Source organism: Nyctereutes procyonoides, unplaced genomic scaffold (genome assembly GCF_905146905.1).
Source record: "Nyctereutes procyonoides isolate TBG_1078 unplaced genomic scaffold, NYPRO_anot_genome, whole genome shotgun sequence".
Lineage (NCBI taxonomy): Eukaryota > Metazoa > Chordata > Mammalia > Carnivora > Canidae > Nyctereutes > Nyctereutes procyonoides.
The window spans coordinates 26,308,801-26,796,387 of NW_026575131.1; the positions used below are offsets into that span (position 1 = coordinate 26,308,801).

The 487,587-nt window shown below is 40.3% G+C and overlaps 1 protein-coding gene and 1 long non-coding RNA gene across 4 annotated transcripts; one reads left to right on the plus strand and one right to left on the minus strand.

Moving 5' to 3' along the window:
- Positions 1 to 182,315: 182,315 nt before the first annotated feature.
- On the minus strand, positions 182,316 to 331,667 carry LOC129521657 (uncharacterized). Of its 2 annotated transcripts, XR_008666844.1 has the most exons (8): positions 331,362 to 331,667; positions 327,148 to 327,264; positions 318,644 to 318,723; positions 229,832 to 229,950; positions 224,713 to 224,778; positions 223,186 to 223,260; positions 184,080 to 184,214; positions 182,316 to 183,956 (listed from the first exon to the last, which is right to left on the minus strand). It is a non-coding gene; the product is annotated as an uncharacterized LOC129521657 (long non-coding RNA). The 2 variants fall into 2 exon arrangements; XR_008666845.1 differs by lacking the exons at positions 182,316 to 183,956; positions 184,080 to 184,214 and adding an exon at positions 191,232 to 192,947.
- ADAMTS9 (ADAM metallopeptidase with thrombospondin type 1 motif 9) lies at positions 328,700 to 487,147 on the plus strand. Of its 2 annotated transcripts, XM_055343319.1 has the most exons (40): positions 328,700 to 328,829; positions 329,714 to 330,105; positions 335,517 to 335,679; positions 359,117 to 359,406; positions 361,650 to 361,733; positions 361,835 to 361,950; positions 362,894 to 362,934; positions 363,049 to 363,154; positions 367,681 to 367,827; positions 369,036 to 369,177; positions 370,164 to 370,259; positions 376,171 to 376,316; positions 384,618 to 384,799; positions 384,885 to 385,021; positions 386,537 to 386,654; positions 386,906 to 387,001; positions 394,860 to 395,026; positions 395,115 to 395,244; positions 395,855 to 395,981; positions 399,266 to 399,476; positions 400,166 to 400,330; positions 402,617 to 402,781; positions 406,621 to 406,740; positions 409,331 to 409,435; positions 409,575 to 409,742; positions 411,792 to 412,061; positions 416,826 to 416,987; positions 419,172 to 419,348; positions 443,574 to 443,741; positions 450,618 to 450,791; positions 461,304 to 461,477; positions 465,137 to 465,331; positions 466,597 to 466,729; positions 467,257 to 467,351; positions 467,467 to 467,561; positions 467,654 to 467,787; positions 469,710 to 469,801; positions 474,827 to 474,931; positions 483,605 to 483,699; positions 485,622 to 487,147. In XM_055343319.1, exons 1-39 carry the CDS (start codon positions 328,715 to 328,717, stop codon positions 483,692 to 483,694), a joined length of 5,793 nt encoding a protein of 1,930 aa, XP_055199294.1. In that variant the 5' UTR covers positions 328,700 to 328,714; the 3' UTR covers positions 483,695 to 483,699; positions 485,622 to 487,147. The 2 variants fall into 2 exon arrangements, with proteins under 2 accessions (XP_055199294.1, XP_055199295.1); XM_055343320.1 differs by lacking the exon at positions 450,618 to 450,791.
- Positions 487,148 to 487,587: the final 440 nt, after the last annotated feature.

Consider the following 487,587-nt stretch of genomic DNA (forward strand, 5'->3'; position numbering starts at 1 on the left):
TAATTAGGGAGCACCCACATGTACCCACATGCACTAGGTTCTGGGGCTGTGGTGGTGCCCAAGATGGGTGTGGCTCTCATAGAGTTGGCAGTATAGTGGGAGAAAGGGTATTAACTGTCTAGTGGAAAACTGTTCACCACAGTGCCAATAAATGATATGAAGAAGTATAAGGTCCTATGTATGTGTTTGAATTTAGGAGGCCAAGCCCAAGTGGGGAAAGGGTTTCCACACCAAGCTCACCTTTGGATCACAGGTTGAAGCTGCCTATACGCAAAGCAAACCAACCAATTAGAGTACGAGGCTGCTTATGATGCTTAAACAAGTTAGTGAGGCTGATGTTTTGCTTCCACTCTGAATCAAACTGGTCTCTGTATGTGTTAATTCTGTGTTGTTCTTACAAACAGGGTTTCCATGAAAACCAGCTACAAGGGGAACAAAAGAGAAAGGCTAGCCAGGAAGCTTGCATTGTTAACGTGTTTCCCAGGTGCTTTATATGCACACTTAGTGGTTGAGAACTATTCCTTTTTAGGCTCTCTGCCTGATTTTTCTTTAGCTGGCTCTGATTTCTTTACCACCCTGAACACCTGGGGCCAACGCTCCTTTTCATAGCAGTTTGAAAGCAATCCTTTCTCTTCTCTTTACTCAATTTGGTCCAGGTCTTAATCTTTGAACAGCATCAAATATTCATTGCCTTTGACAAAGCTGAGGTTGGAGGATCCAGCATTTTCAAAAGCAGGTCTTGCCTTACCATTGGTGATCCAGTGAGCCTTTCAGCAAGACTGACTCTAAATCATCCAGGCTCAATTAGTTTATTTCAAAGAAATATCCAGGTGTTGTTTGACCTTCAAACATATGGACTGCGGGAGTAAATGAAAGGCTCGCCTGTTCCCATAATGCTGAGGGAACTGGATGGGGTAATTCTTTTTCATATTCTCTGAGTTTTGTGGAGGGATTATTAGGTTTGGGTTAAGTGAGTTATTTACTTTAGCAATATGCTCAGTGGTGGGCTGCATTTGCGGTGCTGAGGGAACAGCCAGGTGTGAGCTGTCAGTAAGCACCAGTAAAATAGTGAGAGGTATGGAGAAGGATTTTGGGCCACGGAGGTAGAGCACGAACTCTGAAACTCGGGGGAAGTAACTCAGGGCACAATTGGAGGTAATAAGGTAGATGTCTGACTGAGCTCTGAATGCAGGCTTTAGCAATTCCTTACTGTAGGAGAGAATTGGGTATGGGATCCTTTTTGCCTTTTCACTTTTTCCCCGGCACAGGGGGTGATTGCTATCCTCAGAGGCCTGTCTTTGGTTTGGTTTAAGAGGCTATTTTATCCAGAATTGTCAGAGCTTAGTGCAAAGGCCTATTTCTGCAACCTTAACAGTTTCTAAGAATTGGGGCAGAGTTGCAAATAATTGTCCCATGGCCAAGAGCGTGGTTTTAAGAGTTAGACCAGGTTTCAAATCATGATTCATCCTGCTTGCTAGTTGTATGACCTCAGACAAGCTACTTAATTTCTCTGAGCCCCAGTGTTCTGGGGGTATAAAATGGAGCTGTTAATTCTTTTTTGAACCTTTTACAAAGTAATGTTTAAAAAGTATTTTAATATGCAGCCAAGCAAAAAGGGATTTAATGGTCAAATACATTTGGAAAACTCTTTAGACATTTTTCCTCTGTCTTGGATTTGATAATGCATATTGTCAGATGAAAGTCTCTGAGAAGCTCGGAAGGAAACAAACCTGTTTAACTTTGTTTCATCCAAAATGTCAAAATATATTTGAGTTCATGAACTTTTTTCTTTCTTTTGTAGAAAATGGGAGTGGTGTTTCATGAAATACAAACAACCTCATAGGATTGTTGTAAGATTTACAAATTTAAGATGAATGCTTCCCATGATGTCTGGGCCAGAGTAAGTGGTGAGTATTATGGTTTTATGATTATTATTAATGAGGAGTTTTGGTCTCCAAAACAGAAAACTCTAAATTTGATTTTGATCACAGGCACTTTATCAGGGCTTACCCATTGGAAATGTAGAGATTTCAGCTGTCAGTTATGGCTAATGGTTGAAGTTTATTGAGTGCCTACCATGTGACAGGGTGTACCTTAGATACTTTAACCAAATCATCACTGTATTTAATGGCCACAACTGCTTAACAAGGTAGGTATTATTCTTCTATTTATAGATGTCATAGTTGAAGCTCAAGCCCACGTTTGTATAGACACTCAACAGTGAAACTGGGAATTTTGCTTGGATTAGTCTGGTTCACAGTTATTTAAACTCTATCAATCTTTCAGGGTCTGTGAAAGCACCAGGGATCTGGGGGAGAAATTTGCAGTAGTCTAATTGAAATCAAACACTTGACCAGCATGAGGCAATGCAGGACTCAATACTTTGGAAAAGTCACATTCTAGCCCTACCAAAAATCTTTCCTGTGTGGAATTGACCTCCTTCTGTCACCTCAAAATCTTGCATTTCTTCCCTTTGCCCAAAGCACTTCTTCTGTATCTTCTTTCTTGGCTACTCTCATTTCTTTTTCAGTCCTTTACCTTGTCTGTCACCCCATCAGACTGTGAGCAGGGATTAGCATTGTATCCTGAGCACATAACACATTGTATTCCACAGATACTATTGCTGAATGAACAATGTCATTTCAAAACCTATTATTTTTGCCTTAGAATAAAAAAGAGTAGGAAAATAAGGCTATTATTTAATAAATATCATATCTGTGATATACAAGAGTCTCAAAACATGGTTTCATGGAGTTTTTGGCAATAAGAATGTTGAAAATTTCTGTGTAGAACAATGCCTGCCACTAAACTATAAGGAAAGCTTTGGACGATAGTGGAGCTTGTTGAAAATGGCAGCCTAATTTTGGCTGAGTCTTGAAGGTGGCTACAGAATAATGCATTGCTCTGCGGATTCAGAAACTCACTTTTAACAGATCTCTATCTTGAGGGAAGGGTGGCATTTGTGATTTAGCTCAAAGAAACCAATTCACTTGAATGCAACTTAGTTATCATGGTTACTGTCTGGGGCTTACTGTCTATGGTTACTTCTTTTTCCAAGCTGTGTCCTAAGCATATTACACATTACCTCTCATTTATATGATACTTCTTTAAAGTACTGGTTATTACTTGCATTACAAATGAGAAGGCATTAGCTCTGAGAAGTTTTGAAAATTGCCAAAGACACATAGCTAGAAAGTGGCAGACCAAGGATTTAAATTCAGGTCTGGGGGCACCAGAGTGGCTCTGTCTGTTAAGTATCCAACTCTTGATCTCAGTTCAGGTCTTGATCTCAGGATCGTGAGTTCAAGCCCCATGTTGGGTTCCATGCTGGGTGTGGAGCGTACTTAAAAAAGAAAAAAAAGATAAATTCAGGTATGTCTCTGAAACTCATTCCCTGCAAGGGCCACCTTGTTATCTAAGATGGGAGCTTCCTTCTTTTCATGGGAGTTACATTGCTAATGTAATTGGTACCAGACATGGATGTGTAAGTTCTTTCTGAAAATTAACCTTTGTGACCGAAGGCTATATAGTGACCTCAAACTAAAATTCAAGGCAACTGTTGTTTTAAAGCTTTGTACACCCAGCCTTTTCAGGTTACTGGGTCATCTTCCTCAATGCCAAGAACATTTTGATGGTAACAACAAGGAGCAATTGTTAATATCCAAACACCTATTTCCTTACTTAATTCTGAATCCATGCTTAGTCTTTGAAATCCAATTCTCCCTATGTTCCATCTCTTTGCTTGGGAGTACTCATGTTAGGCTCGTTCTAATTCAACATTAGTTATGGTTCTGCATGCAGAGAGTCACCCTGGTCTTAAGACCCTGACTGACTTTCTCAATGGTTGATGGATTATTTTCTGCAAAATTTCCATAGATGAATTCTTTCATGCATTTAGTTTTGATTTTACCTACTTTGTGGCATATCTGGAAGGCAAGGAGTAGATGGGAAAGTTGATCTTAGGCCGTCCTCAAAGACTGTCATATCCTCAGTTATGTGTTGGCGAGACAGCTGTTTTGGTTAACATGAAAAAGTGTTGAGAAAGAAACACTAAAGCAAAGGGCATAGATGTTCATTACATGATAGAAAATCATCAACCAGATAATGGGAAACTAGAAAAGATAACCGAAGTCTGTCACCATTTGTGATGCTTATTCCTCCCTTGCAAATGCCACAAGCCTCTTTAAGCCCCTTACTATTGGAACCTAGTGATGCTGCCATCTGGTTGTGACAATTACGGGAGCGAATGGGTGCCAAGCCCCTGGCCCAGGGCAGAGCACACAGCATAAAATCAATAAGTGGTGATATTAATTCTGTCCATTTCAATTCTGATGAGGTGATCTATTCTAATTTGGCTTCTACATCCTAAAGGTATAATTGGGTACTCAGGCTCTTTTTGATTAACTATACAGGGGCCAGTTCCTGAAAGAGTGGACATTCCCAGGCCTCTTTTCTATTTAAATAAAGGGACTCATCCTCCTGTTACAGAGTTCTTCAAAAGTTTGTTCTGAAAATCAGCATATAAGATTCACTTGGGGCACTTTTTAAAAAAGTGGTCCCATCTCATATCTACTGTACCTATATTTCAGAGGATGAGGTGTGGATTTCTATAATTGTAAGAAGCTCATCAAATGAGTCTTCTTAGCAAATTTTTAGCTTTAAAATGACTATCTGTAAGAGGCCAAGATGCAGAGGAGTAAGGAACTGGAAGAAGCCTGGGAGATCATATAATCAGTTCATTCCCATCATTTGACAGATGAGCACACCGAGGCATGGAAAAGTACCCAAGTTGTTGACAGAGCTCAGAGAAGACCTCCCTGTAGGTTTTCTCAGATCTTTTCTAGATGTCCAGGACAAAAATCCTTTTTCTTGACATTCCCTTTTCCTGTTAGGAAATGGATTTGCATCATAAGGCTATATTTTATAAGGAAGAAATGGTAACTTAGTTAAGTCCTCCTGGCAGTGCCATCCCCCTTTAGAGTTTCAAATAGTAGCATTTCAATTAACCTGTTCAGAATTCCTTGGTAATTTTCCATTGTCTTGACAGTAGGGCTCATGTGTCTCCAGAGTACAAACCCATGGCTGTCTTCACTTCTCCATACCATATGTTGTCCCCCATAACTCTGTTTTGCTCTTTACTCTCCAGATACTCTTAACTATTTCCGTTCACCAAATAAACCATATTCTTTATTCTTCTATTCTCTCTGCAATATTTTTCCTAGCAAAGCTCTCTTCATTTTTTTTACATGTCAGATGTCAGGGTTATGTTGCGCCTCTCAACCCCAACTGGGAACATTTCTCTGACTTTCTGAGTGTGGATGGCAGACACTTCCAGGTGCTACTTGGCATCCTGTACCCTTTGCAAATTAATTGGTAATGTATCACAATTGTTTTGGTGTTTTCTCCTTAACCGTATTTTAACCTCCATAGGACAATAATCATGTTTTATGTGGTAGTAGCACACATAGTACACAGTGCCTGGTACAAAAGAGGCACTCAGTAAACTATACACTAAGTAAATGGCAGGATGATCATCAGGTTCACATGCCAAAATGTTTAAGCAAATAATGGTCTGCCTGGAATAATGATAACATTAGTAAATGGTAGAAGGTGTGATGGGTTAGGGCAAGCTGGGATTGATCATGAAAAGCTTTGGTTTCAAGTGAATGATAATGATTTGCTGAAGTGGGTGTGTGAAGAAGATGCCTGTGGCAGCTGTGAGGAACACAAGTAGGAGTCCGAAGAGACTAGAAACCACACAAAGATTGTGATGTGGCTCCAGTAGTCCAGACTCAAGGCAGTGAGAGTCAGAAGCAGGATGGTGGCTGCAGGAATGAGGAGAAATGAATGAATCCCAGAAATGCTACCATGAAAGAATCAAGAATGCTTCATAGAAGACAGTACAAGAGTGTTCCTAAGGGTATCTTTTTTTCTTTCATTGGTTCATTAATTTACCAACTCGACAAACATTGATTGAGGTATGAAGCATTGGGGGTTAAACAGTGAATAAAACAGGCATGCTCTTTGCTATTCTGTAAGTGAATGAGACAGATAACAGATAAGTAAACAGAGGCAAAAAGGGTGCCAACCTAATATAACCAATGGATAATGAACCTCATGAATGAAACTGAATAATTGACATAAAACACATGGCACGGTGCTTGATATACATTAAAAGCTCAATAAATATGTTCACATCCCTCTACTGAGTGTATGTTACCTACTAAGTTCTATGTCCTGGGCTTTGCAAATATTAACTTCTTAGAACCATCTTGCAAGAAGCTGTGATTGTCCTTTTCTTTTTTTAAGACAAGAAATCAGAAGCTAAAGGAAGTTAATTTCCAATTCCCAGAGTTAGCAGAAAACGCAAGGTATGCCCAACCCCTAAATTCCATTTTCTTTCCATTATCACAATGTAGTTGTTGCTAAGTATTAGTGCTATGACAATCTGCTTTGTGGTGAATCTGGTAGGCTTTGGATTTATCTATCCATTCAAGTAGCTGAAAGAGCTAGCAAGTGTCAAGCAAATGGCAACAATTACGTATGGCCCAGTTACCCACATCCAGGTATATCCATCATTGTTCCCTACCTTCCAACAAACCTCTTTGAATTGAGAGGAAATTTACATATAGTGACATTTTAGTGACTCTTTCAAGAAAGTGTTCACTTATTTATGTATGTATTTTTAGAAATCTTAGGCTATAGAGAAAGCACCTATAGTATTGCTCAACTAAAATTCTGGATGTTTGCAGTGGTAGGATAGAGTATAAGTTTTGTAGATCTGGTTGGAGACTTTTTTTTTTTTTTTGCCACTTACTAGACTATGAAATTGAACATACCACTTAATGCCCTCTAAGCTACATTCTCATTACTTATAAATAATGAAGATACAGGAAGACAACAGTAGCACCTATCTTAGAGTATATTTAGGATTGAATTAGTAAAAGTAAATAAAATGTGTTCTTAACTGGTGATAACTAGCTTCTTTAGGAGGTACTTGGCAATGCCTGGAGACATTTTTGTTTGGCACAACTTGGGAAGGGCTACTGGAATCTGCCAAGTAGTGGCTAAGGATGTTCTGAAACATCCTGCAATGCATAGATAGTCCTCTTGGCAAAGAATTATTCAGCCCAAAGTGTTAATAGTTGCCGAGGTTAAGAAACCTTGGTCTATATCCCAGTACTTGCTCTGTAGCAATATAAAAACAAAAAAAAACAAACCTCCTAAAAGCATCCAGAAATATGGGACCCTTGGAAAATCCCTTTGGAAGCACTGAGATCTATGACACTGAGACGAAAATACACCTGAGGTATTGATTAAGTATTTCAGTTTTCATTTAATATTTTGAAGTCATGAAACACGTACTTCCATTCCATGATTGGGGGTTTGAGGTGTGGAGATTCTTTGTCTGTTGTCTGGGAGTTTCCCAAGAAACTGAATTTGCATTTGATTGTGAGCTCTGATTTTTCATTTCAGGAGTGGCTTACTCTACAACATTACTTTTGGAAAGGGAGGTTTATTTGTTTTTGAGTATTCTTTTTGTAATTTAAAAGCATCTTGAATTATTAAACCAGTTATTTTCCAGGCCTGTAAATGTTTTCAGCATGTTGCCTTAAGTTTGCCTGAGTCAGCACATAGTATTGCATGTTGGAAGACCTCAGTCAAAACCATTTCCTTAAGGTGTTGGTATTTTTCTTTGGGGTTGTGATGTTTGGGGGTGCTCATTCTGACAAGAGAGCATGTTTTTCTCCCAAACCTCCACATTCATGGATGTGGTGGGAATTGTGCTCAGGGCAAGCACACATGCACCACAATTTCAGACTAAAGAAAAGAATAAAGAAGAGAATCACAAGTGGTCATTTAATATTTTCCCTTGATGTTGGACTCTTGCTTACTTCTAGCCAGGAGTCAAACCATAAGGTAAATCCTCCAACCCACGTTTTATGAGAGACAATAAGAGAGTACTTGGAGTTACTACTAAAAAATTCTTTTTTTGTGCTTCGAAGCCAAATGCTTTTACAAGAGGCAGAGAAAGGAAAAAAAAAAAAAAAGAAAGAAAGAAAGAAACAAAACCACGGAGTCAAATTGATGAAAACCAGTCAAAATATGGCCTTGTTGTGGCTGTTACAGCTACCCTGGCTGGTCCCAAAACACAGAAGGCTTCTTCAGGCATGGCTCTCAACACTGATTGAACCAGATTTCTGTGTCAACTGCTTGAAAGCTGCAGTCCTGCACCACATATTTCCTGAGAGTATTCTTGAAAATTATCAGACCTGTTTTGTTCATTACCAGGAGCCTGAAAAATGACCTGCAAACATGGCAGCAAGGCTTTCTACAGCCAATAGAAGCTGACTTTTAAACAAATGTCCTCAAAGCTTGTGAATACATCATGTAGGGGTTCGGGCCTGGGGGTAGGTCTCCTTCATAATAACTCCCTGGAAATCCCCACTGGCCCTGAGGATGGAGAGCCTCCCACCTAAAATCTGCTAATTTAAATAAGCCCTTAGAACACATGGTTTGTCATCAAGGAGCAAGTGCGTTCATTCCTTGTCTTTATTTTAAACAGTATTTATTGATACAGAGGACAGAGAAAGACCTACTTTTCCTTTTTATGTTAAGAAATCTGAATTCTGCATCATGAAATCATCAGCTTATACCTTGTGAGGATTGAAAAGGAAATAGCTCATCACCCAACTCAGTTTTACGGAGAGGCTCCTAAGATCCCTAAGCTCATTATGCCTGGATGGGGAATAAGAGAGCCCCAGCCAGAGGGCTCTGTGCTATAATACATGTGGCAGTGGAGGTCTTACTTTTGTTAACTCTTCTCTTTGTTGTTTTCGGCTAAGACTAGACTGCTCAGCTCCTATTTCTCCTGATATTGCTAACAGTTCATTTATAACCCCTACCCCCTTCCCCACATCTGACTTTAAAGAACCTGAATTCATTTAGGCCCTGATGAGTGGTAATTATTTACCTGTCAGACCCCAGCTGGACTGTATCACCAAAGCTGAGTAACATAGTGTTGCTTCCAGTGACTGCTTCCAAACAATTAAATTGGAGAAGCACCTGTGTAAATATGTAATATTTGGCGATAAGAAAATGATTAGGCAACAGAAACTGAGCCGAACCAGTGAAAAATAGTGAATATTTTCCCCTGGAGGCTTTTCACATATGCCTTTCGGCATTTCCAACCTCAAGAAGAAGGTCAGGTTATTTTCCCACCCCTCCTACACCTTGTTTGGTTGGAAAATTTAGCTAATCTGATATCATCAGATGTGATTTGTTTGCAAACATTAAAATTTTAAGGAAATCATTTTGTGTGTAAGCTGAAAGAGAAGTTGAAATAGAGTGACAGACTAACCAGCAATTTTCTTTTCCAAAGCCAAACTATGTATCTCCATAGAGAAGCTGAAAATTGAAACTCAGATAATGATATCTGTTCTTATTTGTACTTAGGGTTTCTGTGATGAGATTCAAAGTGCAGGAGGGTGGAAAGAATGAGAGTTCCTGTAAACAGAGCAGGAGATGAACCCCACAACATTACCACCCAGTAGAGATGTGGGACTTTTAACACATTTTGAGCCTCGGGTTCCAAATCTGTAAAAAGGACCTAATTTCTGACTTCACATGCCATGCCATGTGAAAAGTTCCATTCTCATTGTCTGCTTAGAAAACATTCACTCTGCTCCACTCCATGACAGTAGACTGAAAAATCCATTCTCTCTGACCAGTCCACCATTTAGAAATCCATAGTTAGAACTATTAGTGATTTTTTAAAGTGTTTTTTGATGAAGATCATTTATCAGGAATAAGAGGTACTACCAGAAAGTGATTCTAAAATTTCTTTCTTATATTTCAAAAGGTACCTTGCCCTGCTTTTGGAATTTGTTCCTTCTTTAACACAAATTCGTGTAGGCTAACTATAAGAGATATCTGTTCAGTTCTACAATTGGACACAGAAAGATATTGACCCTACCTGACCATCACTTGATTGTTTGCTGTTTTGTTTGACTTGGCTGGTATTTTTAGCTGAAGGATATCCACAGGTGGTTTTTCATGGACCCACTCCTGTTGTGTTCCTTGTGCAGTTAGGGATGTCACTTTGTACGAAGCTCAAACCCATGTCATCTCTTCCCAAGCTCTGTGATCTTGGGCAAGTCAGGTATTATTTGTGTTTCAATTTCTTCAATTGAAAAATGAAGAGGATGATAACTGATGCATAAGGTTATTTGGAGAATCCAGTGAGTAACTATAGAGAACTTAGAACAGTGACTTGAACAATTGTAGTTGTGCTTGCTATCATTATGGGACTAATGTAGGCAACTAAAAATAGAGTTGGTTGAAAGAAGTGGTGTGCATAATGGAGTGTTCAAACCCTCAATCAAATCTTCTTCTCAAGTCAAAAAGGTCAGTATGAAAAATTGCATCTTCTTTCATAAAAGTCATTCTTAATTTCATTTAGTTTGAATACAATGTTTTATTTGTGAATTCTGAATTAGACAATGAGAAGTAAGAAAGCCTTCCTTGGAATGTTACTAATTATTCAGAGAGGCGGTTCCTGTTGTTTTTTGACCTTGAGTCTAATTGACATAGTCACTAGTTTTTAAAATCCACAGAATACCATTCACTGTCTGATATTAAGTTGATATAAAAGTAAGTAAGGGGATAAATAGCAAAAAGTCATAAAAAGTCGACGTTATTTACTAGCACTTTTAAAGTAAACATTTTGAAATAGGCATATGAAATGTTTGAGGACATGGGCATATCTCACTCTGCAGCACTAAGAACTGAAGTTACTCAAAGTCACCTGATCATTTTGTTGGTTTGATGTCCTCTTCTATTTTTGGTGAACCTTTTGTTTGTTTGTTTGTAGAGGGGTTTTGCTACCATAAAAATTGAGCCTCCTGAATACTCCCACAATTCCTGAAGCCAAAAGATACACTTAAGCTGTGACAGCAGAGGTAATATAGATTTGTAAGAGTCTGTGAAAGGAGTTATACATGCAAAATTTAAAGATAAGAAGAATCACTTTACTTGGGGTACATCCTTTCCCTTCCTAATCTGTTAAGCAAATTGATTAGTGTTAAATGAAAAGATGTGGTGGGGTGATTTGCGTTAGAATAGGAAAAGCACTTTGAATTATTAAGCTGCCTACACATCTTAAAAATAAATTTACTCAATAAATAAATAAATAAATAAATAAATAAATAAATTTACTCTGAAATTCCCATTAGATCTCACTGGATTCACTGAGCAATATGGCTTCCCTGTTTTGTTTAACAGCTATATATTCCCAAGGGTGTTAACTCATTGTGTTGGAGTGAGCTTTAATGTGTTTCTTCCCTGAGGCCTTATCACTTATCTGGAATGTTGATTAACTCTGTACATCGATATACCATGGTCCAATTGAGTAAGCTCTATGATAAGCATCTCAATAATAACACCATAAAATCTAAGCAGAGAAATAGATGGTGCACTGATAAATAGAAGTGCATGTATTGAATTATAAAAATATATTTTCCCTTCTGCAATTTCAGAGCCGCAGTTTAAATACCTAAAGTTGCTTTCATAGATGTATCAATGCATAATTCTCTAAATTTGCTATATTTTTAGTAAACTTTCTTCCAGTTTTTCTAGGAAGTTAAATTATTCTAATACTCCATTTTTTGTCACTTATTTATAATTAACCTTAAATATTTTTCATCTGGTTTAAATATTCTTCTAGCACCTCTTACATCTGACTTCCTGGTCAATTCCCACTTAAATTTCTGCAGCTGCAAACTCTCAGGCAGCTATTGATTCTGTGTCTCTTTGCTAAAGGTTACTAACTTCATCAACATTAATGCTATAAATTACAACTGTTAAGATTCTCTTATCATTGCTAGCTGACAATGTACTTTTGTTTCCTGGCTGTTCAGTGTTGCTGACATTTATTGTGTCCATTACTCTACAAAGACTATTGGACTGAATTATTCCAGGATATGATTTCCCATTGACACTTTCAGCTTCTGAATCATGACCTGAAACCAAAAATCTGATGTTTTTGGCAACAACACCCACAGTCTGTATTATTTTTGGTCCAAAGAGGCTTTCAGAGCATCTAAAGCATGTTGAGTCTTCAAGCTTCTTTCTGCCTCCTTTCACCAATGCATAGCATTCAGGAGTACACACTTGGGATAATATCCTTAGTCTGATGTGTTTAGAAGAAGATAGAGTTGCTAAAGATCTTCATAAAGAACAACTAACTTAAGCATTATGGCATTAATATGAGCTAGAAGATCATAGATTTGTAGGTCTCTATTGGTTTACCCCAAAAGTTTCATGAGTCTTTCACCTAATTGAGAATAGTCTGCAAAGTTTTCTCTTTGCACAACTGAAAGCATTTGTAAACAAGATGACAGCTATCACGTTGGTCATGAAACGTGATGAGGGCAGGGGCTAAAACTTACTAACACTAGGAAAGGAGAGACATCAAAGATCATAAATCTGAAACAAAAGAAATAGCAAAAAGATATATGATACAAAGTATATATAGGCAGAAACCTGAATAACTTTGCTCCATGATTATATAAATAAATATATTTTAAAGTTTATTGAAATATAATTACACACTACAAAATGAATGTACCCATTTAAAATACTTAGTTCAATGAATTTTGATACATGCATGAACACATGTAATTAACACTCAAGTCAAGAAACAGAAAAATGTTTTTATTTTATTTTAATTTTTTAAAAAGATTTATTTATTCATCAGAGACACACAGAGAGAGGCAGAGACACAGGCAGAGGGAGAAGCAGGCTCCTGCTAGGGAGCCCAATGTGGGACTTGATCCCGGGACTCTGGGATCAGGCCCTGAACTGAAGGCAGACCCTCAACTGCTGAGCCACTCAGGCATCCCAGAAAAATGTTTTTAAAAGACTGTTTATTTCTTTAGCACCAGTGAGGAGGGGGAGGGGAGAGGGAGAGAGAGAATCCCAAGCCAACTATGCCCTGAGCGCAGAGGGAGAAGCAGAGCTCCATTTCATGACTCTGAAATCGTGACCTGAGCTGAAATCAAGAGTCAGATATTTAACTTACTGAGCCACTTAGGTGCTCCAAGATACAGAAAATTTCCAGCACACTAAAATATTCTCTTCTGACCCTGCCCAGGCAACTTCCTGACCCAACCTCAGCTGCCTTTACATTTCTGTCAATATAGACTAGGCTTAGATGTCTATATAAATGGAATCCTGTGGTATATCCTCTTTTGTGTTTGGCTGCTTTCACTCAGAAATATATTTTTGAGATTCATTCATGTTGTATATATCAACACACATTCATATATAAATATGCTGGCAGACTGTGTACTCATACTTTTTTTTTGTAGATTCATACATAGGAGATGAATTGATGGGTTATATGGTAAATTTATATTTAACTTTATAAGAAACTACCAAAGTGTGTTTTAAGGTATTTATACTATTTACACTCCCACCACTAATGAGTAACATTTCCAGGTGTGTATCCTTGCCAAATCTTATGAATGTTCCTCTTTTTTTCATTTTAGCCATTTTAGTGGGTATTGAATGCTTTATTTTTATATATATATATATATTTTTTTTTTATTGAATGCTTTAAAATCACATTTCTGTGGTGACTCTGATTTGGAATATCTTTCGGTGTTTATTGGCCACTTAGATGTTTTTTAGTTTGTGAGGTATAATGTTCAAATCTTTTGCCCATTTTAAAAATTAGGTTGTATTTTTATTGAGTTATGGCAGTTCTTTTTATATTCTGTGTACAATTTTATGTTTATATTATGAATATTTTCTTTCGGGCTTCGATTTGACATCTTTTTTTAATGGTGTTTTTCAGTAGCAAAATGTTTACTTTTGGTGAAATCCAGTTTATCAAATTTTTAAAAAAGATTTATTTATTTATTTATTTATTTATTTATTTATTTATTTATTTGAGACAGAGAGAGAGGCAGAGACACACACAGAGGGAGAAGCAGGCTCCATGCAGGGAGCCTGACATGGGACTCAATGCCAGGTCTCCAGGATTATGCCCTGGGCTGAAGGTGGCACTAAACTGCTGAGCCAACTGGGCTGCCCTGTCAAATTTTTTTTAATGGTTAATACTTTTTGTGTCCCAAGAAATCTTTGCCTTCATAGTAATAAAGTTTTATAGTTTCAGATTTTACATTCAGTCCTATGATCTGTCTCAAGTTTATCTTTGTATGTGGTAAATAGTAGGGTTGAAAGTTGATATTTTTCAATACAGACATCTGATTATTGCAGCACCAGTCTTGGAAAAGACTATCCTTTCTTCTATTTATTCAAATTCACTGACCTTTACTTTTGGAGAATCAAACTGCTATTAAAATTAGTGAACTTCTCAAATATTGTATTTTTCTGTTTTAGAAGTTTCACTGTTTTTTTACATGGTTTTCACTGCTCTTATTGTATTCGTGTTTTTTTAAATGAATAAACCAAAATAGCTATTTTAAAGTCTGGATATGCTAATTATATCTTCTCTGTCACCTGTAGGTCTATTTCTGTTGCCCAATTTTTCTCCTGCTTATGGAAAAGGTTTTTTCCTAATTCTTTGAATGTCTGGTAATTTTTGATGGATGCTGTACATTCTTAATGTTGCATTGTTGAATGTCTAGATTTTATGATCCTTTAGATTGTTGCTTTTTGATCATTTAAATTTTGTATGGATTACTTTAATCTTTTTGAAACTTGTTTTTAAGACGTTTTACGGAAGATACAGAGTAGTCTTTAATCTAGGGATAGTTTTGTATCATTACTGAGGCATGGCCATTGTAGGGTTCCTACTGAATGCTTAATGAATCCAGTGATACCTCCTCTCTGTGGCTGGATGGGACTTGAAGATCGCTCAGCCCAGTGGGAGATAAACATTAGGTTAGGTTATTATTCTTTCCCTAGCTGTTGTTTTTTTTACCTTGTGGAGTATTGGTCTTTAAGGCTTACTAATCAGCCAAAGGTTCAAATGCACTTTTGTGCATATCTTTTGAAATTTTTTCCTAAATATCTCGTTCTTTTCTAGTAATTTGCTTTTCAAATTCTAGCCACTTCAGTTTACTCTGTCTTTGAACTGTCTTCTCTGGTTAGTAAGGCCCTGTGTTCTACCTGGATTTCCCTTCCCTGAATAACAATCTGGAGTATATCTCCAGGAAATAAATCTATTATGTCCTTACCTCACTTGTTTCCTTCCTTTCAGGAATCATAGTTTTGTGCTGCCTATTGTCCACTGTCTGAAAACTGTGGCTGTGTGTGTGTATATGTATATATATACACACACACAGCCATATATATATATATATATATATATATATATATATATATATTTAAGTTTTCTAATTATTTATGGTAGGTGGTTTCTTCCAGTAGCAGTTAGCCCATCATGGCCAGAAGAAGAACAGATATAATTTTAAAATTACAATTAAAGTTTGTGGTTTAGAGACTCTTAATATTAGGAAACAAACTGAGGGTTGCTTGAGGGGAGGGGAATGGGGGGAAGGGGTAACTGGGTGATGGACATTAAGGAGGGCATATGATGGAATGAGCAGTGGGTGTATTAAAAGACTGTTGAATCACTGAACTCTACCTCTGAAACCAATAATATGCTAATTAATTGAATTTAAATTAAATTAAAAAATAAAAGTATAATTAAGATAGTTATTTTACCATAAATACAGATGTAATGCTAAAGGTTACTTTAGCTTTGATTCATTGCTTTTGAGAGCAGTAGTCAAAATTAGGTTTTGAGATATAGGCTTTAAGTACTGATGGAGAGGACTATTTCCCAAACAGCAGTAGCCTGTGATCCACCTTTTGTCAGTTTGGTGTGAACCACTTGCATTATAACTTACTTAAAATATTTTCTTTAAGTTGACTTGCCTACCTATAACTTTATTTGAAAAGTAAACTCTGCAACATATCATAAGTGGAAAAACTAATTGTATTTTTTCTACTACATATTGACATAAGCAAATAACTTTTTAAAAATAAAGAAAGAAGATCTTTGAACTACTGAAGGCATCTTGTATCTCACCAAGGATATTTTCCTACATCACACTGGCATTGAATGAAGAAGGGACATAAATAATAGAGATAGAAAATGTAAAGACCATTTTTTCATTTGTAGTTTCTGATAAATCATAATATTTTTAAAGTAGGATGATCTTAGAGAATGTCTAATTCAGCCCCCTTACTTCACAGATGGACTAGTTTCTTCCTAGGGCCTCACAGCTGGTTAGCTAATTCAACAGATACTTATCAAGGGCTGAGCTAGGAATATAATAGTGAACAAAACGGACAAACCTTCTTGGAGCTTATATTCTAGTGAGGAAGAGTACCCCTTTCTTTGGCTCTGTGTCCAAGTCTATATTATTTAGTGGCCTATTCACAACAAAAGATAGCACCTGGACCTTCTAAAACCTGACCCAATCTTATCTCTCAACATCTTTAGGAATAAGGTTTTGCTCTATGAAAAGCCAACCCAGTTATATAATCATCTCAGTCTAACTCATACTCTGTACTTCCTAATGGGGCTACTTTCATACTTTTTGCTTTAGCCATAAAAGGGGAAACAAATCTTTCCTTTTTACCAGAAAGTGTCCATTACCCATTGTGCTTATGTAGTTTGGAACTTTGTAGGATATAGTCAGCCTCTGGTTGCAACACACATTAGAGTTTTAAGACAGGGTCTTCTGGTTTCTTATCTCATCTTGTTTCATGATCTTGCTCCTGCCCTTAGTCTCTCTTGATGTATCACTCTCTCAAGGTGTTTGTGCTATTTATCTATATCGGTTCCCATATCCCAGCTCTGTCTCCTTTCAAACCTGGAAACTCTTACCGAACCAAGCCTCCTCTGGTCCGAAGAAAAGAAGACTCTACTCTGACATTCCAATCTTGAAAGCTGACTCTGTTTCTGACAATTTCAATGTTTTTTACAGGCACAGCCACCCCCAGAGAGGCAGAAGGGGTAGGATGGAAGAAATCATCAGAAATGAGTTTGGGCACACAGTTGACTCCTTTTTGTCTTTAGATCAGTAGAATTAGTGAAAGCTTCTATGAACTCATGGAATTTTCAGCCTTTAGAATTCCCAGATGTCTTCAGGTTGTCTTTGAAGAATGCTTATTTTACAATGTGTGTTTTTCCTTGGAAAAAGAGAAAAGCAGAATGGGGTTTTGTTAGATAGCTAAGACTTGCGGATAACTCCCTTTTATTGTAGACTTGCTGCATCCCAGGCTTTGTGCAATGCACTTTACATGCTTTTTCACTTTTGACCTTCACAGCAATCTGGCTATGGATGAACTATACGTAACCTCATTTTACAAAGGAAGATGCAGACATAGGATCTTAGAGAGGTAGGTCACTTAGCTTGCCTAATATTGAATAGTCATTATGTGATTAGGTCAAGATTCAGTTCTATTTGATACCAATGAAACCCACCAGTAGCTTATTAATATCAGCATCAGGTTAAAATCATGAATATAAAAATATGTATAAAATATTAAGCATAGGATTTGTCCTTGTACACTCATTGTATAGCTGAACAAATTGAGGCAATCTGTAGAATGTGCATTTAAAAAAATCACTAAATGGAATAAGAGGGGATCTGAATTGGAACCCTAGTCTTTTGAATCTTATTCCAACCTTCTTCCAACATGACATTGTAATTCCACGAGAAAACTGTTCATCTTTGAATTGGCTTGAGTTGTTTGGTCAAAGCCCAGTGTATGAACAGTCATCACACAGAGATTTTAAAGATAGAGTTGTAACACTACTGGCACTATGAAAATATTTAATGATGTTGAATTCCATAAGTATTTATTCAAAATATTTATTGCACATCCTTTTATTGATTATATTAAGCCTTTCTGCTACTAAGCATCCCAATTAAACTATTCTATTACTAGACTAAAGCAAAAGATGAAATGCTCTTTCAAATTCAAGAAAATTGTCTTGTTCTATCTAGATTATCTGTCTCCTCCCAAAAGACTGGTAGATATGTAACAGGTGAGAATACAATAGGAAATGTCTCTTTCCTCAAAGTGCCTTGTTAGGATATGCTGTTTGAAAGAGAGAAAAATAGTTTAATCGGAACCACATAATCATTGAAAACAATCTTGTTTCAGTTGCCATCACTGCAAATGCAATTATGGCCAATTCTCATGAGTCTGTGCTAATGGGAAGAGGGTGTAACATGGATGGTTGACAGGCTCAGATAATCCAAATAACTGATTTTCAGCATTTCCCCCACTAAACCTATTCACCAGAGTTACTAGCAAGTAATGGAAATTGCTGATTCTAGTTTCCTTCCTCTTCTCCCCACACCCAGGGCCCCCAAACCAAGTCACCCTTTGATGGAGATATTACTGAGCAATGAAATGACCATAAACCTGTGGGAGGAAGAAGAGAAAAGGAAAGTCGATCAATCCTTGAATAAATACGCACTATGTTAATCTGATGCTTTAGAAATGCAAAGTCCTACTCCTGTAGAATATTGTTTTGATCACTATATTTGTACAATAAGTATATCTCAAATACAATTTTGTTAAATCCCTATTACATAACTAGTATATCAACTCATTTTCTTTGTTTAAAAATATTAGCATTGCATATGGGAAGTTTTCTTTGACTTTTACCCTGTTCTCAGACCAACCTCCTTTTCTCAAAAGGAGCACAACAATCTTGATGATTGTTTATTATTATAAAAATTGTTCAGCTTTTTGTCCACTCAGATTTGCTCTATGTATTTATGCAGAAATTTAGAGAAAGCAAGCATGTCCTTTTGGTTTGTTTTACAGTAACGGTAGACAATCTAGATTGTTTAGTTATGTGGTAGACACTGTGGTACACTGTCCAAATCTCTCTTCAATGAAGGACTCATTGCCTCCATGTGGAATGTAGTTAGTAGACAGTTTTCAGCTGTCAAGCCCTTCAAGAACTGCCTGAAGGGCACAGAAGCACCTCAGTCTCACCGCTTTCTGATTTAGCCAACATCTAATAACTGATTCAGTTCCATTTGATAGCACTGTGCAAATTCTTATGCGAGTTCAATGCAAAACTGAATGTTGGTTCAACTTGGAACAAGAATGAACTTTCTAGAGTCACAGCTTTATGTAGAGTGACTAAAACTGCTGTTGAACCTGCCTTGTAGCTCAACTTTTTCCTCTGACCAATCCTGCTTCCTCAGATACTGATAGCATGAATATTCCTTAATAAATATCCTGCACAGTAAACTCCATCTTATTGTCTTCCAGGAAACCCATCCTGCATCCTGCGACATGCCTCTCACTTACTTTTTTCACTCAGTGGTATGTCTTAGAAGGCTCACTTGCTAGTAAACATAGATCTGGCTTCTTCTTTTAATATTCTTGTACTGTTTATGTCAGAAACTGAGTTATTGTTCATTAAATGCCTGGTTCCTGCTCCTGAACCTGTATCCAGACCACATTATAAATACATATGTCTTAAGTTACTGTGGAGAGAAGTGATCTATGACACTTAGGACCCAATCTGTAAAAATCTCATAAAATCTTTGCTGCCCTTTGTCATCCCTTGTATGTTCGCTGAATGCAAAAGATGTAACCGAAGATTCCAATGTCAGGGAATGGCAGAGTCACATATTAAATAAGGCTGGGTAATGGAATTACCATACAGGCTGCCTGAAAACCCCACATCAAATTGTTAATCTGTTGAAATGCTTTGGGTAATTTCTTAGAGGAATTAGCCTCTATTACTTAAAAGAGAAAAGATCTTTTGGTTGTTTCCAGTTTCTCTCACTATTGCAAACCACGCCCTTCTAAATATTTTGTGATTGTCTTCTTGGGTATGTTTCTCTAGTGTTAAAGACAGAGAAGTGGAATCACTAGGTCTTGAGATGCATAAGCCTTGATATTCGACAAATGTTTTTGTACCATTTTCCCAAATGGTTGTGCCAATTTCTGTTTTCATTAGTAGTGCATTGGAACACCTTTCTCTCTTAGCTTTCCAACATGGAATCTTAAGGGAAACTCTTCAGCTTTGACTGCTAAATATTTTTATATGTAGTTGGATTTTAGTTTCATATCTCAAGTTCCAGGACATAAAATTTTTAAAAGCCATGTGACACTTACAGTTTAATCTCTTTGAAAGCAGTCCCTAAGATTCATGCCATGAAGTCACTCACCATTTTGCTGTAGAAGGAATTTGAATTGTGTATGCCAAGGCAGATGCATACCCATGTGTGCTTATTAGCTCCAGAATGAGCCCAATCAAGTGCCCAGATTTTACCTTGGATAGTTTTGCTGTTACCTATTTCTCATTCAGAAAGAAAAAAGAGCCATTATGCTACTAGCTTCTGTTTCCTGAGTGCATAGTATATGCCAGGCCCTGTGCTAAGCATTTTATCTGCATTAACTTATTTGAGTCTCACAGTAATCCTCTAACGTGGAAATTTCTTTTATTTAGCCCTGCTTTTTTAGATGAGAAAACTGAACTGAAGATAATAGAACTTACAGGTGAAAGAGCTAAAGTATAAACCTAAGATTGTCTGACTCCTGACTCAGGACTAAAATTCTCTTCTCTTACACTCTGTTTATATTACAACTCTCCTTCAAAGTCAGAGGTGTCACACATTATTTAATTATATTTTACCATACCTCATTGATGGACATTAAGAGCTGTAGTAGTCTTTGTGTATGTGGGGATTAACCAGGTAATGAGGAGGTATGCTTTGTGACTGAGGGTTTACTTTAACGGGTAGGACAACATGCAGAAGGGTTAAGACCTCTGTCAGTTTTGGGGAAAAAAATATAAAAGTATACAGTTCCATAAGTCATTTAAAGGTTTGAAAAAAAAAAAGTAAAATCTGCATTCTGGGTGGCTGCTTGCAAAAGCAGCTGTAATCACTTGGCCAAATCACATCTTAGTGCTCCTCCCTGAACTTCCTTTGTCCTCAAACTGAATATAATGCAGAGGAGGTCTGTGTGGGTCTGGGGCAAGATGGAATTTGGACCAGCTGTTTTCAAAGGTTACATTAGAAACTCTACAGCTAAAAGGGGTTGCTGTGAAAGCTGTCTTCTGAAGCCGGAGTTTCCACATTGTATCTCATGCCTGTACTGAGAAACTATGGTAGGCCTGAAACTGGCAATACATAAATCTTCCCAAGATGAACAAAATGTTAGGCCCTATCGATGAGGCACAAGGACATATTTGACTTCCCAAATTTCTTCCATTTTTGTGGTTTTTGAGGTTGCAGTAGAATTCAAACCTCTCTGGGTTCAAGTTCATCTAGTCTTGACAAAATATGACTTCCTGTGTCAGCAAAAGAAGGTTTTGATTTAAAAAAAATTGAGGACAATTAGATGAAATAGTTTTTACCAACTATAAATGAATCAAGGTTAGATTTCTCTTAAAATATACAGGGGTCAAAAGTCTGGGAATGAAACATAAGCAATGGACTCATTTGGCATTTCCTCGGGCCGTGCCACGTTGGAAAACTCTGAGTTCCTGTAAATCCCAAACTTGGTAAAAGGACAAGCAGACACAGCACAAAGAAAAAGAAGGCTAAATGGGTATGTGTAATCATTGGACAGAAGGCTTAAATTTGGTTTCTTCCCAGGAAAATTGTTTCTTCAAAGCTGTCATCCATTTGTGTAATGATATATATTTGTTCATTTAAGCAATGTCTATTATCCTTGCTTCATGTCCAATACAGTTGTAAACTTGCTCTACAGCAGAGAATGAAAGACACAATCTCTTACAGTCTTGGAGGGGAGAGATAAGGAAATAAGCACAACTATTCATAAACAAGTATTTGCACACTGAGAGTGTTGCTATGAAGAAAGTAATTGGAAAAAAAAAGTAATTGGGGTACTCTGATAAAGAATAAGTAATTGGGGTACTCTGATAAAGGGGGAGACCTAAGTAGATAAAGTCTGCAGGGGAGATATGTCTGAAGAAGCACTGTCTGATGGAGACACGAGCAAAATGAGACAGGGCAAAATTTCTCAGGCTGGGCAGCTGCTCATGTGAAGGCTTTGAGGCTTGGAAACTTTGGGCTGATTGGAGGCAGTGGCAAGAGCATACTGGGGCAGTGGGAAGCTGGCTCAAGCAGGGGCCAGTTGATCTCGACAATAAAATTGCTCTGGAGAGTTTGAAACAGGGAGGTGACATGGTCTGATTTACATTTTAGAATTATCAGTCCAGCTGCGATGTTCACACTCTATCTAGGGGAGATAGGTTGGCAAAGGAGTACAGTGGAAGTAGGGAATTTAGGTAGTAAGCATTTATAATAGCTCAAGTGCAACAGGGCAGAGGACCAAGATTGAGATGTATCTATGTATCTGTTCTCTTGTCATTGCTGTACCTCCATCAAAGCTGACACGCATGTGAAATGTTTCTGTAAGTCTGATGATGTTGCATGAATTCCACTAAGCATTCTTAGGGGAAATAACAATTAGGGAAACCGCAAGGCCATTACTTGCAGCTTGAAACTATCAACTGCTAGAGACTGCAAGTAACCAAAGCACCTATATCGGTGACTATAGTAATGTGCAAAGTAATTGAACTTCTGGGGTTCTGTGAGCGTTTGCATGTGATGTGTGATTTATGTGGTTGTCATGTAGTGAGCTCCTTGAGCAAGGATACTAGAAGGTACGCTTGGCTTTGGTCTCTTTGCCATTTCCTTGACATGAGATTGAATGGAGAAGGAAGAGAATCACCAGTGAAATGAGGTTTTTATTTTTCTGTGTGTATGCCCATGGAATACCTTAAAAGAAGGGAAGGCATGACATCTGTTTTCATACGGCAGTGTATGGAGACTCAAGAGCTGTCAGTTTTAAAGCTCCAGTTGGGATTTTTTGACTGGCCTCCACATGTTCCACTGCTTGTAGATAGGCTTCATCAAAAGCAGACATTTTTTAAAACTGTGCTGAGCCAATGTCTTACCTGTACATCTGTTTTTATTTTAGTGTTTCACTGTTTACCAAAAATGGAGTTCTAAGGTTATTCATGGAATTCATTGTTTTAGAGACTGGTAATTGGATGTCTTAGACAGTAGGATTGCTAGGTACTACTGAACATCCATTTGAAATCTGTGGCCATGAACTGAAAATGCTGTTGGTCAGCACTTTTTAACAGTCACAATGCTATATTCTTCTAAGTCAAATAATCTTTTCAATGAGAAGTTGCTGTAATTTATTTCCCTTGGTTTCTGTGGTTTGAGTCTTTCTTTCATTGAGTGATAGATATTCCTTGAGTATCTATTATGAGCCGAGCACTGTGTTGACAGAATCATCAGTAATAAGATAAGGAAGGCAGAATGAAAAAAAATAAAAAGAAGATAGAAGTTAAGAGAGAGGGATGAAAAATAACTCAAGAAAAGAAACTTGAAAATCCCTTTGGTGTTCACTTTTTAGTCTGGCATTTTCCATCTGCATTGACCTTGGGTGAATCACTTTATCTATGTCTTTGTTGCCCTCTCTAAATTTGAAGGCTTAATTAAACTATAGAGTCCTTGGTGGCCTTACAGGGAAAGGTGTAACTGAAGTGTCAAATCTGACACATATTTTATATTTTTGATTTCTCTGAAACTGATAAGCTCCAAGGATTTTGGTATCTTATTTAACAGGTAGCAACAGCAAGTAACTTTGATAAAGTTCTTCTCAGAGGTTGACAACTTGGTGAAATTTTCTGTTCAGAAAAGAAAAAAAAATAATAAATTGCTATTCAGCAGACAGATTTGCTCTCAGATTTTCCTGTTTCACATAGAAGACAAGACCAGAGGATATTGGGGGCCTTTATTAGAGATTTGTGTTTGTGTGTGTGTGTGTGTGTGTGTGTGTTAAGCTGAATTGTGTGTGGGCAATGTTGACTTTTTTTTTTTTTACATCAAAAATATAAAGCATTTGGGATAGGAAACAGAGAAAGCAAAGTCCCATTTCATTTGCTTTTACATTTGTTCTCTTCTGTGTCTCCATGTGGACATAATCCAAATGCTAATTTAGCCAAGTATGGCTAATCCCCTAGAATCTGTAACAACAGTCAGCCACATAATTCAGTGCCACACTATGAGATGTTAAGTTCAACTTCTCAGATTTATGAAGGAAAAGGGTTAAAGTGTGTTTGCCCTATGAAGCAGAAACAACACTGAAAAATCGTAAAATTGTATAGCACTTGCCACCATCCATGCTGTTACACCATCCATGCTGTTATGCCATATCCATTGTCTATAGAAGTGGTTCTGAATCTGGGGCAGTTTTGCCCCGCAGGGGACATTTGCATTTTTGATTGTTGTGGCTCAGGGATGGGGATAGAAGCCAGGGATACTGCAAAACATCCAACAATGCGCAAGATAGCCCTCAAAATGAAGTATTATCTGGACCAAAATGTCCCCAGTGACAATGCTGAAGGTGAAGAAACTTCAGGGTCTAGTTCACTCCATTAAATCTAGAATATATATGCCAATTTTCTAAATTTGGAAGCTTGCTAAGAGAAAAGGCTAAAAATTGAATTAAATTTAGGTTTTATCGTACATCAGTAGCTATCTAATACAAAGTGCTTTCAAGTTTATAACATCAAATATAAAACAGGTCAACCTGTAATAATAAAAATAATCCTTATATATTTAAGATGCTTTCTAGTACACAAATTTACATCTATCACTGTGTTTGATCATCACTTTGATCCTGTTCAAGAGTTATGACTGGCATCATAACCATTTTATAGAAAGGAAATTATTTTTGCCTGTTGAATCTTTTGAAATGGCTTTTTAGCTTGTTCTAACACCTTAATGATTGGGGAATCACCAACAAATCTGTCACAGTCAAGTATTTCTAGAAGGAAATATTCCGGGTATGAGATGCTCATGTCTCTTCCCTTGGGCATAAGAGGAAAATGAAACTTTAGGAACTGCCTTGGAAATGGTATACCACAATTGTGCCACATATCTGATTTATAAAAATTCATTTTGGGGGCACCTGGGTGACTCAGTGATTGAGCCTCTGCCTTTGGCTCAGGTTGTGATCCTGGGGTCCTGGGATCAAGTCCTGCACTGGGCTCCCTGCAGGGAGCCTGCTTCTCCCTCTGCCTATGTCTCTCTGTCTCTCATGAATAGATAAAATCTCAAAAAAAAAATAATAAAAAAAATAAAAATTTATTTTTTTGGAAGGCAGCTGAAGATATTGGAAGTGTCATTCTTACTTGGGTTGCCTTTTTATAGAACATGTTTCATGTTCTATAAAAAAGGCATGAATTATAAAACATGAATGCGGTTATGATCAGGAAAATTTCCTGGCCTCTGATCTACTCTTTGTATGGCCTTACCATGTTGTGATGCATAGAGTATAACTTGAACATATAGTGAAGAAAAGATCAGGGATATCACAGGCTAAGTTGTGGTTTGGATTTCCTTGGCACCCCCCAAAAAATGTGAATATAAATGTGTCAAATTCATTAGAAACTTAATGGACCTCCTTTGATTCTGAAAATGTCTTAAAGACCGTGCCAAGAGATAATCAAGTCAGATACAAGGAAATGGGAAATGAGTTCTTGCCTTGTTCAGGGATGGCACAGAGCATATTGCTTCTGAATCCAGGTTTTAGCAGGAGGCAGACCCAGGGTGAAGTGCTGGTTTGAGCACTAGCTCACTCTGAAAGTACAGCAATTACACAATACTGGATGTCCTCATCCACTAGATAGGATGGTTCTCTTTATGGGAGCAGAGAGGATTAAACCTGTGATGTAATGGACTTAGCAGTGCCAGGCACATTGTAAGCACTTGGGGACAGCAAATCCTTCTTGAAGAGGCTGTGAAGTTTTGATTTTGGCAATTCTTGCTGGTATGTTCTCTTTCCATGACACTTCCTTAACATGCCTGTATGTTCACTCTGGCCTGTGTGCAATGCCACAATCCTAGATCGGACCTTTGACATGTTTTGCAAACACCCTATGAATGAGACCAAACCCTCCCTTTTCTTAAAACCCTTCAAAGAACTTTCCTAAAGGAGTAAGTCTTACCTTGCCTGCTCTTTAAGTGTTGGAGCTCCTCAGGCTTTTCTCCTTATCAAATTGCTTCTCAGATGACCCGATGCTGTATTTTAATAAGCACTGTATAAACCAGTGTTCATAGAGGCATTATTCACAATGGCCAAAAGAGGGAAGCAACCCAGATGTCCATCAACACATGAACAAACAAAATGTGGTATATACACACAAAGGACTATTATTCAGCCTTAAAAAGAAAGACTTCTGGCAGATGTGACAACATGGAACAATCCTGAGGACCTTATGCTAGTTGAAAAAAACCAGTCACAAAAGGCCAATTACTATATGATTTTATTTACTGAGATACCTAGAGAACTCAAATCTATAGAGACATAAAGCAGAAGACTGGTTACCAGGGCTTGGGGAGAAAGAATTGGAAGTGATTACTTTATGAGTAAGGAATTTTGGCTTGGAATAAATGAAAAAGTTCTGGAGATGGAGGATGGTGATGGCTGTACAACAGGATCAGTGCAAGTAATGCCACTGAATTTGTACACTTAAAAATTGTTAAAGTAGAAAATTTTGTTATGTATATTTTATCACAGTAGAAAAGATTTTAAAATAAGTACCATTTAACAATAAAATAAAAATTGCTAATAATTATTGAATACCAGGTGCCACACATTGGGCCAGTCATGTTATGTATAGTCATTAATTTAAGACTCACATTAACTCTTAGAGATCATTGGTATGGTTGTTTCCATTTACTAACAAGAAAATTAAAGCCCTGACAGGTTGAATAAGCCCAAGGACACACAGCTAGGAAGTTGCAGAGCTGAGATCAAAACCCAGATATCAAGTGCCAAATTCTTAATCTTTATGCATACTCCCTCACCTGGTGCCTATATGTTGACAAACATCACATTGTGAATCTCTAGTCCAGGCTTTGGATGAATGACAATGATGATGGTGATATTGATGCTTTACTAACAATACTTTCAGCCTCTCCAAAAAATTATGAAACAGTGCCCATTATCCCGATTTAAAGATGAGAAATCTGAAGCATAGGGAGGTTAAATAACTTTTTCCAGTTCACTCATCCATAGCAGAGCCAGGATTTAAACTTAGGTCAGTCTGATTTAAAGCCATATTCTTAATATAACTGTATTCTTGAATATCCCACAAGCACCTTATTCTAAAATAAACTTTTTTCATATTTTAAAATATGTCAAGATATAACTTATATCAATACAGTATTCTCCCTATACTCCAGTATTAACCTGATGGATGGACTTTCTAGAACTCAGGAAATAGGGTACTTATCACTCTAGATATACTAGGGGCTCAGAAGAAGTTCGTTAAAACACAATCTGCCCTGCGATTACCAAAACCTGGCCCTTGGATACAGACCTAAATGAAAGAATCAGGAACCCAAGTGAGAAGAACAAGTATGTATAGGAGAAAATCCTCCTTCAGACCTCAATGAGTTGCTCCTGGGGGCAGAAACCCTTGGCTATCCCAAGGCAGACTTAGAGAACACGCCTATGTAATTTTTAAAAGTTTAAGCCATTTTACATGATTTTGATCACCCCTACTATGGCTACCTTTCTCTATTGCCCATGCTGCTTTCCCTACTCAGTGAGCTTTGCTGTCTTGTTGCTAAGAACTGAGACCCTCGGTGCCTCTAGGTCTTTTCATGGGCAGTGATGTCTTGCATCAGCTCACATTGTTGCCTCTTTACCAGTTTTACAATTGCCCTCAGAAACTCCAGAAAATGGAACTGGACAACTTGGAGCCCAAACACAATTTCTAAGACTTAAATCCCTGACCCCCAAAAAGACCCTAAGAGATGCTGTGGAATGCAAACTTCAACAAATCCAATCTGCTTTGTTCTGTGAAAAAGTTCCCTAACAACCATGAATCATTAGGCATTATAACGAAAGGGCCAATTTTCCTGCTGTATAAAACCAGCTTTTTATAAAAATAGGCATCCTTGATGTCATGGGTAGAATTAAATGACCCGAATGCAATTTTTTAACAAAGGGAATAGTGGCTAAGAGTTTTTGCTGTCATTTTTCTTCTCCTGGAGTATATCTGGTCCTGCCTGTACCCAGATCTAGATCTGGAAAAGTTTACTTGTAATAATAATTAGACTTTACCATGACAACTGCAACATTTAAACATTGCTGCTGGCAGAAAAATTACTTCCCAAGGAAAAAAAAATTTTGAGGAAATATATGTAATTTTTCAAGGCACAACAAAAATATGTGGGGCTACCGTAAAACAAAATATAGCTTTTCCGATTATTACTGATAATGTAAATCCAGAATGCAGTTGAAATTTCAGTGTGATGGAGTCACAATGAATTTAAAGGTTGACTTGACTAGTATTACTTTCTAGAGGGAGAGGAAGGAGCCTGTTCTTAGAGAGGGTTGTGAGTTACTCTAGTCATCAAATATTCATGCTAAAAAAAACTCTGCAAAATAAAATGATGGTTCCTAAATAAATGTCAAGAGTTAGATGGCATTCAGTAAATGGTTCTAGGATGAATGCAAACGGTGTTTCTTTAATTAAAAGCAAGCAAAAATAACTAATTAAATGTCATGATAGGACAGGGAAAGTATAGGGGAGAAAGGGCTGGTGGGGGGAGACCATGTCAGAGAATTAGACTTTGATTCCGAGGAGAGGGAAGATGGGGCACCTTCCTCATTTCTGCAGAGCTGGGTTCAAATAATGCCAAATAGTACCACACTAGCCAGACTGCATCCACAGAAGGGAGAGCCTTAGCTAGGAAAGGAGCCCACAGTAAATGTAATTGGGAACATATATTGCTATTATTCAAAATAATAATAACTACCACTGAGTGAGTACCTCATCCGTTCCAGGGAATTAAAAAACACATTATTTATGCCATCTCACCAGATGAAGCTTGTGTGTTGGGTACCAGCAAAGCACACAAAACCATTTTTTTTTTTTGCCAGAAAATGCTGTTTTGTATTTCTCAAAAAGCATTGAATTAGTCTCAGAGGGAAACTTGGAATGTTGCTGAACTACCTTTGTTCACATTTTGAATTGGTATTGTTTTTATTTTAAAGTACATAATAGGAGGGGCTAGGCAGCACCATAATCTTTTCAGTAGCAGAAGCTCTAACACTTTGGCCGGGGGTGGGGGTGGGGGGAGTGGGGGGGTGTTGTCTCTGCCATCACTCCTTCCTTAACTAGCTGCCCTTAGGTAATGCCAGGATTGGGAGAAAACTGGGTCATGCAACTTTAAGTGAGATTGGAGCACCCATCTCCCACCTTCCCTGAACTTGCTCTGAACCTCTTTGACAAGAGCCTCCTGTCCATTCCGGAGACACTGCCTGTTGCAAATCCCCCTTGTTGTTTTTATCTGAACTTTGTGTCTGATTCCGTATCATCACTCCCCAGGATATTTCTACCCAGGTTGAAAACACACATCCCACTTCCAGGCATCTGCTTCACGTTTCCTGGATGGCCCAGTAATGTGTTTGTTTAGCTCACTTCACATTAGACTATAGATTTTGCCAGTGGCCTTTTGAACACCAGCCTCAGGATGTTTGTTTTCATAAGTTTTTGTCTTATCTCACTTCCTCTGAAAAAGCCTCACTTTTCACAGCTTGGCTGAAGCCTGAATAAGCAGCTCTCTGTGCCTTGCTGAGACATCTTGCCAATGCATGAGGCTAAATGATTTGCAGTTTGAAAATCATAACCATTCTGCATTGCAGCATTTCACCAAATAGGCAGAAGAGTACTCTAAGAACACGGACAAGAGTATAGTAAAGTGCATCATCAATGATCTCTCTGCCTCCTTTCTCTCCCTCCTTCCCTCCCTTTCCACTCCACCCCCTTCTCTCTTACTTGGTGCCTGGAACTGGGATGAAGTTCAGTGGTTCTCAAATGCATGGGAGGCACCTGGGGAACTTGTTAAAATGCAAATTCGAAGACCACATCCTCAGAAATTCAGACTCAAAACAGCTAAATGAGCTCCAGGGAGTCTTTTTAACACCTCCTCCACGACACCACCCTTATCGTTTTGATTAAATAACTGGTAAGATCTAAACATGAAGAAACACCAGTAAACTGGTTAAAATCTTGTATTTGAACATTGCCATCTCACATGCGGCTTTGAATTCTAGCTCAGTAATTGTCTCGCTGGGTAACCTGATCTCTAGTTTCCCTCAAATGTGAATAAAAGATTTTGTGAGAATTCAAGGGGCTAGGTGAGAAGTAAATGTTCAATGAATATGAGTTCTCATTCTTAAATCATTATATTCTAAAGAAGCACAAAAGAAATAAAAATAGTAGAACATAAATCTAATTAGTGGTCTTCTAGAGGGGAACAAGTAGTCTAAATGTATGTGAAACTAAAGGCAAAACTTGGACCAATGTATGAAAAACAGAAAGAAAGGGCCTCACTCTTTTATTTCCAAAGATCTACAGCCCATATCTCTCCCTTGACTTGTTCTGTTCCTCAGCCCCATCCCCACTCAGCATCCTTCAGGAGGTTTCTTGAACTCACTTCCTCAGGGAGGGTGACCTTCCTGACCTGCAGGTTAAATCCACATCACCAGTTACTTCCTCTTTACGTGCTCCTCACGTGTTATTGTTAATTACTAGTTTCATGTCTGCCTTCCTACTGTACCATGAGCTCTACTAATGGATGGGAGCTTGCAAGCTATTATAGCCTTATTTCTAACTGTATTTCTAACTTATTTCTAACATAGTATGAGCCTGATACATATCTTTTGGGGAAGTAAATAAATGTAAGGATATAGGGAAAGTTTTTAAAAAATTAGTGCTTTTTAACAATTCATTGAAATGTCTTGGGGATACTAACTTGCCTGTCATGACAGGTCCAGTCAAATGAACCACTTGGATATATTGCTAAGGAAATCCCTGTAGGGAGTCTTAAGTTCTCTTTCAGTTGGCCAGTTTTCAGAGCACATCAAGAAAATCTTGGGTAGTTTCTTGAAGAAAGACAAAGTCATAATGAAGAGCTTTGTTTTACCATTTGCAAGGAGTTAGACAAATTGCACAAGGAAAGGCCAGATGACAACATCAATTTTAATTATGTCTCAGTGAAACACCTGAAGGTACCATTTAAATGATGCACTGCTACAGTTTGCAGGACCTCCAAAGGATGAAGGGAGTATTAATGTGGTAGAGACAGAATGATTTTATTTACCAATCTACTCCTAGCTTTGCTGCATTTAAGTTTTTTCTTTCCTCATATGGAGAAATCTTAGCTTGGTATTAATATTCCCACAAAGGAAAGGTGATTCACGAGCTGAATGAATTAAGCATTCTACCAGACTTGTTCTCAAAAGTTGGAAAAACAGCAAAACTCACACATTATTTCAAGCCTGGAAAAGCTGAGCTAATATTTTTCTCCATTGTCTTTCATTTTCTGCTTCTGGCCAAAAATAGAAAGCCACTTTTATATCCTTTTAAACGTGTTCTTAGGGGAAAAGGCATCTTCCAATTGGAAGCAGGAACAGAGAATAAATGCTCAGTTCTATTTCTTTTGGCAGATAGACTTCATTTGAATTTTTTGCTCATATGGCTGGAGGTTTCAGTACTGCAAAATAAAAGCCTACCTGGCAACTTAGAAAAGGTGAAGAGGACCACATAACTCCTAGCCATGTTCTTAATCAATTTAGTCCTCATTACAACTTAACTTCCTCTATGGGCCAGTTTCTCTGAGTATTTATATTCCATTATTTTCAAAGAAAACCAAGAGTGCCATATAGAATGACAGTTAACTGTGATAAGCATGTAAGCATACATAGATAAATTATACATTCATTCTTCATTTATTTGCAAAATTATGGAGATGCAATTTTTAAGATATTTCCATACATCTCTCTATTCATTTCTTTGAGCCCAGTTGTTTCCTTTTGGGAAAGAAAATACACAGAAAACAATGACAAAGTGTACTCCTGGCTCAGTATTAATAGCTCCAGTAACAGACTACCTGTGAGTTCTGGGAGGTCATTTTGCAAAGGCTGTAGTAGTTAGTTTGGTTGATGAAAACCCCTGATACTTGTTAGTAGTTTGAGCTTTATCAAGTTTATCACTTCCCATAAATACAAGAAAAAGCCAGTGGGAGGACAACCATATCATCAGATAGGGAAGTACTGAAACATTGTGTGAAGATAAACCCCTTCTATATCACACACCCAATGAAGTCGGTGAGAAAGAGGAGTATATTGTCTCTCTCCTATGTGGAAAAAAGTAACTAGAGAAGGATTACTTTACTGAAGCAGTTTCCAAAGTGAATTCCTTAGATGATATTCTATGGTCAAAAAGGTTTGCACAGTAGCTTTGTACTATTTCTATTTTTGGAGCATCACATGCATTTTAGTCAATTAAAGACCTTACAGATTCCTGAAACTATGTGTACTTTTAATTAATTTAACTTTTCCCTGATTCATTTGACCCCTATTTTACAGTACATCTATTAACAATAACTAGACTTCAACTAAAAAATAGTACCTTAACATATAAGTCCCTCTGTACCCCTCACCCCCAGCTCTTCTCTTCCTTCAGACTTTATGTGAGGATAACCTACAGTAGTCTCAGCACTTTCCAATCTCTTATATGTCATGACTTGTCATATTATTGACAAATAAAATGCAAATACATTATACTAGTTGCTTGCCACACATGTCCATAATGAATCATTACTATTTTTCCACTTAATGGTGTTTGTCTTTACCTGCTATAGAATATTCTGTGAATTCTCCTATTTTATAAATTTATGAAGTACTGTCCCAGTATGGGGTCACTAGCATGGGGAAAAGCATTCAAGCGCAGTTTACCACTGGGAATTCCATTCTGATGAGCTAACAGGTATGCACAGGGTGACCCAGCCTGGCTATGAGGCATATTTGTGTACTGACTGTGGAGTCCTCTCTACTTACCTATTGTTTGGTGTCTACTTACCCAGCATGAAGTCAGATACGAGCACTGTGACTGGCGCCTTATGTTTCACTGCCCACCTCACTCCAAGCATTTTATGGGGAGCTGGTGCTCTATCACCCAAATGACTACCCTCATTTCCTGTGTCAGGTACACTTCATTTGTCTTGTCTTGGTTTCTGTAAGAGGCCACAGACCAGATGGAAGAAAACTGAGGGATGATCCATCAACTGTGCCTGCAATGTTTGGAGGATTTTCACTTTCTTCAATTAGGAGCAGGCTGTTCTCAGAGGATTCCCCCTACCTCCACTGCCCTACTTTCTTTCAAAGCAGACATCGAGAATTTCATTTTACTGTCAGAACTAGGACTCTGGGAGAAAGTAACCAGGTAGGAAAGAGGTAACTGACAGGGGAAAGTTATATTCAAATATAACTGATGTGAGCTGGTAGGATTTCTGGTGTTTTCCAGATATACCTATAAGCTAATACCAGGTTTCATATTCCCATTTGGAGATCTCTAGTCTCTTTTTTGTTATTTTTCCCAGTAGAATATATTGTTTCCTTCTTATTCCCTTAAAATCTAATGCATATTCATTCTTCAAAATTGAAACTATACAAATGAGCAAAACAAAGAAAAAAAAAGTCACTCATAAAACCACTACTCAAATAGAATCATAGTTAATATTATAATGTATTTGTCTTAGTCTTTTTCCTTACATAAATATTTGTAGTTTATTTTAAAACACTGGAATACCTGTGCATAATGTATTATAAACATATTTTTCCACCACATTATACACCTCAATTGTTTTTTGTGCCATGACATTTTCTTCTATGATATCATTTCTGGAGGCTGCATGAAATCCCTTCCATAGATCTGTGTGTTCTGATGTTTGATCCATCCCTTCATGCAATTCAAAGTGGTGGTTCAATGTTTCAGATTGTTTTTTATTATAAACAGGGTTATGGTTAATACCTCTGTAACTGAGTCTTTGCACACACCCTTGACCTTATATTGTTTTTGTTCTTTTTCTTGTTAGATAAAATAAACACAGAAAAGTGAATAAAACATTTTTTACAGTTAGTGGAACAATGGTAAAAATGGACATCCATGAATGTACGACAGTATGAATATACTTAATGCTGTAGAACTATATATAAAAAATGATTAAAATGGTAAATTTGACATTATGTATATTTTACCACAACTAAAAAAGAAAGAAAGAAAGAAACCCTACTGATATAATTATTATCCTTGGCCAGAAAAAGATTATTGCTGTAGTCCATGAGCCTCTCCCCATCACAAGTCCCTTGGACTCTTCTGGAGGTAACCATTATGATATCCTTGTCTTCTTACTTTTACCTAATATCAATGAAAACCCAATGAATCAATGAATGAAATTCAATCATGGTTTTGTATCTGACTTTTTTGGCTCAATATATGTTAGCAAGATTTTTCCATGTAGTTTGGTCATTTATACTGCTGTGTGGCATACCATTGTGTGCACATACTATAATTTATCCATTGTACTTAGGGTGGATATCCCAGTTTGGATCTACTGTAGTCTGCAAATATTCTAGAGCACATGTGCACCCATTTCTCTAAGGTACACACCCAAGGTTGAAATCATTGAGTCATGGGATAAGTAGATCTTTAACTTGAATAGATAGTGGCAAATAAGTGATAATATTATTTATACCAGCTATGTGGGAATTCCCAATGTTCTATGTTCTCCCAGCACTTGATACTTTCAGACTTTAACATTTTTGTCTTAATCTAGTAGATGTACACAATGGCATTTCATTTTGTTTTTTATTTGCATACATTGTATTATATTTTTTCACATATTTTCATATATTTATTGATCATTTGGATCTTTTGTAAAAGATATTTATTGATAATATATTTATTTATGCATCATTTGAATCTTTTGAAAAACAAAAGACTTGAGTCCTTTACAGACTTTTTTCTGTTGTCTTGCCTATTTTTTCCTTACTGTTTTGGGAGGGTTCTTTTTGTCCTCAGAGAGCAAACCCTTCATTGGTTATATGTTTCCCCAATCTATAGATTTTCACTTTCTTAATGGTGTATTTTTTTAACTACAGTCAAATATATAACCCTTTCCTTATAGTTCTTTGTATTTTAAGAGATTCTTATCTACACTGCATTCATGAAAACATTAGGCTATGTTATTTTATAAGCTTAATGGTTTATTCTGTCTTATTTAAATCAGAAACTAATTGGAATTATTTTATAAATGATGTTATGTGGAGTGCACGCTTTCTCTCTATATAGATATATGTATGTATATATGTATTTTTTCTTCTTTTAAAAAATATGGATACCATATTGTATTAGCAACATTTATTGAAATCTGTCCTTTCCCTTCCAAACTGCCAAGCTACATCTCTCATACAGTAAATTCCCATATTATATACATGGGTCTGTTTCTGCATTTGCTGCTCTTTTCCACTGGTCTGTTTACCTATCCTGATCCACAGTTAATTCTAACACAGTAATTCTTGATCTCTGGCAGGGCACATGCTTCTGCATTGTTGTTCTTGACTGTTATCCATCCTTTGCAATTCCATATACATTGTTTATAAATTTAAAAATTTGGGCTTATATTGGAGGAGAATATGGTATTGAGGCTCTCAATCTATGATCATTTATTTACATCTTCTTTAATGTCCATTAATTTATAATTTATTCAGAAGTCTTAAAATTCTTTTGTTAGATTTTTTCTTATAAATTTTTGATGCTATTATGAATGTTATTTTTAAATTTTTTGTTAGTCAAATGACTAAAAATGATTTGATTTTTTATATTGATATCTAGAAAACATGTTTATTTTATTAATGCAAGTAACATAGCTGTAGTTTTTTGGATTTTTATACATATAAAATCGTATTTTTTAAGTGACAAAGTTTTTCTTCCTTTTTGTCTTTATGCCTCACTGCACTGACTAGAACCTCCTGTATAATTCTAATTAGAAGGAATGCTGTGGAATTTTGTCTTTTTCTTGATCTCAGAGTAGGAATACACCTTCAAGTATGAGGACTGCTGGGGTTCTTTTTGTGGCTACTCTTTATCATATTAAGGAAGCTAGATCCTTTCTATTCCTAGTTTGCTCCAAGATTGCGTTTGGTTTTTGGTTTTTGTTTTTTATCATGAATGAATGTAGAACTTTTTTTCAAATGCTTTTTCTGCACCAGTTGAGATCATTTTGAGTATTCTCTTTTAATGTTTCAGTTATCTATTATCTATGAGAAGCCATGCCAGTATTTAGTAGATTAGAAGAATTACCATTTTATTAGACCTTATACATTGTGGGTTGAGAGGGCTCAGCAAGATAATGATTCTGCACTCTTGTTTGGGTGCTCTTATACAGTTATAGAGGGAAGATATCTGGGGCTGGACTCATGTGGTAGCTCAGTTTGGATGTCGGAATGTTTTAGATGGCTTATTATATATGTCTGGTACCTCAGTAGAAATGGCTAGAAATCCCAGTTCAGCTGGGATATTGTGATGGCTGGGCCAGTGTTTCTCCTCATAATCTTAGGGCCTCTTTCTCTCTCTCTCTTTCTCTCTCTCTGGCCTCCAGAAGTTCTCTCCATCTGGGCAGCGGACTTCTTACCTGGTAGCAGACTTTTTATCTGGTGACCCAAAGTGCACACCAGGAGCTACCAGGCTTTCCTAAGGCATGTTCCTGGAATTGGCACAGCAACATTTCTGCCATGTTCAATTGGTTAAAGGAAGTTACAAGCCAGCCCAGATTCAGTGCCAAGAAGGACTATACAAGGATATGATGCCAAGAGGCCATCTCTAAGACCAGCTACCACAATATATTAATGTGGTAAATTACATCAATTAGATTTTCTAATGTCTTACACACTTGGGATAAATCCGAGTCATAATGAATTATTTTCAGATCTAATATATTACTTGTTTAGGTTGGCTCATTTTTACTTTTCCCCTCATAATATATTTTAAGAAAAATTGTAGGTCATCCTTGCACTTAAAAAGAATCCAATAATACTCTCATGTGAAAATAGTTGAATGGATGACTCTAGAGGGCATAATACTAAGCAGAATAAGTCAGTCAGAGAAAGACAAATACCACATGATCTCACTCATTGGTGGAACTTAAACAAAAGAAATGAGCAAAGGGGAAAAAAGAGAGAGGTACAACCAAGAAACAGATCTTAACTATACAGAACAAACTTATGGTTAGCCCAGGGGAGGTGGGTCGGGGTATGGGTTAAATATGCAATGGGAATTAAGGAGTGCATTTGTGGTGATAAGTACTGGGTGATGTATAGAAAAGTTGAATCACTATATTGTACCCTTGAAACTAGAATAACACTGTACGCTAACTATATTGGATTCTAAAATGAAATAAAACTTCTTTGATCGCTCTATGGAGGGGGTGGGTCATTGGAACAATTTTATTGCCGCCAGCATGGCAGGCATCAGAACCTAAGCAGCCATGATTTCAATTGGTATATCCTCTTCCCTGATGATGGTGCTACACAAAAGCATTCAGAACACCCTGCAGGGGCAATGAGGTGAGTCTCCCGCACTGCCTCCTTTTCTGTGTGACCTCACAGTGATTGCATGGAAGGATTTTGACAGCAACTTCCTTAAGTCCTATGGTGCCCAACTAATGGAGGGTGACTCATGCCTCTGACAGGGAAGTTAAAGTTTCATCTCAATGCTTATTTTGGTCACTCTTCTCATTTCCTCCCTATATTTGTTGATCCTATCTTCCACTAAGTTTATGAAAAGATTATAGGACATCACTATAAGGTAACTGTGATAGCATTTAGTTACCACTATAGTAGACTCTATTTGAAAGATTATAGTTTAATAGGTACCATGCATTCTCTCTATATAATTATGTAGGTTGTATATATAATTATATATAATATATAATATGTATAAAATACACACTTTGTATATAAATGTTTCCAGTGATACACACACATGCACACACACAATTTTACCAGATGCTATGTGTATCTATACGCACACACACACACACATATATATATATATATATATATGCTGTATGTGTATACTTTATATATTGTGGTAGACAAAACACACCCACAAATTAACCAAAATTTCTACTATTGAGAGGTAAGTCTTTGATTCCTACCCTTGAATCTGGGTGAGCTCAGAAACTACTTTGAGCGGGAGGATATTGAAAAGGTGATTCTATGACTATTTTTAGGCTCAGCCCTTAATAGACTGGCAGATTCCACATCCTGTCTCTTGAAATACTCCTCATTAAGGGAGAATCCAGCTGCCATATAGAAAGTCCAACAAATCTGAGACCACCATGCTATGAGGAAGGCCAAATTAACCATGGGAGAGTAGAGGGACCTGATCAGCTCCCACTCAGGTATTCTGGTCACCCTAGACCAGGCAGCAGACTTGTTAGTGAAGAATCATCAGATGATCCAGTCTCAGCTACCATCTATTGATACCAATGGATATAGATATTATAGGAGGAGATACCAGGCTGTTTATGAGTAAAGATGAGTTCATTTTTCGTCATGTTGTGATTGAGGTGTGGTGGGATATCCTGATAGAGACACTAAGAGAATACAGAAATTTAGGGTAAATGAGCTGGACTGAAGTATAGACCTAAAAATCCTGAATGTGCAGAGTGTTATTTGACATCACTGGATATGGTCTACTCCTGTTAGTAGTTGCTCACTGTGGGTAAGGGTCACACCCCTAGGGGAGTGTAAAAGAATCATACCTATGGGGAAGAACAATGGTGTATGTCATACAGCTTGAATGAAGCCCTCTCCTAGGCAATTCTAGTATGTGTCCCCAAGGAACAGTACAAACCTTGTTCCATCCCTTGCCAAAACCAAAAGCAAAATAAAATCCAAAAGCGTTATGTTAGACAATAGGCCATCATTCATGAAATTGGTATGCTCTTTCATATAGATATTTTACCACTCTTAAAGTTATTATCAAATTATCTCTTCAACTTTCTTTTTTTATGGCCTATAAAGACCTTTACCATCTGCTTCTTGGCTACCACTATGATTTCATTTCCTTTAACTTTACTCTTCACTGACTGAGCTCCAGCCACCCTGATTTTTTTTCCCCATCCTTCCAGTTTACCAAGTTCATTCCCATTTGGGGACCACTTGTACTTATTATTCCTTCTATGTAAGAGCTTCATCCCTAGATCCTCCTTTAGCTCTGTCCTTACCAAAATTCAGGTGTCAACCCAGAACCTAGTAGTACCTTCTCAGAGAGGCTAGGTTTACATAGTATGCCAATACCCTAGTTGACTTTCTTGATAGCACCATCTTTATGCCTAAATTAAAAAGAAAAAAAATCTGTTTGTAGTACTATTAGCTCCACAAGAGGATGATTTTTGAATTTTGAATTCCCAGTTCCAATTAAGCATATAGTAGATTGTTCAATAAATAAATGTTGAATGAATAAATGAATGGTCATCTGTATGTGAAAGAGGGAGGGATCAAGGGAGGGAAGACGAGGGCCAGTGAACATATGTCTTACAGGACTCCATCTCCAGTGCTCCCATATGTGGTACACTGGTTAGGGGTTCTTAACCTCACATGCACATTGAAATCATTCAGGGATCCACTGAAACTTGAGACCTACTCCCAGAAATTTGAATGTAAATTTTTGGAGTGTAGCCGAGGCATCAAGATTTTTCAAAACTCCCCAGATGATTGTTATATGTATTCCAGTTGAGAACCAGTCATTAGATATTAATAAAACTGAAGTTATCTTTTCCTGTGCTTTTTCTGACTTCTTATTAAGTAAATTCTGAGACTCCCTAACTTCAGAGCCACCAAGCAATGCTAATCACTACAGATGTTTCTAACGTACTTGGTCTAAAGAAAGATCTGGACTGCTCATGTTTACCTTAAGGATCAAATTCCCATTGACTGGTGGGAACTTTTTGGTTTATAAGAAAAGATACACAGAGCTTTTGTTAGAAGATAAACTAGCAAAGGCATATGAGCTGAATTCAGAATTTTCCACATTAGTGTCTTTCTTGGTCATTGCATATTAAAGTAGGGTAGGAAAGTAACTTAACAGTCCTCTTGGGAACAGGAACAGGTTTTGACATTTTGAAGGTCATGTTCTGCCCCCAAGGGATGTATATGAGAAAACAGAGCCAGGTTCATTCCCTGACTCCATCTCTTGGGTATCAGGGGGAAGGTACTAATGGCATTGATGGGCACTATGGAGCATGATGTTGGTTGAAAAAAAATTTAAAGCAACAAAACTCTCTTTTCAAAGAAAATCAAACTGCAATTCTAAAATTGATCAAAATGGGGTGGTTCTGTTTGAAGATTTTGTAGCCTGGAGGGCAGCTCAGTCTAGGTGGGCTCACCTAGTCCTTACCCCGAGATGGCTCTGGAGGACTGAAGCCTAGGGCTCTGCGAAAGATAACTTGAAAAATACTCTTCCAGATGATACTTTTAGGAGTAGCAATTACAGAGAAATTAAATTAATAACAAGTAAGGGTGTGCTGTGGTTACTTTAGTATTGAGATTGAGCCATGGCATCAGGACTAACGAGATTGGCCCCTTTCTAGAATCATTTCAGTATATATGAACATGGCCTGGGGAGCTTGGTGAAATGCAGGTTCTGATTTGGTGGTCTTGGGTGGGACCCAAGATTTGTATTTCTGATAAGCTCCTAAGAGCTGCCAATGCTTTGAATACCTGGGCTTCAAATCACAATTCATATATCAACATCCCCAGGAGACTTATTAAAAAATACAAATCTTGGGGCCCCATCCTGGAATTCCTGGATGCAACTCTCTACATGAGAGTTGGAAAGTCTTTGCTTTTAGCAATTTTCCTAGTCTTTTCTGATGTTCACTAAGTTTGAAAACTTATGCTCTATCATGTGTCTGCCTACATAGCTACCCTTCAGGAACCTGGGAGAAGAACCTGTAACTCATCAAATGCCAGGGCTGGAGGAGGGTTTGGAGATCATTTAGTCCAACCTTATTCTTTTATTGGTTAGAAAACTAAGCTCTCTCAAAGGGCAAACAGTTCTGTCAAGTGCCAGTCACCAGCTGGCAGCAAAGCAGAGCAGATGTCAGCAGGGAAGACTATCCAACTCTCAGCTTCCCCTAGAACACCACAGGCCTTCCTCTGCCATTGCTTCTCTGTTTGTGCTGCTTTATGAGGCCAGAAATTGTGTCTCTGTTGTCTTCTGCTGTATTCCCAAAGCCTAGCACTGTGCTTGGCACTCTTATTGTTGTGGTTTTGTGCTATGCTTGTGCCCGATCAATTAGGTTCAAATTCCCTTATTAAATATTTTCAAGTTACAAAAATGAAAATTGCCATTCCAGATAAAATACCAAAGTTATCATAAGAGTCTGTGTACAGTAGGCATTCAGAACATAGACTATGGGGAGTCATAGTGATGGCCTTAGAATTTAGCCCTGGTTACAGCATTTACTAAATGTGTGATCTAGGCAATTTTGCTCAATTATTCTGAGCCTATTTCCTCATTTGTAAGTTGGAGACATCAATAGATTCTATGTCATGAGGTTCAGTGAATACTTAATCGGTCAGTGCATACAAAATGTTTAACTGGTACGTAGTCAGTGCTAAATCCAACGGTAGCCCCTCTGGATTACAAAAATGAGATGATGATTGCAAAAATCATACCAGAAGACACAGCTTTAGGAATCCCTTGCCAACTGCCAATTCATAAGACTTTGAAATGGATTGTCTCTGAAATGATCATGTGTAGTACACAGACCATAGATCTGGAGTGAATGAACCTGGATTTATACAGCTTCTCAGTTCTCTCAGGAGAACTTTTCTACAGCATGAGGTGTGTCACCCTTGTATAATAAAGTGGTTAGTGAGACAATGAGAAACCAAATTACTGAGGTGAGTCACTCCCAACAGACAAAATGGCAGTATGGGTGTGGGGCCTGAATTCTCCCCTGGGATTCTCTCTACAGGGTCCAAATATTGACTGACTAGCTTAGAGTTTGCTGCATTTATGTGGTGCAACAGCTTTGGGCAATGTGTTTCAATCTTTACACAGAGTGTAGGAAAGATATTTTTAGCCTGATTACTAAATAGAGGAATGTCAGTTTGAAATACATGCCTCAGGAGTTCAGTAGGGGAATGAGACTGTGTGATTATTACTATTAGGATGTGTGTTTTCTGCATATGTCCCAGGCTTTTAGAATAGTCTTGATTTTCTGACATTCTGCAGTTGTATGAATAAAATTCTAGTTGTCTGAGCAGATATGTGGATTGTGTGGGTAAGTGGTTGGGAAAATATGGCCACCACAACCAATATAGAGATCACATCAATGATAGGTGGGGTTCAAAAAAAAAAGTACTACATATGATAAGTAGGTATGACTTCCCCTTTACCTCAGTAATGAGTCAGACTTTCTTTAATTGCAAGTGACAGAAACTGACCCAAAGTGGCTGAGACACAAAGGGGATTCCCTGACTCTTATAACTGAAGAGTCCAGGAGGTTCATGGCTGGATGGACACAGATTCTCAAACAATGACCCAACAAAGCCACTTCTCTTCATCTCCTTACTCTTGTTTCTCTATGTCAGTTTTATTCTCAAGCAGTCGTCTTCTTCGTGTGATGCTGGCAGCCCTGGGTTCATCTCCACCAGCTTGGCATCCATATAGAAAGAAAATGACTTTCCAAAGTGTTTCAGCTCTAAAAATTCACTGTGGCTGCACCTGGGTCATTTGTCCCTCCCATGCCCACCAGTGAAAGGACTGGTATCAGTAGCACCTGAACCACATAGTTCTTCCACATTCCATTGTCCACAAGACATACTGTTTCTTCCACAGGAGATCTGTGTCTTGCCACAAATGATGTTCATTTGTTTTTCCACCTATATCACATGAACTTCACTGAGGTCTTGGTTCTGATTATTGACTGTCTCTCCCCCACATTGGCTCCCTTTTGCCTCCTTAGTCTTCATAAGATTTTGCCCTTCATTCCTCTTCAAACTGTGGGAAAAAGGACAATGTGTATACCTGCAGGCAACCAGGAAGAATTTCTTCTAGGATTTCTTCCAGGAAACATGTAGACACAATTTCATCACTATATAGCATCTCTGGCAAACTGCAGAATGGACCCACTATTCATTTTAGTTCACCAGAGCAAGTACTCTAGGAATGATTTGCTTGGATCCAATTTGCAATTTGCTTTTAGAGAGCTAATTAGATATAAATTTGCAAATGAGAATAACTACCCTTGCATGCAGCACTTTGCTTTATTAAATGAGGAGTGACATGGTGTGTGTAACCTCTTAGCATGGTAAGGTTCATTGTTATGCAGAGAGTGGAAAAGTTCCAAGAGTGACTAGTGCTCAATATACAGCTGAATGTCATAAGATTTAGAAAGGGCCTCGCAGCAAAAAGGGGACATTTTAATAAAATGTCATTTTCTTTCTGCACCATGCATCAAAACCTCCTATAGAGTTCATTAAAAAGAATTAGCATTTATTGACTACTACGTGTCAGATACTAGGGCAGAACCCATACACTCCTCCCAACACCCCATAAGGAAAGTGCTATCATTATACCCATTTTATGCTTAAGAGTTAACCGACTTGCTCTTGATGACATACCTGGACTGTGAGGGAACTTCAGGATCAGTGGACCCCAGAACACAAGTTTAGACATACTATGTAGGTCTGGTAATGATGACCAATCACTTTGGCTATTCAGAAATTATCCACAGCTACCTGCTGGATTAAAAAAATGTACATTATTTTTAAAAACAGTTTTAGATTCAAAGCAAAATTGAGAGGAAAGTACAAACAATTCCTATATACTCCTTACCCCCCTCCCAGCCTCTCCCATTATCAACATCTCCCACCAACGTGGTTCATTTGTTGTCATTGATGAGCCTATACTGATACATCATTATCACCCAGAGTCTATAGCTTACCTAAAGCTTCACTCTTGGTGTTCTATATTCCGTGGGTTTAGACAAAGGTATTATGACAGGTATCATTATATAGAGTGTTGTCACTGCCCTGAAAAGCCTCTGTGCTTTCCTATTCATCCTGTTCCTGCAACCCCCCTTACACTGACAACCATTAAAATTATATAGTTTCCTGTGCCTTTTCCAGAATGTCAAAGAGTAGAAACTATACAGTAAACAGCCTCCTTAGATTGGCTTTTTCCACTTAGTAATGTACATTTAACATTCTTCCATGGCTTTGTCTGGCTTAATAGCTCATTTGTTTTTAGCACTGAATTATATTCCATTGTCTGGCTGTGGCACAGTTTATCCATCCACCTACTAAAGGACATGTTGGTTGCTTCCAAATTTTGGCAGTTATGAATAAATCTGCTATAAACTTCCATGTGCAGGTTTTTGGATAGCCATATGTTTTCAGCTTCTTTGGGTAAATACCAAGGAGCACAGTTTCTGGATTGTATGGTAAGGTTATATTTAGTTTTATAAGTAACCACCAAATTGTCTTCCCAAGTAGCTGTACCATTTTTCATTCCCATCAGCAATGAATGCAAATTCCTGTTGCTCCATGTCCTCACCAGCATTTGGTGTTGCAGTGTTCTGGATTTTACCCATTCTAATGGGTGTGTTACCAGCTATTTTTTGATTTTTCATTAAAAATGTACTGTATGCTTTCTAAGTAGTAGATAATTCTGTGAATTCTTAAGAAGCAACTCCCAGATGGTATCTGAGATGAAAAACAATAACCAAAACCTATTGAGTATTGACTAAGTGTCATGTCTTGTGTTAAGCACTTTATATGTTTTCATTTTTAATTTATTTAGTCCTCATACAGACTTCCTGAGTTAGATACCATGCCACTTTAGAATAAGGAAAAGAAGTCTAGGAGAGGAGAAGACACGTGCTTCAGGGCATCCAGTAAGTGAATGACAGAGCTGAGAGTGGAGTCCAGAGATTGGCTCCATAGCCTTTGCCTTCTATGCTGCACCGTACCACAACACGTCATGCCACATCGGATCCTATCAGCCACTATTAAGAGCAGTGATGTCCTATTAGAACCCAGTCATTTTTATACTTAGTGTTGTTCCTCAAGTATCATCCAATAGTAAACCCTCACACACCTTTTTATAGTCATTACTACCAAAAAGTTAGGTGGTACTTTTTAAAATCACTTTCAAAAGGACAAAATTTGTGGGGGAGTGACATATTGTCACTGAGGAAAGTGACAAGATACTACATTATCAATTGATTCAACCAATTCCGCAAGAGAGACTGTAGGCCTCATTCTGTGGTAGGCATTGGGATGCCACATAAAACACAGTACCACAAGAATGTACATAGTTCAGTGATAGGTGTGCAAATAAGCACTACAGGGCAATATGTGTGAGTTTTGAGGTAGAAGGGAATCCAAGGTACCTTGGGAACTTGATTGAGCTACCTACAACAGCCAGTGAACTGGGTCTTCCCCAGTAGGTAATGGAAGGCTGCTCTTTAGTTAAAGGGATTAGGTTCTACAAGAGTGTGTGTTTAGTTAAGAACATATTTAGTTGCCCAAAATAAAAGATAATAGAGATTTAAAAAATAAGTGAGTTAATTGGAGATCATCAAACTTGGTTTAGTTGCTCCATGGTGTATCCCTGGTCTCCTATCTTTCTACCTTCTTATTTGTTGGCATTTCATATTCACGTGTTTTACCTCGTTGTCACAAGATGGATGCTGTCACTCCAAACAGAACCAATGTAGGAAGTTGACAAGAGAGTGTTAGTGAAAAAGATCTTTTCCTGTAGTGGAACTAGTCTTCTATTAACAAAGAAGAGAGGCTATGAGACTCTACAGGCCAGATCCTGGCACTTTATAGTCACAAAAGATTTATAAATCAGAATGTCCATTTCTTTGAATGTTAATAATTGGCTTAGAGTAACATCTAACATCACTTCCTATTTAGAATCCAGTTTGGAAAGAAACAATGCTTTTGGTAGGTTGCTTCTAAGAATAAATAAGTATTATCAGAAGCCTGTGTACTAATGTTTCCAAGGTCAAATAAGTTAAAAATCCTTTGGACTTGGCCACAGCTTTCTTTTTTGTGGGACTTGTCAGTATCTTTAGTATGTTTATGAGTTCTATGAATTCCCAAGCATGCATTATTGGATCAATGTGGTGCTTCAATTTAGTAAGCATTTAACAAACAGGGAAATGTTTTGTTTGTGGGCACATTGCAAGTATAAACTACTGTTAGCCTACCCAGTAGAAAAAAAATAGCCTTTGAAGCAACCCTCAGAAAGAATCTTACCTCAGAGGTAGTTACTCAGAAATTTTGAATGCCACTATGGTAATCTACACCATAGGTTTTGCAAAAAGGAAATAAAAATACTTTTTTATTGTTAAAATTAGTGGTTTTCAGATATATTATGAGCCAGAATGACTGCATGGTCTCACCAACCTTCCTTGAACAAGGAGGACCAGTGAAGTCATTCACCTAATCTCTTTGGTCCTCAAGGTCCTGTACCCACACTTCAAAGAGGGCTCTATCACATGACACAGCCCTACAGTGTGTTTGTGTAGCAACCACCAGACTGTGGTCTCAGCCTGTCTTAGGCATAGTGAATATTTTATGCAAGGGGCTTATGCAAGACCTCAAAGGCAGAATGGGGCTTTCCAGAGCTTATAAGAGCAGTATGCATCCCCATTTTTCATGCTTATTTGCTATTACATACATGTGTGTTGGGAAGAATGTGGTCTAAGACTTGCTTGCATTAAGAGTTCTTATTTGGCAATAGAAATGTGAGGTGGAGTGGAAGACACATCCGAAAGCTTAGGAAATATTGGTGAAAATATTCAAGACACCAGCACAACCATTTTGCATGGTCAAATGGACTTAGGGTATTCACCATGAAATGCTTTCATTGTGGTACAATTCATGGAATTATTGTTTTTAGAAACCCACTTTGGGAAATAAACTCACAAGCAGGGAGTTTTTTAGGTGATATTTCCATTAGTTTAGAGTAGACTGGGATAGTTGCTCTAGTTCTTTTCTGATGGTTGTTTTTTGATTTTCTGATACGTGATATAATTTATAAGTAAAGTATTAGAGAGGCATCACAGCAAAATCCCATTTGATTTTAATGAGCTGTTTTTATTTGAAAAGAGTAAAATTGAGGAAGTTTGGGAAAAAAATGAAGTACCTGGTCATTCTACCTATGCACTGATAGCAGATATGTGGATGAAAAATGAAGGATATAAGGCATTATCTGTATGTTTCTATGTATTTAAATGCTTCCTATTTATAGAGTGACATTTAGATGACTGAAATTTTTGCTTTCAGAAGCATGATGCTGTAAGGCCCATCCTAGGATAGAAAGTCCTTTGTAGCCAGAACATTCACTGCTTTTCTATGGCATCTACAACCAGTACACATCTAGTAATCAAAAGGAGAGCCGCATGGAATAAATACAGTAGTTGACTTCTGCCCAAATCCTTTTGAAAAGAGGAAGTGGAGCCTTTCTGCTCTTTGACACACAAAAGCACATTGCTTTATAATGGATTCCACAGAAAAAGCAAAATCCAAACAAAGCAACATCTTTTTGCTGTAACCTATGTACAATGTAAGTGAGATGCCAAGTATGCAAATGGTGGGAGGGAAGAAATGCACTTTCATTACCCCCATTATTGGTTCTTTTTTAGAAATATGAGTAGTAATTGCCCATGAGTTAGATGATTGATGTATACCACTTTTTTCTTCTTCCTCTTCACCTTTAATGTTTGGGTCTCAGTCTAATTTTTATATGCTACTTCTTTGATTATTTCTTTCTTCATAAAAGATGGCATGGTGGTCTGAGAACCAGACCCATCTTCTTTTTTTTATAATAAATTTATTTTTTATTGGTGTTCAATTTACCAACATACAGAATAACACCCAGTGCTCATCCCGTCAAGTGTCCCCCTCAGTGCCCATCACCCATTCACCCCCAGCCCCCCCGCCCACCTCCCCTTCCACCACCCCTAGTTCGTTTCCCAGAGTTAGGAGTTTTTATGTTCTGTCTCCCTTTCTGATATTTCCCACACATTTCTTCTCCCTTCCCTTATATTCCCTTTCACTATTATTTATATTCCCCAAATGAATGAGAACATATAATGTTTGTCCTTCTCTGACTGACTTACTTCACTCAGCGTAATACCCTCCAGTTCCATCCATGTTGAAGCAAATGGTGGGTATCTGTCGTTTCTAATGGCTGAGTAATATTCCATTGTATACATACACCACAGCTTCTTTATCCATTCATCCTTCGATGGACACCGAGGCTCCTTCCACAGTTTGGCTATTGCAGACTCATCTTCTATCAGCCCAAGGCATCAGGGTGAAATATAATCACAGTTCCCCACTGCTAGGTCAGTTGTCTCTTACTAGACATTAGTAAGACTTTCTCATGTCCATTATGAGCTCAGTTTTGAAAGCAAAGCTGGGTCCATCCATTTATTCTTGTGGTCCAGGTGCAAGTGGAATCAGTGCCATTTTGCAGCAATTTCTACCAAGTAGACAATGTATAGTCCCAATTTGGCATGTGCAGCTGCAAAACTAGATATTCATCCTAGCCCCCCCCCACCTCCCATGCATTCCAGCCCCTTGACTGAGACCTTATTATGTATGAATTTACCAGTCTAATGAGCTCCCCCTTCACTATTAGATAGGGATCTTGTTTAGTTGTCTTTGTGGCTCCATTTCCTTCCACCCTTCCCCAGGACCTGGGCCAGTGCTCTATCCAAGTAGGCTCTAGATGTTTGTTGACTAAATACTTCTGAAACACTGTTTAGGGCACTGGTGAGGGGGTGGGGAAAATTGCTTTGCTGGAGCTGTACATGAAGGAGGAGGCTTAATTCTACAGGGCTGGAATGAAATAAAGTGGGAGGATGAAGGATGTTTGAAAAACTGGGGGTGGAAGTCACTAGGGAAAAAAGATATGCAAAGGGGAATTTTGTGTTCTGTTTTGGAGTTAAATTCATCAAGACTATATAATCCTCAATGCATCAAATGTGATACCACCTCATAAGTCTTGGACCATACCATCTAATTGGTAGTCAGTAGTTACATGTGGCTATTTAAATTTAGATTAATTAGAATTAAATAAAAATAAAAATCTGTTCCTAACACTAACAATATTTTAAAGGTCAGCTGCCACATATAACTAGTGACTGCTGTATAAGGCAACACAGATGTATACCCTTTCTATCATCTCCAAAAAGCTATGTCAGACAGCACTACTCTAGGGGATGATATCGTTTTGTCTATCCTTTATTCATTCATTCTATAAATATTAACTGAGCACCTACTTTGTTCCTGGCACTGCACGGAGAAAGGGCTGCAATGCCGGAATAGCTGGAAGAGATTCTTGTTAAGCTGCTCATTCACTGTGTAACCGTGGGCAAGTCACTTACTTGCCTGTGCTTTTGTTTAATCACTTGTAAAATGAAAATAATAAAATTATCTCATAACGTTGTTATGAGGATTAAGTGCTTTTGTTTATGTGTGTGCATGTATGTATACGTGTATGAATGTACATACATGTGTGTGCATGTGAGTGTATATATGTGTGTGCATAATTGTATATGTGTGCGCATACATAAACGTATGTTAGAACCATTCTTGGCACATATTCTGTGCTTTGTCAGTAAGAGCTGTTACTACTGTAAGTATTTATTACAGAGCAATGAACAAAACAACTATGGTTCATGCTGTCCTGGAATTTACCATCTAGTGGGAGCAGCAGACAATAAATCATTAAAAATTAATAATTACCAGCTATGTCAAGAACTGGAAGGAAATGAATGGGGTTAAGCCAGAGAGCATAACAGGGGAAAAACTACCTAGAAACTTCTCAGAGGTGGTAACATTTAAGAAAAGAGGAGAAATCCCATTCTTGCAAAGGGAGGAGGAGAGGACTGAGACAGACAAAAGCACACCATGAAGGAGGACATTGTGACTATAGCACAGCAGGAAAGGCCGAGGTTCTAGATGTTTGAAGGAGAGGAAAAGAAGGCTGAAAGCAGTGGTGCAGAATGTGCACTAGGTGACGTATATTTATATTATATGTAAAATGACCACTCTGGGAGCTGGTTAGCAGAGTCTATTAGAAGTCTATTTTAATAGATCAGGAGGGGAGGGGGATGATTTAAACTCAGACAGTAGGCATGCAAGTGAAAAGAAATGAGCAGATTCTAGATATATTTGACAGAATCAAGGAGACTTGCTGATGGATTATATGTAGTTGGTAAGAGGGAGGCATCCAGGCCAATGCTCAGATTTTTTACTTGATTAACTAAGTCAATAGTAGTTTCATTTACTGTAGTAGCTGATACCTCTAGAGAATATTTTTGAGATAGAAAAACCAAAACTATTGATGATATATAGTCTGCTAGATATGGAAGTCTGGTGTCCACATGAAAGACTGGATTTGAGATAGGCACATGGTTATCATTAGTTCACAGATGATAGTCCCCAACAAAACAACTATTTGGCTGAAGAAAATTTATCTATTTATTTAGATCTCTCTCTCTCTGTATGTGTGTGTGTATACATATATACGTATATATATGTATATATGTATGTGTGTGTGTATATGTAAACCTTACCTTAAGTCCTCAAAGTCTCTGGAAATTGTTTTAATGGCATATAGTTAATGGAGAAATTTCATTCAAATAAATTTACTAAATCTCAGTAAGCACAGTAAAAGTCTGTGACATTTGAGTCATGACGTCCACTTCCCAGCTACATCTTATGTAATTACCATTAAAAGGGTAAGCTTCCAGCATTTTTCACCCTCTCTCAAAAGTGCCATGTTTCAGAAGTCGTATTCACAGTGGACTGGAGTCCTCATGTAGCCCCAACTTATGGGATAGAAGCTAACTGCCAGATATAACAAGTCAGTAGTACTGGACTCTAGTCATCTGAGCAGCTTTCAGTAGACTAGGAGTCCCATGCTAGGAGGGTCAAGCCAAGAAGAATAGGGGCCACCATCCCTCCCCAATGCCTGATTATAGTCATAGAGCAGAAATGTCACTCTTAGAGAAGTGAGCATTCTGAACTCTTGTTTAGTGGCATAGAGCTTCAGTCCGGGATGGAGAGGCAGACCACTATAGCTCTGACTGAGGAAAATGACCTTATTTGGAATAAAACGTGGTGAATTCTGTGCCTAGGATGTTGTTGAAAACAATGGTGATCTTGGTAGAGAGCAATTAAAATGCCAATAGCTGCAAGATTTTGGCAGCAATGAGTAAGACAGTAGAGCAATCAGAAGTTTAACAGAAAGAACATAGGAATAGACAACCAAGAAGAGCCCTCCTGGCAACATAGGCAACTTTGGGGGCTGGAAATATAGCACAGAAGTAGCAGACTGTATGTAGCCAGTAGTAATCCGAACAGGACATGGGGCAGACTGAAATCATTTCCAAGTTCCACAGAGAAAAATAAAATAAATACAAAGGGTACAAGCTGGCACAGGCACAGGGGGCTTAAGGACAACCTCTAACCAATAACTCGCTGAGCAATAAGCTCCTTGAACCCAGGAGCAACTTCTAAGAAAGGAGGCTTCAAAATAAAAGCACACATATCTCTGGTAATCTGGAAGTCCATGTGTATGTGTAAGGCTGAATTCTGTCAGGAGTGAATGGAGAGGGATAATCAAAGCTACTAGTCCTTGGATAAACAGGGTACAAAAATGTAAACTTCTTCATCTGTGAAAGTAGTGTCATTGTGCTACCCACATATTTAGTGGTAAAGGCAAAAATCTAATTGCCAATAGGGATTAAGCGTGACCTTTGACCAACAAGTGGCTTATGCCAATTAGTTAGTGACCCTGAAATAACCAGGCTAAAAGGCAAAACAAACAAAACCAAAACAAAAAAAACAGGAGTGATACCAGAGATTGCACACTGGATAGAAATCAAGTTCACAAAGTTAGTTTAACCAAGTATCTAAACAAATAACTCAATGAGAAAACAGGAATAATATCAATCCCTATGTGCAGAGACAGATGTGGAATCAGTATCCAGAGTTGCTATAATATATTATCTAAAGTGTTCAGTTTTCAACAAAAAAATTACAAGATACTCAAGCAGAAAAGTGTGACCTATACAATAGGGAAAAATAAGGCATTAGTAACTATGTTTAAGGAATTCAGATGTTGAACTTAGCAGACAGACTTTAAAGCAGCTATTATAAATGTGCTCAAAGGACTAAAGAAGAGCATGTCTAAGGAATTAAAGGCAGCTATGAGAACAATGTCTTTCCCATAAAAATCAGTAAAGAGATATAAATTATAAAAAGTGAACCAAATATAAATTATGTAGTTGAAAAATATACTAATAGAAATGAATAAGTTTCTATAGGAGTTCAAAAATAGATTTTCTCTGGCAGAAAAAAAGGATCTGGAAATTTGAAGTAGATTGATAAAGATCATGCAATCTAAAAAGCAGAAAAATAAAATGAAAAATGAACAGACCATAAGAAAAATGTAGGCCATAATTAAACATCAATATGTGTGTAATGAAAGTACCAGAAAGAAAGAAGAGGCTAAAAAAATATTTAAAGAACTGAGAGCTAAAAACTTCCCAAATTTAATGAAAAGAAATCTGTACACCCAAGAGGCTCCATAAGGATGATAAACACAAATAGACCCCAATCAGACACATGATAGTAAAATATTTGAAAGTCAAATATAAAGAGAACATCTTGAAAGCAGCAACAAATGACTCATCATATACAAGAGAATGCCAAGATAGACAGCTAACTTTTGATTACAAACAGTGGAGGCCAGAAGGCAATGGGTTGACAATTTTAAAGTGATGGGAGAAAACACTATCAACCAAGAATCAGCAAAAACCCTTTTGAAGATGATAGCAAAGTAAATATATTCTGAGAGATTTTGTTGATAGACTTGCCATATAAGAAATACTAAAGGAAGTTAGGCTGAAAAGAAGTAGCATCAGACAAATAATTTGAACCCACACACCAAAAACATGGATGGGCAATAAAGGTGATTATAAAAGATGATGTAGAGTGACGTCATGGAAGATGATAGAATAGGAAACTTCAGGAACCAGTCCTGCCACAAAACAAAACAAAAACAAAAACAAACTTTTGAGAAGGAATTTATAGTCAGAATCAACTATTTTGGAAATATGAGGTCTGGTCAAAGTATGGCATTATCTAGGCGAGTCCTTAATGAGGTAAGAGGCTGGTAAATTTTGATGACTTTTGCATGGAATGCAAAAGAGAAGCTACCGTCTTCCATTTTCCAGCCCTGCATCAGGAGGCTGTGAGGATGACAGTGCATGTTTCTGGTGTGCCTTAAAGCTGTCAGGATGTACAATAAGCACCTTGTTTTTCAAGGATCAGGATTATATATGTCGATTTGCCTTGTAGATTACAGTGGGAGCATTGCAGGAGCTGGTCGTTGTTGCAACTGTCTTATGCTGAAGCAGCTTCAGGGCAACATTTGTCAGGGAATTAAAAGAACAGAATGCTTTTCATTTCTCTCTTTTTATTGGATCCCTGCATTCAAGGAATCTCTGTTAGGCCGCTAGCCAACTGTTGAGATAACAGAATGGAGACTTTAGTGAGTGCTCACACATGACAGGAAAAATGGTCCTTGCAAAAATAGTTTAGAGAAGTCACTAAACAGACAGATGACTATATCCTTCTGAGCAACATCAGCAATCTCTGGGGAACAGGGGGAATCTGATTCCTAGAAGTACAACATTATATAAAAAACTCCAGTTCTCAACAAAAAATTACAAAGCATACAAAGAATCAGATATGTGTGGTCTGTTCACAGAGGAAAAAATAAACATGATATACCTCAAAAAAAAAAAAAAAGCCTAGATCCTGGACATACCAGACAAGACTTTACATGAGCTCTACTAATATATGTGAAGAGCTGAAGGAATCAATACACAAAGACCTAAAGAAAATTGAGAGACCAATATGTGAACAAGTCGTCAACTATCAATTAATATAGAATTTTTAAAAAGGAACTAAATAGAAATGCCAGAAAAATTCAAAAGTTAAAATGAAAAATGAACAAAAAATGCTCAACAGCAGATTTAAACAGGCAGAAGAAAGAATCTTCACAGTTGAAGATAAAACCACTGAAATGACTAAGTCTGAGGAGCAGAGAAAAGAAGGAATGAAAAAAATGAAGAGAGACTATAAAGGACATATGGAATACCATCAAAAGTACCAACACAAGCCTTATGGAGGTCCTAGAAGAGAAAGGAGAAAAGGGGACAGAAAAAAACATTTGAAGAAATAATGGAAAACTTCCTAATTTTTATTAATTACATGAATATACACATCCAAGAAACTCAAAAAACTCCAAGCAGAAAGAACTAAAAGAGATCCACATTAAAAAAACATTCTAATCAATATGTCAAAAGCCAAGACAAATCTTAAAAGTAGCAAGAGAAGTGACTCATCACATATAAGGGATCCATAAGAAGAGTATCAGCCAGTTTCTCTTCTGAAAGCATGAGGCCAGAGGCAGTGGGATGATATATTTATTATGCTGAAAGAAAAAAAAAATAACATCAAGTAAGAATTCTATGTCTGATAAAATAATCCTTTAGAAACAAGGAAGAAATTAAGATGTTCCAAGATACTAAAGGGAATTTATCACTATTACACCTGCCCTATAAAAAAATGCTAAAAATAAACCTAGAAGTACAGTTCTACCATAGTAAAAGTAATTGCATAAAAGGTAATATTCTGGATTTGTTGCTTCTCTTTTTTGTTTCCTGTATTATTTAAAAGACCAATGCATAAGGCAGTAATATAAATCTATGTTAATGGGCACACAATATATAAAGTTGTGATTTGTGACAATAGTAACATAAAGGTGAGGTGGAAGACTGGATAGGACCAGAGTTAATGTATACTATTGAAGCCAAGTTGGTATAATTCAAACTAGACTGGTAAATATGTAAGGGTAACTAAAATTTCCATAGTAGCCATTAAGAAAATAAGAATTGTACAAGTAAGGGAATGAAGAAGGAATTAAAAAACAGCATGTTAGAAAAAAATCAAACATAAGCAAAGTTGGTACTGGAGAAACTGAAGAACAAAAATAACATAAGACATATGTAAAATAAATAGCAAAGTGGCTGAACTAAGTCCTTCATTATCAGTAATAATTACAAATGTAAATCAATTAAACTCAACAATGAAAAGGCAGAGATTGATATAATGGATTTTAAAAAATGTTTTATACATGCACCCTATCTATGTTTATTGCAGTATTATTTACAATAGCCAAACTATGGAAGCAGCCCAAGTGCCCATCAATAAATGAATGGATAAAAATGTGGTATATATGTATATAATGGAATATTATTCAGCTATTAAAAATAATGAAAGTTTGCTATTTGCAATAATATAGAGTTCAAGAGTATAATGCTAAGGAAAATAAGTCAGGGAAAGGCATATATCACATGATCTCACTCATATGTGGAATTTAAGAAACAAAACAAATGAGCAAAGGAAAAAAAAAGAGACAAACCAAGAAACAGAAACTATAGAGAACGAATTGATGGTTATCAGAGGGGAGGTGAGTGAGGGATAAGGGAAATAAGGGATGGGGGTTAAAGAGTACACTTATTATGATGAAAAAAAATTAAATATATTCTGTTTACAAAAGATTTACTTTGGATCCAAAGATACAGATAGGTTGAAAGTAAAGAATAGAAAAAAATATTCCTTGCAAACAGTAACCAAAGGGTAGCTGGGTTTTATACTAATACCAGAAAAAGTAGATATAAGTAAAAAATTGTTACAAGAGACAAAGAAAAACATCATGTAGTGATAAAAGGGTAAATTTGTCAAGAAGATATAATAATTATAAGCATATACACACTAAACAAGAGTCCCAAAATATGTGAAGCACATATTGACAAAATAGGGAGAAATAGTTCTACAAAAATAGTTGGAGACCTCAATACTCCACTTCCAAAAATGAATAGAACATATTCCCAAAAGACAAACAAGGAAATAGAGAACTAGAACAATACTACAAACTAATTAAATCTAGTAGACACAAAGAACATTTCATTCAACATCAGCAGAATAAGCACTCTTCTTAAATTCACACAGAACACTCTCCAAAATGGGCCATATGTTAGGGCATAAAACAAATCTCTAAATTGAAAAAAACATCAAAATAGTAAATAATATCTTCTCCAATCACACTGGGATGAAGTTGGAAAGCAGTAAGAGAAAGAAAATCTGGAAATTTGCAAATATGTGGCAACTAAATAACATATACTCTTAAACAACCATTGGGTCAAAGATTAAGTCACTAGGGAAATTAGAAAATACTTTGAGAATGAAAAGTAAACACAACATACTAAAATTTATAGGATGCAGTGAAAGCAGAGGGAGATTTAGAACTTAAAATACCTTTGTTAAAAATAAAGATCTCAAATTAACAACCTAATTTAACAGCATAAGGGACTAGGAAAAGAGCAAACTAAACCCAAAGGTAGCAGAAAGAAGGAAATAATAAAGATTAGAGCAGAGATAAATAAAAGAATAGAAAATGCAATCGATGAGACTAGTAGTTCTTGAAAAGATCAACAAACTTGGCAAAATTTAGCTGTACCAAGAAATCATAGAAGATACAAATAACTAAAATAAGAAATACAAGAGGAGGTATTGTTATTGACTTTATAGAAATGAAATGATTGTAAGAAGATACTATGAACAATTGTAAGCCACCATTTTAAATAACGTAGATGAAACAAAAAAAAATCCTTAAAATCACACAAATTACCAAAATTAACACAAGAATAAAATAGCAAATCTCAACAGATCTAGAACAAATAAAGAATTTGAACTGGTAGTAAGCAAATCTCAACAAAGAAAAATACAAGACCAGATGGCTTCACTGGTGAATTTTACCAGACATTTAAAGAATTAACATTAATCCTTCTTAAACTCTTCCAAAAATTTGAAAAGGAATACTACCTGATACAATCTATGCAGTCAGCATTGCTTTGATAACAAAACCAAGCATACCACAAGAAAACTACAAACCAATAGCTCTTAAATATAGATGCAAACAACAACAAAATGCTAACAAATCAAATACAACAACAGGTTAAAAGGACTTATATACAGTGCCCAAATAGAATTTATCCCAGGAATTCAAACATGCTTTTAAACATAAAAGAATTAATCAAGGTGGTATATCATATTGATAGAATTAGAAAGCAAAACCACATAATCATTTTAATAGATTCAGAAAAAGGATTTGACAAATTCAACGTCCTTTCATGCTAAAAAATTCTTATAAATTAGGAATAGAATGGAACTTTCATTACACGGTAAAGGGCATTTACCAAAAATCTATAGCTGGTATCAGTCCCATTGGTGAAAGACTGAGAACTTTACTTCTAAGATCAGGAACAAAAGACGGATGCAAGCTTTCACCACTACTGTTGCACATCATACTGGAAGTCCTAGCCAAAGCAATTAGGCAAGAGAGGGGAAAAAAGGCATCTAAATTAAAAAGGAAGAACTAAAACTCCTGCTATTTGCACATGAAATGATTCTATACAGTGAAAAGCCCAAAGAATACACACATAAAAAATATTAGAACTAATAAAGAAGTTCAGTAAATTTGCTGGATACATAATCACAGAAATATCAGTTATGTTTCTATACAACAATGAACAATCTAAAAAGAAAATTAAGAAAATAATTCTATTTATTATAGCATCCAAAATAGTAAAATACCTAGGAGTTAATATACCCAGGGTGGTGAAAGACCTACACATTGACAATTACAAAACACTGCTGAAAAAAAAAAATTGAAGATCTGATTAAATGAGAAAGAATTTTGTGTTCATGAATTGAAAGATTTACTGTTAGTAAGATGCCAATATTCCCCAAACCAACCTACAAAGTCATTGCATCCTGATCAGAGTTCCAGTGGCCTTCTTGCAGAAATGGGAAGGCATTCCTCAAATCCATATGGAATGGAAGTAGCCTCAAATCATTAAATAATATTGAAAAAAGTAAAACAAAGTGGAAGAGTCACACTTTTTGTTTCAAAACTTACTATAATGCTATAGTAATCAAAATAGTGTGTACTGGCAGAAAGATAGATTTATAGACCAAAGGAAAAGAATTGAGGGTTCAGAAATAAGCCCAAATATCTACAGCCAATTGACTTTCAACAAGAGTACCAAAATCATTCAATGGGGTCAGAACAGTCTGTTCAACAAATGGTGCTGGAACAGCTGAAAGCATATGGGAAAGAATGAAGTTGGACCCCTGTTGCATTCCATATATAAAAATTAGCTAAAAATGATCAACAGCTTAAATGTCTGAATTAAAACCATAATATTATCATGGATTAAAGCACAAGGATAAATTCTCACGACCTCATTTTGGTAGTAGATTCTCATATTTTATATCAAAAGCATGAGCAACAAAAGAAAAATAATAAATGAATTTGATTTCATAGAAGTGAAAGACTTTCATACGTCAAAGGCCATTATCAAGAAAGTGAAAAGACAATCTAAACAATGGAAGAAAATATTTGCAAATCCTATATCTGATAAGGGATACTTGGATATTCAATAAATAAAGTATTCTTATACAATTCAAAAACACAATGACAAACAACCCATTTAAAAAAAATCAAAGGGCTTAAATAGTTATTTCTTTTAAAAAGATATTCCAATGACCCAACACACACACAAAGATGTTCAATATCATTGGTTATTATAGAAGTGCAAACAAAACCACAATGAGATATGACTTCATACCCATTAAGATGGCTATGAAGAAGTGGGGGAGATCAAGAATACTAAGTATTGACTAGGTTGTGGAGAAATAGGAGCACTTGTATACTGCTGGCGAGAATGTAAAATGGTGTATCCACTATGGATATCATTTGGTAGTTCCTCAGAAAGTGAAACAGAATTACTTAAATGACCCAGTAATTTATTTCTGAGTATATAGCTAAAAGAAATGAAAACATTCTGTACAGAAACTTGTACATGAATGTTGATAGCAATTATACACTCTACCCAAAAGATGGAACTCATAATCAAATTACAAAAGGCAGGAGGAACAGAGCTACATTGGAGTAAAGTTTCTGTTTTTCCTGGAACTAAGTTACAATAAATATTAAATAGACTTTGCTAAGCTAAATTGTACCTTTTAAACCCTAGAATAACCACTAAGAAATATTTTTAACATAAAGAAATATTATTAGTGAAATAAAAATGTTACACCAGGAAATATCCATTAAATATACAAAGGAAGATAGTAAAAGGGGAATAGAGAGACAAAGAAATTTGAGACAGAAAATGAAAGCCAAGTGGCAGATGTAAATCCAACTATATCAATAATTCCGTGTAATATGATCACACAACCCAATCAAAAGACAGAGTCTCAGATTGGATTTTAAAAAAAGATCCAGCTATATGCTGTCTAGAGGAGATCATTTAGATTCAAAGATACAAATAGCTTGAAAGCACGGGTTTGGAAAAAGATATATCATGCAAATAGAAACTGTAAGGATGTGAAATGGCTATGCTAATATCAGACAAAAAAGGCTTTAAAACAAGAGCTGGGAAAGGGTGAGCCCACCCAAGGAGAAAGTACTGCTTAGAGAAGAACAGGGACCCAAAGAGAAAGCACTGCTAGAAAAAGAATAGAGAATTTGGGGTACAACCGTGGGGATTCTCAAATGTAAAGGTAGGAGAAAGGGCAAGTACCTTGAAAAGGAGACCGCCAAGCTACATTATTTTCCAGGCTTTTACAAATCATGCTACAGTGTAAGCACACACTTTAGAATCTTTCAGCATTAGCCCTAAGATTGCATGCAGTTGAACTGATCGTTCACTCTTTGACCCACCTTAATTTACCACATAAGGAAAAGAAAGACATGAACAGCGACTTCCCCAAGGTCAGAGAAGCATAGTAACAGAGCTGAAACTAAACACCACACACACACACACACCCTTCAACAATACAGGTGCAGTGTCTCACTTTTCCTTCTTCTCTAGTATTCAATAAATCTTTCCTTGTTTTGAGAACCTTCAAGATAGACTCTCAAGGTGCAGCCTGTTTGGGGTCCTAAGTGAAGTATCTCAAGATTTTAAATCAATGAAATTAATTTGGGTTGACTGTATATTGGTCATGTTATTGGGGATGACTAGTAGACTTTCCTGAATCTTTGTTTCCTCAGCTCTGAAATAAAGAAAACCATACTCAGAGAGATATAATCATAAGGAATGAATGAGGACTACAAAATCCCTTAGAGCTTAGTGAGTATTTTAGGATCCCATCAGATTGGTTTGAAAACCACAGTCACTCTCTCTAACCTCTTGAGGACATCATGAAATATTCAAAATGTAATGCCTCTGCAATGCAAACATAACCTCCACAGATAGAAAGATGCAATTTTTGAAAGTCCAGTGAAAACACAGGGCTGTATTTCAGATGCTAAAGAAGAAACACCCCAAAATTCTCAAAGTTTCTGGTGGAGATTCCAACCATAGTACAGGTTTCGTTAGCATCTACCATAGAACTAATCCCACTAATAATCACAGTCTTGAAATGAAAATGCCAGTGATTCTATAATCCCAGAATGTTAAAGTGCTTTAAACATGCTAATGGCCCTTAGTGGATGCCCTTGTGTGGTTTTTACTTGGGTACATCATCTACAGTCAGATCCTCTCAACCTTAAGCAGTCAATTAGAGGTCAACGGAGCTAAGCCTGGTTTATATCCTTTGTAGCTGTATGTTTTCCCGCTTGGTGTTTGCTATGATGAGAATCTGACCCCAGCATTACCCTAGATTCTACCATAGTGGAATCAGGTCAGCGTGTTAAAAAAAAAAAAAAAAAAAAAAAAAAAAAGCTATGATATACAGTAGTCATTTTTAGAATAGCAAATCAATACCACAATAAACACACACTGAGCCGACTCTGCTCAGAACTTATAAAGAATGATACGGGAGAAAATTTGGTACTCTGTGAAACCACGGGACCCCACTGGGATTACACCACAGAGTCCCATGCAGTTTGGGCCATTTTTCAGCTTTACTTGGGGATTAATCAGGCACTTCCTTTTGCTGATACTATGGGAGACTGAGCTAAACATTTTGTCACTCACAACCTATGACATTGCCCCAGGCTGGACTTAACCCATAAGTTTCATTTCATACAGGAAAGCAAGTAGCTATGCACAATGGAAGACAGAGATTTGGGGGCTACGTACTTAAAAAAAAATTGTTGCTGTCAGTGGAAGAAAGAAAATTGTGGATGGAGTAGAAGTTTCTGCTTTTATGCAAGAGAGATAAAATATTAAAATATGGACACATTTAGAATAGTTAAGGTGCTAAATATAGTGGTTTTGACTCATTATTTGAAAATATTCTCCAGAGAACCCTGTAAGTGAAGTAAACTAAAGTTCTTAATGTACTTTCTTGGAGGAAATTGTCTTTGCTTAGTTTAGGTTGCCTAATGGAGAGTAAAGAACATCATTATTACTTAGAGTAGACAAAATTGAGAGGGAGAAAGAATAGAAAGAAAAGATAATCTTGATACATTTCATTGCCATTCTTCAAAACATCACATTTTAGGTTTTTTCCAATGGTGCTAATCAGCTTCTCAATTAAACCTGACAATTACTATTCAAAAAGACAAAATAAATTTATTAACATTTACAGGGGAAGTTTTTCTCCCCAAGAATAACTCTTCTTAAAAAAAAAAAAAAAGAATAACTCTTCTTGCCTATATATGGTTTGTTCTTGTAGGTTGGCATTTGCAATTTATTAATATTATATTAAAATATAATATCCATTCTTACTTTTCAATGATAGCAATCAGCTTTCCACAATGCATTTCTTTTTGGTGTAAATACAGGGAAAGAGAGTCGAATTCATGAAAATCAATCTAAAAACACAATTTATTTTGATTAGAGCCTAATCTTTCCTTGAGTTTTCCTTATTACATTGTAAGTCCTTTATCCCTCAGATCTCTATTCATTAATACATTAAGCCAAAAATCATTAATAAGAGTCCTGCCTCATTATAAGTTGCCAGAACTAGCTTTCCCTGCTGTAGTTTTACACTGACAATAGCTCCTGGGGAATAATAACATTTTCTTTAACTGCTCATACTTTACTGGGTCAGCATCATATTTTTAGGGACAAGTCCCCAAATCAGAGTGACTACTGAGTGTGTCCATTCAACAAAAATATAATTGCATAATATTTTTGAACAATAGCCTTGAGTGTGAAAGTATATCATCTTTCCAACTGCTTTTTCCCCGTCATTAGCTATTCTTTCCAATAACCTTATGACAGAGTCCGCTATAAAAAAAAGGCAGATCTGGATAAAAGAATTATATAAAAAAGGGTTGTGTCAGAGACTACACATTGCCAATGTTAGTTCTGATGGGAGCAGGTGCCTTTCAATGATTCATCTCTTTTGATGGTCACTTATATCCCTGCATGGCTAATCAGATCAATAATGCTCCTTAAATTGCTTGGGAATCCGAAGTTGAGTTGACAGGAATAACATCCCTTCCTCTTCATTTTAGTCAAACCACTGAGCAACAGGCTTCCTGCAAGGTTACAAATTGGCAAAGTTTTGGTGCCAGATGTTCCAATTGTCCTTCCAGGGAGTAAATCACCCTTGGGCTCAGAATCACAGCCTTTCTTAATTTAAAAGGAACATAGTTCACAGGTTCTTAGCCTTGTTTTGGCTATAGACTCCTCCTCTGAGCCTCCAACATAAGCTAGGAATGGCATCTTCCCTCCCAAAATATTCTCACACAAAATTTTCTGCAGTTAGTGTCCATTCATAAAACTTACCCTTGTCTTTTCCTGTGATGAAATACAGACCAAAAAGCTGAGATTAAATGTTCAAGTGCATACAAGTCCTAACTTGGTTCTCTTCAAATTGTTCATTGCTACCTCTTGAGAGGGCTGAGGTAACCTCAGGTCTTTCTCATCTCTTCTACCAAATAACAGTACTCTGGTTCTAAATAACTTCAGCTTCATTCATCCTTTCAGCAGTATTTGTTGAGTTTTTCTATATGTCAAGCACTGTGTTGTTCATTCTTCTCTTCCATAGAGTGAAAACCAAAGAAGAAACAAAATGGCAGTCTAATGTATTGATCGTACCTTTTGGTGAAGTTCCAGAGAACATTGTTTCGCCCTTTCTATTCATCAGATGAAGATAACAGACCTCTAATACAGTTTTAACTCTGCTCAACAATCTTGACTGTTCTTCCAGGGCTCTTAAGACCAAAAGTAATTCCCTGTCTGGCATTGTAGTTCCATGCATACATGGGAAACTTATGTTCAGACCCATCTTTCTAGATCCCCTTGCCCAAGACAAACCATTCAGTTCACTCCACAGCAAATCATTCAGAGTAACAAACTAAAAACCCAGTACCATTGTTCATTCAAGCAATTCTCACCTTGAAATTTACTATAGTTCTATCTATTTTTCGAGGCTTGGGTCTTATCACCTTTCTCTGTGAATCCTATCCTGATTACCTAACTTCAAGTTCCCCTCTTTCTCCTCTTTATTCCTACAGTTCATATGACTATGCCCAAATGGGGGCTAATGGTTGATGGTGCTGTTTTATCTCATCATGCATATATGACTTAGCAACCCCCATATATTTAGCTCTTTCAGGACAGCTAGCATGTCTATGGTTCACTGTGTACTCTCCCTCACTTGATGAATTTGTTAAAATCACAGCTAGTAAAAATGGCCTCCCTTCAAAGGATTCCCAAACTATTTCTATTTTTAGTAGTTGACTATTAACAGAAAGCCCAGTCTATCCACATATTGAAATTCTTGAATCTGCCTCGCATGTGGATCCCTTAGCCAAGAATACTCTCATTTTTATTTTCTTCTAGAGTCCAGAAAACTTTGGAAGGCTGCCTTATGGGGTGATGGAATGAAAAACCAGACCAAACCAACCAGACAGGGGCTCCTTCTATAAATGAACATTCCACAGCCCAAGACAGAGCATCTTCCATTTCACTGCTCAGCCCCCAAATGCCTCCTGGTTATAATTAAGTACTTCAAAGTCTTCCAAACACCCTTTTAGAAATGACTGCCCCAAATACAAGATGATGCCCAATCAGATGTAAATCATCACCCAGCAGGGAGGGAGAGGCATGAAAAGTGGTCATCAGCACTTGGACTAATCAGAAAGTCTAGTCTCTTGATGAGGATTTTCATTTTCTCATTTGTCATTCTAGCCACTGGATTCTCAAGTGGCCAATTTGCTCCCTATTGGTAATCAGCTTGTTATTTTTACTCTCATCCCTCTCTCTGGGACTGTCAGAGGCTTGGAGCAATTCATCACCCACATGGGTCTAACCCTTCTGTGGTGGGAAGTGGGGGAGGGAAGCTATTATCCTGGAAGAGATAAGTAGAAAACTATTTCACCATTGATACTCAGTTTTTAAACAATGATTTCCCTGATGAGGTAAGTAAAATAATGACCCCACCAGTTAAGAGTGCAACAATGAAAGCTTCAAGGATAAGCAGATCATGCAATGGAAATGATCTCCGGCTGTGAAGTTCGTTCTCTGAAATGGCTTGTTCTTAGATTGTCTTGACAACCCCCCAAAGGAGCATCAGCTTACATTCATTACTGGAGTTTGCAGGAAGCTGCCTCTGTGAAAATTAGAAACCCAGAAAGGAGAGCTTTAAATATGTATCATGCGTTGGGAGTTATTCTAAGAGATTTTTACCCCACCAACAAGAAGGAAGGTAGCCTTTGAAGGTTGTTTTGTCTGAGGCAGGCAAGTGAGACTTCTTTTTCCATTTGTCCCCGCAGCTCGTCTCGATTACAGAGTCTCACTTTGGTTTGCTTGTTGTCCTCTCTTCCTCCCTGCAGCAGTTGCTGTCTCTCTCTGTCTCCAGTGAAATCATTTCCAAACGTGGTTTCAAGGGATTCCGTTTTTATCACTTCACCTCAGATGCCATGGAAGAGTGGACCCACCACTTGCTGCAGATAAAACTCTGATGTCAGAATGTCTTCTAATCAGTGGGTGCCTAATTTGATCTCCTTTCAGATTGCCCACAGTCCTTCTGAAGAACCCAATATCAAACCCCCAAGGCTGTCTGTGTTCACTGTAGCCAAAAGTTTACCAACTCCACATTTAGCCTGAAGAAAGTTGTTAGTGTGACACAAATGGACATTTTTTTTGGGGGGGGGGGAGGGCACTTCCTTTGCTCATACCAAACTCTTTATTCCTTGGAAGGAAGCGGAGAGTTGAATAGCCCTTCTAGCTATTTCCTCAGAGACTCTATGATTTGAGGCAGCAATGTGATCCAAATCGTGAAATGTTTATCTTCCTCCACTGTTTTGCATGTCTCAGGCTCTTTCTTATGTCCTTTATGCTTTTGTATAAACATCCACATATGTAACTTCACTTTTAGGGGTGTCCATCTATAAGGAGAATTGAAAGAGACAGAGAAAGCACGTTTACACACCCCATATCGAGTTTACTTGCTTTTCATCTGCTAATTCCCTCCACACATGGTGTTCTCGCACGGGGTGATATCACCCAACAGCTGCCTTGGACTGGAAACTAAAATGCTTGTAGGATTTCAGTCTTGTGTCCTACCTACTTAAGTCTGTCTCTTTTCCAGAATACCAAAACAATACGAGAAGGGTTGGCTTGCTTCAGTGAGAAATTATTCCTATGACTTTAAATAGTTTTACAATTTATTCTCCTAATGTTTTGTTCTAATTGTCCCTCATTCTAAATTTGCTTTCAAGAATCATTACCTGTGATTCTATCGGCATGAGCTCCTATATTTGGTATTTGGTGAAACAGGAAAATTGATGTTGTAAAAATTGATTTTCCATCTGCAATTTGTGAGTAGGAAATGAGTGGAAACGAGTGACGCTTTACCTGCCCTGTGTCCCCACGTTGACCTGGATGAGAACTTTAATAGGTCACGTGGTGCATATTTGTTGATTAGCATCTGGATTGGTTGAATACAATGAGCAGAGATCTCTGTGCCTCCTTCTATGGAATTCATCTGGTTGGTTACTGATGCTCTTTGGTCCCCTCTTATGAAAACAGCAGGTTTCTACCATCATCACCAAAAGTTGCTTCATAATTAAAATCTTGTTTTCTGAGAGAAATTTACTTTCCTACCTGTTCTTCTCTCCTCTTGAGTCACCTTTGTTATCACAATATCCTGTCCCCTGGTGCTTTCTCCTAATTGTGTTAATCCCTGTTCTCAAAGAATGCTCTTGGGAGAATCAGAAAGCATCCAGTGAGCCACAGACTGCCACATGTTAACAATATGTGATTACATTGCATACAGCTCAACAACTTTTCATAAACTAAATATAGTTATTTGACTAGCACCCAGATCAAGAAGAAAACTTTTATGAACCGTTCTAGCCACTTGACAGAATAATGTCTGTTGAAACTGGTAATCAGAAATTGGCACTTCTATTTTGTCTATCTCCTTATTCCATTTTTAATCATTTGTTTGTATTTTTTAAAAATGTACTGGCCAGAGAATGATGACCAGAAATAACTGACCAAAGTGAAATCAAACAACAAAACTGGTCCTCCACCTGTGATCATTTGAGAAGAGCTGATCTAGATGCCTTAAGCCCCCTCTCAGATTTTGTGCTTGCCTATTTTCAGCTGCTAACTTCAGCATTCCTGTGAGAATCCACTGTGCACATGAGACTGTTCTCCTAGGCAGCATGGTACCCCTACAAGGAGCACACTTACTAGAAGTTGTCTCCCACTTCCCAAGCACCCTTTCTTGGGGTTAGAGTTAGCACAACGTGGTCCATTTGGGTCCTTAAAGTGCCTCCTTGAGGTCCTGCCTTGCAAATGTCAGTGAGGCTTGGATACAACTAGGAAAATCTTCACTGCTTGGAACCCAACATTTTGTGTAAAGATTACAGCATGGTCTTACACTATAGAAGTCACTTTCCTGGTGCTAATATAGAAGCTGACACACAGGCCTGGACTTTTCCTCCTCTTGTGCCAAGAGTGTCTACGGATGTCCAACTTTCCTGTTGTGAATGGGTACAGGCTGTGATATTGCCATTCAAGGACTTCCAGTAGCAGGAAAATTACGAACCAACTCCCCTCGTGGAGGAAGTGCCTATTCAAACAGCGGTAGGTTGGGAGCATGGTAGCTGCCTCCTTCCTACCAGGAACAGCCCCACCTCTGCAGTTGCTGACTCTCTCGTCACAGGGTTTGTGAATTGGCATGATAAGAAGAGGCTTGGCAGAAGCAGCATTTGGCATATTCACACTTATCCCACGAGCACTTTGGGAAAGAATTAGCTCCGTGCATTTTCCTGGAAGACAGGATTTCTCTTGTTCATTAATTGTGTCTTTAATTTACAACAAATGCCTTGAAAATGGGACACATATGACTTTGTAAGCCTTCTACAAATTATAATAGTAAATGACTCAAGGCTGATTCTCTGTTTTCCTTTTTTTTTTTTTTTTTGTATTGCTTCAGAAATTGAGTATTGGAATGGAAGAAAATATACACAGAACTATGTACTTGGAAGGGTCTTTATAAATCAGCTAGCAAATACTTATCCCATTTCTTTTTTTTTTTAAGGTTTTATTTATTTATTCATGAGACACAGAGAGAGAGAGAGAGATTGAGAGAGAGAGAGAGAGGCAGAGACACAGGCAGAGGGAGAAGCCGGCTCCATGCAGGGAGCCCGACATGGGACTCAATCCCAGGTCTCCAGGATCACGCCCTGGGCCCAAGGCGGCGCTAAACCTCTGAGCCGCCCAGGGATCCCCACTTCTCCCATTTCATATATGCTAAAACCGAAGCCCAGAGAAGGCATGTTGACTTGCCCAAGATGAGATTTAAGAAACAGACAGGATTTGGGGGTTTTAGGTTTTAACTTTTTTTCTGGTGAACTATTGATGGAAGTAGAATATACTTACTAAAAAAAGTCACAAATCATAACTGTGAAACTCAACCAATTTTCACAAGTGAAGCATACCCATGTAACCCAAGAAGAGGCTGGAACACCCCAGAGCCTCCATAACACACCACAGCTACTGCTCCCTCCCGAGCATAACTGCTACCCTGCTTTCCTGCCTTCTGGTGTCACATGCTGTGGAGCCTCTTATTGGATATCATATAAATATAATTAGATCATTTGTTACTCTCATAAAAGGATTCCTTTATCAACACTGTGTTGGGGGAGAGAATCTGTATAGTATTTTTTGTGTGACTATAGTACATTATTTATCTTTTCAACTGTTGATAGACATTTAGGTAGTTTCCAGTTTGGGGCTATTATGAATGGTGGTGCTAAGACCACATCCTTTGGTAAATATATGTGTAATCAGATTGGGGTTTACTCATACTTTGTGTCTAATGATGCTCCCAAATATGTTAATAGAAGAACTGGACCTCCGTGTAAGTCCTTGTGCTGTGAGTGATTGTCACTGTACCCTGTCTGTGCCAACCATCCAAGAGGGACCATTTGAGGAATTACATTAGCCACATGGCAGTCACCAATACACATTTATGGTTGGAACTGTTTGAAAGGGCTCTCAAAAGCCAAGAGTCACTTGAAATTTTGTTAATAGAAAAATGTGCTTTTACATTTGCTTTTTTTTTTTTTACCTATTTTTAATTACACAAGTAATATGTACATACATCCTTGCTCTATAAACATGCCTAACAAAACAATAATGCTAGAATGTAGGTAGCATGGTTGCTAGGATTTTTGTGTTTTGTTGATCACAAAGTAGCATCAGTGTCTAACAGAGAAGATGCTAGACAATATTTCTTCAATGAATGAATGAATGATGAACAGTACCTGTGACCACTGTACACAGTGGATTAGCCCTGGGAAAGCTCCAGGGCTAATCCAATCTCTGAACTTGTTGCATTTTTTTTTCAAAGATTTATTTCTTTATTTTAGAGAGCACAGGAACACATGAGTGAGGGAGGGGCAGAGGGACAGGAATCTAGAGCAGATTCTCCGCTGAGCACAGAGCCCAACATACGTAGGGCTCATTTCACAATACTGAGATCATGACCTGAACTGAAACCAAGAGTCAGATGCTTAACTGACTGAGCCACCCAGGCTCTCCTTGGTGTGTATTTCTCCATTCCTTTCTCCTATACATTGGGGTGTGTGTGTGTGTGTGTGTGTGTATAATATCATTGGATAATACCATGCTGTGTGGATTTTTCAAATTAACAGTATGTCTTAAGCATTTTTATTGTTTGTGCATGAATATCTATCTTTCTATAAGCTCTATAACATTCCATGGTTTGGATGTTTTATATTTCATCTATCTTTAACTTTTTGATACCACCAATGATGATGCAATGAACATTCTCATAAATATGTATAAAATAGGATTGCTGGCTCACAGGTGGTGTACATTTTTAATACTTCCAAAATGCTTTATTAGATGGCTCTTCCAATTCACAACCTCATCTGCAGGAACAATGCTCATCATTGTTGATGGGTATTATCAAACTTACACATTTTTGCCAAAATGATATGTGAAAAATATAATTTATTTGCATTTCCATCCATATTACTTGAGTTGGGCATCTTTTCCTATATTTGCTGATTGGGTTTGGTTTGTTTCAAGCTGGCTGTAAAGAGCAAGTGTAGAGTTGTGAATCATTTAGCAGGTGAGTGAAGCCTGCCAATCCCCCATCAGGGCATCTACTTATGGCCATGTTGTTTTTCATTCTGATCTTCACAGCCACAGGAAACCTAGACAGTCCCTGGTGGTATTGCCACCCATGATAAGAATGCAAAAAAGTGATTTAAACATTTCTTCAACATCCCAGGGAACATAGGGAATCTTGACCTGCTTGGTACAGGTCAAGATTGGTACAAAGCAAAACCATTTGAAGCCTGGATTTTTCAGTTAATTATCCTACTGCTTTCATTATACCAACAACTGGAAACCAAGTTTACTATGTGGCTTACCTATGTTTGCCCCCAAAATAGGGTCCTAAAAAATGCCATATAGGGTATGAAATCCCAATTAAATCTGCCATGAGCATCTTATTTATATTTCTGCCTATTGGATTCATTACCCCACCAGTTCCTGATCAACATGAAGTGTAGAGGTTCTGGAGGAATATTATCCAGCTTTCAATCCCAACTTTTGCTGTCTTGCAAGCTGGACACATTTTCTGAACCTCTGTTCCTCTGTTTCATTTTCTGTCAAATAGAGCAAATAATAAAACCTACTTTGTAGAAGCATCAAGAGGATTAATGGATCAATAAATGTTGGGTGCATAGTACAGAACCTGGCAGTTATTAAACATTCAGTAAGTGTTATTGTTGTTATTACGAATAGGGTTAATTTTAACTATATCAGATCAAGATTTGAATCAAGCTTAGAACACGTTCACATTCTTTTCTGCCTTTGTATTGATGAAGAAAATCACTCTAGTATGCCCTTCACACACATCTATAGATATGCCCTCACTTTGGGTAGAAGAGGTTACTTCAGCCTCTAATGCTGATTTTATACACAGCTCTTTGCAGAGTTTTAGTCCAAGACATGCAAATGAAGGACATTTACCAAATGGACCCACCAGACCACTAAATTCCATATGAAGTTTTACCCAAAGCATGAACTGGATTCAAGTTTGCTGGGATCTTGGCCTCATGAGCCCTTGGCTGACATTTCTGTTTGAAACCTGACGCCCTGCCAGAAAGTTTCTTCAGTTTGAATAAAATGAAAAGGGGCACTTAATTCTAATAACAGACGACCCAGCAGGGCCAGCATTTGGTTCAGATTTTTATTGTCCCATAAGAATTTGGCCTTCTAGTCTGTGACTCAAGATCTCTACATGTTTGCTTCATATTCAGGATAGGATAATCAGAGGCTCACAGAAAGGACATCTGGGTGGAATGAAGTCAAACCCAGCTGCCTTTTTTGTTTTCTCTCGGCTTTCTCAATGTCCCTGCTCACTGAGGTCTAACCACTCTGAGTTTTGGTGATGAGACTGAATTAATATCAGAGCATCTTCTGGGTACCATTTGAGAAATGCTAGAAAGATGCACTCCTCATCACACTCCAGAATGGGCCTTCCAGGTGGAATTCTTTCTAGCTGAAAATTCTCATGTGCTTGAGAGGCACCCTTGATTAGAATCTTCTTTCAAAATGCAAGTGCTTGTCCTTCTCCAATTGACTTATTTCACTCAGCCTAATACCCTCCAATTCCATCCACGTCGAAGAAAATGGTGGGTATTTGTCATTTCTAATGGCTGAGTAATATTCCGAAGGACAAACATTATATGGTCTCATTCATTTGGGGAATATAAAAAATAGTGAAAAGGAATAAAGGGGAAAAGAGAAAAAATGAGTGGGAAATATCAGAAAGGGAGACAGAACGTGAGAAACTCCTAACTCTAGAAAACGAACTAGGGGTGGTAGAAAGGGAGGTGGGTGGGGGGTGGGGGTGACTGGGTGACGGGCGCTGAGGGGGTACTTGATGGGATGAGCCCTGGGTGTTATTCTATATGTCGGCAAATTGAACACCAATAAAAAATAAATTTATTAAAAAAACAAAACAACAACAAAAACAAAATGCAAGTGCTCCTGAAGAGAATGACATATTAAGCTATTGTTATTCCATTGATCCTTCATTATTCATTCATTTATTTACTCCCCACATATATGTGAGGGCTCACTCCATGTCTGACACTGTGCTATGAACCAAGGGGACAGTACTAACAAAACAGACACGGTTCTTACATTCCTGATGCCCTACTGACCTCAGTCAAATAGGGAGACATACGTGAGGCAGGCAACCACGTCAAAGTATGATGACAGTAAAGGAATCACTAGGAAGGGTCCTGAGATACTAGGGGTTTGGTCTTGACTCTGAGTGACCTGGGTCTTTCTCTCTGTGAGCCCACACTGTTATGAGATGCCATCCTAGATGGTACTTTTTTAAAAAGATTTTATTTATTTATTCATAAGACACACAGAGAGAGAGGCAGAGACATAGGGAGAGGGAGGGGCTCCTTCCCCTCCAGGGTACCTGATGCTGGACTCCATCCCGGGACCCCAGGATCATGACCTGAGCCAAAGCAGATGCTTCAATCACTGAGCCACCCAGGTGCCCCTAGATGCTACTTCTAATGCGAGTTTCACCTGTGGTGAGGCACAAGGGCATGCAGCCAGCTCAGGGCTCCAGAGTAATTTACTAAGGTCTCATTTCAGTGTCCCTCTTGTGGTTTCTGCCACAGGATCACATTGTAGGTAAGACCACCTTGTAATGGAGCTTTTCTGCACATATTGCTCTGGTATAAACTTAAATCCAAGGTGGGATGCATACAAAGAGAGAGAGCGCCAGCAGTGGGGGGAGAAAGACAGGAAGGAAAGGGCAGAGCAGGGAAGGGAAGGGAAAGGAGAGAAAGAGAAGAGAGAAGAGAGACCTTGTATAAACAGAGACACAGAGAGAAGAGAGAGACAGGTAGAGTGCAATCATACTGTTTTTGTCATGAATGAATCTGGTACCAAACACCCTTTCCTAGTTGGAGAGGAAACATGCAAATATGACTCAAGACCTCAGGTTTGAGATATACTCCCATCAGTCAACAGCTCTGACCTTGGAAAGTCATTGAACTTTTGTTGCTTCATTTTCTTCATTTGCAAAAAAGGTATTTAAATCACCATATCCCATTAACTGGGTTGTTTTATCACTAGAATGAGATGAAACACATAAATGCTCATGAATCATGCTTTCAAAAATGTAAAACTGTGTTAACAAACACTAGTTGTCATGGTTATACATGAACATTCAGTATACGTGTGTACAGTGGGTGCCAAGGACAGAATCTATGCTTTGGGGTTGGCTTAGGGTCAGAGGGTGGAAGGAGGCTGTGAAACTCTGGCCTTCCCAGAAGGAAAGAACTCTAGCATTCTCCTCCTCTTCCTCATGATCTCCAAAGTATATTCCATGGGGCTTCAAGCTTTCAAAGCACTCAGACATCAGTTATTTCACACACATGCCTTGTTGTCTCAGTAGGTCCATTACTGAGTGATCAAAGTCACTAAAGTGATCCACCCCTTTTGCTTGCATGCTTCCAAATGGATGTCATTTGGCTTGACTCTGTCACTCTCCTTATGAGGCTGGAGGGAGACAGAGTACATTGTAGGCTGGGTAGACTTTCATTCTGCAAGTAAAGTCCCCTTAGACTGTCAAGCTCCTCATCTCCATGGGAAAGAGAAACTGCAGTGTGAACAAATGAGGCCAGACTTGGGGGAGATTATTTATAAGAGCCCAGTCAAGAATAAGACACTATCAAGTTTATGAAAGCACCCGAGAAAGATGCTTCCTAGCTTCTGGCCTGCAGTGCCTGGGATGCCACTGGTCCTTGGTGAAGGAGCAGCCCCCCTGGGGATCTTTAAGAAACCCTAAGTTCTCTGATATTTACAAATGGTATAGATCTTCAGCAACTGCTTCTTTACATTGGTCTTCTCCAACTACTAAAGAAACAGATTTCAAACCACATAGGGGAAAAAAAAAAAGAGGACCTATGTGAGAGACGTGACATGATAAGCCAACCATGGTACCTACAGCTGTAAGCACTTAGCACCATGAGGAGGCTGCCCAGCCTCAGAACAGCCCTGTCCTTGTGGGGCATGATGCAGGGGGACTCTCAGGTGAGGGATGGGCTCGGTGCTGTGACTCCCTGCTCATAGTGCCCCACCATTCCGCACTATTCATCAGCATCGTGGTAGTCAGAAGAGCACAGGCTTTGAATTTGGAGGAGAGGAGTGGAAATCCCAGCCCTATCTCTTATGAACTAAATAATTTTGGAAATATTTTTATCCTTTCTGTGTCTCAGTTTCCCCAGCTGAAAAATAGAAATGATATCATTATTATAGGGTCATCATGAGGATTTGATGGAAAACTGTGGATAAAGCATTTAGCACAGCATCTGACACATAGGCACTAATCAGTAGTACTTTGCTCATTCATCCATCCATTTATGGGGTGGGGGCCAGACTGAACGTAATTTAGAATTTTTCAAAGTGTTCCTTCTTTCCTCAAATGTGGTTTTGTCACTGAGGCTTGTCTTGATCACCCCATCTAAAATTACAAACCTATATAACAGACACTCTTCCTCATCTTCCACACATACCTCCAACCCATTTCCCATCATTTTGCCCTATTTTTCCCATAGCACCATGACTTTCTAACAGATCACATAATTTACTTAATGTTTAGATTCATTATCTATGGTTTGTCTCCTCCAGACAGAACTTAAGTCTCACAAGGACTTTGACCTTCATCTGTAATATATACTCTACAACTAGAAAACACCATAGGCCATAGTACTGTTCAGTAAATATTTGACGAATGAATTAAGGTCTTGGAACCATCACTTAGGCCTGCTTCCAGTGCTGGTCTTGGCTTATCTTGGTTATTGTAGCCTTTAGCAAATTACTCTCAGCCTCAGGTTTCTCCTCTGTAAAATACTGACAGGGATGATTTCAACCCTCAGAATCAGGAGAATGAAATGATATGCAGTAACTTCCAACTAAACGAAAGCTATAAAAATGAAAATTTGAAGAGCTCTCAGTTTCCAGGCTAGTGTAGACAGAGAGACAAGGGATCACCCAGAGTCATTCTCAGAAATACACATCCCTAGTCTTATTCTGAACTCCCTTCTGCAATGTGTGCTTATGTAGCCAATAATGTGAATTTCACCTCTTCCTTGTACCCTGCCAGTCAATAGCTTCTCCCCATCACAGCATGATGGTCAGTGGGGGAATCTGGAAATCATCACGGGTATTTGGACCCACCATGTGTATGGTGCTGGGATCAACACAATGTTGCCACTGCAAACCTGTCATAAGCAAACAGTAGAGTTCTCATGGGTCTATCTTGTGATGGAACCCAAATCTACAGTTACTGACCTCAAGGAGTTTCTGATCCAAAGCATTCTCAAGAGGGGACCAAGATGCTCCCTTCCAAAAGTCACTATCATCTACAACTGTGTGTGCTTGCATGGATTGCACAGTGGGGGCTGGGAGTGTGCAAAAAACTGTTGGGTTTCCAGTTCATTCTAGTGGCAAACACAACCTGCCTCTTTTTCCAAGATTCCCTCCCCCATATGAAAATATTAAGGCAGGTTGACATCAAGGATTAAAATTGAGGCTGGCAGTCCAGAGGACTGAGTTCAAGTCTCAACTCTGTTGTAGGTCTTTGGGCAAGACACTGGGCTTATCTGAAGATAACTGTTGTAATAGCTAACATTTATTGTATGTTTCATTTACTGTGGATATGTGCCAGGTGCTTCATATATAAATATAAACATAAATATAAATATATATATATATATATTTATATATATCAGCCCTTTGTTCAGCCATTTATTTGTTCAGCCAAAGTTTGTTGAATGCTAACCTTGCACCAGGCACTGTGGATACAGCAGTGAACAAGACAGCTAACTTCTTAGCTTATGTCTGGTGGTGAAGACAGAGAGCAAATAATCCATTACACATATTTAATCATTATTAAGTACTTATTCCTTCATTCAAAAACCTCATATTAAGTTTCATATTATTTGATCAATGAACTGTGGTCAGTGTTACAAAGTTTAGTCATTCATGCCCTTCTAAGAGAAATGACTTTTGAACTACAAAATTGAAGAATGAACATTAGCTATGTAGCCCCATTTTGCAGATGAAGAAACTGAGACTCAAAGAGGTCATTTAACATGTCCAAGGAACCACAGTAAATATTTGATGGACCTGAGATAGGAACCCCAGTTTTTCTAACTCCAACAGGTAGTCTTTCTATCAGGCTAGTTCTTAGAATGGGATACATGTCAAAATTGCCACCCAGGTCTTTTTCAAAACTTGTGTGTTGGGATTTTACCAAGAGATTCTGATTCGTTTAGTCTAGGAGGAGCACAGCGGGGAGTGAAAGCCAATTTAAGAGTCCCCAAGTGACTTGGACACACAACTCTAATAATAGTACCATCTAGTATTTCTGGAGCTCGACCCCAGAACTTTGTGACAGCATGACATTGTGGAGAAAAATGCAACTGGTGTCAGGACTGTGCTGTATCACTAATTCCCTGCATTGTCTGAGAGAAGTCCGTTCCTCTCTCCTCATGGGGCTGTGACTACATCAGTCTTCTGAGCCCTCATTGCATATTAGTCACCTGGAAAGCTTTAAAAATCTACCTCATGTCCAAACAACAGCATCAGAATCTGTGGGGAAAGGACCCAGGCCTAGGCATTTACCAGAAGTTTCCATGTGATTTAGCACTAGATGATCTCAAAGGTCCCTTCTGACTTGGAAATCCTCTGCGTCTATGAAATCCTTCATCCCCTCCTTTCTGACAACTGAGGGAGACTTTACGGAAGGCGCACTTGAGAAAGGGGGGGTTGGGGGGGGATGATGCATTGCCAAGACCTGCTGCTCCACTCTGGCAGTGTCTTTGTGAAAATAGTAACTTTTTTTTTTCCTGATTTATGTGACAGTTGGAAAGCAGCCCCCAGAACAGGCTGTTCCTCCCCTCAGTACTATTAACATAAATATGTGCACGGGGCCTTTAGCTCCTGCTTCTCCCTGTGTAAACGAGGCTTAAGGGGCCGTGAAAGCCGGAGGCTGAAGAGAAACCGGAGAAAAGGAAGTGTCGTTAGAGGCACAAGAATGAAAAGGGGAAAAGGACAGGACGTTGCTAAGAGACCATGTCAAGCTGGGCCATGGGATTAACAGCCAGTATCAAAGCAAGTAGTGCTTCATGGTATGTTCTTCCAGAAGGGCCTCTTCCCAGCGCTGGTGGAGGGGGAGATTCTCACAGCAATCCATTCCAAATCCTGCATAAAAGGCCCTTCTCCTTCTTGGTAGGACCCAAGTGTTAGGTGGAAGCTAAATGATTTAGATACATCTTCTAGCTTGGGCTAGAGCGGACCCAGATTCTTTACTGTGGAGCTTCACAGAGTCTTTAACGTGCTCATCAGCAATGAGAACCACTGAGAGATAGACGTAGCTGGCAGCACGCTGAAATTATTTGAAACTTTTTACTTAGGAGAGATGTGTACTTTCTAGGACGTGTTTGAGAAACCCTGGTATAAAAACCAACCACTAATAGTATCCGGTATTACTGTGCTAGGAGTGTTACTCTTTTAATCTAAATAGCAATGCGATGAGTTAGGTACCTTTCCTGCCGTCCTTTGTGCAGGTGGAGAAATAGAGGCATTGAGGGGTTGCTAACTTGCCCAAGATGACACAGCTAGAGAGGGAGGGAAGGGACTGGGGCTCTGGAGTTGTAATGATCTGGATCCAAATTCTGGTTCTGTCACTTGCTGGAAGGACACATTTAAACAAGTTAATTCACCTCTCCTGAGTCACAGTTTCCTTTTGTGCAAATTGGAGAAAATAAACTGTGCCTGTGGAGTTGTTGAGATATGAGATGACATGAATAAAGTGCATAGTAGATGCCCCCAAAAGGACTACAGATGTCATTATTGTCTTATATTTAATGTCAGAAAAGGGAGTTTATAAGTGGTGCCTGGAAAAGAGTATATATTTTGGTTAAATGACATGAAATAGGCAGTAGGATAAGGCATGTGACAGGGAAGGTAAATGATAAAGCTCTCCTAAGAAATGGAAAATCCTCCTGCTATTATTCTTCAGGCTATACTTGCTTATTCTTAATCACCAGGAGGCAATAAAGCACCCTCCTTCAGAGTTTATAAAGGGGAAGGTGGCAGGCTTGGAGGCCTGGTGTGGTGGCATTCTTATAAGGAGCAGGGGCTTGGAGACTGGAAGCTCCCATCTGGCTAGGCATCAGAATCCTCAAAGAGCTTCTTGAATCAGATTCCTGATCCCTGGGCCTAGAGATTCTGAGTCCATGGGTCTGTGGTGGCCTCTGGGAATATGTGTCTTATGGACCTTCCAGCTGATTCTGATTATCAGTCCGCTTTGAAAACCACTAGACTCCATGAAAGCTTGGGAAATCTTCCCGATGAGTTACCCAGCAAGGACTCAGAGGAGCCTCTTGTAATTATTTTTGGAATCCAGAGAGTTTGCGGCCTTTTCTTGCATAAGCACCCAATAGCTTTCAAACATCTTGGCATTTGAGGAACAAATTTCCCCCAGGCTTTGTGGTCAGTACAGTGGCCTGGGTAGACGATTTGTGTGGTGTTAACAGCCTGAGCTAGGGCACCAGGTGGATCTGGGTTCAAATCCCAGGGCTGGGGAGGAGGGGCAAGACACAATACTAGAAAGCCACAAACAATAGGTCATGATATTTTGAATAGTTAATGTCTATGCCATCACTCAGGATACAAGTGAGAAGCCAAACTGGAGAAATTAAATCCTGAATTACATTTTTGTGATTGTTTTTATGATAACAGGAAACAAAAACACAAGAAATAAAAACATTTCAGTATTTTTTGTGTATTGATATATATTTTTTCTTTTCTTGAATAACATGCAGGTGAGTATATTGATGTCTGGCTTTAAGTTCATTTTGGTTTTTCCATCCAGTAGAACTAAAACTCACTATAAGATGTATTTTTCTTAAAGTAATGATTTTGAGCCTCTTAAGTATTAGTACCAGCATTTTTTCTTAGGGAGAAAAGGCTAAACTTGGGTACTATTATCAGCTTCTTACCTTAACATACTCACTGATATGTTTCATACTTGGATATGAAAATTATTAAAATATCACTATAGGGCACCAGGGTGGCTCAGTTGGTTATGCATCCAACTCTTGATTTCAACTTAGGTCATGATCTCAGGATCTTGAGATCAAGCCCTGCATTAGGCCCACTTGGAATCTGTTTGAGATCCTCTCCCTCTGCCGCTTCCTCTGCTCTTGTGCATGCTCTCTCTCTCTCTCAAATAAATAAATAAGATTAATCTTTAAAATATCACTATAGTAAGATATGTACTAAAAAATAAATTCCAGTGAAGCCTCTTTCTCTGTGTGTAATCAAAGGCAGGATTCTTAAATTTCCTGAGCCTGTCTCTTCATCTCTAATTTAGTGATAAAGATAGTGCCCACTATTAACGGGTTGCTAGGAGCATTAAGTAAGAGGACTCATATCAAGTACTGGTGAAAGGTCGGCTTATAATAAAAGCTTAGTTAGCAGTAGCTGTCATTGTCATATCATGTCCCAATTCAGTTTACTTCTTATCTGTATGGTGGTAGACAAGTAACTGTGTTCCTCTGAGCCTCATTTTCTTCATTCATGAAACAGGAATAATTTTTTCTACTCACAGCAGGGGGGACTGCTACTTGAGAAACCCCTTGCAGCCTGCTGGACATGTCCTAAGTATGTAATGAATGCTAGCTGATGTCATTCGCACGATCGATAGGTATTCTTTGTATTTGGATCTCTTACATCATTCGTTCCTTCAAAAACACATGTCAGGGGAAGTCTGGGTGGCTCAGTCAGTTAAGCATCCAACTCTTGATCTCAGCTTAGGTCATGATCCCAGAGTCTTGGGATTGAACCCAAGTTGGGCTCCCTGCTCAATGGGTAGGGTACTTAAGAGTCTAGCTTCCTCTGCCCCTCCCCTGCTCACATGCTCTCTCTCTCTCTCTCTCAAATTAAAAAAAAAACAAAAAACAAAACCAAAAATACACATGTCAGGAGCCCCCAATATAACACTTGATATGTGTTTCTTTGTGTATTTTGCTGCCTTAAAAACACAGTGCCCTGAAGGTACAATATCACCTTTTTTTGTTCTGAAAGAAGGCATCCTGGAATGAGATAGAGTATAAGAGGCAGGTGCTGGGAAGCAAATCCTGTACCCAGCAAGTCCATAGCCCCTTTGATATAGGGTGCTGTCAGGGCAAACTGAAACTCTGCCACCATCTTCCATGGGTACAGCCTTCTCTCTATGGCTCTTGTCTGCCACCCTGCACTGTGCTGGGTCCTAAGGATGGGGTCATAAACTAATTCGTATGTTCTCTGCCTTCCTGAAGGGTCTAGAATAAAAGAAGGAGCTCCCTCTTTACTTGGGGTGCAAAAGCTTGAAGTGAGGGAATATATTCAGCACAGGCTGAGAGAGTAGAGGATGGTATGTTTATAGAGCTAAAAGAAAGTAAGTATGGCTGAAACATAAAAGAAAGGAGGGGATATGGAGAGAAATGAGATTGAGAGGGGTAAATCTGGGTCTGACATGCACAGCTTCCAAAACCATGATAAGGATGTGATAAGGATGTTGGAGACCCACTGAAAGGTTTTAAGCAGGAGGTGACACAATCAGATTTGGGTTTTAGAGAGATTGCTCTGGATTCCCACTAGGGGAAAAAGTGTGTATGTGGAGAGGTGTGTCGGGGGGATACTTAAGTTTTCTTACATCTGATGCCACAATAATTGCTCCATCATCTTGGGGTAAACCAACAGGCAGTGGAAGAGGTAAGAGAGCAGGAGAACGTAATGTCAAACATGACCATCATTTACTGGACATTTAGATATATCAGGTATAGAACTAAACAGAAATGTTAAGCATGATTTTTGTGATAGGCAGGTTTCCAAGATGGCCACCAATGGTTCTTACTTCCTGTGCAGGTCCCTTCCCTTGAGCAGGGCCTGGGTCTATTGACTTCTTCTAAAACCAGAATGCAAGAGTAATGAGATGGCACTTCCATGATTGGCTTACAAAAGACTGTGATTTCTGTCTTGCTGTTGTTCTCTTGCTTGCTTTGATGAACCTCCTCATGGAGAGACTCATCCAGTGAGGAATTGAAGGCTGCCTCTAGTAATTGGCCAAGGATGACTGAAGTCCTCAATCCAACCACCTACAAGCACTGCTGCCTGCCAGCACCTACTGAGTGAGTTTGGAGGTAGATTGTGCCCTGTTGAGGAGGACATGGTGCTCCATCTGGCACCATGATTGTTCTCTGTGAGAAACCCCAAAAGAGAGGACCCTATTAAGCTGTGTCCAGTCTCCTGACCCTCAGAAACTGTGAAATAAGAAATGTGCATTGTTTTAACCCACTCAGTTTTGGGCTCACTTGTTATACAGCAACATAGAACTATGCCACTCTGATATGGTCTCACAGAAGGCAGGAGAGGACACAGTAATGAGAAGAGGGAGTAATAAGAGTGTCAGAGTGTCAGGGAGAACAAAGTAACCAAGGGTGATAAGGAAAAAGAGAGCACTGAACTTGACAGGAAGCAGTGAGAGTCAGTGGGGGTGGCGAAACGTAGAGCAGGTATAAGGCTTCTGTGGGTGTATGTATAGATCCTATATGATGCAACCAAACTTAAACTCCAGTTACTGCTGCAGGTGGGAACTATGACATTTTAAGGATGAATAATGCAATCTGTTTTTGCTTTCTATTTCTCGTTTGAATTTTGGTCTCAATCTTATGATCCTGTGCTTCTAAAAACGCTCCTAAACTCGTCTATTAATGAATTCAACATCTGGCTCTGCAGTGCTGATCCAAATTCTTTCTTCCCTTTCTCTGGATTCTGTTCCCTATGATGCACTCCCTATGCCCTTAAAGTGCATCTTTTCGACGCATTATCTGTTGTCTTTGGAGCCGAGTTAGGAACAAAATGAGCAATCTACACATGGTGACCTTGGGTGTGTGAAGTCAGAGATGGAGTAGAATCAAGTTCAAGTTCTTCCCTTGCTTGGGTTTCTTCCTTAGGAAAGACCCGTAGATTGCCACATGACATACCTGGTACTTCCCCTCTCTCCAGCTTAAACTATTCCCCTTTAGCACAGAACAGGGGAAATATCAAAGAGTTTGGAGGCACAATGTAATCACTGTGTGGCTTTGAGGAAATGACTTAACCTTTATGAGCCTTACTTTTCTCTGCTGCAAAATGTGGGTAGTAAGACCTTGCTCTTGGGGTTGTTTGAGGAGGATGAACGGAGGTGATGCATATTAGGTGCTGAGCAAGGTCTTGGCACAGCCTTTTTCTGAAGCTCTTGGTGTGAGAAGCAGCTCACCTTCTCCAGCTTTCCTACCTGTACGGCCAACACAAAACCACTCTAGAGAGGCTGCCAGGCCAGCTGCCTCAGACATGTCATAAACAGCCTGAGGAACAATTTGCTTTCAAAGAGAAACAGGCAGAGGGAATAAAAACAAGACAGCCAGCAGCGGGCCCAGCCCTGAGCCAGGACCATTTGGCACTTGGCAGCAGCGATGCAAGGGTGCACCGCCCAGAGAGTGTGCCTCTGCAGGACCTCACAAGCTCAGGGCTGTCCTGAAACTCCACACTCAAGGGGAAGATCTGTTGGGGTTGCCCCATGGCACCTGTACCAGCCTATTCTGGATCCCAGAATTACCTGAAATTACCTTGCTCTGATTTTTTTCATGCCACGGAAGCCTGCACCTCCTTCTGTCAATAGAGTTTGTTTTCTCTCTTTATTTCTCTCTCTAGGGGTGTGGGGGTGGGGGTGGAACAAATATAGGCACTGCCTGAGAAAAGTCAGCAAGTCCCTAAGCAGCTGTGGCTAGCACTGCCTCCCACCAAAACTTAGGAACCAGCTAGGTGCTTGGGTGCGGACACAGGAGTTAGAGTAGCGGAGTCATCGCGATGATACCTGCTTCTGTGTTTTCTTTTTAGAAGACAGTTTTGGGGCTCCTGGAACGCAGATCCTGGCCTCCTACCTTGGATGGTTGATGTGGCCAGCTGTGTTTCACTGATGACCTCTCAGGCAACCAATCACCTTCTTGGAAAGGCCCACTCTGGTAACTCCCTCTAAGTAGACCACATCCCCTGAAGAGTTTCTTTCTTCTTCCATAATCTGTTCATTGTCTTCTAGCACTTTCCGACATTATTCTGTTTACCTATATGTATATCAGCAGGTTGTCCAATGTTTCACACTAGAACACAGCTCAATGTGGTAGGAACTTCACCCAGCCTACTTACCTCTATATCTCTATATATGATTGAACTATGGCTAGTCCAAACTGAAAGGTACTGGTTTTTGTTTTTTTAAAAGATTTATTTTTTTATTCATGAGAGACACAGAGAGAGAGTTAGAGGCAGAGACATAGGCAAGAGAGAAGCAGGCTCTTCGTACTTGCCAGATGTGGGACTTGATCCCGGATCCCAGGATCACGACCTGAGCCGAAATCAGCTGCCCAACTGCTGAGCCACCCAGGTGTCCCTGAAAGGTACTGTTAAATGCAAATAACATACCGGATTTTGAAGACTTAGTACAAAAAGAAAATATTAGAATATCACGTTAATAACTTTATATTGATTATATGATGTAATTATAAGTTTTTGACATACTAGGCTAAGTGAAAGAGTATTACGATTAACTTCACCTGTTTCTTTTTAAAATATAGCTACTAGAAGATTTAAAATTATATACGTGGCTCAAGTTGTATTTCCATTGGACTATACCGGTCTATTTTTTTAACCACTTCACATAGTAACACCTGAAATGTTAGTAGCCCTGACATAATGTCACTATTCATGCCAATAATAACAATAAAATTCAGGCAGTTTTCCAATTTAGAAATCTCTCTTCTGTTTCCTACAGTTCATGTGTTAAAAAAAAATTGCCCCTTAATTTACCTACATACTGTAGGTGCCTATTCTGTACACACCACTGTACAAGGAAGGTGCTTCTTGATGCTTAGAACTATTAGAACCCTGCATTCATCCGGAAGCTGTAGGAACCCAATATGAATTACCAAAGGAGCAAAAGAGGATGATTAGTAGGAAGAAACATGGGTTGCTCACATATCTGAAAGAAGAGCTCCATGAATAATAATAAGATGGGACTCAAAATCTCCCTGTGTGTGTGTGTGTGTGTGTGTGTGTGTGTGTTTTAAGTATTGATTGCCTCCATTTTCTCTATCAGCTTCCTCCTATGGCCAGGGTCAGGTTTGATGGAAGCTTCTAGGCTCACTTCTTCCCAGTTTCATCATCACCAGAGTCAAAAGTGTACCTCCACGTCAATCTCAAGCAGGACTCTAACTGGCTTATATTGATCCTAGGTGGATTTCTCTGGCCAATCACACAGAGGGGGCATGATGATTGCCCCAGCCTGGTCACTTGCTCATCATTTAAGCAGGTGGGTGGGTTAAACTGACTGGCAACCTTTCTTAGAATTGAAAGCTGTGGAAAGAATGTTTCCCAAATTAAAGGAGATTCTTTTTTGATGAAGGGAGCTGTGCTTAGCCAACAAAATGATGAGTTCATAGTGTCTTCCTAGATGCCATTGTCTTCACTATGGGAATGAATTTGAGAAATTATGAACTATTCTGTAAAAGTAAAGAGGAAGCTGGCACTGAATATCAAAGATACTAGAGAAACTTTTTTTTTATGTTTACCAATTTATTTTTTTATTTTTATTTTTATTTTTTTATATAAATTAATTTTTATTGGTGTTCAATTTACCAACATACAGAATAACACCCAGTGCTCATCCCGTCAAGTGTCCCCCTCCGTGCCCGTCACCCATTCACCCCCACCCCCCGCCCTCCTCCCCTTCCACTACCCCTAGTTCATTTCCCAGAGTTAGAAGTCTTTATGTTCTGTGTCCCTTTCTGATATCTCCCACACATTTCTTCTCCCTTCCCTTATATTCCCCTTCACTATTATTCATATTCCCCAAATGAATGAGAACATACACTGTTTGTCCTTCTCCGATTGACTTACTTCACTCAGCATAATACCCTCCAGTTCCATCCACGTTGAAGCAAATGGTGGGTATTTGTCGTTTCTAATGGCTGAGTAATATTCCATTGTATACATAAACCACATCTTCTTTATCCATTCATCTTTCGATGATAGATACTAGAGAAACTTAACAGAAAAGTAAGAAGAGATTAGAAGTCTTTTGTGGGTTGCATAAAGGAAATAAATAAGGAGACTCAAACATGACTGTCCCTTTAAGAGCGCCTACCTTTGCCCATTATGACTATCTGTGTTCAAGAAAGCAACCCCGAATGCAGAGATATCGGAGCAATGAATATACTTGACTAATCACTGTTGGGATACAGCTGTTCATTTGTTGAGTACTAACAGTGCAGAAAATAGAATTAAAAACAGTTCTGGTCTGCTAGTCGAACAATCTCATCGAGGTAATATTTTCCTGTTAAACAGTGTGTTCCTGAAAAATCCCTTCAAAGAAATTGAAAACTCTCCCACTTGCAGTCAAAGTGTCTCCTTTTTTCTTAAAAAAAAAAAAAAAGATTTGGTTCCTCTACACACAAAAATATGCTTCCTCTTCATTTGGGGTTCATAGCCCCCCTTTTCTCCTTAAAGTTATAAAGCTGCTAGCTGTCATCTTACCACCACCACCTCCCAATATCCAAGAGCCTTCCTTTGTCACATTTGGACACATTTCATTAAAATTGAGAAAATTGAGCTCCGAGACGTGAAACATAATGAGAGTCAAATATGCAGATACTAAAGAGTTCTTGGTATAAGTTATAGGGCAACCTATCCATGCTCAGAGAACACACTGGATATCTTGAAATACATATACCTCTGTATCTGTATTAGCTTCGTAGGGAGATAGTTTTAAAAGTATGCACTCATATTCTTTGTTCGCTCTTTCCTTTATTTTTGGAAAGCTGTGGTATGCGTTTATTCTTGTTTTTTTTTCCCCCCTGACTACTCAGTTTCCCAAAGACAAAGAAATGAAATTCTAACTTTTCAGTTCAGATGCAGGGGTCTTGTCTAAACTATAGGGGCCGAAAGAGCTGCTCTTTGCTATGCATGCCTGAAGCATTATGAAAATAAGAGTCAGATTTCTTGGCTGGGAAGACCTTGTTTGAGGGAAAAAGAGCTGAGGAGATACGTTGTCTTAGGAGGTAGCCCAGGTCTGCTGTACATTGTACATAATCATCATATTCTTAGGAAATGTATGAGCTTATGTTTCCACTACCTCACCTTCATGGTGCTTCATGGAGGCCAAACAGATAGGTGGGAAGAAGACACAGCCTTTATATAAATATGTTTAAATAAGTTTCCTTTAGAGGTGTGGTTTCGTCAGATAAAACTTGGGAGTTTTGTCTGTACCAGTCCTCATTACACAGTCTTTCTAATTTGGGGCAAATTGATGCTTTACACAAATCATTAAAAATTAGTTCTCTAATGTATGTAGCCTCTTTGGAATGAAGATCAGTAGAGACATTTTTAAAGGTGGGGAGTGGGGGATGGGGGGCATGTTTTCCTTCCTGGAAGCTTTCATGTTTAATTAAAACTGAAAATTAAACATTTTTACTCTTCTCATTTTAAATCCCAGCCAACTAGTGTCTTGCCTTTCTGGCACAAGAAGCAAATCTACATGTCTAGCTTTGCAGGTAATGGTGACTCATTGTTGTAACCGAATGGGAGGGGAGAAAACACACAAAAAAGCTCTCCTTCTCACTGCAGAACACAGAATGTCATTTCTGGAACAGTCAGTAATTTCTAGTTAAATACTGCCAGTTTTATCTTAAAGGGACCACTACATGGATATACTTTTGTTCATTTATGATTTTTATATCTGAGGTTATTTCAGAGCCCAGAAAAGGAAGGTCACTGGTCATCCATACAAATAGCTGAGTACCCCTTTGGAATGATTTGCCTGTGTAAAATGATGACGATGACGTTAGTGGTCATGAGATTTAAATACCCACTTCACAATATTTCTTGACCTGTTCATGTTTAATTTCAGGCATTGGAAAGAACCAGAGCTTTTAGCATTTAAATTCCCAGTTATATTTTCTTTTCTAATTCAGGCATTTTTTTTTCTATTCTGTGAGATATAAAGAGAAATTTTCTTTTCCTAAGATGTGCCCCACAACTTTGCTTTAATACTTTGCATATTGGGAAAAGAGTTTGCATGTCTTTATCCAGAACTGAAAGAAGAAATCGTTTGATATTAACGAAGACCTTTCTTCCAGTAATCAAGCAGAGTCAAGTGAATCACAGTTATCAGTAACTCCCTGAGTGTAGGCCAGGCAGTTCAGGATTCAAAGACCCCTATCATGTTCCCACCTCATGGATTTGTACATGCTGTTCCCTCTGCTGACAACTCCCTCCTCACTCCCACTTCTTTAGATTTCTCTTACTCATCGTTTCTGAGTTTACTATCACTTTCTTGATACTGCCTGGCTAATTTTGGTTTCCATGGCATCCTATTTTTTCATGTGAAAAATTATAATTCATTATTCATGTATTTTTAGTTGTCTTTGGGACAGGAACTATTAGCTAGGGGGTAGCTACAGGGCCCTAGCACTGCATCTGATACATATTTTGTTGAAGGAGCCAGTCATTTACTCATGTCTATTTAATTCTAGGGCAGAGGGTCTTGAGCCCTAGAAATAACTAGAAAATGGGTCCAAACTAGAGCCCAGATACATTTTACAGGTCAAATTGTTCATCCCTTGCCTTACAGTCTGATCTTGTGATTATGCAAAACTTCCAACCCTTAACCCGGCTTTGATAACCTCTGCCAAGAGTATTATCTCTGTTCATTATTGCCTCCAGTGGGTTGTAAAGACTTTCAGTATGTATTGGTGCCAATGGAAGCCATTCTTAAAGATGCCCCCCCCTCCCACCAAATCCTCCCCTCCTTTTATTTACTCCCTTTCATATTTGCTCCCATATTGAAGCAGGAGTGGTCTAAGCTGATTTCCAAGGCTAGTGGTGTATAACTTTGAGGCTAGGTACTAAACAGCATTGCCACTCATGCTTTAGTCTCTTGGATAACTTGCTTTGGCCAAATCCAGCCACATTGCTAGAGGATACACATGCAGCCCTGTGAAAAGGCATATGTAGAAAGGAACTGAGGCCTCTGCCAGCACCATCTTGCAGCTGTCTGGATGAGCCACCTGGGAAGTGGCCCCAGAGCTACTTAAGAACACTATGATTATGGATTCACTGGCCCAGACAGAAGCTGAAATACAATGGAGGTGTTTTCAGATGGTTCATACCTTGTCAACACCTTCTCCAAAAGATAGGAAGGCAAGAAAGTTATTTTCACTCATAAAATTGGTTGAAAAATCATACTTTGAATGCACTGCAACTAGAGTAATACAATAAAATTTTTTATTACCTCTCCATCCAATTAAAATCAACCTCTTGATTTCACTGCCAGTTCCAAAGGCCTCAACCCAATCAGCAGGCCTGTCTTTATATTTTCACAATTATTTTCTAATTCATCGTGCTTCAGTCAAATGTGGCCATACAAATCCTTCTTCACTTGGCATGTAGGCTCTAAAATTTTTCTTCAAGATACATGGTCTTTTTTTCAGACCTCATCCACCTGATGTACAGTCCAGACATGGCCATGGCAGAGGAATAAACTTTATCCTCATGGAAGGTGACACAAAGAAACTTATTTCATTAAAAATGGTGGAAGGTGGGTCATATCTGCTCTCCGCCTGAAAATTACCAGGTGTCCTGTGCTGCAGACTCAGACTCTACATATTTTATCCTATTTTGCATCACTAAACACCTTCTCCCTTCCATTTCCACTCTTACAAGTGGTTGTTCTTTCTTGCCATTAAAGCTGGACCTTGCAGGGAACCTCTGTGTCTTCATTAAGGATGTTGGGGCTACCCTGGTCTCTTTTAGAACCCACATTAAATTCCAAGCTTCAGTGTCAGAAGTCATTTGACTTGAATTTTTAATGGTGGTATATCTATTTTCTTATAAAAATAATACATGCTTCTAATACAGATAAATGCCAAAAGACACAGAAATATATAAAGCAGAAAAAAAAATTGTATCTCCAGGGTTAATAGTGGTTATTTCATATCTTTCAAAGCTTTATTTTTTCTCCTTTTGTGAGCAAGTATAGATGTATAAAGAAAATGTTTCAGATAAATGGGATAATTTAATAAATAGTATTCTACATAAACTAAATAAACTTCTAAAAATCTGAATAATATATTGTAGACATATTTAGATTTAGGGATAATTATATGTGCTGAGTTCTTTAGGTGCCTAACTCTATGCTAAGCACCTTATATAAATGAACTCACACAATTCTCAGAACAGCACCATGGAACAAGTGCTATTAATGTTCTCATTTCCAAATGGGGAAACTGAGTCTTAGAGCTTATAGATGACTTGTCTGAGGCCACACAACCAGCAGGAGGTGAGTCTGGATTCAGTCTTCAGAGCTGGGCTTTAGAGTCCAAGCTTTTAGCTATTCCCCAAGTCAGGGTTTACAAATCCAGCTTCCACTTTTCCTAATGGTGCATGGTACCAATTCCCTTCAAACTTGTTGCCTCCCTGTGTGGGATGTCTGCTCTAGACCTTCACTTGTTTCCCTTTCACCTCAAGGGTACCCCTTGCAGTTTACCACACTTTTGGATTACCTTTCCTTCCAAACTTGTTACATCCCTGCTTTATTTGTGGACTTTGAATAGCCTTTCCCTGGTCTCAAGGTATGTTTTGACCTTGATAAACTTGTTCTGTGCTGGTTTTGACAATGATGGATGTGAGGAAGATGGGGCCAAATACATTTGGGGAGGGGTTCCTAAACGTGAGATCCATGAGTTACATTATTTTAGCAATAGGCATATTTAAAGGATTAATGTTTCCTTTTCTCTCCCTCCTACTCTCATTTTGATTCTGCTCATTACTAACTGGGTTCATGGTCTCTTCCTGAACTTTCACTAACAATGCCTTGGGTGTGTCCATGAAGCTCTTAAATCCTTCCCCTAAGAAAGAGAAAGAAGAAAAGCATCATTATATGTAGGCTGGGGTGAGGGGGGAATTGGGGGCACAAAGGGGTGAATGAACTCGGCTTGGTTTCCAGGCAGGGAAGCCAGAGGAATGGCCTGTTGCTCTCCTAAATCTGTACCATGTCACAATCTGAGTGCCCTCTAAGCTTCAAACCAGTCCTTAGCCCGTGAGAGCATGCTGTCTGAGAGTGAAACCTAACTCCTCAGAGAGGAGGCGGGGGTTTAAGCCTCCTTGTTGGCAGGAGTAGAGTGCAGTTTTCCTCTTGTGGAAAGCAACAGACCATCACAGCAGTATCAAGACTTTGGAAATGGTGGCTTCATAACTGGCTTGGTGGCAGAGAGCCCCAGGCTCTTCACATGGCATCTTCTCTCTCTTTATAAGTAGCAGTTGGACTGCAGCCTCTGAACCATCACATCTCAGATGAATTCCATTTCTGGGACTTACCAAACAGTCTCCTTAAAGTAGCATTCATCACAGAGTACGTAGAGTTGACTATTTTTTCACTGTAGCCATTAAGATGGAGGCTCTCATCAGGCGGAGGTGTAGCCAGTAGGTGTGACATTGAATGTCTCCTGCTATTGACCAGTGGTAGCTGCCTAGAGTAATGTTTATAGAAGGATTCCTTTCCAAGCTCAAAGGGAAAGAACACCATGATGTCTGCAATGGGCAGACAGACCGTGGTAGCATGTGTGTCATGTATCTGTCAGAAGAATGGGTTGTGGAGTAATATGAGACTGGGGTGCAGGCTCAGCTCTGTCACTTTTCAGCCAGAGGCAAAACCTAGTGCAATGGACAATTTTCAGAGCCTTGGTGTTTCCATATATGTAATGAGGACTTTACCGCTTGGTTATTTGAGGGGATAGTAAAGTTTCCAACAAGGTATCTGCAACATTAAAACTTCTCAATAAATGGAAACTATCCAGACATACCATTGAGGTTTGTGGCACCATGACAATATCACTAGGGCCCAGGAAAAAGTATGTGAGATAATCCTGTTGCACCATTTAATGGTGATTTTGAAGATATTTTTTTTCCCTCTGCCATTTCTTTTGCTACTGATTGGTTTTATAGAGGTGACTGTGCCTTGAGTTTTCAGATGTATCCTACCATTAATGGAAATAGGGGCTAGAATTGAGACTCCTTCCAGTTTTCTTCATTATAAAACCTGACACAACATAACATGGCTCTCATATCCTAGGGACCACAATGTGATGTTCTAATTAGCTTTATTTTTTTAATATATTTTTTTTAATTTATAATAGTCACACACAGAGAGAGAGAGAGAGGCAGAGACACAGGCAGAGGGAGAAGCAGGCTCCATGCACCGGGAGCCCGATGTGGGATTTGATCCCGGGTCTCCAGGATCGCGCCCTGGGCCAAAGGCAGGCGCCAAACCGCTGTGCCACCCAGGGATTCCTCTAATTAGCTTTAAAGAGAGAGAGAGAGAGAGAGAGCAAGCAATGGGGGGGAAGGGCAGAGGGAGAGAGAGAATCTTAAGCAGACTCCACACTCAGCACAGAACCCTATGTGGGGCTGGATCTCACGGCGCTGAGATCATGAGCTGAGCTGAAATCAAGATTTGGACGTTTTACCACCTGAGCCATCAGGTGGCTCAGGCGCCCCTTCTATTTAGCTTTTTTAGTTGCGTACCCTTGAGCAAATTATTTAATGGCTCTAAGGCTCAGTTTTCTTGTTATTAAATAGGCATTATATTTACAGAATTGTCATGAGGCTCCATCTAGACAGTTTTTGTGAGTTACAGAGACACTATTATTTTAAGGTTTTATTAATATATTATTTTCTTTATGTATATAGCTTCTGATTTTAGTTGGCTACAGGAACAACTGAAAACAGATGCCAGAATAAATAACCTGAAAATAATAATAGTAGAAATTACTATTATTGAAGTCCACTCAGTACAAGGAACTAGATTATTTCCCACCTCCTTTCAGGGTAGGGTTATTAGAAAAATATAGAATGTCCAGTTAAATTTTAATCTAAATTTCAGGTAAACAATATTTTCTTAGTAAAGTATATGCCAAATATTGTATGGGACGTACTTCTAATAAAAAAAATACTTTTTATTTATCTGACAAACTTCACTGGGCATCATTTAAACAATAACTCTAATCAAGGTTTGCTGAGAATATTAAGAGCTTATCATTGTCAACCACTTAGAAGAATAGTACAGCAAAGTTCACATAGTAAGCACTCGATAAGTGTTAGCAATTAGAGAGACAATTCAGTAGAAAGGTTTCCAGGGCAGGCTCTGGAGCCAGACTTCCTGTGCCATATCCCAGCAGGGTCACTTATTAGCTGGATGGCCTTGGGTAAGATATTTCATCCTCACATGCCTCAGTTTGCTCATCTATAAAGTGAGAATGACAGCCTATTCCTCATAGAGCTACTATGAGCGTCACTTAGTTCATGCATGTGAGGGTTTTAGAATGGTGCCCGGGGCAGAGAAGGTGGTCGAAAAATGACAGCTATTATGATGATCTTTAAACTGCTCTACTTGTCTATCAGCCTATTTGACCCTAACACTTGAGTGTTATTGCTTACTATAAATAAGTATGTGTACCTGCTCTCCAGCAGAAAGGTTTCGGGTAGCTAGGCAGATGGCCGGTGTTTCTTCATCCCCATTGCCCACAGGATGTATCCAAGACCAAAGAGATCACTAACTTGCCTAAAGTCACACAGCCAGCACTGAGGTTGAAATCCCTGACCTCCTCACTCTAAAACTGAATCCCTTTCTACTCAAGTGGCTGACATCTGTGATTTACAGAGTGGAGAAGATGGCTAGGAATTATAACAGCACCATCTGTTAGATGTGTGAGCACTCTGTAAATTCTAGAGAACAATATCTGAATATTATAACAGTATTACAGTTTAGTATTTATAGAAGAAATCTTAATCATGTAAAGCATGCTATCTCCTGTGTTCTTCACAGCCTCTGCAATGGGCAGAGTAGGTATGATTGCTACCTCCAGGCAGGGGAGGGCAGTCAGAACCTAGGAAGGTGAGATGACCTGCTCAGAACCACCCAGCAGAATAAGAAATAGTGGGTATGACCATGATCCACAGTTTCGAAGCCCATGTTTGTTTTCTGATCTGTGGCACTTCCCTCATTATAAACACATTCCTCCATTAGAGCTTCCAACATGGTCTGCTTTGGTTTTTATTAAATTAAGTGTGGCGTCCACATCCAAAGACAACTCAAGTGTTCTGTCTTATAAAAATTCCCCCTGCGTTGGATTTTTCTTCCCAGTTTATCTTTAAGATAATGAAAACAAATAATTCACAAATCCAGAGGAGAGATTAACAAAACAAACTTTGCTGTTACTTTTGAGCTATAAGCAGAGTAAGCAAGCACCGTAATTGCTAGCAAATGTTCTGTAGCCTGCATTATGTGATCATGCTAATTATAAAGCAGGGGCTACTTCACCTCAGGTGAAGGAATCATAGGTATCATTCCTACCATGTCATTGCAGCATTTTTGATTTTTGATTATACTCCAAATGATTGTTTGGCAGTCAGATGCATTCTGTTCATCTCTTTTTGGATTCCTGAAACTCTGGTCCATGTTGCTTGTCTCTAGACCACCATTAATATACTATATGTTCACCCTTGAGTTTCTCTCCACTTACAAAAAAAGGCAGCAAGAAGTTTATGGAAAATGTTGGGTTTAGAGGCTTTAAAAGGAAAGTGCTTTGAAAGACCAGGCAGGAGTCCAAGCTGACCTAAGGCCAAAGTTTCTATCAGAGCTGATGGTCTCCAGCCCAGAACTATAGAAATGAGTGTGGAAGGAATTGCCAATCCGTGGATGTCATGGGATAGCCCCTTGCCCTATGAAATACCTTCCAGGGGGCAGAAGGGTGACAGTGGAGGGGGTGGGGGCAGCAGAAGTTCTTCTGTCCTCTCTCAAAAAGACTTAGATACTAACCAGAGGCACTAAATTTAACAATGGGATCAGGAAGGAAAAAAAATATTAAAATTTGTAGATGAAGATGCACTCTCATTTTTAAAAAAAAACTATGCAGAGAGCTTGAGAGAGAGAGGAAAAAAAGACTGGAAAGAAGTATACAACAAATGCAAATGGGGTTATTTCTGGAAGGTGGGTCAAAGTTATTTCATTTACAAGTAACAGAATCTCACCTGAAACTAGTTGAAGTGAAAAAATTTATGGAAGAAACATATTGGCTTGTATAATTTTTTGGCCAATAGACATTATAGTTTCAGGCACCATTGGATCCAGGTCCTCACACTGTCATTGGAGAGCTTGCATTTCCCACCCTTCTTTCCATTCCTCCAGAAAGCTAGACTCTGCTTTCTTCTCTATTCTTCACCATCAGAATCTTCAAACATAGGAATCCTAGGCCTTATGGGTTCCAGAAGAAAAGAGTGTCTTTCAGTAGCTCGTGCAATAGTCCCAGGAGAGAGTCTGTCCAGTCCACTGGCCCCCGCCTGCAGCAAGGTCAGCTCTGGGCAAACCACATGGATTAAGCAGGATTACTGTATAGTCAGGGGAATTAATGTCCCCAAATCATATGTCCTCTACTCTGTGATTTTTATCTGCTTTTTATTAGACTATTTTTCAAAATAGCTTTTAATGAATTTGTATTATTTTATGATATGATTTAAGTTTTAAAATTTATTTTGAAGCATGCTGTGATATAGAAGAAAGGAAACTATGAGATTCTAAGCACTCAAGAGACCTTGCACATCTAATATCCCCAGCTGCCTGCCAAGTAAATGGAACTGATAAATAGCCATTTTGACCCCAAGAGCCTGCTACCCTGATCACAGTTAGGGAATCCTAACCTAACAATAGCAATAACATCCTTCTGTCTCTGTATATTAACTCATTTAATCCTCACAAAATCAATTTAAAGGAGGTACTATTACTATCCACCTGTCATGGATGGGGAAATTGAGGCACACAGAGGGGAAGCAACCTGCCCAAGGTTAAGTGTAAGTGTGAATTGATATTTTTTTTAAAAGATTTTATTTACTTATTCATGAGAGACACAGAGAGAGAGGCAGAGACATAGGCAGAGGGAGAAGGAGGCTTCCCATGGGGAGCCTGATGCAGGACTCAATCCCGGGACCCTGGGATCACAACCCGAGCCAAAGGCAGACGCTCAACCACTGAGCCACTCAGGTTCCCCAAGAACTGATCTTCACACCCAATAGGGGTGTGTATAGGAGTCTGCTAAAAACAAAATCTTGAGAGAAGAACCCAGATATAGAGGGAAGAGCAGATGCATAAGGTGAAAGTTGTGAGGATAGAAGAGAAAACCCTCTTCTGAGAAGGTATCTCAGTACCCAGCCCTCAGAGTTGCTGTCATCTTAAGGAACAGGGATATTATTCCAACTCTTCGTGAGCTGTTTCCTGCCCTTCTCACTTCCCCACATCTCTTGACAATAGTGCCCCACTGCCTGACATAGCGTCACCTCTTCCTCAGCTAAAAAAGTCTGACTCATGAGTGCAACAAGGGAGCCATAAAGTCCCCAGTAGCCTACATGTCCCCAGTAGCCCAGTTAACTGCCATCAAGCTAAAGAAAGCCAGTGAGCTTCTTAATTTCTCTTGCCCTTCCCCTCCTGAAGTTCTCTGTTTGAATGTCTCCTTTGACCCTGATTTCATTCTGCCTGGTGTGATCTGGAGGAGTCGGTGTCACTTTCTCTTATAGGAGAGCACCTTGAGAGCAGGACCCATGCTTTTCTCACTTCTGAAGGAGGCCCTGCTCCATCCACATACATCCAGTGCCCAGTAAACGGCTGTGAAATAAAATTGGGGTTTGTCCAGTCTCCTGTAGGATGCCAGAGCCCTCTGCTGCGATGTCACTGTCCCCAAAGGCCAAGAGCTGGCCTCTTCTTTCTCCTCATCTCCTGACCCTGGCTTTGCCAGAGAATGAAGAACCAGCCTTCTCTTGCCTTAAAAGGCCAAGTGCACACCTGAGGCAGACTCTCCAACATCATCCTCAGGGGACAACCTCAGGGAGTTTTGTGGCTGCACCACTGGGGATCCTTCCCGTAGAATCAGCCAATGGCACTCCAGAAAGGGCCTCAAGGGACTGGGTTGAAGCCATTGTTGGGATCCGAATGGTATAGTAGACTCAGTAGACTTCCTTCCAGCAAGAAGTGGGTCATAGCCACGCTGTGTCCTGTTTCTTTACATTGTTGCTTTCTGGGACCAGAACATAAGACCTTTGAAGAGTAGGTCTGCATTCAGCTTTTAGGGGCTGGTTTTAATCTGTGAGGCCATTTGAGACCTCGGTGGGAGATGCTGAAGAATGAGATGAGACCATTAGGATGGCTGCCTATAGATAGAATCTGATGAATTTCTTTAGGTTTCTCAGAAATCTAGAACATGGGAGCATCATTTGGTACTCAATAATATGTTCTCTGGTGCTTTGGGATTTTTTTCCCCTAAGAACAATGAAATGGATGGAAAAACATGAAATTTCCACCCAGTGCCCTCCAGCTATTGTCTTCCTAGTCAACCTTACTGTTAGCACTCCACCCTTCACTCATGGTACTCCAGACACCTGTCCTTAAACACTCCAATCATATTCCCATCTCAGGGCCTTTGACCTTGCTGCTTTGTCCTCCTGAAGTCCCCTTCTTTCTCTTCCTTTGAAGCCAGGAGGTGTCAGGTCATATTTTACCTCCTCAAATATGTCATCCCAGATCACTCAGCCTGAAGTAATTCCACCCTCCCCAGCTACTCTGTCTCCCATTATCCTTTTTAATGACTTCATAATTTTTACTACCATCTATGCATATTTTCTCTATTGGCTTGTTGATCTTGTATTGTCTGACTTTGCTAGACTGTAAGATATCCTGTAGGAGTGAGATCCTCAGAGCTCTATGTCTTTATACCTCTATATGACAACCTCCAGCTTGTTGTGGCCGTAGCCTGCCATCACCATACATAGGACACTGTTAGTATGTTATCCCCTATGCCCTTGGCTGTGGGAAAAAGACCTTTTCTCTTTCACAGACAGCCTGACTTAGAACCTGATTCTAAGTTTGGATTCTTAGAAGGCTTTTTGATGTAGCATCCCATAAGTTATGATTTTCCAAGTCTCTTTCTGCCGAGCCTTGAGATTTATATGTTTGGTATTTGAGGACGTTCACAGGAATTCCCTTTGGGGTTTTACAAACTATAGCATAGCATTGGCTCCATGCGTTCCACTAAAGTGTAGCTTCTGGGAACTCATGGAACTGTTTGAATTCTAAATTTTGGAATTTCATTTTCCAAATATTGGACCTCAAGTATTACTATCACCAGATATGAATGGACCCCCTGTGTGAAAAGTAAAAGGTAAAGAGGGACACTGGTGCAGCAGACATCATCCCACCCATCTCCTCTTGGCACTCACAGTTCTGTGCATGACACTCAATGCTCTATTATGAGCCCCTGCTAGTCTTTGGCTGACATCATTCTCTAGAGACCATGCAGGGCAGGCTGGAAGTGCAAGGGAGCTAGTAGACCCAAAAGCAGCCCTCAGTGCATGACTGATGAGAGTTGGTGAATGAAATCCAGCTTCCTCACTCCTGAGACAGGTCCCCTCTATGGTGGGCTCCTCCCATGGTCCCACTGGCTGAGTTCCAGTGGCCTACAAAGGTAAATGTGCTCATTAATGCCCCTAGACTTTGCCTTTCCCTTTCCAACCTCACTTCCTGTCCCCCCTTCTGGTGGTTTTTTGTTTTGTTTTGTTTTTTAATAAATTCACCTCACAAATAAACTTTTTTGCACTTAAATCCCTATCTCGGGGTCCAAGACAGCATTCTATAACTAAACATGGCCAAATAAACTTAGGAACTGAATAAAATTAAATAGATTTTTTTTTTCTTCTGGCAGGACCTTCAAGCCTCACTAATGTGCTAACTTGCTTTGTGAATTTTCAAGGCAAGTTTTGATGCAGCATTTCCGTGATTTGGCCATGGAAACTGAGGCAGTGGTGCCCCTTACAGGAGAAACTGAGCCTTAGAACAAAGTACTCTAGGACCACTTATCCCACTCATCCACCTGACTCACCAGGGTGGGAGAAGGTAGGTGGCCGAGACCAAATTTTTGTTTGGTGACAGTTCCACGTGCTTAAAGTTTCATATTGCTGGAAAAGCAGTGCAAATGACTCCTTCATAGCCATCCATTTACTCTCTTGGCAAAAATGGTGTGTACAGATTCAAGCTTCTGTTCCAAAAGGAACAGAGAATGGGCATGGCTTTCAAAACCCGCTCCTTCTCAAGGTTACTCGCCCAAAGTCCTACAATTTAACTTAGCAGTTTCATCCATCTTTTGTACTTCCATTTTGTCATGCTGAAAGACACAGGTTTAGAAATGAGCTAATGGGAACTGACCATATTGCTGGTTAAAGAATTGAGAATGACGTGTCACTAATGAGTCACTTATTCACATTGTTGGGTGAAATACAGATGTGAGGGCACCTTGGATCCTCAGTCTAGCAAGGGAGATGGATAATGAGCTCATAGCTACAAATAGAATTAATCCCTAAAAGTTTTCTTAGTGAAAATGTACAGATGAATGAAAAGAATGCATAATGAAGAAAATGTGTAATGAAGTACCAGGAAGGCTTCCTGGAGCAAGTGGTGTTTAGAGGGAAACATTAAGGGTAAAGAGGAGGAATCGGTGTTAGAGTTGATGTTAAGGCTGGGACTGGGAAGTAGTCCAGTGGTAGGAAAACTAACAGTGAGAGAGTGGGGTGGGTGGGGGGAACCAGGTCTCTAACAGCTAGAGGAGGAGGGTGGGAACTCAATCTGGTAAACACAAATCAAGTTCATATTTATTCACCTTGTGAGCTTAAGCAGGAAACATTCCTTAGCCTCTATATCCACATCTGCAAGGTAGGAATACTCATAGCACCAGCTACAAGGAGGTCTAGGATCAAGTGAAATTACCACATGCTAGAACCCTTTGCAAAGTGTCTATTACATAGCAGGTGATCAACAAATGTTATGACTTTAGTTATTTATGTATGGCTCATGCCAATTTGGTTGCTTAGTGCAAGAACCAGGATTCAAACCCAGGTTTTTCTTACTAGAGCTTTCTCCATTAACTTCCTTTATAGATTTCCTAGTTTGATTTTAGATAGCATGTGTCAAAGAAGACTCTGTGGATTTTATGTAATGTTTCTCAAAGAGGATTCTGCATATCAAGTTTTTTTAAAAATATTTAGGAATTAAGGATATAGAAAAATGATGAAAAGATTTTTAGTAATGAAATGTGCAAAATTTTAGATGCCACTATCCCACGTTTATTATTTTAATATTTAGAAGACTATATATTTAAAAGCAGAAATGGCAAAAACAGTATTGTTAGATAATGGAATTATGGGCGATTTCCTAAATAAATTTATTTTTAAAAAGCTTTTATAACTGTTCCTCCAAAATGTAATGAACTTGATAAAGATCCAGATTTTCCTCCTGGCCTAAAACTTTAGGCATTACTCACTTCCCTATTTATGAAAAAAAAAAAAATTACGTGTGCAGGACCCACCTCCTACCAGGAATTGACTTAAAAGACTATTAATCAAGTTTGAAAAAGAGTTAACACCAGTTGAATCTGCATCCGGGTCCACTTTAAAGAGGAAAGGGATGCTTTCCTGCTCTCAAGCGGAAGTCAGTGCAAAAGGACAGGAGTGGTCCATTTCCAATCCTGGCAGGCTGGCCCGTGCTGAGAGGATCTAGGGGCTAAATGACTGGTATGAGAAAAGAGTAGTTGGATTAGCTTCCATGCCTCTCTGTGGTTTAGCTCAGATGCTTACAGCATTTTCCAGAGTGCGATGAACCCAGGACTGGCCTTGGATAACACATTGGAATTACTGATGAAATCTTATATGCACCTTGGGTTTTGCTCCAGAGAGAAAACATGAGCAACAACACCTGGATTCCCCTTTGCAGGGTGTTAGCTACAAACATGCAGCCAGCATGCTATGGAGCAGACCCCACAAAAGCATTCCTCAGGCTTTTCAAAGAGCACAATAGCACCTGATTCCTTCAAGATTTGAAGTTCATCCTCAAGCGTTCATCCATTCTTCTATATACATACATCATCAGATCAAAATGTGCCCCAGACTTGCTAATTCTGATAGCTGAAAAGATATTTGGCAAAGACACATCAGCAGTTTTGAGTCAGAATGTTGATGTAGCACATGCAGCTTTAATTTGGATTAGGATGCTCCAGCTAAAAGAAAAGTGTTTAATCTTGCCAGACTGCCCCCTTCCACACACACCAAAAAAATATTTAGCTTCAGTTCCCCCAAATCTTTGTCTCAACAGGTGTCTTTTGAGTGTCCTAAAGAGTATCCTGATGGACTTTTACTGAGTGCCTACTAGGTGTCATATGTAAAGGCATGCCTCAAAGAGGAGAAACTAGGAATTTTTCTAGCATGCAGACTCTTGGCAAATATTTCTGAGGTAAATCAGGATTTATTTGAAGCCTAAGATAGAGGATGTGGACTCCAGATGGTACTTGTGCGAGTGAAAACTCTTCAGTAAAACAGAGCTGACCTCAGAGTGTAAGGAGCACGTATTTGCAAATTATTAGACCATCTGTCACCTGAGGACACTTGAATAATGTCTTTCATAGGAAATTGGGAAAGTTATGCACCACTTTTTGATGGTCTCAGTTCTGAAAGAATATGCTCGTGAGACACTCATTGATTTCAGAAGGCAGACCCTCAGGGTATGTAAAAGGTGCACTAAAATCCTCAAAAACTCATGATCCCCTTCAACAACCATGATCAATCACTGCATTAAAATAATAAATAAATAGAAGAATATTTCCATGTGTCGGTGTAGGAAACATATGTACAATGGTAGCCTCCGTGCCTGGAACTCTGGAGTTCCAGGGCACACCTAATAGAGTTCTATTTGGAAGGTCCCAAATCATGTGGACAGGGATAGGAGGCACCTACCAAGGACTTTGAAATCAAGAGTTATGTCCTTAGAACGCCTGCATTTAGACTCTAAAGCACAATGTCACATATATTCTTTCTGCACTGTGCCTTTCCTTCCCTTCCCTTCCTGCCTGGATAATTCTTTGTCATCATTCAAGATTCTCTTAGGCAAAGCTGAGTGTCTCTTCCTCATTTACTCAAAGCATTACCTGCCTTACTCAGTGACAGCCTACTGTCATGCAGCTACTTCCCTACTAGACTGTGAGTACGTTGATGTCAGGAAGCAAGTCTTATTCACCTTTATATCCCAAAGCACCTGTCACAGTGGCCAACACAGAATAAACCCTGAAATGGTTTGGGTGATAAGAAACTGGAAAAGGTAAGAGAGACTTCTCTGGGACCTTGATCCATTTTTCATTGTTAATTCCCAAATTTGGGGAGGGGGTTGTTGTTGTTATTTTAGCAGAGGAAACCCAGAGAGGGGCAGTAAAAGACATTTAATTTTCTGGCAGTTTTGAAATAAAGTTTGGGGACCACCTGGCAAAGTTCTAGAAAGCCAGTAATGGGCAGTAGTACAGTTGTATAAATGCACATGAGATAGAAAATTATGTTTTATGTGGGCTCTTTGCTATAACCAGTGTAGTGCTTAAGAGTGTGGCTTGGAGGTCAGAATGTCTGAGTTTGTTCCTTTGACCTTGTACAAATCATTTAAGCTCTCTGAATTTCAGTACTGCTATTTATAAAGCGGGGATCATATAATGATCTCATGGGGTCACTGTTTAAGTTTAAAAAATTCATACATGTGAATTGCTTACTTCCATATGTGGTAAATAGTAAATGCTTAATAAATGTTAGTCATTCTCATTATTAACCAATAACATACTGGTTTAGCATTTTGGTAGTCACATAGACTTAAACTAAAAGTATTTACTTACACTCAATCCAACAAAACTTTTACATGATGCCTATTGTGTTATGTGGCAGACTGTATACAGGGGCTGGTCTTAGATGATTAATGGTCCTATCACTGAAGTCTTATGACTAAAACTAAAAGGGAGGACTAAAAGTTAGGAAGCAAATCATTTAAGCATAGTACTGTATGTGCTACTGGTAAAGTCATTAGCAGAGTGTTGTGGGAGACACGTCCAACAGATTCCAGGTGTTAATTACGGTCAGTTGGTTGAGAATGACTGTTTTGCAATGATGTGTTCAGAAGGATTCTGAAGCTAAGTCCAATTTCTGGAGGCCACAGCTCTGATTAATTAGCAATATTTGACACAGATGGAAGTGAGCAGACTGTGGACCAAGTGCTACACATTAATCAGTAGAATTTTACCTATTGAAGAAAGGATAACAGGGAAGATATTCAAGAGGAGCAGGTATTTGCATTTTATAGCATTGCATATTCTTGAGTTGAGCTAAGGAGTGATATAAAAAAACCCAGACACTCGTGGATTCACATCTGGGCTTTGATTCCTTTGCTTTGTGCAAGTTACTAAGCATTTCTAAGCCTCAGTGATCAGAGAAGTGGAATGGAGGTAATAAGACTTCCTTATTGTGTGGATTAAATGTGAAAACATCCAGGAAAGAGTCCAGGCCTCAGTAGATACTTAACAAATAATATTACTGGTAAAATGATTATGGACTGCCCAAACTATCTCAGTATGAAGATATCTAAGCTCTGCATTCTGCTCACTCAAATGAAAGACTCAAGTTCCACTTGAAAGTGCAAAAAAAAAAAATAGCCCTGTAAGTATTTTTATCTCATTAAAACCACCACCCAATGAGGGAGACATGAAGAAAAGAGTGAATGAACTTGCCTTCTTTCTGGCACAAAGTTAGCAACACAAATAATCCTCATTCCAAAAGATTACCTTTTCAAGTACATCTTATCTTTTTTTTTTTTTTGTAAGCAGGTAAAGTCTGTGAGAGCGAGGATTAGTCTCATATGGATTCTGTAGATCCTCAGACATAGATTGTGTTTGCTTAGTAGATGATAAAGATAAAAATAGCCCCCCAAAATAAGATGAGTATTAAATTGATTTCACTTTATATATAATGAAAATAAACTTTTTATGGTAATTATATAGATATCGGGAGCTTACTGGGTGCTTGTTTATGCTATGAACTTAAGTTGCATTATGTCATACATACTTAACCACAATCCTTTCACACAGGTACTGCTGTCTAATGAAAGTTACAGATGACAAAGATGAGGTTTAAAGTAATTTTAAGGATTTGAATCTGGGTGCTTCTGATTCCAAAGCCCATGGCTTTTGCCCCTTATGCTTAGGGAGTCTCTAGTCTGCCCACAAATGTGTATAGCTTCAATGCTTGTAAATGGAAATATTTTGAATTTGTTGTTTCAAGAATTCAAAAACTTACCTTTGTATACACCTCTCTATATCTGTTCTGCCAATTCAGACTTTTTATGTGTAAGATTTGATTAAGGCAGAACACACCTGGAGTTACTTACAAATTATGAATATGAGAGTGTCTAGCATACTGATGACACATCATAGACACAATAAATGATGCTGTAAGAGTGAATAACCGACTGAATAAAAACATTTTGTGCAGTACATATCACTATGCAAATATCCACGTTATCATTTCCAATAACTCTGCCATTTTGTGATGTTCTTAACCACCAAATTATTTCACAACAATTTCTGGAATTTAGCTCATCTTATCAGTGCATTATCAGCTCTGTGTGAGTATGTGAGCACATAATGTGTCTGAAGTAATGGCTGGCTCTCTAATGATTTTTAGAGGTGTGGATCACTTCCTTTTTCGTTAAGTGGACAATACTTTTGGAGATTAGTTGATCCATATAAATGGATGTACTTGTTCTCGGCAATACACAATTACCTAACTTCAAACTCTATTGTCTACCATAAAAGGAAGTTTAAGGCTACTATGAGTGATGATCAGAGATTCCAAATAAATAAAACAGCTGCCTTATCAAGTAGGATGTTCACAAAAATGCGGTCTGAAAACATGGAGGTAATATACATTCCCTAATTAAACACATATGTGACAGAGTCAATAATGTAGGGTAATGGATATTTAAATTTTCCACAAAGAAAAAAGTCAACCCATGCCCTTCATTCATTCCTGACTCAATGATAAGCGTTGAAATCTCTTTGTGTCTGTTCTCAATGTAAAAAGCAGTTCTGTTTCACTGTAAGTATGCGAATATCATGGATACTTGGCATGGTCTAGGAATATGGTATCCTAATCAAACCGATCTAAGTTTCTATAGATGCCATTTATAGATGATCTAGTATCATAGAGGTTGACTGTATAAAATGTTTCCTGAAGATTCTGGCTCTGGTTAAAATGAAATAAGCACACTCCACCTTATTCCTCACACTGCATGCAACAAAACCCTAGACAAAATGCACACGACTTCTGTCTGAGTACTCTGAAAAGTAAGTGGTAGCAGGTGGATTGGGAAAGGAAGCCAGAACTCTAAGTAAAATTGAGACCATGAGTTTCCTGGGTTTTTATTCCCACATCTTCTAGTCCACACTCAGGGGCAACATTGAATCCTGAAACAGCATGTGGGCACAAGGAGAAAGAACCCCAAGAAAAGCCCCTGCCTCTAGTCCAAGGAGTAAAGGAGACCCTAAGGGACAAAGAGAGTGGTGGCAATCCTCCTCAGAGTTTTTTCTTTTGTTGTTTTTTCTCCCTTTTGTCCAGCCCCCAGGCAAGCTTCAGGCGTGCAAGGTGTAATCCTGGCCAGTGGCAACAGCAGCAGGGTCTAGGCAGGCTCCCAAACCTTCTCTCCAACCAGAGGAGCTTATGGTTTGAAGAACTGGGGGAGGACGACTGTGGATTTCTTCTTTCTCTCTATCCACTTGTCAGTCTCAGAGGCAGACTGAGGTGTGGGAAGTGCATGGTAGGGACAGGGGGAAAGCTTTTGCCTTCTAGTAAAAGGACAAGCAGGTGGCCCTTAAGGGTCAGGGAGTGTCCAATAGAAATAATACATTTTATCTCACTCAATATATCCTCAAAATCTCCTAGTTACACGTGGCTAGAAAGTACAGAAAATGTGGCTAGGCCAAACTGAAATACGCTGTAAATGTAAAAGACACGCCAGACTTCAAAATAGATTATTAAAGTCAATTTCACCTATTTTTTAAAGATTTTATTTATTTATTTATTTATTTATTTATTTATTTATTTATTTATGAGAGAGAGAGAGAGAGAGAGAGAAGCAGAGACACAGGCAGAGGGAGAAGCAGGCTCCATGCAGGGAGCCCGACATGGGACTCGATCCCTGCTCTCCAGGATCACACCCTGGGCTGAAGGCGGCATTAAACCGCTGAGCCACCCGGGCTGCCCAATTTCACCTATTTTTAAGACACTTTAATGTTACTCCTCGAAAACATAAAATTATGTATCTGACTCCCGTTCTATTTTTGTTAGACAGCATTGCTCTACATGCTAAATTTTCACTGCAAGACCTCAGAGAGAAAGGGTGATGGAGACTGGAGTCCTCAGGGACAGTTTCATGGTGGATGAAGGCCTTGAGAATTGGTACAGGTAGCAGCCCAGTGGTGTGCTTTCCCAGAGGACGAGGTAGGGCTTGTGGCATGTGTGGGAAAGCCAGGAGAAGAAAGAGGAGGGCAGACACCAGGCCTCCAGAGACTATCTCCTAAAACTTGTTTCTGAAAAGCTCTGACGCTGGCTGAAGTCTCCTGAGCCTGGGAGGTCCCCCCACGGGGCAGGTGGCTGATGCCAGACACATCCTGCTGCAGAGCTCTCGGCCCAGGAGCCAAGTGACAATATCTGCAGAGCTAACAGATGATCGTCAGCTAAGTCATGTTTGTACATTAGCATCACACGGAGACTCCTGAGATAAAATCACTTGCTATTCCAGGAGCATTCAGGGCCTAACATCTACATTTTCTCACTAGGAAACTATGTCCTTTTGGCTTAAAGGAGGAAAAGCTGTTTCAGGTGACTACCTTTTTCCCCTCAATGATGCTGTACTGAGAGTTAAAAATTAACTCTGGCTCACATTTATTAAAGACTTTGTGCCTGGGACTATACTGGGGGCTTTATGTATATTATCTCACTTAAATGCTCCTGACAACCCTATTCTATAGGTATTATTATTACTTCATTTTGCAGTATGGAAAGAGAAGCTCAGAGAGGTAAAAAAAATAGATTCGTTGTCAAATGGCTTGGGAGAGGGTGAGGCAAATTGGAAATCCAGTGCTGTCCGCCTTCTCCACAGGACCACTGTTCTCCACGTTAGCGGTGTGGCTGTGAACTCACACACAGGATGGTTTCTCAGCTGCCCCAGTCTTGAATGTCTCTCCCAAGCCCAAACTGTCAAGCAGAAACAAGACCAATTCCTTTTTCCAGCCTGCTGGAATTAGGCATCTGCACAGAGTTGCTGTTCTCTCCGCATTTTGCACCTGAGGGTGAACTTTCAGTGCAAATGGTTATTTCACAAAGCTGAGCCTGGCAAGGCCATCTGGGCCATTCGTCTGCCTTTAGGCAGTAGAGTCTTGCTTTCTTTATTGCTAAGGAAGCTTCTTCTGCACAGGGCAAAGGTCTCATCATGGAGGTCTCTGCTTAGGAGCCCTCAGAAGCTTCATACTGAAGCCTGTGCATTCTGTTCCCATGTTCTGAACTCATGCCCAGCCTCCAGGGCTTTGGGAATCTGGGAGAAACCCATCCTCTTCCTGCGCTTTGCACAGGACAAGGCACGGAGCCAGTACTTGGCCAGAGCATGTTCATTGGAGTAGATGCTAGGTTTCTGGCCCTCTGCCCCTACCTCCACTACCATAAGGATACATTAAACTGTCTCAGCTTCTTCAATTAGGTTTCCTGGATATAATAATGAAGAGGGCTGGGAGGGTAGATTTGGAAGGACGCAGCAACAGTGAATGTATCTAGGGAGGCAAGAGAAGAGTTATGAATAAATGGTGAGGCCCAGCCTGGAATCATCGAAGCCAAGGAAATTCAAATGTGGGAACAGTCTTCATGGGGTGAGGGTGTTCCAGGGAGGCTTCCTGGAAGGACGCTCATTGTGAATTCCCTAACTAGGGAAAACTGTGAGTCATGAGCCTAGGGTAAAAAAAAAAAAAAAAAAAAAATCACTTTGGTTGAGTCGTGACCAGATTTTTTTTTTTTTAATGAAATAGAATCAAATCAAGTGTATTGCTGGAGTGTATTGCTGGCTCATAGCCTATAATGTATTTCTGTGTGATCTGAAAAAGTTTGAAACACATTGTCCTATCCTTTGGCTTCTGAGGCGATTCTCTATTCCTCTAAGATTCTAAATCTACCAGGCCCTACTAAAGATGATCTTCTATTCTGCTTGGGATAAAGACATGGTACAACTTTCCCATCTTCAGAGAAATCACCCTTCCTTCTTTCTGTTGTGTCTGTTCCTGCTGGACAGTGTGTCATTGACGGGGATAAGAGCTGACCTATGTATAGACCAGGCTCAGGCACTTTATACACATGATGAACACTTAATCCTTATGTCATATCTTCCTACTCTTATAGTAGCCCTACACAGCATCATTTCCATTGTACAATATCATTTCCATTGTCCATTTCCATCATTTCCATGAAGAAACTGAGGATCAGGATGCAGGTATTACTAGTCAATTGCTGGTAAGTGACTGAGCTGGGATTTGAACCCATTCTCTTCTGACTCTGATGCTAGTGTGAAGCCCTCTATCCTACAGTAAAGAATTTTCCTTTTAACTTGGAATTTTGATTATGGAATTCTATATTCCAATTAACCTGACCATTGGGAGTGGAGCTCCATTTTGTGCCCTTCACAGTGAATCCTTGAATTTTTACAAGTTTTTCCTCCATGAATTTTTAAAAAAGATTTTATTTATTTATTCATGAGAGACACACAGAGAGAGGCAGAGACATGGGGAGAGGGAGAAGCAGGCTACCTGTGGGGAGCCCAATGTAGGACTTGATTCCAGGACCCCCGGCGATTACAACCTGAGCTGAAGGCAGATGCTTAACCGCTGAGTCACCCGGGCCACCCTTCCTCATGATTTTTTTATTGTGGTAAAATACACATAACATGAATTTTACCATTTTGTCCATCTTTAAGTACAAAGTTCCATGGTATTAAATGCCCCATCACTGCCATCCATCTCCAGAACTCTGTTCATTTTGTTAAACTGAAACTTTTTCTGCATTGAATAATAACACCCGATTGCCCATTCTCCCTCAGCCCCTGACAGCCACCATTCTACTTTCTTGCTTCTTTGATTTTGACTATTCTAAGTACCTCTTACAAGTGAACCGTATTTGTCTTTCTTGGACTAGCATACTTCATTCATAATAATGTCCTCAAGTTTCATCCATGTTGTAGCATGTGTCACAATTCCCTCCATTCTTACGGGTAAATAGTATCCAGCTGTATAGAAAATCACATTTCGTTTATCTATTCATCTGTCAATGGATAATGGGTTGCTTCCATATTTTAGCTCTTATGAATAATGCTGCTATGAACATAGGTTTACAAATACCTCTTCAAGACCCTGCCTTCAATTCTTTTGGATATATAATCAGAAGCAGAATTGATGGATCATACGGTGGGCCACTTTTTAAAATTTTTGAGGCAGTGCTGTACTGTTTTCCACAGCAGCTGCCCCAATTTACCTTCCTACCAACAGAGTACAAGGGTTCCAATTCCTCTTCGTCCTCACCAACACATTATTTTCTGTTTTTTTTGTTTGTTTGTTTGTTTGTTTGTTTTTTTGTTTTTTTTTGAGATGGCCATCCTTTATGGGTGTGAGGTGATATCTCACTGTAGTTTTGATTTGTATTTCTCTAACGGTTAGTGATATTGAGCATCTGTTCATACGCTTGTTGGTCATTTGTATATCTTCTTTGGAGAAGTGTCTGTTCAAGTCCTTTGTCCATTTTTGAATCATTTTTGTTAATGAGTTTTAGGAGTTCTCTATATATTTTACATACTAATCTTCTATCAAATATATGATTTGCCAATATTTTCTCCCATTCTGTGAATTGCTCTTTTATTCTGTTGACAGTGTCTTTGGATGCACAAAATTATCTAATTTTCATTAAGTGCAATTTGTCTTTTTTTTTTTTTTTTTTGGTGTCACATCCAAGGAATCATTGCAAAATGCAATGTTGTAAAGATTTTTGCCCTGCGTTTTCTTCTAAGAGTTCATAGTTTTAGATCTTACATTTGGGTTTTTGATCCATTTTGAGTTAATGTTTGTATACAGTGTTAAGTAAGGGTACAATTTCATTCTCTTGCAGATATCCAGTTTTCCCAGCACCGTTCATTGACAAGATTCATTTCCCCCAGTGAATGGTCTTGGCACCCTTATCAAAATTAGGGACATAGTTTTTAAGGTAAGTTCGTAATGGAGCTGTGGGTTTGTAAATGGCATTAGTGTTGTCCAGTAAGCCTGAATAACTTTCCCTTTTGTATCTTTGAAGACTTATAAGTTCCCATGTCATTTTTTTAAAGAAGAATGGAGCTATGCATTTCCTAGTTTGGGGTGTGAAATGTTGTCCTGTCATCTCAATTCAATCTCTTGGCTCCATCGCTCACTTCTCTTCACCTTCACTGCCTATCCCACCAGTCCATGCCAGTACCATCTCTTGCCAGACAACCTATAATAGCTTCTAAGGGCCTCTTCAATCTAGTCACTTCTGATCTTTTTGAAATGCAAATTCCATCAATCCATTGCTTATAATATTTCAGTTGCTTCTTTTTGCTCTTTCATGTATTTGTTAGTATGGCTACATGTTGCTATGATCTCACCTCCCTCTCTTCCCCAGCTTCATTTTGTACCACGATCTTTGCTCTGCTAATCAAGCAGGCCCCCTCTCAGTTCCTCTGGCATGCCTTTTTCTTGCCTGCCCCAGAACCTTCACCCTGTTCCTTCTGCTCGCATCACTCTGCAATCCGTAAATTCTCTGGGTGGTGTCTATATCCCTGACTAGACTATGAACTCCATAAGGGCAAGAATTGTGTGGTGCGTGTCTTTTGCCCCCAGAGCCTAAAACAATGTCCAGCTCATAAAGTAGATAGTAGGACATTCAATATTCGACTTTGTTGACCTCTTTAGAAGTAGGTGTGATAAAAGTTCCAGGTGCTCATGTTTGGCCATTGGCCTCAACTCAGAGGGAGGTACTTCAGGGCAGGGCTTTGGGGGGGGGATTAAAGAGTCAGGTTTAGCAGAAAGAAGAGCCTTCCGAGTATAAATGTTGATGTCTCAGAGCCCTGGTATTTATGGTTTCTCCTTTATTTGGTTTGGACACAAGACATTCCTCCATCTCCTTTGGGTACTGTCATTTCCTTGTTTAGGAGTTTAGTTAAATCTGCACCTAACATGCTACAAACATTTGGGGGGGAGGGGCATCTGGTTTATGGCACTGAGGGAAATGTTAACTGTGCACAGCTTAGCTTAGCCACAGGATTTACTATGTATATAATTCTAGAATAGACTTGCATGAGTCTCTGTTAGCCTAGTCCCAAATTTCAAGCTGTCTCTCTGGCTATGCATTTCTCAAGAGACCTGAGCTAAGAATAAGAGGTAAAAAAAAAAAAAAAAAAAAAAAAAGAAGAGCTAAGACTTCTTCATGAGCAAAGACATGTTTTCCAGGCAAGCCTCTTATCCGAGCAACCACTGTCGCACGCTAAGGGGACACTGTTAATAATAATTGTGGTAGCAATAAAATTATAGCCCTTACTGAACTTTTGTTGTTATGTGCTAAGTCCTTTGCCTGCATTATCTTATTTAATATTCACAACCACCTAGGTGGTAGTTCTATTCAGGAGCAAACTAGAGCACAGAGAAATCAAGCTTTTTCCTCAAGACCACACATGAAGCAACAGGTGTTAAAAGGATTTGAAACTAGGCAGATGATCTTCTATTCCCATTGCTCTTGACAACTGTTTTATCTGACCCCTTCAATCTTTCTTTTTTATTATATGATAGATACTGGCATTCAAAGGATGATAAGTTATAGAGGGTCCTTTCCCTAGAGAAGTTCAGCACCCACTCAAGGACATGTCAACCTCATCCCCTCCTTGCTGACATTGAGCACTTACTATGAACCAGTTCTGAGCTAAACCCTGAACCTGTGGTTTCAAAGTCTCACGATTATCCCCAGGTGAAGGCTATAACCATACCCGTTTTACAGGTAAGAGCATGAAGACCTAAGGCAAAGTGTCACCCAAGAGCCCACAACTATGGAGTGGCAGGCTGGGCTAGAGCTACAGGTTTATTGACATGGTCAGATGTCTGTGCCTTTCACTACAACACTGAATTACAGAAATACAGAAAATGTACAGAGGAACCTCTAATATACTTTGAGTTCTTGAGAAGGATAGAATGTGTTTAACTCTGCCTAAAGCAGCCAGGTTTATATGATACTCCCATAATTTGGTGACTGACTAGTGTCTTCCCATTGGCACTGTGGCCTGGCCAGAACCATCCCCTTCCCCACAGCCCAGGGCTGCCAGGATTATTCCCATCTTCCTAGAATAGGGGAGCCTTCCTCATGCCCTGCCCATACCTCCCCAATAAAGACTTATGCTCTCAGCAGTTGCTTGCCATGTGCTATTGCAGGGGTGTTTGTACAAAAAAGCCCCAGAAAAGGCTTCCTGGGGAATACTAGATATAAGGAATTATAAATGTAGGTGTTTGTAGATAACTTTGCCCTCTGCCTTCCTGCTTACATACACTCCACAGTAGTAAGTGGGAGTGGAGGGAAATGAAAGACAATGGGTAGAATTCCTAGAGGACATATTTATGTTCAGCATATAGAACTTTCTAGTAATTATCCCAGGCTAAGAGCAGAATGGGCTTTTGGGGAAGTAGTGAGTTCCCCTTCCTTGGAGATAGGAAGGAGGTCAAAGACACTTGAGGAGAGATTCTCTTACTGAGTTGGCAATCAGCTTAGATTAGGGACACTCATTTTAGCTGTGCATGAGAACTGGTGGATGATTTGAGTGAACCTCAGTTCCTGCACTTTGCCCCTAGCATCTAGTTCAGTGGGTCAGGACAAGATCCCGAGAATCTGCATTTTTTAACAAGCTTCCCAAGTGATGTTTAAGGCTTTGGTCATTGGGAAGTCACATTGCCACAAGTGGGCTGGGTAACATTTAAAATCCTAACACAGAGGTTCTCCAAAGCAGTGTTTTCCACCATCTATTCCACAAATCATTCAGCCTGTAATAGGGGTCAACCAACTTCTTTTCAAAGCCAGACAGTGAAGAATTCAGGTTTTATATACTATATGGTCTCTGTCACTACTCAAATTGCTCATGGTATGAAGGCAGTCATAGACAATGTATGTTAATGAATGAGGTTGGCTGTATTCCAATAAAATTTTATTTATAAAAATAACCAGTAGGTCAGATTTGACTCAAGGCTATAGTTTGTTGACTCCTGGCTTACAAAAATCAGTACCATATAAAAATGAGGCCATGAAAAGCCACAAAATATATCTCTTCATAATTAATTATGTTGCATAGTAGCACGTTAATGACTCTGAGAAGGCCTGAGAAGTAAAGAGATTCGTATAATTTTGGTCTCCCCAGAACTTTTTGAATTTATTTAGCCACAGAATCTTCTAATTATGTAATTTATTCTCATCCACTTAGAATTGGTGTCCCAGAAAACCATTTGGGAACCATTAATTCATATCTTACAAGTGGAAAGCATATATAATAAGCATTTGCATAGACTGTCTTCTGAGAGGTTAGGAAGGACACTTCTCTAAAATACTAGTCTCAGGTCGCTAGTGCTGACACTTAACTCATTCAAGGTGGTATCTTTGGCTCAGAGTGCTATGCCCAGACTGAAATGAACATGCTCCCAATGTAAATGCATTTGTCAGTTTCCTTCCTCAGAGGTGGTTTTAAATGCAAATGCTAGGACAGGAGATACTGAGATATTTGGGATAGGTCACCAAAAAGACACATCAGAAAGAAAAAGCAGGTAAGGGAGCAAGCACTCATAATAAAATTTATTAAATGCATGCCATATGACTACCACTTTATCCAGATCTGTGGTTCTTAACTGGAAGCATTCTTGCCTCCCCCGGGACATCTGGCAATGTCTGGGGATGTTTCTGATTGTCATGACTGAGGGTAAGGGATATTCTATAGGTATCTAGTAGGAGGCTGGGAGGCGGGTAAACATGCCACCCTGCACAGGACAGCCTCACTGCCATGCAGGATCTTCCAGCCTCAAATGGCAATAATGCCAGCATTGAAAAACCCCGAACTAGGTGATCTAATTTCTTCAATATAACAACCTTGTGAAGTAGGTGATATTATTTGTACTGTAAAGAAGTGAGGAAACTGAGGCAAAGAGAAATTTGAGTATCTTTCCTCTATGTTCCCTACAGTTAGTGACAGTATGAGCTCACACCCTTAACAGCTCATTTTCAACTACTTGTGACAAAAAAATAACTTTCACTTCCATGGCCATTAAGAGTCCATCACTCCAGGGCCCTCCCACAGCACCTTCACATCCCCTTCTGTGACCCCACCCCCTTTCATCTGCTGCTTCTGATACATTAGGTATGTAGTATCCACCTTTGTCCATTTCCCCAAAGCATATCTCCAACGTCCACTAAAACACTCCTTATTTAAGGCTTGAATTTCATCAGGTGCCAGCCCGACCATTTATGTTCAATTAGGCTAGTAACACCAGGCAAATGATTTGAACTTCTTGGTCTTGGTTTCACCATCTGCAAATAGGAATGATAACAGTATGTGCCCTTCCCTTCTTGATTCAGTTCAACTCAAGCATAAGCCATAGGCCCAGGATTAAGCATGAAGAGTTGGGGGATCCAAAGAATGCAAACCTCCCAGGGAGAATATGCTGAGGTGATGGGATCTTTAAGGAGGAGGCACATTCCTTGTGTTTTATAAGCCTGTCCGGCTCCAGTTTTTTCCAGCAGCCTACAAGAATGCTGCAGAGTGTGAGAACAGGCTGAAGAGGTCTGGACAACATCACCAAAGGGCCGTTGTTACCCGGATATTTGGCCTGGGGATAAGTGGGCTCAAAGTGCCTGCATGACAGCACGTTGCATGGTGAAAAGTTAGTAGAAGTTTCTAGCCAGAGCTCTCTCTTACAGAACGGCCCTGACAAATGTGACTGGAACTCATGCAGGGCCAGCCTCTGCTCATGGAACGGTGAGTCAGTTAAGAAACGTGAAGCCCTTGTGCTTGATTTTTATCACTGCTCAAGCGAGCAATGAATTTCAGACAGTCCACGAGGAAGGAGCTTGTTTGTGGGAAGATGAAACCACATGGATTATTGTTAAGCACTGTGACCAATACTCAGAAAATAAAAGCAATGTGATGGCATTAATACTTAGTATGGCACATCGTGGTGACCAGGTTTGGGCGTGGAAGAGAGTCATGAACCCTGGCCATGAAAATTGCCCTTCCCTTTACTTTCTCCTTAAAGAGATGTCTGTTCTTTTGCTCTCTCTCCATCTATACTGACTCTGGTTGTTCAATTAGTTCATAGAAAGGATACTTCCAGAAGTAGAAATGACAAAAGAGTCCACAGTCATGCTGAAACATTCTTTTCAAAACCTCGAATCCTCGTGGAAATGATTAACTGTTGAACCCTGGACTTCTGGTGTTCACAAATGCCAGGAATCAGATAGTTTCAAAAAATGCATGTTCCATAAAGGGCCATTTCCCTTCCTCCCACCCATTAACAAAATAAATATTGTGATGTCAGTGTGGGTTGAAGGTATCTGACTGAGGGATGAATAGGGAACATTAGGGCACAGGCCCAAGGGGACTTATGGGGGCTGACTGGCACGTATGAATGCATGAAGTGAGGTTGTTGAATTATTTCATAGCCAGAGCTATGTCATGTTATGGATATTTGTGGTAGCTCGTGTTTTATTTGACTGTTGTACTAAATCGAATTCCTTTTTTGCTTTTGTGAAGTCCTATCTTTATAGAGTTTCTAGAAAGGCAATAAGAGGAGTGGAGAGACATATATTTTGGAACTGGTCAAAGCTGAGGTTCCTACTTGGCTCTGCCACTTCTTAGCTAGGGAGTTATAGACCAGTCATTTCACTTTTCTAGATCTTACTTTTCTTGACAGTCCAATAGTGAAACATTACCTTTCTTAAGGGATTCTTGTGAGAAATAAAGGAAATAATGATAATTTGGTTAAGTGCCTAGAATACACTAGGCACTCAAAAAATAGTGACTGAATTTTCAGAGAAGTGAAATGATATCGATGCTTCTGTGAAATCTCTCTATTACAGATATCCAACCATAAAGAAGGAGAGCTGCTCCTTATGATAACTGGTCATGAACAGCAAACATCACTGATTATAATTCCAACTTGTTAGTGTTTTCTAGGTGGACCTCTGACCATTCAGAGAGGGATGCAAAGAAAGAAAGCAGGAGTCTCTCAGTAAATAGACTTACAAGATCCAGAATCACTGATAGATAAATGACCGATAAAAGAATTCTTGCGGACACAGGGTTAACCATCCTTAGGAGTGTAGTTGATCTGTTTCATGTTATCGCTTCCAGGTTTCTTCAACCCGGTGACTCAAAGTGGGCTGCCCTCTTAGCCTGGGAAATCCCTACAGCGGAAACTGGGGGGAAGGAGGTCCTTTGTGATTTTCTCAAAATGAATCACCAGTGATTACAGCCAATTCAATCTTGGATTCGTTCAACTATGTTACCTTGAAAAGTGGAAGCACCCTTGCCTTTCCCCTTTCCTTCCTTTGTTCACCAGCCAGCCACAAGTCCCTGGGCCCACCACACCCCTCACCTTTTACACAAAGACCTCCAGCTTGGAAGTTTCAGCAGCTTCCCTGGGGAGGAGCCTGCGGGAACCTCTCCGCTCCATTCCCACCCTCCAGGCTTTTCTGGCAGGTGCTAGTTGACTACGTTTTCCCTTGGTGCAGTGTTCATGTTTTGTGTTTCCTCTCTTTCAGAAACTCATGATGACTGAGGTAATAATAATTGTTCTGTGGAGTTAGCAAATGCCAGGGTGTGTAAAACTCATCCTCATGGTGATGAGACTCTGAGAGTCCTCTGTTAATTGTGTTAAAGGCAGGGCAGAGCAAGCTCTTTGCACAAGCCTGACCAGGCTTTCATGCTGCCTAGAAAAGCAGAGAAGAAGGTAGAAGCAAACGAAGGCGTCTGTTGGGATTTTAGTAGGATAGGCTCCTACAGTGGTCTGTCTGGACTATGTGGGGATACGTCAGAGGGAAGAGGAGCTCCGGGCTTCCTTCCTCTCATTGCATCCTCCCTCTGTGCTTCCAGGGAGCAGACACAATTGTGCTTTGAAGTGGGCAAAGCTGATGCTGGGACCAAATTTTTAAATTCAGTCCTATGTGATCCGATTCAGCCAAAAACCCCCGAGCCCCAGCTCTGGATGGTGCAGAGCTGGGTTAGGTTCTATCCCTGCCCTCCTGTTCGTGGCGCTGGACACAGGACACAGATGTTACAACACACCTGCCCCTTCCAAATGTCAGCCTGGTGCTCCAGAACACTGACTGAATGAATAAACACACCTCACCTTCACAAATTTTGCCATAAAACCATAGCAAGAGGATGGTCACTCACTACTTTCTTTAAACCTCCTTTCTCTCTCTCTTTTCTGTTTCTCCTTTTACTTAGTCTCCCCCCTAATCCCTGAAATCTTGGGTCTGTGTTAGTTGCATTGTTATAAATGTACATCCAAATAAATGCATACCCAAGTATATGTGTCTTCCATGTAGCACATACCCAGTGTGCCTCATATATTCCCAGCAGTGGGGGGACCACCCATGGGGAATCGTTGCCATATGCTGTGCCGCATGCAGGAACATGACAGAGATCTTCCAGAGGCTTTGCCATGGAGCTGGGGAGGAGGGAGGACATAAGTGGAGCGCCGGGGACTTCCCTGAAGATTCTGAGCTGAGATTCAAGTCATAAATGGGAGTTTGCTAGGGAGTCCTGGGAAAAGAGTGCTCCAGACAGAAGGAGCAGAGGGCTAAGCTTAAAATATTAGAGAAAGGAGCAAGTATGGTATGAGTACCTACTTCTAAGCCATATATTACTGTTTGTTTTCTACATGATTGGTTTGAGGGGGATATACCAGGAAGTGTGGTGCATGGTGTTGCTCTTGAATTGATTGCAATCTAGTTAAACACACACACACACACACACACACATACACATATGCACACATGCATGCACGTACACACAACTACATGCATATATACAGGTATCCAGAGATAAGCACCCAAAGAGAGCGTATGATTAAGGAACAAAATAGCAGCACTGATAAGTTACTTACTGAGTTCAGAGGAGAAATTCTGTAGATAGCACTGGCTGAGAAAGACTTTGGAAAGTGAGAGACTTTGAGGAAGAGGGTAGAAATTGGAGGTTGAAGGAAAGAGTTCTGGCAGGAGAAATAGGTCAAGAGGAGCAGCCATAGTGACAGGAACATACTGAACCTGTCCTCACTCCCTGGCTTCTAGACCAACAGTTGGCACAGCCTCTAATTCAGTTGGTTCTTAACTCAGTGCCATGAAGGAATGTTAAGGGGATCTGTGACTCTCTGGACATTGCATGTAAATGTTTCTGTGAACTCATATGTGCATTTTTCAGGGGAGATTATTTCTAGTATCTTTTTTTAAAGATTTTCATATATTTATTTGAGTGGGAGAGTGAGCAAGAGAGAAAGAGAAGGAGCAGGAGGGGGGGGGGGCAGAGGGAGAGGGAGAAGCAGACTTCTCAGTGAGCAGGGAGCCTGCCTCGGGGCTCCACCCCAGGATCTTGAGATCATGACCTGAGCCAACCCAACGGTAGCTGCTTAACCGACTGAGCTACCTAGGCGTCCCTATTTCTAGTTCTCATCAGATGCTCCAAAGAATATCTCAGAATTGCTTAGGAGCCTCTGCAAGCCTACTCTGACCTGCCTTCATTATCACAGGCGTCCCTGTTGTTTCTTTAAAATTCGCTTTTTTTTTTTTCATTACAAGGAGAATCCAGTTTTCATGAACCTGAAGGGAAACAAAATTTCTCAGAGTGATTAGATTAATTTGCGCAAGGTCACTCGGTGGAACCAGGCCTCCCTAGTAAGGTCAGACTGTGAGGCCCACCCAGGCTCTTAGCCATTCTGATATCCAACTCACTCGGTCACGATTCATAGGGTCAGCCTCACCTCCCCTCTCTTAGGGGATCTTCTATTCTCAGCTTGTGAAACAACACTCTGAGTAGCTGGCCCTGGTCACTGACCTTGACTTGAGTGTTAATTTTCTCCTTTTGACACCTGATTTTACTAATCATCATACTCTACTTGATAAGAGCTGGGCCTTTGGAAACTTGGTAACCAAGCATGCTTTACATACCTTCTGTACATCCCATCTTTTTAACTTGATATTTCACTACAACAGCTACATATGAACCCTATGCTCATGAATAGTAGTATCAACATTTTAAAATCAATATTTACATGAACCTGGTTGCAAATGCACCACATATAATTTTCTAAATTAACTATTCTTTTTCTTTTTGTCATACAAAAGTAGGGAGAAGATTCTAACTATGCCCCATGTTCCCATCTCCTAATTTCATTTAGGATCTCATGGCTGATTCTTTTTCCTCTTGGCCCCACTACTCACTGTTCCCACCTGGATTATTTTGAAGCAAATCCCACATATATAATTTCACCCTTAAATATTTCCGCATTATACAGGATTTAAAGTAGACTTTGTTATAAATAGCACAGGCCACTTGCCAGGTCATGGAAATGTCTTGTGCTATATACAATAGCGTGTGAAAGAATTTTATATACAACTAGCAAGGCACTAGTTGCTTCTCTGGAACATTTCTGTTTGGTATTTCTGTAGGTTAAAAGGCTTTGATAGTGAAGGCTGTCATACTTTTGAGGATCATTTTTGCTGTGAGTTCTAGTGAAATCAGTTCAGTACAATTATGCACGTATAGTTGGTTGTGCCATAAAATATGTTTTTGAAAACATGAGTTGGTTCCAATTCCACTGATATATTGAGGAACACTTTGGACATAACTGCATTTCATGTTTGTTTATGCATGATTTCATCCACAGGAAATAGTATATGAGGGCAGAAAACTGGCCCTTGTTGAAATTGGGCTGCATGGAAATATACCTCTTACCTCCACACCTCCCTTCAAACATCCACCATATGCCTCAGCTCATCCCGGGTGTTATAAGCCACACCTACCTACATCTGGTGCTACAACATTCTCTCCCATTTCAGATAGCCTGGCTTCTACACTTCACAAATGGCCACAAGCTGCAACCCTTTAAAGCCCACTTCCATAAGCAAATGCTCAGTCTTTTTCAAGGGAAAGCACAATATTTACTGCAGTACATATGCATTTCTTAACCATTGAATGTGGGGAAGCTGTGTCACTGTTTTTACTAGATTGCTAGCCTTTTTTTTTTCTTTAATGAATCCCAGACACATTTCTGAGTGTTGTGTCTCTCACCCAGGCACTATTAGCATTTTGGACTGGATAATTCTGTCCCCAGGGAGTGTTCTGTGCACTTCAGGATGTTTAGCAACATCCCTGGCCTTTTGCCACCACCTTCTCTTCACCACTGCCCACCAGTATGACAACCAAAAATGTTTGCAGACATAGCAATTGTCTCCTGAGGGGAGGGTCAAAAGTGTGTGAGATGTTGAGGTTTTATGAGTGATTGAGAATCACCTCTATAAGCCCATTTCCCTTGAACCCTGTGGTATTTATGTTACTTTTCATAGCATGATAATTTTTAGGAATATATGTCCCATCATAGGAGAAGTGAGTGTCCATATGAAATGAGTGCCTCTAGATGATTACGTAGGCTGGAAGTATTTACAGGCACTATTGTATTCCATTCACTTGGCGTGAAATTCACAATGTAAATTCCTTAAGTTGAGAATCATTGACCTCTGACAACATCTTTGCTCTCAAAGTACATAGATCTTAAAACATACAGAATCTTATAACCAAAATAATATTAACATTAGCTATTATTTTTGGATATTCCTTAAGAACCAATCACTGTGCTTCAAGCATTATACTCAGGGTGATATTTAACCTTCACAAGATCACAGGGAACCACTGTCTGTCAGCCCCTTTTAATGGGAGAGAGTTCCCTGAAGGAAAACTGAGTCCTTGAGGAGCTGGGTGATTTGCCTGAGGGCAGCCATATAGCATGGGGATGAGAAGCATCAAGACACGGTACCTCTGACTCTGAAGTCTACATCCTCATGCCTCTGGAGCCTCCCTACTTAAGGATATCAACAACTTTTTTTTTTTTTAATTCATTTGAAAGAAAGAGAGAACATAAGCAGGGGGAGGGGCAGAGGGAGAGAGACAAGCAGACTTGCCATTGAGCACAGGGCCGACTTGGGGCTTAATCCCAGAACCCTGAGATCATGACCTGAGCCAAAGGCAGACACTTAACTGACTGAGCCACCCAGGTACTTCAGGAGATCAGTAGCTATTTACTGAACACCTACTCCTTTTACCAGGGTAGCGACTGTATATTGGTAACATAGCAAATAGCTAGAAAGCCAAATGCTCAAAGGAATGATCTCATATTACTACAATGAAGCCTTATGCTGACATTAAAAATAAGGTTATAGAAGAAGAATTCTATGGGGAAACCTTCATGCTTTATTTACTCAACAGCGTATGTATCTATTTCTACAAAGAAATGTAGTAGAAAGTGTTATAGGAAATCAGGAAGCACCACTATTATGTCTGCACACTAGGATTCCTGAGGATTGCTGGCCTCATCATTTTGCTGAACCATATTTATCTCCAACCATGAACATGTATTATATGTATAATATGTAATATCTAAGGAAACATGCTTTTAAAGAGAACACTGAAGCCCGAGATAGCACAAGAGATAATAAAAAGTGAACTAGACACTTAATGAGTTCAAGTTGAATTCAATTCTAGAATATAGAAAGGGTTTGCAGATGTGATTACAAAACCACTGTCAGCAATCTTAAAGAAATCAGAGACTGGGAGCAAGGCCAGGGAATTGGAGACGGGAATATGTTATTCCAGTTTTCAAAAATGAGAAAAATGTGCATTCTAAAAGCTAGAAGGCAATGGATATAGCATTCAGAACCCAATTATTTGACACAGCCTTTACGAAACATTTAGGAAAGAGAGCTCAGCCACAGGCAGCAGGGAGCTTGCAGAGGTCTGGGTCATGCTGTCCGAACTTTATTTCCTCTTTCAATACTCTCTTTTAAGTAGACCAATAAAATACTGTGGATGGACATTGTGCACTTCAGTTCCAGCAAGAGCATTTGAAAAACAGGTGTGTGCTTCTCCGGGTGGAAAGCATGGGCTAGATGATAAATTGATGAGTTGGATTCACAGCTAACTGAATTATTCATATTCATTACCAATGGATGCATAATGTCCAAACAAGGAGGGTCCTGTGCTAAGCCTTCACACACACACTCTTGTCGCATGGGTGCCACTGCTATTCCCTTCTTTAGAGATGGAGAAACACAGGCTTAGAGAGGCCGTCATATTCTTGAAGACACACAGTATATGAATAGCAGAGTTGGGAAGGGTGCTTTTAACTATTACTTCATATTGCCTTCCTAGTGAGTAAGTAGGGCTTGAAGTGAGGGCTTTCACTGCAGGCCACAGTACTTTTTCTCCTGCAGTGTATTGATCAGTGGAAAGAGAGAATAGAGCTCTTAGCTGTCAGACGGGAAGATGACATTCAGCTGGGGTTTTAGAAAACCCTGTCTTCACTACTGCTTCCTTGCCTTTGATTGTAGGAGTGGACTCTCCCACTTGGCAGGGCTGGGACAGAGTACCAGGGACATATGGGCATGAGCAGAAACCAAACTGCAGTCCTCTTTTCCCAAAAAGTATATTTGCTGAGGTCACCATGAAGTTCAGCTCTTTCTGCACTTTCCATGGACGTTTTGCCTGAATAACAGAGGACTTTGGCCCATTTATTTCACTGGTTCTTTCAGTTGCAAAGAAATCTCTGGCCAAAAAACAAAGAAACAAAAAAAATCCTTCTGGCTCAGAAAATGAAGAAGTTATCACTTGGCTAAACTTGTCCCAAGAAATGGAAGTTAGAAGGAAAAAAGGGAAAGAGGGAAGGAGGGAGCATGAAGGAACAAAGAGAAGAAAAAGGGGGAAAGTGGAAAGGAAAGATAGAAAAAAGGAGAGCTCAGAACAAAGGAGAAAAGAAATGTCTTCCTTGCAGAGATAATCAAATTTGTTTTTAAGGAAGTGGGGGTGGGGAATGAGAGGGGTTACAATTTCCCCAGATGTTTGGACCCGGACGCAAGTGTAAAGGAGCAGCTCCCCCCTGGCCTGGCCCCTGGGAGGCAGTGAGTCTCAGTGGGGGCCTATGGCCTCTGTGGCCAAATCACACTGCACTCTCCACTTTCCGGGAGTCCCTAGCTTGCTGAGTCAGCAGAAGCCCTGGAGCAGAGGAGGGGGGTGGGATTCCACTGTTCCTCCTTTTCATTCTTCTGAAGGCCAACAGCAGAGTATGCTGGTGAAGGGTGATGTCCTGGAACAATCGAGGTCAGCGCTGATTAGGAAATTGGGACACAGTTCACAGATCCTTCCTGACTGCGGAGTTGAGTTTGTGGTGAGGTTTTTCTTAGCACATTTCTTATGAAACGTGCACAATGAGGATTTGGCCAGGAATAGAAGCTAGGGCTGCTGTTCTGGTGGGGTCTTAACTTTATTTTCTTCTCCATCAAGACTACCTCCTGGCATATTTGCATCAAAGGAATGTTCTGCGGTCCTTAGAAAGGAGGGGGGCTGGGGTGTATCTGTTACAGAAGCACAAGTGTGATAGGACACAATTAACTTCAATTATCTCTGGGTGGTAGAATTGCAGGTGATTTTTAAATTTTATCTTTTTTTGCCTTGTTATTTTTTTAATACTAATAATTAGAGCTAATGTGTGGGTGCCATTTCCTATGGGTGCCAAGCCAAATATTTCATAGGAATCATTTCATTGACCCCTTGCAAAGAGATCTGTGAAGTATGTACTATCATCATCCTCATTTTACTGATGACGCAACAGAAGTCCCTGGCTTGAGGTTATGCAACCAGAAAACACCAGAAGACCGCATTCCAATCCATACCAAGGCCCATTCTCTTTAGCACCATGTGACAATATTTTTTTTTCTGAAATCAATAAAACTGTTTCAATGAAAATGTATCTTGACCACTGGTTAAATCAAATTTTGAATATACTGCGGCTACTTAAAATGAATTGGTAGACAAATAATTAGGGATGATGAAGAATGTTCCTGATACTCTGTCCATTATGTGAGAACACAAGCATAGGCATCCTTCTATTATCTGTGTCTGTATGGAACTCTAGAAAACACAGAAGCATGTCTTCTGATAATGGTAACTGCCACTCTTTCAGTGTTGGGATGGGGATGATTTGAGACTCTTTGATTTTTAGTGTTTTCAGATTTTCTGTAAAAAAGGGTGACATTCTCTCCCTCTGCCTTCCTGCTACCCAGTGCAGCTGCCTGAACATCCTTTTGTGAGCTTTTTGAACAATGGCTTGTCATTCCCTTTTCTCCCCGCTGGGACTTGCCATTCTGAGTTTTAGCCTTCTTTGGTCAGGATCCGCTGGTACCGTAGAGACAAGGAACAGAATCCAGAGCATCTGAATAGTTGGCACAATACTGGAATATCAGTCTGCCTCCAAAGTTTCACATCTCTGCTCTGTTTGCACCTTGGGGCAGCCCAGAGGCCAAAGCCTGGCTTGTCAAAAGGGGATTGTTGTTAGAGATAAAGACTCTAGACTCCCAGGGCTCAGCGTGCAGGCTGTGGCCATTGTAAAGGTAAAATTTCAAAATCATGTTCAAGTTTCTGCAAGGGTTTCCCCAAGAAGCAGCTGGAAAATGTCTCTTGAAAACAGGCCACGTCTCAGGCAAAGGGACTCATTGTAAGCCAGGTGTCTTGCCCTTACACATACTATGCCCTTTGCCTGCAATTCCATTGTTCATACAAGAGCTATTTATTAAGTGCCTACTATATGCAAAATACTGTTCTAGATGATTGGGAGTCAGAAGACAACAAAACTGTCCCTGTGATGCCTGACATTCTAGTCCCTTCTACGGTCTTGTTTGCTTAGAGAACACCTGATCATGTGTTAAGACAGAGTTGTAGGCCCACCTTTGGGACGTCCATTATCATCTAGGGGGAAAGGGGTTATACACATTTTTCTCATATCCCATTATATTTTATTGGCACCCATTTTTCTATTACATAAAGTATTATACACATGCTTGTTGATGTGTGATATAATTATTTGTGTCTTTTTCTCAATGACCATGAGCTTGAGATATCTGAGTTAAAACCCAGTTTCCACCACTTACTTAGGTGTGGGACCCTGGGTCAGTTACTTAACAACACTGAGATCCCATATTTTCATCTGTACTAAAGAGATATTAATATGTAACCCAAGAGATTGTTGTGGAGTTTCCAAGAGAAGTGAAAACCTGCTTGTACCAAAACACACATGTCAATATTTATAGCATCTTTCTTCATAAGGATCAAAAACTGGAGACAAACTAAAATGTCTTTCAACTGATGAATGGATCATAAAACTGTGTTGCATTCATACTATAGAATACTATGCAACAATGAAAAGGAGTAAATTGATAAAGGAAGCAAGATGGATGAACATCAAGTACATTATGTTAAGTGAAAGAAGCCAGAATTATAAGACTACATACAGTATAATTTCATTTTTATGACATTCTGCAAAAGGCAAAACACAAGGACAGAACAAAAACCAATTGTTGTGAAGGGATGAAGTGAGAGGACCGTTTGGCGACAAATGGGTAAAAAGGAACTTTTTGAGATGAGAGACTCATCCTTATCTTTATGCTTGTGGTTTAACTGTATTCATTGGTCCAAACTCATAGAACTGTACACTGTAGACCTATGTTGGATGGATGGATGGATGATGGATGGATAGAAGGAAGAAAGGTTGTACAACTTCAAACTTCACAAGATTTAATGCCTCCAAACCTTTTACCAATAGGAAATAGAAATCAGTGAATAAATTCCTCTCCAGTTCACATGGCCTCCGAAAAGATGGTTCCACAAGAATAACAGATCACACTTGATAACAAGAGTTGGCCGACTTAGTAATGCACAATCATATTTGTTTTCACTCCTTCCTTGCTGCATCCCATTCCCCCCTCACTTCTGCTTTTTGGCACTGCACTTGCTAATAAAATAACACAAAAGCTTTTGCCTCAGGCTGTGCTTTCAAAGAAACTTGGGCTAACGTGGTCATCAAGACAGTGTGGTACTGGCACAAAAACAGACACATAGATCACTGGAACAGAATAGAGAATCCAGAAGTGGACTCAACTTTATGGTCAACTAATATTCGACAAAGGAGGAAAGAACTATCCACTGGAAAAAAGACAGTCTCTTCAATAAATGGTGCTGGGAAAATTGGACATCCACATGCAGAAGAATGAAACTAGACCACTCTCTTACACCATACACAAAGATAAACTCAAAATGTATGAAAGATCTCAATGTGAGACTAGATTCCATCAAAATCCTAGAGGAGAACACAGGCAACACCCTTTTTGAACTTGGCCACAGCAACTTCTTGCAAGATACATCCATGAAGGTTAGAGAAACAAAAGCAAAAATGAACTATTGGGACTTCATCAAGATAAGAAGCTTTTGCACAGCAAAAGATACAGTCAACAAAACTAAAAGACAACCTACAGAATGGGAGAAGATATTTGCAAATGACCTATCAGATAAAGGGCTAGTATCCAAGATCTATAAAGAACGTATTAAACTCAACACCAAAGAAACAAACAATCCAATCATGAAATGGGCAAAAGACATGAACAGAAATCTCACAGAGGAAGACATAGACATGGCCAACAAGCACATGAGAAAATGCTCCACATCACTTGCCATCAGGGAAATACACATCAAAACCACAATGAGATACCACCTCACACCAGTGAGAATGGGGAAAATTAACAAGACAGGAAACCACAAATGTTGGAGAGGATGTGGTGGAGAAAGGGGAACCCTCCTGCACTGTTGGTGGGAATGTGAACTGGTGCAGCCACTCTGGAAAACTGTGTGGAGGTTCCTCAAAGAGTTAAAAATAGATCTGCCCTATGACCCAGCAGTTGCACTGCTGGGGATTTACCCCAAAGATACAGATGCAGTGAAACGCCAGGACACCTGCACCCCGATGTTTATAGCAGCAATGTCCACAATAGCCAAACTGTGGAAGGAGCCTCGGTGTCTATCGAAAGATGAATGGATAAAGAAGATGTGGTTTATGTATACAATGGAATATTACTCAGCCATTAGAAACGACAAATACCCACCATTTGCTTCGATGTGGATGGAACTGGAGGGTATTATGCTGAGTGAAATGAGTCAATTGGAGAAGGACAAACATTATATGGTCTCATTCATTTGGGGAATATAAAGAATAGTGAAAGAGAATAAAGGGGAAAGGAGAAAAAATGAGTGGGAAATATCAGAAACGGAGACAGAACATGAGAGACTCCTAACTCTGGGAAATGAACTAGGGGTGGGGGAAGAGGAGGTGGGCAGGGGGTGGGGGTGACTGGGTGACGGGCACTGAGGGGGGCACTTGATGGGATGAGCACTGGGTGTTATTCCATATGTTGGCAAATTGAACACCAATAAAAAATAAACTTATATTAAAAAAAAGAAACTTGGGCTAAGACACTGGGCTGTGTAACTAGGTTCTTGCCTGCAGAAATAATGTGGGCTGCTTTCTAGGCTTTCAATTTGGGGGCATACTCCCCTTTGTACTCCCTCCTCTGCTTCCTGTTAGCTGGAACCCCTACTACAACCCAGATTCAAATATGTAGAATTGATTTTGAATTCATATTCCACCCCCTAAGATACAGCAGAACAATAATAGGGAAGGAGCTTTGTTTCTTTGATGACTCTACAAAGAGACCTTGCCACCCTAGATAGTTCGTGTCAGCACTATTAGATGAGAAAGAAAGAAATTGCTCAGTTCTTTAAACCACTGTATTTTGGGGGCCTCTTTGTTACAACAACCAAGACCTCACCTTAACGAATATGGGACAAAATTGTGGTTTCTCAAGTAATCTCCTCAATGGTGACTCTTCTAAATACATGGTGATTACATATCTTATCACTGAAATTGTGACACTTTTAAGGGTAAAGGAGGTGCTATTTATTAATAGGATTTGGGATAATAGGAGTAAAATAGTCTTCATATTTGTAAGCAACTTCCAACCTCTTCTAAGAAAATAAGTGACATTTACTTGGTTTCGTAATTTCATTATTAGGAATGCAAGGAAGGATGGAGAGGGCGATAACATTGGTAGCATCTGTCCAGGTGGCTAAAGAGTTTTAGATCTTTGTCTAGAGAGTGCATATGGAATTTCCATCCCTAGGGGATAGGGATGTGGCAATTGGCAGCCCGGCAGATCCATATACTTTGGAATCTTAGGTGAACTTAAAGGGATTTCTAACATGTCTGGGAATATTTAATGGATATAAGGAACCAAGAATGTCTTCATTTGCATTTGAGTGGAAAGAGCCTATAGGTGAATCTTAAAATTCACAAGCGGATGGATATGAGAAAATGGATATGAGGATACCCATGATGCAGTCTCACGTTCTGGATCCAACGCCCCTAGGGCCCTTTGCAGACAATCTTTCAGACCTAGGGACCCCAGAGTATTGCATCAGGGGCCAATCGACAAAGTGCTGTGTTTAGCTTGAAAGAAGGGCATTGTTCCTACAAGCCAGGACTTGACTAAACAAAAATGGCAGGAGATTCCAGAAGCCCCAGTACCCTATTGGGACCCACAGAGATGGCAGATCAGTAAACATCAGAGCTCAGTTCTATGCCTGTTTCTCCCTTGATGATTTCACGTATGCCCGTGGAGACATGTATTACTGGTTCGGTGAAATAGGTTTTCTTTTTAAGACACAAAACATTCAAAAATCAAGCCATCAAGTTGACATACAAAAAAAAACTGTGCGCTTAAAATGTTTTCCATCACTTGAAATGAGCAGAATGGTTTTCAGGCCTTTTTCATGAGGACTGACCCTTTATCCACACCATTTTTCTTCCACTGCAAACCCTGTTGCTGGGCATATTAAGATTATTATCAAACTAAAACCTGCATGCCACAATTTGACCCCCCAGTCCATTACTTTCTGTTTCATTTCATTTTCCAAGGTCTTCCCTATTGTTCCATCGCTACGGGAGGCAATGTAGTGTGAGATAGGCTCACATCTGGCTAGTTAAATTTCAAGCGGGCTGGTCACCACAGAAAAGGTTATTTACAAAGCCACATTATTAAAGTTACAAAGGAGTTAGTTGGAGAGAGAGGAAATGCTAGCATTTGGATGCAAAAAAAACTTTAAAACCATAATCTGCCAAATAAAACTGTTTCCTTGGAGCTGAGTAAATACTCTCCCAGGGATGGACCTGAGGAACAAGACAGCTGCATCTATTTATGGTTTCCCCTGTGTCTCCTTCTCTCCTCTGAGTCCAATCAGCTCTATGGAGAGCTGGGACAGTTCCTTTATAAAACCTCCCTACTCCCAGCAAGAGACAGAGGCAGTGCATGAGTGAAACCAAGAGCCAGCTGCCATTGAAATGTTCCGACCATCTGCTGCTTCCTTATTTTTCCCTACTCAGTACACATAAATGTTTTTCCTGATTCATCTGTTTGTAGGGAGCAGATGGGATGGTCATCACCTTATTCCCACTTACTGAACCTCCACTATGGTCTGAGCACCACACTAGTGACTTGCTATGAATTATCTCATGGGATCCCCACAAGAAGACTTATGAGAATGTTATTGTCCCATGTTCCTGATGGAGAAACTGAGGCCTGGGAAGTTTAAGAGATTGGCCAAAGGCCACATTGCTGAACCCCAAGCCTCTCTCTTTTGAAAGAAATTGGTACCACAGTGATAAAATTTCAGAGAAGTCGTGAAAAAGATGCGAGTATTTTTAGCACCTTTTCAATGCCCTCTTTTTCAAGCCAAGAGTAACACTCTGCTGCCCTTTCCCAAAGCTGTCAGGGGTCCCCAAACAGTAGTGGTATTTGCATTTGAATATGGGTCTTCTAGAAAACAAGACAGTGAAAGATCCAAAGAAATACACTCTAAACGCTGAATATTAGACCATGCTAGCTAGTAACAAAAAAAGTCTTTGTAGGTCAGGGGGCCTCCCCAAGGCTCCTTCGTGGACTCCAGGTAAATAGCTCCTACTGTGAAAATTTTAACAGCTCTGGCTTTCAGCAGTGTCAAGTTCATAAGCAAGGCTTTTCAAAACAAGCTACACATTAAGCTTTTCGATTCATTAAAACCAGAACAACAACAAAAATTCTTTAAGTCATTGCTATGATTCCATAATCTGTCAAGGGGGGTGGGGAGCCCAATTTATTCAGATCAAGAGAGTAGAAAGTTTCAGATCCCTGACTTCTTTACAATTAAGTGAACAAGGTGCTTGTTTTCTAGCAAATAAAAATGTGTTCTTTGGATACTCTTCTTCCTCAAGTCCCTGGGACATGCCTTCTTCAGTCTGCTGTTCCAAATCTAAAACATTCCAGTTGGCAGAAAAATAGACTGTTTTCTTGGAGGACAACTGTGAGTTGAGTTTGGACAATGATTGTTCTGCTTCCAGAAAGTCCCTGGGGGATTAAGGGGTGGGGGCAGAGAGAGGAAGGGGACTTGTAACTCAGCCAGGTGTTAGACACCTCCTCAGGGGCCCTCTTCTGCTAGTCCCCAGAATCCCAGGCCTGGAACAGACCCCACTGACTTTTTCCAAAGTTTGGGCTTTATTAGAAAGGCAGAGCCAAGGGATTTTTCCATGAACAGTTCTTCACCCCAGAGGTGAAGAATTCTGGATCTGACCTCCAGGTACAGGTGAACTTGCATATACCAACCTCTAAGACATGGTGTTGACTATAAAGCATTTGGTTGTTTTTCTTTCCATAGGCTTTTCTCATTTCCAGGAAGTGAGCTTGAATAAGAGGAGCATTTGGGATGTTATTTGGCTTAGAAGCAGGTTTATAGAAAAGAATGTCACCCTAAGGCTTTTCTGTGATAGGTAAAATTTTCTCCTCTGCTAAATGAATAATTAATGTTGTTTTAATATGGAACTGGCCCTTAATTTAGACAATTTATATGCATGAATGCCCACCCCTTCTTTCTCTCAAAGCAAACGGATTCTTTTAACCTACTAAGAGGACCCAGCCTAAAATAAGTAAACATTTGGGTGGTCTGTTGATATTCACAGAGCACATTTGAAATTAACTAATTTGCCTTCTATGAGAAACAGACTTTAATGCTGTTCAAAGAGCTGGAGCTTTGAAATTAAGTAGCACAAGTTGTCTTTGTATATCCTCTGACTTGCTTAGGTTGTTGTTTTAATGGCAGCATTTACTAATGAAGAGAAGGAGGTTGCCAGAGCTAGGGACAGAAGGCCAGGATGGGCCTCTTGTCGAAAGTGAATTTCCAACACCAGGAGTAAATAGGCAAACTGACCATATATTTGACTCCAGAGTCTTAACACAGTTATTTTCTGTCTCTCTTTCCCCTGACTTGCTGTTGCTCCATCTCTGACACAGGAGGCTGCCTCTAGGCTGCACCTGGGGCTCTTTCAAGTTGGGTTCAGCTAGAGAGTGACACTGACAAGGAATCAGAGGACAGGAGAGAAGTCACAGTGTTTGGGCCTCCCTCCTGTACTGTGTTGTCATCTCCCCTCTTAGCAGTGACTAAGGCTGTCCCTTATCTCTTCAGCCCAAGAGATGGTTGTCTTAGCTTGGGCTGCTCTCACAATTACCATAGACTGGGTGGCCTAACCATCCTAAACAATAAATTTATTTTCCCACAGTTCTGGAGGTTGGGAAGTCCAATATCAAGGTGCTGGCACATCTGGTATCTGGTGAAGGGAACACTTCCTGGCTTGCAGATGGACCTTTCTTTGTGTCCTCATAGGATGGAGGGCAGAGAAACAAGCCATCCTGTCTCCTCTTAGGCACTAATCTTGTTCATGAAAGCTCCACCATCATGACCTAATTACCTTCCACAGGCCTTTTCTCCTAATGCCATTACTGGGAGTTAAGGGTTTTAACATACGGATTTTGGAGCATCCAACATTCAGTCCATAAGAATGGTCATGAGGACCTAGGTTTGCTAGTCTTTTAGTGGCTTGCCACCTCTTGTTTCTCTGCATTCACACCTTCCTTCATGAACACCTTATTATTATAAGGAGTGGGAGGCGGGGTGTACATCCTTTGGATCCTGATAAACCACACACTGACTCTTCCTTTATAAGCCTAAGAAATATTAGGAATTGGTCTCCTTTCGGTGCCCCCAGAGTTACATCAGTAGTAATCACAGTGGGAGCCAAGGCTTACTGAGGGCTTTCCATGTCCCCACAGACACCTAGGAAGTGATGCCTGAACATATTTCTCAAAGTAATAGGCTGCAAGGAGCAGAAACCATTTATAGGGTATTTACAGCTAAAGTCTATTGAAGTCCAAGGAAAGTGATCCTTTAAAAGTATTACTAAATATTTTATTAATACTGAATATTAATAAAAATATTAAATAATCCTTTAAGGGTACTGGATAAATGTGAACAAGAAGACTTGGCAAAAATCTCTTTTTGCTTAATACTTGTTAAATATAATTTTTATGAGATCAAAAGACTTATCCGTCTATCTTTCCTCCTCTCCTAACTTCTCTTTCAGGAATCCACAGGCACACAAAATGATATCGCCATCCCACCATCTGTCATGGGCAGGACAAGAGAACCTTGGTTATACTCCTTGGGGACTAGTGATGTGAGGAGGAATTTCCATACTCCCAGGGAGACTCTCTGGGTTACTTTGGGTTTTGACCATCTTAAGATTGGTTCTTTGTCACTAATACCTTTGCTAATAAGCTTCCTCTCTCTGGGGTTCTCTCTATGCTAAAAAGTAAATTTCTTCAAATATATGTATTCTGCTACAAGGAAGAGAAAATGAAAGAAGTTAGGACAGGGTTGGGACAGCGGGTGGAGGAGGGTTGGTGTTTTATGTCATGCATGATGTCTTTGCTCTTCTTTTCTTTTACCAAAAATAACTCTCCAAAGTGCAAGTTCTGGCAAGTTTTGGGGTTGTTGGGCATTGGTTGCATAGTGCTGTTGTTGATGCTAGTAGCACGTGTATGTTTGTGTGAGTATTTACACCTCTTGTCTGACGCTTGATTTCTCAAAGTCAACTACAATTAGGTATAATGTTTTTTTTTACACTGGTCTTTAGGAAGACTATAGTCTATCACAGATGCTATGCTTTCCCATCTGGGGTATGTATACTCCTGATGATACACCGAGCTCACCAAGAACAGGCAAAGTCAAGATAAATGTGAAACATTTTTACATGTGAGACAAGTTATGATCAAATTAAAATGAAATACATCATGAATAAGAAGGCAGACTTCCCATGAATTTCCAAAATCAGATGGGAGGTGTTACATGTTGCTTTTTCAGTAACTGTAAGGAATGCTCCTGGGTTTCCAGGAATGATGGCAAGAGTAATAGCTAACATTTATCGTGTCAACTTCATCTAATCTAATCATCACAACGGTCCTGTGAGCTACCTGTTATGACTTCCATTTCACAGATGAGGACACCGAGGCTCAGAGAATTGGATAACTTACCCAAGGACAAACTAGTAAGTGGTAGAGTACTGATTAAAAATTACTCTGCTAATGCAGTTTTTCAAAATTTTATTTTTAATTATGTAGTCCTGTATACTCATTACTTTTTTTAAAAAAATCATGGGGCACCTGGATGGCGCAGTAAGCTAATGCATCCAACTCTTGGTTTCAGCTCAGGGATGATATTAGGATCATGAGATTGAGCCCCCCCCCATCGGGCTTCATGTTCAGTGGGGAGTCTGCTTGAGGATTTTGTCTCCCTTCCCTTTTGCCATCCAGCCCCCTTGCTCTTTCTCGCTCTCTCTCAAATAAATAAATACATCTTTAAAAAAATCAAACCATACAGTATTATAGAAAGTATAAAAAGAAGAAATCTTCACTCTTCTTCAACATTTTTTCTTCTGTTTTGTTTTAATTTCTTTCTAGTGTATTATCCTGACAGTGACCTCCATGGACCTTGAACAAGATCTTCAAAGCAGACTTTTAATCTCTATGCTGTGTAGCTATATTGTTGGGAAAGCTGAGAAGCACTGATATAAATTTTGCCAAGAGAACAATCCGTCCCATATCTAATTTAGACCCTCTAAATCAAATTCTTATTAGGTGCATCTGTTTAATCCCTTTGTCAGAGTAGACTTCTTTAAAAGTTAGAAATATGACACTCTAAAATATATAGTGGAGATATGTCAAGGATTTCTCTAATTTAGTAACAGGAGACAAAGCTGATTAAAAGGAGGATATAAGAAACATATATATTTATTCGATTAAAAAATGTTGGAACAAGATTGCAAATGTAGATACAAAACTGACTAATCTCCTTCAGGGCAATAAAACCATAGCTTATGGGGTTATCTTTTCTTCTAGACAAACATTATTTGCATCTCTAGAGAACAAAAACTGTTTGCAACTTATCAGTTTTCTACCAGATGATATCTAATTTTACAGAGTCTAAACCCTAATTAGTAGTCACTTTTAACACAAGTTTACCTTCCTTTAGAACAGCTATCCAATAGAACCTTCTGCAATGATGGAAATGCTCTTTATATATGGCAGCCACTAACCTCTTATAGCCATTGAGCACCTGAAATGTGGGTTAGAAGAACTGAAGAACTTTTAAATTTTAGTTATTTTTTTATTGAAGTATAGTTGACATAAAATATTATATGTTTAAGGTGTACAATATTTTGATTCAACAATTCTATACATTACACAGTGCTCACAATAAGTGTAGTCCCCATCTGTTGTCATATAATATTATTACAGTATTACTGACTATAGTCCCTTGCAGTACTTTTCAATTCTGTGTCTTATTTATTTTATAACTGGAAATTTGTACATTTTTATTATCTTATCTCTTTTGCCTATCTCTGCACCTGCCTACTCTCTGGCAATTGTCAGTTTGTTCTCTGTATTTAAGACTGTTTGGGTTTTTTTTTGTTTGTTTGTTTGTTTCTTTATTCATTTGTTTTGTGTTTTAGATTCCATACTTAAGTGAAATCATACAGTATCTGTCTTTCGCCAACTTATTTCACTTAGTATAATACCCTCTAGATCCATCTGTGTTGTTACAAATGGTAAATTCTCGTTCTTTTTTATGGTTGAGTAAGATTCCAATGTGTGTATGTCTGTTTATTATACATATACCTATCTTCTTTATCCATTCCTCTATTGATGGACACTTGGGTGCTGTCATATCTTGGCTATTGTAAATAATGCTGCAATAAACATAAAGGTACATATAGCTTTTCAAATTAGTGTTTTTATTTCCTTTGGATGAATACCCAGCAGGGAAATTACTAGATTATATGGTATTTCTATTTTTAATTTTTTGTAGAAACTCCATGCTGTTTTTCACAGTAGTTACACCATTTAACATTCCCACCAACAGTGCATAAGTGTTCCTTTTTCTTTGCATTTTGCCAACATTTGCTCTTTCTTTTCCTTTTGATACTAGCAATTCTGATGGGTCTGAGTCGATATCTCATTGTGATTTTATTTTGCATTTCTCTGATGATTAATGATGGTGAACATCTTTTCATGTGTTTGTTTGCCATCTGCATGTCTTCTTTGCAAAATGTCTATTCAGGTCCTCTGCCTATTTTTAAAATTAGGAGTTTTTTTTGTTTTGTTTTGTTTTATTTTTTGTTTTTGTGCATCTGTGTTAAGTCTTTATATATTTTGGATATTAACACCTTATTGTATCTACCATTTGCAAATATTTTCTTCCATTCAGTAGGTTGCCTTTTTGTTTTTGCTGATGATTTCCTTCACTGTACAAAAGCTTTTTGTTTAATTTTGATTCAGATTTAACTTTAAAGGACCATATGTGGCTAATGGCAACTATATTAAGTGCAGCTCTGGAGCATCAAATGACACTTAGGGGGCTAATTAGAACAGTTAGTAATGACTCTGAAAGGGCTCATAGTAATCTTTTTGCCTTATTTCCAAGTTTGGGGGCATTTTTTCTAACACCTTTGTTTCTCCTACTCTTCCCTCCATTAACCTTTATTTTTCTTTCTTTGCTGTGAGGAGCAGGAAGGGACTGGTCTGTTTACAGAGTTTTGCCCCCAGTGGCTCCCATCCAGCTCTCGGATCAGACTGCTGGCCCCTTTGAGAACTGAGGACGCAGTCCCTGTGTACCACAGTTAGACTGGACATCCACACAGCTGTGGCCTGAGAGAGGTGACGTGTTCTCCTGCAGAGCTGAGGAATAAATGTCACGAGAAAAGCCCTTGGAAATGGTTCTCACTCCCCTTCTTCATTGCAGGCAGCCAAGGATGAACTGTTCTTAAATGCCAAACTTTTGTATTCTTAATGGTTGGGAAAGGCTTCTGATAAGGAGATTCTAGGGTAGAAGGGTAAATAGGTTTTAATTGGTTATCACTGAAGTTCCCAAAGAGATCTCTCATAAAGGAAGTAGACTGATGTGACCTTAAAAATTTATGTTGTCTTTATGATAAGATGAGGCATGAACGATTTGTGTTGATTTCTTTTGGAAAAGCTATTTATGAAGTGATAGAGATTTTAAAAAGTGGTGGTGGGGGGGCTCACTGATCCCTTGTATACCTTACTCAGACAGGTAAGTTGACTGTATCATAGAAAAAATTACTGCTTAAATGTTTCTGGCTGGATCAGCCCACTTTTACCTCTCTTAAATTAAAAGCCACTCAGTGATAAATCCTAAGGACTTTAAAAATCCATAGATGGAGTTAATGCCTCCAACGCATCAGAATCTAAGCAGTTGCATTACATTTGGCTTGCTTTGTACTGAAACTTGCCTACCAAAAGCTTGGAGTTCTGCCCTGGATGTGCCAGGAGCCTGTTTCTGAAAGGGGCTCAGGGCACAAGGATTCCGATTTTGGAGTCATTTTGCTAGCCCCGACAACTTGGGTGACTCGATTTCTTTAATCTTCCCGCCATTCTTTTTCCTTCAAATAACTGAAGCCTTTATTGAGAGGTCAAGTAAACTTTACTCTAAACCATTAGAGGGTCCAGAAGTGGAAAGTTAAAAAGGGAATCCTGAATGTTCTCAAATAGTCTTGAAATTTTACTTTTTAGTGATTTTTAAGTCTCTAGTATTAAAAAAAAAAAGATAAAAAGAAACACATACAACTTATATTAACCAGAATGCCCACTGATTTCTTTAAGCTAGCTCAAGACTAACTAGAAATGGGTTTATTGTCTCACTGCTGTTGTTCAAAGGCTTTCTGAAGTGTACGTTCACCTTCCTGCCTTGATAATCACAGTAAACACAATGCATCAGATATTTCTTTTAATGTCACATGCCACGCTATGCCTGTAACTCATCATTTTCCACTTGAGTTCCCACTGTAATTTACCCTTTCAGAGAAATGAAATGTGATTTCAGAGAAATGTGATTGAGTTGAACAGTCAGTAGTTTGAGTGTCTCTCCTTAAACACATTGGGGGACTCTTCTGAAATCAACTTTGTGTTACTGTCTCATTTTCTTTCTGTGTCTCGCAAAGGTTGATTGAGTGCTTCCTGGAGCCAGCCCTTGGGCTCCATGCCTTAAGTGGATGGAATCCTTTATGCTCCCAGCACTGAGTTAGTGTTAGTTTTCTCCTTAGGAAAAACGAACAAACTGAGGCTCAGAAAAGTTAAGTGACTTCCTCATGGTGACTCAGACTAGGATGTACTGAAACTCTGACCAAATTCTAAGTGTGTTTAACTACACAGATTTGTTCCCACCTTAGAACAGTCTAGACTTGCATTCCCAGACTCTGGATGTTACAGACTGAAATAGCTATCTGACCTCATTATGCATCTATATTCCTATTTGAAAAATGAAGAGAACAGTATCTCCCTTCCAAAGCTGGGGTACTGAGACTTCTAAGAAAGGCTTAATACATGTGATACGTTATTATTTTTGTATGTTCACTAGCTAGTGATTTCTCTAGCTTCTTGGGTTCTGCTGAGATTATGGGTGGGAAGTCTCTCTATCCACCACAGAGAATAAGTTGATATAAGACCTCCTGCCTTCTGACTTGATCCAATATGTCTGAGTTTTTGAATTCCCAGGAAGAGTTCAATAAAAGGTGGTCTGGCTAATGCAGTGGCTAACTCACAGCCTGAAGTACTGGACCCAGTCTTGACCTTATTACTTGTTTTACAAGATATGCAAACATTCAATCTAAATACTTTCTCATTAGTCTTTGAGACTGTCTATGTATTGTTTGTTTTTTATCCATTTATATGGGCCACATAGAACAATCGATATGACTTTGAAGGGGCAAATGTAAACTTTTTGCCTTATGTCAACTTTCAGGTAACTTTTCAGAACATTGTTGCCTCTCCTACTTATTACTTCTCTTCTAATTTTGGGATGGTCTTCTTAACTTTAAATGGGACATTTTGGAAATTGGGATTCTCTTTGTAACTCAGAATGAAAAAAGCAAAATTGACTTAGTACAGATCAATTCTGGACTGGCCTTGTGTTCTTTGGAAACTAATGTGCCTGCAAGCAGAGAGATGGCATTGAGAAATAATCTTGTCCTCTAAAGTGGACTTGCTGAGGTTACTTGTTTTTTGATAGGCATTAGAATTCAACATTTCAAGGAATTGTTTCACATGGTTTTGCTATTTAACTTTTAAACTTTTTCTATTAAAACAAACAAACCAACAACAAACCAACCTTTTCTAGTTCAAACGATGGCCTCTTTAAGGAAAAGTTCAGAGAAAGTGATCAAGTCACTTGGAGCTGAACTTCCCGGCAGCTTTACTGAATATTCATGATGTTTAATTTTTAAATCTCTCTCAAATGGAATTCCACGGAGACATCATACTTCATCATCTAAGAAGCAAATCAGTCAAACATAGCCACAGACAGTATTAGAGAATTTGATCCTCACCATATGCTTTTCCCAGTGAGCCAGTTTTGAAGATAGGGTGATAAAGTCTGCCCTGGGCCGACTTAAAATTGGATAAAGGATCCTGCAAGTTGCTACCTATATAAACATTTGTAAGAGCAAAAAGGAATGCCTAACTGGTTGGTTTGAAGGTAACAATCGCAAGCCAAGTCAGATTCTTTACTCTCTCAATTTGGTTCTTTTGCAACATTTCTTTCAAGTACTTTTTAGCAAGTTAAACAAGTAGCTTAACAAGGTCACAATACTAGCTACATTCTAAAGGCAAGAATAAAAACTATTTGGTTTCCATTTTCAAATAAATACCTGACCTCAATGTCTGAACATGCTGGCAGTGAACAAAGAGGAGCAACGATTAAACACAAAACAAAACAAAACAAAACAAAACACAGAAACATTTAGCTTGGGCTCCATATCAGGGGGAGGTTAAATAAAATATATGGTCAAAAAAGTATTCCCCCAGTAAATCCTACTTGTCACCATTATAAACTTGGTATTAAAAAATCCCACCCGTGTATTTAGGACACAGTGATAGAGCCAAATGAAGATAAATAAAACTGCCCATCTGTTTTCATTTAAAGAGATATTCAACTTTCCATATTAAATATGTAAGTCTGTTTAGAAGGCAAGCAACACATGCTTCTGCAGGCAAAGAAATCCAAAAGAGAAAATGTTCACCCTTTAAAATGCCAACACAATGTACAAGAAGAGTAACCATTAGAAATTTGATTAACTTGACTTTTTCTTTCTTTTCTGAGGGAAAAGAGTATCTTGATTGTTCTTGGTGACTATAAAAGCAAGATCTACTAATTATGTTCCTTGCTGATGATGCCTCAGAGGATAGGGGAGAAGATTGATCTTATGATAGAACTTTCTCTTTAATTTGACTGATGCAGAAGAGCTGCACTGAATTGAAGGCTGTTTTAGCTAACCAAATGTCTTGGTCCATAAGATGCCTATGACTGGTAGGCCTTAAGGGGTTCTTTGTTCCTCCTCCCCTCAGCTCTGTGTACACATCAGAACGCTGTGTACCATGGAGAAACAATATAAATAAATCATGTAATAAAATGACCTTTCCCAAATCACATTTTGGCAAGAAGATGTTTTTTACAGCTGTCTCTTTTCTCCAACTACAGATGCCAACACCACTGGAACTTTTACAGGCCCTACTAGAATTTAGACATCGAGATGAATTTGATTCTGGGGAAGCTAAATTCAGCATGATTCCCTTTACATTTTTGGCAAACTGAAAATATATACTGCCAATGAACCAGGGCCTTGGAGTTGGCTTCTGGAGAGAAGAAAGTTGTTCTGTAAGAAAGACCTTGAGAAAGCATACTGAGAGGAATTGTTTCTTTATTTCTTGTATTTGTTTATTTGCTTGTCAACATAGCAGTTTGGGTTGTCCTGGGAATTGTTGACTAGAGTGACATATAAATAAGAAAACAGACTGAAAAGTGGCATGCAAGTCTTCCTTTTTTGCTGTGCTTTTGCTCAGAAATGATACAGTTCTGTGTTCACCAGGAGACAAGACATGCTACTCAGGGGTTCATCTTCTGCAGGTGGCAGTGTTTTGTGGACTATCTGACAGACCACAGTTTGTCAACAGAGCCTAAGCCACATGTCAAACAATATTTCTGGTTTGTTTCTAGAATATGGCATATCCACGTGGATTACCAGGAAGGTCAGAACTCATAGAAACATATAAATACCAAAAGGGATTGGTTGGGTTGTAAAGGATGAGAGGGGGATTTCAGAGAGCAATGGCCACTATTTTTTTCTTAAACCATGAATGTCTTAATTCAGTTTTATGGGAGAACAACAAGAAGTAGATGTTTCTTTGAAAGCTGTACATTCTCTCTCTCTCTCAAAGCAGTTCTAGAGAGCAGTTCCTGCTCCTTTGTTCTCCTGGTCACATTAAGTTCTTCTTGGAAAAGGTGGGAAATAAAATCATGCTTAAAAAACAAAGGAGGAAAGAGTATGCTATGGGAAAAAGATAGTATCTTCAAAAGTAGTGTTAGGAAAACTAGACAGCCAAATGCAAAAGAATGAACTGGATTGCTTTCTTATACCATTCACAAAAATAAACTCAAAATCAATTAAAGACCTAAATGTGAGACCTGAAACCATAAAGATCCTAGCAAAGAGTATATGCAATAATTTCTCTGACATTGGCTGTAGCATCTTTTTTCTAGGTATGTCTCCTGAGGCAAGGAAAACAAAAGCAAAAATAAACTATTGGAACTATATCAAAATAAAAAGCTCTGCATAGTGAAGGAAACAATCAATAAAACTAAAGGCAACCTATGAAATAAGAGAAAATATTTGCAAATGACATATCCAGTAAAGGGTTAGTATCCAAAATACATAAAGAACTTATAAAACTCAGCACCCCAAAACAATCCAAAAAATGGGCAGAAGACATGAACAGACATTTCTCCAGAGAAGACATCCAGATGGCCAACAGACACTTGAAAAGATGCTTAATATCACTCATCATCAGGGAAATGCAAACTGAAACCACAATGAGATATCATCTCACAGCTGTCAGAATGGCTAAAATCAAAAACACAAGAAACAACAATTGTTAGCAAGGATGTGGAAAAAAGGAACCCTTGTGCACCACTGGTAGAAATGCAAATTGTTACAATCACTGTGGAAAACAGAATGGAGATTCCTGAAAAGTTAAAAACAGAACTACCTAAGATCCAGCAATTGCACTACTGGGTAGTTACCAAAAAATACAAAAACACTAATTCAAAGAGATACATGCACACCATGTTTATTATAGCCAAACTATGGAAACTGCCTACATTTTGATTGATCAATGAATAGATCATACACACACACACACACACACACACACACACACACACACACGATGTATTATCAGCCATCAAAAAGAATGAAAACTTGCCACTTCCAATGATGAGATAGGCAGTGGGGATTAAGAGTGCACTTTCCATGATGAGCACTGAGTAATGTATAGAATTGTTGAATCATTATATTAAAAAAGAAAGAGGGAGAGGAAAAGAGAGAGAGAAAGAAAGAACATTTACTTCCCTTCTTTTCTCTTCAAGTGAACAATATAGGGATCAGGGATTGGAAACCAGGTGTGTCCATCTCCTTTTCCAATTCTCTTCAGTCCCCCTCCTCTACTTCCTTCTCAATTTTTCTTCCCTCTAGAGCCTTCCAGAGTTCCTTCTAATTCCTATCATTCTTTTCCATCCCCTTCTAATTATCCTAATTCTTCTTTCTCCTCCTTCCATCTCCTGTCCCTTTAACCCTTAGCATCAGCCTACAAACCTTTATTCATTTTCTAGTTCAGAAATTGGATCTAGATTTTTTCCCCCTCAGAATCCCAGAGAAGACCTAGCAAAATCCCAGGCTAGAATGGAAGAAGCCATTGCACCCACAATCCTTCTACGCCTGCCTCCATACCTTTTCTCTTCTGATCACTAAGCTAGAGTGATTCTTATTTTCTTGGGGCAGTTCTTTTAGGAATTGTTGCAAACTCTGCAGAAAAAAAAGGCACAGATAAAGCAGTCTTCTCAAACTATAAGCAGGTTGACCACATCTATATTAGCAAACAACCTCTCTCTCAGAACCAGGAAAATACATTAGTTTTTGTTGTTTCAAGCCAACTCATTATGAATAAACACCCGTATTTTTGTTTCACTTTTAAATTTAGTTCTACCTTGGGGTTAATTGGTGGTAAAAAAAAAGGGGGGGGGAGAAAGTGGGAATGGCAAAAACAAATAAAAGATGTTAAAAAAAAAATCAGTGACAGGCATGGAAGATAACAGTAGAGTAGGAGCGCCCGAGGCTTGTTTCATCCCATGAATACAACTAGATAACTATCAAGTTATCCCCAATACACCAGAAATCAATCTGAAGACTGGCAAAACAAACTCCACAACCAAAAATAGATAAGAGGTCATATCGAAGAAGGAAGGAAATACCAAGATGTGGCTTGAAAGAGAAACAGAAAGTGGCCACTGTAATGGAGAGGGAGCTGCAGTTGCAGAGAAGGGCGAGAGACTAGCACACAGGGGAGTGCACAGAGAAAACAAATCCACATAGCAACTGGCTTGGCAAGTGAGAGGGCCTGAATTTCATGAGTTCTTGCAACCAGTGGGGCTTAAAGCCCAGGGTCTTAAAGGTCAGTGTGCTTGGCTCTGGGAGAGCTTGCAGGACATTGAAGCTTTTGAAGAGAAGGCAGGGAAAACAGTCTGTGGACATACAATGTGGAAACAATGGCCTGAAGAGTGGTTGGGGCACACAGTAGGGGGCTTATTTGCTCATCTCAGAATGTGTCCCAAAGAGGCATCATTCAGGGAGAAACCCCTCCAGGAACAAAGGAACTGGGAGGCCCCATCCCCCCACCCCCTGCCCCTCAGCATAAGCACAAGGCCACCTGCAGGAACCAATTCAACATTGACATTGGCCACCTAAATTGCTTACACCAAGCCCCACTCCCCGATGCTCTGGAAGTAATGCCTCTCCCAGTCATTCTTGCCAGTGGGTCCCCTTCCCCAGAAGGTTGACTCAAACGCTTGTCCACACTACATCTCCCAACCCCAGAGTTTTGTGAGGCCTCAGTTTTGGTGGAAGTGGTGACAAGCCCCATTTCACAAGCAGACCAGAGCACATCTGGTTAAAAATCACCACATTCAGGCCAGAGACCAAACGTTGCCCACAACAGGCAAAGAGAACCTCTGCAGATGACTGGCCTGAAGGATAAAGCAGTCAGGACAGAATAGCAGAGCACGTCAAGCAAACGTTAGAAACATTTCCAGAAGTGCCAGGCCCTGAGGACCAGGGGAGACTACACTATGGGGCACTACAGGACCTCTTCTTCATAAAGCCATTACCCTCAAGAACAGAAGATATAGCTGACTTTCCCAATACACAGAAAAAGTGTAGAGATTTAGACAAAATGAGAAGACAGGGGAATTTGTCCCAAATGAAAGAATAAGACAAGGCCATAGACCTAAGTGAAGAGGATATGAGTAACATGCCTGATGGAGAATTTTTTAAAAGATTTATTTAATTATTTTAGAGACTCCCCAAAGAAGAAAAGAAAGAAAAGGAGGCAGAGAATTTATTTGAAGAAATAATAGCTGAAAGTTTCCCTAATCTGAGGAAGGAAAGAGATATCTATCTAGATCCAGGGGGCACAAAGAACCCCTAACAAAATCAGCAAAAGCAGATCCACACCAACACATGTTGTAATTAAAATGGCAAAATATAGTAATAAAGGGAAAATATTAAAAGCAGCAAGGTAAAAGAAGACAGTAATTTAGAAGGAAAAACCTATAAGGCTAGCAGATTTTTTTTAAATAAATTTATTTTTTATTGGTGTTCAATTTACCAACATACAGAATAACACCCAGTGCTCATCCCGTCAAGTGCCCCCCTCAGTGCCCGTCATCCTTTTACCCCCACCCCCCGCCCTCCTCCCCCTCCACCACCCCTAGTTCGTTTCCCAGAGTTAGGAGTCTTTATGTTCTGTCTCCCTTTCTGATATTTCCCACACATTTCTTCTCCCTTCCTTTATATTCCCTTTCACTATTATTTATATTCCCCAAATGAATGAGAACATATAATGTTTGTCCTTCTCCGATTGACTTACTTCACTCAGCATAATACCCTCCAGTTCCAACCACATCGAAGCAAATGGTGGGTGTTTGTCGTTTCTAATGGCTGAGTAATATTCCATTGTATACATACACCACAGCTTCTTTATCCATTCATCTTTCGATGGACACCGAGGCTCCTTCCACAGTTTAGCTATTGTTAGCAGGAGATTTTTTAAGCAAAAACTTTCTAAGCTAGAAGGGAGTGGCATGATATATTCAAAGTGCTGAAAGGGGAAAATGTGCAGCCAAGAACACTATCCAGCAAGGCTATCCTTCAGAATAGAAGGAAAGATAAAGAGTTTCCCAAACAAAAACTAAAAGAATTCCTGACCACTAAACCAGCCCTGTAGGAATATTAAAGCAGGCTCTATGAGTGAAAAGGAGAGACTAGCAGTGACATTATAAAGGTAAGAAACACAAAAGCAGTAAAAATTAATATTTCGGTAAAAAAAAAATCAAGATTCACAAAATAAACGGATGTAAAATATGACACATACCTAAATGTGGGGAGGAGAGGAGAAAAGAATGGTTCAAACTGAAACGGCAGTCAACTTAATATAGGCTACATTCTGCTATATGCAGGAAATGTTCTATAGAAGCCCAATGGTAACCACAAATCAAAAACCACTAATAGATATGCAAAGAATAAAGAGAAAGAAATTCAAGTATATCACTAAAGAAAACCAGCAAACCATGAAAAAGAAAGGATCAGAAAAAATCTTCAGAAACAACCACAAAATGAGTAATAAAATGGCAATAAATACATACCTATCAATAAGTACTTTGAATGTAAATGGGCTAAATACTCCAATCAAAATATGCAGGGTGACAGAATGAATAAAAAACAAGACACATCTATCTGCTGCCACAATAGACTCATTTTAGACCTAACGACACCTATATATTGAAAGTGAGGGGATGTGCATAAGGATATCAAAAGAAAACTGGAGTAGCAACATTTATATCAGTCTTTTTTAAAGAGACTTTAAAACAAAGACTAACAAGAGACATAGAAGGCTACTATATAATAATAAAGAGGACAATTCAGCAAGAAGATATAATAATTCTAAATATTTATGCACCCTACTTGGGAGCCCCCAAATATATAAAACTGTTAATAACAAACATAAAGGAACTAATTATTATAGGAACTAATTACAATAATAGTAGTGGATCTTAACACTCCACTTTTATTGGACTGATCATCTAAACAGATAATCAATAAGAAGGCAATGGCTTTGAATAACACACTGGACCAGATGGATTTAACAGATATATTCAGGACATTCCATCCTTAAACAGCTGAATACACATTATTTTGAAGTGCACATAGAACATTCTCCAGAATAGTTCACATATTAGGCCACAAAACAAACCACAACAAATTCAAAAAGATCAAAGTCATACCATGCATCTTTTTTGGCCATAATGCTATGAAAGTTGAAGTCAAGCACAAGAAAAAAATCTGGAAAGATCATAAATACGTGGAGGTAAACATGCTACTAAACATGAACGGGAAATAAAAGAAGAAATAAAAAAGCACATGGGAACAAATGAAAATGAAAACACAACAGTTCAAAACCTTGGGATGCAGCAAAAGCAGTCCTAAAAGGAAAGTTTATAGCGATGCAGGCCTACCTCAAGAAGCCGCCTAACCTTTTACCTAAAGGAGCTAGAAAAAGACCAAACAAAACCTAGCACCAGCAGAAGGAAGGAAATAACAAAGATTAGAGAATAAGTAAAACATACAGAAATGAAAAGCAACAACAACAACCACAGAGCAGATCAATGAAACCAGGAGCTGGTTCTTTGAAAAAAAATCAATAAAATTGATAAAACCTCTAGCCAGGCTTATCAAGAAAAGAAAAAAGAGAGAGAGAGAGAGAGAAAGGACCAAATAAATAAAATTAGAAGTGAGAAAGGGGAAATAACAGCAAACACCAGTGAAATACAAACAATTGTAACAAAATATTAAGAAAACTATATGCCAACAACTTGGGCAACCTGGGAGAAATGGATAAATTCCTAAAAGCTTGTAACCTACCAAAACTGAAACAGAAAGAAATAGAAATAGACCAATCACCAGCAAAGAAATTGAAATTGAATCAGTAATCAAAAAACTCCCGACAAACAAAAGCCCAGGACCAGATGACTTCATAGGTAAATTCTACCAAACATTTAAGGAAGACTTACTACCTATTCTTCTCAGACTATTCCAAAAAGTAAAAAAGTAAGGAAAACTTCCAAATTTATTCTATGAGGCCAGCATTACCCTGATACCAAAACCAAGTAAAGACATCACAAAATAAAAGAACTACAGGCCAATATCTCTGATGAACATAGATGCAAAAATCCTCACTCTAATACTAACAAACCGAATCCAACAATACATTAAAAAATCCCTCACCAAGATCAAGTGGGATTTATTCCTGGGCTGCAGGGGGTGGTTCAATATTCATAAATCAATCAGCGGGATACATTGCATCAATAAGAGAAAGGATAAAAACCATATGATCATTTCAATAGATGCAGAAAAGGCATTTGACGAACATTCATTCATGATAAAAACCCTCAACAAGGTAGGTTTAGAGGAAGCATAAACATAATAAAGGCCACATATGAAAATCCCACAGCTAATATCATCCTTAATAGGGAAAAACTGAGAGCTTTTCTCCTAAGGTCCAAAAAAGACAAGGATGTTTATACTCTCACCGCTTTTATTTGACATAGTGCTGGAAGTCCCAGCCACAGCAATCAGACAACAAAAAGAAATAAAGGCATCTAGATAAGTAAGGGAGAAGTAAAACTTGCTTATTTACAGATGACATACCACTTATAGAAAAACCTGAAGGACTCCACCCAAAAACTGGTAGAACTGATAAAAGAATTCACTGAAGTCACAAGACACAAATTGATCTACAGAATTCTGTTGCATTTCTATAGACCAATAATGAAGCAACAGAAAAGGAAACAAAGAAAACGATCTCATTTACAATTGTACCCAAAATAATAAGGAGGTGAAAGAAGTGTGCTCTGGGGACACCTGAGTGACTCAGGGGTTAAGTGTCTGCCTTAGGCTCCCAGCTTGATTCTGGGGTTCAGGGATGGAGTTCCACATCGGGCTCCCCAGAGGGAGCCTGCTTCTCCCTCTGCCTATGTCTCTGCCTCTCTCTGTGTCTTTCATGAATAAATAAATAAAATCTTTTAAAAAAAGAACTGTACTCTAAAAACTATAAAAAACTGATTAAAGAAATTGATGATAACACAAAGAAATGGTAGCATTCCATGCTCATGGATTGCAAGAATAAATATTGTTAAAATGTCACACTACTCCAAGCAATCTACACATGTAATGCAATCCCTGTCGAAATACCAACAGCACTTTTCACAGAACTAGAACAAACAATCCTAAAATTTGTGTGGAACTACAAAGGACCCAGAAGAGCCAATGCAATCTTGAAAAAGAAAAGCAAGGCTGCAGGCATTTCCAAATAAAATTTTAATGCCACAGATATACCATATATCTATGTACTGTATGTACATCTGTGCTTTCTACATAAAAAGAGTAAGAACTCTTTCCCCCTCGGGAACTCATTGTTGGCCCCTTGGGGGTGATATTTCCCCTTTGAGAATGTACATTTTACACCCTTGAGATCATACAGCTTCTTTTAAGATGTTATGAGGGGGTGCTCTCTGACTCCTGCTGAGTCCCACAGTGGAAATGACCAATATGTGTGTATCTATGGGCTGTCAACTTTGAGTGAACAGTTCCACTATCTGAGAATAGATTTTTTTTTTTTTTTTTAAGGATTGGGAGAAAAATTCCAGAGGAAAAGAAAACGAGCACCAAAACATGGTTTAGATACTTTTACTCCTTGTTTTATTTCTCCTTCAAGTATGCCCAGGACATGCTTTTCAGAGATGACAATCTCTAGATATCCCACAGAATGTAGATATCAGTGTAGAAGAAACACATGGTGCTGGACAGCCTCTGAGATGGCCCTCTGGGTATCCACACCCTCGTGCAATCCTTTCTCCCTTAGTGTGGGATATCAGTAAAATGGCTCTTTCTTCTAGCTAATATTGGAGGTAGGACTAAGTGTTTACCAACAGAAATGAATACCAACACATCAAATTAGAATTGGCTTTCATGTGTTACCTGTATGAGAAGAGTGATATATTTGATGAAACAGAATGTGACTTGTTCAGATAGAGAAAAGAAGCCATACTTGGGTGTCCTTTTTCAGGTTTTTAAGTTTGACTCTGTAAAAAGACTTTATGAATTCTACTCCCAACAATTCAAAATTTAATTATTTGGATAGAGTCTGGAGAGTTCATTATCTTTGTGAGATTATATATAGATAGATAGGCAGATAGGTTATATAGTACATAGTATATAGTATAGATTGGTTAGTATGTAGTAAAGATTGAATAGTATATAGATTATATATAATATAGATTTATTTGCAGGTGATAAGAATTTTAATTCTTTTATTTTTATTTTTTGTAAATGTATTTTTTATTAGTGTTCAATTTACCAACATATAGAATAATGCTCATCCCATCAAGTGCCCCCCTCAGTGCCCGTCACCCAGCCCCCCCCTACCCCCCACCCACCTCCCCTTTCCCCACCCCTAGTTCATTTCTCAGAATTAGGAGTCTCTCATGTTCTGTCTCCCTTTCTGATATTTCCCACTCATTATAATATAGATTTTATATATGTGTGTATATATAGTACAAATTACATAATTTATAAATTTATATGTGCTACAGCATAAAAATATTGCAAGGAGAACATTTATCAGCTTATAAGGATTACTTTTTTCAAAAACTATAGTAACACCTTGACCTATTGGTTAGTAACAAACTATGTCCCACTTACTTAGACCTCATTTGTTCATCAAAATAGGCCCAATTAGACTTCCACAAAGTTCTATTTTTGCCCAGTTCATATTATTTCATAATTTTTACACTCCATCTTGATTGATTCATTTGTCCAACAGGTTTCAAAAGATAATAGACTTTCTGTCTTTTAACTCATACTTTATAAGACATTTTATTAATTCAAGAATGTCTCTCCCTTCGGTTACTCTCAACTAGTGAGTCCTTTCTTTGAGACATTTTTAATATCTTTCTTATCTTGCGACTGGTAGTATTCTAGTATGATTGACTTGTTAAGAATTTATTTCTTTTTTAAAAAATGCCCAGTCAGAATTTCTCTCTAATGAATAAGAAACTAGAAAGAAAATATGGAGATTTTGGCAGATTGGCTCATTTTAAGAAGAAAATATTTCATGTAGCAGAAGTATAAAGAAGTCTCATTCATAATCTGATTTGATGAGTTAATATGGTGAAAGAAGTCAGACCATAAAAGACAATACCTATTATATCCCATGTTGTCCAGATGCAGTGAATGGATCAGTGTTGTGGAGGAGTACTAATTATGGATATGATTTATAACATGGAGAACGAGTATTTTTTTCACCATTCACCATTCACCTGCAGATATAGTATAGAAGATGACCAGAGCCTGGAAATTCTGTACTCCTGAGTCTGAAATCTGGCTCTACCTTTTACCTACAAGCTATCTAAACTCTCTCAATGTATTTTCTCATCTTCAAAATGGAAAGAAATAATATCCTTTTCACACTGTTGTTAAGTTTAAATGAGGTTAATGAGGTAATGCTTATTTCTTAGCCTGGGGCCTGATAAGTTGTAAATGCATGACGAATGGCCAGGTTATTTTGTGAATGGTGAACATAATCTCTTGTTTCTAAGAGAGAGATGACCTTTCAGGTATCAATTACTGAAACATAAATTGAAGAATTCAATTATTGGATCATAGATTGAAGAAATGAACTATTCTATTTTTGCTCCTCTCCTCAATGCATTAGTTTTATGTTTTATGGAATTTCCCTTCTTATGGGTCAAAATGCTCAAATACTGGTTCACATTATCCAATCTATGTACAGTTTGATATTTAGAAGCTTATATTCAGCTTAATTCTACAAACCATGGAAAAATCTCAAGGATAAAAATAAGTTGATAATGATGTCCTCTGTAAGCCCATTAACACACCTGTATTTGTTTTTCTCAAGGCAAGAATAAGCACAAACTTCAAATATTCATTTAATTATCTTTCTATCCTATGAACATGGTAGTCTGAACCTGATACATTGATACAGCCAATTGTCTAAATGTGCCTATTTAGACATTTGAGGTTGAAACTTCAGTTAATTTCCTGACAGCTGTCCATTGCTATGATTTAATCATTTTTACCATAATTGTTCTAAATGTTTGATTCCATTTTTATGGAGATATTTAAAAACCTTCCTCATTAATTGATCACTTCATTGTTCCATACATTCTCAAGGCCATCATGACAAAATTCAGGCCAGTGAGACTGACAGATGGTTTTCTGTGTTTGGTTGAAGTTTTGCTTTATTTGCTTTTTAAGTTTTAAGTCCTTAGATTTTGCTGTGTAAACAAATCAATATAATCTGGCATTATCTCCAGCCCTGCAGGTCCCTAAACATAGAAGCCTGAGTTCATGGATAGAGCATTGGAACAGCAAGCAGAAATTTTGGTTTTCAGGATTCCAGATGCCACAGCAGCTAATCTGGGCATCCCTCAGGTAAGAGGGAGTTGGAGCATTACAATCCTAAAGACCATTTACTATGTTCTTATTACCTACCAGATGCATTACCGTGAACACTCACAAACCTATGAAAATGTGCTCTTCTTTTAAACTATTTTACCAATGAGGGAAACCAAGCTCAAAGAATTGAAAACAACTTACCCAAATTCCCATATAGCCTTTAAACCTCAGGCTGAGTCTAGGAGAATGGTTCTTAACCAGGGATGATTTTATTCCCCCTTCCAGGGGACACTTGACATTCTCTGGAGGATTTTTGATTGCCACAACTAGGCAAGGGTGCTACTGGTGACTAGTGGGTAGTGGCTGCTAAACATCCTATAATGTACAAGAAAATCCCCCATAGCAATTACCTGGCCCAAAATGTCGATATCAAACAAAGTTGAGAAACTCTGACCTACAGTCTCCAGAGCTACCCCCATCAGAATTTTCTACCATGGTGGAAATGTTCTACAAGTACTTGAAATGTAACAGGTGTGACTGAGGGACTGAATGTTCATTTACTTTTAAGTAATTTACATTTAAATTGCAACATATATCTGGTGGTTCTTCTATTCTACTACATATAGGTTCTTAGGTCCTGTACTATTGCTTTTTCACCTATAGAATGTCATATAATAGTTTTTTAGGGTGGCCATAAGATTAAGTGAGATAAGTAGGTGTGTAATAGGGTATTAGCTAGTATTTTAGGAATTAATAAATCCACATATACGGGGTAATTACACTGTTAATATTTGCATATATGTAGTATATTTACATGTATATATACACATACATATGTATGACACTATTTCCAAAAATGGCCTCAAATAATAACTGCATATTTAGATAGTCCACAAACTATTAAAGTGCACCTATAGGAAGGTTTCAATCCTGCTGAATCCCTGTGTCACTTCTTGTAACTGCCATAGATGCTGGGAGCTCAAATATTAGAGGCTCCTTTTACAGGATCAATGAATGCCCAAATTTTAAAAACTAAATTAAGGGGTAATTATTAGTAGGATTCCCCACCATACTACCACTCCCAAGGTCAAGTTTCCTTAAATATTAATACTCCAGTGTTGATAAATGTAGTCTGATCTTGGAAAGTAAAGTTTATGAAGCTTTTTAGAAGCATTATCTTCTAGCCTGAAGACCTAGCCCATTCTTGCTGTTTGAAGGTGCCTCTGGAAGACAGACAGAATGGGCCACCAAGACTCTATTTGGATTAGGACTCAAGGGACTTGGTGGGCACATTAATGACCAACACTTTGAGGCTGTTAGCTAGGGCTGATCTCAGATTTCTTTGCAACTGGGCAGTAAGATCACCCCTTAGATGTCAGGTTTTAAACTTGCCTGAAAAGAGTCAGTGTGCATGAACTTGATACTGGACTGAGGACTAGTTAGATTCTTCCATCAACATCCTGTCTTGTAGCTTAATTCCCTTTGGAACAGGGTCTGAACTCAGAGGAAAAAAGGTTGGGACCAAAGAACAAAATAAAAATAAACAGGATCACTGCCTTTCTTTTCCTCTCTTACTTTGGGTTCCTGGTTAAATATCACATCCCTAGAGAGGCCTAATCCAACCAGCATAATACAGATTTTCTTACCTTACTCTTGTCTTATTTTTATCTTATCACATTAATTTCTCTCAAAGTAACTTTTGAGAATTAGCAATTATATACTTGAATAGTTACCTACTTAGTTTCTCTGTCTCCCTCATTAGACTATGAGCTCTAGGAAGGAAGAGATCCAGCATTGTGTCTAACACATCATAGGTGTTCAAAATATATTGTTGGGTGAGTGGGTACATGAAACAAAATTGAGTTTAAATACCATTGATTACTCTTCTAATTGGTGTAAGATGTTGAAAAGTAGGCAAAAGGTATTTTTTCATAATCCTGGGAATGAATACTCCCAATTTGTGATACTTTTCCTGAGAGAACTTTGATTCAGATGCATTTTCCAAAGCGTATTTGTCCCATTTCTTTGATTTCAGGATTCAGGCACAAGGGGATGAGGCTTCCAAGGAGAGAATTATGTGAGCATTTACACAAGAAATTTAAATACCAGGCCCAAGGTCCATACAGCATTGCTTCCTGAACATTCCACTTTTGACAAGGGCAAAGCATAGTGTAGTAGTTGCCAATCATGATATTGCCCCCAAATATCCCTATTATAGTCCCTTTAGAGTTGCCTTCTTCCCTCCCACAAACACTAACAATGAGCATACTGTGCACTTTGGGTCCAGAGTCAGAGCTGAGTTACAAAGAATACCAAGGTGATGTGGCTTAGGTTTCCATTTTTAAATCCCACAAATTTGAGTCCATTTCTCTATGTGGCCACTTATTGATGACCTTGTATAAGTTAAACATCCTCCCTAAGCCTGTGATCCCTCATCTATAACTGGGATAATAGTACCACATATTTTGTACCATTGTGATGAACTTTAAATGAGATATCCTTGCTAAAGCATTTAGAACAGTGCCCGACACTTAGAAAGTACCCAATAAATGTTAACCACATGTGGTGATTTTAAAACTTGGCTCTAAATTCCTTGATACTCCTCAGGTTATGGTTTCTCTTAAATCTGGATGTGCTTATGACTGCATAGAGTATGATGGGGTAACACTTTGTGTCTTCCAATGCTAGGTCAAAAAGATATCCCATCCACCTTCTTCACTGGGACACTGACCCACCTTAGAAGAAGTCCCACTCTCCTGAGGTCACCAAGTTGAGGAGGACACACGGAAGTGCTTTGGCAAACAGTTCCACTTAAATATAGCCTTCCAGTTACCCTGACCAACATGGTAGACCATCCTTCTTGGAAGAAGACTTTCTAGCCCTGGTGTTCATTGACCCATCCGTTCAAGTCAGCTCCAGCTGAGGCCCCAGACAAGATATCCAAGCCATCCCACTTATGCCTTCTCAGAATTCCTGATTCCTAAGAACATAGTAGAGAGGTTGTTTCAACAATTAAGCTTTAGGATAATTTTGGAATAACATAGCAATAGGTATGAAACACCGCAATTATCATTCATGTCAGTTACTAAAAATGATTGTGATCATTATTATTAATACCAATTAAATAATGATCATTAATAATTATTTTCCATATCAAGCAGATAGTTATCATTCTTGCCATTTTATAATGAATTCACCCTTCTTCAGTAATAGCCCGTTGAGAAAAGCCAGGAACTACTATATCTTTTCTCTGAGGCTTTTTTGACTCCTCCAAGAATACCTTCCCTCGATCCAGTCTTTTTGTGGCTCGCTCTTTCTCATCCTTTCACATTTCAGCTCAGACCCACAGAGCCCACTTTCCATCCTGGGTCTGGCCTCCTCTGTGATCCTGCAAAGACCTCAGAGTCTCTCTTTGCATGTTACACACTGCATTTGCTACATTACATTATAAATTTCCATGAGCTCCTTGAGGGCAACACTGCCTTACTAAATAAACTTCATTTCCCCAAGGCCTATCATCTGCCCAGGAAAGACAGTTTCTGGTCCAGGTTTAACCACAGGCTCTGGAATCAGACCTCCTTAGTCTGAAGCCTGGCTCTGCCAGCTACCAACTGTATGATCCTCCCTACTGCCTTAAAATGCTTATGTTGTAATACATGAGAAGCCCCATGGATCCTGCCTCACTCATAAAGTTCCCTATAATTTAAAGATTAAAAGATGTAAGGAAATAATCAGTCCTTGATATAAAGTAATTACTTAAATTAATTACTATTTATTGATTACAAAATATTACTTATTGGTTTGGGTCCATACAGAGGGGCAGCCCTGCTATCTCATTTTTTCTGGCCTGGGTTTGCAGTTTTCCCCTCCTAAATAACTCATCTGCTTTATTTTCTTTTTAAGATTAATTTATTTGAGAGAGAGCAAGAGAGCGCATGAGGGAGAGTAGGGGCAGAAAGAAAGGGAGGGAAAGAATCTCAAATAGACTCCCCACTGAGCACAGAGCTTGACATGGGACTCCATCTCAAGGCCCTGAGAGCACGACCTGAGCTGAAACCAAGAGCTGGACAGATGCTCAACCCAACCGACTGAGCCATCCAGGTGCCCTGTCATCTGCTTTATTTTTATTTGTTAGTTTGTGTGTTTGTTTAGCCTGGGATCTACTAGTAATTCCCAAATCTAGCCATGTACACTAGACTCATCTCGGGGAGTCAGTTACAAAAACTCAGGCAGTCCTTCATTGATTCTGCAGCCATGAGTGAAATCTGCAGTTTCAGCGAGACTTCTAGGTGACTGAGTCCACAAAGGTGGCCCATGTACTGGGCCAACAGTTAGGAACACTGACCTAGGACTTCTATCCAATTTTAATTTATGGCTTTATCTTCTAACTCCATTTCTCAAGAGGGCAGCTGATATACACAGTTTTCCCTTCGAATGGCGTATTGAAGTCATTTATTTATTTATTTATTTATTTATTTATTTATTTATTTATTTATTTTTTATTGAAGTCTTTTAAAACAAACATCCAAATGCCATTTCAATCTCTTTACCAAATACCCTTTGCTCACTTCATTTTGACCCCTTCACTGGCCATTAGCATCTGACCTCATCGTTGTTCACCAAAGGAGCTGACAATTTGTAGTCAAAGGATGAGCAGCTGATGGCTTCTGGTAGGGGAGTGAAGTTGCAAGCATGGGTAATAAATAAAGCGGTTCTCTAAAAGAGCCACTCTCTTTGGCAAATTTGTGCTTCTGTACCAGAGGGGGAAAACTGAAGCTTATTCATAAGGGAATGAATAAATGGTCCAAGAATCACTCCAGAGTCAGAAGCTAATCCTTTTTGTCAAGTGGAGACTGCTTTTCCCTATTTCATGTTTGTTTGTGAATGTCACAGCATGTATTCCTAAAACACCATTCCCCGGAAGGAGAAGACCTATAATTCTATATTATATTATATCAGCTTATCTCAGGATAAATTTCAGATAGAGAGGGGATAGCAGAAATTCAATCCTTAGAACACACCTGTGAGGTCCTTTCAATAGTGCTTTGTGAATGAATTGCCCTTTATCTCTCTTCCCAATGATACTATCACAGCTTAACTGGCACTCACACAGCTGTTCACAGCTGCACACAAGATGCTAGCAAGAGCACAATGTCAACCATTTGTCCTCGTGTGGTGCAGTTTAATTTATTTCCTTTGAGGATTGAGTCTGATATTGTGCTCTAGCAAGAATCTAATCAGCAGATCTAAAAGACATTCAGAGGTCAGATTGAAGGAATGAGTTGAGTTTCCATGTATGACTCGTCTCTTGGCTATCCACCCCTGCCCCTCGAAACATATCCAGTTGAGAACGAATCTGGATGGTGAGCTTGTTTTTAATAGACCTTGAGCAGGAAGTGAACTGAGGCAGAACAAATGTTCTCATTATTTGATGGAGAACCATGGCCACACTCCACTTCTCAGCTGGGTCAGCTGATGCCAGGATACTCTTCACAAGTCACTCCAATGCAATGTGACAGAAGAAATTTATTGAACACCTACTGCATGCCAAGCAAATGCGCAGGACCAAGAAAGGTAATAAAAAGGTTTCCTTTCGCTAGAATGTAAGCTTTGTGTCTTGCTCCTGAATGCGTTTTACCATGCCTGGCACAGTTTAGATATCCAATACATGGTGAATAAATGAATAAATAACTCAGTAAATCGATCTCATAAGCCAAACACGATAGATTGGGAGCAGCTGCCCAGAAGGCTGTACCGAGAAAGATTCTGAGCCTAAATCCAATCTCAGTGGGAAATGTCATGTGATTCATTAGCAAATCAAGGACAGGAGAAGGTAAAATCAAGTGTGCCATGTATTCCTCCTTCTGGGGTTAAACATAAGTTATATTGCTACTCTTTCCCTCCCTCTCATCCTGCCTATTGATTGATTGATTGATTGGGACAAACTTTCTTTCCCCTTGGCTCTCAAAAGAAGCGGAGTGGCTATCAGGGTCTAATCAGAAATATAAATCTTCTGCACTCATGGTTCCCATTTCTTCTGAATCCATATTCAGCCATTCAGGAACCAAGAGGTAATAGATTCTGTTCTGAGTCGATCAGAGACCAACGAATGAAATTTTATCTCTCTACAACTGTGGCTCTGCCTGGTTAGTACAAAATGAAAGACCAAGCTAACTGCAAAGTTCAAACAACTGAGAGGCACAGGGTTTACATTTTAGTAACTTAATTTTGTAACTTGTTATGCACAAGGTTCACCTAATATCCTTAGCATGTGGGGATATATGTGATTAATATTGCTTGATTCATATTGTTTTTCTTCTCCTTGTGTGGAAAAACCATGTGCTTTTTCTCTCTTGACTTCACAGTTGAAACTTTTTTTTAAATTGTCCAGTGCTTCTTATTAAATAGAAAAATGTTAAAACATGGAAATTTAAATTTCACACTCAATTAGCTAGGCTGCCCTGTTGTAATTTGCTCTATCAAAGACAGGGGAGTGAGTTTTGACACTATCATATTTGGAGAAAACGTTGCAAACAATATGTGTTTATTTATTTATTTATTTGTTTTTTGTTTTAAAAAGATTGTATTTATTTATTTGAGAGAGATAGTAAGACAGAGAATGAACTGGGGGTGGTGAGTAGCAGAGAGAGAGAGAAGCAGACTCCCTACTTGAGCAGGGAGCCCCATGTGGGCTCCTGGGACACTGGGATCATGATGTGAGCAGATGCTAACCAACTGAACTACCCAGGTGCCCCAAACAACATATATTTTAAACGTTACTTTGAAACTCACAAAGGGTCCATCCAAATTGACCTGGAGGCCTAGCAGACTATCCACTTTCCGGTAACTTGGCAGAAAAGTTTCACTAACAGCCAAGCAGTAGTTACTAAAGCCACACAAATTTTCCTAAAATTTTGGGCAAGCACATCCAAAGACTTGGCAACAAAACACAACCAATTCTTTTCTTTATTCACCTTATTAATTTTGATTTTATGATAATAATTATGTATTGTTTTTATAAATGGGAAAAAATAATTCATATGGATATAAGGAAAATACATATACATGTTAAAAAATAAAGGCAGTGTTTCTAAAATGAAAGCTTTCTTTGAGACTAGAAGGAAATGAACCAAAATATTCAAAAGTGGGTGTCTCTGAGTGAAATTGCAAGTAATTTTATTCTTCTTTAAAGCTGAACAAGAAAAATGAGGAAAAAAAGGCATATTAGAGCATGGAAGTAAATGGAAATAAAGCATGAGGTTGGCATCCAAATTGTATGAGTTATTCCTATAAAATCAATGTAAGTAACATAATATTTATAATATTTAATTTGCTGAGATTTCCATTTTTCCTAGCCTTTTATCTTCGTTAGATAAATGTGGCTAGGAGGAAAATCAGCTTCAAAAATGTCTAAATTCAGAAGACTATATTCTCTGAGGATTTTTTTAATTCCAAAACAAAAGGTGGAGATTCATATGATGGAACAGAGGTAACACTGAAAAAGAAACAGGATAAATCAAATTTGGTCTTCTAAATATAGCTTTTTGAAAATCTTGCAGCTAAATGAATATATGCCAAATATATAATTATTTAATACACTAAAAAGTTATACAATTCATTAGAGATGGTAGGAGACGTTGGGAAATGTATGACAATTCATTCCAAAGTTGCCAATGTTTCATCTACATTTTCAAAGATATTACTATATAAGCATTGTTGCTAGCAGTCCAGACCAATGGAAGTATGGAACCCCTTAGCTACAAACTAGAACTGAATGAAAAAAGGAGCCTACAAAAATGTGGCAGACTAGGAAGATACTAAATTTTGCACAAAGCATCAATCTCAAAATCTAATTAGTGGCCTCTGGAGGCTAATTTTTCAATTAGAGATTGACTTCAATACCAGAGGCCTGGAAATGAATTGATAAAATGTGCTTCCACTCACCTTTTTTTGCTTGAGTGTTCCAGCTACAAAGAAATGCATCAAGACAAAAATCTATGACAAGTGAGAGAAACCTAGAAAGGCCATAAGAAAGAGATGATTTGGATTCTAAAACCTATGAAGGGAGTTTTAAAGACCTCAGCAGACAATGGTTAAAAGGGGAAAACACTATCTGATGCATAAAGAACACCGGGTTATTCAGAGTAGGTCCCAGACCTTCTAGGAATTGGTCTGGCTCCAAGATTATCACAGAGGATGATTAAATATCATCGTTGATAAGCCAGAGTATACTGGAGTCTTGTTTTGGTTCCTCCCTGACTTTTTCCTGCTCTATTAAAAAAGGCAGAGGTGGCAACTGGGTGGCTGAGTTGGTTATGTGCCCGACTCTTGGTTTCAGCTTAAGTCATGATGTCAGGGTTGTGGGATAGGGCCCTTTGTCGGGCTCTGTGCTCAGTGGAGAGTCTGCTTGAGTTTCTCTCTCTCCCTTCCTTTCTGCCCCTTTCCCCACTCATGTTCTATAGATGATAGATAGATAGATAGATAGATAGATAGATAGATAGATAGATAGATTTTTAAAATAATAAAATAAAATTTCAAAAGATGGGCAGGACTCTGTGTCCTCTTATTTCAGAGGATTTGGATAGAAGAGTGGAAAACAAAACCACCTCAAAAAAATATTCATTGATGAGTATTCATTGTATTCATTGTACTCATTGTTTCATTTCATTTCTTGATATTCTCCTTAGGGCATCCAGGGAAGCCCAAGTGTTTAAGAAATGATTTGGTTTCCCAAAAGTCCACTCATTGATGAGGCCACTGTTTTTTGTTTTTGTTTTTGTTTTGTTTTTTTTGGAGGGGGTCTCCATTACTCATAACTTAACCTAATCCTAACTGACATTGAAATTACTTCCAACCTGAATGAGTGGTTGTTAGGAGTATAACTTAATTTGATCATAGAGAAATGTGTCATATTATCTTTGCACACCAGAGTTTGGGATCTCTGTCTTTGTCTCTCTTTCTTTCTTTCATATACATACTGATACTACAGGTCTGGGGCCATTACTTCTGAGAACCAGTCTCTCGAACTATCTAAGGTAAAGGACAAGTTTAATTATTTTTTTTAATATTTAATCTGGCCTGGACTGATGCTTTTATTTTACAATAAAAAATAAATTTCTAGAAAAATGAAATATTAAAAAGGTATACAAATACAAGCCCTGTTTTAAAAACTGTTACTTAGTTTAACTTGTGCATAGATGTAAAATTCCTCTGTAAATTACTGTAAAAGTTTCCAAATGCTGACTCACAATGTTTTTTTTTTATTATTTTTTTATTTTTTATTTTTTTTGACTCACAATGTTTATACTTACCTCACTGTGGACTGGTTAGAGGAAGTTCCCCAACAAGCCTGATCTATGGCCCGCTTTATCACTCCTAGCCTGACTAGAGTAGTAGAAGATGCTTCTTCTTCTTCTTTTTTTTTTAAGTATCTTTTATTCATTTATTCACGAGAGACACAGACATAGGCAGAGAGAAAAAAAACAGGTTCCCAGCAGGGAGCCCAATGTGGGACTCCATCTCAGGACCCCAGGATCATGCCAAGTCGAAGGCAGAAGCTCAAAGACCCCAAGCCTAGGCCAGAATCTCCTAGACCCTGTCAGTAATGGTTAGCAGTCCTTTCTCTTGGCCATTTGATACAAAGGGGGAGATGATTTGTTTCAGGGCTGGTTCAATGCTTTAGAGAGCCTCCTAACATTGCTTACAGAAGAGCACTCTAGAGGTGCTTCCACTAACAAACTCTTAAAGAGAAGGCTGGTCATCAGATCTCCTTTCCCTATATGGGATCTTTTAAAGTACTCTTTACCAATAATTGACATCAGTCTAGAACACCAAGGCTTAAGCCCAGACTCTGCCCCTAACTAGCTGAGGGCTTAGAAGTCATTTTTCCTGTGGGCATCAATAAATTGTCATCCATAACTTTCTTTAGGAACTAATGTTTCTCAGGGGGTTACAAGACATCCTGTGAGAAATAGGTTTGAGGTCAAATACATTTAGGGAAGACTGAATAGAATATCACGCTCTTTGAGATGCACATTGCTGGCATCTTAAAAGGTCTGAAGCCTCTGTAGTGAAATAATTTTATATCTATGACTGGTATTCTAGTTTGTATAGAATAGAAAAAAATGCTAATAATAGTAATAACACCACCAATAAAAATAGGTAAACCTTATAGTAAGGGCTATCAGAAACTATGTGCTGGGTAGATGAGAAACCAGACACTGTTCTAGATGCCTCACATTTATTCATTTAATCCTTATAACCATCCTATCATAATAATTATAGACATTAGTATTCCCATTTTGCAATTGAGGACACTAAAACCCTGAAAATAACAATTACATGTCTCTGAAACCAAATCATTTCTTAAACACTTGGGTTTTCCTGGATGCCCTAAGGAGAGTATCAAGAAATGAAATGAAACAAGCCCATTTCTATTTTTTATTTTTTTTGCCTTGTGTGCTTAATTTGCATATCAAAAGCACTCTAATGTGACTGTGTTCTGCACTGTTTAATGTTTCTGACTTTCTTTTACTCTCCCTCTGTTTAGCATGGCTCACAGTCATTACCCTCTTGATCAAGTTACAGACAAAAGCAGCCTTCAAATTAGGCCTATTAAGATTTGTTTTTAATGAGGAGATAATTCCTTTACCAACACAAGCCAGATTCAGCTGGGGTATGATTACACAATCTTGCCATCTTACAGAAAGCAAAGGAAAAGCAGACTTTGCCTCTTCCTCGAATGATTTCAGCCAGCCTTGAATAACGTGATGCCACTTTAAAGCACAGAGCAAACATAATATTTGAGGCTTCTCAGTGATGAAGCAATCACATGGCCTGTGTTCCATTATGACAGTAGGAGAGTCTTATTTCAAGGATCTGAACTTTGAAGGCAAATGCTTAGGTTCGTAGTACTGAAAATCACAGGAGGCAAGAGATCAATGCTTGCTTTTTGCAAATCTGAGCTGTGTTGCTTTCGTCGAATTCACTTGCCAGCACTCTTTCTTTTTCCAGAATGAAAACTCTATGATATTTGAGTAAAACAATTTGATAATTAATTCCAACCTTTTGGGACTTTTCTGAATGCTTTTATTTTCATTTTAATTATATTAAATAATACAAAAATAATCTCCTGCATATTTACTTTTTAAAATGTTATTCCAACAAAATAATTTCCAGATACACGTATGTCCTTTTCATGCTCATCTTTGTAAATCTTGGGTCAACAAATCTTTATCTGTAACTTATTGAATACCACAAGCAATCCTTTCTTTATATTTAAGATCTACCTAATACCTCTATTCATCTGAAAGTCTTTTATAATAATATGTAACAGGGAGAATGAATTTGGGCCATCATAGACTGAGTATTCCCTAATTTTTTTTTTCTCATTGTAGACCTATTTTAAAGAGATGTAAGCTTTCTTAAGGATTTGAAGTTGTAGAGCAGCTTTAAATTGTTACAGTTGTTTGTCTAAAATGCAATTTAGCACTAATGTTAAGGAATAACTTGGGACTGGGGATATAAAAATTCTTTAGCAAGAATAACAGTTACTAATACTACACATGACTCTACCTATAGAACTGGACACAATCACATGACTTATTCTGTATTAAAACAGCAGAAGCAGCAGGTAGCATTTGGGGGCTGAGTGAATGAATCACAGGAAATGAAATGGTCGAAATCAGGAGCCCAAGGTCTAACTCGATCTTGAACACCATCACTCACTTCCCATCCCCAGCCCATTAGAACCTGATACATACACAATCACACACAGGTGACCCAGCACAGTCACTTGTGAAAGCCAAGTGTTCACTTAATTTCATCTCCTTTCAGTTCCATAAATACCTCTCTCCTGATTACTGTCCTTTTCATACTCTAGTCTGGATTTCTAGAATGCTCCTTACCCAAACATTTATGTGGGTCATTTCTTCTATTCTCTTTTTTCTTAGCCCAAATAAATCAGGGCAGCTTTCCCTGAGCACACTTACAAATGCAGATCTACCCAATCCCTCTTTTTTTTTTTTTGTCTCCTCTCCTTATTTATCTTCAGATATGATTCTTATTTGATTTATTGTTTATTATTTTTAATCTGTACTTATTACAGTGTAATAAGTGATTAAGTGATCACAGTGATTAAGATTTTTGAGAGAAAATGTCTGTTTTGTCCACTGCTATATCTCTCTACCCATATAGAATATAACACAATTGACATTTATGTTTTGTTTGCTCAGAAGAATGTATCTTCTTGCTCATATCTTATTGTTCTTTTTGGTTTTCATTTTCTAATATAAATTTCCATCCCCGGAGGCAAAAGTTGTGTTTTATATATCTTCCAAATCTGTCCTTTAATAAATTCCTTCATCCTCCTTCTCCTATATATTTTGAATGGGATTTTACCTATTGCCTCTCAATGAGTATTGTAGGTAAAGATGTTGGAGTAGTCTCTCCTTTGAGAGTTCACTTAATATTTCTCCCAGATGAACTTACTGCCTCACAAAAGAGCTCTTTGTCTTCTGAGTTTAACCGGCTCTTTGTCTAGGCTGGTATCCAGCACCACAGGAGTAAAATGTCAATGCTCTCTATTTAATCAATGTTTTATTCTTGGCTTGTATTTCAATAGGGGGGGATGAAGCAGCAATTCAAATGTCGTTGAAGATTTTTTTTTTTTTGTCTCTTTTTAATTTCTGGTCTACTGGTCTATGTTATGTGAATCTCAATAATTTATAATTTATTTTCAATCTGTAGAAATCCCTTGGAGAAATGTGCTACTCATATGGTACAAGACACAACAGCTGTGCTGACACTACCAAAACCAAGACTACCCTTCACTCGACCGTAGCGGTCATTTTACTATACTCAGCTATTTTTTCTTTTTTCATTCAAAATTGCTAAACTTTGTTGTTTGTAGAACAGTGGTTTCCAAAGTTCATTTTGTGCAACACTAATTTTTAGTGATGTTTTGTCTTCCCCCACTCCACCCAAAATGGTTTAAATGGGCCAAGAGTTTGGGAAACCAAGTATTAATTAGCACATTAACAGCTGTGAGACCTGTTAGAAAACCAATTGTTTAATTTGGTTTAATTTTTAGCAGCTTCTCAATGTATTTGGCTGTAACAATGGTTCACAAACTATGGTCCCCAGCCCACTTGGGAACTTATCAGAAATCCAAATTCTTGGGCCCCACCCCATATCGACCAAACCCAAAACCCTAGGGCAAAGGGGAAGTTCGGCAATTGGATTTTCTCAAGCCCTTTGAGTGAACTTGATATATGGACAAGTTTGAGAACCACCACTGACTATGGAAATTTTGTACTGGGACCACCTTTCAACATCCTGAGGACACTTGTATTCCAATCACCTGGGATACCATTCAGTAGGTCTGGAATGTGGCCCAGGAGGCTACATTTCTTACAAGTTTCCAGGTACCATTGATGCTATAGGCCTGTGGAATCTATTTTGAGTAGCAAGATCACAAGACACTTCCAAATAAAGCTAGAGCAGGGATGGCTGACATGCAGGAGGAAAAATATTTGGATATGATTTTACAATAGAAATCATAGGAAAAGTGTTTCTTACTGCCCACCTGACCAGTCCACGTCTAGCTGTCACCCATAGACCTTTGTTGACAGGTGTAAACGGACCAGGATTTTCCTCATCTGGCTGCCTACCACAGCATGAGTTCAAAGACAGACACATGGCGGAGAAAGAAGTAAAGCTAGAGATTCTTGAGTATGGGAATTTTTCTTGTACTTACAAGTGAGAAGTTTATAGCTATGTCATCCTGAAATAGCTTCTATAACCACTGCGAAATTCAATTTCCTCTCCTGTAAATTAGAATTATTAATAGTATCTGTGTTAATAATTGTAATGAAAGTGAAGTATTACATTCTTGCAAATGTTTATAATGTGGCATGTAATGGGAACATAACAAATAATGAGGAGGATGGCAACAATGATGATGATGATGGCCCCATATAAAACTGAAACATCCTGAAGTCAGCCTTTGTAATTCAATGGGAAAAGGATGTGGAAGGAAAGAAAGGTCAAGTCATCTTATTCTCCTTCCATGACTGGGAATGCAAACTACATATTTTCCTCATGATTCTCTCCTTATAGTTGCAAGTGTCAACACCACCTACCTAGACATCTACCAGATTTGTTTATGACTAGTGGAATTGCTGCTTCTTTTCTTTTTTTTTTAATATTTAATTTATTTGTTCATGAGAAACAAACAGAGAGAGGCAGAGATGTAGGCAGAGGGAGAAGCAGGCTCCATGCAGGGAGCCTAATGTGGGACTCGATCCTGGGACTCCGGGATCATGCCCTGAGCCAAAGGCAGATACTCAACTGCTGAGCCACCCAGGCATCCCATATTTTCTTCTTTCTAATATGACCAGGATAATAACAATCTTGTATAAAAGTTTAAAACCTTCCCTCAGCTTAGAACATTTGAAGGAAGATTTAGTGTTTGCCTGGACTCCAGGATTTCTTAGTGTGGATCTAGGCAATAAGTGAGGCAGCTACACATAAGAGGCTATGTGAAGCTAGACTAGGAAGGCACACATGTAAGCACTGAGTTGGTGGATATTGAAGTAGGGGTGGCAAAGAGATTGGAAAGCCATCAAGAGCTGGAGTTTGGGGTTGTCTGAGGGTGAAGAGGAGAGACTGTGAAAGAGCACATGTTCTGAGGAGAGGAACTAATAATATGTTGTTGAAGAGGGATTTCAGAGAGTCTATTCCAGGACCTGCATCTGCTCTCTCTCTGCCTCTAACTCTTGGGGAGACTTTGGAGACAAGCTACATTTATTTGTATTGATTTTGGGATATCAGGCTTGGACAGTCTTGATTGTGACAATGTGCAGAGACTGACCTTGACAGAATCGGGTATTATTTAAATAACATCAGCTTTGATGTTTTATAAATATAAATATTTGCCACATTTATAATCAAAAAGAATAATACCCCTCTTTCCTAGCATCTCTCTCCACTTCTCTCTGTTATGAAATGAACTAGGTCCTTAATTTTAAACATCCATCTGTCTAAACTAGTGATTTTCTTTTTTTAAAAAAATATTTATTTATTCATGAGAGACACACACACACACACACAGAGAGAGAGAGAGAGAGAGAGAGAGAGACAGACATAGGCAGAGGGAGAAGCAGGCTCCATGCAGGGAGCCCGACGTGGAACTTGATGTGGGACTCCATCCCAGGACTCTAGGATCACACCCTGAGACCAAGACAGATGCTTAATCGCTAAGCCACCCAGGTGTCCCTAAATTAGTGATTTTCAAGTGGGGGTAGTTTCACCGCCCCCCACCCCCCAGGAGTTACTGGCATCTATCGGGCAGGGGCCAGGAATGCTGTTAAACATGGTGCAATCACAGGTTAACCCCCCATAACAGGAATTATCTGGTTCCAACTGTTCATAGGGTTAATGTTAAGAAACTCTGGTCTAAATTATTAGAGATTTTCCTTCCTCAAATCCAATTTCCAGCAGGTGATTTGGATAATTCCTCTGATTATAATTTACACACTTCCAATAATTATAATTCTAACAGAAAAAAATTCTAAGTATCAGAAACCTTGACTATTCTTAGGGACCTTGCTTCTACCTCATTATCTATCATAGTAAAAATCCTTATTATACTAGCGATTTTCTCTGGAGACTCCTACTGTAATAATAAACTTAATTAACCAATAAATAAAATGTCCAATTATACAACATCAATTACATTTGAAATTTTCTTGCCAGTAACAAATGTATGTTGAGGTTTTTGTTTGTTTGTTTGTTTGTTTTTGGTATGTTGAGTTTTATCTGATTAGCATGGCTAGTGTTTTCCATGAAACTTGCATCTTACAGAAGCTATTGCCGAGCATTTGAAGGGGCAATGAGGCCAAATGGTTTTCTTGAGCTTGGTCCTAGGTCTAGCTCTGTCACCAGTGAGCACGAGCAATTCATATCACTTCCCTTAAGCTTCACTGCTTTATCAGAAAAAAATCAGTAGGAATGGGATTAAATTCATGGAAAGGTCTCTTCTGGTTCACTCTAAACTCTGATTGGGAACCTTCTCCTCTGTGAGAAATAGTGCCTTTCAGTTGACCTTTGAAGGACCATTCAATAAAGTTCAGCTAAGCCTGAAGTTCGAGGAAGTGTCTGTGCTATTTCGAAAAACTAAGGAAAGAAAGGAGGAGTGTATGGCAAGTTGCCACTGTTAAAGTGAATTTATCTAAATGGAAATTTAGCATTTTTCCCCTACCAAGAAAAAATCTGGATCCAAATAGAATGTGAAAAATAGTAAAAACTAGATTCCCACAGAAGGAAACAATGAATCAAAACTAACATCTGTTGATCCTCTTTTTTTTTTTCCTCAGGCCAACACCATATTAAACCACGGGCCAGTACTAGTTCACTCCCCTTACTCTCCCCCTTTCAAAAACAAGTAAAACGACAAATTTTAAAAACAACATAAAAACAATTTGCATTGAGTTCATTGTAACAGAATGTAAACCAAAACACATCTTTGAAGTTCCCAGCACAGATGGCGGGTCCGGCTCTCCCATGGTAGATGCTAAGCAAAAAAAAGGGACTGAGCCACAGGAAGTTGAGGAGACCACAAATATCTAACACCACAGAAATGGCCCAGAACATGCCCCTGGTGCATTAAGCCTATATATCTTTCTGAAGCAGTCCATTTCTGATCTTCTGAGGGAAATCCTTCTTTTAACTTGAACTTGTCAATAGATTCTTACATAACAGGAACAGGACATGCTCCCTTGAACCTCATGTTTTAGGGGGGAGAGCTGGATTTGTGCTGCTTTGTTAATGTCTACCACCTGGTTCCTATGGTGACTCAGAGTGGGCCTTTATAAGAAAGCTTCCTGAAGTCTAGAGTCATGTTGAGCAAACCTTTTTGACCCCCACACAAAGTTAGAAATAAATTTTATACTGTTACCTGGTGCAAATGTGTGCTGCATTTGCACGTGTGTGTACACACAGACAGGCACAGAATTTCCAAAATTACCAAACTCTCTCTGATTTTATTGTGTTTTGGCCTATGTATCATTTCCATCTGCCAAGATCACTGTTTGTACCCCACTCTTTCATTGCCTTATCTGTCTAGACGATGTCTACTCATCGCATCTATTCCTTCTATATCAGTGGAGGCCACAATCTGTCTCTGAGTGCTGTGGTTCAATATTCTAGAAATCTCAGAGGAAAACTGTCTATGTATTTGTGGTAAGACTGAATAGCAAGTAAAATCATCAAGTTTTTAAATATAATTTTGATTAGAAAAAATAGAAATACCATTATTACTTCAATTAATGCTGTTTGCTTTTTTAAAAAAAAATCTCTCAAATCATGGGAAAATTAATTTTTAAAGATTCTTGGTTTAAAAAATTTTTTTAAAGATTTATTTATTTTAGAGAAAGGGAGAAACAGCATGTGTGAGCAGGAGAGGGGCAGAGGGAGAGAAAGAGAGAATCCCAAGCAGACTCCTTGCTGAACACGACTGGGGGCTCCATCTAATGGCTCTGAGATCATGACTGGAGCCCAAACCAAGAATTGGACACTTAACCTATGGAGCCACCTTGGTGCCTATGTTTAAGAAATTTTTGAGAGTATTATTGACTTAGTTTAATCCCTTAAATGTTACACATCCAGATACTGAGCCCCAGAGAGGATAAATGACCTTCCAAAGCCCATCCAGGTTATAACTACAACTAGGATGTATGATCATACCTAAAACACAGAATTCTCCTCCAAAAGCACAAATAATTTATCTCATCAATATGTTATGAAGGTAATGCATGATCCAGAATCTCTATTAACAGTTGAGTATAACAATTCTGCAAACATAAATAAAGATCTGTTGTATTCAAAACTGTGCAAGATTCATCAGAAACTACAAAGGTGAATTCCATAAATCCTTGCCTTTCATACCTTAGATTTAATTGCACCCACATTCATCCTCTTGTTTAACCCACCACATAATTCTATTGGGGCAAATGCCACATTATACCTATTTTTAAATTGAAAATCCTGTTGCTGGTTACCTGTAAAACAGCTCAAGACCTCTATGGCTGCCATGTATTACACAGATACTTTGAGAATTCAGAGAAAGGAAAAGTTAACTCCAGTTGGTAGATTTGCTTCTTGGTGAATCTGGGTTTTCAAGCATGTGGTGGATTTCAACAAAAAGACTGTCTAAGGTGGAGGAAATGAAAGGACAAAAGAAGAAAAAGTGGAAAGAAAATTCTGGACCTGGTACTTGGAGGATGTGGCTGTGGTCAGGCTAAGAAGACTTCGAATGCCATTCCAGGACACTAGCAATTTCCAAGGGGTGTTCCACAGAGCGTAGCTTCTGTTGGACCTCAACAGGTGTTCAACAGTGTTCTATGGCCAAATAGGTTTGGAAAACATTGGATTAAAAGGCTTGACAGGTCTTTTGCTGCAGGACTGCCCAGAGCCTTGAAGAGGCTGATGTGCTTTGTAAAAGAATAAAACTCATAACATTTCCCAGATTTATTTGATCACAGAATATCCATTTATTTTTTCCCCCTTTCTTAAAAAGCAGTTGACAACTAGTGTCCCATAAGCCATATTTAGAGAAATAGTGCTATTTGTGGTGGGAAATATTAACAGAGCTGAACCTTAGGAAAAACGACCCGATAAAGTGGGATAGGCTTCCTTAGAGGGAAGTAAGGTGTAGACAAGAAGGTTAGATAGAAGGCCAGGGTAAGCATGTTGGGGAGGAGTCTTGATGACCTAAAAATGAGTCCTCAAAGTGGGAAGTGGGAATAAAAATTCACAAATCATCATGCACTGTAAAAATAATTGGAAGCAATTGAGAAATATTGGACACAGATTGGGTTTTAGATGGTTTGAGGAATTATTTTTATATGTTAATTTTATATATTCTAATAGCTTTGTGGTTTTTGGCTTTTAGAAAAAGCTTCATCTGTTAGATACTCTGTTAGATACATACTGAAATATTTATGGGTAAAATGACTTACTTTAAAAGAATGGAGCTTTTAAAAAGGAGTAGGTGAAGCAGGAATGGCAAGATGTTGATAAGGCTGACGAGTTAGATTATTTTCTTGACTTTTGTGTATGTTTGCATATTTCAATAATAACAAGTTAAAAATAAAATCAAGGAGAGATTAGGAAGGAGTATTCTTCACTATTTTAGGTTGGGTTCCCTTGGAAATTGGCTCCTAGGTGGAGATTTCTGTGCAGTGCTCTCAAAGTGAAACCCTATGGGATATTGCCAGAAGCAGAACTGGGCCCAAGGAGATGTTGAAGTGTGATGGAGTCACAGCAGTTGCTCCCTGCTGGAATGGCCTCTCAGTTCACCTGATAACAGGGGGCCAGCCATCATACACCTCTCCCTGCCCTCCCATCCACATACACATATTGACTAGTCATTGGATATGAGCCGTCCCTAGAGAATGGGCATGACTTAGGACAGGACACTATTTGGCTATCACTTCCCAGAGAGGAACTCTGGTGTCAAGACTCTGAGCTTACAGTAACTGAGGCAACAAGGACCTCATTCCTGGATAGGGAATCTGGACAGCATACCAATGGCACCCAACACACTCTCCATCTTTAAACACTTAGAACAATGACATTTTTCTTCCATGTCACATGCAGTTGATGATTATGTGTGTGTATTGTTTTGTTGGCTATTATAAAAGAGTGGCATATTTGCATAAAAGGGGCATGTGTTGACAAGAAATAGATCTATTGCTTTAAATTCATCTTGCAAGTGGTTTTCATTGAAATAGCAGGAAACTAATGTCCTTTTAAAACTTTATTAAAATCATCTGGATATACTCAACCTAATAAAAGCAGAGTACACGGCTGCTGAATTTCCTGTAGCTTTAGATATAGAGCAAAAAGAGGCTTATGTGATATCCTATATTTGAAATTGTGTAGAAAGATATGTAAGTGGCCTAAGTAAATATGTATTTTGTAAAGCAGATTCACAAATAGTATCCGGGCTCCGTTTCTGTTGGCATGACTCTCTGCATGTCTTTGGCATTCTGTGTCACTTGGTGTCTTCATTCTCTGTGTGTCTGTGTACATCGTGTTATTTTGTTAGGGCTGCTGTCTTTACTATTCGGTCGAAGCCATTTCCCCTCTATGCTCAAGAAAGGTCAATTCTGAAGTGAACCTTTACAAAGAGCCTGATCACCCCAAGCTTAGGAAGCATTTCAGTTCTCTTTTCCAAAGAGGCAAGTTGTGCCTTCATCATAATTGGATTCTGCTTAATCTAGCCATTTTAATGATTAATTATAAATGGGAGCTCTAGGAGGGATGGGGCAGCCATATTTAATGAGGTCACTCAGGTAGCCGAGGCTCTTTCTGGGGCACTGTGATCTTTTACTGACTTTTTGCAGAAAAGGGTCAAATAACTTGCACCTTGTTGTTGAGTTTCTTTAGCAAAAATGCCACTACTGTTAATTAGGGATGTAAATGCATGGAAATTCACACAAACACGTGCCTCTACCCAAAATCCAGCATGCCATCTTAATTACATTTGATTCCAGAACTCTGAAATGCAAAGGAAAACACGGAACATAGCGGGATAAAACTCCTGTACAACAGAGAACTAGGAGGAAGTCTTGAATCGCATTACTCCAGCCAACACACACAAGCTTAACGTTAGTTTTTGAACCTATGGCCATGTGTATTAAGATGAATATTTTGCCCATGAAAAATTAATGTCCCAGAGTTCTTATCACCATTGTTTCTTTGTGAAATGGAGTATGCAAAATGCCTTTTAAAAATGCATCGTTTGGTAAATAGATTGCTTTTCCTCTTTTTGGCTTGTGCTACTAGTTGGAAAGGCCCCTGAAGGAGTGTTAAGCAAATGAGCAAATAGTTATAAAAGTGCCAACCAGATTCACAGGAGCACAGAGATGGATGGAGTCAGTGAGCAAGACCAATTTTCGTCCTTGTGTGAAACAAACAAAACGTCCCTTCTCCTGTTTTCTTTTCAGGATCTTTTAAAAAGGGTTTATGCTTATCGCTCTTTTCTTGGTTAACAGATTGAGTTTTAAACAAAGAAGACTCTTTTGAAGGCCAATATAAGAAGAACCAGCTAAAGAGGATGAAGCTGGCCTGGGGGCTCTGTGAGTTATCAGGTAAATGTTATGTCTGGAGTACAGACAGAGATAACCAAGCCTCATGGGGCCTTGGATCAATTTAATTCTGATGAATGACCAGTTTGGTAAATATTATTTACATTACTACACAAGTCGGGTCTGTTCCATTCATGTTTTAACAACCCACAGAGTCTGCTGTGGTGTAGCCTCTCGAGTAATCCCCATGGACTGGCTTTCCCCACTGTTAACTCACAATTAGAAGGATAATTAGTAATGAGGGCACTTTGCTTTTGAACTAAAAATGAAAACATGCGTGAATAGCTCAATAATCTAGAATTGCAGCAATTCATGAACCACAGACCTCAAAACTATATTCTCCAATGATCTATAAAGATGGTAGTATTACATTTAAAAATTTGTTTCTCCTTTTGTCTAAAGAATGCCATTGTTAAACAAACAGTATGGGATTTCAAAAGAAAATAATTTCAAGCAGAGTTTTATCCCTTTCACACACATTTTTCTTTATCTGCATTTTCTTCCACTCCATTTACATATATTCATTCTTTCACTCATGCATTCATTCTGTAAGTCTTAATAAGTATGTCCATCAGTGGTTTTAGGCCAGAGATCAGCTGACATTTTCCATGATGAGTCACACAGTAAAAGATTTAGATTTTCAGGGCCACCCAGGCTGAGTTGCAACTGCTCAGGTAAGCCATTATAGGGCAAAGGTAGCCACAGACAATATGTAAACATATTTGGTGGTGTTACAATAAAACTTTATTTACAAAACAGGCAGTGTGTCAGATTTGGCCAGCTGGCCACAGTTTGCCAAACCCTGCTATAAGACTCTGGAATTATTGAGACAAACAAAATAGACAAAATCCCATTGAACACACATTGCAGTCAGGGGAGGCAGATAATAAATAGCAAACAACTAATTTCAGAGAGTAATATTTACAATGAAGGAAATGTATCTTATCAGGATCATAGTATACCTTCAGTTTGGTGTACTACTTTATTGAATATTATTTTGTGAATGTTTTCTACGTAGTCACAAAATCTTCATATTTACTGGCCTTACAATATATTGCCTTGTTGCTATCACATATTCTACTTAATCTTTCCTCTGTGTGTATATTTAGTTAAGCCTAATTTATAAGCATTCACATGAAGGGAGCAAATAAATCAAGGTGTTCATCTTACAGTAAACTTTTTCTAACTCTTTGTTTCTGCTTTGGTCACGTAAGTCCAAGAGATTAGGAAAAAAGCAGACATGAGGAAGGTAAATGTATAAAATGTTTGTCCTGTGCAAAACAAAAAACAAAAAACAAAAAACAAATTTTGTCGGTGTCAGATATCCTACAGTTTCAGGATGGTCCTGAAAATCAGGATCCAGAAGCCTGGCTTGTTTTGAACAAAGGGAGCAAACAAGTAAGTGGGAACCTCACACTTCCTGCTCAGGGCCTGTATTTTACCATCAGACATTAGTCCTTCACAATTTAGCATATTAGAAACAAAATCTTTCAGAGTAAGATGCTCACGTTCAAACCCCTCATGTACTGATTGAGTGCTGCCTGGATGCAAAGCACAGCGCATAGCCCTATATTTTGGGAAGGATATATGAAGAATCTGACAAAGCCACTTCTCTCCAGGTGGTGACAGGGACCTGCAGGGATGGGACAGATTCAAACCCAACTGTGTCAAGTGATAGAATATATGGGAGGCAAACATTACACCCTTCTGCTTAGTGTTCAGCATAGAGAAAGAACATGCGTGGAACCACTTCTCTTTCAGAAGTATTTGCTCCTCATTTGCTCTTCTCCTTGGGAAGAAGAGTGACCTCTTTGGTAGGTGGGACTGGAGAAACACGGAGGTGCCATGCTTTCTGTATTCTGTATTCTTTTTTTAGATCCTGATAGTGAAAAACATATATTACTAGAGTTTCTCTGTGCCAGACAGCAACATTTTCATCTGTTTAATCCTCATGCCAGTCCTATGAGGTGGTACTATTACCATCCCCTTCTTACAGATAAGGAGATTGTCTCAGGAACATTGGGAAATGGATTTTGCTGCTTAGCTAATGACTGGCACAGCCAGGTTCACCCACACATCTAAGTCCGTGATCCATGCTCTCCACTTCTCTGCACCATGACTCATCTGAGAAGTGAGAGTGTTCTGTTCTGTTCTGCCATGATGGAAGCATGCCTGGGGCAGCATCAGGATCCAGGCTTTTCTTACACCTTCTCTGTCTCTAATGGAGGCAAAAAAACAATTTCAATGTGCAGATATGCACAGATATTTCCTCGGGTCAGCTGTACCAATTGCTAGATTTGGCAGAGATGGATGGCAAAGCCAATCCATCTTCTTGAAATTAGCAATATCAGTAATAAAACAAATATTTTCATCTCGCTTGGTTTAACTCCTGTATCTATTTTCTGAAATTTTGGTTCTCAATTTAGAGGAAAAAGGATGAGATTCGTTCTTACCCTAAACCTCTCACATATGTATACCTAGTGGCAGTAGTAAGGAGTAGCTAACAGTAATTATGGCACAGCAGGCATTGTGCTAAATGCTTTAGTTATGTATTGTCTCTCTGAATTTTCACCACAATCCCAAATGAGTCAGTACTACATTTTACGGAAGGGATTAAATTTTAGGCTGTCAAATAGGCTTCTGGTAAATAAAATGGGAATGATTATTTTATTGGCTACATGGCATATTAATAAGCAAATCCAATACTTGATTGCAGTGGTCTTTGATGTTAACATCAAATAATTTTGCCTCTCACGGAGCCACTCACAAGAGTTGATATTGAATGTTATTTGAGAGTACGCCAAGGTCAAAATAATTCAGTGGTACTGGCTAGCAAAAGCAGAATGAGATTAGGTTCAGATACTTCATTTGAATATCTCTTTGATCCATCTACTTCTTCTCATCTTCTTTGGCATGTCCCTAAACAGGTCACCATCATCTCTCACTCGTTACTGAAACAGCCCCCATATTGTCAACCATACATATTCTTGTCTGTGTCAACTGTCTATTCAACGACAAGGAAGCATGATCTTGCTGAAAGTCACTCTTCCACATTGAACACCTGTCTTCCAGTATTTCTTAGGATGAAGACCAAAATTCTTAACCTACCCTTCAAAGCTTGGTAAAGCCTGTCCCCTGTCTGCTGCTCCAGCCGCATCTCCTCCCCATCTCATTTCTGTACCCCATCTACACTGGTCTGGTTCAATTCTTGGGCTATCTCATACTCCTTCCTGATCTGTGCATTGTTCTTTCTCCATGAAATATCCTTCTCTGTCTCAGTTTTCACATCCACAAACATACTTGTCTTTTTGATTTCAGCTGAAATGTTGCTTCCTCAGAATTTCTTCCCTGCTAGCATAGGTCTCCCTGTTAGAGGTTCATAGCCTAGCCTGTTTCTATAGTTCAGAGGACTTACCTCACTCTGTAATTATTTGGTTTTTGTAGTTACTTGTTTTTTTTGTCAGACTTCATCTAAAATAAAGTTCCATGAGGGCAAGATCCAAATCCATCTTGCTCACCACTTTGTTCTCAGCATCCAGCACAGTGCCTGGCATGTCCTCACCCTGTACGTATTGTGCAATTAGGGCCACAGAATACAATTGTAGAGGCTCTGTACTGTCCAGCTCTAGGAGCAGCATCCACATAGACAATGATATCAGTAGTGCTGCCTGCCCGGTGATGGGCAACACAGAAGCCCTGTACCAAATGACAGAATGAATAAATAAATGAATGAATCAATAAAACCACTGATACAGAATTATCTTATTGGGGAAAATGATATTTGATGTCCAGCATTTCCTAAAAACTATAAAACCCCATGTAGTTTTCTATGCCCTGCATGTCACACTGAAGTGGCTATTTTGGTATTTTATGTATTCTGAATGAGATCTTTTTTGCTATTATTTAAATTCCACAAACACTTTTTCATAATCCTGAACTTGGTCCACAACCCTCCAGGTGCTAGTATAAAGTCCCTCTTTGGCTTTTTAATTGTACAGGGATCTCATTTTTTAACTTGCAGGTGAAAAAGAGCTGAAGCTGTATTCCATTTTTGACTCAAAGTATGTTTTTAATATAGTAATCTTATTCAATGGGGCCCTTGAGTAATATCTGCAATGTATTATAACATGCTGGTAAAATATATACAACCCTCAGGGGAAGAAAAAAGTGACACCCCAATGAAGATTATAGATCACAGTATTGAAAGCTGGATTAGCTGGCACAGGGGACTTTAGATAACGAAGTGTCTGTTGAAGATAATAAATCTTGGCTGTGATACCAATCTCTAAGTCTTGCCACACATCTCCATTCTATGTATGACCGCAGGCTTCCCTGCAGCAGAAACTGAGTCATGATTATTACTAATGCCATTTATTGATAAACTTGTACAGGGCAGTGGCTTAGAAAAGTAAAATAGGAATGCTTTTGCATGCACTTGGGTTGAGTGAACCGTAGTTTCTTAGGACCAAGCATTGCTATATCATCCCCCAATACTGTCACCATTTTACCTTGTATCTCAAACTTCTGCATTCTCCAAAGAGGCTGTAAGCTCCCCAAGGACAAGACCCATGTTTTAATTTGTTTTCATACCTAACTTACATATATATATACTCGACAGTGCCTTGCACATAGAGAGTTTGTAGGTCTTGATATTCATAGGATGACTGAATGAACTTACTAAACCAAATGGCTTAATTAAACCAGAGTTAAGACTCCACACTGCCACCAAAGCATTACTAACATTGAGTTTTTTTCAAACAGAGCACAATATTGACTTGAACAAGTTTCTCATCTGGAGTTAGCCCATGAGATAGTAGATGCCCTGATGTCCCACTCGTAGACTCCTTCAGGAAGGAAGGACTTACTCTCCCAGCATCTGGGAGTACAAATAGGAAGCAACCCTTGGTTGTCTGCCCCTGTTGGGAAAAGACCACTGAGGGAAGCCACCTTGCTCCTCCAGGAGTGACCTCTGCCAATAACTGGTCCACACCAGTTTATAAAGGCCCCCTCTCTCCAACTCAGGATGATGTTGCAGGGCCTCCCCATCTCCAAAGCTTCCAATGGGGTCCACTGAGGCCTTTGCCAAGAATGCAGTACACTCCAACGTTTCCCTCTGCTGCATCCGGCTTTTGTCCCACCCCTGTCCACAGGTGTTGATCCCATGAGCACCTCCTAATAAACCTCCTAAATGCTAGCATTTGACCCTGATTTAGCTTCCCCCAGAGCATAACCTATAACCCCTTCCTCTATGTGTCAACACAATTAAACACAAAGGAATCAATTCAAGGATTCTTTCCCCCCACCCCCCATTTGAACAATCTAGTAACAAATGATGCTATTATTTGAGAAAGCTACTGGATCTTGGGAGCAGCTGCACCAGAGAGTTGGATTCACACTATTCATGTAATACAACACAAAGACTCCCATAGCCAGGAGTAATAGGCAGCGTCTCCCTGCATTCCATGGGAATGCTGCTACACAAACAACAGGAAGCATTCAGGGAAGTGTGGTAGCAAACAAGTGCACACTTAATTATGAACAATCTCAAGAGTCCTTGCATTTTTATTTGACCCCCAGAAAACTGTTTTTCTTTAATGCTTGGTGGCTGTTCATTTATATCTAATTCCTCAAAATATGCACTAACATGACAACCCTTTAAGGAATCTTCTATAGTATGGGGTGCCTGGCTGGCTCGGTCAGTGGAGCATGTGACTCTTGATATCCAGATCATGGGTTCGAGCCCCACATTGGTTGTGGAGATTGCTTAAGGAAAATAAAATAAAAAATAAATTTTAAAATCTTCTCCAGGATTTAAAAGTTATATTTTTCCTTATAAATGTTATAATAAAATGTAATTATTGTTGACATACAGTATAATTATGTTTAATAATCTATTATAACGATCTATGAGGCTCTTGTACAGAAGTCAGCAAACTACAGGTTGGGGGAGAAATCTAGTTCATAGTGAGCAGAATGTAGCCACACTCGTTTACAGATTGTCCATGGTACATGCTACAATGTCAGAATGGAAGAGTTGTGACAGGGATGACATGGCCCACAAAGTCTAATGTTTTTACTATTTGGCCCTTCATGAAAGAGCTTGCTGACCTCTGTTTCAGTATAGTAACATTTGGTGACCCCAATAGAGTATAAAATGAAATAGGAAAATGTTGTTGACGGAAAGTAACACTCTATGTGTATACATACAAACCCATACACACAAATGCATGTACACACACAGAAAAGAAAAACTATGTCTGGTCATTAAGATTAGAGGTGAATTTTTTATATTCTTCTTTTGTTTTTCTTTTGTGGTTTTCACAAGAAACATCTATTTTTAATTTCTTTTAAAGATTTTGTTTATTCATGAGACACACAGAGAGAGAGGCAGACACAGGCAGAGGGAGAAGCAGGCTCCCCATGGGAAGCCCAATGTGGGACTCAATCCCAGGACCCCGGGATCACGCCCTGAGCCAAAGGCATCAGACTCTCAACCACTGAGCCACTTAGGCATCCCACCTTTTTTTTTTCCTAATATGAAAACCAGTAAGTGCTATTTACCATTTGTGATTTTTTCTTCAAAAGCATTTAGGGGGCACCTGGGTAGCTCAGTGGTTGAGCTTCTGCCTTTGGCTCAGGTTGTGATCCTGGGTCCTGGGATCAAGTCCCGCATCAGGTTACACGCAGGGAGCCTGCTTCTCCCTCTGCCTGTGTCTCTGCCTCTCTCTTTGTCTCTCATGAATAAATAAATAAGAACTTAAAAAAAAATTAGAATTTTGAAATTCTAAAAATTCTATAGAAAGCTAGCTTTCTATAAAAAATACATTATCAGAAGTGAAATTAGAAAGCAGCTCTGAATGTATGCACACTGAAGTATTTGTTTCATAATACTACCCATGTCTAAGGAAAATATGTAAACAATGCAATGTAGAGAAGCTTGCCCAGCTACTGTATTAAGCATCCAGTTGGCCATCAGAAGTTTAAGAATTAAAAAACAAAACAAAAAAAGCAACAACAACAACCCTGAATTGTTTCTGTGACAGCTGTTTCCATTTGGCAAGTTTATACACATTATTGTAAGAAATATGGTTTATTCAGTCTCTCACTTGTAATGCTTTTTAAATTCTTCTTGATGTAGGAAAAGAGCCTCCATTTTCCAAAAACAGGCCATTTCTGGCCTGTAAAAATAACATAACTGTCCTTATAATAATACAGTTAACCATTTTGAGCAATTTTCTTAATAAATAGCAAGCTCCATGCTCAGTGCTTTTTACCAGAATTTTTTTTTAACAAAATGGGGAGAAAAACTCTCAACCTATTTTTCAGAGGCACAAACTCAGCCTCTAGTAAGTTGAAGAGGCGGTCAAAGGGTCACCAACTAAAACATGACTTAGTCAGAAGTCAAGCCACCTCTTTGACTCCAGAATTCTGAGTCCTTGCTCACTAGGCTGTGCTATCTCCTGACCATTTGCATGTTCCAAAATGTGCTATATCCCCAGCACCATCACAGGAGACACACATAATTAGCAGTCAGTAAATATCTGCAGAATGACCAAAAGACCATCCTCTTTAGTCTATTACATAAGAACTAGTGCAAGGAAGTGGGAGTTGTGACTTTAAGATGTATTGGGAGGTCATGGTTTTCATATGAAATTATCTGGAAACAGTATTTTCAGTTGCTATAAAGCACAGTAGCACACTATTTCTATGTAATACCAAAACACTTCTGATTTTAAGTAACAGTTTAAGGAAAGTTTTTGTATAAATGTGTTATAAGTCCAAATTGATTTCCTCATTCAAATAAATATTATATTTTGTATAGCGGCCATATTTGCTTAACCTGGTATTACATATTACTATCACATAGAAAAATATCAGAATATGGTTTATATTTCCATTTCCTTCTACCCTCTTAGGCATTTTGAAAATGCTGTTTCTTTGCCCACTAGAAACCTGGGTTTTTTTTTTAACTTTCTGTATTAAAGCAAGTATTGCTATATTTCTAATGTAGATCTCTGTAGAGTCTGGAACACATATCAATTCATAATTGATTTTTTCTTTTAGTGAATTAAAACAGAATGGGTCTTTGATGTTTTGAAATTGGTACCACTTAGCCACAGCAAATGAAAAGTCAATTATTGCCAAATCTTCCTATTTTATAGATTGAATTTTGCATTTTGTATCCTACATTATGCATTAATAAAAGGAGAAAATAAAATTTGGATTTGAAACTGAAATTTCAAAGTTGAGTTTTCCTCACAAATTATGGCAATTTCTATTTTCATTTAAAATACATTAATAGAAGGGGCACCCAGCTGGCTCAGTCAGTAGAGCATGCAACTCTTGACCTCAGGGTGATGAGCAAGCCCCACACTACTGTACAGCTTACTTAAAAAAAAAAATGCAATATTTATTGCAACATTCATGCAATAAATAAAAATACATTAGGGGCACCTGGATGGCTCAATTAACCATGGGACTCTTGGGTTTTGGCTCAGATTGTGATCTCAGGGTCATAAGATGGAGCCCCCATTGGGCTCTGCACTCAGTGCAGAGTCTGCTTGGGATTCTCTCTCTCCCTCTCCCTCTGCTCCTCCCCCTACCCCCCTACCCCCTCACGGGCTCTCTCTCACTCTCTCTCTCTAAGAAAATAAATGTTTAAAAAAATTCAGTCATAGAGAAATAAAAAATAGACTATATTTTCAAACCTTCACCAGCACCAGACTGGATATTTTATCATGATCACCATTTGATAGAAGAGAGACCTGAGGTTCAGGGAGATCAAGGAACTTGCACAATGGTCCTACAGCCATAAAAGAGCAAAGCTGGGATGTGAACTCAGTGTTTGAGACTATAAGGCAGAAGTTCTCAAGCTCAGCACTACTGACACTTTGGATTGGATAATCCTTTGTTGTGGGGGCTGTCCTGGGCATGGTAGGACGTAGCACTGTCCTTGGATCTGCTCATTAGATGCCACTAGCACAACCCCTAACTGCTGCCAAGTTGTAGCAACCAAATATGCCTCCAGATTTTGCCAAATTTGCCCTGGGGATGGGGTGCAAAATTGTCTCTGGTTTAGAACCACTGCCCTAAAGCTCCTGTCTTGAGCGCTGTCTGCCTTTTAATTCAGGTCAAGATCACTCTTGAAAAATGGACCCCCAGAAAGCTTGTCACAGCCTATGCACATCTGGGCCTTGGCCAATTTAGTTTCTCCCTCATTTTACCTAGGAAGGAAATGCCTGCCTGCCACCCACCATCTGGGGTGGTTTGGAATATATATCCCAAGCTAAAATTAATAAAAAAAAATAATGAATTGCCCTGCTCTCATTACCAGAAATCTGAGCCAGAACTGGATCCATGTGCTCTGGGATGAGGTTGTTAAAAAGAGGGTAGTGGGAAGGCTTATTCAAGCTCAGAGGACTTGCTATTTCACTGAGAATTAACTTGAGGAAGAAATAGAATAAGAATTGCAAAGTCATCAAAGATGATGGCTTTTCCTTTATGACCCTTGGCACCAGAACAAAGAGCCTATTTTTGTGGTTTTCTGGATATCCAGAATAAAGAGAATAAAAATGTTTAGGTAATGTTTGGATGGTTTCGAGACCGTACATACATTAGTGATAGGTCAATTAATATCTGAACAGTTCAAAGAGGCAATTATTTTAATTTATAAATCACTTCAGAGGTAAAGAACTGCCATCTCTTAATGTGGTTTTTACAAATAAGAGCGCTCATTGTTATGTGTATTTGTGTGTGTGCGCGTTTCTACCCGTGTCATTCTATCTGGCCTGAATTTTCCGACCAGATCACATACCTCGGTGATTATGTATTTGTCTCGAGAGCACTGCCAAATACATAAAGCATTGTATCTGCAATTTGACCCTTGGCTGAGACCACCCTATTTTTCGAGTTTTCACTGTGCTGAAAGGTACCACCATGCACTGTGTTGCTTCCAGAAACGGACTTCTTACATTACACTCTAAATGGCAGAGTCTGGGAGTTAAGACTCCCCAGAGGGTTATAATGCCTCTTGGTAATCATTCACACACGGAAGAAGGTCCAAGTGATTTCTGGGCACAGGGGGCTCATCAGACACTTTGACAGTTGGTGAAAAGTCTTCAAGTGGCAACTTAGAGCTTTCCTTTAAAACCATTTAGTAAGCATCTCTATATTTTATTTTATTTTATTTTTATTATTTTAAGATTTTATTATTTTTTGTCTATTCATGAGAGAGAGGCGGCGGGGGGGTGCAGAGGCAGAGGCAGAGGCAGAGGCAGAAGCAGGTTCCCCGTGGAGCAGGGAGCCTGACTCGATCCCAGGATCCTGGGATCACAACCTGAGCCAAAGGCAGAGCTTAGCCACTTAGCCACCCAGGTGCCCTGAAGATTTTATTTTTAAGTACTCTCTACACCCAATATGGGGCTTGAACCCACAACCCCAACATCAAGAGTCACGTTCTCCTCTCACTGAGCCAGCCAGACACCCCTATTTTATTTATTTTTAATTACTGAGTAACAAGTACCACACATCATGCTCAATGCTAGGGCTATTAGTGTATACAAGACAAAAATCTGATGGTGAAGCCGGAAATTGTCGTATAGTCTGATGAGCACTATCATGGGAAAAGTCTAAACAGAGAAGCCCAGACTAAAGAGGTATTCATTGGAGAAGCTTCCAGAAGGGAGTGATCTCTGTTTCAAAGCTGAGAGGTGAATCAGAATTAGTTTGGTGAAATGGAGGTTCCAGGCAGAGGGATGGGAAATGCGAAAAGGCCCAAAGGCAAGAGAGAGCACGGGGATTTCAGCAAAGTGAAGGAAACATGGCTGAGTCTAGAGAGGAAAGGAAGTGAGGATCAAGCAATGAAGGTAGACATGAGCTCAGGCAGGACTGCAAAATATTTTTCAGGTCATACTAAGGATTTTGACTTTGTCTTAAGGGCCCTGGCATGTGATGGGCATGCTTTGAGGTGAGACTGATATGGTCAGGTTGATAGAAAACGGTAAGAGGGGAAAGAAACAGCAGGGGAAGAGATGAGGGGATGGGGCAGGGAAGGTGGTACCCGGCTTACCTCCATGGGCTCAATAACTGGAAAAAAGGAGCTTATAGATGACATTTATTTTTTTTTAATTTTTTAAATTTTTTTTATTTATTTATGATAGTCACAGAGAGAGAGAGAGGCAGAGACACAGGCAGAGGGAGAAGCAGGCTCCATGCACCGGGAGCCCGACGTGGGATTCGATCCCGGGTCTCCAGGATCACGCCCTGGGCCAAAGGCAGGCGCCAAACCGCTGCGCCACCCAGGGATCCCTATAGATGATATTTAATGGATGTAAGAGATGTTAGTTAAGACTAATAAAGATCTGGGTAATAATAAATTTGCTGATAGTCCTCCCCATTATATATGCCCCTTCCCTTTTAACTCAAGGTTTGTCTATTGCAGACAAACAAAAAGACAATGATATAATCTATGCATATGCCCTTGGCTTCATTAATTAAAATTCACAAGTATTACTAAGTATCTACTACATGCCTGGCACTATTCCAGTTGGTAAGGAACCTCCTGTAGACCAGAGACCGTTCCTACTTTCAGTGAGCTTCATTTTACTTTCCAGTGAGGCAGACAGGAACAGGAAATCAAAACAGAGGTATTCACACAGCCCGACGCTGTGAAGATGAGAAATTACAGGGTCTTGTAAAAGGCTGTGTCCTGATAGAGAAGAAGGACTCCCTGGGAAGCTGACAATTCAGCTGAAACTGGAACAACCCTGAGATCAGAGGCTTTAGGTGTTCCAGTCCAGGGAACAGCAGAGGCCTTGGGGCGGAATGATCATGATCTTCTGACGCAGAGATTGTGGAGGCACATCACGGAGGACCTGTGGGCCATGCTAAGATGACTGGACACTACTCAGTTTAGATCTTGTAGTCAGGGACATCTGGGTGGCTCAGCGGTTAAAGCATCTGCCTTTGGCCCAGGGTGTGATCCTGGAGTCCTGGGATCAAGTCCCACGTTGGGCTCCCTGCATGGAGCCTGCTTCTCCCTCTGCCTGTGTCTCTGCCTCTCTCTCTCTCTCTCTCTCTCTGTCTCATGAATAAATAAATAAAATCTTAAAAAAAAAAAACGATCTTGTAGTCAGTCCTTCTTACGATGCATTCCAATGGATGGACTAAATAATCCTTCTTTGAAATGCAGCACATCCCAGTATTCAATGATGAAATGTTTTGTTATATGCTACTTTCTACCTTGACATGATACACTTTTTGGTGCAGTGCACTTCATGGGGGAGAACAGACTAGATGGCCTGAGTAACAGCTGTGAATTAGGGCAATGACCAGGCTTCCGGGCTCTGACCAATTGTTCAAGTTTTTTTCTTGAGGGAAAAGCAAAACAATGCTCTACAGCAATCCCAGCAGCTCTCCAGGGAGGCAACGCACCCAGTTTGGAGTGGGATTTCTGCTTTGCGCAGGCCGGCTGCCTCATCAATAATTAATTCCCTTCCATAGCCACAGGAAGTGTTTGAGAAACTGAAGTAGGGAAGAGAGGATGAGCATCAGGAATGTGGGTGTTCGAAGGTGCATTTGCCAATTCCCTGCCGGCCTCAGCCCAGAATGATGGGGGGAGTGCGAGTTTACAAGCAGACACAGGAGGGTGCCCACCTGAGGCCCACTCCCTCTTGGCTCTGTGGCCTCAGTTCCTCCGAGTCTCATATGACTGTGACGACAGAATCCTTGGGACACTCTCATATTCCCCAGAGAGTAGATTTTCTTACATTTACATGGCAGCTTTGCTTCCTTGGGTTCCACTTTTTTAGCAGAGTATCAGGCTTTAAAGCCTGCAAATAAAGCATTGATATTTCTTCTGCAGCCACTATCTTCCACTGGAAATGAGAGCAGAATATTATTAACTTGGCTTCATTTTATCATCACCAAAGGGTGGCAGTTAATCAAGGTGCTGCTTATAAAAGAAAGCCTTGAGATTCTCTTTCCGATGAAAGACTCACCTAAAGGCTATTGTTTGTTGTTGAAGTCGTATCAGTGCCTTGTAAAATGTTAAAAATACAAAACAAGATGAGGGTTGGAGCAGGAGAAGCTTGAGAGGAAGAATTCTTAGGGAAGTTCAATTATGTCGGGCTCACCTATAACAAGTTACATCATATTGTCATGAAAACATCATCATGGTATTACAAAACATTTGTGAATGTACCATTAAAATCTGGGGGGGGGTATTCTAATGGCATTACTTCATCATAGTAAAATGAAGAATGTTTGCTACTGTGGCAGATATGTTAATAGCTTTTGGCTTTGAACTGCATTGATTTTGAAATTTTTCAAATAGTCCTTTTTTGGGTGGAAGGTACACTTCAGCATAATTCCCATTTATTCCTTCTAAAGTTATACATTTTCACGGCAGCAAATCTCAGTAAACAGAAGGAGGGGAAGGCCACGTGACGTTGGAAGAACTATAGATAGGGCCTTGCATTGTGATTCACTGGTAACACTTCACCTGGATGGAAATACAGTTGCGAAGATGACATCTTTCGCTCTGGAATGAGAAAGACTAAAGTTCAAGTCCAACCCCATTCCCTTATAGCCATGTGACCTCATGGCAGGTTATGATTTATATCAGCTTTAGTCTACCTGTCTGTAAAATGGAAGAGCACAATAGTATTTATCCTATAAGCTGTAATAAGATTTAAATATTATATACTTCATAACAACATTTAAAATGAGAGTACAAAACATCATTATTGTTAATACTAATTAACTCTGCTACTTTTAGCAGGTTGATTTACCACCCAGACTTTAAATTCCTTACTTACTTTCACGACAGAAGATTTGGACTAGAATCAGTGTTTCTCAAATTTAATCATTCTTACACAGTCCTCAAAATTTTTGCCATTTAGGGGGAAAATATGCCTGCAATATAGTCTTGAAAAGAGTAAAGCCATATATGGAGACATTCAATGTATCTATATAAATCTATAAATTTAAAATAAACCTATAATATAGATGCATTGGCTTTAATTTAACAGCATAAAATATTGTAATCATAACACCCATCTTTCCAATGTGTTATCATAGAAAATCCTGATGCTGGAGGTTTGAGCCATTCATGGGTGTATCTGGACACCACACCTATAGCCACAACCACTACCTTGTATATCATGGACTTACGTAGAGCTGTAATAGCTAATTATCTTTTTGTTGCAAATATACATTAATACAGACACATGTGAAACTAGTAGGTACAGAGTAGAAGCTGAGAATAGACCCTGAAGCCAGTGAGTCTAGGTTCAAATCCCAACTCTGCCACTTGCTGGCTCTGTGATGATGGGCAAGCCACTTTACATATCTGTGCCTCAGTTTCCTCATCTATAAAATCAAGATGATAAGATTGTACTTAAGAGTGTTATTGTGAGTTAATACACATACAGTACTTAGAACAATGCCTGGTAATCAGCATCTTATTGGTGAGCTATGCCTACCAACATATGCAAACACATCACACTTCAACAAACACTGTCTTAGATCATCTCTATGTTCCGTTTTGGCACTGAAGTCTTTAAGGAGTTGAGATGGAGATCTGGGTCCTAATACTTGATTTTTGGAATACATACTTAATGTCTCTGGCTTAGATTTTTCCCCATATAGTAGTACTATCTCCCTCTAGGTGCTTCCTGAGTATGGCAAGGGCTAGATTGGGTGATGAATCTGTATTTGAATAGATTTAATTCCCTCAAAACTTGACAGTAGAAGATCCTATTATTTATTGGCAGCTTATGACTCTAGCTTGAGCAGAGGATCAATGTGAGAACCAAATGTTGATTGGTGACTCTCCACTGCTTAAGCAAAACCACGGGGGAAAAGAAAACCATATCTCTAGCTACTGCTTTCCTGCCAACAACATTGAAGAAAATGAGACATAACATGAATTCCATATGTTCAAATATATTACTATTCCATTTGGTCATAAAAAAATAAGTCTCTCTGGTCTACCATATCTGAAAATCAAATTGTTTATATCTCCAACTCAAATCCTTCTTCTAAATCTTCACACACCTGTATCACGTTGACATCCAAAATAAGCATGATTCATTGAAAAGTGTGAGATTTCTGTCCAAAAGGATACTCCACAGGATAAGGGAATCTATGCACCTAGAGACTGGAAGTAAAAAATGAAGATGGTGGTAGTGTGGCAAATAGATTGTAGCCTGTGTATGTATTGGGAGAAATTCAGGGTGACAAATCAAGTGCTTAAATTACTCAAGTAGAATTATTACGTGTTTAATTATTATGTCTCAGATGAGAAAGATTCTGTAAATCACAGTGAACTGGTAATTACACTGTCGGATACACTATGGCACATTTTAATAGACTACAGAGCCCCTTTACCTTTCAGCTTGAACGTGGTCAGGTTTCACTTTGGGTAACAGACAAGTTCTTGTGTTAGAGCTGTGTGCACGTGGACAGATCTAGACTAAGGCAGCGCAGAGGGCTGATACAGAGTGAAGCCAAGTGCCAGGGAAACTGTTTTATCCAACACTGGTTTTGTTTGGTGTGAAAAGAGATCATCCAAAGTCAAGAGACCATGTATGGTTTGGTTTCACCTCATCTATTACCCAGCTAACTTGGAAGGAAGAGTAATTCTCTCATCAGAGATTACCAATTTCTCCCGAACCATTCATAGGTTTCTGAAAGTGAGTTTATCATGGCTGTGAGTATACTCTTCCCATTCCCAATAAGATGTGATCCTTTTTTTTAGATAGGAAATCATGATATATATTATATACTACTAAATTAAAACTCATCCAATAAATTTGGCATCATATTGGGTTATAACTAGTACCCAGTACCTTCCTTCCTTCCTTCCTTCCTTCCTTCCTTCCTTCCTTCCTTCCTTCCTTCCTTCCTTCCTTTATTTCTTTTTCTTTTCTTTCTTCTTTCTTTCTTTCTTTCTTTCTTTCTTTCTTTCTTTCTTTCTTTCTTTCTTTCTTTCTTTCTTTCTTTCTTTCTTTTTTTTGTAAATGTACTTCCAGTACATTGTTTTGTAAACCTAATCCATTTTATAGACCTAGCTCATATCGTTAACTAGAGTGAGATTATCTTGGTCTCACTGTATCATCTTTTCACCAATGTCTTTTCAGAGATGAACTTCTTTGCTCTTCCCCCACTTCCTAGGCAGGGCAGGTAAGGTCACATAGGGTTCTGTACTGGCATCAGCTTCCTGACGAACTCTGGTTCTTCAGAGCCACCCACACCTTTAACCTTCGAATAAAATTCCTATTTTGCTTAAATTAGGCAAGGCCTATTTCTTTTTTGTTTTTGTTTTCTTTTAAATATTTTATTTATTTATTCATGACAGACACAGAGACAGAGAGGCAGAGACACAGGCAGAGGGAGAAGCAGGCTCCCTGTGGAAAGCCCAACAACGTGGGACTCGATCTTAGGACCCCAGGATCACACCCTGGGCCAAAGGCAGATGCTCAAACACTGAGCCACCCAGGCATCCCTCCCTCTCTAGTGCCTGCCCCTTTCTCCCCTATTTTTCAATGCACTTATCCCTCTCCAACATTCCTTATAATTGTATTAGGTTTATTGTTTATGTGTCTTCACTCACTGGAATGTAAGCTCACTGATATTTCTCAAATGCCCAGGACAGTCTCTGACACATGGCAGGGACTCAATAAATATGTGTTTAATTAATTAACTAGTTAATTAATGAGCTACATGCTATTGTTTGATTTATTACAAATATTCCTTTAAATCTACAATCTCCATTCTTCTACCTACCTTACAGGATCCGCTTAGGTAAAAATGTTTGCTCTCCTCTCTAAAGCTTTTTGAGTATGGGCTAGATTTTCACATCTGTGCTCTTGCCCAGCAACAGGGGACTAGATCAAATGACCTCCTGAGAGCTGTCTGGCCCTTGACATTCTAATTCAATTCCACTTAAATGTCCTAAAAGTAATTTGTAGAGAAATTCTTTTCCTCCTCCTCTCCTCGATTGGAGTGCACATTTATCTAATTATTTCCTTGGTAGACTGACCTAGCTTTGAAGGAGTACCATGTCAGCTCTCATGCATTTTCTCTAAGCACTCACTTTATAAAACTAAGAGACTAAAGACTCAGCTCTCTAGGGAATTAAATTGCATTCAAATAAGATTAAGGATTTTTGAGTCACAAAAGCAAGGACAATCAGAGGCTAACTAAGAAGAGGCAATTGTTCAGCAAACTAATCCAGACATGTAATTCACAAAGGGACTCTCACAATTGGTCAATAAAGAAAAATGCCTGTGGAGGATTGGGCGGGCTGGAGTGAGTGAGGGCAGCCTTCTTCCTTCCAGGGTTTAAAGGCAAGTCCCTCACTTCCTAAAGGGTGAATACGTTTATTTTCTAAATTTAGTCGATTATGGCCCAATATCCTTCCACTGAACTAGATTAGATCTTGAGAGCTTGGCACTTGGGGTAGTTTCTAAAGTTTCTAAAGCCATGGCTTGGTGAAGTGGTGTTGGGGTGATGTGAAATCTGTTGATGTTGATCTAAGGAGGTTCTTTTGTCACCCCTCATTTTGAGCAGGGATTCTTAACCTCTTGTAGGCCATGGACTTCTTTTCAGAATAATGTTTTACAATGTGTAAAATAAAGAGCATAAAATTTCAAAGCAAAGTAATTATACTGAGTTTCATTTATCAAAATATGTTTTTTCAAAAACAGATCAGTAATACACATTTATTAATAACATTAAATATCAAGGGCTAGTAGTAGGTCTGAAAATTGCTGTCATTTTAAAGTGCTGATAAGTTTAAAGGATAGTTTGAAGTATTTCAACATCTGTACTGTCAGGCGAAAATATGTACAATTTATAAAAGTGATAAAGTCAAGGTACTAATAATGCTGTGTCATGTTGGCTATATTTATAATCAAAGAAATGTTAAATTTCAGCTAGATGTTAATAAAAATAATGATGTAATTTCATGGATGCCATGGCTTCTAGCCCAGGTTAAGAATTCTTGGCATAGAGACTGAAGAGCTTATGTAGCCTCCCCATACCACGGCACCCACCTTCACCATGAGATGCCTGTGGTTGCTGACATTGGTTTGAACTGTTACCCCACTAAAAATGTTTCTGTTGGCTCAGGTCCAAGATGAGAAGGCTTGAAAAATTGGAAAAACACCATTACCTGCCACATGTGTCTTATGCTTAACAAAATGGCCTCTTCAGCCTGGTGGGCAAAGAGCCCCAAGCTACCATGAGAGAGTAATAAGAGCTCTGACAATAGCATGACCAACTTGTCCTGGTTTTCCCAGGACTGTCCCTGTTTTAAAATGAAAAGGGACATTTGCCCAGGACATCCCCTATTTTGTTCCCCAAAAACCTGGATGGTTGGTGGGTGCTCTGGAGTCAGAGATAACAGAGTGATTGGAACCAGTTATCTCCCTGAGTCTCAGCATCTTAGTCTCCAAATGGGAATAAGAACGCCCTTCTCAAAGTTATACGAGGGGTATCCTAAAGGCCTACCACAGTGTCTGTCATATTGTAAGCACTCAGGCAATTGTGACTATGATCACCACTGCTGCTGTCAATTATAACATTAGCATCCGACCTTCTACCTTATGCCATCCTCCAGAAAGAGCCACACTTCACTGCCACTGTAAGTTATACATGGTCTTCTAAGCACCTCTTAAAGTGTTCACAAAGAATTTGGTAACAACATCATGTGCACAATGGAATAATGTCTTAGGTTGAACCATATGAAACTGACAGTTTTGTAGACTGAGGGCAGGTGAATGTTGATAATGTCCGACAGTTCAATCTAATGTGTGTGTACACTGAGCACCAGGTATGGCATTTTCTAAAAAAGTGTCATCCTTTCTTCCTTAATGATTTTGATATGAAAGGACCTCTCTTTAATTTATCCTTCTGCAGCCATCCCAGGTTTCCAACCAGATTTAAGACCACATGCCATTATATTCCTTATAATCAAGGTAAGCCATTAAATGCTCCGGTAAAATGATTTTTTAAAGATTTTATTTATTCATGAGAAGCACACACACAGAGAGAGAGAGAGAGAGAGAGAGAGAGAGAGAGAGAGAAGCAGGCTCTATGCAAGGAGCCCGATGTGGGACTCCATCCAGGGACTCCGGGATCATGCCCTGAGCCAAATGCAGGCACTCAACCACTGAGCCACCCAGGCATCCCTCCAATAAAATGATTTTTTGACCTTTCATGAACTGCATGTGATAAATTCACAAATCAGAAGAAAAATTCTTTAGTTTTAGAACTGTCTGTTTGCTCTAAGTACAACTGTCATTGTGTATCTTCACTTTTTGGCAATGAATGATATAGTAGCTTATGTTATCCTTTATTTTATGTCTTGCGCCTAATCTTGACCATGTGACATTCCCCCATATCTCACAATATCCAGAGTTACAAAGAGACACATTAATTGTGGATAGCTAAAAAGGGAATTTAAAATGTCATAGGTGGGGGGATCCCTGGGTGGCGCAGCAGTTTGGCGCCTGCCATTGGCCCGGGGCGCGATCCTGGAGACCCGGGATCGAATCCCACATCAGGTTTCCTGCATGGAGCCTGCTTCTCCCTCTGCCTGTGTCTCTGCCTCTCTGTCTCTCTCTGTGTGACTATCATGAATAAATAAATAAAATCTTTTAAAAAAAATAAAAAATAATAAAATAAAATGTCATAGGTGGGGTGCCTGGTGGCTCAGTCGGTTAAGTGGCCAACTCTTGATTTCAGCTCAGATCATGGTCTCAGGGTTGTGGGATCAAGCCCCGCATTGGGCTCTGTCCTGAGCATGGAGCCTGCTTGGGATTCTCTCTCTCTCTCTCTCCTGCTCTGCCCCTTACTCCACTCATGTGCTTAGGCTCTTTCTCTAAAAGTAAAATTTTTAAAATGTCATAGGAACTAAATAAGAAATGTATATTACTAAGGTTTCAGGCTCAATAACACATCATTAAAGAGAAAGCTCCCAGCTAAATCTCTGGGGCAGAGCTGTCCAGTGTGGTAACCCCAGCCTCATGAGCTCATTGAGCACATGAAATGTGGTTAGGCCAGATTAAGGTGTGTCCCCAATATAAAATATACACTGGATTTCAAAGACATAGTGATAAATAAAGAATGTAAAATGTTTTATTAATAAGTTCATGGGGTTTGTATGATGAAAAGATAATATGGATACATTGAGTTAAATCAAAATGTTAAGATTAATGTCACCTGTTCCTTTTGATCTCTTTTAATGTGGCCATTTCAAAATTCATATGTGAGACGTTTCAAAATTCATAAGTGAGATAACCCAGATGTCCATCAACAGATGAATGGATCAACCATATGTGGTAAATACATAAAATGGAATACTATCATTCTTAAAAAGGAATGACATTCTGATACATGCTATCTGGATGAGCCTTGAAAATACTATGCTAAGTAAAATAAGTCAGAAGCAAACAGGCAAATATTGTATGATTCTACTTATATGAAGTACCTGGAATGGACAAAGTCATAGTAAAAGGAGAATAGAGGCAACCAGGGGTCAGGAGGAGGAGAATGGAAAGTTGTGTTTAACAGGTACAGAGTTTCTGTTTGGGATGTTGAGAAAGTTCTGGAAAGGGTTAGCAGTGATGGTAGCATAACACTGCGTAATTGCCATTGAATTGCACATCTAAAAATAGTTCTAATGGTAAAATCTGTTACGTGTATTTTACCACAACTCAAAAAATCAGTTATGGCTCACATTATATTTCTTTTGGTCAGAGCTTCCCTAGAAAAGCTTATTTAAAGGGCCAGGCAAAAATTCTCTTCCTTCTGGAGTCAGAAGCTAGGATTCACGTTCTGGTTCTGCCTCTGACTGGCTAAGGAACAATCCTAGAAGTTTGACACCTCAGTTTCCTCATCTACAAAATGGGGATTATAAAATGCACCACCTAGGAATGTTATGTCTAAAAGAGAACATATGTACAGAGAGGAGCATAAGCACAAGAGGTGGTACTGAATAAATGGTAGTCATTACCGCTACAGATGGAAACAGGGTCTTCTATTTTTAGCAATATTTAACTATTTTGCTATAATGCCTGAGGAATAATAACCCAAAAGGCTCAGCATCATTGTGCTTACCTGGGTGAGAACCTGGTCAGTAAATATTATCCCCTCTCTGAAGACCATGACAAAAGAGCTCTGTCTTACTCTATAGAACTGGCATTCATTTCAGAACCTCCCTTCCCCTATAGTTCACAGTAGGTCACCTCATCGTGTGATACAGGCATTCCTAAAAAATCTGTTGGGCAAAAGTGCGCGCTGAAAATGACCAAGAATAGGGAGAACTTAAGATTAGGGGCAAACAATCTAAAACCTACATATCTTTACAACCAGAGCACAATGAGTCCATGGGGAAAACAACTGGTCCATGGGGGAAGAAGTTGGCCAGCTGCGGTGGGTAACTCAGCCTGGCTAGAGTGTACCACAGTGGATCTTAAAAATGCACAATCACTCTCTCTCTCTCACACACACACACACACACACACACACACACACACACAAATAAAATGTTGATGATGGCAGTGCCTCGGCTGGAGCAGGGCTGGCGGGTACCGAGACAATGTGGATGGAAGAGGAGTTCTCAGCTGTGGGCTGCCATTTAAGTAGGCATGGGAGAAAGGGCACCCTGCTGTGAGCACACAGCTGAGCCAGGCCAGGGGTGCTCATCCTTGGAGAAAGAGGCAAGGGTGTGGGTGCTAAGATAGCCTTTACAAACACCTGAAAGGTCTCCTGCTGCCAATGGAGCAGGTCAAGTTGAGGATGCTTCTCTTGCTTGCTGAAGCTTTTAACTGGGCTCCTGCTAATCCAGATTTGCCTGCCTATGGAAAGAGAAAAGCACATATGAACCAATATGTCTTCTGCATCGCCCAGACAGCAGTCCCCTCTTACAATAACAAATGACCTAATTCACACTACAGAACCATACACGTCTGCATTTTCTGTGTGCCAGGGGCAGGACTACATACATTATTCTATTTAATATTCACAATCCCTTCACACATCTGGTGTTATTATGCCAAGTTTAAAGTTATTACCCTGCTGAAAGATCCCACAGCATGTAAGTAGCATTAGGATTCACTTTAAGTCTGCTTATCTCAAATCACTTCCTCTTAAACACTGTACTACACTGCGTGGTCGTTTGAGCCTGCCTGTCACTTAGGTTATAATAAATGGGACCAAACCCTTGGACAGAATTTAGGTTCAGCTTTGCCTAAGCTCAGTGACCTTCCACTGCCCTTTCTGAATCCACTCCATATAAGAGTGGTGAAGATGGATGAAATGGTTCCGCTGGTACTTGGCACTTTGGGACCAGTGGAAGGTATAATGTCATGATCTAAGAACTCTAGATCTGAGGCTCGTATTGTGAGTTAATCTCCAGTCGTGTATGAAAATATAAAATCAATAGGCTGGAAGTCTTCTGTGTTCTACCAAGGTTTCCAATGATGACATAAATGGAAGAGTGTCTAAGCAGAACTGGGTATGCCCAGATCACACCAGATCAGTTACTGCCAGGGTTGATAGTATGCAAAGAAGTCTTACAGGCTAGCAAAAAAATCTGATGCAAGAGATTCTTGGATGAAATTCAGAACTGGATTCCCATCCTGGGATAGTCAGTTAATATGTACCAGAACAGCCAGATTGGCTATTAAGATATTAAATATTTCAGTAGAGGTAGGTAAGCAGGTATTGCTTGAGCCTCCACATGTCTACCCCTACCACCTTAGTCTCCATGGCCACTCCCCTGGGTCCCTCCAAACATCTTCACATTTCAGGAACTAAACACCTAGCTTCCCAAGGAGTGCCTAGTTTTTCAGCTAGCATCCATTCTCACTGGCCAAACCTTATGCCATACTGTTTGTTAAGTATATCCAATATCACCCCTGCCTGCATCTCAGTTGCCCATCTTTATATTGATGGGTTAGGGAGTACAGATGGAAGTGAAGAATCGTTCACTAACCAGACCTTACTGGATGATTCATCCATTGTTCATTGTTCGAGAATAGGAGTTTTTTGTTTTTGTTTTTGGTTTTTTAAAAGAGCTGAAATTCATTTGTAGAAAGTATCTAAGTAAGAGTTGCAAATTTCTGTGCATTGGCCGAATTTGGTCTGCAGATAGGTTTTTTGAATGACCAGGAACTTGTAAAAATACTGAATTCAAAGATGAAGCCAAAAAAAAAAAAAGTTCATTACAGCCACCCACTACTCTTTATCTTGTCCTATTGCTCAATTGCACACTTGAAAACCCAGCCTATTCCCTGAAGGCATTCAAATTTGGATCCCCTATCTGAAATGCCTCCAATACCACCTCATCAGCATAGGCCTACACCTGTCATATGGTCTATGACTTGAGCTATGCCGTTTCTTTCTTTTTTTTTTTTTTTTTGAGAAATAGATGCAAAGCTACATTCAGAGGTAGCCAATTAAGAGTAATTAAACATTTCACCAGGTCTAATTAGATTTGATTCATCTCTAATTTTATTCCCAATAAGCACATTTTGATGATTATTTTGTATCTTAACTTCACAGGAGACAAGTGCTCATCTCTTCCCCTCGGGCTTTTTCCCTCCCCTTAAGGGATGTGACAGTGGATCATCATCCATGTTCTCCCTGACTCCTAGTGCCATTAAGTAAAGCCCATCTGAGAGCTGAGAAGGGAATCCAGGGCACTGGGGCAGGTTCTGGCTTTGGGCCACCTCGCTAAATTATTCATGTGGAGCCAGGGTGGGTGAGTGTCCAGCCACAAAGATCCAGAACCAAGGCCAAGGGAAGATGCTGGTCTGGAATAACTGAGGAAACCACCACTGGCGCCAGTGACTTGGAAGCTCCCAGTAGAACCTCATGACTTCAGCTCAGGTCCAGGTGCCCCTTGACCCACACTACTTAGTACTCTTGTGTTAACTACAAAGGGAGCTCTAAGGAGCCAAGATGTCTCTCTGACCTAGTATAAACTTGGTCCTTTAAGTTATTCCTTTCAGCAACCCTGCAAGAAGTTTCAGGAAGCCTGGGAGTTTTCAGAATGAAGAGCAATCCTCAGCCTCTAATTTCCCCCTTGTTGCACTCTTGTAATTATCCCATTGGTGTTAAGTTGATTGTATGATTTTTGTATGTTTATTGAGTACCTATGATGCGCAAAGTGCTGTGAGAATCCTGGCCAGGGGTACAGAGGTGAACAGGACATAGATCGGGATCTTCAAGCATAACGTGTAGACTCGTTTCATTTGGAGTCTACTTGATAGTGGCAGAAGTGGATGTGGTGTTGGACATGAGGTCTTCAGAAGAATTCTAGAGCTCCAAGGAAAACCAGTGGGAAGGGAGGCTCTGATCAAGTCATGGCATGTACCGTGGCACAGTGCAGGAGGGTGGTAGAGTTTCATTCCTGACCAGCAGGGCAACAAGGAAGATATCACTCGTTCATCTTGTCTATCACTCATTCATCTATGATGATATACAGGATAAAGAAAAATAATCACTAAAATTTTTTTCATATCAAATTTATACAAGACATTAGGTAAGTGCATAATATACATTTAATCCTATTTTATTTTTATTTCTTTTAGAGAGAGAGAGGGAGGGATCCCTGGGTGGCGCAGTGGTTTGGCGCCTGCCTTTGGCCCGGGGCACGATTCTGGAGACCCGGGATCGAATCCCACATCGGGCTCCCGGTGCATGGAGCCTGCTTCTCCCTCTGCCTGTGTCTCTGCCTCTCTCTCTCTCACTGTGTGCCTATCATAAATAAATAAAAATTAAAAAAATATATATTTAGAGAGAGAGAGGGAGAGAGAGTGTGAGTGGAGGGAGGGGCAGAGGGAGAGGGAAACAGAGAATCTCAAGTAGACTCCACACTAGGTACAGAGCCAGACACGGGGCCCGACCCCACAACCCTAACTAAGATCACGACCTGAGCAGAAACCAAGAGTCAGATGCCCAATCAACTGAGCCACCCAGGTGTCCCTCCTCTTATCTTTTAAGAATACGTGGCATCTTTTCATCTTGATCACTAACAACTATGTTTAGAACTGGGATTTGACTTACAAGGTCTGCATGGTTACTCCAGCTCTAGATGCAGAGATCCAAATTCTTACATTTCTATGCTGTGGTATAGGAAGAGTGCCCTAGCAGTTAGAAGATGCAGATGGCTAGTAGGCCATTTCACATTTACAGGCTTCGGTTTCCAAAATGTAAAATGCTGGGCACAACTTGATAATTTCTCAAGTTCCTTTCAGCTCTACCTGTCCTATTGGGAAGCCTAGTTCACTTCACTCATGTGTGGATGGACTTGGCAAAAATAATTGACCAAAAAATGACCAAACTGTATGCATTTCCCTTCTCCATAAACATCCAAGAGGCTTGATTGTTTGCTCTCATCCCAAGAGAGAAAAAGGATGCTGCTGGAGGAACTCCATGCAATCCATCTGGGGTACAATGACTTTGGTGGATAAAATAAGAGAGATATTGGTCTCTAGTGGTTGTGACCAGGTTACTGGAGGTATGTAGGGAGAATATATTCTAATAAAGACTACTAAATTGTTAACACTTTTAATTATGTTTGGGACATCCGGCATTACAGAACCAGCTGAGTTGACATTATTTGAAACCTTGTCAGCTGCCATTCAGTGACTCTGGCAGCCAAGGAAGCTCTTGGGAAAGTTAGCTCATTTCTTTATTCAGGTTGTTCGTCCATCCATGTAACCTTAGGAGTGTTCTTTTGAAGATCCAACAGCTGTTAATACTAACAAACAAAAGCTTTTTAATTCCAGACTGTCCTTCATCACATAATATTAAGACAGAGAATAGTGGGGACCCTGCCAGCTATATTTTTTCATCCTTTCCAGAATATAGTTTTGAGGAAACACACAATAATTTGACACATGAAAGCAGAAAGATATATTTTAGTTTTCAGGTGAATATCCTAAATATTATACATTAAACTGTGTTAATGTATAATTAAAACTTAAAGACCTAGAGGACACTACCTTATTTTATTTTACTGCATATTTATATTTGAATTTATTTTTTTTAAAGATTTTTATTTATTTATTCATGAGAGAGAGAGAGAGAGGCAGAGGCACAGAGCAGAGAGAGAAGCAGGCTCCAGGCAAGGAGCCCGACCTGGGACTTGATCCCAGGTCTCCAGGACCACACCCTGGGTCAAAGGCAGTCGCTAAACCACTGAGCCACCCAGGGATCCCCTTATATCTGAATTTAAACAGTAATTCCTTATGTTAACTTAAAAAAGTTTTCAAACATTCTAAGCTTACTATTAAATTTTGTAGTTAAAGGAAAGGAATTTGTATCACCTAACGGGTAACTGCTTATCTTCTCATTGAAGAGGGAGAGAAAAACCCCAAAACTTACTTGGGTAAAGCCACACAGTGATATGTGTGCCCAGGATGGATGGTAGTTCATGTTTCAGAGCATCGAGCATATGTAGAGGCTCAGTTATGATGAAATGTTTCACTTTGTACTGCAGAACCCAGTGGCGTTCCATGAAAAGACAACCCTCTGTTCCAATATGTGAATCAAACAGAATGTTTGGCTCCATCAAGCAGCCTTCCAAAGGAATAGCGCCTGAGGTGGGGAAGCAGGTTTTATTTACCTACTATTAACATGCTGCTCAGCAATCCAGCCACACAGAATCCAAGATAACCATCCAAAGAAGAGCAAAATAGGGGAAGAGAAAGCCCTGAGTAAAGAAAAGCTATGCCTTTTTTTCATACTGTCCTTTCTCCTTCTGCCTTTATCCATTTGTTCCACTGTCTCATCTCTCAGTCCCTCGTGAACCATACAGAAAAGTTAACTGCAGGAATATTAGGTAAACAGCCAGTGGTCACTGGATTTGCCAATCTCTACCCGGGCAAAAATAGATGTCTCAGGTATCTTCCTTCTGCTGCCTCTAAAACTGAAGACACCTATTCAGTTTGTTCACAATTTGGGCTCAGCGCTTTGGGCTGGGGTGAGCTGGATATCTTCTGTAGGTGTCAGCTGGCTTCATGCGTGAAACTGTGGTCATCTAGTGGCCCCAATGGGGCTGGAGGCTCTGAGATGACCTGTCTCTCATTTGTGGCAGGTAGTGCTGGCTGTAGCTTGTAGTTCATATGTCTCCAGAAAGATGCCCTGAGCTTCCTCATATGGTATTAGCATGCTGAGAGACAAGCCCCAATGCACAAGAGCTTTTCAAGCCTCAGCTTGCATGGCATGTTCTGATGTCCCTCTGGCCAATGTTAGTCAAATAGCCAAGCCCCGTATGGGAGGGGACAGCACAAGGGAATGGATGCAGGAAGGCATGACTCACTGGGGGTCAGACTATAATAACCTACTCCAGTTGGCAAGGGTAGAGGCAGGAAAAGAAAAAAAAAAAAAAAAAGCTTGTTTCAGCTGACTTAGGTAGTATGGATAAAGGAACAAGGGGAAAAGGCCCTAAGACATGGGATACTGCCTCTGCTTTGGCTTCAGAGAATATAAGGCAAAATGATGCAGATAATTTTTCCACACACAGTGAGGTCCAAAGCCCTCCTGCTGCTGAAAACTGGCTTGCTCAAAACAAATTGGGTCTTTTCAAAGCACTCACTTCTCTAAGCCATTCTAAGGACATAGTGAGTCCAGGCTCTGTTTTCCTTGATTACTCCTTTCTAATGATCTGAATTAGTTATCAGGTATTTCCAGAAGTACCTTTATACACAGTAAAAAAAACAAAACAAACAAACAAAAAAACCAAGTAGCATGCGCACAGAAACACACACACAAGTCTTTCTTTTTCTTTCCTTGAGTAAAGTCATGAGTGCCTTTGCTGTGAACAGAAAGACATAAATGTTTTAGGAATCAGTAATTTAAAAAGCATACAGTGACCTGCTCTTGGAACTTCCTTTACCTTGGTATATCCACCAGCTTGAACAGCCTCCCTACATAATGGACATTCTGAAACATACTTGCTTTTGAGAGATCTGTCAAATGGACCATCTGTAAGATCAGAGAATCACAAAGTTGGAAAGAATCTCAGCAGTTTCCCCTTTGCTAGTCAACTTGTGGTCTAAATTATTCAAGACAGATGGACCATCATCCTATTTTATACTGATATTTGCCTCATGCCAAATTCCTCTCCCTGCACACATCCCCCCCCTTTTTTTATTATATAAAAGAAATTGTAATCTCTGGCCCACTTGATCCCTTTATAAACCTACATAAGATAAATGGAACCTGGAAATGTTTCAGGATTTGACTAAATCCATGCAGGTCTCAGTCTTGAGAGAGGAAGAGCACAAAAACAAGAGAGACAGAGAGAGCTATCCATTCAAATGCAACATACCTTCCACGATCAAGTTAGTTATTTAATTTAAGATGCATGAACCTCTTCTAAAAATTTTCTCATGTATATAATATTATCAGCAACAGGTAACATTGATCAAGTGCTTATTATACCAGGCAATGGGCTGAGTGCTTTGGAATGTCAGTATAGACTATGTATCAGACTGTGTTCATGTTGAACAGTCAGCTCACCTACAGATGTGAGAGATACTCAAAGAGAAATCAGAACCAATATATCAGTCCTTAGGGACCAGGAAAATGCCAGTCCTATCATTTCATGGCAAAATGGAAAGCCATGGAGTTTGAAGGAGATTTGTAATCTTGCTCATACTTATGGAGGTCTTTCCCATGAAAAAAATATCTAGATATACAGAATTTTGCACACAATTCCAGGAGTTTTCACAGAGATCCTGATACCTAATAATGGGGATCTTGGATTCCTGTATTCAGAAAGAGAGAGAGAGAGAGAGAAATAAAAAGAAAGCCTAAAAAGAAAGAAGAAAGAAAGAAAGAAAGAAAGAAAGAAAGAAAGAGAAAGAAGAAAGGAAAGAAAAGAAAGAAAGAAAGAAAGAAAGAAAGAAAGAAAGAAAGAAAGAAAGAAAGAAAGAAAGAAAGAAAGAAAGAAAGAAAGAAAGCCTGATTCCTACAAGGAGCCTCCTGTGTGGCTGACATTTAACATACATATCAACCCACTTTCACAATGGCCTTGAAAGACAGGGCTTGTGGTCCCCATTTGGCAGATTGGAAAACTTAGATCCCCCAGAAGTTAAACCTCTCCAGAGATCACACTGCTAGGAAGTACCAAGCAGGGATTCAAAACTGCATCTTCCTGTCTTTCCTGGCTTAGCATTTGAGTTGACCACCAGAGATAAATAAAATAGAGTGTGGGAAGACTGGAATCCAACAGGGAGAGGCATTTTGATAAGAACCCATGTATATTAGAAGCTACCTAAATATTTCACAAGAGTTACTCTTAAAGATATTATGATTCACCTACACGGTGGAATATTGTGCAGCATTTAAAGTCATACTTTTCTGAAGTACTTAATGATATGAAGAAATGTTCACAATAGCAAGACCAGGGAAGCAGGATTTTAATGTATATATTCCATATAGTCTCCATATATGTAAGTGTATGTGTGTTTATACACATAATTATATACATCAAGAAAACAGATGATGGAAAAAGAGGTGATTTTTGTCTTTTTAATCATTCACCTTTGTACTGTAATGATCTGATTATTTTTATAATCAGAAATTGTTGATGTTTTTTTTTAAAGTTGAAGTCCACATAGTATTTGGATGTCCAAACTGTATTCTAAAGCACAGAATAAGGAAGGCAGAAAGAATAATCCCTTTTTTTTAAAAAAGATGTACTTATTTGAGATAGAGAGAAAAAGCACAAGCAGGGGTAGGAGAAGAGGGAGAAGCAGACTCCCCACTGAGCAGTGAGTCCAAAGCGGGGCTCAATCCCGGGACCCCAGATCATGACCTGAGTCAAAGGCAGGTGCTTAACAGACTGATACACCTAGGCACCCCATAATCACTTTTTAATGATTGAAAAATTAAGGCCCAGACAAGTATGGCCTAAACTCAAATGAAGACTTACATGAAATTGGTGACAATGTTGCATAGGATAGGGTTTTTTTCCCCTGATGGGATAGTCTTTTATTTTTCCTTTTTATGTGCTTTATGAAGTACAACCTTATCTGAGAAAAAAAAATGTCCTTACTCTGAAGCAATGTTTTGAATCTCTGTCATTACCATGTATAAGAAAACCAAAGTAGATCCCTCATTAGAAAGACAGATTGCCCAGGCCACTGAAAACTCTGTCTTCTGTCCCTTAGTGCCTTGCACCAAGGCACTAGACAATATCTAGTCTCACCCTACCTAGGATTTGAAACTAAGAGAACAGGGAATTTAGCTTCTATTAGAAGGCTATTTGCTGCGAGCTTTCCTTTCCTTGGACTCTAACTGTACACATCTTCTGGAGTCTGAGCCAGATTAAAGCAAAACACCCACTTCCTCAGCAGAACCCACCAAAGAGACTTTGGGGCTGGCAAAGGTTTAAAATGGATGGATGTCAGCCCCTGGGGAATATTCAAATATGTGTACATTTGTTTCCCTAATCGCCATAAATATTTACATTGTGCTTATCAGTAGATTACATTATATATTTATTTAGAACTATCATTTACAGTGCTCTCCCCTAATTGGGAAATGAAACAGCTGTTTGGCACATAAAAGAACATGTCATGTCCCCTTTGACTGATCACTTAAAGAGGATAGGGATTATAAGTATTTACTTTAGGATTTCTAAAATAGGCCTGACCAGTTGTAGGCAGAATGAAAATGATTTCTCAGGAATCTCTGCTATACCAGATTACAGAGATATATGGGAAGAGATGATGAATGGAAGAGCAGTTCCTTGAAATTAAAGGGCATATGTATGTCGCCAATTTAAATGTGACCAGGCAATTGTATAGTTGATGTTTCAATTCAAATTATGCTGTTCACTCTGTCACTATCCTTGCTGTCGAGTGGGCCATGGTATGCAAGTCCATGGAGTCACTCCTTGATTTGCTAACTAATTTGCCAGCGCACAGCTCAGAGGAAAGCTCTTCAAAACTGATGGTTTAGGGGATCCCTGGGTGGCACAGTGGTTTGGCGCCTGCCTTTGGCCCAGGACGCGATCCTGGAGACCCGGGATCGAGTCCCACATCGGGCTCCCGGTGCATGGAGCCTGCTTCTCCCTCTGCCTATGTCTCTGTCTCTCTCTCTGTGACTATCATAAAGTAAAAAAAAAAAAAAGATGGTTTATTCCAAAAGGAAAAAAAAAACCTTTTAAGTTATATTTGCCATTATTTCAAATTATAAAAATATTAAAAAATAAAATGGCAAGTTTTTTAAGTGATTATTATGATCCTGCTTATAATGAAAAAGACAGACTTAAAACCAAGTTTGTTTGTTTTCTTTTTAATTAAAGTGGATGTAAAGCCAACATTTCCGCTTGTAGTCACTTACAGGAAATATAAAGTACATGGTAAATGTTGGCATTTTCTGGCTTTGCCCACATAAAATGTATTGCTTATATATGAAAGGGTGACTATACTTTGGGGAAACAAATAAACTTAAAGTGAGTTCACCCTTAGTGTAGCTATGTTAATATAAGAGGAAACGGTTATGTTTACTAATGCCATACCTAGTTAACGGTGTGTGAAGTTTAATTTAAAAATCCTCTACAAATAGTTTAATGCATACAAATGTGGTCAGTTAGAACAAATTTCTTAAAGCATAGCAGATTTAAATAGATTTGTATCAACATAGCTTTCCAATCCACCATCATTATCAAATTATTTCACATTATCTTCAAGGGGAAATGGTTTTGTACCCAGTGGTAAACATAGTTTAGCACTCTACTTTGAAGGGTGGGGGTGGGGGAGTTGTGTGTAGAGTGCGGAAATAACTCACCACTTTAGTTCATGGTATTAGACATTTTTGAATAATAGCCAAAGGGTTCTTGTCAGTTTCAGGAATTTACCAAGTACACACTTTCACTTTTCAGAAGTGGGCCTGGAATCAAACTCTTAATAAAATGCGATAGCAAGTATGTGTCATGGACTTCAGAAATGGCTTGAGGGTTCTTTTTAGAATTTCCACATGCTAGGAATGTTCAATCGAGTCAATAGAACTAAACTTTGGAGGCAAGCAATCAGGGTGGGAAAATGACCACTTATAGATTGCCAGCAGAAAAGACAAGCACATTACGTAAAACAGTGATCAAGAAATCAGGCACGGGGCGAGGCATACAGTGTGATTACCAATGAGATTTCCAAGTCCGCAGCCCTGAATCAAAAGTCACTAAGTCACTTGGGTTCTTTTTCATATTTAGGCTGTGACCTGGGACAAAGCATGCCATTTTCTCTCAAAAGTGATTTCTCTCTTTTATCTTTATAAAAGGATAAGAAACATCCTCATCCTTATATCCCTAGCATCAATCCTGTGCCTGGCCTGTAGCCAATATTCAATGATGATTTGTTAAGATCTTAGTACACTGGAAAACTATAGAGAGCAAATGACACAATTCATGACGTGTGTTTAGCCCTGAGCCTGCATAGAGTGAGTCTTCAATGCATGTGAGATACTGTTTTTATTGTTGTTATTATTTGCCTTAGATCGGTGAACGTTGAATAAAATAGTAAATGCCAGGGTCTTTCAGGATTAAAGCTCACTAGACAACTCAAATTGTAGGCCCCTAGGGAACTACATTTTAATTAGTTCAATTTGTAGTGGTCGGGCCTAAGGAAATCACTGAAGTTTGGCTTCTTAGCCAGAATGGCAATTCATTAATTTACAATATGGTATACATTTTTTTCTAGGGGTTAAGACCTCCTGAAATTAAGGTACATGGAACATAGACTTAATAGTCAGAAAACCAGAGCTTGTGAGTTCTGAATCGGAGCAAAGGGCATTGTCCTGTGGTCTTGAGGGATGTGTGATACCAGAGACTTACCCTGATTCCACCATTCTGGTCCCTTTTGGGTGGCTGAAAAGTTTGTATCCAGCAAATACCCCAAATACAAGGTCAGTCTCTCCCTTCCTCTCCCTCTCTTTCTTCTCTCTCTCTCTCTCTGCTTCTCTACCTATTCTTTAAGAATGAAAGATAAATGCTGACAGATCCATCCTGTCTATGCCTAACATAATTCTGAAGCTGAAAGGGACCTGAGAGAGCATCTCTTTCCCTAAACGTACACCAATATCACAGAGGACAAAAGTGCCTCAAGGAAGTGGCTTGCCCAAAAGAAACACACACAGACTATGACAAAGCAAGGGCCTGACCCCACTTTTCTAACTTCTAGTCTTTCCTGTTACTAGTCAGCCTTATCTATAATTCTTTGTTATGGTAGTCTGAAAAATGCCCCCTCCCCAACCTTTATTCAAGTCCTAATCTCTCGTGTCTGCACATGTTGCCTTATATGGAGAAAGTGTCTTTTCAGGTATGATTAAGTTCAGGATATTGAGAACAGGAGCTGATCCTGGATCATCTGGGTGGATTCTAAATGCAACCAAATATATCCTTAAATGAATGAGGCAGGGGGAAATCAGAAACACACAGAGGCAAAAATGGTATGAAGATAAAGAGAGAGAGATTTGAAGATGCTGGCCTTGAAGATTGGTGTGATACCACCATAAATCAGAGGATGCTGGCAGCCACCAGCTGGCAGCTGGGACAGGCAAGGAATGGGTTTTTCCCTAGATGTTCTGGAGGGAGCACAGGCCTACCAACACTTTGAATTTGGTCCAGTGATATTGATTTCAGACTTTCGGTCTACAGAACTGTAAGAGAATAAATCTCTGCTGTTTTAAGCTACCAAGGGTGAAGAAATTTGTTACAGCAGCCACAGGAAAGTAATACACCTATGAAATCAAAGGAACCAATAGAGAAAAATCTGGTATTTACCACCAAAGCGAGGAGAAAATTCTCCCAAGAGACAGGGAAGTAAATAAAGGTCATTTCTTTTAAAGAACAGCAAGAGTCAGGGCACCTGGGTGGCTCAGTGGTTGAGTGTCTGTCTTTGGCTCAGGTCGTGATCCCAGGGTCCTGGGATCAAGTCCTGCATCAGGCTCCCCACAGGGAGCCTGCTTCTCCTTCTGCCTGTGTCTCTGCCTCTCTCTCTATGTCTCTCATGAATAAATAAATAAATCTAAAAAAAAAAAAAAAAAAGAACAGCAAGAGCCATCTGTTAGTTGAGCCAAAGGAAATTGTCATTTTGCAGGTTAGAAAATGGTAGGATGATAGTAATTCCCTATGATTCTAAGCAACTAAATTTGCTTAGAATTGGTCTTGGATGGTTTTGGTGGTCCAATTCAAAGACTCCTTCTGGTCTATTTCCCTACTTTGTCCCTTTGAAACAGTTTGCTTTTCAGTGGTCAAACAGGGTTGTTTGTATAGGATTTGGTGTCAATATCTAAAGAGAAGAGTGGAGTTTTGCAGCCTTGAATATGGATGACATTCTACACGAATGACTTGAGGCCCAACAGCCATCAAAAACCCATTAGAACAGGAAATAAATAGGACTTAGGTATTACATCTCCCATCCCCCCATTCAACTCAAGGGGTAATGAATCTTGTGCTATTTCTCTTTTTTTTCTTTTTTAAGATTTTATTTATTTATTTATTTATTTGACATAGAAAGTGAGAGAGCATATGAGCAGGGGCAAGGGGAAGAAAGAGAAGAGAGAGATAATCTTAAGCAAACTACTCCCTGAGCATGGCGTCCCACATGGGGCTTTATCTCATGACTCTGAGATCATGACCTGAGCCAAAATCAAGAGTTGAGCACCCAAACAACTGAGCCACCCAGACCCCCCAAAAGGTAATTTTAAACATTAGCTACATTTAAACAAAATGCATTCATTCAGCCTGGAGAGTTTTTGCCCTACTTACAGAGGTAAGAATTTATCTTGTTTTTTAGAAGCATTCATATCATATTAGAGTAATGATGTCATCAAGTTTTTCCTTGATGTCAGGGCAAGTCAGGGTCCCTGCAGGAAAACAATTCAATGGTCACATCGGGTAATTTTAGGAGAGATCAATGAAAGAGTGGTTAACAAAGGCGTAGGCAGGGCATAAAGATACCACAAGATATTATGCCATAGCACGGGACTAGTGCTATAGATAGAATGTTTGTGTCCCCCCCAAATTCATATGTTGAAAACCTAATGTTCAATGTGATGATACTCTGAGGCAGAGCTTTTAGTAAGTGACTAAGTCCTAAGAGCAAAGCCTTCATGAATGGGATTAATGCCCTTCTTTTATGATGTTTGAGAGATTTCTTGCCCCTTCCACCATGAAAGACACAGCAAAAAGATGACCATTTATGAACCAGGAAGCCCTCACGAAACAAGATCTGCTGGTGCCTTAATCTCAGGCTTCCCAGTGTGCAGAATTCTGAGAAATCAATTTCTGTTGTTTAGAGGTCTATGATATGTAGTTATATCAGCCCTAATGGATAAAGACAGCTAGTAAAGGTCACAGCACTGTACATACGTCTAGACCTGATGTAAAAGAGAGAGACAGAGACAGAGAGATGATGGTAGATGGGTGGAGAAGCCTGTCTGAAAAGAACCATGACAACTCTATAGGAAGGGAATCTGGAGGATAAAAGCTCCAGTCTAATTTATTCTTTCCTATCTCCATCTCCTGTGGTCTATTTTGCTGAGCTAGAGGGCATGAGAGTCTGTTAATACAGTCCCTAAAGGCCAGCTTCCTGAGACACTGGGCAGACTGGAAAAAAGCAGAGATAGGATCAATGGGGGTTGGGGGTGCAAAAGGAAGTTCTTTTTCAGTTCCCAGTGTTAATGCACAGCCGGGTCAGAACATTGCTACATATGCATTGAAGCAAATCAATTTCATGTTCTTACCGGAAACAGTGGGAATGTCTACATAGAGAATGGGAAGAGAGAGTAACTAGGACGTACTGAGTGTCTATTATATCCCAGATGCCATTTTGGGTGATTTGTATATGACATCTCAGTTGTTTGGGTTTTTTTTTTTTTTTCCTTCGTCAGAAAGGCAATACACCATAGACACATCATGATCCTATAGACAAAAATGCTAAGGCTAACCAACTTCAGTTACTTCTCTAGAGTCAAACAGCTAGTACATAGCCGCAGCAGGATTCAGACCCAGTCTAAGTTCACAGTCCCTGCTGATTTCATTCTTGCATGTAATATGTCCATGCTTATCTATAATTTGAGATCTGAAGTCTTATATATGTGAATCTTCAGAAATACACATAGACATTGATGCCAGTGCTCAAAGGTCAGGAATGTTGTATTTGTATGAACCTACATGCTCTCAATACACACCGGTAATACCTTCCAAAATGTACCACCCCTTAGACATCTCACAGTGTCTTCACATATTACCCTCTCTGCCTAGAATGTCCTCTCCTGAACTCCCCTGTCACCCACCATTTTTACCAATCCAAATCTTCATATCCTTCCAGGCCCACCACAGATGTTATCTTTTCTAAAACAAGCAAACAAACAAAAAAACCCACTCCTGAATTTCTCAGAATGAATGGCTTCTCAACTTTGTTTCCCAACTAGGTTGTTTAGTACACCTATTACCATTAGGTGTTAATGGTAGTAACTTGTGTGTATTTCTCCAACTTCCTTAGCCTATATAAGGGACATTTGTTGGGTTTGCCTTCACAGCATCTATTCCCCTCTTCTTTGGGTATAAGCGTCCTGAGTTTCCTTTATGGAATGACCCCTTCCCCATTGTCATTGCCTGTAGTTAGGTTGTAGCCCTCTCTATTCCAACTCAGGATTGCCCTTGTGCCCGAGCCTGGCCAAAGTGCCACCTCCTCTGGACTCAGTGATTGGCTTAGGAACGGGTCCATGACCGATCACAGCCAATTAAGCTAATCCTTGGACTTCTGCTGGAATGAACAAGAGAAAGGAGTCAGAGAAAGAGGAGAGATGGAGGAGTAGAAACTTTTTCTTTTCTTTCTCTTTTTTAAGATTTGAATCAGACAGTCTAAAATCTGGAGTCACCATGTAGAGATGCCTGTGTAGGAGTGAAGTAGACATAGAAGAAATGGAGTAAAAATATTCAAAGAGGCCAAATCCTAATGACATTGGCTTCAGCTGTTTGATTTAGCCAGTACTACTCTAAGTTCTTCAAGGATGCAAGCTGAGATACTTAAGTTTTCAGATCCTTGCAAGCCAAAAGTCCTAAGTATAACTATTAAACAGTGCATCTGACATGCAGGGCAAATTACTCAGAAAATATTCATTGAATGAATTAAATGGAACCCTTGAAAATTGCTATTTGTCCATGTGTCAAAGTCCTAAATCAGGAGGACCATCAGGCCTCACTCTCTTCCCTTTGAAGACTTACAAGTATTTGAAGTGTGTTTGCTAAAGACTTTATGTTCTCCCCTAGCACATGACACAATCAGAGGGAGGATGCATTATGGATGAAAATAAGTAACAAATGCCAGGCCTTCAGATGGGTCTTAGGATTTTTCAACCCAACTCCTTAGCTGCTCCTGAGGATTATTTGACAGTTTTGGGGGGTGGAGGGGTGGTGAGATGTTTGGAATACTGTTTCCTACTCTGCAGGAAAAATAAGATTAGGATATCCCTTTCTAGTGTCCTATTATTTTTCTCTATCCAAATTCACGTGTCCCTGGGCATTTTCTGACAATAACAACAGGCACTTTTTAGAGTTTCTGGACCACTCACGATCATTCCCTTAGGTTTTACATAACCCAAAGCTATGAACTGACAGAAGCCAGACTTGAGAATTTCACAGATAACTGAACCAGGGGTGGAAGTCTGAAGTGAGGTGGGTCAGTTTTTCCCAAAAATTTGGAATTAGAGCCGAGAGAACGGAATTTATTTAGTCATTTCACGTGCCTGGAACTACAACACATGGCCTTGGAAGCTGTGGGCGGGCATCTTCCCCTCACCACATGGAATGAGAAGCAGAGAAGATGGGTCTGCTGGGACAGAAAAAAAAAAGAAGAAGAAGAAGAAGCAGCACATGTGCAGATACAAGCAGAGATGGAGAGTGTGTGCTCCCTGATTCCTGCCATCCCTAGACTAGACTTTTCTGGGCCCTCACTGTATTTCTGCTTACAATTCTATTGCAACCCCTCTGCATCTTTGTACTACCTCCTCATTTTCTGATTAAGCTAACCCAACTTGATATCTGTTCCAACCAACTATAAAAGAAAAAGAAAAGAAAAAACTCATACATTAGCCAAAAAGAATCTGAAGATGAGGAAAACGTAAGAAGAAATACCTCGGTTGAGAGGAACAAAACAAAAATCATCAAGAGAGTTGGCAATCATCATTCCAAAATCCTTAAAGAGATGTCTCCCAGCTCTGAGAAGAGAAAGAGAAAACTTCTCAGTCAGCCAGCTGTGCAGAACTGAAATAGAACGGATCTACTCCACGGATTCAGAAAGTCGCCCACAGTGAATTCCTTCCTGCAGTTTGCAGCCTGCAGCTGAGCCATGAAATATATTCCCAGTTAAAAATTCCTTTCCACATTCCATCCCATGACTTCGTGAAATTGTCTGCACACAAGAGCGAGAGCAACTCTCAAGCCAAGAGATGTCATGTTTGCATCACTGTTGACATGTAGACAAATACTCAGATGGTCCATTAAGTAAATGCTCTGTACGAGAATGGGGCACATCTGGTGGTTTGACAGCCCTGCCCTGGTTCTATATGGCTGGAAGCCCCCAGTTTGGCTCATTAAGAGGAAACAGACATGATAATTGTGTCAAAACACATTAGTGTATTTTCTTCTGCCATTGCATTCCCTTATTGGCATCTAATGAAGCTAAAGAGATTTTAGGTTATGAAATCTGTATTTCTTACTCATCTTTGTTTTGAAAATAATCACAGCAAAATATGGATGAAGAACATCTTACTTAGGCTTCTCGCTGATTCTCCCCAACCCACAAATGGATTGGCATTCTCCTAAAAAAAAAAAAAAAATCTATCCTTGCTTCTTTTTTCTTATCTGTTTGCAAAGCATAGGAGCTATTAAAAACAACAGAAAGCATGTCCCTTTTTATCCTCAAAAAAAAAAAAAAGTTAACCTTTCCCTTACTTTAATTGTAAGATGATTATCTATGTTATTGGACATCCTTTGGAAATATCTGGATAAAAATACAAACAGCACATTAATGCGATCTGCAGATGATCCTAAATTGGGAAATGCTGTTTTTATTATTAATGACAGTGGATCAGGCAGCCAGACTCAAGAACAGCACGGGTGAGAAGGGAAGGATGCAGTAAGAAAGTTACATTTGTGAGAAAGACAAGAGGAGCTATGAAAAATTAAAATGAATCTAAAACCCAGATGCAGTGTGAGTGGTGAACAGGTGAGCCCTGGAAATTCACTTGCTAAGCCAACGCGGACATGCGCGGACGGCCAATTAGAGACCCCCATACACAGGGGAGTGAGAGCGGTAAGTAAGACCGCACCTGGCTTCGAGTGCTAAGTTCTGGAACTGCACTAGAATGACATTAAAACACACACACACAGCTTCTATGTAGTTTCTCAGACTTTTTTTCTCCCCAAGAAAGAAATACAGCCACCTTCATTTTCTTAGCAATTCCCAACAACGTATCAGCCACTTTTGCTGACTGGGATCATCCTTGAGTGTATCTGAAAGAAATGTACATGCCTAGTAGGCATCCCAAAAGTCATGTACTTGAACCCAAGCTCTGTTCTTCCCAATGCTCCCACCAAAACTGCCACTTCCCCAGCCTTCCTTGTCTCCCTTCTTGGCATTCCACTCTTCCAGGTACTCAGGCTTTAGAGTGATCTTGGACTCCATTCTTTCTCTCAAACCACACATCCCGTTCATTAGCAAATCCTGTCAGCTCTGACTTCACAATTGATCTGGAATCTGCCCACGTATTACTACCTCCATTGCAACCACGTGGACTCACAGTGCTGGGATCTCTTGTCACATTTATTGCAATAAATATCTGAGTTGGGGCAGGATGGGGCAGTATGCCTGGGTGGCTCAGTCAGTAAAGCATCCGACTCTTGGTTTCAGCTCAGGTCATGATCTCAGGATTATGAGTTCGAGCCCTGTGTCAGGCTCCACTCTGGGTGCAGAGTCTGCTGGAAATTTGCTCTCTCCTTGTCTCCCTCTGCCCATCCCCCTCTCATGCTCCCACTCGTGCTCTCTAAATAAATACATTCTTTAAAAAAAAAATTCTAATTGGATTTTCTACTTCTCTTAACATGAAGGTCAGCTCATGTCATTTCCCTTCTCAGAAGTCTCCAGTGGTTTCTCAAATCATTGTGTAAAGGTCAACAAGGCCCTCTGTGATCTATCACCGTGACCCCATCTTCTACTCCTGCTTCACCCACTCAACTCCAGCCATGTGGGCCTCCCTGTCATCTCTGCAACATGCCAAGAAGATTTCTATTTTGTCTTTGCACCTGGATTCCCTGTGCAAAGGGAATTCTCTTGCTCAGACATCCACATGCTTTACTCCTCCTGGTCTTTATTCCCGAATCTACAGTGAGGACTTGCTCAACTGCCCTGATGGAAATTGCAACCCACATTCACATCACATGTTCCTTCCCTTCTACCTGCTTTATCTTTCCTCCTTGTACCTATGATCAGTGACCACACTCTATGTTCTTCTTGTTATTGTCTCTCCCCTGATAGACACACCCAGAATATACATTCCTGCCATTGTTTGCTTTTCTCTGTTTTATTCCCACACCTAGAGCAGTGCCTATCACACAGGAGGAGCTCCATAAGTATTTGCTGGAAAGCAGAATGCAACTTGATGCCTGTTGGCATGTTTATGGTGGTAACTTTCATAATCAAAACACTTGATCAGAGTCAGTAAATTCTAAAAAATATCTAAGTTCAAATCCAAAGAGCACTTCTAAATCTGTAGTAGAGCTAGGTATGCTTTTCTTTTTCTTTTTTTTAAAGATTTTATTTATTTATTTATTTATTTGAGAAAGAGAGAGAATGAGCAGGGAGACAGCAGAGGGAAAGGGAGAAGCAGACTTCCCGCTGCGCAGGGGACCGGATGCAGGGCTCAATCCCAGGACCCTGGGATCATGACCTGAGCCAAATGTGCAGACCCTTAACTGATTGAGCTACCCAGGCGCCCCGAGGTATGCTTTTCAAGTAAATTTCTTTATCTACACAGTGCATGTCTCCTCCACTCAGAAGCTAAATAGCATTGTTTTCTAAGCTAGCACCATTTCTAGCTACAATGCTATAGTATTGTATTTTTTAATCAGTCGGGGATATATCTTCAGAAACATGCAATAGCCAAGCTAGAGAGGCTTCTTTAAAAGAAAAAAAAAAGAAAAACAGAAATAAGGACAGTGATGCTCAGAAAATTGAATCTAGTAGAAAGAACACTGACTCCAGAATCAGATGAGCAGGCAATATTGTCAGAACTTATCTGTACTCACTTGTTCAGCATTCACTACAACGCTGGAGGTAGGAATTATTGTTTTATACCCAGTATATAGATGGGAAAAAGAAGGCAGAGAAAGTGGCAAAAATTTGCTCCATGCTAGATAGCTCTTGGAAGACAGTGTTTAGAATTTCAACTCAGGCCCCAGAGTCCTTTTTCTTACGTGCATATGCCCAAAGTTTTCAAGCATTTTTACCTCAGGACCCCCTAACGCTCCTAAAAAGTACTGAGGACCCAACAGAGTTTTGTGTATGCGCATTATACCGATCAGTAGTCATTGTATTCAAAATGAAAACTAAGAGATTTAAAAAATACTTCCTCATTAACTCATTTAAAAATAACAATCGTACACTAATTATATGGTGTCATAAAGAACATGTTGAGATAAATAATTATGTTTCCCCAAACAAAAAACATTTGGCAAAAAAGAGTAGCATTGTTTTACATTTAATGTCTGACTTACTAGAAGCTAGTCTGATGATTACATTTGCTTCTGCCTTCAATCTACTATTATATGTTGTTTTGATTGAAGTGTATGAAGAAAATCCAACTTCACACAGAAACACAATTGGAAAAGAATAGTTTAATAGCTTTTTCAGATAATTGTAGGTGTTCTTCCTTGACAGTATGCAAAAGTGCTATTTTTCATAGTATGACAAGTGCTATTTTCATAAAGGTTAGTTGTAGTGTGGAATCTGAAATCCCATCAAGAAATTTTTCATACCTTTATTAAACTCCGTAAGTCATTTTGTATTTTTGATGGATCTTTTAGCCATGCATGATTTTTTTTTAACACTACACATTGGACATTTAGAAGATACCAGCTCAGTGAGTTTTATAGATCTTTAAAAAAAAAAAAATTTTTTTAACAGGTTCATTACCATCACCACTCTCATTGTAAAAAGGGCTTTATGAAATGGAGAATTGACAAGCTAATGGTGGTAGAGCCACATTTTCCAAAATTCTGATTTTTGCTTGAGAGTCTGAACTGTCTTATTGGTAACAAATAATATCAGGCTATTGTCCCCAGGCCCTCTGCTCATTGATTTAGCATATATTTGTAGGTATTTGGCTTCCAGGGATGTTTGTATCCCCTGAAACTATTGATTTACATGAGTTTATCAGAAGTCCTCATGTAATATCTCTAGGAGAAAAGTGATTTCAACCTATATGATTAACATCACTATACAAATTAAATTTCTTGCTAAGCCATCAACAGCTTTACTCAGCATGCCTTTTGAGCCATCAGGGTCAATGTTAACACAGTGAAAAAAAAAAGGTAAACAATGTCTTGGTGTTACTATTCTAATAGTTTTGACCACACAGCCCTCTTAAAAGACCTTTGGCCAATTGAGGGATCTGCCGATCACACTGAGAACTGGTGCACTTGGCTGACCCACCGCTCACATCCAGACCCCGCCCTCTCACAAAGTGTGCCGTTCTAGCTTCTCCAAGCTTCCTGTTTCCTCACTTGGGGAAATGCAGATATTAAAACAGAATGCTGGTCTTACAAAATTATCTTGAAAATATGAGATAATCGTATGTTAAGCTCCTGGAAGTAGTATCTGGCACACAGATTGCCCGAATGCACAGCAAGTTATTGACAAAGAATACTTTTGATTCCTGCCTGGGGTTTTCCTTGCTGTATCATATCAGCAGGAGCACAGCACACTTCTCTCTGTTGTTATTACAACAAGGAGCAAAGAAGCCAATTCAGTTGATTCTGTGGATTCAATGGTCTTCCTAGTTAGTGTCCACCAAGTGGAAGTACTTGGTGGAGTCATTAAGAATATGTATGGCTGGCACTTAGGGCATGAATTTGCTGTGTCCTATGTGACCTTGTGCAAGTTTTCTAAGCCTCGGGTCTCTCTTCTGTAAAACTGGATAATAGCACCTATCTTGTGCAGTTACTATGATAATTGAATGAGATGATGCACAGAAATGGTAGAGGTACCAGTCCAATGTAAATGTTCAGTAATGGTGAGCTGCTTGCTATTATAATAGTGCCTATTGTTACCTGCAGACCTCAGCTCACTGTCACATCCTCAGAGAAGCTTTTTTGACCCTCTCGTGAAAGCACCCTATTTTATAATCTCATCGCTCCTATACCTCTCCTTCATCGGATTTAATATAGATATATTTCAGTATGTGATCATTTGATTGCTATTTATCATGCACACTAGGCTCTAAGCTCAATAAAGACAGGGAAAGGATTTGTGAGGTTCACCACCTAATTCCAACACCTGGCTCCATGCCCAGCACTAAGCAGCTTTCAGTAAATATTGAAGGAATGAATGAAATCATTAATTTAGTAGCTTGGCAAGGCGTGGTTTTCCCCCCAGTATATAATTTATCTGAACTTCCTCTAGCACTTATTACTCAAAGAATGATCTGCAGGCCAGGGACAGCCATGTAACCTAGATGCTTTTTGGAAACGCCATCTCAGATCTCACTTCAGAACTACAGAATCTAAATGTGCACTTTTAGGTGATTCATATTCTTATCAACGTTTTAGAAGTATGAGGTACTCTTCACCAATCCCTGGTGGGGGGGGAAGGGGAGGAAAAGGGGAGGTATGAAGGGGAGGGAAGGGAGGAGAGGGAAGAAGGAGAGGGGAGGGAGGGGAGGAGAGGGGAGGGAAAGGGTTAGGAGTGGAGGCAAGGAAAGTCGGGGGATGGGGAGAGAGGGAGGGGAAGGTGAGAGAGGGGAGAGGATGGGGAGGAGGAGGAGGAAAGGGAGGGAAAGGGAGGAAAGGGGAGGGAAGTGGAGGGAAGGGGAGGGAAGACAAGACAATCACTCAATCTCCTGTGTAAAAAAACACTCCCTTCCGCAATTCCAGGTCTCATTACATTCCCAATACAAACATTATTACAAATATCACCATTTCTAAAAACCAGCTGCATTTAAATTTTTTTCAGGCTGGGCCAGGCTGCTCTTATTTCCTATTCACATATGATTTTTTCCAGAAGACTATTTTGGCCTCAGTTGGATAATTTATTTCAGAGACTTTATATCCTAAAATATTCTCTGGAGGAGACAGAAACACCATCTGTGCCCACTTCTGGAAAAACAGCTCCAAACCATGAAGTAGGGGTGTCATTTTCATCACAGAGTTGCACAATATGAATGCCTGCTTGTCTACCACAACCTCAGAGAGGAGGGAACAACACACATCAAAATCTCCTCCACCATAATAGCAACAAACCAGTCCCACTCCAACAACCCAAAGAGATCATAAAAATATGCACGGTGCCCAGTTGACCCCTGGAAAAATGACAGCCTATCTTTTTAATGAAGAGGTTATTATTCTTAGAATTTATTACCATTTTTGAATGGGGAGGCGCATTCATCATTGGATAGTGATATGCAAGAACTCGAATAGATTCAATGAATGATTCATTCGCCTGTGTTCAATCTTACACATTTTGTGGAACAGGATTTCAAAATTCCCTTTGTTGCAGTGTTTTCTCCTCCCAAGGGAAGGCATGGGCCTGGCCAGAAGCAACGCACATTTCACTCGGTTGGGTCCTGCCTCCACCAGCACGCTGACCTGGCAAGACTGAATCTGCAAGCTGATGGTTATCAAATGGCATGTGAATTTGCTGCTACATGTTCTCCTGCAGCTTCGTCCTTGCCTGGGTCTCTCCTCTCTCTGACTCTCTCCCTTCCATTTCCTGTGCAGGTGTGTACAAAATGCTAGAAGCTGCTGCATCTGTAGAATTAACCTCGAGAGTGGGTCTTCCCCTGTGGTCATGGAGTACCCCCACTCTGACTTTCCATGTGGGTCCTGCTGGGGTCACAGCCATGCACATGTGTTGAGAAGGAGACATTAAGACAACTGGAGTAAGAATACAAAATAGAGATCCAAACCGAAATAACAGCCGTCCTGCAGCTCTAGTCAAACCAGGTGAGCCAAGGGGCCCAAATGAGGTCTTTCCCCATCTGTAGACACAGCAAACAGTGTCATTGATGACACAGAGGAGGACAGTTGCCCGCCGAGCCCCACCCAGGGTTATGTAAAGAAATGGACTTCGAGGTCACAGAGCTGAGAATCTGAATCCTGGCTTTCACACTTGCTAGCTATGCCTCCTTGGGGAACTATTTTATTATCTGAGCCTCACTTTGCTCATCCTTTAAAAAGTAGGTATATAATATCTCTTGGTGGCTTGTGTGGGAATTAAGGGAAGTTTTGCCCCATGATGCCCTGGCATGTGGGCAATTCTCAAGAAATGTTAGTAGCTCTCTCCCTGTTTCACTTTGGTGCTGAATGTACCACAATGTGTGTCCTTGACCCTGACGATGTTGGTGGGAAAAGAAAAAAAAAAAAAAAAAACAGGAAGGGGGGTGGTGAGAGAGAGTAAGGGAAGAGAAGAAACTGTGAGCTAGTATTTGTAAGTGTGAATTAAAGAACAGTTGGCTATCAAAATAGCTATAAATTGTTGAAGCCGTAGTTAAAAGGAATTTCCTATTGAACATAAAGTTTACCATGGGATTATTATTTAATTTTTTCCCCATTAGCTAGTTTAACTCTTTTGTAAGATTTTATTTATTTATTTATTTGAGAGAGAGAGAGTGAAAGGGACTACGAGTGGGGAGGATAGGGAGAAGCAGGCCCTCTGCTCAGCAGGGACTCGATCCCAGGACCCAATACCAAGACTCTGGCATCATGACCTGAAGGCAGACGCTCAACCAACTGAGCCACTCAGGTGCCCCAGCTGTTTTAACTTTATTCACCTATTAAAAGCCATTGGTGCCTCTCCTCCACAATTACTACTGAAATAAACCCATTCTGCTACCTAGATCCTTACTGGTCCTAACCAGAGTTTGAGAACAGAATTAACATGGCTCCAAGAGCTTTAAGCCTTGCTCTGGTGGCACTGGGACCCTGTCCCAAGAAGCCACCTCCTCACCAGGCTGCTTTATCAGAGAAGCAATGTTGAGGAGAGGGAAACACTTGGAGACTGATGGGCTGTCAGGAAAGGGGGTCTTGATCCACCAAGCTGTTGGGGCTGGGCATAAGACAGTCTCTAAACTGTAGCAGAAAGAAAGCAGTCTCAAGGTGTCTGTCAGGAGTTTCAGGAACTGAAAGTCAAGGCCGACATGATGGGTACCCTCCTACGGTCTTGTGGGACTCTGTTGATAGATGAAGATGGTTTGTCCAGGGCAAAGGCACAAGGCATGAGCTGTGGATCCAGAGACTGACTTGAAAGCTACGGGCAGTTCATCAACCCTGAGCATCATCGGCATGCTATTCCTGATGCTCACTGACTTAGCACCACTCTACGCCAGATGTTCCTACCCACTCTGAATGGTATGTCACTTAGTATCTCTGTAGACCCCTCCCTTGTTTTATTGCCCTCACCCCACCAGCAGCATGTTCATCACACTTCCATTTTATGAAAAACAGTAAGACCTTTGTAGTTACTTAACCTTTCATTGTGAGCTACCATTCACTTTCCTTGGAAGTTCTGGGACACAGCAGGGAAAAACTATGGCTGTCCTTGGGAATCATTTGGGCATGATTGATGATGCCCAGGCCATATCTCATATCAATTCAATCAGTCTTCGAGAGCTAGACACAGGCAACAGGATTTTGTTTTAAAAGTTTCCCAGGTGGGGATCCCTGGGTGGCTCAGCGGTTTGGTGCCTGCCTTTGGCTCAGGGCATAATATGGAATCCCAGGATCGAGTCCCGCGTCAGGCTCCTGGCATGGAGCCTGCTTCTCCCTCTGTCTGTGTCTCTGCTTCTCTCTATGTCTGTCATGAATGAATAAATAAAATCTTAAAAAAAAAAAAGTTTCCCAGGAGATTCCCATATGAAATCAAGTTTGAGAACCCATCATTGTTTCAAGATGGTGTGAGTGGAAGGGGTGTTGTGGAAACCAAATACAACCTCAGAGTAACTCTGACAGGATTCTTGGTATCATCCATTCTTATACTAAGCAGTTAAAAAAGCAGTGCACATGTGCTCTGTAACTTTTTTGCATATCTTAGGAAACAATTTATGTAAAGTCAAATTTGTTTATGTGGAAGTTCAAGTACCCCATCAAGTAAAGTAGATAAGCCTAGAACCCTGACCTTTTAAAAATCTTCACATGCACACCCACATTCTCTGCACCACTCACAGTGCAAGTTGCTAGTAATGGATGTTGATGTTAATATTATAATTAGCAATACCAACTAACATATACTCAGTGCCTAAGCACTATACACATATTCCTTTTTTAGAGAGAGAGAACATGTGCACACGAGTTGGGTGGGGGCAGCGTGCAGAGGAAGAGGGAGAGAGAGAATTCTGAGCAGGCTCCACACTCAGTGGGGAGCCCGATGCAGGGCTGGGTATCACAACCAAAATCATGAGTTGGATCCTTAACCGACTGAGCCACCCAAGTGTCCCTGTACACATATTTCTAATTTATTCATCCCATAAACACTAAGGTACATACTATTAGCATTTTTCTTACCTATGAATGAAATTTAAAGAGGCTAAGTAACTTGTTCAACATTACACAGCCCATGCCAGTGGTTTGAAATCTTATTTGGCGTGTAATAATGATTTAGTCCACTGAGGCAGTGTCCCACTTTTTAATTAATATTTTAATTATTTTATTTTGGCATTACCAGAACTAACATAATAATAGGCCCGTGACATTTTGTATAAAGCATTTGCCGAATTAGACATTCTTCTGCCCTCTCAGCCTGGTGTGGAAAACAGATACATGATGACTGTAATATGATATGTTAGTGGCTACCTGAAGTGTTGTCAGAAAACAAATCAGAACAATTAATTCTGCTTAGGTAGACAGAATGGTGTTGGGGTAGGTTTACCAACAGAAAAGGGTATTTTTTAGAGGGCTTTAAAGACTGAATAGGAACCTGCCAAGCAGTAAGAAAGAAACATGCCTAATGGGGTGAACAGAAGGAGCAAACATACAGGCATAAAATTGTAAAGAATTCTGAAGAAATGATCAGCTTCCAGTAAGAGTTCTCAAAATTAAGTGTGCACTGGAATCCCTCAGAGGCTCGTTAAAACACACATAGCTGGGCCCAATCCCCAGAGCCTTTGATTCAGTAGGTCTGTGTGGGACCACAGATTTGCATTCTTAACGAGTTCCCAGGTGATGCTTATCCTTTTTTGTCCAAGGACAATACCATGTTGAGAACCCTGGGCTACCTAGAAGGATCACCTGGAAATCCCCGCAGCCTGTGTGTGTGTGTGTGTGTGTGTGTGTGGTGTGTGTGTGTCTGTGTGTGAAACACATGCCAAAGTCAGCAAGATTCGCACCAAAAGAAAATTCTCTGAAGAGATGAGGATTTCTTCTTTTCCTGCAAAGAGTGGTGGTTAAATTTTACTGTTGGTTTTGGGAGCAATTCATACTGAAGCCATCCAGTGGGAGGAAGCAAAGAAACCACAACTCGGGACTGAAACGAGGGAACCTGGGATTTTACTGCATCTGGGCCCCATCAGTGCCCCTATTCACGCGCTAGTAGAAGCCTGGGGCTAGAGGAGACCAAGCACACTAGGTCTTTTGTTGTGCGAGAAAGCGTTTGTGTCCAGTTCACAGGGAGGATGGCATTTTTTACGACTCTTCCTGCAGTTTGGCCCTGTGTCTGCTGACCACAGGTGAGTTCCTGTGTTTATCACCAACGTGATCTGTTGGCTTCTGAGGGCCATGAGCAGGGAGGGGGGATGAGTCAGGAATGCTCTCATATGCAAAGAAAGAATGGAGAAGGTGCTGAAATGCCAGGCTCATTGGGATGGCCTGGGACAGATGGCATCCTTGTGAAATTATTCATTTTCCTCCATTTCTAATTCAATTATCACGCTTTGATTCTCTCACTCTCCAGAATGGAAAAATCTAGGCTGCCTCTGCCATTGCTCCTTGACCCCTTCTATGGGGGTGAGCAACCCTTCCAGTCCTGCCTCTAATATTAGGATCTCCCTCTTCCACCCCCAACCTATGTAGGGCAGATTCCAGTTAGATCTGGAGGTCCTCTTTGTCCAAAATCAGGGAACATGAGGCATCTAGCTCCAATGCCCAATTTTGTCACTAGGTTGGTTCGCCAGCTGATGGCCAACAGCTGTGTATGTTACATTCCTGGCAGGGGCCCTTACATACCCCACTACTACTCCCAAGGTTTGAGAGAAAGGAGTAGGAATCGCCTACCAGAAAAAGGAAACAAAATCATGTTTGGATTCTCTGTTCCATGTTTGTTTTCATTTTGAATACAATTCCCCATTACACTCTTATAATCTTCTAGAAAGTTTCCAGAAGCCTCCTGAGTAGCCCACCTAGTACTGGCCAAAAGTGATGGAAATCTACATTTTCCAGTTTGGTATTTCTATTTTCTTGCTGTCGGACAGGAAAGAGGAGAAAGAGCACGATGGTCTAAAAAGCAATGGTACTTGAGACTGGGCGAGCCTGGTGCCATGGGTTGCACCGGAGGCCTGTGCTCCATTTCTTTTGGGGAACAGGAGCTTTATCATCAGTATTATTGATGAGACTCTGGCTTTCTTTCCAGAGATGAAGTATTTTTGTCATCATGTCTATTATTCTTCACAAGAACCCAATTAGGGAAGATTGCCTAACAGAGGAGGCTGATTAAATTCACAGATTTATTGCAAAACCACTTTGGGAGTTGTGGAAAATGAGTTTCACTGCTGAGCTTCCTTGCTTTAAAGAAAGACAAAAAAAAAAAAAAAGACAAGCTGCAATCCTGTACCTTGGATTATCCACCTATAACAGATCATCAAATACCCATAACCTTGCACACAGTTTATCTTTCTCCAGAGAGGTTCAAGATGCTTCTTCCAGGCTCATAGTACCTCCCCAAGGGGTAGGTGATGGCTTCTGTGCTCATGGAATACAAGGGGGAATTCTGATCCAGAGCAGGATGGAATAGGCAGAGGTCTGCTGCCAGGATATAGGTCAAAGGGAAGATTTTGTTTTGCAAAACATGCAGCCAATTTGTTCAGGCAGTCCTTGTTTGTATTTGGGTCCCAGAAAAGTTGCTGTAAGTAGGAATGATGCAAATGAAATCTGATGTTTCTCCATAGAAATGAGGACAGCTTTGAGGATTCCCAGCCCCAAATGTGATGCCCAAAATATTATAGAAACAACCACAGGCATTATTTTAAAACTTCTGACTTGTTAGTGAGGATAGCCAAGACAAACACCCATACTCCCACCGCAGAAGTCTCAGGTTTTATTTGTTTAAGGCAGCATTTCCCAAATTGTTTTCTGTAGAACATTAACCTCAAAGGATGCCTTGGAAGGAAAGGTTTATGGTGGTAAAATTGGGGCAATGCGGCATGTTAGGTGTTCCTTGATATGCAATCCTTATTAACACAATAAAAATAACAGCTAAAGTCCTACTGAAAGTCTACCTAAGCCAAGCATCTTCTATATTTTATCTCATCGAGTCTTCAAAAAATAATCCCGTAAGGTAGATACTGATTTATCCCATTTTGCACAAAAAGCAAGGGGTGTGGAGCAGTTAAATGGGTTGCCTGGTTAAAAGGTAAAAGGTCCAGCCAGGTTTTAAATCTGTTCTCATTCTAAAATGCATGCTCTTAACCCCTAAGCTTTATCACTTTCTAACTGTGTAGATGCTTTGTCACATTGCTGTTTCTGTATTGTTTTTCATTATTGCTTCTTTACACAATTGGGTCCATCCCTAGCTGTTAGAGTTGGTCATCTTTTGTTGGCATCTTTAATGTTTATGCATGTCTTCACAAAGAGTCAAGTTGGTATCATTTTAGGTGATATTTTCCCCTAACATCAAGCTTTCATGCTCCCATCTCACATGGCTTTTGTATAACTGCTTGGAGCACGCTTTAGTGGATTTTCATCAGTATCTCTGACAGTTTATAGATAAACAAAGATGTAAGGGAGACAGGATGTGTCTGAGTTTATTTACCCTGTCTTTGGCAAGAGAGTCTTTGTCTATAAAACGAAAGTGAGTAAAAAGCAAAAGTAAGATAAAATATGACACCCGGGGTATATATAGGTAGCTCCTGTGTTTGTGGAATTCGGATTTCTTGCACCATTGGCATCTTAATAACTATTAGCCGATCATTTATTTTCTCTGAGAGATGTCAGAGGAGGGTGAGGAGGAGAGACAGAGAATGCTTCTGTCCCATCAGGTTCACCCTACAAAAATTATTCATTAAATTTAGGAACCAGGTTGTCTGCTAATCCCTTTACCAAAGCACGCACTTGCTCTGGAAATGGGCTTTTCAAGGGTGGGGAAGAGAAGAATGTGAATTACTAGTAGCGGCCCTATCCCAGCGGGGGTAGAGTCAAAAGATACTAGAAGTGGTGTCCTCACTTCTCTAGGATGGCACAGGGTACCTAATAGCCATCATGCCTGACCCCAATGACGTCAGCTTCCTTTTACATATGCCTGTGTTCTCCAAGAGCCCACAGGTGAAAGGATTTGCTTTCCCTTTGCCCTCTTGATTGGTCAGAAATAATTCAATGAGCACCAACACTATACTCAGCATGTCCTTTACACACAGGCCTGTGGCCCGATGTTGACTGGATGAGGTTCAAGAACATTTTTCGTTGTTGAAACCGTGCTCCATGCTTTCCATGGATTATCTCCTTCCATACCCCTAACAGCCTTAAAAGAGGGAGCCTATTACTAGTTGTGGTTTACGAAAGAGCAAACTGAAGCTAGGAGAGGAGAAATGGCTTGTTAAAAAGACACAGAGCCAGGAAACTAACTTTATGACCTTGAATTCGAAAGCCTGTACCTTTTACGACTATCAGATGCCAGATAGTGAGTGGGCACTCCTCCACCGCTGTTCTCTGCGTGGACTAGACGAGTTCTGTTTAGGAAGCATAAAGAGAAAAAAAAAATGCTCGATTCATGTCTTAAAAGTGAATGTTATTACTAATCGGGTAAGTGGGACCACTGATGTTGCTGGAACTAAAAAAAAAAAAATCAGGAGATCATTTATTTTAGGGAAAACACTAATTATATGGATATAAATTCTTTCTGGGTAAAAATGCCAAGAACTCCAATGTTGCCTGCAGCCTAAGCAGACCACCTCCAGCTCGGCTGTGATTGAGATAGTAGAATTTGCTCTTTCTTTCTTCAGCTGTACAAAGGGTACTTGAAACCGTTCTGAAACAGTATTTAATTCTCTCACATAACACATGCAGTAAGCCCATTTTTTAAAACTTCAGTGATGACTGGTAATCTCATGAATGTGAAAATGCCAGTGGGGGTGGGGTAGGGGGGGATAATATTCTGCTCTCAAGCACTGGAAGCTTTAAATATTAAGCAGAAGCTCTTCAGCTATAAAAAGAAATGAGCTATCCACTCACAAAAAGACACGGGGGAGCCTTAAATGCATATTGCTAAGGGAAAGACACCCATCTGAAGAGGAGGCTACATATTGTAGGATTCCCATTGTATGATATTATATTCTGGAAAAGGTAAAACTATTGAGACAGTAAAAAGATCCGTGGTCACCTCGTTTGGGGGGGAGAGAAGGATGAATAGGCAAAGCACAGAAGATTCTAGGGCAGGGAAGCTATTGTGTGTGATCCTTCAATGGTGGATACGTGTCATTATACGTTCCTGAAAACCCATAGGTTGTATCATACAAAGAGTAATGTAATGTAAACTGTGGATTTCAGTTAATAACCGTGTATTAATGTAGACTCATCAATTACAACAAATGTACCATACTAGCTCAAGATGTTGATAATGGAAGAATCTGGGGAAGAGGGCAAAGTGAGGGAGTACATGGGAACTCTGTTCTCTGTTCAGTTCTTCTGTAAACCTCAAGCTGTTCCAAAATAAAAATCTCTTACATTTTACATTTTTTTTTCTAAGCAGAAGAGAATCATACTGTTTTTCGGCACCATAGCATCTCTGTGGATGACAGTGCCCTTGCAAGAAAAAATTAAAAACTAAAAAAATTTAAAAACACACCTGATAATCCTCTCAATGCATAATACCAACTCAGTGCTCAGGTTGTGACAACCAAGGAATATATGAAAGGTCAATTTAAACGTCTCAGTGGGTTGGAAAGACAAAGCAGACTTTGTGCCACAATAGAACTCATCCCATGGAACCGTGGAGATGGCAGGAGATAAAACAATACTCTTTATCGCCAGCAGATTAGCCAGCAAGGACATGTTCTTTCTATTTATCCTATAGGCTCCTAAGGACAATGGGCCTTTTGTCCTTACACCTGTTGAAAGGGGAAGGAACCCCTAGCAGAGACCTAGTGGGGTTTATGTGAGGCCATGCAGTTCAGATTTCTTACCTTCGTCTCTGATGGTACATCCCGTTTCATAATATGCCTTCCAGCAAGGGAACTTGGAGACGGAGCCTTCAGCATTCAAAAGGAAAGAAGCAGGTCCAAGTTTTATTTGAGAAGAATGATAGAATATAGAAATCTGTGTAGGAGAGCAGTATAACAAAGTAGTGGCATGTTCTGGCTCTCAGCCAGACACCAAACATGAGTTCTGGGAGGGTCCTGCTCTTTTCCTGTCCTCAGCTCCTAACACCAGGCACAGGGTCAAGGCACAGCAGAGGTGAAGACTGCTGGATGAACAAACCCCCAGGACTTTGCTAAAGAAAAGGAAACAGTAAAATAATCCATCAAGATTGATAGCTGATTTTTCCAGCTGTTTCATGAAAGTTTCCAGATAAACATGTCTGTGGGCACATGTGCATTGATGATTTTTTTTCATTCTAAATTCTTGCTTGTAATGGAATCTGTCAGTTTTACTGCCTTCTTTGGGGGGGAAAACGCTCCAATTGAGTTTGAGGCAACCAAATTCCCCCTTATTCTTGGTGTGTGAAGTTTGATTTTAATACTTCCTTTTGGCTCGAAGGGATGGTCTTGAGGCCCGGGTGCAGCCAGTTAGTATTATTTCCCCATGGCTTCAGTGAAATTCAGAGAAAGATGTATAACTCAAGCTGGACCCATGAGAATCCCACCTGGGATTTTGCTGCCTGATTTGGAAAGAAGTGTTCTTTTTCTGCCAGGGTTAAGAAATGGGTAAAATGTAAGCCTAGGGTTACCAGTGACTTCTGAGCCACCACTTGGGGAAAATATCCTTGAAAATAAAGCCAAAATTGCTTCTCCCTCTGCCTATGTCTCTGCATCTCTCTGTGTCTCTCTCATGAATAAATAAATAAAATCTTTAAAAGAAAGAAAGAAAAAATAATTTAAAAAAATAAATGAAAGAAAGAAATTAAAACAAAATAGAAGAAAACTGAGCTGAAAGAGAAAGAACAAGTCCTGGTAAAAATATCTGAGCAACTTGAACCAACCAAGCCTCAACTCAACCCATTTCCTGGACCCTTCACTGAAATGGGCCACTAAATTCCCAGGATTTTAACCACCTTATAACCAATTAGATAGATATATATATATAGAGAGAGAGAGACAGAGAGAGAAAGAGAGAATGTCCAAATATATGACCACTGTATTTTTTAATGAAAAATTCAGAACCACTCCTATTTTTATGTCCATATCCTTCATATTAAAATGTAAAAGGGTAATTCTAACTGAGATGTGTTCTGTCCAGAGCCTCCTCCACATTTTTCAGGCTCTTTACCCCTCCAGATGGACAAGGATAACCTCTGAAATGAAGAGACCTTGAACTGCTACTTCCAAATGCCAACAGAACGCAGAATTTTCCTTTGTTGAACATCTCACCTCACCACAAACTCTAAATCTTTTTGTGGCTTAAAAGAAGTTGGCACGTGGCACAGTTCTGCTGAACAGATTGAGACATCAGAGAATGGGCCCTTGGCCATGCCTGGCACACGTTCTGGAGACATGGCCCCATGCCATCTTCACCCTCACATTCAATGTGCCATGAACACGAGGGGTGGGCTCAAGAGCTAGGGCAACTTGGACTTGAAACATACCCTTGAAATTCACAGATGGATTTGAAGGCTGAAAAAGAATGCTCTGGAGCTCTTCAGCTGACTCTAGCTATTAGAATAAGAACTCACATCAACTGAGTATACTGGTACCATTTATAGCGCCACATACTTTTCTTGCATTGTCCCTTTGAACACTCATCACAACCCTGTGTGGTAGATCCTATTGTAATCCTCATTTCACAGTTGAAGAAATTTGACCTAGAAAAACGTTGTGAATCTGCCCTGGATTGCTGAGCAGGATTCAGACCCAAGTAGCAGGCAGGCTCTCCATCACAACACAATGTTGCGTGTTAGGAATAAAAACAGCACCTGGATCATGGCTGTAGAGTTGTGGGAATGAATGTTATGACTGGAAGGAGGCTTACACATCATTTAGCCTGATGGAAAAATCTGAGGCTGAGGGAGAGAAGTGATTTCCCCAAAGCCACGCAGCAACTGGACACTGGGATACCTGGGTGGCTCAGTGGTTGAACTTTTGCCTTTGGGTCAGGGCGTGATTCTGTAGTCCTGGGATTGAGTCCCACAAGGGGCTCCCTGCATGGAGCCTGCTTCTCCCTCTGCCTGTGTCTCTGCCGATCTCTCTCTTTCTGTGTGTCTCTCATGAATTAAAAAAAAAGAAAAAGAGAAGAACCAGACACTGAAATCTGGTCTCGATGCCCCAATTCTTTTGCAGTGCATGTCTTGTTATTTTAGGATATGTATACAAGGCAGCACACAATGAGTTATTTAACGCAGACCACCATCTTAGATGCACCAGTTATTCTAAAATATGCGCTCACCAATTGGCAAATGACAACCATCCTGAGACTATCTCCCCCTTTCCTTAGGACTCCTGGGCCTCCCCACAACTAAGACATTAAAGGGTTAATGTCTGTCCCCTGTGGCCAATTTCCATTTTGATTGGTCAACCTCTTCCCTCAGTTAAATACTTTTAGTATGAACCCTTCCGTAAGACAAAAACCAACACACAGGCTCTTCTCTCTCCAGATAATGGGAAATTAATGGGTGGATTGCAGGCTACATCTGTCATTTGGGATAACAATGTTGTCTCAAATATAAGAGGTAGCTGAAAGCTAATCAAGCTAATTGTGTGGAGGACAACAGAGAAAGTTCTGTCCCAGCATTCAGGGACTTTGAGGAGATCTTCTCCTTCCAGGTGTGGGTTAAAATGTCCTCTTCCTACAAAGAGGAAGTTCAGAGCATCTGAACTGTCAGAGGCAAGAAGGGTCTTGCCCCCACCTCTCTTCACCTTTCTTATTTCCTTCTAAAATGGCAGAACCATCCTTCAAATCATGACAGCCCTAAAGACAACAAGTGGAAATACAAGGAAAACAAAGCTTGCCTACTGCAGAGATGGCAGGCCCAGCTCCTTTTGAAGTCAATGGGAGGTAAGCCATTCTTTCTAATTCTTCTCAGCTGCAGAGATGGAGAAACCAATTACTAGTGGAAGGGAAGCCCTGATGTATAGAATGCCTGGCATGAGTCAACCAACCATACACTATTAGCCAATCTGAAAACCATCTAGACAATGGCCAGACTTCATAGGATGATGATTTTCCAGAGGACTGACTCAAGCTATTTAAATATCTGTTCTCCCATTATCCTTATCAGGATTTACATATCACCTTATCAGGATTTACATATCACCAAGTGATCCTGAACTATGAATTGATAGGTATATTCATCAAGAACATTCTTTCGTGGACCAGAAATCTATTGCACTTAAAAAAAAAAAAAACCTGAAGTCATCCATGAGTACATCAAGTTCTTTAGTTTCACCAACTCACAAAACACTTTATAGTTCATCTTCTCTTCCTGTTTCTTTAAGTGCATTCTCTCCTACTCTGTGATTTAAAGAAATTTCCATTCCATGTTATTGTAATTGGTACATAACTGAATTTTTCTCAGACTGGGGTCCCCAGACCAACTGGTTTGCTTTTTCTTGGGGTTCTAGGAATTCTCTATGAGACTTGTAAAGAGATGTAAGCATATGCTGAATTCATGCAGATGAACATTTAAAAACTGGATGTGCCCATATGACTTCCGTATCTGGAGGTTTTGAAATATATTTCAAATTCCCTAACACCCTTCCTTCAGCAGCTAGGGTCTAATTTACCTTCCCTCGAATGCAGCCAGGACTTAGTGACTTGCTTCTAATGAATGATGTGAGACAAAGTGACCTCGAATGACTTTCAGGGCTAGGTGAGAAAAGGTGGTGTGGCTTCCACCTGTCTGTCTTGGGGGCATGAACATAGGAAGTTCTGAGCTTTTGAGGTACTCTATTAATGGAGAGAATTTATAGAGATCCTAGTGGAGCCCCAACTATTCAAGTCCCCTAGCCTAGTTAGTAGGCATGTGAGTGATGAAGACTTTGAGAGGACCCCAGCCACCAACTGACTATGACCACATGAAAGGCCCCAGGCCAGAATTGACTAGCTGAGCCACTCCTGGGTTCCTGGCCCAAAGAAACCAGGAGAAATAGGTGACTATTGCTATTTTAAGTCACTGAGTTTTGTGGTGTGTGTTACAAAGCAATAGGGAGCTACTATGCTGTCCTTATTTGCAGCTGAGTTTATGATTACATTGCAACTGAGTATTTATTATAGACCAATAAGAAGAGAATACAGGCAGACATAATAAATGCATGTCAAGTGAGAGATGAAATTTTGCAGTAGTTGGAATAGAGAACAATGTGACAAGTAAATGGCTCATCACAACCAGCTTGGTGTTTCTGTCAGGCTGAACTCAAAGGAATCTTTGTTCCGTCAATACCCTACTCAAATTGCAAGCAGTTAGTGGGTTTCAGCAAAACAACTTCAAGGACGTTTAACAAATGCAGTCAATTTTAATTGTATTAGTTTTGCTTGGCATTTTTTTTTCTGATTTTCTTGGACGTTGTAATTCCTTATATCTAGTTTTATATGTTGGCATTTAAGTAACATTATAATAGAATACTTAAGTCAGCACCAGAGAACCACAATTATTTTTTTCTTTAAGAGGAATCTTAGGGGGCAGCGTGGGTGGCTCAGCGGTTTAGCACCGCCTTCAGCCCAGGGCATGATCCTGGAAACCCTGGATCGAGTCCCACGTCGGTCGGGCTCCCTGCATGGAGCCTGCTTCTCCCTCTGCCCTGTGTCTCTGCCTCTCTCTCTCTCTCTCTCTCTCTCTCTCACTCTCTCTCTCCTCTGTCTCTCATGAATAAATAAATAAAATCTTAAAAAAAAAAAAAGAGGAATCTTGGGGCACCTGGGTGGTTCAGTAGTTGAGCATCTGCCTTTGGCTCAGGTCGTGATCCCAGGGTCCTGGGATCGAGTCCCCCTATGTCACTGCCTCACTCTCTCTGTCTTTTATGAAGAAAAAAATAAAAATCTTTAAAAAAAATAAGAGGAATCTTAAGTTTGAGAATCACTGAGGGAGAATCTTCAGATAGGGATCTGCATCTACAACACAATATTATGTCATTAGCTGTTAAAGAGGAGTACCTACTGCTCTTCACCGTAGAGCTTTTTTCTTGATTGTCCATATATGTAGCAGTTCGAGTGCAAGTCTTGTGCATCTGTCTTCAAGTCTCCCAGTTATTGAAGCTTTGCATTTGGAACCTCTGTGGATGACAACGATATGTTCAGTCTATGTATTCTTGTATATACAGCCTGACTTTTTCATTAGCAATCACATATTTCTCCTATTCATCAGTTTCAGCCAGATGATGGCCACCTGTTTTGTATTGCCCTTGACCACCCCAAATTAAACTTTTGGGTAGAGCAATTAAATTATATTTTAAATCAGGCCATTATAAATGTAACTTTCAATTCTGGTGAATACTCATTCACTTGTTTTTAGATTATGCTTACACCAAAATACAGGAATTAATTTGTAGCTTATATTAATACATGTAAATGTATATTTTTGTTTTTGTTTTATGCGGGTGACTGGTAACTATAACACATGGCTTTCTGTTCCATGCTATGAAAAATATCTAAAAGTAGCTTGACTTCTTAAACCAAATGACAGATGATTAATTTTTATAATAACATTTATATTATTGATTGTACCCTTGAAGTATTTACACAGTATGGTATTTAACACTTTTTATATATTATTTTGTTTAATCCATAGAATTTACCTAATGGTTTAGGTAAAAGTATCATTTTACAGAGGCTCAGAAGGATCGTCATTTGTCAAAAGATAACATAGCTGGAAATAGAAGAGCTAAGATTTGAACCCAAATAGGTTGGCCTTTAACAATTCAGAATTCTCTTGAATTCTAAACTCTCTTGACTTGTCATACATTCTTGTTTACCATATTTCAGTAAAGCTAAGTTGTTATCGATTGTAAGGTGTTCCATTATCTGTGTGCCAGGAAAACAATGACAGTTAACACCATGATGTAAAGTTTTAATACTAGAAATTTTACTTTATATTGATTTGATAATGTTCTACATAATAAACAGACCCAGTTAGACATAACATTACTGTTACATATATAAAAGGGAAAGCAAAAATAAATAAATGGAAGCAGGTGTTTTTCTAGAGTCTGGCTCTTCTGAATTATTTTGTAGGTGAAAGTCATCAGTGTTTGTATTTTTCTACATTGTCATATTCCATGTCAGTGAGAGGATTGATGAACTAGCATTTCTTAAAAGAATGCTCCATTATTGGACCTGATTTTTCTTCCAAACTGCTATCATCTTTTTTCCAAACTTTGAAATGTATGTCCAGGCAAAACCAATGCCACTCATTTAAATATTAAAAAAATGCACATCTTAGAGTTAATGGAATATGATATTATGTTTCCTACAGACCATGTTAAAAAATCAACCATCCAGAAATTTAAGTATTTTATAATATTTTAGCTATTCTAGGCATCTAGGTCTAATCTCAGACACTAGCCTGCTGTGGATCATCAGTATACATTTACGTTGCTTTACATACATTTCTCCATTTGTTGAATGCTTATGATACATCAAGTTCTGATCTAGAGTCTTTGCATGTGTTAATTCACCAAGGAGCAGCATACTGTCCCATCGTATCAATGAAGAAACTGAGATTTAGAGTTTAAATAATTTTTTCAGTCACATTGCTTCCTAATTGGCAAAGCCAGGATTTGATTTCAATCTCCTGGGCACCAACATCCATTTTGCCAACTATTTTGCTATATTACCATCCACATGAACACAATTATTGGCATTGTTAGAGTTTTCTTTTTTTTTTTTTATGATAGAGAGAGAGAGAGAGGCAGAGACACAGGCAGAGGGAGAAGCAGGCTCCATGCACCAGGAGCCTGACGTGGGATTCGATCCCGGGTCTCGAGGATCATGCCCTGGGCCAAAAGCAGGCGCTAAACTGCCGCGCCACCCAGGGATCCCTTATTGGCATTGTTAGAATTGGTAACGGATATTAATGATCCTTATTATGTGCTATGTAAATTATTTTTACTTCCCTTAGCCTTCCCTCTGCCTGCACATGGGTATATAAAGTACCATGAACAGGGATTTTTATTGACTCCTCTCCTCAAAGCCAGTAACCCTTCAGGGACTGATCTGGATATAATGGGCCAATATTTCTTACAGTCTGGCAATGCATCACTCCTATGGTTGTCTTGCTGTAAAGGTTTCTGGGGGAATTATCTAAAAATGACCATAGAACTGGCCATATCACAGGACTCTTACAAGACATAGATCCAAGCACGCCTATTTACCAGTGATCAGAAAATTTCATCTTGGCAATCATTCTATAGGAAATTAATGTGCTTCCTTCACACGTTTGTGGCCCGGCATATGAAATGAAAGAATATGTGAATTGTTGTATGTTGTGCCTGAAGCTGAAGGTTTTATTATTTATCTGCTGCCCAGGATAGCCATGCCTAGGTAATTATGTTGCTCTTAAAAAGAAGGAAAATAATCTCAGAGGTACCCTGACCTCATTTTATAAACTGGAGGTCAGTGGCACAAATATTTCACAATACTCCTAAACCTTATGCTGTGCAAGTAACTAATCCAAGTATCACTCACAAAATAAAGTGAAGCAGCTCTTTGAAAGATTTTTTTTTTATTTATTTATGATAGTCACAGAGAGAGAGAGGCAGAGATACAGGCAGAGTGAGAAGCAGGCTCCATGCACCAGGAGCCCGACGTGGGATTCGATCCCGGGTCTCCAGGATCACACCCTGGGCCAAAGGCAGGCACTAAACCACTGCGCCATCCAGGGATCCCTGAAGCAGCTCTTTGAACATCAGGTCATGGATTTGGGGAACCTTCACTTAAAGAGTTCTGCCACAGTACCTTGAGATAGTGCCTTTTAACCAATCTGTCCAGGTGTTTGGCAACAAGAGGATCCCTGTAATTTCTAGAACTCGAGGGCCATGCTTTGCTAGAGAAAAGTCAGTTTCCTCTGGAAAGGTTTGTGAGACACTATGAACTCATGCACTGGGTGAGATGTTCATGTGCTTCCTCCCATTGTCTCAGGTCTCACATCTGCTGCCACCATCTTCCAGATACCTAAAGGTGAAATGATCCTTGACTTTCCCAGATGACTCTTACTTGGTCCCTCTGCAATTTAACCTTGAGTCCTACTTCTCCTACCTCCTCAATAACTCCCTAATCTGCCCACTTCTTTCCTTTCCAGTCACCGCCTTGCCCCCCCGGTCAGCTGCCCTACCCTCAGCTTGATTTCACCGATCCTGGGGTACCTGTGTGGTTCAGGGGTTGAGCATTTCCTTTGGTTCAGGTCATGATCCTGGGGTCCTGGTATTGAGTCCCTTATCAACTCCCCACAGGGAGCCTGCTTCTCCTTCTTCCTATGTCTCTGCCTCTCTGTGTGTCTCTTATGAATAAACTCTTTTTAAAAAAAAGTCTCACAGATCCTGTCTGCCTTCAGTCCTGCTATTTATGAAAATACAAAGTCTGATCTCTTCACTCCCTGGCTTAAACTCTTCGATGGCTTCCTGTGGCTCTTGAAATAAGGCCCCTAGTTTGTCATAGAGGTTACAAGGCCCTTCATGATGAGGACCCCTGGATTTCCCAAGCCCCTTCTCTCTCCTTCCCCCCAGCCAATGCCCATTTCTCTGCTTCAGTCAAATGGAACAACTTTCAACAACTCATTTGCCCCCCTGCAGCCCTTACACTGTCTATAATATCCTGCCTTTCAAGTCCAAAGTTAGATTTTATATCCTTTTAGGGGGACTTCTTCCACACACAGCCTGGTGCCCCCCCTGCACTTTGCTCTTCATGATTATTCTCTCACTTAGCTAATTCTATAGTTACCCCTTATATTTTTCACCAACTATGAATTCCTTGAGACAGAAACAGTTTCTTGTTCACTGTTCTACATCAGGGCAGTGGTTTCCATACTGTGTATAGATAGCCCTGGTGACAATATGAAGCAGTATACAGATGCTCTTTTTAAGATTTTATTTATTTAAATAAAAAGAGAGAGAGAGTACAAATTGGAAGAGGGCAGAGAGAAAGGGAGAAGCATACTCCCTGCTGAGCAGGGAGCTTGATGTGGGGCTTGATCCCATGACACTGGGATCATGACCTGAGCTGAAGGCAGACACTTAACGGACTGAGCCACCCAGGCGCCCCTCGATGCTCTTTTTAAAACTTAAAAATTGTTCCACATTTTTAATGTTTATCTTCTGTTTATGACAAATGGTGTTTGTTTTCTTTATTATGGAAGTTGGATGCACAAAGTGGATTAACTATGATCCTTGTTCCATGACACAGTCACCACTAGCCTTGAATGGACCCACTTATATTTATTTTGCCGTGTTATATCATAACAAGCATCTCCAAATTCACTATGCAAGGCAAAAGCTAAGATCTTCATGGCAGCTGACATTTACCCAAATGGTACACTCATTCTCTTCTACATCCTTCCACCTGACCCTGCATGCTATCATCACCATTCTCTTGTTTTCTGTTTGAATAGTTTAATTGCCTCTGTATTTCTAAACTTATTTTTCTTACACTGGTTGTTTTTAACTTTATAAAAAGGATACTATGTGTACACAATATTTGGGGACTTTTTTTCACTTAATATCATGTTGCTAAGAGCCATGATTTTTGTTGTATCGCTATATGTCACTGCAGTGCATTTGGTTTGCCTGCTATATTATGTTCCTCTGATGAATCTACCACAGTTTAAGCATCCATTTGCCCACTATTGATAGGCATTTGGTTGTCTCCTCATGTTTGCCATTGTGCACAACCATGCCCAGAGTATTTGAGTGCATGTCACCTATTGGACATTACAAGCATTTCCCTGGAGTAGAACTTCTGGACCACAGAGTATGTGAATCTTTAATTCTAGGAGATAATACCAAACTAGGAAATCAATGAGTGGGCACTGATTTGTTACTTCTAACAGGGTCTATGAAATCCTATGGACTCAAATCCTCTCTGGTATTTAGTATTGTCAGACTTTTCCATTTTGGTCACTCAAATACCAGTAAAATGCTCTCTTGTGTAATCTTGATTTGCATTTCCCTGATTATTAGTAATATTGAACATTTCTTCGTGCATCTGTTGTACATATGTGTTTTCTCTGAAATGCTTATTCTTGTCTTTTGCCCATTTTTCAGTTGGATTGTTTGTGTTGTTCATATTAACGTGCATGCATTTTAACATTTTGATACCAATTCTTTGTAGATTATATGTACTTGTTGCAGAATATCTTATTGAAGTTAACTTATCTTTATCATATCTTTAAGCTATCCTAATGAGTAAAGGTTGCTAACATACCACACACATAACATTCTACAGTACCAAAGTAGACTTCTGGATAGCATGAAGTTACCCAGTGTCTTAACTGACAAAATAGGTTGTGATGGAGATTTTCCTCTATATTTGAGCTCTTTGAGAACTAGAACCTACTTCTATCCACATTTCCATAAGGGCCTAGGCACTCAGCTAGCACTTGCTGCAATGAACTGAAATACTTTGTGGAAATAGGCACATTAATAAGAACATTGACCCTCTGAGTTGTTTAAACAGATGGCTTGTTTCTGAAAAACCAAAAAAAAATGTAAAATAAACTAAAGAATGGGATTGATCTCCAGGTGATCTTCACAGTTGTGGGGAAACGGTGTTTTTGGCAGGCTGTCTCACATGGTCACACGGGCCATCCCTTCCTTTTCTAAGACTGTATTTTGGAATGCTTTGGTATTTGGGGTATAGGTAATTTTGACGGACTCATCTGAAAGAGAGTTTCACATATATTGCAAAAATTCTCTTTGGAGCTAAAAAAATAAAAAAATAAAAATTAAATACTACTCCTTCTTAAATAGCTTCTATGACTTAATCTCCCCACTCCCACAAGCAGACCTACCTAGGTCTTTTTCTTTTTCATTCTTTAGCTCTCAGAGAGGTAAAAAGCAAGACATATCAACATGGCCACTTTGATATAAAAGCATAGTGTAAAATGTTCAGTTTTTTAAAGATTTTATTTATTTGACAAAGAGAGAGCACAAACAAGGGGAAGCAGCAGGCAGAGGGAGAGGGAAAAGCAGGCTTCCTGCTGAGCAAGGAGCCCAATGTGGGACTTGATCCCAGGATCTTGGGATCATGACCTGAGCTGAAGGCAGTCACCTAACCAACTAAGCTATCCAGGTGCCCTAAAATGTTAATTTTTAATCTGCTTGTTTTTTACCTAAAATATGGAGTCAACCAAGCTCTCTGAGGCTTTTCCTGTGACTCCCACCCATACTATACCTAGTACTCCCATCCATTTCCCATGAGGCCCAAGACAGCAGCAGGAATAATTTGGGCCTGCATGATGCAGTGAGAGGAGATCTGTTTTATACCTTATTTGGCAATGTTTCTCAATATGAAAATTCTGTAGTGTATCTTTACATTTTAAAGTATCTTATAGTGTATTTAATAATCTAGAACACTACATATTCACATACATATAGGATGAGGAGCACCATGACACACACCCCTGTGTACCCGTTATCAAGGCTGAGTAACAGAACTTTGCTAGTCCTAATACACCTCATATTATTCCTCTCCATTCTCATTGATTTACTTATTGAAAAATACTTTTTGCATGACCATTATGTGTCAAGCACTGTTCTAGTCACTGAAAAACATTAAAATAGAAAAACTGACAATAAGTCCCGACGCGCAGAACCTACATTTTATAAAAGGAAAGTACTGTTTTGAATTTTGCATTCATCATTCCCTTTTCTTCCCTCACAGTTTTACTATATATATAGTATATATTCATATATATATGAATCTCTAAATAATATATTAGTTTACTATCTTTTAAACCTTGATTTTTTTCATTTAAATATTTTTATGCATGAAATGCTAGTTCATTCATTTTCACTGTTTGTGGACTTTTATTTCATGATTATACTTCACATTTTCCTGTTTGTGGATATTTGGATTGTCTTTAGATTTTTGCTTTTGCAAAAAAAAAGCTACTTAGAAATGATATCCTACAACATATGTTTCTGTGTCTTTTTTTTTTAATTAACTAATTTATTTATTTACAATAGTCATACAGAGAGAGAGAGAGAGGCAGAGACACAGGCAGAGGGAGAAGCAGGCTCCATGCACCGGGAGCCCGACGTGGGATTCAATCCCGGGTCTCCAGGATCATGCCCTGGGCCAAAGGCAGGCGCCAAACCGCTGCGCCACCCAGGGATCCCTGTTTCTGTGTCTTGATCCTTTTGCTTACTGTTATGTTCATGAGATTCACTTCCATTGTGTGTAGCAATAATTCATTACTGTATAGTTTTCCACTGTATGTACGTACCTGATTTGTTTATAATTCTGTGTTTTAACATTTATTTCTAGCATTTATTTAATGATATGTTTGCATGTTTTTAGAGCATGTATTTGTGTTGAGTATTACTGGATCTTAAGATAGGCATATGCCCAATTTTAGTAAATCCTGTCAAATGATTATATTTAAGGTTGTTCTACAATTTGCATTCCCATAGTGGAGTATGAGAGTAACCATTCTGGTGACTGTATATCACACTGTACTTTTAATTTCCATTTACCTGATGATGAGCGAAGATGAGCACTTTTACAAAAGTTTGCGGGTTGCCTAATATATTTTATCAAGTAGTGGTTTAACACTTTTGCTCACTATCTCTTTTCTCATTGATCTGAAAAAAGTGTATACAGAAATACTCCCAAACATATAAAAGATAGGACCACCGATAAATCATTAAGTCGAAGTGGAAATAATAGCCAAAATTGTTTCACTCCCAATCTCAGAGGTAAAAATTCAACATTTCACTTAAATGTGACAACCAAGGTTTTAAAAGGTGATTTATCATATTATTAAAAATCTATTTTCAGGGGAAAAAATTGACTTGTACATTTACATTCTTAAAATATCCTTGTCAATTTTTGACATTAAGGTTATGCTGGCCTCAAAAATACCCTGGAAAATGATACCTCTATATTCGGGATATTTTCTTCTGGTCCACTGCTCCTTTTACTAATTCTTTCTTCTAACCTTCAGTATCTAATCTTCTATTAAGCCCATTTATTTCGGTTCTGAAATTCAGTGATTGTATTTTAAAATTCTCCAATTTCCTGTTGATCCTTTTACATAATATCAAGTTTTCCACCAAAATTTCTCACCTCATTATTTAATATTTTAGCATGTTAATCTTGATTATATTAATATCCATGTCTGATAGCAAAAAATATCTGGATATCTTATGGGTCTGTTTCTACTAGTTATTTTCTATTACTTTTTAGTCAATTCTTATCTTTTCGTGTGTCTCATTATTTTTGTTTGAGCACTAAACATTGGTAATGAAAACTGGAAACAATTTCAGGCTCTCTCTCTCTCTCTCTCTCTCTCTCTCTCTCTCTCTTTTTTAATAGTAGCAAACTCCTTAAGGAGACGAGCTGTTCAGGTTACAGGTCCACCTTTTTGGGATTCAACTTTTCCTCCAATCCTAGAATTGCAAATTCTTACTGTATCAGTATTGTATTGTCCATGCTTTCAAAGAAATCTTTTAGGAAATTTTGTCAAGGGACGCCTGGGTGGCTCAGTTGGTTAAGCATCTGCCTCCGACTCAAGTCATGGTCCTGGGACCCTGTGATTGAGCCTCACATCAGTCTCTGCTCAGTGTAGAGCCTAATTCTCCCTCTTCCCCTTCCCTACCCTCCCTTCATGCTTATTCTTGCTCTCGCTCTCTCCCTCATAGATGGCTAAAACCTTTAAAAACAAAAAAAGAAAGAAATTTTGCCAAGCTTGTCTAGTTATTATCAGAGGAGAGATTGTCTAAAATAAGCTAGTATGTTATTGCCAGAAGTAACACTATCATTGCATTTTAATTTGCATTTTCTACATTTCAAATGAGTTGTCCAACACTTTCAAAAGCCGAATTACTAGTGTTTTCACTTATGCAAATTTTTCTATTTAATGATTAGTTTCTTTTTAACGATCTATAGAAATTCTTTATGTCATCTAGATTTTTCTTGTTGCATGTATTTTAAATTCTAATTACAATTTATCTTTTTATTTATTTTGATGAACTCGTGTATTTTCTAACATGGCCATATTCATCAATCATTTCCCTTTTGTTGTGTGCCTTTTACTTGTTTAGGAACTCCTTTCCCATCTAAAGATCATAAAAATTTTCTCCTGTATTTCTTCCTAATCATACTGAAGTTTTTCTTTTAACTTCTATCTTTAATCTATCTTCTATTCATGTTAGTATTTGAAGTGAAGTAGGGATTCAATTTTACCTTTTCATATGGGTAGGAATTCAACCTGAAACCATTTATTGAGACAAGGAATTGACCTACATAGAAAGCACTTTAATTTCAGAACAACTTGTTTCAGGGAACTATGCTCCAAGTATAGGAGGTCCCTTTTATCTTAGTATTCATCATCTGTGTCCCTGGAAGCGCCAATGATTTCTTTAAAATCTAGTCTTCCCTCAACCCTCTGACTTGATTTTTAGCTTCTTCCCTCTTGTGTGAATAGTATTTGTTAGTATCTCCTAGGTTGTTAGCTGTTTTTAAAATCCCCAAAATATAGTGCATAAACCATGAAAATGGATAACAAAGTAAAATTACTAATCTCACAAAAGATGTGGAATCTTATAAATTGAGTATAATTGCTTTAATCATCCCCAAAGACAATGGCAGATAGGAAAATGGCAGAATCAGTAACAAAAGAACAGAACATAAGCAATTGAGGTAACACTATAGATGCTTTAAAAGACAATGACTTTAACATCAAAATTTAGGGACTGATCCTTGAGAAAAATGTATAAAGACCACGTATATCATTGCAAACTGATCTCCATGAGTACAATGCAAAAGTAAAATTAGCAATGTCTTATAGCTCAATTTTTTTTGAAGTACAGTTGACATATACTATTAGTTTCAGGTGTACAACATAGTGACTGGACAATTCTGTACATGATGAAATGCGCACCACAATAGGAGTAGTTGCCATCTGTCACCATAGAAAGTTATTACAGTATCATTAATTATATTTCTGATGCTGTATTTTTCATCCCCATTACTTATTTTACAATTGGAAGTTTGTACCTCTTCATCCCCTTCAGCTTTTTTGCCTATGCCCTCATCCCCTCTATCCTCCTGGGAATCACCATTTGTTCTCTGTACTTATGAATCTGTTTTTGTTTTGTTTGTTCATTTATTTGTTTTTTAGACTTCAAATATAAATACAATCATATGGGCTTTTATCTTTCTCTGTCTGACTTATCTCACTTAGCATAATACCTCCTAGGTCACTCAGTTACAAATGGCAAGATTTCATTCTTTTTATGGCTGAGTAATATTCCATTTTATCTATCTATCTATATCCCATATATTCTTTATCCATTTATCTATTGATAGACATTGGGTTGCTTCCATTTCCTGGGTATTGTAAATAATGCTGTGATGAACATAAGGTTGCATATCTTTTTGAATTAGTGTTTTCATTTCTTTTCTTTTTTCTTTTTTTTTTAAAGTCAATACCCAGAAATATAATTACTGGATTATATGGTATTTTTAGTTTTAACTTTCTGAGGAACCCCCATACTGTTTTCCATAGCAGCTGCACCAATTTATCTTCCAAAGAACAGTGCATGAGGGTTCCTTTTTCTCCACATCCTCATCAACACTTTTTATTTCTTGCCTTTTTGATACTAGCCATTGTGATAACTGTGAGGTGATGTCTCATTTTGGTTTTGATTTGCATTGCCCTGATGATTAATGATGTTGAACATTTCTTCATGTGTCTTTTCGCCATCTGTATGTCTTCTTTGGAAAAATGTCTATTAAAGTCTGCCCGTTTTATGGGTTTTTTTTGTTTTTAATGGTGTTCAATTTGCCAACATATAGCATAACACCCAGTGCTCATCCCATCAAGTTCCCCCCTCAGTGCCCATAACCCAGTCACCCCCACCCCTGCCCATCTCCCTTTCCACCACCCCTTGTTCGTTTCCCAGAGTTAGGAGTCTCTTATGTTCTGTCTCCCTTTCTGATATTTCCCACTCATTTTTTTCTCCTTTCCCCTTTATTCCCTTTCACTATTTTTTATATTCCCCAAATGAATGAGAACATACACTGTTTGTCCTTCTCCGATTGACTTACTTCACTCAGCATAATACCCTCCAGTTCCATCCACGTTGAAGCAAATGGTGGGTATTTGTCATTTCTAATGGCTGAGTAATATTCCATTGTATACATAGACCACAGCTTCTTTATCCATTCATCTTTCGATGGACACCGAGTCTCCTTCCACAGTTTGGCTATTGTGGACATTGCTGCTAGAAACATCGGGGTGCAGATGTCCCGGCGTTTCACTGCATCTGTATCTTTGGGGTATATCTCCAGCAATGCAATTGCTGGGTCATAGGGCAGATCTATTTTTAACTCTTTGAGGAACCTCCACACAGTTTTCCAGAGTGGCTGCACCAGTTCACATTCCCACCCACAGTGCAAGAGGGTTCCCTTTCTCCACATCCTCTCCAACATTTGTTGTTAATTTTCACCATTCTCACCAGTGTGAGGTGGTATCTCATTGTGGTTTTGATTTGTATTTCCCTGATGATCTGCCCGTTTTTAAATCAGATTACTACTATTATTGTTGTTGAATTGTATAAATTCTTTATATATCTTAGATATTAACCTCTTATCAAATATATTGATTACAAATATCTTCTTAGTAAGTTGCCTTTTTGTTTTGGTGATGATTTCCCTTGCTCTGCAAAAGCTGTTTAATGTTATATAGTTCCATTGGTTATTTTTGCTATTATTTCCCTTGCCTGAGGAGATGAGTCTAGAAAAATATTGCGAAAGCTGATGTCCAAGAGTTTACTGCTTATGTTCTCTTTTATTTTTATGGTTTCAGGTCTTACATTTAGGTCTTTGATCCATTTTGAGTTTATTTTTTGTGTATGATATAAGAAAGTGGTGCAGTTTTTTTCTTTTGCATGTAGCTGTCCAACATAGCTCAATTTTTAAAGAATTACACACATATGCACACACAAGTAACAGCACTTGATTCTTGCTTTGATTGCTAAGACTATGTCATAGTTGGAATTAGGGCTTAAATTGTCTTACACATAAAATAAGATTGTTTCATAAGTTATATTGTAGTTTATTTGTTTACAAGAGATATACCTTATCTTTGTTTTGGGCAAACATCATACAGTTTCAGGTATATGAGGTAGTGATTAGGCAATTCTATACACTACACTATGCTCGCCACAATAAGTGTACCATCTGTCACATTATTACAATATTATTGACTATATTCCCCATGATGTACTTTGTATTATGTTGTTTTTCTCCTGAGTTAATGACGTATTCTTAAGATAAAATCCCAATCAAAACTTTTTCATTGTTATTTACTATAAAACTTTGATGACTCGGGATTATGAACAATAAACTAGTTGGGGAGAGTAAGAGGTCTTCAAACCACCTCACTGACACACACCCACTTCTCAATGGACTTATTTTATAGGACAAATGTAAATGATTATCACAGCCAGTACTAGGGTAAGGTGACCAAGGTGCTGAAGGCAAGGTATTCAAGAAAGAATTAACTCTTAGAACCGCACCAGTGCAAACACTGATCTGAAATCTATTGCTATACATTAGTTTTGCCTATTCTAGGACTTGAAAAAAAATTGCACAGTATGTTGTCTTTTGTGCTTGGTTTCATTCAGTTGCTTTTGAGATTAATTCATGCTGTGTGTATAAGTAGTTGATCCCCTTTTATTGCTCAGTATTCTGTTTTATAAATTTTCATATAATAAATATACCTTCCTATATTTCATACTGAATTTTTATATAACATTTTATAAATACACCCAATGTGTTTAGCCATTCATCTTTTGATGGGCATTTGAGTTGTATCCAGTTATTGCCTACTATGAATAAAACTGTTGTGACTTTTGTGTCCAATTCTTTTTGTGGGCATATATTTCCATTTCTCTTGAAAAAATGGCTGAGAGTGAAATTACTGGATTATATATTTGTTTAATTTCATAAAAAAGTGCCAAAATGTTTTCCCAAAAAGATGTACCATTTTATACAACCCTCTGCAATGTCTGAGAGTTTCTGCAACTCCATATGCTCACCAATACTTGGTATTATTAGTCATTTTAATTTTAGCTATCCTATTGCTGTGAAGTAGTGTCTCTCTGTGCTTTAATGTGCAGTCCCCTGAAGACTAATATTATATGAGTATCTTTTAATGTGTGTATTAGCTATATGTCTTCTAAAGTGTCTAAGTTTTTAGCCAATTTTTAATTGAATTGTTTGTCATTTAATTATTGAATTTAGGAGCATTTTATGTACTCTGAACTAAATATTTTGAATACAAAAGTTCCATCAGAGTCAGGTATTGATAATTTTATCCTCCATTCTATGGCTTGCCATTTGGTTATCCTATCAGTGTCCTTTGATGAACAAAAAGGTTTAATTTTGATAAAGTCCAATTTATCTTTTTCTTCATGAATATTTAGTCTAAGAGATCTTTGTTGACCCTAAAGTTGCAAATTTTTCTCCTGTGTCTTATTTTAGAACTACTATAGTTTTATAGTTTGCATTTAAACCTAAAGTCTATTTTGAACTAATTTTGATTTATGGCATGAGGAGACATCAATATTCATTTTTTAATATGAACGTTCAGATGTTCCTAGATCATTAAAAACAACTTTCCTTTCCCATTCAATTACTTTAGAACCTTTCCAAAATTCAATTGGCCATAGGTATGTGTGTCGATTTTTAGACTTTATTCTGTTCCACTGCTCTATATGTCAATACTTCTGTCAATACCACATTATTGTGATTACTGGAGCTTTATAATAAGCTTTGAAATCAGATAGTGTAACTCTTCCAACTTTGTTCGTTTTCAAAATTGTTTTGGCTATTATAGATCATTTGGTTTCTATATAAATTCTAGAATCATCACATCAATTTCTGTAAAACCATTTGCTAGGATTTTGACTCAGATACCATTGAATCTATAAACAAATTTGATAGAACTGACATCTTAGCAATACTGAGCCTACCAATCAATGAACAAGATATATATCTCTCTGTAATGTTTAGTATTTTTTGGTGTAATTTTGTTGAACATCTTTCATTAGGTTTATTCCTAGATACTGCAAATGTTTTGATGCTATCAATTTACTTTTTTAAAACAACTTTTTTATCTTAGAAGAGTTTTTGAAAAAATTTGAAGCTAGAACAGAAAATTTCTACAAACATCACACCCAGTTTCCCCTGTTATTAGCATCTTATTTTAGTATGGTACATTTGTTGCAATTAGTGAAATAAGAGTGATGTATAATTACTAACTGAAACTCATACATTATTCAGATTTCCTTCATTTTTATCTAGGGTCCATTTTCTCTAAAATACCAGCTAAAACCATAAAATTCTTAGAGGAAAACATTGAGATAAATCTTCATGACCTTGGATTTGGGCATGGATTCTTAGGTATGACATAGCAAAAAAGAAAAAGCTGGTAAACTAGACTTTCCTAAAATTAAAAACCTTTGTGCATTAAAGGATATTACCAAGAAAAAGAAGACAACTTACAGAATAGGATAAAAAAGACAAATCATTATCTCATAGGGGTATATAGTATCTAAAATATATAAAGAGATTTTATAACACAACAACAAAAAGACCAACAAACCAATTTAAAAATAGGTAAATTATTTGAACAGACATTTCTGCAAAGAAGATATAACCAGAGAAGAAATGGCCAACAAGTACATAAAAAGGTGTTCCGCATCATTAGTCATGAAGGAAATGTAAACAAAATTCACAGTGACATACCACTTCACACCCACTATAATGGCTATAATGAAAACATGGAAAATGACAAGTGTTGGCAAGGGTGTGGAAGAACTGAAACTCTCATCAATTATTGGTGGGAATTTAAAGTAGTTCAGCCAATTTGGAAAACAGTCTGGCAGTTCCCCTAAAAGGTAAATGTAGAATTATTATATGATCGAGCAATTCCCCTCATAGGTATATACTCCAAAGAATTGAAAACAAGTACTCAACTATGTGTAGCCAAATATCCATAGCAGCATTATCCACAATTGTCAAAATGTGGAAATAGCCAGAATGTCCATTAACAGATGGATGGATAAACAAAATGTGGTGTATACGTTCAGTGGAATGTTATTAAGCCTTAAGAAAAAGGAAATGCTCAACATGCTACAACAGAGACAACCTTGAAAACTTTATGCTAAGTAAAAAAAGGCCAGACACAAAAGCTACATGTTGTATGATTCCACTGTTATGGAAAAATCCACAGAGACAGAGCACAGATTGGTGTTTATCAGAGGACAGGGTTTAGAAAGGTAGAAAGCAACTGTTTAACAGGTATGTTTTCCTTTCAAGTGATAAAAGTGTTTTGGAACTTGACAGAAGTGGTGGTTGCACAACGTTGTAAATGTACTAAATGCTATGAATTTTTCACTTTTAAATGATTGATTTTATGTTATGTGATTACCCCTCAATAAAAAAAAAGAGAGAGAAAGAGACTTCAAAAAAGTGGTAGGAATATGTCTCTATTTCGTTATTGCTGTCTCCAGCTACTTTGAGAGAGTCTGGCATGCAGTAGGTGCTCAATAAATATCACTGCCTAAATGAAAAATAGCACCTATCTTTTCAGCCCAGAAATTGCCTTTCGTAGCTATAGCTGGAAAAAATATGTCTGAATTTGCCACCAAAAAGAACTTCTGAACCCATATATATAGCTATAGTAGAAATTTACCAGCAAAAATTTCTTCAAAATATAGGACAGGCCCAGATTCTGGTAGATGACATTCTCCACTCTCTGTCATCCTGAATTTTTCTATAAAGCTGAAATGGCTGACTATGGCTGACCATGACCCCCTACAGCCCCTGCCTCCCTATCCAGTGTACCCCAACAAAAGTAAACTTCAGTCACTGTTTACCCAGCTACATACTATAAAAAAAAAAAAAAAAACAGTACGTGCAGCAAGGCTGAGCTTTTATGTAAGCCACTATGAGTGCTGTGGATTAGCTTTGCCAAAAACTACACCACCAAAATAAGGCAGAAAACGGCAAGATAGGTATTCAAAATATGTAAAGATAAATAGAGCAAGAGTCTTAATTAGCCTCTATTGTTTTTGTTGTTGTCATTCAGCATTTATGATGTATCAGGCACTCTAAATCATATTTTTAACATATTATATAACTGAATTTTCACCCTGCTATTATTTTTAGATGTGGAAACTCAGGCTCATAGAAGTGATGTAAGTGCCCTAGGGTCATGCAAGAAGGGGCAGAGCAAAGCATTTGAACTTAGACACTTGAGGACTGAAGGTTGGCTTCATTCTGGTTTTTGCCAGTGTGCTTTTCCACAAAGTGGAGTTCATGCTATCTAGCAGCCCACTGCTCTTATACTACTGGTCTTTTTTCTTTTTTTGTTTTGTTTTTTAAGATTTTATTTATTTACTCATGAGACACACAGAGAGGCAGAGACATAGGCAGAAGGAGAAGCAGGCTCCCTTTGGGGAGCCTGCTGCAAGAGTGGATCCCAGGACCCAGGACCCCAGGATCACAACCTGAACCAAAGGCAGACGCTCAGTCACAGAGTCACCCAGGTGCCCCTGGTTTTTGTTTTTGTTTTGTTTTGTTTTTCAAGATTTTATCTATTTTAGAGATTGAGGGGAGGAGCAGATGGAGAGGGACAAGCAGACTCCATGCTGACAGAGCGCAATGTGAGGCTCAATTCCATGACCCTGAGATCATGACCAATCAAAAGTTGAGTGAATAACTGACTGAGCCACCCAGATGCCCCTACACTACTGGTTCTTTGATCAGAGGGAGGGGGGAATGACTTCAAGTTTAAACAAATCTCAGGGAAGGTCTTAAATTGCATTAGTGTGGGTCGCATGACATGTTCCATCCAGGCCAAGGGTCAGAGTACTGATTGAATACTATCATTTCCCAAAAGAAAGTAGGGACGATCTGGGGGCATTCAAAAACAGGCAAAACATTCCAGCATCTTAAAAAAGTTTCAGGCCATAGTTTAAAAAACATCTGTGAAATAACATCATCCATTAAAAACCCAATGCAACAAGCATAAAAGGAAGACATTCAGTCTCTTGGTCAGGACTAGTTTAATGAAGGGGCTCTGATATATTGGCAGGTAGTGTGATGTGACAGGCTGAAAGAGTGTATATTGGTTTGAATTCCACTTAGCCCCCCAACCCCCCTCCCCTCCATCCTCAGGTAAGTTCCATCTGAGCCTTGATTTTCTACCTCTAAAAGCAGCACTTGTCACAAATAGTTCCCAAAGGCCCAACTCTAGGTAGCTATGATTTTCTTGGTCTAATATCAAATTTTGGAAAAACATTCCCAGGTAGCCATGTCCAGGACAAGAGAAGCATTTTATTGCTGTTTTCAATCCAAATACCTCTTTTCTAATCTTTGTTTGGCCTTGCAGTACTGGTTTTGCTTCTATGACTATAAATCCTCTAGTTTTAAGGTCTGATTTTCACAGTGATCACGGGGAATGTGTACATTCTGTGCAATGCTGAGCTTAACCCAGTCAGAAACGTACAGAGGGGAAAATGAAACAGTGAGTCATTCCTCAGAGAATTGAACCTATAAAATGGAAACCAGAATAAAAATACAACTTCTAGCCTTTCCTGATGGACATAACTTTAAAATCATAGAAATTTGGTGAACATCCATTTCATTTGATTGATATAGATGGGAGTTTCTTAATCTTTTATGACCCATGTACCTCTTTGATAATCCTAAATATCCCACAGCAAACCCCAGAATTTCTGAAACAAGCCCTTGGCTGGGGGATATTTACCTTTCCCTTACTCTCACCATGAAGAGTCACTAAAACCCAGAATACAGACTCTATCTTCTGTACGTGATCACACAGCAACATTTACCAAGGCTGAATTTCCCTTGATTATATTGTAAAAATTATAAGTTTTTTTAAATTTCCAACTATTAAGCTACAATACCAACTATGCTTTTATAGCATTCCCTTCTTCTTCATCATCCTGTCCACAGAGAGGAGAGGAGGTTCTGATATGCCCCCCTAAGAAGAAATGCCCTGTAGTAGAGAGCCATAGCTAGTGCACATTTACTAATAATTCTCACTTACTGCAGACTCTACTTTCTCCCTGATAATGGTTATCTTAGTCTAATGTCCTCAAGGTCATTTCTGAACCTCAGTTCTCATATGTGTAAAAGACACACAGTGACCCTGGACAAGGTTGTTATGAAACTTGCTGGGTCATTTATGGAAAGGGCTTAGCACAGTGCCTAGAATATAGTAAGTGCTCAGTGAATGCTGGATGATATCAATCAGGCTGCTGGGTAAAATCATATGGCATGTGCGCTACATAGTTCCATAAGTTGCAAATCAAACTAAAAGGTGAAGATGGCCCCTGGACTTGTGATATGTAGCAGATGATAGATGGATAATAGATAGAAATATACAAGTATGTAGACTATATAACATGTTATAGATCTATAGCTCTTGCCAGTGAATGCTGTAAATTGCTGAGGCATAGGGTATCTGATTCACCAAGACACTTCTGCTCCTGCTGTATAGCATCAGCAGCAGAGCCAGGAAGTCCCGACTGGCCAAGTATGTAGTATCAGGCCAGCAGGATCAAATCCAAGTGATCTTCCAAGCCAGCTCTCAAAAAGGAACAGCATTTGTGACCCAAAACGGAGGGGAGTATAGAACTGAAGCTTTCAAGAAGGGCCATGTGAGGTCTTCTACAGACTGCCCAGGCTCCCATGGAAAAGGTTTATATCTTTTTAAATATTGGTTGTTTAGGTTGAGATTACTCTGAGAGCAACATGCTGCTATTATTGTAAAGACTAATGCCCAGAGAGAAGTTCTATCTCTGTTTGTTTGGACTTGAAGCAAATGCCTGCCCTGCAGCCTGTGGGCTGTAAGTGTTTCGTAACCGGGGGATGCTTCAGTTCATGCCAGAGACGTGTGACCACGAAAACAATATGAAAAGATGGAACAAATTGAAGAAGCAGAATCTGGAGAACTTTCAATTCGTCACAGGCTCCCTGACCATGTGTTTTGTGGCATGAAACACTCAAAGCAGAATGTGACATTAAAGAAAATAAAGGGGGTCTGTGACCAAATAATATTAGCGTGGAGGATTCTAATTGGGCTACCTCGCTAGAGAAAATCAAATACCTCCAACAGTGGGAAGTGTATTTCCCAGATGCATTACTCTATGTCCAAATTAACCCCGTGTGAAATGACACCACTCCCTTCTCTTTTCCGCTCTCCTAATTTATTGCTACCCAATAATTGGCAAGACTGGCCTTTCTCAGCAGGAAATATCTAAGCCATTCAGTTCCGTTTCAAAGGGCATTTATTGCTTACCTACTGTGTGCTAGGTAAAGGGATAGAAGGATTGGACAAAAATAAAGAGAAGCAGATCCATTCTCAAGGAACACACTGCCTCAACAGAAAACGAGCAGAAAAGGAACGGACTGCAAAATGAGACCTATATACTCTAGTAATGATGCTGTTAACATTCCTGCCAGAGTGATGGGCAATAAGAAAGAGAAAATAAAACAAAAATGACAGACTTCTACTTATATCAGTTAGAACCTTATGACATCAAGAAATTTTGGGTTAAAGGAGAATCAATCTCTCTCTCTCTCTCTCTCTCTCTCTCTCTCTCTCTCTCAGATTTTATTTATTCATGAGAGACACAGAGACAGGGGCAGAGACATAGGAAGAGGAAGAAGTACGCTCCCTGCAGGGAAACCAATGCGGAACTTGATCCCAGGACACCAGGATCCTGAACTGAGCCAAAGGCAGACACTCAACTGCTGAGCCACCCAGGCATCCCAAAGGAGAACCTTCTGTTCAGAGAAAAGATATCTGAGACATTTCCAAGGGAAGTGTTAATCAGTTGTTTTAAAAGAAATTGTTTTTCACTTGCAAAGTAGTAACTTACATCTATGGAGCAAAATCATTTAGCTTCAGTCATTGTGTCCATGATTAATTAGCTGATGAATTGGAAAATCGTGCTTTAGTGGGATTTAGTTTATATAGTGAGCTCAGTTTATTTGAGAGGCAATATGCCCAGACAAAACTTTTTTCAAAATCTTTCCCCCGATCTTATTCCCTACCCACCCAATCCTTTCATCCCACAAAAGCAATCACCAGTTTCAAATGAGAATAGCAAAAATGGTTGAATTTAGGCCTGAGTAAATGAAATGTCATCCTCTTAGTGTAATATGCCTACTACATTTTAAATAATGATCTAGTTGAAAGGGCAAGATTGGAAATTTAAAAATAAAGCTACCAATTCCAGGTTTGGATAAGGAACTGAAAAACATAATTATTTTGTGCCCCCAGGACAATCATTGATTTGGTCTGTTCTATAGACTATCTGCTGTTCTCAATTATTGCCCCCAAATGGTTCTAAGAAGTCTCTAAACAGTTTATTCACATGTTTTCAGAACTTGCTTCCTTTTGCCTGAATAGGAGAACCCAGTTCCCTCCCTGTGAACTAAACATCGTACTTTGTGATCTGAAGAACAAAATGAACTTCAGAAAGTCAAACCATCAGCTTGCCACTTTAAATAAAAATGATTATCATTTATCAAGTACATACCAGACACCAGGTAGTTTTACTCATTTAGTCCTCAAAGTAAAGTTGTGTGAGAGTAACCTTATGCCCATTTAACAGGCAAAAAACCACAAACTTGCACAAAGGCAGATGGCCAATAAATGACAGAGAAAGATAGGAAACCACGTTTGCTAACTTCACGGGAAAATGATTGAGTGGGTAAAAGCAAAGGATTTTGATCAGGGTCTTTTATATCCTAGAGCCCATCCCCTGGAGGAGATTAACACTTCAACTGCAGTGAGTCCCTTCAAGATGCCACTTAATATAAAATATTTGCTTACACTCTTCTGTTGTAAGATATCGAAAACTCTCCACTAACACCAATAGGGCATACATTATTCACAAGGCTTTATGCTTCTAATATTGGATACAGAGATGGGAGCTGCATGGCTTGTAATCTGGTCAAAAAATGAAATCATAGATCAATGCCTGACTACGCACATACACACACATCAGGGATGGGATATATCCGTTCATTTATTCATTTAACAAATACTCATTGAGTGCTACAGTTGGAGCATCTGAGCCTATGTTTACTCATCTGAAAAATAAGGACAATGATTTCCTTGCCTATTTCTCCATGCTTGTTGCAAAGACTCACTTAAGGAATGCGTGAAGTCATTTGAATGACTGTAAACTGCTCCACCACCATACATTTATTACCAGGAAGCAATTCCACACAGGGGTTGGGTACTTCCAAAGTTTGAATTCCACTGCTGGGTGACCTAGGGCAAAGTGTTCCCTTGCTATCAGCCCCCATCTCTGAAGTTAACCTGACTGAATGTTTGCTCCTTAACAACAAAGATACCTGTTGAACACTGTCATCCTGGGGTGTATGGGCTCTGGACACAAATATGGTACCAAAAATTTCATTCCTGAGATAAAAGCCCCCCAGGATACAATGAAAACAGCATGCATCTGGGCACCACATAAACTAAATCTTGGCTCTGCCATTCACATATCAACCCACACCAGTCAGAAAGGCTAGTATCAAAAAGAAAAGAAATAACAAGTGTTGGTGAGGATGTGGAGAAAAGAGAACCCTTGTACCCTGTTGGTGGGAATATAAATTAGTGCGGCCACTGTAGAAAACAGTATGTAGGTTCCTCAAAGAATTAAAAATAGATCTACCATATGATCCCATTACTCCACCTCTCAGTATTTATCTGAAGAAACAAAAACACTAATTTGAAAAGAGATATGTACCCCTATATTCATTGCAGCATTATCTACATATAGCCACAATATGGAAACAACCTAATTGTCTAAGGGGATGAATGGGTAAAGATGACGTGGTGTGTATACACACACACATACACACACACATACACACAATGGAATACTACTCAGCCTTAAGAAAAGAAAGAAATCTTGTCATTTGTGACAACATGGACGGAACTTAAGGGTATTATGCTAAGTGAAATAAGTGTGACAAAGAAAAATACCACACGATGTTATTTATGTAATCCAAACAAAACAAAATTCATAGATATAGAGCTAACAGATTGGTCACTATCCAAGGGGAAGGGAATTGGGGAGTTGGAAAAAAGGGTGAAGGGAGTCAGTGTATGATGATGGATGGTAACTGGATTTATGTGGTGATCACTTTGTAGTATATACAAATAGCAAATTATTATGTTGTACATGTGAAACTGATATATTTCTCAAACTACTACTACTTTTTAAAAAGGCACAAGAGTGCTGGATGAGTTTATTGGGCATTTTCATTAAAAATCCGTGTATGCAGATTTGTCTTCCTCATTTAGTTCTTTTGAATCTGTCGTATTGATACCTCAACCGAATTTGAGACAGAAAGAGTTCTGTTCTAAAATCTTGTTATGATTATTACTGTTATTCTCATTACTGCCTAGAGATATAGTTGATGGAACAACTGGTGGCAAATTCTGGTTTTCTCTATTTTCATGCTAAAGTCACTGATTCAAGGATGAAGCAAATATATTCTTTTTACCTATCTTAGTTTATCTCCTCTGTCCCACAAGTATGTCCAAGGTGAGACCTGGAGCACTTTTCTCCCCCATTGTTCATTCAGCCACTTTTCAGAATGTTGGCTTTGGGGGAATAACATGACATCTTTCAAGTTCTAACTTTGTCCACAGGAAAGGAAGTTGGCACTAGAATGTGTTGTCATAACTATTTATGGGACCAAGTTAGCTCAACTCATGAACTCATTTTTGCCTCCAACAGCAAGCTGGTCTTAAGGATGTTTTAAGTAGCTAATGTACAAATACTCCCATAAAGGCCATTTTTGCCAAGTGAACTACTTCAGCACCCACCTTCTTTCAGCTTTGATCATGTTTTTAACATTGGACACTGTAAAATCTACACTAAGGAAAAGGAAGGCTCAACTTAAAAAGAAAATGATAACGTCATCTAGGGCTTTTTTTTTTTTTAACCAATCTCCTTTTCCTTCTGGAAGCATTACACTGCTGTAATAAAGCTGTAGTACATCAAATGGATATTAATGTGCATCGTATCAAGAGGGCATTTTCTAGGCCACATTTTTATATGACTACTCTTACTTTAGAGTCACATAAGATCTGCCTTCTGACAAGTTCAAAGCACTGAGGAAATGTGACCTCATTAATTTGTTCCACATCTCAGAGTCAGGAGGGGACAGAAATAATTTTTCTCCCATCCTGCAGGTGATGAACCTGAGGCCCAGAAAAGTTTTGACAGAATTAGGAACACAGCACTGACCCAACATACTTTGTCACTCAGGTAATGGTAGATACTCCTCCATACAATAGAACAATGTCTCATATGTAAACACAGCACACGTTTTCAGAAAAATTGTTAACATTTCAAACCTGTGAATCAGTGACAAGGTTTTCCAGATCAGAAGCAGAATTTTCATACTCAAACCTTATAGATCACAAAATTCATTCGGTTTACTTTGTGGGGGAAAGGAGGCCCAGAGGGAATAAAAGATAATCCTGAGTTATCCAGCTCATTGGAGACAGAAATACCAGGTCTCTTGACATTTTCTGACCTTTTCACAGGACTCGAAATGGCACATACCCTCCTGCATCTGGTGCCAGTAGAGGAATTCAGTGATCGATCACATTGCCCTTGTGTGCCAGGTTTACTCACAGTCTCTCAGTCATTCTAAACGTAGTCCTCCAGGCAGTCATAACCCTCTACTCAGACTTGCCACTCAAAATGCCAAATATAATGTTTAAAGCTACTTATTGATGGACACATGGTGTATATACATCAGGAAGGGTGCATGTAGTATATAATTACAATCTCACAACCATCTGGGATTCACACTACTAAAGACACAGAAACTTTAGTCCAGAGAGGCCTACTCGGGGTCACACAGTGAGACCTTTATAAAATTTCTGTGTACATATAGATACACATATACACATGAACTTCACTTAAAGCTTCTTTATACCCCAAATCATTCCCTTTTTAATTTTTTAATAAAAATTGTATATATTTAAGATAAACAGCATGAATCAATATACATAGTGAAGTTATTACTGTAGTCAAGCTAATATGTACAATTTTTTGTTATGAATGCACTCAAATCTACTCTCAGCATATCTCCATTGTTCAATACAGTATCAAGTATAGTCATCATGCCTGTACATTAGATCTCTAGACTTATCCTGCATAACCGCAAATTTATACCCTTTGGCCAACATCTCCCATTTGCACCTTCCAGCACCTAATAACCACTCTTCTACTCTCTGCTGATGTGTTTGATCCTTTTAAGATTCCACATGTAAGAGAAAGCCTATAATATTTGTCCTTCACTATCTTATTTCACATAGCATAATGTCTTCAATGTCTACCCATATTGCTAGAAATGGTAGCTTTTCCTTCTCTCTTGTGGCTGAATAACATTCCGTTGTATGTATACATACCTCATCTTCTTCATCCACTTCTTCATCCATCAATAGATACTTGGATTCTCTTCCGATTCTGGCTATTGTGAATAATGCTATAATGCACATAAGAGTCTAGGTAACTCTTTGAGATCCTGATTTCATTTCCCTTATATACACACAGAAGTGAGATTTCTGGATAATATAGTAGTCTTATCTTGAATTTTTTTTTAGATATTTCCATAGTTTTCTACAGCAGCTACACCAATTTGCATTCCCACAAGCAATGCACAAGGGTTTCCTTTTCCCTGAATCCTTGCCAACGCTTGTTATTTTTGTCTTTTTGGTGATAGCCATTCTAACACGTATGAGGTGATATCTTACTGTGGTTTTGATGTGCATTTCCCTGATGGTTAGTGATGTTGAGCACCCTCTTGTATATCTGTTGATTATTTGCATGCCTTCTTTTGAGAAATGTCTATTTAGGCTCTCTGCCCATTTTTTTTGATTAATTTATTTTCTTGTTTAGTTGTTATATATTTTGGATATTGACCTCCTATCCTATGTATGTTTTGCAGCTATGTTCTCCACTCCATAGGAGGTCTCCATGCTCTGGTCATTGGATCCTTTGCTGTACAGAAGCTTTTAGTTTGATGCAGTCCCTTTGTCTGTTATTTCTTTGGTTGCCTGTATTTTTGTGGTCATGTCCAAAAAGCCATTGCCCAGAGCATTGTCAGGGGGCTTACCGCCTATGTTTCCTTCTAATAGTTTTATGGTTTCAGGTCTTACATTTAAATTTCTAATCCATTTTGAGTTGAATCTTGTGTACGGACTGAGATGAGGGTCCAATTTCATTCTCCTACATCCCATCACTCTCCTTTGATTACAGTTTTTGTATCATCTCCATCCTATTTTTTCCCCTTCAATTATCTTCACTTTGGATAGGTGGGTTTCTTTGCCTTGCTGAATTGAACAGTAAGATCAGATGCTCCAAATTCAGTGAATTAGAAATGCAAAGTAATTCCCTGTCTACAATCACCTCTCAGCTATTGCTTGCTATAGGTTAGAAATGGCCTTTTCCTGAAAGGCATATTCAGTAGAACAAATAAATTTCCTTTTGTTAGAGATTTGTTGTGTCCCTCTCTCTTGTCCCACACTCTCCCTGCATCCATTTCCAAACCCTTACACAACTTCCTCTGCTTTCCTGTCCTCAAATGAACATGAACAAAGTCAGCCCTGCTGTGTCTGGCATTTTAAATGGAGCTGGGGCCAGGCCAAAATAAAGTATTCCAGCATTTTCTAGCAATTCATCAGCAAGAAGATTAACAAGGATTTACAGCAATTTTCAGTTATATCTAAACGCCACCAGGGTAGCTTAAGAGTCCAGGCATAAATTCTAGAACTTTTGCCTTTATCTTGCTAAATCAAAAGGAAAAGCAAAAACAAAAGCAAAATAAAGACCCGGGAGAAGTGAAAATTACACTGCCTATATGGTTTTTTAGCTGTCTCTAAATTAGTTAATGGTCCACCCAAGTCTACAAGGGGAAAGTTCAAGGAAGATCACAACAAAATGCACTTTTCTGGACACAGAAGTAAATCCACTGAGGTGATCTTTCCCCATCAAACACGATGTGGCCAGCCTCCGGTGACCCAGCTTGGCTCCTAGACTAGAACCAGGGAATTCCCATTAGTGCCTCACAACATTAGCACATGGCCTTAAGCCTGCTAACGCACAAAATGGATCCAGTTTTTAAACACCCTTGGACCCTCTCTGTAGCTTCTATTTGAAGTCAAAGGAGATAAATGGCCTCAAATGATCCTCTTGAAAAAGTAAACTACATTTATCTTCCTGGTAAAGAAGATGAAAACAAACATCCTTAGTGTTTGCATATTGAGAGCTGGGATTCTGGTCCCTCTGGCAGAAGCCAAACACTTGGCCTGTTTCTGGACTGCATTTGAACAGTTTCAGATGCCTGGTTGTACCTGGTTTCTTAGAAAGATAAACTGACTCCAGGCTCCCCAAGGGTGTTGGCTTGTGACTGCTTGCTTTGCCAACACAAAATGTAAGCTACTGAAGGCTTACACTTCATCAGTAAACACTTTATTCTGCACCTTGTTAATACTGAGAGTATTTAATGTAAACTGAATTATTCAAACCCTCTGCGGTGTTGAGAAACACAGCTGCACCTCCTGGTGTCACGTTGGAGTCTCCTTGTTTGGTCTCCGTCAAAATCATGTAGCAGCAATGTGTTGGGAAGAAAAGGTAAATAGTTCTTGATTTCATCATTTATATACAGCTGTGTTTGTAAGCACAGGGTTGTTTGGGTAGGCGAATGCCATCTGAGATTCCTTGGTTCAACTGTGCGGCTGCCATCACTCAGGAAGCACTGAGTCCACACAGACAAGCTGCAAGTGAAAGCTGATCAACATCGACAGTTGATCCAAATAATCAAAGCAGTTTATAGTACAGGCCATAGGAATCCTATACAGACATGGTATTAACACTTGGGAGAGAAAGAGAGAGAGATCCCTTCCATCCGCCTTCTGTGATACCAAGAGACTTCTGGGAGGATGTGGCCTTGGAGGTGGATATTGGGTGGTATTTCACCAGGCCTAGAGGACAGAGAGAACATACCAGGCAGGACATTTTAAAAGCAAGGCCTGATGTCTAACTGTATGTAATTTATATACCTGAATTTCCATATGCTCTTTCTTCTTCTTTTTCTGGCTTTTCTTTCTATACTCAGGGTCCCTCCTACATGCTAGTATCCTTCCTGATTGTAAGAGTTCTATTCTTGTGATTGTATCTTCCTTGACTTTTTACACACTACCCCTGTGCCCAGAGTAGGGTATGGGTTTAATAAATGCTCACTGAATTAACATTTGGTTCATAGTTTACTTCTCCTCCCTTCCTTTCCTTTCCATCCTCCCCCTATGACCTATCCTTGTTTGCCTCCTGATATGCTGTTGTTCACCATGGCTTATATATGAGAAGTGGTCCACAAACCTTTGATGGAGGGATGGATGGAGCAATTTGGCGACACTGGTGGCAGGTACAGTGCCCATGGTCTGTAGACATGTCCACCTTATATCAAGTATTGTTGTACACAGGTATTTACAGAATTATAACACACGGGCACAGGGCTGGACCCCACCTATACGTTATCTGATTGAATCCTCTCAGTGACACAATAAGGTCAAGACCACCACCCTTACCATGCCAATGCCACAGGGGATGAAAAGTGGGCTCTGAGAGGGGTAATCACTTGCCCTGGGTTCACTGAGATCATGCACAAGGGGATCGGAAGTTGCCCTTCTGCACATCCCACTTCAGATACTGGATTCCTAATTCTATTCAACAAGGAAGCCATTATTTCACTCCGTAGCAAATAACACAGTGCTGGCTGGACCTCTCCTTAGAGACACCCCCAAATCTCATGTAGCACAGAGGACAGAGGAACATTATTAGAAAGAAGGTAGAGGGAAAGGGGAACAGAAAGCAAGTCTCAGTCAAGGGCTGAAATTGGCTCACGTAGGCACAAATTTTCTCTGGACCATTTCATTCCCACTTGAATTGCTTCCCCACCCTTCCAGCTGCTTAGTGAATAAAACAGCGCAGGAAATGCAAGTTTATTAAGTGAATCCGAAATGGGGAGGCCCGAGCTGCTAGGGGATGTGGGAGAGAGTCACCTCTGAAGGACTTGGGCTGATCTGCTGCGTGTGCTTATTTCTGCCACTGCTCGCCAGCTCTGAGCATATACTGAGCACTGCCTCCCCCGCCTCAGCTTCTGGGAGGGCCACTGTACTAACAGGCTGTGAATAACAAGTGTCAGCCAGGTACGCAGCCGGCTCGGAGTCCATCTCCTCTGAGTGCCACATCTTGGAACCTGGACCACTTTCTGTCTTCAGGAGAGGGTTCCAGTTCATATTGGCTCAGAGCTCACTTATCACCAAATGCTTGACAGGACTCTATCAGAACAGATAGCAGGATGGAAGGCCTGGCTCGGAATGAAGAGGGGAAGGAGGAGAGTCAGGACGGTGCCTCCTACCTGTCTGTACCAGGCTTTGCCGCAAAGGCCTGCCCGGAATTAGCAGCTCAGGTTTCTGAGGTCTCTGTCTGGGAGGGAGGATTTTAAAAGTATCAGAGAAGACATTTTGATGAACGTTAAGTCCGGAAATCTTCTAGCAAAATTTAAATTTTGTAACTTTAGAAGCGAAGGGACCAGAAATATGCTTCCAGCAAGGATGTTTTGTTCTTTTTAATAAGAAGGAAAGCCCAAAATACATTACAGATTTATTCAACTCCATCTTGAAACTAGGAGATTGCTACTAATTCTTTTTTTTATATTTTATTTATTTATTCATGAGAAACAGAGAGAGGCAGAGACAAAAAAAAAAAAAAGAAAGAAAAAGAGAGAGGCAGAGACATAGGCAGAGGGGGAAGCAGGCTCCCCAGAGGAGCCTGATGCAGCACATGATCCCAGGACCCCAGGATCATGACCTGAGCCACCCAGGTGCCCCTGCTATTAATTCTTTTGTAAAGGTATGCCTCACTTTCAGGAATAAGTAGGAAATACAACTTTTTTTCCCTTCTGCCTCCCTCTGCTTGCCTCTCACCCCACTGCGGATCTGTCTCCTTTCCCATGTACCCTTGATAGCATGACTATTAAAACCGTCTTTTACAGTCTTGACCTACTGCCAGATAAAAATCAATCCGCTGTATTTCTTGGCATCCCTGGTGGCCTTGCTACAGCACATAATGCATAGGAGGGAAAGTCACTTTGAGAAAAGGGCAATGACACTCTTTGGGCTAGGTCTGGTTCTTCTGTTACTATTAAATTAAACTGTTGATCCAATTACTGCCACTCAAATTTCTGTCTGGAGGTTGACGGAACTACAAGTGCCAAGGGGAGAAATGGCCCCTTCCCTCCCCTCTTCCCAGAGTATTGTGAAGGAGAAGGCAGCCCTGAGTGGAAAAGGACCAGGTCATCACACGCAGGGGGGCTATGAGTATCCCAAGGCCACAGGGCAAAGATAGTTTCGGACATTTATACTGGCTCACTCCCAGGATGCTAACTATTTTGAGAGGTAGACAGGGAAAGAATGGAAGGGAAAGGAAGCACTCCTATTTCAACCCACTCATGACACTACTGCCCAGTGAGCTTCCCCCCAAAACACACCTGATCATCCCCTCCCCCTGCTTAAAACTTTCAAGGCTCCCCTTGACTTCGGAATATTGGGAACAAGGCATTCCACAGCAGGCATTCCTAGTCGGGCCATTTCTGCAGTTAGTTCTGCATACCCCGCCGTGCCAGGACTAACTGTGCTCTTTCTTATCTCTTTCTCTTGGCAAAAGGAGTCCCTTTACCTTGAACTCCCCTGACTTCTCTGCCTCTTCTGGCTAACTCAGATGTATCCCTTGTGTCTGAGCTCTCGTATGGCCTCCACTGGGCTGCCCTCCCCACCCCCCCCCCAGATCCCACCAGCACCCTCATATTTAGGGTCTGCATTGAGCGTTGGCAGATCCTCTCTTTAGAGGATCCTATCTTTAGATCTAGATAGTAAATATTTTACTTACCATGACTCATTTCTACCAGAGGAGCATGAAAGTCTATACCAATGGGCCAGTCTGTGTTTCAGTAAAACTTGATTGGCTAAAACAGATGGTGAGCTAGATTTGGCCCATGGGTTATAGTAGTTTGCCATCACTAATCCGTATTCCCATAGTTTCTTGAGCTTCAGTTCATCAAGACCCCGGTCAGAAACTGTGAACAGCTTGGGGGCAAGGACGGAGTCTTTTATCTCTGCATGCCAGTGCCTGACACGGGACCTGAGGCATGCATGGTGTGCAGGGGCATCTGTGGACAAAGGGACTGAGAAGGCTCAGTCAACTGGGACTTCTGGGACTACTTCACTCTTCTACCATCAATCCCTTCTCTACACAGTGTTTTTTAAAAACACTAGAGTTGTCTTTGGATTCTGTTGGGGGGGGGCACGGGGAGAAGAGATGAGTTAGTATGAAACTGGTCTTTTTGTGTCCTCTGAGGGGGGAAACAAGGACACAGGAAATGTCTTCCTTTCAAATCTTTAGGCCCTGAATAACTGGCTCTTCTAAAAATTCCAGATTATAACTGGTAAGCCTTCCAGCTCCCAGAATGCTGGCAGGATCTGCTGAGCATCATTCCTTAGGCCTGCACATGAGGGCCATCAGCAGTGTGACCCCTCCAATCTCTAACACATTTCTATCCATCGCATCCTGCTGCATTTCCAGCAAGCTCGGGCAGCTCTGAGGCAAGAATTTCTGGCTGTTCCTCTAAAGCAGTGACAACTAGCTGTGGTGTTTGGACAGCCCTGGGTATCTCCAGGGACCTTGTGGGGAGTGAGGGGATTCCCTTCCCTCCCACAGTAGTTGACAATCAAATGGATTTTTAAATGTTCTAATGCTTCAACAACCACAATAGTCACCACGAGTACTAAAATCCATATCCTACAGCTGTTTGGAGAGGTAGAGGGAAAGAGAAGAGGGGTTGGCAAAAAAACAGTAAACTTTTGTTCTTTCTTCCTCCCAGTCCACGCCCCTTCCTTCTCGTGCGAGCACCTTTTTGTTTTGGGGAAGATTGCCCATCTCTCCCAGTCCCTTTCATCTGGATAAGACTAAGTATTATGACCTAGGGGTGGAGGCATGGTTCAGGCTTTGCCAGGCTGCCTGTTCCATCTCCCTGGCCCTAGAGATGATTTCTGAGGGATGGGCTTCTGACTCACATCAGGCCAATCAGAACGAGCCCTGGAACTTCTGAGGGAAATCCTGAAAAGATTTCAGGTGATCCGAGAGGCTAATACATAAGTCAGAAGCTACAGGCATCCATTTTGTCAGCAGAGAGGGAGCAGAGCTGAGAGACAGAGTTCTAAAGACTTTGCTTGAGCTTAATATCTGCCTGAAATTTTTAGGATTGTGAGGCAATGAGCTCCCATTTTTATGTAAATCAAAGTCAGGTTTCCAACTCTTGTGACTAAAACAATCCTGACCAATGGAAGAAGTGGTGACACACTCAGACAAAGCACTGGAAAGTTGGGATTCCCCATTCCGGAAAAGGGAATTTCTGCCACCAGTTTAGCTAGGATTTCCTTCTGACACCTTCTGTTGGGATGAGCAAACATGATGGTGGTGACCCACTTTCTTGCATCAGGAAGGACATTTTTAGAGCCAGTTTTAAAGTTCATGTATTTCCATGCAGTAGGGTTGGCCTCCGCTGATGGACAGCATCTGTGTGTCAATGGTCATGATTTCCCTTTAGGATGAGTGAATAGTGGACCCAGGAAAGACCTCTGACCATCTGGTCTGGCTCCCTCATACGATAAAGGAGGACCCAGAGAATGCCCACCGAACCTGTACACATGCTTTAGTGGCCAACCCTGCATTAGAATTCAGGTCTCCTGCCTCTCACCCCTTCGCTCCATGGGCTCCCTGGCCCAATGGCCATAACCTATTTTTCCACTGATGAAGGTATATGATGATTTCCTTAAAGAAAGAGCCCGCAAGGCTGTGCTTAGAGTAAAAGTGCTTTCCGTACTATAAAGTATGATTCATTCATTCCATAAATTATCAGAGGCCTACTCTGCGCTCAGTACACATGTTAACAGTTAAGGGAACATGAATCCATGCTCATCTGAAGCTTCTATTTTAGCATGGGGAGACCATAAACAACACAGGAAACTATTGGAGAAGTCAAAGGGAGTAAGCGTTAGGGAGAAAATAAAGCCAGGAAGAAGTGTGAGGGATACAGAGGTAACCTGACCAAACAGGGGGACATGAATGAGGCAGTGACAGCCACCTAAGAGAGAAGAAAGGCCCTGTCCTGCAAATGGGGGAAGCAACCTGCAAACAGGGGAAAGGACTGTGTCAGCCCAGCAGTGGGAGTTGTAGAACAAACCTTCCTTCTGGGCAGTCACAGTCTCTTCAAATGCATTCCACCCTCCTGCATCTGCTTGGGCAGCCGGTAAGCTGTGCCCAAATGTGTATCTGGTGGCACTTGGCAAGGTTGCAAAGACCAAGAGGTAGAGCTGAACAAAAAGAGAGAGGTGAAGAGTGAAGGACTATAAATCATCATACTCTTTATAGAGATAAACGTAGCAATACGTCATTTATATCCTTCTACCCAGGATTTCTACATCTAGGTACTTATACCAAGAAAGTACTGTAATTAAGGATGTGTGTAGTGACTTGGCTACAAAAAATGCTCATTTATCTCAGCACTAGTTATGACAGTTCAAAATCTGAAACATCCTAAACATCCATCTGTGTGGAATTGGCAATTAATTATGGTATTTCCACCAGAAATTCCAGGAATGGCTCAATTTGGGCTGACTTGGTTCATGGACCTATCTCTGAACCAGTTGCTATGACCATGAAGACAGAAAACACTGTGTAGTAAGAAGCAGTTCTATGCAGCCATTAGAAAAGATGTCGTACACACCCATCCATATTTGTGAAAACAGTAGGTACTTGGAACGGGTATATTTTATTGTCTTTGCATTTTATTGTCAACAAAGCTTATTAAAACAAAAAAAAGTATATTTATTAAGATGAGAGATTTTGATTTGGGAAAAAAATGAATCACAAAATAGCTGTACTACATTAGGTAACATAGGCCATATAGGAGCAAAAGGAAAGTCGAGCAGAATATATGCCAGACTAATAAAGCATTTTCTGAACAGTGGGCTTATAGATGATTCTTACTGTCTTTTTTTTTAAGATTTTATTTATTTATTTGACACAGAGAGAGCACAAGCATGGAGAGTGGCAGACAGAGGAAGAGGGAGAAATGGACTCCCCATGGAGCAGGGAGCCCGACGTGGGGCTCATTCTCAGGACCCTGGCATCATAGCCTGAGCCAAAGGGAGACACTTAACTGAGCTACCCAGGACCCCTCTTACTGTCTTTTTATTCATTACTTTTTTTACTAGAAAAATTAAAACATGCCCCTGATTTCAAAAAATAATCAGTACAAATGGAATACAAAATAAAACAAATCTATCCCCTCCAAAAAACCACTGTTTACAGACTCTTGGGTCTTCTTCCAAAAATTTTTTGTGCGTACACAAGCACATGTGTGGGCATGTGGGTTTTTCTTAGTATAAATAAGCTTTGTGAAAACACAAATAGAAGCAAACTACATCCACTGTTCTACACCTTGTTTCCCCTCCCTTAATTTATCTGAAATATCATTTATTATCAGCACTTATAAATAAATCTGTGCAACTTTTCAAATATTTTTCCATTACAGGGATGTCCCAGAGTTAATTTAATCAATCCCATTACAACTGAACTTTTAGATGCTCTTAACTCTTGCAAATCTCAAATGCTGGCATCGTCTTTCTTTAATGTGACTCATTTGGGCACATATGTAAATATTTTTCTGATACATGAAAATGGAATTGCTAAGATCAAAGGATATATACATTAGTATCTTCATGGCACATTCCTGTATTTAATATTTTGTAAAATTGTGTATTACATGAATTGTTTTTTAAATATATGACTTTAACATGGCATCGGGGAGTCAACAGTTCTTTCAAAACCTTCATTAAGCTCCACTATTGTTCATTTGACCCTGAGAAGGAAGGGGCCATGTGCTGGACTTATTATGGTGCCATGCCCAAAGGACACGTTCTGATCTGGTTGCCAAAGTTGAGAGGCCAATGGCTGGAATCTGAAACAACAGCCTCAATGTATAGTCCATTTTATCTTGCCAGAAAATCTCAGGGCTCCTTCCCAGCATTATACACCCATTTAATAAAGCAGCCGGCAAAGACAAGCCGTTGGCTGAAGGAAATGGGAATATATCTCTGATATCTTTGGCATCTTTGGATACCCTGAAAGAGGCAAAATGGTCAAAAACCCATAAAACTTTCATAGCCTATTAAGAGTGGCACGGCAGGCTTGGCAGAAACTAAGAACAGAAGAGGTAAACTTGCCCTAAAAAGAAAATAATGGTTGCACTAAAATTCCATAGAGTTTATTGTTTGGACAGAACAGCTTAAAGTTATTATAGACTGTGATTGCCAAGCAGTATAAGTGAGCCAGGGCTGAAGCAACATACAAGTGACAGACAATTCTTACTGCAGCTGGCATCTTAGTAGAAACCTGCTAATCGTGTGTTCAGGGATAACATCAGAAAAGGGCATTAAAACAACTGTCTAAACAGGATGAAATGAAAGCATATATGGCACATTTCCTCAAAGGACAGGAGGGCAAATGTTGGCAACTTTCTTTAAATAGCAGGAGATGAGTTTGCTTAGAACACCCAGACACGGGATTAAAATAACGTGATTCAACTAATTGTTTTTCACTCCCTGGTATGCTTCTTAGGCTGATAACCTTTCCTGGCTTGTTTCAGAACATATAGTTTTGCTCCATGATTCTAGCTCTTAAAAATTGTTTGGATAGCAGTATGTGTCCATTGATATCTAAAACTAATCTCTGAAGATGAATTTACATGGAAATAACTCAAAATTTTGGATAGAATACATTTCGAACTTAAGGAGTAGAGAGCGGGAAAGGTTTCAAAACAACCAATAGAATGAAGAGCTTCAGGTAAACGTATATTTTCTGCACTGTCTGGTACAAGAGCCACTGGCTACGCATAACTATATAGTAATTAAAGTTAAATAAAATTAAAAATTCAGTTCTTCAATCACAATTGTCACATCATGAGTGCTCACCAATCCCATGTGGCTCTCAGCTTCCATTTTGGGTTGTACAAGTCCAGAACATTTCTTTCACCATAGAAATTTCTGCTGGATGGCACGGGATTGATTAGACCATGCTTTGGCCTGTCCACTTTCCACTGGTTCCACCTATATTTCTGAATGCCACCACTAGTCAACTCCTTCTTGCTTTCTAGCTTTGCATTGTCACCTGGTGAAATAACATGCACAGCAGGACAACAGAAATAATATGAATACAGTCTGTGGCATTTTTTAATGGTGGCCACAGGAAACTAATACCAAAACCTGTTTTAGCTCGCTAGGGCTGCGTTATCTAAGTACCACAGACTGGGTGGCATCAGCAACAGAAATGTACTGCCTAACAGTTATGAAGACACAAGATCAAGGTGTTGGCAGGGCTCATTCCTTCCGAGGGCTGGGAAGGAAGGATTTGTTCCAGGTGTCTTTTGGCTAATAGGACAAGAAGATATCCATCTTCTTCCTAAGTCCATTCACATCACTTTCCTTCTATGCAGGTCTCTAGATCCTAATTTCCCCCATTTTTAAGGATTGAAGTCATGGGGGGTTAGGGCCCACCCTAATGATCTCATTTTAACTTGGGCATCTCTGTAAAGACTCTATCTCCAAATCTGGTCATATTTGAAAGTACGGGGGTTAGAATTTCAATGTATGGATTTTGGATAGCATGTTTTTAAGGGTAAAATGTTATCCTTAAAAATATCCATAGCTATAAATGTAGGTTGTGGTGGGCAGAGCCTCATATTGGGATGGTGTGACCTGAAGCCAGTCCCTGCATTTCTGACTCTGTGACCTTGGACAAGTCATATCACCTCTCCCTTCTTGTTTCCTCATCTTTAAGATGATGTTCCCTCTTACATTCTTTTTTAAAGTTACATTTTATCTTATTCTACATCCTGCATTTATTTACTAAGGTACTTAGAGCTATGCAGAAATAAAACAACATAACTCAATAGTTGTTTAACGCACACCTAGGAGCCAAGCACTTTGCTAGGTGATGAGGATACAGAAATAGGTTTGGAATAGCATTTGACTTCAAGAAGCTCCCAGTCTAAGGGACTCTAGGTGTCAAATTGGCAAATATGAGAAAGTTAAGCTATTAATTGTGGGAACTGGTTGTATATTAGCTCTCCTATTTATTTAAATGCAATTGATTATATAGTGTATTATTAGTTTCAGAGGTAAAGTTTAGTGACTCATCTGTCTTATACCCAGTGCTCATTATATCACTTGCCCTCTTTAAGGCCCATCACCCAATTACCCCACCTCCCACCCTCCTTCCCTCCAGCCACGCTCAGTTTGTTTCCTATGATTAAGAATCTCTTCGGTTTGTCTCCCTCTCTGATTTCGTCTTGTTTTATTTTTCCCTCCTTTCCCCTATGACCCTCTGTTTTGCTTCTTAAATTCCACATATGAGTGAAATCATAAGAAATTGTCTTTCTCTGATTGACTTATTTCGCTTTAGCTCTCCATCTCACTGTAAACTCAGTGCATGAATTTGGAAGAATTCTAAGCCTTCTGAGATCAGAAGAGTGAAAACGTCACTAAACTGTACAAGTGGGAAGGGAACTAAAATGTATTGATGGCAGCTTATATATCACATACTTTACTTCCATCCTTGTCTAATAGTCAGAATTATTCCAGGCAAAATTTGTGTGAGAAAAGCCAAATCCAAGAACAAAAGGCAAGAGAGAAAAATCCAACTCCCCAGCAGTGGCATTATGAGGAATTTCGTTGAGTATTTTATATCTTACATCTCAGCACAGGGTAACGTCCTATGTCAAAATGACCCTGAAATATATTTTGTTTAAACCTCCATCCATGAATATGAAAGTGATGAGTATCCTGCATACATAAAAACACCAACTTTGGCTTTACACTCTATGAGTCAAAATTTAAAGGCAAATCCTAAGCAGAGACATAAAAGTAGAACAACCACCAGAGGAGCTAAAGATTAGATTTGGAGCAAGAAGGGCTGAAATCTGCTTTGGACATTTCTAATAATTGCTGAACAAAAGATAAGTGATCTCTGTCTCCGTTACAGACTTGAAGGTACACTGGACCCATCTGGGAAATGAGTGGTGACAATAATGCTAATGCAATATGCTAGCACTCCACTCTGACTTAAGCAGCGCTGTGGGTCCAGCCAGCCTCCTCCAAGACCAACCATCTAGCTTGTGCTAGCTTTTAACTTTGATCATCCTAGCACATGCATTCCTTCCTGGAGTTGTTGGGCAGCCCCCTATCTTTGAACTCAGTAAATAAACTTGATAGTGAGCCCTTCAATCAATGCCTACCCATGATTATTGTAAAGGCTTTGGATCAGTGTCTTCTAAAACTGAAGACAGATTTAAGGGTCCTTTGCTATTTATTGGAAACCCATGCTGAATGGGAAGATGTTTGGGGGCCGGTGATTCCAGAATAATAAATAAAAAAGACACGAGAGTCCACGTCCAAATCCATACAAAACTGCCTGACAGGTTACAGTGCAAATCTAAACACACGACCTTCTATAATAGCAAACATAGAGAAAAACCACCAAGTTCTTGCCATCTCAGCCTAACTATTTATAAACGCATCCAAGGTTCAGTTTTAGCTCACTCTCATGCTTAGGTCTACAGTTTTCTTGCATTAAAACAAAAAAAAATGCCTTCTACTGATGTATAGACATTGATAGACATCAGTGCACAGACATACAAACCTAGGGTCATATTTTTCACCGCCTAGGAACAACCTGGGGTCAGAAGCTTAGAAGTAATTTGAGTGTCAGTCATCGAATGGACTGGAAATATGATACAATATGGCTCTGAGTAGGAGAGAAATACAGCATTCATCCTTATCTTCTTTGTTTCTGTCTTCATTTTTCCCTGTACAAGACTTTTTATTTGGGGTTGCATATTCAAACAGATAACTGCTTACAGTCATATGCTATCTATCCTCAGTGAAAGGCTGAAAAACGTACAAAGCACATCCTTCACAGCTGTATTTGCCAATAATTTCTGGATCTGTTTGGAGCTGATCTCACCCTCAGCCTCCCTCCAGTACCCATCAAAATAATGGATGGTGTAACTTCTCTCTAGTGACACTGATATAAGTAGTAACGTGCTGTGGTAGGGAATTTTTGGCTTCTCTCTGATTAATAGGTATTCCAGACTCACAGCCCTTTGACTGTTTTCTTTAGATTGGGGGGAAACTATGCATAGGGCTGGAGTCTGAGAGGGAAGAAGAGAGCTTCTCAGATCCTGGTGGAAAGAGTCTCCCAGTTCACTTTCCTCTTGCATGTTCACCTAATAGTACAATGGGGGCTGTTAAGAGCTTGGGATTTGGGTCAGACTGGGCTGGACCCAATTCATGCTTGGCAGAGAAGGAATACTACTTAGCCTCTTCCCAGGCTCCATTTCATCACCAGAGAATAGGAGTAATATTAATACCTATCCACAGGGGTGGTGTGAAGTTCGAAAGCCATAATGCTGGAAGAATCATTAGCCAAGAGCCAGCCACTTGTAGACCACTCTGCTTATGGGATTCTGAATGTGTCAAAAATGTAAATTCCTAGGCCTTACCCCTAGCATATTAAATCAGAAATTATGGGGAATTTATGTTTTAACAAGTCCGGGTGGATGTGACATGTATTAGAAAACACTAACCTTTTCCACTTACTATATGGATCTTTTTTTTTTTTTTTTACCAATAGCCTTAACTTTAAAAACAAAAGCAAATACAACCCACCTCCCCTCACTTTTGTAATCCTGTTGTCGGTAGGATGAGATTGAGCCATCCTTGGAAGGAAGTTTTAGCATAGGTCTAAGTAAGCAGGGTTTTATATGTCTGCATCCTAGAAGTGATCAGATCTTAAAACAAGCAAACAAAGCTAATCAGTCATCTTTTTGAGAAAGACCCTCTAGATATGGCTGCTAAATGCAGTTCAACAAACTTAATAGTGTATTTAGTCACCCAATGGTACCCCTATTCTCTGAGAGATTAGCACTAGGAATTAGTAGTGTTATAAGAATTTAGTCCCGGCAAACAATGTAGCCAAGAATACAAGGTCTTGCAGGAAAAGCTGTTGATCTGTTTATTCTCAAAGTCTGAGATAAGCATCCTATGGAAGCTGTGCAATGTCCTGAGCAAACCTGCCTACAAGGTTTGATTGACAGGATGCCTGAGAAGAAGCATGGCTACAGTGGACATTGCTTTTATGTCCTTAATCTCAATCCCCTCCACTTTCCATTGAGTAGCAGCCACAGAGTCATGTTTTCTCCACTCCTAGCTCCAGGGTTAAGCCCCCATTTGAACAAAACACAGAGTAATCCTCTCTTGCTTATCCTAGTGATTGACTAGGTATCCCAGCCTGGTCAGTGAGAACAGGCATTTCTCTTGCCTCAAGGATCAAGGAAGTCTAAGTAAGGGGATTTTTGTTAGGATACAGAAGCTCCTTGTTAATAACAGTGTGTGGGGTGGGGAGCCATTTGCCCCCATGCAGGATAGCCACCTGCAGTCAGTTGTCATTGTCATCACTATTCTCCTTCCTGTCCTCACCTGCTCAATTCTGGAAGAGAATAAGGATTTCTGAACAGGGTGGCCTAGAAGAAAAAAATAATTTGCAGCAGAGGCCAAAAATAGAGAAATACTTAAGAATTTCCAAGGAAAAGAATCAATAAGAAAACTAATGTAGGTAGGAAATGACTATCTATAGGCCTTGGAGTGAAAAACATAAAAATAAAACACCGTGACATGTTAAGTGCAGCCTAAGTTCCTCCACTCCCTGCAAAGAGAAAGATTAGTTAAGGCTTTGGGAGGATACGCAGCTCTTGAGGTGAGTTCTGCCTAATTTAGACAAAGAGTAGAAGGAAAGATCTGTGGAAACACAGGAGTGTTCAGTCAGATAAATGTCGCATTCTTGATTTTAATTCAAGTCATGGTCTTGGTGTTGTGAGATCAAGCCCCACTTTGTGTCTTGTGCTCAGCAGGGAGTCTGCTTGAGATTCTCTCTCTCCCTCTCCTCTGTTCCTTCCCCCACTCACACTTAAATAAGTAAGTAAGTAAGTAAATAAATAAATAAATAAATGGTTAAAAAAGAAGAAGAAGAAGAAACATGGTATAAGACACTCAGGTTCACAGGCATTGAAATGACCATGCAACAGCTCTCCTGGATTGAAGGGTAGATGAGGGTCAGATACAGGTCTTTTAGGCCATGTGATAATTGTGGTCTTTATCTGTGGTGGAGGACTGGGAAGGGTGCACGTGGCATCATAAAGCGTTTTGCAGGGAGAAGAGTCAAATGCCTAGTTCTCAATTACAGCCTATTAGAAAAGGTGTTTAGAATTAACAGCATACCATAGTCTTAGCAGAGTGCTAGGGGTCCTGCCATGGTTATAGTGATTTTATAGGCCAGTTGAGGAAAGTAGGAGACAACTTAGCTGGCAGGCAAGCAGAACTGTGTGCTCCAAGATGCAATGCTAGTCCTCCGTCGCTCCCAGATCCTGCCATGGTAATGAGTTGTTCTCTATGTGATGGAAGACACTTTTCTGCTTGGAATTTCCTCTTGAGACTCTAGTGCACAGGCCTTTGGCTAACTCGCCAACCCTCTGGTGTGTCATTTAACAATACCACAATAATTTACTACTCCCAGTGACAATTTTCTCAATTGTTAAAGAAGCTTTCGGGGATCCCTGGGTGGCTCAGCAGTTTAGCGCTGCCTTCAGCCCAGGGCCTGATCCTGGAGACCCGGGATCGAGTCTCAACATCAGGCTCCCTGCATAGAGCCTGCTTCTCCCTCTGCCTGTGTCTTTGCCTCTCTATCTCTCTCTGTGTCTTTCATGAATAAATAAATAAAATCTTAAAAAAAAAAAAGCTTTCATTTTTCTTGACATATTCATGGTTCTGAAGCTAAGGTAGTCTTAGAATCACTATATACATTCAGTATAGGTTTTCTCTGCCCCTGTAAAAAAGCTGATGATAAGGGATGCACTATGATGTCTTCATGCATCAAGGAAATGTCACAGATTTGATGCTCTTTTTTTCCTTTTTTTTTAATTTATTTATTTATTTTTAATAAATTAATTTTTATTGGTGTTCAATTTACCAACATACAGAATAACACCCAGTGCTCATCCCGTCAAGTGTCCCCCTCCGTGTCCTTTTTTTTTTAAAGATCTTATTTTTTATTCAAAAGAAAGAGACCAAGAGTGGGAGGGATAGGGGCAAACAGAGAGGGAAAAGCAGACTCCTCACTGAGCAGGGAGCCTGACATAGGGCTCAATCCCAGGACCCTGGGATCACAACCTGAGCCCAAGGCAGACGCTGAACCAACTGAGCCACCCAGGCACCCTTGATTTTCTTGATTATAACTCTTCTTATGTTAGTAACACCCCTATTCTTTGTGTTTTCCTCACCAGAAAATAATTACTTATTTAATTCTTTCCTCTTACACTAAGCAATGAGTTCCTTTAAGGATAGAAGCTGTTTTATTTATCTTAATGCATTTTCTGCCCCTTCCCACAAATAGTAGCTACTAGGTCCTGGCACATAGTAGGAGTCAATATTTGTTGTATTTATGGATGAACCAATCCGTAATAAATAATATCATATAAATGATTCAAGGATATCCATCAAGATCCCTTGAGGTGGGGAGGAATCAATTTATTTGCAATCTGGGCTAAATTTGTAATTTTTTTTTCTCTTGAGTGTTTACAATGGACCAGACTCTAGGCTGAGAGCTTTGTATACAATGTTTCATTGGATTTCCAAATGAACCCTCAATGGATAGTATGTTCTCTCCACTTAACTAGCATATATACAGAGATCAGCAATTATTTGCCCAAAAGTAACCTGCTTGTAAGAAAAAGCACCATTTCTTATCTCTGGCCTGACTCCTTAGCCTGTCCTCCTGGCTAGTGCATTGAAACATTTAAACATACCCTTCCCAGACCTAAATTTTGCAATTAAGGAATAGAGTTCTCTGAAATGCTAGTGTTTGCACCCTTCTCCAATCCTTTGGTAGTAACCATGGTATCTAGAGCTGCCAACTCAGGAATACTCTAGGGTAAGGAGTGGATTACCTCCAATTCCTTTGTTGTATAAAGAACCAGTTCAGGAAAAGATACACATGTTAATAGAACTGTTTGCATATTTTTTCTATGCAGGGGATTTTCTTTTATCTTATTTCAAGTAGAGGAGGTTTATCTTCATAATTCAACTTTGAATGCAGAGATGCATTCTTGCTAAATCAGACACCTCTTTTTCTTTGGAAAGGAAAGTGGAAAGAATTACAAGATACCATAATGACATGATGGCCCAAAACATTCAGCCTAGATTAAATTTGGTGGGGAGGTACCACTGTATATTTAGATATGTCAAATCACATTCCCTAAAACCTGCTGCGTTAGGTGTTAGGAACTGCTAGTTATTCCCCTAATATCAACCCTTCTTTCTTTGTAAAAAGAGACCTCTGATTTTTAGCCGGGTATCTGGCTGCCCAGTATATCAGAGTTGGGGCCATGGACCTAAGTTCTGGCTAGGACTCTGTAAGTGGACGTATCATGTGACGTATCAGCTCTAGAAATCTTCCTGAAAAGTCTGCCACTGTGCTTCCTTAGCTCCATCTTCCTCATTCTTTCTTTCCTGATGGCTGGATTTTAATGTGTAGGCATCCACACTGGAGCCCAAGGTGACATTGAAAGCAGAAGCCCATACACAGTGGATCATTAAGACAGAACAAGCCTGGGTCCCTGCAATCTTCATGAACTAGAACCATCATAATAACCCCATGCTGCCTTCCTCCGGGTTTTGACATGAGAGAGAATAAAGTTCTATCTCTGCACCACTGTCATAAGTGTATTTGATTATGGTAAACCGAATCCTAGTGACCCACGTGTTAACAGCATTCAATAAGACCCTGAGAGTAAGATGATCACAGTGATGGCCAGATTACAAACATGAATGCTAGTCTTATACAAACTTTGTCACAGGATCCAGCTATCTTTCTATTAAGAGATGAGTATGTTATATAATTGCCATGAGGAATTCTAATGGAAATGGTGGTTATTTTGGGGGGGGTAAGGAGTTAGTGGACCAATAAATAAGTGAAACACTGTCCCAAAAAAAGTTCATCTGCTGAGTAAAGGGCAAGACAGAGAGTGATGAAAGAGCTAAAGAAATCTGTGAACAAATAAAACTTAGGATAAATGGTTCGATCAGAAGTGGCATTTGGAAGCAAGCTTACGTTAGCCCTTCAAAATCTGTCTAGACCAACTCGCCTCCTCTACCTGAGAAGGGAGTGAGGTTGGGGGTGCTTATAAAAAAAACTGTTCCTGGCCCTACTCCATTCATTCTCTGCAAGGACACTTTCAACCTGCGCATCTTAAAAGTACAGCTGCTGTATCAAAAGGCCTGGGTGGGGCCCAAAGTTTTGCTTTCTAGCATGTTCCCATGTGATGCCTATGCTACTGGTCTACCTTACAGACCATGCTCTGGGTAAAAAGGTTCCACACAGCTGTCAAAGAGATCTCTTTAAAACCTAAATCAGGGATCCCTGGGTGGCGCAGCGGTTTAGCGCCTGCCTTTGGCCCAGGGCGCGATCCTGGAGACCCGGGATCAAATCCCATGTCAGGCTCCCGGTGCATGGAGCCTGCTTCTCCCTCTGCCTGTGTCTCTGCCTCTCTCTCTCTCTCTCTCTCTCTCTCTCTCTCTGTGACTATCATAAATAAATAAAAATTTAAAAAAATAAAAATAAATTAAAAAAAATAAAACCTAAATCAGACCATGCCAATCTCCTACTTAAAACCATTCAATGGCTTCGAATGGCAATTCTAGTAAAATTGAGTCCTTTTTGCGTCTTTGAGACCTATCATAATCTGGCCCATTACTGGCTGAGTTTCAACACATTTCTTGCCTTGTCCACTCTCCTTCAGCCACACTGGACTTATGTCTGTCTCTCAGCACCTTGTTTCATTTTTTAGCTGATACTTACAGTATCTGGAATTCCAATTTATTCCAAACCTATAGAATATAAGCTCCCAAAACTTGGCCTGTAGGATGTACCGCCATATTCTCAACACCTAGCACCATGTCTACTACAATGTAAGTGCTCAATACAAATGAACACCAAAAGCTAAAGGTTGAACTATAAAGGTAGCAAAAATAACCGATCCTGGAGCGCAAAATTCTGGTAGGCAAGAGAAACTGGGGGACTGAGTGATACCATTCTCAGCAACATACACATACACACACACACACACACAAACACACGTACACAGAGCCTAGTGTCCTGGGAGAATTGGCTCCAATTTAAGTTACATCCCTACAGCAAATGGCACCAAACTCCCAGTGTCCCAGCAGATGGTGGATCACAGCAGTGACAGACAACAAAAGCCCATAATGACCAGCGCAGTTGGGCCTGCCTTGGCATTGGTTTAAGAGCCAGCCTTCAGGCTCCAGGGAAATGCTTTTGTGATAGCGATGACTTCCATGGCAGAGAACACTGAGCTGAGGGTCACCCCAACTAAGACATATCTCTGAAAGTGACACCATTTCCCAACAAAGGCCTCCTGAAGAATGAGTGCCCCCATCTCTTTCTCCCCTTGTCTGCTTGCAGTGCTATAAAGTCCAAACAAACATGTACACTCCAGAAAGGTTAAGCAGCTCATGCCATGGAAAATGGCCATCATGTGTTTCCTTTCAACTCAACCCTGATTCCCTCCCCAAGGGTGGAAATAAAACATCTTGAAGGTCTGAGAACATTCAAAATAAGCCATCATTTAGAAGTAATGGCCGCTCGTGCTATGCACATAAATAAAATCCATACTAAACTTAAACACATTTAAAAGGTCTTTGTAAAGACTGCCTTTTCTCTATAAATGTCCAAAAAGATTAATTAAGAACAGGATGACTCATCCATCTAGATTGATTAAACGTATATTTAAGGGTCAGCCTGGAAACAATGCCTAGATGTATTAACACACAATTTGCCCAGAGTGATTAGTCTATTTATTTTACTTGCTGACAATATTTCTAGAATTAAGTCATTGTTAATCTATGACTGAAAGGAGGGACAGGACCGCCCTACTCCCTGTCCAAGAAGCCATCTTCTCTCACCTCCCAGTACTAGCATTCCCCTCCCAAATTTTCAGACTTCTTTAAATCTTGGAGAGGAACCCAGATACCAGAGTATAGAGGGAGTGCTCCCAAAATCTGCATCCCAGACTCAGCCCACTAGTCCTCTCTGCCCTCTCAGAATGTCTTCTCCTTTCTTACCCCTTTCTTTTATATCAGGGCACAGTCTCCAAAATCCTTTTGGGAAGGAATGTACTCTTTTCAAAAATGAAATACTGATTCTCTGCTGATATCGAAGCCTGAAGACTAGGAACTAACATGGGTGCTAATAACCACGTACGGTAGAGTGTACTACCTGTGTTGTACCCTCTATCTCCATTAACCTTCACGAAAGTCTGCGAGGAATTTGAGATATAAATATTCATATCCCCACAGGTAAATGAAACTGGGAACTGAGATTTTTAGCAATGTTCACCTTGTTAGAAGTGAGGAAAGCAGGCTTTGCAGCCTGGTACACCAAAGTGGCAAGCCTATGCTCTTTGCTCTTGGATTGTGTTATTTCACGAATGTGTTCAATCTGTGAGTTATGCTTTTCCGAAAGTGGATTCCTGGCCCCCAGGGTGAACAGTTGAAGGCTGAGAATAAACTTTCGTCCTGAACTCTGTCACCATCTATGTCCCTGGTAGTGAGTCAAGCTCATTGTGTGCCCCAGACACATTTGTTGATAGAACGCAAATTATGTTGGTAATTTTCCTCTGGCTGGTCTTTGGTTATGGTGGCCAATTCTCTGGCACTTATCTCAGCCATGTTTATTAATATAACAGCTAGGAGGTTTTTAAAGAGCCAATCATACTTCTAGACTGACCACACGATTCTAAAAAGAGCCTACCAGCAGAGCTGTAAAGAAAACAAGCACTCGGAGTGAAAGGGTAAGGAGGATGTAATCAACCTCATCAAAGTGGTCTAAGATTGGGTTTGGTGGAGTCACCATACCGCCACTGTTCGTGGACAGGTTAATTACCCTTCCCTAGCCTCAGCTCCTTTGTCTGCAAAAGGGACTGATAACCCTAGAAGGTGGTTGCAAATATTTTTTTTTTATAGAGAAAGGAGCATGATGAATCTCTATAGATTTTTTTTTATTTTTATTTATTTTATGATAGTCACAGAGAGAGAGAGAGGCAGAGGGAGAAGCAGGCTCCATGCACCGGGAGCCCGACGTGGGATTCGATCTGGGGTCTCCAGAATCGTGCCCTGGGCCAAAGGCAGGCGCCAAACCGCTGCGCCACCCAGGGATCCCGGTTGCAAATATTAAAATAGTGAGATGATGAAGGCAGCACACGGTGACTGTTAAAAAACCAGTGAGAACCGTTATAGTTACCAATCCTTACCTTAGACTCTATGATGATCGCTGCTAGCCATTTAGTTAAGATTATCTATGTACAGGCACTGTTCTGAGCCCCTTAGATTCCTTAACTCATTTAATGCCCACAGGAACTCTCTAGGGAACTGCTGGTGTATTTCCATTTAACAGTCCAGAGACATACACTGCTTTGCCCAACGTCACACTGCCGGTGATTCTCTACTGGGAGCAGGCACTCCAGAACACAGTCACTTAACCATGATGCTACACAGCAAGTAATGACACAGCCCCAAATCCAGTGACTGTCCTATTTGAACTCCTGAAACAAAAGAGGTGGCTGCATATGGCCTCCAGGGTCCTGCTTGTCTATCCTTCTCCCTTTCCCTATACTGTTTGATTTTTTTTTTAAAAGCCAATGTGTAGCTAAGGAGAAAAGGGAGGTGAGGCTTTTTTCCACCAGAGCTTATTCTCAAGCGGAGCCTCTCAATGATTTTTAAGATAAAATGATAATGTCATGGTTATTAAGACAACAATGAAAAATAATAGAGGAGCACCATAAAAGTGAAAGTGTTACACATAACAGACAACACACAGTAGTTCAACCCTGCATTTCTCCAATTCGGCCCGTCCCCAGACTCACTCTCCCCATAAGAGAATCTGCTGTCCTGTCCCTCCCTTCTTCTCACCTCTAATCACCAACCTTCTAGGGGCCTCTAGTTTCACCCTACTCATTCCTACTCCTCCACCAGATTTCAGCTCAAACCTCACCTCCTCCAGAAACCTTCCTGAACCCACTTGCTTAACCCACTCCATCAGGACTAAGTGGACCCTCTGAGATTTCTGAAGCATGTGCCATAGTTTTATAAGTACAGTGGCCTATAAGCTCCGTGCGGGCAAGATCCAGCAGGTCTTCTTCTATACCCTCAGAGGCTAGCATCATGCCTGATATATAATTAGACACCTAGTAAACATATGTTTAATGGTACCTTTGAGAAGTACAAAGCATGCCAGTTCTCTTAAGCTTCAGAATTGTGTAATAAAATGCTTAAAGACCAGGCTCTTTATGACCTAGTAGGGATATAAGCAATTGCAGAAAAGTATCAGCCAGTCTATTTTCTTAGGCTACTCAATAATTTGGAAACCTAGAGAAGATTTAACAGTACTTACTACTGGAATAGTCTTTCCTAAAGGGACTCTCCCATGATTTAAACTCATTCTACTTCATTTGGTTCCCTACAAAGGTAATACTCAGGGGCTTAATGAAAATTGTGACATTTCCCCTTAGAGTTTCTCCATTCTGGATTTAATAATCTCAGCTTCCTAAACTTTTCCCTGTAAAAAATCGAATAATTTTCATTGCTCTCCCACTTCCCCACAATACTTGTATCTTAACAATTACTGTCAAATCTCATAAAGAAAATTTGAAGTTCATATTCTTACTTTTGTTCTCTGAGGGCTTGAAGACAAAAAAGAACTCCACAAATATATCCAAAATGTGAGGAGTAAGATATTTAGTTAATGGTGATTTATCTCAGTCTACCTTTTCTTTTGACACCCATATTTTTAAATATGCTCCACTTTCTACAGAGTTCCATAGCCAAATGATGTGAAGTCCAGATTTTAGTATAAGCATATACATTAAGACATTAGAAATCACTCCACATTTTTCAGCATGGCCCCATATCAAATATGCAAACCTGTTTTTCCATGAATAAAACTCATAAGTGCCATATCGATTTCTTCATTTGGGGTTCAAAAATATGGTCAACCTATATATGGCATCTAGTCTCTAAAATATTGATTGCAGCCTGCCTCTGTAGTTGGCACTATGTTAGTCATTCATTGGCATTTTCTCTTTTAATCATTAAAACCTCTTTATGAGATAGATGATACCTTTATCCCCACTTTATAGATGAGCCTAAATTGAGGCTCAGAAAAACTTATATGGAATCACCCACCTGTAGGTGGCAGGGCAGGGAGTCCAGCAAACCTATTTGACAGTGTACACTAAGCTCTAGGCACATTGCTAAAAGCTCTGGAAGTACTGATTTGGGGGTTTTGTTTGTTTGGTTTTTTTTTTGTAAGTGACCTCATCTAGCATTATGCCTCCTAATAATTCTTTGATTTTTGACATGAGGAAGCCAGAACTTCCATACTTTGTTAGCAAGACTGTAAACTGGTTCAACAGCTTTGGAGATCACTTTGGCAACATCTAGGAGTGTTGAAGATGTGCATATTCTAGGATCATGACTCCCTGGGCAGTATGCCAGACACAACTGGTCAGCTGACCCAACCCTCTTCCATAGCTCCACACCATCCAGAAATCTTCCTCTAACTGGCTGATGGATGAAGCACATGATCCTGCTCTGATAACAGGGAATAAGTGAAAATCATTGAAGGGGCTTCTAGGAAATCCTCTTACTAGGCCAAACTGACTAGTCTGCTGTAATAGACTTTTGCCCCTTTCCCTCTTTCTGACTAGAACTTAACACAATGCCTGGAGTTGCTACAACTATTTCGTAGCCATGAAAGAGCAAATCTGAGGATAAAAGTGCACCCTCTATGGATGGCAGAGCAGATAAATGGAACCACCCTGGATCCCTTGGCATCATTCAATTGCTATGGCAGTCTAGGAATGCTTACCTTCAGGCTTGCCATTCTATTAAGAAGAGTAGTCTCCTGTGACATTGATTCACTGTCAATCGGGTTTCTTTTGACATCTGTCTCAAGAAGCTCTCACACACGTACACAAGATGACATATACAAAAGTTTATAATGTGAAAAGTCACAAAGTTTAACGTCCATCAAAAAGGAAATGAGTAACTTGTAGCATGTTCATGCAGTGAAACACTACATAGCCATGAAAAAGGAACGAGCTAGATCTACAAATATCAACACAGACAATTCTTGAAACCAAAGTGAAAAAGAAAAAATGCTAAGTGACATGTATTCAGTACAATACCCCTTTCAGTACATCTTTAGAGTACAGAATAACTCTATGTATTTTATGGATCTATGTATATCTACTGAAAGTATAAAAAATATGAATATGAAGGAAACCAACTACAGGATGGAGAGGGGATGAAATTGGAAGAGGGGAGTCAGAAGGCATTTCAACTGAATCTTTGGTGGGTTACTCCATAAACTTAATCTAAATCAAACATGGCAAAAAATCTGAACCTCTGTTCAATTTGGGTGGTGGGTCCATAGATATTTGCTAAATAATTCTTTGTATTTTTCTCTAAATTAAAAATGTTCTACATTTTTTAAAAAGCTAAAAAAAAGAGACTGTTTCAAAAAACAATTGGATATTTCTATAAAAGTACTCTGTCAAATATAAGGTAACATGGATAGCAATGGGATTCATTATCATTACCATGGACCATGAAGGCCATGTTGAGGAGTGAACTTCCCATGAGCCCAGAAAAAAGAATAGAATGAGAAGATTTAATTAGGTAGTGGAGATGAAGTTGTGTTATGAACTGAATCGTGTCTCCTCTGAATTCATGAGTTGAAACCCTCATCCTCAACATGACTGTATTTGGACAGAGGGCCTTTTACAGACGTGATTGAGGTTCATTGAAGTCATAAGATTGGGACCCTGATCTAGTAAGACTGATGTCCCTATAAGAAGGGGAAGAGGGGCACCTGGGTGGCTCAGTGGTTGAGCATCTGCCTCTGGCTCAGGTTGTGATCCCAGGGTCCTGGGATCGAGTCCTGCATCAGGCTCCCCATGGGGAGCCTGCTTCTCCCTCTGCTATGTCTCTGCCTCTCTCTCTCTGTCTCTCATGAGTAAATAAACAAAATCTTAAAGAAGAAAGAAGGAGAAGGAGGGGGAGGGGAGGGGAGGGAGAGGGGGCAGAGACGGAGGCAGAGGTGGCGAGGACATCAGGAAGAGACCAGCACAGAAAAAAAAAAAAAAAAAAAAACGTAATGGCACAGAGAAAGATGGCCAAAGAAACCAAACCTGCCAACACCTTGATCTTGACTTCTAGCCTCCTATTGAAGAGGGAGAAAATAAATGGCTGTTGTCTAAGCCATCTGGTCTATGGTATTCTGTTATGACAGCCTGAGCACACTAATACGGCAAGTAGGTCTAGAACTGTGGTTCTTTTTTTTAAAAAAAGATTTTATTTATTTATTCATGATAGACATAGAGAGAGAGAGGGGCAGGGACACAGGCAGAGGGAGTAGCAGGCTCCATGCCGGGAGCCCAACGCGGGACTCTAGGATCGCGTTCTGGGCCAAAGGCAGGCGCTAAACTGCTGAGCCACCCAGGGATCCCCTAGAACTGTGGCTCTTAACAGTGAATGGCGCTGCATAATGAGGGCATTTGAGAAATTGGGGGTGGGGTGGGTAATTTGGGTGGTCCTCAAGCCTGAGGAGCACAAGAGTCATTTCATGGGGAGTGACAGTTGAAAAGTGAAAACCTCTTTCAGTGCCCAACTCAATCCTCACAATACAAAATAACATGGATTATCTGCATTCCATATACCTTTAAAATATCCCACAAGACATTTATGTTGAGGAGATACCTGCATATAATTATCTAAAACTACATAACAATGCCAAAAGAAATTTTTTTGCCAGGTAATATTATGTACTGAATGTTCCAAGAAAGTAACTAACTGCTTGGTAGATTATGGGAGAATTACATTTTGCTTTCTTCAGAACTTTGCCTAAAGGTAGTCACCACCATTTTGGAAAATCACTGATAGTCATGCTAATTAAGTCTGAATTGCCCACACAATTTATCCTTATCAGTGTGCATTCACAGCTGTTGTATTACGTCAAGAGTCAGCAGACTACTATTAGCTGGTCAAATCCAGGCCACAGCCTGTTTCTGTAAATAAAGTTTTGTTGGAACACAATCATGTTCACTTGTTTACAAATTGTCTGTGGCTGCTCTTGTAGTACAATAGCAGAGTTGAAAATGGCCCACAAAGCCGAAAATATTTACTATCCCACCCTTTACAGAAATGTTTGCCAACCGCACGTATAAACCCGCTTCTGTGTCTAGGATAACGTTCAGTTACTTCAGTATTGAATCTAGTTGAATTCTAGAATATTTACCTAATTTGAAATATGCATGACTTCATTATGTTACCTCCCCTTTAAGTTCTATTAATCATAGTTAATGCATTAGGTAGGTTGCTTTGCAGCTGTGTTTATATTTATGTATCTCTGACATTCATTTCAGAAAAGAAATGGAATTCATTTCAGTAAAGAGGGGCAAGTCTTTCTGAATATTTTCCATAAGTTAAGAACAACTACTCTAGGCCTCAGAATGAAGACCATAAAGAACAAAGAAAGAGCCAAGAAGATTGAAAACAGGTGCCATGTGGAATAGGAACTGATCAGAAGCTTCATGAAAGAAGCTACTGTGCTTATCTGTTCATCACTTAACTCAGGAACTGGTACACAGGAGGAGCTGAACACTTGCCTGAATGATTTGATGAATGGAAGGAGAGATGAGACATACGAATCGCTTGAGGGAAAAGGATGGGAGTAGTGACCTTCCTGTCTCAAGGGTCCATCAAGCAGAAGCTCAGTCATTTGTTGGGTAGTTTGCAAAAAGGGTTCCTTCATACAAGGGGCAACTGAGTGGACTAGAGAACTCTCTGGGTCTCTCAACCTCCATTTCTAAGGCTGAGATCTAAAACAGAGAAATCTCATTTCCTGCAGCAGCAAAAACCTTGTTCCAATTTTGGACTAAATCTAAGGCTACCAACAACTGCCTACCCTCCTGATCTCATCCCTAAATCAGTTACATGAGGCTATATAGAGAGGGAGTACAGTATGGTAGTTAAATGTCGAGGATCCTAAAATCAAACAGATATCAGGTGGGGAGGTTAAACTGTTAGCAAAGATGGATCCCAATATTCCTCCCATCGTTGAATCCAGATCCCTTTGTGATATGATATTGCTGAGCTTTCCTTTAGGAGGTTAAGTCTATAGCCCCACCTGTGGTGTAGGGGATCACCTGGTGACTTGCTTTAAGCAGCAGAATGGAACAAAAATGACACGGTGTGATTTCTGAGCCTAAGTCTCAAGAGGGCTTATAGTTTCTACCTTAACTCTTTGGAAAGGTACAGTCCCCATGCAATGAAGTTTGGTCAAGGACAAAGACTGGGCAGGGTATGACCCATAGGCCAATTCCAGCCACCACCTGTCTTTGTAAAAAAAGTTTTATTAGAACATAGCCATGTCCATTTGTTTATGGACTGTCTGTGACTGGTTTACATGATGACAGTAAAGTTAAGTACTTACATCAGCAACTGGAAGCCCTGCAGAGCCAAAAAATACTGACTCTTTATAGAAAAAGTCTGCTGAACCTTTGGCCGCTACAGGTTGAGGGCTATATAGACCAGAGAGGAACTGGCCTAACTGAGATCTCCCCAGAACCAGCAGCTTCCAGTTAAGTTACCACAGAGTACAACCACACAAATGACTGCAGGTGAGACCAGCACAAGAACACAATCTTGCTGACTCAGCCCATAGACTTGGGAACAAATATGATGGTCGTTGTTTGAAACCACTAACTTTTGGGCTGATTTGTGGTGCAGCAAGAAATCTTTGCGAGTGGCAGTTATGGCTATGCAACTTAATGTAGCCAACTATTTGTTTCTAGCTCATATTTTGGGGGCCTCATCACTTCAGTGCATGCTGACTGGCTTCTAACTCCCAGTATCTGGATCCCTCTGCCTCGAGCTTTCTGAAAATTCCTGGCCAGGGTTCTGGCCAAGTTGGGAAATTAACCCTCCATCTTTACCCCACCTACCCTTAAACAGTGATCGCTAAGAACTGGTGTGAGAATACACTCTGGTTCCTTCACCCCCTGGAAAAGAAAACTGTGAGGCGTATGCTCCACATTGTTTTTTTCCAGGATTTTCCTCCAGAGTAATACTCTAATCTCCCCGTCGCATAATACCCCACTCCTTATTAGCAGCCCTCCTTTTGGTGCCTATTTTTCCCACGACTCCACTGGTATCTCCTAAACATCCCAAATAAGCTCTTTTGACTCAAATCCTTGTCACAGCTTCTGCTTCAAGTGAGAATACAAACCACAACACACTGTGTAACCTTAGACGTTTCTTTATCTCTCTGAACTTTAGAGTCCTTATCTGTAAAATGAGAAATATAGGAGCATTGATATCGTGGGAGGTGGTCGTGAGGACTATTTTAAGATCAAGTAGATAAAGCTCCCAGCACTGCTCTTAGCGGGGTCAAGGGCACTTCAGGGAGCCCCACCTCCTCTCCGCATGGGCTCTGGTGACAGGCCAAAACCCTCTAATAACCCAAGCTACTACTGAAGGACTGAGAAAAACCAGGGTGGAGAGGGAGAGCATGGCTGAGTTCAGCCACAGTGTGTGGTCACTGATTCTGGCTGACAAGTCACATCCCAGTGCAGAAGTCTCAGTCCCGCACCTCCATATCTGGAGGACGCCTTGGCTCCTGAATTCTGAGTTGGCTCATGGGCTGGAGCCTGCTGCGTGCCTGACCCCAGGAACCTGTCCCCGACAGGAAGGAGAAGTGTAGTCAAGGAAGTGTGGCAGACCTGACTCCAGACAATTAGAAAAACATCACCGTGCCTCATAGTGGAAGGTGAGCATGACTTCAACTGTAGCCTTAAAAAGAAATGGGGTGGGGAAGGATGTTTTTCTTTTCTGCCTTAAGAGAGAAGCCGGTCTACCTAACACCCTCCACTCCTCCTAACAGCCTATAAATACACACCCAAACCTGGAGAAAAAATTAAAAGCACACTTCCCGCCCCAGAGACTAGAAAACATGTTCCATTTGCTCTATCCATTCTCTTTTAAAGGGTGCCTCCTGAATTCTCCCTCAAGACCTGCCAAAGCTAAGACATTCAGGGATGTTTAGGGGAGAAGTGGGCTACGGAACAGCCTCAGAATGTTCAGCTGGTCCTCATATCCATAATGGAAGGGCTCCATCACATCCGAGGTAAGGCCGTGTTGGTAAACGAGAGCCAAGTTCTGGATCATTGCCAGACCAGGAATAATGGCAAAGCTATAATTACCCTGTAGGACTTTGGATGGAAGTGACTATTTTAGACCTGAAAACATTGCAATAGCATCTTGGGAGTCACATTTGGGAAAGCCCCTTTTGACCACTGTTGTCTTCTTGTCATGCAATAGGATGTCAGTGTCGGGGACATTTCCTACCAGAGAAGCTGAAAAAGGCACCAGGGTTTCTAAGCCTCGACATTGATTGAAAATGCTATCATTTTGGGGATCCCTGGGTGGCGCAGCGGTTTGGCGCCTGCCTTTGGCCCAGGGCGCGATCCTGGAGACCGGGATCGAATCCCACATCGGGCTCCCGGTGCATGGAGCCTGCTTCTCCCTCTGCCTATGTCTCTGCCTCTCTCTCTTTCTCTCTCTGTGACTATCATAAATAAATAAAAATTTAAAAAATTAAAAAAAAAAGAAAATGCTATCATTTTGTCTTTCAGAAGACAATATTTTCATTCTAGTGTTTGTTGGATCAACATGGTTAGGATAGGTTGTGGCCATGTACTCTCTGGTCCCAGAGCAGAATCCTTGCAATGTATCTTTGCACAACTCACACATCTAATTCAAGGCCTCTTAATAATTAGATGCTGGAGGATAACTGTGTTGGAAAATGGGATGTGCTTGGGTCAGATCATGGGGCCAGAGATCTCCCCGTGGCTACATGGCTTCTGGTTAGGCAGCCTCTCAGAGCCTGTTTCCTTATCTGTTATCTCCAAGGTGGGCTCCCTGTCTCCCTCCAGGGACTCTGAGAAATGTAAAAGGAGAAAAAGTGCAACAGTAGTCACAAAAATATGTGCCTCTAATTAAAGCATCTTTGAGGTTCTTCAACTTGTAAGAAAAAGAAAAGAGAAAATAGGAAAAAAAAAAAAGGGAAGTCAAACATAGGCTATTGGTTGAGCATAGGTTCTGGAGTTAGACTACAGGGGTACAAATATTAGCTTTGCCATATCTTCGAAGTATGACCATAGACAGTTCATTTCATTGTTCCCTGCCTCACTTTTCCTAACTGTACTTTGGTACAAGGACCCACCTGAGTAGACTTCCATAGGATTAAATGAGACAGTTCATGCAAATGAAGCAAAAAATCTAGAGTGTAATAGCCACTAGTAGAAGACAGTTGCTCCACCTAGTATCATAATCATTTGTAAACTATTATTATTGTAAGCCAGTGTTTTTCATGCCTAGGAATGTGGGTTGTCAATCATGAAGCAGGTGCTTGGCAGCCATCAGGGTGACTGCAGGACAGTACAACGTATCAGACCAGTACACCTGTATGAGCTTGGTGTCATAACACTCTGTTGGGTCTCAATCAGCTGGGTGAAGCTTCACAATAGAAATTTGTTATAAGTTTAGTTATAGTATCAATGTATGTGAAGGTTCTATTAAAATAATAAATTGATTTGGAAACAAGCTTATCCAGACCAACCATGCTTTCATTTACTTCTATCTTAAATCATTTTTTTAGTAGGATACAAAGAAGTAGTTTTAGAGCTAGCCACAGCTCAGATTGCCTACAACCTTATGTTAATGATAGTGATAAATAATAATGATAATAATAATGATAATACATGGCACCTGGGTGGCTCAGTTGCTCAGGTCGGAATCCTGGGGTCCTGGGATCAAATCCCTCATCCGGTTCCCTGCAGGGAACCTGCTTCTCCCTCTGCCTCTGTCTCTCTGTGTCTCTCATGAATACATAAAATCTTTTAAAAATAGCAATAGTGATGATGATAATACAATAGCAGATAATGTTCACTGCTTTTTCATGCTATATGCATTACCTATATTTAAATACTTGCTTTTTATTTTACTCTCATCAGCTTTCCCTGTATTGCCTCATTTGGCACAAAAAGTAAGGGCATTTTTACTATCCCTGTGTTACAGATAAGATGACCAAAGCTCAACGAGGTTAAGTAACACGTTCATGATCAACCATTGGTAATGAGACCTCTGGAGGTTTGAAACCCACCCTGTGAGAAACAAGAGTTTCAAATTTTATCTCTGTTTAAGCCCACACTTTTGGTATGCCCTGGCTGGTGGAGCATGGAGTGAGGAGATGGGACTTGTGGAGACCAGACTTTATGCAAGGTTTCCTTCCTGTCCCAGGAAAATTGTAAATAAGCTGGAAAGTACTGAGAAGTTGATAGATTGGTAATAAGTCACTTTCTTGGTCCATCACAGTTCGGACAGTGTGTGAAGGGAAAAGGGTGAACAGTATACCCAGTGACGATGCAGCAACTAGAAGCCCTCCTGGGTGCATAGGGATTTTCACTTTGGAAAGGGCTTTCTCCGTGTCCTGTCAACGGTCCCTTTAAACTGTCCTATAGAGGCAGAATGAACATAAACATTACTGGAGTCATAAGCTATGGAAGGACCACCTAGAAAGTAAAGGATTTGGAAATCCTAATATATAAATGTTAAATCTGAATGATTATTCAACCTTGTCAGTGGCAACAAGCCACAACACCCCGTCAGCCATATGATCTCAAGGATCAAAATCTGACACATATACCACCATTCTGGACTCATACCACCATGCTGTTTTCACTTGCAATGCAGTATTCACTGAATTACATAAGATATTCAACAAACTAGGCTTTGTGTTAGATGACTTTGTCCAACCATAGGCTAATATAAGTGTTCTAAACACATTTAAAGGAAGGCTAGGCTATGCTATGATGTTGGGTAGGTTAGGTATACTTAGGGTGCATTTTTGGCTTAGGATATTTTTAATTTAGGATGGGTTTATCAGGATGTAACCCCACTATAAGTCTAGGAAGATCTGTTTATTCCGAACTCATTTACCAAAACGGACATTTGTTCAACACCAATTATTCTCTCCACTAGCACAGAGAGTTTGGAGTTGGCAAGATCAGAGGGGGATAATTTAAATTGGAAGCAGAATACGGTGCTAGGAATTAGAACTTATGTGTCAGTGTGGTCCTTTTCAAAGTACTGACCAGGGGGAAAAGAGCTGTCCCAGCAAAGCCCTATGCCAAGGCCACTGCATTTACTTATTAGGCATGGCTGGAGTATGCACGGTGGGGAGAGGCAAGAGATAGCAAAGAGCTCTCTGGGTCATACTTAAGAGAACGTGGGTTTTGTTCTCTATGCACTAAAGAGTCAATGAAGAAATTCCAAAACAGAAGTGCCAGGATCAAGGTTTATCTTCAAAAGATTGGTCTGGCAGCAGTGTGGCAAAGAGAGAGAAGGCTCTTCTACTACAGTGTTTGAAGATCACGGTCCCCACACTTCTGGCAGCCACAAAGAGCTTTCTAAAACTGAGGACTTCTACTGAATGTAGATCAGGAATAACCATGCCTGGCATTTGTATAGACCCTTTTACTTCTAAAAAATCTGTCTTACAGTTCATCAAACCACAATCTGAGGAGGTGAGCCAAGGAGAATTTTCCCCATCCACAGATGGGGAAGCATCTCTAAGTAACTACAGAAGCTCCAAACAATTCCCAGTTAGAGCAAATGCATTCTAGCTCTGCCCTATTTAAGACTGAGATTGGATTTGTGTGGCTAAGAAAATGAAGCATGTGTAAAACTCTAAAAGAAAAGAAAACAGGGCAGCCCGGGTGGCTCAGAGGTTTAGCGCCGCCTTCAGTCCAGGGCCTGATCCTGGAGTCCTGGGATGGAGTCCCACATCGGGCTCCCTGCATGGAGCCTGCTTCTCCCTCTGCCTGTGTCTCTCTCTCTGTCTCTCTCTGTCTCTCTGTGTGTGTGTGTGTGTGTCTCATGAATAAATAAATAAATAAAATCTTAAAAAACATCGCAACTGATGAATTACTGAACTCTACACAGGAAACTAATGATGTATTATATATTGGCTAATTGGATTGAAATTAAAAAAAAAACTCTCGATGCCCATAAGTAGAAATCAGTGATAAACAATAATCTAAGAAGTATTGGTTTCAAAAACAAAAGAATGAATAACTAGCACGAAGACCCATACTGCATACCTGAAAAGAAAGCAGAAGGCTGCTAGCTAGGGATCTGCTTTGCAAAATTAGGAGACACTTGATGGAAACTATTAGTTTCATGCATCTAATATGCATAGCTTCTATACATGTATAGATATAGAATTTCAGCTTGCCTAATTATGCACATTACAACCTTTATCAAACAGTGTTGGATTCAGCTTAAAAACAATTCTGAAATGACTATTGTCACATAAATTCTTTGAATTACAAGGGAACATCCTTCATTCTCAGCACACTGCCTCTTTTTGCATTTCCTTCAAAGTACACATAACCTCACAATTTAGGGAGGGAGATAATCAAATATCATTAACATGCAGCATAACAACATCTTGAACTTCAAGTGTCATTGGGAAGAGCCAAAAATGATTGAGTCAGGTTTGTAAGATGACTCTGCATAGTCCAGAGAAATTCATGGTGACAAAAAAGCCAAAAAACCAGACAGGCTCTTACCCATCTTTAGCAGCTTCCAGAGTGAAGAAGCAATATCTTTAGACTCAGTCACTTATTTTCCCTAACCCTGAATTACTTCATTGTAAAATGGCCCAGAAGGCCCTAATTCTGGACTGCAGTTCTATCTCCAACCATACTTCTTGCCATTCTTTTCCTTCATCATTCATCCTCTGCCACAAGGGTAGAATTCAGGAAATGGGATGCAGATGTGCGGAATCTTCCATTTGGGACAGGAAAATAAAGCTAAGACAACGCGAATATATGCAAGTGACAGGGAAGAGTGGAATGTGCACATATGGTATGTGATGTAGGTTCCTGTGCGATCAAGTTGGGTATTAGCACCTCTCCTTATTCTTGTTGTGAAGAGTATAAATAATTAAAAGCATTAATATGTTAAAAAAAAAAACAGCCTACATGTCTCTTGGACATGCCAAACACATTCCTGCCTCAGGGCCTTTGCACTTGTACTTCTCCACCTAGAAACTGTGCTTCCTTCAGATCTTTGTGGGCTCTCTCTCCGCTTATTCAAGACTGTACTCAAATGGCCCTTCTGCAGAAAAATCTTCTTTTGGTCCCTAAGTAGCACCTGCCCACCCCTTTATACTCTATGACCTTTCCTGACTGTTTTTCTTCATAGCGTTTATCTCTACCTGACATTTTTCTTTTCCTGTTTATTGTTATTACTCCTCACTAGAATGTAAGATCCGTGAGTGCTGGAACTTTGTTATCTTCCTATTTTCCAACTTTCCAAAGAGTGTCAGCAAGTAAGCAGAAACTCAAAAAGCATTTGTAGAGAGGAAGGAGGGAGAGAGGAAGGAAAGGAACTCTCAATTCTCCCAGTTTTTTTTTTTTCATCTGAAATTCCAAATATACACTATGGTTTTAAGTTATTTCCATTAACTGGTTTACATTGGACAACTAATTGATTAAAGTGAGAACTAATAGTCATCTCTTTAAAAAAACTAAAAATGTAATTGTTAGAAATACATATGACATTTACCATCTTAACCATTTTTAAATGTAGAGATCACACATTTTTGGACTGGGCAGCTTCAAACAGAGTACCCCCAGCTCAGCCTTCTTGACATCCCACTTCTATATCAATGAAAGACCTCCCTTGTCCAAAAAACTGTGCTAGATTCTTAAATATTTACATTAAACAGATGAACATTTTTATTTTTATTTTTTTATAAATTTATTTTTTATTGGTGTTCAATTTGCCAACATATAGAATAACACCCAGTGCTCATCCCATCAAGTGCCCCCCTCAGTGCCCGTCACCCAGTCACCCCCACCTCCCGCCCACCTCCCTTTCTACCACCCCTAGTTCATTTCCCAGAGTTAGGAGTCTCTCATGTAGATGAATATTTTTAAAATAGAAGGAAGATGCAATGCCATATATTTGTGCTAAAGCAAAATAACTATAGAATTTACCATATATATATATTTTTTTTCATTATAAGTAGTGTGGTCTGATAATGGAACATCATTTCAAGCAATATAATTAACTTCTTCCCATCTTGTCAGTGTATCTAAGGAACATTATATGAAACTTTGTTTAGTGATTATGTCAAACATCTACATTTGAAACTCTTCATGGATGTGAGACTTGGTCAAATGGCCCTTATGACCCCACTGCGCTAGGCTAAGCAATTCATCCCTAATTTATAGATGGGGAAACTGAGCCTCAGAAACGTTATCACTTGCTCAAGGTCAATACAACGAGTAGCAAAGCTGATACTCACATCAGGTCTTCTAATGGCAAGTTTTGAGTCTTTCCGCCATCCCAAGCTGTGAAATAACATTCCTAAATCTAACAGCCCTGTTTTCCCATCTCCTTTTATTATCTACTTTGTTATTCACAGTCATTCTATACCGAAATTTCTTCCTTCAGCACTCATATAAAAGGGTGGACCTTTTTGTTTTTTGAGCTCAGTCCATGAATTTTCTAATCTAGCTTCTTAGCAATAAAAAAACACCTTCCCTCACGAAGTGGCCTTACATGCCACCTGGCAGCTCAGGCCTCACTTTAGGAAACACAACTTAATTTAATGGGGTGCTAGGAAGCAAACTTGCAATGCATCCAGCATTTTAATATAGTATTTCTGACCAGATGGTATTCACTTGCTCCTAAACTTATCCTTCTGTTATCGTGAGACTGCTTTTTTTGATTACTATTGCAATAACTAAAGAGGTGAAGGTCATGGTTTTGATCCGTAGAGGGGTCAGTTCCTTTTATTCAAGCTCTAAGATGTTATTGCTATGATTGGCCCCATTCCATGGGCAGCTCCATTTCAAGTTACAGAGTGGAACTGGGTGGATGAATCCATGCAAATCCATTAGGAGGGAGCTAAGCAGTGAATACTCAAATCTGTGCTCTTTCAAAGAATAGCCACTGTGAAGTTTCTAGAATATATGTGAACACATACTAGGTGTCTAACACAGTGTAGGACACAATGAATGGTTACAAAGTAAGCTTTAGTCCTTATGCAGTGTTAATCAATAAATAATGAGTCTCTACTGGCACTATGATGTGTGTGTGCTATGGATCTGGCACATTCCTGGCACTATGATGTGTGTGTGCTATGGATCTGGCAAAAATCAAGAAAGACATTGTGGAGCTTATAAACTAGAAACTACAGTATACTCTGATAGTCTATTCCTATAGTAATTCTATCATAATAAGCTAATATCATCTGGTGAGCTTATTATGTACAAAGGACTGTGGTAGCTACAAAGATAAAATACCATTCTTGTCCTTAGGATTCCATATATAAAATAAAATATAATAGGTAAACCAAAGATTATATATATGTTATACATGTAATATATGTTACATATATACACCTACACAGATGTATAATATGTATTATATGTATGTAATATGTATCATACATAAATGTATGTATATTTAATTAATTGACATTCTCTGAAGTGAATGGAGAAATGTACTGAAATGTTAGCTGTTAATATTAAGCACATCTCTCCACAATGTCTTTCCACAATGCTATAGATCCCCACAGCATTGCTGGGCATCCGATGTCTAAGAAGCAGCTTTCATTTTATCTGTCCATGGGTATATACTAAGCAGGGTATACTCTTTAGGGTAGTTGGGACAGAAATATGTTTCATAATGTAATTTTTTTCAAGGGTATCAACTGTAAGCTAACTAGGAGAAACTAGGTCACAAGAAATTGGGCCACTTCAAAGATTTTCCCTCAAAAGAGTTTTAAACTTTCTTACAACAAAGTATTTTGTTAGAAAAAGATAACCTAACCTTTGGACATACGGTTTACATAGATCTGAAGCTGGCAGCTTTATTCCTTGGAGCTTAGCACATGTGTATAAATGCTAAGATCATGAACTTGGGAATCAGAGAGGCCTGGATTTGAATCTGGGCTCTGAAGTATACTAACTAGGTATTCCTGCATGAATTTAGTCATCTCTTAGATCTATAGATTTGATCACTATAAAATGGAGATAACCAAAACTACCTCCAGAAATGGGTGGGAAAATGAATTAATGTAGATAAAGCACTTAGCCCGGGACCCAGTTTATAATAAGAGCATGACAGCAGTGATGACATTTATATCAATGATAGTGTGATGATGATGATGATGAATCTGATGATGATGAAGCAACAGACAACCAAGATGGTGAAGATGGTAACCATGACATTGATGAGCTCAGTGATTGTTTCTCTCTCCTACCTATCCTTTACCCGTGATGCTATTCTAAAGGCCAATTTTAGAAAGATACCAGATTGAAAAATAACAGAACTCTATATCATTATAGGACAAAACTCTTTGAACTGTGTTTCTACTTCTACAGACAGACTTGAAATTATTCCTCCAGAGTCCTCAGGCCAGGCCGTTCTGTGAGCAGCAGCTTGTGCTATTACAAAGGTTGTTTGCTTTCACAAAGCTGACAGGTTCCAACTTGGATGACATCTCAGCCTCACTAGCACCACAGTTGTAACCAACAGAGCTAACTAGTCTGACATGAAGAAAGGGAAGAAAGAATGAAATTTCAAACTAGGGATCCCTGGGTGGCACAGCGGTTTGGCACCTGCCTTTGGTCCAGGGCGCAATCCTGGAGACCCGGGATCGAATCCCACATCGGGCTCCCGGTGCATGGAGCCTGCTTCTCCCTCTGCCTGTGTCTCTGCCTCTCTCTGTGTGTGTGTGTGACTATCATAAATAAAAAAAAAAAAAAAAAGAAATTTCAAACTAGTCCCCCCCACCCTGCAAAAAAAATACACACACACACACACACACATATATCGGGCTCCTTTTCTATCCTCAGTGAATTTTCCTTTCGAATAATTTTCTTCAGATTCCTTGGGAGAATACCTGGGGAGAAGCTGGCCAACATGCAGTTTCTGAGACTTAAGAATAACCACTCCGTTTCATTGTGAAGATCTAATAGACACAAAATTCATGTCATAGAAAACTGAATAAATCAGGACAATAGGGAAATCTACAAGGAGAACAAAAAATAGGGAAATTACAACTTTACTTTGCAACTACATCTTCTTTGCAGTGTGAAAAAAAATCCATGACCCTATATATGACAAATAGACATCTCCAAGACACTCTTTATTTTTTCACATACTCTCTCTACCTAAGAAGTTTTAATGCCCTTAGGTGGTAGAATTTTGGCAAACTGGATACAACGAAGGTTGTGCATAGCATGCGATTCAAAATATGCTGGGAACAGTCAGAGCGACATGTGAGCATTTGACACTATGAAGACTTGGCTTCTGTCTTGGCAAGGAGATACACTTAACCTGTAGCTAGTCCAATCTGGTGATATGTGTCGTAAAATCTTCACTTGGCCATGGGGCTTTTGACACCCTAATAAATTTTAAATGGAGTCAAGACTGAATTTTCAGATGAGTATCTCATCATCTGACACTTTTATTCAGGAATTAGAACACTAAGGACTGACTTAAAATGACATCAATCTAACATTTTTATTGAGAACTTCATTCTTTAGGTTTTACCCATTTTGTATTTTAAACATGATCACATTTTCTTAAGAGCTGGAAGTTGTATTTTTCAGGGCAAATAATGACAACCCTGAAACATGGAAATGGAATCATTTGAGGAAAATTCAGTAATGGTTCTCTGCTTTAAACTACTTCCCCTGACCACTTTGGTGGGAAAGGTCATAAAAGTTTAACTTTAAAATAATTTAATTGGTTAAAAAAACAATTAGCACTTACTGAGTACTTCTGATTGCCTGGTACTGTTGTGCTAAGCACCTACAGGTATATCTCAATTAATTAACACAACTCTTTGAACTCAATAACTGCTATGCAGCGAGAAAAAAAAAAAAAACTGTTGAGCCACTAACTTTAAATGGCATTATGGGAAAAGAACATCGAAACCTCCCAGATACTGTTAAAATATATATATATATTATTTTATTTAGCACCCCCTAGTGTGAAGAATGGGGAAAGCACTTCCCAGTCAAAACTGCTTTTCTATTTCATTTGTCCATTCCATGAATACCAGTGATTTCCTTGTTGTATGCCAAGACACTGTGATGGTGCTGGTATTGAGTAAGGGATAAAACAGATCTGCTCCTGCCTTCAAAAAACTTATAGTCTCATATAAGACAACTAAAGTAAGACAGAAAATGCAGAGTTGCAAATTGTGATGAAGGCATTGATGGAAATAGGTAGGGTCTTATTATAGAAAATAATAGGGGGGTCCCTTCGTGGATGAGTATAAAGTGGACTGCAGAGCTCTCTGGGCAGGGATAGCATGTGTGAAGGTGCTGAGGGCCACAGATGTTTGGTGTTTTGGGGGAACTCCACTGTGGCTGGAGCACAGTGAGGGGGATGCATAAGATTAGATTGGAGAGAGGAACAGGAAGGATTCAATTAAGATGGACATGGTTGGGAGTTTTTGTTCTAACTGTAAAGGAAACAGGTCAAAAGCTCAGGCTGGAATGGGAGCTGGTGAGATCCATATGCTGTAGCGACCTCTGTGACCTCTCTGTGAAACAGGCTCAAGAGGAATGAAGGTCTTATCCTTACTGGGGATAAGGAGGCTTGTAGAAGCTGATGGAGGATATGTAGTAATTTGGGCCAGATCAGTGGTTCTTTAAATGGGGGAGACTTTGTTCCCAGGGGACATTTGACAATGTTCGGATTGCTATCAAAGTGGGGGTTCCCACTGACACCCAGCAGAGAACAGGGATACTGTTAACAATCCTACAATGTACAGGACAGCTTCCCATAGCAAAGGATTTTCTGGTCTAAAATGTCAATAAAATAGAGATTGTAAACCCTACAGTAAATATTTGGCAAAAGTGATAGGGATAAGTAGGTAAATTTTTAAATTGTTTAAGCTATGGAATGTATGTGACCCAGTGATGGATGGATATGGAGTGGTGAGGTAGAGAGATGTATCAGGTGTGACTCCCCAGAACCCTGGCTTGAACAAATGTGAGTTGTCATTTACTAAGATGGAAAGGCCCATGGAAAGAGCCAGACTGCAACAGGGAAGAAATAAATAACTCATCTTTGAATATGTCATGTTTGAGGTGCCTGGGAGATAGCCAAGAGGAGATGTGAAGTAAGTTGACTTTCTGAGCTTATGATTCTAATCATAATCAATTAAATTACTGAGCAGTTATAATATGCCAGGCTCCATTCTAAGAACTTTTTTGTACATTATTTTATTAATCCTACTGACAGTAAAGAGGATCAATATTCATTCCCTGAATTCTCTTGATATTTACTTAAGTTTCCAAATTATGAGCCATGGGTATCCTTCCAGGCTTCAAAAATTTTCCTTCAGCATAGGAAACACATTGCTGAAAGCTAACAGTAAATATTATGCCTTCTTTAATAAAACAGAATGTGTCAGTAAGATAAAACATCCTAACCACTGTGCCATCAAAGATATTCAAAATTCTATTTGTCATTACTCCAAAAGTTTTCCTCATCTTTACTTTAGAAAATATCCTGAAAGTCTCTCTCTTTATTGTTTCTGGTTCGGATAAAATAGCAAAATTTTACCCATCCCCCCACCAAAGGACACTATCTTTAGGAAATATAACCATGATCTCTAGAATCAATTTAACATTCCAGAGAGCCTCCTGCCATTAATATTCTTCAAAGCCATCTGGCCCTCCATTTTCCTAGCCAAGTGATACAAAGTCTTCGAAACACATTTCCAACATTAGCAGATGCAGCTAACTCAAGTCAGGAAGCCTGAAGGAATGGAACCACTCCATTCTGAGTTACATGATATGTAAGTCACTCAGTGATACCCATGATGGATGTCTGGGAGCAGTTTTGCTTATTTAGTCTGAGAGAAAGAATCTTAAATAGCAAGGCTATGAAAGCTCATATTGTTCAATGAGTCCGATTGCAGTTGTGAGGTGCAGCCAGACCTCACTAAAAAATGGGACTCCAGTTAGGAATTCCTTACTAAGGCCAACTTTGGTAGGGTATATTTGTAATTTGCCCCAGGGCTAAAGTTTCAGGTCAACTCCCATTAAAGTAGAAAAGAAAGTACTTTGTTCAGGTGAGAAGGAATGGCTTAGCTCAGAATGGAAGAAGACAGAGGATTCCTGATTCTCATATGTCTTAGGGCAGTCTTGGAGAGATTCTTCTCTGATTTCCTCCTTGCCTCTATCTGTCCTCCACCCAGAACCTGACAGATGCATATCAGGTGAGAAACAGTGCTGCTGAGCCTGCATCCTTCCTGTCATTACTGAACATACTCATCCATCTGTAGGAACAACAAAAAAAGATGTCCAATGGCACACCACAATCTGTTTTCTGTTCTGTTGGGTTCTGGGTTTCTACATACCTTAAGAAAAAAAAATCTAGAATTTCTAAATTCTGTAGTTGGCTAGGGCATACTGAAAATCCCTGTCTTAGACTCAACACCGTTTCCTGCACCTTATTACACAACTTCCTTAGCTGTTCTAAAAGTGGCTTAGGGATTTTTTTCCCCTAGGGAAAGACCAGGGTCAGGAAGTTGAGTAGCAAGATAAGAAAGCACAGTTCTGGGAGTACTGGTCCTAGCTTCAGTCCCTCTCCTGAGATGAGCCCATGTGCTGAATGATTTCATGCCCCCTTCTCATTCCCCCTCATCATCTTGTGTCAACACACAAGAGCAGCCTGGTGGAAGAAATGACCCTTACCTCAGTCATTCCCCAAAGTAGTACTTTACATAAAGACTGTAGAGCCAATAGAATGCTTTTTGATCAAAACTTCAAGTTAGGGGCACCTGGGTGGCTCAGTGGTTGAGCATCTGCCTTCCGTTCAGGTCGTGATCCCGGGGTCATGGCATGGAGTCTTGCATCAGGCTCCCCTGCAGAGAGCCTGCTTCTTCCTCTCTGCTTGTGTCTCTGCCTCTCTCTGTCTCTCTCATGATTAAGTAAATAAAATCTTTTTTAAAAACTTCAAGGTAGGGTGCTTTGCTGACTTGTGGAATGTTCTTTACTTTTCTACCCACTTTTCCTGGTGGAAGGAGGCAGAGGAAGAGGAGGAGACACTCAATGGTCTTTGCAATATCCCCCACATATGTAGTTGATTGAATTCTCAATAAGCAATATATAAGTCTACCATTGAGGAGTATATAAAACACGAATTCACTAAAAAGATGAAATTCTACTAAGTTTAAGACCTACATCCCCTCTCTTCTACCTGCCATCCAAATTTTTAAATTGTGTCACCTCTTATTTTTGTGTCTGTGGCATTACAGTGGAACATCATTAGCTGCCTCTAGGACACCTGTATCCCGTTGTTTGGTTGGAAACTAGTTTGAATCATGTAGAGAATGAAAGCTAACCTTGACTGAGCTCCTTGTCTGGACAAGGCACCATGCCAGATGTTTACACCTGGTGGTTGGCTCATTTAATTATTAATGTATAATGAACTCTTAAGCATTTTTACACTGGTGGTAGATAATTATCTTTAATCATTAAAGCAATACATGCTTATTTAAGAAATGGAGGCAAATGTGAAAATAAACTGGGGGGACGGGAACAGTCCCCAGAAGTAATCACTATTTAGTATATTTCCTCAAAATAATTTTATTAGGTTTGGCTTAAAAAAACTAGTTCTAATGATATAATATGCATAATTATAATATATATACTCTTCATATAATTATGCATAATTGCAATAATAAAATACAATGATTTAAAATTGCTTTTTCAGTTAACACTAAAACTGCTTTTTGACATGCTGTGATCACATTCTTTTTAAACAGCTGCATCTTATTCCATCTATGGCTGTATCATATCTGTCTCAATCACCTTGAGGTTGAGTATTGACATTTGAAGCAACTTATGAAGGTTAGGGGAAAAAAAAAACTCACATTGTCATTTCAACTTAAGAAGAAATCCAATTTAAGCTATGCAAAGCAATCAAAATCTTTAAAAATAGGGACTCCTGGGTGTCTCAGTGGTTGAGCATCTGCCTTCAGCTCAGAGCATGATCCCAGGTCCTGGGATTGAATCCCGCATCGGGCTTCCCACAGTGAGCCTACTTCTCCCTCTGACTATGTCTCTGCCTCTCACTCTGTGTCTCTCGTGAATAAATAAATAAAATATTTTTAAATAATCTTATAAAGATTTTATTGTTATTTTTTTAAAGATTTGTATTTTTATTTATCCATGAAAGACACACAGAGAGAGAAAAAAAAAAGAGAGAGGCAGAGACACAGGCAGAGGGAGAAGCAGGCTCCATCCAGAGAACCTGACATGGGACTTGATCCCGGGTTTCCAGGATCACGCCCTGGGCTGAAGGCAGTGCTAAACCTCTGAGCCACCCGGGCTGCCCTTAAAAAAGATTTTATTAAAAAAAAAAAAAAAAAAAAAAAAAAAAAAAAAAAAAAACCTTTAAAAATATATTAATATACTTTCACTTTGAAATTATTTCAGAGGACATGCATGAGATAGAATTTCAGTGAGCATATTAAGAGGCATTCAAATTATTAAGTATAACTGCAATATATTCTCATGTCTTCCCTCACCCCCCAAAATAATTCTGCTGAAACCTAAACTTCCTGAGTTCTGTATGTACTTTTAAGAGATCATTAAAAACGTATGGCAGAGAGATAAGGAAAGAGAGCTACCATTTGTAACAAGGAGCTATCCTGTCCCACTCACTGGCAGCATCCTTTGGTCATTTGATTTTAATGTATTAGTTTCCAAGGACTGCCATAATGAAATGCCACAGAGCAGGGGGCTTAAACAACAGAACTTTACTTTCTTACAGTTCTGGAAGCTACAGGTCTAAGCTCACGTGTTGGTGGGGCTCATTTGCCCGGAGGCAATGATGCCCCTTGTCTTGCTGATGGCTCCTTTCTCACTGTGTCTTCACACGGTCTCTGCTCGGTGCACACAGAATCTGAGTCCAGATTCCCTCTTTTTATAAGGACATCAGTCATATTGGATGAGGGCCCACCCATAGGACTTCATTTTACCTTAATTACCTCTTTAAAAGCCCTGTCTCCAGGTACAGTCATATTCTGAGTTCCTGGGGGGTAAGAACTTCAACATGTGAATTTGTGGGGGGCAACACAACTCAGCCCATAACACAGAGCGCAAGTAGCAGCAAGATCTCTCCTTTTTCCTTTCCTACTAGGATATCTTATTAACAAAGAATCTTCCTTCTGAAAGAAAAGAAAGAAACAGATGTAACTCCTCTCTAACACTCCCCACTCTACACCACCACCAAGAAAAAACATTTTTTGAACCTTTTTTCTTTATTCAAAGTCTCCTATCACATCTGCACTGGGCAGGTTTTCAAATCTTGGGTAAGATCTCAGAATAGCAATGGGCACAACTTTTGCACTAAATTCCTTTAAGAAATAGCCACAGACTTGTTGCAATTTCCAAAAAGAAAAAGAAAGAAAGAAAAGAAAGAAAGAAAGAAAGAAAGAAAGAAAGAAAGAAAGAAAGAGAAAGAAAGAAAGAAGAAAGAAAAGAAAGGAGGAAGAGGAGGAAGAGGAGGAGGAGAAAGAAAAGAAGTAACAATGTAAATGCCTTTGCCATTATTGACATACCCTTGAGACCAGCTTCCTGGTACTTGATGCCACAGAAACACTGTTCTTCCACTATCCCCTAACTGGCCCAATTGGGACCCAAACCAAAAATAAACCCTATCTTCTTCTTGGAACCCGATCACAGAATTTCTTACCAAATCCAAACCTTTAAAAAATCTCCGCACCTCCCCCGCCCACTTTGACATGATTCTAAATTTTAAAAATAAACAAAACACTTAACTTTGTAAAGATTTTGTTAAATACCAACCACCTAAACTTAAATGTAAGAAAGAAATAGATTCTAAGTGGAAACAGTCCAGGGAAGGCTCTGCTTTGAAGAAACGGCCACTGGCTCTTTTGTTCTTTTATTTTTGTAGGAGACACGGTGAGGGATTTTGTATCCCCTTCCATATCTTTTTGTGAAATCTAATCCTGTTTTGCTAGAAGTTTCCTTCCCTGTTCAGTTTGCCATGCCAGGGGGGTGAAAAGTTGCATTTTAACCCAGCATAGGGCTTTCTCAGGTTTATTAACACGGTACTGCGGAGGCAAAGTCAGTCCCCCAGTGCCTGCCCTGGCTCCCAGATGAAATATCCACTTTCCCTATGATATGTTATTGCAAATATAATACCAAAAGATTATTATATTTTGGACTAGGTGACTGATTCTGAATTTCCTGGCTCTCCTGAAATGAAAATAAAAGTCCACACAATACTGTAATGGGAACACATCTGGACAGACCACTTTTCCTTTCCTATAGATGGTGAGAGTATGGATTGAAATGTAAGACTTTAGGATATTTTTCTGTTTCATGAACTTAAATGGACAAATGTAGACGCAGATCACCTGCATGGAGAAGGGAGGGCCTCCCCTTCGGTCAGAAGCCTACCAGCTATGGATTATTCCATGTGACAGAGAGGACAAGGCTATACTCCTTGAATCTGCTCTTCTTTCAAAATACAAGAAGATGAACACCACTGGCCAGAGCAAGTGTGGTCATTGCGGGCTAATTAGCTTTCTGCTACTCCACAGACAAACGGTAATCCTAAGATGTCCCCTTTGCAGGAAAATAGGAGCCCAAGGGGAAACACTGGAGAGTAGATGGATTCAGGAAAAAATCCCTAGAAAAATCACTCATGAACAATTACCTGCCAATACACTTAGCACAACAGCAGTAGGAATCATTTGTTAGGCTCCTATTTATTAAATGTCAGTGTCTTCTACTATAAATTCTATGAAGGCAGGGATTGATTGAAGGAATGAAGAACTGAAACAAAGGATAAATAAAAGAACCCCAGAAGTATGGGATTTGAATTTTGAAGTCTTCTATATGAATCCTGGGAGATTTAATTCTGTAATTCTAATTTTTTTTAAACAAAATGCCTGTGTTCCTTATACCAGGCTGAGGATTTTAATCTTTATTTCTCTTTTCTGAGAGAAAAATAGCTAATATTTTCTAAAAGTTGTTTGAGTTCCTGATTTTTGGATGACCAACTGTCCCAGTTTGCCTGAGACTGATGAGGTCCCCAGGATATAGAACTTTTGGTACCAAAACTAGGAAATTCTAGGAACACTGGGATGAGTGGGTCATGCTGCAATATTAACTGGTTTTTTTTTATTCATTTTGGTCTCATTTAATCCTCACCAAAGCACTATTAGATAAGCAGATACTTTTATTATTCCATTTTATAGATGAGACTATGAAGGGCTCAGGCATGTAAGCAACAAAAACTCATGACTGTCTTATTCAGGAGTTTAAGGTCTAGCTAGCATGAAGCTACACTGTTTCATATCACAAAAATGGGAATTTGGGGGCACCTGGCTGGCTCAGTCTTGGTTAAGTGCCTGCCTTCAGCTCAGTCATGAGCCCAGGGTCCTAGGATCCAGCCCCGCATCGGGCTCTCTGCTCAGCAGGGAATCTGATCCTCTCTCTGCCCTTCCTCCTTGCTCATGTGCATTCTCTCTCTCTCTCTCTCTCTCTCTCTCTCTCTCTCTCTCTCCCTCTCTCTCTCTTACACACACACACACACACAAAGATAAATAAAATCTTTAAAAAAGAAAAAAGGGAATTTTAGCAAAACCCCATGTCATGGATCTTACCCAGTTATTGAAATGATGAGAATGAATTCATGTGTAGCATGTTGCTCTCTGCAAAGCCCTTTCTGGTTTCACCCTGCAGTGAAGGGATGCCATTAAAACTAAGTTATAGTCAACTCGGGCTGACCATCTTTTGGGAACTTTGTGGCCCATTACTCTGGGCTCTAGTGAACCATTTTCAACTTCTGTTTATAGAGAAGACACAGAAAATAGGAAGAGGAAAGGGAGAGAGAAATTAATCTTCATCAGCAAGTTATTTCCTCCAAAGGGACTTTCTAATCATTATTGTAACAAAATATTTCTTTTTCCAAAGTCTGTGCTAAGGTTGAGAGCACAACTTGAACTGAAGAATAAATGAGTGCCTTAAAGTGGTGAGGTTGTAAATTGCTCATCAGGTCTGAGGATTCATGGTTGGTCGCCTCCTTTTTATTTATCTCCAAGAGTTCCTGGTCCTTCACCTGGGATTGCTCCTACTCATAATGTATTTTTCAGTTTAGCCAAATCTCAAAAGTGATAGGCAAGAAGAAATTTAACAAGCTGGGGGAGACAGATGCATTCAACAAACATGCTAAAACTTTTTTTCAGTAGTAGGTGAAGCAGACTTACACACTTTAACAGAAAACAAATTCCTTAGGAGATGAAGTATTTGACTACGTACCCGAATCTTGAAGGAAACACAGAAAACTCACTTGTTTTCAATTACGCCTGATGTATTATTTTTGTAATGTGTGATGATTTTTTTGGACACTTCTTTGTTCCTGTCCCCATTGCCTTTAAAATTGGGCACAAAACCTCATCTTGACCATCAAGGCTTTCTACAACACATTTCCAGTCTCCTTTCCCTTTGTTCTCCAATCTTCTTGTCAAATTGGACCTTGCTGTCTTGCCTTCATGCTTTATTCAGGCTGATGCTTCCACCTAGAACTCCCCCCCCCCCCATTCTTCATCGCCACCTGTGAAACTTGTAATGGATGTCTCTTTCCCCTCTTTAAGTGCTTAAAGCACTTTTTTTTTTTTTTTCTGAGACTCACTACTGCCCAGGCTTGGTCCATGGGTTCCTGGGGCTGAAACTATTTTTGCCTCTAGAGTTGAGTATGTGATCTAGAGCTGGTCAAACAGAGCTAGTGGTGTATTTTGTTGGATTTATCAGGAGAGAGGCATTCCCTTTTGCTAGTGATAGAGCTGCTAACAAGGGGAGCTTGAGAGAGCTGGTGTCCATCCTTCCCTCCATTAGGAAAAAGCTTGTCTGAAAACAAAGTCGGTACAAAGCAAAATAGTCAAGGGATGGAAAGACTGCTCTCTTAGGCCATCATTTAGATATTCTGGATCCAAATCCCCCTAAAGCAGGATACCCCCAGGTTTTTTTAGTTAGCAAAGCTGATGCATGTTTCCATTTTTGCTAAAACTTGTTTGAGTTGGGCTTCTGTCAGTAAAAACCAAAATCCCAAACATCTCCATTACACAAAACCCTACTCTTAATTATGGGTTCTTTCAAAGGCCACCAAATCCTAAAGCTTTCTTAGCTTCCAAAGAGGGTGAGGCTTTTTTTAGTTTAAAATCTCCTAATACTCTGTATTTTTACAAAGTAGAGGAGCAAAGGCTCAATGTTAAGGCTTTTAAAAAAACAAATTATTTTTAGAGGTGAATGGGAAAATATTAGCGAACAACATAGGATTCACTTAAGCCACGTGGCAGATTTTCTGGCACACCTGATACTATCTTTTCCCATCCCCTTTTTGGTTACAGGTGTATTAAAAATTCTGAGTAGTTTTTGCTCACTGTTGGTAGCTTTGTTAAATTAGCAGAATCCTTCTGGAAAGCAGCATAAAAATGCATCAGTCATGATAACTCTTTTGGATTTATTCAAATGAGATAATACAAAAGTAGAAGCTGTTCATTCCATTATTACTGGAAGAGCACAACTGGAAATTATTTTAGTATTCCACAGTAATAGACCATAACCACCTCTTTCATTTCTGAGACCAGCTTTGAAATCTTCAGGTAGTGGTCCTAGATACCATGATGTTATTCCAATGCCTGGAACTAGAATGACTAGTTTCCAGCACCCTAGAACTAGAATGACCCTTCACAGTTGTCCTGTACCACCTGTCATTAAATGTCGGCTGCCATGGAAAAGACACATGACTTTGGATGAAAAGGCCATCTTCAGGCAAGGCCAAGTCCTGGGGAGGAATTCAACTGAGAGCTTCAAGCAGCCACCACTGCCAACATCTGGGAGAAGAAGCATCTCAGTCCTGAAAGGGGGATCTGGGCTGTACAGATCCACATCCCTTACAGGGATCAACACTGATGCACGATGAACCAATAAAATGCTATCACAAAAGAGTTTGGAGTGGGAGACAAGGAAACCAGAAGTGGGAGGCAAGTTTACAGAGTGTTTGAGGCAAAGTCCACAAACTCATGTGATCTTCGATGCCACATGGTCCCTGCCCTTCTCTGTGCCTGGTTGTTCAATGGTTCATTGGATTTAATTTGTTTCTGTTACCAAAAAAACCTTAAATACTTGGCCAACTATCCTCAAATTATTATGAATATGATGTTATGCAGCCATCAAAATGATGTCATTATTAAAATGATGTAAAGCACAAAAATGTGTCCAAATATAATTTTAGGTGAAACTAACAGAAAACAATATTTCTCTGTATAAACATTAGTAAGTAAAAGTAATAAATGCATCCAAGGACATTATCAAAAAAATAAACAGACAATCTATAGAATGAGAGAAAGTACTTCTAAATCATATACCTAAAAAAAATAAATAAATAAATAAATAAATAAATAAATAAATCATATACCTGATAAAGGTCTAGGATCTAGAAACTATTAAGAACTTTCAACTCTTACAATTCAATAACAACAAAAACCCAACCCAATTAAAAAATTAGTAAAGGACTTAAACAGTCCCTTCTCCAAAGAAGATAGACAAATGGCCTGCAAATACAGGAAGGGATCCTCAATGTCACTAATCATTAGGTAATTGTATACTGAAACCACAATGAGATACCACTTCACATTTATTAGGATTACTGTTTTCCAAAAAAGAAAGGAAAGGAGAGGGAGGAAGGGAGGGAAGGAAGGAAAGAAAGAACAAGAGTTGCAAATATCTTCAGAAAATTAAACCCTTAGATATTTTGGGTAGGGATTTAAAATGGTTCAGCCACTGCAGAAAATAGTTTAGTGGTTCTTTAAAAAGTTAAACTTATCATAAAAAGTTACCATACATAGCAATTCCACTGGGAGGTATGTAACAGAAAAAGTGAAATCAGAGACTCAAACAGATATACACAAATGTTAATAGTAGCTCTATCCACAATAGCCAAAAGGTGGAAACAGTCCACATGTCTATCACAGAGGAATGAATAAACAAATAGTGGTATATCCATACACTGGAATACTATTCAGCCATCGAAAGGAATGAATTACTAATATATGGTGCAGACTTTGAAAACATTATGCTCTGCGAAAGCAGACACAAAAGGCCACATGCTGTATGATTCCATTTCTCTAAAGTGTCTAGAATAGGTAAGCCCACTGAGATAGAATGCAGATTGATGGTTGCCAGGGTAAAGGGGAAAGGAGAATGGGTAGCAACTCACTTAATGTGTATAGGCTTTTCTTTTGGGGTAATGAAAATATTTTGCAACAAGATAGAGTTAGTGGTCACATGACCCTGTAAGTGCGTTGATTGCCACCAAACTGTTCACTTAAAAGGGTTGAAATGTGAATCTCACCTTGATTTTTTTTTAAGAATAAAAAGAAAAGATAATATTGTGGGAGTAATTTGATTAGAAGTAGTTTTCAAAATGTATCACCATGTCCCATGTATATAGGCAGATTCTTTTGGCTTTGGGCAATTATTTGCATCCTAAAAGAATTAGATTATTATGAGTACACATGAGTGTACACATGATCAACATATTCCTGATGGAGAGAGTGTTCCATGATGAGATATCCCTCAACGGTATCATTTTGATATAAAGCGCTTAGCAGCTGGCTCTTGTCCTTCCCGAAAGTCTCAATCCTGTCATTTCATTGGGCTCATTTGATACCATGTTTCACTGTATGCAGTTGGACCCCACTTACACTGTATTGGCAGGGTTTATGGGTAGCACCTTTAAAAATATTCTCATTAAGTCTTTTATTATAAATCTTCTAGTATAAAACAGAACTATAATATAGTTCCTTCCGAACATTCACACAGAAATGGAAATAGGAAATGAAAAATACTCCTCATTCTATCACCTAGAATTAAATTTTGGATTTAAACATATGTGTATACACATATACGGCCTATACATATATACAGTTATGTAGGTACATTTTGGAAAACAAATAGTACTATGCTGCATGTATGCTGTATATTTTTCACTTTCTATCATTATGAGTAATTTTCTCTTTGTTCTTCTAAAATAGCATTTTTAATGTATAGGTGGACCGTAATTTATGAACCTGGTTATCTATTTCATACATTTCTGCAGTCTAGTCTTTCATTGTGCTCTTTTTAACATTCCTTCAATCATAGCTACATTCTTTTGGCAAGGGAGTAGCTTCCAATTTTCACTAAAATATTTCCAATTTCACTATAAAGAATATGGGATGGAATGCCTCATATTTGAGCCTTTCCATGTATTATTATTTTCTTCAGATCATCTTTTTTGGGTTGAGATGTAATTAACATATAACATTAGTTTCCGGTATACAACACAATGATTCCATATTTGTGTGTATTGTTAAATGGTCAACACATTAAAGTTAAAATCCATTACCTAGTTATATATTTTTGTTCTTGTGATGAGAATTCTTAAGATCTACTTTCTTAGCAACTTTCAAATATATAATGCAGAACTATGAGCTATAGTCACTGTGCTGTACATTATATCCCTTGGACTTCTTTTGTAACTGGAATGTTGTACATTTGCCCATTTTGCCCACCTCCCTTCCTCTACCTCTGGCAACCAATCTGAGTTCAGTATTTTTGTTTGCTTCCTTGCTTGTTGTTGTCAGATTCCACCTATAAGTGAGATCATATGGTATTTATCTTTTTCTGCCTTATTTCACTTATGGATGCCTTCAAGGCCGATCCATGTTGTCACAAAGGGCAAGATTTCCTTCTTTTTTATGGCTAATAGCCATTGTGTGTATATACATATACATACACTATATATGAATATATCTCAAATTCTTCACTGATCCATCTATTCGTGGATACAAGTTGCTTCCATGTCTCAGTTATTGTATACAATGCTGCAATGGACATGGGAGTGCACGTATCTTTCTGAATTAGTGCTTTCAATGCCTTTGGATAAATACCCTGGAGTGGAATTGCTGGCTGATATAGTAGTTCTGTTTTCAGTTTTCTGAGGAACGTCCATGGTGGTTTCCATAGTAGCTGCTCCAGTTTGTACTTTCACCAACAGTGTACAAGGGTTGTCTTTTCTCCACATCTTGTCCAATACTTCCTACTTGCTGTCCTTTTGATAAAAAAAGAATAGCTATTCAAACAGGTATGAGATGATATCTCCTTGTGGTTTTGATTTGCATTTCCCTGATGATGAGTGATGTTGAGCAACTTTTCAAGTGCTTGATGGCCATCTGTATGGCCTCTTTGGAAAAAAAAATGTATATAGATCCTCTGACCATTTAATCATACTATCTTTTGCTACTGAGTGGCATGAACTATTTTTACATTTTAGATATTAACCCCTTCTTCTCAGCTATATGATTGGCAAATATTTTCTCCCATTCCATAGGTTGTCTTTTCATGTTGATGGTGTCTTCTGACATACAGAAGCTTTTGTTTGTTGTTGTCTACTTGTTTATGTTTGCTTTTGTTGACTTTGCTTTTGTTGTCAAATACAAAAATAAAAAAAATCATTGCCAAGAACTATGTCAGGGAATCTGTTTTCTTCTAGGATTTTTATGCTTTTAAGTCTTGCATTTTGAGTTTGTGTGTGTGTATGTGTGTGTGGTGCAGACCAGAGGTCCAGTTTCATTATTTTGCATATGGCTGCTCAGTTTTCCCAGTGCCATTTATTAAAGAGACTATCCTTTCCCTATGGTATATTCATGGCTACTGTATCATAAATTAATTGATGATATATTGATGGATGTATTTCAGAGCTTTCCATTCTGTTCCGTTGATCTCTCTTTTTATGCCAGTACCGTACTATTTTGATTACTATAGCTTTGTAGTATAGTTTGAAATCAGGACATGTCATGCCTCCACCTTTGCTCTTCTACTTCCTTGTCCCAATTACTTTGGCTACTCAGGATTGTTTTTGATTCTACACACATTTTAAGTCTGTTTGCTTTATTTTTGTGAAAACAGCATTAGATTTTTGACAGAGACTATGCTGAATCTGTAGACTGCTATGGGTAGTGCAGACATTTTAACAATGTTAATTCTTCTGATCCATGAGTATGGACTATCTTTCTGTTTATTTATGCCTTCTTAAATTTCTTTCATCAGTGTCTTATAGGCACAGTTATATTCTTTTTCTCTTTTTTAAATTTTTTATTGGAGTTCAATTTGCCAACATATAGCATTATCCAGTGCTCATCCCTTCAGTGCCCGTCACCCAGTCACCCCAACCCCCCGGCCACCTCCCACCTCCCTTTCCACTACCTCTTGTTCGTTTCCCAGAGTTAAGGGTCTCTCATGTTCTGTCATCCTCACTGATATTTCCCACTCATTTTCTCTCCTTTCCCCTTTATTCCCTTTCACTATGTTTATATTCCCTGAATGAATGAGACCATATAGTTTGTCCTTCTCCGATCGACTCACTTCACTCAGCACAATACCCTCCAGTTCCATCCATGTTGAAGCAAATGGTGGGTATTTGTTGCTTCTAATGGCTGAGTAATATTCCATTGTATACATAGACCACAGCTTCTTTATCCATTCATCTTTCGATGGACACCGACGCTCCTTCCACAGGTTGGCTATTGTGGACATTGCTGCTAGAAACATCGGGGTGCAGGTGTCCCGGCGTTTCACTGCATCTGTATCTTTGGAGTAAATCCCCAACAGTGCAACTGCTGGGTCATAGGGCAGATCTATTTTTAACTCTTTGAGGAACCTCCACACAGTTTTCCAGAGTGGCTGCACCAGTTCACATTCCCACCAATAGTGCAAGAGGGTTCCCCTTTCTCCACATCCTCTCCAACATGTTGTTTCCTGTCTTGTTAATTTCCCCCATTCTCACTGGTGTGAGGTGGTATCTCACTGTGACTTTGATTTGTATTTCCCTGATGGCAAGTGATGTGGAGCATTTTCTCATGTGCTTGTTGGCCATGTCTATGTCTTCCTCTGTGAGATTTCTCTTCATGTCTTTTGCCCATTTCATGATTGGATTGTTTGTTTCTTTGCTGTTGAGTTTAATAAGCTCTTTATAGATCTTGGATACTAGCCCTTTATCTGATACGTCATTTGCAAATAACTTCTCCCATTCTGTAGGTTATCTTTTAGTTTTGTTGACTGTTTCTTTTGTTGTGCAGAAGCTTTTTATCTTGATGAAGTCCCAATAGTTCATTTTTGCTTTTGTTTCCCTTACCTTCATAGATGTATCTTGCAAGAAGTTACTGTGGCCAAGTTCAGAAAGGGTGTTGCCTGTGTTCTCCTCTAGGATTTTGATGGATTCTTGTCTCACATTGAGATCTTTTATCCATTTTGAGTTTATCTTTGTGTATGGTGTAAGAGAATGGTCTAGTTTCATTCTTCTGCATGTGGCTGTCCAATTTTCCCAGCACCATTTATTGAAGAGACTGTCTTTTTTCCAGTGGATGGTCTTTCCTGCTTTGTCGAATACTAGTTGACCATAGAATTGAGGGGCCATTTCTGGATTCTCTATTCTGTTCCATTGATCTCTGTGTCTGTTTCTGTGCCAGTACCACACTGTCTTGATGATCACAGCTTTGTAGTACAACCTGAAATCTGGCATTATGATGCTCCCGGCTCTGGTTTTGTTTTTTTAATATTCCCTAGGCTATTCAGGGTCTTTTCTGATTCCACAGAATCTTCAGATGATTTGTTCCAACTCTCTGAAGAAAGTCCATGGTATTTTGATAGGGACTGCATTAAAGTGTAAATTGCCCTGGGTAGCATGACATGATAATGTACATAGAAAACCCAAAAGACTCCACCCCAAGATTGCTAGAACTCATACAGCAATTCGGCAGTGTGGGAGGATACAAAATCAATGCCCAGAAATTCAGCGGCATTTCTATACAGTTATATTCTTAAAAATTAATTCCTACAACTAGAAATAGCTAGGCAAAAAGAAAATTTGGAAGTTCTGGTATGTTTTGACAAATTGCCTGTTAGGATACCTGATTTTCCCTTCCAACTCCAGGGTATAAGATTGTGCCACAGTTCTATATCCTTAGCAAAACCACGGTTCTCCATACTAACTGCTGCCAAGTGTATTATGTTATGCTTTTAAAAGTTTACTTTTGATTAGACAACATATTAAGACAGTTTAAATATCAAAGGAGCCAAAGGGTGCACAGGAGAAGTCTCTGTCCCACGTATGTAAACCATCTCCCTCTTGGAGTGACCCAAATTAACAGTTTCTTACGTATCCTTCAGAAATAACTTATGTGTTCCTAAGTGGTGGTAGCCTAAATAGAAGGTCTGTCCTTTGCACATATCTATATAACTTGAACATAGATAGCCTCTTCATTCTTTTTTATGGTCACATGCTTTTCTATTATTGAATGTTACTTACTTAAAAGTCCCCTTTTGCTGGACATTTACCTTGCCTTTTGGCTTTTGCTGCTACAATGTATCTGTGGATTATCTTGTAAATCCATCACTTTGTGCATCCACAAGTGTGTGTGCAAGTTCAATTTCTGGGTTACTGGATTCAAGGATTTTTTTAAAACGTTTTTGTTATTATCAAGAAGAAAAAAAGAAAAAGGAATGTGGGAGAAAAAGAAAAGAAAAAATAAAATTTAGGGAGTCTGGTGGTTATTAAATGGTGGGAAATGTCACATATTTTTCCCAGATTGCACATCTCTGAAGTTTCTGGTTTTCTTTCAATAGTCTCCCTCGTCTGTTAAAGGGGTTAGAAATTTCAAAAGAGTAGGGGCAGGAAAAAAAATGGGTGCTAAAAACCCAATAGCAGAGCTGCTTCTAATCGTACAACAGCTGTTTTACCATCAGCTGGATTCCGATAAGGAAGAACAAATGCCTTAGAAAAGGGAGGGCTAAGCCTTTAAGCCCTGGAGGTGATGTTACACATTTTCTCTTCAGAAATCCAAAATGAAAATATGTTTAGTATTGGAAAATAATTTTCCAGAGATGAGATCATCTCCAACATAAAGGATTAAAACTTCAAACCCTCAGTTAATGTGCCTTTATTTACTTGTGAATTTTTTAAAAGTTGCTTTCACTTATTTTAAGTAAACTTTAAAACATAACATGCAAACAGCAAAGCATGCAAATCATAAGTGTTCAATTCATGAATCTTCACAAAGTGAACAGATCTCTGTAAACACCACCAAGATCAAGCAAAAGATCATGATCAGCTTTGCAGAAGCCTCCATTATACCCTTCAAAATCACTATCCCTCCACAATCACCGTTTTCTATCACCAACAAATCATTTTCTCTGTTTTCTAACATTATATAAATGGAAAATGTACGATTCACTTTTCTGTGTCTGGTTTCTTTGGTTGACATTATGTAGAATTCATCGATGACTTTAGTTTTAATCTTGGTGCATATGTGTGTGGGGGTGTGTGGTTTCATTCATTCCACAAATATTTACTGAGCATCCACTATAGTTAGGCACCATATGAGGTACTGAGGAAACCGACCATGACACAGACAAGGCCTCTGCTTTCCTAGAATTTAAGTAAGCTCTGGCTCTGAAAATGAATATCTGAGGATCCAAAAGTCATTGCTTTCCAGGGAGACAACACAATAACTCAAAAGTATCCAGCAGTCTAGAAAGTCATAGGTACGGTCAGGCTCAAGTGTGCTCCAGTGGATTTCTGCATATTCTTCTGCGGGATCTCCTAGCATCATTTACTTGCTTTTTAAGAGATAGAGGCTTGCAAAGTAAAAATCTCAGTTGCCTTTTCAGAGTTGCATTCCAGCACAGCTCCTTGACTGAATAATTGTAACATGTCTGCTAGGCAAGACTCTGGGGAAGGAAGCTGTATCTTTGAAATGCTATTTCAAACAGGCTTGTTTTGCAGAAAAATTCACAGAGAATAATGGCCACACAATGTTTTGTTTTAAGTTATAGTGTCTGCTCTTGTCTCAGTTTAAGAAATGGGTTGGGAGAAATACTTCTTGTGGTCACGGGAGATTTTTAATTAACCCTGAAATCAAGAGGGGATACAGAGACTATTATTTCAAGACCGCACAGAGAGGCAAATACTCTAGTGCGTGCATATGTTAACTTCAGATTTGACAGTAATTATTGACGTTTGTGACTTTTAAAACATTAAATTAGTCCAATATTGTGGTAATTTAATATGTGTATCTATCAAAAGCCTTAAAAATATTAAGCGTATTACAAATCAATCTCAAGTCCCTTTACCCACCATCCTCAAACATGTCCCCTTTCCCTTTCTACAAGTATGGATTTAGAGTGCGTCTTTCTAGACCTTTCTCTATGCACAAACACACGTTAGCTGTTCTTCACATAATGGATATATATGTGTCATGCTGCAACTTGCTGTCTGTCCTTCAACGACATTTCTTTATATCTTGCCAGTTGATATCTAACTGGTTCATTCCTTTGAACCACTGTACAATATTCTGCTGTATGAACATATCATTCTCTATAAAGTAGCCATTCTTATGCTGAGTTCCCGTAGTCTGGTTTTTCATTATTACAAGCAATGAGGCCATGACCATCTTTGACATGCATTCTTATGTAAGTGAACAAGCGTTTCTCCAGGGAACACATCAAGAAGAGACTAGATCATGCCATTGCTTCTTTAAAAGAAAGTCTTGGTCCTTAACTGTAGGGAAGCTCCCTGAAGGCTGTGTAGGACTTCACTTACACACATACCATTTACAAGGTATCTGTATCACCAGAACCCAGCACAGAGCCTGCCAACCTGTTACTGCCTTCCACAACACTAGTGGAAGGCCCTGGTTTACTTTTTATCTCTTTATTTCTTTATATCTTGGTTGGTTCTTCCTTTTCTACCAATCATTTAAAAGGCAGTGTCCTGGGGCACCTGGGTGGCTCAGCGGTCAAGCATCTGCCTTTGTTTCAGGGTGTGATCCTAGGTCCTGGGATCGAGTCCCACAGCGGGCTCCCTGCATGGAGCCTACTTCTCCCTCTGCCTATGTCTCTGCCTCTCTGTGTGTGTGTGTGTTTCTTATGAATAAATGAATAAAATATTTTTAAATAATAAAATAAAAGGTAGTATCCTGGGGCACCTGGGTGGCTCCGTTGGTTAAGAATCTGAATTTGGCTCATGTCGTAATCTCAGGGTCCTGGGATCCAGCCCCGCATTGGGCTCCCTGCTCAGTGGGGAGTCTACTTGTCCCTCTCTCGTCCTCACATGCTCTCTCTAAAATAAGTAAATAAATAATCTTTTAAAAAAATAAAATAAAAGGTAGCAATTCTAAAGTCTTTGTTCTTGGCTTTCTCTCCTTTCTCCAGGATCTTTTTTCCTCAGTCAGAAGCTTTCTTCCCTGGCTGCATGTCAGAATCAACAAGGGACCTCTTAAAATTTACCAGTGCCCCCCTCAAAAAATAAATAAATAGAATTAAATAAATAAAATTTATCAGTGCCCAGGCCCATTTCCCAGAAGTTCTCACTTTATTGGCTTACAGTGGGATGGGTCCCAGGTAATTGTGTTCTTCTTCATGGCTTTCCATCTGATACCAATATGAGGTTAGAAGGGAGAATCGTTGCCCTAGGCTAATGATTCTCCAAGGTTCTAGCCAGTGGTAGTACCACCATCCCTTTGCATTTGTTAGAAGTGTTAAGTTCTTAGATCTGACCTCAGAACTACTGAATTGGAAACTGTGGGCAGAGCCCTGCAATATCTTTCCAGATGATTCTAAAGCATGTTAAATAAATTTTGAGTACCACTGTCTTGGGTGATCTCATGCATTTCTCTGACTTTATAAGCATGTAAAAGAAACATTGCTGTTTCTCATCTTCAACATAAATTCCTGAACACCATCTGCCTAAGTGACATTCCACTAGAGTGGCCCTCCAGCATGCACCACGCTTCCAGCTCCACTCCCACCTGCCCAAACTGCTTTCCCCTCAGCCTTCTTCACTTTAGTGAATGACATCAATATCCTTCAAGTTGCTGGAGTAGAAATGTGGAATTCATTTTAGAATTTTTTCTAAAAAGGTAGTCTACTCAGATAGCTTAAAACCCAGACGATTAAGAAAAAAAAAAAAACACAATAATGAGATTCTCCCTCCCATCCTCATCTCCTGTCATGCTGAATGTGCCCTGCCCCCACAAACTCATATGATGAAGTCCTAACCAATGATGTGACTTTAGAGACAGAGCCGTTAAGGAGGTACTTAAGGTTAAATGAGAGAAGTATGGGGGCCCTAATCCAATCAAGAGAAGTCTCCTCCTTTCTTATAGGAAGAGACATCAAGACTTCATGAGCGTATAGGAAAGGCCAGGTGAAGACACAGCCAGAAGGTGGCCCTCTGCAAGCCAGAGTGAAGTCACACCAGAAAATAACCCTGCCAGTACCTTGATCCAGCCTTCACACAACTGTCACAAAATACATTTCTGTTGTTTAAGCCACTCAAATCTGTGGTATTTTCGTTATAGTAGGCTGTGATGGTTAGTTTTATGTGTCACCATGACTGAGCCACAGGGTGTCCAGATATTTGATGAGACATTATTATTCTGGGCATTCTCTGTGAGGGTGTTTTAGGATGAGATGATTGCTTCAATTGGTACACTAAGTAAAGCAGCTTGCCCTCTATAATGTGAGTGGGCCTCATATAATCACTTGAAGGCCTGGATAGAAAAAAAAGGCTAACGCTTCCTCAAGTGAGAGAGAATTTTTCCTACCTCACTGCTGTTAATGTGGGACATCCGCTTCTTTCCACTTTCAGGCTGGAGCTGAAACATAGGCTCTTCCTGGGTCTTGAAGCTGCTGGTCTTCAGATGGTACTAAACCATTGGCTCTCTTTGTTCTCAGGCCTCTAGGCTTGGACTGGAACTAACTCATTAGTTCTCCTGGGTGTCCAGCCAGCTGACTTATTCTGTAGGTACTTGGACTTGGCAGCCTCCATAAACATAAGCCAATTGTTTATAAAAAATTCCCTATAATAAATCTCTTTATATATAATATATGTTACATAATATGTGTGTATATAATATACACAAATACACACACACACACACATATATATACACATACACACACATCTTTTTGAATCGGCTTCTCTAGAGAACCTCAGCAAACTAATAAATTCCCCATTTATCCAATTCCCAGTCTTCCTCGCAGTGTAACAACCACTGAACTTAGCTTCTTGTGTATCCATTTAAGTTTCTTTAGAATATATGAGCAGACAAAAATGTTATTTTTCCCCATTTTTTACATGCACACATAGGCATGTAAAAAGTACCGTAACTGACTATATGTATGAAGAATTTGCCTGATAGTTAAAAAACTAGCACTGGCATAGTTTTAATTGGATTTCTTCTTATTATAAATAAAATCAAGTACCTTTTTACAGGGGCACACCATTTGTAATTTCCTTTCTCATGAGCTATCAATCGACACCTTTTTCAGATTTTTCTTTTGGATAGAAGGAAAGATCTCGTTTTGTGTGATGAGCTGAAAATATAATTTCTCAGTTTGTCATTTATTTGACTTTTGGATTTTGATTAGGATGTTTCTTCTCACACAGAATTTGTTTTTGCTTGTTTTGTAACAAAGTTAAACATTTCAATTTTTTTTTCTATATGGCTTGTGAAGTTTTGAGTTATAACTAGGAAGCTTTCTTATGCCAAAGATATAAAGTATTTCCTCCTCTTTTCTTCCAGATCTTTCTTGATTTAACTTTTATATTCAATTCTTGATTCATTCGATGTGGATCAAGCATATATTTAAAGTGTGAGGTACAGATTCAACTTTATTATTTTTAGTTAGTAAGTTTCAAAACCATATGGCTACCATGTCATTCTAGCACTGTGTTGTGAACAGCCTATGTTTTCCCAGAAAGTTTCAGAAGTCATCTCTTTTAGAAACAAAATTCTCACAGTTCATGCTATTTCTGGATTTTTCTAAAATCTAGCTTCTAGATTTTTCTAGTTCACCTAATTTACCTTTTATTGGATTTTCTCTTAATTCACAATCCAGTATCACTCTATTTATTTATTTGAGATTTTATATTCTATTTTAATATCTGGTATTAATACTAGCAACACAGAGATAAATTGTTCTTCATTTTCAAAGTTTTCTGAGCTGCTCTTTTTCATTTATCTTCCCAAACATACTTTGGCTTAATTTGTCTTATTCAAACAAAAAAAAAAATAACAGAAACAAATTGTGAGTATTTGTATTTGGGGTTCTAATCATTTTGTAAACTGTTTCAGGGAGAATGGGCACCTCTGTGATGGTCAAGCATCCTGTGAAGAGGGTATCTTCCCATTTACTCACATCTCCTCTGAAGACTTTATTAGTGTTGGAAAAATATCGTTCACTTAGGCAGGACACATTTCCTGGTATTTCTATTCCCAGTGATTTCATTGCTATTGTATGTGTGGCTTCTATTCCCTATGTAGTTGTTATTTGTGCATTAAAAAATAGCAATTTCTGCATAAGACCCGGTGGGACTCATTCTTGATGCCCCCTTCTCTCTCATCTCCACAATAACATCCTTCACCATATCCTGTTGGATCTACTTTCAAAATATACCCTGTACATGTCCACATACCTCCACTAGTTCAAGCCATGGGAACATCACAATACCTCTCCTTGACTCCATCTTCCACACAGCAGCTAGAGGGATCTTTTTAAAATGACAAGAGCATCTTGTCATCCCCTACCTAAACCATTTCTCTGTCTTCCTTTGCACCCAAAATGAAATGCAGACTCATCTGAAGGCCCTCTAGCGCCTAGCTTCTGGCTCCCCTGAAACCATCTCTTTGCTCACAGGACTCATCCCACAAGTGCTTCTTAAGGCTCTGAAACATTCCCACTTCTTTCCTATTCCAGACCTTGCCCTGCTGTTCTCTCTATGTCTGGAATATTTTTTTTCCTAATCTTGAGGAGGCTGGCTCCTTCTTATTCCCTTACTTCTCAACAATGTCTTCTGGTTCACTTCATCTACACTGTCACCCTTTTAATCTCTGCAAAATTTAGAACAATGTTTAATTATATACCCGTTCACCTATTTATCTTGTGTATTTACTTCCCCCCTAGACTGTGAACTCCAGTGATGTCTGCAAAGTGCATGGCATATAGATGTTCAATAAATATGTATTAAAGTATCCTCTCAGGGTTTGGGAATGCTTTTACTTTTTTCCTGCTACTCAGCTGTTATTCTGCATTCATATTTTAAATCCACAATTACTGTATATCAAATGCTTATATTTCTAAGTCACAAGGCTAAGTTCAAGGCTCCCCTTGAACTCTTTTCAAAAGCCTTGCTTATCATAAATCTCTTTCTGGTACTTGTTCACGTATGCACAATACATATAAGGTTATTTTCAAATACTGAATGGTACAGAAAAAGCTAACTTATGCATAATTTATGAGAAAAGTTTCCCTAAGGATTGATACCGTAATATTTTCTACATATATATTGTCTTTGTATCTTAAAATTTTCTTATTAAGAAAGTTGTATTTTCTTGTAAAAATTATTAAAAATATGGAAATGGTTATCACAGAAATGTAGAAAGGATAAAAGATTTCCATAATCCCCAGTCCCAGAGATCACAGTCCTATGGTCATGGTTTGATGTATATCCATCTTTCTAAATATTTTTTTCCTATGCATATCCTGTTCTAGCACAGGCTGAGATCTTGTTGTTGACACTTTATTTTGTTTTTATTACCCTAGGACCCAATTAGATGAACAATTCTGGAATTTATTTGCTTAACAATACATCTCAGACATGTTTATGTCCTGCAACACACAGCTCTTCCTTACTCTTCAATCATTGTCTAATATCTCATTGAATTTACTGTTTCTTGATGGTTATCTTCCCTTTTCACCTGGCCAGTAAAGTGGGGGAGGAGATTGTCTTGAATTGTGTCTTTTTTTTTTATTTTATTTTTAGGACCTCTGTCACTCCTTGACTAAAGGACCAAAATCACTGCTCATAGACTTATTTCTCTACTGTGATCTCTGTTTTGTCAGAAAAAGTACCTTAGAGCAAATACAAATTCTGTGAGGAATTAATGAACTGAGTAATGTACTGTAAGAAGTGCTGCTTACAAAAAGTTTACACAGGTGCATTTGTGTTGTGTACCGTAAGTAGAATTCAGGCACCACCACCACCGCCACCACCATGGAAAGATTGCCCAAATGAAAATTCTACCTCCAAACCCTTGCTTCTTGTAACTGTACCTCTTGCACAGAGCCCAACGGTAGCTGAAGTTTATTCCAGTTACGCTTGCCGTGAATGCCACCGATACGTACCGTCAGACCTGTTTTTGAGTGGGGGAGAAACAAGTGCAAAGCCAATTATTTTGCCAACATCTGATAGGGACACAACAAGGCACTAATTGCTAGGCTTACATTTCAGGAAGCAACTTATTTTGTGTTATTGGTGCCAATTAATACAAAGGTAGTGCATGGTTAATATGCCACTTACAACTGGCACTGATTTGCTGTCACATAATCTCCTTGCCAGGTCAAGCTGGGACATGCGACACATTTATGTTTTTGCACATTAATTTGGAAAATGAAGGTACTCCTCCCTGCCCCCCAGCCTCTCTCTCTCTCCATTGTCCTTGGTGGTCACAGTAGCTGAGATATTTTGATAAGTTCTTTGTACTGGGCCCCCACTAAAGCTCATGATAGGGAATTCAAAATGTGAACTACTTTTACAGCTTCAAGGCAAGCCTTTTGGTTATATGCTGTTTTCATAGCAAGGACCAAAGGCAGCCTGAATCACACTAGGATCCTGGGCTGAATGAGGGCCACAAGAGTTTATAAAAATGGCAGTGAAAAAAAAATAGCAGTGGCATTGAGACAACTGAAGATGACTAGTGTTATCAAAGACCAGTCTTACATTTAGGAGAATGAGTGGCTTAGGGTGCTGGAAAGACATTTTCCTCCTCAATATCCACTTCGCTTGCTGTTCAGAATTCCATCATTTCTGAGTCCCTAAACCAGACCCCGTACTGGCCTCTTCCCCAGTGGCCCAATATCTGAATGTCTATTAATGTCAAGATTTCTGCTCTTCAGGATTATATTCCTGAGCATAAAAATGTATCCTGTATGAAGCTTAATAGAGCTTAAACACATACAACAGTCAGTATAATGTCATGGCTTAAGGGCATCAGCCTTGAAATCAGAAAGCCTGACTTTGAGGGGTGCCTGGCTGGTTCAGTCAGTTGGAACATGTGACTCTTGATCTCAGAGTTGTAAGTTCAAGTGCCATGTTAGGTGTGGACCCTACTTTAAAAAAATGTATTTTATTATATATCATACATAATCATATGTAAATAAAAAAATAAAAATAATCATATGTAAATATACATTTATAATATTTATAATATATTTAAAAATATATATTAAATAATTACATATAAATATATTTGTCGATCTATTTTTAAATATATATATTTTTTTAAGAAAGGAAAGAAAGGGGAAAAAAAAGTCTGGCTTTGAGTCCCTACTCACTAGCTGTGCAACCTCAGGTAAGTTATGTGTCCTCTCTGGGCCTTCATTTCCTCCTCTGAAAAGTGGGACTAAAGGCATTCCTGTTTCATTAGGCTGCCAGGAGGATTGAATACAGTATTATCCATTGTGCCTAGAAATAGAAAGCCATTGTTAAGGGTTGCCATTATTATAATAAATACCACTAGGACAGACAAGCCATTAAGCATCATCTGCAAAGGAAATTACTTTTTTGCATGTGTAATAATTGCTTGCCATAAAAAAAAAACATTTTTTAACGTTTATAGGGAAAATTATGTTTTGATTATTTAAAAATTCTGCCAGGAAAACAAGAGGCCCAGGGCTTGAAAAAACACTAAATTAGACTTATATGCTAGAATTGCTAGTTTAAGCAGAGTATGAGGAAGAGGAAAGCTGTTTTTAAAAACAAAAATAATTTTAAAAGGACTAGGAGACTAACAGCACGGGTAAGTGTAGAAGAAATGCATAGTCAAAGAAATATTAGCACGCACATGACTTATTTCATTTCCCAGGAGGAGACAGGCTCATAACTTGCTGAAAGAGGTTAACAGGAAAGGGGTGCTAGGTTGACCGCATCCTCTTCTGTCAAACTGCATCAGAAATCACTCTTGCTAACTAACAAGTGGGTTAGAGTGAGGCCACTGATTTGAACAGAGATCACTTACTATATGCCACCTACTAAGCCAAAATTTTCATTGGTCAATTCATTGTCACACCATCCCTTTGAGGCAGGTAACTACGATTACCCTGTGTTCAGGATATACAAAGGATATGAAAACTGCCATAATATTTGTCTTTTACTAGTCACACTCACGATTGTGAAGTAGCCATCAGGGAAAGCCTAGCTCTGAAAATTTCTACTCTGACAAAAGGAACCGTGATAAGATTCTAATTAAAGCAAGTCTTGCTTCTCATGAGTAATGATACCATGAAAAATAGACATTATGTCCATTATCCCTGGGGTTTCCTGTGTGTGTGTGTGTGTGTGTGTGTGTGTGTGTGTGTGTGTGTGTTGTATACGAAAGAATGACTTTCACTAATTAAAGGAAACACCGACTCTGAAAGTTAGAAATAATTGTGGGGCAATAGTTAACTCCTTAATTTAAGAAACATTTATTAAGTGCCTGTTACATACCACCGAGGGGATACAATGGGAGATTGATCTGCTTCTCGCCCTCATAACAACAGAAAGTGTAGGGACCCCTGGATGGCTCAGCGACTGAGCATCTGCCTTTGGCTCAGGGCATGATCCCAGAGTCCTGGGATTGAGTCCCCCCCCCTCACTGGGCTTCCAGCAGGGAACCTGCTTCTCGCTCTGCCTATGTCTCTGCCTTTCTCTGTGTGTTTCTCATGAATAAATCAATAAAATCTTAAAAAAAAAAAAAGCTAACAACAACAGACAAACTACTGTGAAACAACGTAGGACAGGAGAATTTCAAGGCTTAGAGGGTATACTGGCATCCCGGTGCATCTCAAAATACTCCAAGAATTATCAGATTCCATGCTAGCATATATATAACACACATCTATGTTAAACATGCTCTTTCACAAAACGGTGACATTGTATTTGCACACACCGTATTGCTTTCTGATCTGGCTTCAGTTTCAAAGTGGTTTGGATCCGAGCTAGCAGTCCCATACTTCCAAATCATTTGTAGTTATGAGTTGAACCCCAAGTCTGAAAGTTTCAGTCCACAAGGTATCAGAGGGGATAGAATAAGGATTCGAAGCCCAAAGAGTCTCATGTGAATATTAATGGGATTCATATGGGGCTCCACACCCTAGACAATAGCAAAAGTATGGTCTTCTGGAACGACAAGTAAGCCTGGAACACCTGGTGAGTTAAAAACTTTGTAGAACTGCCATGAGCTAGTCATGAGTATCTAGAGCTACCTTACAAATTGGAACTATGTCTTTCAGAGTAGGCATAAGAAAACTTCTTTAAAGCTTTAGATTTAGCATTAAAAGAAAGAAAAAGTTCTTTTTGAGAGAGAGAGAGAGAGAGAGAGAAAGTGCATAGGGGAGAAGCAGAGGGAGAGGGAGAGAGAATTTTAAGCAACCTCCATGCCCAGTGTGGAGCCCGACACGGTGCTCAAAATTATGACCTTGAGATCATGATCTGAATCAAAATCAAGAGTTGGATACTTGACTGAGCCACCCAGGTGCCCCAGAAAAAAAAGTTCTTAAAGATCGTCTTCATCAGGCCAAGTATAAAGGCAGAATGATCAAGAACAATTAGGTGTATGTTTTCACATTACCAGGCTGCTCTGGTTAATGGAGATCATGAACTTTCAAGGTAAAGTTCAGACCTCAACTCAGCACATTCTAGCTCTGTAATGATGGGCAAGTCACTTCACTTTTTGAGTCTTATTTTCATCATATGTAAATGGGGACAGTAAAACCCAGATGGCAGGACTGGCAATGAGAATTAATTAGCACAAAGTACAAACTCAAGAGAGCCTTGTACTATTATTTCTAACAGTAAAACTCATATAGCTTTTGATATACTAATGGTATACAATTATAGCTTTTGCTACATTTCCCTTTACTTGAAGTTAGTATTTGAAAGACTTTTGGGATACCTGGGTGGCTCAGTGGTTTAGTGCCTGCCTTCAACCCAGGGTGTGATACTGGAGACCCAGGATCGAGTTCCACCATTGGGCTCCTGCATGGAGCCTGCTTCTCCCTCTGCCTGTGTCTCTGCTTCTCTCTATCGCTCATGAATAAATAATTAAAATCTTTAATAAAAAAAAAGACTTTAAAAAATACAGTAATGTCCTTTACCCATGTGGCAAAAAAAGCTGATAGTTTTCCCCTACCTCCACTAAGCAATGAGAAAGCGTATTGCTCAAGGTCAGAGTTGGGATACCACCCGTTCCCTGCTTCATCCACCGGAACCCTGTAAAATTCAGTACCTAGGCTTATCTATTCCAGAAACCACCCACTGCTGACCACTCAGGAAACTATTCACTTTAATTCTGGCTCCTGGTCTCTCCCTATCATTCGGGTGTGGATTTTCCCTTTCTGTAGAAATAGATGGCTTTGCTTCAATTCTCCTTCCTGCTCTTTCCAGTGATGTTCTACAAACAAAGTCACTTGTGATGTCAATGTCTTGCATTTCCATTGGCCAGCTTATCTCTCCCTAGTGACTAATGTCAATCATCAGTCCTCTGGGATACAATTTTCATGAAAAATCAGCCAAAGAGGTCTTCCACTTAACCTACAATAACGTACAATTCCAGTAAACCCTGGGAGAAGAAAATGCGGTAAAAATTGTCTGTTAACTCTAGGTGACCTCCAAAAGCTCTGCTTCTTTTCCAGCAAACTTTTGTGATGGGCCAGGTTACTAAAGAATCCACTTTTCTCCTTGAACTCAAGTAACTCTATATTCCTATTCATAAAACTATTATCTACACTGCACGTGTATATGTATTTGTATAAAATAAAGAATATACTTACTCATTCAGTAAATATTTGAGCACCTACTATGTACCAGATTTGTTGTAGGTGCCAAGGAAAAAGTTGTGAAATAGCTAAGATGATTATCATGAAATACTCAGCATAAGAAAAGGAAGTTAGAGAGCCAAAGAAAAACTATACATAGGATGGAAAGTTGAGGCAACTCTCCACATGGTATTAGCCAACCTCTCCCAAACCAAATCCTGAAAACCCAGCCATGCTTTTGATCAGTCCTTTATTCATTATATATGACAGTGATGATCAACTTGGACTAAACTGCTGAGACAGAATTTGAATCCTTTTACTAATTAAAGGACCTTTGTCAAATTATTTCACCACTTTAGACCTTGCTATCATTATGCATAAAATGAAATTACCAATACTACCTGCTTCATAAAGCTGTTATAAGAATTAAATGCAGACCATTTTTACATGGTCTGGCACATGGTAAAAACAACATGATGATGATGATGATGATTCAGACAAAAGATCTGGATCTGAATTATTTAGATAGTTCACTCCATTGTTCTATGCTATGATTGCAAATGGCTTCCTAAGACTTTTAAACCTTTGTTTACAGATATAAATTCAAAGGCAAGATAATACACTTGAGAAAGGATGAACAGACTCTCGCTGAGGTTGAGAAATTGAGAAACCTAGGTTCTTGGTCACATCACGAGGTCACCAAGAGAAACTTGGGATTTTCCTTTCTTGTCAGTGCTTGTGGAGATGACTGGGTTATATCAGGAACAATTTTAAAGAAGAGTAAACAGAGTTCCTCTTTTAAAGTCAAGTCCTAGGGGATCCCTGGGTGGCTCAGCGGTTTGGCGCTGGAGTCCTGGGATCAAGTCCTGGGATCAACTCCTGCATCAGGCTCCCTGCATGGAGCCTGCTTCTCCCCCTGCCTGTGTCTCTGCCTCTCTCTCTCTCTATCTGCGTCTCTCATGAATAAATAAATAAAATATTTCAAATAAATAAATAAATAAAGTCCTAGAAAGGAAGCTAAGGAGAGAAAATACACAAAGGAAACTTCTGTCCCTACATATAAATAGTTTCTTTATTGTCAGCTTACCTTTATCAGGAGGGTTTAAAGTGAAAGAGGGAAAATTATTTAATAGAAAATATTGAAAACTGCTATGTTTTTTTTTACTCTTTATAAGCTTTATTTTCTTATTGACATAAAATTCACATATAATAATACATTAGTTTCAGGTATACAATATAATGCTTTGATATATGTAGATATTGTGAAATGATGCCCCAGTAAGTCTAGTTAATATCCATCCCCACCCATAGTTACAATTCTTTTGCTTGTGATGACTTTTAAGATTCCCTCTCTGGAACTTTCAAATGTACAATACAATACTGCTAACTATGGTTATTGTGTTACATTACATTCCAAGACTTATTTATCTTTTAACTGGAGCTTTTTACCTTTTGACTACCTTCTCTCATTTTACTCACCACCTACCCCCACCTCGGGCAACCACTAATCTATTCTCTGTATCTATGTGTTCAGTTTTTTGGAGTTTTTTTAGATTCCACATGTAAGTGAGATCAGATGGCATTTGTCTTTCTCTGTCTGACTTACTTCACAAAATGCCCTCAAGGTTCATTCACATTGCCACAAGCTTTCCTGCTTTTTTAATGGCTGAATAATATTCCATTATATATGTACCACTATTACATTATCCATTCATCCACTCATGGACACTTAGGTTGCTTCCATGTCTTGGCTATTGGTAGTAATACTGCAGTAAGCATGGGGATACAGATAACTTTTCAGGTTAGGGTTTTGTGTCCTTCAGATATACCTAGAAATGGAACTGCTTGATCCCGTGGTAATTCTATTTTTAATTTTTTAAAGAAACTATTCTTACTGTGTTTCATCCCTGTCCTAATTTACATGCCCACCAACAGTGCACAGAGGTTCCATTTTTTTTCATATCCTCAACAAATGTGTTATTTCTTGTCTTTTAAATAATCGCCATTTTAACAGGTGTGAGGTGATAGCTCATGTGGTTTTGATTTGCATTTCCCTGATGCTTAGTGATGTTGAGCATCTTTTCATGTACCTGCTGGCCATCTGTATATCTTATTTTTTTAAGACTATATTTACGTATTCATAAGAGACACAGAGGGAGAGGCAAGCTCCCCACAGGGAGCCTGATGCAGGACTTGATCCCAAAATCCCAGGATCACGCCCTGAGCCAAAGGCAGACACTCAACCATTGAGCCACCAAGGTGCCCTCACCTGTCTGTATATAAAAATGTCTTTTCAGATCTTCCGACCATTTTTTAATTGATTTTTTTTTTTTTGCTACTGGGTTGTAGTATTGAGCTCTTTATGTATTCTGGATATTAACCCCTTATCCAGTATATATGATTTGCAAATATTTTCTCCCATTACATAGGTTGCCTCTTCATGTTGTTGATAAGTCCTTTGCTTGCAGAAGCTTTTTAGTTTAATGTAGTCCCACTTGTTTATTTTTGCTTTTGTTGCCTTTGCATCATATCCAACATGTCATTGCCAAGACCAACATCAAGGAGTTTTACGATTTCAGGTCTTAACACTCAAGTCTTTAATCCCTTTTGAGCTGATTTTTATGGATGATGTAAGATAAGCTACCAGTTTTATTCTTTTGCATGTGGCTGTCCAGTTTTCCAAGCATTGTTATCGAACAGATTGTCCTTTCTCCACTGTATAATCTAGGCTCTTGGCTATAACTCAATTGACCATATACATGGGCTTATTCCTGGCCTCTCTTTTCTGTTCTTTTCATTTATGTATCTGTAAAAGTACTATATTTTAGTAATTTTACAGTAAAAGTTCTAGAATACTTTCCATCAGAATCAACTAATAGTTTGTTTTTGTGATATTTTTTCCATTCCTTGCTAAGTTTGCAATGCCCAGACGCTGTGATGGTGAGGAATTTTATCACGTAATGAAAAGATAGTGTTTTAGAGAGCATGTGTTTTAGTATATTATTTTGAAGCTTTAAGAAAAAGATCTAATCATCATCCTTTAAAAATTTTTGCCCTTGAGACACGTGGGTGGCTCAGCGGTTGAGCATCTGCCTTTGGCTCAGGCCATGATCCCCGGGTCCCAGGATTGAGTCCCACATCAGGCTCCTTGTAGGGAGCCTGCTTCTCCCTCTGCATAGGTCTCTGCCTCTCTCTGTGTGTCTCTCAGGAATAAACAAATAAAATCTTAAAAAATAAAAATAAAAAATAAAAATCTTTGCCCTTTATAAGTGTTTCTGTTTTCCCCATCTTTATACTGTTTATACTCATTATAAATCACAGTAATACAATTAGACAATGGCACCATTGGTCCATTTGGGTTAACAACTTTTTTTTAGGACTTAAACTTTTTTTTAGGAATTACCAAGTCATTTCCTCTACCCAAAGAAATATATGCATTAACATTTCAAGAGATGGGAACACTTCACGCATATTGGTATTTGGTCCCTGGTGTTGGTAATCTTTGGTATTTCCAGTCCAGAATGCCAGCCTACTAAGTAAAGAAAATTCCAGTGCTGGGACACTTGACCAAATATACATTTGTCCTATCTTTTACTTTAATTGCCATTTCCTTTCTCTTGAAATTAGTGAAATTAGCACACCCTACCTTCTTCCTGAGGGCTGGTAAAGGAAAAAGTACTTTTGAACCACCCAGGTTTAAACAATTCTCTTTCTCCCTACCCCCTCCTCCCTCCCTCCCTCCCTCCCTCCCTCTCACTCACACGTGCTCACACACAGCCTCCAAGCTCGGGCTTGTCTAACTTCCAAATTTGCATCCCAAAGCCGCGGTAGGTGTAGCTTGAAGCATCAGCTTTGAGCTTCTTACTCCAAGCATCTCTCTGGCGAAAAGGAAGGAGAAGTGATTGAGAAAACCTTCCCGGGACTGGTCCTCCTCGCCCCCACGCTGTCGTCCCCACCCCCGCCCGGGCCCACGACTGTCCCCTAGCACTCCACCCTCACTCCCCTCTCCCCCATATCTCTGAACTCCGTCTGGGCACCAAAGTCCCCGCCCCCCTCGCTGCCCAGAGCAGTTCTTAACCTTTTTTGGGCTGGGGACCTATGAAAAGCTCTGGCATTTCGCGGGATGGGGACAGAGGTTGAGGGAAGAACACAGCTTGACAGCTCTGCGAAACGTTCAAAAGACTGTGCATCTGAAACGCACAGGCTGAGAACCCCCATCTCTAAAACCCTGGACTTGGGGCGACCCAATCGAGATTGGCGCTCAGATGCTCCACATGCCGCCCCTAGTGAGAAACAGTAGGAGGGGAAGGCGCTCCGGCTCTGGGCCACTTTCACTTGCAAGAAACCAAAAGAAGGGGCGAGACCGGGGCAGAAAGAAAGTCGTGAAGGAGGAGGGGGAGGCGGAGGGAGAAGAGGAGAGGGGGCTGCTGAAAAGACCAGGGGACAGAAGAGAGGAAAGAGAAGAGGGGGGAGGAGAGAGCGAGGCAGCAGGCGCACAGTGGGAGAACCGGGTGCCGAGGCGGGGCGGCGCGGGGCGGCGCGGGGCGGCCGGGGCGAGGAGGCGAAGAGAGCGCGGCTGCAGCGAGAAAGGGCAGAGGGAGGGGCTCCTGGGAGGCGAGAGACGGAAACTGAGAGCGCCGGGAGCGCGAGAGAACTTTCTACGCTTTCCCTCCGCAGGGCAGGGGACCTCTGCAGAGGCGAGCTCCTCGGGGTGGCGGGGAGCGCGAGCGAGCGGCCGGCCCCGGGCTCCCCGGGCTCCCCGAGCTCCCCGAGCGAGCTCCCCGAGCTCCCCTGGCTCCGAGGCCGGCTGCGGGGCTCGCACGGGCCGCCGAGGAGGGGACTCGGTCTGCAAGGAGGCGGTCCCCGCTCGCTCCGCTTTCTCCTCCCCTCTCCTCCCAGAGGCGGGCACCCGGGGTATTTGAGCGGCGGAGGACCCGCGGCCCCCCCGCCTCCGCCCCCCTGGCCCCCCATTCAAGAAGCCGCTCCGCTATCCCCGCCAGCACAGGGCGCCCGGCGCGCCTCGGAGCGCACGTTCCGCGCCTTCTCCCGCGGGCTCCCTGGACATTATGCGGCCGAGCAGCCGAGCCCCAGTCCTCCTCCGGCTCCTCCTGCGGCCCGAGCGGCTCAGCTCTCGGCAGGCGGCGGCGTTGCTCAGCCGAGCGCAGACGGGACCCTCGCGGCGAGACCTCAGCGACTCCTAAAGTCAAAAGTTGGCGGCGGGCGCCGGGTTCCGCGCGCTCCCCGCGGCCGCTGCCTCGCGTCGCCGCCGCAGCCAAGCCGGGCAGGAGGGAGGGGGGTGGGAGCCACGGGGGAGGGGTGGGGAGCACCATGCAGTTTGTATCCTGGGCCACACTGCTAACGTTCCTGGTGCGGGACCTGGCCGAGATGGGGAGCCCAGACGCCGCGGCGGCCGTGCGCAAGGACAGGCTGCACCCGAGGCAAGGTAACGAGGCTCCGGCCACCGCAACCCCTCCGCGCCAGCCGCCGCCTCCGCAGCCTCAGCGCCCGGCAGCGGGCACCCCGCGGCGGAGGCCTCCCGCGCGCTCTCCCTCCTTTTCCTAGAAAGAATTATCTCCGGCTTTGCAGCCGCTCCCTTCTCTGGGTCATTCCCAGCCAATTTCTAGAGAGAGGCGCTGGAGAACAAACTTAGTCTCCTCCAGCAGCAGCCCCCCCACCCCTCGGCTCCTAGTTTGCTCTCCCCTCCACTCCCCACCTCCATGCCCCAAACTAGAGTTACTTAGTAACGGGGGTGGAGGGGGGTGGGGAGGCCTAGCAGATAGTGGCATGTTTTATTTTATTCGGGGCATTTGTCAGGATCTGAAATTATGTTATTTTCTGACTTATTGTCTGATTGCTAATTGTGTGTGCTCAGAGTCTGGCACAGTTCCTGGCCTTTCCTTTCCTGGCGCATAGTAGGTGCTCTGCGAATATTTATGCATGGGCTTAGGGGGAAGGCGTGGACTCAAATGGGCAAAAAAAAAAAAAAAAAGCCAGAAAAATAACCCGGGACAAAGCCCCCTTTATTTTATTTTTTTTTAATTTTAAGATTTTATTTATTTATTCATGGGAGATACAGAGAGAGAGAGAGAGAGAGAGAGAGAGAGAGGCAGAGACACAGGCAGAGGGAGAAGCAGGCTCCATGCAGGGAGCCCGATGTGGGACTCGATCCCGGGTCTCCAGGATCACGTCCTGGGCCAAAGGCTGTGTTAAACCGCTGAGCCACCCGGGCTGCCCAGCCCCCTTCATTTTAAATTAAAACTTGCAGAAAACTGGTTTGCGGAAAGTGGAATTATTGGTTCATGTGTCCCTGCTTTTTTTCCCCTGCAGTGAAATTATTAGAGACCCTGAGCGAATACGAAATCGCGTCTCCCATCCGAGTGAACGCTCTCGGAGAGCCCTTTTACACGAACGTGCACTTCAAAAGAAGGCGACGGAGCATTAACTCTGCCTCTGACCCCTGGCCTGCCTTCGGTTCCTCCTCTACCTCTTCCCAGGAGCATTACCGCCTCTCTGCCTTCGGCCAGCAATTTCTATTTAATCTCTCCGCCCACGCCGGATTTATCGCTCCCATGTTCACTGTCACTCTCCTCGGGACGCCCGGGGAGAATCAGACGAAGTTTTATTCCGAGGAGGAAGCGGAACTCAAGCACTGCTTCTACAAAGGCCATGTCAACACCAAGTCTGAGCACACAGCGGTCATCAGCCTCTGCTCGGGAATGGTGAGTCGGTGTCGGTGCGCGCCCTCTCTCCCCACCCCTCCCCGCCCGCCTCTTCACCCGTCTCTGGAAGGCTTAACTGATTGCTCTCTAGCCTAAGACCCTCACTGCGCCGAGCTTCCACTCTGGCTTTAAATATCCGCTAGGAGCTGGTTTGCATCCTGAGGCTTGGGTGACAAGCCCCGTGCGCGCGTGCTTACACCGGCGAGGAGCGCACGCATCCGCCCCCCCCCCTCCCCGGGGTTCTGCAAGTCTCCGAGCTTTCTGGAGCCCGAACTCGGCTCCGCTGCGCTTTGCCCCACGCTAGCAGGCGGCTGGCAAGTCGGTTTCCAAACTCGGAGACTTGTCCTTCCTTGCAGCAAACCCTGCTGCCCGGGAGCGGAGCCGCTGAGCGCAGGGAGGACCCGACTCCTTACTGGCGAGCCTGGAGTCAGGGGTGTGGGCTGAGGATCCCCAGCCTCGGGTGTGGGGAGTTCCTTCTGTGTGTCGTGGAGGGCGGTGCGTAATCTAGAGTCCCGGCGATTTCTTTGGGCCTTTTTCACGCGCCAGGAACCCTGAGGCTGAACTGGAGTGACGGGGAACAGGTCCGTCCCAGGAACGGAAGGGTGGGCCGAGGGCCCCGGGGGCGGGGAGGAGGGCGGAGCCTCCCCCGGACGCTTTGAATTAGGGTGGAAACTGGGAGTGGGGGTGTGGCGCAGTCCGACTCTGCACCCTGCTGGCGGGGTGGCCCCAAGAAACACAAATCGTGGGAGAGAGCCTGGAGAAGCTGCCCAGACGAGGTTTCGGTCCTTCTGGGTTATCTGAGAGAATCGCCAAACAGAGCCCAGCGCACACGTTTTCCCGGAGAGGGAGGGCAAGAAGGCGCGGCCTGGCCGCCTCCCTGCCCCGCGAAATACGCACTTGGCAGGTTTTCCGAGCCGGTACCTCGACACCCACCCACCCCCACTCCTGACCGCCCCATTTCCCCGCTCGCTCTCCAGGTGGTCCCACATGGCATCCGCTTTTATCCCCGCCCTCCCCCCACGCCCCCCACGACATTTGAAGACCTGATCTGAAGTTCTGGCCGGTGCAAAAGTGGCCCTTCACTTTCCCAAACGATGTGCGTGCCTGCCACGCGCGTGTGACGCAGAAGCTTTCCCGGGTCAGGCTCCCCCAGCGCACCGCGCCGTGCGCACTGCGCCCCGGAGATGCGTCTACTCCTTGCCCCGAGGACCCACATTCCCGCGCCCCCTTGCCTAGGGGGGAGCACGGATACTTACCCCGGGGCGCTCGGCTGCCCCTTCCGCGCGCGCTGTCGTTGCTGGATTCCGTGTCCCGGGCCCGGCTGTCGCATCCTTCTCCACCGCTCTTCGGAAGGGTCGGGTGGGGAGCGAGACAGGCCTGAAGCCTGGGATGGGGAAGGTTTTAGCCTGCTGGGCTACGGGAATGGGGATGAGCCCCCTCCAGCCCCCAGCAGAGCGCCGGGAGCTGCGGCTGGTGGTGGAGCTTGTTTGGGGGTGGGCGGAGACGGCAGTTTGACGCACGGGGGGGGGGGGGTAAGGGGGTGCTGCGGTGAGTCATCGCTGCCCCAAGACCTAGGGCCAAAGCGCAGGAATCCTTTCATTCCTCAAGAGGTTATGAGCAGGGTGGGCGTAAGTCAGACACTGGAACCCAGGTCCTCAGAGAGCCCTTAGATCCGAAGATTCCAGAACCCCAATTCCAGAACTTTACGGATGGGGCAGAGACAGTACGGTACGTAAAGTTTGTAAACAACCTTTACTCCTCCTCCCTGCCCGCCTCCACACCCCGCTGAGTGGCCGCAGCAGTTATATAAATACTTCCCTGCCCAGGACCTTAATTTCAATTGGCAATTTGAGGTGGTAACTCGCACGTGGATCTTCAAGTGGCAGCTCTCTTAGGGAACCGAGGGCCAGGATTTCAGAAATGATTGTATCGACCGACCGTGATAACTCCCTTTATATTGCATTTCATTTGCAATCCGCCTCTTTAGGGAGGGAAAGGTCCAGAATACAAAGATAAATGCAGTGGGCGTTTCTAATCTTCAGCGCTTAATCTAGCCCCAAACCCCTCATCCCTTTGTCTTCCTTCTGGAATTTATCTTTCTTTCCTCCCCAGACTTCCCATTACCATTTCTATACCAGGAGTGTCATGATGTTCCTGGTGGCCCACCCAGAAAATCTTTCACTCTTTACAGTGCATCTAACAATGCCAATCTACCCCTGGCCCCCCTACTCACCCCACCAATCAGTGATCATTTTCCCCGAATTCCATCTTCGATGTGTCTCTCACCTGGTCTGAACAAGCCCTACCCCAATTCTAGACCTCTTTACTTCTCTGCTTGCCCATCATTTAGTACTGTTGTCTAAGAAATATTTCCAACTGGCTTCTCCTCCAGTCTTTCTGCTCTAATCCATGCCACACACAGGGAACAGATTAAGGATGGGTAGTTGCAAGATCCCACTACTCCTCTGTTCACTCACTCTACAGCGCCTCACTGCTTCTTGAACAACTGCAGATTTCTTCATCTGACAGTTCAGTCATTCATAATGGTGCCTTGTCACACCTCACATCCACACGCCAAACTCTTCTCTCAGGCTTTCCCTCCACCCTCCTGTGTATCAGTCTGCTCTTGCTCTTTTCTCTGAACTTCCCTCCTATCCCAGTCCTACCTCATTGCCTTTGGGCCTTTGCGTTTACTTGGTCATCTCCCTCAGCATCACAGGCTCTAATCCTACCCCTCTTCCAAAGTGTAATTTACAGGGTCACCTGGGTGGCTCAGTCAGGAAGCGGCTGCTTTCCATTCAGGTCAGGATCTCAGGGTCCTGGGATCAAGCCCCCCCCCCCCCCCATCAGGCTCTGCTCATCAAGGAGCCTGCTTCTCCCTCTTCCCTTTGCCTGCTGCTCTCTCTGCTTGTATTCTCTCTCTCTCTCTCTCTTGCTCTCTCTGCTTGTATTCTCTCTCTCTCTCTCTCTCTCTCTCTCTTTCTCTGTCAAATAAATAAAATCTTTAAAAAGTGTAACTTATATAGTTTCTTTCCCAGGAAACCTTGTCCTTTAGACTGCTCTCATTTCTCCCTCTCCACCTTCACAGACACTTGTCTGTATCTTTCTTACGATGCTTCGCATGCTCTCCCTTTGATTGTAGTTCCTGGTACACGTGATCTATCCCTCCCCTTGGCAGCAGGGTCAGCATCAGTGCATTTCCCTCCTACCTTGAAGCCTTGTGTATTGTAGGTACTTAGTACCTATGTTTGAACTGATGGTCACTTGAATCAAGAGAGGATGACTCTTTGATCAGACATTCATCAAACATCAAACATGTCTTCTGTGAATCGACAACAAAATGAATCTGATATACAGATAACATTTATTGGATGCCTATCACACAGCTTGCACTGTGATGAGTACTTTTTTGTGTGCATTATCTCACCCCCTCCAAATCCTCACCACGGACCAGTCCTCAAACCATTTTACAGATGAGGAAGGAAACTGAGGCTTGGAAAGTTGGAGGCTTGCTCAAGGTCTCCTGGCTACTAAGCGGTAGAGTTGGGCTTCCCTCTCTGTCTTTGCAACCCATGTTCCTAACTGTGGGCAGGAGACTGAATCTTTAGGAATACTAAAGAGACTTTTGAAATTCTTTTTTTTGAAAAGATACTGGACTAAAGTCAGGAAATCTGAGTTCTAGATTCAGTATTGGCACTATTCAACTGATTCTGTTTCACTGAAGAGGGACTTTGGACAAGTCACTTCTTCCCTCTGGGCCTTACTTTCCCCCTTTTACCAATTAAAGGTGCCAGGTCACCACCAGATGAGCTCCCGGGTTCTTTCCCAGTATTTATGGCCTATCCCTGGTAGATTTCACATGTTGTAGTGAACTTTTGTTCTGTGCTCAGAGAAGACCAGAGTTGTATACTTAAAACAGAGAGAGGTGCCTGTGTGAGAACGCCTTAAACCACTTCTCTGGAAACCAGCTCTGGTTAGTCTAACTACACCAGAACTGTCTTCTCTTTAAGCCAGGGGCTCATGAATTACGTGGAAGTCTATTTTAAAAATATAGATTCTAGACCTCATCATTGAAAATTCCAGATCTGCGGATATGGAGATATCTTTAAAACACAATGAGATCTATGGGGTAATGCCATAGATCTCATTGTGTTTTAAAGTCCCCAGGCAATTTTGAAGTTTAGTTAGGTTTGGAAACCCCAGTGTTTCAGCCTAGTACTTCCCAAACTTTATCGTGCATAAGAATACCTTGGAGTGCTCATTAAAATTCCAACTCCTGGGCCTTACCCCCAGAGATTTTGATTCAGTCCATCAAATTTAGGGTGGAGTGGGATTATTTGAATTTCTAACAAACTCCTAAGTGTTGCTGATAGTAGTATTACTGGCATTCAAGGCCGGTTATTTCCATTGTGTCTTGGGGAGGGTAGAAGCACTCTGCTTCCCCCCCCCCCCCACCGAGGAGCTTGATTTCTTCTTTTAAAGACTGCCCACTGATGGAATGGGCAACTTTTTAGTGCTCTTAGATGTGTGGTTTGGGTGGTTCCACCTTGAAGCATCGTTTACTATTTGCCTAACTTATGGGGATGTGGGAAGGGGAGAAGGCCTTATGGGTTTCAAAGTGTTTTAACACATCCTATTCTGGTGGTTAGAGGCAAACACAGCAACACAAAAAAGGCACTAAGGTGTTCTAATCCTTTACAAAATGTCACTTTGCTAAGCATTTTCCACCCATTATCTCATTTAGTCCGCACAAGAAGCCTTTACAAGAAGTACTTTTATCCCCAGTTAACAAGGAAGCCAAAGCTCAGAGCAGTTAAGGAATTTGCCCAACATGGGTGGATAAATGGCTGGGGCTAAGACTGGAACCCAAGGCAGCCCCCATTCCAAGCCTTGTACCCCTTCACTCCTGGATACTGCAAAGGGATGGGGTGTGGAGAGACTCTTGTGCCAGTGTCACAGGTTGACATCACCTGGGGTGCCTGGAGTCAGTATATGCTTTCTGAATTTGAATTATTGATGATAAGGCTCCCATGGGTCAGCTTTTCCCTCTGGAGCTCACATTTTTCCCTCTGCAGCTCACACCACATTTCCAGGCTATCTTAACACACAGACTCTCTTGCCACAGCCTATGAAAGTATGATTAGAATTTGGGCACCAGGGAAGGATTTCCCAGAGACAGATTTGCATAGCAGGTGCAATAAACTACAGTCAAATCAAGAAGGTACTGACCTGGCAGATTGAAAATAAACCACTTCTCTGAATATGTGGGCGGTGAGTTCAGTTTTGGCAGCCCTCATGGAGAAAGGATTGGGAGAAATGCCTCCCAATGCCTACTTGGCGATGTTCCATTTTTCCCCCCTCCCTGTGGTCAAGTTCTATCAAATCGACCTCTCATCTCTCTTCATTTGTAGCTGGGCACATTCCGGTCCCACGATGGGGATTACTTTATTGAACCACTGTTGTCCATCGATGAACAAGAAGATGAAGAGGAACAGAACAAACCACACATTGTCTATCGGCACAGCACCCTACACAGAGAGCCCTCAGCAGGAAGGCGTGCATGTGACACCCCAGGTATTTACTTCCTGCTCAAGCCAAGTCCCCAGCTCTGTGAGATGGGGCAGTGGCAGTACTACAGAGATGTACCTGTTTCACAAGCTGCAAAGTGTTACCGTTTACTTGATCTGTTACTCAGTCTTCAAGCGACGTAGGTATTCCCAATCGCACGATGTGGAAAGCACAGAGAGGTTTAGTAGCTTGTCCAAGGTTGCACAGCTAATAACCAATAAAGCCCCAGGATGTACTCCTCTCGCTCCAAGCTCACTGTGGGCAAAGCTACCTCTTGGTGAAGTTGCTGATTTTTAGGATTCAGCTCTAGTAATGTCTTCAGGCTATCATAGCCATATCCTCAATTGGCAATGGCTTGTATTCCCTGAGTGTCTTGATATTTTCTATTTATTTGGGATTTTTTTTTTCTCATCGTGTAGGGTTATAAAAAAGTGAAAAGGCCTTGTAAATGGAACTCAGAAAACTTGTATGTTCATTGGAGTTTTTCCTGTCAACTTCAGTTTTAGCTGTTGTTCTAGGGCTTCAGAAAATAGAGGACATGAAGTGGGGACTGCGCAATCACGTTTCAGGCAAATGCGTCTTTGCCCACCCCTGGCTTTCCTTCCCTGCTGGACACGTTCCTTGAGGCTTTGTGCTGACATGTCTGGCTATTGTCAGGGCTGTGTCATTCTGGGCACCTCGGAAAGCTCATGCTTGTGTATGTTTCTCAGTCTACAGCCTTGAGGCAACCTTCCACCGTCTTTCAAGCCTGGTTACTTTCTCTCTGATGATGGCTTGTCACTAGAAATTGCCCCTCCATCTGGTCCTGCTTTAGGATGTTTGTTAAAATACCTTTTTAAAAAAATTTCTGAACTTTCTGTTTCTAAATTTGTCCTCCTGATTCTTTATTTTTAAAAGTTCCTTCTCCAAATTAAATAACTTCCCAGGTTCTTTCTGGCATCTTCCAAATAAGACCAGAATTCCAGACCAGCAGAGGGTTTCCTAAAATGCTTCCCAAGTGATCACTTGTTTTATCTTATATCAGTCTTATTATCAGTATCAGGTTCTTCTGCTCTGACAGACTGCAGTATCCTCTTTCCTCCTGGAATTATTTCTAAATAATAAAAGGTAATATTGACTGCTTATAACCTGGAATAGCCAAGTCATAGGGTGTAGCATTGTAGCCCATCTAGTGCTGTATTCCGCTTACCAGGGCGAAATGGAATACAACTGAAATAGGATGTCAGTTAGACTCACTAATGAGCTAGGGGGTGAGATAGGGGCCCTGAGGGAGCAGTGTACTCAGAAACAGTAGTCCCAGCAGCTTGCACAGCGCCAAGCCTGCCAGCTACCAGTAAGTGCAATAGCAAGACATGTATCACATTTTTTGGACTGTGCTAGTAAGAACATTGTCCTTTCCTTCCTGACTTCCCAAATCTGAATTAGCAAATGCTTATTTTATGTATGTGGACAAACCTGTATATAGCATGTGATAGAAGGGAAAAAGTCATGGCTCTCTTTCTACCTTAGTAATGTATATTCAGTTGAATATATATTCAGTTGAATATATATTAATATATATTCAACCAGTACGTTCATTGATCAGTTTATTAAACAACAGCACTTTGTGACATTCTTCTGTCCTAAAATGGCAGCAAACCAACTTAAAAAAAAAAAAAAAAACAACTGCCAGTTATTAAGGTCCTATTCTATATTGGCAATGTGCAAAGCACTTCACCTGCATGACTTCACTGAATCCTTACCACAACCTGGTGAGGTGGGTACCACTCCTACCCCCATTGCACGTGGCAGGGGAGCAGAGATGAAGCCCCTTGCCACAGACCTCGCAGCTACTCCGTAATGACAGCCCCTGGCCCTCTTCTTCCATGATCCATTTTCTCTGTACAGGTGTGCTGTGTGTGTGTGTGTGTGTGTGTGTGTGTGTTGCATGTGACAGAGAGAGAGAAGTCTTAGTACTCTCCTTCAAAAATCCTTAAAAATATTAATTACATTAAGTCAATGGACATTTGATTTTCTGGGCTAGAGGACGAGCCATTGTCAAGTCCTGTTAAAAATACAAAGAAGAGGGACTCTGAAAAGGTGAAGGTGGAGGACAACAGAAGATGCCATAATTTTTTAAAGAAGTTATTTGGGTTCATGTCCTTCTTGGTATTGAGGCCTTTATGTGCCACCTTTGAAATCACTGGTGCCAACTTTCAGTTTTCCTTCAGTGTGTCCTTGCCAGTGACCAGTATGGCGGCCCTTCCTTCATCCCATGTGATGAAGCAGGAGCCCAGCAGTCTTGATTGGCTCTTCCAAAGGTTGCTGCTGGACTCCGCCACTCTGGTTTCTCTCTTCCAGCTGCTTCTGCACCCCTTGTTTGAATACAGATGCAGGAGGCTCAGAACAGTTGGAAAGAACTTTGGAATATGGCACAATTCACCAGCAGCCATTACAGGGATGGACCAGCAGGTCATGGAAACATCCAAAACCAGGTAGCTTGCGCACAGGGAGTGAAAGTAGGTGGGCGGTGGGAGAAGTCCCTCTGACCAGAGCAGAACATGTCTTCTACAAATATTAATCCATTCAGCTTCAGAGATTTCCACCAGAGCAGTTGTTGGTAGCAAGAGTAAACTTTAGAAGTATCCTGGGAGCTTCATACAAATGCAGGTTCTTTAAAACACAGACACACACACACACACACATACACACACACACACACACACACACACACATACACACACACCCTCTCTCTCAGGCCAGTGAGAAGGAGCAAGAATCGTGGGTTCACTGAGTGTTCCACGTGACCCAGAAGTTCAGCTAAATGTGAGAGTCCCTGCTAATGTGGGATTTAAGGCAATAACCACTCTCCATGGCTTGCTGCCTGCTTTGCCCTGGACTTGGCATTCTTCGTCCCTGCTCTTTATGTCTTATAGGATGACAGAAGGTTTTCTGGAGGAAACTGTGGTAGTTAGCTCTAGGCCAAGGGGCTAATTCTGTACAGATGAGCATACTATAGTCCTGGGATGTTAAGTTACTTATTTCTAGGAGTGATCACCTCTAAATTCATTAGGAACCCATTGGAATTTAAGATTGCCCTAGCCTCAGAGCTGGCCCCTGGAAGTCCCCTGCTGAGTTGGGTGTATGTAACCCTTTAATTGCTGGATAATGGGATCCTGCCCAGCACTAGGCACTATGGCTTTACACTGTTACCTACAGATGGATTGTGAGTCTTGCTCATTTCTAATTCTTGATGTATGTCTGATTATCAAAACAGATTCTGAGATAACTTATATTAAGATGACATGTGCATAAGGACTCTTATATAGTGAAAATAGCATGCATTTAGAAGGGAGTCAACAACTTAATTTATTCATCCGTGTGTGCATTCAGCCATAGCATATATCTTGACTCCTCTGTGCCATGAGGATAAAACCAGGAACCGTCTTTTTTCCAGTCAGCTGGGTCACCTCAAGCACATTTGGAGCATAAAGTAAGAATAACACATACCTTTCAAGGGTGTAGTTAGGGCTAAATGAGTGTGAAATAATGAAAGCTCCCAGGACAGTGTTTAGCAGATGGTAGACAATCACTGAATGGGAGATTAAAAAGGAGAGTCATGAAAATAGAAATTGAGACAACACAGCAAGGAGAGGAAAATTCAAAATGCCAAAAACCCAAAGCTAATCAGGTTCCTGTGCTGAGCTTAGATCTTCATAACCAGGTCATAAAAGGCTTATGGGACTTGCCCAAGGTCAGTCTGCCAGCAAATGGTGGGGCTGAGAGCCCCTTCTCTTTGTTTATTCTCTCTCTGCGTAATGCAGCATTTTAAAAATTCATTCCTCACAAGTTTCTCTTAGCCCAGTGGCTGCCCTTCCTACAGTGTCTCTGTTTGGTCATCATTGGTTATGACTGTGTGTGTACATTTGAGCCAATTGAGTGTATCTGCATTTATTTGTGATTTTCATCCTGTTTGTGAGTTCCTCAGGATTCAGGATGGGGTGTGGGGCATCTTCTCTTTCCTGTGACATGCCCTTGTTACTGCTGTGTCCCCTACACAAGTGGGTAGAGTTCATTGAGCTGCCTGCCTGCCTGCCCGCCTGCCCCACACACCAGGGGGCCAAGTGGCAGGCTGGGGTGGGGGTGGGGGAGCCTTCAGCAGAGTTTATTGCTTTTATAAGCCACCTCCTGCCAATCCTTCACATTGCATATCCAGATGAAACCCCGAGTTCTGTCTCACAGACACTCTCTGACCCTGAATTTTGCACAGGAGCATTTAGTTGTTCTTATCAGTGGGATAGACGTGCTTCCTGGTAGGTGAGAGAGAGAAAGGCACAGGGGGGAAAGGACAACAGGAGGCTGTTTTGTTTGTCTGGGCCTAAAAGGCAGTGTTTTTCCATTACTAGAATGCCTCTCTTGCCCTCTCATCTCAGCAAGGCCTGCTGTTTTTTTTTTTTTTTTTTTTTTTTTTTTTTTTAGGCATTTAAGAATTATATACTTGTTGACCTATCGATGCCACTTCTAAGGAAATAATTGGACGATTGTGTAAAGGTGTCTGTGTGAGAATATTCAGTATGGTATTGTTTATTATAGCAAAAGGCTGGAAACAACCCAAGTGTCCTTCAGTAGGAGGATACACCAATAATTTATGAGGGATACGTTTGATGGATTCCTATGTAGCCATCAAAAATGATCATACAGATTTATGTTAATACTGACATGTTTCATATATATATATAGTGAGCAAGCAAGTGATAAACAAGTATGTATAGGATGATCTCATTTTTTTAAAGATTTTATTTATTTACTTGAGAGAGAGAAAGAGAGAGTGGGAGCATAAGCAAACAGGAGAGGCAGAGGGAGAGGGAGAAGTGGCTTCCCAATGAGCAGGGAGCCCAACGTGGGGCTCAGTCCCAGGGCTCTGGGGATCATGACCAGATATGATACCAGTGTATAGTGGGACACATGTATATAAAGAAAAAATATGAAGCAATATATATAGAAATATTAAAAAGGGATTATTTCTGGATGGCAGGAACATAGGCAACATTTATCTTTTTATTTTATATTCTTATATTTTTGCCACAATTTTATAATAGTCACAATCAGAAAATCCACTTAAAAAGAAATGGAGGTACTGGCTTGCAATTATTTTGTAAGCCCCATGGCATTTGTGACTGAGGACCAACAGCAAGCCATGATCCCATGATTTTTTTTTTTCTTTGAATGAGACAGTCTCCATAACCAGATAGATAAAAATCCTGCCTTGTATCTGCTTCTTTGGGATACTGAGGCTGATCAACACTGAGGCTCTATCACAACCCTGCTAAATTGCCCTGTGCCTATTGGACTGACCCTGGGAGTACCGTGGTTTAGTCTCCATTAGGCACTGGAACCTCTGACTAGAATGTAGTCTCACTTGTTGGTTGGACTCCCAAGGGTACAATCATAAAGGCTGGAAAATACAAGGTGATAACTAAAGACATCTTTGTTAGGATCTTATGTGCATTTGGGATCACTGTGCAACACACTTTCCATGCATCTTCATTTATAGTCACTTCTTAATATCTACCTACTATAGAGTGGATATTATTATCCTTATTTTGCATTTGAGAAAATTGTAGCTGTGAGAGGCTGAACAACTTGTTCAAAGTCACACAGCTAGTAGGAAGTGGGCCTGACACTTGAACCCAGGTCTAACTCCAGTGTGCCACCCTGTGGGCCTCACTCAATTGAAAATACAAATGGAAGCCTCCATTTAGAAAATCCCTTTTCACTTGAGTTTTCAGAGTATCTTTGACTTTCATTTGAGTCCCTAGATGATACCAGCAATTACTCACATTTGTTGAGTACGTATTATGTGGCAGGCACTGTTCCAAGTGATGTACATGGATTGTATATTTTAATCCTGACCTCCCCCTGCATTTTGCCATCTGCAGAGCAGTCCATCACCTAGGCTTGCCTGAGGACACAAACCTCAAAAACATACCAATGTCCATAACCCTTTTGTCCTGGTCTACATAGAGGGTTTTTTTTGTTTTTTTTTTTTTTGTTCGTTTGTTTTGTTTTGTTTTGTTTTGTTTTTGCCCTGTGCATTGTTGATTCGTTTACAGTCAGATATGAATTACTTTCCCTGGCAGGATTTTTAATATGCTTGCCTACAATTTCATTGGATTGGAGAATGCCTGCCTGATGTCGGGAATTCCCACCAAGACTCTAATGACTCACTGAGAGTTTAGCTTCCAGCGTGCCTCTGTTGGAGAGTATACTTGTTACACATTAACCTCTGGGATCCCATTAATAGTTTAGCATAGATTAGCTGATTAGATAGATGGGCCCAAATGGAGTGAGAGACAGAATGAAGGACAGACCTCTAAGTGGGGAGCTGTAAGTAAACAATTCTGGGACAGCTGGAGGGTTCCAGGCTATGACAGAAGCTTTGGCCACCCTCACAGTCCTGCCTGGGCTTGAGCAGGTCAGTGGTTGTTGGCTAATGAGTTACTTCTATGAGAAGCCAGCCTGCCTACCCTGTCCCACCCATTCCCATTCTGCATCTTCCTATCCTTTCCTTTAGCTGTTCAGCCTGTGGACACAAGAACAGGCAACATTTAAGGAGCCATGTGCTGGGGCAGTGTGAAAGTCCATGGTGGGTTATTTTGTTGACCCCTGCAACAGCTCAAATAATTGGAGGATGCGCCAACTATTCCCATCTACAAATAAGAAAGCTGAATTCAGAGAGGTGAATGAACACATCCACAGTGTGTAAGGGAGAGAACTGGCTCTCACACCCAGGGCTGATTTGAATCTTTTTTTTTTTTTCATTTATTTTATTTTATTATTTTATTTTATTTTTAGATTTTATTTATTTATTAATGAGAGAGGTAGAGAGAGGCAGAGACATGGGTAGAGGGAGAAGCAGGCTCCCTGTGAAGTGCCTGATGTGGGACTCCATCCCTAAACCTTCAGATCATGACCTGAGCCGAAGGCAGAGGCTCAACTCCTGAGCCACCCAGGTGTCCCAAAATTTGAATCTTTAAAGATAGTTTCCCCAACTTGGGGTTTACTGTTTTGGATTCATTTCCTGTCTCTGACCCCTTGTTGTCCCTCAGTCTTTATACCTTTTTTTTCTCTTTTTTTATTGTCTTTGGTGACTGTATCTAATAGATAGTCAATATAAATAACTCCTAGAAGATTCCTGTCTTGAATAATTAAATTCTTGAGCCTGTTTCCTTAGCTTTGCCTTCTTTGTGGCATTTACAAAAATATATATATATATATATATATATATTGCTTTTCTAAAACAGCAGCATTAATAGTGTAACACCCCAGCAAAATAAAGGTTAGTAGAAAAGAAACTTCTGATACAGGAACTGTTTTTTTTTCTTATATTTGTGCTTATTTATTTGTTTAACATCTTTCATCATGTCTTCAAAAAAGCATGCTAATAACATCTTGAGGCACATGGATGTAAGTAGAGGTAACAGTAAAATGAACCACCATAAAGACACCATCTACACTTAATGATAGCAAAGACTTTTCCACGTTTGCTTTCTATTTTTGCCTTTTTTGCTGGAGTATTTTAAAATAAACCCAGGTATCATGACATTTCCTGTCTAAAGACTCCTGAATACATCTCTGAAAAATGAGGGTATTTTCTTATGTGACTGTAATATAAATATACCATGCTGAGCAAAACCAGCGATAATTGCCCCCATATAACCTACACAGTACCTATGTTAAAATCATCCAAGCCTGGGCAGCCTGGGGGGCTCAGCGGTTTAGCGCCACCTTCAGCCCAGGGCATGATCCTGGAGACCCGGGATCGAGTCCCATGTCAGGCTCCCTGCATGGAGCCTGCTTCTCCCTCTGCCTGTGTCTCTGCCTCCCTCTGTGTCTCTCATGAATAAATAAGTAAAATCTTAAAAAAAAAATATCCAAGCTGTCCCTGCAAAGCCTTCTTAAAGGTCATTTATGTAGCTTGTGATCTAAATATATTCCGCACCTGCACATTGCAGTTGACTATTCTGTCTCTCAAGTAACTTTTCACTTGGTTGCCAGAGTCATCCTTGTTCAGTTGCTGTTTTCCTTCCCATTTAGGTTTGCTCCCCACTGTCGTTTTTCTCCCTTTCCACTTCTTTTACTCACCCATTCATCTTTATCATTATAAGGTTTGGTCACATTTTCAGCCATTTGGAGGGACAGCATCAGCCCTAAACCCAGAGCAGGTATCAAGAACAAAGCCACCAGGAATGAGCCACTTAATCACAGTAATTTCATTGAGCACAAAAGGACAGCATGGTTAGGTTGTATTTTGACATTTTATCTGGAGTACCTTGATTGATATCCCTCTTTTTTTTATTTTATTTATTTTATTTTATTTTATTTCTCTCTCTCTCTCTTCTCTTTCTCTATTTCTCTTTCCTACCAATAGAAAGATTGTCAATGTACAGTATTTGCTAAGACTGCCTTATTCCTGGATTTCACTCACCTGTGCTTTGAAGCCCATGAGAGTCAGTCTAAAGTTGGGACTTGTAAAGTGGCAAGTTAGATTTGGACCTGGAGTCAGGACCCCTGGATGTAAGATGTGCTTTCCTGCCTCCTCCTCCCTTGAGCACTGTTTGGTAAGCTTCTGGATCCAGAGACAGTAAGAGGGCTTATTGCCTTGCACCCCAAACCAGGGCTTTTCTGCATCAGCTGTCATCAATTGTGGTTGTCTCTATCATTTTGTGTTAGAAACCTGTTGTCTGTTGAGGAAAAAGGGTCATATAATGCTTGCCAATTTGTTTATCTTTGCAGTAAGCCCCTGAAACCAGTTATGATGCCCGTCCCCTCTAAAGAAGGGATGTAAAAGACTGCAGAAGTGTTTGGTCAGGGCCTGAGGGAATTTGGTCAGGTGTGCAGACTCAACAGAGGCAGGGATATTTGAGGTTCATAGGATTTGTCACCTGAGGGGGCCATCTTTTTGAAGTAGGGCATTGTTGAACCTCTTGGTTCTCTTCATACAAGGGAATAATCCATTTGTTTAATTAAGGGCTATTTTATCATGCCACTGTGATATAAATTTTCTAACTTTGTATCTGCCCAAGGTAGGTTCTCTACAATAGAATCATTATGGGAGCCATTTATGGGTGACCCAAGCCTGTTTATGTATAAACTAGACTTCTTTCTTTAAAAAAAAAATATTTTATTTATTTATTCATGAAAGACACAGAGAGAGAGAGTCAGAGGCATAGGCAGAGGGAAAAGCAGCCTCCCTATGAGGAACCTGATGCAGGACTTGATTCTAGGACCCCAGAATCATGACCTGAGCCAAAGGCATATGCTCAACCACTGAGCCAGATCTGGTGTCCCTGAACCAGATCTTTCTGCATAGGCATTCTGTACAACTGAAAATCAATAAGTATGAAGCATTTTGAATGTCACAAAAAGGAGCTTAAGGGAATACAAGATATGATGCTTTGTGTGTATGTGGGTGGTGGACTTTGAGAAGGTACACCTTCAAGCCAGGGACAAATGTTGGTTAAATGCTACCATGTTTATTGATCCCTGGACATTAGAATCAGAGCCAGGTGTTGAAAATGCTTGGCTTCAGAATTTTTCTGCAATGATTTTACTTACTTATTTCTTTATAAATCTATTAACTTTCCATTAATATTTTCTAGCATTTTCTTTCCATTTTTCTACAAGGTATAATTTATATGCAGCAAGCACTCAAGCTTTCTGATACACAGCTCTGTAAGTTTTGGTATATGCTTATAGTCATGTAAGTATCATCACAACTAAGATTGAGAACCATTCCTGGTGTCCTTGGTAGTCAACCACCTGTTTTTTTTTTTTTTTAAGATTTTATTCATTTATTCATGAGAGACACAGAGAGAGAGAGAGAGAGGCGGAGAAGCAGGCTCCATGCAGGGAGTGCGATGTAGGACTCGATCCTGGTTCTCCAGGATCAGGCCCTGGACTGAAGGCGGCGCTAAACCACTGAGCCACCCAGGCTGCCACAACTACCTGTTTTTATTCTCTCTGGTTTGGGCTTTTCCAGAAGCCTATATAAATAGAATCACAAAGTCTAGAGCATTTAAGAATTATCCATTTTGTTGCCTTTGTCAGGAATCTGTCTTTTTTTTTTATTGCTGAGTAGTGCTCCATTGTATGGGTAGACAACACTCTGTTTATTCATTCTCCAGTCGAGGAACAATTTTTTGGCAGCTACAAGTGAAGCCACTATAAACATTTGCATACAGATTTTGGGATGAACAGAAGTTTGTTTGTTTGTTAATTGAGTAAATACCAATAAGTGAGATTGCTAGTTTATGTGGTAAATGTTATGTTTAATTTTATAAGAAATTGCCCATTTACTTTTCAAAGTGGCTGTACCATTTTGTAGTCCTGTCAGCAGGGTATAAAAGTGCCAGTTCCTCCTGGTATTGCTAGTATTTTGTATGTTTTTGTTTTTTAAGTTTAGCCATTCTAACAGGTGTGTGATGCTATCTAATTTGCATTTCCCTAATGACTAATGATGTGAATATCTCTTCATATGCTTTATTTGCTATCCATGTATCTTGGGTGAAGCGTCTGAGCAAATCTATTACCCATTTAAAAAAATTGGAATGTTTATTTTCTTATTATTGAAGTTTGAGAGTACTTTATATATTCTGGATACAAGCCCTTTATCAGATATGTAGTTTGCAACTGTTTCCTCCAAGTCTGTGGCTTGTCTTTTCATTCTGTTAATTTGCACACACCTATTTCATACATGGCTTCCCTGATTTATTACACATATTTCGTGCACCATGGCTGTCATGCTGTCACGGGATGGTGTCACAGGACAACAGCAGGGATTGCAGCATGAATTTGTCCAAGACAGGTGCAGAGAGGTGGGCTAAGAGAGGCTGAATTTGAACTTGTTATTCAAAGCCATTTTCTGTGCCAAAAGAAAAGGGATGTTGCTGCTGTTCTGTTTCTGATTAGTATCTAGAAACACAATTTTTAATTTCAAGCTAGTGCAGTTTATGGTGGGAATGTACTTTGTTGGTTCATGGGTGAAAAGAGTTAGAGAGGAAGTCCCAGATATGTAAGAGTAACTGTTCTTTTGCACATGCGTGTGCGCAGGGAGAGAAAGCCTGAGGGTAGTAAGAGGCAGACATAGACAGTAGTGTGAGATTCAGCCCTGTATGACCACATACTGCTGCGGGAAGTGGAATGGGACACATGACCCCATGAGTCCCAAGTTCCTCTTCTATGCTTTGGGGGTAATATATGGCTTTTCCAAAGGTGACTGGTTATGCTCTATTTTTTTTCTTTTAAGCCAATTTCCAAATTCTCATATTTGATGCTATTCCACTGTAACAAGCTAGATTAGAGAGAATGGAAATGGTTTTTAGCAACTATTATTCATTTCAGCAGTGAATAACTGAGGTGCACACCATACACCTCCCTTCATGTTACTGAACAGCAGCTGCCACAGATGTCTTTCCTGTGGGTCCCTCTCTGTTGTGGAGTGTTCTGTCTCCTTTTACCCTCCAACCCTGCCCACTGTTTGGTTATTTCTTTGATACCCTCTTTAAGAGTGACAGTGACCTAGAAAGGAGACTCTGGTGGGTTTGACCCATTGTGAATCTTAGGACTTCATTTGCCAGCATTATTTCCTTTTATCTGATAAAAAATAAGCACTCACAAATTTCTAATCCTGGAAAAAACTTTAGAGAGAACTTCTTTTCTAATTCCTCTTCTTATGGATCAGAGGATCATGGCTGATCATCTTGTGCTAGGGCGAATGAAAAAAGTGGGCTCTGAATGCAGGCCTCTTACTTCCCAGGCCTGTGTTCTTTCCAAGCTGCAAATCAAGGAAAGGCCATCCATGGAAGCAGTGATGATGTCTCAAAGTACAACTCATATGAGATTGGGAAGTACCACCAGATTTCTTTTGTGTGTAAAGATAATTAAGAATAAACTAGTGAATGGTGGATATTTGTCCTTTCTAATGGCTGAGTAATATCCATTCATCTGTCAATGGACATCAAGACTGCTTCCACAGTTTGGCTATTGTGGACATTGCTGCTATAAAAAAATATATTTAAAAAAAAAACAAAAAACAAAACAAAAGAAAAACAATATCGATGTAGATACTGATAGATGATTCATCTTGCAAACAGACTATATAAACTTATGATATCAATAAGTACAGTACTTAAAATAAAAAGAATATACTAGTGAGATCCTTTTAAGAAGCTATTTCAATGCCATAGAGAAAGATATCAGGCTTTTCATTCATTGAGGGGATTAAAGTCGTCACAGCAGCAGCTGAAATTAAAGCAACAAAATATCTGGGCTGGGCCAGGGTGCTGCAGGAAGGTTGCCTGTGGCTGGGGAGCATTCCCAGGGGGGTTCCAATATATAATCAGATTATAATATATCCCTGTGACCTGTCATTTCCATGGTGGCTGAGGCATGGACCCGAGGACGGGAAAGGACCTGTACTGCAGGCAGTGGTTTGTAAACTAGTCCTCAGTGGCCGTGTAAGTTAGGAGACACGTATCAAAGGAATGTGGGAGATAGGCTCCCTAGGAGTTGCTTAGGAGGCTTTTTAAAGAGCTCCAGCGCCAACTGCTCTTTAATCTCTGATAGGGGAGTGATACCTCGGACCTCCCACAGGCACCACATTGAGCCTGGGGCCACCTACAGCTGCAGTGAAGTGTCAGATAGCACAGCAGCAAGCCTCGGGGCCTCTTGATTTCAGCAGCCTGAAGAGGTGCTCAGCCTGGGTCACGAGGGCACTGCAGCCAATGCCCCTAGAGGGTTTTGCCCCAGCCCTGTTTCCTGACTTTTCCTGTATGAAGTCCTTTCATCCTCCTCACCACCCTATCAGGGAGAAACTATCATTATCCCCATTTCACAGATGAGGAAATTGAGGCAGAAAGAACTTAAATGACTTGCCTGTAGTCACTCAGATGGAATGAAGGAGCAACTGGGATTTCAGCACAGGTCCCTCTGAGTCCCAAGCCCATACTTACCTGGAATAAGTGTGTTGGATCCAGTATTCACTCTGGAAACACCTAGAATGAACTGTCCTAGGTGGTGGCCAGCAGTCCCAGGTGGCTCCTGAGCCTTTGAAATGGGGCTAGTGCCATGTGTTGAAATGATAATATTCTAGATATATTGGGTTAAATAGAAACTTTTATTAAAATTAATTTCATCTGTTCCTCTTGGTGTTTTTAAAAGGTGCTACTGGAAATTTTTAACTTCCACGTGTGGCTCACATTTTATTTCTTCTCGGAAGTGTCACAAGGGGGCCTGAGAGGCGACCATGGAAAGCAGCCTGCAGGTAGTGCAGGTGGCCGGCTGTGGGCAACTGGCACCGCACTGCCAGAAAGGCCAACCTCCCCTTACTGCTAAGAGATGGAATGGATCAAAACCAGCATTTCCAGAAGAGCATATTGCAGAATGTTAATAGCAAGACCAAACAGTCTCTTAGTGAAATCCAGGCCTGGATATGTTCAGCATATTACACTACCTCAAATAGATATTCCTTAAAGATTTTCTCAAGTTACTTCAGGTATGCCTCAATTTGAAATGGACATAAAAGCCCTCACCATATTGGGTTGCTCTGAGGAGTTATCTAGTTAATCCACATGTAAGTGCTTAGGGAGCACCTGCCACCGAGGAACCCACTCATCAAACTTCAGCCAGTGTTATTATGATGGTAGCCCTTTGTTACTGTTTTAGTTGAGTGGGATGCAAGTTGTTGAATGAAAGAGGGGAAGCAGGGCCTTTGGGTATAGTGCCTGAGTCAACAAATTTGACTCCCCACTTGGCTGGAGGCACCCACTCTGTGGGAGATGGTGGGATGACCTTCAGACATGCCTCCCACCACCTTGACCCACAGCCCATCCCAGCTTCTTGAACTCTACCAGAAGCTTCTGAAGTGTTTTCTTCCAATGGCATCTCCTTTTCCTCCCCACCCTCAGAAGGAAAGCCCCCCAATATACTTCTCTCCATCTCATTATCTTTCTAGGACTGGGTCAGTTCCTACCACCTGCCCTGTAAGCCAGCCAAGAGCCCCTAATTATGTGTTTAAACAAACGTACACTGGATTCTTTCCTGCAAGACTTCTTGGAGTTCTTAAAATGCTAATGAGCATGGACAAAGTCCCAGATGTAAATGCTTTATGTAATATTTTGCAAACTTACATTATTTGTCTTTGGAAATACGTTCTGGGACTAATGTTCCATAAACCACTCTCAGGGAAACATCGTTTATAAACGTCCTGGCCAGCTATAAGGAGTCTCAGCAAAATCTCTTCCTTTTTTTTTTTTATTTTTTTTTAAATTTATTTATGATAGTCACACACACACAGAGAGAGAGAGAGAGAAGAGAGAGGCAGAGGGAGAAGCAGGCTACATGCACCGGGAGCCCGACGTGGGATTCGATCCCGGGTCTCCAGGATCGCGCCCTGGGCCAAAGGCAGGTGCTAAACCGCTGCGCCACCCAGGGATCCCCAGCAAAATCTCTTCCACCACTGCCTTTTGCACATATTCCCTGCTTGTACTGAGCATGGAGTGTCACTAGATCCGGGACATGCCATTTGTTTTTTTCCCCAAAGCTCACCCCGTGTACAGAGAAATGGGTTTGGGGGCACGATCCCTGTATCTAGGGACTCTTATTTTTAAAGCGAGCAAGTTGAGGACCCTGAGAACAATTGAACATTCGTGAGTTTTCATTCTTATAAGACAGTTTCCCCCCATAGCTCCTTCCCCACCCACTTGCTGGAAATTCATTGTTCTTTATTATTAGAACATTCATTGGTTTTATGGCTGTTTTTGTTATGTTTTACCCCCTCTCCCCCCGCACAACACACACACACACTGTGCTTGTTTATCCTTCTTCCTCTGTTCCCAGTACATTGCTTTTTCTCTCCTACAGAATCCCTGTCTGAAGGCTTCATTAACTCTCTGAACTTACCTGATTCATGCAGATCTTAGATCTGCCTAGAACAAAGACAGCCAGGGGAGCTGCCATCGGCCTCTACTTTTTGTTCCCTGTATGTTATCAGCTGTTGGAGCCATTGAGGTGGAAGTGTTTGTGGCATTTGTTCAGATCCTGTTCCATCTCAGGCTGTGTCTGTGTCCCTGTCAATCTGCTTGTGCTGTACCTGGCCTGGGAGTTCCATGGGGGCAGGAACTGGGTCTTCATCCCGTAGCTCTCTTCCCTACCTTCCTCCCTTTCTAAAATAGCATTGTTTGACTTAAGCAACCTTAATATCAACCTCCTAGTTCCCAAAGAGGGCATATATGGCATACGACTAGTGAAGAGATCACAACTAGTCATCACGATCACCGTAAATATTTGATGGATCCTTACCGTGTGCTGTGCTTTGTGCTGAGGGTATTTTGTGGGCCATCTCTTTTAGCCTCCCAGTTAACCCTTTAAGGAGCTGCTACGACCCTCATTTTATAGATGGAGAAACTGAGACTCAGAAGCAGAGAGGGGCAGCTAGAGTAGCACTAGGGCAGGGCCATGCACCAGAGCTGGTCAGCCTCCAGAAGCCAAGTGAAAACCTACTCATGAGTCCTGTCCAGCTTCCTTCTGGTTGTCAAGCCAGGGTGGAGCAGAAGGAGGCGGGGCCAGTCTTCCCTTTGGTTCTGAGCTGTGATTTCTCTGCCCACTCAGACCATGAGGTCACAAGGTGGTTCAGTGCCTTAAGGAAATTCAGTTAAATTTTGATAAACCTTATGAAAATAGCAATAATTAACTTCCCAACTGTGTTAAAGTTAACATTTGAATCTCCTCAGCCCTACCCCAGTGGATGTGAGACTCTCAATGAGTAACTGCTGAGTAACAAAGCCTGGATGTTGTTTTCCAAAATGATTCCAGTTATTTAGTAATGTCATATGCATTTTATTGCTTAGCAATGTGACATGAAGCTCATTTAAAATATTTTTTCACCAAAAAATAACCAAATGTTACAGGGTTTTGTTTTGTTTTGTTTTTTTGTTTTTACTATGACTTTTTTTTTTTAATTTATTCATGATAGACAGAGACAGAGAGATAGCGGCAGAGACACAGGCAGAGGGAGAAGCAGGCTCCATGCTGGGAGCCTGACACAGGATCCGTCTCCAGGATCACGCCCTGGGCCAAAGGCAGGCGCTGAACCGCTGAACCACCCAGGGATCCCCAACTGAGGATTTATGAGGTTTTAAATAATGAGAATGTCTTAAATCTTTAAACTTTCTTTTTAAGGATTGGCCCCAGGTTTTATTTTTGTTTCGTTGTTACTGTTGTTTATTTCACCTTACCTAGCTCTAGCGCCTTGCACAAAATAGCTGTTCAAGAAGTAATTTTTAGAATTTAATTTATAATATATCAGGAATTTCCTTTTTTAAGATTTGTTTATTTATTTTAGAGAGAGAGAGTGCACAAGCAAGGGGAGGCAAGGGAGAAGGAGAGAAAGAATTCTCAAACAGACTTCCTGTTGAGCATGGAGGCTGGAGCCAGAGACAGGGCTTGATCCCAGGACCTTGAGATCATGACCTGAGTTCAAATCAAGAGCTGGTGCTTAACAGACTGAACCATTAAGGGGCCCCAATATATAAGGAATTTTCTGTACACTTTGTAATTTAATTCTCAAGACCACCTTAACATAGAAGCAGGAATCAGGCCAGGAAAACGGAGATCTAGAGAAGTGACTTAGAAAAGATAATTTAAGGGTATAAACAGTTTTTTTCTTTGAATTGTTACTGTAAGCCAGAAAAATATTTTTACACACTCTCCCTGTGATGATTCCTTTTAGTTATGACTTTATGACTTGTAAAAAAAAAATGAAAAAAAAATCTCTATTTATTGGTGGCTTTCCTATGTGCTGGGTATTTTATATGCATGATCTCTGACTATTCCTCAGAGCAAGACTATGAAATAGGTAGTGTTCTTACCCAGCTGTATAAATGGGAGCGTGGAGAGTAAATGGGAGCCAGTTATTTGTCCAAGGTCAACAAGGGCTGGAAGCTTGCTCCCTTCAGAGCATGAGGTGTACAGCTTCTCTGTACTGGTCAGCAAGGCCAGAACAGTTGTAAAAGCCAATATTAACTCATCTTCTTGTTATAAAATGTTACAACTTAAGTGCCTATGACATGGCCTTATGAAATACACCACTGCCACTTCCAGCTGTCTAGCATGCCTAAATTTGTTTACCAAGTGCATGCAGGGGTTCAAGTTGCAAAATCAAATGTGCATTTGATTTTTGGAGGTATCACATGCTTTTTTGCTTTTTGGTGGGTGTTTTGTAGTAAGTCTATTTTTAAGAGTCATTTTAGATTCACAGAAAAATGAGAGGAAGATACAGAAACTTCCCATATATCCCCCTGCTCCTACACATGCATAGCCTCCCCTACTATCAACATCCTGCACCAGAAGGTACATTTATTAGTTGATGAATCCATGTTGACATAGCATAATGATTATATCATAATCACCTGAAGTCCACACTTATATTATGATTTCCTCTTAGTGTTTTATATTCTGTGGATTTGGACAAATGCATAAAATGACATGTATCCATCTTTATGATTTCATAGAGTATTTTCACTGTTCTGAAAATCTTCTGTGTTCTGTCCATCTCTCTTTGCCCCAACCGCTAGCAAACCACCGACATTTTGCTATCTTCATAATTTCCTTTTCCAGAATGTCATATAGTTGGAATCATACAGTGTATAGCCTTTTTAGATTGGCTTCTTTCACTTAACAGTATGCATTTAAGGTCCCTTTATGTCTTTACATGGCTTGCTAACTCATTTCTTTTTAGCTTTGAATAACATTCCATTGTCTGGCTCTACCACAGTTTATTCATTCACCTACTGAAGGACATCTTAATTGCTTCCAAGTTTTGCAAATATGAATATTAGCCATAGATATCCATGTTCCGGTTTTTCTGTGGACATCTCCTCTGGGAAAATACCAAAAGCATGATTGCCAGATCATATGCATGTTTAGTTTTGTAAAACACTGACAAACTGTCTTCCAAAGTGGCTATATCATTTTTCATTCCCACCATCAGTGAATGAGCACTCCTGTTTTCCAACATCCTTGTCAGCCTTTGGGGTTGTCTGTGTTTCAGATTTTGGCCATTCTACTTGATGAGTGGTGGTATCTTAATGTTGTTTTAATTTGCATTTCCTTGGGGATCCCTGGGTGACTCAGCGGTTCAGCATCTGCCTTCAGCCCAGGGCGTGATCCTGGAGACCTGGGATCCAGTGTCAGGCTCTCTGTGTGGATCCTGCTTCCCCCTCTGCCTGTGTCTCTGCCTCTATCTCTCTCTCTCATGAATAAATAAATAAAATCTTAAAAAAAAAAAAAAAAGAAGAAGAAGAGGCAAGAAAATTCTGTAGCCGCTTTGGAAAATAATCCAATAGTTCCTCAAAATGGTAACACAGAGTTACTAAATGACTCAGCAGTTCTACTTCTAGGTATATACTTAAGAGAAAGGTAAACATAGTCACACAAAAACTTGTAGATGCACATTCATAGCAGTATTATTCAACTGAGTTGTTCACCCAAATGCCTACCAGTTAAAGAATGAATAAATAAAATGTGAAAGAAGCCAATCACAGAAGAAAACATGTTGTAGGACTCCATTTGTATGAAATGACAAAATAGGCAAATCCATAGATACAAAACATAGGTTAGTGGTTTCCAGGGGCAGGAGAGAAAGAGGGGCAGTGACCACTAGTGGGTATAGGGTTTCTTTAGGGGGCAATGAAAATATTCTAAAATCAGATAATGGTGATGTCACACAACTTTATGAATATGTTAAAAACCACTGAATTACCCTTTGAAAGGATGAATTTTATGGCTATGTAAATTGTCTATTTTTTTTTTTAAAGAGGAAGAGAGGACAGGGAGGGGCTGAGGGAAAGGGAGAGAGAGAATCTCAAGCAGACTCCCCACTGGGTGCGGAGCTCGATGCGATGCGCTCAATCTCAGGACCCTGAGATCATAATATGAGCAGAAATCAAGAGTCAAACACTTAACTGACTGAGCCACCCAAGAGCCTCTATAAATTATATCTCAATAAAAAGTGCTAATATATAAAGCTATGTGTTGGGGGGGAGGGGGAAGGAATATCAAAAGTACACAATTTGTACTGTGCTTTCCACCAGAGCAAAATTTCATTATGTAACCCATTCTGATAAAACTAGTAGCAAAGTGCCCTTGCAAATTTGAAACACAAGCCTCAATTCTATTATGCTACAAGGTCATTAAAGAGAAATGTGGATGACTTTCTTTTTATCTTAATACCATATGTCCCTTGGTGGAAATTATTCTCTGTTATTACAGATTCTATTCAGAGGCAGGGGAGTTCAGTAGGTATACAAGTTGTAATTTCTGTATTTTCAGTTCTCAGTAAAAATGTTCATGCATTTATAGCCATTGTGAATATTTGAATCCTTAAAGCTCATATGATTTTTAATGTTAAATTAAAATTTGACTGTTAAAATGGATAAAGTGGTTGAAATTAGTTGAGCTAATTAGGTCACTAAATAGGATTCTAGGGGATCCCTGGGTGGCTCAGCGGTTCAGCACCTGCCTTCGACCCAGGGCGTGATCCTGGGGTCCTGGGATCGAGTCCCACATCAGGCTCCCTGCATGGAGCCTGCTTCTCCCTCTGCCTGTGTCTCTGCCTCTCTCTCTCTCTCTCTCTCTGTATGTGTGTGTGTGTGTGTGTGTCTTTCATGAATAAATAAATAAAAATCTTTAAAAAAAATAGGATTCTAACTTGTGAGGATTAAAGATCAAATGGGTAAAAGACTGGGAAGTATTATATATTAGAAGGTGTTTTTGATTCTGATGAAGTAATTGTATTCTTGTTTTTTCATAAAGTATACTGAATTATTTTTTTGATACACAGGTTACTTGTAAATGAAATGTAGAATTTACATGTGTTGTTCTCTGTTATAAATTGTAGTCTTTTGTGATTAATGCCTGAAATTCTTTAGCTCTGTTATTTAAATAAGTATACCTTGTTTCCAGTTAGTGCCTGAGTTCCTGCTCAGATTTTCACTCCTCCCCTTTGATGATACTCTGAGAGTATATTTTTCCCTGTCAGTGGTCAAAAAGTGAATACAGCATTTCCTGAGTGTTTTTCGCACTGCAAGTATACTTCTCTCTGATAAATCAAAATATTTCTGGAAGACCTTAAGTAAGGATTATTTCTTTTTCACAAACCAAGTGACATATTTTCTTTTTTAAACAGCTTTTGTGAGATAAAATTCACATACCATACTATTCATCCTCGTAAACTGTCCAATTTAATGGCTTTTGGTATATTCATAGATACGTGTGACCATCATCACCATTACTTTTAGGACATCTTTATCACTTGAAAAAGAAACACCGTACCCTGTAGCTCTCAACCCCTCAAATCCCTGCCCCACCTCCAGCAACTAATCTACTTTCTCTCTCTTTTGATTTACCTATTGTGGACATTTCCTAGGACTCGAATCATGTACTGACTGGATTCCTTCACATTACTTTGTTGATAAAGTTTATCAACATGTTTTATAATTTTAAGAAAAGAGCCAATTCAGTAAGAAGATTTAACCAGTATAAATATACATGCACTTCCTAACAGAGCACCACATACAAGAAGCAAAACCTGACAGAAATAAAGGGACAAATTGACAATTCACATAATTGTTGCGACTTTAAAATCTTATATTCAATAATGGTTAGAGCAGAGAGACAGAAGATCAACAGGAAGTAGAAAATTTGAGTGACACTGTAAACCAACAACACGCAACAGATATCTATACAACACTCCGTGCAGTGACAGCAGGATGCAGATTCTTGTGATGTGCACATGGAACATTCTCCAGATTAGATCATACACTAGGTCATAAAAACAAAAACAAAAACAAAAAACCTCAATAAACTTAAAAGGATGGATGTAATACGTAGTACCACCCGACTACAATAGAATGAAAGTAGAAATCAAAAACATAAAAAAAATAGGAAATTCAAAAATATGTGGAAAGTAAACAGCACATGCTGAAGTAACCAATAGGTCAAAAGGGAGGTTGGAAAATAGTTTGAGATGAATAAGCATGAAGATAGAACATACCAGAATTTCAGGGATACAGGTATAACAGTGCCTGAAGGGAAATTTAGAACCATTGATGGCTCTATTAGGAAAGAAAAACTATCTCAAATCAATAATCTAACCTTCTCCTTTAAGATACTAGAAAAGAGGGGGACCTGGGTGGTTCAGTTGGTTAAGCGACTGATTCTTGGTTTTGTCTCAGATGGTGATCTCAGGGTTGTGAGATCAAGCCCTGTTTCAGGCTGCACCCCAGCATAGAATCTGCTTGAGTTTCTCTTTCCCTTTACCTCTGCCCCTCCTCCTGTTTTTGCTCTCTAGCTCGCTCACTCACTCACTCTCTCAAATCAATCAATCTTTTTAAAAAAAGATACCAGAAAAGGAAGAGAAAAGGAATCTATAGCCTGAAGAGAAAAGAAAATAATAAAGATTAGAGCATAAATTGATTGAAATAGAAAGAAAAATGAGACTTTAAAATCTTTGAAACTTTACTGATCATAATAATTATATTAAGCCTTTACAGGAGACATTAAACAGAATTGTTTCTCTTTCATAAAATGAATGACATTGTTTCTTTATGTATTAAAAACCACTTGATTTTCAACATGGCCTCCATACACCTGTTGTAAAAAGCTAGTCTTAGTGAAAATATCTACATGCCCTCCTTGTTCAGTTGAGATTTAACCAAACCATGTACCCATCCCAATCCAGGGCTCTTGAGAAATCTTGCTCTAATAGAGTACATTTTAGGGTATAGATCAAACCCATGTCTGATGCCTCATACCAACACTTTCTGCTATGTGACATTGGACAAGTTGCTCAATCTCTTTGAGACTTATTTCCCTCATCTATAAAGTAACTGTTAATTTTCTCATTTTGAGAGGAATTGTGAGATAACTTGCACAAAACAGCCTACTTCAATGCTTGGCCCATAGTAGGTACTTGACTAGTATGTGTTCCACAGTCATTCAATAACTGAAAAATAGTGTAAATACCCATATGGCTTGGTTATAACATATATGGATGTTCTTAAAAGACACTGGCAGAAAAGAATGTCATATTGAATCCTACTGTGTACCATACTTTGGGGTAGTTATGTGATCTATGGCTGGACCACGTAAAACTTGTTCGACAGTGTGGACTGATTTCACTATTTTTTAACAACTGCTAAAACACTCAAGCAAAATACACATCCTGGCCTAAATGGATTGTTTTAGCAATGGTTTTTATGATCAAATATTTGAACCCTTCCAGAATGAAACCACTTCCAATTTAACCTTTGTTGTTGTTGTTATTGGTATAATAAATTCTATTCTTTGTATCTTAGGTAAGCATACTCGTCAGTTGTACAATTCTCTTGCCTGTTTTAAACTACAAGCTGCCAGCATTAAAACTATAAAGCACATTTATGAGATGATAGGCAAGATAATGGATTAAATTCTGTTTTTACTCAGAGCCTATTTGGGCAGGCACTTTTATGCTTATTCTGTTTACTGTGTGGTTGATGACTTGGTATTTGAATATTTTCACCAACAATACAAGCTTCAAGCCACGTTCCCTACTAGCGCTTCTCAAAACCTTAACATGGATATGAATCATCTGGAGATCTCATTAAACTGAAGATTCTGGTTTATTAGGTCTGGAATGGGGCAGAGGAGCATTTCCCACAAGTTTGAAGGGGCTGGCACTGCTGGCCCACGGACCACAGTTTGCGTGGCAGGATTGTATAGAACTGATGACATACCTAGGCAAGAGTCAGAATGAGTAGGGCTGATCAAGCATTCTACATCACCGACCCAACAGCCTCTTCATCTTCTCTGAGTTTAATCTATTTCCTTAACTGAGCCCTGAAAGAAATTAATTAAAAATTCAGAGGCGTTGAATAGCATCTTCTTACATTTCACATATTATAATGATTTCATGCAGTAATAGAAAAATACCTTGTCATGCATTTTCTAGAGTTCCTTTGTATTGTCTATTAGCCTGGCCACCTCTCAGACCTCTTTATACTATAGCTCATTGTGCATCAAGAGCAGTGTGTAGGAAACCTCTCTATTTCCATTCTGTGAAGCTCAGTACCTGTGCTGGCCCTGACTATATCTATGGCAAAGAACAATAAATGAAAACCACTTAAACCCCAGCAAGACTTTTGTTACCAAATGAAAACAGTCATAGGCAATTGTTTCCCTTTCAAGTCCTTAGTCATTTAGATGAGAGAGCACAGATTGAGTTTCTCCTGGAGAGTCCACAGTGTGTAGAACTTGATTTTGTAGGTAATTTGACAACAGAGGCATCATTTTAAGATGTGGCAAATTAAATCTTACTATGAAAGAGAAGTGGGTTGAAATGTAATGCATGCCATCCAATTTGTTGCAGAACACAAAAATAGTCACAGCAAAGACAAGAGGAAAATGAGAAGGAGAAGATGGGGAGCAAGGCATAGCCTGGCCGATGATGTGGCGGGATTAAGGAGCAGCTTAGCAACAAAGGCGCTTTCTGCCTATGGTAACAAGACGGACAGCACAAGAGAAAAGAGGACCCACAGAAGAACAAAGCGTTTTTTATCCTATCCACGGTTTGTAGAAGTGATGGTGGTGGCAGACTACAGAATGGTTTTATACCATGGAACAAACCTTCAACACTATATTTTAACTCTAATGTCAATTGTAAGTACATTCAAAAGAAGGTGATTTATGAGTCCTTAAATGTGCCATTGGGAAATGGGTTTCCACCCAGTGCTTTGGAGGATCATTCTCAGGGCTGGCATTCCAACGATTCAGGCAAGTGACCGAAGAGAACATAAGATTATGTATTGGCTGCCTTTTTGTATTGACAACAACGGTGACAGTATTGAGTGTTCATTCTGTTAGACAATGTGCTTTGTAGTTAGTTAAAAGGCATCATTTCTAATCCTCCTGGCAAGTCTGCTAGGGGAGATTATCTTCCCCATTTCATAGATAAGAAAACTGAGCCTCAGAGGAGCTGGGCCACTTGCCCATCGTCTTGTAAAGCTAGTAAGTGGCTTAGGGACTGCATGTGACCTCTAGATAGTCCACTTTCTAAACCCAGTGCTCTTCCTCTGAGATAGAAACTTGCACAGCCAGGTATGTGTCTGTAGTAAGACAGTTGAATGCCGGTTGTGAATTAGAGTCACCTGGGAGCTCTTTGAATTGCAGCTGCCTGCCTGCCTTTATTTCTCTTCCCCAGGATTCTAATTTAGTAGCCCTGGGGTGAGGCCCACACCTCACACCTCCTCACCTCTCCCTCTCTATTTTCCTACTCTCGCTTTGAATTGAGAAATCAATAGATTTACATTTTTAAGAAAAAAAAAAAGAAATCTAACAGAACGAAAGACTAATCATGAAAAAGAAGTGCCATTACCTACCCTGGCGCCTTCCAGAGGCCACCACTGTTAAAAGTTCTTTTTTGCATATGTTTCTAACCAGCACTGCCCAGGAGAAATATAATGCAAGCCACGTACGTAATTTAACAAGAAACAAGGAAAATTAGTTTTAATGATATATATTATTTTCTATCAAAATGCTGTCATTTTCAAAAATTGCAAAGGAGACATTTTACTCTTTTTTTTTATACTAAGTCTTAAAATGCAATCTGTGTTTATACTCAACAGTACATCTCATTTTTAGACTCATACGAAGTCTTAAAATGCAGTATGTGTTTACATTCAACAGTACATCTCATTTAGACATAAAGCCACATTTCCAGTGCTCGGTAGCCATGTGTGGCGAGTGGCCACCATGTTGGACAGCACAACTCAAGTTTGTATGCAGATACAACTTTTTTTCAAAGCAAAACAGAACATTGTCACACACCGTTTTTAGAACAATATGTAAAACACAGCGTTTATTCTAATGGATTGACCTTAATTTATATGAACGGGAGCCTACTTTTAATAGATTTCCCAAAAGAATGTGAAAAACGACCGAATTTGAGTCACAGGTGCTTTAAGAGTTCTTTGCTTTCCCTGTCCAGTGGTTCTTCTTGTCTTCCCCTCACCGCTGTGAACCGCTCCCTTGTGCTCCCCACCCCAATCCCTTAACCTGCCTGCCTCACACTCTCCCCTCTCCTCCCTTCCCCATGCTCAGCCCCATGTGCTCCAGCCCTCTCCTGTCCTGGAGGAGGGAGAAAAAAATCCTAATCACACCTTGCCCAGACTCAAGTCTATTTCCAACCCATAAATTCAGACCTTTCAGAAGAATTTCAGTTATGAGCCTGGATATTGGGTCACACTGATGTAGGTTGAGCTTTTCTGACTGTGCCACTCACCACTGCAGTCTTGGGAAAGTTACTTAAATTCTCTGAGCCTTAGTTTTCTTGCTTGTGCAGAGATTTTTGCTGTGGGGACTAGATGCAAATGCATATGCAATTTTCAGCGAGGGTCAAGTCCACAATAAGCATGCAGTGAACGTTAGCTTTCATGATTAGCAATAATAATGAAAAAAACAAAACAAAACAAAATGGGCTACTGGGTTGTGAAGAAGACAAATGGGAGGTAAGCACGAAGAACAGCAGTATTAGCAAACATGTGGTCCATGTGAAATTCCATAACTGGGCAATCTGGGACTTCAACTGGGTTGAAAGAGCTTGATCAAAACTTAATATCCAGTGTTTTGGCACAGAAAACTGTTAAATTGCGTGGCGATGCAATTTCCAAGGAAAACACTTTGAAATTTAAACTTGTTGGGATTCATTATTATCTGAAACTGCCATCTATGAATTTTTCAAAGAGAGCTTTAATAAATGTTTGCCGAATGAATGCAAATTCAAAACAACAAAATGCATATGTTGCGTGAAACGTGGAAAGAGGTGGAGCCCAGCGTAAGAAGTGAATTGCTTATTGCTTACACAGAGTTCACAATTAACCTTGAAAAATTTATCTCGGTTGCAGGTAGCCTCTATCTATAAAGACCCAAGTATTGGAAATTTAATTAATATTGTTATTGTGAACTTAGTTGTGATTCATAATGAACAGGTAATAAAGTTTTTTTTCTTCTTTCTTGTATATGTATCCGAAATGGCATATCGGATTGGTGTTGGTACAATGGGCCAATCATAATTCTTTTCTGCATTTAGGAAGGACCTTCCATATCTTTTAATGCCCAGACAACTTTAAGAAATTTTTGCCAGTGGCAGCACTCCAAGAATTACCCTGGTGGAATCCAGCACGATACGGCTGTTCTTGTAACAAGGTATATGGATTTCTTATTCCTCGAATCATTCAGTTTGCAAGCATATTGGTGGGTGAAGTCGTATATTCTTGTTAGCCAGCCCGTAGGACCAGGTTCCCAAGCAGCACTATTGTGGAGGCCGCCCTGTGGATTGCAGGACATTGAGCAGTATCTATGGTCTCTACCTACTATCTGTCCATGGCAGCCTCTCCTCTTGACTGTGACAACCAACAATGTCTCCAGACATTGTCAAATGCCCTCTGGGGTGGGGAGCAAAATCACCCCTGGCTGAGAACTGCTAGCCAACAGGTGCCAGGTAGTCAGTAGATGTGTTAGGCGGGCCAAACAGGAAACACCCTTAGACCAAAGGTAGGTGCTATTCAGATGGAGCTGGTTGTTACCATGTCACAAACGCATCTAGCGTTGCCAGGTTCTGTGATTTTGCAAGAGGTCAGCAATATGGATTTTTTGTTTTGAGTGAAATCTTCCAAATTTTTACATGGTAGCCACTTTCTCAAAACTATTTAAAATGCTGTACAGGGCAACAGAGAGGAGTGCTGGCCTGCTTGTGTTTCCTGTTGGCCACCTCGGAGATAGTCACAATCACTTACTCGTAAGTGAACTGAAATGAGTGTTTAGAGCCTTCTCAGGAATGTTCACAAACAGACTAGAATCACTCATGCCACTGTAGGAGGGAAAGCCCAGGCTGGAGAGTTTTTTTTTTTACTTGCTCTGTGGCTACCCCTGTGGCCAAAGAAGCCCTCCTGATGTAGATTTAATCCTTACATCACTGGTTACCAGGCTTTTTTGAGTTACAGACCTGTGGCCTTCTTAATTGGCTTGTTGTAACCTCCTCCTCGATGAGGTACACACTGTCGTGAATGCCTAGAAGACTGTCAGGTGTTTGCTTGTATTGACATTACTCTTTGGTGTCGTCATGGCCCTAAGTCTGCTTTCCTTTCAGACAGGATATCTGCAGAGCTCATGACAAATGTGATACCTTAGGTGAGTCCGCTGTGCGTATCCTCTATGGCTACAACAGTTTATTACATGTTTTTATTCCAAGTCACAATTGCTTTGTAAAGTAAATCCTTCTCCTTTTTTTCCCCCTCTGAATAGGTCTTGCTGAGCTGGGTACCATCTGTGATCCCTACAGAAGCTGTTCTATCAGTGAGGACAGTGGACTGAGTACAGCTTTCACAATAGCCCATGAACTGGGCCATGTGTACGTTTCCTTGCCATATTTTGATTTAATTCAGAGTGACCTCAAATTTTTCTTCCTTTGCATCAGAGAGGATCCTCTTGACCTCAGAGAGCAGAGGGCACTTTTTGAGTCATAGCAAAGACTTCAGAGTTGAAGAGCTTTGACTCTAGTTGGGAAAAATGACTTTAGAAAGCCGATTAGCACAGCAGCCCCTCTTCAGCCATAGCTGACATGTCTTTGCTTTACCTACACACATTTTCTGTGAAATATCTAGTATTTTCCTTTCTTTCTGGGAGTTGGAGAAATGAGGCCTTTCCAGCCATCCACTGAAGCAAAGGGTGCATTAGCTTAGGAAACTGTCCTGGTGTAACATCTTTATCTGAGAGGGTCTCCCTTCATTGCTCTGGTTCACAAGATTTTCGCAGATCCAGATTGTTCTTGACTGTAGACGTACAAGGCTTTCATTCAGACATTTAGCCTCCGGGCACAGTGATGTCCCTCTTTTAGGGAAGAGATGGAACAAAGATACAGAGAAGAGAACATTTCCTAACCGTGGTCACTTAGTGGTTATTGTGAAATTGGCTTTTCCTTTTTGTTCTTTAGAAACAGAGCATAGCTAGAATGTGGGGTAAAACAGTGTAAAGTTACTAGAAATGATTGTGATTTTTGATCTGCGTTGTTTTCTTTCTAGAATGATTTAATTTCTTATGCCATATCTTTTAAAAATAATTTTCTCAAGAGTTGTCACTGATAGAGTTGTACATCAATGGATAGGTCAGTGGTAACTTTGTTTAAAGGTAAATAATCTATTAAGCAAGGGTTTTTTATTCAACAAATGCTTTTTGAAGGCACCTATGTGTTGTGTGCTGTTCTACAGGTAAAGATAAGATGCATATGGAGAGGCATCTCCAGTTTAGTTCAGCATATAATGGGTATATTTTGAAACTAGTACTTTCAAGCATATTTTAAGAGCACACCAATTTTCTCTTTTCCAAAGGAAATACTATCAGATACCCAATATTTATAGCACAAACAAAGCACAGCTTTCATTAAGCAGTTGTGGTAGGCCAGAGTCCTGCTTAATCGGCCTCCTCTCGGTCCTTTTGGTTTCTGAAATATTTTTGTGAAACTCAAAGATTTTGTGGAACTCAGTTTGCGAACTTGACCCACCAGCGTTTCCCAAGACACAAGGTCTCCAGCACAATTCCAAGAGAATGGTCTGTCGGGGGAAAAAAATAAAAAGGAGTTTCATACTCAAGTAATTTAAAAACTTTTTTCTTCCTGGTCTAGCCCTGCTTAGAGTCACAAGGCTCAGTGGCATAAAGTAAAGGCTCTGACAAGTACTGTATTAAAATAAACTGCTGAGTTTTGCTTAACTCAGTGTTCCCAAACTTATTTTAATAGAATCTTTTGGGGATTTTTGTTTGTTTTGCATAAAGTCTAGGAAATTCCTTTAGACCTTTAAATAGGAGGTTAGATTCGACCATGAAGAATAGGGTGGCATTTCACCGAGGCAGCCATTCCTGCCTCAGGAGACCAGATTGGGGGAGTTCAAGATAGGAATGTAATCAAAGGGCAAGAGCTTGTGCAATTAACAGATTCACAGTTCCCCATAATCTATCGTTAAGAAAGGTAGAGTATTTAAAGAAATACAGTTAATTTCCTATTAATTCCTTCCTCACAAGAGCTAATAAACTCCTTTCAGGACAGCTAGTTTAGAAAGTTGACATTTTAAAGAAAGTAAGAATTTTGATTAGCAAAGGCCAATATTTTCAGGTATAGAGGAGCTGTGTGAACTGTACATTTAGCAAAGATCTCCCTCCACAAAAACCATGTGTTGGCATCAATCGAGGTGTTTTTATTTAGCTCCCTTAAACTTCATAAATCCCCACATGGTAGATATTGTTTCCATGTCAGATGATTTTAGTAATATTAAATTGCTTAAGGTCTAGTGCTAATAATGTTGGGGTACCAGCCTGTGATATTGGGGTACCAGCTCTAACATGGGAATCAGCTGAGAACCAGATACCCAAGTTCCAGTTGAATTGTTCTAATTCTTCATTCTCTTTAACTTGAGAAAAATGTATGCCGTTTACCTCGCTATAAGATGGAGCTCATACATGCGCACCTTATCTCAAAAGTGACAAGAAGTTAAAAAAAAAAAAAGGAAAGAAATAATTGGTGAATGATGTGAGTTGTTAGCTAAACAAAAGTGTATCTCTAGCCTCTTAGTAATCTTTTTTTGTTTTGGTGCTTTGTCTCATATAGTTCAGTTTGCTTGTATTTTAAGGAAAATGAATATCTTTTTTAATTTGCTACCATACTTGGTAGTAGATTTTCTGATGAATTTATTAAAGATTAAATATTAGGTTGTTATAGTCATGACTGTCTGGTAACATAAAACCCTGTTGGGGAGAAAAAAGTGTTTGATCTTGTATTTGCTGAGGATCATTGGATGCTTCAAAAGCAGCTCCTACCTTCTCATATCAGCTTCTAGATGTACCAAATCTGAGTTAGGAGGAATTTGGGAAGTGACTGAATCTCTACTGGATATAGAGATCCTTACACAATATTCCTGAGCAATCTTCCACAATTTGTCTAACCAGAGGGAATATGTTTTATGTATATTCCCAAACACAGAGATTTTAGAATCAGACTGGAGTGGTTTCCAATCCCAGCTCCCTCACCCCATCAGCTGTGTGACTTTAATCAAGTAATTCAATCTCTCTACAACTCACATTTTCTTATCTATAAAATGTGGATAGTAATAGCAGTTTTCACAAAAGGTAGTTAAATGAAATAAAGCATCTAACACAATTAACACATTGCCTGGTATGTTGCGAATGCAAAAAAAGTCTTGGTTATTATTTTTTAGTGAAGTGCTCAATGATTGTTACTATCTAGCCCCTGCTGTGAGCAAACGTGCCTGACATTTGAATGCCCAGCGGTTTAGCGCAGCCTTCAGCCCAGGGTGTGATCCTGGGGGCCAGGATCGAGTCCCATGTCAGGCTCCCTGCATGGAGCCTGCTTCTCCCTCTGCCTGTGTCTCTGCGGCTCTCTCTCTCTCTGTGCTTCTCATGAAAAAATAAATAAAATCGTAAAAAAAAAAAGTTTTCTACCGATGTGATGAAATAAACTTGATTTTATCTAGGTGTGGTAGGGGTGAGAAATAAACACCAGCTCCTTCACACCACGAGAAACAAACAACAAAGGTTTGAGCGTGTTGCTTGTATTGGGTTTATCGGTGTAGGTAGGATACTGACTCTGCAGCTGGGAACAGGAAACGGGGGCAGGTCATTCTTTTAAAGAAATGAACTCTTAAGCAGAAAGAACTGCTATTAATTTTAACCTAGACAAAGGTTTTCTATCTCATAATTTTCATCTGGCAATTGTTCCATCAGGCAATTATTGAAGAGCCCAAGTCTTGTTAGAAGAAGAAAACCAAGCCCAGGAGAAAGGAGTGGAATGGACTTCATGGGCTTTTATCCCAGCTTTTAGAAACATGTGAAATGAGTCTACACACTTCTGTCTAGCTCACTGATTTCCCTACTTCAAGATGAATGAGTGGAAGGGATTCCTCTCTAAATGCAAAGTTAGTCACATGTATCCGTTTTGCGACTGGGGAGTCATCCAGGGAGGACCACCCCTCTGCGCTCGGTACTGGAGCTGAGAATGGCATGTGGGTCATAGACTTGATGTCTCAAGATTGTGAAATGCTTCGTATCATGTTTCCCCCCATTTTCTCTGGCGAAGCCAAGAATGGCAAGTATGTGTTAATGCTGCTGCTGAGTTCTCTCCCAGGCCCAGGAGGACATTGGCACTCCATCACTCCAGGGGCAGAATGTGGATTAGCTGAAGAATCCTTTTGTGCCCAGCTTTTTAGGAAGCCAGTACCAATCAATTGCCGTTGGCAGGAAGCATGAAACTATTTGCTATGTCTGCGTTAAGCCAATTGGATTGGCATGCTTGCAGCTTCCCTTAATGGGTGTTATTGTGCACAAACTTTGCATACTTCTGTCATGATATACCTAACACGGTTATATCATTTGTCAACCTGACCCAAAAGGAGGAAATGCCAAGACCCATAGTGAGCTTCTTATTAGAAAACTTCTGGCTTCAAGTTTTGACACTTGACCGACTCTTTATATTCACAGTGTTATCATAACTTGCCAAATTCTTGACTCTATAAATTGGCCTTTCACAGCTTATTAGGAATTTCAACTACTGTATTCTAGCACCAACTACAGCACATTCAGAGCGCCTGCAGTTCCAAAAAGTACCCTTAACCCAGATAATGAGCTACTCAACATCTTTTTTTATACATTAAAGGCACTTTGTATTAAATTGGGTGAGAATTACATTCTATGCTGCACTCCATCTTGAATCATCCAGGAAGTTTTCTCCTGCTCCCCGGCATGTAGGTTCTTATCCACAATGCAGAAGGCAGTTAACTTTTTTCTCTTAGACAGATGCATTCTTGAAGCGGTGATAACAGCTCAACGTTTTGGTATTTATTGACATTCCTGTCTTTGTCTTGTCGGCCTTAGGTTTAACATGCCTCATGATGACAACAACAAGTGCAAGGAGGAAGGAGTCAAGAGTCCTCAGCATGTCATGGCTCCTACATTGAACTTCTATACCAACCCCTGGATGTGGTCAAAATGTAGCCGAAGATACATCACTGAGTTTTTAGAGTAAGACTTAAGCTTTCTTATAACACAGGCTTCTTGTGTCTGGCCTCCATGTAGTGAACTCATTGTGGGAAAGAAAATGTAGAGCCAAGCATTCCTTTGGAGTTGTTATTTTTGTTGACATTCCTGGGAGGAGGTAAAAAAAATATTCTCCAACATCTGTGCAGTTCCTCGCCTTGCCAGAGTTTTGAAGATTACAGACTGAGCTAACGAAAAAGTTGGGATCTTAAAGAGAAGATGTAAATGTTGCTTCGTTCTTGGTGAAGCTCTAAGGTCTGCTCAGGTCTTGGGGGAGGGCCCATGGGTGTGATTACACGATGAAGAAGGCCACAAATAGTTATGTGGTTCTGACTTAGTCATTTTGGCTCAAAAAAGGGGAGGGTAGTGAGATGACCCCAAAAATCGTTATGTGGGTGGATGAAAATCACACAGACCTCCATGTTGTTGAATTAAGAACATTCTTTCTCTCTCTTCCCCCCCTTCTTTCTTTTCTTCTCTTGTTTTGTTTTTTAAGCTTCCTGCCAGGCTGCTCAAAGATCCAATTACATTATACAATATTCCTGTGTCACAGATTTATTGCTTCTCTCTCCCAGATGTACGAAAGGTTAAGTGATTGTCCAAGGTCACTGGGTGTATATTTCTCCAGCCACAGGGAAGAGGGGGCTTATTAATCAGAACTCACCAGGTGTGAATTTTCCAGAAGAGGTGTTTGCAGAAAAGTCAAAGAGCTGGAGGGTTGCTGTTTTTCTTTTTAACCAGATGATCTGAAGTGTTTGTTCTTATAGTTGTTGATTCACTCGCTCATCTGCTCAGCAAACATTTACTAAAGACCTGTTGCTATGGTGTTTAGAGCCCCATGCTTGGATGAAAAAGACACTATCTTTGCCCCTAAGAAGCTTACAATCTATTGGAGATGATGGTAAAGAAATAAATAGATCATTGCCCCGAAATGTGCCAAATGCTGTAGAAGCCACATATTTCCTACTGACTATGTTGTATGGATAATCAGCGGTTTCCGCAAACAAGTATACACCAAAAATAGAGCTCCAGCTTCTGGACTTTAGCGTGGGAAGTAAAGAATAAAGCGCACTCGAAAAAGGAACAATCCTCTCCACCTTTAAAATGGCAGGATGGCATTCACTTTCATCTGGAACTTTTGGCAGCCCCTTTTGTCTCTACTCTCAGCATCTGTATTTTTCTACTTTCCACAGCACTGGGTACGGCGAGTGTTTGCTTAATGAACCTGAATCCAGACCCTACCCTTTGCCTCGCCAACTGCCAGGCCTACTTTACAACGTGAATAAACAATGTGAATTGATTTTTGGACCAGGTTCTCAGGTGTGCCCATATATGGTAAGTATTTGGGGGCGACTTCTGCCCTCATCCATTGACTCTGCATATTTTTAATTCATCGTTTTCCACTGGCTTCTCACTCTAACATAAACCACTGGTGGTAAAGTTGAGAATGGTTCATTGACTATTAATGACAACAATAATAGTGATAATGATGATAAATAGGAATAGTGCTGTTAGGTGGTGCTTCACCGACACATTCTCACTTTACTGTCATGACAGCCCAAAAGGGAGATGTCATTCTGATTTTCATATTACACATGGGAAACCAAGGCTCAGAGAGGACAGGATTTCAGGGCTGGTGATGGCACAGCTCTGCCCTGTCCTCTCCTTGTCTTTCATCCCACTGACTTGTCCAGATGACCTTTATAACAGAGACTCTTCTAGATTCTCTAAAGGTCATCCATGAGACAAACCTGTTTCCCTGTTTTAGCTTGTCAGGTCTGTGCACTATGACCACATGGCACTTGAAATCATTTCTGGAGGTAGCTCAACTGGTGGGTGTAGGATATTTTAATGTGTGTGTCATGGGTACTTGGACCAATGATATCCAGTGGTTATCAGGATGCAAATGGACAAAAATGTGCTTCTCTGAGGTGCCCTGTTTTCTTCCTTTGGGTGTTTGGTTGGTTGGTTTGGTGGGAGAGACTTCTGAGATAGCATAGTGAATTGGGAAGTACAGTGATTATATGGAAATAATAAAAATTTTTGAGTGAAACTTACCCATGATTATATTCTTCTCTGTGTTACTCATGATAGCAAACATCCTCCTTTTATATCACCTGAAGTCCTGCCAGATGTAGAAATGTGTTTCATGGGCTGCTCTCTGTAGCCCTTGGAATATTTTATCATTCATCATACCAAGATTACAAATCCCTTTCTAACCTATGCAGTCTTGTTGGCAAAATGTTGGTTGAGAGCAATCTCTGCCTGGTTCCATATCGTCTAATCACATTACCACTGACTTGTTTAACTTAATTGGACAGATGCAATGTAGACGACTCTGGTGCAATAATGTGGATGGAGTGTGCCGGACTCAGCACACGCCCTGGGCAGACGGGACCGAGTGTGAGCCTGGAAAGGCAAGTAGCACCCTGATATGTTCTTTTGTCTTGGGGCAGCAGAAATGGGCAAAATGTTAGCTGTCAGCTTATTCACCATTGTTTAGTGTATGTTTAGTGATGCAGTGTGTTTTAGCATGCATAATACTTTTGGGGGGCAGGAGTTCAACCTTACTTTTGAAAATTGTGAAAACTTGTATTATAGCATAATACTGATACAAGACACAGAGCTAACATTAGTGCCTTGACTTAAAAACATCCTTTCTCTCATTTTAACATTCCTGAAATCCCAATGTGTTTTTTAGTTTAATGTGAGACAGCTTTTTTTTCTTTTCTTTTCTCTGTCTCTTTTTTGGGGTGGCAGTGGCAGGCTGTTTTCAAATTCATGGAGCATCTTAAAATCAAGGAAACTGGTGTCCCTAGGTGGCTCCGTCGGTTAGGCATCCAACTCTTGGTTACAGCTCAGGTCGTGATCTCAGGTCTTAGGATTGAACCCCTGCATCAGGCTTTGCACTCAGCACAGAGTCTATTTAAGATTCTGTCCCTCTCACTCTGCTCCTTTCCCAGCTCTTGCATATTCTCTCTCTCTCTCTCTCTCTCTCTCTCTCTCTCTCTCAAATAAAGTTTAAAAAAAATCAAGGAAACACAGAAATACAGTGAATTTCCTTTGTTCACTATTGGGATACCAGTCCCTTTAAGGAGGTGTGATGTCCCCGGAGATATATGCAAATATAAACTCTGAGTTGGTTATAATGGTTCCCACTTATTTGTTAAAAACCAAACAAAATCTGCTACATATACAGCCTAGAAATAACAATGCCTCATGCACCTGGTAATATGATTAGTGCAAACTTCTGCACCTGGTATCCATCTAAAAAATAAAAAAAGCTAGTATAGTAGTGATATCCTTATCATCATCATCCTCATCACCCAAAATAATTGGCTAATAAAAGTTTTCGATCTAAATCTGATTTTTTAATCCCTATGGAAAATGGCATTCTTTCACTCAACAGTGATGCAGACCCTGAACCATATTCTGAGTCTCTTGTCATCCTTACGTATAGTTTTCCTTTCTTCTCTCTTCTTCCCATTGTCCATTTTACTCACTTCTAATATTCTGTTCTTTTCTTATTTCATTTTTCTCCACTTTGGAGAAATGAGTAGCACTCAGAATGTTTCCACAGAAGGTGTCCTCAGAAGTGACAGACTTTAACTATCCCTTCCCAATTTTAAAGAATGGGGACAGAAAAAGAAGTGACTTGCCCAAGGTCACTGAGCTCATTAGGGTCCTGTCTCCACATTCCAGCCAGTCCCCAATCTATTTTCCTCCTTTACTTTATCTGAAGGGGTCACAGGGTCTGCTTTAGTGGCCACACCTCAAGCTCACTGAGCTACTTCAGTTTCCAGTGGATTAAACAGGAGGACTAGTAGTGGCTTCTTTACTCATCTGCCATGGTGGTTGTAAAGTTGCATGAGCTGGGGGGTTTGGATATTATTTGAAAAACTATAAAATTCAGTACAAAAGATTAAAAATTATAATGAAGCTGATTTTATACTTGACTAACTTGGTGATAAAATCGGCTCATGTTCTTACTTCTTAATGGCTAAGACCTAAGCAATTGAGAATATAGCTTTCTCCAATAACAGACTAACTAAAACTACATATGGACGTGGACTCAACAGCTTTTGCACCTTTCATTAGCTTAAAAAGAAATAGATCTCCTTAGCCGCAGTGAAATTTTCACTTTTTGTAAGACATTTAATTCAACATGTTGATGGCCAGAAGATCATGGGTTTGAGTAGGAATACAGATCTCAGGTTTCCATGGCAGCCATTAAGAATTTATTCATTCTTACAAAATGATGATGTGGCCTCAGAGTCCTGCTAAAACACAGTGACCTAGGTGGATGCTAGCAACTGATGCAAAGTGACAACAGATTATATACCTAGTTGATGACTTGGTTAGTTGGCTTGAGTCAGAGCCATCCCACTATATTACTTAAATTGATTCTGTTTAATCTCAGAAAAATCACCAGTATTGTGTGTTATGGTTCTTAGCCGATCTGATGCACTCACCTGTTTTTTTCTATTTCTGATACATATTATTGCTGGGAAAACCATAACAAAGAATTTTCAGTAATATGATGAAGTGGATCATATTGAGTGAAATTGCCATGAACAGGGCTGCCAACCTCACGGTCTGTAGCAGTGTGGTATCCCAGTCAATCTTAGAACACAAAAGAATTCAGGAGAACGTCTGTTGTATCTTTTTCTAATCTCCTGTTTTTGTAACAGACGCAGAAGATAAGGGATTGCAGGGTAATCTTATACCTGAGAGATGGGGAAATTTGGGAGGTCTCTCAGAAGTGTTTTTCCATGTATGCTTGTGTTTAGCAAGAGCAACAGACTTCAAGGCATTCCAAAGGACAGGCTTAGAACCCTCTCAGAGAGGCAGCTATGTGGAGGACATGATAGGTACGCTGTTCTGTTTTAGAAAAAGTGGCCAAGTCTAGCAGCTTTTATTAAAGATGTGGGCATATGTGTGTTTATTTCCCTGAAAAGCATTTATGCATTTAGCAAATGCTAAAGATGGTGGATATGTTGGCATAGAAATTCCTTGTGTTTTCTTTCATTTTGTTTTGTTTTCTTAGAATTGGCAGTATTTTCCAGCTGATTCTGACTCCCTTTGCAGTAGGGTTAATTTTTTGTTTCTTTCTCTTCTTTCTGCCCTGCTCCCTCAGCAGTGATCTGTCTTGGCTACTGACACAAAGTTATTTTGATGAATGACTCTAATTCTCTTTATTTTCTCCATTGTCTTGTTAAGCCCATTAACATTTCATTTTAACCCTATTTGTGAGCTGAGATTTGAAACTCTTGTTTTAAGTCTCTTTGGAACAAAATTGATCTCTAAGTCCCTCTTCCTACCTCCAAAAAAAGATGTGTTTAGGTAAAATACCATTTAATGGTTCTGGATACTTTTAGAAAAGGCTGGCTATATTTTGGCTTGGACTCCACCAGCCACTTAGTGTTATGTTATGATTTAGTGGCTATTCCAGTATGTAAGTACTGTTTGTCAAATTTGCCTGGTAAAGTAGATGATCTTGGTACATAACTGCCAAACAGCTCTGATTTCCAGCCTCTGTCACCTCAGGCACTTCTCCTGTTCTTCTAAGGTTCTTTTTTTCCTTCCCTTTCTACCCATCAGTGGTCATATCAATAAAGGATATCTGATTTGCAGATTAGTTTTTAAAGAAGTATAGAATTTCTTGTTATTTCGTAGAATTTATAAAATATGTTCCTAGCAGCAAAATTTGAGGGCTAAATTGGAGGGTCATCTGCTATGACCCCAACTGAATATTAATTAGGAATTTTGTTTAGGTCAGACCCAATTATAATAATGTAAACAAATTAGCTATTTTTTTCTGACACAAAAAGAAACTAGTCCAAAACTAGGCAGGTGATGGAACTGTTGTGGTAGCTCCACAAATCTCAGAGACCCAGGTCCCTAATTTCTTCCTGTTTTACTATCATGTGCAAATGGTCCTTAAGGTCATAGAATAGCTGCAGCAACTCCAGCCATCAAGTGGGAGTTCTAGGCAGAATGAAGCCAAGGGTCAGGGGACAAAGGGGCAAAAATACCTTCCCAGAAATATCACCCAAGGAAGTCTTCTGACATCTCTTTGACCACTCTTATCTGTACAAGAATCTTGGGAAATACAGATTCTGTTTTCAAGGACAAAAGAGAGAATAGATATTGGGTAGACAACTTGGGAGCCTGAGCATCATCTAACTACGTCATTAATCTTGCTTTTGTCTTAATTTTTTCTTTGCTTATGCATCAAAACCCATTTGCTCATAATTGAGAAGCAGCATGTGTCACAGTGAAGAGTGTGCCCTTGAGTCAGATTGTTTTTGTTTTGGTCTCAGCTCTGCCCCTTACTGATGTTCATATCAACTTGTGTGTGCCTCCACTTTCCTTTCTGTAGAAATGAGGGTAATAAGAGGACCGTACCTATCTCATAGTGTGCTATGAGGACTAAGTTAATATATATATCTAATGCCTAGAACAATGCCTGACCAATACGAAAGGCTGTGTGAATGTTTGCCATTATCTTACTGACTTTATTTAAGTCAGGTCCCTTATGTGTTCAGCTGTGTGCTGAGTGCTTTAGACATGCTGTGTCTCGTGTCCTACTCAAGAAAACTTTAGCAAATTGATCTCCATTTTTCAGTCAGGGACTCACCTAGGGTCACAGAGTTAGTCTGTGGAAGAGCCGCAACTCACTACCAGACCATTGGCCTGCCGAGCTTTGTCCTTCTAAGACCTTCACTGTCCAGTATGGCAGCCTATAGCCCCACGTGTCTAGTGAGCCCTTCAAATGTCAGACTGAACTGAGGTGTGCGTTAAGTGAAAATACCACCAGGTGTTGAAGACCTAGTATGAGAAAGAGTGTAAAGAAATCCCATAATTTCATATCAGTTCCATACGGAAGTAATAATATTCCGATATTTTGAACTGAATAAAAGGTATTAAAGTTAATTTCAGTTTTCTTTTTACTTGTTTTCACATGGCTTCTGAACATTTAAAGGAAAGTTTACACATGTGGCTTATGGCACATTCTCATTGGATGGTGGTACTCTAGACCAAGCTACCTCTCTCATTTACTTTTAAGTGCATACATTCCAATAAATGTTCACAACCCCTGTAAAGACAAATACCAAACGATGTCAGAGAGCAATGTCATCACCTCTTCCTCTGCCCACATTTCTTGGGCTTGGCGTTGCCCGGGATTCTTTGAAGGCAGAAGCTTTTAAGCCTCAGCCCAACAGCCCAGGGAAAAGGATATTCCAGGCGAATAATTGCAAGAGCAAAGGCACAGCAGAATAGCAAAAGCTTAAAGGCTGGTGCTCTCTGAACAATCGTTCACCAAGCCTGGTGTGTGGCTCCCCTTTGGGTCTGGGACCTTCACCTGCATCTTATTTGTCCTGTGCTTTCCCAGCCCACACCCCCACCCCCGGCCTCCGCGGGCCTCTGCCTCTGCCCGTGCCCTCCCTGCAGATAAATCACGGCAGCCAGCCACCACCAGCTCCACTTCAGAGATCTGAGCGAGCCGCAGGGCATCACCCTCCTGCCGCCACTGTCGCCACTCTTCCTTTGTCCGCTGCTCAGTGACCTCGGCTTTGTGTCAGGGCCTCACACCCCAACAATGGCAGAGGGTTGAAATGGGCTTCTCGAATCCCTTGTCCTGCTGAGGAGTTTTATTCTGTTTTGTTTTGTTTTAAGCATCATGGCCTTCTTCCTGCTGTAGGCTGGAGAATCTGAAACCATGAGTAACAAAAAAGCAATAATGTTTAGGGCTCTCTGTACTAGGTCCGTTTTGCTCTAGTCTCATCCTGTGTGCTTTGGTGGAGTGAGTTTATAGGAATCATGTAACTTGCTTTTTCTTCTCTCCCACCTAATTAAAATTGGCTTCTCAAATCTGTGGGGAGCAGTAAAACATATTTTACCAAGCTCATAACGTCTCTGAGCCTTCCTGACGGAGATTCGCTCTACAAATCCAGTAACTCATTTTGGCCCCATCTACAACCAGTGGGCCCACTTCCTCTCCTCGTTTTTCCAAGCAGACTAATTGAGCACTTCGAAGCTGGCCACTGGAGTTACCCTGACAGCCTGGAGCCAACAACTCATTGGCTCATTGTTATTCAAGCAAGTGGTAAATGAAGACATGACCTAAAATCAATGAGTATGAGATTAAAATCCCTACCGTTTCCATTGTTCATACAGATGATGAAATGGCAGCATTTCAAACCAGCACGTGGTGGGGGGTAGGGAGGGAAATGAAATATGGCATATACTCACTCAAAAGGACAGCGGGTCCTACAATGTCTCCAGCACCAAGCTCTCCCTCACTGTTCCCCTTATTAAATACAGCACTGCAAGTTTGGATTTTGTGTCCCCAAAGAAATGGAGGTCCCCGTGACTGATGGATCCTGGGGCAGTTGGAGTCACTTTGGAACCTGCTCAAGGACGTGTGGAGGGGGCATCAAAACTGCTGTTCGTGAGTGTAACCGACCAGAGTAAGTCCTACAGCTTCTTGCTGTCATTATTGGGATTGCATGAGTGGCACATTCCGGAAGGGAGTGATTTATCTGGAGGCAGATGGAGAGAGAGCTCTTTCCCAGTTCCAGAGTGAGCGGATTTCTAGGGCTGCTTAGACTGTTAATATCCAATCTCTTTCTTCCCAAGTGTTCTCCTCTGTAGTAAATCTTCTCCCAGGGTCCTTTATTAAAAGTTCTGTCTACCAAACAGTAGATGCCATTGTGTCAGTTGGTCTGTTTAATAATTTGACATTCAGGCATATCTTACTGTCTCTCGGGCTTGATATAGCAGGCTAACAAAGTGAACATATGTATTTTCCTGAGGAGATGAAGAAACCGGACATTTCTATCTAGATTGTGAGTAACTTATTGCCTTGCCAGTTAGCTACTAAAATGCCGAAAAGGGCACACAGACCCCCAGGGTGGCATTAGTAGATCCAAAGGGACTGGGAACCCCAAGTTGAGAATTACTTTTAGAATCAAACTAGTTGCTGTACAGATGAGACACCAAAGGTCCCATCCCGCAACTGGATAATGTACTGGATTGGTAGTGTCCTGACTTTGGGGATAATTCTCATTATGTGACCATGGCTGTCTTTACCAGCCTAGCCTTGCTAGGACATGTTCAAATGAAGTTAATGCGGTCCCCCCCCAACCCACCCAGCATCTATCACAGTAGGCATGTGTGTTTAGAGGGAGATTTAAGAAATCATATTTTCGGGGGATCCCTGGGTGGCGCAGCGGTTTGGTGCCTGCCTTTGGCCCAGGGCGCGATCCTGGAGACCCAGGATCGAATCCCACATCGGGCTCCCGGTGCATAGAGCCTGCTTCTCCCTCTGCCTATGTCTCTGTGCCTCTCTCTCTCTCTCTCTCTGTGACTATCATAAATAAATAAAAAATTTAAAAAAAAAAAGAAATCATATTTTCATTATAGGGAATGACATCAAATTTTGTGTGGGCCTAATGTGTATCAAATCTAAAGGAACAGAGAGATAATACATGATATAATTGCCATTGAACCTATATAGGCTGGTGGAGGGGGGCAAGAATTCTTCATAGAATAGGAATAGGTTTTTAGATGGATAAACCAATAACTATGTTTAAGACCTAGCTGTTTTGGGATTATGTAAAGTGATCTCATGCACAGTACTCAGCTATGTTTAACAGCCTACATTAGGGATAGCAGACAGAATTATAGACAGAAGCAAGCAGGTAAAATAGGGAAGTGGGCTGGTTCAGGATACTGGGGTTGTCTTGTGTAGGGTGGTAGAAATCAAGTGCAGGGTGCTGCTCAGACCTAGCTGGTTGTTCACAGGTAGGAAGAGGGCCTAGTGTGGACAGTGCTTCCAGTTTTTTTGTTTTGTTTTGTTTTTTTTAATAAGAAAAAAATATGAGTTGTATTAACCAAAAAAAGAACATACTTTTAGGCCACTGTTGTAATCTCTGGCCTAATAAATACTCATTAGTACAAATCACAGATAATGATCTATTTGTTTTTATTTATTTTTGTCCACAGTCCCACATTTATTTCGTGTCCACATGATATTAGTCTCTATAAAGACAACTAAAGAGCCATATTATGACATAGACTGTTACAGACATAAGTCTGTAACTTATGGGTATAAAAACTAAACATTAGGTTATTAATAGAGTCTATTATTGTGTTATTTGAATAATAGTACAAATATAGTACATGCTTTCAAAAACTCCAGGCACAAAACTATATGATATAAAAAATTTTTATCATTGTTCTTCCTACCTCCCACCTGCTCCCCACAAGGAGATAACCAGGGGAAAATGATTTGATATGTATCACTTTGGACTTTCAAAAAAGATTTGTCATATAATATGTAGTATATGGAATAAGTATTCTGTAACATAAAATAAGGATCATAGTACATATAGTGTTCTACAACTCACTTTTCAAAGTCAATTATAAATCCTAGCTGTTTGTATTGTTGAAGTTTTAAAATAAAGCATTTTAAGCTAATAGCAAGTATGACACTTTTTTTAATTAAAAACTATTTGGTGGCTATAGTGAGCCAAATTATTATTATTATAGTGAGCTGTTATTGTGACAAAGATATTAATATTGCCAACAAGTAGACATTTTTGAAATTGTGACCCAAGAATACTTCATTCAAAAGAAGTGGTTTTTTTTTTTAAAGGTCTTAGAGCAGTTCTAGAGGTAATGTGGAAAGTGGAGAGAGATAAATCACTCCATAATTGGAATGAGCCAGACAAAGAAAATCACCCAGTGTAAAGATCTCAGCAGGAAAGGATCTTGAGCTTCAAAGTAAAGCAAAGATCCTCACATTCAGAAGTTAGGAACTGATCATTAAAGACTTCAATTAGAGGTCCTTGTCCTTGCTCTTTGCTATGGGAGGTTTTAAAAGAAGACAATCCCCTGAGCTGAGTGTCAGTACTGACATCATTTCATTAAAGCTCTTCCAAGTTATTTGCACTTTGGGATGTCCCTGTGAATTGAGGAAGGAGTCTGCCTCAGAAAACTAAGTTTACAATGGTAGCAGTGGGTAAGTCAGTTTGACAAGAGAAAGGGACACAGAAAAGGGAAAATCAGATCCACATCTCCGTTTAAAAGCCTGTTCAGAGAAATTCACAGAGCAGATGGTTCATTATGCAGAATGCAAAAGTGATTGCTTCTGATTCTCAAGGAATTGGAGGGGAATGGTGGCCCTGTCACTGGCAACCTGCTTTTTCCCAGTTGGAGTAGTCTTTTGAATATAATGTAGAGTCTCATTTTTTGTATCCAAAGTATGTCTCTATTAAGAACACTGGTTTGTTTTTATTTTTCTTTCACAGTATTCATGCAATTCAAGGATGTTTTTAGCATCCAGATACTTTATGCTATATATTTAGGATTTTTTTTTCCTTTGAAAGCATAAAAGCTACAAAAGAGAAGTAAGTAGCCTTGCCATGCACATGGGACTTATGGTGCCTCATGAGCAAACTGTAGAAACCTGATGCTTTCTGATTTGGGCAAATGGTTTTTGGTCTCAGCTAGTATGCAGTGCTACTCGTTTGCCATCATGAGAATGGGGCCTATTTTGTCTTTAAATGCTTTGTTTGTTTTTTAAGCCCATTTATGACCCATGTCTTATAGGTAAGATGAGCATGTGTCCTGATTTGTAAAGACAGTACCAGCTTAGATCTGTTGTCAGGAGAAGTTATTAATAACTTACCCGTTACTTTTTCTAAGTGTCCTGGATCAGACAATTAATTACATGCAGTAAAATCTAAAATCAGAACCACCAAAAACATAACTTAGAGTACCAAAACAAGGCCAGCATTTTAACTAGAAGATGCATCATCAGACTACTGGGCCCTATCCTTGTTATTTTGTGCCCCAAAATGACCCTGAGCTTCCTGGTGGTTAGAACAGAATTTTATTTTTACAGGTCCATCAAAATAAAAAACATGCCCACTTTTTTGGGAAAAGCAAAGCTTTCCCACTTCTGGTGCTTTTATTTTGCTTTTAAATTAGAAAGTTAAATTAAAAACTAATAAGCTCATAGATTTTTTAAAAAAGATTGTGAACTAGATATTTTCCCATTTAGGCTTTCACCGTAGTAACTGCTTACGAAGTCTGACGTACAAGGTAATAGACATGTGTCTATTTTATCTATGAAAACTAATCTCTCATTTGGCTATAAAGAATTACAGGAAAGTTTTTTTTTTTTTTTAAGGCACTGAGTTGGATAAGCTTATTTCAAAATTCAAGAATTGGTTGCTTTGGGAAAACCATTAACTAATAAATGAATAAGAATATTCAGGTCTATAGACCACTCCATTTGGAAGGATCATTAATGATCACAAGTACAGCTCTCTGGCTCATCCCATCTAATCCTTGAATAGCTTTACAGCATCCTCTGCAGTTGGCTATTAGAACCCTTCTCAAAACCCTCCACACACAGAAAACATTACCTTTTGGTCCTGCCTGTCATATAGTTAGAATTTCCTTCCCTGTGTTAACCCTAAACTGCCTGCTTCAATTCATTTAAGTACAGACAAAAGTTGAGATTTCTGTTCACACCCATTTGCAGACCAAAGTTTAGCTTTCCTTCAGGGTGGAATGCCTGTGATGATGTTTGCAAAAATTCCTTTGTAGCTTTGGCCATGTAGTCTCATGAATTTTTTTGTATATAGGTTTGGTTGTGTAATGTGTGCTTGAAAAAAAGATTCAGGTTGGCTGTGCTGATATTCAGGTTGGTTACTTTCATAGTAATTAATCTAGTAACTTCTGCAAGTCCTTTTCATCTCTATCTGACATGAAGATTTTTTAAAGGATCTTAATAGTTGGAAAATGTAATTAGTATTTTTTAAAGATGCATTTCCTATAATTTTTATTATTTGTATGGGAAAAATACTCTATCTACTTAAGTTATTAAATTATAACACGATTTTTTTCCATGCTGAAAGGTGAGTTCAATTAGCTATACAGCCTTTCCGATTACACAGTCCTTGCAAATCAGGCAGAGATGCTTTGGGATAAAGGAAAAGCTATATATTTTGAAAGGGCAAATTTGTGTTTATTAATAAAGAATAATCTGTCTTTACATAAAAAGCAAATAAAGTCACAGAATGAGTCTTGATATGGATATATCAAGAGAGGCAGCATAAGAAAGGCACCAGATCCTAAGCTTTGGGTCACAGAAACCTAGGCAGGTCTGTCAGCCAGTGATTCTCACTTAATGGGCCTGTCACCTTGCCAGGTCACTGAACATTTATGAATACCATTCAAACAAGCATTCAGGAACAAAGATGCCACTACCTACCTCACAGCATAGCTGGACAAGTCATACAAAGTGGCATGGAGCTTTGCAAACAAGAGTAGCTCAGGGGTGGCCAGACCTTTACCATACAGTAATATTTTTCCATAGAAAAACTCAGTAAATTTTAGACTTGCAGATCATTGGTTCTCTGACACAACTATTCAACCTCACGGATCCATTGGGAAAAATACACAGGCAACAACATATAAAGAGGGGAGTGGCTATATGCCAATAAAACCTTATTTACAGACACTGAGACTTGAATTTCATATCATTCTTATATGTCTCAAAATATGTGTTTTGTTGTTTCTTAATTTTTTAAGACAGAAAAATCATTCTTAACACTGTATGAGAACAGGCAACAGGCAGGATTTGGTCTCCAGGCTGTAGTTGGCAGGCCTTTATAATATCTATACATTTACTGTGTGGCAGGCCTTGCTCCAGTGCTTTGAACGTATTAACCCAGCGGACCCTCACTCATCTTGATGTAGATACCAACATCGTCTGTCTTCCTTTTACAGATAGGGAAACTGAGTCTTAGAAAGATTCAGCAACTTGCATAAGATTACATCATTATTAACAGGCAGTCCTGGGGGGCACATGGGTGGCTCAGTGGTTGAGCATCTGCCTTCAGCTCAGGTTTTTATCCTGGGGTCTTGGGATCAAGTCTTGCATCGGGCCCCTTGCAGGGAGCCTGCTTCTCCCTCTGCCTATGTCTCTGCCTCTTTCTCTGTGTCTCTCAGGAATAAATAAACAAAAATCTTTTTTAAAAAAAGAGGCAGGCCTGGAATTTAAATCCTCAATTCCAGAGTCCGTATTGATGAGCCTCAGCAATACTGCCTCTCACGGGGAGTGTTTTGTGTTGTGTTGTTTATTTAAAATGTCATTTATAAAAAGAAATCACTAAATGCTATTTGCCCCTAGATAGTGGCCAAAAGTTAGCAAAGGTAGAAACTATTGCCATCTGAAGGGAGGCTGCCTATACATATTTATTATCTGCAGCCCAAGGAACTGCTGCATTTGGGCAATTTTAGGTGTGAGTTAAGACTTGTTGTATGAGAGAGCCAAAAGAAAAAAAACAACTTTTGAGAATTTAATTTCAAAAAGAGAAATGAGTTACTTTCAGGAAATAAAGCAATGACCAATCATCCGTAGTTGGTTAGGCAATTTAATAAGTGTCCAAAAAGATCATCTCAAATTGAGGAAAAATTGAAGGAGGTCTTTCTTGTAGCACATTTAAAACAAGTTTCACCTGAAGAGGTATATGGGCCTGATCTATTATTCACATGTAATCTGTGATATTTTATGCACGAGATTAGGGTGTCTTGGTACTGAGAGAAGAATTTGGAATCCAGGAAACCAAGGTTCTATCTTTATATGGCACCAAAAAAAAGAGAAAATAAAAACAAACAAACAAAAAAACCAAAACAACCAAAAAACCCCAACTCTGGACCATAGCTCCTGGATAACATAGCAGAAAGAGTACAAAGAAAGAACCTGGGAAACTTGGAATTCTAGTCCTATCTCTGCTCTTCATGGCAAAGTACTTAACTTCTCTGAATCTCTTGCCCCTTGGTATAAAAGTATTACATCTGCCTTAACCCTTGGGCAAGATATGAGTATGTTTTAGTGAGTCCAGTGCACAATGCAGCTGTAAAGCATATGGATTTAATTGTGTTTGATGGAGAAACCATCAGCCATAGAGTTAGATGCCATTTTGTATCCCTTGATATGGTTTTCTTTGCGATAAATAACAGTATTTATCAGAGTGCTTCCTAAGCTTCTCAGATTCATAACAAGCTGTTGAGGTGCCCAGTATCATCTCTGTTTCACGTGTGCAGGAGAGGCCAGGTGGGGTACACAAAGGCATCCAGTGTGTAGCTACAAAGCCCATGCTCTCACTTTAGTCTACATATCTTTGATCTAGGGAGTGCACTGAAACAGTATTATGACCAGTGCCCCTTTCTGACACTTGGGCACCCTGTAGAAGCCCTGAGACCTGCCCCATATCTTAGCACAGATTCCATACTCAAAACAAACTGCTCAACTGGATCAGATTAGATTGAGAGTGCTGATGTATGAACACAGTAGCTGACATTTTTAGCATCTAGTGGGTGAGCTTATTTTAGAGAAAGGACAACTGATTTTCATGGAGGCTGAGAACTTCATCTAAGGTCACACGATGAGGATAGTTGAGACTGACCCAGATCCAGCTCCAGAACCTTATCTGTTCTGCTGGACTGGCTAATCGTTCTGTACTTCACGGCATGGATGGATTTCCCATTCGTCCAAGTCCTGGTTTAACAAAACAAAATAAAAAACACTTTGGGCCCAACTACTCTGAGAGATTCATTTTAAAGAACAAAAGTGGGAAACTTTCTTTCAGAGATGTCCTAGGATAGCTGTGAAATCTGAGCTGTTCCAGCCCTGGGTGGGTGAACCCAACTTCCTATGATTCTGTGATCTTCCCATTTCCATGATGAATCTGGCAAGCTGTGGACTGCTAGGAAATGTGTTATATAGTTGACTCACTGGATCACATCTGGAAAATACGTGTACATTCGAATTTCATATAACTCGGGGTTGTATGCCGAGATGGAATTTGCACTGTATGCTGTGCAAGGCGTCCTCCATACTATCGTCCCACAATAGTTAATGAAACCAGTATGCTCTCCTGCTTCTCCTATTAGGCTAGTCAAAATAGGGGGATGTTCCTTTTATTCCATCTCACTTGTAAAACAAAACAAAGTGAAATGATGGTTGTGAGGGGGAAGGAAGGGAGGAGGGAGAGAATGAAGGGAAGTGGCATAGCATAAGTTTTAGGCTGGTCTTCTGTGAGAATATCATGTTACAAAAAGTAGACAGGGAGCATTCCAACTGCTCGTCTGTACCTTTTACCTTTCACATTTTGAAAACCAAAGGACTGAATTTTTAGGAGGAAGGGGACAGGTCATTGCCTGGTAAATCCCAGGCTTTGTATTTCTTTTTAAAAAAAAAAAAGATTTTATTTTATTTATTCATGAAAGACAGAGAGAGAGAGAGTAAGACAGAGACATAGGCAGAAGAAGAAGCAGGCTCCATGCAGGGAGACTGATGCAGGACTCGATCCCAGGACTCCAGGATCATGCCCTGGGCCGAAGGCAGGTGTTCAACTGCTGAGCCACCCAGGTGTCCCCCAGGCTATGTATTTTGAACTCAAAGTGTCACGCTCTGACATTCCGTCCTCAGGACGGCCTTACTAGGTGGCACCTTCCCATTTTTACAGTGGAGATACTGAGACTCGTCCAGGTTAAGTGACTTGCCCAAGGTCATGTACTTAATGGTGCAGAGGTAGAATTGCAAATGCAGATCTCAGAGCCTTTATCCTGTCCTCTGCCTTTGGCCACTTCACACTTGCTTCCCTAGAAGACAGGAAGCCACCGATGAGAGAGTGACGTGGGGAGGAATGCCTTGTAATACCCTGTGTGTGTTCTTTACCTTTCCCCAGGCCAAAAAATGGTGGGAAGTACTGCGTAGGGCGTCGAATGAAGTTCAAGTCCTGCAACACAGAGCCTTGTCTCAAGCAGAAGCGAGACTTCCGGGACGAACAGTGTGCTCACTTTGATGGGAAACATTTTAACATCAACGGTCTCCTTCCAAGTGTGCGCTGGGTTCCTAAGTACAGCGGAAGTAAGTGTATGTGGGGAGGCGTCTGCCAACAGGTTGCCAGGGTCCCGGCCCCAAAGTCACATCGCGTCCTGTTTTTCCTCTCTAGTTTTGATGAAGGACCGCTGCAAGCTGTTCTGCAGGGTGGCAGGTAACACGGCCTACTATCAACTCCGAGACAGAGTGGTTGATGGAACCCCATGTGGCCAGGACACCAGCGATATCTGCGTCCAAGGCCTTTGCCGGGTAAGTCCCAGACGGTGTTTTCTTCACCGTGTTGTCTTGTTGCTGCCATACTGTGGTCTGTGGCTTCCTTGATAGAAGCAGCAGCTGCTAATATCTGTGCACTGTCTCCAGGGAAGTGGTTTTCAAAGTGTGTTTCCCAGGACAGCATCAGCAATGGATCACTTGGTTCTGATGGCCAAGTTTGAGAACCAGTGTCCTGTATTTTTCTGACTTTCTCAAGCTCTGGGAGGGTCGACACAAAACCTCCCCCACAAAAATGTATTGTGATAATTTATGCATACACATACTCCTTTGCTATAACCTCGGTGCTTGAGATTAAACCCAAATCCTTCCATAAGCAAAGTTTCTAGATTCAATAGCTCTGCTCCAGAAAGATGTCAAAAGGAATCAGACGCTAGTCAGGCCTCATTCGACTTCTCATTTTGATTTTAAGCACCAAAGCTGCTACCTGAGACATACCTGGTAATTCCTCTTGGAAGGGAAATCAAGAAACTTCTGGCAGATAGTAAAGCACCATTGCAGATTTCTAGAGGGCTTGATACCATTTCACTGTTCTCACTGATCAGAAAGCATCCTTAAGGTAGCCAGGCTTTGCAATAATTGATTTGATCCTTGCATGTGGTCCAGGAAAATGGGAATTCTAGTCAGTAGGATTTGACCAAAAGAACCCCAGAGAGCTTCACCCACTTCCCAACTCAAAACCACGGCACACATTTCCTCATGAGTCTGTTTGTAGCAAAACGTTGAGCTTCTCCTCAGAGGCTAGCTCATGCAAATGAGCAACATGGTCAAGAATGTGAACTCTGTCCTGGTGTCCTGGCAGTTGCTGGTGTCCTCCTCAGATCTCAGTCACCACTGCTGCATTGCATTAAGATGTGGAGAATTTCCAGAGGCCCCTTGGAGCCTCAGGCCTCAAACTGGCAGCCTGGGGTCATGCTTTGTCCTCCATTCATAGCCAGTATTAAAACATGGGGGATTTCACATAAAATCCAATTTTCCAGTGTCTCTTGGAGGACTGACAAATGTCAACACCGGGCTGCTATTTCTGATGACAGCAGTACCTGGAGTTGACCGGGGTTGCTCCCTTCAGATGGGATGTGAGCTCATCAATTAGAGACAGTCCTTCACCCCGACTCCTATTTTTTTTTTTCAGTCCTGAGCAATCCTTCTCATTTATTCTTATTTGTAGACTTGCATTTCTCCAACTGGGTTTTTTTTGTTTGTTTTTGTTTTTTTAAGTAATCTCTATACTAAACATGAGACTCGAACTTACAGCCCTGAGATGCAGTACTCAGTCCCAGACCCTGGGATCATGCCCTGAGCCAAAGGCAGACACTCCACCACTGAGCCATCCAGGTGTCCCATCCACCCTTGCAGCTTTAAAGAGACTTTCTTGTCATTTTTGAATGCGTAATTCAAAGAAACATGCTACTTCCCGTATCATAATGTTTTATAATTTTTATAATTTGCTAATATTAATGCTTACTGTTTGTTTCAAATGTTTCTTTTTAAAAGCAAGCTGGATGTGATCATGTTTTAAACTCAAAAGCCCGGAGAGATAAATGTGGAGTTTGTGGTGGTGATAATTCTTCATGCAAAACAGTAGCAGGAACATTTAATACAGTACATTATGGTAAGAACCTGTTCCTAAAGAACCATGAGAGGGAAAATGCTAAAGTTTAAACACTGTTAACCACAGGTAATATGTCAAAGTGTTAATGTCAAGCATAAAATCAGTCTTGTTAAGGTACATTACCCACCTGGCTAGAAGACACTTAATAGCAAGAATTGTATTATATTCCTTCCTTGCCCATTTTTATATTCTGTACTTAGAGAAACTGAATTGTATTGTGGAATACTGAAGTGTGGCTAAATTCTTTTCAGGTTACAACACTGTGGTCCGAATCCCAGCCGGTGCTACCAATATCGATGTGAGGCAGCACAGTTTCTCAGGGAAATCAGAGGATGATAACTACTTAGGTAAGATGGCACGTCCCCTGCCATCAGTGAGAATTCAGATTCTCTGGAGTCATTGGCAGATGTTCCTTCCTTTCCCCTATGCATACAGAGAGCTGTTGGGTGTCATGTACTTTACTACAAGTAGTTGATCCTATAATTCACTCTTTTATTTCTCCCTCATGTATATCACCACAGAGCATTGATGGAAGAGTCATGTCCTTACTCAAGTCAATATCAGGGGTTTATTCTGGATTATAATAAATAGGAAGGCCCTACATCAAAGTTTGAAAGCACTTACCATGTAAGTTCAGCATAAAAATCATTGTTCTCTTTGAATCTTTAAAAACAAACAAACAAACAAACAAACAATCTGTCCTGTGGATAACTGGCTCGCAAATGTTTTATTAAAGACATTACTTCCCCTAATTTTTGTGCTGCCAGCTCTAATCAATAACAGACCACTAGTGGACTCATTCAACATTTCATTATGCCTGGTTATTCCAAAAGGTTCTAGAATGGCAAATTTTTCTCATGTCATGTCTAGAATGGCCCACCTTGTTCCTTCATCCTTCTCTCATGTCCAGGCACCTGATTAATTCCTTTGTATGCCTTCTGTTTAAACCACAACACACCATCAACCCTGTGTTCATTTCAACAGTTTGCTCAGCCCAGTCCCACGTCAACTTATCCTTCTGTAAACCACTGTGATCATGAAATTTGCCCAACCATTTTTAATTAAAAGAAGGACAAAGGGAGTGGGGTCATGACTGAAGGGATTCAGCTGGTCACCTTGCACAACCAGACTCCTCCTAGCCATGAAAAGCAGCACGGCTTGCACTCTGATCTAGAAGAAATCACAGAGGTCTGGCTGGGCAGTGGCTTTTTAAAGGAAATGAATGTACTTGTTCTCTTGCAGCGTCTGGGCAGGAATTCTATTTATCCATCTGAATTCAGCCTCCGTAGATGCTTTCTGCACATATTTGGACCTAATGAGCTAGTTAGTATTCATTGAATCACATTAGAATCAGAATCTGTATTTTGGAATGTCTACATGGAATCCTTCATAGATAGACAATGATCCTTTAGCCAAGCATGCTGATCAAGTGTAATATATACACATGACTTCATTACAGCATTTTTTGCAGTATGTCGTTATTCACTCATTCACTTCTTTAATATGTACCAGGCATTCTTCTAGGTACAATGAGCAGAACAAAATAAGTAAGTTTAAATCACTGTCTTCTTCAAACTTACTGTTTGGTGGGAGTAGAGAGGCAAAAAGCAATAACTTAATAGAGTGGCCAATTGTATACTGTTAGAAGATGGTAAGTGCTATCAGAAAATAGAACATCATAAGGGAAATTGGGATACTGAGGATGAATTGGGAACAGTGAAGTGTTTGAACTGTAGCAGGAGAAAAGAAGTTGATTTGGGGAAGAGCATTCCATGCAGAGGAAATGGCCAGTGCAAAATCCTAAGAACATGTCTAGATTGTTCCAAGGACAGAGGGAGGCCCATGTGGCTGCAGCTACATCAGCATGGAGGAGAGTTCTAGAGAATGTTGACCATGTGTCAGGAGTAGATTATATAGGGTCATATAAGCATTGAAAGGACTTGCTTGTACTCTCAAAGACATGGGGAACTACTGAAGAGTTAGAGCCAAGAATGACATGATATAATTACATTTATATTTTCAAAGAGCATTTTGGCTCTTTGGTAGAAGAAAGGCACAGAGTAGATGCAGGAGGATTGGTTAGGAATTATTACAGTAATCCAAGAGAGAGATGCTGGTGGCTTGGCCCCAAGTAGGAGCAGAGGAGGAGGTGACAGTACATGGTCAAAATCTGGGTATTTTTTGAAGGTGGAATCATCATGATTTGTTGATATGTTGAATATAGTATGTGAAAGAAAGGAATAAGTCAGGGGTGACTCCAAGATTTCTACCTGAGTAGCTAAAAAGATGGAGCTGCCATGAACTGAGATGAGACAATTTGTTCCTTATTTATCTATATGGCCACGAGTGTCTTAAGGTCAGAGGCTGTGTTTTTATATCATTAGCTCTTGACATAAAACCTACATATATATGTGCTAAGTAAATGGCAGCTCAGCTGTTGGACAGCCACTGCTCATGTCCTCTTTACTGAGGATTTACTATGTGCTTAATAAGGGATGGGATTGCTGTGGACATACACAGAATCGTCCCTTCTTTGAAAGACCAGAGTCTTCTTTAGAATCATTTACTCAGTGGCTGGATCAGCTTTTCCCTACCCTAAATATCCAAATGAATGGTGACTTTATAAAAGAATTAATGGAGTTCTTGAGGACCCTTTTCAAAATCATTTTTTGGGAATCCCACATTTCTCATTCCACCACTGAGCAAAATAGGTCAAGCATTTTTTCTGTGTGCACTGGGTTATAAATTTGAACATGTGGCTGCTGCTATGGCCTTACTACTTCCTAATTAAATCCAGCAGCATTGCATGCAACCTCCTTTATTAATTAATTTCCTGAAAGCCAAAAGCCATGTTGACCTGCTTCTTTCTTCTTCTTGAAAGGGAGAAGGATTCTCTTCTCTTCTCCTCCCTGTTGGGAAAAATCTCCTTCCAAGTAGTGGCCTCAATTCAATTCAACTTCATTAACCAGGCCAGGCACCTGAATTGGGCAGGGCCTCCTGATAACCTTTTATTCCTCACGGGAGGTTTCTTAATCTCCTTGTAAAGAATGAAAGCAAAATTAAAGAAGATTTGTCATCTGGGACAGGCAGGCTGGAGCGGTCATGGCCCTTTAGTGGAATACTACAGTAAAGTCACCCATTGGCAAAAGAACAACTCTCTGGAAGCAAATGACAAGTGTGCAAGCCTAGATGGACAGTCACAGTTCACGGAGTGTAAAGGTCGAGACCTCAGGGCCTTTGAACCTTACAGTGGCTTCTTAGCAAATGAGAAAGAACATGACATCATCAAATCCAAGGTGTGTAAATATTTACTCTTGGCCTGAAGGAGGTGCAGCAAATGCTCTAAGAAGGTTTTCAAACCCATAGCTCTTGCGTTGCTAAGGCATCTTCATCCTTATCCCTCCCATTTTTCTACAGGCCAGCCAAGCTACAGTCTTTCTGTGTATGCTGGTGAGGGAGCAAGTTCCAGGAGAGAGGGCCTTTGTAGCAACCCAGCTCTGATGGGTGAAATGGGGGGGAAACCAACCCAGGAAATTAGCTCCCCTAATCTCATTAGCAGAAGGTTGGGCAGTAGACTGTCATTTGCAGGAAACTATTTGTTTCACAAGGTACCGAAGCAGAAAGTCTCCCTGTCAAAGGCCGTCCTTTCACACGGGCCGCTCCCTCCTGTTGGGTTAAAGCCAAGTTGCACCCAGAGCCACCCTGTTCGTGTTTCTTTAAGAGAAAAAGGAGCCATTTCCATGATACTTCATTGTCTCTAGTATACTTAGCTCTTGATTAATTGTGGCAGTGGGAAGACAGGAGTCAATTCAGTTTGGGATAAATCATGAAGTTCATTCCCCTGATATTCCTTCTCCTTCTCTCCTTACCATCTACCAGGAGAGGGAACATGCAGGGAAGGGTAAAATGCCCCTAGTCATAAGCCCGAGAGGAAGTGGGAAGATGTTGGAAAGGAGCCCCAGGATTAGCCTATGACAGACAATTGCTCTTTGAATACACACGAAACTGGATTATCACTTAATTTACAGAGCCAGTCTCTCATTTCCCCCATTTTGGTGAAACATCAGCTGGGGAGCTAGCATGCGACTTCACTTGAAAGAACTGGGTGATTGCTTTGGCAGCATGTCCTGCTATCACCATGTAAGTGACCCACATTAGGAGGCAGCCTCAGGATGTCTGAGGGCCACAGAAACAGCTTCGCCTCCAGTCAGTGACCCATTGAAAGTCCTGCATCTCGCCTGGCTGGTGGGTCTCACGCTACAGCAGCTATAGGGGAGACAATGTTGTCAGAGCTTTACACTGACAGGGAAACAGTTATTTGGCTGGAAGCACTCTGTTCTCCTTGTCATAAATGTCAGGTCCAATCAGTCACTCCTTTCAGTGTCATTGATTGAGCACCTACTATAGACTGGGATCTTTCTTGGGGTTACAAGAGTGCATGTTTAAATGGTCGCTTTACTAAACAGGCTCATGTAGTCCAGTAAAACAAATGACTTTAAAAAAAAAAAGATTTTATTTATTTATTGATGAGAGACACAGAGAGGCAGAGACATAGGCAGAGGGAGAAGCGGGCTCCATGCAGGGAGCTTGATGTGGGACTTGGTCCCAGGACCTTGGGATCATGCCTGGAGCCAAAGGCAAGATGCTCAACCACTGAGCCACCCAGGTGCCAAACAAATGACTTTAATTGTGAAAAAAATATTTAGCTAAACTAGTTTTGGATTTCAACTTGTACATAAGAGAAAGCATGCATGAATTCATTCACGCATTTAACAGGTATTTATTGACCTTGTTCTTAGAAAACCTTAGTCATTAACATGCTCTGGAGACATACTTCCCATGATTGGAAGTCACCTGGCCTTGGGAAGGTATTTTAATAATATTTAAGTCATGCTTTTCTCATCCCTAATTTAGGCCTTTGTAAAGGTGTTGGTAAGGAGATGGTGCATATGAAGGTGTTACAGTTTGCCAGCAACTGCAGCCTGTATGCATGGTCTTGTTTTACGTTTGTAAACTATCCAGTAAGAAACTCATCATCCAGAGGAAGGAACTGAGGCTGAGAGAGTTTACATAAATTACCCAAGGTCACATAAACTTCTCAGAAGGTGGGAACAGGTGGAAATGTTACTGGTCCGATTTCAGACCCTACACCCTTGACAACTTCACTTTCCTGCTTCTGTGGAGAAGAATAAGAATGTATGGCTGACTTGGGGGTATAAATGAATTGAGGCTTATGGTGGGAGGGAATGGTGAGGCTGGAAAGATAGGTTAAGATATGATTTGTAAAGATATAGGAAGGTTATGCTAAGGAGTTTGAAGTAAATCATATAGGCAGGGGGACTATCAAAGAATTTTGAGTTAAGAAGAAGCCAAGAGATTTTGGAAGGTTTGGTTTTTTAAAAGCTTTTTCCCTGTCACTACATTCTTCTCAGCCATTTCAAATGAAGGCATCTCATTCTTTCCTCAAAACTAAGATGGGGCTTACATGAGTGGGTATAAGTGCTAGATTAGGAACTGACTTAATTACTGATCCTAGAAGGAGTAGTACTTCGATCAGTATAGTGTCCAAATGGGTGAACTCTGTGAGGTTGCCATGTCCAAGGAAACAGGGACCCTGCTGCTATTGAGCCACCAAGAATATTCAAAGCTTCATCTCAGCCCTCAGTCATCTCCACGTAAGGATACAATACCGACTTTCCCTAAACCCTCTATACCTCTTCTGGCCTGCCTGGTGAAAGACATGCTTGCTATCACCTACATCAGTGAGAGACAGGCTAGGATCTGGCAAAAACCCAAGGCGTCTTGGCTCCGCATCCCACAACCAAGACCAATGTTACTAACATGATGTTGAGGCATGATGCTTCCAAAGATTCATGCTCTGCAGAGTCGCTTGAGCAGCTAGGACCAATTGGTTGACACTGGCACCTGGCATGAAACCTACTTGCCATCTGAGTTCAGTTTTCCACATTCCTTTTCTTTACTTAAATACGTGGCCTGTGCATTTCAGGGTACCCCCTACCACTACTGAGATTGGCTAATTGTATGCGACTTATAAAAAATAAGAGGGACTTTTTCTGATTTTCATTCAGGACCCAAATATTTAATAGCTCTGATTTATTAAGTTCTTGTTTCATGTGAAGCCCAATACTCAGGAGGATTCATTATTCAAGGAGCGGTAGTACTGAAAAAAAGAACTAAGTGGTACTGATAATAAAACCAAAATTTTATAATACATACTAGGGGGAAAATATGATTGGGATTTTATCTCGAGAAATTAATCAAGAAGTTTGAAAATAGACTTTTTTTTTCTTATAGTAAATAAAACTATGTTTTCATGTGAACCATGCATAGGTTTTTAGATTATAAGATAAAGCAACTGATAAATATTCTTATTTAAGCTTTCGACTTAAATTATGTGATAGCAGGGGAAGCCCCAGTGGCTCAGCAGTTTGGCGCTGCCGTCGACCCGGGGTTTGATCCCGGAGATCCGGGATCAAGTCACACGTCGGGGTCCCTACATGGAGCCTGCTTCTCCCTCTGCCTGTGTCTCTGCCTCTCTGTGTGTGTGTCTCTCATAAATAAATAAATAAATTCTTTTTAAAAAAATTATGTGATAGAGTAGTACATTCTTTGCTTAAAGTTTGAATTTAACAGTAAAACCTGAAAAGGAGTCATTTTTATGAAAGCTTTCTGGGGCTATATTCACTTTCTTAATAGTCTCTCTTCATGCTTAGATAAATTATTTCTTCTGAAGCATCTGTCATTGTAGCTTATCTGTCCATTTTGTTTACTTTCCCTAAGTTCTAATGGGTCTAATTCCCTCAAGTTCTCGGTTGGCCTATATTTTGGCACTTGACTCAAGTAGTTTTCTAACATGACTTTTTCAGCTTTTCTGATTGTTTCATCTTTTTTTCAACATCTGCAGTAGATTCATTCATTTTTCTAAAAAAGAAGTGTTTATTGGTAAGATACCATGTGCTCTTTTTGAAGCTGAGATATAGCAGTGAGTAAAAGGACACAAAAATTCTTGCCCTCATGGGACTTACTTTCTTAGTTGGGGAGAGAGAGCATATACAAAGTCTTATGAAGGAAAACTAGAGTGGTAAATGGGTTGGGAAATGTGGAATCCGTGCTGGTAGTGGGAAGACATTACAGTTTTTAAAAGAATGGTCTGGGAAGGCGTATTAATTATCTTTTACTGTATAACAAATTATCTCAAGACATAGTGGCTTAGAGGAGCAAGTGTGTACTGTCTTCCAATTTCTGCATGTTTCAGCACAACTAGGTATTTCTGGCTTGAGGTCTCTCATGAGGTGACAGTTAAGACTTCATTTGGGGCTGTGATCCCATCTAAAAGGGCTGGTGGGTCCACTTTCCAAATGCCTCATTCAGATGCTATTGGCAGAAGGCTTTATTTCTTTACAGGAAGCCATTCAGTGGGGGCTGCTTGGGTGACCTCACACCATGGCAGCTCAGCTGCTTCTCCCAAAGCCAGAGAGTTGGGGAAGATCAAGGTAGAGCCACAATGCCTGAGACCTGGCCTTGGAGTCACACTCTGCCTTTCCTCAAAATCCTAGCGATTATACAGTCAGTGTGAGTCCATGTGGGAGAGGACAACACAGAGTGTGAATATCAACAGGCAGGGATCATTGGGGCCATATTGGAGGCTGGCTGCTGCACTAGGTCTCACAGAAAAAATGACATTTAAGCATCATGTCAGCCATGGATTTTCAGATTCCATATCTGTCGAAGAAGACTAACAAAGATTCAACAGGCTCTAATAATCCTAACATAAAATAGGGATATTTGCATGGGAATTGATTTTATAAATTTTCAGTTCATTAGTACATATTTTCAAATCATAAGACTTCTGCTTCCATCTGTAATGCTGTAATGTGGGGCTTGTATCTCAAACCCCACACTAATTAGAACCCTTATATTATTTTTTAGTAATATAATTACATGGGTAGGGAGGTGTTTTTATCTCCCTTTTAGAGATCAGGAAATGGAGACAGAGAGAGGGAAAGTGAATTCCCAAGGCCGTGAAGGTGGCAGGTGACAAACTAGCATTTGAGTGCCTCTTGTCCAACTGAAAAGTATATATTCTTTGCCCTCCCGACCCTCTCCCTATCAGAGCGTTATTTCGTTATTTCAGATAACAAGTCATTGGCAGCAAATCAGTGAATTCTCTTTTCTCATCTACAGCTTTATCAAGCAGTAAAGGTGAATTCTTGCTAAATGGAGACTTCGTTGTCACCATGTCCAAAAGGGAAATCCGCGTTGGGAATGCCGTGATAGAGTACAGTGGGTCCGACAATGTAGTGGAAAGAATTAACTCCACGGACCGCATTGAACAAGAACTTTTGCTTCAGGTAAAAACTTGACTGTGAGCGTGTGACCCTTTCCTTCCATGTGGTGTCACCAGACCTGCTAACATCTCCATTTTGTCTGCTTGTCCAGGTATTGTCAGTGGGAAAGTTATACAACCCTGATGTGCGCTATTCTTTCAATATTCCAATTGAAGACAAACCCCAGCAGTTTTACTGGAACAGTCATGGGCCCTGGCAAGCATGCAGCAAACCCTGCCAAGGTATCTACTTTTCAGCTGAGTTTCAGGGATTTGAGATTTTTAAGAATTCTTTTATTTTTCTTTGGAAGCAGCCAAATGCATGTAATCTATAAAACTTTGTTTGCATAAATTCTCTGATCTCCTTTCTCTGCATCTTTCTGATTATTTTTGGCTGGTAGGTTGAGCTTTTTAAGGGATTCAGGATATGTTGGGTTTCCTCTTCCTTATAGATTCATATATGCCTATGAAGCCAAGTAAAATCAGCTCTGCCACTTTGATTTTCTGGAAACATTGATTAGGTAGTCGTATTGTATATCATTTATCACATTTCCTGTTGCCTAAATTAGGGGTCAGCAAACCATAGCCAGTGTGCCAAATCCAGCCTGCTACCTGCTTTTGTAAATAAAGTTTTATTGGAACACAGTTATACCATTTTTACATGTTGCATGTGGGCACCTGCTCTTGCCATATAATGGCAGAGCTGAATAGTCGTGACAGAGGTCGTATGGCCCACAAAGCCACAAATATTTCCGTTTAACCCAGGACAGAAAATGTTTGCCAGTCCCTAGTCTAAATAGTCTATGGAATAGGTTACTTTCTCTGATTGAGATTTTTTTCCCTCCTTTCCTAGGGGAGCGAAAGCGAAAACCTGTTTGTACCCGGGAATCTGATCAGCTTACGGTTTCTGATCAAAGATGTGATCGGCTGCCCCAGCCAGCACCCATTACTGAACCTTGTGGCACAGATTGCGAGCTGAGGTGAGGCTAGTGTTTGCTTCTGGTCTTTACTGTGCACTCTGAGAGTCTTGTGGAGGGGAAGGGCGGAAGGAGGAGACAGTGGTCTTTAGTTCCCCTTCCTTGCGTCTCTGTGAAATAAGCTTCAGCCAATTTTCCATCCCTCAGAAACCAATTATCCAAGACATATGCCTGCAGATTTCTTGTCTTCTCCTAAGAATTAAAAATAGCTAATAGAGTATGGCATTTGTCAAAAGAAGTTCTCGTTTGACCCTCACAACTCAGCACTAGATATTGTTATGATTCATATCTTATTTAAGTTTGGTACCAATGTCAACAGAAAACCAGGGAAGCCGCCTCTCTCAAAGTACCTGTATGTTGTGCTCTGTACACCCAGAGTATCTGTCACCCAGCAGAAGAAATCTTATGCATATGAAAATTGCAGTACACTAATATAAAGTCATGGAAGGAACTAGAAGGAAATCTTCACACAGATGTCTAGATACGGAAAATATCCTGTATCTAAGAAAAGTAGTAAATCTGAGGCAAGAAATAGTAGGTACAGAATTCTACAGAAAAAGTTTTCTGATTTACATGCAAGGTTGACTGTGTCATGTTTGAATGTTAATCAGCCTGGGCGTTGCTTTATATAGTCTGAATGTCAGTTAAATGCAAGTAACAGGAATTGATGCTTTAATTCTCCTTTTACAGAAGATAAATTATCTCTTCCTCAATCAGGGAAATTGTTAGGATCTTACCATTTGTAAGTGGAAAAGTGAATACTTTAGCATTTTGCAGGTTCCACAACACAGTGCCAAATCTTATCAAATGGTATTGACAGTCTATAGTGCTGCAGTGAAGATTATAAGGACCTCCCAAGGCACCAAGAGAAAAGAAAAGTGCTGGACTCAATTAGTAATGTCTGTCATGTGAGTAGGTAAGGGGGACATGGCACAAATGCCACATCTTTGCCAAAGCTGAAGTCTGATGGCTTTGACTTCAAAGCCCAGGCTCTCTCCACCCCCACTGTACTTCATGTCTACCCAGCATCACTGACCTGTTTGTTCATGGGGTTGTCACAAAGCATTGATAAGTCATTGTAGAAAGAAAAAATCGAAGACATTAAAAGACAGACATTTATGCTATCCAGTATTGATTCCCATTATAGGTAATGTACTTATAAATCCATTGCTTTAGCCAACTGAGTTAATTTAGTTAAATTAGAGTTAAGGTCTTTTCAGGAAAAATAATTAGTTATCTAATTGCCAAACTGAATCAATCACACACAAAAAAAAACCTGACAGACATTGTCATTGTGGTTCATACTAATTGTTGCTGAATAGCTATGGACAACGCTGAGAGACTAGAGAGAGGATTGTTACTGATGAATCAAACTCTAAATAGTTTTTTCCCAAAGCATGTGTGTGGAACACAAGTTCCACAAGATAATTTGTGGTCACCCAGTATGTTTCAGAAGCCTTACCAACTATCTCTTCCCCTCTGTCAAAATCCATCGTGTCAATTAACATTTGGAAGGCCCAGAGAAGTTCTAAAATAGAGAGACCTGCTTAAATCAGTAGTTTCCAAATTTATTCCTAGTATTTTTACTCCCATGATGCCCCACACACCCACAAAAGCATACACATTTTTGGTTTCTACTTGTAACAAACACTTTGCTTCTCTGAAATATAGTAATAAAATGCATTTGTGGCATGAAATGAACTGAATGAATTCAAAACACTGAAGTTGAGACCACTTTCCAGGGAGAGAATATAAGAAGAAGTTGATGATAGCATTTTGAGAAGAACTTTCCTAAGGCAATGCTCTGACATTTCCACAGACTCTTCCAGGTTCTCCAGTTTCTCTGCCCAAATGTTAGAGACTGTGTGAATATCAGGGAGACTCTATTATACTTGATCTGATGGTGTTTTCTTGTGAGGGCAAGACTCCTGCCTCCCTTACCCACGATGGATAAGCTTTCCATGAAAAAATGGTGATGAAGGCAAAGAGAAGGTAGCCCAGAATCAAGGAGCAGCAGATGAAAGTTCCAGATGCCTCTGTTGAATTGGACCACATTTTTGCCTCACTTCCTCAGGGAAGTGAGAGTTTGCCCAGACTAAGCTTTGACAGGATGAGATAAAGCATTGTTTTACAGTCTCTCATTTAACATGTTCCGGTTAGAACAAAATCACCAAATACTGTGTGACTCTAACGGAAAATCTCAGTAGCCCACTTTCCATGCCAAACATGAAAGCTGGTCAACTCTGACCTACTTTTGAACATTTGTGAGAAACTCCAAGATAAGCATGTGGCCAATATTCTTCATTGTTTCCCAGTCCTGCCCTGGACAGGTGTGGATGGAAGAATTCTTAGGGCGTCCGTATTCGGCACACTACCCAATTTCTGAGAAGTAGTTAACAAGAGTTAATTCTAATGAAGATTTGAAAAAATTATCCTCTTTTGGATTGTTACATTGAATCAACAGCATTCATTTTAAGCTTATATATTTTTACTCTTCTAGTCAGTTTTAAATGGTTTTGTTTTAATTTAAGCACTGACTCTATTTGGGGGGTATTAAAAGAATCAGTCTTTCAGCACATGTACCATTTTGTGGGGAGATGCTGATAATTGAGAGGCTGTGGCTTTGTGGGAGTGGGGCTTATGGGAAGCCTCTGTACCTTCCTCTCAGTTTTGCCATGGGCCTCACATTGCTCTAGAAAAATTAAGTCAATTGTCTAGTCAAACTATATAGACTACGGGCCATGTTTAAAAGGAACTTAGTCTTTATTCACAGAGTTTAGCACACTTGCAATTCACGATTACAGTCCAGTTATCCATTCTTTTATTAAGTTCCGGGATGTTCACCGAACACATTTTAGCATGGCCCACATAAAGGGGGTTTTCGAGGCAGTTTCCAGTAGTGGTGCTCTGTCAGAAGCAGCCCTCTTGAGAAACGAAATGCTGAGTTGCATGAACCTTTTAAATATAAAATTGCTTTTTTTTGCTCTGTTGAGTCCAATGTTTTCTTCTTTTTGGTTGCTTGAATTTCAGATTGACTGTATCAAGGGAGAATCTTCACAAAGATAAACCTCTGAGTATCACTCTGTGACTTCCATGTACATTACCAGCCATGAAAAATACATGGATATGTTGATTTAAAATTGGATTTCAGGAACTGACTGTGGCTTTGGGTTTTGTGGTATTTGAGCTAAGGAAGAAAAAAGAACTCAATTCTTCTACCAGTTGAATATAGATAGGACATACATATTTAACAGAAATGTTGGTTTATCCCCATTATTTATGCATAGGTGGCACGTTGCCAGCAGGAGTGAATGCAGTGCCCAGTGTGGCTTGGGCTACCGCACATTAGACATCTACTGTGCCAAATATAGCAGGCTAGACGGGAAGACCGAGAAGGTTGATGATGGCTTTTGCAGCAGCCACCCCAAACCAAGCACCCGAGAAAAATGCTCAGGAGAATGTAACACAGGTGGCTGGCGCTATTCTGCATGGACTGAAGTAAGTTGATTCTCACTCAATGAAAGTCCTCTTCTCGGATGCTAAGTCTGATTAGTTGGCTAATCAACTAATTGATTAGTTAGGGCTACATTGAAAAACCCTATGTAACTGTATGGAAGAGGGTACCATGCTTGATTTACAATGCCTGACCTCATTCTGTAGAAAAGAGTACCAGAATCCATTTGTAATGTCTAGTAGCACCTGGGTGGCTCACTGGTTGAGCATCTGCCTTTGGGTCAGGTCATGATCCTGGAATCCTGGGATTGAGTCCCGCACCGGGCCCCCTCAGGGAGCCTGCTTCTCCTCCTGCCTATGTCTCTGCCTCTCTCTGTGTCTCTCATGAATGAATAAATAAAATCTTTTTTAGAAAATGTAATGATTATATGACATTGAACATGGTGTATGGAAAATTGAGAGTGGTGGAACAATTCATCTAATCCCTTTTGCCATACCCCACAGGCCATTTCCAATGTTGTTTTCTCATGCTGACCCACAATATTGACTTCAGTATAAACCTGGGGAATAAATGGGATAACATGAGTAGACACTCCCCAAATCACAACTTGAATTGGATCGGTTGGGTGATTGTTTCTTGGGGGTTGAAAAGAGACAAGCCAGTGTAGCCAGGATGTTGACCATGCTGGATAAGAAACTTAGCAACAGTTTTATTTCATGTATTTTCCTTTCAGTGTTCTAAAAGCTGTGATGGTGGAAGCCAGAGGAGAAGGGCTATTTGTGTCAACACCCGCAATGATGTACTGGATGATAGCAAATGCACACATCAAGAGAAAGTCACCATTCAGAGATGCAATGAATTCCCTTGTCCACAGTGGAAATCAGCAGACTGGTCAGAGGTGAGATAAAAGGGCTCCTATTTCCCCTGGGTCATCTCTGATACTCTAATTCTGAGTCTCTCTGATTCTCTTCAAGTCTGCATCTGCTGCTCCCCCACCCTTCACCCCCATCTCCTGGATGAAGCAACTGTGGTCCTCTGTTCTCTGGACAACCATATGGGGCGTGACTGGTCCACTAGTGGCCTCAAAGGCACGGTGGGTCTGGCTGGATCACCCACTCTGATAGCTTCTATTGGTGATTTTTGAAATTCCACCAAGTCATTGTAAAGGAAAATAAGGACTTGATTAGTCATAAAGCCATGCTAACTTAGACTTGAAGTTAAATGAAAAAAGGAGTTTCCTGTTTTCTTGTCTGTAGAATAAGAAAATTAGACCCTAGTAAGTGTTACTTAGTAAGGTTAGTAAGTGACCTGTCTGATTTATTCATCCAGTTGCTAGTGGAAAACTTAGGAAAGAAAGGACTAGCTGAGTGTTCCAGACTTTTGCCTATCTCCTCCCTTACCTGATGAAGCCTAAGGCAAACCCTCATCGCTTAGCACAGGTGGCCCTGGGACAGCAGGAGAAAGAACGCAGAGCCTCTCTCTTGGTTTTATGGTTAGCACTCACTATTAACCCAGCCCAGGGAGATTCTCACCAAGCAGGTGACTGCCTCTGCCTTCCTTCATGGGGACAAGTGGAAAGAGGACAGGAGTTCCCTTACTGACAGGCCAAGTCAGCAATGCAAGGAAAGAGGTGTTCCCCTGCTACGGCTTCTGCGCCCATTTCCTTATCTCAACCATGTAAGTGCAGTATTAACTTTTACTTTCAATAGCATATAAAATACAAATCCTAAAAGTGTATTGTTAATGCCCCTGAAATGGCACCCCGCAGGAACTTATGGTTCACAGTGTCTGATTCCTGCACAAGTTAACAACAAACTTGCTGTTTTTTTTTTTCTGTTGACAAGCTGCCTTTGCTTCAACTCTAGTGTTTGGGTTTTAAAAAGATGAAAGAAGGTAATGGGTTAAAATTTTACCTAGATAGCTAAGAATAGCTGAAGTATCATTTCAAATCAAAGAGCAAACCTTTGCAGGAAGACTTGTTGAAATGGAGGTGAGGAGATCTTAAACTATATATTCAGTATGAGCCAACATTCCTTCGCTTAAAAAACCGGGAACAAAACAGCAAAATGTTAATAATGAAGATCCCCAGGGAAGTGAGATTTTTTTTTATTACTATAGTTTTCTCTTTTATACTTTTCTCTATTTTTCAGATTTTCTGCAATGAGCAGGGATAATGATGATATTTAACATTTATTAAATGAACATGTGCCAAGCATGTTACTTAGATTTTTTTCATGCAGTTTTCACAATTCTTTGCAGTAGGCACTATTGTTATCCACATTGTACAGATGAGAAAACGGAGGTACAGAACCATCGAACGCTGATTGTGTTGGGATTAAAACTCACATTGGTCTGACTGATAAATTCCCTACACTTAACTCCTATTTTATAAAATCATAGATGTTTTATAGTACAGTGTGACTCCGACTTACAGTGGTTCAACTTAACAACTTTTCTTTCTTGTTCTTTTTTTTTTTTTTTTTTTTTTTACTTTACCATGATGTGAAAGCAATACACATTTAGTAGATGCCGTAATGTGAATTTGGACCTTTTCCGAGGCTGGCTATCAGTTGTACTTAACGCTCTTGAGAAGCTAGGCAGCAGCAGCTCCCACTCAGCCATGCTATCATAACCACGTGAGGGTTGATAACCAATACACTTATGATCATTCTGTACCCATTACTTTCAGTACAGAGTTCAATAAATTACATGGTATATTCAATACTTGATTATAAACTAAGCTCTGTATGGGATGATCTTGCCCCACCATAAGCTAATGCAGGTGTTCTGTGCACATTTGAGGCAGGCTGGCCTATGCTATGATGTTTAGTAGGTTGGGTGTATTAAGTGCATTTCCGACTTAGGATATTTTCAACTAACAATGGGTTTATCTGGATATAACTCCATCGTAAGTCAGGGGAGATCTGTATTTCATGGTGTAGTGCTATGCTGAGTTCATTCTGTACTTGACACTGTCCCAGAGCCTTTGTATATACAGAATGAATGAATGAATGAATGAATGAATGAATGAGAAAGATGAGCCTTGATGTATTTACAAATTGCTATGAGAGAGGAATTGCTATGGGAAGAGAGCACATCTGTTCCTGTTCATCCATGAATAATCCCTGGGAACCACAACACATTGTTCAGAAACACCACTGATTGGCTGTGCTTTTTATTACAGTGCCTGGTCACCTGTGGAAAAGGGCATAAGCATCGCCAGGTCTGGTGTCAGTTTGGCGAAGATCGATTAAATGATAGAATCTGTGACCCTGAGACCAAGCCAGCCTCCATGCAGACTTGTCAGCAGCCAGAATGTGCGTCCTGGCAGGCGGGTCCCTGGGGACAGGTATTTCGAACGATAAAGTTCTTAACTACATTCTTTCCTTCTTATCTGGAGAGGGCTTGCAAAGGGGCATTCCAGCAGTGGGGATTTAACTGCCATGTCTTGTGACTTGCACTATACCTCCGTGGTGCCTGATGGAGCCCAAGAAGCTCTGCAACCATTTTGCCCCAGGTCTGAGGATTGCTGCTTGCCCTCCTGGAGCTGATTATTCCCTTTGCAGACACAAAGGCATGTCCTCGCCCTTAGGTTAAAACTGTAGTTTGAGTGCACGAGCATTTGAACAAACTCACAACAGATCTCGTGTCTGGCTGATGTTATCTTCTAGCATGCTGCTGCTGCGGGTCATTACAGAATGGATTCTGGAGCCTTCTGCAGGGGTATCTGGACTGGGATTTGGCAGGGATGTTTGGGCTCCCCATGTCCTGTTTCCAGAGCTCACCTCTCATACATAAGATCTTTCATACAGAATTAATCTAATCAAAAGTTGCAGAATCATCTCATTTTGAAAGATCTTTTCTGAATCCTCTGTGTGTAAGTTTCAGAGTCTTAACTTGAACTATTTTTAAAGGAAAGAGTGAAAGTCTCCCTTGGGCTCCCATTTGAGAAGCCACTACTCTGGGAATTGAGTCCTTCCTAATATAGAAGCGAAAGCATCCTGAATACTATTTAAGCAGCCCTACGAGTTCCCAAGAGAAGCAAAGCAGCTGTCGGCTGTCACTTACACAATCTCTTGAAAAATAACTCTCCCCCCACACTGCCCAGCCATGGCCACTCAGTCTTCTAGTGTATGTCTTTATTTCCAAGATGCATGCCATAAATGGGAGCAGCTGTATTACCACATCCTTAGAATTTCTATCAAATTGACCTTCTTCTGAGCCCTCCCATGGTACAGCATCCACAGGCAGAATGGCTGATCATGTCTTTATTATTATTATTATTATTGACAATAATAATAAAGACACAAAGAGAGGCAGAGACATAGGCAGAGGGAGAAGCAGACTCCCTGCGGGGAGCCTGATCTGATGTAGGACTCGATCCCAGGACCCCAGGACCACAACCTGAGCCGAAGGCAGACACTCAGCCACTGAGCCAGCCACCCAGGTGCCCACAGCTGATCATGTCTGATCAAGCTACATAAACAGGGAGAGTCCCTATACTTCTAAGTCCAGCTTCCTTTTTGTCTCTATCTGCATAACTCTTATGGAATAAGAGAAAGAGAAAGAGAGAAAGAGAACCCAGCTCAGAATCACTGTTAAAATTTGAGTGTAACATCTTTTAGAACCAATGGGCCTATTTTTTATCTGTGTCTGCACCAGTCCTAGCCAGAGATTGCTCTTCCTTGTATTGAACATGCAATTCTGGGTGACAAACTGGTTGTTGTTGTGGTTGTTGTTTTATTTAAGAGTAACACATGTTCAGGAGAGAAATTTTGCAAAATGTAATTTAGCAAAAAGAATACCACCAAACACACTCAATTCTTTTTTTTTTTAAGATTTTTTATTTATTTATTCATGAAAGACACAGAGAAGAGAGAGAGGTAGAGACACAGGCAGAGGGAGAAGCAGGCTCCATGCAGGGAGCCTGACGTGGGACTCGATCCCGGGACCGCAGGATCACTACCTGGGCCAAAGGCAGACGCTAAACCACTGAACCACCCAGGGATTCCCAGCACACTCAATAATGCACAGGTTATTAGTATTAATACATCCGATTCTCTTCTAATATTTTTAAACTAATATTAGGAGTATACTTAGTATATGTTTTTTACCTGAAGTAAAACACATGTCACACAATGAAGCACTTCACTCTGAACAGCTCAGTGGTTTTTAGTACATTCACAACGTTGGGCAACTGCCACCTCTATCTAGTTCCAAAATGTTTTCATCCAAAATGCTTCCATCACCCCATTAAGCCATTGGTCCCCATTCCCCCCCCCGAACCCCACCTCCCCCGGCAACCAACAATATTTCTATTGCTGTGGATTTACTTATTTGAAGTATTTTGTGTGAGTGGAATCATACACTGCGACCTTTTGCATCTGATACTGTTCACATAGCATATATATTTCAAGGTCTATATCAGAGCACATATCCGTACCTCATTCATTTCTGTGGCTGCGTAATATTTTATTGTATGAGTATGCCATATTTGCTTATCCCTCCATAGCTGGATATTTGGATTGTTTGTTCCTTTGGCTTTTGTGAATAGGGCTAAGATGAATATTCATGTACTAGTGCTTGTTTTAGGACCTCATTTCAATTCTTTTTGGGTGTATCTCCGGGAGTGGTATTGCTGGATCCTGTGGCAAGCCTGGGTTTAACTTCTTAACTGCCAGTTTTTCACAGAATCTGCACTGTTTTATATTCCTACCCACAATACATAAGGGTTCCAATTTCTCTGGCTCCACACAAGAGAAATTGTTATTTTTTACCCCTTTTTAATTATGGCTCTCCTAGTGGGAGTAAAGTAGTATCTCATTATGATTTTGATTTTGCATTTCTCTAATAACATGATACTGAGAATCGTTTCATGTACTTGTTGACCATCTGTATATCTTTTTTTGGAGAAGTATCTATTTGCGTCTTTTACCCATTTAAAAAAAGTGAAATTATGGTCAAAAAACATAACATCAAACTTATCATCTTAACCATTTTTCTAAGATTTTATTTATTGAGAGAGAGTGTTGTGTGAGCATGAGCTGGGAGAGGGGCAGAAGGAGAGGGAGTGAGGGAATCTCATGCAGACTCCACACTGAGCACAGAGCCTGACATGGGGCTCGATCTCACCACTCGGAAATCATGACCTGAGCCAAAATTGAGAGTCAGATGCTTAACTGACTGAACAACCCAGGAACCACCCCACTCCCCATCTTAACCATTTTGAAGTGTACAGGGTTTTTTGTTTTTGTCTTTGTTGTTTTTGTATTTTGTATCCCATAAAGCAAGATCACAACCCAAGTGGAAACTAAGAACCGGCTGCTCAACCAACTGAGCCACCCAGGTGCCCCTTAAGTATATATAGTTTAACAGTGCTTCTTTTCCCATTTTTTAATGAGGTCAGCTTTTTGTTGTTGAATTCTTGTTGTTCTTTATATTGTGGATTTCAACCCTTTCAGACATTTGATTTGCAAATATTTTCTCCAATCCCGTAGTGGGTTGCCTTTCCACTCTGCTGATGGTGTCCAGTGATGCAGAAGTTTTTAATTGTGATAAAATAAAACTTGTCTTTCTTTTGTTGTCTGTGCTTGTGGTAGCATATCCAAGAAATCATTACTAAATTCCATGTCACAAAACTTTTAGATAATCTTTTCTTCTCAGAGTTTTATTATTTTAGTTCTTGATCTATTTGGGGTTAATTTTTATGTATAGTATGACTTAGGAGTTCAGCTTCATGCCTTTGCATATAGATAGCCACTTGTCTCATAGCCGTTTTTTAAAGAGAGCATTCTTTTCCCCCATTGAATTATTAGAATTTTGTTGGAAATTGCTTGGCCATCGATGTATGAATTTATTGCTGGATTCAGTTTTTTCTCTTCTGTTTTGATGATTGTAGCTTTGGAGTCAGTTTTGACATAGGGATGTATCAAGTCACAGTCAAGGAGTGGAACTCCTACAAATATAATTCCAATGGGAGGTAGAACTAATTCTGAGCATCAAAGAGGTAATTGATGAATATAATTTGAGCAGAGCAGGATTGCCCACTTTTACTTAATTTCTCTGGGTGCCAGCTCTCTGTTCCACTATGATGGAAATTTTTTTTTCTTGTAGAGTATTATGGGTAAAGTAGGGAAAGAGAAAATTTGCTGAAATGTGCATACCTTTTGTTGTATTTCTTTCCCTCAGTGCAGTGTCACTTGTGGACAAGGATACCAGTTAAGAGCAGTGAAATGCATCATTGGGACTTATATGTCTGTGGTAGATGACAATGACTGCAATGCAGCAACTAGACCAACTGATACCCAGGTAAGTCTCCTTTGTCCAACTCAGTTCTTGGCTTTGGGCAGCAAGAGGCTAGAATTTGCCAGGGGTTCAGTCAAATTTGAAGCCCTTCCATAGTAAGTATGTAGGTAGAGCACCAGGCTGATTCTCTAAATTGTCCAGATTTACCTCTTTGCTACATCTTGAATCTTGATGTACTAGTTTCATTTTTCTCTGGTTATTTGAAGTGTATACGTAGATTTGATTTGATTCTGACTTTTTTTTATTGGATAGCAAATGTTGGTTGTTTGGCTTTGTTTTCTTGAACTCAGACTTTTTTTTAATGGTTTCAACATAGGGCTTAGCAGATAGCATTGTATGTTCAGGCAGCAGTATGCTGGAGTTGGTCTGTACTGACTCACAAGAATTTTTGCAAGCTGGTTGCTAAATATAGGCATTGGTAAAAATTGAAGATATAAACCTGTAATTAAATAGATGGTATTTAAAGCTGATAAATACTCCAACCTTATCACTTTCTCATTGCTTTACTATTATATGTGGTCTTGAGGTTATTTACATTTACATATATATCTGTATGGTGGAAATACTAAATAGTGGTGAGCTATTGCACATCTCTTCCCAAGTCTGTGTTTATCGACATCATATTGGTAGCTTGAAATTGGCTATGATGAGAGTATTTATACCCCAGAAATCAGCAAATGCTGTAAGTCAGGGTTTAAATTATTTTTTTAGACTTAAGAAAGGGATACAGAAAATGATAACAATGTAGATTATGCATTAATGCCTTAAAGAGTCTCATGTCTATGGTTGTTACATTGTAAATAACACAAAAAATAAGGAAATACACTTTTGGCATTTGGAAATTATTGTCTGATTTGGCACAGGAGTCATTCATATCATTCATGTCATTCATGAATAGAGTTCTGACATACATCTTGATTGTTTCTCTGTCACCTTACTCTCCAACATAAAATATCAACTCTCATTCATGTTAGAACTGCAGTTATTCAGCAATTACAACCATATCGTGGCAACAGATCCAAGAAATCAACAAAAATCAGTGAAAGTATTCTGTGTGACTCAATTGACTATATGGAATTTAAAAGAAATAATTGTATATATTATTCTTATATGTAAATTGTATGCTATCTATATCCTTTATATCTGTAAAATTTATGATCAAACATCTATATATACTTGTAGATATATATCACATGTAACATGTGTATGTATATATATATAAATACATTTCTACAAACACACACATGCACATCTTTTTTCTCAAGAGAGCCAATTGACCATCACTTCCAGCACCTTCCTTATTTATGGAAAGAGACTATGTAAAGAGAAGACTTGGGTTTGTATATCAGTTTTGCTGATTGCCAAAGACAGGAATATTGCCAAAGACATTATTCAAACCCTGACTATGCCCAGAGCTCATGCTCTAAGGCCGCATCTTGCATGTCCTGCTTTGGTTCTGAGGGCCTCAGTCTGCCACATTTCCACATGTGTTGTTAATGGATTAAGAGTGTCAAAAAGTAAATGAATATAGCAGTGTTGTTCATCTTGTCTTTGATCAATGATAAAACACCACTTGTGACTGTTGTCATCTTTCTTTTTTTTTTTTTACTTTACTGTAATGTTCTAAACCACATGTTTAATGCCTGCAAAATGTTAGCAATTACATCTAAACAGTCATGAAGTGAGGATTTAGCAACTCCCTTAGGGATTCAAAATACACATTTCTTCCTAAATTATTTTGTAACATCTGATGAAGTCTTGGGCAGTTCCCATAGTTAAAGCATATGGAAAATTTCTTGAGATTTTCTTTGGACCATGGGCAGAAGATTAACAAGTTCTGGATCCAAGTAATAGAATTTCTCCATTTGGTTTGTGAGCTCCCTAATATCAGGCTCAGCAGTGAGCTTACTACTCTTTGCACCATGCCTGGCACATCTCAGGCATTTAATCAAAGAATATTTGCTAAATTGTAAGCAAGTACCATTTCCGTTTTCCCATCTATAAATCTGAAAATGCTGTCTACACCCAGATAACCTTAATCCATCATAGGGATTTCCTCTGAGTGGTTGAGGAGTGTTATATACATTTCAGGCATTGGCATATTGAATACACCTCTTAGATCTAGATTTGACCATCAACACCGTGGGAGTTCTCCTTAGGTGAACTTGGAAAATCAGTTCATGAGTAACAAATTCTGATTAGGGAATTAATTGAAATGTGCAAACAGAATTTGGTCTTCAGAATTTTAAACAATTGACAGTTGACATTTTGAGATGATATCCTGTTCTTTCCCAATGTATGTGCCATTTTACAATAACTTTTTCTTTTTCCACTTGAACAGGTAAATAACTATGGTATTAAAAATTATAGGTCAACCCCTGCCCTATATCAGTACACTCATAGAGTGACTCAGATCACACTCCATTTTATAGTTGAAAACACTGTGGCTGACAGATGACATGTGATTGTCCCAGAATCACACAGAAATCCGAGGCATCAGAATTCTTAGCCCTTAAGTTTTTATTTGCCTTGACCATTAATGTGTGCATGAACTTCAAGGTAACCTTGGCCTTTTTCCCTCTCTCACATCTAGGACTGTGAATTACCATCTTGTCACCCACCCCCAGCTGTCCCGGAAGCAAGGAGAAGCACACACAGTGCACCAAGAACCCAGTGGCGATTTGGGTCTTGGACACCAGTAAGAAATAGAAGGAAGACATAGAGAAGGGTGGAAGGGGAGGCAGAGGTTCTCTGACATGACTGTAGGAAGTGGGTTACTGTCCAGTGAATCACCGTTTCAAAATAACATACCTGCCTTATTTTACTTCAACACTCAGTGCTCAGCCACTTGTGGAAAAGGTACTCGGATGAGATACGTCAGCTGCCGGGATGAGGACGGCTCTGTGGCTGACGAGAGCGCCTGTGTAACCCTGCCTCGACCAGTGGCAAAGGAAGAATGTTCTGTGACCCCATGTGGGCAGTGGAAGGCTTTGGACTGGAGCCCTGTAAGCGAGTGGATTCTTTGGAATTGGGAAATGACTGGGGGAACCATAAGCAGATAACTAGGGACAGGTCCCATATGTCGATGGGTATTATTTTACAATTGGACTTAGTCTGTGATTTAAATTATTTTGCCTTATCTGTGTACAGCTGGTATGAATCTTAACCAGATGTGCAAGAAATGGATGTTGTTAAAACGTGTGAATCAGTATGTAGTTTACATATGCCCCATCCTGGTGGATTGAGTGGAGATATTCATGTTAATTGAGTCACATGAGAATATAATCAGCTGGTGGAGTACCAAAAGGGCCAGGGAGAAGAGGGGAGTAAGGAGAGAGCCTCTTACCTTGAGTCTGGATGCCTCCTGTAATCTCAGACTCTTGAAGTCCAGTGGCTCTTGGCTTCCCTGTCAAAAATGGGAAGTGAGACCCCCCCCATCCAGTACCATGGGCTCGGCCTCCTGTGCACATCAGGCACCATCTATGGGCTTTTATAAAAGTAGAAAAACCTTTGTTGGGGCACCTGTGTGGCTCAGTGAGTTAAACGTCTAACTCTTGGTTTCCACTCAGGTCATGATCTCAGGGTTGTGGACTGGAGCCCTCTGTTGGGCTCTGCACTCAGTGTGGAGTCTGCTTGTCTCTCTCCTTCTGTTCCTCCTCATGCTCCATCCCTCTCTCCCACTCTCTCTCCCTCTCATAAATAAATAAATAAATAAACAAACAAACAAATCTATCTATCTTAAAAAAAAAAGAAAAGAAAAACCTTCGTCTTCAGGCAGCTCCCACTTTCTGCCTTGCAAAAATCCCAGAACCCAGGAAATGCAAAGCTTAGAATAGATGAAAAGAGGCCATAAGGAAAATAGAGAATTAATATCTCAATAAATATCATAACATATGTATAAGTTTGAGCAATAGTTTCCAGAAAAACCATGTAAAAATCTGGATCTTGACATTTACTGGCTGCATGACCTTGAGCAGTCTGGTTAAAGTCTTTGAGCCTCAATTTTTTCTTAAAAGACCAAAACAGAATACCTACTACATACCTTACAAGATGGTTGTATTACTTGAGATTGCTTATGTTAAATGCTTAGTACAAAGTAGGTGCTCAATAAATGGTAGATAATCTCACTGTTGTGCCTTGAGCTATCAGTCTGTCCATCCGCCCATCCATCCATCCATCCATTAAATATATCTGTCTGTGCATCAGATATTTATAAAATCTTAGTGTAGAAAAAGCAGTGAACAGCAAATAATAAAGCCCAGCCTTTATGGAGATTATTCTGATAGAGGTTCTAATAAATGAACAAATAAAGAAATATAGAGATATAGCAACAAACACAGACAAGTGCTAGAAAAATGTCAGGCAGAGTAAAGGCAAGGGATGTGCTATTAGGGTGGCCAGAGGAGGCCCAACAGCACATTGAGCAAGATTTGAATGAAGTGAGTGAGTGAGCCATGTGGACATCTATGTTGTACGGGAAAAGGTACAGCAGGTGCAAAGATCCTAAATAGGGAGTATTCTTGGCATGTTCAGGAAACATCCATAAGCTCAGTTTAACTGAAGTGCAGTAACTAGACAATGACAAGGGATGGGTCAAGGAGGTAGCCAGTGGCCATACAGAGGGCCTTCCAGGCCAAGATGGGGACTCTGGACATTATTCAAAGTGAATTGGGAAGTCACTGGAGAGAATGGCATGATCTTTTATTGTAAGGGTCATGGTTTGTGATATGAGAGCAGATGTGGGCTGGGGCAGAGAATGTCAAGTTTGTAAGTAGGATCCCAGCTGAAAAGCCATTGCAGGCATCCTGGCAGGGGCAGGTGACAACGGAGATGATGGGAAGTGGCTGGATTGGGGGTGTATTGTGACTACTGAGCTGACAGGGTTTCTCAGTGAAATGGCTGTAGGGTGGAAAGACAAGGGAGCAGACAAGGATGACGCCAAGCTTTGGGGCCTGAGCAGCCGGGTGAGCAGTGGGCCATTCGCAGAAAATGCACATTGATAGATCTGTGACAGCCAGTGACCAATCCTTTCTCTTTCTGGATGTTCAACGTAGTGCTCTGTGACGTGTGGGCAAGGCAGGGCGACCCGGCAAGTGGTGTGTGTCAACTACAGTGACCACGTGATTGATCAGAGTGAGTGTGACCCAGATTACATCCCAGAAACGGACCAGGACTGTTCCACATCACCATGCCCTCAGCGGACCCCAGACAGTGGTCTCGCTCAGCACCCCTTCCAGAATGAGGATTACCGCCCCAGAAGCCCTGGCCCCAGCCGCACCCACGTGCTTGGTGGAAACCAGTGGAGGACTGGCCCCTGGGGAGCAGTGAGTATTCCCTGAAGTCTTTCTCTAACTTGCTTTCTTCTGTTTCACACATTCAGCTTTTGGAGGCAAACAGATTAGAAACACCTTTGAAGCCTTTTTTCTCACAAGGGATTGGCATTGTACATTTTCATCTGTTTCAGGTGAACCCTAATGGGTTTGTTGCAGTCCCTGAAAAGGTGCCCCCAGATACTGTCTGCAGGCACCTACAAGCTGCCTTAGCTGGGGGGGGGGAGGGGGGGCGTGTCACAGCTGGGCAAAAGATCAAGTGGCTTCTAGGCCGTACTGTGAAGACCATGTTGATGAATCCCAGGGGCTAAGGCGACAGGCAGCTCCTACCCATAAGGAAATTAAACGGACAGAGTAAAAAAAAAGAGTAGTAGTTCATTGTCCTGGATTGGGGGGGAGGGGCAACATGAGTCTGGATAATTCTAGAAGTACCATAACCTAATGGTTAACAGTACAGACTCTGAACGAAGATGCCTCTGTTTTAGACTTACACTTTCAAATTCTGAGGTCTTTAGTGGGTTCCATATTCTCCATGAGCCTCAGTTCCTGGTTTGTGAAACAAAGTTAACAGTAACTCTAGCTTTTCTGGGTTGTTGTAGGAAATAAATGTGATATACAAATAAAGTGCTCTGTGTGCTGCCTGCTCCAGAGTAAGAACTTTCTCATTATTCTTATCATTGTCCTTCATGTTAGGAAGACCTTGAAAAATATTTAATATTCACAGAGAAAATATGCTTTGAATCTTTTTGGGTTTTTTTACTGAATAATTTCCTCCAAATAATTGTGGTATATTGGACGTGTCTAATGGAACTGCAGGAGGGGTAGGTAGAAAGGGACCCTGCATAGATGTGGGGAGTTAGAAGGTGTCTAAGAATCACTCTGGGGTCTTCATTTTAATTGTTTACTATTATTTCCCTTCTTGTACCTCTAATTGTGTTTAATTATTTCTGAACTAAAAAGCATTAGAAGGAAACTCTCTGTTTCCCACGGTGGTTATGTTTCAGTAAATGAGATTTTCCTTTCCTGTGAATACTGATTAGCCACCGAGTATTTTCACCCACTGCAAGTCCTGGTTGTATGCAGAACATCTGTCGCAAGGCCCAGGACCTTCTCTCCCATCCTCCTTGCTTGCCTTCCACTTTAAGTCCTTTACCGGGTTAAAAGAGATTTGTGCCCAAAGAAGTTAAAGAGTGATCAAGAGAAGTAATCACTGATTGTCCTACAATGTTTCTGGTTGAAAAATTTCAAAACTCTCATGTATATTCTAATGATAGCACTCAAACTCTTTAAAAAAAAAAAAGTTAAAGCTATTCTTACTTAGGACAACATTTGGAGATGATGCATTCTTTTAAAATTGAATGATCATGCCCTTGGGCAGTATTCCCAATTAAGGAGGATTAAGTAACCTTTTTGCAGCAATGGGCAATACCATTCTTTTCCTCATTGTGCCTGTTTTTTGTTTGGGGATTTTTTTTTTCCTGAATTAAGTGAGGCTGAAGATGGACTATGTGATTTTTTTCAGCTCTAGCTTGATGTGGCTAACCTGCTCCCAGGAGTTTGTGGAATGTACGTGCATCTTTGCTTGGTGCAGTACACAAACTGTGTGATTCTTTCCTGTTTCCCATGGCAGGAAAAGCAGGAAAGAGTCCTAAACACTGGAGAATGGGAACCTAATGTTTTCAGTGGGTTGTGCAATAAAAGCCTCATTTTATAGTATATTTCTGCACGAACCTGAATCCTCTGTGAGATTTTCCCCCATGTTACCAATCAGGAGTCTCTGGTTATGAACAGAAGAAAAGAGGCTGACTCAAGTGAAAATGAAATGAGCAAACAAAACTTTTCATTTGGCCCCTGTAGAGACAGAGAGCAGTGCATCTTTAGGGATCCAGCTCAGGAGTTGGCAAATCTTTTTTTTGCAAACAGCCAGATAGTATTTTCTGTGATGTGGATCGCATAGTCTCTGTCACGACTAACCAGCTATGCTGTTGTATCACAAAAGGAGGTGTAGACAATATGTAAATGAATGGGCAAGGCTCTGTTCCAATAAAACTTTATTTATGAAACAGGTAGCAGGTCATATTTGGCCCTTATACTGTACCTTGCCAACTCCTATCTAGATGGAGCAGAAATTAGATTATAATTACCATAGGGAGTTTCTTAGAAGTCTTAATGAATCCCTTTAACTCTCATCTACCCTGCTCAGGATTCAGATCTCAGGAAAGTCTCGTGGGCCTGGCTTGTTCCACTTGCCCACTCATTGACCAGGGAAGGGCAGAGCATTTTACTAGATAGTGCCACTATTGGGGAAGAAATGATTTCTTTAAGGAGAATTGGGCTGCCAGATATCAGGGGAAGTATCCTAGGCTGTAGGAAAAACATGTCTATCACCTCTTGCTCCTGCAAAGACCATTCTTTCTTATCTTGGCCAGTGTGGATGATGGGTGCAGGTTTTATTCAAAGAAATGTTTACCTAGGAAAATATGTCATCTTAAAAGGACAGGAAGATTGCAGCAGGGTGCCTGGGTGACTCAGTCCAGCAAGAGTCTGACTCTTGGTCTTGGCTCACGTCTTGACTTTATGGTTGTGGGATGGAGCTAGGCGTTGGTCCCTGTGCTCAGTGCAGGGTCTGGTTCAGATTCTCTGTCCCCCTCTCCCTCAAATAAATAAATAAAATCCTTCTAAAAAATTATGGGAAGACTGTTAACAAAAGAAGTGGCAGGTGAAATTCTGTGACTTGGGATAGAACTAAGAATCTCTGTTAATTAACAGGAAAAAAATGACCAAATTGAACCTGAAGAAAAATTATGTAGTACACTTAACTTGTCCTTGGGATTATAAAGACCCAAACAGGCCCTGGGTTTAGATAGTTCAAGACTGTGCAGTGTAGTTGCCTGGCCCCAGCTAAGCATTATCTCAATCTCTTTGGTCAGATTTTCAGTAGGAAGCATCTGATTGGTCACTGGGCAGCCGTGGATTGGTTGGCCTTGGATCAAGTGACCAGTTTTGCTCCCATCAGCCATATTGAAGGGATGGTAGCATGTGGTTTACAGAGCTGGTGTCTCCAGTAACTTTAACTGGACAAGGCAGTACATCCTGTGACTGGTGCTATGGGAGTTAACAGAAACACAAGTTATGGCACTGAACCATCCTTTAAGGAGCTTACCATTTCACTGAGGCAGTGATGCTCACAGATGACATAGTAAAAGCATGATACAAGATTGTATTATCAAGGGAAAAACTCAAGAGCCAGAATATATATTACAAATGTACTTACAATATGGAAGTTCCTTCCTAACATTATAAATTCTGGTCCCCAAAGTTAATTAAAATAATGATTCTGTAATATCTATTATGTCCTAAGCAGTTTAAAAATAGAAAATAAGTATGTTCAAGTTTAGAGTCATTAGATCAGAATCCTCAGAGACTAGAGATGGAATTTTTATAAATCAGAAGTTGCCTAAATGTTTTCTCAGAGAAAAGTCATAAATCCATTTTCCTGTTTTAACATTTTAAAATTAAACCCAATGTATTTTAAAGTAATGCATAATTTGTCCAGTATAAGCAGGGAATTTGAGCTTAGGTCCCATGCAGTAAGCCCAAAAATACATTCACAGCTTTATTTGGAAGAAGCTGACCAGCAAGAAGCATTGTCTGCAGGTGTTTTGAAGTAACCCCGGTTTGAGCTAGAGTTCGGTAGAAAGTACAAACCTGTCATCAGAACCCAGCAGTAAAAAAAAAAAAAAAAAAAAAAAAGTTGCCAGTGCAGTTAGAGACTTAATAAATTATTCATGGGAATTGCATTGCTTTGAGACTAGTTGTTTTCTTTTATAGGCAAACTGATTTTACATGTTAAGGGTCAGAGTGAAGGATACTAGCAAACACATTGGTTTTCAAAAGATAAGGGCATTCTGGAAAGAAAAAAACACTCAAGATGTAGATAAATAAGAGAACTATGAGAAGCTGGGCTGGGAAATTAGCTGAAATGCAAACATAATTCTGTGACAACCATGAGAGAGAGCAGTATACAGAAAGCGCCCCTGAAGAGAGGCTTGTCAATATGGAATCCAATTAAAGTCCTTGGGGATGTAAAAAATATATTAAAAAACATACCATGCTGCCATCAGCCACTGAAGTCAAGGCTATTGTGGAGGGAGAGAAGGGAATACTCCCTGTGAGGAAATGATGTCTAAGTGGCAGTCTATGATGCTTTGGGTAATTGAGTGAGTTTAATATGGAAGCTCAATTTTAACTAGTGGTGTATCATTAAGCATATAATTTGACCTCTGCATTTAAAGAGAAGTCCAATGTTGGTTCTAAATAAGCACTTGAGTTTTGAAAAAAAGAGTTTCTCAGTAGACTGTGGTGTCTGTTAACACCTCGGTACTTCTCAGGGACATGAAGGGGTTAAAAGGAGACAATAAATGGGACTGCTTTGGAAGTCACAAGGCATTATCACTCCTGGGGCATCCCTTTTGAACACCTGCTGAGGGCCTAACCTGTGCAAAGGAGAAGCCCTGTTGCTGCCGTCCAGGTGTTGATAAGGGCATGTGCATGAGAGCCCCACAGAAGGGAAATTCTAAAAAAAAAAAAAAAAAAAGAAGGGAAATTCTCATGCTTGTTCTTTGCCCATCGTCCAGACAACTTGCGAACTCATTCTGTCACATTTGTCTCTGACTTTCCAACCAGCTATTTTTTAACGTCCCTAAGGTGCAGATGGAGGTGGGGATTAACCTGCTGACTGATTTGTGATGTGTTCAGTGTTCCAGTACTTGTGCTGGTGGATCCCAGCGGCGCGTGGTCGTGTGTCAGGATGAAAACGGATACACCGCCAATGACTGCGTGGAGAGGATAAAACCCGATGAGCAAAGAGCCTGTGAATCTGGCCCTTGTCCTCAGTGGGCTTACGGCAACTGGGGAGAGGTGAGAGACAGCCATCCGTTTGTACACCCTTGGGGGAAAAAAAGCAGAGCAATTTTGCTGACCAAACTGTGCTGTTGTTCATAGCTTATTTTAAGGACAAAGAATGAGTTCTAGTGGAAGCTTCTGCAATCGAGATTAAGTAGGAGACCTGTCTTCATTCTGGACTATTATTTTAAGAGAGTGTTTATTATCAAGTAGAGACACCTTTTAAATACATGGGAGAGAAAAATTAGCAAAGCATGCAGATAAATGCTAGGTTGAATTGTTGGTTAACCTCTGATGAAAAAAATGGATACTTTTAAGGTAATTGGAAATATGTGTTAAATTGGTCCAAGAAAGCATTGCCATCTTTTTCATAGTTTTGGGGTGTTTGTGATGCACTCTTGTTCCCATGGCATATTTAAAATCCTTGATGAGACCAAATCCTAGTATTTCTAGTCCTTGATGAAACCAATATGAATAGGTGCTGTTATTCCCATTGGAGGTGATGCATTTTAATGATGGGAGAGAATAATTAGCTGAATAATACAAATAATAAAATTCTTCAGCTGTTACCTTTTAAAAGTGGCATCCGATGACCAATGAGGGGCAGTAGAGTGTTTGGAACAGACAGAACTAGATTCCACTCCCAGCCCTGACTCTTACAAGCTTTGTGGCCTCGGCAAATTTTACAACTTTGCCAAATGTCTATAGCATCGTCTGTAAATGGGCATAATAATGGCACCAATTTAGGACTACTCTCTGACATAGTGCGGGTCAGATACCTTGCACAGTCTTCGATCAAAGTTAACTGCTATTATAATAATGATAATCATTATCATTACTACTACTACTACTGTTTATTGTTAGTATTACTGTTATTAGCAAATGGGGTTGTGAGCTACTCTTCTGTGTAAGGTTTGGATGCTTACTGTTTTGTGTGTAATTAACCAAGGCTGTCTCTCTCTACTCTTGAGTCCACAGGGAGAGCACATATTTAGAGCTTGTTGCATTGGTCTGTCTTGACTGTAAAATCTATAAAATAAAACATGAAGATTAACATCTTGGAGACCCCAGTGCCAAAAGAGGGGAAAAAGACAAGTGAGATGGATGGGCATGTTAGTTCACACTCTTGGCTAACCGAAATCACGTGTCCACATTTCACATAACCCAGTAGTCATAGGCAGTCATAATGGAGCGTTCTGTTGACTTTCGTTGACAGTACGTCATTCTGGAGGGCTTTGCTGAAAGGCAGAAGGGAGAGTCAGGCTTCAAGACTCATGTATTATGGGTTTCCCAAAACTCCTCACAGAGTTATGTCCTGTGGGGCCTGTGATTAAGCTTCTGTAATTGGACCAAAGCCAGGAGAGTACACGCATTCACTGGGATGCTTGCTGTCAGCACAGACCAGATCATTCCAAATTCTGTGGGAGATCTGGCCTTGACACAGCAGGAAAGCCAAATGTCAGTGTTCCTGGATGTGAGCACGGCAGCACTGTCCAAGAAATACAACTTGTTCCTGCCTCAGAAGTTTGGGTCTAGCCAGAGTCAGAACTTTATCCAACATTCCCACCACATTGTTTATTCACCCCGGGGAAAGTCGTCATTATCCTGAGATTCGGAGAGAGCGTAAAATATCGTAACGTCCAAAAGATCTATGGAGATTGGCATCACAGAATAGCCAAAAGTTGGTGACAACTTCTTAGAAGTTACCAGAAAATAAAACCCACTAAGTCATTATGTCCTTTATTTGGTACTGGGTGGTTTGGGGAATTTTATTTGTTTGATTTTTTAGTTTCATAGCCATCAAAGAAAAGGCTGTAATCTTATGCTAGTCACTTGCTATTGAATTGACCTTGATCAAGTTAATTAACTTCCTTTGAGCTCAGTTGTCCCATTTATAAAACGGGGCAGATAATTATAATCTCCTCTTGATGACAGAATGCCATAATGTTAAAAAGTATTTAGTCCAGGTGAAGAGGAAGCACTCAATAAAGAATATTTACCATTGAGATAGACAGTTCCATCCTATTGTATATAATGCCTTGGTAATAGGACTTAGGTCTGCCTAGAGACTGACCTTGCCCAATGCCGTGATGGAGAATCTGTTAAGTTTCTGGTTAAGAAACTGTTCTTACGGGAAAGAAAATATAATTTGTCATTGGCCCTTCAGAGTGACCACAGCATTGCTTTCTCCTCTTCCAGTGCACTAAGCTGTGTGGTGGAGGCTTGCGGACAAGACTGGTGGTCTGTCAGCGGCCCAGCGGTGAACGGTTTCCAGATTTGAGCTGTGAAATCCTTGATAAGCCTCCCGATCGTGAGCAGTGTAACACACATGCTTGTCCTCAAGACGCTGCGTGGAATACTGGCCCTTGGAGTTCGGTACGGCCCTAACTATTAATGTTTGTTAACCAAACTATCTTAACTAACATACCCAATTCCAAGGTATTCTGGGGCACTCCTCTGCGGCAGATGATTGTCATACACTCAAGGGCATCCCTGAAACTGGGCTGTGGTCTATGGTTTTCTTCATGTTGACACACAACAGAATTAATTTTTTTGTGATTTTGCCAAAGTGATTTTACAGAATACATGTACCTCATAGAGGCCTGGGGCCAATGTCAAGGAGTAGCGTCTGTTTTTTTAGAAAAGCAGGACTGCGTATATAGATATTTCAAAGAAATGGAAAAAGTTCATGTAGTTATTAAGCTCCAAAGTGATTTAAGCAGACAACTCAATAGCAGACATTCTTTCCTTTCCTAAACTACAGGAGTTTTGACTTTTGGGGAAAGATACCTGTGTATTGAGGCCAAAGCAATTTTTTCTTCAGTGACTAATTTGCCTCTCTATGTGACTTGGGTACAGCTCTCATCACAATGACCACAAAGGTTGTACCCACAAAATACAGAAAATACTCTGAAAATGACCGACAACAGTGGACTCAGCGACTTGGTGCCTTTCAAGGTATCCAAAATGTTCTCTCTCATTCCCCAAGACACAAAGCCCGTCATTTGACGATTTTTTGCTCTGGTTCTAGGCTTCACTTGCTATCTGCTTAGCTGACACTGTGAGACAGGTTTTGCCACTGTAAATACACTATGCAAACTTCTGGGGCAGCTCTTGGCAAACAGAAGGTCGCCTACATCAAAACAATACTTTGGCTAATGTTATATTATAATCTATGGAGCCGGTAGGGCTATTTCATGGAAATAGAGACAATGTGTCTGTAAATATACTAATTGCACTGAATATGAGTTTAGTATTACATGAAGTCATATCCACAAGCCTTTTTTATTCCTTAGGATTCTGAGGAAAAGTCTTAACCATTCCTGAAACCAGATAAAGAGCAGATTAACTGAAATGAAGTGACCAATACTTGTTGCTTCTAACAGCCGAGGTTTTCAGGGTGTGAGACTGCATCTGCAGGTAGAACGTTGCTCTATAACCACTGTTCTTAGCATTAAGTAGAAGCCTAGAAAAATTTAGAGTATCATCTCTACTGGTACTATTTAGCTGGGCTGTAAAGCTTTAATTCACAAGCTTAAGAAATGCCATGCGGAGTCAGATGCATATTCACCTGAAGCATTTTGTCTGTAGTACTGGCACCCTCCCAAAATGAACGTTTTGAAAAAGATCAGAAACGACGATGGAATGTCAGGAACATCTTCTGGCATTCCCAACTTCCCTAAGTCACCTATGACATATTTTTCATGAAATTTTCCCCTTGAGCCCATTATATTTTTACCTGTTTACTCGGCCAACAGCCACACCACATCAGAGTTGTGTCTCAGAAACTACTCGCCCTCTAAAAAGTTCTTTTTCTTTAATTTTGACAACAACAACAAAATCTAACCTTCAGAGGGGGTGTGTGTGTGCATATACACAGACATAGAATATAATCATAGTATATACTGTATACATATATGTGTATGTATACACATTATACACAATGTATGACATATATGGGTTTCCATAGCATTCTCTTCCTTGAATGCTCTCTAAATACCACTCATTTTTTTTTTTTTACACAGGATCACCATCCTCTCCCACAGATATTTCTTAAGAGCTTAAATGCTTAAATTTTAAAATCTGATCTACTAATTTAGCTGAAAACTTTAATATTTTTATTATAGTTGTTTTTCTTAACTCTGCACAGTTTTCTGAAACACACACAGAAAAAGAGAAAGAGATGCTAATGCTCAATTATACACAGAAGAGAATACGTGGATTTTTAAAATGTCTTTGCTGCCAATATGATTTCAATGCTTCCTTTGTAAAGTGATCGTTATTCAAGTATATATTTAAATGCCTCTAGGAGCAAAGCCACTTGTGCAAGGCTTCTAATTGTGATTTTTAAATAATGAAATCAAAAGCATTTTATTTAAATAGATACATCTGTAATATATTACTTAAATATATGTGTGTGAGGGCAGTCATTCAGATTCTTACTGTAGGACTTTGATTTTACTTTTATGTTGGTTTTTGTGGATGCTTTGGTACATTTCTGAGCAATTCTAAATTTAAGCATACCTCAGTGAATCGTGTTAATAGCCATAAAGCCACTCCTATGGTGCTTCATCATTGTAACTGACAGTGAAATTAACAACAAGAAAAAGTATATTTGAGGTGCTAACAAGTTGCTTTCTCTTGAAAGCAGACTCAATTTATTAGAGACCAAGAGTAGCAATTAGTCCTTCAGTAGGTTTGCTTTCTCTTCCCAGATTTTCACACTCTAGAGATAGTGTCCAGAAGTAACTGCTGTGTGAGTAGGTCTTTTCCAAGGTCAAAATGGAGATGGCCTCATTCAACAATTGTTACTAAGGAGCAATATTTAGGAAAGAAATGCCAAATCACCATTAGCATGGCTGCCAGAGCCTCTAATATGAGGCTTTGGTGAATGTCGGGTTCAAGTACCCATTTAGACCCTTACTAGTGGCTCATGTCATTGCAGATTTAGAATCATAATGGTGAAAAACGTCCTCCAAAAATCCAGCCTTTCCTGTCCTCTTTTGAATGTGTCCTTGCACTCTTACTTGGTAATGTTCTGATTTCAAAATGAGGCTCTTACACCAATACACCTTTCTGTTGGCTCCTGCAGCCAGTCCGGGGAGCAGACTGAGGAGGGAATGCACACAGCCCATCACTAGACAATATGTTGGAAAGAGAGCTCTGTGCTATCAAGCCACAGCAGAAAGTAGGTTAAAAATCCGCAGCATTCTACAGTATGCAGATCCATCGAGATCATTAAAGTAACAGAGGTTGCAGGTGATGTCATCTCTCCAAGCTGGTCCTGTAGCATTCCCCTCTGCAGTGCCCTATGAGTCTGCTTGCTGGTCATCCTGGAGACTGTGGTTCTCCTTAGGAGAAACTGCTTGTTTGGGGTTTTCATGACAAACCTAAAAGTGTTCTCTGAGCCTTGCTTTAGGTGCTTTGGAAAAATGCTTGTCGACCCGAATAATGAGAATTTATGAGCTCACAAAGGAACCGTGCTTTTGTTTCTGCCTGGCCAACTTACGAATTTGTGTCTACCTCATTTTCATATTAAAGTTTGCAGCTTCCTTAGGTAGGAAGAGAAAAATGTCTGACAACAGTATTTTATCACCTCACTGCATCTATCTCTAGCAAAAATAAAGACTGTAAATATCACTACCATACTTTCTGAATACAGTTTTGAGCAGCCGAGCCTAGTATTATCTGAATATTTTGAGCAGTACAGATTTCTATGTTTATATAATAAAGCATATTTATTTTTTCCATGTTATTTAATTTTATATACAATGTTTAAAAATCAGTGTTTATCAGCAGACTGTAAAGGCAAATAGGCTATGTGAATTAGAAATGCATGTATATGTTTCTCTTGGTTTTAAAAAGATACATTTTAATTTTGTAAATCTGCTCCACCTGTACTTCCCTCTCCCAAATCTGAGTGGCCACCTGGCAAGCTTTATGTAATTGGGTAGTTTAAAATGTGTATTTTAAAGGGATCCTTAAAAAAAATTCTGAATTGGTGATATAAACAAAAATATACGAGGCTTACCATTTTGTTGTTTTTTTTTTCTTTTCCTCGTACTGTTGTCCTGATTCACTGAGTCTCAACTATGAAATGTGAATGCTCCATTTATTGAATTTGTAGATAATGATAAAACATAGCCAGAAGACAAAACAAGTGATTAAAAGACATGGTTCTAAACATGTAAGAAGAGCTAGGGACAGGAAACCACTAACCTAATGTGCACAAATTTGATCACACCTTACTCTTTGTGTTCAGATAACTATAAAAGACTTCAGCATTTGTCAATTTTGTTATTTGTTCACCTGCAATACATTTCAGAAAGAATTGCTTATTAAAGAAAAATAAAATGTGGTCTCAGTAAACTTGGAAGTTTTAAGAGAGCCTGCAGTTTTGAAAAAAAAATTGTACATCATAAAGATGACCCCTGACACTCCTTGGTTCCATGTGCCCCTACTGAGCCTCCATTCCACATGTGGTTTAGAACAGTAATTGAGGCTTGAAAGGCCCCAAATCAGGGAGACCCTTACATGCATGTAAGATTTATATAAGGTGTGAAATAAGATAGTTTCTCCAAAGCAGATGATGATAGCTAACTTTTACTGAGTATTTACTATACACCAAGCCAAGTTAAGCAAACACACATCGTATTTACCCCCATATTACCCCATGACGGTAGCGCTCTTATGAATCCATTTGACTATGTGATCATCTTAATAAGATGATCAATCTTATAGATGATCAATCTATAATAAGACATCAATGTCACTGCACTGATGATACCGATCCTGCTTCATCTGATAGAAACAGCCCATATTCAGAATGAGATTTTTATACTCCTGTTGATATTCAAAAATAAAGGGTATACCTGAAACTCAGACACCAGGAACCTCAACATTATTTGCCTAATATTGACATTGCCCATTTGACTCCAGCCACAGAAAATCCAAATTTATTTCTGTATGGGTGAATTCCCATAACCAGTTGTTATAAACACTTCAGACAACTGGTTATATTTTGGGAATAGTAGAACACGTCTCTTTCATTTTAATGTTATCACATCAGCCAGATTAGGAGGATGATACAAAGATTTTGACTGTAAGGATTATCACATTGCAAAATGCATACTCATTTTTCATAAACATAAGAATTTTTTTTTACTAATGAAGACACAGCTTAAATATACAGCTAGTGCCTTTTAAAAAGAAATAAGCACATTATTGAGCTAAGAGTTTTTTTTTTTTTAATCAAAACAAGTGAAACGCCTGCATCTATCTCATTGGAGTTAAAACTTAGCCAGCTTTTTGTTTTTCATTGTTTACAGTGATTGTGTGCCTATGGGAGACTCTGTTCCTGCCTCCTGACAGCTGATATTTCATGATAGCTTGACAGATTTCTATTTTTGCAGTTTTTAAAAGTCCAAAGGTGGGGGAAGCAGGGATAGGAGAGTTATTAGACACTGTGGAGGAGTGTAGGCCCTCTCACTGACTCACGTCAGCGAGCTGTCCTTCTGGAACGGAGAGGAATAGGAACTTTGGAATGTGGTGTGGGAGGTAGAGATTGGGTCCACGTCTAATTGTTTGGGAGGGAATCCTGATTAGTAAAGGCAGTCGAGGAAGATTTATTTTACGGAGAGGGAGTAAACAATTCTAGGTCATTCCTTAAAAGGGGACATCATTTATCTTTCAGCAAATACTTTTAAATGCCTACTGTGAACCAGGCACAGTTCTAGGTGCTAAGGATACAGCAATGAACAAGTCAGAGCTAGGCATTTGAGTGGAGAAAGAGAAAATGTGGTATTAAACAAAACTAATTACACATATAATTAAAGAACTGACACTTTTTTTCCTGGCAGCCTCATTACAACCACAAAAATAAAAATAAAGCTTGCTCTTAGAGTGTGTGTGGGTGTGGGTATGTATATCTATATACACACACACAATTGCTAATGGTCTTTGTTCACTAAATAAAAATTATCAATCCTATCTTTCTTTTAAAGTGCACAATTACACAATCATTTTCAGGGATAAATGCTTTCTGGCTGATGCCATGGAACCTTTACAAACCTCCTATCAGAAAGTGTGCTTCTATTCACTCTTAACGTTATAACCCAGACATGAGTTCAATGGTCTGAGAGCCAGGAGAAGCAGAGGGCCTAGCTTTCCATCTCTCCCCTTTAGGGTCCTCAGCCTCCACACAAGTGTAGGAAGTCCTGGCTGAGGTTCATTTTTCCCCTGTGTCATTTAATGATTACCAATAAAAAAAATCTGGAATGTATGGATTGCCACACCACCACCTTTGCTTCTTGTTGCTTTGTTTCCTCTAAAGTGGGAGATCATTTTCATGGGTGGTTTTAAAGACCACAACTTCCCTTTCCAAAAATTTATAAAATGGAACATTGGCGGCCAAAAAAAAGAGTGCAGAAAGTTAGTGTGGAAGGTAATCAGTACAGGCTGTGCCGCCAAAACCATTACTCTTAGCCCGGTCTGCATCCCCTTTTTCCTATTAGAAAGAGGCTGTGCGTTGGCCAATGTAGTCCAGTAACATTCTTCAATTGATGGAAATATTCTCTCTTTTTGCTTTCCAATACGGAAGCTACTAGCCCCATGTGGCCAATATGGAGCACTTGAAATGTGGCTAAGTGCAACAAGGGTACTGCTCTTTAAAATGCATCTAATTTTAATTACTCTAAACAGCTACCTGTGACTGGTAGCTACCATACTGGGCAGGCAACCTCAGGCAGCAGTACATCTTTTGCAATTAATACTCAACTAACCAAGAAATCAATAAACTTATAAAAGTCAATTGGAGACAAAAACCCTATGTCAGCTTGTAAAGGGTCCCTAGGTAGGATGCCCTTGCAGCCAAGTGAGTACCATTCTCTTGCCTTTCATGCTGCTCTGTGCCTTTGCTTTGGAACACTGCAGTGGGTTTTCCCTGACAGCTGGGCATTAGCAAAAACAGGACAGTGCAAAGAGAGGCTTATCAGAACCAGCTGTCTTGAGAGTAGTAACTCCAGGCCCTCAGTGCAAAAGCAGCTGTTAAAACAACTCTCCTCTTGTGCGTCTTAGAGTTCAAGTTCATCGTGGCAGTAAGTTCAGTTAAGGAGAAAGAGTGTTTATGTGTTCAATGGGCCGAAAGGGCAAGGCTTGATTGATGCTTTATAGAAGACAAAAATGGGAAACACCGGGTAGTCACCTTGTAGAAGCTTGAATTCCGAGAGATCAGTCCCTCTTTGAAGGAAGTTTCAGGATGGCAGCTTTTCATATTCACCGAGCCCTGTAGGTAAAGGTTGAGCAGATTAGCTTTAAGGGGCTGTGTTTGAAAGACACTTCAGAAGAATCAGAGTTGAGGCAATGTCTCCTCCATCACTATGTTTTTCATTTAGCTTGCAAAACATAGCCTCCCCAGTGTTAAGAAAATCCTTGTGGATTCATTCGTGTTCATGCCCCATGCTGACACCCCCTTGAAATTAAAATGTACGCAACAACATTGGCTGCAGATTGATGATGTCATCAATTCTCTTTTCCAGTGGCCAGGTAGTTGTTGTTGTTTTTCCCTTTAGGGTGACATCTGAATTAAACTCTAAACCATTCAGGTGGTCTCCTTTTAAGAAGCACTTAATAATTTGTTATGTTCACTCTCTGGTTGGCTATACATTGAAATGGGAGATAAGTAAAATAATTCTCAGGATCTCAGCAAGTGGATGAATAGCTTCAGGTTTCCACAAAAGAGCTTTTTTTTTTTTCCCTTGCTTAATTTTGCACAGTGTATTCCTTTCCATGATTATAAAGAGGGCTTTGATTTTTTATTTTAATTATTTGATTATTATTTTTTATTTTAATTATAGTGAGCACATTTTGGAGCACTTACTTTTTGCTAGGAATTCTACAAAGCAGTTCACCCATATTGTCTAATTTAATCCTCTCTACCTGGTGAAGTTAGCACCATCAGAGAAGTTAACTACTTGGGTCTAGGTCACCCTGTTGAGAAGGGGCTGAGTTAGGACTTGAACCTGGGACTTTCTGACCTTCAACCCCGGGTTTTAACCAATATATAATCCGCTCATTTTGGTCTTTAGTTGGTGAAGTGGTAAAATGTAACCTTTGTGGAAAGAGGAAATTTAAGATTTTCTGTTCTCCCAAATTGTAACTATTTGAAACATTCTGAAATTCCTGAGCCGTTAACAAATTTTGCTCAGAGCTCTAAAGGGATGAATATGAGAAAATTTTTCTCCTCAAATTAAACCATGTAGGGAGCAAAATTTAGGTTCTTTGAAGATTTCGAGAAAAAGGCATCCCATATTTATTAAACAGGCATTGGGTGATATTTCTGACATATTAATATACAAAGAGAAATGAAATAAATAGGGGTAATATAAATCTAAAAGGTTTTTTTTGGATATATAGATCATCAGAACAATAGCTCAGATTCTGTAAAAGCCAATTAGGGAATTTGCAGATGTTTGTGGTGATGAGGTTTGTTGTAGAATGTAATCTACTGCCCTACAAGTGAATTATGAAATTAAAATTTATTAAAAAGTGATTTCACACTAAAAGCTCTCTGGTTGAAATAAAACCCATCAAACACATTGAGATATCTTCCAAACTGCTTCTTGAGCTAAAACTAAGCTCTTCTTTGGGCATCGCTGAGTCTCTTCTGTTCCCATCAGTAGAACAGTCAACCATTTTGGGTTCTGGCCTTACATTCTGTTCTTCACTCCTTATTGTCCCAACCACTGTATTCCTCCATCCACATGGTGGGTGAAAGATAAGACTTGGTTATGATCTGGGAGCTCTGTGAGATGAAGAGAGGGAAAATATAATGGAAAAAATAACAGGTTTGCTTTTTTTCTTCTTAGCTAAAACAAAGAAATATAGTCACCACATTTCAAGTGAAAAACCTATTAACAAAACACTTACTTAATTGCCCCAAATCTTAATTTCCTTTGAGCTGAACAGGTCCACTGTTTAAGCTTATTGCCTTACCCAAAGTGGGCAAAACATAAACAGTGTCAAAATGAATGAATGAATGAATGAATGAGCCAAGCTACTCAGGAGCTGAAATCCTGATTGCATTGGCCTAGGAATATGGAAATAAAGTGTGAACCTCTACACAGGAATAATTAAAAAATAACACATAGGGTTGGATGTTGGTGGTGTATCAATAGAGATTTCCTGACTTGGAGAATTGTATGCTGTTTATGTAGGAGAGTGTCCTTGATTAGGAGAAGCTAGAGTTTTGGAGATGATGAGACATATGTCATGAAGCCACTCATATATACATATATACCATAATTATATAGAGAGGGAGGAAAGAGCAAGTGTGGTAAAATGTCGGCAATTGGAAAAAGGGAGTTCTTTGTGATGATCTTGCATTTTTTCTATAAGTTTGATATATTTCAAAATAAGTTATTGTTAAAATTTCCTAAAGAAACATTCAGAGTGTGTATTTTACTTCAAAGGAAGTGAAGAGTAGGTCTAGATTTATTTCAGGACTTTATAAATTCTGACATATTTTAGGAAGCTGTTTTTAATCTCAGATTTATACTGTCACATCATAATAAAAGTGAGTGCTGTAGCCAGTGCTCAGCAAAAACAGAATCTTTCCTAGTTTTCCATTGGCTTATTTCCCATGACTTTCTCTCCTCCTTGTCCCCATCTCCCTTCCTCCCTCAGACCCCTCCCACCCATGCAGCTAAAATGAAAGACCTCTGGTAATGATGTGGGTTTTTTGCTCCCCTTTACCCAGGGAAACCCAGACTTTCATTACAAGTTTTGCCAGTAAATACTTGGCTGTATGCAGACTCATCTTTTTTTTTTTTTTCATCTACTGCTCCCCTAGTAAAGCCCAGATTCCTTTGAAAACTAAGGATTTTTTTCTTCTTTTTTTCAAAAATGTGTGTTGTTTATTTTCCTTGCACTTAATAAAAAGCCTTCACCCAGCCAACTCACCTATTGCATTGCAGTTTGTGGGGGGTTTTTGGTGAAATCATGATTTCCTTCTCATTGATTGTCTCTTAATCAGATGTGAAATATCCGGGAACCTCTTAGCAGTGGCAGGTCAGGGACATGATGTCAGGGAGGAAGTGCTGTGCAGAAGGGCATGTTTGTAGTGGACATCTTCATTGCTGTGTGTGGGAATTGGTTTCACGTTGTACATGTCACGTTCTCTAGAGACTAGGACTTCCCAACCCTTGTAGTCTAGACCTTGATCTTGGATTCCAGCAGGCCCTTTACCACTTCCATCCACTAAATAGCTCTTTGGCCCCACCCCTACTGAGTCAGTTAAAATCAATTCAGTTTTGAGAGCTTGTTGGACTTACTGAAAACCTTAGAATAATTCAATAGTTTTCAGTTGGGGGTGATTTTTACCCCCTGGTGGACATTAGGCAATGTCTGGGGACAAATGTCACGAAGAGGTTGAGGGTGCTACTGAAATCTAATAAATGGAAGCCAAGGGTGTTGATAAGCATCCTACAATGCCCAGCATAGCCCCTAACAACATAGAATTATCTCACCCAAAATGTTGAAATAGTGCCAAGGTTAAGAAACCCTGAAGAGACATCTGGTGAGGAGAGGGAAGACTCATAATTAAAGTTATATCTAGGAATTGGCAACAGACATTGAATATTTGGTTTTTCTTTTGGATACTTTTAAAAAGTAGGATTAATTACTAATTTGTATGTTTATCTGGGTAGCAGACTGTGTTTTTAATTGGAGACTAAGGCAGTGGTAAAGCAAGTATTTTATGGGTTATAAATAGGTATAAATTAGAATATGCCAGTCTCAGCACTGTTGACATTTGAGACCAGATAATTCTTTGTTGGGGGGCTGGTCTGTGCCTTGTCAGATGTTTAGCAGCATCCTTTACCTCTACCCAATGGATGGCAAAAGTATATCCTCTTGGTTGTGATGACCAAAAATGTCCTCAAACATTGCCACATCCTCTGGGAGAGTAACATCGCCTCCTCTCTGTAGTTCTATGGATTTCCTACAGCAGAACTTTTTTTTTTCCATATTCTTATGGGTATTATGTGGGTATAGTCTACAGCATTTCCCAAATGTGTTTGATACCAAATTCTCTTTTTTTAAGTCAGAGAAGTCTTTAAGATTATAAAATTGTTCCTTCTCCTTTCTGGGAAGATAAACTTTCATGTTGTAGAGATCGCCAGGTTTTCAGCATCAATTCCATCAATTATTTCCCACCCTTCAGAGTAAGCCATACGTTAGGTGATCAGATTTTCCAGATGTGTGGCATTAAATTGGCTTTTCAGTACGTGAACTTCGGAGGAAGGAAGTTTCCGAAGCTCTGCCGCTCCATACCTTCCCTTTTCCACTTTGTAAATCTTTCCTGATTTAGCAGAAGGCCAATGCTATATTTACCAACTCCAATCTCCACATTACACATACATATATTCTCAGAATTGCAGGCTCAACTCTGAAAATGGTGGGTCAGAGATGCATTTGATATGATACATCTCCTGGCCCTAGAATGAAATCAGTCTCAATACTTCTCCTTCCAAAAGGTCACTAACAATGGCCCCCTAAGCACTAGTAGTAACTCCATAGCTTTTGGACCAGTGGAACTTCTCAGTAGAGGAAAGGCAAGCAAAATAACCCCAACATATGATCATCACCTTCAGGAGTTTTATGGTAGGACCTAAGTGCTAATGAAATACTGGATTTGTCCCACAATGTTTAAAGTTTTCTTGATGGAAGACCACAGAAAATTTAATTAGAATGTATGTACACTGGTGCCCAATGTAGAAGAGATGGTTCTCCATAAGGCAACTGAGTGCCACCTTCTAGAATTAACTACAACCTTAAATTTCTAACGGACTATGTAAAAAACACTTTAAAATTAAAAACTGATGCCTGGGTGGCTCCGTGGTTGAGTGTCTGCCTTCGGCTCAGGGTGTGATCCCAGGGTCCCGGGATCAAGTCCTGCATCAGACTCCCCGCAGATATCTTGCTTCTCCCTGTGCCTATGTCTCTGCCTCTCTCTCTGTGTCTCCCATAAATAAGTAATTTTTTTAAAAATTAGAAATTGATTTTTGTCTTTTACCTAATTATAATCTGAATTATAAACCTAATTATAATTATATAATTTAACTGGAAGTGGAGAAATAATAGCAAAGATCCTTATTTACTGAACATTTTGGTGAACCAAGCCCTGGGCCTGATGCTTTGTATGCATTACTGCAATCCTCATAAAATCTTGCAAAATCAACCTTATTATTATGTCCATTATGTGGGTAGGAAAACTGAGCTGTCAGAAGGCAAGTAAGTTTCCCAGCATCATATGATCAGTATTTTTTTTTTTTTATCAGTAATTCTTAAAGCTAGACCTGACTGATTCCCAAGCCCCATGCTTTCCACTTCCACTCTGGTAGGGCTTTCAAAAGTTCTAGAAATACTGATTTTGATTTGTGACACATGAAAGAAACAAGCACTTGCTCAAGTGGAAACCAGTTCAGCTCTCCTCTGCTTTTTAAAAGTTACTGAAGCTGAGTCCTTAGTATCTGAGTGTTTTTCAACGGTTTTCGCCAGGTTCCCGGTTTTGTTTATTTTACTTATCAAAAGTGGGAGGTAGCTGAATACTTGCATTTTTAAATAGAACAATTTTAACAATTCACTTGATTTTGAATGGTTCTCAGAGGAACTCAGAAATTAGATTTGGTCTCCCGGAATTCCCCAGCCAGTGCTCTGAAAGGATCTGGCTTTCCCACCATCATACAACACCCTAGTATGATGAGAATTGGTTCGTTTTTAAGGAAAAGTCTGCTAGACTAAGAAAACTAGGTCTTTCTTGACACGACTAGATCCTAAAATTTGGGTAACAATTATCCCACTTGCCAGAGAGGCTTGTGGTGGCTAGTTTGCAGAGAGTGTGAAGGATGGTGGTAATGACTCCTTTCTATCAAATTCACTCTATAAAATTTCAAGCTTGATTTTGGGTTTTGCAGCCCTGGATATCTTATACTTTGAGAGCCTTTTCTTTTTTTTTTTTTTTAATTTTTATTTATTTATGATAGAGAGAGAGGCAGAGACACAGGCAGAGGGAGAAGCAGGCTCCATGCACCAGGAGCCCGACGTGGGACTCGATCCCGGGTCTCCAGGATCGCGCCCTGGGCCAAAGGCAGGCGCCAAACCGCTGCGCCACCCAGGGATCCCCTTTGAGAGCCTTTTCTTAAATGAAAGGAAACTTAAGCTGAGACACTGTTTTTGGAACAGCAGTAAGATTCTTCAGTTTTTTGCTTTTAGATGTTTCTAGCCAGAAGAGAGAGAAAATACCCAACCTGTGTAGAACCCATTCATGTCCATACATAACTTCATAGTTTATTTTTGGTTCATATATTTACATTTTTCCATCTGGGAAAAGGATCATTGTAAAGTGACATGTTAGGAAGGAGAAACAATATTATGTGACTCGGGGCCACTCGGGGTATAGGATGGTGTCAATGTCTTAGAGCCAGCTTTCAAAACAATAGTCTTGCCTTTGCAGGGCAGAGTAGTATTCTAAGTTCCTAGCTAATGCCATTTGCTGTCAATTTGTCTTATATCACATCCTCAGATAACCTTCTGTTTAGGTGTCCCCTGTGTAGTATTTAGTTCTGTCATTATGAATTAAATATTTACCCACAAGAGTACTTAGCCAGTTTTGGACTGAATAGATGCAGAAGATAAGAGAGAACAATAGTTGTTTATTTGGTCCCTGCAATGAACTGAGCATTGTGCAGGATGCTTTCTTAATCCTTAAAAGTTCTTGTGAGATAAGTGGCTCTGGGTTCATTGAGATGCTATTCATTTACTCACTCATGCATTCACTTGCATATTCTGTAAGTACTTGAATGTTTTCTATAAGCCAGTCACTGCTGTAGCCACTGATATAGCAGTGAACAAAACAGACAAGAATTCTTAGAGAAGAAGGATAAAAAATAGCATGGAAGAGGGGATGGGAACTGTACAATTAAGGAGGTCAGGCAAGTCTCCTTTAAGAAGGGGATATTTGAACAGAGATACAGGAAAATACAAAATCAAGCCATGTAGATATCTAGAAGAAGAGTGTTTGGGGTTAAGACCTAGAGACTGGAGCATGCCAAGCACATCTTAGCAATAGCAAGGAAGCTAGTGTGGCTGAGTTAGAGGGATGGGTGGTAGGATATGAAATTAGAGATAAAACTGAGGGAGAGGAACAGGGGGGTAAATCATGGGATGAGGAAGGAAGGGTTAGGCTTTTGGAAGGATTTTTGCTAACACTCAATGAGGTAGGAAGCCATTGTGTGGAGGCAAGTTGAGTAGAAACATGGATTTGTTTTAAAAGACTGACTCTGGCTTCTGAATTTAGAGGAAGCTATGGGAGGAATAAAGGTGAAAACAGGGAGACAATTAGAAAATCATTGCAGTGAGTCAGATGGGAAAAGACCATGAGTGAGTGGCTTAGATGTTCACAGTGGAAGTGGTGGGAATTGGTGGGAAGTGGTGGAAATATATTTTTAAGGTAGTGCCTAAGGATTAGCTGAGAGTTTGGGTGTGGATTTTAGACAAAGAGAGGAGTTGGGATGACTCCAAATGTTGTGCACAGAATAAGCAGAAGGATGGAGCTTCCATTGACTAAAATGAAGGGGACTATAGGAAGGAGGAGTTTGTGGAGAAAGACCAGGGCTTATGCTTTGGGCATGTTAGGTGTGAGATGCTTATTCACCATCATTTCATGCCTCTGTTGAGCAGAATTAGAAAGAGGTGTTTGCCATGGTTAAGCATTTTGTGTAGTATCACAAAGAAGAGATAGTACTGGTCTGAATGATTCCAAAACCAAATTTTTAACTACCATTTCCCTTTTGCCCCAACTCTTGAGTTTCCATTTGAGTAGATCTCAGAATAGTGTAGGAATAATTTAAATTTATACATAACCATCAACCTAATTTTAGCCCCTTCTAATGCCAAGTCTTTTATAGCCATTTACATTTTAGCTGGTTTTATTTCTTCTTGTCTCATTCTTTTATAATGATATTTTGAGCCATTTATTTGCCAAATGGTAAGCAGGAGGGAAAGAGAAAACCAACAAGGACAAATAGTGGCCCTATCTGAATTCCCAGTAGAGTAATGCAAAGTTGGAGGATGAGCGTCTAATTCAATAATGACTAAGATAACTTTTCTCCCTTCCACTGAGGTATATTTCTCTGGATACAGACTCAGTTATGTATGCAAATCTCAGTTTTTGAGGGGTATAAATATCCACCCACCAGCAAACTAATTACATAAACTACTTCCTCCCCCAGAAAAAAAGTTGTAAATTTTTCAATGTAAGATGTTTGACATGTTGGCTTGTAAAGATGTTCCTTTCATAACAAGCCAATGGAGGAAGGTCCAGATACACAGAGAAAGCAAGACTAGAAGAGGCAATTACATGAATTTTCTCCTGGTGTCTTTCAAATGACTGATTGGCAGGTAGACTAGCTCTTGGGGAAGAGAAAAGTTTAAGGGCTGGACATCGGTTAGGTAGGTGAAAGTCCAGAGAGGACCTGCATGGATTGCTTTTCTATGGACACATTCCCAAAGATGACTTAAGCTTCTCAGGTCTGTTCCTGACCATCTGTGACACTAGCATAAGTCATGAGGGGGTGTCACTGAACATTGCCATCTTCTAACAGAATGACATCTCCATGCAGCCTCAATCATGGTCTACCTACAGGGTGTCAGGAAGTTCTGGTAACCATTCCCTCTTCTAACAGAATGACATCTCCATGCAGCCTCAATCATGGTCTACCTACAGGGTGTCAGGAAGTTCTGGTAACCATTCCCTCAGCCATAGCTTTTCCACCAATTACTCACTTTGTCACTCACCTTCACAACAGCTGAGAATAAGGATCCTGGCACAAATACCTCACCCACTAGCCCCCTGTCTTCCAGACTGCCTTCATGAACAATTCTGTGGCAAGCACAGAGTGTGGATCCTTGTACCATCTTCACCTCTTTCCTGAAAGATGCCAATATCATTATTTTGCCAAAGTCAGGTTACAAAGAATCAAAATAGTCAGTATGCTTAGAAATGGGGAATTGGAGGGCATGTTAGGGACCACAGGGCCTGGTGGTGAAATATGCCTCAGATTCCTGGGGGGCACCACTGCGTTGTGGCCATGATAAAACTTACCAGGTGTTGCTTTTTGCAGATTTTGTTTGATTTTTGGTTTTTGTCTTGATGAGGAGAAACACATAATATTTAACATTCTTGCAGAACAAAAAGAACCTCGATTTGGATTTCACAATTTGTGTAACTAATTTCATATGCTGTTCTATTTAATGTGAATATTCATTTCCCCTCCTGTCCTATGAAACTGTTACATTATGAAGTTGGGCAGGGGCAGCTGGAGAGCCCTGTGCCTCATCATTCTTGGGGGTGATGGGAAGTAGAGGGCACGAGCCCTTCCTACTGTGTCTCCTTATTGGCGTGGCCCTGCCATTCCCCGTGTGAGGCATATGCAGGGCCACCTACTTGGCTGTAGTATTGACAGCAGCCTTCAAGCGTGCTCCAAGATTTGACATGTGAATCTTAGCGCCTTTTCTCCCACAGTCTTAGACTTTTGTAGTATTGCAAAGGCTGTCGGTGTTGGGGGGCGACGGGGATGGAAGGGTGGCCTAATGCCCCATCCGGCTGGGATGACCGTGACTCCCGCCTCTGCTTTCTTCCATGGTGTTCCCTGCCAATCTCGTGCTTTCTCAGCTCCTTTTCATGGTAATAAGTGCCATGGTGGTCCTGGACATAAACAGCCATCAGGCAGACCTGTCAACATTGGCTTTACGCCCTGAAGTCACGGCCCTTGTTTCCTGGCAAAGCTCTCTCTCCCACCCCACTCATTCTGGTTCCCTGATGCCCCCCATCCAGAGCCATTCTTGTGCTGTGAGAAGCCCTAACTGTGTTCAAACCCAGCAATTCACAAAGGGCTGCGAGCACTGCCATGGTGGAGCTGAGCAGAGCAGGGGGCGGGGGGGGGGGCACGGCTGTTTGGTGATGGTGGTCACTGGTGTGAAGTTTGTGTTTCAGGACATTAAAGGAATAACCCCACGAGATGCAAATAAGAAACATAAGTAGTTCTTGAGATAATACATATGAGCAGGAAATGGTGGAGTAGAAAAAAGACGTGGCATTCAGATGTGAGGTCTTTCTCTTACTCATCTTCCTGTCTTCTGTGGCCGGGGAGACTGTATTAATAAGTCCTAGTGGAGAAGAGTGAAGAGGGCACTACGCAAGTGGAGGAATCTTTAACATTTTTGTCTGCCCTGGGGATTGCTCTGTGACCTTTGGAAAGGAAAGCTCTTCACCCATTCGCACAGGTGAGATTTTGCCAAAGTCCCTCCTTCATTCAGCCAACATCTGTGTCAGAATGCTAATCTCAGACTCCATTAGTTAACTTTAAAAAAAAAAAAAGGTGCTTTACCTTTTTATCCACACGCTGGGAGATGTTCTAAAAGGCTCTGCTGAATAGAAATAGTAGCAGTGGTGATAGCGAATGCATACTGAGGTTTACAGTGCTTGGCCACAACACCAACAGCTCTGTCTGGATGTCTTGTCCCCCTTCATTGTGACATAACTGTGTTGAGTGTAGATGCTGCTGTGGTCCCCATTTTACAGAGAACAGATCTGAGCTGAGAGAGGTTAAGTTATTTGACCCAAATAGCACCAAAGTAGAATGGCAGATGGCGTGTCAGCCTAGGATGGCCTGACTCCAGAACCTGTGCCTTGAAATGCTGCATTTTAGAGCACAACGAAGCCAAAGCAGTAAGCTTTGTTGCCTGTGCTGGCGCGCATGCACATCTCTCCCTTGGTATTCTTAAGTGGCATTCTGGAATGGGAGGTTGTTACACTCACTCCTGTTCATACTGGTGCTTGCCATCCATCAAAGTCAGAGGGGGTAGGATCAGTGCCTGACTTGCTAGTCCCTGTTTATCATGCTAGCTCTTTGTGAGCATAAGCGACTCAGGAGAAATCAGGATGACACATTAGCTGTGGTTCCTGATCAACATGCAGAACACCAGTAGTTGGCCACAAATCCCTGGAGGGATAGTGTTCTGTGCTGGGTATAGGAACTCAGAGTCCTAGGCCTGCATTTATTCCTTCCTTGCTGTGTGACTGTGAGTGTGCCGTGTCTCCTTTCCTCTAGTGTTGAATTTGTAAGCCAAACAGATGGACTGAACAATCTTTGAGATGCCTTAGAGCTCAGACATTTGAGAGATTAGTCTTCAGTGAATTGGCAGGCCCAAATTCCCAACCCGCAGCCTTCCGTTCGTGACCATGCAAAGAGCCATTCACCAGTGAACAGAAGCAGTCATTTGCCATTTGGCATCAGACAGACCCCAGAGGGCAAATAAATGCTGAAAAATGGCCAGGAGAAAATCAGGGTGTGGCTTCAGGGAAAGGGAAATCAAGCCCTTTATTGATTGTATGTTTGCACTCTTAAGTGTCTTTCTTCCCAGGGTCCTAAAGATGTTGTGAAGAAAGTAATAAAGCCAGAAATATTAACATTGTATAGGTACTGTCTTCCTAAGAGACTGAGGAATCAGAGGCTTCTAGAATAGTCTCAAGAGACATTTCTTTGAGGTCCTTGCTTTCTCTTGTTGCCTTGGGTAAGCCGAGATGAGCAGCTTGTTTTCTTAACCAAGCCCTTTCTTCAACGTAGTTGAAGGAAGAAAGTGGTGGTTCTGGAGCCCAGGATGTACAATTTTTAAAGACTAGCTCTGCTGCTTCCTGGCTTTGTGACCCTGGCCAAGTAATGTCACCTCTTTGGTTCTCCTTATCTGGAGAAAGGAATCCTAATAGTATCTAAGTCACCAGGTTGCCTTTGGGATTAAATGACAGAAGCCAGTGTCCTGCAGCTTGGTTTTCTATTCACAGAAAGAGTTCAATAGAGGGTAGCTGGTGTGATTTCCAATAGTTCTGTTCCAACTGAAAGAGGGGTCCTGGGGTGGCCTTTTGGAATCTAAATAATTTGTGCCAAATCAGTTCAGCATTCACACTGTGGGTCAGATGCCGGGTGGTTCTTTGTGACATTTGGTTTATAGTACGCTTCTGGGATGGATACAGATTTCATGTGTTCATTCATTTCCATAATTATTTGCTGGCTGCCTCCGGCGTGGAAGGCAGCACAGAAGCACGTGTGAGTGGCAGCTACTGTCTTTTTCCTATGTGTCAAGCCCACGTGGTTTCCAGGCCCCACACTGAGCAGTGTTTGGTGCTCTGATCCCTCAGTCTATATCCTTGTGCTCTAGTTCTGGCTTCGGTGGAAGAGTGTATGCAGACTGGTTTTGCCTGTCCTGATGGTGTGAAGCCCCTGCATACTCACTTCATCGATCACCCTAATTGGCAAAGGCAGTCCTGAACCTTGGACGCAAGCCTTGCATCCTTGCTGACAGCATAGTTTTCAGGTGAGGTTTGACTTTATGTTTTGTTAAACAAAACCAAAATGAGAATAAAATCAGGAAGAGTTGTTAGTAAAAGATGCAACCAAACATTTTTGAAGTGAAGGGATTTAAATGCTCCTTTCATATTTTATGGACTCACAAGGGAAAGGCAAATAAGGATTAGTACAATGTCCTCTCTCAAAACTGAAATCTGCTCACCAGTCTCAGAATGATGGTTAGCTACCTAATTGTCAAAAATTCTTCTATAAGCAGAATCTTGACTTAATTTGGTAATGGCTTGTAGTGTATGTCCTTCCTCTTGGCCTTTCAGTTCTTCATTATTTCTAACCTATTGGCAGCCAATCCTGTGGTTGGAAATATGGACTAGTTGATCAGCATCCTCCATCACACAGGGCACATAAACAGAATCCCATGTGTCCTAGATCTCTTGGAGCTGGAAATCAACTAGATTTACAAAACAATGCCAGACGTTCTGCTAGGGCTGTTCTCCTGGACCATCCATTAACCAAGCATCTGCTGTAACTGAGCAGTCCTGGTCTATACCCCGGCCCTTCTGTTGCTTCCTCTAAGCCTCAGCATCACCCAACCATTGAGAAGCTTCCATCTGACTGCATTCTGTGTGCATCCCTGACCTCCACCCTCCCTTTCTTATTCCTTCTTAGCTCTTTATTGTGTCCTTACCAATTCCAGGTGCTCTTTCATCTTCATATAGATGTCCAGGTTTGCAGCTGCCTTGGCAACCCAGGAGTCTCATTCTTTCTAGGTCCTCAGCCCTTCTTATCCAGGCAGTCACACTGAGGTTGTTGGCTGGCTTCTTGATGTCTGAGAGACCACATACCTCTATTTAAGTGAAACGAATGATGCAGGGCACCCCCCCCCCCATGGCAGGGGCAGCACGCCAGACTCTGATGTCACCATAACTACAGCTATCACTGGAGAGAGAGCAAGCCTACAGTAGAAATTACGAGCAGGCTGCTGAGGCCTTAGGTGTTGTTTTCACCAGATGAGTTGAAATGAGGTTCAAACTCATAGACCTTGGTTAGTGGCAAGTGTTGAGCCAGCAAATAAACAGAGCTTCACATTAAACATCCCCTTTGAATGGCAGAAACAAAAGCCCCAAAGCCCAGTCATTTGGGATACTTACTCTGATGTTTCTAAGTAGCAAGCAGAGATTTACACATTGTTTGGGAGTGTTGCACAAAGCTAAGGGAAAAGTATTAAGTATATTCATTGTTTCTCCAAGGAACAAACATCAGAGTCCAGTTAGCAACTTAGGAGGCTGTTTCGGCTATACATTTAAGGACTTAAACATTCCACAGAGCAAGAACCTTGAGATATGTAGCCAATAAATAGCACGTACTAGGTGATGCACTGGATTTAACTATCATATCTTAATGACGCACATTGATGCACAAGTCAGTGTCTGGAAAAGGCTGAAAATGATCAGATGGAAATTTCCCTCAGAATATAAGAGCTGCAACCTGTATTTATTTGGTTATCAAAATGAGAACTTCTTTAGGAAATCATAATAGACCCACTAATGAACCTGTTAGATATGAAAATTTCCACCAGCAGCTGCTTCTCTTCATTGGTAAGTTAGAAAGCATGAAATGAAAAGTGCTTGTTATGATTAGTTACCTTGAGAATTTCCTTATCACTTTTAGATCTTAATTTTAGGCAAATAATATCTGTAGTGAGTCATGCTGAAGCATTGCATTCTTTTTTCCAAGTCAGATCCATTCAAATCCCCAAATAAGAAAAATGCACACAGGAATGGGTAAGATGCAGCTAATCCAGACATTAAGGAGATTTTAAGGCATCATATTTGGAAACTACTTCATCCATTTTCATTTCGTGGACAATGGATGTTGGATGCACCAGGAGTGCCCCTCAAATGAATTACTATCAGTGATGTTTATAATTCAACTATTTTCCTTGTGCTGTTACTCTTAACAAACATCTATCCACTTTCATTGGAATCGTGTGGGGAGAGGTGTGTAGATAGCATTGTGGTTGCACCAGTTTGGAAATGCCAGTTGTCTCCAATCATGGTACCCATCTCTGTGGTTATTGGGATGCTTAAATGAGACGATGTATGTATAATCTTAGAGCACTGCCTGGTACATAAATGAATGTGAGAATGCTCTGCCTTTGCTAATTCTGCTTCTGTAGATTGCTGCCTATTTTAGACTGTCCCTCTGCAGACTACTGAATCACCATTTCCACCAACTCTCTTTTCCCTCTTTTATGTTAAAGGACAGCATCTTTGGACCACTGGTATATTGAAATGACTATCATTATGGGTGGGTTTGCTGTAAGTTCACCCATGTTCATCTGCTTACAGTTATGCCTGTATCTTTGCCCTAATTAAGCACATGTTTGCATCCATGGCTCCATATCTTTTGAGTTCAGCCTGTGTCCTACAAATAAATGCAGACTTGAATCCCAATACTGTTTTCTCATCCTTGTAAAAGTCATCACTATCCAATTGCCCATACTGCAAACCTGGGAGTCCATCTTTTTCTGCCATCTCCCATGCATCCCACAGCTATCCACCAGAAACTATCATCAAAGAGGTGTGTCTTAAATCCACCAACTTGCCCCAACCCAACACTCTGCACCTCTTTAGAATCACCATCACTGGGATACATGGGTGGCTCAGCTGGTTAAGCATCTGACTCTTGATTTTGGCTCAGGTCATGATTTCAGGGTTGTCAGATTAAGTCCTGCATCAGGTTCTATGCTAGACATGGAGCCTGCTTAAGACTCTCTCTGTCTCTGTCTCTGTCTCTGTCTCTCTCTCTCTCTCTCTCTCTTAATTTCTGCCCCTCCTCCCCTTTTCTTTCCTCTAAAAAAAAAGGAATCACCACTACTTCTTGCCTAGACCAATGCAGTAGCTTCCTGAGCAGTTTCATTGTGTCCATTCATGCTGTGTCCCCCCATTCCATTGTCCATTCAGTAGTCAGGGTACAATTTTTGAAGCAAATATTAAATGATATTTTTCCCTAATTTAAAACTCTATAATGATTTTCCAGATCCAAATATATGATTATGACCTATGAGCTCTGCATGGTCTGACCCTGAGGGAAGCCTTGAGAGCCCCCTCACAACCACTGCAGCTTGCTTCCTTCAGAGCACTCATCTCTGTTACTAAGTATGCATTTATTTTTGTCAACACATGGTTCTTGTTGGTCTCCCTCATTGGCCTGGAAGCTCCATGAGGGTGAGGTGCAGTCAACTTTGCTCATCACTATGTTCCCAGGCCTTTGCATAATTTTCGAAACTTAGTAGGCACTCAGATGTTTATTGAATAAACAAATGAATTCATCCCAGGTTCAAATTATGTTCCTTTGTTATTTGTCAGAGTTTCTAAATATTAAAATTAGTCACTAACAATAGAGATTATTTTGTATGAAGGTTATTAGACCACTAGTTTGTAGGACTATTTCTAGGACTTTCACTCTAAAAACCCACCAGAATTATGTCCCAAGTCTTTATATATATGAAAGCACTGCAGGTTGAAAGATGGTTATTTATGTTTTTGTATGAATATTAAAATTGGCCTCCTTCCTTCTACACTGTGTAATCTATTAAGATTTCCAGTGCCTGGGTGGTGCCTGGTGGTATGGTCAGTTGAGTGTCCAATTCTTGGTTTTGAGTTAGGTTGTTATCTCAGGGTCATGAGATCGAGCCCTACATCTGATTCCATGCTTGCACAGAGTCTGCTTAAGGCTCTTTCTCCCTCTCCCTCTGCCCTCTGCCCCCCCCAAGTAAACAAATAAATAAATCCTTGATAAAAATTTCCAGAATGACAACTCCAAATCATAATACTCTCATAAGATAGAGCTCAAATGAAACCAACAATGTTTCCATTTCCTAAAGTAAAAGGTCACAGCCAAAACTATTAATACACGTATTTCAAAATCATCTATTAGGCTACTACTGAAATTTTTGTAATGATTTGTATTTATTAGAGAAAGGTGTCTGGCACATTTATGAAAAACTTTGGACATGCTTGCTAACAGCAGTTAGATTAATATTCAGCTACATGTTTTACATGGCGCCATTTATCTATGAGGCATAAAAGGGCACTTTGGTAATTTAAGTTAACAAAAATCACAAAGTTAGTGAGGGATATAAGAAATATTGAATAGAAGGAAATGACACTTGAAATCTGTTTTCATTGCATTTTCACATTTTGCTCTTCATTCTTAAACTCATTTCCCTCTAAAAGTCAAGAACATTATATTGGGAAATAATGTGTCTTGAAAACCTGAGCCAGAAAGCTTATGATCCAAGTGGTAATGACTTCTGTAATCGCTAATGAGGCAAATGGACGTTGAATATCTCAGTGCACTCATTGGGGCCAGCCTCTTGCCTATTCCACAAGAAGCTGTCATATCAAATTTTTGTCCTGACTCCATGGGCACTTTGATTCCTAAATCTTTCTGAGAAACATAATCTGAAATCAAAGTCAAGTTTCTTAGATGTGGTCAGACAAGGTCACATTTAAAACAGTTCAGTGAATTTGCAGATCAAAGTTGAAAGGTAATGCCTCCTTCCCCAAATTGGCACAGACTTACCTGCTAGCTTACCTTTCAGTTTCTAATGTGGCTTTTTCACCTCCTTCCCAACCGACTGGGAAAATGAGAGTTTATCCTCTGAAAAATGGTAGAAGAGTTCCTTTAAATCACTTAATTAGGAAATTGGACACACTTATATTTTGGAAATGTACCTTTATCCGAATCAGTGAATCACAAGGCATTTTGTTGAGGAAGTATCTTGATCTGAGATTGCATAAAGTGAGATGTGCAGTAGGAATCCATACGAATTCAGAGTAGGACTTAAAATCAGAATTTCATGATAATTTCTGGTTCATTGGCTTAATTTTTGGCCTAAATTGTCAGGATTGCTCACACTCTTGAATGACCCAAAATAATATGCAGGATTGCTGCTGTAATGCTACGGACATTTTTTCCCCCTAATGCTACCTTCTTGCCATGTGGAACCTTGAGATATTACCCAAAATGGCTCTGGAAAAGGGGGGATGGTGACTCATATTAGATATAATCTTAACTTCTCAAAAACTCAGGTTTTTATCAAACTCCATGTGATGTGAAAAACAAACATCAAAAAACAAAACAACAACAACCTTGCCATTGCTTTATATTTCAGTGTTCTGTCTCTTGTGGTCGAGGGCATAAACAACGAAGTGTTTACTGCATGGCAAAAGATGGAAGCCATTTAGAAAGTGATTACTGTAAACACCTTGCTAAGCCAAATGGGCACAGAAAGTGCAGAGGAGGAAGATGCCCCAAATGGAAGGCTGGCGCCTGGAGTCAGGTGAGCAATGCTTCTCCTCTACAACTGCTTCCTTCTTAGCTTCTGCCACGTGGCTGACACCACTGTGTTGGTTGTGTTTCTCAGAGGGGTGCTTGGGGACCGGGAATGGAACACTCTTTATGTCAGCATACTTGTTAGCTGTGAGACCTTGGGCAAGTGGATTCAGCCCCAGCTGCCTTACCTAACACCTACAATAGGATGGTTGTGAGGATTAAGTTCTAAGTAGTGGTGGGTGTAGGTGTCAGACATCCAGCACAGAGTAGCCCTTCAATAAATACTTCGCTAATGGCATTTTTGGTATCATCCACCACATAAAACACCACCAACTCAGATTGCAGTAGAAAGCTTGACTCTGATCACCTGGCAGGAATTGGGTCAAAATTGAGATTTGCGAAGAAAGGGCTGTCAGTATGAAGTATTAGTGGCTGCTTCTCTGCTCGTTTGCTTAGTTTGCTTACATAACAACAGAAGTAGGCGACAGAAGAAGTTCTCTCACATTTTCTATCTCTGTGACCTTGGGTGATCTGTTTAACCTTCCTGAGCCTACTTCATATAGCTCTTATGAGGATTTAATGCAATAATGAATGCCGAGTACTTAGTTCAGAGGTCTTAAATCTAAGAGGCTCTCAAGAGGAATATTTTGTTTAGATGAATGTGATATGTATATCGGATGGGAAGGGGGGGTAAGTTCCCAAGAAAGCAATCACAGACTCAACTAATTCTAAACATGTGGTAATCTGGTCCGGAGCTGGGTGAGTTTCCCTGTTGTGTTCAACAAGGAACTTCAGAAGCTTCTATTTACCTATAAACAATTGATGTGTGAACCAAAGTCTCTCGCACATAATCCTTGAAGCTGATCTCTTCACTCTGCACTTACACATTTTCTCAGCTTGGTTGAGGGTGCTTGCTTGAAAATAGTTAAGTTGCAGTTTCATCTATTCTGTATCTAATGCTGCCCTTCTGCTCTGTTGATTGACCTCTGTGAGCTTTTACTGAATCTGTGGTTCTCCTATGCAGTGGAGAATCATACAGATGCTCCTAAGCATCAATTGAAAGGTAGGTTCCAGGTTGGCAAGGTCTAGTTTTGGTTCTTTCAGAGCCTGGATCTTGATGCCTAGAGCCTCAAATAAGCCTTGGAAAGCTGTGTTAACATGGAGAGGAATTGGAGATTCTCCATTTCGACATAACTAATGAGAAATTCCTCCAAAAATGTGAATTTTTCTTAAATGCTCTGAGCTGACATCATTGTCCCACATCTCCCACCCCCCCATAGGCCACTTCACAGAAATGTAAAACATGACCTGCATCATTCTGTAGCAGAGTAGCCTCATCCTTCTCAAGACCTCTCTCATTATGATCATGTGTGTTTGCATTGCTGTTTTAAATCAACAATCAAAGCATCAGTGCCAACCAGAGCTAGTTCCTCCTCTGGCTTCCCTAAGGGATCAGATTTCAAGGCAGCGTTTCATTTTGGTCATCCTTAATGGTTTGTCTAAGTGACTGCTGTCATCTGTAACTTCCAGCCCTTTTATTGTGGAGCTATTCAATTCATGTAAAAGCCTGCAGCTAACATTATTGAAGATACTGCACTAATTAGCTTGTCCTCTTGTAGACTTTCATGCTCTGTTGCTTTTCTTTATGTTTCTTGGCCTCTACTTATCTATTTGCATCATGCCCTGAATATTAAGTTTAGAGCATGGAAATGATGCTCATTTTATAGGCCAATTTATTCAATATAGAGACGATTAAAAGAATCTTCCACTCTTTATTGGTAAACACAGAGTGAGTTTTAGTCCAGTATTCTGTGATCTTGTTGGGAAGTCTGAAATTGCTCACAAAGCTGGGATGATTAGGTTTGAACCCTGGGGTTGTTTTTTCTTTTTTTTAAAAACATAAGGTTGGGATCCCTGGGTGGCGCAGTGGTTTGGCGCCTGCCTTTGGCCCAGGGCGCGATCCTGGAGACCCGGGATCGAATCCCACGTCGGGCTCCCGGTGCATGGAGCCTGCTTCTCCCTCTGCCTGTGTCTCTGCCTCTCTCTCTCTCACTGTGTGCCTATCATAAATAAATAAAAATTTAAAAAAATATTAAAAAAAAAAACATAAGGTAATAGGATTATCAGAATGCTGCCACAGAAAAGACTGCACCTGTTCGAAATGATTGCTTAGAACAGTCTAGTCACCTTTGTACAAAATGCAAGTAAACACAGTTATGTAATAGTCTGTGGCCAGCTTTGTAATACCCTGATTTGATATGTAGAAATGAATTATAAAAGCAGGCACGACAAGGTGCTGCATAGGTAAAATCTGATTTATACAATTTAGAAGTATGCCTGGAAAAATCATCAAATGCAGTGGTTAATAAAGAAAGACGGTCTGCATGGTCAAAGATTATTGGCTTATTAATGATCCATTGGTAAACAGAAATATCCCTAAGGCAGTGAGATTGAAGCAAGAATAATGATTATCTATTTGCAACAGTGTTTAGAAGATTTTATGTCTATCTGGTCCTTCTGCTGGTACTATATTCTGGTCATCTCGTGTTCAAGGTAGGAAGAGTTAGTGCTATTTCTCTTCATGTTGAAATGTCTGATGACAATAGAACATAGAGAATATCGGAATTGGAAACTAGTATAGCTGTGTTAATCTTCATAGTCTCGCCCTCAAAACTGATGCTTTGAGATTTAAAGTGGAATGTTTCATTTCTACATCTTTTGAAAATCTTGAATTTGTCAAGGAAATTTTTCCAATAAAAGGAAAGTTTATATTGGAAAACATCCTCAATAAAATTTTAAAGCATTTTTTCCTAGAAGTTCACATTCAATTTGTTTAGATGCTTCTGATCAAGGGATAAGGGATGCTCATGAAATTTTAAGACAAAGATCAGCATCAAGTTCTTGATTCAGTTTGATAAATGTAAAGGCTGTGTAGTCCCATGATAACAGAAACATTCCAGAGTAAAAATTGTTTATGCTTATAGAACGGTTTTTTAAAAATGAAAATCAGAAGTAAAAAGCATAAATGATCAGATTAGAATAAAAGTAACATTTCATCATCACTCATCAATCATAAATTCACTCAGTCTATTGCTTTCTCTGTCCTGAGATGCTTGTCCTTTTCACACTTGAACCCCTCTGTTGCTCAGAATGAGTCTAACAACCAATGGAATGCCATGATTTAATTAAAATAGCCCCTTTTTTCTCAATGATACAAAATATAATGCTTTGTCTTGCAATCATTGGTGTCTTAGATTGAGGGAAATAATTAATTTTTGAAAGCTCTTCACTGCTAATGGTAAAATGGAATCTGGCAAATTGCATTATGAATGCACCAGCCATTTTTGGTTAGAACTTTTCTTGTAATTACAGCTTGGTTGCGGTGGCTGATTGTGAAATATTCTGCAAGTGTTTAATGCAGAAACATGGCAATGTGTAGCTTGTGTCCTTTGAGAAGTCAAGGAAACCACATGCACATAGTCAGTGATGAGAAAAAAAGTCACTTTAGTGCTTTGTGCTCTCCATTTTTTTGTTTGTATTTGAACTGTAAGCATTGATGTTGCATTGTTTGAATATAGGATTCTCACCCACACTCTTGCTGCCGTAGGACAAAACACTGCATCATATTAGCACCATATTTTCAAACTGGAAGCCAGATTCTAATCCACAATAGCCATGGTACATTGCCTAGGGAAGAATTCACTTTGACTGCTTTTTGGTTTGTTTTTACTGGAGTGGGAGCGATTTTCTCTGTTTTTTTGCATATTTGTGCAGGACCTCCCTAAAAGGTTTATTAGGAAGAATAAAAGATGTGTTCTATAAAATGCTTAGCATGCAGCTCAGCTCTCAACTAGATTCTGTTCTCTTGGGACATTTGGCCATGTCTGGAGACAGTGCTGGTTGTCACAACGTGGTGGAGGATGGGAAATACGACTGGCATCTACTGAGTAGAGTCCAGGGAAGCCACTAAACTTCATACTGCAGATACAGGACAGCTCCAAGTAATAAAGAATTAATTAGGTTGAGAAACCCTAGTACAGAGTAGCCTGCCACATAGGAAGTGCTTAGTAAAAGGTTGCTATTATTATTGGGACTGTCATTATCTATTAAAGTTGTTTCATATGGTTATATTTCAAGCCAGTCCCTCCTTTAAATAACATCACCACCATAATTTTAACATTAGGACTGGAGAAAAGTGTGTAAAATACTTTCCGGTGTTCAAGTATATATTATGATTCTCCACACATGGAAAGTTGCAAAGAGATTCTTTTTGTCTGTGGAAATCAGCATTGAGCTTCTCCTGGAAGTTGGTGAGTTCTGCATGCTAGCATTGCACAGTAGCGAGGAAAGGGATGAAACGTAGCTCCCAACTCAGTAGTTCAGAGCTAAAAACATCTCCTTTCAAACCTGCACATTCCATGCCTGAATGACGGCAAGGGGGAACACATTAATAGAGACGGCTCAACCTCTTTACCCTGCAGATGTGCTGCATAGAACAAGAAGCATTAAGCACACATGCATACACACCACCACCCTCACCACCTCCTGGGGCATGCAGAGGTCTTCCTGATGCTGTTTTATTCATGGGGTTTCCCTCCACATCTCTAAGAATTTGCCAAACGAGCGTGGCTGGCTCTGTATGCAAACTGTCGCCTCCCTGGAGCCAGCACAGGAAGACAATTGAACACTGAACACGTGCAGCGCACTTGATTGTGAACAAAGATGACCGTAGATGCGGTATTCAGAAAGGCAGCGCTCATACCTTATGTGCATTTAGTCCCATCAAAACTTGTTTTCTTTCCAAGCGGCCTTTGACCTTATAAAAATCAGAAGCCACCATGGCATATTCCATCATTGAGCCTTCCTGTGTCTTTATTTGCCTTTTTGAGAAATTATTGAACACTGGAGGGAGCGATGTTTGGTTAATGTTGGATACTTGTGGCTCTTAATACCTTACCTTCCTAAGTAATTTACTCAATAACAAGAGTATCAAAAAGAGGTTTCATTTACTTAGAGATTGCATAGTAGACATTCTGAACCTCTTAATGTTTGTTCCTTTTTCTTTAGGTTATAAAAACATTATGAGATTTTGAATATGTATCAGCCCTGGGCCTTGCTCAGACTTGTTTACATAATTATTCTTAGTCTTTCTTTGCATTTCCATTTCGATACACTGTTCTGGGAATGTGCTCTTTTATATGGAAGATCTCACATTAAAATAGCCAAAAGGTTTTTTGGTTGTCATTGTTTGTGGTCAGTGATGATGGTGTTGGAACCTTTCTATCATTCATGCAGTGACTCCCCCAAGTTAAAATTCACTCATTTCCAGAGTAATCAATGGGAAATATTATACATGTAGTTCCCATGAGCATTAAATAGTCATTCTCTATAGACAAGGCCATGACTTGTCTTCAGGAGCCCTCCTCTTCCACCCAGGACATAATGACTTTAAAAGTCTGGTTTCTTCTGGGTCACAAACTCATTCAATCCAATTAATACAATTAAACCCAAACAATAGTAGCTATGTTGCCTCAAAATATTTCCTTCTCATCAGCTAGCTTTGATGTGAACGTTCAAGCTCCTGCCTGGCACAGACTCATCTGAAATGATATGATTTACCAAGCAGCCCTGTAAATAGTATCAACTATTTTCTTAAAATCTGAAATGCAAATAAAATTAATATTCAGCAGAATCCATTGGGTGTGCTTTTCGCTAGTAAATTCCCATTAACCTCAGAGCGAGATGAATCCTGCGGCAGGTTAATTGGACAAGAATACTTTTCCAATTGAAAAGATTGTGATTCTATTCTTGAAGACTTCCTCTCAGAAATATGGCTGTTATGTATGTTAAAGTTGTTTTCTCAACGGCAGACAAATTAATGGAGGCTGAGCTATTGCAAAAACTTGGTAACAATTTTTAATAGCTCAATGTAATAATATGCTGTTCTTTCCAAGCAAATGTTGCCTGTGGTTTCTAACTGTCAAAACCTTAATAAAGACAATAATTCTTGGCCTGCCCATAAGTAAGATTATGAAACCCAGCAATGAAGAAACCATCAAAAAATTAATTTAAAGGAAAGTTAATTGTAGATTTAATATGGTGTTTTGCAACTTGGTCAACAAAATGTTTTAGCCTGATTAACAGTATTTTTCAAGGACTGGAAACACGACGTCTGCCCGAGGAAATGGTTTTTCCTTGTCAGCTTTTATTCTCCATGTATTCATCTGAAGTTGTAAATAGGCACTAATACTTCTGTGAATTCAGTAGTTTAAAAAAAAGTATTTTCCTCTATCTCCAGGAATAGGAGCAAGGGAAGGAAGAGATGGAAAAAATAATTCTACTTATAAGGCCCTAAATGCTCTAGTGATTTACTCTCCTTGAGTTATACTTTTAATCTGCCAAGAAATTCTTCTTGTACAGCAGCTCTGTGTCTCCAATTTTCAAGAACCTCCAGTCCTCTGGGATAGAAATCATTTGGGGGTTTTCAATTCACATGGCAGCACTATTTATTTCTAGGTTGTATTAAATGTTTCATAATGATCTGTCCCAGCCTCTTCAATCTCCAAGAGTTTGGGTAACTTCAGAGATTCCCCACGACTGGAATATTTGTCTCAGTCACAAGCATTGATAGGCAGTAAGTTTGCAGATTTAAGACATTATCTCAGGTCCCTTTCATTGGAAATTAGAAAGCTTTGTAATAGTGGTGAAAGTCATTGGATTAGGAGTGCATTCCCCATGACTGTGACCCTCTCCACCCCTGCCACACACACATACACACACACACACACACGCATACATGCACACGCACACACACACACACACACACACACACCCTCCCCACCAAATGACCCAAAGCTCCCACTTACAGAGTCTTTCTTCTCAGTGCTCTGTGTCCTGCGGCCAAGGCACACGGCGGAGAAACGTGGGCTGTCAGATGGGAGCACACAAAATAGCCAGAGAGTCCGAGTGCAACCCGTACACCAGACCGGAGTCGGAACGCGTCTGCCAAGCCCCACCGTGTCCTCTCTATGCTTGGAGGGCAGAGGAATGGCAAGAAGTAAGTAGAGCCATGAAGTGGGCACCTGCCAGGCATTTCGCTCAACCCCCTTGCAGTCATCACATTCGTTACCCTGAAATGACTTCAAGCACGGTGACAAGGCTGGCTCTTTCCCAGAAGGTTTGCTGTCAGACAGCAAGCAGTTCACTCCGACCAGGGTCGGGGAGCTCCTCCTTTTTATGCAGTTCCTACGTCTGTGTTCCTGAATGTTCCAAGTCTGGCTGCCTCCAGAAGAACGGTATCAGGCCGTGGGCCAAATGCATACAGCTATCTTTCATGAAAGGAGGGGGAAATAGAAGAAATATTTTTAAATATATATATCCAAAGCCGGTCATTCTGTATTAGTTCAGACAGCCGCAAGGCAGAGTCCAGGTAGGACCTACTCTGTTTTTGTCTCCTTTCGTGACTTTGGCTGTCAAGTAGAAGACAGGGATTTTTTTGAAGCCCTGATTAATTAAGTGAAGCATTTCCAACATTTAAAAAAAAAATGATGGAATCTGAAAAACAGCTCAGTTGGTGCAGAAATAGATAGACTTGTTTTTCTTCCTCTCCAAGTTAATGTTTAGTTAAAGAAAACACTGTGTGTCCCGGGAGAAAAGTCTGGCCAGGGAAGGTAAGGAGGAAAGAACCTCTAATTCCAGAACAGAATACATTGTAGAAAGGTGGGAAAGAGTATAAGAAAGCAAAACTGTGTCCACTGACATTAGAATGAAATAAAAAGTACATGTTGTAAACGGTTTAGAGATATGAATAATAAAGCAGGAATTTCCCACCAGGAATGGTTTTTAAAACAGGGCTGAACAGTGCATGGCACTGGGCTCAGTGTTTTATGTTCATCACCTCAGTTAATCGTTTGAAGCACTAGGGAAAGTGGTTATCACTATCGTCATCCCATTTCACAGTCAAGGAAACTGAGTTCTGAGAGCCAATGTCATCTTCTCCAAGTGTCACATGCCCAGCAAGTAGAAGGAGCAAAAGTTGACCCTAAATTTGAACCATTCCAAGATACTACCACTGCATTAAAAAAAAAAAAAGTACACAAGTGCTCATAGCAATACCACCTTATTTTTTTCCAGGTGTATTGAGATATAATTGTTATATAATATTGTATTTATTTTAGATGAAAATATGGTGATTTGATATATGTATATATTATAAAATAATTACCACAGTAAGTTATTGTTTAAAATAACTTATATTATGTTAACATCAATCACCTCACATAGTTACAGCTTTTTTTTTCTAGTGTGAGAACTTTTAAGATCTATTCTCTTGACAGCTTTCACATTATACTCCCCAAGCTGTATATTCTATCCCTGTGACTTATTTCTCTTATAACTGGAAGTTTGTATCTTTTGACCACCTTCACCTAATCACCTAACCCCTACCCATCACCTCTGGCAACCACCGATCTGTTCTCTATATATATGTTTGATTTTTTTAAGATTCCATATATAATGAAATCATAGAATATTTGTCTTTCTTTGTCTGAATGATTTATCATTCAGCAAAAGCCCTCAAGATCCATCCACATTGTCACAGATGGCAGGATTTCCTTCCTTTTATGGCTATTAAATTCCATTTTTATATACACTTTTTTTTAATTCATTCACCCATCAAAGGACACTTCAGTTGCTTCCATGTCTTGATTATTGTAAATAATGCTGCAGTGAACATGGGGGGGGAAGGGTCAGACATCTTTTCAAGTTAGTGATTTTACTTCTTCCAGATAAATACCCAGAAGTGGAATGGCAAGATCATATGGTAGTTCTGTTTTTAATTTTTCGAGGAATCTCCATACTGTTCTCCAGAGTGGCTGTACCGATTTACATTCACACCCACAGTATGCAGGGGTTCCCTTTTCTCCAGACCCTCACCAACATTTGCTATTTTTTCACTGATAGCTGTTTTAGCAGGTGTGCAGTGGTATCTCATTGTGATTTTGATGTGTATTTCCCTGGTGATTATCAATGGTGAGCAACTTTTTCTCTATCTGTTGGCCACTTGTATGTCTTCTTTTGAAAAATGTCTGTTCAGGTCCTTTGCCCATTTCTAATTTGATATAGTCCCACTTGTTTTACTTTTGCTTTTGATGCCTTTACTCTTGGTGTCACATTCAATACAATTATAAACAAGACTGATGTCAAAGATCTTACCCCCTATATTTTCTTCTAGGAGTTGAATGTTTTCAGATCTTTCAGGTTCAGGTCTTTGATCCACTGTGAGTTAATTTCTGTGTGTGGTGTAAGGTAGGAGTCCAGCTTCATTCTTTTGCATGTGACTGTCCATTTTCCCCAATACTATGGAAGAGACTAGCTTTTCCCTCATTGTATATTCTTTCCTCCTTTGTCGTAAATTAATTAACCATATCTTTGTGACTTTGTTTCCAAACTCTATTCTGTTTCATTGATCTATGATCTTGTGTCCTTTTTCATGTCAGTGCCATTCTGTTTTAATTACTACGATTCCGTAATATGGTCTGAAATCAGGGAGTGTGATGTCTGAGCTTTGTTCTTCTTTCTCAAGATTGCTTTAGCTATTCTGGGTCTTTTGTGGTTCCATACAAATTGTAGGATTGTTCCTTCTATTTCTGTGAAAAATGTCTTTGGAATTTTTATAGGGTTTATGTTAAATCTGTAGGTTGCTTTGGGTGATGTGGACATTTTCACAATACTAATTCTTTAGCCCATGAGAACAGAATATCTTTTCATTTATTTGCATCATTTTCACTTTCTTTTATCAGTCTTAGAGCTTTCAATGTTCAGGTCTTACACCTCCTTGGTTTAATTTACCCATAGGTGTTTTATGCTTTTTGATGCAGTTTTGAATGGGATTGCTTTCTTAGAACCACATTGTTAACCCATGTGGCGATCAGCCTTCTGGCCCTGTCCTTCACCCTCCTGGTGGATTGGATCCACTGTTTACAGTCATGTCTTTTCTTTAGGACTCTCATTCCCTCTGCCTACTCACATTTTTTTTGCTTGTTTTCTTTCTATACATTTTTTTTTTTTGCTTCCACCATGCAGTGGTGGGGAGGAATGGCTAAAGTAGTTAAATTTCAAATTAATTGCACTTGAGCCACACAAGTTATTGGGAACGCCAGAGGCTTGATTTTTCTGATCCTTGGGCTTGTCACGTGTAGAATGGCAATGATAATAAGAACGATGCAGAGCTGTCCTGAGACATTTAGAGATGATAGTGTGGTTTGGGGATTGATAATATTAGACATGGGAGGAAGAAAAGACTCCCTGACCTCTGCCCCCCTCAGTGATACCTCTTGATTCTCTTTGTAGTCTTGTTTCTGACCTACCACTGCCTGCTTTCTCCCTCTCTCTCTTCATCTTGTGCCAAACTCAACCCTGTGTAACTCTTCCAAGGAACAGAAAGTAAGAGAGTGTTCCGAAATGAATCTAAGCTGACTGCTCATGCTTTAGCCAACTTTTGAAAATGCTAGAGCCAATCAGGGAAATGCCAGCCCCATTTACAATTCCTTCTGAATTCCAAAGAGCGGAGACCTTGCCAAATCTGCACGGAAGAGGTCGCTTCTCTGATCTTACAAAATATGCCTAGAAATGTACATCTTTGCATGCACTATGCAGATAGATTTTTGAAAATCCTTGCTCAAATGTTGCTATCAAGCTCCACAACAGAGCAGAACACCTAAAGGGGTAGCCTGACCTGTGGCCATATTTAAAAGTTAGAAGTTAACCATTTTCACAAGACAAAAAAATCTTTAGGCAATGAGTAGATTCTCATAGTTACCCTCCTGCAACCATGCTTTCTCACCTGCCTGCAGCCAAAGTGCAAAGTTTGAGAAAGGTGGGCCTGGGTGATAAGAGAGGATAGAGCACTAAGGGATGCCTTCACTTGACCCTGGATTGGTGGCTGGAGGAGGGACAAGACCCAACAAAAAGCCTTTGTTCCTTCTCAGCAGAGCATTCTGGTGGCCCTTGTAGAATGTCCTCAGAGCAACAAGACTCAAGAGTGTTGATAGCAGCCAGGCAATCACCTTAGCAGGGTCAGATCCCTGGTCCTGATTGCCTGTAGGCAGTTCTTATTTATGCCTAGTAAAGACCTGGTATAATTGTTCATTGTCCCTAATTTCACGATCAAAGGTATCCTTGTTAAACAGCAAATTGGGTAGAATAGAACCCTTCAGATCCTCCTGGGTCACAGTGCTCACCCTCCTCTCTTCTTACCACCCCTGCACCCACCCACTCACTCTGCTATCATCTTCCTGAGACCCACTTTGCACAGACATGCATCTTGACTTTCTTCCCTTCCATCAGGGACACCTTGAGCATCTGATGTCAGTGAAGATGCCAAGGCCTAGCCTCACAGCCAAGGCCCACTGGATGGGGTGTCCTGGAGGCCTCCTACCCCAATACAGGAAATTCTCTTCTTGGCAGTTCTTGGCAACCACTTCCGAGCTCTTGTTTGCTTTTTGAGTGTGCACTTCTCTCTTTTGTTTCCCCCTTGTGAATTATTTTTTTTGTTTTGTTTTGTTTTTATTTTTTTATTTTTGTTTTTTTATTAATAAATTTATTTTTTTATTGGTGTTCAGTTTGCCAATATACAGAATAACACCCAGTGCTCATCCAGTCTCCCCCTTGTGAATTATTAAAACCCACTTGTTTGTTGGCAAGATGCGTTTCATGCTAGGCATGTAAATAGTAAATGGCACCTCATTCTGAGAAATATTCCAGGTGTCCGCTGTGAGGAGCACAAGTTCTGCATACCCATGATAGCATGATCATCAGAATGTTCTATGCAGTCACACAAGTTGTACACTGCACAACTCAAGGGGTACTATTCCCATAGGTTAGAATATGAGTGGCATCCTCCAGACTCACGTAGGATAGTGGCCAACACTGATAATAAAAATAATACATATTTTGTTTATTAAGCTATGCACCGAGTACTGTGTTGAGTATATTTATATGGAAGACCTCATTTAACTTTTCCATAACTCTCTAATGAAGTAATTAAAATTTTTTCCCCACTTAAAGATGAGGAAACTTGAGACTTAGATAGGTTAATTCATCCAAGTTCACACATTTTTGTAAGTAATGAGATTGATATTTAAAGCCTGAAAGCCTGACTTCTGGAACACATCCTCTGAATCTTTATGTGCTATCATCTCCCATGTCAGCATTCATCTACGGTGAATTATTTTATTTCCTTTTTAATGGCTTATCTAGCCTCTTCTGGCAAAGTTGTCATAAAGTACGATTCCCTTTCCTGGATGAGCTTCCCATTCCCTTCAAAAAATGAAATCTTGGTTCAGTTGGTTGACAATAAGCCCTGTTGTTGGGGGCAGTCTTGGTGGTGATGGAGCAAAGGGAACTCCTTTGTTGCAAGGCCTGGCATCTGTGGGGCAGAGAAGGAGCATCATGTGCCTTCATGGTACCATAGGAGTAGAAAGCTGCATGTGCCTTCATGGCACCATAGGAGTAGAGCCTCGACTTGTAGGTGGAGGGCAAAACAAGTGGAGAAGAGAAAAATATCCAGGCTTGTCTATGGAGACATTTGATCCCTTTAAAGTTATTCATTCATTCAACCAATATTTTTAATGGGCCAACTTTTGTGCTAGGTGCTGAGATACAGCCCTGACCTCTTTCTATTCACGTGCTCTCTCTGTTATGTCACCCAGGTGGCTGCTACTCCCACCCAGTTGTCCATGTATCAGTACAGCTGGCCACCTGGTGACCACTGATATTCACCACTTAGGATTGCCTCATGAGGCTACATGAGCAGACATAGATTTCATAACAGAGCATGACTTTCTCCATAGTATTACTTCTGCCTTTTTCCCCTGCAAATATTCCATATGAAGGCAAGAGTGCCCAAACTCCACAGACCTGACTTTAATATGAGCTTTGAGAAAGAACCCTTTGGTAATATGAAGACTGCTTTTTCTTTTTTTTTAATTTAAAGCATTTGTGAAATATATGGATATGTAATTACTGTTCCTTATCACATAAAACCTCTACAGAGCACATGCAGAAGACTGCTGTCAGAGTCTCTATTTGTTGTGTGACTCGCCTGTCCACACACTAGCTCATAATGGTAGTCTCACACTAGATCTTATTTTATACTTGAAGAAAATCAACAGTCTTAAATGTAGAGCATGTGAATATGTGAAGTGATTTTTTTCTACCCATGATTAGGACATCTGACCAAAAAAAGTTTAAATTAAAGCAGCTTCATTACCATCTTTTAGGAAAGGCAGTTTCTTTTTTTTTATTTTTAAGATTTTATTTATTTATTCATGAAAGACACAGAGAGAGAGGCAGAGATACAGGCAGAGGGAGAAGCAGGCTCCCTGCAGGGAGCCCAATGCAGGACTTGATCCTGGACCCTGGCATCACACCCTGAACCAAAGGCAGACGCTCAACCACTGAGCCACCCAGGTATGCCAGGAAAGGCAGTTTCTACGCATTGCATTAAATGACCCTTTTTAGACCATCACCCTGTGGCCAACCTACCTGGCTAAATAAAATAGTACCTTAAAAGATTATTTTAGGTCTTCTTAACTTTCAAATTTGGACAGATATTTTCCTCCTGTTAATTTCAGTACATTTAAAGGCATATGTAGCCTGCGGGACATTGAGCAAGCTACCCAATTTAGGCTGGCCCCGTGACCACTGACTTCCCGAATTACAGTGTGCGCTAAAATTCAAGGAGGCTGGTGGTGGTACTTATACACTTGGTGTATAGTTTTTTCTCAAAGCTGCAAGCAGAATTGAGATAACCTTTTGGAAGTTAAAATGAGACTAGTTGAACTTTCTGCTGTTTTTAGAACATTCTAGGTCACAGTCTAGGAGAGAGGAAAAAACGCTTAATCCTGGGGTCTGGAGGGGGGGGAGGGCGGTGATCTTACCAAAAGCTGGTAAAATTCAGTAGCTTAGGTGGGCTTGCTTTCTGCTCACCCAGCCCCCATGCCCTAGTTAGGACCCCAGGAGAAGAGCCTTGCCAGGTGACTTTCGGAGCTGCTGTTGAATAACCCCAAAGCGCTGGAAAAGTCACTTATTTACTTATCTTAATTTTTCTTAAAGGTATGTTCAGAGGTAAGGTTCCCCAACTCCCTCTTATGGTAGTTAACCTTTCTTAAAGACCAAGGCAGAGCCACATAAAAAGCCAACAGGGGTCTAGGAAAGTTGGCATTTCTGCTCTAAATTGTTACTTATTGACACAGATTGCAGCCCTAGGGATGAGTGAAAATGAGAACACGCTTGGAAGGTTTAGTCCAGTTTGTGCTGTTCAGTCATCAGGATCTGAGTCACCTAGGTCCTGCTATTCTAAAGAATTACCTTTTCTGAGGGCAGTTAAGTATTTCTTTTGCATTTATCTACACATCACAGATTAACCACGTTTTTGTTTTATTTTTTTCACGTTCAGTGGCTCTGTAACTCCTTTGGCTTTTTTTTAATGAATAAACAAAGTGTCATTACTTCACAATAGAATCCAGCATAGTCCAGGGGCATGGAAAACCCCAGGCTAGGGCTCAGCTAGGATCTTTGAAGTGATTTGCTCCTCAACCTCACCTCAGAGCTTTCTTTCTTTCTTTTTTAAAAATATTTTATTTAAATTCAGTTTGCCAATATATGGTATAACATTCAGTGCTCATCCCATCAAGTGCCCTCCTTAGTACCTGCCACCCAGTTACCCTATCTCCTCATCTACCTCCCCTTCCACAACTCTTTGTTTCCCAGAGTTAGGAGTCTCTCATGGTTTGTCTTCCTCTCTAATTTTTCCCCACTCAGTTTCCCCTCCTTTCCCTATACTCTGAAGAGCTTTCAATTCATATTTGTAGCCTTAGAAAAATTTGAATGACTCCACATTCTAGAAACTGAAGTTTGCTTCCAAACACCAGAAACTATGAGTTAAAAAAAAAAAGAAAGAAAGAAAGAAAGAAACTATGAGTTAAGTTTGCAGATAATAAAGGGCTACCAGGACATATCACATATCTCTTAGTTTCTGAAACAACAAAGTGACCCACAAAAGACACAGGGCATACCACATGATCCAGGATTTCTATTGCTGGGGTACACCCAAGAGATTGATTGATTGATTTTTGAAAGATTGTATTTATTTGAGAGAGAGAGAGAGAGAGAGCACATTTGTACACACAAGTGATGGGGGCAGGGGTGGTACAGAGGGAGGGGGAGAAGCAGACTCCCCACTGAGCAGGGAGCCCAATGTGGGGCTCAATCCTAGGACCCTGAGATCATGACCTGAAACTGAAGGCAGGTGCTTAACCAGCTGAGCCACCCAAGTGCCCCATACCCAAGAGAATTAAAATTGGATGTGGCTCAGCAGTTGGGCGTTGACCTTCGGCTCAGGACGCGAGCCCAGAGTTCTGGGATCAAGTCCCACATCGGGCTCCTACATGGAGCCTGCTTCTCCTCCCTCTGCCTGTGTCTCTGCCTCTCTCTGTGTCTCTCATGCATAAATAAGTATAATTTTTAAAAAATAAAAAATAAAATAAAATTGTATGTTCAGACTTGAGTATGCATGTTCATGGCAGCACCAGTCACAATAGCCAGAAGATGGGAACCACCCAATGTCCATTTTCATTTGAAGGGACAAAATGCGGTGTAGCCATACAACAGATGATTATTCAGCTATAGACAAGAATGGAGCCCTGTGGATGAACCTTGGAAACACAGGGCTAAATGAAGAAGCCAGTGGTAAAAGGCCAGGTGTTGTATGATTCCCTTTATCTAAAATAGCCGGAACAGGCAAGCGCATAGAGGCAGAAGGCAGATTGGTAGTTGCTGCAGGCTGGTGGTTGGGGAAGTGAGGAGTGACTGCCAAATGGGTACAAGGTCTCCTTTTGGAGTGACGAAAATGTTCTGGAACCACATAGTGATGATGATTGTACAACATTATGGATGATTAAATGCCACTGAATTATCCACTTTAAAATGGTTGAGATAGTAAATGTTATGTGTATTTTACTATAAAAAAAAAAAAAGGAACAAGGTGTATCTGGAAAGACATTTCTGAGTCAGACTGGATCCCAAACTGAAATGCCTTCAGGACACGGCAGGGAATAAAAGTGAAGGAGGTGTGAGGAAAGAAAAAGACAGATGGGGGTCCGTGGGTCTTCCCAAATACTGAAAAGAGAAAGTTTTAAAGATAATCATGCCAACAACAACTCTCAGTTGTCAGTGACTTAGATAAGGCCGAAGGACCACAGAGGGTGTAATCCCTGGTAGAAAGGAAACAGGGGGCCCTGGATTAGCTCGCTGTGCTTTTCTAAGATGGTTTAGAGTCTTGAAATGCTGTGTGATACAGATGCTTTAGATAGGACAGGTTCTGGGAAACCTTTAGCAACGCAGATAACTAGGTTAAACTTCAAAGGAAGGGTTTGGTTTGCTGTTGGTTAAAGTGAGAGATAAAGAACTTGTGGACAACATAGAAATGGTCCTAGAACAGAACCTACCGCTTGGTCTATATTCCCAACGTGGTTTCTGGGCATAAAAACGTGAGTCCCATCTACCTCAAAAAGAGATGTTTGATCTAGGACAGGGCATGTAGGCTAAGTCTTAGTTTTTCCACCTGAAAAATGGAGATCACAGGACTCATTAAATCTCACTACCTAGCTGTCTACCTCCTCATTGTCTGTCTTTGCTACCAAAATAGAAGCTCCTCTCTGAGAGCAGGGGCCGTGCTGTGCATGTCCATTCTTGTTGACCTAGGATGCATCCCAGGGCCTGACACTAGGAACTTGGTGAATATTTCCTGAGTGAACAAAGGATGAGAAAAATCTGCCCTGGAGAAGAAAAGGCAGTCAGGGGTCACAACAAAGCAAAGCCTGTCAAGTCTCCGCAGGGGGATGACTTGGGAGAAATGAAATGTGTCCTTCATGCTTCCCTGGAATGATCAACTAGGACCAGAGACTGCAGTGTGCAAAGTGATATGTTCAGTAGTACGATGAACAGGTGACAGCTTTCCTGGCTCTATAGGGATTTAGACACCAGTTTGATAACTATTTCACTGTAACTTTTTTTTTAAAGATTTTTTATTTATTTATTCATAGACACAGAGAGAGAGGCAGAGACACAGGCAGAGGGAGAAGCAGGCTCCATGCAGGGAGCCCGATGTGGGACTCGATCCCGGGTCTCCAGGATCACACCCCAGGCTGCAGGCGGCACCAAACCGCTGTGCCACCGGGGCTGCCCTTCACTGTAACTTTTAAAGAGATTCAGGGTCCGAGTTAGGAAAATCATCAAGGCCCCAAGGTCCTTTCCACACTTGAAATCCATTCACTCATGCTTTCATCCCTTCATTCCGGTAGCCACGTATCAAACACTCATCGCTGTGCCTGGAGCAGTGTTGGGGCTCAGTGGGGTAAAGCAATGAGTTCTCTGATTGTTCCTGCCCTCCGAGGCCGCACAGTCCTAATGGGTATATAGACAGGAAAATTAATCTCTACAGTAACAGCACACAATAAGCCATTTATGACTTTCCCACATGAACACCCATCTTGTCTGTCGCAAACAGTGCAGCAAGACGTGCGGAGAGGGCTCCAGGTACCGCAAGGTGGTGTGCGTGGATGCGGACAAAGGCAGTGAGGTTCACGGCGTACACTGCGATCTGAGCAAGCGGCCTGCGGACCGTGAGAGCTGCAGTTTGCAACCCTGCGAGTATGTCTGGATCACAGGAGAATGGTCAGAGGTACGTCCCAGGGCTTCTGTTACCACCTTCAGGTCAGCGACGGCAAGGGCAGGAAGGGGGGAGACTTGCACCCACCTGCCAGTCTGCCTTCCAGGGCTAGAGCCCGCTGTGTCCAAGGTGGGAGGGCGCCTGAGATGGTCTCTTGTTCTTCCCACTTCTGTGATTCACTCTGGTGCCCTGTTGGATGATAGGCGGGAGGATGATCACAGGGCCTGCAAGTTCCTACAATGCCTGTCGGTGTCTAAAGAGAGTCAAAGTAAGAGGATGCTGTCAGTGTCAGGGAGACAGCAGGGAATGATGGGGACCCTGACAGTCTAACACATTCTGTGTGAAGGGAGCAGGCTCTCTTCCTCTCTGGTGGGCACCATGCAGAAATGTGCATCCAGTGTTACCAGACCTGATTTTTCAAGAAGGGACAGAAATCGGAATTTTTATGTGAGATCTAACTTTAAAATGGGGACTCAAATCTTTTATTTGAAATGTTGTGTGGGGTAAACCAAACACTTTCGTGGGCCAGATATGGGTTGCTTGTTGAACAACTTCTGATCCAGAGGAAGAAAATTATTTTCCATGATATTCAAGGAATCCATTTATTCTTCTCTCCTTGTGTCCATGGTGCCTAACCCAGAACTTGCAATTATTGATATGCCAATGGTAATAATGGCATGATTGTATTATTTTCAAGCCTCATAACATTTTCAAAGACTGAAAGATCTGTAACATCCAAACCAGTTGTCATTTGCCCAAAAAGGAATTAGAGGTGAAGTTACCTGGGCTCATAGGAAAGGTGCTGAAAAGTTTTAGGTAATATGCTTGTTGTCTCTGGACCCCCCTCTTCTAAGTTTGACAGGGCACAATTTCACATTTTAATAGGAAGAATATCTGCAGGTAGATGATACGTATGTTGGGCGTTGAATTGTTTTTGCACTGTCACTGGCGTTAAGTCCTTTCTGTGTGTCCCCGTCCTTTTCTTAACTCCAATGATTTTACCTCCCCTTCCCCATTCAGGGGACACCTGGCAATGTCTGGAGACATTTTTGGTCTCCCAGACAACTGAGAGAAGTGGGATGCTACTGGTATCTAATACGTAGAAGTCAAGGATGCTTCTAAACATCCTACCGTATGTGGGACAGCCCCTCCCTTGCCTGCCACACACACACACACACACCACACACACACACAGAGCTATCCGGCCCAGCTAGCAGTGGTGATAAGGTTGAGAAACCCTCTTTACCCCAACTCTGCATGTTCTTGGTGTGCTCTTAAAGACCGGAGGGGAGACATGATCCAAGTCATTAGGAAATAGATTTCCCATTGGCTAACCAGGAACCCAGGGAGTCCAGATGGTTCTTCAAAGTAGTCCTTGACTTTGGATTGGAGACATAAGTTCCAACCCATTCATATCACAGGGACGGGAGGGAGAAGGTGTCTGGGGAGGGCTCCTCTCTTCTCTTCGATTCACCTCTCCTGGTTCCATGTCAGGCATGATCTATAGCTTCTGGTTCTCAGGGCTACCCCATCAGGCTTGCAGTTGGGTAGGTGGGGAAAGCCTGCCTTTCTGCCTCTCTCCCTCCTCAGGCCCCTGTCTCTCTCTGCCTCCTGGAGGCCTCTTCTAAGTTAGTTTCTGGCCTATTCTTGGTCATCCATGTCTCTGGAGTTTCTACACCTTTCACACTTCAAACATTGGCATCTTCAACTTAGCCAATCTTTTGTGTGTTGTTATTATTATGCTAAAAGTATTTTGATCTCTAAGACTGGGTTACGTCACTCCTATAGCTTTATTTCAACTGTAATCTTAACCCCCAACAGATGAGATTTAGAGAAGATCAAAACAAAACAAAACAAAACAAAAAAGGCTTCCATATTTCTGCAAATTCTCAAGTGTATCATAGATTTGAAAGTGCAAATTTACAGGCAAAGTTGAGAGGGCTGGAGATAGGGCCTTACCAAAGGCAATGCACCAGAAATCCCTCTAGAAAAGCTTCTTGTAAAATGCAAGAGCCACAGCAAGTCATGTGTTGTCTCTGGGACCTCTGTTACCTGGCAAACCGTGTGCTTTGTTCTGAGCTCTACTTGATAATGGGGAAGCCTGGGCCAGATGGGGAAAGAGGACCCATCCCTATCCCCCGTGGCTGATGGTTATATTTCTCTGCTCAGGCCTGAAGTGTATCACCAAGGCAAGGAGTGCCCATTCTTATTATTTCATCCTGCTTTACGGTTCTTTTCAAATTAGGAAAGTACTATATTCTCATGACCCCAAGGCATGGAGAGTCCAGAGTAAGAGCTTCCCCACCTCCCTCCTCCCTCCCAACCTGGACAGATAGCATTTGTGGGCCATCTACTCCACGTGAAATACCTCAGACTAGCTTTGCCCTCCCCTGGCCTGGCATCTGCTGGCTCTTCAGGTATTTGAACAGCAGCAGCCAAAGAAAGAAGAAAGGTGTGCAGGACGCTTCCAGGTCTCGAGCCAGTTGAAAAGGAGAGCCCAGGGATGCTCTATGTCCCTCCAGCAGGACCTCTTCAAGGGGCGTCTTCTCCCTAGAACAGTTATAGGAGAAGAAAGCCATGTGGCTTAAAGCAACAGCTCAGGAGACGTTAGGAAAGAATGACACTACGGCTCTTAATAGCTGCTGAGAGCTGATGGATGCCGTGGTCCCTCACCTCAGAAAAAGCATTAACACACCACTTGCTGTGGGCTGTCCTGAGGGTTCATCTAGGCCGCCTCCAACAGCATTTGGTCTCAAGAGTCCTGATCCTCTTGCTTAATTTTACATAACACCTTCACAGTAGATGGCCAGTTATTTGATGACATTGTCTAAAAATACCATCAATACTAAATCCCCATACTTCAGTGTCAGTCTTTAAATATATTATATAAAACACTTAGCTTGGGAGGTTGAACATTTTTGAAAATTGCATCAATAACCAATTAGATGTCCCATCACAGGAAGGATCTTGGACACTAGCAAGATGTGTGTTCTCTCTGCTTTTCTGTATTGCTTGTGTATTTTTAAATGCCATGTAATTACATGGTAAAAAGGTGAACTGATCACCTGGTCTGGTTAGACAGAGAAAGAGAGATAGTAGGGGAGAAAGGTGACATTTCAGTGAAGATGTATGGGCAGGGAGAGAGAAGAGAGTAGGTGATTGAGTGGAGGGCAGACAGGAAAGCAAAGCGCGTGGAGCCAGAAAGGAAAGCTGTCCCTGAGTCCCCTCTTGGCTAAGTGCTTGGGTTTCACACGTAGCTCAGGTGGGCTGTGACCTTCCTGCCATCCCCCTGTGGTCATGTCTTTGGTATGGTCATGGTAGGTTTGGAAAAGCCTGCAGTCAGGCTGGGGATCCTGTAAATGGAGCCAGGGACAGCTGGAGCCCTGCTGCCTTTCTCCCCTCAAATCCAAAGAAGGGGCCCAAGGCGCCCCCACCTATAGTGAGGGCTGAGAAGATGTAGTGGAAGCACCAGATCCCCAAAGGCGTTGTTTCGGGTTGCACGGTTCCTGCATGCTTAGGGGCCTGCCACTTGAAATACATAAAGGAGCTAATAAAGTGAGAGCTTTCTGCAGTGTTGTCTGGGGTCAGCTTTGGATGTGGAGGTCAGGGGCCTATTGTGGGCTGCCCCCAGGCACTGCTCCACCCTCTCCCCCTAACCCTTGTCTTCCCAGTGCTCGGTGACCTGTGGAAAGGGCTACAAACAAAGGCTTGTCTCCTGTAGTGAGATTTACTCTGGGAAGGAGAATTATGAGTACAGCTACCAAACCACCATCAACTGCCCGGGCACTCAGCCCCCCAGCGTCCACCCCTGCTACCTGAGGGAGTGCCCTGTCTCAGCCACCTGGAGAGTCGGCAACTGGGGGAGCGTAAGTAGACCATTTGGTTATCAAATCGGAAAGCGTTGGGTTCCCAAACTTCACCTTACACGCGTCCTGCCTGACCCATCCAAAGGGAGTCCTCTCCCAGGAGAGATGATGGGAAGAAACTGGAATTTGCATCTTGAAATGAGCTAATGGGAAGAACTCATTTGGCAGGATGGCTTGGGTGTGTAGAGCCTGGGCTCCGAAACCAAACAGCCTCACTGTGAATCCTGGTTCTGCTACTTCCCAGTTGAATACAACACTTTTGGATCTCAGTTTCCTCATCTGCAAAATGGGTGGTGGTGAAGAAGAAATGAGTTCATATGTAAATAGCTCTCAGATTACGATAGCAAATTTCAAGTTACAGTGCTTTTTTTAAAAATATTTTATTTATTTATTCATGAGAGACACAGAGAGAGAGAGGCAGAGACATAGGCAGTGGGAGAAGCAGGCTCCCTGTAGGGAGCTGGACGCAGGACTCGATCCCAGGACGCCGGGATCATGCCCTGAGCCAAAGGAGGATGCTCAACCACTGAGCCACTCAGGTGCCCCTACCACACAGTACTTTTTAAAACAAGCCCCTAGAACTCCATCACTTAGAGAGACAGAAGAGTTAGCTATTGCTTCTGTTGTTAAGAAGTCAATATATTCTAGTTCCTCTTTAACAGGAGTATTTGTTGCATTAGGGGTATAATAAGTGAGAATAATTTAAATTGAGAATATTTAAATTTTAAGCAGGAATATTTTGTTACATTAGGGATATTATTAATGAGCCTGGAACATTGCCACGCCCCCGGCTCCAGACTCATAGGTTCTTAGTGTTGGAAAACGATGAGATGAAGAATGGGATCAGTTGAAAGTGGTTAGGGTTTTAATTCCTGGCTCCACCATGACCTTTAACAAATTTCTTGACATTTGGCCCCAACTTTCCCCCTTTAAAAATAAAAGAATGGTGATCTATCTCAGAGAATTTTTATGAGGCTTAAATGAGAAAATATATATATATGTCGTGTATAATATCATATTATGTGCATATACCTTACATACAAATAAATATGTACGTAAGGTATATGTATGTGTAAATGTGTAGGTACCATGCTTAGCACAGAGACTGGTCTACCATAAGTGTTCCATACATATCCACTGTGAGTTTTCAGCAGCCTGGGCTCTGAAATGGCACTAGACATGCCCCAGGCCATGAGGTCCACACCCCCAGAGCCCGCGCCTCGCAGGTTTGGTAGCTGCATCACTGACTCTGATCTGCCTTGTAGTGCTCGGTGTCTTGTGGCGTGGGAGTGACACACAGATCTGTGCAATGTTTAACCAATGAGGACCAGCCCAGCCACTTATGTTCTGCAGATTTGAAGCCAGAAGAAAGGAAAACGTGTCACAATATCTATAACTGTAAGTTGGCCAGCGGAAGCCATCTTTCTGGGGCATGCAGAACAGGGTTTCTTTGTTTCTTTGTCTATAGGCCTACCCCTTTTGGAAACAGAGAATTTATAAGATAAATAAGTCCTGGGGATGTAACGCGCAGCATGATGCCTCGAGTTAACATGGTTGTATGGTACATTGGAAAGTCGCTAAGATTTCTCATCTAAAGGGGAAAAAAACACATTTTTGTCTTCTCTTTTATATCTCTATGAAATGATGGGTGGTAACTTACTGTAATTATTCACAGCGTATGGAAGTCAAGTCATTATGCTGAACACCGTAAACCCCATATACAGTGTTACATGTCAGTTACCTTTCCAAAAACTGAAGGAAAAAATAAACATTTACCCCAAAAAAGGGAAAGAACTTGTTTTAAAGAAACTGTTCCCCCACTTTTTAAACAAAACAGGGCGAGCGTGAACAGTATATTCACTCCATTGGCAGATGGTGGACGTCTTGGAGCGTGACGCTCCATTTTTGTGTTTCATGCTTTCTAGGTGAGTTACCCCAAAACTGCAAGGAGGTAAAGAGACTGAAAGGTACCAGTGAAGATGGTGAATATTTCCTGCTCATCAAAGGAAAGCTCCTAAAGGTGAACATTGGCCATCAGTCATTATTTCTAGAAAGATTTGAGGGTGAGTGGCCCTGGGCCTCATCATCTCATTGCTGAGCTGCTCCTCATTGGTTATTTCTGGCCTCTCTTCCAGATATTCTGTGTAGGGATGCAGTCTGACCACCCCAAAGAGTACATTACCCTGGTCCATGGCGACTCAGAGAATTTCTCCGAGGTATACGGGCACAGGTAGGAGAGCTCGGACCCAGATGCACACAGACACCTTCGGAGCCCTGGAAATACCTTCCCAATCTTACCAGAACATTCTCTCTGTAATGTAGGTTGCACAACCCAACCGAGTGTCCCTACAATGGGACCCGACGGGACGACTGCCAGTGTCGGAAGGACTACACGGCAGCCGGGTTTTCCAGCTTCCAGAAAATCAGGATAGACTTAAACACTATGCAGATCATAAGTAAGTCCGGTGGAACATTCCAGGGTGGAGGGGGGCAGGCAGGGGGCGGGGAGGACTGTGTTCAGGAGTCTCTGCATCCGGCCAGCAGACTGCGCACTGCACGCTGGCAGGGGGACGAGGCTCTGAGCCACCTGCTGTCCAGCGGTGACAACCCTGGTCCCCGCTGTGTATGGGTGGGTGGGTGGGTGGGGTGTGCTCCTTTCTCTTCCCGCGACACCCCAGGCCTGGGAGGGTGCCTCGCTTCGGGGCGGAGCTCTGTCAGCCTGGGGGACACAGGAGGAACAGAGTAGATGGATGCTTCTAGAGGGCACCAGGGCACTGCGGGGCATCGGGGCAGCCTCCCCCAGGGTGGGACACCGAACCTGAGAGCTAAAGGTCCCGTCGGAGTTGGCTGGGCACGGGGTATCGGTGCGGGGAGCGGAAGGGTGGAAGGAAGCTTCTAAGGGAGAAAGAAGAGCAGATACAAACCTCAAAGCTAAGAGACTCCTGTGCAACCATCCGTCCCCAAGCCAGGCGCCCCCTGCACAGGGTATGCACATGCGAGGACACATGCCCTACTTTTGACCCTTGATTTTCGGGGAGAAGAATGGTACGCAGACTTACCTGTGTGAACCGATTTCATACCCCAGCCAGCACTGCATTTTTTGGGGGCGAGGGGGGGGGGCATTAATCACAGGCATGGTTCCAGGCAGCTCAACTACCCAGACAGGTTCCCTTGAATGGAGGAGAAACAGAAATAATGAATAATTAATTTTTCCTCATTAACATTGCTCCCATAATGTTGCACTGCTTTCCTCTTGAGGTAGATTAAGCTTGATTTGTACCGAGATACTTTTTATTGCCTTCAGCGAGCCTGCCACGGGGCTGAGGGCAGAGCCTGCAGTTTCTTGCTTAGAAAAACACTCGACACCCAGTCCAGGGGGGCACTTGATGGGATGAGCACTGGGTGTTATTCTATATGTTGGCAAATTGAACACCAATAAAAAATAAAAAAATAAAAAAAAGAAAGAAAAGTAAAGAAAAAAAAAGAAAGAAAAACACTCGAGCTAAGACCCAGGACGTCTCTGCGCTGAAGCTGCAAGGGCCCCTTTAAGCTCTGCAGGACCAGGAACGCAGATTTCCCTCCCACTGGGACGTGGGGAACTGCAGGAAGATTAAGGCCTTTTGCTGTTCCCGAAAGGCAGACAGAGAGCAGAAAGGTCGAAAGCTGCCTCTGCCTCCCTCCCGTTCCACAAGCGACAGCTTTTGTGGGATTCTCACTTGGACTCCTGATCTGGGCTCCCCATTTGTAGGGCTGCTCTCAGGAGCTACAAAGAGGGTTAAGAACACAAGCATTGTTTTTATTGGCTTTTTATTTTTTTTTTTAAGCTACAAGTCAGCCCCAAACTTGAGAAACTGCCATTAATACTTTCAAGATGTGGGTTCTAATTGCTCCACATTTTGGCAATAACCGTGCATAGGCCAGGGGAGGACAGATGAAGCCTCGGGGAATAATTCCTAAATAGCTGGAAATGCTTTTGTGGCTTATTTCCTCCTACCCTTAAGCCTGGGAAGCGGGGTATACAGGAGAGTCACAATCATCCAAGGATGTACACTTATTCGAGGTGATGCACATGTTTATTTATATGAGAGTCGATTCCAAAGTCATCTTAAACCCCCTGCTTTTGGGTTCCATTCTGTGAAGAGACTGCAGATAAAACCCAGGGAATGAGGCTCTTGGAACCACAAGTATAATGGGGACAAAGCAAGTGAACATCTGGATCCATTTGCTCACTAATGATACTTTGGATTTTTTTTTCTCTCCTACTCCCTCTTACTCTTTCTCTTACTACACTTCTTCCCTCTGCCTCCCTGTGACTGTCCTATCCCTTCTGGACGTTTTTATCTTTCACTCTCCTCTCCCTTTCTCCAAAACCCCACAGCCACTGACTTACAGTTTGCCAGGACAAGCGAAGGGCACCCTGTCCCTTTTGCCACAGCTGGGGACTGCTACAGTGCTGCCAAGTGCCCACAGGTATGTGCTGGGGGCTCCCCTGACCAAGACCCACATCCCACCCTGTCCCCGGGGGGGACCCTTAGCTGCATCTGCTCCTGGGAATGCAGTCAGAACAGCTGCTCTGGAGGGCCATGTGCCCACCTGCGTCGAAAGAGTCTCCAGAGTGCTCAGAGCTACTAATCTAGTAATTCCTAGTGTCTCCCAAGGAACCGGTCAGAGTTCCATGTCCAACTTCAGCATTCAGCAAAATGCACCTATCACGATGGTGAAAAGTTAGAAGTCAATTAGATGTCGGATGGCAGGGGCTTGCTTGAACAAATGATGATGGTTAATAAAATGAATATTCCCCAGTCAGTGACATGCTGGTTTAGGTTTCCTGACAGGCTCTTTTAGAAAATAAAAAGCCCAGCTTCATAGCGTCTGCCAACTTCCAAGGTGTAAATATGCTCCTTCCGCCCCACCCCCACCTCATCCCAGGAACTGATGTCAGGCCAGTGACACGTGTTGTCACTAAACGGAGCATCCAGCAGAGATGCACACAGCCCCCTCCCGAAGGCCAGCATAGGTGGGCTCCTGTCAACGTGCCACTGTCAACCATTAAAAATTCTAAACATTTTATGACACAGAAAAAACTCGTATCCCTACTTTAGATGTATAAACCTCGTGCAGTGTTCGGACAAAGAAGTGCAAGTTTATCATCGCCTACTGGATTCCTTCTTCGGCCGAGTTGCTAAAGGGCCGTGGCCTTGCCCAACTACACTACCACGCTGGCTTGCCTTGTTAGAGGTGTGGCGAGTTTTAACTTGCCTTTTGAAACATGCCGGCCTAATCATCAGCCCGGTGCCAATTTTGCAAATTTTGCAAACAGGCATCGGTCTTTGCAGGAAGCTTCTGCCCTGAGAAGAGATAAGGAATTCGGTGACCTGATCAAGGGCAGGAGAACTTAGCCCCTTGTCCTTGCTCTGGTTCACATGGGGTCTTCGCAAGGCTGTTGCTAAACTCTGGATCAGGAATCTCCCACTTTGCCTCCGGGCCTCCGAAAGTCTGGGGACTGGGACTGGGAGATGCATTTGGAATCCCAAGCACTGTCTCCCCAGGATGGATTTACGCCCAACCACAGAGACCATCCAAAGACAAACACATCTGAATTTTCTTTTAACAAAGTGTTTTCTCAGCCCCCAGCTTCAGAAAGCAATGCTAAACATTTTAGAGAAGTGAAAAGGAAGCTCTCAGGGAGAAAGAAAATAAACAGAGGGCATAATGGTAAAAGGGGGCCTCTCCTCTATTACCCAGGAATTGAAAACTTTTGAAGTGCTGTTTCTTTAGAGCAGCTCATGACTTTAAACACCCCATTGCTATGGGTTGCATTTTAACAGCTAAATAGATTAGCCCTGTCCTGCCTTTTTCTGAGGATTTTCTGGTTTCTCTATGCGCATCTTAGGGGAAGTTTAAGTAGATGAAAGGTAATTTGCATTCATTTCTTTTAATAATTCGGAGACAAATGAACTTATTGATTTGCTAAATCCCAACCCTGTAGCAGTTGCTAAATGAGAAAACCCAAAGCCAGCGAGAAGCTAATTTATATTTTTCCTAGTCCATTCTTCAAACCATATCGGGCACTCTCAGAATTCAATTCCCGAGACAACTTATTGAGCACCAGCTACGTGTGCATGAAAGCCGTGAGTGAGGCAGGATCGGTTTTCCAGGCAAGGGTCTGGAGAAGCACACTGGTGCGAGGTGCTCTGGAGCAGATGGCTCATCCCCTGACCTAATGATTGCACAGAAGTCAAAGCAGAGAGGCGTTCTGTTTACCAATCTGTTCCTTCCCCCTCGTCCACACTGTTGCTTTGGGGATTTATTTAGCAATAAGAGTGGGTTCCCCGAGAGCCCTCACCTGAAAATACAGCCAGAATATGGTTTTTCTATTCTGATCCCTGGGGATGTAGCATTATTGTGATTGGTGCTGGTATTGGTCGCATTTATAGAGTGTTTACTAGATTGTGGACTTTGCCCAGCATTTCTAAGTCAGTATAGCATGTAACCCCCACAGCGACCTGTGAGAACGCCCCCCTTTTCAGGTGAGAAAATGGAGTCACAGAGAGGTTGGGGAGCTTGCCCAGACCCACTCAGTGGTCCAGTGCTCAGGAGAGGCTGGATTTGATCCCAAGGGTGTCTGAGTGCAAATCAATGCTGGCAGATGCGTCTCCCTGACACCACTTGCAGACAAGACTCGGCAGCCTTCTCTTCTGTCCAAGGAACAAAACCTCTCTCTGTCTCAGGCACATCTTTTGCAGATCTCTCTGGATCCTTGAGTGTACGCAACGCTCTGAATTACTCTTACCCTCTTAAGTCAGCAAGAGGAGGTAGTGGCTGTCCCTCCCAGGCCCTCTACCCCCTGAAGATGAGACATGTAGGGGCAAAGATGTCCCACCTGGAGCTAAGAGGACAGTAAGTCTTTATTGCTCCGGGGGCCTCATCTTAAGGAGGTCCTTATCGGCAGAAAATGTAGGAGCCCTGCGCTGGGAGAGGTGGCAAGAGAATGAGGAAGAAGACCTGTCCCATGAGGTGTATCACCTGCTCTGAGAGAGCAGGTCTAGCTAGACGTGCGTGTGGCGCGTGCTCAGACACTGGACCCCCAGGATCAGCTGGGGGCGTTCTTGGGCTAGAAGCCAGATCAGTGGCCTGGACTTTCGGAGAACCTTCAGGTCATAGCAGATCCCATCTATTCTTCTACTGTGTGGAGGGGACAGGCCATCTGCCTGGGAAGCAGGATGGAGCTGGGCGGGGGTGGGGGGAAGAGTGAGATCCTGGGCAGTGATGTGGTCTGACGTTATGAACAATGTGAGGCTCGCCTCAGGGCAGGCAGGACAGTGAGGTGAGGAGGTGGCCGTCGGGACCGCCGATGGTGCAGCTCGGAGAGGTTCGTGTCTGAGGAGGCTTTGGGCGTCAGCACAGCCACTATCTTGGACACTTATTGAGGCTACTTGACGTAACAGCCACTAATGTCTGTAGCGCACTGGCATAAAATAATTTCCAAACATGGTTTTAGGATGTCACCTACACTCCGTCGGGGTATGAGTTAGGTGCATCATGCCTTCTATCTAATTCCCTTCTAGTTGCAGGTCAGATGTTCCTAACCCATTTTACAGATGGACTCAGGCAGGTTAAGCCATGTTTGCCTGAGGTCACACTAAAAGTGGAAGAGCCTGGATTCTAGGAAATATCCATCTTCTACACCAGAGTTTCTGAACTTCAGCACTAATGATGTTTTGGGCTGGATCATTGTCTGTTGTGGGGACTGTGCTGTGCATTGCAGGATACTTAGTGATATCTCTAGTCTCTACCCACCAGATGCTAGGAGCGCACACCCATGCGTGCACGTGCACATACACACACCTGCCAGTTTTGACAACCAAAGTATCTCTAGGTGTTGCCACATTTCCCCTGAGGGCAAAATCGTCCCCTGCTGAGAGCCACTAACTTAGACCAGACACTTCCCAGCATCACTTCTGTGAGTTGGAATCTTATCTGTCCCCACGTTACAGGTGTAGAATCTGAGGCTTCAAAGGGGTTTTTAAACTCTACTTAGTAAATATTAACAGCCCCGATACGGAGAGGACACCTGCAGTGTACACCTGAAAGTCACAGTGGACCAGCTAGGGCAGAATATTTATTGAGAATCTATCGAGTGCCCGGTCATTGTTAACACAATGGTTAATACAAACCGTTGTTAATATAAATAAAGCAATACCAAGGCCCTCCCCTCACCAAGCTTACTCTTCTATTGCAGACCGACAACCAACACAAAACACCTGCTACCTGTATTTCTGAGTCTCTCCTAGGTGCCAAACGTGCGCTGCGGAGCTAATGTCACTTCCCCTTCCCTCCAGTACTCGGAGGCAGCTACTGTTATTATCTGCCAATTTACAGATGGACAAACTGAGTTTCTGAGAGACTTAAAAAAAAAAAAAATCTGTCCAGGATTTCATCCCCAGGGTGGGAAGAGCCGAATTCTTAGACTTAGCTCTGGCTGGCTGGGAGTCCTCCCCACCTCCCACCCCCCCCCAGCCCTCCTCCTCCTCCTCCTCCTCCTCCTCCTCCCCTCCTCCTCCTCCTGGGTTTATTTAAAGGCTGCTTTGACAAAGCACGGGATTGTGTGAGCGAGGCTGGGAGAGGAAGAGAGGAAGAGAGGAAGCCTTCCCCGGGAGCAGGTTGGTGCAGAGCATTTGAAATCCAGAACCTGCCAACTTTCAGGTGCTTTTTGTGGAGTCGCTGGGGAGGACGAGAGAGACAGAGACGGATGGGGAGAGCAAGAGCTCTTGCTCTGCTGCAGCGTCTCCTTAGATATACACGCGGGACCCCCACCCCCACCCCCACCCCACCCCCACCCCGAGCCCCTGTGTTGGAAGGACCCCGGCGGCGCGCTGCTTGGGATCTGGGACCTTGCGGAGACCGCAACTGCAGGCCGCGGAGAGCGGGCCGCGCGCGCCCTCTGCTGGCCGTTGCGGAGACCGCGCCTCTCCTTTGAAGTCCCGCCCCGCTGTGCTCGGTGCGCGGAGAGCTCGGCGCGGCGGGGGCCGCAGCCCGGGAAGCTTGGCAGCGAGACCTTGTTAGAAAAATTACACTGTGGCATTTCGTTCCCGAAGGAATCTGATAATTGTGAGCAACGTCAGGATTGCTGTGTTAGGGAGGCAGGATGGCGCCGGTTGAGAGCGAGGACTTTGAAGTCAGGAAAATGTGAGTTGGGCTCTCTCCCTGTATCCTGCAGAAGTTAATCACCTCCGCTGGGCCTCAGTTTCCCCATCTGTAAAGAGAACCCCGTCCGTAGTGCTCTTTCGAGGATGCATGAGGTGATGCATGTCAGGGGCCTGGCCCAGACCTGCCCCCCTCTCTTCCCTCCCCCCCAAAAAACTCTCATTAATTAGTAGCTATCGTAATTAATTAATGTCCTCCTTTCCAAGGTCCCTCTGGTTGTGTGGCCTTTGCTTAGGACATCACGTGGGCTAAAAAAAAAAATCTCTCTCATTGGCCATTTTATTGCAGGGTCGTTTTAGCATCAACCTTTACGGAACCGGCCTGTCTTTGACTGACTCTGCCAGGTGGACCTCACAAGGGAATTACGCCGTGTCGGACATTAAGAAGTCCCCGGTAAGGTTCTGGGGGGGGCTCCGGATGGGTTTTGTCTTCTCTTTCCTTCCTTCCACGTTGGTCCGTTGTGCTGGTGCTAAAGGAACGAGAATGTGCTTTCCCACTTCTTCAAACCAGTTTTGCAAAGTGTCAGGACGAAAATTTAGGAAGTAAGTGGAAGACGAAGCAAGTGTTAAGTGAGTGTATCCGAAAGAGCCTTGCTTCCCTTCTGGTGAGTTCTAACCCCCCACCCACCCCCCCACCTCCAGAGCTGTGAACCTGTGAACCTGTGAACCATCCAAGTAATTAGATGATGCTCACCCAGGAAGCTGAAAGCAGGGAGAAGCCTCCAAGAGCGTGCGTGGCTCGCTTTGCAGTTAAGCCAACGTGAGATTCCTTTGTGAACCTCAGGGGAAAGATGTTCGGTGGTGGGGCTTTTAAGAAAACTTGAAATGCAAGAGAGGCTGGAAGAAAGGGATAACTTAGCAGGCGATGTTTCCGGAGAGTCAGAGAAATGCTCGGGGGCTTCCACAGTAACCAGCGTGTCATCTCGGAGATATTGCGACTCCACCTGTGGTCCTCACAGAGCCCCAGCACCACCTGGGGCTCGTTGCAGGTGCAGGTTCGGGGGGCAGGGCTGCTCAGCCAGGGTCTGCCGCCGAGCGGGGTCTCGGGGTGGATGGTCCGCACAGCACAGCTTGAGAAGCACTGGTGTGTGCAACTGTTTCTCCGCGGGGTTTCTTAGAACCACCTGCAAAAGCGTGAAATGCAGGGGCCCCGGCCCCAGCCTGGTTTACCGGACGGGAAACCTCTGAGATGGGCAGATTTTTAAACTCCCCGGGCAATTCTCTCGTAGCCAGCCCAGAAACTGCTGCCTGTTAGCAGCCTTCCCTCAGAACTTCTTTCTGAGAACCTGGGGCAGAAACCTGACCTGTGGACAAATGAGAAATGTAGGGGTATGGCCTATGGTCCCAAGTCCTGCTTCAGCCACGACTCCTACCCCGGGGTCTCCTCAGAAATGTGGGGGAGAGAAGGAAAAAGAAGCCGAGCCCTGGGGAGGCGGCTATTATTCCAAAATAGGGTTTCCAGGGCAAACGCAGGATGCCCAGTTAAGTTGGAATCTGAAATGAAAAAGCAATGATTTTGTTTTTTACTATAAGCTTGTCTTAAACATTGCATGGGACATATTTATTCTAAAAAATTATTTATTTGAAATTCATATGTAACTCGGTGTCCTGTATTTTTATGTGCTAAACCTTATCAAAATCGTAATAGAAGCAAGTCAAGCTGCTTCCCCTCCCTCCCATCCCCCCCAAGAAAGAAACATCCAATTGTGACTTCCCTAGGGAAATCCCAGAGCTTCCCGAGCGCCCCCCCCCTTTTTTTTTAAAGCTGCCAGGGTTAAATTTGTCTATGAATAAAAACGATCATACTCCCTTTTTTCTCTAAGCCAATCAACCACCTCAAATCTGATTCACTAAACGGCCGTATTGATTGCTCGTAAATCATTAAATGTTTTCCTTTGCACTGAAAGGAATAAAGATAGCTGACAGCACATGTGTTTTAGAAAATGCTCCCAAATTAGAATGTTCTTCTCTGCTACTACCCATCAGCGTCCACATCTTAGGGGTCAGTGGCTCAGAGGAACAAAAAAAAAAAAAAATTAACTGTCCAAAATGGTCAGACACGAAGCATGATTCTGTAGGAAACCGTCTAGGTAAACCATGGAACAGAAGTTTCAGTCCTGTTAGCCCACACCAACTTTGAGGTTTTTCATCCAAAAACTAAAAATTATTACGGCAGGGAGTGCCACCTTCTGGAGAGAATGGTCACTACTCCGTAAAGCTCCGTTGCCTGTTTCCCAAGGTTTTGAGAGGTTAGCCCTTTGCTGGAGGGAGTTGGTTTGACAATTGCCTGCCAGCATTTTTCTTTTTTTTTTTAAATCTCGGTGTTACATGACAGCTCAGAGAGCCTGAGCTTAAAATTAATCTCAAGGGTCTGTCGAGCACTCATGAATCCCGGGGAGCCAGGTCAGAGCCGTCTGTAGCTCTTGGCAGCCCTGACAAATGCTGCTCTGTCCGCCTCACCTGCTGTGTGGTTCTCAGAGCAGCATCCCCTGAGGATGCTCCATGAAAATGGGCCTCCCTGGCCAAAGGCATTTGGCCAAAAAAATGGTATATTTTGTTTCCTTCCTGAAGAGGCGCAGTAGGCATTAGTGTATTGAAGGTTGGAATAAAGCGTACAAGAAGGAAGCCAGTGTTTACTCAAACCAGTGTTCCCCTGAATCAGAGGGTCTCAAACCAGAGTGTGTGTCAGCATCACCTGCAGGGCTCGTCACCTGCAGGGCACAACCAGCCTCAGGGCACCTGGGTGGCTCAGTCAGTTAAGCATCCGACTGGAACATCCGATTCGATTTCAGCTCAGCTCCTGATCTCAGGGTGGTGAGATTGAGCCCCACTTCCGGCTCTGCAGTTGGTCCGGAGTCTCCTTAGGATTCCCTCTCCCTCTCCCTCTGTCCATCCATCCCCCCGCCCAAAGCCAACCAACAAAGAAAACCACAGCCAGCCTCAGGAGGTGCCCAAAATGTACATTTCCAGCAATTTTCTGGGTGGTGCTATTGCCCCTGACCTGGGGCCACATTTTGAGAACCACTGACCTGTTAAGCCAACTCCAGAACCCTCTTTTCAAAGTTGTACCTTTTAATTTCATCAAATAACCAGTGTTCTGTGTAATGGGACACAGTTTGCAGGACTGTGTAATGTCCCGCTCCCACCATCACCTACCACAGTGTTGCCCCCGGTCCTCCGTGGCACACACACCCTGGCCAGCCATCATCCTCTCCTCTCCAAGTGGCCCTGCTTTGATTCAGCCTCAAATCATCATTCCTTACTTTTCTTCCCTTTTCTGCTGGAAGCTACAGGGGAAAAGGTGTAGTGAAAACCTCAATTCTCCAAACCTGGTTGGCAAAAAATGCATTCCCCAAGCAGAACTGCGGGGCAACTTTAGTCATCCAGGATAAAATTGCATCACCAGAACCACCTGGTGAGCAGGGACACTGTCTCATCATCAGGAAGAGACTGGTAAAAATAAGTCTTATTGTCAGGTTGACTGTGGCTCCCCGTGGGTAATGGAAAGACGTTTCTCCCATTTTTCACTAATAAAAATGATTACTTTTATAATTGAAATAGCTACTACTTATTGGGCAAATTACATGCATTAAACCCCATTTTCCCAGCTTTCTCATCAAATCTTGAAAGGGAGTTTGAGAAGGGGGGCAGTGGAGGATAAGCACGTGATGCTGCTTTGGTGCAGGAATCTCAGTTCCCGGCCACCCGCGGGGAACCCTGGGTGCTGAAGGGAAAGCTCACCTTGGCTGCAGAGTACAGAGCTTCACCTCCCAGACTCTGAAGTAGGATTGCCTGCTCCTGCACTTCCAGCTCTGGAGCAAGGTATTTTACTTCTTGGGGCATGGGGTGTGGTTTCTTCATCCATAAAATGAGGATCCTGGTGGCCCTTATCTCTGGGTTCTTGTAGGGCATACCCCTAATAGGAGCCAAAAGCTGTTTGCTTGTCCCTGGGCAGATACCAGGCACAGGACCGGTGTTAGCTCTTAATGTTATCACACTTCCCTGGCCCTTAGGCTTGCCGGAAGGTTTTGGAAGCTGGCCAAGGGGATGAAGGAAATAGGCTGGCTTGAGAGGGAAATGTGGAAAGACCAAGAACTATGGCCTGAGCCAAGGCTGAATCTGGATCTGGCTGGCCCCCAAAGCACCATGTAGATTCTGTCCCTATGGCCCCCTACTCCACCTGGGAATGAGGCAGATGGGACACCCCCATGGCCCAGGGATGCTTTAGCTTCCCCTGCTGTGCTCAGGAAATCATGAGTTCCTACTCTGCTTGTGAGTGACAGACAGACAGATGGAAAGGGGACCATGGCCCAGACTTGAGATCAGAGAGAAAATGTTGAAACACCGAGCTCCTCTGCCAATGACATTCCATGCACCCTCACCCCCAGATGTGCCCAGGATATGAGATGTAAATAAAGACTTCAATGAAAGATGTGCTAACTTTTCTAAATCACATGATCCTACCTCCCTTGGTCATATTAACGGAGAGAACCAGAAAAAAATAGTGAAGAGTGTGAAATATAAACTATTCATAATGGAGCAGAGTCACTCATTTTATAGCTCAAACTAAGCTAACAGAATATTCATTTGAAGGAGATTTTCAGAGAGCTTGCTCTAATGAAGAAATAAAAATGATTTATAATTAGTGTTTCACTGTATGCTAGTGAGTCCTCCTAAGATACCAGAAAATATACCTTTTTCTCTAAAGTAGGCACTGTTTCCATGACAATCATGTTTATGCTAATCATTTTCCTAGTATGTTTTTTTCTTTATACTCTGTAGTAAAAATGATAAGTTTTACCTCCAACTTTATCTAAATCAAATTAACAGCGTCCCAATTAGTGAAATAGCATGAACATTGCAAAGCCATTATCAGCAACTTTATAATTACCCAGACTTTCCCTCATCTCCTTGAGAACAGGCTATGATGAAGATCCATGCATAAAAATGACTTTTATGATAATAATAGCTAATATTTTTTTGAGCATGTACATTAGGCCAACTAGTCTGCTAAGCAATTTACATACACTCTTGCACTTACAGCATACCTCTGAGAGGAGACAAATATCATCCCCATTTTGCAGACGCACCAGGAGATTGAGGCTTAGGTTATTTGAAAATGTGGTATGAACCGCAGGCAGTCTGACCCCGGGTTCTCTCCACGACTGGGTCAGGAGAGAGCGTGGATAAAGCATGAGTCTGGATGAAACAGAAGACATTCCAGCACGTCAACATTCTCAAGGCCTGCAGACCAGGGCTTCAGCCTGGGGAGAAAGTTCCTAACAGCTAGAAGGCTGGTCTGGCATCAGATCCAGTTGGTGGTGTCAGACTGGCTTCAGAATTAATATGAGCCCATAAATGCAGGACCAATTAGGCTCTTGGAAATCACTCTTCCAACTCAGTATCATTCATAATCAAAGGAAGCAAATTTTTCAAAGAGAAACTATCTTGTTCTCTTAACTTGTTAAATTGGCAACACTTTTTTTTCTTTTTAAATGAGATGATCCATTATTTGCAAGAAACTTTCATAGTTTGGCCACAGAAAGCAAATCTTCATGCCTTTGACCCAGTTCTGGGAATGTAGCCCAAAGATATCCTGAAATGCAGGCACAAATAGGCTTCATCACAGTGTTTTTCCCAATCATGGAAAATGTGAAACATCAAAAATGCCAAACATTGTGCAGGAATAGAGGGGTGGAGGGTGGCTAATGTGACATGGTAAATTTACACAGTGCAACGCAATGTCACAGTTAGGGAAACAGTTCTTTGCAGCATGGTCAAGTGTTAGGGGAAAGAGCCAAGCAATTTGAATCACAGGTCAAAAAGAAGAACATACATCAGCTTCAGCCTCTCATTCACTCACTCATTCACTCATTCATTCATTCATTCAATTAACAGATGTGTAATGTGTATTTAGTATCACTTTGAGCCATACACTGTTGGGTTCTAGGGACCTTGGAACTGAAAAAGACATTGGCTTTACTATTATGGGGATTACATTGTGGCAGGAAAATAGATGTGAAGAAATAATTACTCAGTTTTATAGGATGCTATGCGGCAGGTAACTGGAGAAGAAAGGTGTCTGAGAGGAAGTGGGCCCTGGGCTGGGTTCTGAAGAATTGAATAGTCAAAAGATAGGGTTGTCCAGTGTACACATAGGGGAGAGGGACATGGTGCAAAGGCCCTGTGTTACAAGGGGCATGTTGGAAGAACAACTGAAAGAACTGCAGACAAGGGGTGGGGTAGAGGGAAAGGATGGTATCTAGACAATCACAAGATGAATCTGGAGAGGCAGAAGGGGGGCCAGCAAACTTCTTCTGTAAAAAAAACAAATAATTTATATTGATTTCTAAACATTTTAAACTTTGCCAGCCAGGAGGCAAAATCAATAATATTATATATGTATTTATATGACAAAAGTGGAAAGAAATTTGCACAAAATTTTTATTGATTCAATTTTAAAAATAATAATTGAGTTCAATTTTTTGGTCATACATTCTTACCAATGAGAAGAATGGAATAGTTGGGGGGGGTAATATTTTACTTAATTAGCTGAATATTTTGCTTAATTCTCTATTATAAAAATTGGTTATAAGTGTTTATTAAGGCTGATCAGAGATGAGATTTTCTGTATTTCATCTTTATAAATATTTTTTACATAAACACTGAGTAGGCCATAACCATATAGTTTTAATTGAGAATATTCATGCCTTGGCAAGCATTTCTAGGATTCTGTTAGATTTTTCTCTTGATATCCATCCTTTAGCATGTCATTACATTGCAGATTAAGGAGTTGCTATTGAAGGCAAGACGGCAGCTCCCGACTGCCTTGTTAAATGGATTTTGAAGTATGGTATTTTATTTGCACTTACATCAAAGTCTAAAAGATGCTGCTGGATCAGCAGCTCAGGCTCAGAAAATATATCCACCAAAAATTTATGTGGCATGAGATGTAGCTTGTTTTAACTTTCAATAGAATGAAAGTACATAAAGCAATTTCACATTACTTATGATTGGAACAATGTTAATTGACATTAAAATAACATTACCACAGTATAAGTTGTGCCTGTATGTAGAAGTCTTTTTTTTTCTAAATTTTTTATTTATTTATGATAGTCACAGAGAGAGAGAGAGAGAGAGAGAGAGAGAGAGAGGCAGAGACACAGGCAGAGGGAGAAGCAGGCTCCATGCACCGGGAGCCCAACGTGGGACTCGATCCCGGGTCTCCAGGATCGCGCCCTGGGCCAAAGGCAGGCGCTAAACCACTGTGCCACCCAGGGATCCCTGTATGTAGAAGTCTTGCCTTGAAATTTAAGATCAATTCTCTAAGAAATATTATCAAATACATAGCAAAAGCTAATGTCCAAAGCCAGTGAGTGTCCAGTTACAGTGACTGAGAGCAGTTCTCATTCAGAAAAATTTTAATCCCAGCCCTGAGCTCAAAAGTTCACAGTGAAACTTCATGCTAAAGTATCAAACTGCTGGATGGTAGCATGAGTCAGGGTATTCAGCTTCTATATCTGATAAAAAAGTTTATAAAACCAATGATGGATAAGTTTACGATAGCAAAAGACGTTCCCCTTGATATTACTAGTTCTGTAACACCTGATAGAGTTTTGTAACACCGTCAGGATGCCTACTGATGGATAATACATTGAATAATGACAGGCTTCAAACATCTTACATTTTTATGAGCTTTGTAAATTTGGCCAACTAAAACTTTCTCAGCTTCTACATATTTTTTACCACTGTCAGTTGTCAACACATCTTGGTAGATTCCACTTCCGTTATCCTGTGCTAGTTTTCTCAGCCTCTCTGAAATCTTCTTGCCTAAACTTATTCTGCAACAGACTATTCACAGAAGCTAATTCTTTAGTCACTTCAGACTCCACATCACCTCCTCAAATAAACGACTGAATAATATTGATAATACCCATCTATCAACTCATCAAAAGTAAAAAAAAAAAAAAAAACCCACCCAAGAGTATTTGCTTTGTGTTTTCATTGACTATTGATGTTGCTTTCAATGTCATTAACTTCTCAAGCAACTATTCCTACCAAAAGGATAATAGTCTTAAACAATTTATTTTTTCTGGACACGTTTGCTCGGCTGTTATGATAAAACAAGATGTGATTAAGTCACCATGGGGTAAACTGTTTTCCTGCTTGGCTAACTAACATATTAGCCACTTGGAAACGTAGTCAGTTTCATTGTTTATTTTCACTTGGTTTTAGTTTTATTGTTAGGAAGAAATTACACTATGGTGAGATCTTCAATCTTAAATTTTCTGAATTTACGACCACTGCTCTCCTTGTGAATTGGGAATGTGTGCTGAGGCTGAGGTTAGTAGCATTGGCATATGTTGTATTCTTCTAGCGTAGCTGTGGTGTCATTGCAAAAGAAACACAGTGCTTTGTCATCTAAATTTGATAACAGAATAGTTCACATGCCAAGGTACCTTAAAAGAGCAACATTCAAAGTCACTTTTGTTTTCTTGTTGTGACATGATGGTATACACTGGTAATAAAAAAAATAAAATAAAACAAAATGTTATGATATGGCAATACGCACAGCATTCAAAATACTGCCAAGTTACAACTGTGTCACCGTGATTTGCAGTGTGCTGACTAGCAGTGTAAAGCAATGAGAGCTGTCACCACTACTCATCCTGCTGTTGGAGCCTGAAAGCAGGCGCAGACATTAAATGAATGAATGAACGTGGCCGTGTTCCAAGAAAACTTTATTATGGCTACCGAAATTTGAATTTCATATAATTTTCACATGTCAGGAAATATTATTCTTGGTTTGCTTCTTCTCAGCCATTTAAAAATGTAAACATTGTTCTTGATTTATGGGCCAGACAGAAACAGGTGGCAGACTGAATTGGGCCCACAGACCGTAGTTTGTCAGACCCTGTTTTAAAAACACGTGAGGATGTTGGGCTCTCTCTGCTTCTGTCCAGAAGGCCTACCTCCTGTGCATGCAAGAAAGATTTCTCCAAAGCCAGTGTCAGCCCTGGAAACACTAGGCAAGCGGATAGTCTAAGAGCAATGCATTTTCTTGCAGGATGGTACCCGGGTCATAGGAAAATGTGGTGGTTACTGTGGAAAATGTACTCCGTCCTCTGGCACTGGCCTGGAGGTTCGAATTTTATAGTTAAGGTAAGTCAGTCCCACATTTCTCTTTTTCTCTCTCTTTGCTGTCCTTTCTGTAAACTACTGAGTAGCATATGTAGGCAGGTCAGTTGCCCCCAGAAAGTTTAGTATGAAGCCTCTTGAAAGTGACTCACTACTATTTTTCTCTCCTAGTCATCTGCCATCTCGTGATTGAGGTCCTCTCTTCTCCACCCTTGGAGGTGAGGTCCCTGAGCTTTCTACATCAGGTTCCTCTACAGTAGTTATTAGAGATATTCCCTGGACCCCATCTCTAGAGGTCCTTAGGTCTCTGACACATCTAACAATCTGTATTTCTGATACAGGGAATTCTGATTCAAGCGACTTGTGGATTCACTTTTGAGACACTGCCTGAGAGCATTGCAACAGTAACATTAATGACCTTCAGTGAGCTCTATGTGTCAGGCACCATGCTGAGCACTTTGTGGCATTATTTCATTGAATCCACGCAATAAAGCCACAAGATGGGGCTGTTATCCTCATTTTACAGATAGAAGCTGAGGCTCACATGGTTAAGTAGCTTTGCTTAAGGTCACGGTAGATGCCTTTGGCAGAACCCATCAGTGCACTACCCCAAAGCCAGCTTTCGATTAATGCCCTTTTCCACATACTTGTGACTCACGGTATCATCCAAAGGTTAACATGATCAGTATCCTCTGGGCACCTTTTGGGATGCAAAATCTCAGGCCCTACCCGAGACGTACAAAATCAGAATCTGTATTTGAACAAATCCCCAAGAGAGTCCTGCGTGTTAAGGTTTGACAGAGCCTGGTCTAACTACATTATGCTGGCAAGTGCTCCCTCTGCCGGGCAGCAGGCTGAATTGGTCACTCGCTTGTCCCAGTGCCCTCAGATAGGATGGATGAGTTCAGCCAACCCATGCTACCCCTGCTACCACTTACTTCAAGCGTTCAGCAGCCCATTCTTGTGTGGGGCTCTTCAAGATCCTGACATAAGAGTACCTACTTGACATTTACATATTAGTATTTCGCTGTTTAATCAAACATCCATATTCAAAATTATGATCTTAAGTTACGATTGTTTCCATTACAAGAGGCAACAGGAAAAAAAAAAGAAAGAAAGAAAATGTACTGCTTTAAAAAACTGAGAAATCCCACCAGTGTGCTAGCTTCAGACATAGGTGGATCCAGAGGCTCAAAGGGACTCATCAAGACCCTTTTGTTCTCCCATCAGTTATCAAGGCTTGCTTCATTCTCAGGCAGACCATCTTCCCCCTCCATGCATCCTGGCAGCTCTAGGCTTACATCATCTTTGCAGCTCACGACCCCAGATAAACGCTCACCTCCGGCATCCATTCTGCACCCATTCTGCACAAGAACTCACGCTCTCTTTGGTCACACGGGCACTTCTGAACCAATCACAATGTCCAGGAGACTGAGATCATGTACCCCCTTGGAGTTAGGTGATTGACAGTTTCATTTAGAAGAGGAAGGAGGAGCTTGTTACCAGAAAAGAGGAAATGGAATGGAGGCAGGCAAAGGCAGCAGGTATTTGCTAGAGATCCCCATTTTATATGTATTTTACATATTTTATATCTAGTAAAATAGTTTTATATGTGTTTATGTGTAGTAAAATTTGAGTGAGTATATATACATAATATTTACATGTATGCCTAGAAGAAAACTAGAAGGAAATGTGCCATTATTTGAAGAGCATTATCTCATGTGAGAGATTTCAGGCTAGTAGATTTTTATTTTATTCTTTTTATACTCCCCTGATATGTCCATGTTTCTTATAGCAAACATACATCACTTTTAAAATCTAGAGAAAATAGTAAGTGTCCTTTTAAAAATTCTATATGTAAAAATGTGTGGGTTACCTAGTCTTGACTTATGTATGGAATTTGAGACAGACAGTTTACATTTCTTGTTTGATTTCTTTATTTTCAGGTGCTCTGAAGAGGAAGCCATTATAGGATGGATGAAGGATAGTAAAGCAATACCTCCACCTTAAATTTGTGTGTGTGTGTGTGTGTGTGTGTGTATGAGGACTTGTATGAGTGTGTGTGTGTACATATGCACATATATACGTATATATACAAACACGTATACATATACACATATATATACGTGTTTGTATATATATATGTGGAATATCCTAATGATGTAAAGTTTAATATTTATGTTTGAAATTATTTATTGTAATGTAATATTTTTGTACGTAAAATGATTCTATTATGACTGCCTTTTGCATTATTTTGTCCCTTGCAGTCAGATCACTGCATTTTACGTACTCTACATTATATGTAGTACTATGACAAAAGTGATCCTTCATTATCACGGTACACTATTGTTTACTTTCTATCTGTAAATATTTTATTGCTACTGTTTAAAAATTGTAATTTGTTTTTTTTAAAACAACCTAGCTGCCATCAAGGTGCTACAAGAGTCGTGTAAGTGTGTTTTGGCAATTCTAGGAAAGTATCAGCCAATAAGTAACGTAGTGACGTCACAGATTGTACCAGCTATTAGTTATGTTAACTATCTATTCAGTTTCATGTGATCTCTGGGAAAAAAATTGCTGCCTTGGTGCTGTATATTGTATATATTTAAATGATCATCAGACTCAGAAATGTAAACATCTTTAATAAAAGGGAGGAATGGAAGGACAATTTGCAATGGACAGAATCACTTGGAAAAATAGACCAGATGTTTATCCTTATTTTTGGACATGCCTGTTTTGGAAGAGAGTTGGACTCTGCTCTTCTTTTTGTTGTTGTTATTCATACTTTGCTTCAGTTCATGGTGCCTTGATCTTTCTGAAGTTAAATGGAGGAAACTCCAAAGCAGCTTCATTATAGAGAGATACTGAGAAAGTGAGATTCTCTCAACACTTTGCCAAGATGTTCTAAAGTGGTGTCCAAGTTTATCAGTTGCAAGACAGAGGATGCTCAAAATGGAGTGACCTTCCGCACCCCCAGCACACCTGGAGAAGTTCAGGACCGGTTCTTAGTCATCAGGATTGCCTTTTGCTAAAATACATTGGCTGGTGACTTGACTTCTCTTCAGGACATGAGCCTAAGACCTTGCCAGTGTTCATGGCTGCTACCGTAATTAGCATTTGTGAGAAGACATAAACTGTGGAGTACAAGATGCCTGAGTCTTTCTGATCTTCCGTTAATCCACTGCTTGTTACTTATTTCCAAAATGGAAGTTGAAGTCGGTGTCTTTCTGGCCCTTCTAACCTGATTGAAGGGAAGTCGTTGCCTCTGACCCATGGCAGACACTCAATTTGAGAAATCCTACCTGCTTCCACAACCCAGGGAGATTAGGAAAAACCTGGCAGTAATCTCCAACCCCAAACAAACTCCAGAGGGCTCCAGAAGAAGTTATACTCAGTGTATGAATAAGTGTTATTCTCCTTTATTAATACATTGTGAAAATATACTATGAATAAATACCATGACCACATCCAACCATTTGTATTTTACATAGTTTCTCTTGATTCAAGTAGAAATGAAAATATTTCTAATTTTTTAGGATTGCCGTATTGAGAAGAAAGGCATATTTTCTTAATCCCATCAATTACAGTTGCCACTCCAGAGATAAATAAGGGATGGGGACTGTCACCAAGGTCTGCTTTTGCATCATTCAAATCAGTAGACGTGATTCTGAAAGAGACATTCCTCTCTTTTCTGTGTGATGGGGAACAAATGAACAAATAAAACAGGAAGCTTAAAGTGGGTTTGGGGCTTAATTTGTTCATTTTATATGGCAGGAGTTTCTACTCTATGGACTTAATGGCATGGCAGCTCTACAAAATCATCAGGGGCAGAGTTTCTTGCTCTATCTCCTCTCCTCAATCCTCCATAGTTCAATATGGCTGCTAGGGCTCCAGCAGTCACTCCCGTTTCAG

Bases quoted from the DNA above. Each gene is read 5' to 3' on its own strand.
- ADAMTS9 (XM_055343319.1), top strand. From the start codon at position 328,715: ATGCAGTTTGTATCCTGGGCCACACTGCTAACGTTCCTGGTGCGGGAC. The intron at 359,407-361,649 runs GTAAGTACATTC...TCTCGGTTGCAG, and splicing joins TTTTAACTCTAATGTCAATT to GTAGCCTCTATCTATAAAGA. The intron at 419,349-443,573 runs GTACGGCCCTAA...TTTATATTTCAG, and splicing joins ATACTGGCCCTTGGAGTTCG to TGTTCTGTCTCTTGTGGTCG.